The sequence below is a fragment of the Drosophila takahashii genome, chromosome 3R (assembly GCF_030179915.1).
Source record: "Drosophila takahashii strain IR98-3 E-12201 chromosome 3R, DtakHiC1v2, whole genome shotgun sequence".
In the NCBI taxonomy this organism is placed as follows: Eukaryota; Metazoa; Arthropoda; class Insecta; order Diptera; family Drosophilidae; genus Drosophila; species Drosophila takahashii.
This window is the reverse complement of record NC_091681.1, coordinates 29814386-30268462: the sequence shown is the minus strand read 5'-3', so window position 1 is coordinate 30268462 and position 454077 is coordinate 29814386. Positions and strand designations below refer to the sequence as shown.

Below are 454077 nucleotides of genomic sequence, written 5' to 3'. Positions count from 1 at the left end.
AAATCTTGTTTAAACTTTCGAGTTTTTGATCTGAAATGTTTATATTTGTCTGCGTAGGTTATATTTCATATTTAATTTGTTTAATTGTACAGAAAGATATTTAAGCAATACATTTTAAAATTTTTAAGTTTCGAGGAAATTTACCTTTTTTGTATTTATTAAGATTTTTCTTTCTCTGTAGAGATGCAGCTAAACGCTGCTTCCTTGGCTGAATTCGTATGCGAGGCAGCATATGGCAGCCGGAAATGAAACGTAAATCAAATAAGTAAAGAGCGTAAATGCGCGCTCACACAGATACAGACAACACACACACACTTACGCACACTTAGGACGAAGTACAAGTGTATTGTCATTAGCGACAAGGACGAAACAACAACAACAACAGCGAGCGAGCGAGCGATGAATCCGAGACGCTCCTTTCCTCAAATTGAAAAGTTTTGAAGTGCATTTTTCACAAAAGTGGCAGCGATTCGAATGGAAAGGCGAACGGAGGAAATTGTTCATATTATAGAATAAAAGCGGAAAGTGTTGCGAGCAGGGCAATGACGAAAGGAGGCAAGGAGACTGCACGCCCAGCAACGCATGTCCTTGGACTCCGCCCACTTCCGCCCGTCCTCCCATTTCTCCCCCCGCCTGACTTTTCCAGCTGTCAGTCAACGGCAGGTTCGAAAAAATGTCAACGGCACTGGGGGCGTGGCTGTCTGTCGGTCCTTTTCTCCATTTTCATTACGTTGAAATGCGTTTCGTTGAATTAGAAACATTTCATTTTGCTGCTACTTCCTATTTCCTTTCTCCGTGTGAGTTTTCCCCCTTCACATTTTTCCATTTTCGGAGGCGTTCCGGGAAGGTGTTGGAAATGTTTTATGTCTTAATAGCTTTTCGCTGGATGTGCGTCTTTCTTTTCCCCTTCCTCTTCTCCTCCCCCCGAGCGACGAACGGCGAAAAAAAAATCAGAAACCCGGGATCAAACATGAGTCTCGCGTTTGGTTTAATGGGTTAACGAGTTTGCATTTTCCCCTTTTTCCACGTTCCATTTTCCATTCGTTTTTATTGAGGAATCTTCAATTAACGCTGCGGGAGTTGTGAAATTTGATTTCGTTCATCCAGGGGAAAAAGGTTCTAATTGAGTTTTAGCTCAACGTAATTAAGATGAAAAAACCTGTTGACTTTTGTTCATTACTTAAAGGGGTCCCTCTCGTCATTGTACTAATTTTGCGAGTCCAATCCTTCTTGCAAATGCATCCGAGGACTAAATCCTACAATCTCCGGAATCGGTCCTTGAACATTCTAAATTACTACCAGAAATGGTCATTAATACAAATGCAGTTACATGTGCATAACTTAACTTAATATATTGTGAAAATGTTCAAGAAATAATTATACATAAATTGGCATAATACATAGGTAGATAGATAGATTTAAACTTAAAATAAAGTAATTTCTCTGCGTGTAAGCCGTTTATGCAACAGAAATATATAGAGTTACCTAATCGGCTTTAACCCATTGAGACGTCTGCCATATGAAATGGTCTGAATTAGTTTGTCCACCCCTTAAAAATACAACTTAAATGCAGGGCTCAACATTTAAATTGCAGCCAACCGAGCGAAAATGGAAAGCCCAAACCCGAAAACCGAATGAAAATTAGACCAAGCAAAACATAATTTCAATTTCCGCTGCAATTATTTGTGGGTCTCCCGCCTCTCGATTGTTGTCATTTTGTCACCAGCTTAAATAATTAAAATTCTGCATTTATGCACGTATGTATTTTTGGGATAGGCAAATGTTGGGCCGCTTTTAAGGTCACCGCCGCCCATTAACGTTCTAATTTAGTTGCAGCGGGACTATTGGACCCACAGCAGACTGACCAGCACGAGGGCAAAACATTTTCATAATATATGACAACAGCATTAAAAAAGGCCACAAATTTTCAATTTGGCCCGACAAGCATTCGATACGCGACCGAAATTTGCGCATGAAAAATTCAGTTAGATAAATCCGTGATATTGTCGTCCCATGTGAATTATTACAGCCAACATTATCAATATCTAGGCACTCAAAAAATATATAGGTACTAAATTCAATGCACAAATAGAATAAATTAAAGTTTTGTAAATCTGGAAAATTTTATAAAATACTTAACCAAACTTAAACTTGGCTTTAAATCATAAAAAATATACAGCACTTAAATTATATAATTTAATAATAATTATTATGATAAATGGTAATGATTATTAAATATTTGGACAACAACTTCAGCAATTTGAAATTCAGTTTAGGAAAATTTATTTTGTTGGTTGAATAAATGAGGATTGCAAGTAATATGTAAAGTATTATTCTATTTTTCTGGGTGCATAAGCCCTTTCAGTCGCCATCCTGTCAACGGCATTCATTGGGCTTGTCACTCTTGGCGGCCCAGAATATTGAGGGTCAATAAAACGGTTCGAAAACACTCGATGCCTGGCCAACTTTAATGGAGGCAGGGGCTGGAATTCAGATGGAATCGAGGAGGATGGATGGAGGAGCAAATGGAGCTGGAGTGAAGTGCTGGAACGGCGTGATTCCGTCTCTCATATCAGTCATCTCTAACCATCTAGATAGGCCGTGGAGCGGCAGAAGCCAACGATGCGTGGTCGTTAGGCCCTGCTTTCCTGACTCCCCGCAGCTCGAATCGTCTCGAATCGAATCGAATCGAGACTATACTGCCACTGCTACTGCTACTGCCTTTCGGTTGTATCTTAATGAAGTATCGATTTCTGGCATCGACTCGACGATTTCTCGATTTCATGTGCCCTGCGGTGGAATTCCTTCGAGTCATGTAAATCACTTATTACATTTTCGCTTTCCGTTTGCCTTCTTCGACTGGCTTCGACTTCCTTCGACTTCGACAGCCGTTGGGTTTGCTGATGCACAAAAATGCTTGCAGAAAATCCCCCAGTGGTTGAATCTCGGAACTTAATCTCAAATTAGTTTTAAGCCCGTAACGGAATTTGACTAACTGAATTGTCATAATGGCAAATAACAACGGAAATAATGGCTCCATAGACGAAATAAAAATGAAATCAGCCGGCGAAGCAATCTAAATGCATGTGAGTGAGTGAGCAAAGCTGCGAAGGAGCCGCGGAGCTCATCCCTTCTCATCCTTCGACACTGTGAGCGGTGGCGTATACGTGATGACTTGGCAAATGGATTGTACATTCCTGTATGTCTGTATCGTAATCGTATCGCAAAGCTAACATCATAAAAAGTATTGGATGCTTTATTCGCATTAGTGCGGCGGTCAGATTCGATAAGGGATAATTTGTTGGCTGCTAATGCGGAGGCTTTCCTTTTCTCCCCCCATTCAAAGGACCTTCAATGCTGAGCGAAGTGTGTCCATTAATTATGGCCACGACGCAAATGGATCTCAAAATTCATCGTGGGGCGGCCCAAAATAGTGCACTTAAGTCGCAGCCAAATTGAGATATACTTGACGGCGTATTTTGGCCCGTTTATATGAATATGCATGAACCGTGCTGATGGAGCGATTAAAACGCCGTCTGACACTCTCTCCACTTTCGTTACTTTTCCTTCTCGGCTATCGCCTTTTTTTGCTTTTTTGTTTTTCTGGTTTTTAACGCGGCTTTTTTTCGGTTCCACTCTGTCAGGCACTTAAACAAATGAAGCTGTCGCCGTCGCGTTATTTATTAGCCAAGCTGGTAAAAATGTTCAGCCTCAAATGCTTTTTTATTAATTTGCATTGTGGCCAACTCGCAGACTAACACACACAAATGGCTGGGGCGGAAGTAAGTGCACTGAGCGATGGACTTAACCATTAAATGCTTTTGTCCTTGACATAAAAACCTTTAGAAACGAATGAGCAGTGCATTTAATTTAGCAACATAATGAATGTTTTCTGGGAAACTTTTAATCATAATTCAAAAGGTTCTTCAAAAAAAAAGAAAGTGGAAAAAAATTATTTTTTAAAAATTACGAAAACATTAATAACATTTTTAATTTATTTATTTATGAAAAAACACTTTTAAAATTAAATACTTTTGAACATTTGACTACGCCAGTTTGTAGACTTTACTTTACAATTCGAATACATCTGTTGAGCTGATGCGCAGATTACTGATTTACAGATTCAGACATCTTAATATTAAACAAGATTTTTCTGCCAGTGCATTGCGAGAAGAGCCGCCGCCATCTCGTTCAGCGACTGCAATCTGAGCCTGCAACGTGGCTTATTTGTCTGGCTGGAGCTGCCAAAATGGCTGCTCGTCTTTTAGACCATCCCCTTGCCACCCTGAAAACCCCCCCTAACTTCAGCCCACCCCCCTCTGACAGACCCTTTATCGTATGTTAAAGTCAGCGCACACAAAATTTTTAAGTGGTTTTGCCGAAAGTTTTCGAGAGTTGGAGTTCGAGAGCCTTCAGCTTGGCTTTTGTTTAAAATGTTCCGGCTTTTTAAGCGCCACGCTGAGTCGGCCTCCTGCCCACTGAAGGGGCGTGGCCAGTCGGTATATCTACATATATATATAAATCTGTATATATAGTACCCCCAGACGCACACATGGCTGGCACGCTAATTCGCAGCGGGTGACAAAGTAAATTATGATATTCGTTTCCCGACTAACAGACTGCGTGCACTTCCTGCAACGTCTACTTTTCCTTCTTCTCCTTTTTTCCTTTTCATTTTCCTCATTTCCCCGAATTTTCCGCCGGACAGCGCGCGGCAGGTTCAACGGGATTTCCATTATGCCTGGTCTGGTTTTTGGATTGGGATTGCGGAATCGGGGATTGGGAATTCGGGCCGTGATTTGTTGCACGGCCAATGTCGCGCCCCCGCGATGAGCACTCCGGAACTTTGCGTATCTGTTTTTGAGCTTCTTAATGGAAAGTTTTCGGGGCGAAATTTACGATTGGGGGTCGGTCTACGTGAGGATTCACCCTCGTACCCATCCAACCAACCAACCGGCGTCATGTGAAGATAAGCCGTAGTATTTTGAGGGGGAATAAGAAGGGGGAGTAGCAGCATACCTACTATAGAGTTCGACTGCATCTGAAGCCCGCTTAAAGCGAATTAGTTTAAGTTTTCAACTGCTGGCCATCGAAGGGCGAACTGTTTGTCACGTCGTTTGCAGTCCTGATCTTTGTTTGCATTGAGCCCGAGATGCTGCTCCATCAAAGCCATTGTTTGTCCTCCGGCGGTAATGGGGAGCAGGAGTAAATTAACAAGGGCTTAGCTGCATCTGCCACCGAGACTAAGATTGCACTGGGAGCTGCACTGAACGAAATAAAGGTAATCAAATAAGGGGACACTCGAAAATTCTAACAATTATTTTGTACGATTAACAGTCGCATTTCATAGTTTTAAAAATGTTTTCGTAAAATCATAATTACATTTAAAATATTTAAAACAATAATGCAATGCTTAGATACTGATTTTTAAAAACTATTTTCACATAAAATTCGACGTCTACAATAACGGAAGTTAATGTTTAATGGAAATTTAAACTAAAATTAAAAATAAAAAATATTATTTATCGATATTCCTACATTGTTAAAGAAAGATAAGAACTCATACTAGTAAATAACTAAAATTCTACTTTGATTTCTTCTGGAATTTTTCGAAATTTATTTCCATAATTTGGAATATTGAATGTTAAATAAAAATAAAATATAAATAAAATAAGGAAACCCGTTCCTTAATCAACAAACTTTGCTTTTTCTTGGCGTGCAAAACTACAAGTTCGGGGAGCGTGCAACTCGTTTTGTTTACCTCATCGCTGGGAAATCTGCTGGCCAAGAAAGGTCCGCACATTTTCGTGCAAACTTTGTTAACTATTTAAGACATAATTTAGCAAATTATTTTCTTCCATGCTGCTGCCCGGTGGGCGAAGGGGCGGCTGAGCAGGGGGTGTGTCGGCTTCGAGGCGGCTCATAAGTAAATATTATGCAAATGAGAGCCTGGGGACCGCCCCTGTCCCTCAATCCCTCTGCTCCTCTGCCACGCCCCCCGAGCCAACGTACCACCCTTAACAACAAGGGGCAAAGTCAGCCTGCGAAAGCTTAGCTGCAGCGAAAGTTACTTTTTTAACGCAGGAACAGGAGCAGGAGCAGCTGGCTTGGCGCCATGTCCTTGCCATGGCTGTTAGTTTTTTAATCCTTTGCAGTTATTAATTTAATCGCACAGCTGCATTTCAGTAGCGTGTGCGGCATGGTGGATGGTGGGGGAAAAGCCCTCGGAAAAGCGGGGAAAAGGGGAAAAGTTAGTGGCAACTTTTTGGCTGCCAGCCGTGACAGTCAGTCCGCTGGCTGCCTTGCTTGCTGGCTGGCTTGACAAACGCTTGACACATAAATCCGACGTTGGCTTTAATTAGTCACTGGATTTGTTGTCAAAAGTTGTAACTTTCACTTAAATTATTCATGTAGCCGCTGTCACATGCGCCGCCGACTGTCGTCCAAAATCAAGGCCACCAAATTGGTAATTCAGCAGGTTAATTTTATAGCCATAAATTATCTTAGGCAGCCAAAAACCATTAAATCATGGCTAAATCATACTCTGAACTATTTGTTTACGTTTCAGGGAATCATCATCGATAGGCAGCAATTAAAATTCAAGTCTAGAAGCCAATAAGATAATCCTCAATTTTCATTAAGCCAAAGTTGGGGTAAACAAATCTTGCACAGGAAGAAAAAATCTATACATTTATGGCTGCATTCGGAACCTAATAAGATAATATCTTTGAATACTTTTCTATATTCAATTTATAGTCAAAATTAATTTTAATTACATTCCGAATTTTTGTAAAAAGTTTTGTTAAACTTTTACTTAAACTTTACACAGCTAATAATGTAAATTGAATTTTTAGATAATCAAATTATTCTATCGATTATGTTTTTTTTTCACTGCACAGCCTTTTATTTGATTGTTTTCCCAGCGCAAACAGACAGACATTCTTATGGCCGCATTATGCTTTAACTGATTTTCGCATTTGAATGATTTATGCTTCCCGCCAGACTCGTTCGCATTCGCTTTGCCCGCTTTTACCTGTTTCACCTGTTTTAGCTGTCGGGCCAACGCCTTTGGGACCTCTTGTCTGGAGCTCGTTTTTCATAATTTTGCATGTGATTTGCGTTGCTTTTTAATATTTTCTCCCCCAACTTTTTTGGAGGTTTGGCGCATTTTTGTTTTTCAATCGATAATCAAACGCGTGTAAAATTCGCATCGATGGCATGTTGGGACATAAATTTATCAACAGGTTAACAAGTGAGTTACACCAAAAAATTTGCTCATTCATTTATGGCTCGACTTTTGGGGCCAAAACGATGGCTGGGAATTTTACAAGCTAACAGAATCATTTTACGCATCATTAACGTTTTTGTATTTCATATGCAAATTCGCCTAGTCCTCTCATCTTTCCTTGATCCTTGAAGACCGACCGCCCATCAGACGTCCGTCTGACGTCCAAACAAAGTCAAACTTTTTGGCAATGGGTTCGTGTGTGTGACCGCTCCATTAGTGAGGTTCACTGCACATCCCAACGGGGTTTTTGGGGTTGAGAAGGTCCTGGCCAGGACCTCCCCCGCATTGGCCACATTATGTGCACGCAATGAGCCTTGAAATTTAGTTTTCGGTTAGTTTCAAAGGGCCAGGACTTGAGCTCCTGCTTCGGACACTTTTGTGAAGTGAAGTATTTGCATATGCCAAGTGACACAGGCCATCCGCCTCCCTCATTATGGCCAGAGAGAAAAAAAAGAAAGGAATTGCAACGACTTACGCTGCATTGGCTGCATTTAAAGCGCCATTAATTAATCGTAATTAAAGTGATTTTCTTTCGCCTTCTGGGCAACCGCTTTTGTTGTGGTCACTCGCTGATTGAGCCTTAAATTGCCCGGCATCTCCTTTTGTGGCCGCAATCGTCGCGATAATGAACCGTAATGCATAATTATTGCAAATGGCCGCGCTCCTGGCCATTTTTGAGCTCCGGCGGGGAATTACGGAGTCCTTGAGTTGTGTGCGCAGGGCCTTTCGACTTGAGCCATATTTATGTACTTATGTCGGGTAATTAACAGCACAGTGGGCCTTTGTTCCACAGACATATTCGCATCGGTCGGCACAATCGGGGAGTTCTCGTTGAATATATTTGAACAGTCACCAGATCTGGCCGGGATTGTCTGGCAGTGCGGTATTGATATATCTCAGTGATTGAAGCCACAATGTCTAAAAACAAATGCACACTGGAAGAAATAAATAGGTTCAAAATAATACAGCTCATTAAACCGATTGAAAAATCGTATATGAACCAATTTTTTAATTTTTCATATATTTAATTTTAATAGAACCTAATTGCTGATAATGAATTGATGAATCGCTGATGAAATCATGATGAATCGCTGATGAATTTTTGATAAACTTATGAAATGGGGATTTTTCTGGTTGTTTTTTGAACCCTGACTCCAAAAATCTTAATAATTATGATAATGGAGGATTTTCGCTCAGTGCACAATGGCACACATATTGGGATGTATGGTAAACAGATGTTGAACTTCGAGAGCTGGTCGCACATGTATGTGTGTGTGGTGTCGGTGAGGCGATAAGTGACATTTGAGTGAAAGCTTTGGCTCAGCAGTGTGAACGTGTTGGAACCCCCTCCCTTGTGTGTGAGAGAGTGTGTGTGGGGTGTGCGTGTTTGTGTGAGTAGCGCGCTTTGGCAAGCCAACAAATATTTATCTATGCCAGTGGCCATTTAGCCAGAGCCTGCCAATAAAATTGCCATTTCTGTCATTGTCAGCTTAACGGCAAAGTGAGCAACAGACAATTGCATCAGTGTGGGTGTGCACACCAGAGTGTGCGTGCGTGTGTTGGTTAAGTAGTGTGTGTGCGTGTTGCTTTGACAATTGATTAAATATGTGAAGTGTGCGCAATTATGTCAATTAAATGGAAATTACTTTATACCTTGGCCAGTGCTCTTTTGTGCTTGACAAATCACACGGAGACACAAACGTGTTTCATGGCCGGAATTAACTGATGCATAAAGTGAATAATGAGCGGCCGAACGACTGGATTCCTTGGCATTCCTTGCCGATAAAGAAGCCCAAAATAATTGGCTACCCCACCGCGCCAAGTTGCCATTGGCAACCGCAAAACAAAGTTCTGGCCCCAGAAAGTGTGTGTTTTGGCCAAATGCATAATTCATTAGCTGTAAAATTTCTTCAAATAATTGCAATGCTCGAAATAATTGGCAGGCAAACAATGGGCTTCTTTAATAAGGGGTTTTGTATAATAAGGCAATACGAAATCGATTAAAATCGAAACGATTAAAGGGTAGAAATATCATAAATAAATACCCAAGTCCTACAAATGCAATTAAATATCAAAACAATTAAGCTAGCAGTATATATAAAAATAAATCACATTTCTAACTCAATAATATTATTGGTAAGCAAAAACAATTAACGTGGCTAAGCGACTAACTGAGTTTGCATGGTCAGCTAGCTCAGATGGAGATAGAGATACAGATACACAGCATGTCCTTGCTCACTATATCCTATCCTACTTTCCCATTTCCCATGCCAAAGTTCAAGTCCTGGCCCAAAGCGCGTGTGTTAATGGCAAAACGTTTAATGTTTCTGGTCACGTAATAAATCCAAATCTGTGCCCTGTGCTGTGCACGCTGTCACTTCCGTTTTATGATTTAATTTGTAATTTACTCCCAGGCTCCTTTCCTCCTTCCACGGATTGTTGATCTTTTCCCAGTCTTCTTCCTTTTTTTTCTGGCAGTTAGTTGAGTTGATGTTGTTATTTTTGACAACGATACCTGAGGGCATGCTCCCGGGAATCTGCGTTGTGTTGCGTAGGCCTCTCGAAATAGAAAGCGAAATATGTTTTCCTGCCATTTCGATTATGGCGAATAGTTAACTTTTCGGCGGCAAACGCTGTATGGGGAGCAATTTCCGTTTCGGCGGAGATGATGGAGATGATGGATACTGTTTGACTGCCACTTAAATTGCCCTGAGAAATAATCAATCCGGCTCCGACTCCAATCATCTCTGTGTCCAATCAGCCTGGCCCTAACAATCCTTGGGAAAATGTTTTTTTTGGCCCACTAACAAGCTGCCTAAAAACGGTTGCCATATCAGCATAAGTCAAGCATTTCCATGGACAACTTTCGGCTCATCCTTTTTTTGGCTGCACCCATTGAAAATCACCAAATATTTATCACACAGGGAAAATAAGCTCTAAGAAAGCCTTATTAAATATTTTAAACCCTTGAAACCTAATATTTAACAAGTCTTAAAATATGTCCATAATTTCATTGCCCACATAAATTTATTTAACCTACCGAAATCGTTATATTTAAATCCGTCTCATAAAAAAATCATAATAAATCTTTATTTTTTGCTGTGTAATAAACTGTCAAGCAGGCAACCCCCAAACTTTTTCTTTAGTAACCCGACTTGATCCCTTCCCGACATTCCCTTTAAATTAACACCTCTGGGAGGCGGCTGACTTTTATGGTCTACTATTTTGCATATTGGAGCCACACAAATTGTGTATGGAAAATCATTACCCACACATCCACCGACCAAGGCAGCTCCTTGCGAGTCAGCCTCTAGCAATTCATTTTAGCCAAAACCCCCCACGCCCATCCCTTCGTAGAGCTCTTCAAAGAGAAATTACCTTTTTTCGCGTTACCAGGCCACGCCCACTAGGCGGTAAAAGTGTTGGTTTAGAGCCAGGGGGATTGACTTGGGAAATGCGGAAAATCAGTGAACTGGGGGGTGGGGTGTTTTTCCAAAGGGGTTGGTTGGCTTGGGGGAAAGTCAGCGTTCGAGAAGCGGTCTTTAGTGCTGATGGCAAACTATCTTTTCACGCTTTGCAAGCTAGGAAATTTCTGCATTTTTAGGCACGTTTGGGTTTCCCCCACCACCGCTTTTTATTGCCCCCAATTTTTCCCCCAGACTCGTCAACGCTGTCAACGCCTCGATGCGTTTGTGCCCTCTGCATGTGAGTGCACTGCGAAAAAAATGTTTTGAATTGGTACATTTATTTTTTTTTAATTTTTAAATTAAAAATTAATGGGTAAATATGATTTACAGTGTACATTTTACACTTTCTTTTCTATTTTTATATTCCACTTAGCATTATTTTCATTAATGACAATAAAATTATATTTATTAACCTCAATTTTTTACCAGTTCCTTTTTTTATGGGCTATAATTCATTTTTTATATTTATATTTACTTTTTGTATAGAAAACCAAATATTAAATGTAGACAGTTGGATGCTTTTAAAGCCTTTTACTCTCAAATGTTCTTTTAAATTTTGATCAGATATACATCCCAAAAATAAAATTTCCTCAGTGTGCTTTGAGTGTGAGGAGTGCTGAATACATTTTTCTAACGCCAATTGCTTTCAACACCTCTTGGACCTGCATGTAAAGTTGCTTGGCTTCATCTTGCCGGCTCCTTTTGTACTGACCGTTGTTGTTCCTGTCGGCCAGGCCGACAAAAGCCGTCGAAAGTGTTGGCCATCGGATGTCGGATGGTCGATTTTAGATGGTGGATGGTAGATGGACGATGGTCTTCGGTCGACGGACCAAGGCCCATGAAAGTGGTGCTAGGACTCGTTTTCGTTTTGGTATCTTGGCCAGCCAGTCGTCGTCCTGTGGGCTGACATATTGCAAGTGCCTCAATGGGCAGTGAGCTGCGATTATGTGCAGCACACACACACACACACACACTGGTGCAGTGATTGCATGTCCTGGCTATCTGAGCATATGTGCGTGTGTGTCTGTGTGGGCCAACTGGCAGCGTTTCCGTTGCCTTTCACCAAACGGAAGTTGGGCGCACTAAACGATTTGCTTGTTTCGTGTGCTGAAATATTTAAGCAGTCGGAGAAGTCGGAGGTTCTGCTCCCTTTGAGGTACTCGCAACTCCATTGCTCCGCTTCACTTAAGAATTAAGAGATATCTGGCATTGGGTTGGCAGCCGACGCTCGGATCGCTTTTTGAAATACTGCACTGGCGTGGCATACAAATGTGCTTCATTGATAATGCAGAGAAAGAAATAATATATTCTAGAAAATTCGGTATTTTAAATATTTAAATTTTAGACTTTAAGTTTATGAAAACACCTGAGAGAAATCGATAAGTAAACTTTTTTGAGTTTTAATAATCTAATATTTACCTTTTAGTGATTTTTAGAAATCTAATATTTTCATTTTAAATATAACATTTTATAACAAAAACCTCAAAAAAACAGCAGATAAATATCTTATTTTTCCGTGTGCTATAGAGTTAAGGGGCGATGGAAAAGTGGGCGTGTCCAGCTATTTGTAACCATTTAGTTTACTTAATTTGGCGTGTAAAGTACTGCGGTTTGGGTTGGACGGACGGCCCGCTCTCCGCCAGGAGATGAATGTTTGTTTGTGTTATTAATGCCGCTGCCTAAGAGTCCTGAAAGTCCTGGAAGTATGCAACGCATTTCAGTCAGCCGGCGAGCATCTGGCCCAGGGCTATTTTATTGCATTGTCAATTTAATGGTGTGGAAATGCCTGGCGAAGAAAAGCTGCTGCTGCTGCTGCTGCCACTCTCGAAAACCCGAGCAATCTCACAGATACAGGCCGGCAGTTCGATGCTTCCTCACAGGCTTGCAAGTGAAATAAGGCAGCGTTTAATGCCTGCACAATATTTATTGCCATGTTTCATATTCCTGTATATACGAATCCTTGCTTATTTCGGTTTTTTTTTTGTTCCTTCCTTGACTCTGCTGCCACAGACATGGCTACAAAGTAGCCTCCGCCTGTGGATCTGATTTCCAGACTGAGCCTGCATTGTTTAGTTTTGTACTTTGGCCGATCCTTGTTGCTTGTTGCTGTGTCAAGCGATTTATAAAACGGAAAAGTCGGGGGCCAGAGCGGGGGCAGGCCCATAAAAACAACAAGCTGCAGCTACCAGAGATAAACGGAAATTATTAAAGTGCTGCCAGATTTATGAAAATGTATTTGTTTCTGGCCTCTCTCCATTGTGCATGGGTTTGGGTTTTTTTCCGGCTTGTCTTCATATGCCATTTGTTGGGCTTTTAATGAAATAACCCCATCCTAAAAGGTTTGATGTAGTCGGGAAAAATCGGCTTTGAAATGTTATAAACACAAAAGGCCTTTTAAGCCCCGACTCAGTCGAATAGAATGAGCAGTAGCTCTTTTTGTGTTCTCGTATTTATTAACCAGTTCGATTGTTATTCGGCACAAATGTATTCCGCATTTGATCAGAACTTGGCTTTAGCCCTTGGTAAGCCCATAAAAGTCTGTGTAGGATCCTACGGGGAGCGGCAGTAAATCATTTCCATAATATATATGGCACCGATTCTCGTCTGGGGGGCATAATTTAATCGAAGGCAATAAATTGGCATTTAAATGTAATAAAGACGTGGAAAATAATTACAGCTGCGAGGGAAGGTCCCACGCTTTCATTACTTAATGCCGCTGGCATTTTCCTGCCTCCTATTGTCCATACAATTTATTAATGTATGTATGTCAGTGCGACTTTTGGTGCAGAATTATGCACATATTTTTTTGCTTTCCTTTCCGCCAGACTTCATTTACTTGGCCCTCGGCTTTCGTCGAATTGTTATGGCCAACGAATGACAGTTAAGTGACATTTAACGGTTAATAAGCCTGACAGATTTACAACTGTCAGCGGCGTTTAAAAATAATGAACATCAAGCGACGGAACACAGAGAAAAAAGGCCGGCCTCTCGAATAGCCAAAGCGATTTGGCCAAATTGACTGCGCAAAGTGAATTATTAATGTCATGTAGGGGCTCAGACAGACTCGGGAAAAGTGGAGTAGAGTCGGGGAAAGTCCAGAGAGTCCCGGACAGGAGGGGAAACCTATCGGGGCGGCACTAAATGTGCGTCTATTTAGTTCCAAGTGCTGAAAATTTACTGTGCGTATTAAATAAATGCGATTTTCCGGCACGTGAAGCAAACTTAGAGCCAGGACTAGGCCCCAAAAAACAAGAAAACCAAAAAAAGAAAAGGGAGACTAGAAAAACAAGAAAAGCTAGGGGAAAACTTAACCAAAACAAAACACAACCAGGCAACAAAACAGAGAACAGGGAATAAGACAGCGGCAAGGACAACGCTCATAAAACATAAATTTAATTTATGTGCAATTTTAGCAAGTCGTATAAATTTTCCCCAGCCCAAAGGAGGCGAAAAGGAAAAAATAACAAACCGAATTCCAAAGCGGCACTGGCCAGCTGGGCAAGGAAAACGTCCTTGAAAATGTCGCATTGTTGTCCTTATTTATTGCTCTAAGCCGGGGTGCTGAAAGGGTTTTTTCCGGAGGGCTCGACTCCCGTCTGAAATATGTATATATTTATTCCCAGCCATATTTGTAGCTGCACTTCCACACACGATTGTTCGGGGTCCCCTTGAATATTAATGAATTGCTGCAAATTCATGGGAATGCAGCTGAAAATGTACCCTCAAGTCAAAGGACGGAATGCTAACACAAAAACAAATATTAATTAAGCTTTGACTTTGGATTACCGCTATGCAAGTTGTTAATTAAGTAAATTAAATCTGCAGATGCATTTTTAAATGATACCACAGTTACCCTCGGGGCCAACTAATGCATTTCTGTTTTCTAAGCAAACATATTTCGAATTCAATTTGCTGCACATTTAATTTACCATTTTCTGAGACCGAAAAGTTGCCGGAACTCGGCAATGCAAATATGTAATAACATCTAGAAGTTGCTCTTTTTGTGCCAGTAATTTGCCTGGCCGAAGAAATATACCCAGATAAAGTCTCACACAATCCGCACTGCACCTTGGAAAATTTGTTTTGGCCCGAATTTGATTGTCAAACTGGTTCAGCTGTCCAGATTTGTTGGCCAAACTTTCGGCAGCCCAACAACAGTCAGATGAGTAAACAGTTTTCCAGTTGCGAGCAAAACTTTTCATTTGCCCAAGAAAGGAAAACATTTCTTTCTGTGATCACAGGATCACCAGAAAACTTTTTGGTTTCCGAAAACAGGATGCATTAGCCCCGAAATGCAGGGTTTAATTGCCTCGGCCACAAATCAACATAGCTTCGTCTTAGCTGAAAGTGTGGAATTTATGGCATCATCCGCAGATTCCCCTTTCTCCTTTTCGAGGCCATAAAATCGTTTTGCGGTCAATGAACACCGTGCAAAATGGGAAAACTGCGGTGGAGGGGGGTGGAAAAAAAACTGTCGCTCTTTAAAGGAAAATAAGAAATTTATGAAGTTCCTGGCCGACTCCCTCCTGGGCACGTACTACCTACCAACAATTTTCCAGCTGGCTTTGTTTCTGGGCCACATCTAATTCATTTGGGAAAGTTATTTATTGTATTATTTACCACTTGTGCCCGAAACTTTGTCAATTGTTTGTGTTTGCTGACCAGAAAGTTTGTGCCAAAGACACCAGAAATATCCGCCTTTGAATAATCTTTTTCAGCCCTCAGTCAGCACTTTAATATTGATTTACCAATGGCAGTGGTAAAAATAAGAGTAAACAATGAAGTGTTGAACAAAAAGTACACAGTTACTGCAAATTGAAAGCGCTGCTTTTTATACATATTCCATTTTTTCAACCGAAATCTGCGAAACAGTCAAATTATTAGTATTTAAAAATTGATGGGCAGCAGAAAAGCGGAAAAACGCCGACAGCACTTTGAAGAGATTTTCCCGAATTTAATTGCAACGGAGACAGGCGAATAACAGTTGTTGATTGGGGCTTAATTCGAGTGAGATTGACAACTTGTTATTTGCGAGTTTTCGGGGGCCATCAGCCATCACATTATTGTCACAATAATAATCATCAGACTCTTGACACGAGCGCGTTTTCCATTAGCCTATAAAACGGGAAAAATTTGTAAATTATCTGCGCAAATGTAATTAGGTTTTGCTTTGAGTAAATAGGCCGACAAAAAATAATGCGACACAACCGCCAAGAATCCTCGACATGCCGCAATCCACCCCTTCGAGCAAACCGCATCCTTCGTTATCTGGGAAAAGCCACAAGGGGGATGAGGGAAAACCCTCTTTCCAACCCCATTAGCTTTTCCCATATTTTCAGAGTGTTTACCTTGGAGTGTGATCTGCACTTAATTAATATGATATTCGTAAGCCACTCAGCATCTTGTGCGGGAATCTTGTTGTGCTCCCCAGTCACATGAATCCTTGTATCTGTCTGCCGCCGTTGCCCGGCCAACGAGCACTTTTTGTTGTGCTCGGCGGGTTAATTAGCATATGTAAATGAAAAATCAAAACTCGGCTACTTATCAAAGAGGTAGCAGTGGCGGTTTGTTTGCAGCCTGCACATTATCCTACCGTCTTAGCAACTCGAACAGGTCCTTTGTAATCGCTCGGTGCGGCAAATGCTCACGTTGCGGCAGTTAAAAAGCTCGACAGGCTGCTCGTAAATGGCTCTCACAACTCCCAGGAAGATAGTTATGGGGCAATAGTCTTGGATAGTCGGGATTGCAGTGCTGCCGGGTCTTTATTTTATTTAATTTAATTAAAGCCGCCGCAGACAGCGCTGCGGACAGGCGCGTTGACAAACCCACAGCCTAGTGGCAGCCTCATTTAAATACAAATAATTTATGAATGCCTGCTGTCTCTGCCGGTGAATTTTCCAAACCTCCCATAGCCAACCCAACCCACCTCCTCAACCGACAGCTGCGTGAGGATTTTCATATTTTTTATTTATTTTTAATGCTTGCGCTGCATTAAATGCTTTTTAACTTATTTGCCAGTGGCTCTCGGCCATTGTATTCCGTTTTATTCCGACAACATTAAGCAGATTACATATACGCTGAGATTATTAAAAAGTTAAGAACTTAAAGTGCCGCATAATGAGATGCTACAGCATTTGCATTCATACTCGATGCATTTAATTAATTCGCCGCACCGTTTGCTTTGCTCCAGCTCCGCATCGCGCATACGCACCGTTGGCCCGGCCGCCTGCGATCGATCGTCATTAATTGCCAAGGAGGGTTTCCGCAATCCGCAATCGCACTGTCCTGCGGCGCGACACTTAATAACGGTTCATGGCCGAAGGATATTCGGTGGCAAGGAGCTGGCCAGCAAGGACATTCAAGGGCGGCAATCAGCGGCCGATTTATTGATGACCAACATTGTTGACCCATGACGTGGGCCATCGTCTTTGGGTTTCAATCAACAGCAGCGCAACCGCAAAATCAGCCACTCAATTGGGTTCCCATAAATAATGCACACCCAGTGACATATGTTTCGGGGACACTAGATAACAGGACCAAATGAAGATGGGTTGACAGTTTGTTAAATTATTTAGGAGAGTTAGAAATAAATGGTCAATTCCATAAGTTATTCCTAGGATGAAAAATATGATTTAAATCTTAAAAATACTTTTCCAACTTAAATAAAATGATTCCATTTATAATTTAGGAAAATTATAATCCCATCAATCATTTTTAAAGATCCTTTTGGTCCCAAAAAAGTAATTCCCTGTGACCCAGTGTAATCAGAGAACGAAAATCAAATCGAAACTCCACAACCAGATGACTTGAAAACTTTATTGACAAAGCACATTTGGGGTTTATCAATCTACATATGACATCTGAGCATTTTTGGGGTAAACATATTTGCGGTCAACTGCTGATAGCTTCCTGTGGCCAAAGTTTTGCAGGAGACATGTGCGGAACAATCAATTTCGGGGCCTGTCGGAATGTTTTGGGCCATCGTAAAACAAAGCAAAAGTGAGTGGAGGTCAAAGGCAACTAACAGCAAACAGCAAAAGGAAACAGAATAGAACAATGCGAAAAACAAGGCCAAAAAACCGAAAATGTGAGGGGAGAAAACTACTTAGGCAATTTTCAAGTGATGTCCTTGCTCCTCGTTGCGATAAGTGGGTGGAGGTCCTTCACCGCCTCTTCTTTTCTCTTTTTTTCCCTAGTATCTGTGTGTATAAGTACTTTGTGGTCCATCTGCCATACGCGTCATCTGCCCCCCTCAGTTTCCCAGCTTCCCCCCTTTTTTCTGCCCACCAAGTAACTAAAACAAACGAAAACAAAACAAAATGGCCATAAAAATGGACAACGGCCAACGCGCTGATAAGCTGCAAATAATTTGTGAGTCTGTGTGAGTCCCTCTGTGTAACTGTCAGTGTGTGTATGTATGTTTGTGAGAGGCGACGATAGCGCCAATTTCAAAGGCGCTTCAAAAACACGCAAAACAACAGCCACAACAACAACTTGGCCCGGCCAAGTGCCTGTGATTCTGATTCCTCTTTTGTGTGTGTGTGAGTTAGGGCTTTATGCCATCGCATATCTGTGGACCCATAGAACGTCCTGCTGCTCCGCTTCAAGTGGACATTGCTGTTGATAAGAACTGAGGAACAGCAGGCAGGGCGAACATTTAAATACAAGAATTGCTCACGAAAATCTATCAACCCTTTAATATTGTTCCACTTATTTGGGAATATTAAAAAGAGGGATATTTTTATAATAAAGATGTCTTTTAATATTTAGATTACTTTTATACCAGTTTATTTAATGTTTAATTTTAAGACAAAATAGAAGGAATATTGATGTTCAATAACCAAAAAAGTATACAATTAAAATGAAATAAATACCTTAAGAATTAACACCAAAAATATGAAATATTCAAAAGTAAAATCAAACAATATCAAATCCTCTTACAATTACATAAAAATCAAACAAATACACGAAATATGAGTATACACAATATAATTATAAGAGGACTACTTATTGTGGGAATTTCGACCAGTGCTTATCATAATTGTTGTCTCGTTTGCAGACGGCCTGTGATTTCTGGCTCATTATTGCCTCATTTTCGGTTCAATGGCCGCCCTTTTTCCAATGCCTGCTAATTATGGAATTATTTGGGCCTTCCGCTTTGTCAAGCATTAACTTGTAGCTCCTGCCGAGTCGATCAGGTAATCCAATCAAAATGCGAATAATTATTGTCGTGCGAATGGAAGCGCAAACAAAAACATTCAGAGAACATTCTCGTGTTCACTTGTGGCAATTAATTCGCTCGAGTCGAGTTCGCTCAGCATTCAGCTTTCAGCATTCAACGCCCACAAATCGTCAGATATAGCTCTCTCATTAGGGCCTCGGGTTTTCCAAAAACTGAATATGGCAGCGATAAGCCGCCGCAACAGTGAAAACTCTGGGCCACGTTCGCGTTTTCAGGGCGGACAATAAAAATTGAGCTAATGCAAACACACGAACACACAAATGCCAGCATGCGAAAACGCAAACGAAAGCGACGGGGTAATATTTGCATACGTTTTTTGCTCACTCACTGGGTTTATTGACCGAAATTGCTGAAATTCGAAGCAGGAAACTGCCAAATGGCCCCGCACACTTTTCGGCATGGCGAAATGAACGGCTTACGGTTTTTAAGCGCAAGTTATGGGCCATCGTGCGTCGATTGGCGGCGGTTTTAAATTTCAATAAAAGTGAATTCGGAATGGGCGTAAATAGTGCTCTCGGGGCAATAGTACATATAGTCACTACACACCACATGTAATACAAAATGGCTGAACAACGCTGTTGAACAAATCGGCGGATCAAAATAAAGGAGCTGGGGCAAACCCCAAACGAAATGGAAAACAAAAGGCGAGGTAAATGCAAAAAGGGGCGAAGGGAGCGAAGTGCGGTCTTCCAACGCATGACATTTATGCCTGACATAATCCGCTTACACAACAGGATAACAAGATGAGCACTCGTACATTTTTAATACGCTCGAGATACAATAATTTATATGCGTGGCACGTAAGCGCCCGGCAGCAGAATCAGTACCAGTACCGCCTGCAGGAACTCTGCTTCCGTGGCAGGAATAGGATCAGGATCGGGAGTGAAGGTGGCAGCGAAGGCTCAGGGGCAGACGTAAACAAAAAAAAATGCGTCTGGAACACCACAGACCCCATCCAGCCCCATCATCTAAAGCATATGGAGCTTAGCAGGCGGACTAAAATGCACGGTAGCGGCCTGAGTAGATAGGGACAGTAGGAGTGGGCTGAGTAGATAGGGACAGTAGGAATGGGCCGAGTAGATAGGGACAGTAGGAGTGGACGGGTATGTGTATGGGAGCTAGCTCATGTGGTTGCGGATTCGCATACGTAAATTCGGTACAAATTGCCGTCTGCAACACATCCGATTGGCCGCCTAAAACAGATAGGATAATGATATGCCTGTGGTGTTGAGTGCCTGAGATTAGCATGCGCCTAAAACACTTCCGTTCGAATATTTTGGGAAGTAGGACTAAAAATATATCTAAAAGTAATTCTATTTTTCTTTATTTTTTAATTTATGCTCTTTTAATATAATTTTTAACACAAAATTGTCTTACCTTTCTAAAAACTTTAAGGCTTTTCCCAGAATTAGCCAACATTTTTTTTAGTACACCTTAAGTTTTCTCTAAAAGTTTTACCTTGAAGCCATGTTTTTCGGTGGGCCACGAATTAAATTTTAAACGTTGCAAAGCCTAGATACCTATAAAATCCTCTGCGGCACTTGTAGAATCTGGCCGATTCCCGCCAACGAGGTCAATGGAATCCGGATTCCGAATCCGAATCGAAGCCCAAACAAAAACAAAAGAGAAGGCGAACGGAAAAACATCCCGGCCAAGTTAGAGCAATGTCAAGAACCATTTACACACAACGGCAGCAGCAGCCGTTGGTGGGGCAACAATTTATGCGTTTTTGACTTGGTTCCCTGTTTGGGTTTGTTTTGTTTTCCCTCCGCTTTTTTTGTTTTTTGTTTTTCCGTATTTCCTCCGGTACAAAGGCGTTAAATTTAGGAACGCCCACACGTAAGCGTGTCGATACTGAACTCGTGTGTGTGTCTCTGTCTGTTCGTGAGCACTTTATGTCTTAAATAAGTCAACAACAGGAGTCACAGGATGACAACAGCAACAACAACAACAAGCAGTTCTAAGGAGGAACACGTTTTCCGAGCTTTGTTTACACTTCTGTGGGTTTTGTTTATGATGTCAAATAAAAGTGCACAACAATACCGAATAAATATTTTATTACTTTGATGAGTCCGTTTGTCTAAAGCAACAACAACAGAAATAGCAATCGAATTTATGGGGGGAAACTTAAAGTATTATCCCAGTCCAAAAAAAATAAGGGGAGAACTTAAAGATGTCTGTGAGATTTGATCTCTTCTCTTTTTTTTTTGGTTTGGGGCGCCTGCACCACATACTCGTAAACAGCTTTTGACAAATGTGCGCCTAATAGAAATAAATGCAAATATAAACTTGTCCAACTCGAAGCGCTCACGGGCCTGTCGTCTGTCAGACATTGTCCATTTGTCAGCGCCAGTCGACGACCTCCCGCCAGGGAAATGGGAAATGGGAAATGTGGAAAATGGTTGTGGGAATGGTGAAAAACGGCGATGGCGAAATGAGAGCGAGCCTGATGGCTGCCTCCGCTTTTATTGTCTCACTCGTGTGATAAACATCTTGGCCTATTGCCGCCAGTATTTCGCATTTCTATATATCCCATTCCCTCGCCGACTTCCGCTTATCATTAAGCATTATCGCTCGACATATGTGTGCTGCCTGCAAACTGAACTGCAAACTCGACTCGGTTTTTATTGTCTCCTCAACTTAACCGCCGCTGAACAGAACAGCCAGTCGGCTGAACAGTCGCGCCCTTTGTCTCGCTGCTTTGTTGCTTTTATGTTGATTAAATTATAAAATATTTATTTCGCTGCCGCAGTTGAAATGCTGTTGCTGCTGCCGCTGTCGCTGCCTTTGCCGCCACTTTTATATATAAATTTAGCTTTTATTGTGCGTACTACGCGGCGTATACACAATATTTTGCCGGCATGTGTCAACGTCCACATCTCACGTTGTTCTTTTCTTATCGCTCTCTCTTTCTCCGTATGTCAAATCATTTTAGAGTGATTTTCTCATATCATTTTCTCGGAAAGAAAGTAGCTTTAGTTTTCCACCTTGATGTCTGTGGAGTTACTCTGACTTTTACATATTTAAATGGTATAAATGTATACTTTAACCATCATTTCAAGTTCTTAAACAAAAATCCGAGGTAAAAATCGACTTTCTGTATTCAGCGTACGTTATAAGCCTGAGGGGAATTCATCAAAATCGATGCTGGGATTAGTCCCAGCTTGTTTAGACGGCGGAATCTGTTCGGGGCAGACCATAAACAAACCAGCCACCTCACCCCATTGTGACCCATAAGTTCTCACTTTTCTGTGGTATGTGGGTAACCCAAATAAAGCCTGGCAACTTGCAACTGACAGGCGAACCCGTTTCTGGATCTGGATTTGGATCTGGAGTATCCTCAATCGCTGCAAGGAGGATGGTGGAGAGCTGCAGCTGGAGCAGTTTATCAATTCCTAGCACATAGCGAAAATTGATTGCAACGATTTATACTTTCTACTTCCTTTCACTTTATCGTCGTAGTGCATCTACCACCTCAGTGTTCGAGGTGCTCGGAGCTCCGAGCTCAGTGCTCGGTCCTCAGTGCTGCTTTGTCCCTTTCGCTGTATAAATACTTTTACTATAATATCCTTTCATTGCTTGTTTTCTCTGCCAAGTGCCTGGCATTGTTTCTTGTTGTTGCTGAAGTTGCTGCACTGGTGGAAAAATATCTTTGGTCGATGGAATTTCATATGCGGAATGCATTTTTGACACCCACTTTACACGTGTTAATTTTATTTTTTACTAGATAAGCATTCAGCGAGTTATTAAATTCAGTATACACTTTTAAAGGAGTTTTATTTAAATTTTTCTAGAATTTTTTTAAACATAAATAATTGCCTTGTTATTTAGGATCTATGAGTTACACTTTCAAGATGACCTATTTTGTTTTCCTGTGTACTTATTCGTATCGTTTCGCTCCGTTTCGATTCGATTCGACTCGATTCGTTTCTTTCGCTTTCATTGGCCCTGCCAGGAGTCGATGCTTCCTTTCTCGTTTCTGCTTTCTCCTTCATCCTTTCTCCCTGCAGATCCATCGAATCCTTTGGGTGGCTCGGCACTGGCAATCTTTTGTGTAACACAATACAATGTCCTGCGGTTGTAAAACGATTTATTTTGTTATTGATTCGCTGTAAGTGCGCCACAGAGTCGTGAGCACGGTGTGGCAAGCACATCCTGCAGGATATGATGTAAATAAAGTAATGGCCGCTCCAAGGCTGCTCCGCCACCGCCTCCTCCTTCTTTTGCATACCATCTTATACCATCGCCGTCGTCGTCTCGTCCTCGTCTGCGTGCTAAACATGAATAAATATTTCGCTCAGATTATTGAAGTTTTATAACTCATTTCTGTCGATTGGTGGGCGCGGCGTTCCATCGATGCCGTCTCAACTGGGAGCCCAGCTCGAGTCCAAATATAGCGCCAAAGCGCCAAAGGAGGTCGAGGCTACTGAGGGAAGACTTCAGGACTCGGCTCCTTCAGCTGTCCGTCCGCTCGACGCTCCTCAGGTCCTGTCCCCTCCTCTCCTCCGCCAGGCTGCTGCTCCTTCTGCTGCACATTTTAATAAATCGTTTAGACTTCGGGGCCAGAGGGACAAGGCAGGCAGACAAGGCCAACAGCAGCACACAGGAAAAAAATGGGACAAAAATGTATGATTTAAGGTTAGTATATCCTGAAATAAGCAGAAGCATATAAAACAATTTAAACCACTTTAAGGCCCTTTTAGTAATCATATTTGGGTTACAAACACACAATCTATAAAGGTCTAGTGTCTTAAGCGTTGCCTTAAAAATATGTATTTAAGAATACAACATACTTGATTTGCAAATAATTTAAATAAAAATTTGAGAGTTAAGATAAGTACATTTTTTTACTTTACTGGATATGAAATGTTTTGTTATGGTATAACTGCTTTGTTTTTTGGCTGAGTGCAGTGGCAGCAGCTAGGAGCACAATAAGAAAATTCATGATCATAAATATCCTGCAGGCGTTAAACGTTTGCCTCGTTTTCGTCGTCCTTTGCCGCCTTTAATCCTTGTGTTTTCAACTCGATGCTCTTTGCCCCATGTAAACTCTTCCTCCCCACCCCAACCCACATCGCACCCACCCACCCAGTGACCTCTGCTCCTGTTTCTGCTTTATGCACCACTTTTGATTTAATGTGCTCATTCTCTGCCACCGCCAAAGAGAAAAACAATAACAACAACGAAAACATCAACAATGGGTCCTGTTTTGTTTTTGCTCCTTTTTCGCCTGCCGAGTTTTTGTGATTTGTGTCTATATTTAGGTGGCTCGTTCGTCTGATGTCCTCCAACTCTAATGCCTCGTCATCGCAGCCACTCCCCAGTTCGCTCATTTCCCTCTATGTGTTTGTTTGTTTATTTTTTCCATTTCCAAGCCATTAAATAAAGCGCCCTGACACTCCAACAATCACATGGCAAAACAAACGGAATGAGAAGAGAAAAAAGTAGAAATATTTCCCGCGTAATGATTTGCGACACATTTATTCGTGACATAAATTAGACGAGTCCAAACTAGAAAAAAAGAAAGCTAGCCACTGACCAACTGCCGCAGAAAGCTGAAATAAATCGTAAAAGCTGCCATACATTTATACTTGCAAAATCATTAAAAATCTGATAAGTCACCGTAACTAACTGCTGATGTGGGCTAAGAATTATGGCCCATAGAGAAATTCAATTTTGGCTAGCAAATAAAAGATTTTCCAGCCACAAATTTGCTAAATATACATCTATGTTTGTAAATAAAATAAGTAATGAAAGGAATGAATGGCCAATAAAAGATACAAGAGTTCCAAGAGGTTATCCACTTTCTTATTCTATTGAAGAATTTTATTTTGTGCTTCAAATAATAGATATAACAATAACAAAACATTCATAACCACTAAATATTTTAAAATCTTTTAGTATTAACTTGTTTAAAAAACAATTTTAAATAACAAGTTAGCCACAATTTAAAATAAACATACAGAACCCATAAATATGCTTTATAATAATTATAATAATTTTGTTTTGACTTTTTAATTTAAATCGTTTTTACTTAATATTTTATAATATTTGTAATATTAATTTTAACCTTTTTAAAAATCAAAAAACCCAGAAAAACCAAAATCTAAAGTAAACATTCAAAACCCATAAATATTAAAGCCCTGTTATTAATCTTTAATTGTTTTCTATGCAAGATAGCCCAGCGTTATCCTGAATTAAAGATCGCAAATGAAACTAGGACCAATTCACTTTAACGCTCAGCCACGTAGCGGGTAAATACAACAACAACAAGAGCAACAACGACAGCCAACAACAATGGCAAGGACAACAAGGACAATGGCAACAACAATACGTGAGCATAACTAAACCAAATTGGCACATGCAGACAGCTCATCGCTTATTCCATCTTTATGATTACCGAAGCGACCCAAAGCCAACATTCAGATTAAACAGCATGCGACATGTGCGACACTCACAAATACTCACACACGCAGACGGGCATCAGACACACACAGACACAGATACAGATACATTTGTATCTGCATGTCTAAGTTGTCAAATGTATGCAGGAACATAAGCTAATCAAAGCTAGTTTAATGCGTGCACAGCCAAAGTTAATCCTAATTAATTTAATTACGCTTTCGGCATAAATTATTTCGCAAAGTACGAGATACGAACACATACATATAAACGCGGCCGGTGAGTTATGTATTATCCGCAATTAGACGACTCTAATTGTTATTAATTGCCGATTTCTACCGCCAACCTTAAACTCTATCTCTATTTCAGCCTCGAGGCAGACAAAATCGCATTCAGGATTCCTTTAGTCAGCCAATTTAGTTTCAATGGTTGGAAAAATATGAAATCATCGAAAGTTTCTTCTTTTCTTACTTTACGTAAATATATTTTATTGAAATATTGCACCTGCCCGCCGCCCACTTTTCCGCTTTTCCATCTCCGGCAATCGAAAAACTTCGTTTTGCCATGCCCTGCACGTGCGGGAAATTGTCGAGATGGCAAATAGTTTTCCAGCAACAGCAACAACAGCAATAATAACCCAAGATGGCAAATAGAAAACTGCAAATGTCCTAGTGACAGACGGGGGAATCCTTGAAAGGGAGACGCTGGTCCATCCAGTTCAGGTTCAGCTCCATCTTCTCCATCTGCCTTTTTCTTTATTTTTGGTCTGACTATCTGGAAAACTCGAAAATTATTGTTTTTGTTTTCGTTACACTCGAAACCCGGCTCTTGTCGCAAAAGTTTTATTAGGTGTCTGCATCTCTCGGCCGATATGCTTCATCTTTGGCCAAAAATTACTTGAGGGAATACGAGTGCGCCGGCGAGTCCAAAAAATAATGATAAAACCAAAGCCAAAAACCTGTGCAATAACGGCCAACTTCGGGGCAATATGAAAGAGTTTTTAATTAAAATATTGTCGAAAGTCCCCCGACCAAGTCAATAAATCAACGACCCCACTTTCAACAGGTTTTATCAAGTGCCCTAAAGAGCAGCGCATATACTTTACTGTATATATCTACACGTATATACATATATAGGATATTTGAGGGGCTCCTCGAGGCCCGGAAAATTGTGGCCGAACATGCAACCTTATGGCTGCCAAAAAATGGGGCTAAAGTGGGTGAGTGGGTGGCGGTAAGAACTCTTTTAAGGCGCCGTGAGAAACACATATTTTATCTCCGGTCGAAATGTGAACTTGGCATGCGAACCATTACCTAGTGCACTAATTTCTGAACGTGAAAGGTGGAACGCTGGGAAAAGGAAACCAATTCCTGTAAATAACAGTTTTTTTTAACATTTAAGAGCACGAAAAGTGGAATTGCGCAATCGCAAAGCTGTTAAAAGTTCGATTAACAGAGGAAGACTGTTGGGAATCATTTGGTAATGGAACAACATATCATCTGATATGGGTTCCCTCATTACTGAAGTGCATATTTCAAACATTCCGATTCCCAGAATGAACACAATTTCAATCAAAGTTATAGAACTAAACCCCACATGCTTCCAAAGGGCAGATGTCAGTTGCAGGCCAAAGTACTGCCCATAATATCCAACTTAACCTCAGGCGAAGGATCCCTGGTATGCAACCGTATATCCTGCTGACTTAGGTGGATTTGTGTGCTGACATTTGGTTGGGCTGTGTGGTCGTCTTAAGTGCCAGAAAGGTCCTTACCCGCCGGCCCCAAATGACTGCCAGTGGCAGGAGCAAGGAGCTCCTGTCAACCTGTTGGTCCTGTAGCTAGAGGTGGTCGCTTGGAACTACGCATTTCAATACACCATCGAAATTCATTTAATTTTAGGCCTTTGGCTACTGATTAAGTTCCATTTATATTATAGTGCAGGTTCATAAACCCTTCTAAGTCCATCATTAATAATGTTGTATTAATTACATTCCAATACGTTCGATCTACAAGTAAAGTGAGGTTCTAAACTGACTAAATTCAGGCTGTTGCTTTAACGAAATCGAAACATCGAAGCCCATACAATTTTGGGCCTCCAGCTGTTGATTGAGTTTCAAATCGGAAACACACGCACATCCCTAATGCCGCGCATGGAAATGAATGCCACCGGCTGGCAAACAGTTGCAACTCGGCATATCATGCTCCTGTCTGCGGATCCGTGGGTAAGTCTGCGGCAGATGGAATCGCCCATCTGGGTCGGAGTGCAGGTGAGTTGCACTCGACCGCAAGGAGCATACGTCAGTTTAAAGTCGCTTAATTTGAACGAAGGCCGATCTCTGCGAGAAACTGGTTGGTTCATTCAACTAACGCAACCCCCCAATAAAATGAAATTACCTAAAAAAAGGGAATTGAATTTTTGTGACTAAAGAGTTTTAAAAGTATATTTTCCTCAGTTTTTTACTAATTTTATTTATTTATATTTATAATTTTTTCCGTGCCGCAGCAACAGGAGTGGCAATTAAGCAAACTGTTTGCGCACTTCAAGATTATTTAGCCCTCGACAATGAAGGGTAGCTGCATGGTTATAGCCACCCCTTGTGGACCAAGTTCCCTGCTTCAGTTTGGCCATTAAGCCGGCCCTCTCTCTCAGGGCTTATGAATAATGTGCACGATTTGCGGACGCCATAAATAATACGCAAATCGAAAGCGCGCTCGCCCTCTAATTGAAAATGCTCGACTGGGGAGCGGAAATCATCGGGGGGAAGAGGGATTGATGTGCGGGGATTGGGAAAGGGGGCGGAAAGGGGGTGGAGCTGCAGTGGTCAGCTGCGAGAAACGCTCCTGCCAAATAGATTCATTCGTTTGCCAATTAGACAGCCCAGACACGTGTCGTAAGCTTATATCCGCAGTCAGCTTGGCCCAACACTGAACTGCACGATTTTGTGGATAAGTTATGGGGACGATGTTACTTGATATTGATACATTGGTTCTACATAAGAAATTGCTTTTAAAGTAGAACTTGTTTTAAAGAATTTAACTATTTTTGGAACTTTAATTTGTTAAGATCATGTTAGTTTTTAGAAATAATGTTCTATTCTGTCAGAATTTATATAAACCATTTTATAATTTATAAGATATTTTTGTCTTGAGGGTTTGGCAGTTAAGGGTAGTTAGCCCTTTTTATCAGGGATCGCAAGTAAGAATTACTTTTTTAAAAAAATTGACAAATAAGTCTTATTTTTCAATTTTTATTATAAAAGTTGACAAATAACTTTTATGCTTCAATTTTTATTATAAAAATCAACAAATATTTGTCAACTTTTATAATAAAAATTGAATTGAAATAACTCTTGAACTGTGGGGTACATTGGTTTAAAATTTATATATGTATAATCTGCGCTTTAATACCTTTCTGTTGATATGCCATATGTCCCCAAAATATTTTTGATGATGTAAAAAATATTATTATTATAAAAAATATGTTGGGGTCATATGGCATATCAACAGAAAGGTATTAAAGCGTAGATTATACATATATAAATTTTAAACCAATGTACCCCACAGTTCAAGAGTTATTTCAATTCAATCTTTATTTTATTATAAAAGTTGACAAATAACTCTTATGCTTCAATTTTTATTATAAAAATCAACAAAATTGAAGCATAAGAGTTATTTGTCAACTTTTATAATAAAAATTGAAAAATAAGACTTATTTGTCAATTTTTTTAAAAAAGTAATTCTTACGTGCGATCCCTGCTTTTTATAGACTATTTAAAAGTTTACCCTTTTCTGACCTGATTTTTATCGCAGTGTTTTATATTCAATATACCAATTGTCAACAACTTTTCGTATGCTGCAATTACTCCCATCAAGATAAAGTCCTGAAACAAATCCTTCGCCCCTGCTTGGCAGTGTAATTTATCTGCTGGAGTTCAAGGGAGCCTGACGATTGAGGATATCCGTGAGCTTACAACCGTTAGCCGTTAACCGTTAACTCGACAGAAGGGGGCGGGGGCGAAAATCCTTGGGGGTGGGCCAAAGACAAGGACTCGCCGGGAATAGGGCAAAAACACCTCCCTTTAAGTGGGCCAAAAGTGCGCACTTGAACTACACACGTTACCGTTAGCGTTAGCGGCGTGCTTTTATGGCCAAAACAGAAGAAAGCAGCAGAAAAAAGAAGAAAACCTCCGAACTGGAGATGCGGCAAAGTAGGCTATGAAATTTTACTGTCCTACATTGTACCGACAGCCACTTAAACTTTTTAACACCAATTTAATCAACTCAACAACAGCATTCGACACTAGTTGCCCCCCAAGACCTTTTTATATCCCGGAATGGGTAATCGCACAATGGGTTCCGAAAACTCCGAATGAAACCCAATGAACTGTGTGACTGTCTGTGGATGCGAAAAGAAGGCCGATTGAGCCGTCAATGATCTGTGAGGAATGATGAGTGTTTTCGTCGAGACATGAGGGATTGTCAGTCAATTATGAACTATAGTCCCTTGTGGGAGGCCGAATGAAACCAGCAAAAACAGCTCAATTTGCGGCATTTAAATGCCTCGTAAAATATTTTTTCTCCACCCCCCACAATTTTATGGCCCACACACCGAATTATTTATAAGCAATGAACCAGTTCTTAATGATTTAACTGTACAGCGGAAGAACTGCATAAAATCCCCGCACATCCTGTTTAATTTCCTTCTCGTGACTTTGACCAGGGAATGAAAATGGAGGGAGGAAGCCAAATGGCAAAAGAAAGGGATGCTCGACTTTCACTCAACCGAGGAGCCAGAAGGCAAAGGTGCACTCAGCACTTTTATGGTTACTTCTTGTTGAACTTGCGCATAGTTTTTCCACTCCTTCGCCAAACAATGTTGCATGTTGCCATCGCAGCCATCGCCAAAAAACAAAACACTGGCTGGAAAAAACGAGAAACCCAAAATCGCAGCTTTATGGCAGTTGCACGAAAAACGCGCGCAACTCTTACAAATTAACCAGCAACGGAGATGGCTAATTGGGAAGACGCCCTTTGTTTTCCCATATTCCCCGTTCCCAAAGAAGCCGGGAATATGTAAAACTGGCAGTTGACTTTTGGACGTCATGTCGCCACCATATGGCTGATATGGGGCTGCCGAGCTACTTAGATAACGTTTAAAAGCCAACGACAGCAACTTAAGTCATAACACTTTAAATAACGGCAAGAGCCACGCCCCGCCAGCAGTAATACACTGATAAAAATAGTACTTAAGAGCTGAAGAAAAAATAAGTACAGATAAGTATAAGAAAGACCATCTAGGCACTTAAAAATGTATAATATTTTAATTGAGTTATTATTAATGTTATTTAAAATGTTTTATTTTAGGATGATTCTAGAAATTTTTCAATATTTTTTAAATTTTAATATTTAGAAAGTTAAGTTTATAGTTTTGAAAATAATTTTTAAAATTAATCAATATATATTATATGAAATTAACTCGATCTCTAAATTTGCAATAATCATATTAAGCTTAATTTAAAAAATATTTAGTACGTTTTTGTTTGTAGTGCATTACCATAAAGAGCACCACTGGGAAGCCCCGTATCCCAAATCCCGAGTACCGAATCAGTTGAGAGTGAAGTACTGACTGCGGACTACGGAGTGGTGCCCAAAAAGGCAACGGCAACGACAACGTTGACGACGCTTCATTGCAGCAATTTGCATTTTAAGTTGCTAATGACAAAAGTTATAATTGCATAACGCTCAGCTTCGAGGACTCGAGTGTGCCAGTGTGTGTGTACGACGTGTTTGTGTGTGTGTGACAACGACACATGTGCATTGTATAGGTGTAGAGGTGTTGTTGCAACTTGCAAGGCAGCCGGAAAAGTAAATCAAATGAGTTGCCGTTGTCGAGTTGCAGCAAGTGCGTACTTCATCAACGCGAGCCCGTCCGTGCAGTTCCCACCTTCCCATCTGCCCGTCTTCATTCCGATCGTCCTTACTCGTCCTTATTCTGCTCTTCCGCCCAAACCACCCACCACCCTCTTCGCATGCATCACCAGTCGCCGTTTTCGAGTATCTGTATCTGTTGCCATGCAACCACGTCACCTGCAATTGGCGACATTTCCATTTGTGATTGCTCGATTTCGCTGGGACCCTCAAGGTATCCTTGGATATCCCTCTACACTCCCGTACAGTTCCGGTCAAAACTGTAATCGTTTTTCAATTTTGTTCAGGCCTAAAATTTTAAAAGTTCTTTGGTAAAAATTTTAATGTTTCACTCCTATCATTAAGAACTGTTTTCTGAAAAATTATTTTTCATGATAACTTCTGAAAATAACATTTAAATATTTGAAACTTTATTTTTGCGGCCAATAGATAAATGCAAATGATTTATCATTTTATTTAGTCTTTTATTAATTTTCAAATTATAGAATTGTAAACATTTCCCTCCCCTCTGCATATAGAATTTAATAGGCTTTGTGAAATCAATTTAAATCCCCTTTACCAATGCTATCAAAACGTAATTAATTTTTGTCTCACACGAAAAAGATGCGACAAAGGCGACAATGAGATTGGAAAGGAAAAGCGCATTTTCCCCGAATGTCAAACACACAGCTGGCCTTGAGGGCAGGGCTCATTAAAGTAGATGAATAAACAGACAAAAGCAAATGCATTAGCTGGGTTTGGGTGGTTTTCGGGTGGTTCGGGTGGCTCAGGTGGTCCAAAAGCCCCACCTGTTCACGTTCATATATGCAGGCTAAAAACAAGCAAAGCTCTCAAGAGAAAGAGACGGGTCTATCCAGGGGGAAAGAGACAGAGACGGGAACATGGGGCCATGGCGACACACTTACAGATGAGCTCACATGCGATTCCATCTTTCCCTGTTCTTTGAGGTCACTTTGACAACTGCCAACCGCAGCTAACGGGAAGCTCTGCCACTTACCAACTTTGCAGAGCGGCTTATTGCGACAGAGAAAGAGACAGAGACAGGTAGGGGGGAGGGAGACAGAACGGGGCGGACAGACACAGAATGCTACTCGGGTCTGAGTATCATTAGAGAAAATGTTAAATACACTTAAACAGAGGAGTTTAAAAGTCAAAAGCGTATGAGTGCGACATAAAAATAAAATGCAACAACGTGCAACTGAATATGGCGTACACAAAAATTAGAAAACATGCCCCAAAGTGGGTGGGAAAATAGGAGAGCGGGGGGCTTTCGCTGGCATCGGACCCACTAAAAGCGAGTGTAAATACTTTATTTTTCTTTTCCTCTACCAACCTTGTTGCTGCCCTCTAACGATACGAGAATCTAGTTGTTGCTGCACAGGGCAAAAAAAGGTCTTTAAAAAATAACAAAAAAATTAAAATTTAAAATGTGGATATAATAACATTAGTGATGGGAATTTGGTTTTACTTAAATTTAGGTTAACTGGTTTAACAAAAATCTTATAATATAAATAATATTACTAATAAATAAATAATTTGTTGGTTGTTTTTCGACCTCTTTGATTTTTAGTCTTTCTTGCTAAATCAAAATTTCCCTCCATAATCTAAAGCTCACAAAATATTTAAACAATCTTAAACTTAATGTGTTTATTAAAAAAATATTTATTCTCAGTGCACTATTGCGGTTGTTGTTTTTAATATAAAACGTTGATGCTGACGCTGCTTGTTTTTAGTTTTTATACTCGCACCGTCTCTGGCCGCAAAAACGAAAACAAAATGACCCCCAGCAGCAACACACATAGCATAACATGGGGAGGCCACCCCGGCACACCACCCTTAACCCACCAGTGCCACCCCTAACCGAGCAGATCCCGTATCCGAAATGCTTAGCCAGGTCCTCGACATAAATAGGAAATGCTAAGCAGCAGCAAAAGAAAACCGAAAGGGACAGCAGCGCCAAAATGAAATATAAATAAATGTGCATGCCAAAGCAGAAAATCAAAGGGCACACATTATGCATATTGCATGGAACCACCCACTCAGCCATCCGCCGCCTGCTCATTCCACCCTTATAAATTATTAATTGACCCCCGCAGATTGCTCTCCTTGAGAGCAACAAAAGAAAGCCGTAAGCCGAAAGCTGGCTGAGAATCTGCAGCTAAAGCGGTTTTATTTTCCTAAAATAGTCAAGTAAATGGTGTGAGGTGTAACAGTTGCATCAGCAATCACGTTTACCGGCAATGCAATTGTCAATATAAATCAAAGGTAAAAGTTTTCGACGCCAATCACCTGAGAGTGTAAGCAAACTTGGCGTATGCATTTGCCACTTACAAGAAACACATAAAACCACTTTGCTAGCACTCCTTGAAGAATTGTAACCCAAATTGGCGGATTACAGTTGTACTTATTTTGGGATAATACAAATTTAATTATGAAAATAGGTCATTACAAACTCTTGTGGGTATGTGATCCAATAAAATTAATGGCACAGAAATAGCTATGTTTTTGAAATCACTTTTACATTTCAAAATGTTAGCCAAAAACTATGCAGTAAATAAAGTATAGTCGTCTTCACGTATGAAATTCATCTCACTTTTAGATAAAAAAGATTTTGTTGCAAACTTGTAGGCACCTATTTTGACATTTCATTTATTTCCTTTCTACAAATTTTACAAATAAAAAACTTAAAAAAGATTTTTAATTCTTAGATAATAATATTTTTATTTATATTTTTAATTTGTTTCTAGATGACTTTTCTTTTAATTTCCAAGATTTCTTGGTCAGTGTGCAAGGAGCCCTCGACTGTCAGATCGAGTTATGAGCAACCCCGCCTAATGGCCAACTGCAAATCGTTTTAGGGCCATAATTTTGGCATTGCCCTTCGGCTTATTAAGTCCCCCACTGCAGTGCGGAGCATGCATAAGATAATCATATTTCTTGCTCACATGAAGGACCCCCAACCCCCTGCCCCCCTTTTCTTACTTACTATCCCCCCTCGACTGCAACTAAATAATACAAACTAAGTGTGTACAAGCCAAGCTGGCAAATTACGAGTTTCGAAGGGGGGTTAGTTCGGTGGAAAATGGAAAATTCGCTCTCTGGGCGCAGCTTGCTGCATTTGCCAGCTGGCAGGAAACTAAAATGGAAAGCGCAAAAGTGGCTGCCACCGCCAACAACAAGAGCAGCAAGAACAACAACAGCTACAAACACAACAAAAGTCAAATTAAATTTCGCATAATTTTTTTCTTTTTGTTGCTCTTGCCGTTTTTCGGGGCACAAAGTTTTTTGTTTTTGCGGCTTGGCCCGAACTTTCTTTTGGGGTTTTTGTGCGCTTCTTGTTTTCCTGCCAGCCACATGTCGCATTTGCTTTTATTTGTTGTCCTGGCGCAGTTTTCTTGTGCATTTCATTTGATGAAAAATCGGTTCCCAAGTCCTCCGGACGAACTTGAACCAAATATGCAGCCCCTGTTTTTTAAGAGTTCTTAAGTTTGGGCCATCTGCCATCTCAGATAATCTCAGCCGGCTGGGAGAAAGTTGCTACATCCTTCGACGGGGCAGAGTCTCAGTCCCAGCCACAGTCACAAATCAAAAGTGGCCCAATGAGGCGCACGAATCTAATTAGTTTGCCAGCTTAACGCAGCTGGGCAACAACAACGAGAGCAACACAGCAGCAGCGCGAGCGGAAACGGAAGTTTGCCATCGCCATCGCCATCGCCATTGCCACTGCCATTGCCTTCATCACCATCGCCATTTGCCATTTGCCATTGTTGTGTGCTCTTCAAGCAATTAGCCAAACTAAAGCCAGATCCCCCTGCCTTTTCGGGCCCATCCCCTTTCGGCTCTGATTTGCCACTGAAAGAAAACTGCTTATACTTTTCCAGGATACGCAAGACGGAAGCAACAGGTCCCATACAAATTTAGAGATAGAAAAAACTATATTTTCTTTTTGCTCAATATTTGGATTTGCATCTCATTATAACGAAAACTCATGTTTTTAATTTTGATAATTTATGAGTATTTTATAGAAGTTTAAATCTTTCTAGTAGCTTACCTTAGACATTAACTTGAGTATTTCTACCTTATCTTACCAGAGATATCTTTTATATATTTATAGAAATAGAACTCTAACTTTTTGTATCTTTTTTATTATTTATCGTGTTTAGTATCGAGGCATACCTATTCTTCTAAATTACTACTTAATTGTTATCATATCGCTGAAAAGTATTGATGTTTTGTGACCCCTTTATTAAAATAAAAAGCAGAGAGAAAATTCTAAATTCAAGCTTACAATTTTATCAAATATTCTTCTGAAGGAAAATATAATTCCTTCCCTTTCTCCTTGTGCATCCGTAGTCCCAGTCAATGCATGTAAGCAGCCTGAGCTCCATTCAAACCCGAGCCTAATGTCACCTGCCCCCCCTCGCTGGGCGCCTCTGTCCGCTCTTCCACCTGAACTGGGCAAAACGTTGAAACAATGGCGCCACGCCGACACACGTACAACAATATAAACAAAAGGCGTTACCCCTCTGCTGCCCCGCCCCTGGATTCCATCCACCTGTTCTATCAAAAAACCCCCTGCCTTCACTCCACCTGTGTGCTTGGCGCTAATCTGCACTAAATTGTTGTTTATTTTTTGGCTTTAAACGCTGTGTTTAGTCCGGACCAGCGGACTGCGGACAGAGCGTTGTCGTTGTCGTAGTCGTAGTCGCTACCCTTGGCTGATTTTGCGTGGCAATTGGCCATTGAGCGAACTGGCTAATTAGCCGGCGCTCTTTGTCCACTTCGCAACTCGGAAAACAGCAACGGTAGAGGCCCAGGCACAGGCACAGAGGAACTGGCAGTGGGATATTAAAAATTAATATGTCAACTCCTCGGGACAAAAGTGTAAATGCATATTTATGAGCTACTCAGCTTGCAGCTTGTGATTAGCTGCAGTTTAGATTGGTTGTTTTTGGCGGGCGAAGGGTGGGCGGGGGGCCTCTATTGAAGGGCTGTAATTATGTTTGGTGGGCGTGGCGAAAAGGAAATGGCAGGCTAAATTGCGGCGAACAGGGAAATGCCAATGGGCCCCCCAAGGAATTTACTAGCTTAATATTTCACAAAAAAAACATTGTTCAAATCGATACAAAAGCTTTCTATAATATTAGAAAATTTAAATATTAAAAGTGAGCGCACAAAAAAAATTTAAAAACTAAGATTTATAAGCTTTTACTTACAAATTGAATGAAAACAATGATCATCATTTTATCACCAGAAAATCTGTATTTTGGACGAAACAATAGTCCCAAACAAAGTTTTTATTAGAAACAATGATCCAAATATGAAATGTCCAATCGATTTGATATTTAAATTTTAGTACATTCTATTTGGCACAATTTTTAACACAGTTACACCGAACTTCTAACTTAAATCCTAAATAGTGTGCCTTAAATGTGGGGCATGGCTGTAGGATTTTCTAAAATTCAAAAAAGGCAACGCAAAAAAACCGCTGTTGCAACGCCCCAACAAAGTATTTGTAATTAGTATTCTCCACTGAAACATTCATGTGGTCTAAACACCTGGAATTTCGCACTCATAAACCCGAGAATACGCACCTGAGATCCCTTGCACCCTTGTCGTCTAATTTTTGCACTCCCGAGCAGCCAGCCAGCTGCAATTCCCCAAATGAGTCAAAGCCAAAGGCGGCAGTAGCAAAAGCAGAAGCAGATGCACTGGCTTTTGGCCTTAACAGGCTTTTGGCCCTGCTTTTGGCCAGGTGGAGCAATGGTGGCCCGGAAAAATGGCGAGATTCTATTAACGCCCCTGGGCGCCCAGACTCAAAGGATTCTTCGCTCTTCGCTTTTTGCTCGGCTCGTGTGAAATTCCCGTGGAAAGTGGGAAAGCCACAAAGTTGCGCTCAACAGGGCATGAAACGTAATTAGTTTTTAATTGATTTAAGCACAAGTAATGTTGATTAAACGAAGGCCAGGCATCTTGCACGATGGCAGTCACATGACAACAATGTGACAGGCGACAAGCGGAGTGGATACTCCGTGAACTCCATGTTCCACATATTCCCAGCTCCACTCGGTCCCCAAGCTCTTTGGCTGCTCATATTTTCTGTCGAGCTGTCAGGCGACTGCAAATGCAACTGCAAGCTGCAGCCGAGCGAAGTTGTCCGTTGACAGCAGCCAACAAAAGTCCTGACATCGCCACCAGCAGGAGTGCCAGAATCAGTGGCAACAAAGTGAGCCAGCTCCCAGGACCAAAAGGAGACCGCCCCCAGTCATTGGGCAGGCGGAGCGAGGGGGGAGTGCCCGGAATCAGCAGGATTCAGCTGGAGCTGCCGCAGAAGACATCTGAAGACCCCAGGCGGGCCACCGCAAAGGACGATCCCCCAACAATCTTGCCAAATGAGCAGGCAGAGTTACTTACAAGTGGCTATGGCCTGGCAAGTAGAAGGCACTCTTCATTCAAATCCAAAATATTTTGAGATTCTGTTTTTGTAAGAAAATTGATCTTTGGAAAAAAATACTTCAAATAAAAAAGAAATTCGTCTTATAAAATAGGTAAAATATAAGAGGAATAATACTGCAAGCGGAAGTTTAATTAAAATAAAAAACAAGAGAGAACGCTATAGTCGGGTTGTTGTCCCGACTATCTAATACCCGTCACTCAGCTAAAGGAAGTGCGAACGCTGTGTCGGGTTGGTGTCCCGACTAATAATCGTAACTCAGCTAATTTTTGATTGCGTATAACTTTTTAATGAATGGTCCGATTTGAAAAATGTCTTCTACATTTCGATAGGTATAAATATACACAACAAAATTGCATTTATACTTCTCGGAAATCTTTAAAGATGTGGGCGCAGGACCCATTTTAAAATCGTTAGTGGGCGATTGTGGGCGTTAGAGGGGGCGTGGCGCTCGGCTAAAATAAACTTGCGCTGCGTAGGAAGCCAAAGAATATGTGTGGGAAATCTCAACCTTCTAGCTCTTGTAGTTTCTGAGATCTCAGCGTTCATACAGACGGACAGACGGACAGACAGACAGACAGACAGACAGACAGACAGACGGACAGACGGACATGGCTAGATCGACTCGGCTAGTGACCCTGATCAAGAATATATATACTTTATGGGGTCGGAAACGCTTCCTTCTAGCTGTTACATACTTTTGCACGAATCTAGTATACCCTTTTACTCTACGAGTAACGGGTATAAATATTACGTTTGCATTTTTTATATAATTTTTTAGTTTGAATAAAAATGCTTTAAAATGGGTTATGAATGAAGTGATTAAAGATATTATTAAGGCAAAAATTTAGGTTTAAAACTTGAAGTTATCCATTTCGCTCTTAGTTTTTCCGAAAGCACAAATTCTAGATGGAAAATAACTAATTTCTTGTCTTTACTGGTCGCTATTTGGCCACCAATCTACAACACCAACAGACTGCTCGGTACCAGCTGTGCCTATCTCTGCCTATTTGCACTCGATGTGCGCTAATTTGATTGTGTTCATGTGATAAACACAGGCCTCGAACCCTCGCAACCTCTAACCCTCGATCTTGGACTGGAACTGAGACTGAAACTAACAGCCCGAGTAGAACTGAAACCGGGATCTCAGACCCTCAGCCCATCCAAACCAACGGCCTCGACTTCCGACGATGGGCACACATCCGGTGGCAAATAATTTTCGGGCCTCTAATACGATTTTGCGATTTATTTGCCAGCCGGGCCAAAAGACAAAGAAGCAAGTTCAGAATCCCGGCAGGCAGATAAGAAGGAAAGTCAAAGCCAAAGCGAAAGGAGGAACTATGCAAAGTAATCAGGGAAACGTAAACGGAAAGCGTCTAGGCACCAGAGCACGATATCTTAATGAAGTATCGATTGCCAGACGGGCTCAGGAGCTCTGAGGCTCGGAAGCTCACAATGTGTGGGTGTGGGTGGTTCGAAGGATATTTTTAAATGACATTTCAGTGGAAGGACACAATGGCGCAACTGAGTGAAAAGGCGTTTCGGTTAAGTTTCATTCTAATTATGTCCTGCCACAAGCAAGGGTTTCTCTGTACGGACTGCGATTCTCGGAAAAGTGCTCAAAAACTAATCAAATTCCTGGGCATTAAATCGGCCAACCAGCAACCAATGAAAGTTGTAATGTCAGAGATGCCAGTAAGGTGTTTAAAGAGCTGAAATTAATAGGTGTTATTGAGAAAGCTCTGACTAATTTTATTTATTTATTAATTCCAAATTCAGAAAAAAATCCAAAAGGTTACAATTAATAATAATTATTCAGAGACACAAATTATTAAAAAATTCCGAACTACCTATACGATATTTTAACAGAAATCTCAAGTATTATCTATTGGTTATAGGATATCCAAAACATTTTAAATATTAATAATAATTTAGACAACAATATATTAATGAAAGGATTCATTTCTAGGACATTTAATATTTCTTTAGCTGATTAATTCCAATGATGGCCAAACTGCCATCAGTGTCACCTGGCCCTAGGCTAATTTCGAGCTTCATTTGCTTGTTTAGCGCTTATCTGGCCCGTAATCCCGACTCATTTCGCCTGTCAGTCAGTCACTCTTCATTGGCCTGGCAACCGAATGTGATACGCAATCGGGGCCCAAACAAGACCCAAAAAAAAAAAGAAAAAGGGATCACAAACAGCTGCGGGGGGTGTTTAAACTGGCCTTTGTTGTTTAATTATTTAAAATGCAAAAAGTTTCAGTTTTCTTTATAAGCGATTTTTGCAGTCCGAAGCACGCATGCGAAATCCCAAATGAGTTCATTAGGCAGCCAAGACGAAGGAAGTTTGTGTCAGGTAGCTCGCTAAATATTCAATAAGCGGCAATTTTTGCAGCATACAAATGGGCGCATTAGGGCGTAATTTACAATCGACGCCGGCAGAGCCAAAATATGCGCAGAAGTCAGAGAATCCGGAAAAGCCAGAAAACCCGGAGACCCCGGCGTAGTTTCCATCCCGGATATTTATGCATGCATGAGTTGGTGCCGGAGTATGTGTATGTCTATGTGTAACCAAATGAGTCAAAAGGGAGACATTACTCATGCCGGCGAAAGGGAAAAAAGTAAACCGTAAACGGTTGCGAAATCGGTTCCCCAAGAAGCTTTAAGTTTTCGCTGGAGGCCAAGCTGCTAAAAGCCATCAAGAGGATATTAATTGGGGTAAAATCGTAATTACAAGTATGAGATATTTAAAGAAGTGGCAGCGAAAATATTTAAAGAAAGTTCAATTATCTACTATAAAAATTATCAGTTTTGTTTCTAAACTCATTATTTTTATAAAATACATTGAAATAGGATAAACTGAATTTTTGCAGATTTTAGTTTGAATTTTAAGAACTAATCTCGCTTGCACCAGGACCAATGGACTTTAAGCTTCAGCCGGAAGCCAAATTGAAAACGGCTATCAACACGGTTTTAATTAGTGAAAAAAGCGTAAGTAGAGGCTGAAGATGTGGAAAATGGAATGAAATTCATTTGGGGGACTTCGCAGCGTCTCCGCCTCGGAAATCGTAATAGAAACGCCGAAAAGATGCCAAGGTAAAATGTCTGGCGATGCAGTCGGCTTCCTCTGATTTTGGACCCCAAAACCCCCCAAATTCCCTCTCTCTTTTGGGCCAACTTTGGTGCTTGTTAGGAGGAAACAATGTCAAACTCATTAGTGCTCCCAAAAGGCTTTCTTTCACACTGAACACAAACTTACGCCCACACTCGCACACCCACTCACATTACTATAATACACACGGTAGCTGAGAAGTGTCCTTGCCATCTTGAGAATGTGTGTGTGTGTGTAGACGCTTTGAACTTTTTCTTGGCGTATACTTAATGGATTAATGAGATTTTTTGTTTGCCCAGGCCAGCAGCATGCAGAGGCGCCTAGAAAACGAAAAGGGATTCGAGAGGGGGAAGGATAAAGGACTCGGCGACAAGGTGCAAAGGAAGCTAAAACACGAAAGGTGGCCTAAACCATTTTTTAAGGTAAACACTGTTTATGTCTAAAACGGTGCCAATGGGCGTGCCAGTGCAGCGAGGTCGTCCATTTTAAAGGGGCAAGGATATTTTAAATTTACTTCAGAAGCAGCTAAAAAATAGAAAAGACATTAATTTTAGGTTTTAATAAATTTCATAAAAACTAAAGTTCTTATTAAAAAATTCCAAGATTTATGTGGTAGCTCTCTACCAAAAAAACTTGATAGATGCTCCAACTAGACCCTTATTCTTGGCTAAGCTCTCCAATCAGCAGCAGTTAGGTATCGTTTACCAAATAGCCGAATAGGCCAAATAAATCCGTTTATTTTTGAGCACAACCACAAACTGCAGGAACACAAACGCAAATAGAAACAAAACAGTCAAAACACTCGACCTGGGCAATTGCTTAGAGTCTTCCCCTTCGGATCGGAGCCCCTCTTTAGTGTCATAATCACTTGACATGGCAAAAAGCGTTAACACTTTTTTCACACTTGGCCAGCTCAACTCCCTCCCAGGACGTCGCAGCTTAGCCAAGGACCAAGGAGCAGCAAGAGAGGAGCAGCTGGCAACTGGGTCCAAGTCATGGCACAAATGACTTTGAATTATTTGTTTACCCGGGCTGCCTGCTGGCCTTTCAACCCACCTGACTGCCAGTTACCATTTGCCAGCTACCAGTTACCAGTCAGCGAAGGCTCCCCCTCTCTCATTAGAGCCCTATGCCCTTGCCAAGGGTTATTTAGTTTTGTCTAGTCATCGTGAAGAAATTATTGAAAGCACATAAAAACTGCAAAACTTAACCACCGTTAAAAGCCAGAAAAAAATGTCACCTTAAAATAACTTTAAAATGTTATCCTCGATTAGTTTGCAAATCTGGCTAAGTTGACACGACATAAAATAATAAGTGTATGACTTGTGACAATATCCTTTTGAAGGTTTATTATAGCAACTGGTTCTCAGTTGTTTTGGCTAAAAATAAAGTTTCATAAAATTTGTATTATTTAACGGGATTAATTATGTAATTCTTAAGGAAATAAATTTTTTTAATATTTAAAAAATGTTGTAATTTATAGAAATAAAGAAAAAATCTCTCTTGTAATATCACATATTAGCTGAATAAAATAACACAATAATAAGAGGTTGGTTGTGCTGACTTAAGGCAATTAAATTTTACTGCACTTTATTATCTCGCCGTAAATCTTAAGGGTATTAGAATCTGCGACCTATCGAAGTTCCTCCCCAGTGATTGTTGTGGCTTCCCCGTAGCCGATGAAACGCTTGTGGCCAACACGCACCATTGTGCGTAACAAATCGCAGCCATAAACAGGCAAAGGAAATCCCAAAGAACACCGACTGGCGCATGCCTACAAAAATACGAGGGGCTTGGGGGAAACTGCCATAATAATTCACAATTTTTCACAGTTAAGTGTCAGCGGTTGCGTCGCTCACAATTGTTGGGCCCTCTAAGCGGGGGCACTAAATCAACCCAACGACCAGCCAGCAAGAAATAAAGCCTAATCCCGGATCCTTTATTTCCAGCGCGGTTTCATGCGGCGTATGCGCGATATTCGCAGCACCACGGGCAGGTGCACCGCCGACAATTACTTGATTATGGTGCCCGGTGTATGCATTTGTCGGGGGAAAAATATGAAAACAGCTGGCAGCCTCCGGCGGACAGTGACAAGCCCATTAGCCCTGGCAAAGTGCATTGTTTAACCCGAAAAGAGGCGATGCACAGTGGGTGTATTTTGTGGAAATTGTAGTTGAAATGTAATTTATGCAAAAAAAAGTAAATGGAATATATTAAAGTTTATAAATAAAATATAAAACAAATTTGAAAAGTTCAGATTAAAATATGTAAATATTTTTTAAATGCATTTTATTTTTGTAAAGGCTTTTATAAGTTTTAAAACTACTTGTGTGTTTTAATTTGTAATATGTTCATCCGATTTAAAATATTTAAATAAACGCTAATAAAACTATCCACTGTTTAAGAATATCTCCAGGCGTTGCAAGAGTTTGCACGGCATTTATTTGGTTGCCTGATGCTGCCGGAACGCCACTTTAGCTGTCACCACCACAGGCATCACAGCTTAGACATCTCAGCCAAACAAAACCAGCAGTTCAGCTGGCAAACTGACTGCAACTGGCCAGCAAACAGTAAACACGCACTTCACGTCCTGTGTTCCTTGGCTGAGCCTGAAGGATGCGGTGTTCCGAGTGGGTCTGCCCTTTGATGTCTGAATAGGTATTCTAGTAAGCTGTCTTCAAATTTTGATATATGACCCACAACTCTTTGTCCTCGGCCATGACATTAAGGGTGCAATTAAAGTGAGCATTAAAGGTGAAATGGAAATGTGAAACTCTTTTTAATAAAAGTTTTTTGAGGAATTAATTTAACTTATATTGAGTAAGCGAGGTCATATTTTAATTTATTAAATTTAATATTCTAAAGAAGCAATAAAGCTGCTAGCTTCCTAAGCTCTTATTTAAACTGAACTTTTTTTCAAATTTATTTGATTGCTAAGAAAACAAGAAAACTGTTTGCCACCAGCATTAAGGCTTAAACATTGGCAAAAAGCTGTTCTAATAATAATTATTTTTTCCCCAATAAAGATTTTAAAAATCATAGGGATATTTCAATACAAATTCGGTACAATTCGCATTCTCTATTTGGCAAGTTTTCAGCCATTTGAGTTGCCCAATTATTGTTAAGTCTCTAGAAAAGAGGAAAAACTTACTGGTATCAATTTCTGGTCAGAAGAGTTCTCAGTTCTGCACTCATAGGCGAAAATTGCGTATATAAAATATATATATACTCTGCACTCATTGTTTTTATGACCCTTGTGCAATGTCCACTTTCCTTAGCTCTCCACCTCACCTCGCCCCCTTCATAAAATAGAAAACTTTCGCGCAAAGCTTCTTTTGTTTTCCCAGTTTGCACAACAATGCGAACTCAACTTTTGCCAAGAATTATTATAGCATTTTCTAATAAAAGGAAATGCAATGTGGAATGTACTCGGCAAATAATTCGAACAGGCAACGGTCCGGGGAAAACGAAGCGTCCCAGGTGCCATGCAAATAAATGTGCCATAAAATTTATTAAAATTGCTTTGAGTTCGATTGCGCAACAGTTGGGCCGCCGCAGCGATTTCTATTCGTGTAAAAACAAATAAGTTTTCCACAGAGCTTTGTTTGCATTTCCCTTCGCCCCCCGCCCATGAAAACTATCAGTCTGTGGAGGGGCAATAAGCGGTGGAAGTAAGGATGCACGGGGAAAAATGTGTAATTTAAATTTAAATTTAATTAATCAATAAACTTTAACAATATTCAAAATAGTTTTTTTTTTTGTGCAGTAAGTAAATAACAATTAAAAATAGGTATTACCTTTAAGAATAGTGGACTCTATTACTAATTCCTTGATTTTAAATAATGATTTTGGATTGGCCTCTAGAATCATTTTTTAGATCTTAGCTAAAGTTTTCTAAAATTTCAACAATTAATTAATTTAGTTTAAAAATAGCTTCTTTCCTGTTTTAAAAATATATTTTTTACATTTAATATCTCTTAATTTGTTCTTTATTTGTATCCAACATTTATTTTCTTGTGCAGAAGTAACATCGGAAGCGGAAACTTGTTTTCTGTTCCGAGTTTCGCCGAGTTGTCTGAGGCGCAAACAAACAGCCAAGTTAGTTGCAGTCCTTACCCCTGGCCAACTGCCCCGCCCCCCTGCTCAGCACTCCCCGCCGCCCCTCATCCCCTCACACTCGAGTGACTGCAACTTTCAAGTTTTAAACATTTTCATTAGCGTTAATTAATTTGAAATATTCTTTTTATTCTTGTTCCCCCATTTTTCCTTTTTTTTTGAGTTTGCTGTGTGCAAGCAAATTATTCAACGTGGCTGGAACCTTTAGGGGGGTGTTCTGTAAGGACGAGGGGGCGTGGCACCCTCTGCGAGCTAAAACCTCTTACGTTGGTCTAAACTAAAAAGCGCATTTAAGGGCAGCGTCAGCAGAAAAGGACCCACCGCAGGACGATCCGCCATCCCAACATTTTCCTGCCTTTCCTGCGGGAAAGAGGAAAAGCGTTAAGAGGGGGCAGGGGGTTGCACGGTCGGCTGGCCAACGTTAGCCGCAATTTTTAATTACGCGAAAGCCGATCCGCAACAGTTTTGGCTTTAGCCTTGCCAACATGTTGCGGGCAAAGGCGGAAAATCGGGTGGAAATGGTCGGAAAATGCGGGTAGCTGCAGCCAGAGACTTGCTAAGATTTGGCCGCAGGACAAACGTTTAATAAGCAGGGCCGTTATGAGGTCAGCAGAATGCCAAGTGCAGAGCCAAGTCTTCGACTTTGCTTCGATAACTTGAAAAAGACTGTTCCTCAACTTGATTGCCGTGGCAAGAAGACCATTTTCAATTCCATTTTCATCCCATCATAGTTTTGTCACAGCCCCTTTCCCAGCGCCCCTATGAAAATACCCATTAACACTCCGCTGTGATTTTATTAACCAACTTTTGCGCACTCCTCGGCTGCTAAAGAGGCCGCCAATTGAGTTCCATAACTTGGATTATTTAGCGAAATTCCTTTTTGCGCTTTTGCTTTTGGCCAACTGCACTTAGTAAGCGTCTTTATGGCTGTTGGCAGTCCCCTTCTCTCACCTCTCCACCCAGAAACCCCTCTTCCCCACCTGCCAGGTGGACTTATTAACTACTTCAAAAATACAAAGTGCCTCCTCACAAGGCAAACGGCACAGGGAAAAATACTGAAAACTATAAAAAATATATGGCAAGTCGTAATAAATATTTTCATATTTATTTCCCTCAGTGCTTTGGACAAATCGCAGCGGGCGGTCGACAAAATCGACTTTCGGCTGCCAACGGAACTGAATTACAGAATTGTGCATGTTCAGAAAGGGCATAGGGGAACAAGCCTGGGAAAACTGCCCCAGGCGATATTGCAAAATTTTAGATGAGGATTGGTAGATAGGAACCTAATCGATAAGAATTCAAATTTTCGAATATTTTGATCCGCTGGTTTACGAGTAATCTGCCACAACTAAAGAACATATCACTTGATGTATCTTCCCTTCGGTGGTTCTTGAGAAAACTTTTTTGATGCCAATAATTTTTGTGTTAACCTTCAAGAATGTCAGCTAATCCTTGTATTTTTACCATTCTTATAAGCTACCAAAAATCGCGATTCAAATTTTCAAAAAATTGGTTCAAGACTTTCCAAGTCTGACAACACCGCCAGTTTTTTACAGTTTGTGTGTCCTATAACCATCTACTTCATATAAAATATTCATAATTTTTCGAGTGGTGCAACAGTGTTAAACAAACAAAAAACTGAAGAATTTATTTCTGGAAGGGTAGGAATGGAGTCAATAAAATATATTTGGCTTGTAAATAGTTAGTTCTTAGACCAGAATTATTATCAAAGAGTAAAGTTTTTAATATTATGGGTGAAAAGTGGTCCGAATTATAAAATGTTTGGCATGTATTTGCTTGTAATTGATTTAATAGGGACCCAGTCCCAGTCTAGTCCCCACAGCTTCGAATTTAATATCCTCCCTAGACAGAGATTTCATAAGAAATCCTTTGAGCATGGATGACCAACAAATACTTTATTTATGTGATTCTAAAGAATTCGCGGTCCAAAGGGGATTATTTAATATGCGAGATTTCGGCACCGTTGTTATTGCGCGAATTTGTTAACAATTTGTTATCGTGCTCCGCATATTAAAGCTTTCAAATTACTATCTTGCTTTTTAGAATAACGATGGTACCGAAAGGATCGCAAATTAAATAATCCTCTTTGGACCGCGAATTCTTTAGAATCACATAAATAAAGTATTCGTTGGTCATCCATGCTCAAAGGATTTCTTATGAAATCTCTGTCTAGGGAGGATATTAAATTCGAAGCTGTGGGGACTAGACTGGGACTGGGTCCCTATTAAATCAATTACAAGCAAATACATGCCAAACATTTTATAATTCGGACCACTTTTCACCCATAATATTAAAAACTTTACTCTTTGATAATAATTCTGGTCTAAGAACTAACTATTTACAAGCCAAATATATTTTATTGACTCCATTCCTACCCTTCCAGAAATAAATTCTTCAGTTTTTTGTTTGTTTAACACTGTTGCACCACTCGAAAAATTATGAATATTTTATATGAAGTAGATGGTTATAGGACACACAAACTGTAAAAAACTGGCGGTGTTGTCAGACTTGGAAAGTCTTGAACCAATTTTTTGAAAATTTGAATCGCGATTTTTGGTAGCTTATAAGAATGGTAAAAATCCAAAGATTGGCTGACATTCTTGAAGGTTAACACAAAAATTATTGGCATCAAAAAAGTTTTCTCAACAACCACCGAAGGGAAGATACATCAAGTGATATGTTCTTTAGTTGCGGCAGATTACTCGTAAACCAGCGGATCAAAATATTTGAAAATTTGAATTCTTATCGATTAGGTTCCTATCTACCAATCCTCATCTAAAATTTTGCAATATCGCCTGGGGCAGTTTTCCCAGGCTTGTTCCCCTATGCCCTTTGTTAATATTTATTTTTTTCGCGCCTGGCGTGCAGCACTTTAATAATTCACTTGCGACAGCCGAGGCGGCTTAATTAAAGCCCTTCTGGGGCGGATTTAATATCCTCAACCGCCTAACCCAGAGAGTTAGCACAAAGGACTCTCTAACTAATGCAGTGGACCGCAGGCCGCAGCTGAACGGGTCCGAAGTCCAAAGTCCGAGGTCCAAAGTCCGGACACAAACTAAATTATGCTGATAAAACTGGGCGCTGCAAAAGTCACGTTAATGTGGCAGGAGCGACGGGCAAGATATACCCGACTTCCGACTTCCGTCCGTCCGTCCGTTTGTCCGTCCGCGTGTCCGTTTGTCCGGGAGTACGTGAGCCTTCGCCGGAAAGTAGTTGTAGTAGTAGTCAATGGGAGGGCATGTGTGTGGACAAGATGAGATAGTCGGCTGAGCAGCTACCAGAGAGGAGGGGTAGTTTTAGGTGGCCAGAAGGACCTCCTCTGGACAAAATTATTTTTGTTGATTTAACTAAATGGCGACAAGTTCAACGAGTGTCACAGATGAGATTATAAGCGGGCAAAGGGGCGGCACGTTCGCAGATGCCAGCGCAGCCCAAGGGCGAAGACAAGTGGAGGCCACTTGAGCAGGAGGACCAAAACAGTGATTCATAAAATTATTTGGACACTGGGTCCATCTAAAGTGCCTCTCGCTTTAAGGCAGCTTAACAAACAACTTAACAAACCGTTAAAAAATATTTTGAAAATATTATTAACCAGAAAAGTGAACTAAAAACCTTTCGATTCAGATGGAAAAGTTCCCGAATTAAATCTATCCTAATTAATTATTTATTTAAATTGTAAAAAGTTAAAAATATCTTTGTATTCTTTCGTTATGTCTATAAGATATCCCTTTATGATGGAGTTTTCCCGTTTTTAATTTGTTTCTGCTTATTTGTTTGCTTTATCCAATCTAGCTTTGTTTTTCAGCATTCTTCCTCAACTGTGACATCTGTCCAAATACTGTCTTCCAACACTGTAGCTAGTTTGGTTAAGCATATGTGTCCCTGACTAAGCTTTTGCCTAAACAAACACAGACGGATAAACCGCCGGACGGACAGAAGAACAGACGGACGGACGGAGTTTCGGAACGAGCGATGGCCAAAGTTTGAATAGCAGAACGCCTTCCATATTGAATTAAACTAATATTAATATGCGGCCAGCTCGCAAATTTATAGTTTGGCTTTGAATTAGCATACGAGCACGTATGAGTGTGTGTGTGTATATTACCCAGAATAAGGGGATCCCGGGGAATAGAGCCGGAAATGCAGATGGCGGCCATTTCTTTTCGCTGGCTAAACATTCGACAGCAAGGCCGAACCCAATTTGAACAAATTGTGTGCATAAAAGCGCTCATGCAAATGTGTGAAAAAGAGGGGAAATCGGAGAAAGGAGATACATATATGGAGTTGAAGCTGGAAGCAGTCTTTGTGTTTATCTTTGCTGCCGCCTCTCATCTAAATTTTCCACTTCATTCTCGTTTCGCCTGAGACTTTAAGCTGATTCCAAGTTTTCACCCCCATATGGAAATCTTTTATGGCTGGCGTCTTTAATCCTCTAACTGGGTTAACCCGTAGGGTGGATACAATACTTTGAAAGAAAGTCACTCTTTAATTACTGTTGGCATCATTGTTTGCAAGGGAAATCTTCTAGGAAAATGTAAAATCAATTTGGATTAAAACTCAATAAATTATTAGAAAAAAACAGAAAAAAAATGTGAATAGCAACCAACTTACTGCATATTAAAGAAATTTTTTTCAAACATTTCGATGCGGTTGGAAAAAGCAAGAAAGCCACCCTAAAAAAAACCCCACAAATGCGATTCCATTAAGAGGAGAGGAGGGTATGAAAAACCCTTTTGCAAGTCATTCGCATTCATTCCATTTTTCTGTATCAACGATTGTGCCCGCCTGGTGTCATTTGTCATGCACAACGTGACGTATGCGTAATGATTCATTAACAAGCCAATTTGCCTGGCCAATCGCCCCCTCTCTTTCGCTCCCCGCTCATGCTGTCTTTGTCTCGCTCCCACTTTCGCTTCATTTGCCATGACGTCGCTTACTGATTGTTGTTGCTGACAGTTTGAGTTTATTACGGACTTTTAATTTATTTCATTACACAAAATTAGCTCGCCTATCGCCTGCAGAGATCTTAACGCGCCGAACAAGGACGACACTTAGGCAAATTAATGCCAAAAATATGTAGAGACGGATTTAAGGATACGGATCCGAGTCCAAATCGAAATCAAAATCAAAAGACACAAGTTCAAAGCGTCGACGACGCCAAGCAGTCTAAGTATGGGGCCACGCCCCCCCGTTTTTCACCGCCCCCCGACCCCGAGGGTCGCGGGAACATCGCGATAAGCAAAGGATAATGCGGCCGTGTGGATTTTCCCTTGGCCCATTCCATTTTTTCTGTGCGTTCGCTTTAAAAAAAGTTAGATAGATAGAACAGCGAACAAAATACAAGAAATAAATACCGAGAGAGGGCTGACATAACAAAGAAAACACAAAATAAAGGCGACCTATTTTCCCGCCTTCTATTTCCCTCATTCTCACTCTTTCGATAGCTCGCCTAGCTTTTCTTGTCACTCGAGTTTTTTTATTCCTTAAAGTTCTCATCAATAAAGGGTATATAATGGGTTAGAAAATCTAGTAATAATAAAAAAATAAATCTATTATTATGGGAATTTAAAATAAATAAAAAACGATTTTAAACTTTACATATAAATATCATAAACTTTAATCCTTTGACTCAAAAAAACCTTTTAAAAAATCCATCTTACTGGGCATTTTATATTCGTAAAACTCGCGCTTTGCAATTTATTTTTTCCCGAGTCCTGTCTCTTTGGTTTTTTAAGCTAAAGGATTATTTGCTTGGTTTATTCCTTTGACTCTGTGTTTTGTTTTGTCTTTGGTTTGTTTTGTCGGCTCCTTCACATTTCGTTTGCCGTTCGGATCTTGCGGTTTTTTCGGCTCCCCCTTGCCACGCCCCCTTGTTTTATTTGCGCGCCTTAGAACGACCTTGGATGCTCGCTGGTGTGTGTGTGTGTTTATTTAGGTCGCCTTTGGGTTAAGGCAAAGCCGGCTCTGTTAGTTTAGTTTATTGCTTAGCAGCTGATTTTGGTTTATTAATTTCGCATTAAAGCTGGGGTTTCCCTTTTCTTATTTACAGCTCACTGGGGTCGGGCTTAAGCTTTAAGGGGGGAATTCCTTTTGTGGATTCCTTTTTTTTGTGACCTAAACTCAATAGCGTAATCTTTAAATACTGTACAACAACAGGATGAATTCGATAAACAAGCCTTAAAACTAGAAAATTCAGAATTTTCTACATGATTTTTGGAAAGTTTATATTTTATTTAATACTGTTCAACATTTTATGGCGTGTTCGTAACATTTCCTATTTATTCTTAGTATGTAAAAGAAATAAAGGCAACTTGTCTGCACCAAGTTGTCATCAAAAGTTGATCTGCAATCTGGACGAAGAGATCTTTATGCTGCACATTAATTTCTGGCTCATATCCAATCTACGGGCGTCTTTCGAGCTCGTCAAATGTCTCAATTCCATAAAAATGCAAATTGTTAGGAGACGAGCACTAAGGCTTCCTGTCAGTCATTAAACGGGGACAAAAGCTGAAATTGCATGGGAATTATGACCTCTATGAGTCAGTCAGTCCAGTCAGTCAGTCAGTTATCCAGTCAGTCAGTTGGCGGGAAGGGAATGAAAAGCTGGCTGTAAGTGGGTCACAAAGTGGCTGGCAACTTTCGCCGTCCTCAGCGGATTTTTATCCCGAAGATTTATGAGCCGGGACAGGGAATGATGACCCGACCCTTGTTGCCTGACATCCTCCTGGCCATCCTGACCATCCTGGCCTGCTTTTGCAGCCTGGACACTTTTCATGCTCCGCCACCTGCGGTGGACTAACAAAAATAATATAATAAAAAAAAGAGCGCGGAAAAATACTCATCAAGCCAAGGAAAACACCATAAAGGGCTAATAAACCGGGGCTGATTTGCATAAGGAAAAATGTGGCCATTGGCTAAGCATTTCTTATCAGAATGTTATTGGATTTGTGTGGCCAACATTCTTTTGATTAAAAATTTCCAGCCAAAAATGTGGCCAGGCAACTACGGAAACCGCTGTGAGGAAAAGTTAAAAAAGCATGTGCGGTTTTTGGTAATAAATTTTTTAAAAAACCAACGCCGCAAATAACAACAGCAACAAGGCCAAAGGAGGAAAAAAAACAATGCCATAAAAAAGGAAAGACCAAAATTATCACACGGGAAAAAATAGGAATGCCAGTTAAAATAGGTTGTTGATTGTCCACTTCTAAGAAATGTTGAAATTTATTTTGGGTTTACCAAAAACTAAAATAATCTTGGGAATCAATACCAAAATTGAATTCACAGTTTTAATAAAATTATTATAATTCTAAAAAAATATTTATATATTTTAATATAATTTTTTGAAATCTCATTTTAACTTTAAAATAATAAGGATTAAAGCTAAGTTATGCCAGATATATTCAAATATTTTTTATCCGTGCAGCAATTGTTGGCAGAGGCGCACGCAACTCCAAGGGCCATGCCCCCTTAACCTCACCCCCCGCCCTTTTAACCCATTAGCTGTTTAATGCAATGTCTGCTAACCTGTTCGCCCAACCACCCACCGAAAATGGCCGCTGGCTGTTGGTCAATGCGGCCACCAGGTTGGCGTCGCTTTAGCCTTACATTATTTTTCCAGCTCCCCGATTTCCCACCCCTTTATCAGGTGAATGTGTGGGCTGATGATGAGGATTTTTTCGTACTCTTTGTTGGTATATTTTGTTTGCGGCTGCTTTGTTTTCGCTTCGTGTGTCCCTTTTTTGCGCTTACGCCATTCTCGTTTATTTATTAGCAATTTTATTAGCTATGAATTTGTTTGTTTTTATCGTGCAGCCCTCTTGCCGCAGAGAGATGGTAGAACAAACAAGCGGCGACCTCCAACCACCCACTCAGGCAGCCACCCACTTCAACCCACCCACCCATTAGCCTCAAAGGGTGTATAGGCCGACTTTGTTTTCCTTGCCGGCAAGGAAAGTGATTTATATTTCCAATAATGAAAGTGACTGCCGCCCCGGGAGTTTTACTCCTGTTTACGTTTCGGCCCCGAAACATTTAAATTTAAATATTTTCGCCTATGCCCTGATTTATTATTTCAAAAAGCAACGAATCCTTCCCGCAAACTTGGTTTCACGCCCGAATTGCGAACCGCTTTTATTTGTCTTGACCTGTCAACTGAGGTGATTAAAAATTAGACATTCCCAGGGCCCAGCTCAAAAAAAAGAAAGAATTGTCAAGCCGAAAAATTAAAATGAAAATGAGAAGGGAAAGGTAGGAATGCAAATTAGTTGGCTGGTAAAAGTTGCCATAAAGAATGACTATTTAATGCGGCAAAGAGCCGCAGGTTAAATCTCGAAATTAATATGAATGGCACTTAATGACCTGAAATCTGAATACATTCGGAATTAGCTAAAAGGCCACTCCACAGAATTAATCCTTTTCGTCGGTGAATGGATTGCGTAATTGAAGAACCGCTTTTTTATGCATTGCAATTATACACTTGTTATGCACATCTCAGGCCGCTGGTTCATTAAAATGTTGTGTTTTTTCTGCGGGGCAAATAATATGGAATTTTAATTCATTCGAGAAAGTCCGCTCCCACTAAAATTACCAAGCTATTGGCCACTTGTGACCCAAGTCCCCATTTACCACGTACCCTTTTTAATGGTAACTCATTTAGGCAATTTCTGTGAAAAACTTTTATGTAAAGGCATTTGACAATCTTTGGTGGCTGAATGAAAATTTAAAAATATATTGTTTGGAATAAGATTTTCGAGAAATTTATACGTGATATGTATTATAATATACTTATATTTATTTAAAATTTTTATAAACATTTTTATGGGAAAGTCTAAAGTAAGTGTGTATCAACATTAATGTTAGTCAGCAAGGCACTGTGTTGTTGCCTTGCCTTTCCTTTTTGTGTTCTCAAACATGCACTAAATGCTTCCCTTGCGGCAATTTAATAAATATAAAATCCAAGCCAGAGGCTCGACTCCAACCAGGCTATTATGGGTTGTCCAGGGGCGGTTTATGTTAGGGGAGAAAATAGATATAAATATAATAATATAAATATATAATATAATATAAATAAATAATAAACCTAATAAAAGAAGAAACTATAAAATACTCATAAAAGTGGGTTTAAGAATATTAACAAATACAATAAACAAGTAAGAGTAGTTAGAGTCGTTATTATAATATAATTAATAAAACAATTTTATTTGGTGTAAAATATTTACAAAAGTCTATGAATAAATGCGCATACCATTTTATGCGAAACTATTTTTACTGTGGATTTTCCACGGTTTCTCTTGCCAGTGGGTTTTACATAAAAAAGAGTTTCCAAAAAAGTACTGATCCCTGTAAAATCCGTTCCTGAATTCAGTGCCTGCATTAAATTTTCACTATTTCCAGCGGAGAGTGAAGATGGGGAAAAGTCGGCGCCATTGGCCACGTCAATTGAATGGTAGGCGGAAAGCCGAAAGTGTTGGCCATAAGTCAGAAAACATGAATAACAAATCAATTCAGTTTTAACGGCGCTGCAAATTCCTCAGCACACACAGAGTGAAAGGCGAACACAGAGAGCCCATTCGAAAGGTGAGAAAACGAGGTGTTGAAAGCGCAGAAAAGGAAAGGAAAAGCAAAGAAAGGCGGGGAAAGGTGAAGTTGAAGAGGTTTTCCCCCGAACACACAGATACTCGGGGTGTTAATGGCGGGCTGGGCGTCGGGCATTTTGAATTTTTAATGGAAAATGGCCCGCCTGCTTACACATTTTCCGCACCACCCATCACCACACCCCACCCCCTCGCCGCATTTGCGCTTTCCCCTCGACTGTTCCAGATTTTTTTAGGCATGTGTGTGTAGTCTAGGCTCTTCCGCCCCCTGGGCGCCCATTGCCCCGCCCCCATTTTTGGTGGGCTCTCTTTTTTATGCCCCCGGCAAAATTGTCCGGTAATAAATTTTCAGCGTTTCCTGCCGACAAAGCGCCGCACTTTACAACACTTTTGGCATAAACAAACAAACACGATCACTGTGAGAAAATATTTATGGTTATTATTGCCTTTATAATAAATACCCACGATACAAATCCAATTTATTTTAATGGGTTTCCCAAACAATTCCAACAACTGAATTTATTTTTGTAATGAATCAAAATGTATATTTCATTATTGAAATAACAATTATTGTAAGATCCAACTCTAAATGTTAAAAAGTTCTTTTAAGAAACCTTGATCTTCATATTAAATAAGATTTTAAAAATAGTTTTGGTATTCAAATTTAAAATATTACCCAAAGTACTCTATAAAAAAGGAGAGCAATTCCCTAATGACTAAAAATAAGTTGCTTTTGGCAATTGTTAACCCATTTTTCTGCGTGCACGTATATGTGAGGCGCTGGCCATGCGTGTGAAAGGATGTGTGTGCGAGGGTGTGGGTGAGGTGTGCAGGTGTAGTGGTGGCCATGTAACGGAAGTTAAGTACACACTAAGTTGAACTCGTGCGCTTGTATCGGCGCTTCCTTCATATGTTTTGATACTCTCTCGCACACGGATACTTCTCCTCTTGGCCCGGAAAAACCCACGGCCAACAGCCCTCCGCCCTTCAACCCCCCACCCCCCTGGAAAACACCTCTCTTCCGCTATTTGCTTGCAGGTGAAAATGTTTGAGATTCTGCCGGCGCTGTCCAAAAGCTTAGAACAAAACTTTTCTGGTATGCCATCAACATTGATGTCCTGTAGTCGCAGCTCCGCTTTTTCCCGACCCCCAGCCCCCTTTTCTTCCGCCCCTCCCCTCTTCCCATTAATTCCTTTGAGAGGGTGAGTGTGTTAAGTATGTTTTTTGAGTAATTCGTGTAGACAAGAGCTGCTGTTTTAAAAGAGGAGCACAATGGGAGATGGCTGCTCCGCTCTCCCCCAATTTCCTTGCAGGCGAGGATATTTATGTACTAGGTAAATGTTATTATAAATTACCCAGAAGTTTGAAACTTGGAGTGAAAAGCTTTCGGGAATCTAAAAAGCACTTAATATATTCGTAATTAGCACCGATTTAGCCGAGCTCATACTCCAAACTAGTTTGGGCATTTTTGCTTATATTTTCTGAATATTAAGTTTAAAATGTATATTTTAGTTATTTTGTAATATATTTCAGATGGCCAATCTAACTTACTAAATCATTCTGTAGCTCCTATAGTCCAATACTTGTAGAACCATTTTCTTGACCGTATGTTAAATTTAAAGTTGACTTTAAACTCCAAATTCCCATAAACATTTCAGGTTTAAATCCAACTTTAACTTTCAACTTAAAAAAATTAGTTTTTATTTAAATGAATAAATTTGTAAATGCAAAAAAGATATTTGCAAATTTTAAAAATTAATTGCTTTAGTTTCTTACTTTCTCCACAGTGACGCTGCGTTCAGTAAAAATCCAGCTCAAGTGTTGGTAAGCTGGCCTCGTTGTTAATAGAACACTTGACAACACTGGATGTTTTTGCACAGGTGTGGGTTTTGCAAAAGTGTAAGTGTGGGTGGTGTGCTTGTGTCTGTTTATGTAGTACCCTCATTAACTGTCATTACACAATTTCCATAAAAAAAGAAATGTCTGTGTGCACGTTTTAGTTTTATCCAGTCCGGAGGCTCCTCTTCTTCGGGCCACCCCCCACTATATATTTACCACCCACATGTGTGCTTCCGAGTCTTTGTTTGTCTTTAGAAAAAAAACTTTTTAAATTGTGTTAAATATTCCATTAAACAGAAAGCTTTTTGTATGCAGTTGCAAACAAAAAAAGCAAGGAAAACAAAAAAACTGTCAGTGGCAGCGATAGAAGAAGAAGCAGAGATGCGCGTGCCGCAGATAAGTTGCCACAGTTAAAGGATCTACACTGAAAGAAATATTTTTAAGTATTCCCACCTACAATACACACCTGTGAAACCTGGTGAACGTGAATAATTTTGAAAACAAATCTAGTAATTTTTACAAGTTAGATTTATTTTCCTAAAATAGTCACTAGATCTTTTCTCTCTGTAGAAAAAGGGCGCGGTTTTCAATGGCCCCACCCACAAACCCACTCAATAAGCCAAGCATTTTTATTATAATTTTATGCTCAAATGCATGCCACTATATTTTACACAGCCACAGGACAGGAAAAGGGAAACTTTTGCAAACCATCAAGTTTATTGGGGGGCTTAGCAATTGCCGTTGTGGAGCCTTAATTGAGCCAACGGGCTTTTAAAATAATTGCCAACATGCAAGTTTACTTTTATACCGCGAAGTGTTTGATTCAGATATGTCCGCTGGAAAAACAAATGTATTTCAATATTTCAATGGAATCGCACTTCACAGAAATATTAATTTCAATATGGGCACCGAGGGAAAACAATGCACTGCTAGAGTGAGAGCTCTTTTCTGTGATAGAAACCTACTGCCATATTTTATGGGAAATATGAATTAGGACTTTGGTCATTAATAATTTTTTTAAGTGCTTTTTGATCGGCAAAAATACCGATCGACGGCTGAGTATTGATGATTTCAATTCTGTTCCACCAATTTACAAATAAAAGTTGTACGTTTTTGGTTGAAAATTAGAATTAATGCCAATCGATTGCTTAAAACGGTATGACACTTAATATTTAGACAATTTCTTGTTTTTTTGGGACAAAATACTGATTTTGTTTGTTGAAAGCTAGAATTAAGGATATTTGTGTTATTCAAAAAAGTATGCAACATATAATGCATGCAACCAAAAGTATGCAACCAAAGCCAAAATAGTCGCTACATTAAACACTTTTATTTTTGGTTTTTGCTTTTCCGATTATATTAATTGAAGCCCTCAGTTTTAGAACAACTTTAAATCTATTTTTTGCAGTTTTTAATTGACTTTTAAATAAAGAAATAGTTTCTTTTACGCTCAGCAGTAAAAAGTATGCAACGTTTCAGTATAGTCGGGGGCTGAGTCCCGGCTACATTCCTATCGGAGCTCCGAACCTCGGATGGCGTCTGGGGTGGGAAAATCGATATACCTCGAAAATCGAAAGTGTCGCCGAATCGATTGTGGGCCACCACTAATCACACACAGTAGGCAGCGAGAAAATGTATAAATTATAATTTAATTACAAATAGTTCGTCGTGCCAGATCTCGAATCAACAGTCCGCAGTCCGGAAAACCTGGTGAAAAGAAGCGCAAGTGGGGCAATTCGCTGAACAGTAGACCGCCTGGTTTTCCATTTCCAAGCGACGCGGAAAGGGAAGGAAAATCGCAACGAGCGAGGAGCAGAAAAAGTGGGTGAAAATGCCGAGGAAAATGGGAGGAAACCGGGGCGCAACGCTGGCGTTGCTTTTCGCCTGCGGTTTGCTGCTGATAAGTACGGCTAAAGCGGCCGATTTGGGTTCGGAATCGGACGACTTCGAGGATGGATATGTGGAAGATGTTCAGGTGAGTTTGCCGCGGCGATCCGAAAGATAAAAAAACGAGAGAAAAAAAAAGTACACGTCAGTGGAAGAAGCTACTAGAAAAAAAGCAGCATGGGCGGATGGATGGGGGGAGGGAGGGGGGTGGTGCGGCCGGCTTTTTCACTCTATGACCCACAATTAGCATGCTAGTGTGTCTGAATGCTTTTCCACCAAGCAACAAACATACAATTACGAATGCGAGGGAAAATCAACTGTTTACCCACAGATGAGGTCAAGCAGATAGCACTCTTTATGGCAGCCCTAAAAATGCACACACATCTGATGATCCACAGGTTACATCAGAGTTTCGCGAGAGTTGAGAGCTAAAGTTTTAGCAGTTTCTTGAGAAATTTCGTTTATTCATCAGTTTCATTATTTCCAAGAATCTCTGATGATTTATATTAATTGATAAACATTCAAAATCTTAATGCTTTGAGAAACATGCTTAGCCACAGACGAGGTCAAGTAGATAAGAGCTTTGAAAATAAAATTAAATATACAAATAGATCAAAGATTATATAATTTGGATAGGAGTTAAAACTGAAAGATAAAATAATTTATGATCAATTATAAATTTATAAATGCAGTTTTGTATTTATTAAGCCAAAATCCAGTTTGCTTATTACCAAAAAAGAAACAAAATTACCAAAGTTTATATATTTTGTTATATCAAAGGTCATGCCGATCGAAGCAAACCTGTTATCTTATATTTTTTTTTCTAAAAAAAATGTTAATGCATCTGTAGGGGTATGATATATGTCCCTATTAATGAAATACCACACAGTAGAATATATGTTTACACAAAATAGTTTATAGTTTTATTATTATTTTATTTCACAAAGTTTATCTGGTCAGGATCACTGCTGGTATTCAACTGAACTCGCTCTCAGCTCACGACTCAAACCAACCCCCGACTCTCTGAGAGAGTGAGTGTGGTGAGATCGCAAGAGAGAGAGCAAGCTCTACAACAACAACAACGTACTCTAAGAATATTTAAGAATGTTCTAGAAGGAATACAGTAACTTATACATACATACATACTACTACGTAGCCATCCTGCTACAATTCGGCCGTCCTGACATTTCAAGATCCCCTGATCTTGGTTTAATTTACAATTGATTTCGTCTAATATTATCTTACATACTATCAGTCTTTACATTTACAATTCTTTGGATATATTTACAGCTATTTTCGTTTACCAATCCAATGCTTAATATTTTGACTACTCCAGACTCCTTGATAAGGGCAACGCGACAATTGAAAACCTTCCACATCTTTTATTACATACCTATCATTTCTCAAAACTTTATCTATCACATAAGGACCTTTGTGTTTGGGTATTAGCTTCCTTGCGACTCCTACTGCATTATCAAAATTTTTCACCATAATATAATCTCCAACTTTGTATTCTAAACTATCTTTCCTTTTCTCATTATATCTTCTTTCGTTGTCATTTTGTAATTTGATTTGCGATTCCACTCCATTTTTCCTAATTTTGTCTAAATCTCTAACATCTCTAACATCACTAACATTATCTAATTCTTCTAACTTTTGCCTCAATTCATCAATAACTTTTCCTTTCTGTTCGATTCCAAACAACATTTTACTCGGCATTTGTGCAATGCTTCTTTGCTTTGTGTTGTTCAATGAAAATTCAACGTCCTCAACAACTGTATCCCAATGCAGTCCTTTTTCCGGATCTGCTAATTTAGCTATCATTGGCCCTACTATTCGATTAATTCTTTCCACCTGCCCATTGGCCTGAGGTGACCCAGTCGCAATTTTTACGTGCTTAATATTATATTCTTCGACAAATCTTCCAAACTCTTCCGATGTAAAACAGCTTCCTCTGTCCGAAACGATACATGTTGGTCTGCTATACGACCTAAAATAATCTTTCATTGCTATAATGACTTCTTTTGTGTTCGTCGTCTTTGTTGCATATAGCCTAACATACTTAGTAAAACCGTCTATCACCACAAACAGATGTTTCTTTGATCTTCCATTATCAACCGGTCCGTAATGATCGATATGTATAATTTCGAATGGCACATTTCCTTTTGGTATGCTGTGCAACATTCCTTCCCCTTTTCCCGACTTCGGCGAATATGCCACACATCTCAAACAATTATCAATATGCCTAACAACTTTTTCTTTCATATTCGGAAACCAATACGTCCTAACAATAGCATCCATAACCTTGTCTCGTCCTAAATGACCTAATTCATTGTGATATTTGTATAATATCTTGTCCTCCATTTCTCCTGGCACACAGAATAACAATTTCCCATCATTTGATTTTCTATAAATAACTCCATTCCTCATCTCAAACATTTTATCTTCCTCTTTTTCTAACTTTTTCCTAACATCTTTCAACTTCTCATCTTTCGCTTGACAAATAATTAAATTGTCTTCAAAACTATTCGTTTCTACTACCAGTATATTCGTATTCCTACTTAACGCGTCTACGTGTTGCATAAGTTTTCCCGATTTATGAACTAACTCAAAGTCATACTCAAGCAATTCTAATGCCCATCGTGCAATTCGAGGGTTTAACTCAATCCTATTTAATGTTAACGTCAGTGAGTTACAATCAGTAACTATTCTAAATCGTCTACCCTGCACATAAATTCTAAATCTTCGTAGAGCATAAATTATTGCTAACGTTTCAAGTTCAAAACTGTGATATTTTGCCTCGTCTTTTGTTGTGGCCTTTGAAAAATAAAAAATAGGGTGCAACTTTTTATCCTCTTTCCTTTGTAGTAAGACCGCTCCAAAACCTTGTGCGCTTGCATCTGTATGCAATTCTATCTCGTCTTTATAATAATATAATCCTAACACTGGCGCTTCAACTAACATTTTCTTAAGCATCTCAAAACATTGTAGTTCCCTTTCTTCAAATGCAAACTCTTTATCTTTCTTTAACAGATCATATAATGGTTTTGCGATCATCGAAAAATTCTTAATGAATCTCCTAAAATACGAACATAAACCTAAAAAGCTTCTAACACCATGTACTTTATCTGGAACAGGGAAATCTCTAACAGCTTCTATTCCTTTATCATTAGCTTGTATTCCTTTGCTGGTTACTAAAAATCCTAAATATTGTACACTTGCTTGTAAGAACTCACATTTGTCCATTCTCAATTCTAGTTTGTTTCTTGCTAAACGATCAAAAACTTCCCTAAGAACATTTAAATGTTCCTGTATCTCTTTACTGGCGATCATAATGTCGTCCATATATATTACTACCTTACCATCCCTAATCATGTCCGCAAAAATTGTATTAATAAATCGCTGAAACACCGCAGGAGCATTTTTTAGTCCCATTGGCATCCGCATAAATTCAAATTGTCCTAATGGCGTCATAAATGAAGTATATTTTATTGAGTCATTGTCCACGAACACATGAAAGTAGCCATGTTTTAAATCTAATTTCGAAAATATTGTTTTATTTACTAAAGTGTCTAACAAATCGTCTATTAAAGGTAAAGGATAGTTATCTTTAACCATTGTCTTATTAAGTTTTCGATAATCCACACATAATCGTAAGTCGCCTGTTTTCTTTTTTACTAACACTATTGGAGATGCGTACTCCGATTGACTTGGTCTTATAATTCCCTCGTTTAAATATTCATCTAATATAACCTGTAACTTTTCTTTTTCTGTATAAGCTAAACGTCTGGGCGAACAACTAAAAGGTTTAGAATCCTCTAATCTTAATTTTATTTCACATCTAACTTCGGGTTCCTTTGGTCTTTGTTTATTTACATAACAGCTTTCTACCATTTTAATAAAATGACGCCTAACATTATAATTCACTTCATTGCCAATTTTGTAATCTGGACTTTCATCTATAATATTAATATTAAACAATTCCCTTGCCACTAGATCTATTTCATTGCTATTCCTAACTATTTCTTTATCTATAACTTTACTACAAACTTTTCTAATCATCTGCCTATTGTCGCTAATTTTATCACTATCTGGTTTTCATGACTAACAATATCACTAACAATCTGCTTTTCTTTTCTAACATTTCTAACAATATCACTAACAATCTGCTTTTCTTCTCTAACATTTCTAACAATATCACTAACATTTGGAGGGTTTTCAATGCTCTCAACCGTAACCATTTTCAAAGTGTCGAGGTTTAAATTAATATTACATGCTTCCATAAAATCTCTTCCAAGGATTACATCATGACTCATAGATTTGTTTGCCACAATAACTAAATGAAAATGAATTTTATTTAAGTTCTTCATAACATAACATAATATTTTTCCATAAGTTTCTAAGTAACTCTTATTTAATCCATGATATAAATTTAAAACTGGTAATTTGCAAACTTTTTCTGGTACTTTTGATATTTTAATAAATGAAATCGGGCTCCCTGTATCTATGAGACATTCTGTAGTTAACTTGGTATTAATATCATTCATAAAATTGATTTCAACGTATCTTACATAATTATTATTGCCTGTGTTCTTATTTTTGCTCTTCAAACACGTCGCCACAAAATGTCCCATCTCGCCGCACGCATAGCACGATCCTTTCTCCCGTTTTGACTTCCTGCACTCGTTCGCCCAATGCCCTTTGGCATTGCAATTGAAACATCGTGTCTCCTTCTTGTCCTTGAAGTCCAATGATGTCATCGGTTTTCCAACAGATTTCGGCAATCTAACATCCGCAAATGCTCGCTTTATGTGCCCAACATCCACAAAGCTTTGAATGTGTGCCAGATTGCGCAGCCCTTGATTTGTAATACCTTCGATGATGCAGCTCAACATTTCATCTCCATCAATATTAATGCCCTGAGCAAGCATTATCTTGTCGTCAACATAACTCCCGAACGTCTCGCCTGCACTCCATTTGCGATGCTCAAATTTGCGCCTTATCTCCAGCTTTGATGATTTTTCGCCAAACATTGCGATCAGCTCAGCCGTCAATTCCTCCAATGGTAACAAAACACGCCCAGCATTTGCGTGCAACCAAACATTAGCTTTGCCTTTAATTTTGCTAATCATCAACATTTTTATATAATTTCCGGTTATACCGTAGATGCTTGCGATATTATATATCCGAGTGATCCATTTGCGCGCACATGATTCGCCCGCAAACTCACACAACACTTGCGTAGCCATTCTCAAAGAAATGTCTATACTTTGATTAAAATTGTTCTCCGTCTTTTCTTTCTCTCCAGCTTGGTTCTGCATGTTCACTTCTGCACAGTTTCGATTTCTGCCTCCACCTTTGTTCTGTTCGCCGTCTCTTTCGTAGCTTCTTTCACCTCTTGTTTCCTCGCCAGCTTCGCTTTCGTTTTCTCCATCTTCGCGTATATATTCCCGAACTTTTTCACCGTCTTCGCCTTTGTCGTTCTTTTCGCCAACTTTGTTCTTGCCTTCTCCATCTTCGCTATTAATTTCGTCGCCTTCTTCTACTTCGTAATTCTCTTTACCGCCGTCTTCGTTGTTACTTTTGTCGCCGTCTTCTTCCTCGAAATTCTCGATGCCGCCGTCTTTGCAGTTACTTCTATCGCCGTCTCGTTCTTGGAATTTCTCTTTGCCTCCGTCTTCTCCTTTACTTCTTTCGCCGTCTCGGTTCTCCTTCATTTCGTTAAACTTATTGCGTTTTTCGCTTGGTAATTTGTTTAAACGTAAAATCAACTCCTGTTTTGTACCAGTCGTTGAACATTTTAATACACTTAACCATATTTTTAATTGTTTTATCGATACTTTGTTCAAATCCATTTTGTTTTATTAAATTGCTTCACTTTCTTAGTTTTTAAACTTGCAGTTTTTAATTTGTTTGGCACGTAATCGGCCCACTTCTGATTTTGTAGGGGTATGATATATGTCCCTATTAATGAAATACCACACAGTAGAATATATGTTTACACAAAATAGTTTATAGTTTTATTATTATTTTATTTCACAAAGTTTATCTGGTCAGGATCACTGCTGGTATTCAACTGAACTCGCTCTCAGCTCACGACTCAAACCAACCCCCGACTCTCTGAGAGAGTGAGTGTGGTGAGATCGCAAGAGAGAGAGCAAGCTCTACAACAACAACAACGTACTCTAAGAATATTTAAGAATGTTCTAGAAGGAATACAGTAACTTATACATACATACATACTACTACGTAGCCATCCTGCTACACATCGTAACTAGTAATTTACCCGCTGCTGTAGCGCTCTCCAATTGAAACCCACGTTTGCCACCCATTTTTCTCTTTCTTTATCACTTTCCCCCACTGACAGCCGCGTGCTCTGGATTTCATCGCACCTTATCTAATGTTTCGACATATCTCTTGCAGGAGGAGCCCACCGCCACCGAAGGCGATGAGAAGCTGGCCTACGAGAGCCCGGTGATCGATGCCAAGAAGTTCCACTTTGCGGACCATTTCGACGACGTGGAGGCCTCCAGGAAGAGGTGGGTCCTGTCGCAGGCCAAGAAGGACGACATTGCCGAGGAGATCTCCAAGTACGATGGCATCTGGAACTGGGAGTCGCCGCAGCGCATCGTTTGGGCAAACGACCTGGGTCTGGTGCTCAAGTCGAAGGCCAAGCATGCGGCCATATCCGCACCGCTGCGCCAGCCCTTCGAGTTCAAGCAAGACAAACCGCTGGTGGTGCAGTACGAGGTCACGTTGCAGGTTCGTCACCCACCGAAATGCCCGGCGATTGCATCAGCCGCCGGGCAAATCCAATTAATACCCGCTTACTGACCCACTTCGCTTCGTTCTCCCCCGCTTATTCTCTTTTTGCAGGAGGGTCAGGAGTGCGGCGGCTCGTATCTGAAGCTTCTGTCCGCTGGAAAAGATACGGAACAGCTCAAAGCCGTAAGTGCGGAAGGCAATGCCCTCATTGTGTTTAGCTGCTCGAACCCCAAAAGACCATAAAACATAAACAACCCCCGAATCCGAATCTGTTTATTCGTAGTTCAATGACAAGACCCCATATACCATCATGTTTGGACCGGACAAGTGCGGCAACGATGTGAAAATGCACTTCATATTCCGGCACGTCAATCCAATTAATGGCACAATCACCGAGAAGCACTGCAACAAGCCAAAGTGAGTCCATTAAATGAAAACAACTCTTCGCGAGATGCCAAATCAAGCGGCGAAAGCTCAGTCAAGCGTATTAATTTCTTCTAAATGTGACGAAATGGGTATTTGGCTTTCCATCAATAGAACCACCACTTTATCCATAAGTCTTTTAGTCAAAAGTGGTGTAGAAGAATAGTTTGAAAGTCTTAATTGCTATTATCATTTAGAATTAACCAAACAAATAGCCTTTGTTCGCAAAGTTTGATACTAGCTGCAATTGAAACCTTTATCACCGTGACCCCCATCGATGGCCTGACTAAAGAGGGAGATAAACCATTTATTTATAATCCCATCGGTGATTAATTGCCTTTCGCTCGTTTGCTTGTAGGAACCGATTGGAAGAGCCGTTCAAGGACAAGCTGCCCCATCTGTACCAGCTGGTGGTGCGTCCCGACAACAGCTTCGAGATTCGCGTGGACCACAAGATTATCAACGAGGGATCTCTGTTGACCGACTTCAAGCCCGCCGTCAACCCCCCAGCAGAGATCGACGACCCCAATGATCACAAACCAGAGGCGTGGGATGAGCGCGAGAAGATCCCAGATCCCACGGCCCACAAGCCCGAGGATTGGGACGAGGATGCCCCGCCACAGCTGCCCGATACGGATGCCGTCATGCCCAACGGCTGGCTGGAGGATGAGCCCGACATGATTTTCGATCCCACGGCCACCAAACCCGAAGATTGGGATGCCGAAATCGATGGCGAGTGGGAGGCTCCGTTGGTGGACAATCCCGTCTGCGAGAAGGCCGCCGGCTGTGGCAAGTGGAAGGCTCCGCTTATCCCGAATCCCAACTACAAGGGCAAGTGGCGTGCACCGATGATCGAGAACCCCAACTACCAGGGCAAGTGGGCGCCCAGGAAGATTGCCAATCCGGACTTCTTTGAGGATCTCAAGCCCTTCCAAATGACGCCAATTGTAGGGGATACATACATGGCTTTATTTCTCTGTTTTACTATATCTTAATTTTATTTTTTTAGAGCGCTGTGGGTCTGGAGCTGTGGTCCATGTCCAGCGACATTCTCTTCGACAATCTGATCATCACCGACGATGTGGAGGTGGCCCGCGACTTTGCCGCCAACAGCTTCGACATTAAGCGTCGCTACATCGATCGCGAATCGGTAAGTTTTGACCCTTAACTTCTTCCCATTTCCCTCCACAAAAACATACACAGAGAAACATAATCGAGAGAACGTTCTATCCGATCCGAAGAAAACCTTCTGGCACCGCCTGATGCGCCGCATGAACTACAAGCCCGGATGGTGGGCTCTGTACTTCCTGTACCTGCTCATTCCGGCCAGTTGCTATGTCTTCTATCTCTACCGACGCGCCAAAGAGGTTTATCTCTTTTGCTCTTAAATTAGAAAATACTTTGGATACACCATCACATGAACACTCTCATTTTGGCCTTTGCACCCTGCACCCGTAATTGCTACTGCTATCTTTTGGCTTTCTCATTCCATAGGACTCATTCGTGAATAAGGTAGTCGAGCTAGCCAAGGCCTATCCCTCGATCTGGGGAATTGGCCTGGTGGCCATTGTGGCGCTGGTGGCCATCACCATCTACTGTAGATTTGGTACCGCTAAGAGTCAGGTAACGTGTGGCTTGAGCTTTGATTTATCTAGTATTTCAACGGATTTTCTAATACTGGTGTTTAATAACAGGACTCGGCTGCCAAAAAGGCGGCTGCCCAAGCCAAGAAGACCGACGAACCACAGCCCGACGATGAGCCCGAGGCAGAGGAGGAGGAGAGCGATCTGTCCGGCGAGAGGGCCGCTGGAGATTCCAGCAAGGAGAGCACACCGCTGTCCGCTAGTCCCAAAAAGAAGAACCAAAAGGCTGAATTAGATGATAACGAGGAGGAGACCAAGGCGGCGGAGAACCAAGAAGAGCCCGCACAGACTGAGGTGGGTTTGACTGGGTTTCACTGTATAGCTTTTTTTAATAAAATACATTTTTTGATCCCTTCAGGAAACTAACACAAAACAACGCAAGCGTCAGGCGCGCAAGGAGTAGAGCGGGCATCCTCACATGCCGAATCCAAAAACACATACTGCAAATTTAAAACAAACTTAATTCAATTCCAAATGCCAGCGGCTGCAGAAACATCAACAACTAAATGTCCAAGCAAACTTACTTTTCAAACATGTTGAATTTTCGTGAAGGCAGCCCCTCAAACAAAGCACTCACACATGGAGAAACACCCACACAAACGGAGAAATAAACACACACTCTCACACTGAAAAAACATACAGATTCTAGTGAAGTCTCTAATTTAATTTACTAGTTTACGCGGTTCGGTTTAGTCAACTCTATACGTACTTTTCTGTATTATCGTTGCATTTCTGTTGTGTTCGACCCTCTGTCGTCTCTGTCCTCTGCATCTCCTATAATCCCAACCAACCAACCAGAACCCCTGCTTTATAGTGTTTAGTTGATGTGCTTAATCCTCAACCAGAGACCTTTTGATTTGTGTAAAAATAAAATAACAAACACCAACTAGACAATTGAGGGAAACAAAACTAAAAACTAAAGCGAAAAACGAAAACAGCAAGCAAACAAAGAGGGAACTAAGCAGAGAAATTTAATGGCAAACATCTAGTTTAATATTATGTAATTTAAACGAAATTGAATAGTATGATAGTTATACTCAAGTTTCCATTTTCATTTGTATCAATGAAAATTTACAGCGAAAAATAAAACTAAATGTCAAAACCAAAAGAGCAACAGCGTATTATTACAACCAACTGCCAGCAGCAAAGCCAAAGGACTAAAGGAGAATCCTGCGAAACAGGACATGATTTCAACCCCCACATTACCATGTGGGTGTTAATTTAAATGTCAACCCCTGATGATGTTGGGATAGATCAGATACGAATCGGATTTATTATGCTCGGCGGTGCGTGTGGCGTCGACCAGACCAGACACATTGCATTTGTGCGGTTTTGGGGCATTTCCCCAAAAATGTTTTCATTATTTAGCTGATTGCTTGATCTGCCGGCCGATTGGCATAGAATACATTTAACTACAATTCGCAAAATGAAGAAAGGCTGGCAAAAAGGGAAGGAAACCCTTGCCAATCCAATTCATTCCGAGAAACGATACCATCGACATGTGCATTAGAGGGGCCTCCTTTTTGTCGCTCTGAATAATTCAATTCAATTTCCTAAGCTCATAAATATGCCAAACCAGACGGACAGGCCTTGTTAATGGAATTGTTATGACAACAGTAAACCGATGACGATTTGCATACGGAGACGAGGGAGTCACATTGGGCCACAGAAAATTAGATTTATGCCCGCCAAACAGATGCGAATCCCTTCGATTGCCAAAAAACTCGAAGGGCAATTCAATAAAAAGATTAAATGATTCGCCGATGTCTGGCGGCCCCTGGCTGGTCTCACTTAAAAGGATTAAAATTTTGCGGCCAGACTGAGCCGCATATTAATATAAAATGGTTAGGATGCGGCAGCCGGGGATTCCCCATAATTCATGCATAGACAAAGGCTCCAAGGGTTGCCATTGCACCCAAAAAAACGTATGAAACCACAAAACCAACCCGTTGCCTCTCAGTCTGCGTAAGCATTTTAATTTTAATAAAAATATTTCCGTTTTCGTTTGTCAAAGGCTGCGAATTTCTGAACCCTCGAGCACAATAAAACAAACTGAGAGTCCCCCAGACTATATCTTTTCCATTCGCAGGCAGGGCTTTTAAATGCTCCCGGTTTCCGAGTAAACGGAATTGGTTAAAAGTCTTTTTTTGGCATGGGTCAGCAGGGAATTCCCCCAAATGTTGGGGGACCTTATTGAAGTTAGATGCTAATCGATGCGTAAGCAAAATAACACGCCATATGTAAGGTTTTTGAGAAGGGGCCCGAACCCCATTACAACCCCACAGAAAGATGACAATTCTTGGGGTTGCCCCTGAGGGTTGCAATATTCTGCCGCAAAAATGAGATGAGTCCCCCTCATTACCCGCTATTTGGGCAAGTTCCGTGCAATTAAGCCGGACATTATCCGATCAAATCGCGAAAGGCCACGGGCACGAGATTCCCCCTGAATCCACAAATTAATTGCCGAGCATCGCAAGCTCGATTTCATCATAAAGATTACGTGCGCAAGATAGAAACTCATAAAAATAAATTGGATTTTAATATCTCGTCAACTATTCGAGATTTAATATTTATTTCAATTCGATATTGCTTTTATTGATTTCAAGCAGAGATAATCGTCCTTTATTGCACAGATCGATATGGCCGTGGACCATCATAATAGGTCCGCCATGCATTCATACCGTCGCAATGGAAAATAGGCAACGTTGGACCTGAACAGGTCTCGGTAATATTATTATATATATATTATATGATTCGCAAACAGCAAACTTCTCCGTTTCCAAGATGAATAAGGCAGAAAACTGCAAGGAGCCGTATAAAACTAAATAGGACTTACGTTATGAGACGCCAACTACTGACTGATGGTATTTACATGATAAGCTCCGATCTTATTACAAATCTCTTGCTCTCTGAATTGAAATGTAAAGAATTCTCACTTCTCTCTCAAAATCAACTTAAGGAAAAACTTTGAGGACATTGGGGTTCTAAGATTAATATTTTTTAAGTGTTAAAATCATAAAAAAAATTGATTAAGTTTGATAAGAAACGATTTCCATTTCAGTTTGTATTAAAATAGCAATGAGTGAAATTCTGAGAAGGAATTGCTGATAACCCGAAAGTATAGTAACAACACTTCCATTGAGTCCCTGGTTGTCTATGTCAAGGTTAGGAAATGTAATATTTTGCGCTAGCTTCATTTTGTTCAATTGGAATTTTGAAAATCAGGATCTGGTTTTTTGGGTGTAACTTGGTCAAAAATTGTCCAAGGAAAATAAGAGTGTGGGTTTTTGGTAAAAAACGATTTTTTAGGGTTTTTTTCTTGTAACTTGTTTAAAGTTTGTTCCAAATAAAAGACGTAAACCGTTTTTAAACCATTAAATTGATCCCCGCCATTTTATAAAAGGTAAAACATCATAATTTTTCCTGTATATCTTATATATTTTTTTTTATTTTTCACGTCTGTTTTTTTTTTTTTAAATTAAATAAAAATTGTTGTTTAAAAAATATATATACATACATCTTTCATTCAGGGTTTCAGGGTTCTTAACTTTTTATGTTTTACACACTTTACACCAGTTTTACACGAAAAGAAGATATTTTACATTCTACGCAGGATTTAAAAGCGTCATCTACTGCCTCTCGACAGTACTTGCGAATTCTACTGATATTTTACATATGTAAACAGTTGTTTACTGTAAGTAACATTCTTTACTCAAAAATAAAGGTGACCAGTTCGAAATATCCTTTAAGAAATCATTTAGTTCTAAAATCAGACGTAGGACGATCATTAAGCATCTTTAAAACCATCTTTTCACTGGGCTGAGATTATCTTGTTGTCGTTCAAAAACTTTAATTAAATCAAATAATATCAAAAAGACATTTTTTTTAAGATTGTGAGCGAGCTCCATAACTAAAAACTCTATCAATTAACAAAAACATGGCGAATCAAACGGGCGGAAATCAAATCACATTTGTATCCTTGACGTTCCTTTTCTTATCGACTTTATGCTGGGTGCCCTATCTAAACAGGATTTGCGCATTAGACACCTTTTTGAATGCATTATTAGTCGGGTCCCGTCCCGCATGGGACGTCTTCGTCCTTTTTCGGTGGTCAGCCAATCATTAATATCCTTGACCAGCTCCTCGAAACTCGCCAGCCGGTGGTGTAAGGACAATAAAATTTTATTGTAAACCGTTTATCTTCATTACGCGGCCAGCGTCAAAACTCTGCAAATAACCGCAGCTTGAGGAAGAATGCAAAACTGGTTGCTGTCATAAATGCGCCGTTGACCAACGCCAGGGTTCAAGTGTCCACCCCATCGGAGATCCGATTTTTATAACCGATCCCGAGCTTGACCAGACCCACCCATCCTTATTTTCTAACCCATTGCAACCCCTGCAATGCCGCGAATGCATGGATGGATGACCCCTTCGCAATTATGCCTCCTTTGTGCGCCGCTTAGTTTGTCTTTTCATTGCCTTGTTCTTGAGATTAAGCTTTTGTTTTTCCATTTAACGCTTAATTTCAACATTTCGATGCCCTAACGCGATTTGCTGACCCCTGTGGAAAGCGGAAAAGGAGCCGGATCAGTTTCACAATATCCCATCGCTGATCCTTTGAGCAAACGCAACTGACCGCAACTAAACAAACACTTGGCTTGACCAACGGGTTACGCTTCGATTCGCATTTGACTTACGACACAAGAAAATTTTAATTGCATTAGAAAAGCCTGCACTGGGATTTCCATTGTTCGCTGCCCTCGAGTTGTTTGTTTTACCAAACTGGACCGCTTAACCTTTTCCCAAAAAAATTCCTAGCCATTGTCCTGCTGGTCAGCTTTTAATGCACTTTCCGGTCAGCAAAGCTAAGCGGATCAGTTTCACTGCGACCGCAGAAGACCCCTTTATTCGGGTTTAAAATTTCGATTTGCATGCGCTCGATTGGATCGCACGTTTTCGCTCATTTTTCGGCAATTTTCGTTAGCACTCCCAAAAACCCATTCAGCCAGAACTCAATTTGCCGAGATCATAATTTTGTAGGTACGTGCGCTGCACGCTTTTCTCTCTTCTGGACACAACAAAAGAACTTAGTACATTTGCAAGAACAAATTAAGGAGACATCAAAAAAACAGAGAGTCGATCGTGGAAATACCCTAAAAATATGATTAAAATTACCTTTATTAAAATTCCCTTTAAAAAAATTATAAATATTATTAGTCAAGGCATTTAATACGAATTTATTATGAATATTTTATTGTTATTTAAAAATACAAAAAAGTAAATACATTTGCAAGACGTTCAAAACGTTTCAGAACATTTCCTTATATGCAATTCGCCTCTCCCATTTTAAGAACCCAATGCAATGTATAAGCAATTTGTAAAACAATTTGCTTGGTTCCCCAAGACGACGCTCCCCCTGATTCTGATTCGATCCTGGCATCCTGCCTCCACACAATATTGCGTGACTTTACGTGGGCCCCAAAATTGACTTTGATCTGGCACTCATTAGTACTCGCATTGCACTCATCGTCTGAATCTGCACACACAGACTCGCCATGCAAACGAAATATTTATGCAACGACGTCTGCCGCCCAAAAAATAAAATTGCTCAATAAGTTCAGAGCGATGCCGACGAAGGAAGGAGGATTGGGATGGGATCAGGTTGTAGAGGCGTGTTGCCAAGGGAATCGACTAGGAGTGCCCACATCTCGGAGAGTGGGCGATGCAGATTGAGCTGGGGAAATGGGTGTAGTGTGGGCATTGTCTTCAGAACATATATCAGGGAATATATCTTGAGCTACAGGAAGTAGAAGAACACATAAATATTTTATATCTTTAAAAGCTGATATATATTCCTCCATCCAATACAAAATTTCTATCTTAAAATATAAATTCACAGTGTCTCATAATTATTTCAAGTTAAAGGACGACCACAAAATATTATATGAAACATTGTTGAAGAATATTTCATCACTTGGTATATATAAAGTAAAATATTGCAGGACCTTCTGAGGGCTGATAAAGGTTTTTTCATTCAATACAAAATTTCTATCTTAACAAATATTAATTCACAATGTCTAAGAATTTTTTTCAAGTTAAAAGACGACATACGGTATAAAGTAAAATATTACAGGATTTTCTAAGGGCTAACAGTTCATGTCAACTTTAGCAAGTACTTTTTAATTAGCTGTTATAACGAAATGCAAGATCTTGTTTATTTCCGTGTTGCTGGGCTACCGTTAAAAACATTTGCAGCTGACCCGTCCACACCTGTTTCCCTGCGAAATCAGACCTTTGCCATATTCTTGAGTGGACCCCACCACGACACGGTTCAAATGCTAAATAGCCCAGCTCAAGAACCACCCGAAATTGCGCGCTTTTTCCCTGGGCTCGGGGTTTCCTGCCCAGTTTGTTGAGCATTTTGAGCCAAGACAGCCAGCCACTTGCAGTTGCAGTTGCGTTACACGGTCCGTCGACCTCAACGCTCAACGCTCCTAGCTTCCCTTTCCCCTTTGAACCCCGCCCCTTTGCCGGCGGAAAGAAAGCCAAAATGCATAAAAAGAAACACCTGATCAAAATTTCAAATTATTACAACGAAATGCGCTAAACATAAGGACATAGCTCGTGCTACATAGCATACAGATGTCTATGCACCCTCTATGCGGCTGGAAACGCTTTGGTCTAATGAGCACCGCTCGGGAGTCGATCGTCGATGTCGCAGTTGCAGTGGAAGTGGAAGTGGCTGTTTGACCTGGCCCATAAGGAAAAACTTCGACTTGGCCGCTGTAATTACGCGATCGAGAAAGAGACGGGGAGTCTAAGCCGCAGGGAGAGAGCGAGAGAGCCATAGAATAAGAAAATTCATAGCCCATTTAGGGTTGGGGTCGCGGTCGGGGTCATTTCAAGGCTGCACTGGAGGAAAAAAGTTAGTAAAACTGTGTATTAAAATTCAAGAATGAAAGATGAGATTACAAAATTGATTTGCCTTTTGATATTTCTTTGACCACATTTTATAGAACTTTTATAGAAACTTTTACGAATTGTTTACAACTTTACAAACAATATCATAAATTGTTTATTTTTGTAAAGAATTTTTTTATATTAATTAATATTTATTTTAATAATATTCTTTAAATTTCCTAAATTCAGAACCATAAAGTAATATTATTTTAAGAAATATTTTTAATAAATTCCATAAGTATGTATATACGCCTATGTAACCATACCTTATGAAATATTTCAAGATATATGAAAATCCCTTTCCAAGAATTACAATTATATTTAAAGTATTTAATTTCTTTATCATTGGATTTTAATGGCTTTGTAAATAGGCTCAACTAACATACCGCAACAGGGTTTTTTCTCAGTACATCATGCATATGCACCTGACATGGCCGACTCATTACATTTCGGGTGCACTCGAGGAAGTTGAGGAAATGGTTTGTGGAAGCGCGTGCTCTTGGCCCATTCCCACTCCACGATAAAAAAAAAACTGGGCCCAAAAGGTCGCCAGCCAGCGCAAAGAAGAAGTCGAGCTGGAAGTCGAAGTTGAAGGCCCAAACCCAAAAGACAGGGTCAGCGAAGCGCTGCAGCAACTTGGGCATAATTTGGTTGCGCTCCGTTGATCGGTGGTGCCTTTTGCGTGGTGGTGATATAATGTGGATGGATGTGGATGGTGGTGCGGTGGCGGTGGCAGAACTAACAGTTTTCCTTCGGAGCGACAACCCCCGATAGCAGGATAGCGAGTTTTCCTGCCAGGAATTGGGCGCCAAAAAAACAACAGCAGCGCCAGTCAATGACACTCCACACGGATGTGTTTCCAGGACATATGCCACTGCCTTTTGGCTCGACTTGTTGGCTCGTGCCAACATCAGCATAACAATTAAAATAAAAATATTCTAGGATAACAACTTTCGGGCAATGTGGGCGCGTCAGCAGCAGCGGCTGTTCCTATACTTTTATACTTTTCAGAGATATGTAGGTGTAGTTTTTGAGCCTTACTTTAAACTAGAACAGGGTGGTTTGCTGGGCGAGGGAGTTTTTAGTTTTAAGAGTTTTGTTTTGCCGGCTGCATTTAAGGGTTAGGACTTGCAGACCAACTGACGCGCGCCTGCGCACCCGCCTTTTGATCCTTAGACTTTATAGTATGGCATAGTAAACCATAGATAGCACTGAGTCATCGGGTGGCTTGTTTGTAACGGTCACGCACGCAAGGACCTCGCCTCATCTGGCCCACACATGGGTGGGTGTTTGACTGCGTTTGCCTTGTTCGAGCCCCTGCCGATCTGGTAATTCACCCATAAAACTGACTGACCAACTGACTCCTGGAGTCCATGTGTGAATCGAAATTGAGAAAACACTGGAACTCTGTACTTTTGGTTTCACTTAGCGCGAAATGTTGCAATTATTAATTTCGGAAACAGGCCAGGACATGGGTGGTATGGAGTAGAAGGCGTCGCCATATGGCAACCTCTTCAAGTGGAACCAGCTCTCGGTGGGAAGTTCCGCCCGCTGCACAAAAGGGCCGGAAAGTTAGACGCCTTTGGGGTGGTCCTACTCGATCACCAGCTGGGCGAGCTTGGGTTTGCAATGATCTATTTCTTTGAATTCCACATGTGAGAATTACAAGTGGATTCGGACTTCTGGTAAACAGGGAAATTACGTACATTTTTTGAAAAAACTCAAGTTAGCAATATCCCCATTTATAAAGAATCTATAAAATATTTCTAAAAGCAATCTTAATATAATACAGTTTCATGTAGTAGAGATCCTTTAATGATCTTTAAATCCAAAGACACTTCCATCTTACATTTTCACCAAATCAAATAGGGACATCTTCCTAAAACCATTACATTTAATTCGATCTAATGATCTTCACTCGCATTTTTTAAGAGGATCATTAATTTCATTGACATTTTTCAAGAAGATTTGTTTCAGTTAATGCTTGTTTATCGATCAATCCAAAGCAATTATCTTCAATACTTGAGAAGAGTGTTAATAAACCCAGGGTTTCAAGAGCAACCACACCATTTCCCAAATTTGCTGACATTTTCTTGGTGGTATTCATTGGAACCAGAATTTGATACATTTCGAGCTCGTCCGGCCCCAAAAGATAATCATAATTTTCGTGCTCATCACAATGTTCCCACATTAAAAGGGCACTTAATCCTTCCAGTAGCTGTCGAAGCAGCAGGAAGCTCACATCAATGGGCACTTGCGGGGATTCCAGCTTTGGAGGCACGTAGCAACATATTGCCAAAAAGCGATCGAGTTACACCATCGATCGATCGGTCGTTGCTCGTTGTACATATGTGTAACCCTATAAGTAGGTCGCTCCGAGGGGGCATATATACTATATAGAACCTTGGAGGTCCCTGTGTGGCTTCCTGCGAACAAAGACGAGGCGCAAAAATATTAAACTGCCATAAAACGATCGAGGCGGCGAGGCCAGAGGGCTGAGCAAGTGCACATAAAAATCAAATTAATAGTCCATGTCAGAGCAAGAAACTGGCACTTTGTTTTGGTGCGATCAGTGGGAAACCTCTGTGGAAAACAAAGGGACGAACCTCTCGACAAACGCAATAAATTCGAGGCACAAAGACGGGCAAAAATCCGTTGGTCTCCTATCAGCTAACTGCAATCTCTCACCTTTCAATTGTCAATTAGTTCAAGTGCACACGGGATCGGTCCTTTTGGCAGGTAGTTATAGGTAGGTATTCCTGATTTCTTCGGCATGTCAGTCTCTCGGTTTTATGGGCTGGGAAATCAATAAAATATTTAAAGATCGAGGGCGTTTCCACAGGAGCACTTTGTCCAGCACATGTTTTGGCCAACGTTTTTTTGCCAACTAAATGGGGGCGTTTGAAATCGGCTACTTGATCGACTAAATTTCAGCCATATGTTGGATTGCATGTCCTGCGTGTCCTGCGTCGTGACTTTTCCTTAGCCCAGCAATTAAGCAGCGGGTGGATGGAAAAAGAAAAGGAGCAAAACGCGATTAGATTTCCCTGCGAAGGAGTGAAAAATGTGAAAAACGCTGCGAGTGTCGCAGCAGAGTGTCCTTTCGGATAAAGGACACTCGTTGCGCGTGTGCCTGCGATAGAAACAAAAAACAATGCAGTTAATTGCAAAGCCACCAAACTGAGAGGACTCCGCAGGATAGGCGCCAGCCAGGAGAACGCTTAATGAGCCCAGTGTCTGGATCGCCTGGATCGAGGATCGAGGATCTCTAAACGGGACTTGCAAGCAGGAGACCCCGCACCGATCGCCGCGTGGGTTAGGCGCAGGTATTCCCTGCAGACCGTGCGAAATTGCGAGCGGGATCGGTTCGGAGTCAAGAAAAGTGTCCTGCTGTCAATTTGACACGTTAGTCAAAGTCCTGCGCCCAAAGTCCTCCGCGCCTTACCAAGCCTCGACCTCGACTTGTGTGGTGGCAAATCATAATCGGCTTGCCAACTCCTTTACACCACTGAGAAAATCCAACGAAACTCACAGAGCAAACAAATCCTTTAGGCAAGTAAATAAATATTAAAACACAACAGAAATCTATTATAAAGTGTAAATATCACTGGGGACTCCTTTAATTACTCCCTGTGTTTTTTCTCATAATATTTTCGCCCAGTCTCCTTTTGTATTTGCTGGCTTCCAGGAATCGAAGCCTCGACCACCAACCAACCAGCACTTCCCCACAGAATAAAAATCATAAAAGGGCGGCAAAACCTCTGAACGTAAAAGACGTCTCAAGAACCTGTGTGCATTTATGATATATTTTTGTTGCCGAGGTCGCCGATGACGCAGTGCATTTGATTCTAAGACGCCGACAGTCGAGTCGGCCCGTGTTTGTGTCCCTATAAATTTGTGTTGCCTCGGTCATCCTTCTGTCGTCCCTTTGTCTTTTGCACGCCACTCGAGCCCGCAATTGTGTGCAATTGAACATTTTGATTTCCCGGGAGGTCCATCCATCCATCGAAAGATCGGTGCAGGCATAGGTATCGGATCGGTTAATGGCACCGACTCCTCCATGTTGCAATTTCATGGCTGTCCGGTGTTTTTTTTTCAGTGGGCGGCACTTGCTTTATTTTCGCGTGTCACGAATTTTTACGATCTTATTCCTGCTAATGATCTTTTCAAGGCAGCACCAATTGTTGGGTGGCCTAACCGACATTAGATAATATTTGCGGTCGTAAATTGTAGGATTCGGGGAAAGTAAGAGCTAAGGTATGAGGGTTTAATAGTTCTGTAACATTTTAAAAATAAGATTTTTCTTTGTTTTTTTTTTTTAATAAAATATTAATTTTTAAAATTACGATAAAATAATATTTTAATTTATAAAAATAAACCCATATTTATTAAAATTAAATTTATGACAAAAACAAATTAGGGAATTCTTCAAAAAGCTCTTCCCTAAAACGAACTTTATATATTTCCAGCTTAAAGCTGTGGAACAACCAGAAATTTAATACCTTAATCGACCTTTTAAGACCCGTTAGACACAAGAACACAACCCTTTCTGCCCCAACAACCATGATCCATAATTAAAAGGGCGCCAGATGTCCTCAGATTTCATGGCCAAATAGTTTTTAAACGAAATCCGTTTCGATCATTAATTAGAATGCACTTCAGTAAATCGGCCATGAAATTGGAGCAACCACGCTGACAGCTTCCAAATCAATGAGCACACCAGCACCATATATACCATACCATATAGCAGCACACACAAATTGCTCAATCAACACCACATGCAAAGGATCCCGAGATGGAGACGCGGGAAAAAATGGAGTAGAAGGATGAAAACATGCATATATCACCGACGACAAGAACGACTACGACGACATATGGCCGGGTTTTTGAAAACCTTGACCACTTCAAGGATTCCGCACTGGCGACTCGAGTTTCAAGACCCGCTCGTAACTCTCCTCTTTTTTTGGGTGCTGGGTGCCCCTAATAAACACATAGCCGAGTAAACAAATCCTTTGGGCGGCAGCGCCAAAAAGGATCTAATGAAAACCGATCGCCGCTACCGTTATCCTGCCAGATTTCTGAGTCTCTGCGTCTTCTGTTTTGATAAGATCTCAAGTAACCCCCGGCTCATTGCTCATTAGCAGCGGCCAGTGAATTGTCTTCGACTTTGGGTCAAAAGTCGCGACTTCTCAGGATCAGGATCAGCGGCAATTTATTGAGTCCTAAACCTTAGCGATCGGGTTTTGTTTATGCCGCCGTTGTCCTGCAACATTGTCCACATGTGTTTGAAACTTTTATTTACATGGCAATGGAATGAAAACATTCCCGAGATGTCGAGCCATCTGAATTCCAATGTTTATGTCTGCTTGACGAGGTCAGTTAATTAGGATTAGCCCCAGAAAAACCTTAAAGATGTATTTAGAAATTAAATTTGGAATTTTTTATTCTGATATTTATTTTATGTTTACCCTTTTTGTGTATATTGCAATTTATTTCTTAGCTTTAAAAAATATTTTTTTGAAGGTTTTTTATGATGGCAAATAAAGATTACAGAAAGTCATCTATAACATTATTTTTCTTTTACTATGCTTGAATCCTAAAATCACAACTAACCCCAAAATTTTGACGTTATAAATAATGCATATGTATGCCCTAAGTATACACTATCCAGTTTTTTATGAGTGGAGTCCAAGGTCCGAATGTCGGACTCCAGCAGCCTTTTCCCCGATTTTCCCAGGCCAACTGAGGGGCCAAGGAATAACACATTCCCTTGGCTCCTTTGTTTGTCCATTTACATTGGAACGCCTGCGCAGCGCAGAAGAATGGAAAATAATTTGGTAATCTGTGAAAAAGCCAAACCCCCATAAAAACCACAAGATCCTCAACTCGTTTTCTTTCATTTCCCCAACCGCGTCGATGGGTTTTGAATACAAAACTCGTTACTGGGTCTTTGACGTTTGGAAGTGCGCAGTGCGTAGTATGCATAGAAAAGAAAAGGCTTCATCATCACTGGGATGGATCCTCGGCACAGCCACATATCCACATCCACGTGCAGGCCTCACTTCGATCTTGGGCCTCGAGGCTACCAAAAGAGATAAGTCCTCTGATTCCACCCCCTCCCCAGGGGCCCCTGAGATTAACATTGCCCCTCCTGCTACCTGTCCTCAACCTGTTTGCTTGGCATTTATCATTTTTCCTTTGCCCATCCTTCGGCTCTCGGGTTTGTTTTTCCCATTTCCTTGCGGCAGGAAATCTCAGCAGGTCTTCTTATATGAGAGGCCGATTCCAGTTGGACTTTCCCCTCCGACAAACAGGTTCTATTGTTCGGTTCTGGGTTCTCTATTGTAGCGCTTGCTCAGAGAAGATAAATTTGTAGCGCCATCTGTTGGTCAGTAGTAAAGGGGGTACTGCGTTGCCACTAGAGCTGGGATGAGAGTGGGAGATGTAGGTAGGATAGCGCGAGAGAGCAACAGTGGCAAGTGTCAACTATCTTCGCTTTCACCCTGATTCGATCCGAGGTTACCGCCACTTTCCCGGCGTGGGGTTCGGTCTTTCCGTCTGTGGCAGCTGAAGTGTTAAGTCCAAATTTTTACTGGTGACAAAAAGATTCGAAAAGTACTCGCGAGTGCTGAAACACATTGCCAGCGGGAAGAAATTCCAATTAAATCGGCAGCGAGCCGTAATTAAAGGGTGAGGAAAAGAAGAGCGAGGGGATAGGCAGATTGGTAATGATTTTTTGGGGTTTTTATAGGCAACCGCTTGGGTTCGAAGGCCACCGACAAGAGAGAGAGGGCGAATTCGACTAAAGAGAACTGGGCGCAGGCGCAACCTACAAATCCAGCGAGCAAGTTTAACGCCAGCGTTTCGCCAAGGAATAGCCGCAGCGCTCCAGGACGGGCGTAAACGATTACCTCATTTCCCGTCATAGATAAGTCATTTCCATCTATAACCCATGCCCCGGCCCAAAGAAAACCGCATCCAAGTAATCCAGGGCACAGACTAGGCGACGAACTACCATCGAGCTATTAATTGAGGCGAAAAACAACCCAGGTTCGATCGAACTTAGTCGCCAGTTTCGCCGCGCGCTGAAGGCTTGCACAACGTCGCCGCCGCGATCTGCGGTTAAGAGTTATTTTTAAAGTTTAAAAAGTTACTATTTCGGGCCGAAAATACCCTTCGTTCTGGCCAAATCCCGATCTGGGAGTCGACCGGGAGTAGCCGCCGCGGAAAAGCGGAGAAAGTAGTTTTAAATTTCGGTTTAAGGTTAGGTAATAAGTGCTAGTTCGTCTAAAGAAGAAAAAGTTCATTTTATTTTGTTTGGTGTTAGTGTCATTTGGGGATTTAATTCGATTTAAGCCCCAGTTTAAGTGCTATGTTTTAAAGGATGCCCACAAAGCCCTAATATTCCCCTGGCCCATGAAGTCCCATATTTCTGTGTGTGTTATTTTTCTTATCCCTATCTAGCTTCATCGTAACGACTAAAGCGCTTTCGTCGGAGGATGGGAAAAGTGTGGTGAGTGGCCAAAAACATTTATTTAAAACCCCTTTAATTAGGCGATGATCAAAAACAAAAGAAAAAAAATTATAATTTAACCTCAAAAGAAAAAAAACGAATATGGGGAGCTACAGAGACTAAAAGAGACACACTCAGAGAAAAGAAAAGCAGGAAAAAATGAAAGTTTAAAGAGAACTAAAATTGAATATGAGCGGCTTGAGGCTCCTTGCTATTTAAAGGGTTAAATATTTAAAAATAATAAATCCGTAGTAAATAAATTTAAATGGGAAAAAAATTAAATAAAGTAAATATTAAATGAAACCTTTCCAAGACGATTAACAAAAATCCCCAGATTGCACTTAACCATATTAATATATACAAAAGTTTTAAAAATCTTATTTAAATATTTATCATATTTTAACCTATTCTTATATTTATTGTCTATATTTATATATTTATTTCATGCATGTTCTTATATTTAGGTTAAGTGATGGTTTTTATATTTTAGTTGGTAAATAAATTTTATAATGTTTAACTAATTCGGAAGAAAAGTGGCCGCAGCTAGCATTGTCTGCAATGTAGGGTAGCACTTGGTTAAAGGGGTCGCTCAGGCTGTCAAGTGACGAAGGGAATGAGCGACCAAAGGTAGGGTGGGCAGACCGAGACCTCCACGTCATCCAGGGAGGCGAAGGGTGAAGTCAGACGAAAGGGGAATTGTCAGGGAACGTGCAGTAGGTGGTATTGTGTGTGTTATTCTCGACCCGGTTTTAAGTTCGGTGATGCACGCGAGTATCTAAATATTATTAGCAAAAGGCAATACGAGTCATCGGCAAGATCATCACACCCATAGCCGAGAGCCAGAGCCGGAGAATATCTTTCGCGTGCGTCGATGGCTCGGGACAACAACTAGCCTAAATTATGGTTATGAGGGTAGCGGTTCGTTACAATTATAAGTCATAAATTAATAAATAATAATAAAAAGATTGGCGCCCTAACGTGTTGGCCACATATAGGATTATATTGTGACTCACACACACACATATACATAACTGCTGATCAAAATTTTCTATCAGTCAGGGGGTGGGCTAATATTAGTCAGTGTTTACGTATAGTCAGTTACCCAAGATTGCCCCAGCTGCTAGAAAAACATATGTTGGTTTTCACTCGAAGTTGTTCGGAAGCATAGGAAAACGGAATAAAAGTTTACAGAATAGGAATTGCCTAGCCGGCCGCAGACGACAACATCGGAGCTGGAAACATGCAGACGTGTGTATACTCTACACAGTGCAACCCGAGTTTGTGCACATCAAACGCATAGGACTAGCAGTTGCATTTGCTTTCATAAGTGACGCAGCTGACCACGGATGATAGGCACAGAAATAAGGGGCACAACCATTTCCATAGATGGGACATATTCCTCGGTTAATATTCGCATAGGACATACTGAGCTTTGATCTTTCATAAGGGACACTCAGGCCACGGATAATAGCGGAAGACATATGCCCAACATAAACGGAAGAGTAGAAGGTCAGTCGCATGGACCGCAGACAGAGATAATTTTTGTCTGACCACGGCGGACTCTTCGCGCTGTCGATATTGCTGATTAGCGATAAGCAATGCTCGCCAATTTTTTTTCCCAATTCCCTTTTGTGCTGATCGAAACCTTTTGGTTGTATAAAAGTGCATTATTATTGCAAGCAATTGCTATGCTTGCTGGCCAGATTTGATATTGATTTTCTTTATTTGTTTCGTGTTTTTATCGCTTTTATATATTTATCGTTACCTTTATTTATCTTTACCTTTATTTATCATATCTAGTGAAGAATAAATTGTTGAATTTATAAACATTTTATCTAGAAATAAAAGGAATTAAAATTTCTAAGTCCAAGTTTGAAGCTGTCGGTTCGATCAAACTAGTTCGAACTTCGTAGATCTGGTGGATCGGAAATTGGATAAAGTATTATATTTATTTCTTGGAATTTATATCTTTAACTGAGTTTATCAGAAACATTTTGGTTCGATTCGTTTTAAAGAGCTACATTTTGGTGTGGATCGAGCTCGTTGTAAGGCGAGGGATCCCCATATTTTCTCTTTGTGTTGGTTATTAGAATAAAAAGTGCCAAATAATCATGGATTTAGATGCTTCAGGTTCGACAAAATGCGCGCTTTGCGACAAAACGTTGTCGGCGGACCAATTAGGTCGGGCCAAATGCGGCCATGAGTTCCACAAAGATTGTATAGATAATTTAATCAAGGCTAAGGGCAGTTGCCCTGGTTGCCATCCCAAAGGGGAAACCAGTAAGCAAAAAGGAACAGCTGTTACATCGAGTAAACAAGCAACTAGTGGAGCTGACTCTGAGGCTATCGGTATCATTGTGGCGCAGCAGTTAAAGGCAATGCAAAATGAACTGCTAATCCAACTAACCGATCGAATGGCACCAATAATTCAAGCAACAATTTCAGCCCATATTCAAGAGCCGTCAGGACAGGCAGAGGCAGTCCGTAACTTCAGAGCTCCGTCGGATATAGGGGAGATTGAATTGCCGGACAGGCCCAATTCCGCTTTTACAAGCTCTGATTTGAGCAGTCGTCCCGATAAGGTCGGACAAATTATTAGTAGTTGGAAGTTGCGTTTTAATGGAGATAAAGAAGGGCTAAGTGTGGATAAATTTCTATATCGGGTAGAGGCGCTAACTCGCCAAACGCTTAATTCAAGGTTTGATTTGTTATGCGGCAACGCCAGTGTACTGTTCGAGGGAAAGGCTCGTGAATTTTATTGGCGCTTTCATAAAACGGCGGATAGTTCAAATTGGGATTTGCTTACTGAAGCTTTACACAAACAGTATCGAGATACACGTACCGATGTGGATCTGAGAGAATCAATTCGAGATAGAAAGCAGAAAGATAGGGAAAGCTTTGACTCATTTTACGATGCTGTTGTGCAAATCACGGATTGCCTAGAAGTACCCATGCCTGAAAAGGATCTAATCGAAACCCTTCGCAGAAACTTACGACCGGAAATCAGGCACGAGCTTTTAAATGTAAGCATAGAGTCGGTGCAGAAACTAAGGGATATTTGTCGGCGTAGGGAAGGTTTTCTTGAGGACGTGAAGCGCACTTATGGTTATCAAAAGCCAGTTCCTTATCGGACGCAGGTATCTGAGTTGGTGCAAGATTGTGAGGACGCTTCTGGGTTTTCGGAAGTGAATCAGACACCACAAGTAGAGGCTTTCGGGTTGGTGTGCTGGAATTGTAAGCAAGAGGGCCATCGTTATCAGCAGTGTAAGGTGAAAAAAAGAGTATTTTGCTTCGGATGCGGGCTCGCTGATACCTATAAGGATGTTTGTCCAAGGTGTCAAAAAAACCCGAGGTTGAACACACGACCCCGACAACAGCCGTGTGTTCTCAGAGAAAGGCAAGCGGATTCCGTTGTCAATCAGCAGTAACTTTAAGAGCATCCGAGTTAGGCAGAGAGGGGAGGTCTATAACTTTCTGGCCACAGCTATTGAAGAATAACTTGTCACCAAACCTTACAACAAAACCAGTTAGAACCTTCTCTCGAAATGCGAAAAGAATTAGAGCTTTTTGGCAAGCGGCCAAAGCTATTAATGCTATTAGGCATAAGAATAACGATAATCGCCCGTACGCGGAGATCCGAATGTTAGATAGAGTTGTACTTGGTCTTTTAGATACAGGTGCATCCATGAGTGCCGTAGGAGGGAATTTGGCCCAACAAATTCTCAGGCAGAGAATACCGTTTAAGAGAGTGGCAACCACCGCAAATACAGCCGACGGTCAAAAGCAAAAAGTCGTAGGCCGATTTAAGATACCAGTCCAGTATGAGGGAAAAACAAAAGAGTTAGAACTATATATTATTCCTTCTTTGAGCCAGGAGTTGTATTTAGGGATAGACTTCTGGACCGTTTTTGAACTTTTACCACCAGAAATGAATTTAGAAGAGCTTACTAGTGAGGCTCATGTCTTGTCTAGATCGCAACAGGCCGATTTGCAAGCAGTCGTCAGTAAATTTCCTTCTTTTGCGGATTTGGGACTGGGAAAAACGAGCGTTCTATCTCACTCTATCGATGTGGGAGAGGCGAAGCCCGTAAAGCAAAGACATTTTCCAGTTTCCCCAGCGGTAGAGAAGTTGCTCTATGAAGAAGTCAACCGAATGATTAAGCTCGGCGTAATTGAGGAGTCTGATAGTCCTTGGTTTTCGCCGGTTGTTTTGGTGCAGAAACCAGGAAAGGTGCGGCTTTGCCTCGACAGCAGAAAAGTGAACGCCATTACAAAAAGGGATGCCTATCCGTTACCACAAATAGACGCAATTCTTAGTCGTCTCCCAAGAGCCAATTTCATTTCTAGTCTTGATCTTAAAGATGCCTATTGGCAAATACCGCTAGATCCGCAGTCGCGCGACAAAACAGCCTTTACCATTCCTGGAAAGCCATTATATCAATTTAAAGTCATGCCTTTCGGCCTGACAAACGCTTCCCAGACTATGACAAGATTAATGGACAAGGTGATACCGGCAGAACTTAGAAACGAAGTCTTCGTATATCTAGATGACTTGCTCATAGTTTCAGATAGCTTTGAGGGTCATTTAAGCGTTTTGAGTTCCGTTGCCAGCCACATTAAGGCTGCTGGTTTAACGTTGAACGTAGAGAAAAGCAAGTTTTGTGTCAAAAGCGTGAGGTATTTAGGTCACATTGTAGGTGAAGGAGTAGTGCGGACAGATCCAGATAAAATATCTGCAATGACGGAATTTCCATTGCCTAGGACTTTGAAATCCTTGAGAAGATTTCTCGGAATGGTCGGGTGGTACCGAAAATTTATCAGCAATTTTGCAGCAGTATCAGCACCCTTGACGGACCTTTTAAAGCCCAGGCAGAAATTTATGATGACTTCGGAGGGGGAGGAGGCTTTTAGGAAGTTGAAGAAAATGCTTTGTTCTGCCCCAGTTCTGCGTAGTCCAGATTTTAGTCAGCCATTTTATATCCATTGCGATGCCAGTAACTCCGGAGTAGGAGGTGTCCTAGTGCAGAAGTCGGAGAGTGGCGAGGAATGCCCGATAGCATTTGTCTCGAAGAAATTGAACAAAGCGCAAAAGTCTTACACGGTTAGCGAAAAAGAGTGTTTGGCTGCAATTATTTGTATAAAACGATTTAGGGCATACGTTGAGGGGCATGACTTCACAGTCATCACGGACCATGCGTCGCTCAAGTGGCTAATGTCGCAGACAGATCTGCATTCCAGGCTTGCTCGGTGGGCGTTGAAACTTCAGGGTTTTAACTTCAAAATTGAGCATCGAAGCGGTAAGCTCAATGTGGTTCCTGACGCCTTATCCCGGGTCAACGAAGAAGAAATAGCTGCCGTGGATGTTAGTCATGGTTTATTGGTTGATCTCGAATCCACTCACTTTAGCGATCCCGACTACGTCGATCTGGCCGAGAAAGTTAAAGCTAACGCGAGCAGTCTTCCAGATTTAAAAGTAGCGGATGGATTTGTGTATAGAAAAACGGAGCACTTGTCTGGGGATCCGATTCACGATAACTTTTGTTGGAAGCTATGGATTCCTATGGGCTTGGTGCCCGAAGTCCTTAAAAATGCCCACGATGATCCTTTAGCTTCACATGGGGGAATTCATAAGACGTTGGAGAGGCTAAGAAGGTACTATTATTGGCCCCGACTGGTAAAGGACGTGAAAGAGTATATTCAGGCGTGCGAAACATGTAAAATGACTAAGGCTCCAAATTGTACATTAAGACCACCGATGGGAAAAGCTCCCGAGTCTGCGAGGCCCTTTCAGAAATTATATGTAGACTTTTTGGGTCCGTATCCCCGATCAAGGAGTGGAAACATAGGGATATTTATCGTGCTGGACCACTACAGCAAGTTTGTATTTTTGAAGGCGGTTAAGAAGTTAACAGCGGACGTGGTAGTTAAGTACATGCAGCAAGACCTATTCCATACTTTTGGTGTCCCAGAGAACATAATTTCAGATAATGGGTCACAATTTAAGTCTGAGTCCTTTCAGAAACTCTTAAGAGAGTACCAGATATCCCATACGCTTACTGCTGTTTACTCGCCCCAAGCTAATGCGTCAGAGCGGGTGAACAGATCCGTAATAGCTGCTATACGATCGTATGTGCGCAGCGACCAAAAGGATTGGGATGAACAGCTAAGCAGCATTTGCTGTGCTCTCAGGTCAGCAGTCCACTCGAGTTTAGGGACTTCGCCTTACTATATGATTTTTGGACAACATTTCATTTCAACTGGTGCCACGTATAAGTTGCTAAGAGCTCTTAATTTGCTCGAAGATAGATCGTTGGCATTCTCAAAGGAAGATTCACTAGAACTTGTTCGCAGTAAAGCGCTAGAGGTGATGAAAAAACAATTTGAAAAGAATGAGAATAGATATAATTTGCGGACAAGGGAAGTATCTTTTAGGGAAGGTCAAGAAGTATATAGAAGAAATTTCAAGCAGAGCAATTTCGCAGCTGGATATAATGCAAAATTGGGTCCAGCTTTCGTGAAAGCAAGAGTGAAGAAAAAGATTGGGCAGGTGTATTATGATCTCGAGGATCTACAGGGGCGTTATGTTGGCAGGTTCCATGCGAAGGATATCAAGCAGTAGTCTCGCAAGCTGTGGTGTTCTCAGTCTTGGAGAGTTATCCCCAAGTCTGATCTTGATGGGGGGGTATTTTTGTAGCGCTTGCTCAGAGAAGATAAATTTGTAGCGCCATCTGTTGGTCAGTAGTAAAGGGGGTACTGCGTTGCCACTAGAGCTGGGATGAGAGTGGGAGATGTAGGTAGGATAGCGCGAGAGAGCAACAGTGGCAAGTGTCAACTATCTTCGCTTTCACCCTGATTCGATCCGAGGTTACCGCCACTTTCCCGGCGTGGGGTTCGGTCTTTCCGTCTGTGGCAGCTGAAGTGTTAAGTCCAAATTTTTACTGGTGACAAAAAGATTCGAAAAGTACTCGCGAGTGCTGAAACACATTGCCAGCGGGAAGAAATTCCAATTAAATCGGCAGCGAGCCGTAATTAAAGGGTGAGGAAAAGAAGAGCGAGGGGATAGGCAGATTGGTAATGATTTTTTGGGGTTTTTATAGGCAACCGCTTGGGTTCGAAGGCCACCGACAAGAGAGAGAGGGCGAATTCGACTAAAGAGAACTGGGCGCAGGCGCAACCTACAAATCCAGCGAGCAAGTTTAACGCCAGCGTTTCGCCAAGGAATAGCCGCAGCGCTCCAGGACGGGCGTAAACGATTACCTCATTTCCCGTCATAGATAAGTCATTTCCATCTATAACCCATGCCCCGGCCCAAAGAAAACCGCATCCAAGTAATCCAGGGCACAGACTAGGCGACGAACTACCATCGAGCTATTAATTGAGGCGAAAAACAACCCAGGTTCGATCGAACTTAGTCGCCAGTTTCGCCGCGCGCTGAAGGCTTGCACAACGTCGCCGCCGCGATCTGCGGTTAAGAGTTATTTTTAAAGTTTAAAAAGTTACTATTTCGGGCCGAAAATACCCTTCGTTCTGGCCAAATCCCGATCTGGGAGTCGACCGGGAGTAGCCGCCGCGGAAAAGCGGAGAAAGTAGTTTTAAATTTCGGTTTAAGGTTAGGTAATAAGTGCTAGTTCGTCTAAAGAAGAAAAAGTTCATTTTATTTTGTTTGGTGTTAGTGTCATTTGGGGATTTAATTCGATTTAAGCCCCAGTTTAAGTGCTATGTTTTAAAGGATGCCCACAAAGCCCTAATATTCCCCTGGCCCATGAAGTCCCATATTTCTGTGTGTGTTATTTTTCTTATCCCTATCTAGCTTCATCGTAACGACTAAAGCGCTTTCGTCGGAGGATGGGAAAAGTGTGGTGAGTGGCCAAAAACATTTATTTAAAACCCCTTTAATTAGGCGATGATCAAAAACAAAAGAAAAAAAATTATAATTTAACCTCAAAAGAAAAAAAACGAATATGGGGAGCTACAGAGACTAAAAGAGACACACTCAGAGAAAAGAAAAGCAGGAAAAAATGAAAGTTTAAAGAGAACTAAAATTGAATATGAGCGGCTTGAGGCTCCTTGCTATTTAAAGGGTTAAATATTTAAAAATAATAAATCCGTAGTAAATAAATTTAAATGGGAAAAAAATTAAATAAAGTAAATATTAAATGAAACCTTTCCAAGACGATTAACAAAAATCCCCAGATTGCACTTAACCATATTAATATATACCAAAGTTTTAAAAATCTTATTTAAATATTTATCATATTTTAACCTATTCTTATATTTATTGTCTATATTTATATATTTATTTCATGCATGTTCTTATATTTAGGTTAAGTGATGGTTTTTATATTTTAGTTGGTAAATAAATTTTATAATGTTTAACTAATTCGGAAGAAAAGTGGCCGCAGCTAGCATTGTCTGCAATGTAGGGTAGCACTTGGTTAAAGGGGTCGCTCAGGCTGTCAAGTGACGAAGGGAATGAGCGACCAAAGGTAGGGTGGGCAGACCGAGACCTCCACGTCATCCAGGGAGGCGAAGGGTGAAGTCAGACGAAAGGGGAATTGTCAGGGAACGTGCAGTAGGTGGTATTGTGTGTGTTATTCTCGACCCGGTTTTAAGTTCGGTGATGCACGCGAGTATCTAAATATTATTAGCAAAAGGCAATACGAGTCATCGGCAAGATCATCACACCCATAGCCGAGAGCCAGAGCCGGAGAATATCTTTCGCGTGCGTCGATGGCTCGGGACAACAACTAGCCTAAATTATGGTTATGAGGGTAGCGGTTCGTTACACTATGTGCTATGCCCAACCTGTATGTATTGGATTTTCTTCTATGTCTTCTATGTCCCGAGATTCTTGGCTCTACTTCTCCCTCCCTCACTCCATTTACCTGTTGTTTCGCCCTTTCGCAAAGGAGGGGGAAAATTATATGTTTTGATTCCTCAACGGAAAAACTGCTGAGCCAGGGAGTGGATGGAATCGATGGATACGTAGAAACACTCCCAGAGATCGCAGACAAATAGTCCGATTTTAATGACACACTAAAACGCAATCATCTAAAATTTAGAGTGTAACCTCTTCAGAACTCATTTGATCGAAGGGTTGCTCGGATTCTCACGATCATCTCGGGGGTCATTCAACCAATTTCGGAAGGATCCTCCACTCCACTGATTGCCCTCACTTAATTGCCTTTTCATAACCCAACCGATTTATGTATGCATCGCCCATTAGATACATATACCCGAAAAATAAAAAATAATTTCACGGCTTGTTAGTTGTGGTCGTGGGCAGGGGAGTGGGCGTGTGCTTACTGTTTGATTTCCATCTAAAGATGGGATATATACCTATATCTATATGGTGGCGAATCGATTGGTTACCCTTATGGGTTGAGCAAATCCTTTGATGATATTATCATTAGAATGTTAGAAAGTCGGCATGTTTCATGTGCCATCTTTTGGCTCCTGGCAAAAAGGTTTATTAATGATCTGCTGGCGGAATTTGAACCACCTCAAAGCATTGTGACAGCATCACTCCTGCGGTTCGAGGACATTATGACTGTCAAGGATATGTTTGCGAAAATTTAACCTTTGCTCATTTACAACTCATTTCTTTGGGACTCTGGCCAAAGGCAATTAGCATGCCCCAATGAGAAGGCAAAATTACATAGATACTTTGGTTTCGCATAGTTTCGGTTGCATCTTTGAAGTTGTGCTCTGCGGTAAGACTCACAAAACAATCAAATAGCCCGACACTTGATTGTTAGGAAAAATAATTAATCTAACAAGATGAAAGTTAAGATTTGTCTAATAAAACTAAAAAATGTGTAGTGCTTACACGTTAATCCAAGAAAAAACAGGGAAAGGATCCTTCTCTTATCTCTGTCCAAAGCCATATATCAACTCCCCAGCAATGTTGTTGAAATTCCGTTCAAGAACAAATACGGAAAATAAAATCCTTAGAGACAAAGGCAATTCGTAGCTCTTAACACTCTGTTTAAACAATCAAAGTAATTTACATTCGAGTCAAAATGCTGGCAATCCATCGTCCTTTGGATTTTAGCGGCATAGTGTGAAAAACTATTATGCATTTTCCCCATATATCTTTGCCGCCTCGCTCTGGAAAGGATTTGCACGAGCTTAGGTCCTGCGAAACAATAAAACGGGAAATCAAAAAACAATAAAGTCTTCAGAGGACCAAAACATTACGCAAGTCAGTAGCTACTGTTCCAAGTTTCCGGGAAAAAATCATAAAAACTTCCGGCGGAATGGAAACACTTGTGCAAAAAACAAAACAAGAACTGGAACTCCTCATCTAGAGATCTATTGGCTGAGTGCAGGCTTCCAGGAAGTTGAACAATTTGGACATAATTTGCATATGAGCCGAACCTGTCCGGAGGATGAGCACGAGGACTTAGGGCGGCAACTGTTTGACGACAGATTGCTCAATGGATCGATATGTGGCCATGTATGGAAAACTAGTTGGCATCTGCCAGCTCGAATTTTGCACAACAAAAACCAGATGATCTCATATGAGAACAAAGCACTTTCGCACATTTACTTCCGACTGAATAGACAACCGAATATTCGTATATTCGTTGTGCATGTGTGGCCCATTTGGTCTCGGGTTGCAGATCCCTGCTAGATATGCAGAAAAACGATCTAACTCGAGCTCTTATCCGAACTGTAACTGAACAACTACAGGTTGCTTTTGTGGATAGTTAATCAATTTACAATAGAGCCAGCAGGGTATGGATTTGCAATTTGGGTCCGGGATAAGCCTGCTTTAACTTGAAAATATTGCTAGCGAAGCATGCGGAGAATAACTAACTTGGCCTGCGTTTTGTTTGGTTTTGTTTGGCTTTCCCTAATGAATATTCCCCGGTTCTATGTGGGTGGAGTATTGTTTCAGCCTACACATGCAAATTCTGGAAATAGGAAATGGGAAATGGAAATATAAGCCTTAAGCCGGCCCAACTCACGATGTGAGTTCGCAGATACCGACTACGAAATGCGCACACACTGTTAAGAGTTATTGGCTTTGGAACGGCGGTGGTACGACGAAAAATGAACAGCAGTGCGGCAAATCCTTTGCTCAAAAGGTCGCTCAAAAATCCTTTCACAGTAAAATTGCTCCTAACCGAACCGAAGTTTTAACCCAAGAAAAAAGAGCGCCAAAAAATGTCTTTGTCCTCGGCCGTTTTGCTCTACCCCAGATAACAGAATTCAGAAAACTGAAAAATAGAAAATAGAAAAATCCATGCAACGAGGATAGGAGATGGAGTTACTCAGATATTATCTTGGGTTCGGTTCGGCTCGACCTCAAGTGGGCTGGAAAACTCGGGTCAGTCAGCTGACTGGCAGAGAAAATAAATAAAACTAAATGAAATCCTTTTTGCTTTTGTTGACAGTCCCGTTCATTGAAGCGTTTATCATCTGGGAGATCCGAAACTTCAGATACAGCAGCATCGACCTCCTCACTGTGGGTGCCATTGATAACTGGCCAGAGTGATCACTGTGGCCACTCATCCGCAACTAATCTGCGTTTGCAATAATTATTTGAGATCTCCTCGGGAACCTGCTTTCCAAAATTAAGATGATGATGATGCGCAAAATGTCCACCTTATCGTGATATATCTGTATTTTCCTTTTGGCCTCTTTTTTTCTGCTGCCTTCCTGCATTTAAGTGTAATGTATAGGGATTTGTGTGCTGATTCTGTGACCACCAAGGAGGCAGTCGAGATTAAAATCAATTAGCCATTAAATTCAACATCTCTATTTGGCATCGACTGCGTGGGCGAAACACTCGACTTTCCAAATGGGCGTGACTGGGGTCTACTAAACGATTATTGGGTAGTAAAATATTAACGAGGGGTAATAAAAAGTTGAGCAAATCAATAGGGATAATAAAACACAGCTATTTAGGAAAATTAAGATTTGATTTTTTACAAGAAAAAACTTAATATGCAGCAAACGATCCTAATGTTTATTTATGTGACCTTTTTCTTAACCTTTCAGTAAATGAAATCCAATTTGGCTGTCTTTAGAACATTATTTCCCGACAATTTTCATGTCTTTGCCACATTAAAATTCATGATTCCCCAAATAAAGACATCTCCCCATACGATGGAGGTCTTTGCCCTGAGATCCTAACATTTTCCCCTTTTTAATATTTTCCACGCATCATCATTTGGTCAACTTCCTTCCGTCTTTCGCCTGCAACAAATCGGCTTATATTGAAACGATTTCCTCCAGAGTTTCCGCCAGAGTTCCATTCCGTGGCATTGAAAGTCTTGGCAAACAGCGATGCGGTGAGGTAAGTAAACTTGGCTCCTAGCCCAACTGAAAGGGGGCTCGATCGGCATTCAGATAGAGAGGCCCAAAGGAAAACAACAGGGTTCTAAGAACCCAACAGAAGCATTAAAATCGGTGGGGAACGCTGCACGTACTCGTCCGTCGTACTAGACAAACCTGTTGGACGTGCGCGCCCCTTGGAGAAAAATCAGGAAAAACACCAAGGCACAAAGAGGACTGTACCCGTGTACAGTGAACGCCCTGGAACGGATGCCAGTACCAGTTTAAAGCTGGAGCCCACAAAACAAACAAATAAGCGTGCAGCCATAGAGCTGCGAACTGAACCGAACTGGGATATGTTATGTTATGTGTTGTGTGGTGGGATGGCTGGATGGTTGGACTTATAGGGAGGCAGGGAGTGAACTTGCTCGTGATTACACAGTGAAATCGCAGAGGAAGCAGGCGACATGCCTGCCATAATAAAGGGGTAGAGTTGGGCTCCACACACAGAAAGAAAATTTCCTCAAGAAAAGATCTTAAAAACAAAAAGGAACTGTAATTGTCAAAATCATAATTTTATTATTATAAAACAGTCTATAATTCTTTCTAAACACCCAGTTCCTTTTCTTGCTATTATAACTGATTTTTTTCCAGTGATTTGAAAAAGGCTATGAAAGGGGGCAGGAATGTAAATGTTTATGTATCTATGGGATGCCTTACATATGCACACATCCATTTATGTATGTACGGCCTAGGCGATCCGATCCACCGAAAGGTGACTGATCTTTACAATTCGACACTTTGACTTTACAAACGAGAAAGAGGAATCGGAAAAGGGAATGGGAATGGGGTTTTGGTAGGGGGTTTTTGGTATAGGGATAGGGAGATGGGGAATCGGGGATCTCGAACCCAACGGACAGCGCAATCAAAACAAAATCCATTGAACACTGGCCCACGTAGAAAACAGAGTTGTAGAAAACGAAACCAAAGGTGAGGCGAGGGCAACAAGCCGACGAAACGAAGACATAAAACAAGTATCCATCTGGAAACGAAAAAAAAAGGATGCACGACTCGCATCCATGAGATACTTACGCGATGCAAGAAGAAGAAGGGTCAAGGCGAACGGAGATTTAAGTACTTTTTTAGGCTTGGCTTATGATGGATTTGCCCGGCTGAGCATGCTAATGGATTTTTCGATTTTCTCCTCTTCTTTCTTTTTTTGGAAACATCAAAGCTGCTCGGGGTTTTCGAGGTCTCCGGGAAATGCGATAAATGTAAATGGATATGATGGGGTTAGGCGGAGTAAACCAGTTCTAAATGAAAACGAATATATACATATACACACAGCATGCAGAACTTGTTGAGCTGGCAGCTGGCCGAGGATTTTCTTAGCTTTAATTTGGTCCGGTTCGCATTAAAGCTACATAGTAAAACGTAAATCCACCCTGCAGATATGCTGATATGCTGAGTATGCGTAATTTTTATGACGGAATTATTACATCATTCATCTTCATCAGGCGACAATGACACAGACTTCGTGCTTATCGAGCGACTGCATAATGTTTCTTGACCAAAATGCCCGGGATGCGGGTTCCGGGGTGGCTGGGAAACGGGGAAAAGTCTTGAATGCAAATGCTTGTCTCTTCTGAGATTCTCTGTCTCTGATTTGTAATCAAATTAAATTGTGTTTTGTCCAAACAATGAAAGCGACAGGCGACAACATCGCATCCGTGTTGAAATTCCTGGTAAACGCCAAAGTCAGGCCGGAAAATGCACAGTTTTCCCACAGTATCCCCACTCGTTTCCAGCGAAAATCCCTCTCTCCATCACTCTGGCTAAAAACCTCATAAATTCTCACTTTTCCATTTTTTGGCAGGCCGCACACGGCGAGGGAAATTCGAGGCGGCAGGACTCGAAGGACACAGCGCCAGCCAGCCATCGAATGAATAGACATTCCCGAGATAATCAACGGCATTATCTGGCGATTATTATGTGTTCTTGGGGCATTGGCATTCCACAGAATTGCGTTGTGAAAGGAGCGCACCGAACTCGCAAAAAATATCGAACTATATCCGGGATGATCGGCGGATGATGAGGATGCCAGGACACCCGGGTGAGTGGCTGAGTATCCGCTTTCCTTCTTCACATTTTTTTTCTGCTCTTGCAAATTCCCTGCGAGCTCATCATCAAACCCTCGGTCACTTGAGGTTTAAGCCAACATTAAAAAAGAGCCGAAAAAAAACACCCAAAAACGGAGGAAATCAGTGGAATAAACGTGAGAACACCGCAGCACCGAATGTCCTCGTAAAGAAATTTGCTTGGGCTCCTCTCATTGTTCGCTGAAGTACTCGAGAGATTTGCTAGTTGTGTCCTTATTGTTAGCGGGTGAATGAATGAATGGGCAAACGAATGAATGAATGGATTAAGTTCACGTCCGCACAAAGTATCCGAGTATCTGAGGGATATTGCCGCGTTTTTAGCTGGAAATCGACGAGGCCCGGATGCAGTCGAGGCGTGAGAAGGAGGCGATCTCTGCGGCCTTGGCAACAAGTCTATTAGGACCAGTCACTTGTTTATGGCTTACGTAACTTGGGTGGCAAAGGATGTGAAAATGCTGAGGACTGTGAAAAGGATGTGCCCTGATTTCTGCGAGTTGCGAGTTGGGTAAACATCTCATATCCTAACATCCTGTTTACCCTTGACCGATTGCAAATGCAAATCGCACATTAGAAGCCATGTGCAACTTTCCGCCCAGCAGTCAAACATTATGCAACCAAAACCGAAGGCCGCCAGTGTCATTGATGGAAAATGGCAGGGAAACCCATTCGGGACACGTTTTTATGGAGGTGCGAAATGACACATTTTTTTCTGGGTTTTTGACGCAGCGTAACCTGCCGCGTCATTGAGTCCTTTTTGGAGGAGAGAACCCAGAGAAAACCTGTGCAACCTGTGCTGTGCAAGCCTTGCAATTTGTCACCTGAGGCGACATTCAAACTGCCAACGCATTCCAGCTGAGTTTTTGCTTTCGGCCTACTGGGTCCTTTCATTTGGCCACGATTTGGTAGTTGGTAGCAGCAACGGTTTTATGAATTGGAATTGCCATCCCGACCGTTACGAATGTTCATTCATTGCGGCACACACTCTGGGGACCTTGAATGGGGCTTCGAGTTTTGGCCAAAGGTTTCATAAAATATTTATTAAATTTCCAACGAAAATATTTGTGCCGATTTTGGCAAATCATTTCCTTACTTGCTAAATGGGGAGTTTTTTCCCATGCTTTGGTAAACGGAAAATGCAATTTATATTTATGCAATGAGAAAGGTTTGAGAAGGTTTGACTCTCACGGAATTAGGGAAACCTCAAGGGAAAGACTTGGTATTCGGTAGAAAAATCATAGAAGTTAGGGGAATAAATCCTACTGAAATGGAACATTTTCAATGCAAAATGTTTTTGTTTTCAGCGAAAATATTATTTATAAAGACAAATTCCTTTTCATGATTCGATTCAAGAAACCTAATTACTTTAATCCTTCAAATCAGGTAAACAGTCAGATAAAAATAAAAAAATGAAAATAATTTTCATTAAAAGGTATTTTTGAGATCACATTTGCCATTGAATTGGTTGTCAAGTGAAGATGACTTATGAAAGTAATACAACTTGTTATTATTTATCTTGTAAGCATGGAAAACTCATGGAGCTCCTTGGCTTCGATGGTATCCCTTGTGGTGCCCCACACATCAGTGGGTTTACCTAGTTATCCAGGGATCGATCATGAAGATGAGGATGAGGGTCCTGTGCCAAAAAGAGCCAGGATGGCTGAGTTCGTGCAGGACTACTCGTTGCCCGGGGAAATGGCCAGTGTCTTTAAGGAGGAGGCTGGTGAGTTAGAGAGCTGTCGGAGATTTAATCCTGTAAAAGATAACTTTCCATAATATTCCCAGCTCGTTTGCAATCCCTGCAGGCGGAGGCTCTACCGTACCAGCCCGGTACAGTGGTAAAACAGCCACCCAAACGTTTGCCTCCAGAGGCCGAAAAAGATCGACGGATGTATATACCCGACTTAAATCCAGTCATCACCCATCGCGATGTATTCAGTTATTTCTGCAGCTTTGGGGATTTGGAGAGGGTTTGCGTGAGGAACGGCACGGATAACTTAAACTACGCCATGGTCCTTTTCTCACGAACTGCCTCCATGGATGAGGCCATCAAGTCAAATCCGCATCTTATCAAGGGAAACCGACTGAATTGCCGCAAAGCCACCGAAAGATCTAGAAACAAGCAAACCCTCGGCGCTTTAAAGGCTAAAAATCAAAGGATTGAAACATGTAAGAAACCCAGACCGAAAGCTACTGTTGAACAAGGACTCAAAACGCCTGTGTGGTTGCCAAAGGAAAAGGAATCCAGTAAAACTGACCACCAGAAGAAGAAAACCATCCCAAAACGATCGATTCGCAAGTCGGCGCGTCTTCAGAAATTATTAGACCCGAAGTCTAAAAAGACAGTGACTCCTGCGAAAGCAGATAAGAACTACGTGTATGCAGTGAAGGGGTTCTCCCGATGGAGTCTCAAGTTATCCAAAACCTCGTTGAGCTTGGACGAAGAGAGGGCATTCGAAAAAGGTCCTCCACGAACGGCACAGATCCTTCTCAAAGTTCGGGAAAAAGAGATAGCCAAGTCTTCGAAATTTACCCAGCCAAAACCAGAGACTCCTAGTGATACCAAGCCGGAAGATCTGAAGAGTCCAGGAGTTTCTTGTGATTCTGCAAAAGTTCTTTTCGATCCTCTACAGCCTCCTGTCTCCATTTCCAATGATTGTTCCTTGCCTCTCCCACTAACTCGTACTCCTTTGGTTCCCCTGCCCAAAAGAGTTATTCCAGAAATTTCCAAAAGAGATCTGCGGTCCAAAGTCCTGTCCACTTTGGGTCAGAACTACATTCATCACTGCTATACAAATGTGGAGGCTTACCAAAAAAGCAAGTGCTATGTTGATCTGCCGCCCGACGAGTTAATAAGACGACCTAGTGTCAAAGAATATGTGGATGAGATGTACGCAGAAAAACAATCCTGTAAATAAAACAATTTAATAAGGATACTAACATCTTACTTAACAATTAATCGTGGGAAAAGTGTTCTCTTGTAGATACAAATTTTTTAAATTCCCGGCATTAAGATTGTCAAACCATTGATTACAAACGTTACTTTTTTCTATGAAACTAGAATGTTTTTAATATTAAAGGTTTGACTTTCAAAAAACTAGGGGAACCCCGAAGGATATCTTTGATTCCTGGAAAATATGAAAGGAGTGGCTTGAATGAAACGTGAAAATATTATAAAGTTAATTCCCCATTCCGATCACACTTGTACCCTTACAACCTTACAAGGCACTCCAATTGCAGCAACCTGTCAACATAATTAATCCCCTGGATCAGCTGATGGCGGCACTGCCCTGCTTCTTGAATGATCCAAAAAATATGAACAATTCATAAGAGACGATGGGAATGCGGGAATAAAGGAGAAAAAAATAGTGGGCCTTGATTTCTCTTTGGCCTCTGTTTTGCCCGACATTCCCAAGGATGTGCCTCCAAGAACCCGCTTGTTCCTGTTGTTGGCCGTGTTAATTGTCCAACATTGTGATCGTGGAACAGGTCGGGTGCCATTAACAATCTTCCACAACGATCCGCAGCCACAGCGATCCCACGGCTTGTCGCCTTGTTTCTCGAGCGTTTTTTTATGCCATTTACAGAGAAATCTTGCAACAAATCAGGAGCGGGAGCTCCGTTTTCCAAAGTAAATATGAGTGTGCGATGGGCGACCTTTATTCGTTTGATGTTAAAAAATTGTTCTACCTTTTCTGGCCCCTATTTTCTCTCTATTTTTTGGCTGGCCATCTCCGCTGTGAACCTGTGACGACGCAATTCTTTGCCATTATCAGCTGCATCCTTACAGGTCCTGCACTAGTTTTCCGTTCCCATTCCCCCTCTCGTTTCAATTTGGCTTTTATTGGGATCTCGGGCATCCTGATCCTAATTGCGGTGGCAATAGCTCGGCGGTTAATCACTCTGTACCTGCGGCTTAGACAGTCAAACCCTGCAGTCAGTCATCGCGGAGAAGGCGGAGGAATATATATATATATGGTCCTGCAAATGGATCGGCCTCGATTTTCACCAGCCAAATTGCGGCTTTGTGTATAGTATTCTCTTTCCCATTTGCCGGTGGATACATTTGGGCTGGATCGTTATCTGGTTCCTTTGTGCTTTCAAGGTTTATGGTCTAGCGCACAGATTTTTCCTGTGAGAACAAATCCCAGTCTTGATGACCCCCGTAAACCCGAGCAACATCACGACTAGCAACAACATTCCACTAAGTACATATTTCTCCTTCCCCTTTTTTGGGGGCAAACTCGCCGTACTCGCAGCCCGGGAAATCTACATAATGACAGGGCCATGCCGAAAACTAGTTCAGATCGCAAATTACGAACCGGTAAGGGATGAGTATGGGATGGGATACATTTGGTTGCAGTTCCCATTCAGGACATTCAGATCGTTCGGGACAGGACATCAAGCGCAACGGGAGACGCGGTTCGGCAAAGGTCATGTCAGGACTTTGCATAAAATATTTGAAAATGTTTTCATTATGGTAAGTAGACACAAAAGCCCAACACACGAGCGATTCCCACCGAAAGGGGTGTCCTTTCCCAGCCCATCCTGCGCCCAGGATCTTGGCATATATTGGTGATAAATTAGTTTAATGTTGGAAACACCAAAATCCTAAAAAAAAACAAGAGAGAACGCTATAGTCGGGTGCCCCGACTATCAGATACCCGTTACTCAGCCAAAGGGAGTGCGAAAGAGATGGAGAAAAACTTTGATCCGCCGTAACTTTTTAACGAATGGTCCGATTTAAAAAATTTCTTCTACATTTCGATAGGTATTGATAAGCACAATAAAACTGCATTTTTACTTTTCCAAAATATTGAAATTTTTAAAATCGTATATAAGCGATTGTGGGCGTTAGAGGGGGCGTGGCACCCTTTTGAAACAAACTTGCGCTGCGTAGGAACTCCTAGAATCTACATGCAAAATGTCAATCTTCTAGCTTTTATAGTTTCCGAGATCTCAGCGTTCATACAGACAGACAGACAGACAGACAGACAGACAGACAGACAGACAGACAGACGGACAGACAGACGGACAGACGGACATGGCTAGATCGAGTCGGCTAGTGATCCCGATCAAGAATATATATAGTTTATAGGGTCGGAAACGCTTCCTTCTACCTGTTACATACTTTTGCACGAATCTAATATACCCTTTTACTCTACGAGTAACGGGTATAAAGACACTCGACCGCAGCTGAGGCGGCAAAGCTTGGTAGAAAAAATCTATTCGTCTTCTAATTTTTGGCGGCATTTTTCCGACATGTACGTGTCCACCGAAATGAACTCGAGTCCCGGCAACTAATGAACTGCGCAAACAATGAGAGGTACTCTTTTAGGAAAAAACTACACGAAAATCACGTCTTGGAAAATTTTCACATCGCTGATTTTAAATGGAAAAAAAACTACACGCTAGCTGGACATTGCAGGACAAACAGGAGATCTGGACATGACACAATTGCAGGTCGCAGGACAATTGTTGCACTCACGCACGTGCATCTCTGGGTTTCGAAGTCGAGTGCGCAGAGCCACGCCCATTGTCTATATAGCATGGACTATATAGTGCGTTTCTGAATGAAGCCGACAGAGTTACGAGTTACTTTGAATAGCGGCCTCAGTGGCAAGTGGATCAGTGAATCAGATCCTGCGACAATGTCCTTTTGTGTCCTTTGTGCGTCGCCTTGTTGGGGGTGTGCGGTGTTGTTGCAATTTTAGTGTAATTTTATTGTTATTAATTGTATTAAATGGGTTTTAAAATGGCCTTTGTTTGGGCCGAATGAATGGCCAATAGTAAATACGTGTCCTTGTTAAAGGCATGTAATATCATAGGTTTTTTAGGCGGGACAAATAAATCTAGTGATTGTAACAAGATTTTCATTTGTTTCGAATAAAAAGGAACGACTCGCTGCAATAATTATTATTTTAGACAATGTGATATAAGTAGATAACATAAATAAATGTAAGTGGGATAAATATTTTTAGAAGTCTTTTTATAAAATAGTTATACCAATAAACTCAAGGATCTTTGAAACGAAGGGCACTTATTATAAAAGAAAATATAGTATCTTGTAATATGATCACGTTGAGAGTGCTTAAAGAACCCTAAGGTCAATCCACTGAAAAGACAGTAGAAATTAACAAAAAGTACTTAGCATCGAACTGCTTTAAGGACTTCTCTCTAGAAAAACAGCAGTACTCCTTAGAAATATGAACAGAAGTGTTTAGAACTGAAGTACTCTAAGGTCAAGCCTCAAGAAAACCACAAGATACCTTCAAGGAGTACTTTCAAGTCGCCTCTCAAATTAAACAGAAGTTACTTCCCATAAAGGATTCTTTGATGGAATTTCTCCTTTCACCAATACCCCCTTGGATGCCATTCTCTAACCTTTGCTGATATACTTCTTTTTTGCCTCCTAAACCGATTTCCGCACAGCTTCCCATCGGGCTGCTGTTTGTTTAACACCTACTTCAAGGATCGCGCAAACCAGAACGATGATTTTTTACGGCAGGCACTTAAAAAATATGGTTGGAAACAAAAACCGAAGACGACGGACCTGTTACAATGCCTTACATAATAGGGAAAACCCGTGCAGTGCGCGGCAGGTAACTCTTCGGGGAGTTCTGGACTCTTCGCTTCGAGAGGCTTGTAATTCATATTTTCCAAACAATTTCTCTACGCAATTTTAACACTTTTGTCCAGCATAATTTCTAGGTTTCGGATCCAACCGACCGACCGAATACTCATCCTTTGTCCGCGATGCTAAAGTATAATAAAAACCCTCGGGTGCTTGAAAGCCAGGCGGGGGCTCGAATGGTTTTTGAAGAGGCCGCGACTGCGTTTCTCACTGTGTCACCCAAATGCGTTCCAGGAATATCTTAGAGATAGAGCAGCGGCCATTCAATAAATGATTCTGGTCAATGGCAGGGAGTGTCCGAGTAGCCAGAGAATCCCATTCAGAGATGACCCGAGAACGATAAAACCCGACTATTCCGGAATGCGGTTGAGCCTGCCGACTCGACTAATATTTATGGATTCATTTGGTTATTTCTAAGAACATGACTGTGTACTTCTCGGTTTATTTTTATATAACGGATTTGATACGCGAAATAACTGATTATCGCAGCTGTGTGATATGGAAAAATATTTAGCTTCCATGGGTTCGAATATTTAAACACCCTTAGGTTTGAAAAAATGTTCAAAAATCACATTTATTACTGCATTTGTTCAAAATACTTGCCTTTATAAGGGGTGATGTTCTTAAAACTTTAACAATAAAATAATATTTTAAATGTAGTTAAAATTGTATGGCTTAAATAACAAAAAGTGATAGTTATTTTAGTGATATCATATGAAAATCAAACTAATTCAAAAATATTTGGTAACCCAATTGAAAAGCGTATTCATAAGCTTGAAGAATGGATCAATTGAATTGGACACTCAACTATATATAACACATAATTCGCTTCATTCACAAACCAAAGCACGCGCCAGTCTTAGTAAATATTGAAAGAAGCAGAAAATCAAATAAAATAAAGTAAAATATGCACAAACATATGTGTGTGGATATATATGCATGGTATATGCGATAAGTCTGCATAAATTGTCGACTGGAATTGTAGCGAATCGGTTGACTGAAAGCAACGAACAATTCCAGTGGGAGCACGTCGCAGTCATTTCCGTAGTGAGATACAAATATGATTTGCAGATACACACATGTGTGTTTTTATATCCCCACTATTTGCACACTTTCCTCCGTCTCGGGAGTATATCATCTGGTCTTATGGGCAATATATAAATGTATCTTTTGGTAGCCGCCCAAGGTCAGCGTTCAAAAGAAGCGACATATCGCAACAGTATTGCGCTTTGGGGTTCCATTGATAAGAAGCGGCAAGTAACGGAACGGCAGTTATAAAGCAATCAAAAATCCGTTTCTTCCATTCATAAAAACTCGGTTTATCAGTGCCGCACATATGCGGGCCGAGCGGAAAGTGGGGGGTTCTCTTGAAACGGGGGGCGTTTGTTCTGTCGATAACTCGGTGACGTCACTCGAGTGCAGCTGGCGCTAATTCATTTTCTTCGCTGTATTTGCTGCACTCGCTCCGATTTCCGTTTCTGCACAACCCGCAGACTCCAATTTCCTCTGGATTTTACAGAGAAAGAAAATATGATACATTTTAGGAGCATTCTATATAAGATAAATATTTTCTCTTACAAAAATACATAAAATATTAAGCTAATGTTATAGAACTTTATATTATAAACTTTGCAAAAAATATTCTGAGTGCAGCCCCTTTTTAGCAACTACCTCCCACAATCCCCTGACCACTATTGTTTTTATTATTATTTATACAAACAGATAAGAGACATTTATCGACTTTTTACGCGCTTTTAACTAAGTTCAAATATGTTTGCACACTTCTGTCGGCCAGCTCGTATCTTTCGAGCAAATGTATCTGTATCTGTATCTGCACTGCATCTGTGCCATATCTGCGTTTCTGATGTTTGCTTATCGAACAAACAGCGCTTGGCAGTCAGCCGGGGTTTTTATCACCAGCCCGAAAATTGAAGGAAATAACGCGGATTTCTTGGGACACTCTCTCTTGATTTTGTTGCTGCCCTCGAACTGATACCCTTACTTTTTATCTGCGAGATGCCCTATCGACCCGGCTCTCAAAACTCAAAACTCAAGACCCGAGAATTCAGAGCTCCTCCATGCCACGCTTATCGAACAGCCCGGACTCCGGATCACTTATCTTTGAGCAAACTTTCAAATGTTTGCACAGACTTAGCAACATTGTTGCCACATCCGTGTCCAAATCGAAATTCTTTCCTTTGCCGCTCTTCATTCATGCAATCTCCTCAGTATCTGAACCTTTGTGCTAACTCATATATCGCGAGTATTTGATCGGGATTTCATTGATTTACGATACCTTGCGACCTTTTCGACCGGAAGAGTCGGTGTTAATGGCCATAAAACGTCGCTAGCGATCATAAATAATACTTAATTCCAGACCAACAGGTTATTTTTAAAGGTTGTAACATGTGCAGGGCGATCTACAGTAAATATTTTCAAAAATAACAACAGTTTTTCCAATTTTTTACAAAGTTATTTAATTTGTATTTCTCAGGGTCCAGTTTGAAGGGGCCAACTTGGCTTGGGGAAGCTAACTAGAATCCCCAGGGTGGTTATGAGAATCGGCGATAACTTCATTTTGGCGAATGACAGCTTTACTTAAGTTATATTTTTTAAATATCAAAATATCAGAATGGTTATGGTGCCTTCCGAATGGATTAGCAAGTGTGATAAATTGAATAAGAGAATTAAATGAATGAAACTAATTAATATTTTACTTTAATGGCAATTGGATTCCTTTTGTCTTCTCAAGTTTCAAGTAATGCACCTATTGCATATAAAATTGGCATTTAAAAAGGGAAGTCACATCGAGAATCTCCGCTTTCAAATCTTTCCTCCAAAAACTGACACCTTATTCTGGGCCGTGAGAAAGTGCCCTTAGTGAATATATATTGTCCTTGCGTCATCGTGCCCACATTGGCCCTAACAGAATTGACTCCCACGCACGCCAAATGCATCTGCCTTTCGGGGCAGGTTATTTTGGAATAGAGCGGCACTACTCCTTCACTTTTGTCCAGGGAATAGGTGCACGCCCGACCTTTCTCCTTTTCTTTCCCAGACTCAAGTGGCCCGCGCACAAATTAGACTGTCTGTGATTGTCTTTCCCAGCGTTGACCACTTGAGACCGAGGATGCGAGGATCGGAGGATCCTGAAGATCGAGGATGCCGGTCGCATGGTAAACGCGTACTACACTTTCTTTGTGGCCAGTGGGAAAAAAATGGGAAAACGACCGAGTACAACACCAAAAAATTGGACACATTTGTCTAAGAAAACACGAATGGACTCGGGCATTGGCGACACTTGAAGCCAACAGACAATTTTCCTTGTTTTTTGTTTTTGTCACAATGCCCATTCCCACGATACTCTCTTTCGAGCCATCTATCTGGGCACAATGCCTGCAATTTCAACTGCAGTTGCAAGTGCAGAAACCAGAGAAACTGGAGATCTTTCGCAGTCCGAAGAACATAACTCATGCTCTTCACTATCCGATACGATCCGATCCGAAAAGAGTCGAGCTGAGACGTGTACACTTGATATCCTGGCGTGTTTATTCTACAGTACTCTTTCTTCTGTCTGTCGCAGTTTGCTGTCTATTTTATTATTATTATTACTTGGGCTCTTTCTTTCTTCTGGCTGACTTTGGGAACTATCTTCCCAGTGACAGCATCGTTTATGGGCTGGGTCAGCAGGTCATTTATCTTGTTGTCCACTCTTCGACTGCGCAATTTGCTCTCGTATTGCCGGTGGATTTGGGTCTTTCTAAACATTCCCAACGTTTCGGATTCGCACGTGCATTGATCTCGATTTGAAGTCAAGGAGATTTATGGGCCAGCCTTAAATGCGAATGCCATGAAATGATTCGTAGAATTGATAATTGCTCATGCATTTTTAATGAACTTCGAGGAAGAGCAGGAAAAGTCAAGTGGGTAAACAAAAGATATTTGCAAACAATGATCATTATATTTTATTTTTCTAAATATTTAACGGGAGTTAAAGCCCAAAAAGACTTTAAATTAGTGATGTAGTTGTAAACAAATTATGTTCTTGAAATTTCCATACAAGATCAATGTTTTTTAGGTAGTGTCCAAAAACTGTTGCATACTTTGAAGGGCACACTGATTTGCGCGAAAGGTTTGTTAAATAAATCTATAAAAATGATTTTAAACACAATTTTATTAAACAGATTATCCCCCAACACTATTTCCCTTAGCTCCATCACATTTCAGCTCTATTCCCCTGAACCAGAACCCCCCTTTTCAACTCTATCCTCCCCGTACAATTGTCGCTTTCCGAGAATTTTATCTACAACAACTCCAACTTCCTCTTTATGGAAATGGTACGAGAACAAACACTCCCCCGCCTAATCGCACTTCTGATGATCGTGATCTGCCCCGTATGTTGCGCATACCATACCCCAAATACCCCGCCCGCCTAACCAATCCACCCCAACTCTTTTTGGCAGAACATAAACCAAACCAAGACTTCCTCATTTCCGTTCGCCGTTGTTGTTCATGTGGGGTTAAAAATATATTTTCAATTTTGCCAGAACATTAATCATAAGTGTCTTGCTTACGTCGTCGTCTGGCCCCCAAAACAAAATTGAGGCTGCCAGAAGTGGAGCCAAATTTTGAAGCCTGAAAGGGGTTCTTAAATGTCCGCCATCTAATCTTTCAGATATTTTTGGGCATTAATAGTGAGCCAACCTCCCCCCACTCGCAGTTCGTTCCTTCTCTATCTCGCTATTCCCTTCGCTCTGTCTGGTTTTCAATTATTTGAGTTTTATTGCCTTGACTTCGGGTCTGAAACGTTGACACTCTATGCTGAGTGCACACAGAAAAATATGATCGTGAACGATGGAAATTTCATCATCTCAAACTGTTTCTAAAATATCACAATATTTTGGGAAATACTTTCTTTGGATAGATTTATTTTTATGAAGTTCCACTGAGTTGTGATGTACATTCTTTAATGTTTCAGAAAAGAAAAGGTTTTTAAAATAAAGTTATTTCTGATATGCTTTGATATGACGGCTTCATTAATGATGGTTATGACATCTATAATAGTAATATTATTATTTTTCTCTGTAGTTATGTAGGGGGTTTGTGGGGAGGGGATCTCTCAATCTCTATCTATCCTTCCCGCTGTCTAAGTGTGAGTGTGTTTGCCACACCGACAGCAAAAATACGTTATTCCCGTTTATGTTGGCTGAGTCTCATTCTCGTTCCGAGTCGGATTCTCCTTCTCCAGGTCTGGAGGTCTTGAGGTCTGGAGATGGGGCATGAACACATGCGGAGGCAGAGAGAGCTCAATGTTGCGCGTTGAGACTCACGTTCTCCGATTCTCCGTCCCTGTCTCACTCTCTTTCTCTCTCCGAGGGAGACTCTTTCTCGCGAGGGGAGTTTCAGTGGGAAGGGAGGGGGAATGGAAATGCGAATGGGAGTGGGAATGTGCCCATATCGCATTTTATCAAACATAAACACACACTCACAAACACGCGCCCGGTCTCTCTCCCTCTTCTCCGATTCTCTCAATCTCCCTTTCTCTGTCGCCGCGCGGCAGATTTTTGTAACGGACAAATTTCATTTTTTATGCACTTTGGCGAAAAGAGAATGAAGTATAGACAGGGTAGCTTAGAAGCTTTCAAGTCCCCTTCATGAAAACTAGGATTATATTAGATTCGAAAAAAATTTTAATGGACCTTGAAATAGAACATCACCAAAGTAAAAGACAATTGATTTTAGTTTTAGAAAAGATCCTTAAGTTTTTGATTTTTTTAAAGAAACATAAATTTTTGAAACTTAAAATCCATTAATATATTAAACGTAATAAAATTTTTAAATAACCCTTCTTCAGGGTATTACAATTAAGAATTTGTTGAGCCACTCGAACGGTTTCCCCCTTTTATTCAAATGTTTGCATAGCGTTTCGCTCATTGAGCGGGTGTCTTGTTTTTATGGGACCTCTTTTTTGTGTTGACTGTCAGAGTTTATGGTTCAAGGCGTGGGTTAACTGACGGGACGGGGCCCAAATGATCGGGAGATCGGGAGATCGGGAATGGAATCCGCTCGGTGGTCCTACGAAACGGAGGTGGAGCCGCTTCCCAGGGCAATAATTCTGCAATTGTAACACCTCGAGGGGAGAGGACAATGGCAATGGAAACAGCGTTATTAGGGTCTATTTGTGATGGGAATATCCTAGTAGATCCTCCACATCCAGTAACCTGTCCTGACCAGCCCAGTACTTTGTCATTGACTCGACATTGGCATTGTTTGGCGAGCGTGAGATCAGCACACGGCAGGTACGATCCTTGATTCCCAAGTCCTGAATCCCGATTTCTTCGCCCACTCGCCACGCTCGTGCAGCTGGAAAAATGATGGTGCAATCCGACTTCGATTTCCAATTCCCATCATCATCATCAACATCGTCTTAGGATGGCAGGCAGCACTTGATGATTTGCTGGGCCTTTGTTGAGTCCAAAAAAAAAAAAACAGGGACAATAGCAGGAGAAACCAGCAAAGCAGCAACAAGTTAGAGCATTAGGGCTACCCACACAGCCTTAAAAAATAATAATAAACCAAAGCCAGTGGTAACAACAAGAGTCAAACAGGTTTAGCTACACTTCAGGACAAGTCAGCCGAAATCTCGAGATCCAGAGATCCCGAGACCCCTACTACGTTCCAATTTTCCCATAACCTTGTCGCCAACAACAGTTTCCAACGGCCAGGGGTTTATGTGTTACCAACAGCTGATTGAACAGAAATTTTCCCAGCACTCCTTGGCTCAGCTGATGTCCCCACAAGGAGATCCCGTCTCAAGATCCTGCTCAACGCACACTGGCAAACACACTTGTTGTTTGTCTAACAGGACAACAACAATCACAATCACAGGACACCACAGGACGGCGGCGACAGGAACACAGAAATGTCAAACTGTCCGTCCAACAAGGGATATCTCTAACTAGCCGTAAAAAAAATGTATCTTTTTGCCGTTCTTGCACTTTATTTGGAGTGTCAACGGCTAAGCGAAGTGCACAACAGGATACTCGTATTTGTCCAGGATCCCTTTTGCCCGGCGAGTCCTATCTCTTTTCCCGAAGTATGCACATTAATTGACCCAACGCATTGGCAATGATGAGAAAATTGTTTCGCCTCAAGTGTCCAATGGATTCAAGTGCTGCGCCTAGATTTGTCCTGGCGATAGCCGCTGGAACCTGAAATCCTTAAACCGGGATCACTTTCCCTGCATCCCGAGTATCGTATCGTATGTCTCGCTGCCCATTTAACTGTCACCGGAGGTCCGCAAAATCTATGGACTCTTTGCGGTTCGTTTCCACGAAAAAAAGAACAGGATTGCGTAAGAACGGTTAGTCACAGGTGCCTCGCCCACCGAAAATCTCGAGAGTTTCCCGCTAAAGCAAACACTTGAGGGGCAAACACGAAGTTCGCAACCTGCGCCTAACTGTCCCTTGTTCCGCCCCTTTCCTCTTCGGTTGCTCCTGATTTCAAGGATTCGAGATCCTCTTCGAGTTATGTAAGACAAGACCCGACCCGACTGAAAACCATTCGCAGCCTCTTCAAGCGTATTGGATTACAAGCAAATGTCACTTCGGTTCTACTTCTGCTCTCTGGGGTTTTTGCGGTCAATCGAACTTTGCTTAACGGCTATTCGAGATCTTCGATTGGTCACAGTTCTCAACTGAACTGAACCTCAGGATGTGGTCATGTGGTCTGCGGTGTATTTTTATTTACTTAGGACACCTCAAGGTTGGAATACTAAAGACGACAGCTCTCAAGTTTGCCAAAAGTTAGCCCAGGATTTCCTTCCGGTGAAAGTGAGAACAGGAAAGCGGAAGAGGCCATACCTATGGGAATCCCACAAGTCGGGAATTTCCCTTTCCTCTACTTCCTCCTCCGATTCTCGTATCTCGTTTAACCTGCCCCACAGCAGCCCCAAAAATAACCAGAGACGCCAACTTTTCGCGCCAAAAATTGAGTCACACACCACGAAAGCGATTGTGGACTGCACTTTGGCGGTCTTTTACAAACACACGCCATATAAGCAGACCCAATCACTTGGAATACCCATACCCACACCCCTGCCCCTACCCCCATTCCATATACTCTCATGCCAGGGAACCACACATAACGATCTTGGCAAACAGCGATAACAGACATGTACTCCTTGCTGCTTTCAATAAACGAGAAAGATGTCGCGATTGTGGGTGAGACGAGGAGACCAATTCGAAATCTCACTCACACCAAGGAAACCCAGAGCCGCAGAACCCCACAACCTCCGAAATCGAGCCAAAGATGGAGCCAAACCCCGGCGAAATGCACAATTTGGTTCTCTAATCACGCAGAGTCTCGCATTGGCGAATTCTTTCGACAAGCCGACCAGCCAAAAAAGGAAAGAATGAAAATCAAAGATTAAGTTTGGGGACTAAAATATACCTATTACTTATTGTTTGATAAAGAGATTTGAAAGTCCTTATAGAGAGAAAGAATTCTTATGTCGACATTCGAAAATAATTCTAGAAACAAAGCAACTTTATTTCCAGGGTATAGAAAGTTCTGGAAACTAAAAAGTAACCTTTATTATTCATAATTATTTATAATTATTTATCATATTATATTACCTTAGACATTAAGTTTTTTTTTAAATTGGTTAAAATTTCAAAATCAATATTAGGAAAACAGAAGATCTATCAATATGAAAAATGGATATAGGAGTATAAAGTACTTTAGTAAGTATCTTTCTTCTATAACCTTTGTACCATTATTCCCAACCAATACCGATTATAAAAAGTTCTTAGCTTTCGCATGTCCGGATTCGAGCCGATACGATACGATCCAATCCGTTCCGTTCCGTTCTGATCCAAGGCGAGGCGAGGCGATCCTGGGGCCCTGCACTTTCGGCTGTTAAAAACATTTCGCCGAAAATGTGTCTGGCACGTTAAATGGTTTGGTCAGGTAAACTTGCAGTTCTAACCAGACAGTGCAACAACAAATACGACTGAGAATACGAATACCACTGATCAATGGCTGGCTGCTTAGGTCTTTGATACGTCCGCGGTGTTTGCCTGCATTTTGGTAGTTTTTTGCTTGGTGCTCGGTGGATCTTTCTTTCGTGGATGTCCCATGGAATGCTGTGGCACCAGTTCTCGATATGCTTCAATAAGGAGGCACTCCACTCCACGGCACCGGCAGAAGTTCCTGGGAAAAAATGTTGCACAACTTTACTACCTGCGGAGGTTTTGATGACGGCTACGACGATCACGTCCAGTCCCCAAGCCGCTCACTCCGCTTAGATTCATTAAGTGAAAAGTTTAAAGGCTCAAATTTTTCGTTCATTCTTGGCAGTTGATTTTTATGACTCGGCGGGCTTCGGTTTCTTGGGCTTTCGGTTTTTTCTTTAGCGAGGGGGAGGTGGATCTGCGGCTGGAGGAAAGACACATTAGTCCTGGAGGTTTATTACAAATTATGCGTCGCCTTTGCCGGTTCCTTTCGTCTGGGCTCTGATTCTGGGATCCCTTTTCTTGGGCTGGGCCTTTATACCCTTGTCTGGGTGGAAGTACTTTAAAGACTATCAATTATCTTAGTTTGTTAGATTAATCACGGAGGGCCCAACAGAATTTGCATTCTGAAAACCATATAGGTTTCCTGTTGGTTAAATTCTAATTTTTAGAAAAAATATATAACATACTTCCGCATAACCGATAAGACCTAATCTAATTTGTTTTTGATATTTAAATATGAAACTATTTTTTTTTATTTTTAAAACTTTAAGATATAAATCAAACAATAAAATAAAAAGTTTAACTGATTAATCCACAATCCATGGATATCTATAAATCTACGATCATATCTATAAACTTTAATAAGCTTTAAATAGGTTACCCACTCCTTTTGGGGTCACCTGGGTTCACTGCTAGGATGCTGGGGTAGCAAAAGGGTATTGCGAATTCATTCTGGTTTACCCCTTTTTCGAAATTCAAACGCACAAGTATCTGAGGCTGTGCAGTGGGCTGTATTCCCGGCTGTTTGGCTGCTTGTGTGCGAAAGCTCGCTATAAATGTAGACCGCACCGACTGCCTCAATGACGAGCGCCGATAAGCGACTCTCGCACACACGACTATATGGCTATATACACGTTCATATGGCAGACCGTGCAGACGTTGAAAAAGGCGCAAAGTAAAACAAAACGGAAAAAATAAGAAAAAGATTTGAAGAAAAATATGCAACGCAACTGGTTTATCAACTTGCATTTTGGCGCCAAAATTTCTGCAAATCTCTTCGTTTCCACGCCACGCTTTGAACGCCCTTCGTGCTCACACAGATATATAATACGATAAATATATATATATGTTAATATGTGTGTGCTCGGCTATACCCCTTATGCATATAATTTTCGTTTTATTGGACGAAATTAATTGGGCGCCAAGATAGAGGCATTAAAAGCCACTTAAACTTACGGATCACGCACTAAAAACGACTGAAATGGTTATATATGTACGATCCTTGCATCCTGCAGACACTTGCTAATGAAATTGTTCGACATTAAAGCCCACACACACTTGCCGTCTATTCTCCCGAGGGTTTTTTTGGCAGCTTCCTGTCCGATTATTTGCGGTCAGCCCGGGGAAAATTAGCAACAATGTTGAGTCCGGGGATTAGGACCTGGTACGTCATCATCTTCGGGAGCTATTCATTTGCCATTTTCGGCAGCAGCCGTACATCCTTGGCCATTGTGCGAAAATGTGAAAATTCGAGAACTCTGAATAGAATGATTTCCGCTTTGTGCACTGGCTTCCTGTAATGATTGTGAGAGTGATTCATCGGCCAATAAAGAGATCTCCGTGCAATTAGTGGTTGACTGGTGGTCTATAAGATCGGAGATCAGTTTATTAGGTGGTCCTGAGCTCGGACTTTTGTACCTGTTGTCTTGCTGCGAAAAGCAAACAAATTATGCGATTAGGAAATATGAAAGATACGCCTATCGCACATTGTTTTCTTATCGAGAGGTTTGAGAACTCGGTTTTAGCGCGATTCGCGTTTTTTTTTTGTAGGGTCTGACAAATAGGGCCATATATTTCGGAGCCATTGTATGTTTCATTTTCTCCTCGCCTCGCTTTGTTTTTTCGCCTTTGTGCCTGTGTCCATGGGTCCCGTGGGAATAATATCGGTTCGTCTGGTCGATTTTTTCTCTCCATATTTAATATGCGACGGGCATGCCACTTTACTTCCGATCAGAATCTGGACACAACGGAGAAGGAGGCGGCGACATATGCCAAATGAATGTGTGCAGAAATGTGTAATGTGCATAACTGGAAGCATTCACATTTGCAATATTCAATGAATATATAAATGAGATTAAATATGATTGAAACATTCCCTTGGTAAAAGATTATGGCACATAGAATTGAAATACTTCTGACCTCCCCACAAGTTCTTTAAATATCTCCAGGACAGAGTTCATCTTAAACATCCATTTAGGGCAATTACAACTCGGCCAGCTAAACGCTCCCCCAAGTCAGAGTTTCAAAGAGTTGTGTGGTTCTTTCTCGGGATCATCTAAAAATATAAAAGAGCAAATCAAATGCCCCCATGGCCATCGACGCCAACACGAAGACGACGCGAGTGAGAGGCGTGCGATACATAGAAAAGATGCAGGACAAGTTCAAGAACCACTCCCCACACAACGCAACTCAAAGATACAGATACAAAGATACAGGCCGAGTCGTGCAGTTAGGTCGTTACATCCATGGGGATAGATACACGGAAAACTCGTATTTCTGCCACCAAGTGAGCCGAGAGGCTGAGGGCTGAAAAGACTGGAGGAGCCGAAAGGTCAATGCATTTAGTTAATGCATCCATGCCCAGCTTATTGTGTACTGTAAGTATAATACCGGGTATACTGGGTCCCTGTGGGTAACTCGCTTCTATCTGTGTGTGTTTACAATGGAGCTGTACTCAGAGCAGCCCCCTCACAAGTGGAGCTATATTAAACAAGCCCCTGGTCTTCGTACTCCCCCGCCCTTTTTCTCTAAGGTTCAAGAAACTCCTCCTCAAACACAGCCAACTACAATAAAAAGAGACGCTGGAGATTGTGGAGACTTTTGGTATTACATAGGCCTCCAGCATCCCATACAAACACACAAAGATTAGAGTGGACCGACCAGTTGGGCTAGGCATTTTTTTTGGGCAGGGGAAGGTTATCTGTGTTGTAGAAGCTATGAGTTGAACAAATGCCTTACCAAGGTTGTTCTTTTTTTGGGAACTATAAATCTAGAACTCTATTTCCTTATCACACCATATAATATATTTAAAAAAAAATTTTTTAATAATCTTTTGATAATTAAGAAAAGTACACATGGTACGTATGGTACGATCGGGCATATATGAAACTAATCAACAAATTTAATCACTAGAATCCCGAAAAATAAAAAAAAAACGTTCCTACATATGAAGAAAAACACATTTATGAGTAAGGTTCCTAAATATTAAAACTTATAATTCATGAAATTTAACGAGTACTTAGAATAAATATTATTAAAGAATATATCTCCTTGAAATTACCCACCCTAACACATATCATCAAATGGAGCCCCACGAGAGCATCTCTATTTTGTAACGGACAAATAGAATGAGAGGGCAGCTCCAAAAAGGAAGATCAGCCCCCACACAGATACCCGCGCAGCTGCGCGCCAAAGTTTGTTGTCAACACAAACAAACATCATCATTACCATGCTCATCGATATCTGGAGCCAAAAATGAACCATAAAACTAAAGAAAATAAATAAAATATGGCAAAACGAACGCTTAGAGAAATTCCCACGCAAATTGAAGCCTCCGCCCTCGGCTTAAGATTTTTGCTACAGTAAAAATTAGAGAATACACACGAAAAGCGATATAAAAATAAAATAAAAAACCAAAAAGAACAGGCTGGTCTGGACCCAAGATCAGCCAAGATCTATAAACGCCGATTGGCAAATATTTAATACGCTGCGTAAACTTTAAACAACTTGACAATTTCACACTCGCCTGCGAAGCGAAACAACTGGCAGGCCATCTCTTTCTGCTGCTGGCGTTGTTTTATGATCTTCAAATATGCATGTCTCCATACCATGCCCACCATACTACACCACATATACCCACCATCCCATCGGATCCCATCTCCCTCGTCGACTTGTTGGCTTTGTTGAGCCCTTGGACTGTCTGCCAGTCCGTCCGAAGGTCCGGCTGTCTGCCTGAATATCTGGTTTCCCATTCCCTCCTCCTCCTCGTCGCCACTCTCCGGATTTTGTATGTTCTACAACAAAGTAACAGGCAGCGACAGCAGCACCGCCAACAACAATACCAACAAACGCAAATATATAACAAGACGGTTATGCAAAAAAAAAAAATAAAATAAATAATCGCCAACCTCGAACCTTTAAATACCCTCGCTTGATAAAGCAATCGTCATAATTTTAAAGATTCGTATACCACTTTCAAGATTTTTATCGGCCTGACCTCAAATTTATAATAATTTCCAATATTTCAATATTTTCTTAAAATGTTAGTATCTAGTTTTAAGAAAACCTAAACAATATTATATTCCTTAAGTAACATTAAATAAAATATGAAAATAAAAACAGTTTGTATTTATAGTGTGGATTTTTATTAAATGCATAAATACACAACTGTAATCTATGAATATTATAAACATTTTTAGGTTTGTTTGTAGATTAAACACAAGTTTATCGTCAAAATGCAATTGAAATTGATACTATTTATTTTTTAAGGAAAGGATAACTGTTTTAATATTTTAAAGCTTCAATTAAATTTAAAATACCCCTTCGTAGAGTATACTAAGTGCACACAACCCTGTATGCATTGACTGCTCCATAATGGACCAATCTCTTTGCCAAAGTTCATTTTCCCTGGCTCCATTCTTGGCTCCTCTTTTTCAGCCCCTTTTTTTTAGCGAGATATATTTTCATAATTTTTTGCATATTCAAAATAACTTTGGCACAATATGACAGACGGCGCTCGGCGTTTCCGTTTGTCAGCTGGTTTCTGGGGTCTGCGGTTCTGAATTCGGAATTCTGGGCTCTGTTTTCTGGGCTCTGGTGTCTGGAGTTCGTGGAGATTCAAGTACTGGATGCTGTCGCTGCTTGGGGTACTAAATTCCGGGCCAGGCAAGCATTCGCAGAAAATGTGGAAACAAACAATTGTTTTAACTGGAAGAAGGCGTGCAAAATGCGTCAAACGCTCTTCACACTTGGCCTAGGCGCTAGTATCTGGGTCCTCAGCCCCTTCTTCAGTCTTCAGGCCCTTCTTCTCCGCAGATTTCCTCACTCATTCCCACACTCTTCGCACTTCTCGATGCGAGTTCGAGTTCAAGTTTTCTGTTTTCAGTTTCATTCATGTTTCTGTTTATTTTCGCAAGGCGTGAAGTTAGTGCCCAGCGAACTCGGGATGCTTGGGTGGCCACATGGAATGTGTTTCAGATAAATCGGGTGTTAGTCACTCCAAGTAACGGGAAAATGTTTTTTCGTATCAGCAGATATTTTTCTAATATTTTTCAAAATTTTTCTCAAATGCCACCGGAAACAACTTTATCAGCTTTTTACAGCAATTACAATTGTTTTTTTAGGCGACTATTCTTTAAACATAATTGTATTACTAGTACAGAAATAATCATACTGAATAACCCTGATTACTTCTGGGAATATCATGTTAACAGCACTCATAATAAACCAATTAGCACTTCTCGCCGAGATCAAAGGTCCACTCTCACGAGATCTTTTTCTTACGATCTTAACTCTTCTTTTTCGCAATGCAATTGCGAGTGCACTTTGTATCTGCAACTGCATCCTACACGTTCCATGCAGTCCATCCATCTGTGTCGTTAAGTACACTCAAAAGTCACGAAGCATTAAAGACGCAAACAAGCTGAATGAACGACGACCACAGGCACAAAATACATAAATACAAAGTGACTACAGTTTGTTTTCATTTAAATTGAAATTGAAGTCCGGCCCCACAACTCCAACTCCGAACCCTTGCATCCCCCTGGATCCTCGATCCCTGGGGCTATACGTTGTCCGATCTTGTGGGCTCCAGGCTTTGGACTCCAGCTTCAAGGCAACCACCGCAGACTCATTGCAAACACAAATAAAGGCCTCGACTTTAACTCAATATGAAACTCCAACTGCGATGCAGATGATTTTCATTGTTTTGCTTCGCTGTAATTCTCGCGCTTTGAAAATTGCATTACAAACAAAGGCAAAAAATCAAGAACAAGGAGGACAAAAAAAGAACCAGAGCAAGTCGCCTCTGGGGATTCTCCTCTGGATTCTTCTCCGGATTCTCGCCGGATAAGTGACGAAGATGCTGGGGGACACAAGAGCGTGTTGCAAAGTCTCACAACATGCCACGCACTCTGTTTCCCTCCCTGAAAGTCCGACGAGGTCTTAAGTTTAACTGCCCAAGTCGAAGAGTTAATAATCTCATTGCAGTATTCATAAGAAGTGTTTAAGAGTTTGAGATAACCATGGAAATGGCACGATTTGAAGACTTTATTATAAAACGATAAAGATGTTGCGATTTAAGATAACTCATAAAGCCGTAAAAACTTTGATTTTAACTTAATGGAGCAAGCTTAAACTAACATTAATGGGAAAGTTTTATTTCCTAGAAAAAGATAAAATATGTGAAACTTTTTAAAAGAATTTAAAGAAGTTTAATTAGTATAACTCCTTTAAGTTGAGTGAGATTAGTCCATAAAAATACAATAGAAGTAATTTATTGAAGAAATTTGTTGACGTAGATATAGTTTTAATATTTTGAAATTTTTTACAATTCCTAGACATGTTTTATGTAATATATTTTTTTAATTTTTTGTTATAAAATCAAATACGTACGAAAAGTTTAAGATAAAATATAATTTTTCCCTTAATTCCCAATTTTTATATATTATCTTCAGTAGTTTTAAGAAAGGGTATAAAGAGCTTTTTGTCCAAGTCAAAGTGCGTCTCGCACCAAATCGCGCGGCTGTTGATGATGTCGTTTCCCGTCCGATAATCATGCCAATGATGAGCTCAAGTCGCTTCTCGACTGGCGGTAATGATGCTGCCCATCATCCCCACTTCTCTTCCAGCTCCAGGCGCTCTCTTTTTCTCGGCTCTTCAAAACACATGCGAAAAGGCAGTCCTACCCAGACAAGTCCAAGCCAACCCAACCCATCCCATCTCATAATTATAATTACGCCCCGGCACCGACAGACGAAGGGCCTTAAAAAACTCTGTGTGACGAGGGGTACGACCCCCTGGAATCCCCTCTATAAAGCTTCCTTTCGAACTTGATGAAGCGGTGGAATTCGCTTTGCAAATAACAAGCAATTGTCGTTGTCAATGTTCGTTTCCGTTTAGCCTGGATGAGAACTGAAGGAGGAGGCTTCTGAAGAGGCTTCGATTCAAGCCTCTGAAGTTGCGTGTTAGGCTCCGGGGCGATTCTTCATTCGGGAAGACTCTGGCAATACACTAAGAACAATCGGGAATGTTGAAACTAAACTCATAACTAGGAATAAACCAATATTATGATTTGCCGAATAATGATAACACCCTTTGATTTTAAAATCCAACCTATTCTAAAATTCCCGGTGATTTTCTTATTTTCTGATTTTCATATATATTTTTTAGAATTTTTCAATCACATTTATTTTTTCTGAAGACAAGTTCCGAATATTTTCTCGCTGTGCATACACTTGCAGTGCGTTTTGTGAATGATTCGCTCACTTTGTGCCGCCAGTTATTCACTAATGAGCGCTAATTGAGTTTAAAATGCGACTAAAAGGATATACTTCGGTTCTGGTGTTTTGAAGGGCCCAAATTCGTGCAACTGGGTGGCTGAGGAGGTTGGCCTATAACGGTAGCAGCCAAATGCCGCACGCATTTCGGTAAATGAAATTTAACAAAAGTCAAGCCGCAAGAGGAAAATAACAATTACAAACCTTGGAGATTTGTGCAGCTGTCACTCAGTGGGGAGAGTGATATCGCCACTCGATCCTCTCGGGGATCTCGAAATAAGTGACTGTTGATGGGCATTATGCAGCACAGGATCGCCCCAATTTCCCGCAGCGCTGACAAACAGCTCAAAACGGAAAACTGAAAACTCAAAACAGAAGACGCCCCCAATGATCTCCACTATTTTTAGATACTCCAAATGGAGCAGAAGGTGCCAGGGGATTGAGGAAACCACTTCCGGTTTTGGCGCGTGCTCGAAAACGCACTCCAGAAACGCATCTCAAAAACTTCAAGTGAGAATCAAACTAATTTCTGTTAATTACAACAGTCAACGACCGCTCCGAAAACCGGGATACTTTCGGCGACTCGCCGACTTTTCATAAATTATGAAACTTTAATGACGCCACTGACATTTATAGGCCCACAGCAAGTTGGCAAAATAGGTCAAGCCAAGCGATAAATGATGACGCAGCATCCGAAAAAAAAGGAAAACCGAATGAGGATCAGCGGAACCCCTTTAGATAATCCTCCTTACCCTTTCGCCCCGTCTCAATGACCAAGTAAATCACAAAGGAAAATAAAACTGTCCAAAGAAAGTGTCCACAAGAGGGGCAACAATCCCAAATACTGTATAAAAAACAAAGATCCGAACCGGGCTGAGCTGATTTCGAATGCAAATTTTCCTCCAAGGAGCCATTTGATGGCATTGTCTGCCTAATTGTGCAACTGGGCATTATTTTCTCCGTCCACGGTCATTAGCCGCATCCGTGACCTTATGGCGGACACTCGAGGTCCCTGAGATCCTAAGATCCCGAAGATCCCGAAGATCCCGTAGATCGCGAGATGCTGCCCGCCGCACTTTCCCATCGCGCATCGCAGCTTTTCCACCCCATTTTTCGCGACCTCGGGCCATAAAATGTAGCAACTTTCTGTTTGAGTTTGGGATAGATGTTGGTCCAGTTTCTGGTTCTGCTTTTTGGGCGGAAAAAAGGGGTCTGCACTTCTTCATGTAAATTACGAGGTTTTACCCTTGCCTCTCCAGCCCATTCAGCATCCCATTCGCTGATCATTTCGTTTAGCGCTCAAACGGAGTAGAAAATTTTATGCTTAATTTTAAGTGCCCTTTTTTGGGCCGGAAAAGCGATGGAAAAGAATGGAAAGTGTCTTAAGCTGCTTTATGGGAATTACACTCACCTCTGCAGATGGCCCATGTCAGGCCATAACCAGATGGGATCACAAAGGTCGTTACAGCTTTCTTTTTGTATTTTAAGATGAAATGCCACATAAAGCTGTCCGAAGGCGCGATGCTTCCATTGTGATCCGCACTCTTTTCATTCGAAAGTAAATAGTAGGATAAAGGAAAACACTCTTGGTACACGAATTTCAATAAAAGAGCCCAGATAATTAAGAACTCGAAACTCCGTTTTTTCGGTTACAAGTCAATTCTTAGGGGACTACCCCCATCGGGCACAAACATTCATTAGATCACAACGCGAACAGAACTTTTATGGCCGTTTCCCATGTCTCAATTAGCTCGAAAGCCCTTGGAAATTGGGGGAACTCGAGAAACACTACTACGATTGATCAATTAGAGAAACTTATGCGCCATTGATGATCTCACAATCAACCCACTTTCCCGCTCTCAATTCACTTGAAGGAGATCTTAATCTGCTCCCCCATTCAAATTACACTAAATCATTGAGAAAACGAAACAAATTTAAATATGGAGAAATCTATTAAAAATGCTCCAGCATAAATTTCAATTAATAACGCCTAGGCCAGTGGAAAACAGAGGGCTCCGAGATACGAGATCCGAGATCCCGGCACGAAATGAGGCCACAAAAGAGTACATCGAACCCCCGCACACAATGCGATTTCATAGAAATCCAACAACATTCAAGTCCCCAGAGAAGCGGGAACACAAGTGTTCTAAGCTTACCCCTGCACTGGAAAAAATAGGTTTACAGTTTGGTATTACGTATTTATTATTTTTATACAATTTTTAAATTTTTTGTCTTTTTTATTATAGTTGAATTTCAATATGCAAAATAAATTACATTATATTTCCATCTTAAAGCTAAATAATGTAAATATTTAAATTTATCATAGCTTTATCCCAACTTATTTTCTCTTCAATAGAAATATTTATATCCTTAAGAAAGTAAGTAAACTTATTATTTTTCCGAGTGCATAGAATAGAAGGTTTTTCTGGGGGAGCTGAAACTTTTTGTTTAAGAAACAAACACTTAAGAAATCCGATAGCTAAATGCCATCCACTCAAGATTGTCGAGCTTGAATCATGTTTTTCGGTTCGGGATTGGGTTGGGCTGCTGCTCTACTTTCGCCCCCGAACCAAAGACCAACTCATATCGATTATTTACGAGCTGCCGCAAATGGGTTAGACGTCACGTAATATAGCGACAAGCGTTTCCGACGATTAATCAACAGGGCCATTGTCCTATCTGGATCTTGAGCACTTTTTCCCAGGATGTTGATCACGGCCACATGGTTGTAATTGCGTTTTAAGTAGCTCCAGCGACACAGGTGGCTCCACTCAGCAGATCGATGCTGCACGGAAATGTATCCACCAGATACAGAGTAGTGAATGTATCTCTGCTAGGGAAACTCGTTTTCCTTACCTTCCCCACCCCGGAATGCAAATGATTGCTGAATTAGTAATGCATTCGCCAGGGCTCATAAAGTATTCGGAAATATTCATTAATTCGCGCCGCCAGAGACACATTTTCCATATTCAAATTAGGTTTTTCCCGATTCCCGACTCCCGATTTTTCGCACTCTCGACGCCTGATAAGGGTCACGTATGTGATTATTATGCAGCAGCTTTGTGCCAAGGCGTCAAGTAAAAAATGCATTTGCCAGCATCCCGCCGCCAGACCCTCCCAGAAAAATTATCTGAAGGATCGCAGAGGAGGTGGGGGGTTACTGGATGGAAAAAAAAAAACATGAGCCTGACGCCTTTGACGGCGTGGCGTGTGAAATCTTTGGGTTTACTTAGAGCTACTCAGTGCAGGACTGGGTGCGCAGCGATGCTATTTGTGGCACATCCAGTGGGGTGAGGATTTCTTTAGTTTTATTTTTTTTTTCCTGCCCCTGGATCTGCCTGAGACTGCCAGTTGGCGAGGGGTGGTGGTATGGCGGGCCTGGGTGAGTGACTGGCACAAGGTTACTCCGATTCCCCGATCCTCCGATCCGCCGGCTTCTGGTTTCCTGCCCGAACTCTTTGCTAGCTTTTTTCCATGTTTTCCTACAGGATTGCAGCCTTTTGCTTGACTGCATTCGCGGGTAACGGCAATTTGTACTTGTTTCTGGTTTTGCTTTCTGCTTTTGGGTTGGTTTCTGTCGCCGGGTATCATTTCAATCACTATTCTGTTCTCTGCTGCACAATAAGCGGTCACAAGGAATCAGGGTTTAGCTTATACGAATAAAAACGAAGGCAGAATACCCTATAGCAATTTATGTATATCATAAAGAAAACCAAGAAAACTTCGGTGCATTGAAAATATGATTTTAAAAAATTCCTTCTATAAGCACTTTTCAGAGGAAAACATAATGTAAATCTATTTGAAAATAATAAAATTCCTAACCATAAAATCAATAAATAAAATTTATGCTAGTCATGGGAAATTCGTTTTGAGTTACCTTAATATATTCATGTACCCCTTAAGTAAGGGTATGGATCCATAAACAAGAAACATAATCACGCAAACTTTTCTTCCTCATTCTTTCTTTTTTTTTGTTTTTTTTTCTTGACGTCTTTTGTAGTTATGGTTTTTTCATTGAAAAACTCTTAGGGTTGATGCATTTTTTCTGATCTTCGGCTGGGCTGCGCTATTGCGCCTTATTACAAAACACTTGAAATTTTCAACATGAATTTACCCTTTTTCCCTATAATTTATAACATAATTTTGACTGTTTTTTGTTATATTTTTTCCAAGACATATCAATGGCAGGGCCTGGGGCGGTGCTTTCTTTACATGACAAGGGGAAGGGATTGCACACAAAAAAAGACACGAAAAAAGCATTTTCAGTTTGGGAAAATGTTTTGTTCGAAATGGGATAAAAATTAGCTTAACAAAATGCTTTATTTGGCAGGACGAAGCGTGTTCAGGCGCAAGAAGTCTCAATGGAAAAAAAATCTCCACAAAAAAAGTACAATAAAGGACATTTTTTTACACATTTTTTCTGGTAATAAATGTAAATAGAAGTGCCAAAGGCTGAAAGAGCTTATGACACTCAATTTAATACACTTTTTCCTGGATTTCTTTTTCCCCAATAAATTTTAATTAAGGTTTATTGCGTAGCAGAGAAATGGGAGAAATAAATTTGCCATCTGCCATTGGAATTTCTAATTATCCCTTTGCAGACAATCCCAGATCAAACCCTCCCGAACGCCTCAAATTCAAATTGCAAAAATGCCAATTTCAAGAAACGCAATAAATTATTTCGCAAAAGAATAAGACGAAAAAAACTAGAAAATCCCTTTTGGCAATGCCATTGCATATTGAAAACTTCATTGAAGGCTGCACAGGATCACGAATCACGGATCGATTCGAATTGCCATCGATGGGAATCAGCACCCTCGAGACCCACTCGCCGCCACCCTGTTTACCTAATCTTGGGCAAGGGCTGAGAACCCAAAGGGAATGCGAAAGGATCCTTGTTGAGTCCTTGCAAATTGCGAAAATTCGAGACGCACCCAAATGGCAATCCCTTTCCCAAGAGGAGTGCTGTGGAGTGAGGATCTAGCAGCACGATATTAACCGTAATGTATGTTCAATAAATATTTGGTAATTAAATAAATAGCAGCTGTGCAGCTTTGATCAAACCAAGGGTCGATTTTCGGGCAGAGGGTTGAGCAATGGCAACTGCCACAATTTCACTTTCCTTGCTTTTTTCGTGGGATTCCATCGATCGCGATGGGAAAGTTATTTGAGGCGTAACTGGGTCAGTTGCTAGGGTAATATTGGATAGATAATGTTTTTTGGGTGGTTGCTTGAGACTTTTGGTAAATAAAATTAGAATACACGAGCTGATTTTCATGTCTTATCTTTGACAGTTGAGCCTTGAATTGCTCTATTATAGGGATCACCTTGTTATAAACCTTTTTCCTTACTCATAAGATCGTAAATATATCATTTTGATAGGCGCAGTTTAATAAAACATTTATTTATAATAAATCATAATTCAGTCTTACTTAGGGAAAAAATAAATAAAATTCTTAGTTATTTCCTTAAGGTGTATAAATGATTTCTATGCTGCATACCTCTTCTGGTAACCGTTTAAAAAAAAATACTCCAAGCTCTGATTTATCGCGTCTTCGTCGATTCCTCCCCTTTTGACATTTCCCAACTCGCATGTCTCCTGTGACTTTTCCCAATTTTTGCACAATTGCCCTACAATCGATGCTTTCTCCGCAAATCAATTGCGAAAAAACACAAACAAAACCCCATGACACATTGCGCTGTGCCGAGAGGAGGAAACCTTACCCAACCAAGCAACCAACCTCACCCCACTCCTCTCACCTTGCCAATCCTCGACCTACCTTGCCTCACCTTGCCACTCCCTGAGATTCCCGATATTCTCGATCGAGGAACAATGACAGAAGCCGGAGAAGGGTAAGAAACCGGGAAGGGTTGCGATTTGGGGTACACGGATATACTGCAGACCAGAAAACCCAAAAACCAAAGACGTTTGCTACAAATTTACTTTGGAAAGGGACGAGAAAACCAGACAGACCGTGAGGGGATTTAATTGCATTTTTTAAGCGCGCGCGCGCTAAGATTTGTGCAAAAATTTTCAGCTGGCTTTCGGGGTTTTGAGAAGGACTCCCGAGGAGTTGCGAAAGGATCGATGCAGTCGGCGATCAAGGATCGATCGGTTGATCGGTTAGAGACGCTCGAATGCACATCCCAGTGGCTGCCTAAAGTGCTTTGTCATGTTAATGTTGCGAAATGTGATTTTGATTGGGATCAATAAACCCTAATGAGCCTATAGGAAAAACCCATTTGCATTTTGCACCAGCTAAGCCCGTGAATTTTCCGTTTCGTTGGCGCTGAAAAGCGCGTGTGCCAGCTTTAGTTTTTGGATTTTCGGAATTTTCCCCCCGGGGGATCCCCTATTCACATTTAAATTTTCGGAAAATCATGCCGCGCTCGAATTGGCCGCAAGGCGTTTTAAGTTGCTTTCTTTTCGGGTAGCAAGTTAATTGGTTTGAAGTTTTACACATTTCAAAATCAGATTTGCATAGAGGGAAGTTTTCTCTCTCTGAAACTTTGATTAGGCAAATGAGGGTACTTCTTTGTTGTTGCATTTCAAGGTGTTAAAAGGTTGGCGGGTGGGCTTTCTTTGGGCTAAGTAGAGAAAGTGAATGGCCCATGGCAAGCTGGAAAACTTCTTCAAGAACCTGCTAATGAAGCAGGCAGCCAATTTTTCAACTGACTTGACACTTTCTCTTAATTGGGAACCACTTCCTTTAGGGACAACAAAGGAGGGAAACCCCCAGCTTGCCAAAAACGGAAAGAGAACCCCCCGATGGAACAATGCCAAAATAATTAGCTCCTATTGATAATGCCGGAATCGAACTCCCTGGGCGTGACACGTCACAATATGTCCACATACGCCCCTCCAAAGGCTCCGCTGCCGCTGCCTGCTGGCAAATAAATCTCCAAAAAGAAAGCCAAACCAACTTGGAGGAAAACTATAGGGAAAATGAGCGAATGTCTTGGCACGGGACAAACGGTCGGGGATTCCTCTAGATTATCCAAGTGACAGCCAGCCGGCATCTCCAGCATTGTTGCAGCTTCATCATTTTCATTTCATTTTCCACACATTTTGCAGCCACATCCACATTGGCAGCTGCATTCACTGCCAAGGACCTCGAGCAATCGAGGATCTCGATTGTCCGGGGGGGAAAAATGTTTCTTATATTTATATCCGTATGTCCTAGCATTCTGTATGAATATGTGTGTTTTCTTCTGTTTATATCAAGCGCATTATTTTTGCATATATTTTCACACACTCCTTGCCGGGTTGCCTTGCACTTTTGATTGGGTTTTTTATGCGGCTGAGATTTTTGCATTTTGCGCGCATTTCTACACCAAAAAAAAATGGGAAGAACAAAAAGCACCACCGGCTGCGTTTGCCGTTGCTACTGATCCTTCAAGTCCTGCTGCTGCTGCTGCTCCTGGAAAAAGCCGAAAACGGGAGGCGGAGAAGCCCGTCGTCACCCCATGGGCAAAACTTTTTATTATGCCATTTCTCCTTCTCCCTAGGTTTTCTGTGTGCCTTACTGCCGCCCTTCGTTCTCTACACTGCAAGAAAATAGGTCTTAGAACATTAAAAATATAATCTGCGAGCTGAGAATTTTGTAATATAAATGCGCCTCGAAAACATGTGGTATCCTAAAAGAGATTTAAAACAAATTATATCACAACTATGTAAAAAAATGTTGTATCCCAAAAATTAAAAAAAAAATTTGCGGTTCCGAAAGGAAAATATTTAAATAATGTTCAATAGATTCTAATTAAACGAACATAAATATAATGAGTATTTATCTAATATCTTCTAATCTAATCTCTATAGGTATAATTTTAAATTAAAGGACCATATTTCGGCCTTCTATTATTTTTCCCAGTGCACCTTGCTGCCTTCCTGCTTCCTTCCTTACTTGCTCCTTTGCTTCCTTCGCTCGACTCGCTCGAATGGCTGTGCTCGCTTCCTTGCGTGTGCATTTGCCACATAGCTCGCGCCAAGAAAACGCATATGCCACCTTGGTCGCCCATCGGTAATCCTGCTCCTTGCACTCACACAACTTTGCCGGCAAGGACACACGCACACAGACATAGACACAGACAGGGCCATGCAATCGCATTTGAAATTAAGCAAAAATTTAATGAATCGTGGCAAGGGGCCAAAGCAAAAGCAGGGACTCAGCTCAGCAACAGCCTTAGCGCGACCCGAAGTCTCAGGGAAAACTCTTCAAGTCTGAGCCACAAGGAGCAGCTGCTCGAAGGCAGTTCCTTGGCAGGGCGGAGGGTTCAACTTGATCCTAAGGATTCGACTCGATCTCGTCCTCGTAGTGGCAGTCGTATTAGCCAGTGCTGCCATTTTGTCCTTTTTCCGGACAGATCTGTCCTTTTTTTAACGGCTTTATCCGGAAAAAATTTCAAACATCCCCTATCCGGAAATCTGTCCTTTTTTCAAAAATAAGGTTTTGAGTGTTATTTTTGCTAGTCGAAAGTGTATAAACCTGTTTTTCTGCCTTTCTAACCATCATTTTTATAGTTCTGCTCTTAAAAAATAATTTTTTTTACAAATTATTAAAGAGACGTAAAGCAGTCGATGGATTTTCTTTATGGTACGATTTTTTCTGTAGCAAAAAAAAGAGGAAAACACTTTAAAAATTGCTCAATTTTTACTCTCTGCTTTTTTGTCAGAAAAAAATTTCAACGACTCTTATTCGGGTTTGACGCAGATTAAATTTTTTTGTATTACCAATATAGTTACTTGAAATGCTTTTATTATTTTAATAATTTTAGATTATTACGTATACGCACAAAAATTTACCATGGTAAAATAATCAAACAAAGAAGGTTGTGAGTCGGGAGCAGTAGATCATTACATAATTGAATTTTATTTAAAATCCATTTATACTAAGTAAATATATAACCCATTGGTAAAAACAGAAAAATGGAGGCGCATTTACTTTTGTCCTTTTTTTTGTCCTTTTTTTAAATTTTTTGTCCTTTTTTTCCCTGTTTTTTGTGGCTTATCTGTCCTGTTTTTCAAGCTAAGCGATGGCAGCACTGGTATTAGCACCACCAGTACCAGCAAAAGTACCAATACCAGAAACAACCAGACGCAGCACCACCACCGATCGATCGACTACTAGTTTCCTTAAATCCCTAGAATATTGATGAGGCTTACTGTCTTGTGTGTTCAAATTAGGTATTCATGGTAGTTCTTACACAAATATTATAAAATGTGGAACCAGAAAGACTAGTAATCTATCTAGATCACACCTTAATATAACAATAGTTTAGAAAATCTTATAGTAATTTACTAAAAATAAAAATGCCCCATAACAATTCCCTTAGTTCCTTATAAATACCTCTCTATTCATCGGGTGAATTTACATTCCCTTACCGCCGACACCCAAAACTAACAAAATATTTTCAGGAGGGGACTCATGAAATTGGGTGGAGTAGTTCCAGAAAACATAGTGGGTGAGGAGTACGCACCAGAGGGAAGAAGACAGTTGCCGACATTTATGCGCCGACTCTGCTACATAAATAAATGAAACTGCCGGCGTGACAATGACCCCAAATGTAATTAATATGCTGCTGAAAATGCAGCGGTTCCGTTAGCGGAGCGAAGAATTCCGCGGGGAGGGCGGGGAGGTTGGTCGGATCGGATCGGATCGGGAAAGTCGGGGTGGAAATGCAATGAAATTATTCCGAGCACCGCATATGTGGGGCACTTATCTTGCAAATGTCTTAGGTTAGGGACAGCAAAGCAAACAGTTCGTTGAACTTCCTTAGAGCGTGCCATGAACACCCCGTATCTAGGGGCGATATAAAAAACAGACACAAACTTCCTCGAAATCTATTACACGAATAGGCAATAAGGCATTAGACAAACTATGACGAACTATATTTAGATTACGATATCCCAAGGAAGGGGAGCAACAACACAAAGAAGTGGGTTATAAGCCTACACAGAGAGAATTTTTCATGAACGGTGCACTTAAATTGAGAATTTTCTACTCAAAATAAAACCAAGTACTCACTTTAAGTACAAAGTACTTACTTTCAGTACCAATTTTTTAAATAAAATACCTTGGAATTGAGCCTTTTTAGAGATTTTTTTCTCAAAAAACGGGGACAAATAAGAGAGAAACAACATGGTGAAAGAAATAGGCTTCTTTTTTCAAAATTTGTCCACAAAATCAGTATTTCCTCAAATTGAGAATACAAATACTTAATTTGAGAACGTCAGTCTTCTTGCTTAATTTTCTCTGTGTACATTCCAACATTCCAGCATTTACAACATTTTTGTCGGGGAATTTGTAAATATTTGAATAACATTTCATTGCTGAAGGGAAAAATGAATAAAAAGGGTTTAGTCTATAAGGGAATAAATAGAATGTGGTTCTAAGTTGTACCTTCTACGAATATATTTGGACAAACTAAACAAATATTGTAGCCATATATAACTTTCGAGATTATACCAAGTTATTTCAAGTTGTTCAGGCAATTGAAGACTTGAAGAGAAAGGTTTTTTCATAATAAGCCCCAATTCTTTGCTTAAGATTAATAAACTAAGAAGATACAACCTTTAAGACCATTGACAATTTCTATATTTACCACCTTTATTCTTAGTTTCCCCCAAGTAATTAAAGAATATTTTACGGCTTATCTCACTATTGAAACCATATTTATGTTTATGCCCTTTAACGGAAAATCCAAATGCAAGCTGCTGCATTTGCATAGCTCACTATTATTTTCACCTTGTGCCCATTAAGTGTTTATGAAAATGGATCGAAACTCGGGAGCAGGTCGATAATTCCAAATTAAGCTCAATTATGCTAAACAAGAGTTCAATTGGCGGGGATCCAACCCCTGTGGATATATCCACTTTCAGTTTACTCCAGCCCCCGCCAATCGAACTCATTAGCCAGCAATACTCAATCCAATTGATGGTAAGAACCGAAGAGCATTGGTAGGCCATTAAGGCATTTGCTTTGGCTGGGGGATAGTATTTAATACTTGGAGCAGGAGACCCCTTTTAGCTAGGGATCACTTACCGAATTTGTCGCCCTGCGATAAGGTCGCTGGCACCTAGAAAACATCGGTCCGCAGTCCGCTCATTAAAACCGCACAAAATATGGGACAGATGTTTGGTAACGAAAGGTTCTTGGCTTGCGCCGAGGAAAACACAAATTGAAGGTGTCAGGCTGACTCTGACGCGAAGGAGGAAGGAGTGGGATCGAAGGAGTCGAAGGAGTCGTGAGGGTGAGTCGAAGGAGGAGGACGAAGGAGCGGCAAAGCCGGCTGCCAGGACCTCATTATTCGCTGCATTTGCTCCTCGATCCGCTTGGCTCGGCCGTGTTACACTTATTTGGCCTCCTCCTTCAAGACACGAAAACCCCGCGCACTTTGGCACGAGCTACGATCAGCTGTGGACTTCAGGGGGATGAAACGCAGCGTTCTTCCAGGTGGCGGCGTCTAGCTTCGTCCTGCCAAGGACCTACTACACTGAGCCAAAAAATGTGGGCTTATAAATTTGTTATTAAAGATTTTTAAAGAGTCAGTTCATTAAGTTTTAATATAAACTCATTTATTTTAAAATGCTTAATTATATATAACACTTGTATCACCAATATTTAACAGTTTTTAAATAAATATTAAACTAATACAAATATTTTATTAGTAAAACAAAATGTTTTTCTTTTTAATAACAATATCTTATTCCATGAATTATTCAATCATTTGTTAAAAATTTTTTTTTAATTATATATATTATGTTATTTAAAAACACCTTTAAAATATTAATTATTTTATCTGCTTTCTTAATTATCTGTTCTTTCTTCTTTTTTTAGAAAATCGTTTACATTTTACCAAATATTTTCTCAGTGTAGCCCTAGCCACCCCTAAGACGTCTTGACGACTGTCTTGAGCATTGGAAATTGTGCAAAATCGATTACAATGATTGCATTTTGGAGACGGAAGAAGCCGGCGATCGGCTTCGGGGATGGAAGCTGCTGCCCATAGCTATGTAATATCCACACAATGGGCCGATGTGCGCCGGAAGAATAATGGCATAAACATTGGGTCCTTTTGTCCTGGCTGAGGAAGGGGAACTGCAAGATGTGCGCCAGGAGCCCGGTGCTGCACTGATTTTCCTTGGCCGTCCATTGTGCGATGCATTGTTGATTTCTTGATTCCATTTCTTCCTCAAAAAGATTTTTGCACACACAGCCGCTCTTGGTGACATTGCGCAATGATTACCGTTGTGCGCAGCTAATGTCCTGCCAGTAATTTATATGATTTTTGGATTTTCGGAGGGAGCCGAGTGTTTCCTTGCCTCGTGCCGATTATTTTTGGATAGATGGCCCGGTGTGCCCGACAATGTCCTGTGCGTTTCTCTGTGGTCAGTTGCTTGCCGTTCTATTGCACAAATTTGACTATTGTCCTGGCATAGCGACGATATCAAAAAGAGTGGACCATACCCAGCTGCGATTTCGAGATTGTTTGGACGGGGAAACAGAGCTTTTGCAGCTGTCGATATTGAAAGAGGGTGCCGATCAATTGGCAAGGCATTAAGTACGACTCAAGTACAATTTTCTATACATTGAAAATTATATTTATTGGTGTATAAGTGATTCTAACGATTTTAACGTATAATATTATTATTTAGAATAACTCTGAGTCACTGCGGTTTTTTAATTCATTTTATTCATAAGCGATCAAAAATAATAAGGGATTATCTTCATATTCTGTGGTCAGACGAATATCAAAAAGCATAGACTGTACCCAGCTGTTACATTGTGCTTGGCCAACAGGGTGCATAAAGCTTTTGCAGCTGCCTCTAATGCTGCTGATGTACCGCCCTGATTTATGTCACCCATGTAATCAACGCACTGATTAAGCTGCACACGGTCGTTGACTCCGCAAGGACTCAGGACTCTGGATTCGAGTGCAGCTGCCGCCCGTAGGAGCAGCATCACCAGCGGTGGAGTGGAAAAGCAAATCAAAATCAGAGCCAGGACTACAGAGCTATAGAGGAGTACAGAGCTGCAGGACTATGACTATGGGACTATCATCAACCGCCGCCAGCATGATACTGCACCTGCCTGTTTACAACTTACAACGGGAACGTGCCATATCCTGGGGGTTGGCAACCACCCCAAAAAAGCAGCACCACCACCGATTAAACACTGAACAGAAAATCGGTGAAAAAGATTGTATATCCGAAATAGTCAACCTTTTATGAAAATTTCAGGATTTCTAAAACAATTTTAAGTCGAATGCGGAAAACATTGGATAAAACTATATGATATCATTTTCTAGAACCATAATAATGAAGTATTTAATTAATTTTAAAACTTGCAACCATTTTTGGTAATTTTTTAAACAAATTATTTCTTTAATTTTTGAAGCTATGCCAAGATGTTTAACTGATGCCCAATTTCCCGAATGGCATTCCAATTTTCAACATATTTTTGTAAGAGATTTTTCTTTCAGTGCAACGCCTGGCACCAGCGATGCCACCCTCTCGCGCAGGCTCAGCCGTTGGATTCACACGCGCATTATCCTGGCGCTGGTTTTGCGCACTGTACCAGGATAACGACGCCGCCACCACCATCAGTATCAGCACTACCACCCGTACCACCACCCGTAGCACCATTAACATTGCCACCACCACCATGCAGGATCAATTAAAGGACTCGAGCCGTGCGGAAATGGCGTTCACTTGTTTTCATTTTCCAGCCCGGGGGTGAACGCTTCCCATTTCGCGTACAGGACTTCCCAACGCACGTGCGTCCTGATTTCGATTCTCGATTCTGAAGCTGAAGCTGATCCACAATCCAGATCCTGCTACGCCTGCGCCACACTTTCGCGCATTTTGAACTGACAAAGGGATCTGCTGGCGCATACACACCCTCTACACATTCTGAGTTTGATATCCTGATGCCGGCCCTCTAACAATGCCACATTAATGCAAATACAATCGCACATCCTTTCGATCCTCGGCTTTCAAAAGGGACCATGCATATTAACAATAATATATTTTGTCGAGAATAAATACATTTCATGCGGGACAAATAGAAGAGTTCAGCACGGCTTGTATTGAGGAAAATGCCGCGTAGAACGTGCCCGTCGATTTCCATGGCAATTTGCGATGAAAATTGTATCCGGCACACGTGCCAAATTGTAAGGATTCTTCGAAAATGCAGATCACGGTCTACGGGTTTGTTTATTTTTGTGGGCGTGAGGTGAAACGCGGCAAATTACGTACTTAAATTGAGAAATTCTGTGCAGGCAAAACGGAAGGAAGGATTGGTGATTATGATTTAAGGATGGGAAATATTTTACATAAATTAAAGAAATATAAAATGCAAGGAAAGAACATAAAACTAATACAAAGAAAGTGCTTACAATATAATTTCATTGTGGATTTTATACAGCAAATATATAAATATAAAATATTGAAATGCCAAAAATAACTAATATTTTATTTCATTGAAATAAGTCAATCTCACGATTCATTGATCTAATCATATTTTAATCTTATGCAAGGCATTCAAAGACCCCATATATCTCCCTTTTCAAATATGATACCCACAGAATGCCCAAGCCGAAGCACTCGCTGAGCAATCAAGACACAGAACTATGCACACATGACTCTTTGCAGATTATAGATACATGCGAAGATATCTCTTTATATCGGACCCCAAAGACACACCAAAAGGCGAGTCGCAATCCCAGACATGCCATGCAAACGAAGTTATTTTTGTAGAAATTCAAACCTGCAGTGAGTGAATTATGAGCCAGGGCTGTCAAGGCTATATGGACTTGGAATTGGACTTGGACTTGTGCTGATGCTCGGCAAGCGACACACACACGCTGGGAATTCTCAGTTCGGTTCGGATCTGGGAACGGGGTATGGGTATAGGTATAATACCCCATACGATACATAGGTGTGATCGCGGGAGGAAGGGAACACCTTACGCCGAATGCACGGAACAGGTTGCAGCTACGGGCCCTGAGATCCGATCCGATCCGAACAATAGGTAGACAAACTCACGTACCCAAAAATCAGCGGTGTTGTTGTGGCTGTCTTCTCGTTCTTCTAACATTTTTGAAATCTGCGCAATCTGCTTTGGTATGCACGGACCGGGGGACCTGTCAATAAGGTTTCCCATCCAGCGATGCCAATTTGGGTGATTTATATCCAAATAATTATGAAAGAATAAGTTATGTACCAATAATGCTCAAAAACTTTGGAAAGAAAATCCTATTTTTCGAAGAAAATATACAAATTAAAAAAAAAAATTGAACAAAATTCTGTCAAAACCATAAAATGTCAATTTTTGTTGTTTAATCTTAAATAAACTCAGTTTATAACCTACTTTGATATTAGCATATTTAAATACTAATAAAAATCTAAGAAATTACACATTAGCATATTTTAATATTAATAAAAATGTTAGAAATTACATGAAAATCACTTATTCGTTTAAAATATTTTAATGTTAATTTCTAGCTATTTTTCAGATTATTTTAGCTAGTTTTTGAAATCAAAGCAAGCCAACACCATGAGCATCTTCAGGTGGCTCAGGTTGCTGCTGATGATGATGATGTTTGAGTTGATCATCGGCAATGACTAGGAAATATTGCCTTTCCTAAGAAGGATTTGTGTCAGCAAACGTGACTCGAAATACCAAGTTCCGAATGTGTGTATGTGTATTTGATTGCTGATCCCTTTGTGCGTGCCCATTGTTTGAATAGTTAATTATGGGCTGGATCGGCGGACACTCCTTTCAGAAGGCCGTAAACCCTCAAAACAAGAAGAAAATCTTTTCCCGCTCTCAGTGGCAGCTCAGATTGTTTTGCCGCCACAAGCATTTTTAACCATAATTTGGGAATTATTTTTAAAATTTTTTCGAATTTTCATCTACATAGTGAGTGGGCGGGGGGCGGCCGTGGGCGTGGCTGCATTGACAACTGCTGACAATGACTTCATTTGTGTGCCAAACGGCAGGCGCTGACAAGTATCAAAAAAAAAAGAAAAAAACTAAGAAAAGATGACAAGACGAACACCCGAAATTCTGTTTTGCAGATTAATATTGCACACATATGGCGAGGATGGTTAGGATCTGTTGATGGATCGATGGAGTGTACTTGTCGAGGAATTCATAAACGTCATGTGCCCATTGTCTGGGCCACAATGTGCTGAATGTGTGCAATTACAGATATTCCGGCAAAAGATTGCAGTCCAACAATCCATGCGATGAGCATGTGATTGCACTTGTAACGCCTTCATATTCTGGATGAAAAATCTTGAGGTTCCGTTGGCGGTTTTTCCTCTGAGAGATGATTGCTCACTCATCGGATAATCCTGAGGTCCAAGGAAGGTATTTCCACTATCAGTTATTGATCACTCAATTTGTTCATTAGGTTTTCCAGAAATCCTTCAATGGATACATTCGGTATAAACTGTTAGGTATTTATTTTTATAAGAGATTTGTAATCGGAGATCACTTTTAAGCCCCTTTAAGGCAAAAATGTTCTTAAATTTCATTCAATTATATGTATAATGGGTTTAAAATCTACATATATTCCAGTTCCCTAGGATTAGCAAAATAAATATATATTTTCCCTAAAAACTGCCAATGATTTTTGGTCACGATAGGTAATAACTTAAAATATTTTATTTGAATCATTATTTAAGTCTTTGAAAAATGGCACGCACTTTTCCCATGAACTTCTTGAAAGGAAGGGCAAATTCAGAATCCCAGGCCACAGAGGAGATTCCCAATTGATCTCTTTTCCTTCCCAGAAGATCAACTTTCTAATGCAACCCCCTCGCTAACCCCTGCACCACCTCACACCACCCAACCGAAAAACCACTGGAAACTGCATAGGGACAGGAGGCGATTGCAAATTGACATGGACCATTTGCTGATGTCTTCGGGGCGATCGGGATCTTGAAGTTTTCCGAAACGAAACTCATCCCACGGCAGCGGGGGTAAAATGCACCCATGTCACATAAATAAAATTTGTATATGCGATTAAATTTGAAATTCGAATCGTAATGCATCTCAAGGTGAGCAGGGGAAAGGTGCTGTCAGTCAGCGAAGGAAAAAGGAGACAGTCCTTCGATCGCTCGAATCTCGAAACCCTCCCTCCGCCTGGAATTTTGGTTTTTTGGGGTGGAGGGAAACGTGATAGACAAAATCTTGTCATAACTTTGATGTTGTTAGTAAAACAATGCAATTGGCCGTCCTGCTGCTGAGACTTGCTTTCTGGCTTTCCTGCTTTTTCCCTCCTTGCCTTCTTGCCCCTTCCAAGGCGAACGAGGTGTCCTGATCCCAGGACCCATCCTATCCCATCCTATCCTGTCCTGTCTGGGAATGGAAATGGTGCGAAATGGGTGCAGCTGCCTGAGGGAAATACCGCTTTCTGATTATGCAACAACCACGAGCACATCGATGTCGTCTAATGTGCTGTGTAATTCGGCGAGACATTGAAAAATCACTGGACCAGGACATGCTTAAGATCATTTTTTTGACTGATTTCCCCGTCGTGTCATGGGGAATTTGTCAAAAGTCCGACTATTTCCGAGAACCACAAGAACTGCGCATTAGGCAACATGAAAAAAAAAGATGAAGATCAAGATCAGCTTTCTCGAGTGGATCCAGAGATGCCCAAAACTTCTCCTCCAAACCCTCCCTCCCTCCCTCATCATCTTATCCCATATTCATTGTCCCAGATCTGAACTGGCCAAAGAAAAAGGGGAAAAACAAATCGCCGATGCTAAAGGGTTGGGCCAAATGTGTTGAAGGCTGCGCCGCTTTCGAGTTTGTAACGCGATAAGATCGGCTCACATCAATCTCGGGAATATAATGTTATCCCTAAGAACGTTAATCAATTAATTACATGCTGTGCATACATGTAGGGATCGGGGTAAAAAGGATTCGCCACCGGCCAACGCAACCCTCTATATCCTTTTTCTTGATTAATTTCCGACATTTCCCAAGGCTATCTGGAAATTGGCTTGGTCCGGGAAATTAGCTTGACCAGTGGTCAGTTCGTGGGCCAGTCGCGTGGCTGATATTAATATACAAATAAAATATTGACCATCATCAAAGGGGTGAGCAATAGATCACAAGCCGGGGGGTTTATTGTTATAGCCAGGGATTTTAAGATCAAGAAATCAATGCCGACGATAGGGTTTTATATCATTGGGATGAAATATTTGATTGGTCAGGCACTACATTAACTTTTATTATTATTATATCTCCGCTTTAATTAACATAAATCCTACAAATGGGACCTGACTTTATCGGAAATCGCAAATCGCAAGATTGCATCATTGGTCCCCCAAGGCAATCATAACTTATACAAAACTCTTATCTTGCCGCTTGGCGACAAGGTTACTGTGGATGCTATTTTAAGAACCCCTATATCTGGGCCACATAGCCGGAGATTTGCGCGCCAAAAAGTCGAGGCACTTGAGAAGTCATCCGAGGCTCGTAAAAAACCGAGAGAAAGGAATGATCCCAAATGATCCTGCTGTGTGGGAACCAAATCGGTCCGATTGCATGTGACAAGAACAACAGTATTTTTGCACTGACCGTCGGACATTTGTAGGGAAGGACATTTGCCGCACGGCCAGGAGATCAAAACTGTTTCATTGTGTGGCACTTGTTTTAGTTGTGTTGTTGCACACATTGTGACCCAAATTGCTTTTTGGCGAAAACAAAACCGTGCGGAGTGGGAAGAAAGGAACGACCATGTGCCGGGTCCTGAATAAATGACCATCCACTTGACCGGGACAAAGGAACGGCCGCTGCTACTATTCAAATTATATAGAAAATTGCCAGTAAAACACAAACTAATTGTGTGTTTGCCAATATATATCGAGCTAGCCAAAAGCCGGGAGGGGGTGCTGTGGGAAACCTTGCCAATGAAAAATAGATATCATTGGAGTTACCGAAGAACGAGGAGGCCTGGGAAACTCAAGTGGCACTCAGCGTGTGCTCTTTGATGGGGTCTCATCGCTTGGCTTTTCTCTCGCCTGGCAGCAATGTGGCAGGCAGATGAGCCCTATTCGGATTCCAATCTAATCTTTATTTTCGCATCACCCCGAACTGGCCTGGAAACCCCAATATGTGCGACAGGCATATCAAAATCGAATTGAAATGCGCGCAACTCATAAAAATATTCAAATAAACATAAAAGTTGGAATGGTTTTTAATGATCGAAGTTTGGATACCCTTGGGCGGTAAAGCTATAATAGATTCACAAAATTATTTTAAAATATATTTTAACAGATATTCTTGTTTCTTTATTCATATTTTAAAGGTATGTTTATGTTTAGTTCAATATTATTTCTAGATTTTTTTGGCAAAACTCTGTAAAAAATTATGATACCCCCTCCAAAGAGCATGAAATTCATGTGCCATATCTAAGCATGTCAAGAACATTGTTCGCTTATTAGAGGAGCGCGAACAGCGAATGTATGTTGATCTACATACGGAACTCCCCGCATTCCCCACTCACCGATGTTGCCACACAATAATAACTTTTGTTGAACCGCCCAGCCGTTAAAAATATATACGGAGAGCGACGGAACAGAGGAATAACGTTGATTAGTACTTCCTGAGGCTGCTGTATAGTTCAGATACGAGCGCCATAACTTTCATATCATTCAACAATGCTATAAAAAACATTTGCATAGAGCTGTGCCAACAAACAAACAACTGCATCATCGGAACTTGGGGAGAAAACCCAGCTTATCAGGGACCCAAGTGTTCCTAAAGCCCTAGGAAAATTTTTCAGATCCATATCATTTATTTAACAATTGTTAAACATATTTTTGGATAGTGCTTTATCATAGGAATAGCTTTATAAATATTTGAATTTATGAAAAAGCAACAAAGGGACATTGGAAAATATGTTGGTGATGCATTATAATATTTATATGCTTAGGATGCAGTTGAAACCCATTTTATAGGGATCGTTAAAGATTTTTATAGTCTTCCTTTGCAGAGGCTAACGATTCTTAAAGCCCACCAAGCTTAAACCCAGCAATCAAGTCCCCCGCCTTCCTGTTCATTACGGTAACTTCCTTTCCCACAAATCACATGATGACACAACACCCACCCATGGAGATCCCGGCCAGATCCCATTCAGCACTAATGGACAATTGATTTCCTCTTTTTCAGCTTTCTTTCACATTTAAACTCTGAACCCGGCAATTGATTGTCCGGGAGAGAGCTTCATTCCACGGACAATGGAGACCGCCCGAACGAATATATAGTATATGGGTGTGCGTTCTCTAACATCGAAATGAATTGCTTATTTTGACATTTATTAAAGCTTTAAATAAAATTTATGCAGAGAATCAATTAGTGGGGCAAGACCATAAAGGCAAAGTGAGATGAAAAATGAAAAATTAAAGAGGAACGACACGCAACAGCGGAAAGTCAAGTAACGAAATGTATCTCGAAGATACAATATTTCTCACAATCAGTTTGTAGACGAGAAAAACGAACAGAATGCGACTAAAAAAATACATATAACAAAAAGGCAAAAAGACAACAACTGCAAGAAATCACGGTCAGAGAAGAAGGCAGCGAAAGATAAACAGAATACAGATCGATCGAACTCCTCGCTCGCCCCCTCTCTTTCCCACCGAAACGAGTCCTGCACACAAGAATACGCACACTAGTACGAAAAAGGTTTTGGCGCAAAAACAAAAAATCCAAGTATATTCCCTGCTCTTCACCTACTTCTTTGGCAGCGCTGCACTTCTCCGCTTCTCTTTCTCCCGAGAAATCTCAGCACCGCGCCTCCTTCGTCCTTCTGCCTGCCCCCACCCCCTCTATGCTCTCCCTCTCTCTCTCTGTTTCTCAGCTCGTGTTAAGGAATTTGCGCGGGCATGTTGTGAACGCTCCTTCTTATCCTTCCCCCCACTCTCTTTCCCCTTCACACACACTGGCTCACGCAGCAGGACTAATTTGGTTTCCCTGCTGTTTATATCCTTCGCTCCTGATCAGCTGATCGAACATATGAGAGAGGGAACCGCTATCCCTGTCTAACTGTTCTTCGTCCTGTGCCCATGGGTATTTCGGTTCTAATCAGTATCTGTGTGCGGTTCTTTCTTCTGCTCTTCTTTGCCCACCTTATGTACTAGGACGAGATTTCCCCTGTCCACACCTTTACCCCTGAGATTTGTTCATATTTAGTAGGGGGAAGAGTAGGGGAAATGTCTATCTAAAAGGTATTTTTTGGGGCAGTACTTTTATGACATAATCAGTAGGGAAATTCAATTAAATATGTATCTAATTAGCGATATATTTGACAAAAATATGTATCTTAAAGACTCACTAGGTTTTTGGTTGATTTTGTCTGGAAAAGGAATACATATATGTAGTTAGTATGCGTGTATTGATGATCCTTATTATAATTGACCGTAAAATAAAGTTTAAGTATGAAAAAGGTAATTCATATGTATCTCTCACCTTCATAGACATCCAATCTTTGGCTCCTCTTTGCGCCTTCTTCTAATTGCATTGCATTGTCTGCCATACACACACATATTGGGAAAAAAGGGGACCGCCCAGCCTTTAACCCATTCCTGCCCACCGCACCACCCTTAACCCTTTTGCCAGTGATTTGCGAAATGCGCGCGCGCGCGCAAAAGTATCTCAAACGCTTTTTTTCGCACACTTCACAGGCTTTTTAATACACAGACGAACTAAAAAAAAACCGATGCTCAAAGCTCACTTCTTGGAATTTCGATTTACAATTTAGCTCTTCACTTTTTGTTGGTCCTGTGTGGTTTTATTTTTTTTTGGTTTTTCAGGTCCCCCCGCTATTGTTGTGCTCCATTCACATTGTTGCTGCAATTTCTTTCTCCGCAGCCTATTCTCATTCTTTATCAAATTTACCCACACACATGTGTGTGTGCCAAACAGGCGGGTGTGTGAGTGTGCTTTTTGCATACGTTTTTGATTTCTCCGTTTTGCCCTTTTTCTGTTCTCCGATTCTGGGGAGGCTGGCGATATCACGGTGGTATCTGAAATCCATAATTCCAAAAACTATGATTGGGCAGGGTAAAAAATACGGATAAGAACAGTACAAAATATATCTATGATAACACTATAATAATCTGAATTTTTATAAGCGTAAGTAAAACACGTGGCCTTAAGGGTAAATTACTAACTTGATCACTACCAAAACAACATAACACGTGGGGCCTAAAAAATAGAGGTTTGATATACCCATAATATAGAATTTCAGTCCCCAAACTACAGTGGTTTTTGATTTACCAGACAGAAACTGAAATTTTGAACCACTGTTTTGCACGGCTCACTATGAATGAGATCGGGTCGAAGCTTTTTCTTTCTTTTTCCCCCTATGCGCTTTTTTAACTTGTTCAAAACCACTTTATGATTTCTGCGTCCTTTTTTGTTGTTTTTTGTTGCCCTGTTTGTTGGTTGTTTTCCATAAAGATGATCCTCTCGGCTCTTCCTGCAGCAACAACAAAAGCTCGCCAAAGGAATTCAGCGGAATGAAACCGTAGCTCATTTGTTGGTTTGGGCAATGGTCCATCAAAAAATCATTTACGTTTGGCAAAGTTTGAAGTAATGTGAATGATATTGGATGGTCTCACTTGGCTGTCTCTGTTCTGTTTGCCGGAGATTTTACAAAAACACACTTGGACTGCAGCCCATGGGTGTTCGTACCCCCACAAAATCCCCTTGGATCCACTGAAATGACTCCCGCAGGGCCTCGGCGCATATGTAACTCGATTTCTGCTTTAACTTTGCCGCGATTGCACACAAACACAGAGCTACAGGCGAACTTCAGTAAGGCAAACTTATCATAACCCTATCGTTGATATTTAACACACTGTATGAGTTTATCTAGTATTCATGATAATATTACCTAGCACGTGTTTTTTGGTATTCAAGTTCCAAAGGGAAAACTGCATTAAATGAACAGTAATCTGGTACTCACTTTTATAAACTAACTAACTAACTTTTATAATAAGGTTTTTGTTAGAAAAACTTACCCATTTAATTACCGCAGTTCGTTTTTTATGATTTCCCCTGTAAATGGGATCTCCGGCTGGAAGCTTTGCTCATTTAACGACATTGGCGTCTACTTATCATATCGTTGATATTTAACACACTGGATGAGTTTATCTAGTATTCATGATATGATTACCTAGCACGTGTTTTTTGGTATTCAAGTTCCAAAGGGAAAACTGCATTAAATGAACAGTAATCTGGTACTCACTTTTATAAACTAACTAACTAACTTTTATAAAAAGTTTTTGTTAGAAAAACTTACCCATTTAATTACCGCAGTTCGTTTTTTATGATTTCCCCTGTAAATGGGATCTCCGGCTGGAAGCTTTGCTCATTTAACGACATTGGCGTCTACGTCTGCAGAACACAAAGGAGCCACGCCCCCTCCACAGCCGCCCCATCCCGCCGGTGCGGCGATCATATGACTGCGGCCACTACCTGCTGATTTTTTCTTGCTTCCCAGGAGGTGAGGGGGCCTCGGGGGGTTTGCGGGAGACCAGGAATGCGTGGATCTCACATTATTACCTGCAAACGACACAATCGATGCCGCCTTGAAATTCTGCTTAAAGATTCGCGCGATGCGATTCTTCAGCTTCCTCCTCGCCCCTTTTTCTCCTCGCCCGTCGAGGGCTCCACTATTTTCACATGTGTTCGCGTCTTCGGCTCCAATTCTGGGGACTTCGGCTCCACTTCGGCACCACGCGTCTGTGTATAAAAGCTCGCGCGCCAAAATCAGAGGCCTCCATAGAGCTGGCGACCACCAAGGCGCCTGCTTCTGCTCGATTCTCGGGATATTCTCGGGTTGGCAAGGAAAGGGGAAATGCAGGGGAAGGATTTTTGGGTTCTACCTGTTGCAGAGAGATCGCTCCACACAGCAGCGGCAGCAGCAGAGATTTCAAATTCCCTATTATCCCGACTCCGATTTTCCAATTTTCCCTTTTCACCGTACCTATTTCCCTTGCTTTTGCACATGGGTCTTAGTCTCACACTCTAACGCGCCGTTATGTGCTGGCTCTCCCCGTCTCCCTCTGCCGCCTATTTCTTGGGAATGGAATCAAAGAACCGAAGGAAGGAGCAAGAACTAAGAAAAAAAAGGCGCCCTGCAACAACAAAACACTAACTAACTCGCTCGCTCCCGCATCAGCTGTGCGCGCTCTCCCGCTCGCGCTCTCGCGATCCTCGGCCGGGGTGCAGTTATAAAAACCAGCTGCTCGGAGAGGAGCAGCACATTCGTTCACCGTTCGTCGTCGAGTCAACAGCTCTCCTTGTTCTGCCTTTCGGTTCCTCGTTCGGTGGCTTGAGATTGTGCGGTTAAAATTGTTAACAGAAACCCTCGCACAACCACACACCAAAAAAACATGCTCAAACGGACACATTAACAAAACACCAACTAAATCAACTACAATGCAATACTAGCCAAAAACCAAGGACTACCATCCAAAATTCTCATCAAACCAACAACTGTAAATGAGTGAAGAGTGACCAAGAATAAATTGTGTTTTAGCAATTTTTCGGCTACCACAAAAAAAAACAACTCGCTGCGAAATCAAAATCTTCAGTTTTTCGAAACGCCCAACACAACACACACAAAAACCAACAAAATGCTGTGGGAAACAATCGTGGAGGAAACCAACTGCAGCATGGATTGCAATATCAGGTAATTATACCGCCCAAGGATTAGCAAAACTATTTTGCACCAGGAATACCAGTTAAAAATACTCGATGAAAAGTGCAAGTTCAAGAACAACAGCGAAAAAAAAAGATTAAAAAAAGACGGGGCCAACAAAAGTAAGAGTTTTTTATCACGCTCGGCACGTTTACTTTTTGCCCGATTTTTTGGCGCTCAGCTGTTGTTGTTGTTCGCTTGCCGTTTTTCATTCATTAAACCGGCTTCCGCGAGGCTCCAAAAAAAAGAAACAACAAAAAGCCCCACAGAAAAAATTAGTTTTGTCCGTCAGTCAGTCATTTTTTCTTTTCCCCCGTGTTCTTTGCGGTTCTTTGTGCTGTTTTTTATTATCGCTGCGCTTGCGTGACGTGTGACCCAAAAGTCGGGCTGAAAAGCAGATGCAACGAAAAGCAAAAGGGAATTCCGTTTGGAGTACCGCAAATGTGCACGAGAGTCAAGAAGAAGAAGAAGCAGTAGGGTTCCCTGACTTTTAATGAAGAATTCTAAGCGGTGGCAAGCCCTTAAAAATACCTAAAATTTCTTAAAATTTCAATTTTAAATTGCTCAGTTCCTATCCTAAAAATTTTAGGCAGTTTTCCAAATTGAATTTCACAATTTCTGTAAAATTTCCAGTTTAGCTCCCTCTCACCCATTTACAACAACCCCTCTGTCTGTGTATTTTTTTCGGGTATTTTTGTTGTTTTTACACCACCAACGCCACCACCACCACCACCAGTTTGTCAGTATTTTTAGCTGGGTTTAATGACCCGCTCTTTCGAGAGTTTAGGGAAGCAAAACCAGCTCTCTTTCTCGTTTCTCGATTCCGAACAGTTGACTAATCCTCCCCCTCTCTTCATTTGCTCTTTCAGTAACACCAGCAACTCCAGTAATATCAACAAAATGAGTGGATCTCGTCGTGCTCGCCGTTCCCTGGAACTGATGAGCATGGACCAGGAGGAGCTGTCGTTCTACGACGACGACTCTGCGCCCCAGGATCAGCAGCGATCGGCCAGTCCGGAACTGATGGGTCTGCTCTCGCCGGAGGGTTCGCCCCAGCGCTTCCAGATCGTCCGCCAGCCCAAGAACCTGCCCGCAGTGGGCGGTTCCAGCGAAGTCTCAACCCACACACCGGCTCGCAGCTTCCGCATCTTCAACAGCCTGTCCTCCACCTGCTCCATGGAATCGTCGATGGACGATGAGTACCTGGAGCTGTTCGAAATGGAGTCGCAGAGCCAACAGACCGCCCTGGGCTTTCCCAGCGGACTGAACTCGCTGATCAGTGGCCAGATCAAGGAGCAGCCGGCGGCCAAATCGCCAGCTGGCCTATCCATGCGCCGCCCGTCGGTGAGGCGATGCCTCAGCATGACGGAGAGCAACACCAGCAGCAGCAGCGCCACCCCACCACCAAAGACCCCAGAGACTGTCCGGGATTGCTTCAAGCGCCCAGAACCCCCAGCATCGGCCAGCTGCTCGCCCATTCAGAGCAAACGTCACCGTTGCGCCGCCGTTGAGAAGGAGAACTGCCCTGCACCCGTGACGACGACCAGCAGCACCAGCCACCCGCCTCCGCTGAGGAAGTGCATGTCGCTGAACGATGCCGAGATCATGTCCGCCCTGGCCCGCTCCGAGAACCGCAACGAGCCCGAGTTGATCGGGGACTTCAGCAAGGCCTATGCCCTGCCCCTGATGGAGGGACGTCATCGGGATCTGAAGAGCATCTCCAGCGAGACAGTGGCTCGCCTGCTGCAGGGCGAATTCAGCGATGAGGTGGCCAGCTACCGGATCATCGACTGCCGCTACCCGTACGAATTCGAGGGCGGCCACATCGAGGGAGCCAAGAATCTGTACACCACCGAGCAGATCCTCGAGGAGTTCCTCACCGTCCAACAGACTGAGCTGCAGCAGCAGCAGAACGCCGAATCGGGACCCAAGCGCAACATTATCATCTTCCACTGCGAGTTCTCCTCGGAGCGTGGACCCAAAATGTCCCGCTTCCTGAGGAACTTGGATCGCGAGCGGAACACCAATGCCTATCCGGCGCTGCACTATCCCGAGATCTATCTGCTGCACAACGGCTACAAGGAGTTCTTCGAGTCGCATGTGGAGCACTGCGAGCCACATGCCTACCGCACCATGTTGGACCCCGCCTACAACGAGGCCTACCGCCACTTCCGTGCCAAGTCCAAGTCCTGGAATGGCGATGGTCTGGGCGGAGCCACCGGGCGACTCAAGAAGTCGCGCTCCCGACTGATGCTGTAGGATGATCGTTATCTTAATTTGGGTGTTATCGTATTGTATATATATGTAGACGTATAGGGGTATTTATTTCACGCTGCTTTTAAGTTGATTTTTGTTGATTTTCATTTGTTAATCCGTAGACACTAAGTTTCTCGCAGACACACCCACTCGCTCTCTCATTCATACAAAACAGACAATTTCATTTTCATTTGGAATTCAACGCTTTTGTTTAGTTATTATTGTTTTTATGGATTCGGCTTTAGTTCAATTATTTAAGCACTCTAGTTCAAATTTTAAAGATAACCAATCGAACAAGCAAACAAAAAATGTGCATTATAATCTAAAACACGTGAGGAACACTGTCATTTAAATTTAAGAGGCCGATCCCCAAATCAGACCCCTTATTCATTTGTAGATGATAAGCAGAACAAAATGGCTAAAAACAAAACAAAAAAAAACACAAAAATATCATAAAAAACACGCTCATCGATTACATCCACATCCATCTAAATGTTTAAGAACGATTATTTAAGAGTTGAAAGTTGAAAACTTCTGCTAGGTACAATTTACGCTTATTATTTGTTTATTTTTATGTAATCTGTAACCGAACAACCCCCGAAACGCAAATGCATACAAGAAAAACAAATATTTTACCATGTAATGATTATTATTTAAGCAAAGCTTATTTTTGCATCAAAAAAGGCAATATTATTGAACAAAGACCATCAATTTTAAATATACTTAATACACGACTAAAAAAGAACTGAAATTACTGGCATTTTTATCTCTGAATGGCGGCAAAAGCGCAATAAAGGCGGGATTTTGGGACTCTAATGGTTTTCCACGAATTACCACTTTGAATTTGGCGCGCAATGCGAGCAGTTGAAAATACGAAAGCCAGAGGGCGCTAAATTCGTATAAAAGGGAGTATAACAGAGTCGACTTTTTCCCTCACTGTTATACAATAAGTTTGCTGCTGTTTTTGCTTTAAATTAGAGATGGACACGTGATGCATATTCGTAGTGGTCGAAACACGAAACCGAAATTTATATTTATATTCCTAAGAAGCAAATAGTTTGACTACTTAGCTCTGAAGTTACATTTATTATATTATTACCTTTTATTAAGTTTGTTATTTATTTTAACAATTTTTTTGTGTTACTATAAGTAATAATAATAATAACATCATATTAAGTTTTAAGTCGTTAGAAAAGATAGAAGTTTAGCTTTTTGGCATTTTTAATTTATTTAATTGACTTATTTATATAAATTAAAAGCATTGCTACAAATTTCCTAGATCAGCTTAACCTAATTTATTTATGTTGAGCCCCTCCCATTTTTTTCAATTATTAAATCAGTTAAGCATAAGCTGATTACTTTTTTTGGTTTTGCTTATATTTGATTCCCGTCCACACCCATTTAGCTTTCTTTTCCCCTCCTTTAAACTTTCAGAACATACATAAATCCCAAAAAATGTGTGGATAAAAGCCAAACGCGGTTTGTGGCTAAAAAAAGCTATAAAATTAAATTAAAATTAAATCTTAAAAACAAATTTAAATACAAAGTGATATTATGTAAAATCTTGATTAAAGCAAACCAAAGTAACTTTAAATATATAAACTAAGAAAAGATTATAAAGAACAAAGAGGAGAATAAAAAAGCTATGTACATTAATATGCATACGAAATGAAGAGAAAAAGCTATAATATCAAGGACTAGAAATTATAGTTATTTTAAAAATCGTTCTTTGCCAAGGGGTTAACCCCCCAAAGCCCCCTCCTGTGTGCCTTCATGCTGTGTCTGTATATCTGTCTGTCTGCACTTTGGTTTGTTATGGTTTGTTTTTGCCACTTTTCAAGCCTTCCTATCTGCGGAACTTACGCCCCGGGGGGCTTCCAAAAACGAGGGACCTGCGTGGGTGGGTGAACTCTAGGGTCGAGTGCCTGAAGTGCCTTTGGCATACGAAATAGAAAGAAATGGGTTAATCAGCGCAATTAAGGTCAAAAACACGTAGTGACATCTCTTTGCCATGTGTGTGTGCAATGTGAATCAAAATTGCGCATACGCCGGGTAAGCCCTGCCATTATTTCATTGCAATCTCCCGCTGTGTTTTTCGTGTGGGTCACACATGTGCTATTTACTTTTTTTTTGTGCCTCCCTTTTTACTACATATGCTCTATGATAAACAAAAAAAAAAAAATAAAGAATCTCGGCTTCTCTGCGCCGACGCCAAAGCAGCGATTCAATCTCTAAGCCGTCGACGTTTCACTGCTCTCCGGTTTTTTCCACCATTTGTATGGGTGAGCGGTGTAACCACGGACTATAAGATAAAAGCGACGCGCTCAGTAAACTTTAGATTCGCGTCGACCGTCGAACAGGTCGCATTCGCTCCTCGTCCTCCTGAGTGTTTTCCTGCTTTTCTGGCTCTAGAAACGGTTGGTTTTTAGAATCTTTGTGTGTCAAGCACCTCAAGAGTGCAACTTGAAAAGAATCGCGGCCAAAAAATAAACGCCAAATAGCCCCAAAATCACGGGACAGTAACAAGACACACAAAAAAAACACAGAAAAAAGAATAAAGTGATACAAGTGTGTTAAGAACACAGTTACGAAAAAAAGCATACCCAAAATTAAGAGAAAACAAGTTTCAAGTGCTGGACTGTGCACCATAAATTATCACTTGGCAAAACGCATTAAAATTACGCCAAAACTTCTCGCTGTAAATGTTTATATAAACACAATTTATCACTTGGAGAAACAAGTAACCTTCTGTAAAAACATTACACAAATTAAAAATACTTTTTAAATTAGTGATGAAAATATCAAAATAAAATAGTTTACGTTTAATAAGCAAACAAAATTACAGCGGGTGTCAAAATAATGAGGCTACATTTGAGACCTTATGGCTTTTTTAAGATACATTCATTTATTAAATATCTTAATACTTACTTGTAATTTAAATACTCTTAAATACTTAAAAAGAATAACACTTAAAATACTTAAAAAATAATATTTCCTTAAAGGCCAGGATTTGAATGCTACTATTTTGGCCGCTATTGTATATATTCCCAGTTCGATTTAAAGGGATCAATTGAGAAGTCAATGTCACGGCAGCACGTGTTTGACATTTATGGGAAATCATAACAAGTTATTAAGTGCGTTTAACTCAATTTGCAGTGGACACTTTTATTGTCTGTCAATAAGGAAATTTATTTGCATATTTTTAACAATTTCCTGGCTGTTATCATCAGTAAAAATATAAATTCAGTGAACTTTTTTAATTAATAAAATATTTTAAACTGATTCGATTTCAATTTAAATTTTGTGAATATTTAATGGTAATTTCTAAAATTTCACCTATTTCTGTTCTCATCTGTGTGGGACCCAGTTAATATTCTGTTACCATTCCTTCATATGTATATGCTAATCTTTGAGGTTCATTGTCCCCCTTTTACATTTATTCATATGCAACCAAATAACCAAGAAAGTCGAACCTATAAAGAACAACTTTTGCATAATTAAGAATGAAAAGCAGAGAAGCGCAGAAAAAAAAACCAGCAGGCATTGCAATCTGGTTTATCCAGTATAAGAAATGTATGCAAGTTTCCTTTTTATTTTCTTGGGAGGTTCTTGGTAAGACTTGATCTAGGATAAGAAAATTGATGGCTTTTGCAAGTTACTTAATTCTACATTATGAAGCTTTGTGGGTTTTTTTGTGTAGCTCCGGAGATTTATATTCATTTGAAAGGGGAGTAAAATCCACAAGTACTTAAAGTTTGAAAATAAATTAGTTAAACATAAACAGAGAATATAGTCTTACAAACAAACGGAAGGCGTGGGAAAGTAGTTGACTAAAAACTAACTTGGATGACAGCTCCATTATTTAGAGACACACCTAGGCTTAAAAAAAAACAAATAGGTATTGTCCGTTTATTTTAGTACTTGTAGTAAATATTTAAAATATGATGTTTATAGCATTTGAACCAACAGAAAAGTTCCCATAAATTCTTGTATGCAAGCAACGGGATAATATTTTCTCTTCAAGTCAGCTGATCAACTATAAATATTTCGATAATTTGCAGTACCCCTGGTACCCTGTACTATATATATTTAACTACATCAGGTAGCCGGCGCTTAAAGCTGGATTGTGAGAAGAGTCTCAATCGGGTTTCATTGGCCCAGACCTTAATACGTGAGCGGCATAACGAGCCAAAATAAACACTGGCAAAGAAAACATAATAAATAAAACAATTTGCATTAATTTGAAGTAAATCAGCGAAACCGCATAAGTAGCAAAAAGTGCGGTTTGATTTATACAGTAGACATCAGTCAACCATTCCACCCGCTCATTGTTGTTTTTATAATTGTTTTTTTTATTTTATACAAATAAATTGTTAATTATTAATTGGATGAGAGAAAGTTTAGCCAAATAACAAGTGAATTAAAATTGAAATAATAATAATGAAGAATTTTAATAATAGGCTTGGGACTCAAATCGGAAATCGTATTTATATTAAAGCCCATTTTATGTCGAGCGATATCCACTGTTGCGATTTGCCAAAGTGATTTAGTTAATTGCTTCAGTTTGCTCTGCCTGAACGCCCCGCTAACAAATGTTTTTTTTTTCCTCTTTTTCGCACAGAATCGGTCATGAAGTGGTTTCTGTTGTTCGTGGTGGCCCTTGGCCTGGGATTGGCCACGGCCGACTCCGATTCCACCTACAACTACTATCGTCTGCCCACTTCGCTGCGCCCCCAGAAGTACAACCTACGCATCCTGACCCTGCTGGAGAACCCGGAGGACCTTCGCTTTTCGGGTTCCGTCAAGATTCTGATTGAAGCTCTGGAGAACACCAGGAACATAACGTTGCACTCGAAGAACCTGACCATCGATGAGTCCCAGATAACTCTTCGCCAAGTCAGCGGAGAGGGAAAGAAGGATAACTGTGTGTCCTCCACGTCGGTGAATCCCACCCACGACTTCTATATCCTCAATACCTGTCAGGAACTTTTGGCCGGCAATGTCTACGAACTGTATATGCCCTTTACCGCCGATTTGAACCGACAACTGGAGGGTTACTACCGCAGTTCCTACAAGGATCCCGTAGCCAATGTTACCAAGTGGGTTTTTTATCTTCTAAATATGTAAGAAAAGGGTAATAATGGTAATGCCTTGTTTCAGATGGATCTCCGTCACCCAGTTTGAGCCAGCCTCTGCTAGATTGGCCTTCCCTTGCTTCGATGAGCCCGATTTCAAGGCTCCTTTTGTTGTGACTTTGGGATATCATAAGAAATACACGGGTCTTAGCAATATGCCCGTCAAGGAAACCAAGCCACAGTAAGTTAAATATATATGATTTGATATAAGATTTGATATAAATGAACTTATCTCTTTCAGTGAAACCCTTGCCGACTACATTTGGTGCGAGTTCCAGGAGTCCGTACCCATGTCCACCTACCTGATTGCCTATTCCGTCAACGACTTCTCCCACAAACCCTCGACTCTGCCAAATAGCGCTCTCTTCCGCACTTGGGCCAGACCCAATGCCATCGATCAGTGCGATTATGCCGCCGAATTCGGACCTAAAGTTCTGCAATACTACGAGCAGTTCTTCGGCATCAAATTCCCGCTTCCGAAGATTGATCAGATTGCGGTGCCCGATTTCAGTGCCGGTGCCATGGAGAACTGGGGTCTGGTGACCTACAGGGAGATCGCTCTGCTCTACTCGGCAGCCCATTCCTCGCTGGCGGACAAACAGAGGGTGGCCAGTGTGGTGGCCCATGAGTTGGCCCATCAGTGGTTCGGAAATCTGGTAATGAAAGGGATTCCTCGTAAAGTATTAGATTTATTATTACAAGTGTTCTTCCTAAACAGGTCACCATGAAGTGGTGGACTGACCTCTGGCTCAACGAGGGATTCGCCACTTATGTGGCCAGCTTGGGTGTGGAGAACATCAATCCGGAGTGGCGTTCCATGGAACAGGAGTCGCTGTCCAACTTGCTGACCATTTTCCGCCGCGATGCTTTGGAGAGCAGCCATCCCATCTCGAGACCCATTCAAATGGTATCGGAGATCTCCGAGAGCTTCGATCAAATCTCCTACCAAAAGGGTTCGACAGTGCTGCGCATGATGCATTTGTTCCTGGGCGAGGAGTCCTTCCGCTCGGGTCTGCAGTCCTACCTGCAGCAGTACTCCTATAAGAATGCCGAGCAGGATAATCTCTGGGAATCGCTTACCCAGGCGGCCCACAAGTATCGGGCTCTACCGAAGAGCTATGACATTAAGAGCATCATGGACTCGTGGACTTTGCAAACGGGGTAGGATTTTAATAGAATTGGGTACCTCAAACTTGTACTTCATAAAGTTTATTATATTTTCAGTTACCCCGTGATCAATGTGACCCGCGACTACGCTGCCAGGACAGCCAAGCTCAACCAGGAGCGCTACTTGCTGAACACCCAGATATCCCGAGCTCATCGCGGTGGCTGCTGGTGGGTTCCCTTGAGCTACACCACCCAGTCGGTGCAGGACTTCAATAACACCACACCTAAGGCTTGGATGGAGTGCGGCAAGAATGGCGAGAGTCTGCCCAAGACCATTCAGGATCTGCCGGGAGCCGATCAGTGGGTGATCTTCAACACCCAATTGTCGACACTGTACAAGGTCAACTACGATGCTCAGAACTGGAAACTGCTGATCGAGACCTTGACCACTGGCGATTTCGAGCGCATTCATGTGATCAACCGGGCGCAGCTGATCGATGATGCCTTGTATTTGGCCTGGACCGGGGAACAGGACTACGAGATCGCCATGAGATTGATCGAGTATCTGCAGCGGGAGCGAGAGTATCTGCCCTGGAAGTCGGCCTTCGAGAATCTGAAGCGAGTGGGCCGCATTGTCCGTCAGACGCCCGACTTTGAGTTCTTCAAGGTAGGTTCAGCTTCTTCCTTAAACGTATCCGAAGGACTTTCTACAACTTGCCTCTCGGTATAACCACATTCTCATTTGTATTTCGAAACGAACCTTTCAAAATTGCTCACAACTAACACCATCCACTCACTACACTTGCCATGGGTAACCAACGAAAAGTTGTTCTTTGTCGTAAGTCTGAGAGTGTCGTAAAAAATCGAGTAAGAATCATGTGGTCGGGTAGATCGACCTTAAGATACCCGGCACTTGAAAAAAAGGGGATAAAAAGAAGTGGAACTTATAGATTCATTTTAGTAAATTAAGAATATAATAATATTTCTATAGATCCTATAAGAAATTAATTAAAATTAAAATAAGACGAGTGCCGGGTATGTAAACTTGATTGAGAAACCTTTTAAATGTTTTTTGACTATTGTACTTACCGATGATCTTTCTTTTTTCAAAACCCATTATCCAGCGCTACATGAAGAAGCTGATCTTCCCGATCTATGAACACCTGAATGGCATCAACGACACTTTCAGCTCGATTCAGCAGCAGGATCAGGTTCTCTTGAAGACCATGGTGGTCAATTGGGCGTGCCAGTACCAGGTGGCGGATTGTGTGCCCCAGGCATTGGCCTATTATCGCAACTGGAGGTTGGAGGCTAATCCCGATGAGAAGAACCCGGTGCCGATTAATGTGCGTAGCACCGTTTACTGCACTTCGATTAAACATGGATCCGACTCTGATTGGGAGTTCTTGTGGACGCGTTACAAGAAATCGAATGTGGCCGCCGAAAAGCGAACCATTCTGACGGCTTTGGGTTGTTCGAGGGAGGTTTGGTTGCTGCAGAGGTATTTGGAGCTGACCTTTGACCCCAAGGAGGCCATCCGCAAGCAGGACTCGATGTGGGCCTTCCAGGCGGTCGCCTTCAACGAGGTGGGCTTCCTGCTGGCAAAGAAGTATTTCATGGATAACGTTGACTTTATCTACAAGTTGTAAGTTTGGCAGTTTATAAATTCGGGAATGCTTAGCGAGAGATTATTGTTTTCCAGCTACCATCCGCTCACCAAGGACATGTCACGCCTTCTGTCACCGCTTTCCGAGCAGGTCATCACAATGAGCGACTTCAATGAGTTCAAGGACTTCGTCAACAACTCCCGGCAGTCGCTCAAGGGTCTGGAGCAGGCCATCCAGCAGACACTGGAGATAATGCTCACCAATGTGCAGTGGAAGGAGCGCAACTATCACCAGATGTCCCGCTCCATCCAGCAGCTCCTCTAGATTTTACCCAGTCCAGTCTCTCATCAGCTCATTAAGGAAAGAATCTCTTGATTTCAGCAGGAATATTATGAATGTTTAATGTCTCTTAAATAAACTATTTAATACTCTAGTATTATTCGTGTATCTCAAGAACGAAGAGTTTTGCATTTCTCAATGGGTAAGGGAAAATGAATGTTTTCCTCTTTCTACTTTTAAATAAAGTAGCTCAACGAGCCGTTAAAATATTATTTAAGACAAATTCGAAAGGGTTAAATTAATTTTCTGTGTTCTATATGCCGTAAGTTCTTACTTTATTTTGCCTGAACTAGAACTAATTTTACTCCGATTCAATGATATAACCCAGTAAGCATTTAAATGGTTTTCACTAAAACTATACTGTATTGGTATAACAATCAAAAAATAATAATAAATGTTTAAGAATTCCTGCATATATTTGTGTACACATTTTACAATACATTAATATTACTTTTAATTAAAAATACTGAGAGCAATGGGACTTGGAATTACGCATACGCCTGGTAAGCCCACTTTTGTAGTTGTTAATGAATCTCTGCGCCCAAGTCACGCTCTCAATTTTTCATGTTTGTTTCGCTTTACGGTTTCTCTGAAAACAGTGCTCTCCGTACGTTTTAGACTTGATTCGATCGTCGAACTAACCGCATTCGGTCACCGTCCTCTGGTGAGTTTAGAAGTGCCGCTTGTTGCTTTCGATTTGTTGAGTTTTTTGTTTTTTTTTGTCTAAATAAACAAATAAGTTGTGAAATCACAAATTAGTGCCAATGTACATACAACATGTTCTTAACGTAAAATTTAAAACCTGAAGTGATACAAGTGCATTTAAAGAAAACACGTTTTATTAAATTGTCGCAGATTCTGAACTTTGATCTAAAACTTTTACAGTGTTTAAGAAAAATTCTATTATCACAGATTGGTGTGAAGAATTGGTAATATTGGTTAGAATGTGAGAGTGTGTAAGCATCGAAACTTAAAATAAATACGGAACAATAAATAAACTTTGTAGCCCATGAATACTTCATAAAAATCAATTAATAATAAATAATAATAATAAAATTATAAATGTAAATAACTAAATAGAAAATAATCAATTAATTAACTCTTAATATTCTGATTAGCAATAATAACCCGGTTTGAGCTTAAGTTCACGAGATCAGCTGATTATAGTTTATGATTATGATGTTTTGATAAGCCATGTGAATAAAAAGTGTTTTTGCCAAAGCAAAGTAAACAAAATGAAAATGCCGTGTCCATCGGATACATGTTCAATAAATAAAAACACTTTTGGCACATTTACGTTAAAAGTTTTTAGTTCATTGAACTTCTCTGTTAATTTTAATACAAATTATATAGTTTTCAACTTGTTCTCAAACAAAACTTTCTATAAATAGTTCACTTTGTAACGCCTGACCTATAAATGCCACCCATTTTTCTTTTAGGTTTGACTATGAAGTGGTTTCTGTTCTTCGTACTGGCCATTGGCCTGGGTTTATGTTCATCCACGGTGAATTCGGTTTCCGGTTACAACTACTACCGATTGCCGACTGCTTTGAGGCCCCAAAAGTATTACTTGCGTATCCTGACATTTCTGGAAAATCCAGATGATTTGCGCTTTGCCGGGACAGTTAAAATCTTAATTGAAGCCCTGGAAAATACCAGGAACATAACGTTGCACTCAAAGAACCTGACCATAGATGAGTCCCAGATAACTCTTCGCCAAGTCAGCGGAGAGGGAAGAAAGGATAACTGTGTGTCCTCCACGTCGGTGAATCCCAGCCAAGACTATTACATCCTGAACACCTGTGAGGAACTTTTGGCTGGAAATGTTTACAAACTAAGCTTGCCCTTCTCCGCCGATTTAAGTCGACAACTGTTTGGCTATTACCGAAGTTCTTACAAAGATCCCGTTGCCAACGTTACGCGGTGGGTTATTAATCTTTGAGTTTAAATCCTTTAAAATCTACCGAATTTATTTCCCGGATCTCTTTTCAGTTGGTTGTCTTCTACCCAATTTGAACCTGCTTGGGCTCGAAAGGCCTTTCCCTGCTTCGATGAGCCCAGCTATAAGGCGTCCTTTGTGGTCACATTGGGTTATCACAAGAAGCTCACGGCCCTCAGCAATATGCCCATAAAGGAAACCAAGCCTCAGTATGTATTTCTTACTTTAGCGTTTATTTAAAGAGATTTAAAACCCTTCTAATGCACTTCTAATTTATAGTGAATCGCTTCCCAACTACGTATGGAGTCAGTTTGAGGAGTCAGTGCCCATGTCCACTTACCTGGTGGCCTATTCCGTTAACGATTTCGCCAACAAGCCTTCTACTCTGCCAAATGGCGCTCTTTTCCGCACTTGGGCCAGACCCAATGCCATTGATCAATGTGATTTTGCAGCGGAGTTTGGACCCCGAGTACTCCAATACTATGAACAGTTCTTCGGCATCAAGTTTCCACTGCCCAAAATCGATCAGATAGCAGTTCCCGATTTCAGTGCCGGTGCCATGGAAAACTGGGGTCTGGTGACCTACAGGGAGTCCACACTTCTCTTCTCGGAAGGTCACTCTTCTTTGGCGGACAAACAGGACCTCGCCAATGTAGTGGCCCATGAGTTGGCCCATCAGTGGTTCGGAAATCTGGTAATGAAAGGGATTCCTCGTAAAGTATTAGATTTATTATAAAAAGTGTTTTTCCCAAACAGGTCACCATGAAGTGGTGGACTGATCTCTGGCTCAACGAGGGATTCGCCACTTATGTGGCTGGCTTAGGAGTACACAACATCCATCCCGATTGGCACTCAAAGGACAGAGGTTCATTGCAATCCATGATGGCCTCCTTTCGTCTGGATTCTCTAGTCAGCAGTCACCCAGTTTCGAGGCCCATTCAAATGGTAACCGAGATCGAGGAAAGCTTCGATGCAATCTCTTACCAGAAGGGATCTTCAGTACTGCGAATGATGCACTTGTTTATGGGTGAAGAAGCCTTCCGATCCGGTTTGAAGCAGTACCTGCAGTTGTACACCTATAAGAATGCAGAACAGGATGATCTGTGGGTGTCACTCACTCAAGCAGCTCATCGCAATGGATCTTTGCCCAGAAATTACGAAATCAAGACGATAATGGACTCGTGGACTCTGCAAACCGGGTGTGTACTTACTTTACTTCATAACCAATTGTAACCTTAAGCATTTAATATATCTTGATTTCTTTTAGCTATCCCGTGGTCAATGTGACCCGTGACTATACGGCAAAATCAGCGAGGCTCAGCCAGGAACGTTATTTGCGGAATACCCAGATACCTCGAGACCAACGAGTTGGCTGTTGGTGGGTGCCACTGAGTTATACAACGGAGAAGGAAAAGGACTTCAGTAACACGGTGCCCAAGGCTTGGATGGAGTGCAGCAGAAATGGCGAGAGTCTACCCAAGACCATCTATGATCTTCCTGGATCCGATCAGTGGGTAATCTTTAACACCCAACTGTCGACACCATATAAAGTGAACTACGATGCCCAGAACTGGAAGCTTTTAATCGAGACTTTGAACAGCGAGGATTTCGAGAGCATTCACGTGATCAATAGGGCCCAACTTATAGACGATATCCTTTACTTTGCCTGGACAGGGGAGCAGGACTACGAGACAGCACTGCAAGTGACAAACTATCTGCAAAGAGAACGGGATCTTCTACCTTGGAGAGCGGCCTTCAACAATCTAAAGTTGTTGAATAGGATTCTTCGACAGACCCCGAACTTTGGGCTCTTTAAAGTAGGTATCTTGTACCTTAGAGTAAAATCTTTTATAAAGTTCCTAATTTCCAGAGCTATATGAAGAAGCTCTTGAGTCCAATCTACGAGCACCTAAACGGCATGAATGACACATTCAGTTCGATCCAACAGCAGAATGAGATTCTGCTAAAGACGACGGTGGTCGATTGGGCATGTCAATACCAGGTTTCCGATTGTGTACCCCGGGCACAGTCCTATTTCCGCCGCTGGAAATCCGAGGCTAATCCCGACGAAAAGAACCCGATTCCGATCAACTTTCGCAGCACTGTTTACTGCACCGCCATAAGACATGGAACCGATGAGGATTGGGACTTCCTCTGGACGCGGTACAAGAAATCAAATGTGGGTTCCGAGCAGCAGACCATTTTGGCTACCCTGGGTTGCTCGAGAGAAGTTTGGATATTGCAGCGCTATCTGGAGATGGCCTTTAATCCGAAGGGAGGCATTCGCAAGCAGGATTCTACGCTTGTCTTTCAAGCAGTAGCCTCCAGACAAATCGGAATCCTGCTGGCCAAGAAGTACTTCATGGAAAATGTGGAACTTATCCATAAGTAGTAAGTTCACTTGTTATTGAAAGCCAAATGGAGTTATAACGATAATGTTCTTCCAGCTATTATCCCCAAACGAGGACAATGTCTCGTCTTCTGAAGCCATTTTCTGAGCAAGTTATCACTACAGGTGACCTGAATGAATTCAGGACCTTTACTATTAGTTCTCAAAAGTACCTAAAGGGCGTTCGCCAGGCGATTCAGCAGACGTTAGAGACAATGCTCACCAATGTGCAGTGGAAGGAGCGAAACTATCAGCACTTTTCCCGCTCCATACAGCAACACCTGAATAATATACCGACATCTTTAGAACATCTTCAGAAGTCCACTATAAAAAGAAATTTAAATAAACTACTAGTTAATATATAGTATTATACGTGTAGATTAAAAATAAAAGATTTTTATATCTATACTTAAAGATTTTTATTTATTTATTCATTCTTTTAAGTCATCTGAGTTGCAATTGGCGCTCATACAACTTCGTTTATCATTCCCCCTTCGCCACATTTCGGGTTCAGAGCTTACAAAATAACACAATTAATTTAGTTAGGATTTTAAGTAGCCTTTAAGGTAGGGGGCTGATGGCCGAAAGGATAGAATCTCCTCCCGAAATAAATTCGGACCCATGTTCAATTCCGGCATGTGGGAAGATTATTCTTTTTGTGAACAACAATTTTTGTTTGGTTAGTACTAGTATAAGTTGTTAAATATTATTCTCTAGTGAGTCAATATTTAAGAAATAACTTAATTAGGTATGCAGGCTTTCCTTTTAAAAAGCTTTAAAATCTTGAACTATAAAATAAGCTAAAGAGTAAAAGAGAGGAATGGTAATACAATTTTAATTCTCTGAGTTACTCAATTTTTCTCTCTCTTCGAAACTGTTCCGTTACTTATGTTATATTATATTTTTCTTGATCTTCTAATTAGTCGCATTCGGTCTTTGTCTCCGTTGTGTTCACTAGTTTATTTAAATACTCGGACAACCACTGGTAATAGTTGTAAAAAGTCTAACGGGTTAAAGATGTGTAAACAATTTGAGAAATAGTAAATAATTGTTAATTCTTTTGATTTCAAAAGTTCAGGGGGTTTATTGTTTGATAAGAATCATCTTTATTGACATGGCTTTTATGTAATGAGAAGTAAACAACAAACTAAAGTGAATATGAATTGTTTACTAACAGGTTGTAATTTTAGTTAAATGAATATAATCTCATCTTCAGATTCGGCAATGAAATGGTTCTTCATATATGTGATTGCCCTCTGGCTGGGCCTATCCATGGCTATATTAGAGTCCAGCTATAACTACTATCGTCTGCCGACTTCCCTACGACCCCAAAAGTATTATCTGCGCATCCTAACACAGCTGGAAAGTCCAGAAGAACTCCGCTTCAGCGGTACATCCAAAATTTTAATTGAAGCTCTCGAAAACACCAGTAACATCACATTGCACTCGAGGGATCTGGCTATCGATGAATCGCAGATCACTCTTCGCCAAATCAGCGATGAAGGGGATCTGGATAACTGCATAGCCTCAACAGAAGTAAATCCCATACATGACTTCTATATCCTCAAAACCTGCCAAGAGTTATTGGCTGGCCATGTCTATGAACTTATTTTACCCTTCTCAGCTGAGTTGAACCGACAACTTGAGGGCTACTATCGTAGTTCCTACTTGGATCCTGTGACTAAGGAAACGAGGTAAGAATTAAGTAAATCTAGGCTTCTCTTTTTATTTTGACATATTTTTAGATGGATCAGTCTTACCCAATTCGCACCTTCTTCGGCACGATTGGCATTCCCCTGCTTCGATGAGCCTGGCTACAAGGCACCCTTCATAGTGATATTAGGCTACCATAAAAATTACACGGCCCTTAGCAATATGCCCGTGAAAGAAACTAAGCCAGAGTAAATTGTAATTTAATTTAAATATATTTATTTCATAACTATTTAAATTCTTGCAGTAAATCCCTTCCCGACTTTGTGTGGAACGAGTTCGAAGAGTCATTGCCAATGTCTACCTACCTCGTAGCGTATTCCATAAACGACTTTGCCAACAAACCATCAACGCTTCCGAATAGCGTCCAATTCCGAACCTGGGCCCGTTCTAGTGCCATCGATCAATGCGATTTTGCGGCGGAGTTTGGACCCAAAGTTCTTCAGTACTACGATGAGTTTTTCGACATTAAATTCCCGCTACCGAAGATCGATCAGTTCGTCGTGCCCGATTTGAGTTACAGTGCCATGGAGAACTGGGGTCTGGTGACTTATAGAGAATCCAGATTTCTTTTCTCTCCGGAGCATTCTTCGCTGGCGGACCAACAACAGTTGGCCTATTTAGTGGCTCATGAGTTGGCACACCAATGGTTCGGAAATCTGGTAATTAAAGGGATTCCTCGTAAAGTATTAGATTTATTATAAAAAGTGTTTTTCTTGACCAGGTCACTATGAAGTGGTGGACTGACCTCTGGCTCAACGAGGGATTCGCCACTTATGTGAGCAGCTTGGGTGTGGAGCACATTTACCCCAATTGGCACTCAAAAGACAGAGGTGCTCTAAGCTCCCTAATGACCACCTTCCGCCTGGATGCTTTGATGTGCAGCCACCCAATATCGAGACCCATTCAAATGGTAACGGAGATCGAGGAAAGCTTCGATCAGATTTCGTACCAAAAGGGATCTTCAGTTCTGCGAATGATGCACTTGTTCCTGGGCGAAGATTCCTTCCGATCCGGCCTGAAATCGTATCTACAGCTGTATGCTTATAAGAACGCCGAACAGGATAATCTTTGGGAGTGTCTCACCCAAGCTGCTCATCAGAATGAGGAACTGTCCCAGAACTACGACATCAAGACAATTATGGACTCGTGGACTCTGCAAACCGGGTGGGTCTTTGCTCTAGTCCTTATCGTTAGTTATCTAGTTTAACTAGTTTTCTTTCAGTTATCCTGTAGTCAATGTGATCCGTGACTATGCGTCAAAAACCGCGAAGCTTACTCAAGAGCGATACCTTAGGGATACCGATTTATCTAGAGCCGACAATGGAGGATGTTGGTGGGTGCCCCTAAGTTACACGACGAAGGAGGAGAAGGACTTTAGTAACACGGCTCCCAAGGCGTGGGTGGAGTGCACCAAGACTGGTGAAAGTTTGCCCAAGACAGTACAAGATCTTCCTGGATCCGATCAGTGGGTGATCTTTAACAACCAGCTGTCGACACCATACAAAGTAAACTACGATGCTCAGAACTGGAAGCTTTTGATCGAGACTTTGAACAGCGAGTTCGAGAGCATTCACGTTATCAACAGGGCCCAACTAATAGACGATGTCCTGTACTTTGCCTGGACAGGAGAACAGGACTACGAGACCGCCTTGCGAGTTATCGATTATTTGCAGAGGGAGCGAGAGCTTCTTCCTTGGAAGTCGACCCTCGACAATCTAAAGTTGTTGAGCAAGATTCTTCGACAAACACCGAACTTTGGGTTCTTTAAAGTAGGTATTATGTTCTTTAGAGTAACTTCTCTTATAAAATTCCTAACTTCCAGCGCTACATGAAGAAGCTCTTGAGTCCAATCTACGAGCACCTATACGGCATGAATGACACGTTCAGTTCGATCCAACAGCAGAATCAAATCCTGCTAAAGACGATGGTAGTTGATTGGGCATGTGAGTACCAGGTATCCGATTGTGTATCCCGGGCACAGTCCTATTTCCGCCGCTGGAGATCCGAGGCTAATCCCGATGAGAAGAACCCTATTCCGATCAACTTTCGCAGCACTGTTTACTGTACCGCAATAAGACATGGAACCGATGAGGATTGGGACTTCCTTTGGACGCGGTACAAGAAATCAAATGTGGGTTCGGAAAAGCAAACCATTTTAAGTACTTTGGGTTGCTCGAGAGAAGTTTGGATATTGCAGCGTTACTTGAAGGCGGCATTTGATCCTGAAGGTCCCATTCGTATGCATGATTCTTCTTTAAGCTTCCAAGCAGTAGCTTCTAATGAAGTGGGCTTCCACCTGGCAAAGGATTACTTAATTGACAACGTGGACTCTATTATCAAGAAGTAAGTTAAAAGTACGATTTTTCTGGACTGTCTTTAACGATAATTTTTAGCTTTGATCGACCCACTCGACTTTTGCCGCCACTTTCTGAGCAAGTTATTACGGCGAGGAACTTGAATGAGTTTAAGGAATTTGTTAAAAGTTCGGAAGAGTCTCTGGAAGCTGTTCATCTGGTGGTTCAGCAGAGTTTGGAGACAATGGTGACCAATGTGCAGTGGATGAAACGAAATTATCACCAGTTTTCGCACTCCATCCAGCTGCATTTGGAAACAATTTCTTATTCATAACATAACATATTTTAAGTGATTATATTTTTCCACTGGGCTTCCTCAGTAGAACCTAATAAAATAATTTAATTTAATTTGTTTTATTTCAAAAAAAGTCAAATCAAAATCGATAATTATTCAATATTCGATATTCAGTACATATTTCCAGCCCTGGTACTTTTTAGGGGACGGTTTCTGTGACACCCTGTATATGTTCAACCCGATCTTCAAATTAGAATCATTCGCTCTTCTGATTTCGTTGTGCTCAGAGGTATAAATATTTACCGCTCGAAGTGTGTGTTTTGGTACTCGAAGAAATAAATTACGAAAGCAATCGTGATGTTAATTATTATAATCGATTCAAGATAATATTTGTGTTAAAACAAAACATAATCCCAAAATAAATCAATTAATTTTTATTCAAATCAAAAGATTTAATCTATCTCACTTAACCAGCTTGCGAGTTCAAAGGTTCAAAGGGATTATGTGTTGATTAGAACCATGTAAATTTTAATCATTTTTTTCATGCTGTGAAATTTTAAATTATATAAGCTTAGTTACAGTTTAGTAATTTTGGTTTTTTCACAACTTTTACCAACAGAGACGAGCATGAAGTGGTTTCTGTTATTTATTATTGGCCTAGGACTGGGTTTATCCAAGGCCAATTCCAGGTATAATCATTATCGCCTACCGTCAGCTCTTCGACCCCAGAAGTATTACCTGCGCATCCTAACACAGCTGGAAAATCAGGAGGATTTTTACTTTAACGGATCTGTGAAAATTCAGATAGAAGTCCTGGAAAACACCAACAACATAACGTTGCACTCTAAGAATCTAAACATCGATGAGTCAAAGACTATTCTTTGGCAAATTGACGGAGAGCTGAATTGTATATCCTCCACAGAAGTAAACCCCACCCACGACTTTTATATTCTGAACACCTGCCAAGAACTTTTGGCTGGCCAAGTTTATGAGTTGAACTTGTCTTTTTCGGCGAAATTAAATGATCAACTGGAGGGATACTACCGGAGTTCCTATGTTGATCCCGTGGCCAACGAGACAAGGTGATAAATAAGACAAAGCAATATGATTTGCCTTCTTCACAGTACAGTGATTTTCTTGCAGATGGATCTCCATTACACATTTTGAACCAGCTTCGGCACGATTGGCATTTCCCTGCTTCGATGAACCTGGCTATAAGGCGCCCTTTGTCATCACACTGGGTTATCACAAGAAGTTCACTGGCCTCAGCAATATGCCCGTGAAGGAAACTAGGCCACAGTAAATTCGACTTTCTAATTTATTTTATCGGAATTATTAGTCTTTTCTTTCTTGCAGTGAGTCGATCGCCGATTACATATGGACGGAATTTCAGGAGTCTTTGCCGATCTCCACCTACTTAGTGGCCTATTCCGTGAATGATTTCTCCCACAAACCTTCCACCCTACCAAATGGCGCCCTTTTCCGCACTTGGGCCAGACCCAATGCTATCGATCAGTGTGATTATGCCGCAGAGTTTGGACCCAAAGTTCTCCAATATTACGAGCAATTGTTCGGCATAAAGTTCCCGCTGCCGAAGGTCGATCAGTTCGCTGTGCCCGACTTTAATATTGGAGCAATGGAAAACTGGGGTTTGGTGACCTATAGAGAGACTGCACTCCTGTACTCCAGTGAATTTTCCTCACTAAAGGATAAGCAAGAACTTTCCAATATTGTAGCTCATGAGTTGGCACATCAGTGGTTCGGAAATCTGGTAACCATGAAGTGGTGGACAGATCTCTGGCTTAAGGAGGGAGTGGCCACCTATGTGGCTACCTTGGGCGTGGAGTACATCCATCCGGAGTGGCGTTCCATGGAACTGGAATCTTTGTCCAACTTGCTGGCCATTTTCCGAAAGGACGCCTTGGAGAGTAGCCATCCCATTTCGAGACCCATAAAAATGGTTTCGCAGATTTCCGAGAGCTTCGACGAAATCTCATACGAGAAAGGATCTTCAGTTTTGCGAATGATGCACTTGTTTTTGGGGGAGGAGTCATTCCGTACCGGACTGAAATCCTATCTAGAAAGATACGCTTATAAGAATGCCGAACAGGATAATCTTTGGGAGTCACTTACTCAGGCTGCCCACAAAAATGGTGCTCTGCCAACGAACTACAACATCAAGACCATTATGGACTCGTGGACTCTGCAAACCGGGTAAGTTTGAATATTAAAAAAAAGCAATATATATTTAATTTTACAAACCGCTTTATAGATATCCCGTGATCAATGTGACCCGTGACTATACGAAAAGGAATGCGGAACTCAGTCAGGAACGCTATCTTTTGAATACCGATATATCCAGAGCAGGAAAGGGATGTTGGTGGGTACCACTTAGCTATACCACGCAGGAGGAGAAGGACTTTAACAACACGTCCCCCAAAGCCTGGATGGAGTGCAGCCAGAGTGGCCAGAGTCAAACCAAGACAATCCAGGACCTTCCAGGACCCGATCAATGGGTGATCTTCAACAATCTTTTATCGTCGCCCTATAAGGTCAACTACGATGCCCAGAACTGGAAGCTTTTAATCGAAACCTTAAACAGCGGGGAGTTCCACAGCATTCACGTGATCAGTAGGGCCCAGCTTATAGACGATGTCCTGTATTTCGCTTGGACAGGAGAGCAGAACTACGAGATCGCCTTGCAGGTGATCAATTACTTGCAGAGAGAGCGAGAGCTTCTTCCCTGGAAATCGGCCTTCGAGAATCTAAAGTTATTGAATAGAATTCTGCGACAAACAGCAAACTTTGAGTTCTTCAAGGTGAGTTCATGAGTTTTCATAAAGGATTTGTTAGTATATTAAATTCGCCTATTTTCAGAGCTATGTCAAACAGCTAATTACGCCCATCTACGAGCACCTGAGCGGCATCAACGACACATTTAGTTCGATCCAACAGCAGGATCAGATCCTCCTCAAGTCGATGGTGGCCGATTGGGCGTGTCAGTACCAGGTGGCAGATTGTGTGCCCCAGGCATTGGCCTACTATCGCATCTGGAGGTCGGAGGCTAATCCCGATGAGAAGAATCCGGTGCCGATTAATGTCCGTAACACCGTTTACTGCACCTCTATAAAGCATGGATCCGATGATGATTGGGAGTTCCTGTGGACGCGTTACAAGAATTCGAATGTGGCGGCCGAAAAGCGAACCATTCTGACGGCTTTGGGTTGTTCGAGGGAGGTTTGGTTGCTGCAGAGGTATTTGGAGCTGACCTTTGACCCCAAAGAGGATGTTCGCAAGCAGGACTCGAAGTGGGCCTTCCAAGCGGTGGCCAAAACCGAGGTGGGCTTCCGGCTGGCCAAAAATTACTTTATGGAAAATGTGGAGTTTATAAATAACTTGTGAGTAGAGCACCGTTTTTGGTCTGTAACACTTTACCTTATTTTTTCTTATTTTTATATTTTAGCTACCATCAACTTACCAGAAGCTTGACTCGTCTCCTAGAACCCCTTCAAAAGCAGGTCTTCAAGCGGAAGGACTACAACGAGTTCAAGGAATTTGTCGTCAAATCACAGGGGTCCCTTAAGGGTTCGGAGGAGGCGATTCAACACGCATTGGAGATTATGCTGACCAATGTGCAATGGAAGGAGCGAAACTATGACCGATTCACCAGTGCCATTAAAAAACTCCTGTAAACTATTCAGACCAATCACTCCTAAAATAATGAAGTTTATATTGCCAACTAAATGTTATATTTGGTTAGAATTCGTAGAAAAAAGAAATATAACATATCGTTAAACACTATTAATTAGTATGAATAATCATTAGTATCGGTGTTCTCTGAGTCCGCATCTCGAGATATAAAATCTCGTTTAATTATCCAACGGCAATCCATATATAAATAGGTAAGGTTTGGGGTGGCCTCATCAATGTCTTCTACCTGTAAGAAGACTACTTTGATTTTTCGGAAATTTGTGTCATTACTTTACACTTACAAGAAATTGCGAGAATTTTGAAAATTGATATATTGTGAGATGTAAAGGTTCCTGAAGTGCGGAATTTCTCATAGACTTTAGTATGGCGTTAATTTCGCATACAAAGTCTGAAACCACTTCATATTTCATTTTACTTATGTATGTATGTCTGAGTTGTCATGTATCTTTAGCTCAAGTTTCCCATGCTTGATAAACGTAACATCCACCCATTCACGTAAAACTAAGGTCGCAAGAGACTCCTCTATTGAATTGCTGTCATCGGATATTTTACATAAATCGTACTCGATCTGCATTAGTGTATTCCATTTCCAATCTTCATCAATTCCATATGGATAAAGTATATGGTTATGAGTTTCGTATCGTATGAGCAAATATCGTAATGAGTTAAAAGTCGAAAAGGTAAACGGTTAGATGGTCGATGGTCAATCTTAAAGGTCGAAGATCCCATGGTCTGGTCAACTTTCGTATATCGTTGGTAAATATTGATATTGCTTTCAAATCAAAATGTAGTAAGCCAGTGATGATAAATTTCTTTAAATTGGGACACTTAGCCAACGGTGCAAATTGGGAAACATGATCGCCTGGGCTTAGCCTTATTTCCACGTGCTCAAGACTATCGCAATGGGGTACGATATCAAAGAGACTTCCATGTACTTCTGTGCCTTTAAAGGCCAACTTTGTCAAATTTCTATTTGAGCGGAATATGTCTGCCAACGCTTCTCCAGTAATATTACCGTTTAACTCTAATTTTTCTACTTTTTCGAGACCTTGTGGATTGCCTTAAGATAAAGAAAAACATGCAATTGGTTAATTAAATAAGGATATCAATAATATATTAAGTAAATAATTTACCTTTTATATCAATGATTACGCAAGCGTGTTCAAACGAAAGTTCAACATTAAAAGGACGTCTTTTATAGACAGCTTCTAGGTAAGATTTCCAGAAAACAGGATTTCCTTTGTTTAATTGCTTATTGATTCGAAGATCTATTTCCAACATCGTTATCCTGCACACAAGCACCAACTCAAGATCCTCGTTAAGGCTTTTGTAATATTCCTCAAGCAATTCGAGAAAAAATTCATGCGCCAGTACAAAGTTTATCAAATCATTATAACTTGCCTTGCAATTTTCAACTACATAATTCATTATCTCCAAGAGACAATAGCTGTTTAAAATAAATTCACCGTTCTCGTCCATTTCTTATGATGATCTGATTAATCTATTACAAAAGTAAACTAGTTATAATTTAAAAATCAGTGGTGACTATGATTCTGACCTTATTCTGTGACTCCAAATGAGAACTGAGTGGACCACATATAATGGAACAATAAAAAATATGTCAATTACAGTAAAGCAACATTTTAGGAATAAAATAAGTGTTTTTTTTAAGTGTTCCAATTTGACTCGTATATTTTTACACGTGTGTACATAAATTCTTACCGTATATATGTACATATATCCGTATACATATGTATCCGCAAATTCTTCAGAAAAATTGTTAAATGTGTTACATTTTTTTTTTGCAATGCAATTGCAATGACAACATTTGACTAAACGAGGTATTGTTTATAATATCGGTTACCAACTTACCGAAAAGTGTTGTTTCCTCTATTTTTTTGAATTGTTCTCGTAGTCATCGTTCCAATTTAAACAGTCAAGAATACGAACAGTATTTCCGGTTCAGTAATTAGGTCACACTGGCAAATGTCACTTAAACGTCCATTTTGGCAAAAAGTCGGCGAAAAAGCAGGAGCAAGAAACTAATTTCTGAAAGGTAAAAACTTATTTTATCCCACAAAAAAAAAACTCACTACACCCATAAAAGTATTTTAAAAACGAAATCAGCAAAATGCCGGGTGTAACAGTGAAGGATGTAGACCAGCACGTGCTGACAAAAGCTTTGGCTGGTTTTTTGAAGAAATCTGGAAAAGTCGTAGTGCCCGAGCAGGCCGATTACATTAAGACGGCCAAGTTCAAGGAGACTGGGCCTACCGACGCCGATTGGTTCTACAATCGCTGTGCCTCCATCATGAGGCACCTGTACCTGCGCAGCCCCTCCGGCGTGGCGGCCTTGACCAAAGTCTACGGAGGACGCAAGCGCAACGGAGTCCATCCGGCTAAGTACTGTCGCTCCTCGGACGGCTGCATTCGCAAGGTGAGTGGGAAAGGGGAGTAATTTAAGGGTGTAATGATCACAAGATTATATCCCCCTTTAGGCTCTTCAAGCCTTGGAAACTGCTCGCATGGTGGAGAAGCATCCGGATGGGGGTCGCAAGCTGAGCTCACTGGGCCAACGTGACTTGGATCGCATTGCCAACAGGATTGTGGCCAAGCAGCGAGAGGCCACTGCTCCATGTTCGATAATTATCACTACTTAAAAGCTACTAAATATCACTTTACAAGGCATTTATAATTGATAAAAAAAACATTTTAAGACTTCAGACTTTGCATTTAAATCACTTTTCATTCAAAATAATATTTATATCTTAAAAAACATTTTAAGACTTCAGGCTGTGCATTTAAATATCTTTTTATCCAAATATTAATATTGACACTTTTTTTTAATACATTCCACTATACATTCAGAACACATTCTTAAACTATCAACCAGCTTAAAAATACCCTAATAATACTAGAAACCTTTTAACACAATACACAATTATAATAACAGAAAAAAAAGCACACGAAATTACAGAAAATTAATTGATATTTTATTCTTGGCACTTGCACAAACGGGACGAATATCTTATGATAGCCCTTTAAATTTAAAAAATACAAAAAATATTAGCTAGACCACATATCTCCGGTCTTTTGATTTGCAGGCGCTCTGAAGCCGCGAACTATGACCTCGGATTGCCACCATCCACTCAAATCCTTGGTTTCCTTCAAAGAGTTGTTAGTCCTGCTATCTTCTCTTTCAGTCTTGTCCAGATTCAGCAGGCCAAGATCCTGGTAAATGTCCAACTCCTTGCAGCAGCGTAGTTCAGTCGACATGTTCTCGTTTTCGTGCAGGAGATGCAGATGGACGTTCTTACAACTACGTGGCAGTTGGCTCAAAACGTCCTTGGGAATAAGATTAGCTGAGTCATGTGCATTTTCGGCCCCCTTAAAGAGTTCCATTTCCAGGAACACATTGGTGGCATTCAGGTCGGTGGAGAAGAGGGTGTACAGCTCCTCGCAGGTGAGCAGGCGGAGCAGCGCCTGGTTTATGCGACCCTCCGGCAGAGCATGATGCTCGCAAAAGTGATCCCTGGATATGGCATCATGTGGTATGTGCAGGGTATAGGCCTCCGAGGGCATAAAGGTGTTATTGCCGAACAGAAACCGCAGGCTCTTCACTCCCGACGTCCTGAAGGCTTGTCTAATGAGCTGTTGTTATGAGAAGGTATTAAAATAGATAATTTATCATAAGTAAAACGCACCTCTCTCATATCACTAATGGACTCCTTGGTGGCCTTGGCCTTGGAGCGCTGCTGATTCAGTTGGTAGTGGGCAAAGGACTCCTGGTTCGCGGATTCCCCCGATTCCTCCGCCTCAGACCATTTTTCCACATAATACTTGTACGTTTTGTACACGAAGGGAATTTGGCGGCGTTGGAAAAGCAAGAAATCCAGGATGCCATTAACAAACTCCGCCGCCGTGCCGGTGGTGAGAACCTCAATGTTGTCCAGCTTGAGATCGATATTCTTGACATTTTGATCCATGAACAGGCGGTATTGCAATAAATTTAAACAATTTCGACAATGCGCGGTAGAAACCAAACAATAAACAAATTTCGGGTGCTGCCAGACTGCTTAACTGTGTCTGTTCACAGTTATCGATAAATATGTAAAGCGTGACTGTTAAATTAAGCTGTTTCCACTGGAAATGTAATTTATGTAAAATATTTCTGCATAAAATTAATTATTATTAAATAATTTATTTATTTATTTATAAAAATTAAATTACAGTGTAAAACTATGATCTAACTGAAAAGGAAATTTAGAGCGCTAGCAACTAAGTCTTTCGGCTCGACTGGTCGCATTAAATAAAATAATAACCATTAAAAATAAATCATTTTACTAATTATCACATTTTAAAACAAAATCCAAGTGTTCCAGCATTCCTTGCCTTTCGAACTTGTGACTAAATTCTTAAAAATATTTGTTCACCACCCAACAAAGTTGCCAGACTGTCGTGTTCCGTGAGTACGGCAGCCCCGCAGCCGCAGTGACTAGTGGAAATTTTTGTTGCCGACAAATAAAGAGTGAAAAAGTTCATTAAAGGTTGAGAAAAGCAGCAGCACAAAAGCAAAATGGTAAGGTAAAACTCGAAAATAATCAAGCATTAACTAACAATTGAAAAACCCCCTTTACAGGGACAAAACCAATCGGCCCAAGGCGGCGCTGGCGACAAGAAGGATGACAAGGACAAAAAGAAGAAGTACGAGCCTCCAATCCCAACGCGCGTTGGCAAGAAGAAGCGGCGCGCCAAGGGTCCCGATGCGGCGATGAAGCTGCCCCAGGTGACGCCCCACACCCGCTGCCGCCTGAAGCTGCTCAAGCTGGAGCGGATCAAGGACTACCTGATGATGGAGGACGAGTTCATTCGCAACCAGGAGCGCCTGAAGCCGCAGGACGAGAAGAACGAGGAGGAGCGCTCCAAGGTGGACGATCTGCGCGGCACTCCCATGTCCGTGGGCAATCTGGAGGAGATTATCGACGACAATCATGCCATTGTCTCCACCTCGGTGGGTTCCGAGCACTACGTGAGCATCCTGTCCTTCGTGGACAAGGATCAACTGGAGCCGGGCTGCTCCGTGCTGCTCAACCACAAGGTGCACGCAGTGGTGGGCGTCCTGAGCGACGACACCGATCCCATGGTCACGGTGATGAAGCTGGAGAAGGCGCCGCAGGAAACGTATGCGGATATCGGTGGCTTGGACACCCAGATCCAGGAGATCAAGGAGTCCGTCGAGCTGCCCCTCACCCATCCCGAGTACTACGAGGAGATGGGCATCAAGCCGCCCAAGGGCGTCATTCTCTATGGACCTCCCGGCACGGGCAAGACCCTGCTGGCCAAGGCGGTGGCCAATCAGACCTCGGCCACTTTCCTGCGCGTCGTGGGCTCTGAGCTCATCCAGAAGTACCTGGGCGACGGTCCCAAACTGGTGCGAGAGCTCTTCCGCGTGGCCGAGGAGCATGCGCCGTCCATTGTGTTCATCGACGAAATCGATGCGGTGGGCACAAAGCGGTACGACTCGAATTCTGGAGGAGAGCGCGAGATTCAGCGTACGATGTTGGAGCTGCTCAACCAGCTGGATGGCTTCGATTCGCGCGGCGATGTCAAGGTGATCATGGCCACCAATCGCATTGAAACTCTTGACCCAGCGCTGATTCGCCCGGGCCGAATTGACCGAAAGATCGAGTTCCCGCTGCCCGATGAGAAGACCAAGCGACGCATTTTCACCATCCACACGTCGCGCATGACGCTGGCCGAGGATGTGAACCTCAGCGAACTGATCATGGCCAAGGATGATCTTTCGGGCGCCGACATCAAGGCCATCTGCACGGAGGCGGGATTGATGGCGCTGCGCGAGCGACGCATGAAGGTGACCAACGAGGACTTCAAGAAGTCCAAGGAGAGCGTCCTGTACCGAAAGAAGGAGGGCACGCCCGAGGGTCTTTACTTATAAGTCGCAAACAGATATATATATTTTCAGTTAATTTTGATAATTCCCTAAAAAAACACATGCATTAAACCACATTAACACTAGAAACGTTGGTCGAAGTGAATAAATTTGTAGTGGCTGGGAGTTGCTGCGCCAGTTTTTCCAGCAGTTCGTCTATGTAGGTCTTTTGTTTACTGGATATTACGCTAAGAGGAGCTCCCTGATGTTCTAGATATTTAAAGTGTTCTTTATCTGTGGCATCTGCTAGCTTAAGTTCTTCGTAGGCCTCTTGTTCTGCCTTAAGTTCTACATTTCCGGCAACCGCATTTTTTATTGTTTCATAGAAGGCACTCAGTTTGGCCAGTTCAAAGCCAGTTTTGAATCCATTTTCAAAGCCCTCGTCGAAGCTGTCCTGGAAGACCTTCTCCCTTCCATCGGCAATGCCATCTGCATAGCTTATCTTGAAAAAGAAAGAGTATTTATAAGACGTAATATTAAAGAACGTGATTTCATCATGAGAGCTGGCCACGCGAAAGGCGAATTTGAACCTACCTTGGCCACTTTTTCCTGCACGCGTTGGTAATTCGTAGAGCTGATCTCTTTGAAGTCGGTTTCTTCATCGGAATCTTCCAAAGTCGACATTGTTTTGAGAATAAATATAATAACAAACCACAAAATTTATTGTTCACAACAGGTGTGACCGGGTTTTAAATGCCAAAAATTACCAATTTTTATAAAATAAACAAGCACAATAAATTTGAATATATTTTACAGTTTTTTTTTAACTATCAGAGAATTAAAATAAAGGTCTTAAGTTGTAGATACGGTTAAAAATAGCGATTACGGTGAAAAAATATATATTTTCCCCCCTCTAGGTATTTGAAATCTCCTAAAAAAAACTAACATATTTTAAATTTCAAAATTTTCAGTTATAGTAACCGCAGTCAATTAAGTCGAAATTAGGAAATTGCATAATGGTTGTGGGCGCTTTTCCACTGGGAAAACTCGCATTGCTGGCCATCAAGCACATTAGCAAGCCCATCGGAAATCTGATCAAGCGAACAGCCCAAAATAATCCGTCATTTAAGAGCTTGGTTGTTTCTCCGCCAGCAAGATGTAAGTTGTCCCTCAAGAATTCCCATTGATTTTTAGATAATCCTTTTCAGTATATCACGTAATCGATGTGCGTTCGAAAATGTGGATGCTGGGATTGGGACAACCACGTATTATTCCTCCCTTAACAGATGCGATGACAATTCAAATGGGCGGCGATATCCTGGGCGAGTTGGTCATCTTTCTAATTGGTGCTTCGCTCTTGATAGGAGAGTTCTCAAGGTGGGTACTTCTAAAAATTATAAATAACATTTTTTTTAATAATTTTTTTACACTTTAAACATCTTAGGCAATCAAAGAACGACAGAATAAAACACGAAAAGCACAAGATTCATACGGAGAAACTGGAGGAAAGAATTTGTGACCTTACCAACAAGGTTTCCCGACAGGCCAAGGAAATAAGTCAACTCAAGTCGATGGTAGGACTCAGAGAATACAACGATCGGGGGGATTCAGAATGTTACTAAACTGGCTTAGAGAAACCATTCAAATCGCCTTTCAATTCGTACAAAATTCAAAGTTACGATGGTGATTGGCAGTTTTCCAGTGGGGAAACTCTTAATTTTTGGCATGAAACGGGTCAGCAAGCCATTTGGCGATCTCCTCATGTGGATGGGCAAGCATCATCCCTTCATCCGGCACTACGTCATCATTCCGCCAGCGCAGCTTTATAATACCTTTGAGGTTAGGTCAAAACTTAGGATGCTGCGATTGAAACAACCCAGGCAGATCCCACGTCTCTCACCTCCGATCGCCACCAGATTGGGCGCCGATATGCTGAGCGAGGCCTTTGTGTTTGGTATAGGTCTCGGATTTATCTACTACGAGGTTTCAAAGTATGTATAATACAATTTTAAAAACTAACCTCTTTAATACAGATATTTCCTTTAGAACATATAAAAAGAATCAAAAGCAAAACCAGGAAATTGAGGATCAGAGAAAAGCTCTAGATAAACGCGTTGACTGTATTAGTGCAGATGTGGAGCAGCAGGAAAAGGAAATTAAGTGGATAAGGGCAGCCCTGAAATAATGCAAATTTTAATAATTTTATATGGAATTTAAAAGATTGTTTATCCCCTTGGATCAATATTGTTTGTTGACGAGAAATATAGGGGAGAGTGGGGGAATTTCGTCACAGGGGCAATTTCGTCACCTGCAATATCTCGGAATCCATAAGTCGTAAAAATATATAATTTTTTTGTTTTAGTCCTTCAAGACGGCCAGACACAACCAATGCATTTGTTTTGCACAGAAGGCCAAGATAATTAAGCTATAATATTAAATGTGTTTTAACAGTTCAAAAGCTACATTTAGTTCTCGACGAAATTTTTTCTGTATGCCACAATTCAAAAGGAATAAGATACACGATTTGTTATATAATACACAGTGCTATAATGTGCATTTCTGCGTCAGTGATTTTTAACTTCGCGCCTATTTTCGCAAGAAAAATAATTATTTCTAAAAAAGTACGGTCTGGGGAAATTTCGCCACCCTACGCTTAGGGTAAATTCGCACCTATTTTAAATACATATTTTTATATTTGACGAGCTGGCTAACGAACAGACTACCAGCAGCAGCAACAAATATAGGACGTCAACAAAAATGGTACGCTTGATCAGTGTAGCATATTTTCAGGCGTTAAACTCCCTACATTTTTCAGGTGACGAAATTTCCCCAGTTGTGTGGTGATTTTACCCCCCTGTGTGGTGAGATTGCCCCAGTATATTGGTTTTACATTTTATTTTTTTATAAATCACCAAGCTAATTAAAAAAATAGGGGAATGTCACATTTTAAAGCTTGGTGCTAACCGCATTCAACAATAAAAATAGAAATATGATAACGTGTCTCAAGATGGACAAAAAATAGCTTTGAAAAAATGCTGACGAAATTCCCCCACTCTCCCCTACTAAATTAATTTATTTAATATTTTACTAGCATTCATAAAGGCTTCTAAAATATTATTGGAAAATATTAATATTTTTAAAAAATGTAACGGTTACATAACAAAATCAAATGGGCTTCTGAAATATTTTTAGGAAATAAAAATATTTTAAAAAAATGTAACGGTTACATTAAGACTTTCGATTGGCCATCACTAACAGCCTGCCTATCGCCACCTCGTACACATCTCTAATTTTGCACGAATATTTTGTAATAGTTATTATTAAAAAGCGAAATAATGGTTATTGGCGTCTTCCCGGCGGCCAAGCTCGGCGTCTTGGCCATCAAGCAGATCAGCAAGCCGATAGCCAATGTGATAAAGTCCAATGCCAAGTCGAGTCCCTTCTTCAGGAAGTACATTTGCATGCCGCCGGCGCAGTGTAAGTTGGATTATCTTCGATTCGATGAGATTACTATATAATAATGCTAAATTTTCAGTCTACAATTGGGTGGAGGTGAAGACCAAGATGTGGGCTTTGAATATGGGAGGCCGGGTGAATGTTCCGCCGCTGAACGAGGCGATGGCCATTGAGCTGGGCGCCAATCTGCTGGGCGAATTCATCATCTTTACGATCGGAGCCGGTCTGCTGATCTTCGAGTACTCACGGTTGGTTCACTGGATATCTTGGTCTTCCCAGATCAATAATATTTCCCCCCTTTCAGTCAAACCATCAAGGAGAACAAGAAGAACGAATTGGCGCAGGCGGAGAAGATGGATTTGACCAACACGCTGACGGAGATGAGTTTCCGTCTAGAGCGACAGGATGCGCAGATTCGCGAGATGACGCGAGTGCTGGCCGATCTAGGTTACATTTTCTCCTACCCCTAAAATTTATATAAGTTAATCTAAGCCATATTTCCCTTCAGATTCCCGCAACATCTTCCGCTGGCACAAGGAGCCCATTCAGGAGTACGTGCCCTTTGATCCCAGCACTCCCGATCAGAGCGCCAGCTCCAGAAGCCCCAAAACCCTCGCCAGTTTGTATGATCCGCAGGGCGGCATGGCCTTCCGGGCGCTGCACTTCCTGGACACGCAGATCTTTGTGGACGGACGCAATCGCAAGGCCAAGGAGGCCCTCCGGCATCTCGACGAGGTGGCCGAGCAGCTGGAGCAATCCTTGGGTGAGGCAGCCACTGTCACCTTGCCAGCGAAAGCAGAGCTCTGACCCAATCGCCGGCTGGAAGAGGATGTGGCCCTGCTCATGATGGCCGTGGCCATGGAGGAGCAGTGAGGAGCTGGACTGCCACCGCTTGTACACAGACCATTTCATCCCTGCTAGTAGTTATGATCAAATCGCGTGTTACCATTTCGTACTCTAAGTGAAAAAGTCAATAGTTGCGTATAACTATTGTACGTTTAGTAGTTATATTTATTAATTTTTATTGTTACCGCAGACAACAACTAAAGAAAGAGATGCAAAACAGTGTAAATAATGATGGATGGGTTTTACTCCTGGCAGATGAGATCCTGCATTTGCCGCAGTTCCTCGCCGGGTGGCAAAAGATCCGCGAGGTAATCACCGAAGGAGTGGCAAATGGCGTAAAGGCTGCGACGCACAGCGCATCGTAGAACATTGAAACTGGAGCTGTTTGCCTTCAGATTGCCAATCACGCTGCTCAGCTTCTCCAGTTCGTTGCGCAGCTTGTTTATCGCCTTGATGATGGCCGGCAAATCGTTCTGCACCACGCCATAGGGATCTTCTTTTAAAGAGGCCACGCAAATCTGCGCCAGAGCCTGAGTCATGTACACCACAGGCAAACAATTGGCCAGCAGGAAGGTGGTTTTCGAGCCCTCGGGTTCGTTGAACAGGTAGACAATGCCGGGAATTCGCTGCACCAAGCGTTGAACAGCCATTTCCAGCTGCGTGGACACTCGCTCACACCAGTTGGGCACATGGCGAATGCCATCCGCTGGCCGATCCACTGCATCCTCGCTTCTCGGCGACACAATGGGTCGAATGCCGTGCATTTGGTTGTACTGACGCAGCAGCAGCTTCTCGGCCATCAGGCTGGCTGATACAGTTTCGCTGATTTTCGGCATCATCGGCAGACTCTGGGCTCCCTTCAGCACACTGATCTTCTGCATGGATTCGCTGAGTTCCTCGGTGAAGCTGCCCAGGATACTCAAGCACTGATCGCAGAGCGAACGCCAATTTGCTGGCCGATTGCCCGGTTCCGTCAGCTGGAAAATCTCCGCCCGCTGTGCTGAATCCTTTCGCAACGCCAACTTGTAGAAATAGTGAGCAGCCAGGCACTGCACCACGTACACGTTAAAAACTCCCAGTCCCGCCACCATGGTCACTTCCTGCTCGTGGGCAAAGGCCGCCCGCTGCTTGGTGACCACCAGCGGCAAATCTTCCGACAGCAGAATGCCGTAGAAGCAGCGCATGAGGTGCATGTTGCTCAGGATCTGAGCAGTCAGCAAATAGCCATAGAAAAGCAGCCGCCCATTGGTGGCTACGCCGAAGAAACCCTCCAAACGCTCATCAAAGTCCACAGAAAGCACTTGACTGATTTTGTGGCAAATCAGAGGTCCAAAGAGCCAAAAGACGAGCGTGTAGCTGAGCGTGGGCAGCAGGGATTTGACCAGAGAACGGGCCAAACTGGCGTAGATTAGTTCGCGCAATTTCTCACCCCTAGATTGCTCTACAATGGGGAACTCAATGGAGATCTCCTGGCGCATGTGAACGGAGACAAAGTAGTAGCAGCCGGCGGAGAGGCCCATGCCGAGGAGATAAACGTGGTAGGCACTCACGCATTCCTCTAAATAGCACTTGTAACGCAGGTGTCTGGATAAAAAGGAGAATTAGTATAGGAAATCAAAGCCAGAGAGCTACCCTTACTGATAATCCGTGTGCATGTAGCCCGTGTACAGCCAGGCGGTGAGGAATCCGACTAGGAGATGGGCGCCCAGGAAGAGCAGCTTGCGGGGACCGTAGTGAAGCAGCCACCGGTAGCGAGTGGGGCAGTAGGGACGCTCCGAGAGGTGCTGCTGGCACAGGGAGACGCCGTAGAGGACGACGGAGGCCACCAGCGGGATGCTGGCGAACCAGGTGTACCAGCTGGCCACCAGGCGCAGCGTGCCCGTCACCCAGGCGAGCGGATGGAGCAGCTGGAAGTTCACCGACAGTAGGAAGACGGTGAGCAGCAGGAATTGAATGGCCACGCTGAGCAGAACGGCGCGCAGGCAGCGGCCCAGGAGCAGCAGCTTGCAGGCGTTGCTGGAGGAGCTGGCGGACATGGTTACCGGTCAGAGCAGCTACTATTTATACGATTTTGCATGGAAAGTTCGCAAATATTTGCAAAATATTCGACGGTTGCCGGCAACGCGCGCGTTTTGTTGCACTCGATTAGAGATGGTAGTTAATCGATAACTTAATGGTCACGATAAAAGAATAACCCTAATGTGCAGTAACCGTTAGAAATTCAAATTTATTTTTTCATAAATAATTTAGTTCTCCTTAACCTTCGGTTGCACGTAGCACTGAAAGTAGAAATTGGCAAACATGATAAACATGACGGCGGCCGAGCAGCTGACCAGGAAGAGCAGGCCCTGCGAGGCGTCACACTCGCGCTGCATGGCGGTGAAGGCACAGTGGCCAAACATCAGGACGAACTGCATCATTTGCATGAGGGTTAAGTAGCGTTTCCAGCTCACAGTCTTGCCCTCCATCGCCGAATAGTAGTAGCCATACATGAAGATATGAACAATCACATTAAAGGAGCAGAGAAAAAAGAGGTGACCTCCGTAGCCCTGGAAACGAATGATAAGATATCCAACCGAGGGCATGAGCACGTGGTGAAACACGTGCAGGAAGGTTATTTGCGAGTACTTCTTGCGCAGCACACAGAAAAAGGTGTCCAGCAGGTCGACGATCTTGTTTATGTAGTAGGCGTAGCTAATGGTGCGCTCCCAGTTCTTCAGCGGATGATCCTGCGGCAGGATAGTCATGCAGCGTAGGTTGTACGGTCGAACCACAAACATGAAGTAGTATCCCTAAATGAAAAGTTCTTGAAGCGAATTTATGAGTGCATGGATTATATAAAATGAACTCACCGGCAACAACATCATCACATTGTAGAATATCTGGAACATATTGTAGCACTTGAGCACTCCTCGCAGATTGTACGGTTCGCGGTGCTCCATAAACTTCCTGCCCGCCTTAAAAACGACCAGCAAATAACCGAAGATGATAATCAGGATGGGTCCCGGTCCACTGGCCAACGGAAGTTGCTTGGAGTCCGCATAGGGTTTCTTAAAAATGTCGAACATTTCAAAAGCAATTTTAGTTTGCTTTATTTGATTTGACAGGCGAATAACTAAAAAAGGTTGGGCACTACTTTCACTTTCATTTTGATTGATTTTTGTAAAGGTTAAAAGACTGTATTTTTTAGTAAAAAATCAGTACTATATATCTTAATTTTTGAATAAATAATTTAAAAAGCTCTGTAATTCAAAATTAATTTAAATTTCCCAGTGGGTGTTGCCACCTTTTTTATTTTTAATTTTTATAAAGGACCAAGGCATATTCGATTACTTTATAATCGATTGATTCTGGCAACACCACGACTATCGATTAAACATCGATTCAGCTTTGGTATTTTGCAAACTTCCTCCTCCGGTCACATCACAATTTGTTGTTGTCGCGGTCGGAAAAGTGCACGGAGTTGCGGTCGTCGATTGCGTCGATTTTCCGTTAAATACAGCCTAAAAAATTCCAAAACAAATGCGCGCACTCGCCGCCGCCGAAAGAGCAGCGTTATAAGGTGTGTAAAAGGTCCAATTGGCCGCGCAAAAAAGTGAATAAAAGTACAAATTCATAAAGTTGATGAAAATTTTTCGTGTGCGCGTTTGCCAATGAGTGCGAGAGAGAGAGAGCCTGGCCAGAAGGAGAGCGAGAGAGAGCCATAATATTGCGTGAATCGAATCGAGCGACACAAAATTGTTGTAATTAATTCATATTTAATTGGCATTTGGCGTAATCCGAGTCTGTGCATAATAAAGCCCAAAACGAAGTGCAGTCGTCAGTTGTCAGTTGTGTGTGTGTACGTTTGTTGTGTGTTTTGTAGCGTAATGCGTATTGAGGTCACTTTGTACATATTATAGCAGCAGTAAACCGCAGCATAGGCACGCGTGTTGTATGTGTGTGTTTGTGCGATCCCACCGGGAAAGTGAGAAGGTGGTTCTTTGTGTGCTGAAAATCCTGTTCCTTTTAGCAGAAAGTGTTGGAAATCCTGTTTCTTTCAGCAGGCGACGGTGTAGGGAAAATGTAAATTCCCTAGGAAAACCACATAGAAACCTCATTTCCCCCTTACTTTTTGTGTCACCCCCGTGTATTTTGAAACCAGAGACGGAAGAAATGTAAGGGGTGAATGAGGTTTTGTCCCTTTCGCTTGTATGGAGAAACCTCTTGAAAATATGTTATTTTCCAGAGGAATGTTCCCGCTGGGATTGCCCAATACCCATACCAGTGCACCAAGATAGCCACCAATATTCGTTTTCATCCCACTGCCCAAGGCGAACAGCTGCTCTCCCCCCTCCCCCTCCCCTTCTCTTGTGTTGTTTGTGCGCTTAGCTGATCGCCGAAGCAGAACCACAGGGCAGGTGGTGGCGACTCTTGCCCACTGTACTGTCCACCGTTCAGCAGAAAAAAAAACAACTAAGCACGCATTAATTATACTACTTAAAAAACGGTCTGCAAATTGTGCCAAAGTAAAAACACAGAGAGGGGAGGGTAGAGAGGGAGAAAGAGAGAGTGGTGGAGTGCAGTGGTGTGGGTGATGTGACCCCCCCACTCCCACAACCTCCCCCTCGCCCGCTCTCTCCGCGCTCTTTGCTTTGGTGTCTTCATGCTCCATTCACCTACTTTTACGCGCTCTGCGCTCTCTGCTCTCCACTCTTCATTCGTTCGTTTTCTGAATTCCAAATGAAGTCATGAGCAGATTGTACACCAAAAGAAATATTCAAAACAAACACTAAAATCGTTAAAAATTGCTTAAAATGGATATAATTTAATATTTACCCTTATTAGTAGTTAAGGCAATTTACTGCGTTATAGGGTCTTTAGATTGCTGTAACGTACTCTAAACTATATAATACTTCTTATCTACAAATCATCATATCATATTGTTTCGCAAGAAAACCGCAAATCGTAAAGTTCTACATATGAAATTATGATTATTAATATTTTTAAAATTTAAATTCAATAGCTTAATTCTTACCGTGTACAACCAACAACACAACACGCAGCAAAACACAAAAGTCGTTGTCGCATTATTACAGCAAAAAGAAGCAGAGTGGCATACGAAATAATATTAATACAGAAAAAAAGTGAAATTAAGTGTTTTAAAAAAAAGAAACCATAAAATACATGAACATGACATGGCCGCGTCTCGTTTACACAATAACTCAAAATTAATTTAATATGCTGGCAAATGAGCAAAGCGAAAAGCACGCTAAAAGGTGAGCGGATAGCAGAATAAGGGGGAGAAACTTAACAACGCATAAATAACGAAAGGTGCGGCCTACGATTTGTCGTTTATACGATCGTCCAGTTAGCATTTTATCTATTTGACTGCGAGTACGGGTTTACGACCTTGTGTTTCTCTTGCTATAATGGATGTGCGTGAGATGGCGTATAAACCAGATTTAGACCACTTCCATGTTCATTACACGCGCAGCGCATAAACGCTGATTGGGCTTTCAATTCTGCTACTTTTGTAAGTGGTCAACTGGCGGGCCAAAACAAAGGCCGCAACGCAATTCCATTCGATTAAACTCGAGGCCCCTGAGTCAACTGAAAAAACTGAGAAAACCCAAAGACAAAGCCCTCCGATTGGCATGATGGTGTCATGCCAAGAAGATTTGCACTGAAACCAAAGAAGGGTTAATACCCATACCATAGCATAAAGTTACATATTAGATTGACAATAACATTTGAAGATCCAAGAACATGAATTCCTATGTGATTACGACAATTTGCCATTTTTTCCTTCAAGATAAATCGGATTACATTTTTAAAATTTTAAATGAAAATTTTAAAATGAAAAGAATTTTATATATAAACTAGGAATATAATTTTAATAAGAATAATAACCTTTGAAGACCCAATAACATGAATTCCTAAATCTTTTTTTTTTTTAAAGGAACGAACGCTTTTCCCTTAAGTTAAACAAATGTATTCATATTCTTAAACGATAGGAATTTATTTGAATTATTAGTTTATCAAGAAATATTTAAAATATAAAGACTTAATTACTTTTAAACTTTTATTAAAAGTGTCTTTTTAATAAATTTCTTAATAAATAAATAATTCATATAAATTCTAATCGTTAAAGAACATGTATATTATTTTATATTTTAAAAGGAATTCTACTATTATAGAATGAAATTCAATTGAAATAAATATTCCCTGAGCTTGAAGACTCTATCACTGTGACTGTGATTCATGAGACAATTTCCCTGAAATCTTTGCAGGCCCTAAATCGCGAAGGCGCTCCTAAACGGCTGCTGTTATCGCCATGGCCGCCGCATCTGCTGGCCAGCAACAGCAGCAACATCAGCACCAGCACAAGCTGAATATTGTTGGGAACGCTGAGACAGCGATCAGCGAGATGCATCACCAACAGCAGCAGCAGCAAATGTTGCCGTTGCACCAGCATCAGCAGCAGCAACCGCAGCAACATCATCAGTTTTTCCAGCAGCAACAGACAAAATTTGTATCGCGGGTCGTTACAAGTGCATCGGTGCAACAGCAGCAGCAACAACAGCAGCAGCATACGCAACAGATATTACCAGCTGGCTTGGTAAATGGCAACGGCAGCGGCAACATGATGCAAGTAACCAATCTGCATCTGCAACAGCAGCAGCAGCAACAACAGCAGCAGCAGCGCACCAGTCAGCAGCAGCATATATTTGTCTGCCCCACCAGCAACCAGCAACTCCTTCTGCAACACCAACAGCAGCAGCAGCAACAAACCAAACAGCGCCAGGCGCAAATAAAGTTGCCAATAAAGTCAACGGCAACGGCAGGAGTAACGGCAGCAACTGTTGCTGCTGCTGGGGCAACGCATTGCATGCCGACAACAATTGCATCGCGTCAAATGAGTCAGAACAATCAGCTCTATGCCAAGAATGTTGCCAAAGCCAACAATGCCAGTAGCAATGGTAGCAACAGGAAGACGCCGACTGCTGGCTACAATGGAAATTTGGCCCCAGGCTGGCGTCGCTTGACCAACAACAATGAGGTGGCCTACATCAGGTAAATACAGGATATCTCCTAGTTGAGCACTCCTCACGGAGGTTACCCCTTGTTTTACTATCGACATGACATTTACAGCACTTTGGGGGCCCGGGCTAAAAGTCAATCTGGTTATTGTCTGGCGAACGCAAACGCATTCGAGAAGCCATAAAAATGTTCAGCGATCCCCTCGGTCGGTACAGGAAATGCCACTGTCCAAGGGGGTCAGAGGCGGCGAAGGGGGGCGATACATACATACTTGTTGTTTAGTGGGCGTCTGGGGGGTTGCAGTAGTCGTGTCAGAAATGTTTTTGCAACAAGGCACAATGGCAACAACTAGCAACCATCAACGACTCGAGGGTAAATATTTACCTGGCATTATCTGCGAGTTATCATCAAGCACACATAATTACAAACTCAAATAAAATGTTTACTCAGATATGCTGAAAAGCATGCCCTGGGTACTTGTAATTGTTCTCGCTGTCCAATTTGCCTCAGGGCCAAAAACGGGGGGGGGGCTACAGTGTTTTTCCCCCGGTTTTTGGGCTCTGCGCAAACAGTTTGCCAGCTTGTGGCCGTGTTGTTGCCGATGTTGGGTAATTGTTGATTTTATAAGTGGCTGGCACTTCTGAGTGCTTGACTCGTCTCGTTCTGGGATAGTTTCCCTCGCAGCTGTTGCCCAAGGCTCATTTGCCCAGAAAGGGTTGTGGGTTCTGCTGGGATAACTGCTTTTCGAACCACTTGTAAGGATTATGGTTGCGAATAGCCCGCTCGATTGGCAGATTGAAAGCTTACCGGGGGGCAAAACTGTGTTTGTTTTTCGAGTTCCAAGTTCCAAGCCGAGATTCTCATTATGACAGCCATCATTATGATTATTGGGCTTTGGAACTCGACTCACGTACTTGGAGCGTCAAGAAGTTGCAGCTTATCCGACGCAGTCCATTTACCGGCAATGTCACATTTCACTCAGTCAGCTAGTCACTCTTTGGGCCATTACCCCTCCATGGAAGGGCACACTTTGAGGGCACCGCTGGCTGCCACGTCCTTTGCCCACTGGCATTTACTTGTGCCCAGCGACGACATGACATCGTGTGTCAAGCGTTGTCATTGTCCACCAGCAACAGCAACTACAGCAGCTGCTGCTCATTTCCACGTTGCGTGTTGCTGCAGGGTTTCATCGGTTTGCCGGTTGCTATTTGCTGTTTGCCCAAGCGAACGGTCGCCATGGCCCCCTTGCAAATTTGCGAGCTGAGCATTCTTTTTCGTGTTTCGGTAAGTCAGATAACCCGTCTGCTGCGCCAGCGGTGTTGTCCGAATTCGGGTGACAACAATTGTTGGAAATTTGCAAAAAATATATGTGTCTTTTAGAAGTAAATACAATGAAAAAGGGGTACTAAAAGGGTAGCTGTTCCTTAAACCGGTCAATCAAAAAGAATAAAAGGTTATTGTTTAAAAAATATCAAAAATGTCCCTTAAAGTATCATATATTTTAAAAAGTGTCTGGCGCCCACATCTTTTTAGATTCCCAAAAATTTTAAATGCAATTTTTTTGTGTTTATTAATACCTATTATAATGTAAAAGATTTTTTCAAATCGGAACATTTACTAAAAAGTTATGAGCAATCATAAAATTCAAGCACTGCAAGCAGTTGATTTGTTGCACATCCTTTAACTGAGTAACGGGTATCTGATTGTCGAGCTACTCGATTTTAGCGTTCCCTCTTGTTTTATTTTCCTCCAATAACCTAATATTTATGGTAAATATTTTCCATATATTTTTCTAAACTCCTTAAACAGCCAAACCGGCAGCTCTGGGGTACAATGAATACCGCTTTTTGTTTAGCTTCCGTCCTTGCCGCGAGTAGTTCGCTCGTTGGCTACGTTTCGGCTATTTCTTGGAAAGAATGTTGCACAAATTGTGTACTAAATCAATAATTGTTGCGCAAGCATTTAAATCTTGTTTGGCTGTTGCTTTTTCCGTTGTTGTTTGCTCAAGCGTAAATGGCTTGGCGCAACGTGACATCAGCAGAGGGCGAAGCAAAGTAGTAAAGACTGTGACCGGGTCAAAGCCAAACGGAGTCAGGAAAGGACGCCCACTGTGCGGCAACGGGCGCATAAATCATAAATCCAAAACGGCAGCTGGAGATCGCCGATCGAATCGAGTGGAAGCGCCCCGCCAGCCTGTATAAACTGTAAAGAATGCGGAATAGTTTTGCCTGCGATTCGAGCAGTTTTCAATTTTCCCAACTAACGTTTGTGTGTGTGCATGTGCACCCTGCCACGAAGCCTGTTTTTTTTTTGCCTCCCCCCTGCTTCCTCGGGATGAACCGAACCTTTCAGCGGACGCGTAGGTTGCATCAGCAGTTGGTCCCTCCTCTGTTTGTCTAGGCCACCTCCGCTCCATTGTCAGTCAGCCGGAGTGGCAGACAGATAAAACTCAGACGGACGGACCTTTGAAATGTGTTTATTTTACTCACATTTAGGCATTTGTTGCGAATCCGCCAGCTTAGCGCTGGCTCTCTGGCCTGTTGACTTTGGTCAACGCCCACCATGCGAATTTGTCGTTGCTGATATCGTGGGAAAAGCCCGCAAAGTTTTACCCCAAAAGCCTTTGCCTGACTCATGGGAGTTGGCGATAATGAGGGATAGAGCTGGGAATTAAGCGGCAGATTAAATTTGGCTGACTAACAGCTGTCTTTTTTATAATTACCTCAAATGTTTCCAAAAATTTATATATAGTAAGTGAATATATATACTTGGTATCATTTGATATATCATGAATCTGCCATTTTGTAGGTTTATATTAATTAATTTAGTAAGCTTAAATGAAAAACTAATATCATATATCTCAAGAGATTTTTTAAAAAACTATAACATATCAAAATACTTGTATATGGTATAAAAATCGATGGTTCTTAAAAGGGCAACTCCCTTTGGAACATATTTTTTCTGCGTGGGCATGATTCATTTTGCGATTGGCCCCATTCGTCCCTTTTTGTGGGCTGTTCGCTCCTCGCTTTCTTTTCGCGTTGTCAAGGACATGACGGCACAAGGACAGCGGATAAAGTCCCGGCCCAAAGGATGTCTGTCTGTCTGGCTGGAGGTCCCACTGCCCATCTGCCTGACTGTTTGAGACCCCTCCTCGGGCAGTGGCCTCCGTCTGGCTGGCTTTGTGCGATAATTTTTTACAGTTTCATGCGCCACGGCGTAGCTGGCCCACTGCCTTTGGGCCAAGTTAAGTCGCTGTTGCTGTCGGTTTTGTGTTTGCGCTGTTTGGGATTATTAATTTAGTAATAGGCTCAGTCTCTGCTGGAGGCCAACACCCAATCCACTTCCACTTCTACTCCCATTCTCAATCCCAATCCCATTTGCAGTCTCAACCGTCTGCACTCTCAACTCTTTTCTGGGCTCGAGGGTGCACTCAAGGTCACCGGGGCGTAAAACTTTTCCACCTTTTCACACAGTTATAGGGTCTTTTACAAGACGATGCTTGATGGCGGATGGTTGATGGGCGATGTGCGGATGGCCACTCGACAGCAACTCTTTGGCACTTGGCGTTTTGTGTGTGCAATTTATTAAATTATTTTAACTCGTTAGCCCAACGCCTTTCATGTGGCCACAGAGCGGGAAAGTAGGGTGGGCAGGCAGGGATCGGAGGGCCCAGGGAGTTCCATGCAGCCACTCACAATATTACCGCATTTTGTGCAAATACCACAGAAAAAATAAAGTACGATGCAAAGAAAAAATTTAATGAGTTGCCGACTTATTAGTCAGCCACAGAGAAAATAAAAATCATGACTTTATTAGTGCACCCAAAAAAAAATTGATATGGTATCAATTTTGCATTAACAACAGGACAAATGCATATGCAATACCAGAAATTTACCATGTGCATATCGATTTGAGAACGATGTGTTTTTTTTGTGTGTGAATATTAAGGATTTTCATTTAAAGTGTGAAAGAATATAAAAGTAGAGGTAAAACTAAATTTCTTTAAAAGTTAAAAAGTCAGAAGAAATATTAAATAAAAAGGAATTCTTATTAATATATATTTATAACGCGATGTCTTTAGTTTTTAATGGCATAAACTGAGCTTAAAGGATTGCAATTATGTGTTAGCAGCAACGACGTGCCCTTAAATGCCTCTTAAAGCCTATTAATTTTTCGCTGTGCACGGATCCTGCTGCGTGTTTGCCCTGCCGCCTCGACTGCGGTGGTAAGTGGTAAGCAGAAAGCAGTAAGCGGTGGGCTCTTAAGCCTCTCGCCACGCCAGCTGCATACAAATTGAGCCATAAGCTTTTGGCGTTGATGATTCGCCGTCCCGCTCAATCGATTCTCCCTGCCTCTGTCTCACTCGGAGTCAAAGTCGAAGGCGAAGTCGGAGTCCTTCGTGATGTCTGGCAATCGACTTGCCATCGATTTTTCCAATCTCGAACGTGGCTCAGTCGCTCATAAAGCTCTGGCCCTCGTAAGTAGTTAAAAATAATTAATAAAACAAACCAGAACCAGTTTCCTTTTCCTTTACCCCATTGATGATGATTATGCTGCGGACTTGCAACTGCGAAAATGGGAACTGAGATGAGATGCGATGCGAGATGCGGAGGCATCTCCTGTTTGGCCAGCTAAAAGGGCTACTCAATTGACAATTCGCATACTCGTTTAACCCGTAACACGATTCTCGTTGCTGTCGCTGTCGTCCCTGTGTTGCTGTTGTATGTTGCTGTCGCTCAATTATATTGTTGTCTCTGCTGTTCTGTTCCTCCAGCTCCCATCGCCCATCTCTCAACTCAGAGCTCACAGCTCCTGTTGCTGTCGTCGTCGTTTCATTTAATGCCCTTGCCGCTTTCACACTTCATGCATTATTCAGATTTCCCATACGGTCTTGAAACACCAGCACGCTGAGAAAAATGGTTAAAATCGGAAATTGTTAATTTACTTTACGAAATACATTTTTTTTAAACGTATAAAAATGAGTAACACTACAATTTATAATAATGAGTGGATTGTTTTGTCACTCAAGTATCTTCATCTAATTTCTTATAGCTTAAAAACAAAAATATCACTTTCCCGAGATTTCTAATTACTTCGGAAAACATAATATTTATTTAAAATTTTTTTTTGGTAAGTCTCTAGTTTACGGTTCTTACCCACGAATTTTGCAAACAAATTTTTCTCGTCGAACCGCGAATTCTTAAGTCATTACATGAAGAAATAAAGCCGCGGGGGTGTTATTCTTCTCTTGTAATCGAATTTTCAAGTGGCGTACTTTGCTATAAAATAACAGTTCGGCCAAATTTCCAATATAAAGACTCTTATATTATTTAACATTTTCTTAAATTTTATATAACATTTTCTCTCTGTGTGGACCTTCGGTTCTCCAGGGTCAGAGGAAGTGAGGGGCTGCGGCGAACTTGAGCCCTGGCATCAGTCTCTCGAGTGCCTCAGCTCCTTTCCTTGGACGGCGTCATCATCAGCGCCCTTGATTCCTTCAACGTGCTCACACTTTACAATTAATAAGCAGCTCCGATTTTTTCCCTCTGGTTTCGTTTTTTTTGTTCTTTATTTTGCGTACGAGTGTGTTGGTTTCTTTTTTTTTGTATAAAAGTATATCGAAGTAACCCCAGCTCATGCGACAACACATTTATGTCGGCAGATTTGCGGTCATGCGTGGCCTGATTGGAGGGAGCGGGTTTTTTTTTAAAGGGTTAACTTGCGTTGCGAAGGGAAAACCGCCCGTTCCATTCTGCAAGGGGCTTGGCATTATTAAAACTGGATTCGCCGGGTTTCTTTCCTTCCTTTTTAGGCATTAAGTGACCGAAATTTAAATCAATTTTTTGCCTTTTCATAATTTTATGGCGCATAGGCGCGTTTTTTCGGATCGCTAAATATGTGCATATGTATGAGATCGCCTTTGTTCTCGCAGATGTTGAGTTTCCCCCAAGATGTTTCCCTTTGTCGCACTCACATATCGTATTTATCTGTTGCGCATTTTCTCAAGACATATCACCCCGAAACTCCAGTCACAGAATCCGAAAAACCTCACAGAATGCCAACTGTATCATTACGTAGTTTCCCGAAAGGGTCGCAAATAACTAAATATATAACGCAAAAGCCAAACCAGTTTGAATTATGCGCAGATCGACGCGAACTTATTTGCCTTGCGATCGGTTCTGACTGGAGTTAATTTATGCGCGAATCACTTTACATTGTCATGTTAATGCCCATTATGTTAATGAGCTGCTAATCAAGCACTCGACCATTATCCATTGGCCTCTGTACTCACTTAACTGCGGCTAATTGCCCCTGGTCTATTGGGATAGTCGCTCGACTATAGTGAGTGGGTGGGTGGGTGTTGGTGGGTGGCTAAAGTGTCTGCTTAAAACACTGGCCTTGGGTAATTGCATAATTTCCATAAAACAAATTGTGCGTTTAGCGGGTGAATAACGGCCTGGCTGCCTTCAATTAATTAATCTCGCCCATCCACTAATGCATTTATCTTTTTAACCTTTTTTACAGCCCCTCGGGCAAAACGCTGCGCACGCAGTTCCAGATCAAGGACTATCTGCTCACCCAGGGTACCTGCAAGTGCGGCCTGCCGTGTCCGCTGCGCCCCGAATACCTATTCGACTTTAATGCCCAGGTGAGTCAAGTAAAATAACTTAAAGAGGTGTTAATTAGGCAAAACCAGGGAACGAAAATAACTGTTATTGTAAATTTTTCATACAAAAAAATCACGCACTTAGAAGGGTCCTAAAAATTTTTTAATACACCACAATTTTTATTAGCCATTGTAGTTTACAAATCCGTAATGATTTTTATTTTTTGATTTTTATAATAAAACTCAAAAAATAACAGTTATTTTTTGATTTTTATGAATAACAGTTATTCCCTTGACATTTTTGAAAAAATGACATAATTAAAAAAAACATGATACCCGTGCTTTTTATAACTTACTAAAAATTTGTTAAAAAAGGCAACCGCGCCTATATTTTTTTAAAATTTTGTTTACCCACAAAATCGCCATAAATCAAGTTTGAGTTTTATGTTTGATCACGACGAATAACTGTTATTTGTCAACTTTTATTATAAAACTCAAAAAATAACAGTTATTCTTTGAGTTTTACTTTACAAATCAGAAAATAACTGTTAAAGTGTGATTTTTTAAATAAAACTTATAACAGTTACGTTCCCTGGGCAAAACAACAATGTAGAATATCAGAAATTTTAGAACTAACGCTTTTTGGGATATTGAATATGGAATAATGTCTTACAAATTCGATTTTAATATATCTAAAACCATTATCAGTTGCATTTTTGATGAGTTTTAAACGAATTATATTAGATTAACTAAGGTTATTGGTTCAAAAGCCATATTTAATATCAATTTTGCCAGTATTTCATGGTAAAACAATATGCGTATAAATAAAAGAAATTTACCATGTGCATATCGATTTGATCCACGCGTGTTTTTCTTTGGTGTGGTTATCAAAAATAAACCCTTGATTTTTTTTTTTTTCATAAGTCTAATTAGCTTACATTTTCCACATTTCAAAATCAATAATTTCAAGAATCTCGTTCGTGTCACGATGACATCGCTGAACAGCTAGTTGGACTTGTTTGTCTCATAATTGGCTGTAAATACCGAGCCATGAATGAGCTGATCCAACAAACGGGGGAAGCCAGGGCAAAAGCTATGGCTATGGCTATACCTATACCTATACTAAATCTAATTGAATGTGCTGCGAGCTAACTAGCTGGCAAAAAGGGGAAAACTGTTGGATTGACGGGGGGGTTGTTTCGGCAGGGGAACTGCGCCGACTTTCACTGAGCTTTACTCGACTGCAATGTAACTGCTACGGCGGCGCCCCCCTCCCTTCTATAGCCTCCTCATCGCTGGGGCTTCCAGATTAACGCAAAATATTTGTAAAACCAGTTTGACAACAAATCGACTGTGACGACGACGACGACGATGTGGCAGCAGCGACGTCGACTGCATAATCACGGAGCCAACTGAGCCAAAACCAAAGAGCCGATTCTCCATGACCATCTACCATCTGCCGCTTTTGCTCTGGAGCAGCTCCAATTTGTATATATCTACCATCTATATGTTTTCTAGAGGGCTGTATGTGAGTGGAGTGCAGTGAAAATCGCAGTGAAATCGCCTGCAATAAGATTAATTTTCAACAACAAAAAACTGTTAACGGTAAATCACGCCCAGACTTGGACTCTTTTTTTTTTCGTCTTTTCTTAGTCGTTTTCTTGGTCTTGGTATTCTTTTTGTTATTATTATTATATTTTGGTCCGCTCCACGGCTTTGTTGTTCTTGCAGGTCTTATTGGCTTCTGTCTCGCCTTTCAGCATTTGTCCGTTGTCTCTGACTCCGACCGAGTGCCCCTCCCAACTCCCCCTGCCGAGGTCATTAATTTGAGTTTATGGTTTCCCTTTGGTTTTTTGCATGACGTTGATGCCGTCAAGCGCCAACGCCAACGCCCAACCAACCGACCGAACTGGAGCCCCCTTCTCTTTAAACCCCCGATACCATCCTTCCACCCGCGCACATTCAATGTCCTTTTAATATGCTCCAGCAAACTTTGTGCACGGAGGGAAAAGGTGCCCTGAATTTACGGGGTTTTTTCAAAGGAATATTTAGATATTTTTGACTTTTTTAGATAAAAATAATAAATGCAGTTAACTTGAAATTAGCTTGAATAAAGGTTGTAATTTATTGCTTATATTTCAAATCATCAATTTTAAAAGCTTTTTGATGTATGTTTAAGTATATAAGCTTTTTAGTGACCCATAAATTGTAGAGGCGCTTATTGCAGGCCTTTTTAAAGGTGTTCTATTTTTATTTCGTTTTCAACCTGAGCCAAAAAAGCGCCAGGTATTTTAAAACTAAAATTAATTACCCAGAAATCTAATAATTTCAACAATTAATTATAACACATTTTCCCCTTTTTAACTGAAAAACTTAATTTCAGTGCACACACACGCATTTTAAGTTGAATGTCTGAACCCGCCAGCGTTGATTGCCGTCTTTTGTTGCTGCCTGCTGCTCCAGCTGCTCCGTCAATCGATATTTCGGTGCAATGCACTTATAACTTAGCTCATCCCGCCACCGACACCGCCACCCCCACAGCCACGCCCACTTGGCTGTGCATCGTTTAACTCGCACCACAAAAAGAGCTCCCCACAGCTTCCATTTGAGTGCTAAGCTGAGCTGCGTATTATCAAAAGGCAACCGCAATTTGTTTACTAAACACTTCATTGTGCCACCGATAGTCTTTCTCTCTTTCTCTTGGCCATTCCCTTAGCCATTCTGACCACAAGTCGACGACTCTGTGTGTGTTGGCCATAACTTTGGGGCTTGTGGGGATCGTACACAGAAAAAAAATTAACAAAAGATCAGAATGATATGTGCTTGTCAATATTACATTTTTTTAAGATCAAGTTATTCATATTATTTTAATATGAATAGAGATTATGTTTATCTTATTTTTCATTATTAGTTCAAAAAATACTTAATTTGGTATTTTAAATGATATGATACATTTTTCTGAGTTTATTTTCTGTGTAGAGGTATCGGGAGGATTTGGTGGCAACTGTTTTGGATTTCTTTATTCGTGTGTTGTCTTCTTTTTTCCCGTTTTGTCTGCGACGCGTTTGGCGCATTCAACTCGTCGACCATCGACCGTTTCATTTTGGCCATGATTGATGGCCCAGCATGATGAAGTCTACGTTCGCTGATTTGTTTTGATTACGGCCATTTTATGCTGTCGCCTTAACTGCCTTTCTTCTTTTCAGATCTCTGAGCTTTTGAGGTGTGGTAGGTTAGGGATTTCTGGCCATTTCTGTTTGTCTTTCTCGGTTTTACCACTCTTTCCATTCGGCTTTCGGTGAAAGTCTTGGCCAGAGCCAGAGAGCTAGACAAAGCGGCTGTCAGTTATTGGAGTCGGATTGAACATGGCCATCGCATCGCCTGGCAGGCGCAACTTGTCATGCGCTCGAGGTTGGGCCAGCAAATTATGATGTCGTCTTGGTATATTCATGGTAGTGGTGTGCATAACCGAGGGGGGCAAACCGACAAACTTTGAGTGTTTTAGTGGCTCCGATTGGAAAGTTGGAGCTGGAAAATAATGCTAAGTGGAGCAGAGAAGATGACGGACGGCCAGGCCGGCAGACAATTGCAGTTGCAGACATAACTAGTTTTGAGTATTCCGGCAGAGATTGCCAAAGTCTTAGAGACACACACTGAAAAATAATAGGTTCATTTTGGTCATAGATAAATTGTTTGCTTTTTCCGTGCAGTACCACACAGAAAAAAATTTACAAATGATCAGATAATTTAATATTTTTGAAGATCAAAATAATATAAATAAAGATTGTAATTACCTCGTTTTACAATATTTGTTCAAAAAAATTAATTTAGAACAGTATTTTTATAACTTTTATGAAATGATAAAATATCAAGCTGATATTTTTAAATCATAAATTTGACATTATTCATATCGACTGTTTTTGATATGAAATAAGGTAGAAACGAACCTACCTCATATCGATTTTTTTTCTGTGCAGATATCCGATACCATCAGATGGTCATAGAAAGAAATACTTTCGAGGGAAGCAATCGCAATCGGATTAGACTGCCATATACTGATTGATGTATAATTTATGTACATAATGGGCTAGCAGACAACACGGCGTGTACGTAATATGGATTGCGTATACGCCGTGTGGTTAATTAGACATACGCATCGAGTGAAATACATGGTAATTACATCGCATTTGGCATTCGGCTGCGGGTCTTTAATTATCCCATATATAAAGCCATGCACATATTTCTCCATCACCGCAGTCCGTGACTCAGATTTCGGTTTATGGCCTTTTAATGGGTGTCAGTGGGTGGAAAAGGGGGTGGAAGGGGTAACCATGACGCAGGCTGGCTAAACGAACGCTTTGTTGTCTGTCGAATGAACGGTTCTCAGTCATTCAGCTGCAATTGTCGATAATTAAACAATTATTTACAATTGAAATTTTCAATTGCTAAGTGCAAATGAAAAACCGAAACCGATTTTTTCCAATTTTTTTCCATTTTTGATAAGTGCGAGACAATTGAAATTGATTTTCCACAAGGCGTCCCCAATGGATTTCTATTTCGAGAGCATTGCACGCAGCATTTTCAGAGGCGGAGGGGCGAAGGGGGCAAGGGCAGGTCCCAGGCAAGTTGAGCAAACATATAAAACTTTGGCCCCAGTTCGTTTTCCATTCGCTTGCATGCAGCAAAAGCAAAGAGCAAAAAAGCTACACAAAAAGCAAAAGCAAATCAAAAGCTGAGGCTGAGAGCAGCGCCAACAAGGCAAACAAACAAACTTGAGAAGGTCAGCGTCGAACGATGTCAGCAGCGTCGGCAACGTTGTTTCAAAAATTTACAGCTTACAATAAAAATAAAAGCAATATTAATTGTTGTTGTAGTCGTTGTTGCTGCTTCTGTTTACGATACACAAACACACGCATTCAGAATGTCAGAGGCGCATGCTTAAAATATTCAAAAACAGGGGCTCTCTAAAAAATGTTTATTGACCTTTCTCGTGATTGCCTCACTTGCATCAATATTTTATGAAGGCAGGCTTTTAAAATTAAACACAAGGATTTGCTTAAGTTAAACAGAAACTTTATAGAAAAACTTTAAACTTGTAACCCAGATAATTTTTTGAGTAAATAAGGAAAATAACATTTTTTCTTTCGCTAAGTGAATGTAAATTTGTGACTTACTCAATAAATATAAGTCTTTACTTGAAGCTTTAGGATATCAATAATTAAATAAAATGAAATGTTATTATACTCTTTAATTCAAGGCTTCTTAAATGGGTAATTTAACCTCCAGTTAAATGAAGTCAGAGATTAAAAGAAGTGCTAAGCCCCAAAATACCTACCTACATCCATGAGAATGACTTGTGGCTCGATTACGCCCAGCTGACTTGAGCTGAATGTGCGTGAAGGTTGCTTGCCAATCAGCGGCAATCCACGGGAGCTCCGGGCTGTGTATTGTATGTACTTTATATACTATATGTACCATATATATATGGAATATCGCGGTGTCAGGGCCAGAAAACGAAAGTGAACCGCGGACGGCGGCTATCGCGGCACATTGTTTCGGTGTCACTCATTCATTCAGGGCTATCCCCAGACCCAGGGCAAGTCCTCAATCAACAGAGCCCCAGAACCCTCCAAACATCCCAGTTCCCGAGTCTCAGTTCCCAGTTTTCCTGGCCTGTTTCTGACGCACATCGAAATGCAACCAAGCACGTCCGTCATTCGGAGCACTCCACCTCCTCCTCATCGTTCTCCTCTGGATTCTCGACAACTGCCGCTGCACTTTTCGGCCAATTTGCATTTATAAACATTTGCTGAGCGAGGCTACGGATACGGATACCCCGCGATCCCGGGACGCCAACTGTAGCAGACAATTTAGCATATTCATGGAACAACAACTAAAACAATTAGGCGGCAGGTGGCAGGTGGGATGGGGCTGTAGTTGTTTTTGTTGTTCTTTCCACCGATTCGCGCCGCATCTTCATCGTATTTTCTTTGTTTTTTGTGTTGTTTTTTTTTGGGGGTAATTTGCACGTCACTCGAATGTGAGCAGGAAGACTTGACTTGTCTTGACTTCGACGGAGACTTCACCCCACTTCTGGCACTGTCTGGGCACTTTAGCGAGTTTTGGTGGCAAAAATTGAATTCCAGTCGCGATCTCGCTTCTTTCCTGCCCCGCCAGTCAGTCATTTGGCCAGGGCGTTTTTATAGAAACTTCATTAGTCCAAATTAAATGTTGTACGCGCCGTGAGCAGACAGCGTGGCATTGCCAGGATCCCGAGTGCAGCAGGACAGGAGAGGACAGGATCCAGGACAGCAAAGGCACACGGCAGACAGGTCGAGAGCTCTGCTTCACTGAACCGCTGAAGAGTGGTTGGCCAGGCTGGCTGAAGTGCAGATACATCCAGGTGGCCCCGAGTTGACTGGCAAAAGTTTGCGGACCACAGCAATTGAATGAGGCTCCGCGGGAGGGGAAAAGTTGTTCATCTGACGACCAGGTAAAATTGAGCCAAAATCGAGTTTCCAGCTTAATCCTTTAACTGCCCCGAAAAAAGATTTTCTATAAATCGATATCAATGCCGTAAAGCACTTTAAGGGTTTCCCCAGTCGGTTGAGTCCTTTTTTGCAGTTAGGAAACAATTATTGTGAGTTCGCTTTAGGATATTCGTTTTTGAAAGTTTGCATATTCCAACTATTTGGTTTGAAGGTTTCATATTCGAGGCCTTAACCTATTAATCATTTTTCCATAACTAAAAGAGGAGTGGCTGATCTAGGATTTTATTTAATACCCTATTTTGTAATATTTAATATTTGTAATATTATATGTGATATTATATATTATATTGTAATATTGTAAAAAAATGTTTCCTACTTTTTTTATTGTCTTAATTTTCATCACTTTTTTAAGGCATTCAGTAGTCAGTCACATACTTTCTACTGTATTTCGTGCGCACTGAAGTGCAATGTCGTTTCGATTTGATTTAATTTCCGCCTAAAGCGAATCCTGCCAACGCAGCAGTTAAATTTCCACATTTTGTGTAGGTTCTTGCAAGGCTTCTGCTTTTCAATTTAGTTTAAATGTGCATCCTGCAGGCTGCCCTTCCGCACATTCCACTCCCAGCCAGAAACTAACCAGGGAATCGAGCATTAACCAGAGAATTGCACGCGCGCCCGGCGACCGTTGAGCGATTTCCGTTGCGGGTTACGTCATGCACTGCCCCTGGGTTTCAAAGAGGGGGATTGGAGGGAGGGTGTTTCAGGGGCTGACAGGAAAATCTTGCTGCAGTCCTGCAGGACTTTTGCAGCAACGCTGGGCGCTGGCGACGTGACTGAGCGATTACTCATATCCGGCAGCGCCGCAAGTTCCTGTTGTGAGTGCGCGCACAATTGCCCGAAGGAGGTCCGTGTCCATGTCCATGTCCGAGCTGGGATCCGAGAACTGGGAGGACCGAGAACCGAGTACCGAGTACCAAGAGAACCGCAGACAGAGCCACCCCCTCGCAAAGGATTAAAGCTGTCCGCTCGACAGTCATTATGACGTTAATGAAAACCAACACCGACGGTGCACCTGTGCATGCTTCGCACCTGCAATCGCTCTAGCTCCTGTCCTTCGCCTGCTCCTGCTCCTGCCGCCAGCATAAGTCTCGCCCAGCTCGTTTGCATATTGCCCAAGCTGCCTGGACACTCCGACACCCACACAGAAAAAAATAAAAATAGATCACATTGATATGTGCAGGTCGATTTTATATTTTGAAAAGATCAAGTTGTTCATATCATTTTGATATGAATGAATAGTTGCTTATTTTATTTTTATTATTTGTTTAAAAAATATATTTGTGATATGTGCAGGTAAATTTTATATTTCTTAAAGATCACGTTATTCAAATTATTTTGATATGAATAATGATGGTGCTTATCTTATTTTACAATGTTTGTTCAAAAAATAATATATTTGGTATTTTAAAACAGTAGTTTTATAACTTTTATGAAATGATAAAATATCAAACTGATATGATTAATTCATAAATTTGGCATTAATCATATCGGTTTTCTATTAATATGAAATAAGGTAGAATTGACCATATTTTATATCGAATTTTTTTTCTGTGCACCTACATCCACCCAGGACATTTGCAACACCCCCTGCTGGGGCTGAAACCACCCCCAACCCCTTCCGGTGGAATCAACCACCTGCCGCCCGGAACCGCCCCCAAAAACGCTCTCCGGCTGTCTGGCACACAGTTCGTTTTAATTTTCACAATTATGCATGCAAAAGTGCAATGTTTGTTGGTATTTCGCTGGCATTTTCGTTTGGCATTTTGTTGCGTGTTACACACACGCCCCGTTTTCCCAGTTTTCGCTGCTCAGCCCGGAATAAGCTCAGTTAATACGTCAAAAATGCAAAATGCATGTTTCCCTGCATGGATTGGACACTTTTCGGTTTGTGTAAATAATGCAAATATATATATATAGAGCGTATACGTATTTTCAATTATGTATCCGTATGGCTCCGCTCGTGTATGTAAAATGCCCTGTATTCATTAGCCGCACACTTTGATGGAGGAGGTGGAGATGAAGTGGAGTGGAGTGTCAACGCGTCGCCTCAACGCTTGGCTGGATTTGGTGCTGGTCCTGCTAATAACCATTTTGGTGGCCATTATGCTGGGCCAATGGGATATGCTCGGTTTGGGCCACAGTTGCCGAATAGAATAAAAGGGCCCGTAATGATGGCCAGAATGAATGTGTGTTTTTGAGGACCTTCCATTTCAGTGACAGGATAGAAGATGGAGATAAATGATTGGTACTTGAGGGCCTAAAATTGGATAAATTTCCATTAGAAATGATAAATTACTTGCTAAATTTATTACATAAGTTAGGACATAAAAATTGAAACCCGCCAATGTCTTTTCACTTTAATGAGGAATATTAAAATGGAAAATTATTTACCAACTAAGGGCCTTTTTCTCGTAGGCCTGTTAAATTTAAGGGAACCTTTAAACCCTGATTTTTCATACGAGTTTAAAGCATTAACCCTACTTTAAATTAACTAAAGAAAAAATGACTTTTAACCTACTTTAGTATGGAAAATATCATAAATGTTTATAGGAATTAGATAAAAACTAAACGATAAAAATAAATAAAATCTGATAAATTCATTAGTTTTTTTATCTATTGATATGAGTTAAAGTCCATTTTACTATACAAAAATATTGTAGTAAATTGATTAATTGCTTGTAAGGAGTAATCAAATAGTCGTTTATCATATTTGTGTTGCTACTGAAGTTGCAGTCGCTGTTGTTGCTGCTGCTGCTGTCAACAACAACTACAGAAGCAGCAGCAACATCAGCCCAGCTTTTGCTTAATTATTTTTCCATTAAATGCCAATTAAATTTGGATATTATGTTTGAAACTCGCATTGAATTTCCTGCGTGGCCACCGAGGAGGATGGGTTGCTCCTGCCGTTGCCAGGGCAACGTTTGATTGCAGTTGCATTTCGTTATTTTTTTTGTCTTTACCATTTTATTATGTGTACATAATTTGCCAGGCAGACAGGCAGATAGAACCCCCTCTGGTTGACTGGATGACTGGATGGGATGGGATGGTGGCCATCGTGGCAGACGACGACCCAGTTGGCAATTGCAAAATGTTCTACATCCATTTGTTTGTTTGTTTGCTTTCTCTATGCCAAGAGGATGAGATCGGGTTGTCCGGGGGATGAGCTGCGGTTTTATTGCATTTCAAAAGTTGAAATTATGTTTGCTTTCTGCGGCAAGGCGGACGCCGACTGCCTTTTGACTAAGTGGCAAGCAAAGCTGCAACAAAACAGCACTTGAAGCACTGCCTTTGTGGCAGCAACAGAAAAAGCAACCGAAGTTGCAGTCAAAAGCCCAGACATTTGGCTGCAGGAATGGGTTTGGTGTCCTCTAATGGATTTATTACGTCTTGCTGGGCGTGGTCAATTAATAAACTTTGCTTGTACTTACACCATGAATAAATTGGTTTTAGCTTATTGAATTAATAAGCTCTCGAAGTTTGTTGTATTTACACTACGAACTTAAGAGTCTTTAAAGAGGAGTAAATCTTCAGGCAATTACCCCAAAGATGGCCTTCAGTTTCACGTTTCATTATCCCCTGCTTACTTGCCAATGATTCGTTTAATTTGAGCACTTGAACTTACAGAACATACAACCCGGATTCCGGATTCCCTTGGATTCCCCCGAATCCCCCGGGCCTTTTGCCATCGTCAGGTTACTTGGGCCACTTTATTGCCTTCTCCAATTGCTCCTTTTCCTCGGTCTGTCGGTCAGTGCTGTGCTGCTATAAAAAGCCAGGGAGCTGGTGAAACAGAGGGGCAGTGGAGCATTTTAATGTTTAATAACCAACTTTGGTCTGTGGAATGTTCACAGTGGATGTGGATCCTAAAAGGTCCGTTCCGAGTGTTTTGTACAAATTGCTGACCCAAAATGGTTGCGACACGTTTCCAGCGCTTGGCTGGCCAATGAAGCAATTGCCATCCACTGATTGAAATGGCAAAAAGTGCACGGTCCCAAAAGGGTCGTCCATCATCATCAGCAGCGAATCAGCCAGTCTCCCAATCTTCCCCCATTTCATCCTCCATATAGTCGTCATCGTCATGGTTAATAAAGGCGCAGGAGGAGGATGATTCTGTTCAGCGGGGGAAGCCTACAAATCGAAACCTTTGCCGGCGATTCATTTGCATAAATTCCATGCGCACCTGCTGCCAAAAAGGAAGAGAAGAAGGAGGCGGGGGGCAGGACACCCTGCGGTCGCCATGGCAACTTTTGCCAGTCTTTTGATCTGCTCAACTCGATAATGATGAATGCGATGCATTTGATTGGATTACATGTGTACTCGGCCGGGGCTTCGTTGGATATTCATTTACAAAATGCTAATTGGACGGTGCCTAAGCCTCAGGCCAAGGTCGTATTCCTAAGTAATCAACTCAATGTTTTGACTCATCTCATCAATTTGCACAAAGGGAGGGGAGTAAAATTTGTGGAAATAATTTGAATAATGTTAACGAAATTTGATTTTGTTCTGCAAAAGGGTATGCTTGTTAAAGAGAATCTGTTAAATTTTATAAAAATAGGTTACTAAATATTTAATTTTTGTTGATTAGTTAAAAGCTGTTAAGATTTTAAAGCTTTAAGAATTCAATCCTTAATAATAGCTAGCTACAATAAAAATTAAAAAGCTTTATCTCAGGAATACCGCCTAATTAAAGGGTATAGAAAAGCTGACGCCAAATGGCGCTACGCTTATCTAATTTTTAACGAATGCTGCTCACGTTTCCCATGCAAATTAATGGCGCACACCCATCGCGAATGTGTGTGCATCTATGCTGTTGTGTGTGTGTGCTTAGAGTGGACCTTTATGTGCGCTGTTTGGCATTCCAAGTGCGCTGATTAAATTTTCGATTTCATATTTGACAGCGTTTGCGGTGGTTTCATGGATTGTGTGCGGTTCATGGGTGTTCTGCGGTCGTCGTTATCGACGATTCTGTCGAGTGGCGGCTCCTAATTTGATTGTTGCATACCATTTACACTAATTATGCCAATTTGTTGCCTTATGCTAATTGCAGGTGCCCAACATGCCGCTCAAGTTGCCAACGGAGGCGCCAACGTCAATGCCAACACCTTGCCTGCATCAGCGACGATTTCTTGAATCTCAGCAGCTTCAGTTGCCACAACAACCGCAGCAGCAACATCTACAGCAGCAGCAGCAATCCCAGCTGCAACAGCAACATCTACAGCAGCAGCAGCAACAACAGGCTGTCAAAGATGTATCGGTAGCCGTATCCGTATCTGGGCCAGCAGCTGTCGGCGATGTGTTCTCCACGCTGATGACATCGACAGCCAGAACGGCGACAACGGCAACACCAACAGCAGCGGCAGCAGCAACATCACCTTCCCAGGCGGCAACAACAACCACACTTGAATTGGCCAACAAAGGTGAGTGGTAAAACATATACAAAACAATTTGTGTGCAGGGACAATACCAAAAAGAGACCCTTAAAATCACAGATAAGCGGAACACTAATCGGGGTTGTCAAAATGCTAAAAAAAAGTATTTAAATATAACAAAGTGGTAAAACTAAGAATGAGCAATTCTTTAATGAATCAAATGCCTTTTTGTTGCCACACAAAGAAATGCCTTTTTTAATAATTGGCCATTTCATTTGAGAGCCCTGGGAATGACGGACGTTTTCCCTGTTTTATCGGCGCCATGGCAACCCTGGCTGTCAAAGCTCCCCTGCGGGTGAACATTTGCAGCGCTCAAAAGTATGCTATGGAAAAATGTGATGCCTGCATTTTTGCGCAACTGCAAAAATAGAAAGGAAAGTCAGAAAAAAAAGCATATAGAAAAACGACGACAACGACTGACGACGAGCAAGACGAAGACGACGACGGATGCACAAGCGCAGGCAGTGAGAAGTGAGAGGGGGTAGGGGCGGGGGTGGTGGACAGGATATAGCCGGAGGTGAGGTCAGGGCAAAAGGAAAACTAGTGTAGATACGTGCGAAAAGTGCAGGCTGGGCCAAGGAAAATCCTAAGCAAAGCAAAAGCAAAGCCATGCCAAAATGGAGCACAGCAGGAACTGCACACAAACACCCAGGCGCACAACCCTTCGCATTTGTGCACACACAGCTGGGGACAGCAAAATGTCCTTAAAGATTTTTTAAGAAGATGTATAAGTTTCTTGGTATTTGCAAGCTATTTGGATTTAAGGATGTTAAATTCTTTAGCATAATTGGTAGATAATATGGAAAAAATAATACATTCTATATTTTAATTTTACTGTTTTGCATTATTTCCTACTTAAAAACATTCTAATATAATAACAAAATTATATTAAAGTCTAATGTAACTAATTTCAAACTTCAAATATTTATATATTTATATTTATATTTCCACTTTAAATTCTATCAAATGTTAAAGAAATCTTCAATACATTAATTTAATCATCTTAATCCTTATAAAATCAATCTTTCGATTGGAAGTCCTACTATTGTGACCTCACCTGTTGGCACACATGATCGTGTGTGTGTGGCTGTGCAAACAGATGCAATGGAAAAGGTGCTCGATGTTGACTGTGGCTGCTGCCAAGTGAAAAACGATGCCTAGACAATGATAAAGTGAAACTGCACACACACACAGGGGGAGCTGCCGAGTGAGGGATACAGATGGATGTGCACAAGGATAACGGGGTGGGGAGTTCAAGGAAATAAAAGGATAAAATCGCTGGCAAACAAACCCAGCGAAAGCAGCGAGTTCAACAAGCTTAAAACAGCATACTATATAGGTGGTTTCGGGGGAAAATGGGAAATGGGAAACGGGAGATGGGATGTTTGAGCATTGGCAGGAAGTGCATTTCGGATGCTTTCCACCAGTTTGTCGTCTGTTTTTCGTCTCCTTCCAAGTCCTTGTTTTGATTTTGTCTTTTGTGTGACCAGTCAAAGGAAGTTAACGCGTTCGAAACAAAAACCAGAGCGTTAGTCAAAGACATATCCTCCACCCACAGCACCCATTCCACTCGATTTTCCCGACCAACAGCTGCAGGCGCTTTAAGTCGGGCAGAGCAGCATGATAAATAAATGTTATGTTTATTAAAGACCCCCGACTGCTGGGAAACATTTACACGCCCCAAGCTGTTTGGACAGCTCGCATTGGGGAATGGCTTATCGATGGGAATGTGAATGGTTTGGGCTTGGGTTTGAAACTACAGCTTCTTGAAGGTGACACAAAAAGGGAAAACTGCAAAAGTTCAGCGTTGATTTGTGCTACTCAGGAAGCCAATTAGCAAGATATACAAAACTTTTCCCACTGAAAGTGTGGAACTTTGCATCCGAGATTGCTTAATTTTTTTGGTTGGTGGGTTGTATACGTTATAATCAAAAATGTTGTACTTATTTGAATAAAAGTAAATTTATATTAATTTTTGACATTCTGTAAAACTTCTTATGAGAGATTCTAGAATTTGTTTTTTCAAATATTAAAGTTTTTAGATTTCAATGCCAGTTGATTAAGAATTAAATAAAGAATTAATCGCGGTATGACATTCTTTCCTTTCTACAACAAAAATTTCCCTAGTTTTCAATGATACTGTTTAAATCTATTTATTTGACTTAGAGTATAAATAATTCGTGCTCCTGCTAGTAGAATATTTGTATTGGATTCCCTTTTGCAATCATCCGGGAAGCAGTTGCAAAACTTTTATTCTATTGACACCGCACCAATTCAGCATCCGCACTTTCCACTTTTCCGACCTGTCCCCTCGCATCTGCAACTGCCGCAGGCTGGCGGAGTTTTTGAAAGGGTTTTTCTTCCAGCAATTCAAAGCAATTTGATTTCCATTTGAGATATTTGCCCGCCGAGTGCAAGGAAAAAGGAAAACAACTGCAAAACTGTTGCCAATTTGGGGGAAAAAGGGTTTCGCAGCTCGCACATTCATTCCTTCATTCATTCATTCAGTCATTTATTCATTTATGGGGATAGAGTAGGCGTGGCAGGGGGCGAGGTGAAGAAGGGAGACAGCTCAGCAGTTGGGCAAACATTTGGCAAACATTGTTAAAAACTTTAAAATGAAAAGGTTAATTGAAACAAAAGGGACTTGATGGCAAAAGTTTAACCGAGCGCGTCCACTGCGTACCGCCTACCAGCCACGCCCCCGGCAATTTTGCACCACCGCCCCCCTGGGAAACCCCGGGAAAACCCCCATCACGTAGACAGGAGCAACCACTTGCAATTCTCGGGCGGGTGGAAAGTCCAATCAGCGTCGCATTAAAAACCCCGCACACAAAGCAAAACTTTTCCACGATTTAGAAATTTTCGCGAGCCATCGCAGATAATGGTGGGGTTTGTAAGGAGGTGGTGCTTTTGGAGGAGGTGGTGCAAAAGTTGGTCAGGCTCTGCGGTCTGCGAGGGTGTGGCAAGTATTTGCGAAAACAAAAAATCGAAAAATCCTTGGCCTGGCTAAATGAATTTAAATTTTGTGTGGCTGCTTTTGTTCGTTATGTGCGTATTTATTTTTATTTGTTGAGGGGGATGCATCCCTTTTTTAGGTAAAGCTTTTTAATTATAATTCTACCATTATATGCTTACGCTTGAAAATAAAAAAACAGCCACTGACGTTGTAAAACCTTTTTTTTTGCCGCACGTTTGTGTGTTGTGATTTCGGGATTCCGGGTGCTCTTCCTTTTTCCAGCTCCCCCGAAAAAGCTGCCCAGCTTGCAGGACCTTTTGTGGGTGGTGTTTTTTCTTTTTGGGCGGACACGTTGCGGGCACTTTAAGGACGCGACGCGCTTTGCATAAGCCAACTCAAGGATGTCTTGACCTTTCACTGACTTTGCCTTTTCAATTTGTTGCTCCATTTGCAGACGCTGATTGCCACAAATACGGCAATAACAAATTACCTGCCTCGGTCAGGACGACGACCACGCCCACGCCCGCTCCAACGCCCCCGCTACCGCTTACGAATGCGATGCCAACTAGTCAAGCATTAGCATTGGGCGGCAATCTCCCCAAGCGTTCAGCTGGGGGACATGTGATAAAGCAGCCAGCCAACGCGCCGCCCGGAGGAGCAAACAGTATCATCCAACAGCAGCAGCAGCATCCCAACTTCAAGGACGACCCGGCTGGCTATCTGCAACAGCAAACAGCTCTGCTGCACAACAGCCTGGGAGTTGGTTTGGATGCATCGAAAACGGCGGCGGCGGCAGGAACTTCCACTGCAAGAGCTCTGCCCCAGGAACCCATTGTTCATAGCTCCCAGCAGCAACAGCAACTGCAGCGCCAGAAGATTCGTCGCCTGTCGATCTTTGGCAAATGGGAAACCGATCCAGCACCCGCCACAAATTCTCCAGCAACACCAGCAGCAAACAGAAGCCTCCAAGTGGATACAGCAGCCTTTGCGCGACCCCAGAAACCGCAGATCACCAGCGTAACCCTGGTGCCAGCTCCCCAGGAGTCACCGGTATCGAGTAGTGCCATTGAGACTCTAGAGAAGCGACCCGAGCAGGTGGGAGCCATATCCACAAGTCACGAGAGTCCGCGACAGAGTCTCTCCTCGCCAACGGAATCGCTGGATTCGGCCAAGAGCACGCCCTCCGCCTCGCCCAAGCCGCAGATGCATGTCCAACTGCAGCCGCAAATGCTGCAGATGCGCACGCAATCGAATCAGGCGAATCTTTCTGCTCCTCCGGGAACGGTAACTATGCCCGCCCAAGTCCGAGTGATGCGTCAGCAGCAGACGCAAATCATTCCCAACCAGCGAGGACTACCAGTAGCCAGTAGCAGTGCCACCATGACCAGGAGCATAGTGACCTCCTCGGCGGGAACGAGTACGATAACAGGTCGACCGGTGACCACCGCGAATCCCACGGTGGCGCAGCTGCAATCGATGGCCAATGCAATGGGTGGAGCAGGTGGGGGCCAGTTGATAATGACCTCGTCGGGACAACTGCTGGTCATACCGACGACGGCCAGCAAGCAGACGACGCAGCAGCATCATCGGCCAGGTCAACCGGGACAAGGAGTGATCATCCAGCAGCAGCAGCCGGCGGAGTTGCATCCGCAGCCAGGAGGTGGCTACATCGTCAGTCAACCTTCTCCAGTGGCGGCGCAAAGTTCCAGCAGCAGCAGCAGCACTGTGATCTTGAATTCCGGCGGAGCCAAGCTGTTGCATCACCAGATCATCACCTCGCAGGCGGGTCAGATTAATCAGGCGAGTGCGGGTGGAGCGGGAAACCAACCGCAGACAGTGCTACTCAATACGCTGCCCAATGGCGGGTATATCGTCCAGCAGCAGCAGCAGCAGCAGCCAGCGCAGCAGGCCGAGCAGATCCTGGCCATGCCGCAGCCGCCTCCAGCGCAAACCCTCATCATCAGTTCGCCGGATAACAAGAGAAGGGCGCGGAAGCGCAAAAGCTCCATTTGCCATACACCGCCGCCTTTGAGTGGATCGCCTGCCAAAACCATTTCGCCACAGATCTCGCCCAGCATCCCCAGCCAGGCACCACCGGCTTTGCTCCACCAGCAGGCAGCAGCAGCAGCTGCAGCGGCGGCGGCGGCTGCTCCTCCGCAATTCCAACAGCAATTCCAGCTGAGTCCCGGCATCCAGGGCATTGTGGTGAACAAACCCAATCCTCCGCAGCCGCAGCAGACGCAGCAGCTTCTCCTGCAGAACGGGCAAATCCTGCAGCAGGTGAATCTCATTGGACAGCAGCTGCTCATGCCGGCTGGCTTGGTGATGGGACCGGATGCTACGCTGCTGCAGATCCAGAACATGCCCACCACCACCAGCCTGATGACGCCGCAGGGACCCGTGATGCTGCGTACGCCATCGCCACAGAGCCACAAGCCATCCTTCATCTCGCCGAGCGCCGGAGGACAGCAGTACTTAGTAGGGGCCAACGGGCAGTTGAGCCCCATCGGGCAGATTTACTCCACGCCCATGGGTCTGGTGATGCCTACGGGTCAGCAGGGAGGTGCTTCCTTCGTGCAGGCCAGTCCCACAACTACCACGACTATTCAGATCCAACAGCAGCCAGCCCCGCAGATCAGTTTGCAGCCGGCACAGGCCACCTACATGACGGAGACGGTGATGAATCGCCAGGGAACGGCGGCCAGTCCGCCGGACACCACCACCTGCAGTCCACGGAGTCCGGAGCGACCACCCAGTCATCGAAGCAGCGGCAGTGACATGGTAAGTTTGAGCGCTGAGATCTCGGAAACTACAAGAGCTAGAAGGTTGGGATTTCCCACACATATTCTTGGGTTTCCTACGCAGCGCAAGTTTATTTCAGCCGAGCGCCACGCCCCCTCTAACGCCCACAATCGCCCAAAAACGATTTTAAAATGTGTCTTTAAAGATTTCCGAGAAGTATAAATGCAATTTTGTTGTGTATATTCATACCTATCGAAATGTAGAAGGCACTTTTCAAATCGGATCATTCATTTCAAAGTTATGCGCAATCAAAATTGTTATATATCCATCTCCCTCTCACTCCCTTTAGCTTTTCTCTTGTTTTTATTAACACCCTTGTTTTTCTGTAGGTACAATGCGTATCCAGTTCGGAGCCCGATGCAGCTGTTTCTCCCCAAAGCGCCGAGAGTCGACAGTCGCCGTCTTCAACGGACTGTGAGAGGAGTAAGTGCAGCTCCTACTAAATGCGAAGAAATCCTACTCATTATATAATCTCTCCACCAATCAGACATTTGCAACAACAATCTGTTCACCCAGCCAAGTGGGATATACAAGCACTCGGAGCCAAAGATCAGACGCATTCACATCCACACCTCGCAGACGGCGGCGGAAAACGGGATGAGCCTGATGCAGGGACAAGGTATGCGACTGGCCAACCAGTCTAACACCAACTCTACATCCGCATCCATGTCCATAACATCGTCATCATCGTCGGCACCACTAACCACCAATGCGATGGCGGGTCACCGCCAGTTTGTGCACCGCCAGCAAGCCACTCCAAACATCTCCAACAGCCATTCAAACACCTTCCTTCATAGCCACAAAGTAGCTAACGTTGACTACCAGGGTAAGGACCCATCGCTGACCAGCACTAACTGCATCCACACGCTAACCCAACACCACAAGTACACCAACCATTTGGCCACTGCATGATCGCCTGCATCTTCACCTGCACCTTTGTTTAGTTTGTAATCTCTGCCCTCCGTTTTTGTCCTCTGCTCGGTGCTGGGATAACCAAAAAACAAAAAGCCATAGTCCTAGTCTCTATGAGTGTGTGTGTGTGCCTTTCGTAGAGTCGCCCACAACAACGCAGCTGATTTCATCGGTTCCAGCTGCTCCTATCCTGGATGTTCCACCAACAGTTGAGAAGGCGACGAAACGTTCGCGACGCCCGCAGCGAGGAGCGGCACGTCCTAATGCCGCCTTCCTGATGCCGCCGCGTTCCTTTGCCATTGGAGAACTGATCTGGGGTCCGGCCCGCGGGCATCCCGCCTGGCCCGGGAAGATTGTCAAGATGCCCGACGGAGTGTGCACGCCGTCGCAGCAGTTTGACCACGTCTGGGTTCAGTGGTTCGGCGGCGGCGGGCGCTCCACCTCCGAACTGATTCCGGTCAACTCGCTGCAGAGCCTCTCCGAGGGTCTGGAAGCGCATCACAAGGCCCAGAAGGATACGAGAAAGTGAGCATCGATCAGGGGCGGGAAATGTTTAGGGAAAGATCAGTGTGTTAATCCAACAGGCAGTGATTTGAGGCTATAGGTGAAGACCAGACCAGCACTGTAGCTGTAGCTATATCCCTCTTTTAATAGATTTTTTATAAATATTTTGTATTATTTCCCAAATTTAATTTTTCTAGACTTTACCCAATATTTAAGTAATACATTTTTTGCCTCTGTTTGTAGCTTATTTTTGCAGATTTATAAAACACCAAATATTAAAGCAAGTTTTGCCTTTTTGTAGTTTATTTTGCAATACAAAAATATTTTGTTTAATTATTTGTAGCTATTATTTTTTAGATAATTTTGTAGTTTATTTTAGCAGCCTTTATTAAGTCTAAATAATGTAGATAAATCTTGATAATTGGACGTTTGACATTATTAGCTGAGCAATTAAGCGATAAATCGGCATTTAAATGCATTATTAATTAATTTAATCATTGTTTACATTTTGACTTTTAATTTGCTAATTAATATTCTTGTTTCTTTTTTTAAAATGCGCTGAACCAAATCCAAAATTAAACCCTGCCCTGCCAACCCCAACGTGTATAACTCTGTGTGTGTATGCATAATCATCATCATCATCAACAACAACCCCACTTGAAAATGAAAAATACCAAACCCGAATCCGAATCCGAACCCAACCTCTGAAACCAACCAAAACTCAACCACATACACACACCCACCATGCGACCACAAAGGAGCCGCAAACTGAACTCGCAACTCGAGCGGGCCATACAAGAAGCAATGACTGAGTTGGATAACATTTCAGCCTCCTCGACACCCGCAGCCACATCCTCCTCATCATCATCAGTAGCTACGATAGCTGCTGTTCCAGGACCAGCAGTAATTGCCGGACAACAGCAATATCAGCAGCAGCAGCAACAGCAGCAGCAGTCGCCCTCTTCAACGAACAACAAAATAAATGGACTCGCGCGGAGCAAGCGCCAGGCCAACAACACAAGTGGCCAGGCCAGCATGGTGCTGACCACCAGCACGGCGGCCACATTGAGTGGCCTCTTCAATCAGCAGCGAGCCAAGCCCATACGCATTGCTCCGGCTCCACCGGTGGCCACAATGGGCGCGGGAAATATTGGAGCTGGAGGAGCCACGGTGGCCTCGACTGGAACGACAGGGGCAACTCTGGCCCGTTCCGAGATCCTCAAGCTGGCCAAATGACCAGCGCTGTCGGCGTTGTCGTCGACAGTTAGCACAGCCAACTACACGCTCGTCATCGGGCACAAGTAGTGCGGAATGGAAACAAGGAGCTAGGAGGAGATATATAGCTATCCATATACGATACGAGTATTGAGTTTAGTGTTAGATGTCGGGCCTCAGCTTTGGAGTTTGTTGTTTTGTATTCTTTACCAGACTCTCAACCACGACTCCCACACTTTCGAAATAGACAATAAAACAGCAAGATGATGTTAATGGAAAACAAGTTACAAAGAAGAGTTCTAACAATAAGCGATCGTTTTTGCTTCTTACACAGCAGCGCTGCGGCGCAATTTTGTGTTGTTTTGTACATAGCAAACACCCCAATCTACAGATGTTAGCATTAAGTTTTTATTTATTGCATATAGACCCTTGGTTTTTTGATAGGTTTTGTTTTCGTTGCAATTTTTAGGCTTACCAATTATTTTTATAAATAGGTAACCTAAGCTGATATTTAGCCACTAAGTTAATCATGAAGTTAATCAAGAAGGCAGATCTACGCAGCCATGCGTTCTAAAAGTACATTTGCTTTTTCAGGCGAATAACATCAAATCAAAAGCAGCTACTGATTTATCATTTATTGCTTATGCCCAAAATGTTTATTAAACTCTAGAAGAACAAATTATTTATGTCAAACACAAAAACATCTTGAGTAATGATTGAGGAAGAATGAAAGAAATTATATTTATAAATTGTTATTATTTATTTAGTTGACTATTGTAAAATTATAATTGTAAAACAAAATACAAAAACGAAATCACACTTAGCGGAACTACACAAAACAAATAAAAAGCGAAAAACAAGAGAACTTAAAGGTTGTTGAATTTTATATTCGAATTTGTAAAGGAAATTTTACAAATGTATTAATTTTAATTAAGTTGTTGGAAAGTCAACGCGGTTAATTTCCATTTTAATCCAATCTTTAAAGAAATGAACTCTTGTGTACAAACTGGGAATGTTCGGAGTATCACATGCGATTCCTACTGAAGTGATTCCCATGATTTTATGTTGGCATCCATCTCCAAGAAAGGGAATCAACAAGGGTCCTCCCGAGTCTCCATTACAGGTGTCCTTGTGATCAGGAGATCCTACGCACAACTGGGACTCGGATTTGTATCCTTCCGGAATATCGTCGTTTGCATCTGTTGTCCTCTCACATACGGAACCATAGTTTTGAAGGCGGACCTTTCGCAGTTCCCTGGACTCATATATTGAAAATCCCTTCTGACCCCATCCGATGGCAATGAAGGCATCGGACCTGTCTTCGTTATCTAAAGGCAGGCATGCAGGCAACTTGTATCGGTTGTACCTGATTTCCCCACGCAAACGGACAATTCCAATGTCGTTGTAGAGAACGGGGTACCGAAAATCTGGATGGGCCTTAAGTTCGAGAACTTCAAAGTCCTCCGGATCAGCATCGTCCTTGTCGCTCTCAAAAACTAATTCTCCCAAGCGCACAATGTTTACGGATCCTCTAGAGAAATGTAACTATCATATAAAATGATTTTTAAATAGTTCATATAAGACTAGAAACTCACACATCTGAGTAAAAACAGTGGGCAGCTGTCAGAATCATTCGATCACTGATTATAGTGCCGCCGCAGAACCACTTTGTTTCGTTCAGTGTAGCGTTACGATGACCAAGGCGAGCTGCCGGCTTGTACTCCCTCGGATTCGCTCGATCGCCGCCAATTATCGAAGGAGGATCTTCAAAATTTTTAAAATATTATAAAATATATATACTTATATATTGCAGTAACTGAAATAAGAACAGAACACTCACCCTTAAGGGCAGATATTACAACAAAGCTAAAGCCAGTTAGCAAAATTAGTAAAAAAATATTTGTGCTCATTCTATATTCTTTAAAGCTACAACTGAATTGATAGAAGATTTCGCAAAGACTAATTTCTAGGTTCTCATTTCAATCAGTGATTTCATCCCGCTTCTTTATCTATATATTTTGTTGGGGAAAAACTTTTCTGAGGGAACCACTTATCAGATTTGAGAGACTGCTGATAAGATGGATTTTACACTCCGTAAATATAGAAAGCCGGTTTAAGGGCAATCAATTATTGAAATCATGTATTTGATCTAAGTCCTAGTCGGGAAATAAGTATTAAAAAGTCAACTATTTTTGAAAGTGTGTACAATATAATTCATTTTATTTCTTGGCTAATCCAATTTCGGTAAAAATGCACTCTCGTATATAAGCTGGGAATTAATAAATTTTTTAAATTTATTTATGGTAATGCCAATTGTCCTAAAATCCAACCCCGGTAAAAATGAACCCTAGTGTACAAGCTGGGAATGTTCGGAGTATCACAAGCGACTCCTACCGACGTGATACCCATGACTTGATATTGGCACCCATTTCCAGTATGGGCAATCAGCAGAGGACCTCCCGAGTCCCCATTGCAAGTGTCCTCGTGGCCCGGGGAACCAACGCACAACTGCGACTCCGCATTATATCCGTTGGGCAACTCCTCATTCGCCTCCATGGTCCTTCGGCAGGACTGATTATAGTTTCTCAGCTCCACTTCCATCAGTTCCTTGGACGGCTCAAGCTCGATAAATTTCTTTTGACCCCATCCTATGGCAGTGAAGACATCTTGCTGGTTTCCGTCATTCAAAGGCAGGCAGGCGGGCCGCTTGTAACGGCTAAAGGTTACTTGTCTACGCAAACGAACTACCCCAATGTCATTGTAGAGAATTGGATAGCGGAAGTCCGGGTGGGCCTTAATTTCAAGAACTTCAAAGTCCTCCGGCTCGGCATCGTCCGTGTTGCTATCGAAAACTAGCTCTCCGAGACGCACAATATTCACTGTTCCGCTGCAAAAATGTAATTATTAAATCAAAGCTTGTTTTCGTATATATACATATTATGTACTTACACATCAGAATAAAAGCAGTGAGCAGCTGTTAAAACGACTTGGTTACTTAGCAACGTTCCTCCACAGAACCACATGGTTTGGTTCTTAGTAGAGCTGTGATGGCCAAGTCGAGCTGCCATGGGAAACTTTCGGGGAGGAGCTGGAGTACCACTTACTATATGAATCCTGTAAAATCTACCTAAAAGCACGTAAAAATAATCTCCTTACGATCTGAACAATATTTGTAAAACGTACACTCACCTTTATGGGCAGATATTTCAATAATGTGTAAGTCACTTATGAAGAGCAGTATTAAAATCCATGTGCTCATTTTGAATAATCCGGAATGCAGCTGCATTGTGAGAAGGTTTCGCAAAGACTAAAATCTAGTGAATCAATAATTTCATTCCAAGTATTATCGGTTCATCTTGTCTGTATAAAATTTAAAAATAAAAAACAAGGTTACATTTGATTGAGATTATGACTTGCTTGCCCTATAAAACCTTGACACTTCAAATGCTAAACTATGTACCATAGAATCTTACGTCAAATCGTATAGCTTCGAAATCATAACAAACGAGCTTAGTATACGCCGGGACTCCGAGCTAAAAGGATCGGAGAATTATCGGTTATACAAAAAGTAAGAATTTAGCTTGAAGGTCTAAACAAGTTTTTAATATTTCCTTTACTTTGAGCAGATATTCAGATTAATGGACGCTGTGAAGCTGGAGAAGCCGCAACCTCCGCCGCGCAACGAGCCGGATCTCCAGCCGGTGAATGGGATCGTCCAGCCGCCGGTCATCCCGCCGCCAAATCGTCCTGGTCGCCGGACCAACGTTCTGGAGGATCTCAAGTCCGTGCTGAGCTGCGTCTGGCGGAGTCGCTGTTCGTATCACTTCCGCCATCCCGTGGATGCCGTGACCTTGGGCGTGCCCGATTACCACACGCTGATCAAGCACCCGATGGACTTGAGTACGATCAAGAAGCGATTGCACAACAACTACTACTGGCAGGCGGACGAGGCCCTGGATGACTTTGAGCTGATCTTCGAGAACTGTATGCTCTACAATCTGGAGGGCACCCCGGTTCATGAGGCGGGCAAGGAGCTGCGGAACCTCTTCTACAGCCGACTGGCCTCGATTGATCTGAGCAAGGAGGTGGAACTGAAGCCCAAGACGGAGAAGCGCAAGAGAAGGGCTGCCGACACGGGAATGGACTCTTCGCCCGCACCTTCGGTGGAATCTCCCCGAGCTCCTCCCACTCATTATCCCGTTCACTGGCCTTTGGGTCGATCTTCCAGACATTTTACTACGCCCGTTTCGAGCGCAGCTCCGGTTCAAACACCCTTTCGAAACTTCGTGCCGCCCAATCTGATCCCAAACTATATACCCGGTTCCTTGGTTAATCCTTGGTTACCAACTCCACTAAATAATCCCTGGGAGCTGCCTATGGGAAATCATTTAACATTGCCGCCAAAAAAACGGGCTAGTCCTCCCATGATCCACCGGCCAATTGTCCTGCCACCTCCATTGACTACTGCTCCCGTCGAGCCCATCTATATGCCATTGCCAAAGACGCCATCTCCATCTCCACCACCAGCTGAAGCTCCTCCATCACCGCCTAAACCCAAACCACCTGTCGTCATCTGTTATAAATCTCTGGATCGGCTGATCGAAAAAAGCCATTGCGATCATCTGCTGAAGTCAATGGTCAAGCGAAAACGCAAACAGTTCACATGGGCCTTCAATCGGGCGGAGTACTGGCGAAGGTATTCCCAGAATTCGGACTACGACCATGATCGCGAAGAGAAACTGGATTGGAAGGTCCTCCAGGATCGCTTGGACTCCGATAATTTCGAGAGCCTTGACGGCTTCGTGGGCTCGGTGCGAAAGATGTTCCAGAATGCATTGCGCTGTTTTCCGGAAGATGGATTGGTCAAGACGTCTGTGAAGAAGTCCAACGAGATCTTTGAGAAGAGGCTGCCCAAGTACAGGGAGCTGATAGCCCAGGCCAAGGAGAAAGCCCGGGCATTGGTGGCCAGCAAGAAACAAGATATGGAAAAAGCGGAAACCGATAAAGGTACCGAAAATGATTTGGAAAAAATCCCAGAATATATCAAAATGGAGCCTTTAAATGGGGAACCTGATAGTAAAAATGAAACGGTAAAATATCCTAGTTTAGAAAGAAGTCCAGTTCACGGCGATGTGAAAGCCCCTGTGGATATATAAAGTCTTGTTAACTGATAATATATCTGGAGTCATGAAGCAGTGATAAATATAACTTGTAATATTGACTGTATTTCTAAGATGTTATATTTTGAGGTTTTTTTTTACATTTCTTTTATATTTCTTCATTATTTTTATAATATCGGTTTCCTTATACCTGCCGGAGAATTTGTAGCGCCCCGTAGTGGCACATTTTGTGACTGATATTTTGTGTTCACGTAACTATTGATAATTAAATTTAAAAAATTAAATTTGATCGTTAGTGATTTATGTTAACAATAAAATACAGCAATAATGTACTAATAAAATGAACAGCTGTTATAGCCTGTGCACAGGAAAGGAAATCAATTGCACTGCAAAGTCACTTAAGTCACTTCTGAGTGACTTTCAGAAGTATCGCCGAAGTCACTTCCAGGCGTTACTTCGGCGACACTTCCCGGAGTCACTTCTGGGTGACATTTACATTTTGACAACGTTGGGATTGTTCGTTGGATTCCAATTCCAACCATTTTATTTCATCGGCCAGAGTGCGCGTATTTTGTTTTTGGCACGGAACTCTGAAAATTATTTAATTTTTTTAGGGAATGACCAACATCTAGCATATTTCTTTCTTGGCAAGACCCCAAAACATTATACGCATTTCTAGTCGTTTTAAGCAATTCTGTAGGCGCATCAATCTCTGTGGAAACACAGTTTGCTGTTGCAATTTCAAGCGGCTGTGTGCAGAGGGTATTAGGGTGACCAGCTTAAGCCATCTGGCAGCTGTCAATTTATCATCGATATATTTCATTTTCTTAAATATGTGATGAATCACCCTGTGGACCTGTTTTGTTCGAGTTTTTTGGCGCAAAAGTTGAACTGTTTTGAATTTTAATAAGGCAAATGGGGATCATAAGAAATTTGTTGTTTATTTGAATGTAGAACAGATTATAATTATAATTATAATAATAATTATTAGTCATCAAATAGGTTTATTTTACCTGAAAAGAAAAAAAAATGTTGATTTGGTTGTGGGGGAAGGAGTTCAACAAATATTATCCAAAAATTACAAAATATATAATTTTCAGCTCATCTTACTAGAAATAAATTAAAAACCTTTAAAATTATTGATTACTTATAGTGCAAGCTATATTCTAATGGCTACTTCTAGCCAGACAATAAGGCAGCAGAAAATAAATATCACAAATTACTGATAGAATTGGTTATTCTAAATATTATAATTTATTAGAATAACTTATTTATTCATCCTTTTTCCCCTTTTAATTTCCAAACCCCCGTTGGGGGGCGTAATAGGGATGTCAAATATTTTAAAAATATCGTATCGCTGATATATATTCTTTAAAAAAAATATCAATATTATATATAATATATCGCCAAAAAACATCGATATTGTGATATTTGGCTAAATAAATATCACGATATAAATATATTTTTTTTGCAAAAAATATCGATACATTGATATATTTTTGACATCCCTAGTTGCTTCGCATTAAATTTTTTTACCTACTGGACAAGACTTGAACGGAAAATTCCCGGAAAAAGCAGAGATAATACGGAATAAACGGTGTCGCCATGTCCTACCAACTGTACCGCAACACCACGCTGGGCAACACCTTGCAGGAGAGCCTCGACGAGCTGATTCAGGTGAGTAAGGGGCCCCAAAATGGCCGCAGCTTGTGGGCTGAACAGCAGGCAATGTAATCCTCCCGATTCCAACTTGCAGTACGGACAGATCACGCCCGGATTGGCCTTCAAGGTGCTGCTGCAGTTCGACAAGAGCATCAACAACGCCCTAAATCAACGGGTCAAGGCCCGCGTCACCTTCAAGGCTGGAAAACTGAACACCTACCGCTTCTGCGACAACGTCTGGACCCTCATGCTCAACGATGTGGAGTTCCGCGAGGTCCACGAGTTCGTCAAGGTGGACAAGGTCAAAATCGTGGCCTGCGACGGCAAGAGCGGCGAGTTCTGAACACCACCGATCCGATCTGAACATGTATCGTGTACACCATTATAATAATTACAAATAGCTGTAAGATCTATAGTCGATAAGCTGGGTTGGCCACCGAAAACCGACCGTGTGATGCAGTAGGCATTGCAAGAAATACACTGTTAATTCGTAGTTCAACAAGTCGGGGTTTTTAATATTTATTTTGTGGAAATATTTCATTATATTGGAACATCCTTGGTGAATTCGTACGTCACAGAAGATCCTTCAAAACTCGAGTTAGTATTGGGTGGTTTTTGTCGAGTCCTTTAATTAAGATTAAGATTTTTTCCATTCAAAACCCGAAAATTACATACATTCTCAAATGTATACTTATGTGAAAAAACGAGGTTCTACCTGGGGTAAAAGAAAAAACTAAACTATTTTCCATCTTAAATATTTTTAGCTCGTTTTAATTTAAGCGCTTAAGTTAACAGAGCTCTGTTAGTCAGCCCAATGGTTTGAGTCGGCGCTACATTTAGTAGAGTTGGGAACCTAGGTTGGGCGTTACGTTACTCACACCTACGTTGCTGACACTTTGGTCACACGGCCAGCCGTAAAATCGCGCATACGTAACGGTTATACTTTCGGCTACAGTCAATTTAACATAATATTAAGATACAACATTGTTAAGATACAACATTAACATTGCTGTTAGAAGAACCAGAAATCTAACATTTAGGAGCGCCAAATTGGGGGAAAGGGGAAACTGGTGTAGGAAACGGGCGCCCTCTATGGAAACATTTGTGAGCTGACAATTGCCAATCGGAACGAAACACAATCGTTGTGGAATATCGAATGAGGGATTTTTTAGGGCGAGATATCGACTGTTTGAGATTTTTTAGGGGGAAGGCTGAATTTTCATCTGGCAACTGCCGCCCACCACGAATCTTTCGGCTACAGTCACACTTGCCTCCAACGAACCGAACAAAAACCACCGCCGCACCAGCACGCACCGTATTTGTTGTTGTCCACGCTGTTTTATCGCTGACAATTAACAACAAAACACAGGGAACGGCAGGCACTGCCTTCGATTTGAAAGAGTCGCGATCCAGAGGCGCCAGGCGATCGAAACAGAAGCGATTTAAACCGAAAGCGCGCGCGAGATGCGGAAAAGCCAAACGCCGCGAGCTTTGTTTATGTGTATCGGAAAATAACACAGGAAAATCCCTAAGATTCTGTGTGCGGATGAGCCAGTGCGAAAGCAAAATAAATAAAATCCGAAGCAGATTGCTGAGTAAATCGCCTTCGAGAGGTAAAAATGCAAATCGGAGTGTGATTTTCGAGAGTGTGTGAGTGTGCGAAGTGACTAAGCGCCGCAAAGAAAGTGGAAAAGCGGAAAGGCGGCGGGGGAGGGGCGAGAAGTGGGAAAGGGAAAAATCTAAAGTGCATTCATATTGCGTGCTAATCTCCGCCGTTTTCCACTGCAGAAACGTGAATATAATTACGGCGAAAGCGGATCAATAAAGTGATTTTTCGTGCAGCCAGCAAAAAGAAAAAAAGGTAATAGTCTAGAAGAGCGGCCTGAGCACCAAAAACCGCGAAAAAATTACCCTCGATGGACCGCGATTTCTTAGGAATTTACGTGCAGAAGATTATTTGCGGAAATGCATTGTTCTCTTGTAATTGCATTTCAAAGTTGCGTGTTTTGCTATAAAAACAAAGTAGGATTTTCTAGGATTTTGAGGTGTTTTGTGTCATTTTGCTATAAAAAACATATGGGCTTTCCGTTTGTTGTCAAAATAATAAGCGTTCGAAAAAATTCGACAAAAATGTGAAATTGTTTTTATAGCATGCCAGACCCCACAACCGCGAATTAATATCCTCGATGGACCGTGATTCCTTAAGAGCTTGGGCGACCATGGATGACCAACATATACATTTTTAAGATGTGTCTTAAGAAATCGCAATCCGAGGAGGATCAACCTTAGTCTTTATCAGTACCTCCTTATACTTGTAACTTATTTGTAATAGTAAATAAAATGCTATATAAAACTATGGTTAATGATTGGACAGTAAATATTTATTTATAAAAAATGCTGGTTAGTGGTACAGATTAAGCCTATTCTTTTTCATTGTCCGTATCGGTGGATTCCTGAAATTTAAGATAGTTAATTGTTAGTATTTAAAAAGAGATGGGAAATGCTAAAAAAGCGCCGGAGGCAAAAAAATTAAAAAAAAAAAATCGCGCCAATTTTTTTTTTTAATTTTTTTGCCTCCGGCGCTTTTTTAGCATTTCCCATCTCTTTTTAAATACTAACATCGCGTTCAGGATTAAACAATTCGCCCATTGCTGAGAAAATTGCAATTATACTTGCGCCGGCCAATTTTGGTTTCGTCAATTTCGACGGTTAAACCGTCTCCACCTATTATTTGTTTTGCGTTCTTCTTCGTCCAGCTAAGATAAATTTCCCGAAGAAAATTACTCCAATCAACCACCGTCTGTTGGGACCAGCCTAGTTCTTCCCGAAGGAATGAGATTGTTGAACCCTTCATCTCCCAAACCACAAAATTACAGGCCTGTTCAATGCCAACGTGGGACTTGCTGAAGAATGTCCGTTTGATGGCGGATTCCTTACAAATATAATTTAAAGCAATATTTTTTTTAAATTAAACAATTGTTACCTTAAAGGAGCATTGAACTTTTCTTAATTTTCGTTTCTGTTGATGATTACTTATCATCCTGCGGCACCTCCAAAATGGCGTACTAATCGGTCTCTTCGCATTGAAAGACAATGTTGCGGGCTTACTGCAGTTGGGACAGTCCTTGCTCTTTAGAACAACTCCATGTCTCTGCAGAAATGCAAACACTTCTTCTTCGTCCATGGCAAGAAAGTCTTTATAAGAAATAGTGCACCCGTTGCAGGAATCCATAGTAAACAAAAATCAAAAGTGCCATTTCTGATTAAGCAACAAAAGCCTACTTGTTTTTTATAGCAAACCCATAAATTCCTAGAAAATGCTACATTGTTTTTATAGCAAAATGACACAAAACACCTCAAAATCCTACTTTGTTTTTATAGCAAAACACGCAACTTTGAAATGCAATTACAAGAGAACCATGCATTTCCGCAAATAATCTTCTGCACGTAAATTCCTAAGAAATCGCGGTCCATCGAGGGTAATTTTTTCGCGGTTTTTGGTGCTCAGGCCGCTCTTCTAGACTATTACCGAAAAAAATAATAAAATAAAACCTTGCGTTGGCGTCGCAGTAGCAGAAAACAAAAAAAAAGCAGAACTCGACTGCAATGTGAATTATAAATATAATTATCTACCCCCCGAAATTCCTCTTGTCTTGTTCTTGTTTTCCAATTGGACTCCTGCTGCGCCGCCATCGCTTTTAAAATACCTCTGGCCTTCTAGGAAGTAAAAGTCGCGTTGAAAAGCCATTCAAATTAATCCATAATATCCATATCGATTTTTTAAAGGTTTTACAAAAAGATCGGCAAAATTAATTTCCGTCGCATTAAAATCTTTACATCAAAACTGGATTATAACAGATCCGTTGATATTGGCACTCAGCAGGAAAACAATTCGGGGGTAACCAACAAAATGGTGAAACGGTAAGTAATCATCTAGTAATCGTAAATGCATTTCAGATCGGCCCTATCAGTCACACCTATACATGTACTCCCCGATATCTGGCCATGTCGTTAACCCATTTTTTTCGACAGCTCAATTAGCGTCTATGTCCATCACAGACTGTGTTTATTGTTCTACAGTCCACGCTCCATAAGGGAGATCCATTTAAAACAAAGCTATTCACTTTTAAGATAGGATTTATTATATTTGGAATCCTTTAATATTTCAGAATATTAAATTAAATTACTTCACTCTTGCGAAATTTCTCTGTATTTCGTATTTAGAATTGGGATTTGCGTTGCATTGCCGCGCCTGTCGGGGTCTATTGAACCCCAAATGGCTGATAAACATTCTCACCGCTTCCATATCACAAATTATAACGCAATTTATAATTGTTTTCCTTGTGTGTTTTCTTTTTTTGGTTTCGTTAATCGCTACTACGTCGCAATGCAAGATTGCCGTTCATATTTGTGTGCGCATTTTGTCACTGCCTTCCTTCTCAGCCCCCACCTCTCAGATTTCCCTCCGCATGGCGTCTCCAACAACAACCAACCCCCAGCTGGGAAAAACACCCCCTTCTGGGTGCACCACCACCACCACCGCACCACCGAAATCCTCTTGTTTCCGAACTGAGAGCTCAGAACTCCAGAACGCAACGCCGCATAAATTTTGTGTGCGTTTTTCCCCAAAACAAAAACAAATTGTAAAAATACAAAAGCAACCAGAGGGGCGTTAGGGTTCTATTTCAGAACCGGACCTTAGGTACCCTTGTATAAAATCATTCATGCACCTATTAAGAAATCCAGAATCGGTAAAGTGATTTCATCGTCAGCTGGTTCACTTAAATTAAACAATGTTGTAATCTTAGGTGCTTTTTAATATTTTGCGGTTTTAAGTTGTTTATCAGCATTTATTGTTTTAGGTTGGTTTTTGTTTGTTGATAAAACTATTTTTTTGTTTTTATAAGCAGGGTTTAGCTAAACATGGTATGAGTTTCCAACCTAGTGTCGATATCATAATACCCTCCCTATGAAGGGTATACAGTTTTTAAGCCCACTTAATTGAATTTCTGGGATACCCTTTTTCCAGTTGGATTAACAGATGACTAGTTACCGATACGTCCTTTCTATTCCCAACCATCAAGTTCAAAGTGTTTAGGGAAATGAAAACTTGAGGGGAAAGCTCTTCACAAAAAAGTAGTGTTACCAACACTGCGACGGAATGGGAATACCCCTTGACTTGAGGTTGAAAGGATACAGCGCCATAACATCATTGAGATGACAGCAAAATAGAAAAGCGGCATTCGGTTTAACGCATGCGCCCTGACGTCACGACTGCAGCGGCAGCGACAACAAAAAACGACGATAATAACAACAACATAATGTCCAAGTGGAGTTTGCCTTTGCAATTTGATTTTCTACACGATTTTCCGACTTTTTCATCTGCGGGCCTCCAAAATAGCAGCAACAAAAACCAGGCTGCGCCTACATAAATAACTGCATACGTTGCATTCTCTTGCCCGCTCTCTCGCTCCCACTCCTTCTGTGCATCTCGCTCTCGCCTGTTTAATTTTAGACTTTGCCTCTAACAATTTTAATACCCTTTCAAAGGTTATTACGAATTAAGATAGAAGTTATTAAATGAGGATTTCGTATTTAATTCCATGTTTCTTAAGTTTTCGAAATCCCTAAAATTTTCAGGTTTACCAACGAATGCAAAATGGTTTGTTATCACTTAAAGGGTATATAAATTTTGACTTGCCGTACTTACTTAACTTCCCTTCTCGTTTTCCATTACTTTGTCGCGTTGTTTTTCGTGTTCTTGTTGCCTTCTCCCTCTTTCGTTGTGGCTGTTGTTGTCGCTTGCTGCTTTCCAAGCAGGTTCTTCTTGTTGCATTTTTTACAGTTGTTAGGGTTTTGTTGTTGCTTTTCGGTTTTTCTGGATTTTTGGTTTGTTGTTTTCGTTGTCGCGCCCCCTCAGCATCATTTCCCCTCGCCGTTTTTCCAGAATTTTCAGGCCTTTTTCCAACTACACTACCTGCCTGCCCCTTTTATCGATAAATTTATCAGCGTCAGTGTGCCTTATCGATGCCATCTCGCTCGCACTCCCATACTTCCTGCCGTTTACCTGAGTCCGCGACCTGTTCCCCATGTTGTTGTTCCTGTTGTTGTTCTGCGGTTGTTTTTGTCCCGTAGATGTTGTTGTTGTCGATCAGTTGTTGTTGCTGCGGTTCTGGCGATCGTCTCGCAGGGATTTATGTACAAATCCGCAGCCTTCATGCATATGGCCGTGTCTGTTCTGTTTTGTTCTGTTCGGTGTTTATTAAATTCCACGATGCGTGTACAGGCGCGGCCAGGAATTTAGTGTTCAAGGTTGAGCCCGTTGATTACTCACATTATCACTGTTTTTAGGTTCAGTTTTCAGTTTCTTTCAGACGTAGGTATTCAAATTATTGCACCTGTTGTTTTGAATTTAAATTTTGGTAATAGTCTAGAAGAGCGGCCTGAGCACCAAAAACCGCGAAAAAATTACCCTCGATGGACCGCGATTTCTTTAGAATTTACGTGCAGAAGATTATTTGCGGAAATGCATGGTTCTCTTGTAATTGCATTTCAAAGTTGCGTGTTTTGCTATAAAAACAAAGTAGGATTTTGAGGTGTTTTGTGTCATTTTGCTATAAAAACAATGTAGCATTTTCTAGGAATTTATGGGTTTGCTATAAAAAACAAGTAGGCTTTTGTTGCTTAATCAGAAATTGCACTTTTGATTTTTGTTTACTATGGATTCCTGCAACGGGTGCACTATTTCTTATAAAGACTTTCTTGCCATGGACGAAGAAGAAGTGTTTTCATTTCTGCAGAGACATGGAGTTGTTCTAAAGAGCAAGGACTGTCCCAACTGCAGTAAGCCCGCAACATTGTCTTTCAATGCGAAGAGACCGATTAGTACGCCATTTTGGAGGTGCCGCAGGATGATAAGTAATCATCAACAGAAACGGAAATTAAGAAAAGTTCAATGCTCCTTTAAGGTAAACGGAAAACGGAGCACTACCAAGGGTACCTAGCGCGATTCACTTTTTTGAAAAGGCACCCAAACCACACCTCAAGATTCCATGCAATTTTCTCAGCAATGGGCGAATTGTTTAATCCTGAACGCGATGTTAGTATTTAAAAAGAGATGGGAAATGCTAAAAAAGCGCCGGAGGCAAAAAAATTTAAAAAAAAAAATCGCGCGAGGCAAAAAAATTAAAAAAAAAAAATCGCGTAGTTAATTGTTAGTATTTAAAAAGAGATGGGAAATGCTAAAAAAGCGCCGGAGGCAAAAAAATTAAAAAAAAAAAATCGCGCGATTTTTTTTTTTTAATTTTTTTGCCTCCGGCGCTTTTTTAGCATTTCCCATCTCTTTTTAAATACTAACAATTAACTATCTTAAATTTCAGGAATCCACCGATACGGACAATGAAAAGGAATAGGCTTAATCTGTACCACTAACCAGCATTTTTTATAAATAAATATTTACTGTCCAATCATTAACCATAGTTTAATATAGCATTTTATTTACTATTACAAATGAGTTACAAGTATAAGGAGGTACTAAACTAAAAACTCTCGTAATTGGCTTTGATAAAGACTAAGGTTGATCCTCCTCGGATTGCGATTTCTTAAGATTCATCTTAAAAATGTATATGTTGGTCATCCATGGTCGCCCAAGCTCTTAAGGAATCACGGTCCGTCGAGGATATTAATGCGCGGTTGTGGGGTCTGGCCTGCTATAAAAACAATTTCACATTTTTGTCGAATTTTTTCGAAAGCTTATTATTTTGACAACAAACGGAAAGCCCATATGTTTTTTATAGCAAAATGACACAAAACACCTCAAAATCCTACTTTGTTTTTATAGCAAAACACGCAACTTTGAAATGCAATTACAAGAGAACAATGCATTTCCGCAAATAATCTTCTGCACGTAAATTCCTAAGAAATCGCGGTCCATCGAGGGTAATTTTTTCGCGGTTTTTGGTGCTCAGGCCGCTCTTCTAGACTATTACCTAAATTTTTAAAATATAAATTTATTCACATTAATTTATTTAATTTTTATTTAAATCATTTAAAATATATTTAGAATTCTTTTAAAAATTGGATTAATATTTTTCATAATATAAATTTTCATATCTAGCGTGAGTTCCTCCTAATTGTTAACCTTTAATCTTGCATTAATGCAAAATCAGCTTTTGCTTTTTACATTTTTTTATTGATCTGTTAAAGTGGTTTTTACGTCAAGCAGCAGCAATCCATGTTTTTCGTTAAGAATTAATAAAAAATATTTTCAGCCTAATGGGGGGCCTATTATTTTGGACACAGCTGTGCGATTGCATTTTCAGTGGCTGCACAGCGGCCGTTTGCCTTCTGCTTGGAAATTTATTTGTCTGCACGCCGATCCCCATTATGTTCATGGGTGTATATGGTGTGTGGTGTGTGGAGTATGGAGTATGGTTTGTGTGAATAAGTCGCTTCCTTGTGTTTCTTCGTCTGCCCGTCTCTTTCTTTCATTCTTCCATCTGTTTATTCTTTTTTGGCGATTAAAATTAAAATTTAATTCCGCCGTTCTGCTGGCTGTTATATTGTGTGTATGAATGTATATTTGTTGTTGTTGTTTGCTCTTGTCTGGCGGCTGCCATTGCCCTGTTTTTTCATTGAGCTTGGCTTTGTTTTACGAACTTCCTTGTTGTATCCCCCGATTTTCCCCTCATTTCCCTCCACTCAATCCAAACTGCAATTTTGCCACCGCCTGTTGCTGCGCTTAGCAACATTTTGCTTATGTTGCTCATTTGTTAAGTGCAAATTTATTTATGAAAATCCCACTACATACACACACAATTTCTGGCTGATTCATATGCACAAAAGTACCCTTGTATAAGCATAATTAAATGATATTATTCATGCCCATGACTCAAGTGAATAACGCCGGAATTACTTTTTGTCCAAAGGTTGGAAAATTCTCACTTTGAGGTACAAATTTCAAGAGACGACACCTTTTCTGAAGAAATTGTATCACATTCCTGACTTTTACATTTTTTTCCAGAACTCGAATCATAGTTGAACCCATTTTGGACTTTCGTCTATCTAATATTTACTTAAAAACCTTATAAATAAATAGTCTTATCAGGGGCGACAGCTCAGCTTATGATTCCGATAATTTACAACTTCTTTATCATGCCCGTTTTAGAAATTGGAATTTCCCTATTTGATTTTAATTTAACTTCATGAATGAAATGTATAGACTTATACAGCGACACATTTGAATATGTGGGGAAATCCAAGTGCAGAGAGGCTTAGGTTGTCAGCGCTATTTGAATGGGAAATTGGTAGCATCCGCCTCAGAATTTCATGCTCACCTTGACAGTTCTTTAGCTGAAAGTTTAATTAACCGAGATTAACATTTCAGGCTGTCTAATGGATGTTCCCCCTTCTCACTGTCTTTTTCTCTGGCGAAACTGCCAGTTTGAGCTACATGTTAAGTTGGCTTTAAGCTTGTGTCAGCTTTTTCCACTTTCTGCTGCCTGCATTTTGCATTTAGCACTTGCCCTTGCTTATCATTTCACTTTTGTTTCAACGCAAAGTGCACCTGATAAGGTGCAGGAAAATCTCTGATTAGCTGGCTGCAGCTGCTGCCACAAAAACGGAAAAAAAGGAAATTAATCAGACAAGTAAATACACGTGACCTGGATCTGGCTCTGGAAATCTAAAGAGAGCGAACCTTAATTAGGACCGTATTTGTTCGTGTGTTTGGGCTCTGATAAGCTCTCTGGCGGAAAATGTCAAGCGGAAAATGCAAACAGAACAAGCAGCCACATGAGCTGGCTGGCTGGATAAATAAACTAAATAAAATAACTTTTCATACTAATCACGAGTGCTGCTGCCGCTGTACTCCACCCACTGAATGCTGCCCATCGGAGCAACATTCGCAGCACAAAGAGGCGGCGGAATCATCGGTATCAACAACCTCATCGAGGTCCCTTCTTCCAGCCCCATCCTCACTTCGCATTACCCCCGTAGTTCCCACGACTCAGTTTGTTGGCTGACCGAAAATCGCTTCAGCTGTAATATTTACTGCTGACCGATTTGAATCGTAGTACAGTGGTTACTCCTGCATAATTTTGAACTTTCTTCGATTTTAGAAATATTTATTTTTAATTTATAAATTAATTTCTGGAATATTTGGAAAATTGAATAAATTTCCTTTACTCATTTAAGGATATGTATGCCAAATCTTAAAGCTTGCATAATTTCAAATTTTCTGTGATTTCAGAATTATTAATTTTTAGTTTATAAATTAATTTCTAGAATATTTGGAAAATTTAATTAATTTCCTTTACATAGTTAAGGATATGTGTGCTAATTTTCTGTGATTTCATAAATATTTATTTAGTTTCTAAAATATTTCAAAAGCTGAATTAGTTTCCTTTATTCATTTAAATATATGTATGCCAAATCTTAAAGCTTGAACTTCGGGAAAACCCACTGTAATACGAAGGGAAAGAGAGAAGATCGAAATTGATAGCTGGAGGCTCTGGGTTCAAAGTTCACGGCGCTTATCAGTGCGCACATCTCTCGGACAGCGAACGAGATTGGAGCCAAATTGCCGTGGCGTGCATTGCCATTTGAACTCAAAGTGTCAAAAGCACGAACCGTTTGAGATTACCCAAAATGGGAGGCAAGTTTGATGCTCTCGGGCGGTTGACCCACATAAGGAAACGGGCGGCCGCCCCCGATTTGCCCCTCTTTTCTTCCTGCTGGCCAAGTGAAAGTTTTTCTCTTGTTGCTGCCCCGTTGGTTTTGGCTTGGCCTAAGTAATTTACAACAATTTACGACAAATTTGCATTGGGCCTGATGAAATTTTCGGGCTGTGGTGTGAAAAATATGAAAGTGAAAATGAAAATTGCTTAATGAACGCGTTTAACTTTGATTTGCAAGTGTGCAGCTGCTTGATGTGAAAAGTTTGTGGTGTTATTACTGTTTTTTTTTTGTTGTATCCAACGGATGACGGACTTGCGGGGACTTTGACATGGATACGGCACCACTGTCCGCAGGTCCAGACAGGATATGCGCCTCGCCGGGCTGCAGCTGCAATGAAAACTTGCCAACATCCTGCGGGGAAACTGAAACAATGTTTAATAAAAAACAACAGCACAAAAAGTGCCAGCATTGTCGCATGAAACGTTGGGGAGGAAGTCAAGGGTGAACGACCACAGGGACATCCAGTAGACTGACACACGATTCGATTAAACTTTTATGCAAGGTGGAATATTCACATAAAGTACTCTTTGCTTACCCGCCCCTTAAAATGTTAAAAGTCTCGGGGAGCTCACCAAAAAAAGTTGCACTTCAACTCAAGTTTTTGAAGAACCCCTAAATAAGATTTCGGCCTTAAACATTTCACTATAATTTACACAAGTTCCTAAAAAATTGTACAATTGTGCAATTAAATTATGTTAGTTTATTACAATTTTTTATTTCTTTTACAATTTAATTAACATTTTAAAGGCAATTTTTGTGACTAAATAATTTGTACCTTAATTTCAGGGAGTTTTAGCCAAAATACAATAACTTACCCAAGTTCCTAAAATTTTTTACAAGTATGCCATTAAATTATTCGGTTACTTAGTTCTTTTAAAGTTTATTTAACTACTTACGATATAATAATAATAATAAAATAAATTTTACCTTATTTAAAGTTACTATTTGTCAGACAATTTGATCCCAAAAATGGTGGGCTTTGAATGACTTTCTTTGACTTTTTAATCTAGAAACAATTTAAATAATTATTATAATTGTAGCTAAAATTTATTTCTCTGAAATCGTTCACTGTTTCAATGCTAGCTCATAGTCTCCATGAATAAATGGTGTCATTAATATGCCCAGCTTTCAGATACCAGATCCCTGATTCCCAGACCACAGACGCTGTTGAAAGCGAGACAAGCTGGCTAAAAGCTAAGAGCTGAATGCGGGCTTAGACCTTTGCAGTTGCAGTTGCAGTGGCTGCTCCTCTTTCTGCTTCTTCTTGTGTTGCCTCAGCCGTTTGCCAGACGTGAACGAGCTTTTGTATATGATTTGACCTTAATTCCCTGGCACATTGCACTTTAAATGCAGGCTGACTGTAGGAAACTGCTCCTTTAAGCGCGTTTTGAACTTTGTTCTTCCCTCTGCATTCTTCTTGCCAGCTTGTTTTTCGGTTTTTGTCGGGCATTTCCGGTTTGTGTGCGAAGACGATGAATAAGGCGAAGATGAGAAGCCCGGCTAAGCCTGGCCCGGTGAAAGACGTTGGTGGGCCAACGTGGTTCTCAAGTGTACAAGGATGAGGAGAGGAAACTGAAGACTGGAGGAGCATCCTTTGTCTGCAAGTTGGCTTAGTTCGAGTTTCCCCGGCACAATGTGCCCGCAGGAAAGTGAGTGTGTGCCAGACTGTTTTGCCACAAAGGATAGAGGATATTGCTCTCATGGTGTGTGTTAGGTCATTGGCTGCTGCTTCTGCTGTCCTGCCATCTCATCCTTTTCCCCCTTCCTTTTCCTGGGGAGAAAAACTTTTGCCCAATATAAATTTTTACTAAAAAATTTGTTTTCTTTCTCTGCTCTTCTTTTTTGCAGGTAAGTTTCGGTTGAAAACTTTCGGAGTTTAAGGCAATTGGAAACTGTTACTGCTGCCCCCGCACTTTGCCACTTCACCACTTGACTTTGGCCAAGACCTGGAGGTGGATTCAATTGGCTTCGGTTTGGTTTTTCGACTACTTATTCGTCCGGTTTATTTATTTATTTTTCTATGCGGTTTTGTGAACTCATTTGAAATAATTACATGGCTCTAACTCAATGTCTCGAGAGTTTCTGCCTGGGACGCGCGTTTATTTTCGTGAACAATTGATTTCCCACACACGGAGACACAGAAATTGCAAAAATCACAAAGACCAGAAATGGGAAATTCCTTAGTTATTGTTGGATCCCCATCGCCGCATAAATATGTTTCTTAGTTAACAGTTGAAAATCGCGTGGGCCGCCTCCGCGAAGTCTGTTTGGAGCTGGAGTTTTGCAGACTTGGAACCTCGGAGTTCCAAGTGGCTCGTTAGCCTTGTTAACTCCGGCTTAGGCGTTGTCTTGCACAGTTATAGGCCTTGTAGGTTGGCCAATCCGTTCTGAGAATTCGTTTCGGATGTGCCAACTATAATTGGCAAGAAATTAAGTTGGCCCATAGAATTTAGCTGCATTAGAACCAGAAAAGCTTCCCACTTGGCTAAAATGAGTGGTGTTTATCATAGTTATCTTATGTATTCCTGGAAATTATTTATGTGTGAAGAGAAATATCTCTAATGAGGTTGAAAAATACATTTTTAGAAGTCTAATCTCTTGAATACAAAATCTAGTAAATTTAACGTAACATATTTTATGAAAATGCATTAAAGCCATCGTAGTTTGTTCTAATAACTTTGAACACTTCCAGCGAAAGCAAACTTTTAATGAAGGCAAACGAGCCACAAGGGGAAAGTCTGGGGGACCTTGCATTATCTACGAGTATATGCATTCCGGCTAAATCCAAAGCCGCGTTCGTTCCCGTTTTCGTGGCTAAGAGCAACGCAACCGGCGATTAACTTGGCCATTCCTCCACCACTTCCTGGGGCTTCCCTGCCTTCTCCCGGCTGATCCCATTTCGCGACCCAATTAAACTGTTTACTTGCATAATTTCCACGTTAGTTAGTGCGTAATTGCATTAGTTAAAGTGTTAATAGACCATGCATAACTTTTCGTGCAATTTTCAAATGGCAAACAGACCAAAATTGATGAACAAACTGCCATGATTATCGTGATGATGATGATTAAGGCGCGCCTTCGTTTCGGTTTTCTATAGATGGGTTGGGTCTGGATCTAGGTCTGGCTGGCTCTCTGATTTGTAACTGCAATTGCAGCACACACACTCGCATTCTTGGCACACAATTGCTGTGGCATTTATTGGGTGTTATTGTTGCGGTTTCGCAGTTGACCCACATTTATGCCAATATGTTGCGCAGTTTATGCTGCTAACAAGTCGCCGTCTGGTGGGATAGGTTCATAGATATTAGAGATACGCGAGAGGAAGTTACACCAAGGTGTCATTACGATTATTATTTATGCATGTATCCAATGTGTGAGCCGTATCGATTCGTGGGAAAACTAGAGCAAAATAAATAACTCAGATGAAAAGAGAGAGGAGCTAATTTCCGCACAAACAAGATATTTTACTCTCCTGCACTTAAAAGTATTACATATCGCATAAGTAATTTGTTTATGGCCCCAAATTGCGTTCATCCTTTCTGGCCAAACGTAAACATTTAAATATTCATGGCCAGCTGACAAAACTATGCAGAAAGTTTGGAAGGAGTGAGCATGGACATTTTATATAATTTATAATGACAGACTTTTGTGCCCCTTTTCTCTGCCAATGTCTTGAAAATTGTTAACTTGTCTGTGTAAAATCTCTGGGAAATGCAATGGTAATTGCTACTATCTTTATGCCTTCATCCAACCGCAAAAATGAGAGACAGGCCAAGAATAACAATACCATTTCTGCTGATAAGCACACTTTGAGTTTTCCACGGAGGCTACAGGCGAATGAATCCCAGATGCGGTCGTGACTTTGCTCGCGTTTGCGGAAAAAAGAGATTGAGAATCACTTCACGAATTGGAATATTAAATTTAAATAAGGGTTATGAATTTAAGTACCATAAAAATAATCAAGATTATGAAACAATTTCACATTTTATCTTTTCTTATCTACCGGAGCTTGATCCCCTTAATCATGGGTCAGTGGCTTACCTGCAGAAACTTTCTTTTATCATCTGCAAAACAAGTTACTTTTGGTTCATTTACCTGGATGGATTATTGGGCTTAAGGGGGGTTTTCTCAAGAGCATGTTGATAAGATAAGCGAAGATTTATTTTCGCTTACTTTTAGGGTTTATGCAGATTAACTGGGTTCAGAGATCGGGGATTAGTTTATCTTTGAGATGCTCATTACGTTTTACTTGTTCCTTATCTTCTAGTGTCGTTTACCTGACCCACATTCGATCTATTCGATAACACCTGTTTGATGACCTCAACGTAATTAACTCTCTGATTCATTTTCTTACAACGCTTTTTATTTCAATTGTTAGTCATTTGCACGTAATATACCGCTCACTGCCACGCCCCCATTTGGGATAAACCACTGCCCATCGACATCTGCTGCCAATTAATGGGAAGCGAAAAAAAGTAAAACATCCATGAAATTGCTGCAATTAACTAACAAATTGTTGGGGCAGATCAGTGATTAAAACACGAAAATGCTTTTTATTAAACGAAGAAAAAACAAAGAAACTAACAAAAAGCTAAGCAAAAATTGTTTTTCAGGCAGCAGCCAATTAAGTTAAATATAATTTTCGTGCTTTTTATTTGCATAAAAGTGTTTGATGTTAAAAGCTGTTAATAATAATAAAGCATTAAATGGTGCGGAATAATTTATTAAGTTATAGAATTGAAGAGGGATTTAAGATTAAGATTGATCATCGACTAAACTCAATTGTTCTGTAGATACTATATAATGCTAGATTGGATCAGTTATTGAATCAGACAGAGAGATCAATTAAGACTGTCGTCTGAGGTCAGTTATCGAGTGAGATAAATTGCTACATCTATTAAGTGATGATTTACTGTTCGACTATTCTAAAGATGAAAATAATACGGATCCGATATCATCTAATAATCTTAAAAAAACTAAGCTGTTGCCCCTGAAGATCTCAAGAGCTGACACTCCAGTGAATCTATAAATATTTTCTTATAGATAATGCTTTTTCTATATTAAAGCAAACTTTATAAGTAAATGCAAGATAAGAACTTCAAGGGTATGCAAACATGGTGGCCACAAAGGCGATCATCTCTTGATTTTTTCTTCTCTTTTAATGAAGCTGAAGATCGTCAATTGTTTGCTGTGAAAACTGAAGTTCAAACAGATTAAATCATCGATAAAAGCCGTGCAAAAAGCGAAAGAAAAATGAAAACCTGATGGCTTCGCTGCTGCCTGCGTCACAGATGGAAGTAAAACTGGTTCGGCTTGGGCCCCCATCGATGAGGCAATGTGGCAATGTCGCTGACCAGCTTTTCATTGCACCTTTACTTTATTTTACTTTACTTTTACCCCCCGATACCCCTGCTACCCGCGGCCTTTCTCCGCGTGAAAGTGAGTAAGCTTGGCCTTTGTCTTTGGCCGTCGGTCGGCGTCTGAGTTTGCACTGATTATGGCAATTGCAATTGCAATTGTCGCTGCAAACAATGCGACATAAAAAGTAGAAAAGTCAAAGAAAATAAAAGCTCGACGCAATAGCCAACCAAAGCCAAACAAAAGTAATGAAAAGAAGTGCAGCTCGTTGAGCTCTGATATACATACTCTTGCCTGAGGTTTCATAATTTAAAGAAAATCTGCGTAATATGCGGAAGAAATGAGTTCTGGAAATGGCATTACAATTTAAGGTAGACAAAGATTGAACATTTCTCCCTTGGTTTTTATAAGGATGACACTTATATAGGGTATTTTCAGATAATAAAAATTCAGATAAATTAATTTCTGTGACTCCTTTTAACTTTAGGATTCCTCTGTTTATAAATAAGGTCTACTCTTCCTATATCCTGAATAAAAACCGAGCAAGGGTATACCTAGATTCGATAGGCCCAAGATAGACTTCCTTTTAATGTTGATTTTTCTGCTGCTGTCTGTCATTGTCGCCTTGAGACGACATCGTCTGCTGCGTCTTTTGGGTTCAGCGTCTGATTATTGACGAAGTCGACGTCGTCGTTGTCACAGTGTTGTTGACATGTCCGCCGTCCCCCGTCGGCGATCTCCCAGCCCCATTCCCATACCCCATCTCCATCTCCTCCGATCCGTATCCATAAATCCCAGGCTGCGGCAAGGTGCTCGTGGTGCTCCGTGTGTGCACTGCACTTGTCAACGCAATTTGTGGTTTTGTTTCTATCTCTTGCCACTCCGCCTTTGGGCCCCCGTCTTTCTGGAGATGTCTGCTGGCTACTTGTCATGAACATGCATATATATATATATGGAATATATATATATATCCTACCCGTGTGCGTGTCCATTGCGACCGTGTGTGGCCTGAACCGGGCTTGTCCATATGGGGAGCCATAGCATTTGCATTAAAAATCCATGAGAAATTGATTTTTTCGTTCGGCTTTTCCTCGTTATACCCGTTACTCGTAGAGTAAAAGGGTATACTAGATTCGTGCAAAAGTATGTAACAGCTAGAAGGAAGCGTTTCCGACCCCATAAAGTATATATATTCTTGATCAGGTTCACTAGCCGAGTCGATCTAGCCATGTCCGTCTGTCCGTCTGTCCGTCTGTCCGTCTGTCCGTCTGTCCGTCTGTCCGTCTGTCTGTCCGTCTGTCTGTCTGTATGAACGCTGAGATCTTGGAAACTACAAAAGCTAGAAGGTTGAGATTTCCCACACATATTCTTTGGCTTCCTACGCAGCGCAAGTTTATTTTAGCCGAGCGCCACGCCCCCTCTAACGCCCACAATCGCCCATTAACGATTTTAAAATGGGTCCTGCGCCCACATCCTTAAAGATTTCCGATAAGTGTAAATGCAATTTTGTTGTGTATATTTATACCTATCGAAATGTAGAAGACATTTTTCAAATCGGACCATTCATTAAAAAGTTATACGCAATCAAAAAAAATATATCTATCTCCCTCGCACTCCCTTTAGCTGAGTTACGATTATTAGTCGGGACACAAACCCGACACAGCGTTCGCACTCCCTTTAGCTGAGTTACGATTATTAGTCGGGACACAAACCCGACACAGCGTTCGCACTCCCTTTAGCTGAGTGACGGGTATTAGATAGTCGGGACACCAACCCGACTATAGCGTTCTCTCTTGTTTTGTATTGTTTTTGTTTTTTTGTTTTCGATTTCGTGTTGGGACTGTTGTGGCTGCTGCAATTAAATAAAAATTATCTGCACGCTTTGGCGATTTGAGAATTCATTGAACAAACATCAAGATATCTCAGTGGGGAGTGGGAATATGTACGGATGGCATTGCATCGGTTTATTTGCGGTTGTCTGCGATTTGTCCGAGCGCGTTAAATTGATTTGTGCTTATAATGATGACCAATTGACTTTGATTCAGAGGCGATAACTAGGTGCAGCATTTATGACAATTTCTCAAGCGCTTTTTTGTGATAATTTCCATGTTTTGTTTTCGATACCAAAGTGCCATTAGTAGCTATTTATAGATTTTATTATAAAGTAAACAAAAGATAAATAAAGCTATAAATGATTATTGGTCGGGGAATATTCAATTCTAAAAATTTCTTTGTTCTTCATGCTTAGAAAAGAATATAAGGCTTTGTTTTATTTTTAGAAAGTTTAATATTTATTGTTGCTTTTAATGTTTGCTTAGTAATATTTTGTGAAATCATAAGACAATCCACAACAAAATACACCTAAGCTTCTTAAACTGAATATTACCATTTTCATGGAGGTGGAAATTACCATTGCCATTTGTGCGATTATTTGGGTTAACCGGTTAGCCTTGACAATAATGTGCGAAGGTCGAAATCTTATGGCTTTGCAGCGGTATTTTCGTTTAGTAATATCTCACTTCCGTTGATAAGATCCTATCCTATGTACGTGTTGTGCTGCAACGGAAACGGAGTAGAAACCCACCCAAAATTTTACAACTTTGCGAACGGAACTTAACGCAGTGTGTGTGTGCATAGCGTTCATAAATATATACTTACTTTTTACACATGGGCCAGTAAGCACGACTGGAGGCTATAAAAGTTTTGCGCCAATATCCGTTCCAAATTGTTTCCACCAAGAGCAAACGAAAAAAGAAAGGGGTAAAACGGGGAAAAACTAAAATTGAAAGTGCGCCATGGTAAATTTGACTAATGTGGTTTTTTCCTGTAATACACACTCTCTGATGGATAACCTTTGGGCACTCACTCAACGTAATCGAATCGACAAATTCTTGACATTTCGTAAATCAGATGGAGTTTTGTGTGGGCGAAACTTGGCTTGGGTCCTCAGCCACCCCCTCGGAAACTTGGAAACTAGAACGGAACCGAGCAGCGTTTGTAGCATTAGCAAAATTGAAATAACAACAGCAGCAACCTAACATATAGTATTTGGTTTGGAATGGTAGGATATGGTATGCACATACATATACGCCAAACAAGGGCATCCCCCGAATTTGGGTCGTGGTCGTCCCATCAAAAAGGGAGGCAACGAACATTTCTCAACAATTAAATTTCTGCTCTGCCGCTCAGCGAGAGTTGCCCTTTGACATTTGCATTTGGCTTGGGGATCTGGGATATGGAGAGATGTCAAAGTGGGGCAGCTATTTTGGCATTAACCCAGCATTTAACGATTAACGGTTCCGACAGCTCGAAAAGCCATTTCTCACATGTCGCTCAAAAATAAGCCACACTTGTGATGATATAAGCCCGGCATAATTTACAATGGAAAAAATAAAGTTTAAAAAAATTATCTTCTTAAAATTACTAGGTAATAACCTAATTTGAAAGTAAATTTAAAACTCACGATGTCAAAATAATTCAAATCCCGATCGGTTAGCCTGACAGTTGACTGCACAGTTGCGTTGCTGAGCTCGGGATCTCTCGACATGGTAACAGAAATAAGCCAGCTTAGGAGGCACACAGAGTGTCTAAGAGGCAAGAAACCAGACGACAAATGCCACAGAACACGTAATGATGATAAACGCGGGATGCAAGAAGTGGCCAAGTGGGGGTGGAGGTGGAGGAACCACTGCAGGCAGAAGTGGGTAGAGTGGGTGGGATGGGGGGTACTGGGCGGTTGGGGGCCTGTTCTTTAACCCATACAGCTCGGTGACATAATCGGCACAGTTGGCTTGGCAACAACTGTTTTGCCAGCGCTGGTTGTTACAAAACACAGCTAGCTGTATGTAGGGGCTTCTCGAGGGGCAATGTGGGCGTTATGGGTTCTAGAGGGGGAAATGGGAGGGAAAAAGGTGAAAGGTTCTGGGCTCCCAGCACTTGATATTAAAATAAACATATACTTTAGCTATACCGAAAGTCTCGCTGTTGCTTGTGCGTTGCGGACTTCCGATGACGAATGGTAGATTTTCTCAATTTACCTTGACTGGGCGTATTTTTGAGAAAATTGTACCTTTCTTACAAGGAGTCGCCTGGCAACGATTCCCAATTAATTATTTGCATAGCGCATTACCATTACCGAGAAATGCGAGCGACAGCCATAATTGGAATAGGAACGCATTAAATATGATTCAGCCAACTTGACGGTTAATTTGTGTATAAAGAACCTACCATGTCGATAGGGGCAATCAGCGTAATGATGCTTTTCCCGGGCAATCGATAGCCCTTGATTGGATCTTGTATAATTCGTCGGAGGTAACGGAAGTTACAGTGGTAACCATAGGTATACCCATTGGCCATAGCCAGCAATTCAGCAATCAATATTCACGCATACTTGCTTATTTTTCCCCAACCTTTTTTGGGGGGAATCGGAGTAGATTGGAGGTCATGCCGTGTCTGACCCAAAACTGCACGTTTTCTGTTTGCTTTTTGGTCTGTGACCTTTGACATCTGACTGCCCTGGCAAATCTAGTTGAGCCGGGTTGATTGACATAATTCCCTTCGACCGCCTTGATTTGGTTTTGAATTTTGGATATGGATTCCCTTGTCGCATATCGATTTCGTCTAAATGTCAATCGAACTCTGCTAAATGTCATTGAACCGCTGGCGCTGATCGGGGGGCGTAAGCTTCGCCCGTGGGCGTGGTCGGTCGGGCTCTCTTGCCTTGGCCATTTTATGGCTTCATTTCAATTTGGCATTAATTGGTGAATGTTCATTGTTGCTGTTGTTGCGCCTGCATTTTCATAGTTTCGCCTGCGGCCGGCAATCAACAAGCAGCTGGCATCTCTCCCGCTCTCTTCCTTTTTCTTTACACATGGAGAAAAACTCATTTTAAAGTTACATAATGTTACATGGTCAGAAAAGGGGGAAGCCAAAACAAGATTCTTTAAGTCCCCAAATATTCGAAAAAACAATACCATTTCTCACTTTAAATGAAAAAAAAAACTTTAAAATCCTAAATAAAACTACATAATTTAATTATATAAATACAAACAATAAATTTCCTGAAGGGAGTTTTTTATTTTTATAAATTTTTTTTATGAATGAGTGATAAATAAATATTTTTGTTTATTTTTTTTTTTATTTTACTGAAAAGTGGTTTATAATCTCCTTTAAAAAAAACTTTAAAAATCCAAATTTTAATGTAATATTATTAGTTTTCTTTGGTTGACCCTTGAACCTACTTTATAGTATTTAGAATCCTAACGAAATACATCTGTTTCTTAAGGTGTACTTTTCGATTGGTTATTTTTCCCCAGGTGTACTACCTTATTTTCCTTTTGCTCCTCCTGCCCTCCAACTCGCCATCTCCCATGCTCCACTGAGTCGCCTGTGTCTGCGTTTCGGCCATGCAGATTGTTGCTGGCTGGAACATTTTCAATGCATAATCAACAATAACAACAACAGCAACAACAACAACATATCGCTACGTGACGAATTACGTGCAAAATTGCTACCCAACAGCAACATCGTCGATCCAAAAGTGTTGCCCTTTGTGCAGCTGCTGTTGCCGCTGCCATGACGTTTCACAGCTTTTTATTATTTTTATTTTTATTTTATTTTGCGATTCTGGTTGGTTACTAACTCAAAGACTCTTTTCTAATGCGCAAAAACATTCGTATTCTCTTTGAGCTCGTCAAAGTCTGGATCACCATCACCACTTGGAGTGTCACGTACATCATGTCGAAAATTTTATTGATCCCCCAGCTTTTGGATTTTAATTCTCAGCTGGTAGTTTTTTGTATGGGAGTAGGTATAAAGAATCTTTTTTTCTTTTTGCGGTACGCACAGGGCATAATTTTTGAATCAAATTGCAATTTTCGTGGCTGCCAGAAGAAGATCGGCGAGGTAACTCCCCATATTTTCGGACCGACTGACTGGTTGTTGCGCTTGCAGGTGAAATTGTGTGCAGCGTAACATATTATTAAATTGCCTTGATTATGGCCACAGAGCCATCGCTCGCGGAGCTTCGGACCTGGCCGGGCTGTGGCCAGAAAGAAATAGCCAATTTGAGGCCGCCCGAGTATTTCCTGTCGTGTTCCTCTCCGCTGACCGGCAATTAAAGTGTGTAAACATGGCCGACTGAGCCAACTTAGCTGGCCAAAAGCGAACTAAATCGACTGTCAGAGTGGCAGCAAACGTCTGCTGATCATAAATCTTAGAGTGCTGCCAAAAATAGAGTCATTCTTTGAGGGGATCCGAATTGAATGGACTCGATTCGTTTCGATTCGATCCGATCCGATTCGATCGGATGGATGGATGAATGCATGAGTGCCCGGGCTAGTTCGGCAGCAGAACAGGAACGAAAAGAACGATAAAGACCAAAAATAAACCCGCCACACACATGCAGCAGACAACAAAGAAATCGGCGGCTAAGAAGGGGCCTCAAAAAAGGGGAGGCACTGCATTCGAAAGAATAGGATTGCTATTTTTGTAGCACCGATTGAGAAATACTCTGGAACAGGCCAGAAGTTCATAGGATTTCGGTAATTAAAGGTGTTTGATGTCTTACGGAAAAGGGAAATAGAGTTTCGAGAGTACGTTTATAAACTCATTATAAAGTGGTGATACGAAAGTATATATTATTTTTACAGCTGGAGTATTTTCCTGCTATCACAGAAATATAATTCCACAGTGGTAATCCCCTTATAGCTAACCTCGTATGTGAACATTTTAGTTCTATTAGAGGGGCTCTTTCATTTCCACCATTCGCAGGATTACCTTATCGGTGCTATCGCCTATTTGTAATGCCACAAAGTAAGGGTATCGAGAGGGTTTTGCCGCTCTAATGATTGATCTACGATTAGTTGAGCAAATGGAGGTTCTTCAAATGCCCTCTGGAGTGGGGCATTTCGGGTTGAAACCGAACCGAACTGAGCCATTTATATGGGTCAATAGACTGACGATCGATTGATAATGGCTTGTCAGATAATTGCTGTGCCAGTTCTACCCTTTTTCAATATACTTCACTTGGCTTGACTTTCCGTCATAAATCGAATTTATAATTGGGTTCTCCTATTGGGTTTCTTCACCAACTTAACGAAATTGAGGCAAGCTTTCATGTAGCTCTATTTATTGTTATAAAATACGCGTTAGTTTGACTTAGTTTTTATTATTTCCTTGCTTTTAGTCGATGTGTTTATTATGTCATAACGATTTTAGTCACGCATCTGTGTCGACAATTTTCATAACTTTTCCTTCATTGTTTTCTTTTTGTTTTGTTTTCTTTAGCTTTGTTTCTGCTGCGTTTGTTTTCGCACCTGCAATTTAACGCTTAGGGTTTTCTTCACTTGTTTCTTGCTTTTCATTTGGCCAAATTATGTCACTTTTTGTTTAAATGTTTATTTAAACAGCGCCAAAAAGTTTCAATTTCCGTTTGCTCATTAGGCCCGGGCGTGCTGTTGGTTTTGGGCCGTTTCGAAGCATTTGAGAGGGGAATGCGGAGGAGGAGGGCCCACATAATTAAGCGCTTTCCGACCAACTACGGGCCGCCAGAGGAGCCGCCTACACGCAGCGGTAGAAATAGCTTAATGCCCCATCAAACTAGCTGCGATTTCGATTCGCATTTGAGCCTGCACATGCAAATACCCTGGAATGTTAGCAAAAACAAAAGGTGTGATGGTTTGATCATTAGGATCAGACATAAAGAAGATTAAAAGTATTGACTAATTTATTTAGTTATCTTTTCTGTATTTTACTTCCTAACTCCATTATCTTTCTTATTTGCATACTTAGGGTATTTACTAGTCTTGTACTTGTTCTATTATTATTACTCGTTTTCTCTTTGCGCTTGATTTATTCATCCCTTCTATTATTTTTTGGGTGCTAATGAGTTTAACAACCTGCGGCCATTTATGACGAGAAATTTGAAAATGGATGTTGGAAATGTGCCGGGAATACCGAGCAATGGTTTAGTCATCGAAAAGAAGATGAATCAGCTTTCCGTCCTAAAGAAACTCATTGGTTTTAATTCGAAAAGCTTGAGAAATATTATTTTATTATCGTTTAAGTTCACTTGCCTTTCTTTCCCAGACGGAGTGTTATCAAAATATCAATGTGTTATCTCAAAAAACAAGTAAGAAAAAATGCATAGAAACATTTGAACCCATGACATCATATAAACAGAGCTAAAAGAGTAGATGATGGAATTATTATAGCATATGCAGTACTTCAGGGTTTTTTTTTTTGCTGACCGTTCCCAGATCCATTTAGGGGGCAGAATAATTAAAAGCCATCTATTGAGGAAACTGCGGAGATGATGAAGTTTGCGATGATGATGGGTGAATGGTTTCCGAAGCCGAGCCGGCAAATATCATTTCTATTGGACCTCTCATTCTCCACTGTTTATTTCTTCTATCTGTAAGCTTGTCATTAGTGCCATAATCACGCATACAGGCAGAAAAAAGTCGTGCCCAGCTCAACCCAGCACTTGTTTATTAAAATTGCTGAAAGCAACGCGAGCGATAATGACGTTTTGGTCGTAAAAAGCTAGAAATTAGCATATTCATGCTTTCATTAAGATGACAAACTGCAGGCGGCGATGGGAGCAGCTCGGCTTTTTATGTTACTGGTGCATCTAGCCAACCCAGCCATCTTCGAACCCCGAAGGGAGACAAAACAATGCTCCAAATCGGCACAGACAAAGCGACTACAGAAATAGAAACACTCCACCAATGAAAAGCGAAACTATTAGCACGGAAATGGAAAATGTTTCTCCATCTTGGCTCCGCGTGGTTTTATTTTTAGCCAAAAAAGCGAGGAGAAAAGAAGCAGGAACGGAGGGTGAAAACTAAACCGTCAGTCGGCGAAGGAAAATCCATAAACTTAGGAACATAATGTGGCCAAAGCTTAAGGAAATCCAGCCACGCAATGATCAAAGAGGTCCGAAAATACTCTTCCCGGCTAATGGAAGCTTTAACCTATGGCAACTATGGGCTACCAGTAAATAAATAAAAAATAACATTTTTTTATCACTTTTTATCAACTTAAAATAAAGATAAGATATTTACCTAGACATTCTGACTGGCAAAAAATATACAAGTAATACATAATGGCATATTTATATAAATTTCACTTGGCGACACCAATTTCGGAAATATTCAGCATACCTCTTCTGCGGTCTGAGTAGAGTCTTTAAAAAAACGTGCTCAAGAGCAGCTCCGACGTTTGCTTTTGGCAAGTAAACTAAATACGCTTTTTTCCTCTCCCTGGCCCTCTGTTTGTTTGTTTAATTTTAGCCAGCTTGGTTTTGGTCGCCTCGGCGCTGGAGTAGTGCAAATTTGTTTGCCAAAAAAGCAGCTGGGAAAGGCAAACCAAAAGCAGAAAAATATTGTTCGAGACGTGCCGCTGCATAGGCAAACAAAAAAGCTGGCAAGATCAGGGAGCAGCGTTGTAAAAAAAGTATAACTTCCATTGTTCAATTTAGACAAATGTTTTGTAAAAAAAATACAAAACTATACCGGCGACACCAAACAAGCTTTAAATGAAATTTCTGCTGATTATGTAACCAACTAAAAGAGAGTGAGAGACAAAGAAAGAGCTATCTTTGTTGGTGTTCAGCTGGTTGTTTAAAGAAAAGTTGTTAAGAAATTGACAGGCGGCGATTTGCATAAATGGAATTAGTGAGCCGCCGCTAACAAAGCTTAAAAAACACAGCCCAGACCCAGAAACTTTTTGACCCTGTCAGCCGATGGCAATAATTTGTATCTCAAAGATACGAAATTGAGGGAGTTATTAGTTGGAAATGTATTCGAAATTATAGTTTATAATGTCTTCCTGTGCTGGCACTAGTTTGTATACCATGGATTATTTGTTGATAAAGAACATGATTATATTATGCCCAAGTATATACATTTTCCTCGCCTTGCTCTTTTTTATGCTCTGCAATTTTGAGGTTCTCTTCTGGCCATTCTTTGTGCTTGAATTTCGCTGGCAAAACGAGTTTTTTTCGTGAATGTTTTTTGAAGTTGTCTCAATGAGAGTTTCATTCTTGAAATGCAAACAGCTGTGTGGCAGAGACATGTGCACAGATACAGATACGGATATGGATGGAGATACAGATACAGAGATACAGTGATACAGAGGCAAGCACTCAGATACAGATACATCCACGGCATGTGAATGGGCATGGGAAGCATGAGAAGAGCCCGGCATTTCGCCCATCAGCAACCCAGGCAAAGACCGCAAATTTAACCATAAAATATGGTAACAAAACACCTGCTCTTGCCTGCAAAAAAGTGTCGTCTGTCCGCCCTTCTCACCTGAGTCTCTGTGTGTTTCTGCTGCCATTGTATTCTCTTCCTCCCCCCTTGTTTATTGTTTAATCTGCCATTGCACTTTGCTGGTCTTTGCATTTATTTGGCATGACAGCCGAGGGGCGACACTGCAGTTTGAATATTCTACTGCTACTTCTACTTCTACTTCACCCTGCTCAAATTTCAAATGCTACGAATAAACAAGAAGTGGAACTATCTATTCTTGTGCGCTTCAACTATATTTCTCCACTGTCGCCGCATGTAAATAGAGCCCCATCCTCTGCTGCTGTTGACAGGCAAACTCAAAGATTTATGAAAGTTATAAATATAGTGAACCAAGTCTCCCGTTGCCACCGAATCTGGAGCAAACGAAGAAGCAGATGCAGCTGCCATTTGTGCCTGAGAACAGCCAACCGAATTTGATCGAAAACTTTGCCCACAGAATGTTACTTTAAAGTTTTGCTATCGTTGTCGCATTGACTTATGGCTTTACTTTCCTGCTTAACCAGAATACTACAAATTGAGGGGGATGTATTATGGTAATGTCGTCTTTACGCAATATAATCCAAGTTGCATCATGGAAACTGACTGGTTTTGTAAATATATCTTATTATTATACCCTTGCAGAGGGTATCACTATGGACGGCAGTCCATGTAGTGACGAAGCGCACCAGGAGAGTGTGCGAAGGCGACTACTATTATATAGCCGCAAAATTGAAAATCTGCTGTGATAGTCCGATCGTAATGAGTAATACACCAATCGAAAGGTATTGCAATAACTTAAAGGATTGCATACCAAGACTTTAAGAAAATCAATTGGCTTGGGAGAGAGAGCGGTGAAAGTGAAAAAATGAAAATTTCGAAATTTGGAGCTGTTGGGGCCGGTGGGGATAAATGCCCCCTCGCAATGTTTTAGTTGTATTCCTTTTGAAAATACCCGTCGAATGAGGGGTCATTTGTCAAAATCCGACGCTCCGTTCAAAAGTTATAGCCAAAATAAGATTTCCTTCTTCTTCCCAAAATGAAAATTTAATTCTGTTTGTCAGTTTGTCAGTTTGTCAGTTTGTCAGTTTGTCAGTTTGTCCAAAACATGTTTCTTAAGTTTTGAAAATTTAATATGACGTTCATCCCATCGATATAAAAAACTTTTGTTCTACCACTTTTGGAAAAACTCGCTAGTTTAGCGGGAAAACAGCTATAAATAGCTAAAATTCGGAAAACCGTAACTTCTATACTACTAAAGCTACAGACTTGTGCTGCATCTTGTTTGAAAGGTATTTTTAAAAGCTATAAACGCTTTCTATATGCAATTTGTGTAAATGTAATAATTAAAAAGATATGAACAAAAGACAATTTTTTAAAACTTTTTTTTTAGCTTTTTTTTTTTTTTCTCAAAAACGGCTCTAACGATTTTCTTGAAAACTTTAAACTGTATAGCCCTTGAGATTCCTTAAATTTTGGTATATAACACATTACTGTAAAAAGTCACGTTTAAAAGTTATTTTTATACGAAAACAGCCACTTTTGCCAGCTCGAACAACTAAAGCTTCCTGAGTATTGAATTTTGTGTGAGGGTATCCGAACTGTATTTTAGGGTCATGGAATCAGTAAATTTGCACTTAAGAGTTCCATATAGGAATCTTTTGTTCTACGACTTTTGGAAAAAGCCGCTACTTTAGCGGGAAAAAAGCTAAAAATGGCTAAATTTCGTTAGTTTGTAAGTTCTACACTACTAAAGGTACAGACATGTGCCATACCTCGTTTAAAAGGTATTTTGAAATACTTTTTAACTTAATTTGTTTAAATACAATGGCTTACAAATTATGATTGACCAATTTAAATTTAAATGTATATATTAGCTCCTATGAGAGCAAATGTAAACAAACAAAAACTTCTGATATCAAATAAAAACACCTCTTAACGAGGTAAAAAACTAGTGACGACCGCACCTTCAACATACAAAAGTTCTGATATCAACATTTGTGACGAAAAATTATTACACTCGTCATTAAATAGACTTTCTAATATTTTTTTATTCGGCACGCTGCAATAGAAAATGCCTGTGAAGGGAAAAAGGCTGGAATAGTCTGCTAGGGCGGGCCGAATGAGAAAAGATTAGAAAGTCTATTTAATGACGAGTGTAATAATTTTTCGTCACAAATGTTGATATCAGAACTTTTGTATGTTGAAGGTGCGGTCGTCACTAGTTTTTTACCTCGTTAAGAGGTGTTTTTATTTGATTATGATTTCAGTCAAAAGTTTGCAACGCAGTGAAGGAGACATTTCCGACCCCATAAAGTATATATATTCTTGATCAGCATCACAAGACGAGTCGATCTAGCCATGTCCGTCTGTCCGTCTGTCCGTCCGTCTGTCCGTCCGTCTGTCCGTCCGTCTGTCCGTCCGTTTCTACGCAAACTAGTCTCTCAGTTTTAAAGCTACCGGGATGAAACTTTCGTAAAAGTCGTATTTCTATTGCAGGTAGTATATATGTCGGAACCAACCGGATCGGACAACTATATCTTATAGCTCCCATAGAAAGGATCAAAAAAAAAAAAACGTAAAAAAATTCTAGCTCCGGTGTTTTTTAAAATTTTACCTTCTACTCTTGGGAATATTTTTTTTTATATATTTCTGAATTTCGGTTTTTTTGTTTTTTAAATCGGATCACTATATCATATAGCTGCCATAGGAACGGTCGAAAAATTAAATGAAAATTAATGGGAAAAAAATTATATCTTTGTTGGTTTTTATTACATTCCCTTCTACTCTGGGATATGACTATTTTGAAATATTTCCGAATTTCGATTTTAATTTTTAAAAGATCGAACTACTATATCATATAGCTGTGATAGAAACGATCGAAAAATTAATGTGAAATAATAAGAAATTTAACATTTTTGCGATTTGTAAATTAATAGAATGATCTGCAAGGGTATATAAGCTTCGGCTTGCCGAAGCTAGCTTCCTTTCTTGTTTCAATATATATTTTTTGGCTTGTTAAAATTTCATTTATTTTTAAATTTAATCATTTTAAACAACGATAAAAAATCTTAATAGGAAACAACTTCATATTAAAAATGTATTGGGAATTCCTTAAGAGCTTATATATTCCCTAACTAAGTCAAGAACTTTTATTCTCCCTCTCCACAATTGATTTCTGTGTTTCCATGCCAGCTGACCTTTCGCTTGTTGCTCTTCACACATTAGACCCTGTCATCCGCAGACACACCACCCCCTATAAACTCAATTAGAGGTGCAGCGAGACGCTAAAAGCCTTGCGAGACCTCATTTTGCGGCAGGGGGCTCAGGTGGGCGAGCTAATCAAATGAATGCAGCGAATACGTGGGTTACTTTGGTGTAATAATCAAATTAATTTGCATAAGCGGCGACCCCGTGACATTAAACCGTTGTGGTTGCCCTGGTGGCCGTTTCTATGGTCTGTGTGCCTATGGTCGCCCTGATTTCACAGCCCTATTGGGTATACCCTTGATGGTAAATGGTTGATGGTCGTTGGTGGGTCCTGCTGCAGGTTTCAGCATTTTGCATTTAGCATTTTTAACATGCAATCGAGCGGGGGGAAGTGTTTGCCCTTTGCGTTAGTTTGAAAATTTATTGTAATGCGATTGTGTCGGCCAACTATGGAGCGGTCTGTTGTGGGTCTCGTTCTGGGCCGGTTGCACGCAAGGCAAACGAGCGAAAATCGATGCTAGAGAGCACTGTCATGCAACGGGGAGGTACCTATGTACCCATAATGAAATACACTTTTACGCCCATTTCCCCACAAATACCAGAGGCAGTTCTACACTCGCAATAATGACAGATCACCCCAAATATTTCACAGAAAAATATATAACATCTATTATACCTAAGAACTTTTAAATATTCAATATTTATTCATCATAAATTGACAATGCCAACTCGCCTAATATTTCGGAGAAAAATCTATTAAATCCATTTTTTCTAAGAATTTTTAAATATTTACGTTTTTACTTAGAACCTTTTGTCATAAAATGAATATAATAGCTCCCCTTATGTATCAGAAAAAAATCAATTGATTTAGAACTATATTTTCTATTTAATTTGGGATTAATTTAGGATTAGAACTATTCCTGCTAAGACTCAGATTATTTTTTTTTTCACATATTAAAAGACACTATTTTTTCCGAGTGCAGCGTAAACCTAAACACACAGACACGAAAATTGATTTCCCTAAACAACAGCAAAAGTACAAAACCGAAGCCGGCACCACAGATACAAGTGCAAACACGAATACCAGCACAAACACTGGGGTCGCGCCATCAAAGATATCGTATCTCATGGATGCCCCTTTTTAGTATCTGTGAGTAACTCCATGTGTAAGTGAATTTTTTTATAGCGCACCATGTTTTCAATGTATTTCTTTTTTTGCCAGCTTTTTTGGTTGGCCTGTCGTAATGTGCTTGGTTTAGTTTTGAAATTGAAATGTATGCAAATAGTGGCATGTTGGCTTTGAAAATCGATAAATTCTTTGATGGCAGAGAGCACAGCTGATTGCATGTGAAATAGTCACGCAGAGAATGGGACATGGGGGTTGTGAAACCCTCAAAACTCCTATATCAAATAATCAAGATTTATGCGATTTGTTAATGAATTCTCTCAGCCAGACCCTTTGGGGAATGGTACTTCGGAATGGAAAATGTTTCAATTGAATGTTGTGCAATATGATGGCCTTAGATGGCGGGGATTCCGGAACCAGCCTTATGGCTACACGCATATTGTGTAAATATTTACCCCGATTCCAATTTTGATCACATCTCGAATTTTTGTTTGCCTTTGTTTTCCCTCAACTTGGTTTGTTAATTGAATTCAATTTAGACAGCAGTCAAATGACAAACTTTCATTATTATTGATCATGCTAGGCTTAATCAATTTAACCCAGTTTATTCTGTGATGCTGCTGCCGGGTGGGTGGTCCCATTGTCGGGGGGTGAATGGGGGAATAATTAATGCCGGCTGCGGCAAGTAATGAATATTATCATTACTGTGAGAAATGCTGTGATGTTAGCTGAAAGTTCCTTGACATCAAACCTGTTGATTGCCTATTAATTTAGGGTTTAATGAGTTTGGATATTTAGTAGGTAATAATAAGAATATAAAGTGTTCTTTAAACTCTGAGTTCCCATACATTTTCAAGGTTTAAAGACTACTTTAAATTTAGCATGCGGACGAGAATAAAGGTCTCAAAAGGTTAATCTGTTTTAATTTCTTTTAATATTTACTTCGATTTTTCCTAAGGTTTTTGGGCTAGGAACAGTCTAGGATGCTAAAAATGTATTCAATATTATTATATGCAAAAGTAATTCCTTTAACTTCATATTATTCTCATTCAAGTTAACTAACTTTAAGGCTCCGAATGTTGACGGCTTGCTGTCCAGGGCTTATAGACAGGACTGTACGTCAAGTCAGATATGTCTGTACATATCTAAACAAAGTTGCAGCGCTAATTTGAAGCCAGCAAACAGAGAGTCAGACAGGGCGAGAGTGATGAGCATTTGCCATTTCACCTTGGTGTGCACCACCCACCCTTTGGTGGGTGACCACCCCCCCGCCCCACCGCCCCCTGAAATTCTGTCTGCACTGCACAATTTCAAGAGTCACACCCACCGCCCGCCCTGTCCAACCCCCTATCCGCCCCATTCAGCCCACACAAAAGGGGAGCAAGTTTAAATGCAACGAGCAAAAATCAATGCAACCCCAGAGCAGCCCCATGCAACCCCTTCGCACCCCTTTGCACCCCCTTCGGCACCTCTTTCCGCAGAGTACATTAAAAAAATCCATTTGCCATGCTTGTGAGTGGGCGTGGACCGGCGCCATGCTGGTTTATTAGATTGCCGTAAATAAGTTTATGATGTGCCCGAAAAAAACCACGACGAAACTTGTATTTAGATGTAATAAAAATAAAACAGGGCCAACATCCATGCTAATGAGAAAGTCGTTATTGGACGCAATTTTCCACTAATTTGGGATATAATTAACCCTCTAATTATGCGATTACCTACAAGTTGTAACATGAGGCAGGATAGAAGGTGGCACATTCCTAAGACTTCCAAGGGAAAACTAATCACACTGGGAGAAAAATATACATAAAATAAAATTCTTATGATATAAAAGAAAATAAATATTTATTATTTCACTGTGAAATAAATAATGAATAAATTTAAATTTCATTTGAATTTATCAGAATGTATATCTTGGTGCTACAGAGTTTTTCCTAGTGCACTGCAGCGGAGACAGAGCGGAGCCATTTCCTCATTTGAAATTCTAGAAAGCCAAGAAGTTGCAGAGAAATATATATAAGTAACATATATATAGAATGAAAAAGGGTGCCAGTGAGATGTTGGAAATGAGCAATTTCTTTGGCATTTACTTTGAAATTGTTTTGCTTTAGTTTTGTGCAGCCGTTTTCCTTTTTGTTTTGTCCCCCTTTTGCTTCTAAGAAAACTTTTCCCTTATTGTTTTCCTTTTCTTGCATAACATAATGGCCTAGCAGTTGTAGCAGTTTCCAGGCTTTGTGTAAATTACCAAACAAAAAATGAAAACCATAACCATGTGCAATTCCATTAAATATTTAATATTCAATCCCATTTTCCATTTTCACTTGCAGCACCGACGGCACTGAATCTCCCATTCTGGCTGAAGACGGTGGCGATGGTCATGACAAACCGCGATTGCGCTACGGGGAACTAGTGATACTCGGGTAAGTCCATAGGAAATAATAGTATAAATAATACTAAGGAAATACTTAGGGTAAAGCACTTTGTTTGGACGCTTTTATAAGCCAGAGCTTACCACTTGTCAAGTGCTGAGATGAGCACTTCAAGTCTTAGAGTTCTTTGTTCGTTGATTTCAAGCATTTCACTTGAGGAGGTTTACAATAAAACAAAAGCTAGGTCAATAAAATACTGTTTTCAATTAAGATAATTCAGTTTTAGCACAATTGCCATATGGTTACAGAATTTACTTTCGCTTTAATTATGTACTTGAAAGAGTTTACATGAGAAAAGATAAGATAAATAACTGAAATGCTTTAATTTTATTATAGAGGTTAAATAGATGTCTCAGATCGTTTATTAATCGTATAATCTACCCATTCTTAACGCTTCGAATCAGTTGTAACATTTTCGAATTATGTCACTTTGCGGATTAAAATCTAAGCGGCTTAAACGGATTACCTACTTAGCGATTCAAAGATCAAAGATTGCCTAACCAGTTACATTCGACACCACACCATCCGAACAGATTTTTCTGAAATCTATTATCGCTCCTCATGGATTCATAAATTAAGATTCACTGCACTTTTATGGGATCTTCAACCGAACCGCGCGCAGACCCACCGATACCGATTCCGATTCCAGCCATAAACCCAATCAGTCAAACGCAGCTCCACTCGGCCGCTTACAGAGGTTTAAGTGCTGTAAACATTCAGCTAGGCTAGCCGCATAAATTTGATCCACGCAGCGGTCCGCCGGCGGAGATTGATGATTCTGGCCAGCAGCTGGGACGGATGATTGTAAATCTTGATGGTCGACTGGACAGACGGGACAGTCTGGGCCGGGCCGAAAGCAAAGCGCTTGACATTGTGCTGATTGGCAGCGCTTTGCCGCTGACTCACAGCCAAAGTGCGACTCACAGACTCCTCCAGACTTCAGACTTGAGTCATTAGCCGAAAGCGTTGCGAGTTAAAGCTGCAGTCTCTCTGTTCTTTATGTCCCAGTTGTTGCTGGCATTTGTTATCTTAACACTTTTTAATTGCCCATAGGACAAAGGCATGGGTAGGGAGTAAAATTAAGGGAGCCCAAACCAGACCCTATGTGGTTCTCCATCAATTCTCCATTTATCATGACGACCATGCTGGTCCCCCGAGCAAAATGTGGTCACTCATTGAGGATTCCCCCCTCCATGATATATGATAGACAACCGGACGATGATGGCTGAACAACAACCCACAGGGAAAGAAGCTACAACTCGTACGAACACTTGAATCGTTGTCAGCAAATCTGAAACTCTTAATTGTTGTCATCAAAATAAGACATAACCAATTAACAAACTGAAAAAAGCTACGCTAGCCAAATGTGGGCATAAATAAAAATGAAAAAAAAACAATCTGAATTTCTTAGTTACAAAGTTAAAGGTCAACATGTCCCGAGGGTTCAAACGTGGCTGTAAACATGAATTGAATTTATGTTTTTCATTAGTTTGACGGGTACCAGCCTTCGGTTCTCCGAATTTTACATCACGCACGGAAAGATTATTGTTCTCAGACTGGATCGTTTCATCGGAAAAGATTTTCAAGAATTTCCGAAATTATTTTTTACGACCGACACGGGGGATTGGTATTTTCCGGGATCATTTTTGAACAGTTTGTCAATGAAATCACATAAAATATTATTGACATTTCATGTAAGATCATTAAGTGGAATAAATAGAAGTGTCAGGAAAGATGAGAGAGATTGTGGGACTCAGTTGCTTTTCAAAATTATGTACAAGTTGGTATTTTTGATTTTATAGCTTCATAAATGTATTTTCGTAAATCTTATAATTTAAAGCCATAAATTAAAATTTGAACACTCAATTCAGGAAGACTTATAAAGTTGCTTGTACCCACCCGAAATGCTTGATTTTCAAAGAACTTGTCGCGACATTTGTGGATTTGATTGATGTTAAAATATAATTATATAGCCCCTATGGGAATATGAATGAATCATTCTTTTCCCCAATTCCAGAATATCAGACATCTGCTGTGTATTTTTGTGCCCTTAACAAAGTAAAGAACACTTTCTAGTCATAAACACAATCGACCCAAAGTCAATAGTATATCCATTTGCTAGAACTGACATGCATCGGTAATTACATGGTTTATGGTCTTGCTAATGTAGCAAAAAGACCGAAATAACCCGGGGAAAACAAAAGCTAGCCCGCAATTCTTCTGAGTTATCTGTGGGAGGCAGGAAAGTGTGCTGCCCACTAATTGTGTAAACATATTGCCGACTCAGAACTTGACCCACAAAAGCGAACGAATTGTATTTGTTGAGCAATAATCCCGCATGCCAGCTCGGCAGCTCTCTTATCATCTTGCCCCACATCTGTCATCCACCGAATATGTATCTCACACCGAATCGCTCTATCTGTCTCGTTGCAGCTACAATGGTTACTTGCCACAGGGCGATCGCGGTCGGCGACGCTCCAAGTTTGTGCTCCACAAGCGGACGGAGGCGAGCGGCGTCAAGCGGTCCAAGCACTACATCGTCCAGTCGCCACAGACCTCGAAGGCCATTCTGGATGCCAATCAGCATTCAATCTCGTACACACTCTCACGCAACCAGGCGGTAATCGTGGAGTACAAGGAGGACACGGAAACGGACATGTTTCAGGTGAGGCACCCAAAAGAATCCCCAATCCCCAAGAGCTTCGGTTTCACGGCCTGACTTTGATGAATGTTATTTGGCTAATTAGAGCTGTCGGAGGGCCCCGAGAAGGTCAGAAGTCCTTCCTGTTGACTTTTGACTTTAGCTTAGCCACGAGTCGACATTCAATATTTATACCGGCCTGGCAACTAAAGTATCTCCTGAAGTGTAGTGCCAATATTGCCATGATTCGTCATTTATTTGCTCTCTGATAAATTGCCTAATCAGTTTCCCCCCCTAACTAATCACGATGATTGCTCTGATCCGCCAGGTGGGACGCTCCTCGGAGTCACCGATTGACTTTGTGGTGATGGACACGCTGCCGGGCGATAAGAAGGATGCCAAGGTGATGCAGAGCACAATTTCTCGGTTCGCCTGCCGCATTCTGGTCAACCGCTGTGAGCCAGCCAAGGCGAGAATATTCGCTGCCGGCTTCGATTCGAGCAGAAACATATTCCTCGGGGTAAGTTTTTGACCCTTGGGACAATCTCCTGCTGATTCTAATGAGCCACGAACTTGACTTTGAACAGGAGAAGGCCACCAAGTGGCAGGACAATGTGGAAATCGATGGCCTGACCACCAACGGCGTGCTGATTATGCACCCCAAAGGCTCATTCTGTGGCGGCAATGCCAAGTGCGGCCTCTGGCGCGAGTGCTCCGTGGGCGGCGATGTCTTCAGCCTGCGCGAATCGCGTTCGGCCCAGCAGAAGGGTCAACCGGTAGGTTATTTGTCTAGCCCATCTAACAGTTTATTAAAATATTCTATCTATCCAGATCTACGATGAATGCAACATCCTGCAGGATGGCACACTTATTGATCTCTGCGGCGCAACCTTGCTCTGGCGTTCCGCCGAGGGCTTGCAGCATTCGCCGGTGAGTATTTATGGGTTATAGATAGCTAAAATTCCAATTACCCTTTTATTAATTACAGACCAAACACGATTTGGAAAAACTTATCGATGCCATCAACGCCGGTCGTCCACAGTGCCCGGTGGGCCTGAACACGTTGGTCATACCTCGCAAAGTTAACATTGGGGATCAGGTGAACCAGCCTTACGTGTACTTAAACTGCGGCCATGTTCAGGGTAAATGTCTAGAGTCTTAAAGTGGAAAAAGTAATATATAATTCTGCTCGCTTTCCCTCCTGACAGGCCATCACGATTGGGGTCAGGACGAGAACACTGGCGCCCGACGCTGCCCCATGTGCCTGGAACTCGGTCCGGTGGTCACCCTGTGCATGGGCTTGGAACCAGCCTTCTATGTGGACGTGGGCGCCCCGACGTACGCGTTCAATCCATGCGGACACATGGCGACTGAGAAAACTGTCAAGTGAGCGAGTGCAGCCTGGTGTGGCTTATGAAATGACTCTACTAATTGATTGGTTTACCTTCGAACCTTGCAGATACTGGGCCAATGTGGAGATACCGCACGGCACCAACGGATTTCAGGCCGTCTGTCCCTTCTGTGCGACGCCCTTGGACGGAGCGACTGGCTACATAAAGTTAATATTCCAGGATAATCTAGATTAAATATAAATATAATGGATAAACAACTGTATTTACGTCTATATAGATACTGTAGTAATTGAAAGATGTCCAAGTTTCAAGCAGGCATTAAAACTAGGCTTTATTTATTATCATTAATTAACATTTAAATGCAACAGAAGGCGGAAACAATTTCTGAATACTGAATTAAACAAACACAAGAGGAGAACAAATTGAAGCGAAGAAGCCTTTTGTGTTTGTTGTGTCTCTGGCTGCTAGAGTTTTGCACTATTCGATTGCTACTATTTAATTGCTGCATTATGTTTAGCAAATCAATGCGATTAATTACGAAATTAACGAAGGCGCTCCCATCTCCCCATTACACACCCCATTCCCTGATCGAAATTGCATGTTAATGTTTCATGTTTGGTTTCCTCCACTCCACTGTATAATGTAAAAATTATTTGAAATAATGAAAGCAAGGCATAACGAACGAAATCGTAATGATCAGCAGCCATCAACCGTACGAATTAATGGAAATTGCATAATTGTAAAAGTTGAAACCGAATGTAAATCGCAGATATATTTATAGCCCACCACGGGCCAGCCGCATAAATTGTGTATAATTGTAAAAACAAACAAGATTGAAATGTAATCGTTGAACCTAATTATTCGCAATCAATTGCAACTACCCAACATTGCTATGGGTCGGGCAACCAACCCATATGCAGCAACAACATTTACGTATTTCTCACCAAATCTAGAGCTTACATTTAGAAAGAAGAATTATCGAGGAGAACATAACACAATAATAAACAACAAATAAACTTCAGCCAATAAAAACATGGTAAAGCATTATTCTAAATAACAAATAATAATGAAACGAAAAACAAAAAAACACAAACCGTATGAACAACATGTACAGTTTCAAAACTCTGTCAACAAATACGTATAAAAGCGAACTCACGAAATCGAACGCGTATGATAGCATCATACTTACATATGTCTAGATCTATATAGGTTTAAATATATCTGCAGCGATCTATGTATGTTGATATTCATTTTCTGCCCAAATCGCATTATACATTACTAAGTTAGTTAATCTTACACCTTATTATTATACATTACGATTATTTGTATTATTATTTTGTATGCATTAAACACGTTTGTGTGTTCATTAAATGTTGCGCCGCGGTGGGTTAACAAATCACAGCATTGCAAAACAAAAACAAAACAACAAAATAGTTCATAATAAATACAAAATGTAAAATAAAAACTTTCTAGCAATACACATAAACAATTTGTTGAGTATTTATTTCATGAGCGGATCCACGGGTGGGATTTGGCTAATAAAGTTACCTACTTAGGTAAAAAGTAATTGGAAATGTGGTGTAAAAAAGCATGCATAGGAAAAATTAATTATCACTGGAGTGGCGAAGCGCACAAGGATAGTGTGCTAAGGCGACAGCTTTTAATACCTTATCATAAATGCTGAAGATTGATGATAATTCCAATTATTGCTTTCGAGTTTCCAGAAATAGGATCAGGTTAGTTTAAGAATAACAATCATAAGGTTATTATGATCCACAAATGCTAGTTCGTATGAAAAGTCAAAGAAAATGTGGTATAGAAAAGGAATGCAACAACTAATTTGTTCTAAAACATTCTACGATTCGCCACTGATTTGTTTATTGATGAAGTTCTGTTTTTAAATTTTACAACTTTTAGACCTTTAATTGCCAGATCTGACATCACGGTATTCCCCTTTTTTTCTGCTGTTAAATAAATAAATTTCCAGTTGTATATGCTCTTAAATAACTTTACATAAAACTTTAAATCTAAAAAGGTAAAGTCCACAACCAATCATATCTACATTTATTTATTGCTAAAAATAAAGGCAACAACATTCGTTTACCATCAGCTGGCACTGAAACTCGGCCTTCTACTGCGCATGCTAGCACATTTTATAAGGTATACTTAGAGGGGTGAATTATCTCGCCGCACGCTCGTTACAATTCCCAACTGGTTCTAGCTGCTCCGGCATGGAAACCCTGCTGCCGAGCTGCGAAAAGCATACTTACCTGGCGTAGAGGTTAACCGTGATCACGAAGGCGGTTCCTCCGGAGTGAGGCTTGGCCATTGCACCTCGGCTGAGTTGACCTCTGCGATTATTCCTAATGTGAATAACTCGTGCGTGTAATTTTTGGTAGCCGGGAATGGCGTTCGCGCCGTCCCGACATTAATAATAAATTTGAAACAATCTTTGATACTAAATTAAAGTGGTTTTAACTATTTGCAAAGGACACGAGCGGATTATTTTTAGTTGATACTTTGGCATTTCTCCCAGTCATTCCGAATATCATTTTCCTCCCCGCATTGAAATAAAACGAGCGCAGTTGTTTTCGGAAATTTATTTGTAGAATATTTGTTTTGGATTTTTTGTTACACTCCTTGTTTTTCTTCTTGAGAAGCTTATTATTGACATCAATCTTTCAATTCTCTACCATTTATTTGAACTGACCAATTTCATAGCAAGCTATTGTCAATCGGGTTTATTTTTGCGGGATCTGATGCGATCTATTAACATTTAAAAATGGATTAGTTTTCTCCTCACCCTCTTAGCCTGCGACTCATGCATATCTATTTATTAAATTGGAGATTTGAATGCAAGTTGCTTTTGATTTCGATTTTATTATATTTAATGAAAGTACTTCGTTTAGGTAATGCAGAAAAATGTTGCTATCTAAGTACGAGATGTTAAGTTATAATCGACATGGAAATTTTTATATTCTGGGATATTCTTTGAAAGTCATATTCTTGCCTTTTGTTTAATGTAAATATGTATATGTATGTATTTCAATTGAATATAAAGGTGTGAGTTTATTTATAAATCGTTTTATTTGTGGTTACCATTACACTTGTTTCGATTTCGTTTTCATTTTTCTGGACTCTTGTGCGCTTAGCTGCATTAACTATACAAAAATCAATTTGACTTATAAGCCTGCTCCAGACCCGGTCAAATTTCAATATCAAAACTCTCCACAGTTATATTTCATGGATCTTTACACTTTTCTGTATCTTTTCCCGAAAATGTACATTACTACAGCAAAGTGGCCCTTAATGTGTAAACTAATGCGGGAAAAGGAAACAAAGGATTCAAAACAACAGAAACTTAACAAACTTTAGTGTCCAATAGTTTTTATACATTTATACTCTTAGGAAAAGTTAGTTCTTTTATTTAAATTAGCTCCTCAAATGTGGATCCTTTAGCTGTGGCTGTAAAGTAATTCGTTCGGAATTATTTTGCCTTTTATTAAGCCATTATCCAAAATTAATGCAAACAACTATCAAAAGATACATGCATATTTATCAGTTAATAATATTACATATTCAATATCTTGTCAAATATTTCTTAAGTACGCATGGTAATTATTTGTCCACTTTTTATTGTCGTACATCTTAGTTGTGTGTCTTTCCTTTTCACTTACCATCATAAACATATCGCTTATTGTAAACATACACGAATATATATATATACCATGCTTATATAAAAACACCAATTATGCAAATATAGTTAAAAAAGTTACAAGAAAACCATCTGATAACAAAAACTTCATCCCGTCCAGAGGGGGATTCTTGTGTTCCATTCTAATTGTGTGCGGCGTGTGATTTACATTTCATCTAATATCGTTACAAGAAGCACCACAGTAGTCAGTAGCATTAAATAACATAGTTCTCTTATTTGTCTTTAGTTCCTTAGTACATTCAAAGTGTGTAAAAGTATTTTATTGTCTGCGAAACTTTCTCAAAATTCACAAATCTGTAGATTTTATTGTCATACAAATTGCATCCGTTCTCTGGCCTTCCTAAATCCATGTAATTCTTATTGTACACTGTCTTTGAGCTTCGGTTGCAGCCCAATAATTTATTATGCATTATATCTTATTATGTATCATTTATTTATTGTCGCATTGTCGCGTAATTATTGTCGACTTACGTTTTCATTGAACCGTATATTAAACATGATTCTGTATCTACATGCCTGTGTGTAGGTTTTGTAGTAGTTTCTAGAAAAATTACAATTTACTGTTCTAGAGATGTAGATGTATAAGTAAATTTAATAAGTATACATGTAAAAAAGTAGAATTCCATACTCGTAAATGTACAAAAAGTTCTCGCTGCCTAGCCACAAAAATCTACTGCCAACAACCGATCAAGTTCCGGCTATATGGCTCAAACACCCATTCTACGCCCACTGCAGCAGTACAGTGGGCCCTCACGCATGCACACACAATTTCAACAGTTTTACATCTTACGAATTATTGTCAAGATATGTTTTTCAGATGATATTAGCCTGGTTGTGAAAGTCGCCAAGTGGCCCAAAACCTCCGACAGACAAGTCCCGAGTGTACGAGTGTGAAATTATAAATTCGTATCGAGAAGTTGGAAGATGGAAATGCTTTAAATTTGGGCGGGATATGGTAATGCTTGTGGATATGTACGGATCTGGATATGTGCTCAGATCTCAGGCCCTCGTCTGTCGAACATTTTGTCTAGAAATCTAGAATTCAGGTCCATTTACTGGCACTATCAGGCAAGTACGCGACCACAAAAAAGCAGGCGTGTCGCGACCAGGCTAAAAACTGTGGAAATTCCGTATAAAATAAGTTGCTGACTGCTGGCTATCGATCCCCTGGAGGCGCCCATGTCCACGACATTGATTTTCCATCCGAGATTATTATGTGTAAAGCACTGCGAAAGGATTTGTTATTAGCTACGTTTATAAGTCACTGGCAAAGTGACTCTCACCTGATAGTAAAGCTGATCGGGAGCATCCATGGGCACTGTCCAGTTGAGATAACCTGGCTCGCCATCCTCGCACTTAAAGACCAGTGTTTTCATGTATTCCTCGAAACTCTCGATTTCCGCCGATCGATCAATGGTCTGGTGCTCCCATTCGCAATAACGACCAGCTGGTGATAAAGAAATCATTAGCTATGGAAATATATATCAGGAATAGATATTTACCTGCTGTAGGAATAGCATCGCCATCCTCATTGTACTCAACTCCAGCATAAGCTTTTTGTTTTCGGGCTTCCAGACCCATCTTCTGACCCAGTCCACCTTCAGGAGAGTCCGTGATGTAGAACGGATGATATCTGTATAATATGAGAGGTTATTGGGTTATACTTCACATTTAGTATTGGGACCTTATTTTGCACCATGAGTTATAAAAAAAAGAGTTTTTTTGGACGAAAATATAGATTAGGATTTTAGACAAGAAATACGATTTTTTGTACGTTTTTTGATCGTTATATGGACAAATTAAGGCTAACAACCAAATCCCCTTCACTTTCCAAGAAAATTTTTTTTTGACCATTTTTCCTTTTTTTTAGGGGTAATATCATTATTTTGTGTAAGAAATGGACAAAAATAAAAAGTCCTAGATTTGAGGGCTAAATGATTAGTAATTAAATTACGAGCTTAACGAGATATGATACTCCGTACTTATACCTTATTATGTCGGTTAAAAACTGATTTTTTCAGTCCTAACCCTATTATTTGTTTGTGGGAAATTTGGGCTTATAGATCAGTATTAGAGCTAATACTAAAGTTACTAATATTATCTTCAAACTCTTTAAGACCACAGTAAAATGAACCATATGTACCTAGCTGGCTGAGCGGAATCATTGCCGCCCTCGATGATGAACTCGTAGGTCAGGCCACGTTCCACAGTGATCTCAGGGATCAGCAGATCGTTCACATACCAGGCAATGCCCCACGAGGGCACCCCAGTAATGGAGGTATAGCCCCGCTTGCCGCCCGTGGGTCCAATGCTGGCACGGAACTTCCTGACACCTTCGATTTTCCGCGTGGGCCATGGCCTGGGTCCACTCTCGTCCTTCACATCGTACAGTGAACTCTTGCAGGCATGATCGTTCTGGATAATGGATAGATTAATTAGGTATCTTTATTTCGTGATCACCCTATGGGACCTACCCTTGCCGAGAAGTTGATGCGAATGTCGTCCTGGTTGTGATCACTGGCGGTGTGCGAGTGGGCATTGGCCTCCTTCCTCGAATTAAGTGGTCCAATGGCGGCGATCACCGAAACCTCGCGATCAATGGGAATAGGAGCATCGTAGATGGCTTCATTGGGCTGCAGAAGACGCTTATAGCGAATGCTGGTAACACCATTCTTTCTATCGCCGCTCACTAAAGGAATGCAGGATTATCAAAGGATATATATAACTCAATAAATAATGTAATTACTTACACACGATCACATCATTGCGACCGCCGATCCGTTCGTCGGGACAAGCTCCCCGCTGACCATCGCACTGGGACAAGTCCGAGATGAAGTAGTCCTCGGCACGGAACACACGGGTCGTTGTGTCGTAGAAGGCCACCACCACATCGGACTGGGACATCTGGGGTCGTCCGTTCGCCCCGGACAGTCCGAAGGCCATGTACTGATCCTCGGTGATGCGTCCGAAGAGTTCCACCTGCAGATAGTCGCCCTGGAGCTCCCACTTTACCTGAAGCTTGTTCGGCAGGATCTCGCGACAATTGCTGTACACCGGACGGGGAGTCGTGGTGGTCTGAAAGGGGGATCAATTTTGCATAGTAAGTGACACTGATCTCTTCGGAAGGCGGGACATGCATGAGGCTAAGTCTAGTACTCACGGGTGAATACCACCATGAAGGCTAATGCGGCGCGCATAAGTCAAAGAGATATACATTATGAGTTGTGTGCAAATGAGCAAATGCTAGCATATGTAAAACGGGGCAAATGTTCCGGAACTAACTATTTCCGAGATCAGGGGCCTCACACTTACCGTTATCTTGGTCTGACCCAAGGCGGGCGGGACGTCCAGGTCCCTGGGAATGTAGACATGTCCGAAGTTGTGCCTGTACTCCACACACCAAACGGCCAGCCAGTCGATGTCGTAGACGGTCAGGCTGCCAGGCAGTTGGATCTCAATGTCTTCACCCTGGTAGCCACGCAACGGTTCTAGAGAACCACTTTCATTGGGCACCTGAAAGGGGGATATATTAAAACATGAATTAATCCAATATTTTATGAATTTATACTATTTAGTTTGTTTACTCTTGGGATTTTCTAATTACTTCTACACCCAAAAAAAACCGATATGAAATGTAGGTTAATTTTACCTTACTTAAGATCAATTTTAATTTGATATGAGGCCAGGTAAATTTGACCTGGTCGAAAGGGGTATTTCATATAAAAACGATCTGGGTTTTGCATGGCCTGAAATTTACATGGCCATATCGATTCTACCGTCCTTTTGTTTTGTGTATAATATTTTCAAAACAATAATAGTTCAAATAACTTATATCTGAAGTCACTGACCTTGATTCCCATGATGTTCGGCTCGCTGCCATTGCCCACCCAGAAATAGGCATCGGGTCCAGCGCCATCGTAGTGCAGGTTGGGTCTGAAAAACGTCAAGTAATCCTTGGTAAAATGTTTAAAACACAAAGACGTAGGCTAATCTCACATGTAGAACGTCTTGGCATCCAGCACACTGATGTTGCTGGAACGCAGGCCGTGGGCCAATCGCTTGAATTCGGGCAGCACACGCGGCCTGGGCACATCCAGATTGGGTGGTATGAACACCTCTCCAAAATCAACCTGAAATGGGGGTTAAGGTCATTCAACGCGGTTTCTTGGGCATATGATTAAAGGTTTCCTATCTTGCGGTTCTTCCGCTGATATTTAAGGCGTGGCTGCGGTGCGCTTTTTTTTCCTATTTCTACATAATATATATGAAGTTTCTACGCCACATATCAGCTGGGGTGAATACATTTTACATTATTACAAGTTAAGGACAGTCTTTACTCAATAAAGAAAACGAATTATAAGTACTCTATTCAGGAATAAAAATTTGAAGAGAGATTTTTGGGTATACTTTTTCTAAACCTCATGATATTTAATCAGTTTTAGTATTGTTACCAAACCAATGAATTTCTATATGTGAAACTCTCAAGCTTTAAAAGTCTTAAATATTTATCTCTGGTTGTTTTACTATGGATACCTTAAAGGTCTATCCACTCTCATTTTTAGTGAATTTGCTTCTAAACGCTAGACTAATCCTTTAAGAGTATATCTTAAATTCTACATTTTACGCGACGCCGTGTCTACATTCGACGCGGTTCTAAGTAAGCAAACAAGCGCTTTGTTGTTGTATACCCAAAACATTTGTACATAATGTGTGTTTATGTATGCCTCCATGTGGGGCCACCCCACCGCATCGCAGCCCATCCCACCCCCCTAAAACCCCCCAAAACCCACACCCTTGGTAAAAAATCGGGCATGCGCGCTCAAAACTCCACAAACAACACTCGCACACAGATACACAGCGACGCACACAGGGGCAAACTAACCCCAATCTGGGTGCATCTGTGTGGGTGTGCGGCAGTCAGCCCCCAAGAAGTTTTTTGGCTGTCAGTCAATGGAAGGCAGCGTACACCCGCACACACACACAGAGGTTCGTGGAAGGAGCACCCTGTATGCCACACAGATACACACGACCCCCATTCGTGTCAGTATCTGTGTGAGAGGAGTGAGGTGGGGGATGGGGGGTGGTCTGTGTGTGTGTGTGTTTATATGCAACCACTTGAGTTAATCAAAAATGTCTGCTGTAATTTATTTTACTACGGCCGCCATCTTTTATTCGACCCTGCAACAAAAACCCCACAAGCCCCGATTCCAATTTGGGGAATTTATCTGGAAATGCACTTGTACTCCGCTGCCTCCGAGGAAACTTAAACAAAAGTAATTTTCGCCAGACCAAGGCAAACATAATTGCCGGTGGACGGTGGCATTTGCATATTCAGCACTGTAATTAAAATCTAAAACTCTAATGAAAACAAAGTTCCAGGCGGCTGGCTGACCCACATTATAGACTGCAAAAGGATTATTTGCCTTGCCTTGGATCCTTAGATCCTTCATTTACTCTTAAGCAAACGCGAGACGAGAAACCAAATAACTTCCTTCTTTTTTTGAAAAGCCATTAAGAACATAATCGATAGCCGGGCAGAGAACAAGCTCTTTGTGCAGCTGCAGTTAAATTACAAAAATGTAATTACAAAAAAGGCTAAATACACACACATAAATCTGGGGGAATGGCGCGTGCCATCCGCAAAAGAGGGAAAAAATGGATAATATACTATGGATATGGATGGGAAGAAAGCAGGCAAGGACTCACCGTGAAGCGTCTGCACCACACTGACAGCCATCGAATGTCCTTAATCCTTTTGCCCATGGGTAAGCGCAGTATGATGTCCGTTCGGTTGTGCGCCTGCAAAATGGGGGGATCCCTGCGGGTGGTTCCAAAAAGAGACGGATGCCGAGAACGAGAGCGAGACGGAGAAATAGAGTTAAACGGGGTCCAGAGCATACAAAACTATGGGTACAAGTAAAGCAAAGTGTGTAAGTGAATTTTCCCAACCCATAGTCGCTCCGTCTTATTAAAAACACACTGCTTTATTAAGTTTAATATTGTATTATTAAACATTATTATGAAATCTCAATTAATATTTTTCAAAACCATCTAAGAGCTTAAATATTTGTTTGAAAATATTTCATTCGTCTGAAAATATTTAATTTAACATTTATTGCGACTGCATACCAGTATTGCAATACTTTGTTATATACTTTAAAACAGTTGAAAGGCCAGTTTCATGCGTTCCCCGATGAGTGACTCAATTAAGCGACAAAGCACAGGTGGAAATCAAACAGATTTTCTGGCCCGGCCCACAGAATGTCAGCAAATTTTGTCCCCGAAGGGCTCGCCTCCAATTTGCACGTTTACGGCCAGTATTTGCATAGGGCTTAAAGCGAAACCAGCCAGAAAATGCAACAGATCAGACCCTGTCCTCGATTCTCGAATAAATATACATACAGTATTATTTGTGTGCATGCTGAGCGACTTGATGTCATTAAAATTAAAGCAAAAACCGAACGAGCGACGACAAAACCAAAAACATTTCTCATTTTCGCATATTGGCATTATTTATGAAGCGAGCGCTGATGAAGATTTATGGCTAATGCAGCGAACCGAGGCATTACACACGTCTCATGACCCTCATGCTCCTCCCCTCCGATGGGAGCCTCACAATGCCTGAATAGTTGGGTGGCAATCTCTACTGCGCACCTATATATGTAGTTACTATATTCAGGCGCCTTTTTGTTTAAGCCAATTAACGACTTTTTTGGGTTTAACTCTCAGCGCATCAGTGCTTTTTTGTGAATTTGTAAACTTACCTGAACTAAATTACATGCGAAACATAACATCTATATTCATCGTTCTATAATGCAAATTAATATTTTATCTGAAGCCATCAACATGGCTTCGGAATATTTGGACTATTTTATATCACAAACCCACAAGATACCTTGGCATTGGAATCAAGAGAGTGCTTTCGCTTGCATTTGCCTTAGCTTTCGTAATCATGTGGATTTTGCGATGATTACATATCCATTACTGCAGTTACTGCATCTCATTTCACTCGGGGGACTCAGCTGAAGCCGTAGTCGAAGCCCTGGGGTATATTAATAATCAACTTGAAGTCTAAGTATGCCAATCCCAAGGGGGCTGAACAGTCAGCGAGTGTTTGCCCAGATGAATCTGTATCTGTCGTCGCGGGCTGCAGAGCGATATCCTTGATATCCTTGGCGGGGATGTATGTAGAGCTCCTTGCAGGATCGATTCATCGCAACTGGGACAAGTGTCAGGCGGCGGTGGCGAGTCAATCAGTCAGTTGGGCGGTTAGTCGTCCACTCAAGTGGAAAGGTCGACGTCTAATGAATGTCGACGGAGGCCACGCAATCCGCATTAGACACGGCTAAGCACTTAGCAGCCCGGCACCCTTGAAATCGAAATGACACATTGACAGAGGTCCAAGATGTGGAACAAGAACAAGAACCAGAACCCCAAGCAACAGTTGCACCACTCTAATGAGCCAAAACAAATTGAATGGCTCTGTGTCAACAGTGCATCAAATGTATCTGCTGGATACACAACGAGGTCCCGATGGCACCAACCTCTTGGGGTTGCTTGGTTGGTCCTTTGTCTTCGGTAGTCCACCAGTTCTCCAGAATTCTGTTTGCTTTCGATTCCTAGTTCCATTACAGTTTCCGCCTGGCAAATATGTTTGTTGCTTTATTTGATTTGCTTGTCCTCCCACTCGGCAAGGACCTCTCCGCTCGACATTTATTGATGCACTCAGGATGGGTTTTAGTTTCGCTTTGGTTCGGTTTTGGGCTTTGCCTTCTGTTTGGGTTCATTCATCGATTTTATTTTATTTGCCCTCGTTCACATACACATATTCCATATGTACATAAGCCCCTGTGCACTTTCACCCAATTAGTTTGAATTCAGGATTCTGATTCAAATTCGCAAAGAGCTCAGGCGTCTTTTCATGTGTGCTCGCCCATTGACTAAGACTAAACTGGCCAACTTGTTGAGCCTGCTTGCTGACTGGCACTTTGCATTCCCGCTCGATAAACAAAACGCACAACAATCGAGGGCATTTCGCAGACAATAAAACGCGCCAACTCAGCAGAGCAGACACCCCAACCATCCAGCATACAACCCCATCTCTGGGAATTTCAGACCCCCTGGAACCCCTGCAAAACGGGGCAAACCACCACCGAAAATATTCTAAAATTATTATGAATATTTCATGTTTCCGTGACGAAGCGCCGCATCCAAGCCAACGCCCCCGCTTTTTGTGGGTGACAGGCCGCTTTTCAGACAAATGGATGAGGATGACTCCCCTGCCGGCAACGACTACTCAATTAAATTTGTATTAAAGTGCAGTGGTCGGGGGCATTAATCACGCCAACAACAATAATAATTAGTACGCGCGGTACGGAGAGATAAGTACGGAAAGATGTCCCTTAACGAGCTGCTGGAAATCTAGTTGGCATTAATTGCTGCAAGTTTTATAATATAATATTATAAAATTATTTTAATAAAATAGTAAAAAACGAGGACAGAAGCTAACTTCGGCAAGCCGAAGTTTTAATACCCTTGCAGATTTTACGAATGAAAACTTGACTAGACTAGCAACATGAATTAATAAACAACAAAATATTTTATAATTGAAAAAATAAAATTTTAAAATTTTTCACCCTATTGTTCCTATGAGAGCTATAGGATATAGACGCCCGATCGGCACGCGCGTTTACCCTGATCAAGGTACGCACAAAAAAATACGATTTGGAAAGATTCATGCCAATAGCTCTTACACTGAGCGAAATATCTTCATTTTTGTGAAAGCTATATCCGATTGTTCCTATGGGAGCTATAGGATATAGACGTCCGATCGGGTCGGCTTTCAAACTTGATCTGCGTACACATGTTTTAGGACGACTGTGAAAGTTTCAAGGCGCTAGCTTTTAAACTGAGCTCGCAAACGGTATTGAAACAGACGGACAGACGGACAGACGGACAGACGGACAGACGGACATGGCTATATCGACTCCCCTATTGATCCTGATCAAGAATATATATACTTTATGGGGTCGGAAACGTCTCCTTCACTGCGTTACAAACTTCTGACCAAAATTATAATACCCTCTGCAAGGGTATAAAAAGGAGAAGCGTTAATATTAAATCTGAATATGAATCAGTAAGTTGCTTTTATAAAGCAATAATTTGTATTTGGCATTTATAAATTTTTTTTCTTTTTTATATAATTTGAAATAAACATTTTTCTACATTTTTTTGTATTTCTTACTATTTTATGTAGATTTCAGTGACATCTTAGTAAGTTACAATGCTTTATTAAATCATCTACTATGAACATTCAAAGCCTTTTTAATGATTCCAGTTCAATTCAATTTATAATGGACTTTAAAGAAAACATTTCGAAAATATCCCAAACAATCCCCATTTCGAACCCTGAAAGGTGTGAAAAGCGTTGCCTACTTGTGAGCGCAGCGAGGGTGAAGTGACAGCAACAGGCGAAACTACTTGAGGGCTGAAGCTGAAAATACTTTATATAAGAAGGAAACGGAGGGCTACGGCAGCCGAGGGTTAAGTTGTATGCCGAATGAATCCGCCAACTTTCTGCTGCTTAATCGAGTTAAAGGCAGTTGGCACATCAGCCAGGGGCGAAATCAGTCGGCAGCCAAAACAGTTGTTCGTGTTGCGGCTGCGCTGTCAAAGTTGATTAACACAATGAAGGATGATCCGGGTAGTGGGTGGGGTGGTCCTTGGGTGGGCGTGGACTGTGCCGACAATGAAGGACAAAACTATAACTTCGTTTTGCTACTTTGCATGCAGCAAATTTTAATGAAATCTGCATAAATCAGCGTTAAGCGAAAAGGCAAGCGCCAAGGTGGAGCGAGCCGGATGTTTTGTACTGCAGATGCAAATGAGCAACAGGGGAGGAGGGGGAGGGGAAGGGGGAGGTGCAGGGGTGGGGGCAGTGGGGTGGTTGGTGCAGGACAAGGCAACGGCGTCATCCTCATTGTCATGGCAACGGGCGTTAATCAGCACGGCGTCGCTTTTGTGCTTCTCAAAAAATTCTAATTTAATTACTTATGCTCGATGCATCCATTGTGACACATTCCCCACCCAGTCTACCCCATCCACCCACTCCTCCCCATCCACCCACTCCAGGGGGAGGTAAAGCGAGCGTGAACATAAAAAGAAGTGAGCAACACAAAAAGCGGGAAGGTACTCGAAAAAAGAAAAACAAGCAATGAATATCAGATTCTTACAACTCAATAGAAAACAGTTATAAAACTTTTCATTATTTAATAAAAAATATTCAAAATTAAAATATAGATTTTTTAACTTTTAAGTAAGGTAGTTTTATTCCTTCGAAAGAAGTAATCATACAAAAACCAAATTTTAGATGTCTGTAAATATTAATGAAATATAAAATTAGTGTAGCACCTTTTAATGTAGATAATTTTAATTATTTTTTAATTTTAAATATTTTTCCTGAGTGCTCAACCAACTCCTGATGCAGCAGGATTGGCAGCCCTTCAACGGCGCCTGCCAAAAGCAGTTGGGATAATTAACGCTGATTGGCCTGCCCGAGGAGCTTAGCAAGAAGCCAGTTTTGAGGCTGTCACTTGCCATACTTCCTCCCTTTTCCCCTGCTTTTCGAAAGGATGGGGACGACAGAGGAGGAAGAACTACCACAGAGCCTGTCCCAATGCCAATCAGTTGCATTTATCAATTATCTCTCGGCGACGTCACGGCATACATACAGCTATAAAAATCATTAGACATAATAAACGCGCGCAATTTGTTGGCTCAAATGCATGCGATTGCGATAGCAGCGGTGTGCCACATAATACAGCAATCATCATCGTGCTAACACCAGCTCGATCCACCCCACCACCCCATCGTCGACCTTCAGCCACCCCCTCCCCTTTTTCCCTTTCAGAAGGTGCATGGGCAAACCGGTGGCATGGGTAATGTGTCTGAAAGCGTAAAAGCGTGCAATCGCTACGGCGTTCCGGGCTTCCACCTCCTCCACATCGCAGGACCCCACACTCTTGGGCACAATGTTGCTCTTTGTCAGAAGAGGACAGGAAGGACGAAGGACGAAGGACCAAGGCGGGGAAATGGAAATGGAGGCGATGGCATCGTTGTACATTGAACTAATAAAGCCCGGCACGTGGCATCAACAATGAAACGCATTAAAGTCGATTACAATATGAATGCCCGGGCTTTGGGCCAAGGATTCGGCTTGGATGGTTCCATTCTGCATCGGTTTTAGTCTGCCAACCAACGAAGCAACATACACATCATCAAACGATTTCTCAAGCGCGAAACCGCGCCGAGCGTTTGAGATTTTCGAATGGGGAAATCCAGTGCGTAAACATTCTCAGGTTTTCTTTTTGGCCGCGTGATTTGGGAATGGGGTTTTGGGGTTCTGGGATTGTGGAGCTGCGGAGCCCGGAGACTGCGCAGTGAGGAATGGGAATCCCAATCGCTTATGCCTCGCACGATGCGCTCTGTTATTCTTGGCCTGGCTAAAATATTTTGCCAAAGATTGGATATGCAAAAATCCAAGCTAACATTGGGGTATGTAAGCCGCTTTAAAGGCACTCAAAGAAATGGTATATTGAAAATAATAAATACATTTTAAAAACATTTATTAAAGGTATGATAGAAATGTTATTAAAAACAGTTTAAATTTGACTTATTTTATACTTAACCTTGGCATTCGAAAAGTCAAAGAAAGGGCCTACCCCTTTGCCTTACTAAACCATGAAAATCAAATACGACATTCACCTGAGGCGTATTTTCCAGGCCTGAGATAATGTCAATGCCAAGTGGAAAGCCACTTCACCTTTGCCTTGTTTTGGGTTTAGGTTTAGGTTTAAGTTTAGGGATCAGGGGATTAGTTTGTGATAATGAAATATGCAATGCCCGATTTCTAAGCAGGCAAATGACGTCAAATTGTGTGCGTGTCTTGGCTGCAACGTGGGATTACTACTAGGGGGTGATGCGGATTTTAGGGGCGGTTAAAGGGGAGGGGAGCTGGCTAATACCAGCTTAGTGCGTTCAAGTGGCAGCGCAAGGAGACTGACAAGGTAAATAGTTGAGCGGCTTAACCTTGTGGCGACTCAAAGTAAATAGTAGCTGGGCCAGAAACTTTGCTATCTCTTTCAACGACCCCCCACTAAACGCCCACTTTCTCCACCGCCCTGCGGCTTTCTTTGTTTGCTGTTGTTTTTTCGGTGGGCGGTGGGTTGTCCCCCAACCACACATATGACCGCAAATCTAACGTGAAGAAATAAATGAGTTTTTCACATTAGGAGGCAACGAAGCGACACCACCAACGGCAACTTGCCGAGCCACAATGGCGCCGGGAAGCAAAGGCAAAAGGAAAGCGACAACGAGCACAAATGGCAGGCGAGATGAAAAATGTTTTTTAATTTTTGAAAGTGGTTTCATTGTCAGCCGTGCGTAACGTAAAGTCTGCAAGGATGCGGGGCTACACATACACGTCGTCCACCCAAAACATTCGCTCACGTTCTAAGGAAATGGCCTGCTGCGCTCGAGTAGCCAGGACATCTCCATCAGCATCTCCACCGCCCTTTCCATTTCCATTTCCATCTCGAACAAGGTCCAGTCCAACCATCAATGGCTAGCCCCAAAAATGTGTGTGGAGTGTTCGGATTGCATTCCTAGAACTGCGATACTCACATGCCCGTGTACTCCTCCGGATAGGGAATGATGTAGCCCTCGGGACTGGGACGAGGCGTCTTGCCCACCCAGAAGAAGGCGTCCGGTCCTGTGCCGTCGTAGGCAAAGGATTTCACGAACAACGTCGACTCGTCCACCGCGTAGATTTGACCCTGAAAAGGGGGGTTTGAACATGTTAATAAGGGGGCAATTTTTAAATCAAAAAAGTCCTTAATTAAAGCCGTACCATGCTAACTAACTAACTTAACTTATTTATCCGTAGAAATAATATTTGTTTGCATAATTTGTAGCCTTTCTTATGTTTGTAAAATCCCTAAAAACGGCCTAGGAGTAATAATCAAGATATAGCAAGTTCTTACATTTCAATTAGGTTTGTAAACATTTGTCTTCTATTAAAGCAAATATATATATGTATATTTTGAACAGCTAACCAACTTATTGACTAAATCCCGAACTTTCCATGTAAAACATTTTTTTGTTCAACTTTTTCTTTTTTATCAAACAGTTACATCACATTTTTTTGCAATAAATTGACAAAAATTAAAATTTGTAGTATTAAATGCCAATCCATTCCATATCTGAACTAATATACACTTTTTACGGAAAAGAACAAAACAAATATTTTGGTATTACTTTATCAAAAGGGTTACATCACGTTTTTTTTTGCTAACTTAATTTTTAAATTAATATTTATTGTTAAAAACCTTTTTATAACAATTAAATGGTTTTTAAATTCACTGAGCTCAGTAAGAAATGTAAAACTCACCTTGATGCCGTGGGCAAAGTTGGTAAAGTCCCCGATATAGCGACCGTAGTAGGGTTCCGGTGGTGCTCGTCCGGCGGCTGTGGATGAAAGGAACGGGTTGGGAGATCGTTAGTCGGAGCAGATTTAATTGAAACGGTCGGCCAAAAACTAAGTTTCCACTTCTTTCACAAACACAGAGAGAAAGAGAAGAGCCTTCAATGCGGTGCATTTTGCAGGTGCTTTTACTTTTGCCTTTGCTGCAGTTTCTGCTACGGATTCATAATCCGGAGGCTCAAGAAAATCGCTGGACACGGACAAAGAGCGAAGCCAGCTTTGCAAATTAATCCTCAGACGAAAGAACTTTGCCATACAAAAAGTTGCTGCCGTGCAGCCTCCCCGAACCGATGATGATGTTGCTCTGCCAGTGGATGATGATTACGATTACGATGAGACTATGACGAACTGGCTGACTGTTTGCCAAACTCTTGACAAGTCCCCGGGGGAGTTGTTGGCATGCCTTTCCCTTTGGGACTGCGCCATGAAATTGATTGAAAACCATGAAATATATTGAAATTCAATGCTAAGCTCGACTTGGCTGCCTTGCCGCAGAACTTCCAGCTAAACAATGCAAATGTATGCCAAAATGTTTAAAAAGAACAGAAACAGAAACCGAAACAGACAGCCTCCAATTGAAAGGTGTCAGAGGTGGATTTCAGTTTGTTTCTGGCTTGTCGATTCGATATTAAATCCCAATGCCCAAAGCTGCGTTGCCAGGAGGCCAGGGGATTCCCCGAGAATGTCTCAATCGATGGCAGAAAGAAACTGGGTGTCCAGGACGACGGTGGCAACAAAAGCGTAATATGAATTAAATCAACTAATGCGTGCATTAATCTCTGAAGTCCTGGACGAGTCCCGAGCACGTGGCCCCATGGAATATACGTGCTCGAGGATATTTATACAAAGTGATGACGAGCACGTTGACATCCCCCAACCCAAAACCCCTCGGAAAAACCCAGATATATCCACCGCCTGAGGCTGCCCGGCACACGACCGCCGATGGTTGTTGTTAATAATGCTCTGGGTCTCGGGTTCTCCAGCGGGGAAAAGGGGAGAAGCAGAACAAATAATACTCAATGGCCATGTCTATCTTTCTGGCTGGCTGAGTGGTTGTGTCTGGGGCGTCCGTCTCCTGATTTTTCGTCACTAGAAACCGATAAGATTTCTCGCAGCCGATAAAAAGGAAGCGAAGACGTTGCCAAGCAGATGGCTTTATTTCGCTGACTTGTTGCCAGGTTGTCGCCGGCAAAATTGATTGGCAACGCACGGCATCATCGACCCACATTCACATAGTAGTAGTCACTTTGTCAATTGAACTCATGACGCACCGTGCAGCAGTCTAAAAAGGATACCGAAGACAATAAACGCTTTTAATCCACTAATGCCCGGCCGGCAGAGGAAAGGATCGCAGACACATAAGCCCTATAAATTAACCGGTTGCCAGGGATACTTAGCAGGACATCCCCTTGGCGAAACCCTTTGCCTTGAGCCCCCTGCCCGAAAATCTGAATCTGCATATAACCATCAAATCAGAAAGGGTTGCGCCCGTCCCACCCCCGCTTGTACCCCTAATCCCATCTCCAATCCGCTCGACAAGTGCCCTTGGGGGTGAGTTGTGCACCCTGAAAGCGCGTAACCACAGGCAACCAGTGCATTCTGTATCTGATTTCGGAGGTAGCGAACGACTGAGATAAATGCAAATATTTGCACTAAGCAGAGTTACTGATGTATCAACAAAATCACAAGGGTGAATTCAAGTGGGAAGTACTTCGTTGCGAATCTCACATAATTAAGAAAGAAATCTTGTTTGGACTTAGGTAAATATTGTAGTTATTTCTTTGTTTATTTATTTTTTATGTCGGGACGGCGCGAACGCCATTCCCGGCTACCAAAAATAGCGCGCACGAGTTATTCACATTAGGAATAATCGCAGAGGTCAACTCAGCCGAGGTGCAATGACCGAGTCTCACTCCGGAGGAACCGCCTTCGTGATCACGGTTAACCTCTACGCCAGGTAAGTATGATTTCCTCAGCTCTGGTTTAAGGTTTCCCTGAGAAAACTGTTAGAACCAGTTGGGAATTACAAGCATATAATCACTTCTAATAGAAAAGTAGGCTCTTTTAGGGGTTGGAAAATTCAGGTAACCATCTTCAAGCACAGCTTGGCACATTTTCCGCAATTAAGTGGGTACGGAAATAATGTTATTAGAACTGCCGTTTGAATAATCATCATATTTATTCCCTTTATTTGCTTAGCGCGACATCAAAGGAACAAACGATAATTAAATTCGCACTAATCTGCCCGTAATTTATTTTATCACATGCCCATCTTCGACTTTGACGTCGTCATCAGCATCAGCAGGAGCAGAAGTAGCAGCGACATCATCATCCTCGTCGGGGGTTCAGCTTGGGTTCTTTTGGCCTGGGTTGAGATCCTGTAACGCACGCACGACCAGGACACACGAAATTCCAAATCAAATTTTCATTTACTTCCGAAATAGACTCTTCCTGGGGGAAAGTTGGAAGAGGGAGGGGAAAGCAGGTCGTCCTTCCCCCTTCGAAGGACTCATTGGTTGGTGGCCCAACCTCATTAAAGCTCGGAAATATTCCTCCCCAGGAATGTTGTGCCCTGCTCTTCTGAGGGGGATGCTGCTGGTACATCTGTATTTGTCTTTCCCACTGCGAGGGTGTGTGTGCTCCAGTGCTCCCCTGTTTGTGTGTGTGTGTGTGTGTGTGGATGGTAAATCGAATAAAATTTAGCTGACTCAATAAAAATCAAAAAGCGTTAATGCTAACGATATGACTTTAACCTGAAACCGAGTAAATTGTTGCTTGTGTCAAAGCCAAAAGAATGGGAAAAGGGCAGTGGGGGTGGAAGTGGGAGTTCGCAGTCCCCGACCCTCGGATTCCCGTTTCTCTCGTCCTTCGCAGCGTGAATTTGGGCGGAAAGTCGGCAGGATATGGCAACTGGAAGCAATATTGCAACGTAATCTGACAGCGACAATTTTTTGCCGAACTCGGACCGACTCCTTTCTTGGCATCGGAAACTTGGCAGGGAAGCGAGAGCGTTTAATAAATGATGATAAATAAAAAAGAAAGCGCGAAAAAGGAGGCTGGACGACGACCAAGGAGCGCAATCAAAACGAAGGCAGTTAGTGGATGGAAAAGAAGGGATGAGGGGTTTTTGGGAACCCCAAAAAGAAGACACACGCACACCTCCTTTCCTAATGATCGATGATAGCAGAGAACCCGAAATGCCTCTTAAAGGTCGGACATTTGTTCAAATTACATTTGCCAGGCCACTTGTCCATCAATTCAGTTACCAACTAACTCTTTGCTTTAAGCCTAAAATTGTTTAATATTTATTGTTAATGTCGGGACGGCGCGAACGCCATTCCCGGCTACCAAAAATTACACGCACGAGTTATTCACATTAGGAATAATCGCAGAGGTCAACTCAGCCGAGGTGCAATGGCCAAGCCTCACTCCGGAGGAACCGCCTTCGTGATCACGGTTAACCTCTACGCCAGGTAAGTATGCTTTTCGCTGCTCGATTCTGGGGTTTCCATGCCAGACAAGCTAAAACCAGTTGGGAATTTTAACTGGTGTCGAGAATTGTGTCCTTAGTAGCCTACTACTTATAACAAGGGGAAACCATTCCGGAAAAAATACGCAGGTAGCCAAATTGTTGCATTTATGATGCTTTCTCCTGAACTCCTGCATCCCTCCATTTACTCTTCAACCCAAAGGAGGAACAAGAATTGTTTTTTGTTTAGACTTAACTGCCCATACTTCTGAAATCTCTATCTTTTGTTTATACTCGTTTTATGAATTATCCTATTAGTCTGTAATAATTGGGTAATTATAATTTCCTCGCTTGAGTAGCTAACTTAAACAAAGTCACCTTAAAGGGATTGACAGGATCAAACTGTCCCCCATTGTTTATATATCTGGTAGGCAGACCGTACTGCCACTTAAATAAGCCGACTGGACTGTAGTCCCCCTTACAGCGGAACAAAGGAATTGATTCTAATGTCCAGCCTGCACAGTACATGATATCGTCGACAACTGTGTGACGAACAATCAATAGGGATTATAAGGAAAACTAAGCAAGGATACAGTATTCTTTGAACCAGTTCTTATTAAATACAGCTTCTATAACTCTTATCTCAGGTGGTGGTATTTAGGGATGAGAACACAAAGACGTTGCATCGTATCACTTTTTGGATAAAATCCAAAAATGGTCACAAACCAACTTTTCAAAGTAGTAGGTTCTTTAAATCAAAAATAAAATAAAACAAGAGAGAACGCTATAGTCGGGTGCCCCGACTATCAGATACCCGTTACTCAGCTAATCCGCCGTAACTTTTTAACGAATGGTCCGATTAAAAAATTTTTTTCTACATTTCGATAGGTATTGATAAACACAATAAAACTGCATTTTTACTTTTCCAAAATATTGAAATTTTTAAAATGGTATATAAGCGATTGTGGGCGTTAGAGCGGGCGTGGCACCCGTTTGAAACAAACTTGCGCTGCGTAGGAGCTCCTAGAATCTGCATGCAAAATTACAATCTTCTAGCTTTTATAGTTTCCGAGATCTCAGCGTTCATACAGACAGACAGACGGACAGACGGACATGGCTAGATCAACTCGGCTAGTGATCCTGATCAAGAATATATATACATTATAGGGTCGGAAATGCTTCCTTCTAGCTGTTACATACTTTTGCACGAATACAATATACCCTTTTACTCTATGAGTAACGGGTATAATTATTGGCCTTTACAAGAGACGAATCTAGAATGACATTTATTGCTGAACAACTCATACTATGAATCGGTGCACATTAAATTTGCAGAAAAGAACTTTGCACCTTCTTTTCAAAAAAGAGAAAAGAAAGTTGGCCCCTATCTTGCCAACAACATTGAAAACCCATTTTCCTTTCACCACAGAGTAGGTTATATTTTACCCATTTAGGTAATACTTGAGATGTTAAAACCAACTGGATTTGTTCATCCAATTGTTTTTTTAATGAATTGTTTAGATCGGGACGGCGCGAACGCCATTCCCGGCTACCAAAAATAGCGCGCACGAGTTATTCACATTAGGAATAATCGCAGAGGTCAACTCAGCCGAGGTGCAATGGCCAAGTCTCACTCCGGAGGAACCGCCTTCGTGATCACGGTTAACCTCTACGCCAGGTAAGTATGCTTTCCTTACCTCTTGGTTAAGGATTCCTTGAGGAAAGTGCCAGAAGCTGTTGGGAATTATAGGGAGAGTTTGAGAAAGAATTCAACCAAAAAGTATGCAATATTGGCATGACCGGACTTCCTTCCCTGTAATTTGCTTTAAAGTCTTTAATCCCGAGTACAGGACTCACGCGCTATCTGCTCCCGGGCGAAGCCAACACTCCTGGGAGATTTGTGGGCTTCCCGCTGCGACAGCCACCGCCCCCGTCTTAGAAGGAGGCGTGACCGCTCAGCTGGAAATCAGCGCAACTCGCATTTATATTTATTTCAATTTTATGACTTCATGTTAGCCGAAACCTAGCCACAAACGAAATGAAACTCAAATATGTACACAAAGTTTCAATGTGGTCGGGTGTGGGAGATTGTGATTGTGGTGCCCGGGAAGCAATGTGTAAATCCAGCGCAGAGATTAGAACATTTTGCGCGGCAACATCAGAGAGAATTATGCCGCTCACAGTGGGTGGCTTAGGCGGGGGGCGTGGCGGCTTTACACCCGCAAGGACATCGTCCTGTCTCGTTCTATCTGCCCATTTCGGTGGTGGTTTCATACGGGAACCACAGATCCCGATCCCCCAAACTGGAAACTCCGTTCTGAGCATTTGTATTCACTTAATACCTTAGTCCTTCTCGGCAATAACAACAGCAACAATAACAACAACAACTGCAGCAACAGGAGGCACGAAGGGAATCGCTTCTTCAGCGGCACGCTTGAGCTAATTTAATCGCTGCAAATTGCTCGACAATCTGCCCGGCATTAGAAATGCTCCACACACGTGAAAATCAAGCACCCCCACGGCTATGGGATAGATGGTATACCAAACATATATATATGGTATATGTTTGAGTGGTGTATTATGAGGGGGGTTGAGTGAAAGTGGCTGCTGGTGTGAATTAGATTACATTGCCATGGCAGCGGACCCAAAAAAAGGAAGTTATTGCCCGACTGTGGACTGCAAACAAGCGATAAGCTTGTCCGAAAATGCACTTTTCCATTGTAGAGAGCAAATTTGATAAACATAAATTTGTTGGTAATTTGATATATTTTCAAAGCAAATGGTGTATTTTTCTGTGGCGTTTTGAATAGAAGTATTTAACAAGTTTCGTTCTTTGAAAAATATCATGTTTTTTTTTAATTTAATAAAATTCTTTAAAATATCTTTTTAAAATTCCTGTTGATGAGGGGATTATTATTGATTATTATTATTAATTAAAACCCACTTCACAGATTAATTAGAAGTATTAAAATACATCTTGCTTTTACTGTGCATTTATCTTACTGTCTGCTGAATTTTAATCCTAATTCCCCCATCCCATGTCATGTTCAATGCGCAATGACTTTTGAAAGTGGAAAAGGGAAGGGAAGTGGAATGATGTAAGCTCCACATTGCACAACCAAATCAGTTTGATATTTTCGCTGCTATGGCTTTGGTCTGTCGATGTTCGTGGCTGCCCCACTGCACCGCCACCGCCACCGCCCACAGCGGACAATTGGAATTCAATGAGCCGCACCACCGCCGCCGCTCCGACTGCCAACTTCAATGGGCCAGCGGAAAGTTACCAAAATGGCTGGGCAAAAGTGCAGGCCAACGAGGTTTAATTGGCCGCCCCATGTCCCATATGTGGGATTATAAAGATCCCCATCGAAACGGGCCAAACGGCGAATCGCATATGAATTTGGCTGCGTGGGCAGATGACTCTTCACTTCATAGGCAAAATGGAATAGATACCGAGTTTGTGGTTTCAGGTATGACAGGCATAATTGGATGCGTTTTAAGATTTCTACATTCTCTATTTTCCTGCCAATTTTAGTAACTTCTGGAACTAATAAGGTATAATCATTCGGAGCCGGATCTTGTCTATAAGCTAGTGTGAGCCCAAAGCTGACGTTAAGTGGAATTTAACGATGTGCTCAAGTCCCACGACACTTTGAATAAATGCTCGTTTTGTTGAAAGTATTAACCACAATGGCTTTAAAATTGATTGTACATATTTTGCTTCCCATAGCCTGACATCATTATCAACCGGATGTTTATAGGTACATTTTGAACAGACCGTTTATAAAATAAAGACTGATATATTAATTAATGTCTCGATTTACAATATTCCCAGAGAAGACCAAAATTAGTATGTCACATTTTAATCAAAATAATGGTATATTTTAAACCTTTTGAGTGATTAAATTACAAACATGATTAAATTTAAAGACCTCTTTATCTGACATAATGTATAATTTGCTGATCCAATTTAATATATTTGCTTTGGTGATTATTTTGTTAAATACGTGCTTTAGGCTTCAAAAAACCCACTGCATTGTTCGATTCTCCTCCGTCAACCCACTAACCCAGCTTCCTGTACTTTAACAATCGACTGCATTTTGCACGCATCCAACGTCTGTTCAAAAACTTGTTTTTGTTATTTTTATGATTATTTTTTACACATATACATATGTGCGTATGTAGTTAGTGGTAACTGGAATAGCATGCGTAAGTCAAGACACGCACTTTTAAAGACCGCTCGATTGCAACGATGGCGACACACTTTCGTTTTTCAACAGGCCGACTTAATTTACATTGACGGCAAGTCAAGCGTTCCATTGGTTTTCCAGTTGAGTTCAACCGCCTGCATTTCGCATCATTTTTATTTTCATTTTTATTTTTTTTGGTTCATTTTTGTGAGCTGGAACTCGGTTACGTAAGACGTAAGTGTGAGACTGGGGCGACAAGATTGCTGCCGACTCACTTCTGTTTGTGTGTTACTTTTGGGCCAAGTCGGTTTGTATCTGGGAACCGTGCAGGCCAAGTACAAAGCTCCTCGGTCTGTCAACCGGTTTCCATATTACACCATTCTCTGCCCGATTTTTTGGCAGTACCTCTCTGGGCCGAGATATGAATGATTTAGTTCGCTTGCGGTTCATTGGCCCCTCTAATGCCTTATCGCCATGTTTTGCATAATGCGAAGAGTAATTTTTGGCAATAAATTAGAATTTCCTTGGCCGGCGACAGTTGGCTGAATTTATAAGCAAATGTCAAGCGAGCCAAATGAATCGTAAGGAAAGCTGTCCATTAGTCAGTAAGATAAAACCGAAGAGCAGAAATTTAAATTGATTCGAGGTTGGGTGGAAGAAATCTCGCGGTAATTGGTAGTTTCAACTCACAATGGGTTATTTCAAAGGCACTTTTCTGGTAGCACCTTTTATGCTTATTCTCCTCTATCTAAACTGCGTTCCCACATTCAAATTGGTAGTAAGTAGTACCTGGGTTTCTATCTTTACCTCTTTTGCGTGACCAACGCCGGTTCATTGAACCCCACTGACATTGCGTCACTGCCCAGTGAAGCTCGCTCCACCTAATTATGGCAATTAAGTAGTCAAAGCCAAAGTTTATAAAAACTAATATGCAAAACAATGAGAATGCTTTGATTTAAAGTCCATCATTTACATAATTTATTCACACGATTATAAACTGAGAAGAAGACAACACAATTCGAGTGAAGAGCTTGAAAAGTATGCCTACACACAAAAAAATTTGCTTGGTAAAATTGACCAACAAAGATAGTTACGTAACTATTAAAATAGTCACGTGTATTTTGTTCTTGCTTTGGGTTTGTGTCTTTGCTAATTGTGTGTATTTTGTTGTTGTGAAATGACTATTTACTTAGTAGAATTGACAATTTTGCTGGTTGGGGCCTGTTTGACAATTATTACAGTTGATTTTACCAAGTTTTTTTTTTGTGTGTATGAATTTTGGTTAAGATTTTTATACATTTGGAATGTAAGAAATGGCATCTATGATCTTGAGTGTGACGATTTTTGGCCTAAATTGAGAAAGCGTGCAATGTGTCGTGTATATGCTAGAAATTAATTATCTTGAACGGCGATAATTACTGCAGTTTCAGTCTATATGCACTGAAAATCGACTGACACAAATTTATCTCTTGGATATTTAGGAAGAAAATCTTTTATTTACAAGTAATTAACCAATTCCTTTCAATCTTCTAGGAAACAAAAATAAAAGGAATAAGAGAAGTTTAACTATTGCTAAGTACCTTACAAAACCTTTTGTTTGAATTTAATTACAGGTCTCGTGATAGGTGCTAATAGTTTGTACAGGCATTTGTTTTTCAGCTATGTATAAGTTAGGGTTTTAATGGCAGCTTAAAAAACTCATGAGGTATGAAAATGACGCATCAATTTATTCAATCATTATGTTTTTGGTTGAAAAGTCGTTAAATATACATCATAGCCCAAAGCTCTAATGATTAACATTCAGCCGTTTTATTGAGTTCGCACTCGCCGAGCCTCAATTGCGATTGAGCAACGTTCGAGTTTTTTGAAGTCCCGTGAAAAAAGGGTACTCGAATTAATTGAGGTTTCGGCAAAGTATTCACTCTTAACCAAGTTGCCTAAGGCCAAATCCGTCATACTTGTGGCATGGCGTTGGCATTTATTGAGCCATCTGATTGACTTGCAGACAAACCACAAGATGGCAATGTTGTCAGCATTCTTAACCGAAGGCAGCAGCAAAAAAAAAAGTGAAAGTATCTGGCACGCAGCCTTATCAATAAATTGCACAATACTCGCACACAATTTTACACAATTTTGAGCAGCAAAATAGGTCTTTATTTAAAATCAACCAGTATTGAAAACTCTTTAAATTTAATTAATTTGTTCTACTTTTTTCCAGAGTTAATAATTTTAAAAATTTAATTTTGATATATATCCGTTTTTAATAATGTCCCCTATTACTTTGACCGCTGCTGTCTGGTGGCACCCACACAGATGCACGAAGGACGCCCACAGGACACACCGATGGAGCATTCACTCACCTTGACAGACGCGGCATTGCAGGAGTGCTGCAACAGCGGCAACAACTGCGAACTGCGACCATGTGATGATGGCTAATCCTCGTGCAGTCGATGTCCTCGATGTCCTGGATGATGCCTTTGTTGCTGCTGTTGGGGCTTCAGCTTGTCCCTGACGACGCGTTTTCCACGAGGTGGTTTCCCTGACCAACCTGCTCGCTTTCCTCCACATTTTCGGCTGGGCGTTTGAAACAAAAGGCGGAATCAAAGCAGCTCCTGATTTCTCCTCTCTCTTTGGATTTTCCGGGTGGTAGTGGTATGTTGGTATGTTGGTTCCCGGGAGCCTGCGCTTGCGTGCGTGGGTGAAAATGAAAATGCCCGGATTCCGGGGACAGGTGCTTCCGGCGGGGGGCGGGGCTCAGGTGGGCGTTCAGAATTCCGCGCTTTGATTCTGTTTCAGATTATGTTCTCTTAATTTTTGGTGGGCTTCCTTAAAGTCGGCAACAACTTGACCAAAAAGTTTTGTATTCCGCAGTCCTTGTAGAAATCCTTATTTCGAGGTCTCAAACTCCTCCATATACACACATGCCTTCAGTACATTTTCATCTATCTGTATGCACTGCGTTTTGGTTGGTTATTTATTTCGTGGTTAATTTGTATGATTTAACTTGTAACTTTAAGTTGCATAACATTTATCTCTTTGTATTTCCAATAATAAAATTTATGCTTAACTCACTTATGAATTTCTTATAGAAATTTCTCTAATTTATTGCACAATTTTCACATTAACAATTATTGTAGTTGGTTTAAACGCGATTTACTTGGAGTAAATCTATTCGTTTGGTTTTAATTGATTGCGTTAAATAAACGATGTAAAAATAAACGAAAATGTTTTATTTCGGGCTAGGCCCATTCTGGTTTTTACGGTTTTTTATTTCGCGCACTATTTGATTTATTTTTACATGGAGGGAAAACGTGAATTAGTAAATTAATAGTTATTTCTGATAACAGGTTTTGGTGCAGTTTGCGGATTTTGTTAATTATTCGGTTTGGTGCATCCTTTTTTTGTTGTGCAGTTTTTTTCAGCGCCAAAGTGGAGGAAAGTGATGCGGGAAAAAAGCGTTACGCGCGTCAGGGCGAATCTGATTGGAGCTTCAGACTTAGTGTGACCGCAGCTGGAGCGAGGCAATTGGACATCGGTGTGGCTGCACTGGGCCCACGCAAGATACCGTTAAGCGCTGCAAAATATACCGAAAAAACATTTTAGTTGGGGAAATATACCGCTAAACAGAGGCGTTTTGCAGAAGGGGTTTGGAGGTGTTTACATATTTCATTTACTAAATATATCCGAAAAACAAAACTATAGAAAGAAAAACAAGTTCTAAAACAAAGAACATTTTTTAAGAATATAAATTGTTTTTAATATCTGAAGAAACTAATAAAATGTGAAAAAATAATTGCCCGTTTTTCTCTTCTATTAATTACAAACTTATTGGCGATTTTTAAAATAACAAAATCATAAAAATTTAATTAATAACCCAACTTCGGTATACATTTTAATTTCTAAATTCGATTTGGCTTCCAAAGCCAGCCGCCCAGGTGGCGCCCTCAGTGACCGTTACATTTAAAATTTTCACGCTTAAGCCGGAATCATGAACCTTTTGTTTCTTTTTATTTATTTGTTGCTCCCAAACTGTCTTTGTCGCAACCGCAGAGGCCACAAAAACATGACAGAACGCAAGGGAAAACAAGCAATGCAAATGACTTCACAACTGCATGGAAAAACTGACGTCTGTGTGCGGTTTCGTTGTGCCAACTTAAAACATTTGCATTTGCGGTCTAGGCTTTTTGCTTCTCCAGCCACAAAATAATCCTTTCAGTTTCCGTTTGTGAGGGCTCGTGTATATTTTATTCAACTGCCGCAACGGGGCAAAGATTTCATTGTTGTCCTAATTTAATTTTTCAGTTTTATCAGAGAATGCAGTAAGATAGGAATTAAAAAGTATGTGAGCCGATAGCCTTGGGAAAAAAGGATATAGAGTAGTTGGAGGTGCTGATGGAAGGATTAAGTGGAGAGGGGGCCGGTGGCCGTGACTGCACATCCGGCAAAATAGAAAAAAACTTTTACTATAAGTGCGTAAACAGTGTATTTCTTCCACGAAGGGGAAGCTGGAGAGTTAAGGGGACATAAATCGGAAGCTGAAATGGAATGCCGAGTTCTGCGCATGCCCTTGTTAAATTTCGTATTGACTTGAGGAATCCAAGTAATTATTTGAAAAGCCGTTATAGTTCCCAAGCCTAGCACCAATTGTTGAGCGAAGCATCCAACCAAGGTTTGGTATTTTTTAACATCTCATCACTGACAGTGTCACCATGTAGGGTTGTGAAAATATATAAAAATAACGTATCGATGATATATCCTTTTTTTCGAAAATATTAAATGGATAGGCCTAAAAACAATTTAAGCTCCTGATTATCCTTGTGGACTCCATTAGTTTATCGCATTGCTATCGACCGGTTATGCGCCTCAAAAAATCCTTAATTTGTGTAGTCTTCTTCAAATGGGCTCATCTTGTACTTTTTGCAACTTCGTTTCAGTTCAGTTTAATTTTCGAAATATCAAAAATATATTTTTAAAAATAGCGATATTCAGGGTAAAAATATCACGATATGAATATTTATTTTTATTCGCAAATATCGATACATAAATATTCTCATGCGTTTTGCACATCCCTATCACACTGTCAGAACTGTCACGAACGAAAGAAAAGAACTGTTTCTGCAGACTATTTACATTTACAAAATTATTTGTATCAGATAGTGAGCCGTATACATAACGAGGTGTAGCAGACGATGCACTGATGTAAAGGCGCAGTGCCAGAGAAACTTTTTGGCGTGTTCCCCGCGTGGAACTGCATTTTTTTTTGTTTCCTTTCCTCAGTTTTGTGTGTTAGGTGTGTGAGCGAGAGGGCGAGCGAGTGAGGAGTGGAGCGGAGCGGTAAGTACCGACGGCCAGACAGAGACAGAGAGAGAGCGCAAAAACGGCAAACGGCGTACGGCAAAAAAACAACAACCAACGCCTCGCCTTTTGCAGGAAAAGCCCCGGAAAAACCGAAAGGCTGAAAAAGTTGAAAAACTAAATATCGAAAACCCTTTGCCAGCAACCTCAAAATACGAAATACCCGACCATTTTCCATTCTCAATCTGGGGCTGAGGCTGCTCAGCTGGATGACAGGAGAGGGAAGAGGAAAACAGGAAAAGGAAAATCGTAGCAGGCGCTGCTCGGGAATTCGTAGAAATCGAATCAAATTGTAATTTCTTGTAAATGCAAAATTCAAGCATACGTTTTATCTTTCTCCGACGCCCAATTACAGAACAAATTACCGTGAAATTTTAGCACTAGCCGTACGTTATTTTGTATATTTTTGTACGTATGTACGTGTACGTGCTCCTCGTCCGTCTGCACAAATGTGGATGTGCATGTGCATCGTAGAGCTCGCGAATTTTTATACATGGAATATCTGAGCCATCGGCGTATTCCGGATTCAGCTAACCACCACGACGACGAGGACGAGTGTCTGCGGGGAGAAGGAAATCGTATAGAAAGCAAGGAGTAGGAGGAGGAGGCGTAGGATCACTCAGATCCCCCAAGGATCTCAACGTAACCACCACCACCACTGCCTTTTGGGGCAGCGGACTTAGCATCAGGATACACCGCATACCACTAGGATCCACACATCTGCCAGTCGAGTGGAGTCCCCAGGGACAACAGCAGCACAGGAAGCGGTAAGTCATCCACTGGATCCTCTCATTCGCATCCAAAATCTACTGTTTATTGTAAATAATTCGCCTTAGTTATTGGTTTCTTAGTTTAGTGCACACACACCACTTTACCCAACATCCAATACGAATGCACTCCCAATTAGATCGGCACCCACACATTGGTCCAACTGGTTTTGTTTACAAACAAACGAGAAGCAAGTGAGCCAGGTTTTCGTTTTCCTCGCCATCGAGCAAAAACTCTGCTTGCAGCGGCAGCTTCTTCACTGGCCGGAAAACAGGTTTTCTCCTGTCTTCGAGGTGCTTGGCCTTAAACTGCAGCGGAGTTGGCTTTTCTAGGCCAGCACAGAGCTGCAATGGGCACGCAGTACAGTGAAAACTGGCAGAGAAGGTCTTGAACCTTATTAAAGTCGAAAGAGCTTAAAGGGCCTTCAAAAAATCCTTCAATGTTGTTCCCAACATTTATTTATTTTATATTTAGTAAAGAAAATCTTCGTTTTTTGAAGACTTTAAATACCTAATATTACCCAAGTCATATCAATTACAATGATCTAAAAAAAATACCTAATAAAAAAGAACATATTGAAATGAGCAACGATTTATTCAGTTAAACCCATTGATTTTCAATAAAGTTTTTTTTTTTTGGTAATAAGAACTAGTGTCCTGCATGAGTGTACTTGGAAGTCAATTTTTAAAATCAGTTAACTTGGATCACTTTTTTCATTTTATTTTTTCATAAGGAAAAACAAGTGATTTAATATAAAATAAATAGATATAAAATAGTTTCGAATCACCTAAATAATTTGCTTAGTAATTTTATCACTCCCACTCACTTTTATTCTGTGCTTGTATCACTTGTTTTTTTTTACGAGTGATCAAGTGAAACAAGTGATCCAAGTTAACTCACTTGAACTCACTCACTCTATTTTCAAAAAATTGACTTGTTTGTCAATTCAAGTGTACTCATGCAGGACTCTAATAAGAACTTCAAAGGTACTTATGAATCTTGACTCAATTTCCGAGTAAACACTTTTTTCAAACGATCGTTGCTACTTCTTAAAGACAGGAATGCTTATAGGGCTCCCAAATAATAGTTTAATCTTGTCCCCAACATTTATTTTATTGCAAAGAAAATCTTAGTTTTTTGAAAGTATTAAATATTTAATATTACCCAAGTATTATCAATTATTTAAATATATTCGATCTGAAAAATTTCAAATAAAATAAAATACATTTGTAAGACGATTTATTTACTCAAACCAATTGATTCCCAATAAAGTTTTTCTTTTTGAAATAAGAACCTCAAAGGTACTTATGACTCTTGGCTCAATTTTTCGAGTAAACACTTTTCGCAACCGATCGTTGCTACTTCAGCTACACACAAATGATGATGCAATTGTCATATTCTTATCAATCAGCATTGTGCCTAGTTTAATGAAATCTGCTTAACAAAACAACAAAGAAATACTATCGTAAACACTATCAAGTGATCCAGTTCTGGCTGTCTCCACTGTGGCGAGGAAAGTGCTGACGGAATGCCAAACTGGTTGTGGCCAAAACAGACGACAGCATGCCATCGCTCTCCTCCCACGCCCGCTGGCTGCTGCCTCTTTGTGTTGTTGCTCCGCTTTGAGGCCAGGCACTGACTAATAGCGCCACTTGTTACCGTGTGTCACCCATCCGCTAGTAGTCGGTCTCAAAAAGTGACTAGTCCATTGATAAAACCGCCGATAAGGTGGCGAACCATCTTCGAAAGCATTTTGGATGTATACACGCCCCGCGAGTGACATCATACTCCAAGTTCCAATTAAAGAGCTCAATTAAGTGAGCAACTTGTAGAAAAAAAGGGGCTGAAATAGGGAGTGCATTCGTGTAGTCTAAAGTATATAGTCATAAGATCCTAAACATGCTGCTTTTTTGGTTGCTTCCTCACCCATTCGATTCAATAACTCATCTGCATGCATTCCACCGCTTTTGTCTAATACGCCAAGCATTTCCCACATCGCCATCACCATTTTCACTTCCATTTCCATCTTACTAACATTACAATTTGTACATCTGTTCTGTTCCGGCCGCGGTTTTCTTAACTCTCCGTGTGTGCGTGTGATCGTGCGATTGAGTGCGTGTGCAGATCCTCCGAAGGTCCTCCTATGTACCCACAACAGGGAGGGGGTGGGAAGGGAACCAGGCCACAGTCGACACATCAGCAGAATCACAACCACCAAGCCCAGCACCACCAGGCGGCGCACTCGCATCACCATCACCTCCAGCCGCATCAGCAACAGCAGCAGCAACAACAGACAGCTCAGCAGCAGCAACAGCAGCAGCAACCCCACGCGCTGTTCGTTCCGAACCACGGCGGTCTGCACCACCACCAGCAGCAGCAGTTACTGCAACAGCAGCAGCAGCAAATCCAACAACACATCCAACAGCAGCAGCAGCAGCAGGCGCAGCAGCAGCAACAACAGCAGCAGGTGCAAGCCCATCCGCCGGTCATCTTTTACAACACCCAGCCAACCTATCCCGCCCACTCGGCGGCGGTCAGCAACAATGCCAACGGCGGCGGCGGCGCTGCTCTCCAACTGAGCGCCGCCGCCAACAACAACAATCCCCTGGGACAACATCCCCACAATGTGGGCCATGTTGCAGCCAATGGAGTGGCGCCCAGCGCCAATTTAACCCGTGCCCTGAGCAATCCTACTTTACCGCCCCATTATCAGCAGTCAGCTGGCCTGATCGCTCCCGCCGGCGGAAATGCAGCCGCTCCGGCCACCTACATCTCCACGGCCTATATACCTTTTAATCAGACGGGACAACTGATGGGCATGCAGTCGGCTGTGCCCTTTCCCACGAACGGAACGGCTGGAACTCCGGCTGCGGCTTACTATGCAGCGGCGCCACCTCCGCAGCAGCAGCAGCAGAAGCAGCTGGCGCCAAATGGCCAGCAGCAGGGACCTGGCGGAGCAGCGGGAGCTGGTCAAACGCAGGCGATTACCTTTTACCAACTGGGCCACGCGGCACAGAACGCGGCTGGGAGCAACGTGGTTAGCGGTGGCAACTCGCATCGCGGCAACATCCGCGGTGGCCAGAGACCTGCGGCCGCCGCCCAGCCGCATCCCAATTACTTCACCACTTACGCTGTTGCGCCGGGAAATGCACCACGTCCTGCTCCCGCATCGGTGGCTCCCATGATGAACTCGAGGAATGGCGCTTTGAACGGGGCGGCTGCCTATCATCTGCCCAACTTTATGGCTTTGGGACCGCCGGCAGGAATGACTGCGGCTCCCATGCTGGCTCCAGCTGGAATGCCCGCTCCGCCTCCTCAAGCGCCAGGTGGATTGCACACCTACCAGCCGCACTTGCAAAGCAGCAGCGCCACCACTTTGCCCAGTGTGCCGAGTGTGGCTGGAGTGCCGGCTGTGGCCAGTGGTTTCTCAACCACTTCTTTGCCCACTCCGCCTGTGGCGGCCGCCCAACCACTGGGCGGCAATAACGACAAGATCAGCAAGCGCAAATACGCCATTCCCATCATCCATCCGGACACCAAGGAGAATGTGATGGATCCGAAGAGCTCGGTGTTTATTAAGAAGGACTCGAACTCCACGCTAACTCCGAATTCGGATAGTACCATGTGCCTCTTTCAGGCGCCCATCCTTATGGACTCGGCCTCGGCGTCGTCGCTTCTGTCGGGCGCCATAGTGGATCAGCATATGCAGACTGTGAAGTCGGCGACTTCGCTTAGTCAGTCTGGTTCCTTGGAAAAGGAGCCGCCGGGTATGGTGTTTGGTGAGGAACCTGTGGGAGGTCAGGAAGTGCTCCCATCCCCTCCACCGGGAGCCACGGATAAGGATCAGATTAGCGTCATTGTCAAGGACATACTGGCCCACTCGGGCAACACCGATGAGCATCTAAGCTTCTGGCAGTACAGTGACGGTGAGTTTTTAATTTTGCGTATATTATATAATATATTTGCATCAGAATACATATAAGTTTCAAAAGAACCATCCCAGCAACCTGTTTTTATCACAATCTTATAAACAATCTGTTGAAAATTTACTTCAAAATTTAAACGTATACGAAAATAGTGTTGTAACAAAGACAAAAACAGTTTGAAAGTGTAAACAAGACAATTCAATTATAAATTCATACCTGGGTATGTAAGGCATTCGGCCAGCCGAATTTGTCCCTGCTTTTAGTGCACAAGTCTAACAATTCCCCTTGCAGTGGACAATGCAACGGAAACCCACGATAGCCTACAGCTGGTTCACTCGGATTTGAATTTTCCCGAAGTCATTGACGCCGGTCAGCAGCCCGTTTTGTTCCAGGAGCAGGCCAAAAAGCAGCGTCCCAAATCGGCCAATAAGCAAAGTGAGTGGGGGAAATAGTAAAATGATTTACATAGACTAATCTCTCTCTTCTCAGGCACAGCAACGCCCACGTCCATTGCGAATGACGTAGCCGAGGCAGCGGCCAGCTGTTGCCCAGGGATCTCCATCCTGTCCAGAAGCCAGCCGATGCTGACACCAGCCAGACCCTCGACACCACCGCCAGCTTCCCGTGTCGCCCAGCAGAAGCCAACCAAGTCGATAGCGACCACAGCTGTTCCAGGTTCGGGTTCACCCAATAGGATATCGAACGTTCCGCCCGCCACCTCGACCACGACCAGCTCGGGGGCCTCCTCGTCGGCTGCCTCCACACCGACCCACGCATCTAGGCAGCAGCTGCAGCAACAGGCAGTGAATAGCAAGCTGCCTCCAGGAAGACACTCAACTGCAGCACAACCACCGGCTGCCTCACGCATCTCAGCCGCCGTTTCCCTGCTCGCCGGCACATCCACTCTCACCACTATCAATCCAACCAGAAAGCAACGAAAGGCCCAAAAGCGGGCCAAGGAGCTGGAGAAGAAGAAACAAAAGTCCTCGATAACAAGCACCACCACAAGCAGCCAGGGGCAGAACAACAATGGCAATGGCAAGGGCAATGGCAACGGCGGGCCAGAGATCAACACAAACAACAACAATGCTGCCAAAGTGACCGCAACATCAACAACAACCACACTGACAACAACCACGGCAACAGCAGCAGCAACAACCAAACAAGGAGCGACGGCTGTCGATGAGACAAAGGCGACTGCGCAACCGACGACTGATAAGCTTAGTGCAACTAGTAATAATCCTAACGTAAGTTCTACTCTAAGAGACCCCATGCTCAATCCCCTGGAGCAGTTTTCGAGCAACAACAACAATGATGAGGACGACAATGACATCGACGCGGAGGCAGACAGCGATCCTGAATGTGAGTAGTAATATAAGATTTTATATCCTTTGAATGGGATTACTTATAATTACTTTAATAAATATTATCTTCCCCAGCTGACAGCAAAGAGGACAGCACGACGAATATTCCCGCAGGAAAGTCAGAGAAGCATTTAGCCAACGAGGAGATTGTGGCCAAATTCTTGCAAAAGGCCAGCCCCAACACATCCGCCGCCGCTTCGGAGACACAACAGCTACAGTTCCTTAACAGCAGCAGCTCGGTTTGCGAGGAAGATGAGCCAGTTCCTCCGGCAGGAGCTGGAGGCGTGGTCAAGGCCGAGGAGAATACTGAAGTGGAAATCAAGTTTGGGGATTTCCATGAGGAGCCGCGTCACGACACAGGTTTCATATGCAGCTCCACATGGTCAAGTTCGACGATCAGCAAGGCAGCGGAGGATGACTCCTCGCAAAGCAGCAAGAGTACTGATAATGTGGATTGTGCTCCCAAGATAAATGCACCGCTTGCTGGGGAAAAGAACGCAGGAAGCAAGAAGACTTCGCCACAACATCAGGCCAAAGGACCCGGATCACCCAAAGCCAAGTCGAAGAGTCCAACTCCGAGCCCCAGTCCCGCTCCCCAGGTGCCCAAAAACTATCGCTACAGCATCGAAACGCTGCGTGAGCTTTCCAAGCGCAGCGACTCGCTGAAGCCACCGATGGTTCCCTGCCAGAAGGGCGACTGCATCTCCCAGCTGTTCGTCTCCCGCCAGCAGCAACCGCAGCAGCATCTCGGTCACGTTCACGGCCAGCACATCCAGCAGTACCAGCATATGAGCTTCAACGAATCGATGGACTATGTGCCCGGCAAGCGTGGACGTGGCCACGGACCCAATAAGAAGCACCACGATGGACATATGCAGATGGGAGGTTCCGGCGGCATGGGCAACATGGGAGGTGGCGGAGGAGTAAACAACTCGAATCAACGCCATATGGACATCATCCGGGTGCAGCTCTCGCTTAAGGAGGAGATCAAGCTGTCTGAGTGCGAGAACGCCTGGCAGCCAGGCACACTGCGTCGCGTATCCATGGCCGGTGGTCAGGATGATGAGGACGATGTGGAGGGAGTCCTGAAGAAGGTGCGCGGTATTCTCAACAAACTCACGCCCGACAACTTTGAGGTGCTGCTCAAGGAAATGTCTAGTATTAAAATGGACAATGAAGCCAAAATGACCAACGTAAGTTGACTGCTTTATTTATTATTATTACAACTAAAATAATATTCTTTTCAGGTCATGTTGCTGATCTTTGAGAAGACCATTAGTGAGCCGAACTTTGCGCCCACCTATGCCCGTTTCTGCAAGGTGCTGTTTCACGAGATCAAGGCAGAAAACAAGTCGCTTTTCACCAGCTCTCTGATAACGCGGATTCAGCACGAGTTCGAGTCGAATGTGAACGATGCAAACGCGAAGGCCAAGAAACTGCAGCCCACCATGGATCGCATTAGCCAGTGCTCGGATGCGGCAAGAAAAGCTGAGCTGCGCGCCGAAATGGAGGACCTGGAGTACCAGTTCCGACGTCGTGCCTGGGGCACTGTTCGCTTCATCGGCGAGCTCTTCAAGCTGCAGTCGCTGACCAGCGACCGAGTGCTCAACTGCGTGGAGTCGCTGCTCGAGCACGGCTGCGAGGAGAAGCTGGAGTACATGTGCAAGCTGCTGACCACCGTGGGCCATCTACTGGAGGCCAGCCAACCGGAGCAGTACCAGCTAAGGGATCGCATTGAGAAGATATTCCGCCGCATCCAGGACATTATAAACCGATCACGAGGAACGTCGCACCGCGGGCAGGTGCACATCAAGATCAGCAGTCGGGTGCGCTTCATGATGCAGGATGTGCTCGATTTGAGGTTGCGCCACTGGGATCAGCCAGTCACCGCCCAACAGTCGGGACAGCAGGGCGGTCGCGGACAGCAGCGGCACAAGCAGCACGACGATGCCAAGGATCAGTCGCACCACCAGAGTAGTGGACGAGGTAGTGGCGGTGGAATGAACCAGCATCAGCACCAGCAATCGATGCATCAACACCAGCAAAAGCATCACCATCAGCATGGTCACGACGGCGGCAACTACTTTATGCAGAAGATGCCCAACAAGCAGCATCACGAGAACCAGACTGTGAGCATTGATCCCAGCAAGCTGCGTTTCAGCAGCAGCAGCGTCAACGACGATTCCATTGCCAAATTGGGCAACTCTTCGCATTACCAGTGGCGCAATGCGGGCAACCGTCCGGTCAGCTCGACGCCAGTGAACACGTCCAATGCTCCGCCGCCCACATCGCTGCTGAAACGGCCTGGCCAAAACTACAGATTTTCACCGTATCAGCAGCCGCCGCCGCCATTGGCCACACCCATCACGACTGCCGGTGGTAACAGCAGGAGCCATGTGGACCAATCGCCAGATGCTGCTTTTGATAGCAAGAAGTGCCAGGAACTTATTACCAAGCTGGTCGAGGAGGCACTCAACACGCGCGACTGGCAACCGGAGGTGCTGTCGATTTGGCGTTCACACAGCGGCTCGCAGCAATCGAAAACTCTGCACTATCTGCTGATGGAATACCTGCACAAGTCGACGGTGAAGCGCCAACAGCGTCAGGCCTGCGCCAGTGTCTTTGCCTACCTAATGGACAAGGAGGCCGTGGACAAGGAGATCTTTGGACAGGCGTACTCTCGTTTCGGCGACGACTTCCCCGATCTGCTGGTGGACGTGCCGAACGGATGGGGTTATGTGTTCGAGTTCCTGGGTCCCATTATTCACTCGGGCCAACTAGACCTCAAGGATGTTTGGCAGCGGCGCTGGCTGGACGACTTGCTCTGCACGGAGCGCTTTGTGTACGCCTTCGTTAGCTATTTTGTGCAGGAGTTCGGAGCCGCCTATGCCCGCAAGCTGTGGCACAACGATTACAAGCTGGATCGCGGGCAGATGTTCTGGAACGATGCTCGCAAGTACAGAGAGTTTGTGCAGTCGCACAGCTTTTACTTTCTGGACAACAATCCTGGCCAGAATCAGGGACATACCAAGGCGAGGGCACCCACCACGCCAAGGTCGCCGGTGGAGCACGTGGAGCGGATTAGATACCTGCTCGCCCTGTCCTGCGACATGGCCATCGACTACATCAACACGAACGTGGCCATCAATGACAACTTTGTGAGGCAGCTCACTAGATTCCTGTGCTGTGATTTCGCGCTGACTGTGATGACAAAAGGCGGTGGCAACGCCAGGCCGCTGCAGCTGAACACGGAGAGCTTTCGCAGCCGGTGTACGCCGCTGCTGCGACTCTGCATCGACGCCCAGGAGGCGCTGGAGATCGCTTGCATAGACGAAGCGGTGGACTCGCTGCAGCAGCACTTTATGGCCGAGTTCGAGGACGATATGGCCGCCGGTGAGACCATCTGCAGTACGTTCAGCGTGCTGTACGAGAGCGAAGTGATCCCCAAAGAGTCGTTTGACAAGTGGTATAAGCTAGAGATCGCGCACTCGTCGGCCTACCGACGACCCTTAATCGACAAGCTGCGCGGCTTCATCGAGGAGATGTAATACCAACCAGCAGTAACCCAACCAAACACCACAACGAAGTAAACTAACAACCATCAACTGAAGCATACAGCAACATCGTTTGAAACCCATCCTCAGACTAGGCGCGGTCGTAGGTGTCCAGTCAAGAACATAACTCAAACGATCAGTCTTAAATTTTGCTTGTGAATCTTGCAACCCACAGTGGGTGACATATGCCAGGTGTCGCCCTAACATAACACATATTTGTTGTACGATTGTAGATCTGTCATAACGAGTATTCCACACACACTTATATGTTGTACGATGAATAGATCTGTCAAAACGAAAATTCTTTGTTTTTCAACACAGATTCCTTTGAAAAAAAAAACCTTCAAGACACATTATCCATTTCATTTGTATCACAACACGTTCCTTAAAAGAAAGCTAAGATGATTCCCTTTCGATGACTTGGTCATAATTCAACACAAAGATAAAAATATTTACACATTACTCGTATCCAAAAAATAAAAAAAAAAACCAACAAAAAAATTGAAAAACTATGTATAACAGAATCTCGGATGTCGAAAAATATTTTCAAGATTTCAAATTCGGACAATGCGTTACCCAATTAAAGCTGGGTATATAAATATATTTATGTATATTAACACATGGACTATTCACTTTCGTAAACCCACAGTATTTCGTTAATCGTTAAAATTAAAGCGGACATCATTTATAGAACTAGCTGCGTAGCCTAGCATACTTTTCTAGACTTATAACGAATTTTTGTTTATTTTACCTTTCAGTACAAAGCTTTATGAATTCGTTTTGTTTGTTAATTTGATTAATTTAAACGATTACCAACATTAATTTATGTATTTTCAATGCAAACGGCTCAAAACATATACGAAAATTAACCCCTCTTCCTAACAGGTCTGTATTTCCAATCTCAATTCTGAGGCTTCTTGTTCGACTCAGAAATTTCACGTATATTAAACAAATATATATAAATAATTTATAAAAACTATACGTACGTATACTAAAAAAATGTAAATTATAAAAATCGTAAAGACATGTAAAGTATTTAGCACACAAAGCATGATTATCCAAAGATAAATCTTAAAATTAGCTGTAAAAAGGAAAGAAAAAATACACTAATATTAATTTCGAAAATATATTAAACACATTATATAGCTATTTAAACCAAATTAAAAAAAAAAAATTAAAAATCTAATCAAGCCTAGAAGCATACACAACCGATAACGAGAGAAAAAAGCAAAAACAAAGAGCTCTAAGCCGCCTTTACTTAGTTATTTTTATAAAATTGAACGAAACAAAAAACGAACTAAATTGAAAAACAAAAAGAACTCAATCTCAAAAATTTATATATAATATTTAAAGCGAGGCAACTAACACAAGTAGCGAAAAAAAGAGTTGTACTAAACTCGAGAATTTTGTGTATAAACTTTAGGTTTTTTTATTTTTACACTACAAGTGACAAAATATGAAATTGATTTACGGCAAAAGCAAAGGAAATTGTACGCATAAGTAATTAGCAAAAGAAACACAAGAAAACCCATAAAAACCGATGGAAAAATACAGTTAAATTAAAATAGTTAAGAATTGACAAAAGAAAAAAAAACCAAGCAAAGAAGGCAAATGAAACGCTTCTGCACTAACAAGCAAATATTTCTAAAGCCAAGCTAAACCATTTATAAGCTTAAATCGAGCAGTGGGCGTGGCACTTTAACTAGTTTCGTAGCAATTTTCGGCAGGCATTCCAAATGCTTTCGGCCAACTTCTGGTATAAATTTAACCAAGGCAAACTGGTGTCCTGCATTTTTAGCAGTCGAAGCAGAAGATTGAGGAGAGCAAACAGCAGAATCCGAGCGAATGTGTAACACCACACCCAGCAGAAGCACACACATGTGGCACCCAGGGCAAAATAGGGAGACAAGAAAAGGGCGGGGGCAAGGCAAGATTAAACAGAAATCAAGAAGAAATTGTAAACAGCAAATAATAAAATCGAAAAGTAAAACTCCAAGGCGTTTCAATGTGGGCCCCATTCCTAAGGAAAAATTCGTCACCCTCAAGGCATGCAGCACACACACTTCCATCCAAACGCATTACAATGTACCCCCATCACTCCCGAATCGCATTCACCATACCCAAAACAAAACATACAAAACACTCATCATTTGGTGATGGCAGCATTAAGTCACATTTGCATTGCTTAGCATAAGTGGTTAAGGATTTGGCTTAAGGCTTGTGCGCAGGCGAAACGTAAGTTAAGTTATTTCTATAATCATTGACTAAATATACAAATATTTTCATCCTTTTATCAGGCAATAAAACTTTTTGAAAATGGAGCGACGCGGACGCATTCCGGTGGCCAAGTTTCGTACCCAGGAGGCTAAGACACGCAGCCGAAGTCGCGTGAGGGAGCCGGACTACAATGAGCAGGATCCGGAGCACGATATGTTCACCTTGCTGGAAGATAACATTGCCCTCAGGGAGGAAAACAAAGCTCTAAAACTAGAGATCGAAACACGTATGTTAAAACTTCTAATTTATCTAAGTTTCCTGCTATCCTAATTATCCAAAAAATACCTGCAGATAAAACCACTCAGGAGGAGCAGCAGTCGCAGCACGACAAGGTGTGCGTGGCCCTGGAATCCCTGCAACAGCAGCAGACCACTTTCGAGTCGCAAATCAAGGAGCTGAACTCAAAGTTTAACAAGGCTCTCAACGAACGAAATGCTTTGGACAAGCTGCACAAAATGAAGGTCGATCAGATACACAAGTAAGTTCAAAGATAGCATAAAAGAAGAGATCAAGCTCTTATACTTTTCCATTTGTAGTCTCACCAGCGAACTGGAGCATATTCGCGAGAAACAGCAGGATCAGGTGCCTCAAATAAATCCCCGCTTGGTTCTCGGATCCGTAGAACTTAAGCGAAAGCTCTTCAAGATTCTGCAAACGGGCAGCACGGACAGCGCTGACAGTATCGGCACTCAAGAGCTCGACAGTCTGGTCGATGTCAACTCCGAAGGGGTGCCCATCACCAGCAGCCTTGTGGAGCGTCTGGCCGATGAGTTCCTGACTCTTAAAAATCTGACTAGTGCCGTGGAGCTTCAGTTGTACGAGGCCAACGAAAAGATGGCCGAGCTGTTGGAGCAGGTAAGATGAGTTGATGGAAAATTGACAATAGCACTGAGTATTATAATATTCAGATTGTAATAAAATCTTTCTAGATTAATAGATTAAATACTTTTTTTGAAACCCGTTATAAAAATAATTTTTTCCAAATAAGATTACTTTACAAGTCTTAAAAATACGAACATTCTAATGGCCGTTTTCTCGTCCTTTTGTAAAATTTAAAGTAGGGTTAAAACAACGATTTCCCATACGATATTAAACAAACGGGCGAGAAAACGGCCCTAAACGTTCTGATTCGGTCAGTTATTTGTATAAATTTAAATAGTAATTTTTGTAAATTCGTGATAAAAATGTTTTAATAGAAAATGGCAGTACACATCATTGAGCCCGCTTTTGTGGTAAATAGATATCTCAATTAAGTGACCGATGACTATGAGTTTAACCTTAACTTAAATCTATTCAAATAATCACTCTTATTTATTATCAATTCTTTCATTCCTAATATAGCAACACGCAATGGAGGAGGAGAACGAAGCGCTGCGTACGGAAAACACCAACTTAACCAAAGTGGCCAAGTTGCTGACCGAAAACATGAAGGAGAGTGTGGAAACTAGCCAAAAGTAAGCCTAATATTTATTGTAAAAATGTACGAGTTTAACTAACTGAATTTTACAACAGAATGGAGGCCGCTCTTATCAAGTTGAAGCAACGTAACGATGAGCTCACAGCGAAGACACGCGATCTGACCGATGGGCAGCCGGGATCCAGGAGCAGCACCTCGTCCAGCGTGCTGAACGAGCAGGTGGAGTTCGAGCAGATCCAGGACCAGGTGCAGCAGCAGGCCAGGGAGCACAACGAGCGCATTGTGGAAATGGTTAGTCCCGAGTTCTTGTCACTCTTCGATTTTGCACTTGGTCTATGGTCTATCTATCAAACTTTCTGTTCTGTCCATCTGTCAATCCATTAGCAAACACGCAGCGTGTTTGACCTTTTCAAGCCGTTCTCGAATATCTTCAAGAGCAGCTGAACGACAACAAGATCAGCTGGCGAAGGCGATTCCCTATAATACGATCTGAGAAATGCATGGAATGTGCCCAGCTGGGCATGTTGTTGTTCGCGATAACTTGGTGATGGGTCTCCTTCTCCTCCACCACCAAACTACCAACTGAGACACGTAAGCAACTCGCTTGCCGTGCGCCGTGCTATCTCCCCCCGCTCACTATTCCCCTGGCTTTCGATGCACTAACACCTGACCCCCGAAATGCTTTGATAGATCCACTAATTTTCTCAACCCAACCCGCTCTCTTCCTGCTCGCCCGCCCCGTTCTACCCTTGTTCTTGTTTCTTGCATTTGTAGCAAAATCTAATGGATGCGGCTATAGCCAAAACTACTAACGATGAACTAAAAAAATTACAACTTAAGTTGGAGATACTCGAGGAGCAGCTGCGCGAGGCAGTGACGCGGGCTGATCATGCCGAGGAGCAATTGGCGCGCTACCAGCAGTCCGAGCAAAAGGCACTAGCTGCTGCTCCTCCACCTCCGCCGCCGCCTCCGCCTCCAAAACTGTTTCCTTCCGGAGGATTGGTGGCAGCTGGTGGCAGCTTGAGTGACCGCATTGCCGGACTTAGCTTGCGCAAGGGCAGCGGCGACAAGATCATCGAGAATGTGAAGCATCAGGTACAGGCCGAGGCAGCAACAGGTATGTAATCCAAACTCCTTTCCAGCTGGGAATATATGTGTGTGTCAGTGGGTTGGGTTCAAGTGTCAGTGCCACATTGATGACCCCAAAACACGTTGCCTTTCCTCTGCCCTTGGTCATCTTTTTATTGGATTTTTATTCCGACTTTAGGGACCTTTCATAAGGGCTTGAAATTTAATAAAGTTTCAGAGCTGCTCGCCAGCAACTTTTGACCATTGTTGGAAATATCTGCTCTCAAGGAGCTCGAGTGGCAGATGAACTGCTTGGACTGGACCCTTGGGTATGAGAAACTATGCGCAAGTTGAATAGACTTTGAAATACTTGGCCCCCGAATCGATTGGAGGAGATTAGTTTGCCAGTGCATTCATTGTCTGTGCGAAATCGGGAAATTGGCCTGAAAGAAGCTGTCAGCAGGAGGTTTTCCCACTCATGTTAGCAGCCATGTGTCTGCGGCTAATCCCCAACAGACGTGCGTTGACAAGTGCCTGCCATTGTCGCCGTGTCCTGGTTGATCTGGTTGAAGGGCCCAACTTGTTGCTGTCAATTGTCAGTTACGCCCACGCCACTCATCCTTCTGCCGGGTGGCTCCTCCTCCTCCTCCTCTCCTTACACACGCAACACAGCTACCCAACCCGTCTGCGATTGTAATTGATTTTACCTACACGTCGGCTTCTTTTACGGCTCAATGCAGGCTTTCACTGGCTGGCTTTCCGCCTGCTCCACCTCCTCCACCCCTTTTCCATCCCCTGTTTTCTGCTCTGCTGCAGCAGCAACTTCTTAATTAAGTTTGCGAGCAGCTTTTTGAAAGGGTCAGGGGATAGAGGGAGTGGTTAGTGATGCCCTGGACAGATATGGAATCAATAGGTTGCTATATATTTCTGAGTAAAAATAATATTTATAAATAAAATATTTTTAAAATTTGAAAATCCCTTGTGAAGGTTTTACAAAAGCTCTAATTAGATGTCACACTTTCTATAACAACATCATTGTTGTTAATCAATTCAATTGACTTTCGAATACTAGATTTTGTCATGCCTTCAGTCCGAGTTAAAAGCCAGTGGAAACTTAATTAGGTTTGAAATTTTACACCGCTCAAACGATGGATTTACTGATTGCTTGACATAATTTCATAATACATATGTTTGTAAGTATACATATATAGCACGACGCCGAGGTGTTTACTTTGCCGTTGCACTTGTGGGCCATCTTTGCCGTTTAATTTTCGCTCTTAGAACGATGAAACAATTGTGGAGAATTCCCGGGGTGAACGAATCTATTTCGATAGGAGGAATATTAAATTCGAGATGTACACACACAGCAATACTTTAAAGCCAGTTGTGAATAGAGAAATCCTCCGCCTGCACATGATAAGCTCAATGAAAATGAAATCAACTCATACGCCCGCATCATATTGTAAATAAATTCCTTTGTGCTTGTGTGTGCAGCAAGGCAGGAAATGCATGATTACATTATATAAACCCTTGGCAAATATGTATCTACGTATTTATGGAATATTGATCCAAGTTCGCTGGTCCACAGCTACAGGTTATGACAATTAGGTGATTTATCTTGCGACTCTATTCCTAGTGAATGAATGTAATCCTCACTTACTTGGGGTAAAAACTTCGCATCAAGCCAGCAATGTCAGGGCCATGCTTTCCTCACAATCCCAGTCCACATCCCACACTTTCACTGACACTGCACACTGTCACTAAGCACTTCCGTTTTGTTTTGGCTCTGGTTTCTGGTTTCACTGCTTCTGTTGCCCACTTTTTGGCGCGCACCACGAGTCGTATGCGTAACGAGCGCACATTCAAATCAAAATCAATCAACGCGCTTATTGTTGGAAGCCAGAAAAACGCAGCCACGAATGTGACGATATGGCATACGGATATATATAAATATATATAGAAATATTCAGATATATATGCGGATATATGGACCTCCCGAGCGGAGTGGAGCGGAGAACGCGCGCGCGTCTCTTGAGGCACGTGAAGCGTTTGAGCTGCCAGCCAGCCGTACATCAGCTTTACGGCTAGGCATCAGCCAATGCTCGTGCCCCGGTCGCACTCGTCAAGTCAGGCTCGTCGTCCTGCTCGGCGGGGAGGCAAAAACAAATGAAGCGCTCCACACCGGAACGAAGTGAGGCGAGGCGAATGGAAATGCTGATATTGTCCAAGCCAGGCTGTGTCGTGTGTATACATAACAACAAGTTGCTGCCATTGTTGGTGTGCCATGGCTGCCATGGCCACCAGATACCTGCTACCATCTACCAGCTTCACTTTCTACGGGAGACCGACCTCCATGACCTGCCCTGTTGCCGAATCTACGGGCTTAAACGAATTGTCTTTGGGTATGGGAGTGCGGGGTGCGGAAATTCCAGCACACATTTGTCAATATCCTGGCCAACACTAAAGCTCTCTGCGTCTCTGAGTGCCATTTCCGGTTTCATGCGATACATTGAAAACTTAAATTTGATTTAAGTTTCGCCCGTGCCGTGCCGAGGTACCGGAGAACTGGAGCAAAGGGCCTTTGCCTGGCTTCCGTGCCCCGGCTACTCGGCAGGGAAACCCTGAATCGCCTGAATTTTGGCTTTAAGCGAAGCTCTCGCATTTTTCCTATATATTTTACGCTTGCCTTGCACAGCTTTATGTCGGCTCCTGGTTTCCCCTTCCCTTTCCAAACTGTCAAGCCCGGGGCCGTATCAAATTCGACGACGATGATGACGATGGCGGAGAGGACGCAATTTATTATTTTTACGAGAAGGGGCCAAGCCATAGAGAGCCGTCCCAGAACCGCAGGCCGCATTGTTGTTGCTGGTCGGCCGTCCATGGCTTATTATTATTATTTGTGCGTTTTATATTTCCGTGTTTTATTGCGCCACTTTTCCTGGTCCTGCCAGTCCTGGTAGTCCTGCCACCCCCACTGAAAACACACACACACATCTTGAACAGTAGATTTCCATTGACTTGTCCCATGGTCCAGCTTCATTTGTCGACGGTGACAGTTGCTGAGTGCTCGACATGGTGCTCGCATCAACCCGTTTTGGCCTTGTCCGTGATTTATGTCCAATTGCCACCTACCAAACACCCTTTAAAGTCGCAGGCTTACTTGATTACTTACGGTGAGTATTGCCTGCTTTTGGGGACACGGTTTCGTCACCTCTTTCCTCTAACAGCTCTAACCGCATGTTCGTTAAGCTTTAGTAGCGACTTATTGTAAAGCCTAGGTCTCATGGCACTTCACCCTTTTTGTTCCAGGTCTTGACGCTCTGATGCGCGAGTTCAAGTCGGGAGGCGTGACCCTGCGGAGGCGCAATCGCCGCAAGACGGGCACCAGCGAGGCCCTCAAGGAGATGTTCCAAGTACTAGAGATAAGTCAGAAGCAGAACCGCAACTCCAAGATATGCGTGGACCTGCACTCGGCCCGCGGAGTTGACCTTTAATCCCGTTCCTGCCATCCTTCTCACCCACTCTCTTACACTTTGGTCTCAAATCTCAGGACCCAGCTGTCCCTGAACAACAAACATTCCGTGCATTTTCAAACCGTATTATTGTGTGCCTTTCAAGGAGGAAACCGAAGCCATTTTACAATTTACTAATCTTAAGCCCCACTTTTGGGATGAATTTGCTTCATACAAAGCTGATTTACCTAACCTAATATTCACTTGACAATATTAATTTATAACTAACATTTATCCGACCTGGTTAATGTGTTCATTTTAACAGGTTTCGCGTTCTACTAATCAACGACACCCCCAAAAATATCTTGAATAAACTTTTTTAACCAAATATAATTTATTGGAGTTTTCTTTGTTTTCTAAGAAAATAATTCCCATAATTTCCCAATGAGTGACGAAATCATAATTTTTACATGCTTAATTGTATTTTATTATTGCTTAATCTTTGGCCGATACACAGATCGAAAATTACACAGAATCCATTTAAAAACAAAATTAAACAATGATGTTGTCTAAAATTAAATATTTAAACTCAGGTTCGTTAAAATAATTGTGTCGTATGGTTTCAGTGCTAGTATTTCATATATAATATTTATATAAGCTTAACGAATAAATCTCAACATTTATTTTCTCTACATTATGGCTATACTGAATCGTTAAAAAACAGTGTAAATAGTTATGCGTTCTTCAAAAAATGTTTAAAATTGCAGCATACAAGTTTTCGTTTCACATTAGTATTTCGTAATTGACTTGTTAGTAAATTTGTGCTAAAACCATTTTGCTTGTTCGTAAAATCGAATAAATGGTCGTTGGTTCGTGTATGTTAATTGCTATTGCATATAGACTGTGGCACTTGTTTGCATAAGAGACGTACAAAGTTCTTCGAATTGCTGATTTAAGCTTACATCTATTCGTAGATATCTAAAGTACAACAGACATGTGTACATACAACATTAATTGGTACTTGTGGAAGACAAGCAGTTGGGTTTGTTTGTTGGAAACAAATTACACGATAAAACCTTAACTAAACGAAAATGACATGTTCAACATAATATCATTTAGACGTAATCAAACACTTAAACATAGTAATCGGAAATCTGAATGTTACAGGCTAATGCGATCGTTTGTTAAGACACTTGATTTGGTAGGCGGTCGATAGGTTGAGGCAAAGGTCGTTGCTGTTTTTGTGGCTGCGGCTACGGGCTCGTTGGCCAGCTACGCAAGTAGTAACAGGAATATTTGGCACTCGACAACGTTTGAACATTTATGGCGCTGCACTGGAAGCTTTTGGGCTGCCCTATGGAATGTGTTTGCTGTGGCGCGATGGCTTCGGTGGCGGCGTCGGCGGACGCGGCTTGTTTCCATCGACGGCACCCACCAAACTGAAGTTCGTGGTCTCCAAATACTCGTACGTGGTGTTGGTAATACTGGTCTTCGTCAGGGTCGAGGTGGTGCTCATGCTGCTGCTGCTGGTGTTGCTAATTGTGCTGAGCATCGCATAGCCATTCGGCGTCCAATCCAAGTTCTGCGACAGGCTCGTGAAATCCGTGGAGTCGCGTGCTTTGGCTGGCAGCGGTGGTGGCCGAATGTCCTCCTCCGATGTAGAATCTGTAGTTTCTAAGGGGGAAATTAAATATATTTTAATAATAAGTTGAAATTTATTTATTTAGAGTCCAAACTTACCAACAGAGTTGCGATTGCTGCTCTCGGACAGCGAGCGCGTGTCGGGGAAATTCTTAATGGTGGCCGTTGGCGTGGCAATGCTGGCAGGACGAGAGAGTCGACGTTCCTTTTCCATTTCCGAACGCAGAGGTCGCTTGGGTGTAAGCTATTGTTTAGGGATTAGGGATTAGACAACGGAATCACTATTAGTTTTATCCAAACTCACCTCCTCTGTGAGAACATGTGGATCCGGCGTCTTGGGACCACTCAGAGAACTATTAGATGTACTGGCTAGCGAAGCTATGGATGTGTTGATCTCCTTCTCCGGCGTCGATGTTATGGTGGACAGCGGAGGTGTATACCACTGGCTGCTGGACAGGCTATGCGCTTCCCGCTCCTGTGGGTTAAAGTACTTTTTAGTAAGGTTTCGATGTAAAATTATGTGCTACTGCTTACCTTAACCTTTCCATCCTTATTTCGCCGCTTGCTGGGAGTCTTGTCCTTGCTCTTGTTGCTCTTGATGCTCGGTGAGTGTCCCAAACTGGGTCTGCAGATGTTGGCATAGGCAAAGTAAGCGATGATGATAAGCAACAGAACGCAATTAATTAAACAAAACGAAAGAAAAATGCAATTTAGAAATCAACCAAAATCAAAATAATGTTAGAGTCTCAAACTAAATGCCAGCAGTTAGTGTGGAGGAAGAGTTAGAAAAGTTTTGGTTAGCAAGAGCATTCCAAACGACTCGGGATTATTAACTCAGCTCACCTAGTGTTGAAACCTAAGCCGGAGAATGGGTTCTTAATGGAATTGGTCTGTGGACGCGGCAGAAATGTTGACTTCGACAGGCCGCTACTGCAAGGGGAAATAAAATTAGCATAAGATGGCATTATAAACAGAAAGCTATTGTGACTTACTCTGAGGATCCCATGCTGGTTTCCGAGTGCCGATTGTTGCTGCCATCGAAGAGAGGAGGCAGGAAAAAGTTCGGCCTCCGCATGACTACCGAATCTCGCTCAATTTTCAGGTCACAGGACTTGCGACCGTATCGCAACTCCACGTGCTGCTGCATGTCGGCGAAGCAGCCTTCCAGGTGCTCCTGCAGCGCTTTCAGGCTGTCCGGAGCACGCATACGGTGGAGCTGAATAGCTGGAAAGGATACAAAATTTAATGGTTATTAATTCTTCCAACCTTTAACCTGCTACTCTACAACTTACCTATCTCCAGCAGCGGAATCTGATGGGCAATCAGTTCCTTGAGCTCCTCCACCAACTCCTTGTCGTCCGGATTCTGCTCTAGATAATCCTCGGTTAGGAAGGCCTCCTCGTACTTGGCAAAGCCACCCATCACAGCCGGATCCACAATGCCATTGAGTTTCATGCTCAGCGGGTTGATGTGCAGACTCTCGTCACTCTTGTGCAGAATCACCAGCTGCCTAATGTCCCGATTCGTGTCCTTCATGATTTCCACCGCTCGCTCCAGCGGAGAGATCTTGAATGTGTTTGTTTCGATGACGGGGAACCAGCGCAGGATGCCCGGCAGGGGGAAACGGATGAGCAGCTCGGTGCGCTCCAGCCACAGATTCCGAACATCGTCCCTGTCGCCGCCATTAATACTGTCCCGGAACGGACGCGAAAACTGGAACTTCTGCACATTGTTGGCGGCGAAATACTTGACGATTTCGTTGTTGATGATCTTATCGTTGAACTTGCTGAACGCCTGACCCATGATCGGCTCCACCTTGTTCACCTGGATGAACTGCCCGTCGCTGTTGGTGATCTCCTCGCCCGGCGCCTCCAGCGTTTGCATGAGTTCAGCCTGTGGATGCTGCACTAGCATGCGGGCGCAGAAATCACTGTGCCGCTCGTACTCCTTGCCACGAAAGATGTAAACGCGATTCTGGAGAAAACGCGGGAATCCCCGGCCATAGAAGCACACGCGGAAATACTCCGAGTTGTGCCGCAGCTCCTTGATGATCTTCTCGTAGAACAAAGCCATGCGATTGAGAAGCTCGGCCAGCTTCAGGTAGTCGAAGATCTCCTCCTCGTACTGGCGGGCCAGCACCCGGCACATATCAATGGCGCACTCCCACTGTTTTCCCTTGTCGAAGTACTCCATGATCTCAAAGTACAGAGCCTCCTTTAGTTGGCGGTGGGTGCGGCAGTGGCTGTGCTTGTAGCTGCGCAGCTGGTGCGACAGCTCCGTGTCCGTCCAGCGCAACAGCTCCGTGTGCAGCTTCAAAGTAAAAGCAGCCTCCGTGTAGTTCTCGAACTCCATGTGCAGGGCGCAGAGTTTGTACACATACCGTATGTACATCTCCTTGAGGTCCACCTCCGAGTAGAACTGCAGCAGCGAGAAGGTGCAGGCCATGCGATTCTCCTTGCTCTCGTCTTGGATAATAAAGCGGTATTCCAACAGCTTGTCCATCAGCCGCGTGACCATCTGCACAAAGGCGGTGCCATCCACATTTAGGGTGTTGTGCGCAGCACATCGCTCCAGCATGATGGTCTCGAACAGAACCTTGTACTCGGCATCGCCTTTGCCCGCTCCAATCAGGATGTCCAGCTTCTCGATCATCGCCGTCTTGAAGTCCGAAAAGTTACCCTTGTAGTGGGCGTTATTGAACTTGGTGTCGCCATAGCTTTCCTGCTCCAGCCGCGAGCTGTAGTACTCGCACTGCATCATGTCGAAGAAGATGGGGATCGTCTCCTGGCGCAGCTCCTTCTCCGGAATCATGCTCATCTCCAGTATGGGCTCCACCAGCTGCGGCACGAACTTGGGCTTGTGCTGCCCCAGCTGGAACCACATCTTCCGGATCTCCATGGCCGTGTCCTTGCGAATGTCGCGATACCGGGCGAACACTATTTGCCGCTTATTGTCGTTGAAGTCGTTCAACTGCAGGGGGGATTGCACCAGAAAGGCGATGGAGCACTGAAAGAAATTCGACCAGATCTGCTTCTCAAAGGGACACAAAAAGTAGTCCGTGATCACCACGGACAGGTGCTTCAGGGCGCCCAAGATCACGGTGTTCTGGTGCATTATCATGTCCATCCAATCGCGCGGGAAAACGGCCTTCTGGTGCGGCGACACCAGCTCCTCGAAAACCAGCAGGATCTCGACGACAAAGTGCTTCAGCTCCCCGCGCTGATGCAGGTCCTTCACAAAGTACTCGTAGTGATGGGCGTCCATGCGCTGCAGGATTCCCAGCATGATGGCAAAGAACTTGCCCACCAATCCCGTGTCCCTGTCCAAAGCGTGGGCCGCCTTCATCACGGTGCGGAACAGGATGATCATAATGTCCCGAATGTCGTTGTGCGTGGCGCCCACGTCCGACCGAAACAGAAGTTTCAGTATGTTGTTCATAATGTTGATGCACTCGGCAATCTAACAATGAAATGGTATATGTTAAAAATGGTCTTAATGGGGATGAAGGGAGGATTATTTGGGGGATTGATAAGCCGTGTTATTATTTTCAATCCAAGTTTTAAATACTTTTAGTGACTTTTCATAATTAATTTGATGCTTAGGATTGAAAACGCAAACAGGACTTGGGGTTTAAATCTACAAGTTTCGAGCGCTCTCTTTTTGGCTCTTCTTATTTTCTGACTGAACTTCAAGGGAAAACGTTAACGTTAGTGTTTAATTTAATTAAAATTAACATAAAAACGTTGCAGGTTTAAAAAAAACACGAAACCATTTAACATTGCATTGCAAAAAGCTGAAACAACTTAAGCCTAACTTAGCGGGCGTCGATGGCGGGAAAACTTGGGAGCAGAGGAAAACTTTTTCACAATTTCCCCGCCATCGATAGCTTGAAGCTTGGAAAGCCTTTTTAGCTGCAAGCTTAACGGCAGAACAAAAAGATCTTAGGCGGTAAATGATAAAAATACATAACATTTGAAAGGGGTAACAAATCAAGGATTGGTTGATGCTGATCACAGGGTCTGGAGGACCTGGAGCTGACCTGACTGAGACTTCGGGATGAGAGACTTAGTTCCTTTACCTTTTTGTTGGCAGTCGTATCACATGTGTGCAGTTGGGATTTTTTCTGTCCGAGCACTTTAGCGGCTTTCGAAAGATTCTTTTCTTGCTGCCAGATATCGGTTTTCGAGTCTCCCTAGTGTTTTGTACAAGGCAATTGCGGTGGCAACGACAGAGAAACGATAACAACACATAGGTTGGGTTGTGCGTGAATAAAGATTCGATTTTTGATTTTTGATTTTTGGAATATTATACGAAAAACATTTAATGATAATGATAATGGAATTAGAATGGAGAAGACAAGTACAGACAGATAGATAGAGCTGAATAATTAGGTGCCGGTGAGGAGAGATCACACATTCATATTTGGGTGGGTGTGTTTCGGTGTTTCAGTGTGCGTTTGAGGTGTGTTTACTGTTCCCAGGTGGTTGATGTGGTTGGTATTGTGCTTGGATGAGCTGCCAAATGCAAATTGCTTTCTAACTATGACGATGACGGTGAGCGGGTGCAGTACTAATGGCCAAACTAAACACGTCGGTGGAATGTTTACATAACATTTACATGAGTTCGCTACGCCCCATGGTAGATATAAAAGTAGTCTCGCTATGGACACACACAGGAAGATCGCTAACTAACACGGAGCTAACGTGGACAAATCATGGCTAGATCACTACAGTCGATTACATGGTGCTTAACACTAGGACGTGGACAAAACATTTATCTAAATCTAGGACACAAGACACAAAACAGTTGGCAACAATTCAACTGAATTCGCCAATTCACATGCTAAACATTTGTATAAAAGAAAGCGAATGCAACATGCTTAACACTAACTAAACATAGCTTGCAAAGATTAGACTCTTAACTAGTTACTAAATAAATCGAACTGGAACTGAGCAAAATTAAGACAAGTCACATGTCAAGAAAAAAAAACTCTTTCACGAGGATCGCCGAAGTGTTTAATAACCCAAGGTATTAGGTATGTCATTAATGGAATTGTATTTAATAAATTATTTGTTTATAAGTTCATGTTTTATAAAGCAAGAATGTGAGGAATAATAGTTCGCTTTTAGTTAGTTACTTTTGGGGCTGACTTCACTTGAGCATGTGTTGGGTTATGTTTTAATTTTGCGTCTCGTCGGTGCATTCACAAGACAACTTTCAAGGACGATGCATTGGATTAAGAACAAAATGCAGTTCCCAAATGATAAATTAGTGGCACACGCAATGCTGCTACTGCTCAAGCACTTACCTCTTCCTTGCTGTCGAGGTGATCCTTGATGTGCTTGCAGAACACGGGCAGTAGGATGGCTCGACACTTGGGTAGGGTGAAGAGCTTGGTCTCCACAAAGTCTTTGATGCAGCCCATCTTCGACTGAGTCAGGCGGCGCGGTGGGAATTTCTCAAGGATCTCCACAATGGAAACGCTGTTAGCAGATACAAATTAGGCTATGGAATTGGATGATCTATGTTTTAAACACACCTCAATCGCACTTGATCGAACACCTGCATCAGATCGGTGGCTATGATGTGCAGATTCTTGAGCAGCGCTCCCTCCGACTTGAGCAGATTGCTCGGACAGCCAATCATGTCGATAAACATGCGAAGTAATTCCTGCAGCCGCGTGGCAAAGTCCACATAGTCCGTGTTGCAGTTCATCTCGGCGTAGAGAACCCGCGATCGAATCACAAACTTCATTACGTAGTGAAGGTAACGAGTGGTCTTGTACAAACGCCGCACCTCGACGCTCTCCTCCAGGTCATTGCCATCGGCAGACTTTTCTTTCGGCGTGATTGCATCGCTGATATTCTTTTGCAGCACATCCATCAGTTTGCTAAATATCAAGAAAACCAAATTAATAAAGATTTACCCGCAAAATATATACAACTTACGTATAGGCAAGGGTAAATGAGAAGCTCTCATTGATATACACATCGAGAACAGTGAGAAAGTGTTGGTACTTGAGATCGGACACGGTTTCAATCAAATGTATAATGCTCATGAAGACGAGCTGGTCGTATTTCTCGGGCTGATCATTCTCCACCAGTATGTTGAACAGGGCATCGAGTATGTCCTGCAGGAATTTCACCACCTCCTCGCCGGGCACCGTGGACAGGGCGTTAAGGGACTGTTCCAGCGTCTCCTTGTGGGCGGACCAATTAAGAAGGCCCAGCAAGCTCACTGTAAGTTAACACATTCATTAGATTAATGATTTAACACTTAATATAAAGCTCCTGCTTACCGCTCTGCGTGAGCTTGGTGCTGCACAGGTTGACGCCAATGGAGAGCTGATCCTTCGGCAGGAGAGTGAGTCCGCCGATGGAGGGCTTGGCGCCCTGCAGCTCAGCCACCGTGGCTGGAAGCTCCAGGTAACAATTGGCCACCGTTTTGTCGTACTTCTTGTGGTCCATCTTGTACACAGCGAGTATGTGCTGACCCTGGGTGATGGTCGTGCCGTTAGCCTGCATCAGGCGCACATAAGACAGGGCGAAGGGCTTCTCAGTGCGATCCTTTTGCTCGTTGCTGCTGCGGTGCTTGAGGACGAAACGAAGGTGACACTGCTTAAAGTCCTCGATGGGCACGTGAATCTTGAAGGTCTCCTGCCACTTTGGCTTGTCGTCGTGGTAATAAACCACCGACTTGTACTCGTCAATGGGCTGATGCCCTGCCCCGATGCTCAGCACGCCGGGCATGAGGTATCCCTGCTCGTTGGCCACACACACCGACACCTCCACGTTCTTCTCCGATGTCTTGGCAATGCGCGAAAACTCTCCGCTGCAGATCGTTAGGTACAGATCGTTTCGCACATCGCCGGGGAGAATAACTTCTGGGAATCCCATCTTGCGGGCCACCGGCACATTTGTGTGCATCAGTCGGGGAAATTCCTCCTTAATCTGCTTGATGTCGCCTCGTAGAACCTCGATGGTAACAGCCATCTTGGAGTCTATCTTGCCGATATCCTTGTTGGCTATCAGCTTGCGCAGGGTGCCATCCAGCGTATCCTTCTCGCACATGATGAAGGGCAAGTCGATGTTGCCGCGAAAGTCGTCCGACTTGTTGATGAACGGCGTCAGATCCTTGCAGGCAACTCCGAAGGGTCGCCGGATAATGTATTCCCCATTGCTGCTGGCCGAGCCACTGGAACTCACCGACAACTGGGAAGCCTTGCGAGTCAGCATGCTGTTGGCAATGCTCATGCTGGTCCGCTTGGACTCGGCCGAATCCTTGAACTCCATGGAACCGATGCGGATGGCATAGCAGACGAGGTACATTTTGGCGATGGCCAGATCGCTTTTACTGAGATCCGTGAACAGCACGCGGTTGTTGTCGATCTGGTCAATATCCCGGGCGATTCCCGTTCGCGACCACTTGACCACATAGTTCTCGCTAATCGGCTTGTGCGTCTCTCCATCGAAAAGGGTGAAGAGCAGGTCCGAATCCTCCTGGAACTTGCAAACGAAGGCGTTCACGTGCAGCAGGATGTTGTGCGAGTACTTGTTGGGGGTTCGAGTGGTTCCCCGGTCGCCGGAAAGACGCTGAAGGTTGGATAAACGGAAATAGGATTAATAATTGTGAATACTAGCGAGCTATTTAATTTACTAAATACACTCCACGTGAATCATTGCTGTTTCAAACCTTCTTATCGAGTGAATAGTGTACAATTTAATGTGACACATTTGCTGCATTAAATTCTTGATAGGAGGGAAACCCTCTGTTTCGAGAAATTCTCTAGTTTCGGCTTATCTAAACTAATATAAAATTGGACCTCTAAAAAACGGTGAGTAGCAAATTTCACCCAGAACGGATTGACATAAAAATCTAAAAAAAAAAATCATATTAATTACTAAAATAATTAAAACTTTATATTATTAAGAAACTTGACTTGACTTGAACTTGAATTTATAGCTGACAGATACACTTTTCAACACTCACATTGGCCTTTTCGATGCGCTGAACAGCTTGCGTATGCTGTTCGTACAGCTCGGTGGTGCAAATGGCATTGGTGTCCAAAATATCGCCACTCTCATCCCGCACCACCATGTCCAGGCCGAGGAGCTTGTTGCCCGTGTCGATCTGGTTGGTGGCCTGCAGCTTCACCTTCCGCACTTCGTCCAGCGGCAGATTGCCGGAGATCAGGGCCGCCCTGTTATTGTTCAATTCGTTCATTTTTCCGCGAATTTTCGAAAAGCTTGGATTCGTGGTCTAAAATTAGCAAATATATAAAGATTAAAACTGAATCACAATTATGAATAATGTTTGAGCTCACCAGAAAGTAATTCTTGGCTATGGAACCCCACTCAAGGAGCACTTTGGTGATCTCCTCGACAATATCCGTACGCTGGATGCAGTACTCCCCATTCACGATATTATATTCGCATAAATGTATATAGCTCTTGGGAAATATGCCGCGTGTTTCCTTTGCTCTGCAATAATATGGGAAAAAGAGAAAGAGGGTAAGTTAATAAAAATGTGCCATGCACATGGGATGCAGCAGAAAAGAACAAATTGCCACTTCGTGCTTTACAAACGTCACAGTGAAAGCGAAGTTTGTGGGCCTCCCTATCTGTGCAATCAAGAATCGGGCCTCAAAGCGACGCTCCACTGTGGACACTTCATATTTACATATATGACACAATTCAACAGCCATTGCGGCTGATGAATTACCCAACCCAAGCCAAGCGATAGGGGAGCTTGAAGCACTGAAAATCGTGCACTTAGGAAATATAAGTCATTGTGGGTTTTTGAAAAAAGAATCAAGAATCAAAGATTAAATTTGAATTATGTTATAATAAACGAGCTCCCTTATGATTAAGTTTTCTGAAGAAATAGGTATATTGTATTCGTTCAATAGGAGGTGTTACATTATTTAAAACAAAACTTCCCTAACGCCTATAAAAAAGCAGTTCTAAATGCAATTAGTTGTGTTTAATACTAATCTATCATAATGTAGAAGAAATTTTTCAGATGGTATCATTCATTAAAAAGTTATGTGTAAAATATGATGGAATTCAAGCAGTGCAAGCAGTCGCTTTGCTGCATGCATATCTCCATCTTCCTTGCATTTACTTTAAGTAACGGCTATCTTATAATCGACGTTCTTTCTTGTTTTATAATTCTACTTTTTGAAACTATATTTTCCAGTGTCTGCCAGTCTGCAGAGGAAGTGCGCTCAAAGTGTGACACTGTCGGATGAAATGGAATGCTTTAATTTGGCTCAATTCGCCGCTTGACATGCGGGGTGGCCGCTTTAATTGCTCGAGGCATTCATCACTTATAGAATCAGCAGCCCACTTCCCCAGCTACCACATCTACCCCATCTCTGGGGTCCCTGAACCCCGGTCATAGTTCTACATGTATGAAAGGTATCTATCAAATTGATTAACCGTTTTCAATTGATTTCGGTGCTCGTAATTTTCGATATTTACGCTTTAAAATCGTGAGAAAATGCACAATTAAAATTGATATTTTTCTATAAACAGAAGCAGGCATTTTTGATGACTACCCACAGAGACGAAAGTAAACAGAAATTCGGGCCAAATAGGTTATCAGCATATCGAGTGTCGTTGCTCGCCTTGAATTTCTTTTTATTGCCGCGAGATAAACGAAACGCACAGTGATGTGTGGGAAATATTCTACGCAATTAAGGCAAATTAACGTCGCATTCTGGTCTTGAACTGGTTCTCTTAGGCGCGCATCACTGTGATCGGAGAATTCGTGCTTTTATTTATTTACTTTCTTTGCTACCCGTTGTATTTGTTCCACCATCCGAGATGTCTGGCTCTCGGAATCTCTGGTTCCACTTGAGATGGGGTTGTTGTTTGGGTCAGCAGAAATATGGAAAAAGGTCAGCTCCGTCAATTCGGATGGCGTTCTTCTTGTTTTCCTCGTTCTTTCGTTCTTGATAAGACGTGGTCAGCCGTCGCCAGATAAAACCGACAGAGATACAAGGAAAATAAAAAGAATCCCAAACAAACCGAATGGCAGCGAAAGGGTCAAACCATGTATAAATATTGAATGGTGGGAAGGGAAAAGAAAACTTTATCTCTTCTTTTCTTCGACGGATGTGGCATGCAACTTTGGCCGCCACATGGTGGCATCTGTTCGAGAGGCGGAGTAAAGGATGAAGGAGCGTTGGGCAAGAACGAGTGCTGTGCTGGCACAGATTTCCCCAGAAAACCCAGGCATCTTGAGGAGTAAACAAAGGCCGAACCAAATGGGCGGCGCTTGTGTACCTGATTTACGATTGCTTCACTCTCTGCCTGTGAAATATCTGTTTCAAGCATTTCCGCTTCTAAACTTTGCTGCTGTTTCTTCTGTTTTTCCGTCTGTCGATTGTCTGCTACTTTTTTGTCCGCTAATGTATGGGATGTTTCCCCAACCACCTCATGCATATGCATCAGACAAACGAGATTGCAGTGAAAGTCAGGGGAAAAGATCTAGCTGATTACTTGATTAGACAAGCTACACCGATCGAAATAATAGCAGTGCTGCATACTTTACATGGCAATTAATGGAATCTTGTGACTTATAGGATAGGTGTTACAAAGTGAATATATTTTAAACTTGTAGTAAGTTTATGTTACTTCAAATGCTACTCGAAAGTTAAACTCATCTTTTCCTATCTATACAAAAATATTTGTTTTACATAACTACTCACTTTTGCCTGTAGCCGTAGTACCAGTGGGTGGTCTCCTTCAGAATTATGACAGCATCGCCCACATCCAGATTGAGGCGATGTGGCTTCGTCTCCTGGTCGAAATTGCACTTGGCTGAAAGGAAGAAACATTTGGAAAATTAGTATAAATTTGGATTTTCACAGAGCTTAGCCTAGAGCACCTATTCCAGTTGTCAGCCACTGCGAACTGAGCGAAATCACAGCGAAATCAACGCGAATAAACGGGAGCGGAAGGTTATCAATTAGCCCATTGCCCATTCCGCCATTGAGGGGGACGCGCTGATCATCGGAAGCTGGGCTGCCGCTATCTGTGCACCCGAGCGGATGGGATATTTGATAAACCCAAGCCCACCGCCTCCTCTCACCCCTGAACCCCCACCAGAATCTGGGCTACCATTCCATTTCATACGTGAGATCTAATATAAAAATGAAACCCCGCTTTGGGCAATTTCCTCGAAACCCGACTGCCGCCGATAAGAATTGGATGTCTGACGGGGAACTGCAAATGACGCACTTGCATTGGAAATGAAAACCGATATCGCAGCAAGAAGTCGGAAATGTAACTAGGCATCCCGGAATCCGTTTCAGTCGTTCAGATAAGTGGTCTAATTTTAAATAAGTCGCAAAAGTAATGCAGTGGATTGGTCAAGAAATATTTCTTGGAAATATAATACTTTCCTATCCGAAATCTAAGAAATAGTAAGATAGATAGTACAAACCATATCTTCGCAAACGAATTTTCTAAGAATTTCGAAATTTGTTTTTCTTTTTCACTACTTTCTTTAAAATATTTTTAGTTAGTGTCTTGAAGAAAATCTTAGGCCTAAATTTATTTTATAGTAATTGCTACACCTTTGTGAGGTAAGTGAGTAAGTGAGCTCATGGCTACAAGTAATAAATATTTAGCAAATAGTAATTACGGCATGAAGTGAGATTTCACCGCAACACTACAGTAAACAATGTTGCTTAAAAATTAATCAAATCATCTTGTAAAAACCCCTTTCCATCACTCCCTTAGGAGTAGTGCCTTCGGTTTTCCCCGCATGAGACATAATGGGACATAACATCGTCGCCAAACAAACTTCCTTCTTCCCTTGATAGTGCAAGTTTCTGATATAAGCATATAGCGCATATATGTAGTTATGAACACACAAATGTGCACCCCCCATAAAATAAAATCCAGCGCCGCCAGCCAAGCACAAAAGATACCAAATCCAAGTTGAGCCGCCTTCGCGTGGCACGCTCCGGGTGGTGGTGGTGCTGCCGCTGATGATGGTGGTAATAGTGGTGCTGGGACTGCTGGATGTGGATGTGGTAGTGGTGGTGGTGGAAGTGCCGATGGCGACTGCGTAACAGAAGGGGAGCACCGGAGCGGCAGAGGCGCGAGTTACGGTCCAATGACCGATGCTCGCGATGTTCGCGCTGCCCGATCTCGATGGAAAGCATAACAAGCGAGAACGACCTCCACAGCACATTAAGAGCGACAGCGGCAGCAATTCGCAAAAGGTATTCATTGCCGCTGCTGTTGTGCCCCAAACAACAGAGGTCAAAACATTGGCTTTAAAACCCCTGCCCACCAACTCAAAAATTTCTTTTTCAGCTGGGTTTTAAAATATAAATCATACAAAACCATCATGAGTAAACGGAAATATTTTCTGGAATAGTTCCCATGAGGCCTAAAAATTTTAAAAAATTATTTCGACGCTTTATTACTTTTCAAGTAGTGATGGTGTAAACCCAAATGTGAAAATGCTATAATATATTTAATAATTATTTTCAATCCTATTTTTTTAACCGCAATTGTATGTGTCAAATGGTTTTATCTGCTATTTTTTTGCGCTTTGCATTTTATTTCGTCTGTCCAATTGCGTGGAAAGTTAACTTGGAGTGGGACTGGGTCGATTGCGAAAACCAGTTGAGCTGGCCGCTCCAGAAGAGCTTTCCCAGCTGGGAAAGTTTCTTGGGAAGTGCGTAAATACAGCTCCAATAGACTGTTATCAAACTGATTGGATTCACTTATAATATCCACTTATTTCCACTTCTCAAAGCTATTTATGCGCAAGTTAAATAAATACTCGGAAATGACAATGAATCATCCGACGGCGACGCCTACGCCAGCGTCGCTGCTGCGGTCAAGCAATCAGTCACTGGGAACGGCACACCTATAAAGCACCAGAAACAGAACCCCTGAGGGGGTTGAGTTCAAGAACGATCGAAAACGTCATTAAATCGAGCCCATTTCCTTTCCTCCGGTTTGCCGATAAGCGAAACAAAGCCTATCCCAAGACCCTTTTTTCTCCTCTCTGCTGCAGCGACACAAACTTGTTGACTAACGGAAACAATCATAAATAATGAAATGCACAAGTTGTTCGGCTATAAATACCAGAGATCGGAGAAGGGGGAGTCACGGATCAATGGCAGTGGGAAGGAAAAAGGGTTCGTACCAATGGAGAGAAAACACAGAACAGTCAGCACTCAACAGGCAGCCAGGTAAACCAAACAAAATAGGTACAATGCAGGGAATTATTTTTAGAAATGCACAGGGAAAAACTATTGAATATTGAATTTTGTGTGCCAGCGTTCCTAGCTTAAATGTAATCATATTTTTCTTCAGTGCATAGCTCCAACGGATGCAGCTGCACCTGGAAAAGGGAGATGTTAAAGTGGCCCCCAGCACGTGAACAAAGTGTGCCCTTTTCTTTTCCTCCGACCAACCGAAACCCCCTTCGGTTTATAGTTTGCTAAAAGCTAGATAAAAGCAAAAGCCAAAACAATAATAAATCGCAGTCCATAAAGCAACGTGAATATATAAAATAAACCGCAGTTGAGGCGCTTCGTCATCAATTGGTGTCGAAGTTGGCGTCGTGACTGGTGACTGGACAGTAAAAAAAAAAAAGTGAAACAAAAACTACAACAACGTGACAACGACAGCCACAACTTGGCTCATTTCAAAATCTCTGGCTTAAATAGCACGCGGCTCAGAGAAGATTCTTTATGGCTATATATGATCATACACATATGCAAATTTGCTCCACACATTAAGGCATTTTTTACTCTTTTTTTTTCTATATAGAAGCGGGTTTGTTTGACGCTCTCTATTGCTCGGGGTAGGAGCTTTTATGAGCTAAGCCCCTAAAGCGGTTTCTATATATAAACATTTTCCTATATATACGTTTTTAATTGCCCAAAGCCTGGGGAACAATTTTGAGGGTTAATTATAATGATTCTCGTTGGTTAAGATGCTCTGGCATTGACTAATTACGATTGGTAGAGAAGATCTCTAAAACGGGGTGAGGTGAGATTAATATGGATACGAAAAATTCAACACTTGTGTGTACGGAATGGGGGAGTGCACGATGGGAGTTCTATTGTTCAATTTGAATTTTTCAAGTGCTGAACAGATACATATGCGGCTAATTGAAGACGTTGAGAGGAATTTATAATTACGTATTGTGAATTAATTATATCGGATCCATTGCAGTAGATTCAAAACAAAAATCCAATTACTGGTTTGTTTATAGTGCACTGACTGAACATATTTAAATACGATATCTTAACCCCACCCAAACTAGACAATTAATAGTTTAACATTTTTTCGGTCTAACATTCTATGTTCTTAAAATGTTTAATATAATGTTTATACTCAGTAACTCTTTATAATATCATACAATATTTCGTTAGCATACTTATAAATTTACTTATAAGTAATTTGGAATTTGAAACGCGATTGCTTTGGCGTATGTATAACATTATCTTTTTAGGTAAATATTCCCTTTCTATCTATTTCTGTCAAATTTTTGGGCTTGCCAAAAAGGAAATATTCAACAAGCGTGCAATACATACAACTGGGTAAACCTGAAACCAAAATTATACGTCGCATACTTATAGGGCACAAGACACAGCCCCTTCCATCTTGGACTCCTAGATAATATTTGATGGGACATAAATTCATAAAAATACTTGCGCAACCTCTTCGAGCGTCTTGCCCGTTGACAGTAACGGTTAATGTCGTTGCGGTCGTAAAAAGTATCCAGAAACAAATTAGAATTAGAATCCAAACAAAAAGAATGTTGAAAAAAAAAAGAACGTTGTTATTACGGGGCAGAGCCATAAAAAATTGCGGAGCAACAAAAGAAAAAAGAGGAAATGTAAACACAAACTTGACCCATTTGAGACATCTGAGAAAATCACTTAAAAACAATCTAAAATTGGTTTTATGACTTTTTGAACAAGTAAGGTTAACTGGTCGGATAAAGAAAAATTGTTTCCTGAAAATAATTATATCAATATTGTAGTAATAAGAACTATGTAAGCAACTACTATTAGTATTAACATGGCCAACGTAGTTTTAAGTTAATTATGTTATGTTATTTGTGTAGCCCTGGATATGTTATGTTGTGCTATCCCTGGTTTGTAAAAGTCACGAGAGTATCTTCCATCCCTGGAAGGCACGAAGAAAAAAGAGGAAGAGGATTCGAGAAAAAGCGTGGCTGGTGATCGGATGTGAATAACCGAAAATAAAACTATACTATACACTACTTGTTTAAATAAAACTACAAAGACACCATACTATAATTCAGAAGTGGTAACTGAACCTAACCAAGTTATATTGGAATAGGAAAATATTAAAATGGCTACACGCATTAATCTCGGCGAACTGAAATTAGTGGAAATCAAAAGTTACTGTGACAAATTTGGTTTATCCACAAAAGGAAACAAAGCCGCACTAATTGCGCAACTAAATGCTGTACTACCGTCTGAAATTGCTCCGGAGTTGTACTACGAAAAGGTGGAGTCTACAGGCGAAATTGGTGCTGAGATGACTGGCGCCAATCCGGCCAACAACAACAACGAAGAACAGGATGGCGAGATGGCTGTCGCCAATGCAGCCAGCAACAACAACGAAGAACAACGCAAAGAAGAAGATGAAGACGTGTTCGGCAACGAACTTAAACTTGTCGAGACAGTTGATCGTGATGGCGTTCAACTAGAAGGAAATGGCGTTCAACCAAGTGCTTCAACCTATGGCGTTCAATCAAGTGCTTCAACCTTTGGAGTTCAACGTAATCCAGGTGGCAACGCTGTGGGAATGGAACAGGCGATGCAAAATTTACGTTTTGAGAATGTTGACCGCCTTTCCAAACCAGAGATGAACTTAAACACCGTCAAAGAGCTACTCCCAGAATACAACGGCGATGGCAACATAAACGAATGGTTGATGGTGGTTAAAAACGTTCGTGATGTGTTTAAAGTTAGTGATGACGTCATGCGTCCACTAATTTGCTCACGCTTGAAGGGCAAGGCTAATTTTTGGCTGTTATCTCGCCCATCACTGTTGTCTGGAAGTATTGACCTGATTCTGGCACAACTAAAAATTTTTTTCGGAACCAAGGATAATGTCTTGGAAATGCGACGCAAGTTTGAAAACCGCAAGTGGCAGTTCGGCGAGAAGTTTGCTATTTACTATTTTGACAAGCTTACTCTGGCACAAAACATCGCTATGAGTGCTCACGAACTAGTGCAGTACTTGATAGATGGCATACAAAATGTACAACTTAAAAATCAAGCGAAACTACTACGTTTTGCAGTGCCTGCTGATGTATTGGTAGCCTTTCAAGATGTAGAGATTCCCAGAGCTCCGGTACAACCAAATAGGATGCAAGGAACGTCTTCATCAAACGCTGCGACCCCGGAACAGAGGGTCATCAAATGCTTTAACTGCCACAGTCTTGGTCATCTGGCTAAGGACTGCCGCAAGCCAGTACGGGCTGATGGAGCTTGCTATGCCTGTGGAGAAGTTGGACACTTGGCTAGAGCGTGTTCATTGTACAAGAAGAAAGAACATGGCAACGAATATGTAAGACATTTTAAAGTCCAGTTTAAAAATACGATACACATTTCTAACAAATTTTATTCCATAGAGTGCCTCATAGATTCGGGAAGTCCCGTTTCATTTCTAAAGAAGTCAGTAGTTCCCAGTAACGTAATCATTGACGAGAACAAGTTGAATAATACCTTTTTCGGAATAAACGAAAGTAAACTAAATGTAATTGGAAAAACAGTTTGTTTAATTAAAAGTTCAAATAAAAACGTGTTGATTGAATTACTGGTTGTAACTGATGAATCTGTAAGGTACTCAATGGTAGTAGGACGCGATTTTTTAAATTTAAGTAATTTTAAGCTTGTAGAAGTGATTGACGATGGTAACCATTTATCTGTTAAGCCAGTGGGTATACATTTAGTGGAAAAGTGCGAAAGTGATTTGTCAAACAAAGTAGAAGTCAATGTAGAGAAACAGGTAGATGTAGAGGCAAAAGTAGAGAGCGATCTTGGAAACAATAACAAAGTAGAAGTCAATGTAGAGAAACAGGTAGATGTAGAGGCAAAAGTAGAGAGCGATCTTGGAAACAATAACAAAGTAGAAGTCAATGTAGAGAAGCAGATAGATGTGGAGAAAAGTGTAGAGAAGTCGAGCAGGCCCGAGGTAGTGAAATGTTTAAAAACTGTAGCGAATACTGATGTTGAGGACTATGAGGCTACAAATGACAATGTCGACACGAAATTAGACAAAGTTGTTGCGAATGAAGAAAGTTACAATGTGGATTCGTTTGATAGAGATATGTTAAATATAAATGTTATTTGCGATGGTAAAGCAACTTATACGATAGGAAGAGAGATGAGTCAAGAAATTAGAAATAAGCTTGAATGTTTGTTTAAGACATTTTATGAAGACGCTGATCGTCCGATGGAACCTAAGATAAAATGTACTATGAAGATCACAATTGAAAGCGATAAACCATTTCGGTGCCCCCCTCGAAGATTGTCCTACGCAGAAAAGTCCGAAGTTCAAAAAATATTAGACGAGAATTTAGCCAATGGGTATATACGCCCAAGTGAATCTGAATATGTGTCGCCAATTGTTCTTGTAAAGAAAAAGACTGGAGAACTTAGAATGTGTGTCGATTATCGTCGTCTTAATAAAGTTACTCTTAAAGATAATTATCCGATTCCGTTAATTGACGACTTGTTGGAAAAGTTAGCGAATAAAAAATTCTTTTCGAAACTTGATTTGAAAAACGGATTTCATCATGTGTTCATGGATGATAATTCTATTAAATATACGTCTTTTACTACGCCACTAGGGCAGTTTGAATTTCTAAGAATGCCGTTTGGCTTGACGAATGCACCACCCACATTCCAAAGATTTATTAACAAGATATTTGCTGATATGGTACGACTAGGAAAAGTTGTGATTTATCTTGACGACATTATGATAGCGACGGAGAGTTTGTATGAGCATTTCGAAATCTTAAAGGAAGTTCTTAAACGTATAGTTGAAAACAAGTTAAAGCTTAGACTTGATAAATGTGAATTCTTACAATTGTCCATTGATTACTTGGGATATACAGTCAATGGAGAGGGGATAAAAGCAAACGAAACAGGTTTAGAAGCAATTAGGTCTTTTCCAGTACCCTCAAAAGTCAGCGAGGTCTCAAGCTTTATAGGATTATGCTCTTATTTTAGAAGATTTATTAAAGATTTCTCTATTATTGCAAAGCCACTGTACGATTTAACCAGAAAAGACAAGAGGTTTGTTTTTGATAAAGAAGAAGTAGATGCGTTCACTATACTTAAAGAAAAGTTAATAGAAGCTCCAATTTTGGCAATATATGATCCGAGAGATGAGACAGAGTTGCACTGTGATGCAAGCTCGTTAGGGTATGGCGCAATATTATTACAAAGAAAAAGGGATAACAAGTTTCATCCCGTCTTTTATTTTTCGAAACGAACAACCGACGTGGAGTCAAGATACCACAGCTTCGAGTTGGAAACTTTAGCAATAATAAACGCATTAAAAAGGTTTCGAGTTTATTTGCAAGGAATTAGGTTCAAAATTGTGACTGATTGCAATTCATTAACTTTAACCTTAAATAAAAAAGAAATAAATCCCCGTATAGCAAGGTGGGCTTTAGAGCTTCAAAACTATGACTATGAGCTTGAGCACAGATCGGGAAAAAGAATGCAGCATGTGGACGCACTTAGTCGAAGTAATAGCATTCTTGTAATTGAAACAAATACTTTCGAAGAAAATCTAATTATATGTCAGGGAAGAGATGAAAATATAAATAGAGTTAAAGAAATGTTGTTAAGTCAAGAGGATGAGCACTATGAACTACGAAATGGTGTTGTATATAAGAAAAGTAACGATAGGCTACGGTTTTGTGTTCCACAATCGATGGAAGAAAATGTTCTGTACAAATACCATGATGAGATGGGGCATGTAGGAATTGACAAAGTAACGGACCTCATAAGTAAGAGTTATTGGTTTCCAAGTATAAGAAAGAAAGTTGAGAGTCACATAAAGAACTGCCTAAAGTGTATAGCGTTTTCTAATAAAACAGGTAAAACTGAGGGGTTTTTACACCCCATTCCGAAAGGAACAAGTCCGTTTGAAGTCATTCATATTGATCACTATGGTCCGATAAATAGCAAGGAGACAACTAAAAAGCATATACTAGTAATAATTGACGCATGTACAAAGTTCACCAGATTATATCCAACCAAAACAACTAGTACTAAGGAAGCAATCGAAGCGTTAGAAAACTATTTCAGATCGTACAGTAGACCTAAGAACATAATATCTGATCGAGGCAGTTGTTTTACGTCAAAGGAATTTGAAGAGTTTGTTGTACAGAACAATGTAAGGCATGTAAAAGTAGCAACAGCTTCGCCACAAGCAAACGGACAGGTAGAAAGAGTTAATAGAGACTTAGGTCCAATGATAGCAAAGTTAACAGACGTAGAGAATAATCAACCATGGCACAAAGTTTTAGACAAAGTAGAGTTCACAATGAATAACACAAAGAATCGAAGTTTGAATCAATATCCAAGTGTAATGCTATTTGGTGTAAGGCAGAAGGGTTGTTATATTGATAGTTTAAAAGAAAATTGTATTGATGAGTGTCAAGAAGATATGCACAAAGACCTAAACGAAATAAGACTACAAGCTGATATATGTCAGAGAAAAGCGCAAGGATATAACAAAGACTATGTTGATTCAAAACGACAAAAGCCGCATCTATTTTCTGAAGGAGATTATGTTGTTGTACGAAATTTCAATTCGCAGCAAGGTGTGTCCAGTAAGTTAGTTCCCAAATTCAAAGGGCCATACGTTGTGTCCAAGGTGTTAGATAATGATAGGTACTTTATTGAAGATGTAGAAAACTTTCAGCAATCCCAAGTGCCATATTCGGGTATATGGGCGGTGCATAATATGAAACCCTGGCTTAGTGGAATAGAACAAATTAATGTTAATAAGAATCCAGATATAAAAGATAAGGAAACAGATCCTGTGGAGAAAATTGACTATACAAATGAAATTATTGTAAATAAAAACAAAACTAGCATTACCGAAAATAGTAGTAAAAACAAAGACGTAAACGACACTTGTAAAATAAATAAATATGGCCAAAGTAGCATTGTTACTAGAAGTAAGTCAACGAGTATCGGGAGATCCTCATAGTCAGGACGGCCGAATTGTAGTAATAAGAACTATGTAAGCAACTACTATTAGTATTAACATGGCCAACGTAGTTTTAAGTTAATTATGTTATGTTATTTGTGTAGCCCTGGATATGTTATGTTGTGCTATCCCTGGTTTGTAAAAGTCACGAGAGTATCTTCCATCCCTGGAAGGCACGAAGAAAAAAGAGGAAGAGGATTCGAGAAAAAGCGTGGCTGGTGATCGGATGTGAATAACCGAAAATAAAACTATACTATACACTACTTGTTTAAATAAAACTACAAAGACACCATACTATAATATGGGCCTGTTTTCTTGAACTTAGATATTTTTAGAGTAAATAGAGCAGCGATAGCATAAAATTCGTTTGAAAACCGAATTATATCTTTTATGTTTTAAGTATTTTTCAAAGAAAATGGCATATTAAGGGGAAACCCCGTATGTTTAATTTTAATAACCAAATGTTTGATAACACGCGATCAAAAGTGTAAGCCCTCCTGTGAAAAATATTTCAATGGAACCTGGTAACCTTTGTAACGTTAGCTCACATTTCTTGAGCAGCTGAAACCAGTTTCCACTGACACCGGATGACGCACTGTGCCCCAATGACGCGACCACCCCCCACCCCCCAACCCGCTGCTCGTTCCCCCGGTCACTTTCCCCGATCGAATTCGATCCCCATAACTGCTCTTTGCGGCAGGCAATTTATGTTTAATTAAGCAATTCCCGAGAGCAATCGAAGATTGCAGTTGGTCAATTAGCATAGAAGGGAAACCAAAGATGCGACAATCTCCGACATTGGCAATCTTCGAATGGGGGTGGGATAGTTACATACATTCAGTGTGCGGGGTGGGGGCAGCGATTGAGTTTCCATTTTGATTGCGAAATGGAAAGCGGAGATTCGCTGGCAGTGGGGGAGAGTGCTCTGATAGTGGAGGGTTCCTGGGGTGGCGATCCAAGTGGAATCAGAATCAGAATCCCAAGTGGATGTGCAACTCACTTGGGCGGTTGCTCAACTATCCGCAGTCGGAGGATGGTATGTGAGGGTAAAGTCCGGGGGATGAGTGTTCCCTGATCTGAGTCAGCAGCGCAAACAATTATGCAGCCGCCCCGGAGGAAGGGCATCTGCCTGATGATAACACGAATCGGGGGACCCTTATTCGGTTGCGTAACAATATCTTGTTTATCTTTGAAATTATAGAGCCCGAGACTTTGGATGTAAGCTGATTACAGGGTAAGTTATAAGGCTAATTTTCTAAAAGCAATTCAAATAATATTGGTTCAACTTTCAAATTCAATAATAAAGTTTTAGAATCTAGTAAATAAACTTTGGATTGTGTATGAAAATATGAGAATACCTTTTCGGCTCACTACCAATTTTGATTTAAAATTTTCACTTGTGTAGAAAAGGCAGTGGAAAAAAGCCTTTCCTTTGAAATTATGCAAATCAAAAGGCATTTCATGCATCTCAAACTCCAACGAGCCGGAAAATTTTAATTAAATCGAGAAAACCCAGACTCTGAAATCAGAAACCAAATCAACTAGTCCCCCGCTTCCCTCTTTGTTCTTCCTGTTTGAGGCATGAGTTTTGACTTCACTTTTCACTGCTCTCAGGCCTCATTAAGTTTTACGTTTACTTTTGGAGCCCTCCCCTTAATTTGAAGTTGCTGTATTTATTATTAACGCGCTTGTTGTTTTTGCTATTCAAATTTAGCCGTAGAATGCATCTGCATGGAGTGAGTAAATAGAGGCGAGGGTCTGAGGGGAGCGGGGGGCCCTGCAGGTGCACACCAACTAGAGGCAATGAACAGTGGAGTAGTGCAGCAAAGAAGTGAAGATGTCACCGCAGGCAAACTTTTAACTTGCTCGACAAACAGACAAATCATCAAAGCCAGAAGGGGCACGGTGGAACAGCTGGCTTCTATCGTTTGCAAAAAGTGCAAATTTAAATGTTTGATACCAAAACTTTTTTTGTTGTTTAATTTGTGTTTACAAATTTTCTATAAAATGCTTTATTCTTTTTCACTAAATAATAATAATATTTTTAATATTATTATGTATTGTTATTGGATATTTTTTGCTCTTTTGCCTGAACAGTAAGATTACAACTTTAGTCCCACTGTGCGTGGAGGTGAGTGAGCAGGGAGCTGCAGTATCCCACTCCACAGGAGTGAGGGGGACCTGCATACATATGCAGCAGATCTTTTATGTGCGAGTGAGTGTGCCCCAACTACCGCTATGCAGGAGGCAGAGGACTTGACTCTAGCTCTCGCTCACTCACTCGCACTTCAACAGAAATAAATTCAGCCAAGTGCCACCCACCGACACACGCACACATCGATAGACGATAACAGCACTGAGCCCCATAAAGTGATAAAGCGATTACTCAATGGCCATTGCCTTTGAGTATAAGTTTTTTGAAAATATAATACGCAAAATGGATGAGCTGCCAAGCAAATCCCTTTGCTTTAACACATTTTACAATATCTGGGACAGCCCGCTATTTGCTTAGAATTTGAAAATTTGTAAGAACCCAAGGTAGACAAACAAAAAGTGGAAAACCACGATAAGACAAGAACGCATCCAAGCTGTCTTTGATAAGGAGTTTCTTTTGAATTCCGTATATGCTGTAAGGCATTTTCGCATTACAAAGGCCAAATTCGCCACCCAATGCCAACGACTAACTTATCTACCGCCCCATATTCCGAAAATTATCGCAGTTGATTACATTTTACCACCACCCACCGCACACCGCCCACCCGACCACGCCCCACCGGTATTATCGGGTACTCGCAACGATTTCGACAGTTAGTATACGCGCAAACACAAAAAAGGGCAGAGACAGAGGCAAACATGTGTAAATAACAAGTGCAAACACTGGGGAGCTCCATTCGAGTGTTAACGAGTGAGATTCCCAGTTCCACTCGGTCTACCTGAAGTAGTAGTACCTGTGCCCTGTACCTGTCGTATCTATTGATCAGCGGTGAAAAGGTCAACAAAGCGGGAGCCATAAAAAATTCACACGTATTCGAAGCGGGTCGCGATTAGATATTTCATGGTCACTGCCAATGAATTGGGATTTGTCTCAGTGTACACAGAGAAGAAAACAGGTTTACAAATATACTCGAAGCAATATCATATGCAATTTCTTTCTCAGCATGATCACCTTTTTCTCCCAGTGTGTTGCAGTTGCACGTGAGAGAGGGACAGGCGGAGGAGAGAGAGACAGATGATGGAAAACAGGTTTTCGTTTCAAGAGCAAATCTCAGAATTTTATGCTAGTGTTGAATGAGCAGGATGAAATGGAAAGAAAAACGAAATTACAGAGAGAGAGAGGGAGGATCAGCGACGGCCGCGTGTGCAAGCGAGAAGGTGCAACAAGTTTTACCGTAGCAACGCAGCAGGGGGCACACATGCGGCGAAATGAGAGGGAAAGAGGGGGCGGGGTTCTGGAAAGGAGCGCCCAACAGTTCATAAAGTTTTCCTCTATGCTTGTTTACAAAGCACTTTGTTTAAACATTCTTGGCCAGCCATATTCCAGCTAATTTATCGCTTTAATAGCTTCCACAACTTACCAATGCCGAATTCTGCCTGCTTGGCATTGCAATCGCTCCACACACTCATCTTGAAGGCTTTTCTTCTCCGCGCTGCTGTTGTTGTTGTTGATTCAGCGCCGACTTTTACCAGCGATCACCACTCACACATGCAAAGCGGTAGACTTTCGTTTGCGAAAATAAAAACAACAAGACACAAAATTAGGCAACCGAAAAGAGCAACACGTAGTTGGAATTTCGATTTCGTTTTCACAATGCCGCCAACACCAGCATTTCGACTCGGATTTCGCTGTGGACTTTGACGAACACCGGGGAATCGAAGTAACTATTGCACAAAGCCTGCATTCCGCGCAATTGTCGCTGCTAATGCATTTTGCGTTGTTTTCGCTCGTTTTGTTCTCGATTTGGGAGTTGGCCGCGCTCAGCTAATTATCTCCGCTCATGGACTCGCACACGCACTCGAACACACACTCGTGCGCTCGGCTCACAGTTAATTAATTTAGCGCTCTCGGAGGAAAGCCGCGCGCTCCGTTCCGACCGTTTGTTGTTGAATGGGCGGTTTGGGGAGGTTTCTGGTTGCGTCGGTTTGATGGTGGTGGCCGATGAAAACATCGATTGTGGTTCGAACTCGAGTTTGGGGAAATATCGATGTTCCACTGCGACAATCGGTGCTTTCCCATCACTAAAAATGTTAAGTTTTCGTGATCACTGATGCAAAATTCTTGCATCATGATTATTAGTCATGTGCGTTCAGCAGAACTATCGTAAGAAATCAATCAGTGATCAGTGATCATGTTGTTCTGCTGAACGCGCACATTATCACATCAATATAATATACAGGGGTTGTCAAAAGTATTTGCACTAAATAGTAATTACACGTACTTACTCGTAAGAAATGTGCAAATACTTTTGACCACCGCTGTAATTCCGATAACACATGTAATAAGTGATCACTGATGGATTTTTTTACGAAATATGTGCAGAGCGCACAACGATTTTTGCATCGTGATTAGTAGAAAACAAAGAATTTGCAGTAAAAACATCATTCCACTGCAGATGCAGAATTTAGATTATTTTTTTAACAAATTTAAATATTTTGCCGACAGTTTAGATTTATCGAGTGCCTCCAAGCCCGTGCTAGTGTGCAAGGGCTGTTAAATGTTGTGCTGTGGTCACACCAAATTTATAAAACTGTGACTTGGTGGGAAAGTCACACAATTTGACATCAGAAATTAAATTCAAGTATATATAAACAGTCATTATTCAGTAATAAATTTCATTTGTAATTACGCTCTTTTATAAGCTTTATAAACTCTTTTAAGGTCTTAGATTGCCAGAGAGTTATCCTCACTCTTCACTTCTTGTAGCAGTGTATTGTACTTTGGCGCTTCGCCCTCCGCCACTTTGGTCACACTCCCCGGGCTGCATTTTTCCAATCCAACATCGTGAAAAAAAATCGGCGCGCCATTTCTGTCCACCGTTTTGCGTTGCTCCGTTTCTGCAGACTTGACAATTCGCGAGTGTTTATTTGTTCAAGCGGAGCCCGCCCCCGCGCTCGAGCACCCACAAAGGCCCCACCGCCCCTTAGATTGAGCAACGTGGTGAAATCGAAGCATTGCTCACTGCGATCGAAGGACAAAGGGGACTCACCAATTATATGTGCATTCGGATCTAAACAGTGAGCAACATGTTTGGTGGCGCGAAACCCAGCTTCGGCACCACTCCGGCGGCCACGAGCTTCGGCGGCTTCAGCGGCACCACGACAGCCACTCCGTTTGGCCAGGCGGCGTTCGGGAAGCCGGCGGCTCCGGCCTTCGGGAACACCTCCACCTTTGCCGCCCAGCCGGCGCAGCAGTCGCTCTTCGGAGCAGCGGCCACGCCGGCGCAGCCCGCGGGAGGATTATTCGGAGCCAACACTTCCACGGGCTTCGGGAGCACCGCCGCCGCCCAGCCCACGGCATTTGGAGGTTAGAGACGATCATTGGATTGCATTTCTGGTCACTAAAGCTATAACTTTCTTTGCAGCCTTCTCGCAACCGCAGCAGACCTCGAATATATTTGGATCCACCCAGACGCCCTCGAGCACCTCCCTCTTTGGCCAATCCACGCTGCCCGCCTTTGGAGCCGCTAAGCCCACGATGACCGCCTTTGGACAGACGGCGGCTGCCCAGCCGACGGGCTCCTTGTTTGGCCAGCCGGCTGCGGCGACCAGCACGACGGGATTTGGATCATTTGGCACCACGGCGCCGGCAACTACAAGCGTCTTCGGCAGCGGCACCGCCTCGGCCTTTGCCCAGCCACAATCCACCGCCGTCGGGGCCTCGGGAGTCAATCAGGGCACAGCGGTGGTCAAGTACCAGCCCACCCTGGGCACCGATACGCTGATGAAGAGCGGGCAGCCCAATAATGTCAACACCAAGCAGCACTGCATCACGGCCATGAAGGAGTACGAGGGCAAATCGCTGGAGGAGCTGCGTCTGGAGGACTACATGTGCGGGCGGAAGGGTCCGCAGGCGGGCAGTGCTCCTGGGGCCTTTGGATTCGGCGGTCAGGTGGCGCAGCCTGCCCAGCCAGCGGCAGGTGGACTTTTTGGCAGCACTGCTCAGCCGAGCACGGGACTTTTTGGTCAAACGGTGACGGAGAATAAGAGCATGTTTGGCAGCACCGCCTTTGGGCAGCAACCGGCGACCAATAGCGCTTTTGGGGCACCTGCCCAGCAAAACAACTTCCTGCAGAAGCCCTTTGGAGCCGCGACCACCACACCATTTGCCGCCCCAGCATCAGACGCTTCGAATCCCTTCGGGGCCAAGCCCACCTTTGGCCAGGGAGGAAGTCTCTTTGGACAGGCACCGGCGACCAGTGCAGCTCCTGCCTTCGGACAAACGAATACTGGGTTTGGGGGCTTCGGCTCTACGGCAGGCGCAACGCAGCAGACCTCGCTATTCGGAGCCACACCCGCCGCGGATCCAAATAAGTCTGCCTTTGGATTGGGCGCCGCTCAGCCCGCAGCCACGCCAGGATTCGGATTCGGAGCTCCGGCCACGAGCACCGCAGGCGGCGGACTCTTCGGCAGCAAGCCCGCCACAAGCTTCGCAGCGCCCGCTTTTGGAGCCACCTCCACGGCAAGTACGCCGTTCTCAAACTTTGGCATGAACACGAGTACGGCAGGAACAGGAGGAGGACTCTTCAACTCGAGCATGAACAAGCCGGCAACGTCGGGATTCGGAGGATTTGGAGCCACCAGTGCAGCACCACTTAATTTCAATGCAGGCAACACGGGCGGATCGCTTTTCGGGAATGCGGCCAAGCCGGCAGGAGGTTTGTTCGGAGGAGGAACCGCCACCTTGGGAGGCACGGGAGCTGCACCGACAGGAGGATTATTTGGAGGCGGTACTAGCAGTTTCGGAGGCGTCGGCGGTTCGCTGGGCGGCGGTGGCTTTGGCATGGGAACAAATAACTCCTTGACTGGCGGTCTTATGGGCGCTCAACCTACCATTGGCATTATGACGCCCTCGCACCAGCCCATCCATCAACAGATCCTGGCCAGGGTGACCTCGCCCTACGGCGACTCGCCCATTTTCAAGGATCTGAAGCACAGCGACGAGGCGGACGCCACCAGGGCCACAAATCCGGCTGCCCAGCAGGCAGTGCTGGACATGAGCAGCAACCAGTACAAGATTGCCACCAAGAACAGTCCGGCGCCCGTGAAGGTGAAGGCGCTGGGCAGCACGCTGAACAGAAAATCCTTGTTCGATGGCCTCGAGGAGTTCGATGCCACGGTGGAGGGCTTTAATTTGAAGCCCAATGCCAAGCGGTTGGTTATCAAGCCCAAAGTAAAGAATGTGGAGAGCGGAAATCCCTCCAACTCGATTGGCAGTGCGCCCAACACGCCGCAGTCTCGCCCCAAAGTGGCTACTCCTGGCAAGGAACGCGAATCCTTCAGCGGAGTTATACCTACTGAACCACCACCACCGGCAGGAAACTCACCTGGCGCGGTTAATGGTCGAGATAGCCAGGATATCAGAGGCCGCGAGTCGTGGCTGCATCCCAACAACCTGGAGAAGGTGCGCCAGCATAATATTCAGACCGGAATGGACCAGGGATCGCCGCATAACAGCACCCTCAACGAACTGGTGCCGCGCAAGCCACTGGATACCTACCGACCTTCGTCCACCGTTCGCCTCTCGGTGTCCACTATCCCAGAGAATCCGTTTGAAGATCAGTCTAGCACTATTGCTCGAAGGGAAACATTTACATCGGAGCAGGCCAATGAGAGCGTGCTCTCCAGCAGGTCCCACGAGGCCGAGGATTCTACCGCCAACCGATCGCGTCTTGCCATTGAGGCAGCTGCTGCCGAGGCGGCCGACTACGAGGCCCATCCCACCGGCATTGTGCTGCGACGTGTGGGCTACTATACGATTCCATCGCTGGACGACCTGCGCTCCTACCTGGCCGAAGACGGATCCTGCGTGGTCCCGAACTTCACTGTGGGTCGCGAAGGATACGGCAATGTTTTCTTCGGCAAGGAGATGGATGTGGCCGGGCTGAACATCGATGAGATTGGTAATATAACCGTTTTTTTATATTTATATCCGTTACTTGTAGAGTAAAAGGGTATATTGTACATTAGTCATGTCCGTCTGTCTGTTTGAACACTGAGATCTTGGAAACTACAAAAGCTAGGAGGTTGAAATTTCTCACACAAATTCTTGGGCTTCCTACGCAGCGCAAGTTTATTTCAGCCGGGCGCCACGCCCACAATCGCCCACTAACGATTTTAAAATGTGTTTGGCGGCCACACCTTTAAGAAATTCCGAGAAGTATAAATGCAATTTTGTTGTGTATATTTATACCTAACGAAATGTAAAAAGTTATGCGCAATCAAAAACATTTTATATAGCTAAGTGACGGGTATTAGATAGTCGGGACACAATCCCGACTCTCTTGTTTTTTTAACATAAATATCTAACTAATTATGATTTGTATCGCCACTCTTTCCAGTCCACTTCCGCAACAAGGAGATCATCATTTATCCCGACGACGACAACAAGCCGCCCATTGGACACGGCCTGAACCGAGATGCACAGGTCACCTTGGACCAAGTGTGGCCCCTGGACAAGACCAAGCACGAGGCGATCAAGGAGCCGCAACGCCTGCTCGAGATGGATTGGGAGGGCAAGTTGCGCCGGGTGTGCGACAAGAACGATACGCGCTTTATTGAATACCGTCCCGAGACTGGCAGTTGGGTCTTCCGCGTCAAGCACTTCTCTAAATACGGCCTGGGCGACAGTGACGAGGAGGACGAGGTGCCCACCGACCCGAAAAAGGCCAAAATGGCGGCACTCGAAGCCCAGCAGCGGGCTAACGTAGAGAAGATGACTCTCAACTCGCTGCGTCAGGCTCAGAAGATTTCGGAGGACGCAGCTCGTAACTTGGATCCAAAGGCCTTGGTCGCTGGAGTAGCCAGCGGATTCCGGCCAATGGACGATACCGCCGAGTTCCTTTTAATGGACAAAACACGTAAGTAGATACTTTACATTAACATCTGTAGTTTGATTCGATGTAATTTGGTTTATCTCGATTTGCAGAATTTTTCCAAGCCGGCGGCAACTCGGATTTCTCCATGTTTGATGCACCGCGTCATCGTCCAAATATCACCAGCCCCACAGCCGTTCTGGCTCAGGATATGGTTGGCAATGAGCCGCACAAAATGCAGCTGATGAAGTCGTCCTTTTTTGTGGATGACAATGCCTGCGAGGATGAGCCCATGGGTAGGTGGACAATCTCTTGATGTCAATAAATCAAGGAATGCAAATAAGGCAAAAACTGTATTACTCAGAATTTGTATATTTATCGTAGTGTTTAATTTTCGAGCTAAATATGTATTGTTAGCTTTCAACGAGATTTAATGGTTTTTGATCGTTGTCAATATCAATATTTATTCAAATGTTAACGTTCTAAAAGTATTACATATTTATTACAAATAAATAATAAAGTTTACAAAGGCTTTTCTCTTAACAAACTCTCAAAAAATCTATAACCTTTGCCTAGTTCAACGACAAATCATTATCATTAAAACTATACCACTACATATCATTTAAAAATCACTACACAATCACTATACATTTGAATATACTCATGAATCTCTACAGAGCCACCTGGACGTCTTCTTCGTAATCGCAAGTTTTTTAATGTGGAACCCAACGCCTGGAAAGATGGCGCTTCCGAGAGCTCGAGTCAATATGATTTTAAACAACCATCTCCTGCTCTGCCGGTCTCTTCCTCTGTTTCCGAGGACAGCCTGATTTTACAATACGAGGAGGTACATTTCAAAACCCATTACCCCGAACCCCATTAATCATCCCCACGAATTTCAGACCTCGTCGATGGCAACTGGTAGCATTGTCACAGCTGTTAAGGATAAAAAGGCAGAGCTGCCTGTCGCCAAAGCCTTCAAGTTTGTGTGCAAGCCTAAAGTGGCTCCGGTTAAGGTGCATGCCACAACGGTTCCCTTGCCCAGATCCATTGCCCATGAAATGCGCCACAAGTGGATCGCCGATCTGGGATTCTACAAAGGACGCAGCTTCAAGCTCAGTTTTGGGCCGCAGAACTCTTTGGTGCTGCCGAATACATTCAACAATATGCGTAACCTAAAAGAATGTGAGTACTTATATAAAATTGGACCTCTAAAAAACGGTCAGTAGGAAATTTCACCCAGAACGGATTGACATAAAAATCTATAAAAAATCACATTAATTACTAAAATAATATCTAATAATTTCCCTTCCTTTAGTTACTGGACCAGCCCTTCCAGCCTCCATGGTTTTCGCGCCTCGCCTACCCACCGACATGTCACCCAATGTAATGCAACTGGTGCAGTTTAACATGGTCAAGGGCAGCGAGGGAATTTGCGAGAGCATCGTTCCCCATCTGGAGGTCCAGCTAAGCGACTGCCTCTCCGTTCAGGTGGAGGGCAGTGAGTGCCCGTGGATTCATCCCGACAGCGGCACAAAACTGGTTTCAAAGCACTTCTCCGAGTCGCTAAAGCAGAGAAATGCTGGCCTCAAGGAAGACTACGCCGTGTCCGTGTGGTCGCTTCTTTTCGCCCTCTGGGGCGATCATGATGAGCTGGTGGACCTGGAAAAGAACTCCCACTACATGGTCATGTGTCGGCGCAATTTGCTTTCCGAGTGGCTTGAGAATACGCTGATGAGCAAGGATCTGCTGTCCAGGAAGGTGAGCAGCCACAGCTACCTGGATCACATGTTGGAGTTGCTCAGCTGCCACCGTGTAAATGAGGCTTGTGAGTTGGCCTTCAACTACGATGATGCTAATCTCGCACTCGTGCTGGCGCAACTCAGTTCTGGAGCCGTTTTCCGACTGCTGATGGAGGAGCAGCTTTTTGCCTGGCAGCAGAGCAAGTCGGATAAATACATCGACCTGGAGCGTCTCAAGATGTACATGCTTGCCGCCGGAGTGCCCATGATGCAGTCTTCCAAGGGGGCTATCAATTTGCTGGAGGACAACAACTGGCTGACAGTGCTGGCCATGCAACTGTGGTACTTCACAGCCCCGACCTCCACCATCACGGATGCCCTCAATGCTTATAACAACGCCTTCCAGGCGGAGGAGTGTTACGCCGAGCCACCAAAGCCCAGCTACGAGGGCGCACCCACTGAAACTAAGAAACCCGTCTACGACCTGCGCTACCACTTGCTTCAGCTGTACTCCAAGCGAACGCATTCCCTGGAGGAAAGCCTCAATCCGATTACACACACCGCCGATCCCATGGACTTTCGTTTGAGGTGAGGTTAAGGATTTTTTCACGGTTCGGAATTTGACACACATGTTAAAAACATGAAAAATTGTATTTTACAGTGTGAGCAAAGTTGTTATTTGCACTTAAATGTCAAAAACTCATTGTGTTAAAAACACGCTGTGTAAAAAACACGTCGTGTAAATAACACAAATGACATGTGTGTGTTATTTATGTTGTTTCTAACATATGTAGACTACAATTTTTAACACACATATCAATAACTTTTTGAACTTATCACTTTGACATTTAACATGTTAATAACACAAGTTATTTACAGTGTGTGTTATTTTACGACCCCTGGATTTTTTGAAATAACTTATGTATGCAATACTAATTTATTTTTTCTAACTTTCAGCTGGCTGCTACTACAAACTCTGCGAGCTCTTGGCTACCGCCACTGTTCGCCTTTGACGGAGGCGCGCCTCTCGGTGGATTTTGCTAGCCAGCTGGAGAACGAAGGCCTCTGGCAGTGGAGCATCTTTGTTCTGCTGCACATTAAGAGACGACCCCAGAGGGAACGAGCTGTCCAGCAGATGCTTCAACGGAATGTCAGCGTGTCCGCGAAGGTACCTCTAAATGCGGAAGAGCGCTTTGTGGTCGAAGAGTTGGGCATTCCGATGTCGTGGGTGGACTATGCGAAGGCGGTAAAGGCGGGAGCATCAGGAAAACATCATCTTCAAGCGAAGTACCTCCTAAAGGCTAAACATTTTGCCCCAGCGCACGACGTCATCTTCCAACACATTGCTCCCGATGCGATTATAAACGGTTAGTTGAATACTTAAATCTCTGATTTAAATCTCGATCTTTAATAATTTCCCCTACTTCAATTTGCAGGAAAAATGGAGTACCTGCACAGCCTGCTCATTCAGTTCGAGGACACCAAGGGCAGTAGCATCCGAGTGCCCAACTGGGCCAACCAGGGGCAGATCTTCCTGGACTACATCGACATCAGTGCCAAGTTCAAACAGATCCGCAATGTGACCAACATTGCGGACATAAATGCGCGATGGGAAAACCTGAAGCCGCAGCTCAGCGAACTCTGCTCGCGCATCAGTCTGCTGCCCTGTCCCACCTCCAAACACCGTCTGTGCCAGAGTGAGATCTCGCAGAGCCTCAGTTGTTTGGTGCACGGCATGTGCATTGTCTGCCCCGAGATGGAGCCATCCTCAGTGCTCAAAGTGGCCCTGGAACGACTGCCGCTGCCGCAGGAGTTCTCCTCGAAGGAGCTGCGCATCTTGCTGGAGGAGCTGCTGGAGAAGATCGAGAACGAGCCACCATTCAGCGAGAAGCAACGGCCCACCATGATGGAGACATAGAAGAGAAAAGATACAATGTTTAGTTTAGGTTTGAATTAATTTAGAAGTAATCAATTGATTAGCATTTCCCTCGCAAAAGCAAGAAGGCCAGCTGTAGGATAGGTTCGAGTACGGCATCATTCATTCATGACTGCTTCATAGTTAAAAACGTTTTGTCAGAAAAGACCAGAAGAATTCGATTTTTTGTTGATTTGTTTAATTGATTTTATTTTGATCGCTCTCTCGGTCGAAATTCTTAAATTTAGTGTTATAAGAAAGTAAATAAAGTGTGTTTTTAACAACGATAATTTGAAATCCGATAGGGAAAGCTGTTTCTATCGAAAGCTCTGCGAGAAACCAACCTGATCCCACAAGCTACAAAGCTAGATCAGTTCGCATACGGTCGCTAATAAGACCACAAGTATTTACTCTCTGCAAAAAGGGTACCTGTTGTATCTAGTAACCAACTATTCCCGGTAGTCATGGCCGAAACCCCTGCTGCTCCCGCTCCCTGGTGTGGACGTGGTTCCAAGCCCCGCACCTTTAAGAAGCACTCCCCAGTGGTCTGCTATGATAAACCAGAGGCATCGATTGTTTCGAAGGCGGAATACGATGTAAGTTTAGTGGGGTTTATCTATAAATCATTCGGGAGATAAGTTATCTTTTGGGGATTACAAACACTTTTTCTTCGGGTCTCTCGGTTAAATAATTTCGACTATCTTGAAGTTTAAGACTCATTATTCTTTAGATGATAAGCATAAATTAATTGATCAGTTAAGTTATACCCTCTATTAAGTTATACCCTTTTTCTATCCCTAAAAATCGAAAAACTAATCTCTCGGTAAAATGATTTCGACTATCTTGAAGTTTAAGACTCATTCTTCTTTAGATAATAAGCATAAATTAATTGATCAGTTAAGTTATACCCTCTATAGTCTACTTTCTATCCCTATAAATCGGAAAAACTTTAATATATTTCAGGATAAACGCTATCAGGCTCTGACTGGGGATTTTAGACTCATTCTTCTTTATATGATAAGCATAAATTAATTGATCATTTAAGTTATACCTTCTATAGACTACTTCCTATCCCTATAAATCGGACAACGAATTGTACTGGTATAATATATATATATATATATATCTATATAATATTATGGTATAATATTATAATTTCAGGATAAACGCTATCAGGCTCTGACTGGGGATCTGGTGGAGACGCTGGTGGTGCCCAAGCGGGAGGCTCGCACCTGGACGATGCAGGCGGGCGATCTGTGCCGCGTCACCGTCCACGAAGGTGCCCAGGTGGGCGACATGAACTTCTGGAACCTGGACAACACCGCCGAGCGCTTCTACTCGGGCAAGACGCGGCAGCTGCACTCGTCGCACCTGCGCGTCTACGATCGCCTGTGGAGCTGCCTGCCCCACCTGCGTCCCATGGCCACCTTTGTGTTCGACTCCCTGGCCGCCTACGGCATCGACGACGATGGTGGCGCCCTGCACGACGTGATTGGAACTCGGTGCGACGACTACACCTACAAGCTGATCACGGGCAAGGATCGGGTGGGCAGTTGCCACAGTTCCCTGGTCAAGGCGGTGGTGGAGGAGCGCGGACTGACGGAGCAGGACGTGCACGATGTGTGGAACATCTTCATGTGCACCGGATTCACCCGGGAGACGCAGCAGTACTTCTGCAAGGCGAGTCCCGCCCGCAAGGGGGATTTCATTGAGTTTGTGGCCGACATGAATCTGCTGGTGGCCTTAAGTGCCTGTCCCCAGGGCGATGTCTCCATCCAGGTGGGCGCCGAGGTGCCGGACGACAAGTGCCACCCCCTCAAGGTGGAGGTGTTCCGCCGAAAGTAACCGAAGCCAAACCCAAACCCATTTGGGTCCCGTGTGGAGAAACCTGATTCGAACACAGTGCCATTTATGTAAACAGTGGATTAGAGATGAGCAAGATGTCAAATAGTGACGAATTTTCATACACTTGTTTACAAATATATTATTAAACATTGAATTATTGCAAAATCTATGGAGTTTTTATTTAAGAAGGTATGGTTATGTAAATATATTTGGACAAAAATATCAAGTTGAGGGATGGGTTATAGAGGTTTTAATTAAGGTCTAAAATTAATCCACATATTTATTTACTTTACACTTTAAATAATAATAATTAGAGCTAAAGCTGATAACCTATAATATTTAATCTTAATCACAAAATTTAAACGGTTTAATTTCACCACAAAAATTAAATATGGAATTATTGGAAAATCTTTTTGTTTTTTACTTAAGAAGGTATGGTTATGTAATTATATTTTGAAAAATAAGGTCAAGTTGAGTGATGGGTTATTGAGGATTTAATTAAGGTCTTGAATAAATCCACATATTTATTTACTTATCAATTATAATAATTAAAGCAAAAGCTGATAACCTATTATATTTAACCTTAATCCCAAAAATTTAAACGCTTTGATTTCACCACAAAATAGGTGAAATTCGGAACGCGGGTGAGTCTCGATTCCTAGGGTGACCAGTCTATCGAATTGTTCTGCCGACTTTGTTATTGTCTTTTCGCTTGACTTCTTGGCAAATTCTAAACAAACTTAATTTCGCCAGGACAAACGATTAAAATGAGTGAGATTAGGGGCGAGGAGAACCTGGAGCGGCTGCGCAACTACATCCTGCGTCCGGAGTTGTCGCTCCACAATCCGCTGCCCGATGTTTTGCCCCGCCAATTCGATGCGATGCGCCTGTTGCATGTGCCCCGCTGCCCGGGGAGCACCAAGTTGGCTCCTCGCCGGGATCAGAGTGGCCAGATACTGGAGTTCGTGGAGGTGGATGTGGAGGATGTGGGCGCCAATGCCAACAACTCGATGTCCATGCAGCGGGAGCCCGGTTTGCTGGAGGAGGCGACGCGTGGCTCCCACTCGAATTTTCCCTTTTGGCCGGGCGGCTTTGATGAGCAGCGCCAGCAGATCGCCGCCCTGGATGTGGATAACTTCCAGTTGGGGGACAAACTATTGTCTGTGCCTCCGGGCTTCAGTTCTGGTCACGATTTTTCCCAGTCGCAGCCTGCTGTATCCTCACTGCCACCTGTTGTCCCCGATCCCAGCAATGTGGACCTGTTGCAGAACCTAGAGCAGGATCTGGACGTCCAGGAGTGGATGAAGCTTACCCGCACAGAGGAGACAAGCTCTGCTGGTCTACCCCAAACTCCCAGGCAATTTCCCACCGAGGAGTTCCAGGATTTAGACGATCAGATCATGAAAACCGACCTAAAGCCAGTGCTCAACATCTCTACGACTACCAAAACCTTCAAGAGCGACTGGGCCGAGATGGTGGACATCAGCCATCCGATCAACGACTTCAAGCAGCAGATTCCCTGTCCGGCCATGGATTTCCCCTTCGAGCTGGACGTCTTCCAGAAGCAGGCCATTCTCAAGCTGGAGCAGCGGCAGTATGTCTTCGTGGCGGCCCACACATCGGCCGGAAAAACGGTGGTAGCCGAGTACGCCATCGCCCTGTCCAAGCGGGATCTCACCCGCACCATCTACACGTCGCCAATTAAGGCGCTGTCCAATCAGAAGTACCGCGATTTCCGCAAGACCTTCAAGGATGTGGGTCTCATAACGGGCGACCTGCAGATTGAGCCCACCGCCTCCTGCCTCATCATGACCACCGAGATCCTGCGCTCCATGCTGTACTGCGGTAGCGAGGTGACCAGGGATCTGGAGTGGGTAATCTTTGATGAGGTGCACTACATCAATAATCCGGAGAGGGGTCATGTTTGGGAGGAGGTCATCATCCTGCTGCCGGATCATGTCAACATCATAATGCTGAGTGCCACGGTGCCGAATACCATGGAGCTGGCCGACTGGGTTGGCAGCACCAAGAAGAGAAAGGTGTATGTGATTAGTACCCTAAAAAGACCGGTTCCCCTGACGCACTTCCTCTACACTGGAGCCGGTGGCAAGAGTCGCGACGACATCTTCCTGCTGGTCGACGCCCAGGGGAAATATCTGCAGGGCAACTACGAGAAGGCCGTGGAGCGCAAGAAGGAGATGCAGGGCAAGGCGAAAGGAGGAGGTGGAGGTCCCAAGAACTACGTGAATGCCAAGCAGGAGCAGTACACCTGGATCGGACTGATTGACTTCCTGCGGCGCAACAACAAGATGCCCGTGGTGGCCTTCACCTTGTCCCGAAATCGCTGCGACTCCAATGTGGCTGCCCTGCAGTCGGTGGATCTGAACACGGAGAAGGAGAAGGGCGCTGTGCAGAAGTTCTTCCTGCAGTGCCTGGCCAAACTGAAGCCGCCAGACCGCACTATTCCCCAGGTTTTGGTACTCAAAGACGCCTTGGAGCGCGGCATTGGGGTGCATCACAGCGGCATCCTGCCCATTCTCAAGGAGATCGTGGAGATGCTCTTTCAGAATGGACTGGTGAAGCTGCTCTTTGCCACCGAAACCTTTGCCATGGGTGTTAATATGCCCGCGCGGACGGTTGTCTTTGATTCCTGCAAGAAGTTTGATGGTCTGGAGATGCGGAATTTAAAGCCAGGAGAGTACATCCAAATGGCCGGCAGAGCAGGAAGACGTGGTCACGATGAGACGGGCACAGTGATCATCCTTTGCAAGGGTAACGTCCCACCGTCGATGGAGCTGCGGCCCATGATCCTCGGCCTGCCTGAGAAACTGCAATCGCAGTTCATCCTGCGCTATGCCGTGATCCTCACCTGCCTGCGCATCGAGAGCATCAAGGTGGAGGATATCATGCAGTTCAGCTTCAAGGAGTTCAACCAGAAGCTGCAGCTGCCCACGCAGCAGAAGCAACTGCGCCTGGCCGAGGACAAGTTCGCCATGCTGCCAACTCTCGGCGAGCACCTGCAGCCGCTGGTCAACTTCTACGACAAGGCCGTGGAGTACTGGAAGGAGAAGCACCGCATCATGGTGGGTCATTGATCGAAGATTAGTGTTGGGTAAAAACTGCTCATTTGGGTGAACATGTTCACTTGTTCTTTTTTCCCTAATGAGTAAACACTTGTTCATTGTTCATTGTTCACTTGTTCACTTGCTCACTTGTTCTGTCCTTAACTTTTTCATTGGCTCTGAGAAAACAGCTCATTGTCTGTAAAACCGTATGCAAAATGCATCCTAAAAGTAAAAAAAATACTTTTTGTGCCAAAAACAGCAAGAGAGCAACTGAGCAAGTGAACTAATAAGAGAGCCAAACTGAACAAGTGAACTAAAAAGATCAAATAAGAGAGCCAAACTAAAAAAGTGAACAAAAAAGAGCAAATAAGTGAGCCAAACTGAACAAGTGAACCAAAAAGAGCAAGTAAGAGAGCAAAAATGAACAAGTGAACACATAAAGAACAAGTTGGAAGGAACATGTTCACTCACTCAGTTTAGTGAGCAGCTCTTTTTTGTTCACTCACTCATGAGCAACTCAACACTATCGAAGACAGCAACATATTGTGTACTTAACCTAATCCTTTTTTTTCAGAAATTCATTGTAACCCAGCCGAAGATCCAGAAGGAGCTGAAAGTTGGCCGCGTCATCGTGATCACCCAGGGAAAGCACTACAATAAGCTGGCCATTCTACTCAACACAAAATCCGTGCCAGGCAAGGATACCGTCTATAAAGTGCTAGTCCTAGACCATCAGTTCAAGGCCAAGGACAGCGACAGCCTCCAGCGGGGCGAACTCTACTACAAAATACTCTCCCTGACGCTCAAGAACAAATTCTTCCAGCCCGAGGGCATCGGCGGACACACTGTTCTAGACATCAAGGCCATGGACATTATAAGCATCACCAAGAACTCGTTTAAAGTGGATGCGGATGTTATAATCCGAAACTGGGAGCAGCGGCAGCTGGAGCGCTTCAAGGACACGCCGCCCGGTGGAACGGTGGTCAAGGCTGTGACCGAGCTGCATCAGCTGAATGAGAGTTATATCGCCAGTCCGGAGAGCATCAAGTACGTTAATTTGTCCAAGGAGATTAACGTGAACGCAGACAGCGAGGTGGCGATGCTGAACTACGTGGATCACCTGTGCCGCCAGGTGGGAGATTTGCTTCCCCACACGAATATCGCTGGCTTCGAACAGGAGTTCGCCAAGGTCTACGAGCGGCGGATGCTGGAGATCCACATCGAGGAGTTGCGCTTCAAGAACTCGGCCAAGAATCTGACCCTCTATCCGGACTACTGCAACAAGCTGCAGGTTCTCCGGGCTCTCAAATACATAGACGAACTGGACGAGGTCACGCTCAAGGGAAAGGTGGCCTGTGAGATGGGCCAGAACGAGCTGCTGATCACTGAGCTCATTCTGTGCAATATGTTTAATGATTTAGAGCCGGCTGAGATAGCCGCCCTGCTCTCCGGCCTCGTCTTCCAGGCGAAGATCCAGGGCGAACCGGTCATTCCGGAGCCCCTAAAGAAGTGCGTGGCGGACTTTGAGAAGATCAATGATACCATTCTTGCTGAGGAGCAGCGCTTCCAGGCTGCAATCGAGGCGGAGAATCGTCTCAACTTCGGCCTGCTCGAGGTGGTCTATGAGTGGGCCAGAAATAAGGTAACTAACTATCTTTTAGAGCCCTGCATGAATGGATTCAATGAATTATTTGAAATTTTTTGTTTTATATGAATGAGTTAATTAGAATTTTGGAGTTTAATAGAATTGAATGAATTCAAACGAAAATTTCTTTAGAAGAAGAATGGGCCATAATTTTGTGATTAGATCTGCACGAATTTTATTTACTAAGCAGTTAATATTGATTAGTTAAAAAATTTACATTTTTTGTTCTCAAAAGAAAGCAAAAAAAAAATTTGGCAAATTCAAAAAATTTATAAAAATTATTCATTTATTCATTCAACTCAAAATAGATCAGAAATACATTCAATTTATTTCGCGTTGGCTCTTTGGCCCATTTTCATTGAATTTGGCTCTTTTTTGCTATAATAGCGATAAAAAATATTTTAAACTTGAAAAAGACGAAGTAATTTTTTTATTGATGCATTTTTTTTTGCAATTTTAAAAGAGATTAATGTCTGAAACCCAGATCGAAACTAAATTGTTCCGCTGGTATGGTAATTTGGTATATGGTAATTTGGTATATGGTAAAAATTTGGCTCTTTTTTATTCAAATTGGCTCATAAACATTTTTTGAAGTGGCAACCGTGCATAGAATTGAATTAAACAAATCAGAAATTTCATGGCATACTATGATAAAACAAAAATTGAATGATTCACGCAGGGCTCTACTATCTATTTACTAAGATGTATTCCATATAATTTACTAATTAAACTGATTTACAGCCCTTTGCTGAGATTATGAAGCTGACTGAGGTGCAGGAGGGCATCATTGTGCGGTGCATCCAGCAGCTGGACGAAACCCTCCGTGATGTTAAGACGGCCGCCATTCGGATTGGCAATCCTGGACTGCAGTCCAAGATGGAAGAGGCGTCGGCGGCCATCAAGCGCGACATTGTATTCACCGCCTCCCTGTACACGGAACTTTAGGCGGTGGAAAGGAAAGACGAGACAGAAATGTGATTTCTTACATCTATAAATTATGCACGTGTGTCAATTACAATTCCAAAGGATACTTATAAAAAAATGTAAAAATATTTATGTGCAACGCGACGCAGGAAGGCGGAGGTGGTCGGTCTGGCGATAGTGATAGTGAGGGATCGGCGCCGCGCTGGGAAGCAATATTATCGCGACTCTGGCTTGAACTTGGGCGGCACCATCATGCCGGTCATGTGCTTTTGTTTCTTGGCCTTCTTCTTTTTCCCGGCGCCCGACTGGAAGTCATGCCAGCTGTTCACGCGGCTCTGGCGCGACTCCTCGAAGTTCTGCTGCCACTCGCGGTCCGCCTTGATCCGCTCCTCCTCCTCGATCTCCCCCTCGCGCTTCCTCTTGCGCTCCTCCTGGTCGCGCTGGTCGAGCTTCTGCCGCCGGCGCTCCATGTCGGCGAACAGCTTCATGACCATCACGTAGATGGCGTGCTTGTACTTGGTGGGATCATCCTCGGGTATTGGCTCTGTGGGCCGACCCTCCTTTTTCAGCTTTTTTCGCTTCTCTGCAATCTGAAAGGCAAACGAAATGTTTAATAAAACGTTGTTGATTATGAGAAAGCAGCTCTTAGAAGGGCGGATTTTATTTGTAGAATGTAGATAATAACTACTAGTTATCTACATAATATGTAGAAAGAAATCAGCTCTTAAAAGTGGGGGTTTCATTTGTAGGATGTAAATAATATCTACTAGATATCTACATATTAATTTAAATTAAATACAAAACTATTTAAATTTTCAACAATTTTTTGAACCGTCAGTTCTAATTGTTAATTGTATTAAATGTTAGATACAATTGTAAAACTGTAATATAAGTAGGGACCTTATTTTCATTATTCCTAATATTGTTTTTGTGACTCCTTGTAGCACCAGGAAATAAGAAATAAATAAATATATAAGTGTATGAATGTACTATAGATCTGGGGACCTCCCACAGGGATTTTGCTAGCCCTGGTAGAGAACTGTACATATAGATAGTTCCCCGATAAGGCTGCTTTGACTCGGAGTTCCTAAGAACAGAGAACTCACCATTTGATCCGTTCGCCCCTTGGCCTCCTCGTACACCTCCAGACACCTCTTGCGCGTGAGTTCGTTCTCCAGGATCTTCCAGGAACGCGACACAATGTCGAATGCCAATTGAGCGCGCTCCTGGTTGTCGGGATTCTTGTCTGGATGGACGAGGATCGACAAGGTGCGGTAGCGCTTTTTTATGTCCGCCACCTCGACCTCGGGCTCGATTTGGAGCACCTCAAACGGATTGAGATTGAAGTACGTTGAACCTGGACGAAGTAAACGATCAATTTGTTGAGAAGGAGTTAAAACTGAATCACGTTTTTCAATTTCTTTCACCTGCAATATAGGCACAAAATCATTTACTCAAGTGTACATAATAATAATGGTTTAGTTTAGTTTTGAGCGGCAGCCCATGGGGGAGGAGCCAGAGACCCGCAGCAAAAGCTGGGCCTGCTGTCCCGCCCGCCACACTTACTTCTGAGTAAAAGTCCTCGAAGGTCTCCTGGGAAGTTCCCGGCTGGTCTCTGGTCGACGAGGAGGACATGGCTGCGACAATAGCAACGCTTTTTGCGTTTTCCCTAACAATTTGTGATAATTTGTGATAAAAATGCACGTCTCTAGAGCTGGCCCAACCACACGCGATAGTATCGATATATCGAGTACTTGGTTTCTAGTGTTGTAAAATGGCAGCTCACCTGGCATTTCTCACTCTTATCGAATATTGCTATCGAATAGTTATCGAACACATGGTGCCCGCCCGCTCTTTTCACCTGAAAATAAATAACGTAACTCCAGAGTTAAACCAATAAATGCAACGTTTGGGATTGTTTGTGGGCCGTCGGATCCTGGGAACTCGCAGAATGAGCAGCAGCCAGAGTGCTTGTGGCCTGGACACGGACATCGTGTGGATGGACCTGGAAATGACCGGTCTGGACATCGAAAAGGACAAAATCCTGGAGGTGTCCTGCATCATAACGGACAAGGATCTGAACGTAAAGTCCGAGGGACCCTGCTTCGCCATCAACCATCCGCAGGAGGTGTACGACACGATGAACGAGTGGTGCATGAAGCACCACTACGAATCTGGTTTAGTGGATCGCTGCCAGAGATCGGATATAAAGCCAGATCAAGCCTCCGATCTGCTGCTAACCTATCTCAAGGAGAACATCCCAAGGCGCGTCTGCCCACTCGCCGGAAACTCCGTCTACATGGACCGACTGTTCATCAGGAGATTCATGCCGTCGGTGGACGAGTATTTGCATTACCGCATCGTGGATGTGTCCACCATCAAGGAACTGGCCAGGCGGTGGCGCCCCGAGTTGGCAAAGGCCGCCCCCAAGAAGTCCTTCGCCCATCGCAGCCTGGACGACATCCTCGAGAGCATCAGCGAACTCAAGTACTACAAAGCGAACTTCTTCAAGTAAATTGTGGGAAAAGTTTTAGATTGTAATCCTAAGACAGTTTAGGTAAGACTTCCAAAGACTGCTCTGAATAGTCAGTTAATCAAATTAGTACATTCAGATTATGAGACCAGGAACCCAGAATAAGCGATATACACTAGTCGGCATAATTATTTTGACAGACTTGGATGTTAACTGTAGTCACATTTTGAACTTTTAATATAAAAATGTTCTTAACCCATTAAGACCCCTTTGAAAAGTGAGCAAATTTTGTAAAAGTCAAATTTTCAACTTTTTTCCTGGGGCTTAAAACAAAAATGTTTTGATGCAAAGTTTTTATCAGAATTAATAATAACTGCAAAAAAAAATTCAAAATATTTTACCTTGTATTTTTTATGATTTTTGAATGGAACGATCTCAGTAAAATTTTGTATGAAAAGGTGGAAAAAGCGGCTAAAATTGTAATTTTTAGCTATTTTCAAAAAATAATAAAAAATACAAGATTAAAAGAGTCGTATCTATCTTCCAAATTGTATGATTTGTATGCAGTTTGCGCATAAGATTAAAGAGAATAATATTTGTTAAGTTTCAAAACGGTAATATCAATAGTGCTTTGAAAATAAAAATCTCAAAGAGAGGCTAACAAATATTTGAAGTAGGTACGTGCAAATCGTAAAGTCATTAATGTATTAATACTATCACAACTTATAAAATACATCTTTATGACCACTGGCTATCTAATCGTTATAAACCCCAATGAGGAAAACAATGAGCACTCATTGTTACCGCGTCGCTTCGCTTGATCGGATTCAGGAAAAATCAATTTAGTTGACCAAAATGAGCACTGACATAGTTTGGATGGACATGGAAGTCTCAGGATACGACGAGGAAACTGATAAAATACTATGTTTCGCCTGTTTTATTACGGACAAGGATGCGAACATCAAATCCGAGGGTCCCTATTTTGCCATTAATTATCCGCCTGAGGTTTATTATACGATTAAATCGGAATGGTATTTTATCCTCAAAGGAATGGGACTGCTGGACTGCTGGGACTGCCCTAAAGTACAGCCGGAGCAGGCGGAGGATCTGGTGCTAAACTACCTCAAGAAGAATGTGCCAAGAAAGGCTTGCCCCATAGCCGGCGAATCTATCCACATGCAGCGACCTTTCATCAAAAAGTACATGCCATCTGTGGATGACTATATGAACTTGAATTTTGTCCAACTGGTCAGGCGATATTCTCCAGATGAAGGACCTAAGATAATAACTAACAACCGCTGCCGGGACGACCTTTTGTTTAATATCAATGAGTTAAACTTTTACAAGGGGGAAATAAAGAAACTTTGTGGGCCTAAGGTTTAATTTCTACCATTAGTAGCTCACCCCTATCAATTTAAAAATAAATAAAGTGCCAAATATGATTATGGGCTTATATTTATTGGCAAATGCATTTTGTGTAAAAAAAATATAAACAATAGGGCTTACTGAATTTTCCGTATATGCACGGAGAAACAGAACTCTATCATAAGAAATAAGAATACGATGGCAATAAAGAACTCAATGCTAGTAGACGCCGTTGATGTTATTGTGGGCGGCTGAATAATGGTTCGGCTCCTGCCTCCTCCGCGAGGACCTGTGGTTGGAATTGGAATTGCCGCTATCGCTGCCCGTCACCTTCTCGGCTTCCATGCGTCCGGATAGAAAGCTGGCCACGCGTTCCTGTTGGGCGCATTTTATGTGATTTTCAAGTTTAAATTAGAAGTTTTATCCCTTCTTACCAGGTAGGTGTTGGTCAGACCCTGCAGGCTTCCGTAGAACGCCAGCATTCGCTTGAAGAGAGATTCAGCTTCCTCCTTGGACAGGGTCTTCACCTTGTCGAGCCGGGAGATTGTGATTATCCGGTGGTTGATATATATGATTTGGTGGGCCACCTCTGTCGTTGTGTGTGCCAGGTTTCTGTCAGGATTGAAAAGAGCTTAGTTGGAGCAGTAAGGAGATTTCTTTCTCCACTAACCTGGGTATGTTGGCTGCCACATGGGCGCTGAAATTCACCAGGTGCACCACTCGCCTGGCCGATTCGCGGGTCAGGAGCACTATCAACTGCTCCAGGGTGGCTGGCCTGGCCTGATTCTCGGGCTCATCTGCACTGAGATAGACCCACAGTTCTTTGGCCTTTTGAACGGCCTGCTTGGGATCGGTGGCAATCTGAGGGAAAAAAATTCAATCTGGTTAGAGGTATCTAAATATAGGTTAACCAAACTATTGGGGTTTTTTCAAATATTAATATCATTGGGGGTAAGCCAAAAAAAAATATATCCCAGAACAAAATACATATTTATTAGGACTAAAATCCAACAGGATTTTTCAGGGACCGTATTCATTCTAAGTTACTTAATCAAAATTTCAAGGTAAAAGGTAAATTTAACTTGTTGTCTTAAATCATAAGTAATAATTTTTGTGTTACAATCCAGATAAATAAAAAATATATATTTTTTTAACTGTTAAGTTAATAAAATAAATATGTAAAAAAAGTAAAAGTGTAAATATGTATTTCTTTAATTATTCTGGATGTGCTTACTACATATAACTACTTAGGAATTCATTTTTAAAAACAAGTAATACTTTAGAAAAATAAGATATTTTTGTTTTTCAGCATGAACTAGATAAAAACCAAATTTTTATATCATTTTAGAAAAAAAATTGTTTTAAGGAATTGGGTGTTTTTAAAAGTAATTGAAAAAGGCTATATACTGACCAGCTCTGCGGCATAGAAGAGCACGTGGATAGCCTCCTTGCTCTGCTTCTTGAGGGCGCGGGCCTCGGCGATGGTCCGTTGGGTGAGTCGTCGCTTCAGTTTGCGGGAGAAGCGTTGACCGTGATGGATCGCCTTGATGGCGCCCCGCTCGTCCGGTACCGCTTCGTTATCATCCTCCTGCGGGGCTGCAAAGCGGATATTCGGAATAAGCAAGTGATTTTTGTGTTTTTTGTGTAACCGCGAGAGCGGATCTCGCCGGATCCCGACCAGAGCTTATCGCCACTTTCTCTAGCTTTCAGATTCCAATGAGTTCGCAATTCCCCGAGATAACCTCCCCGACAACGTCGGCATTTAAAAATAAACTATGAGATGAGTGCACCTTGAGGTGATTTGCCTGAAGGCTCAATTTCTTTCTTTCATTCTTAACTTGACTTTGTTTTTTAGTTTTCTACGCACGATGAAGTTTAATTAACTTAAGGGAAAAATGTTGTATACTAACTTTTTTGGCCAAACATTCGTGTTATTTGTAGTCGAATCGGTGAAATGTGACCATCCAGGGTCGAAAGCAATTTTCGAACTACAATAATTTTGAATATTAAAACATTTAACAAAAGCGTGATTTTCCAAAATATAATGTATTAGTAATTAATGTGATTTTTTTAGATTTTTATGTCAATCCGTTCTGGGTGGAATGGGCTACTGACCGTTTTTTAGGGGTCGTATTTTATATTAGTTTAGATGACTATTACGAAGTTTCAATTGAATAATGTTTGATTTACATGCATTCTATAATTCAATATTATTAAGCTGTTTTTTTCAGAAATGTGGACCCACCCTGACCCACTTTTTAATTAGGTAACCCAATAACTCACCATCAGTCTGATCCTGATCTGTTTGAATAGGCACCAGGTACTTGTCCACGAACTTGTCCCCGGCTGTGAAGGCGCCATCGATGCGATCGGCGGCGTAGGTGGTCAGCGGGCTCTCGAGGACCGCGTTCCCGATCAGCTTGACGGAGTCGGCGCGCTTGAGGACCGGCCGCACCAGATGATCCGACATGTACTCCTTGGTGTTCCAGTACATCTTCAAGCAGAGAAGGATGCCCTTTTGTCAGCGAATGGGGGAGAGTAACCTATCCGTTTACTTACCATTTCGGGCGGCAGGTAGACCAGTGGAATGCGCTGCTCCAGGATGTCCAGGCTCTTGCACATCACGTTGTCCAGGCGCTGAATGGAGGGCTCAAAGAGCTTTACAGCCGGCTGGATGGTTTCATAGGCCGCTGAGATAGTAGCCTCGGCTGTTTCAAAGTACCAGGAGAAGAGCCTATTGTTGTTCTTGACCTTGTCGTAGATGGTCTCCACTCGCTTCACGCTGGATTCCACCAGGGGAATGGAGCCAATGCGATCGATGGCCTCCAGATGGAGTCCACTGCCGCTGGTTGCAGTTGCTAAGTGGATTTCAAGGATCGTGTTATTAGAGGGGTATAACCTTCCCAGGCAACGCGTGTCACTAACCCATTTGAATTTGGATTTCTTGGGGATTTGCGCGGATAGATGAGAGAACTGTTGCTGTCGCCGGCTCAATTGATACTGGCAGGCCTCCGATCGAGCTGCCACCATATAGACTTGGTTCCCAAATCGCCCAGCGCTGACTGATCATGCCCAGGCTGACCTTTGTTATCTGACAACGATTCCACGATTCCATCCGATGGAGGCACAAACACCGTGCACCTAGACGCTTCGCCGGACTTATCAGCAAACACGCCATTCACATTGGTATGGGGTTCCAAAGTTCGAACCGCTATATAAGTGGCTGCAGCTTAGGAACTCCGTGCATGTGAATCACATTCCCAAGATATCTCAACGGTGATCATAATCGCACCACAAATCACCCGATTAGCAGCGGTACTTGCGAAATTTAGTGTGCTAATTGCGGGACAAGTGACGAAAAGGTCCAAACTGCAGCCGACTCAGTAATTGCGGGGGTGTTCGGGTTCGGGTTCGATGTTCTCGTTTCTGCTGCTCCAGACAGCGTTTATGTTAACCCGCCAATGCAAAAGGGTGTTTAAGTCGATCTCGAATAAAAAATACTATACCCTCTTTTTTAAGGGTTTAAAAAAACCTTTTGACAAGGCAGGTTTTTAATTTTTTAAGGGGTAACATCGCAAATATTTGAAATATCAGGGAACAATTTTAATTTTCCGGTTTTGAATTACCATTTATTGGAAATTTAATTAAGAGCTCTGGACAAAATACGGATTCTTAATATTCTGAATCTGTTATTATATTACATTGGTGGGTTAATCATTTACAGCTCTTTGTTGTCTGAGGTTGAGTCGTAAAGATGATAGATGAAGACTAATAAGATGTTAAAATAATATAGGATTTTCATCCGGCAGAACTGTACGACAAATGGTTTAAATATAAAAACACTCCAATGCGCACAGTTTAGATAAAGCAAAGTTCTTTAGATTCAAAGATTTTTGGGAATTGTTGTAGCTTGTTAGATGTTTTTAGTGATTATTTTTCAAATCTCGTAACAAGTATTTTCTAAAGTTTAGTATTTCTCATAATTAGGATCATGATTACTCAGTAAAATAGTTTTAAAAAACATACTTTCTAAATATATATTCAAAACATTGTTGATAGTTTTCAGTTTAAAAAGTAACGGTCAATTAATCGATTTATCAGTGTTGAACCGATTGCGCTTAAGTCAGTGTTGTGAAAGTCGGCTTGGTTTATTGGTAACTTGTGTTTGTTGCGCGTTTTGCAATTGTTAAAGATTAAAACCGCTTTTATTGCTTCCATTTAAAAGTAGAGCAACACAAAATATGTTTAGTTGCTAGTTCTGGAGACACCACACTCGAAATGCAATACTACTTGGGTGTTCTCTGCCTGGCGGGCTTCCTGGGCTCAGGTCAGTGGTTCGATTCCCAAGCCACACCCAAGGCTCGGCGCTCCAAGTGAATCATGTGGATGGGCCACCCAAAACTAACGCTTCACTCCTATTTTACAGCTCTCGGCCAGTACAACCAAATCCAGAGGGACAACTGCATCATACCGAAGATCCTGCAGGGATCATGGTTCTCCTGGGAAACGGGCCTGCCCACGCTGACCGTGATCGACGCCACCTCGATGTCCAGCCGGGGCTACTGCATCAACTACATGCGCCACAAGGGCGACGAGTACTCCTTTGTGTTCAAGGAGCGCTCCAAGGACTGCTACCATTGCGTGAGGACCATCATCCGCACCCTAAATGTGTTCGAGAAGTTCGAGGGCCCCTGCGTGGGCATTCCCGATGGCCAGGAGCCCACCGTGGACTATGTGTGCCGTGGGGTCAAGGACGACCAGCAGCTGATCACGCTCTTCAACGAGAACTTTGTGCCTATTAACTGCCGCTCCTCCTTGGAGGGCGTCTGGCATTTCACCTATCAGGTGAGTTATTTCTAAGCACCATTTATACTCTAGATTTAAAATTTCTCTTCCTGCAGAACCGTTTCCGCTTCACTGGCGTCTGCGACAAGCCGGATGCTCGCATTCAGTCCTGCCAAACGGCGGGCACCCAGTTCTTGATCCAGAACCAGAAGTTCAACGTCACCTACCAGCAGTGCGAGGGCATGGAGGGCACCTTCACCGGCACCGTGGAGTTCAGCTGCCTGGGCGATTGGTTTGTGGGCAAGAACCACTACTTTGCCGTCGCGAACACAAAGGAATCGCGTAAGGATGAGAAGTACCGCTGCTTCCTCAAGAATCGTGACGACGATCTTTACGTGGGTGTTTCCATTACGGCTGAATGTAATACGCTTAAGACGCCAGAAACTTCACCCGAGCGTTTGAAACTGACGCCCGTGAAGGCGGAATTTGTGGAGCCGGGCTGCACGTTGCCCCAGAACTTCAGCGGCGAATGGGTAAACACTGCTAATATTGATGCTGATGTCTCGATCAGTGAGACGCACATCAACGAGACCTACTATCCGGACAAGGCGCGCTACCGCAAGACGATTTACGTTTGCCGCGAGCGTCGTGGCAATCGGGTGATGATGGCCCGCCTGACCGTCGACGGTTGCCAGAAGGATTACGTCTGCTTCGACTTTATGCCCCGTCACCACAACATTATTCGCTACCGCAAGGGTTTGGCCGTCATCAAGGACGACTTCAGCACGGTCTGCTCGTGGGTTCAGTTCCCCAATTCAGAGGCTTGGAAATATGACCTCTTTTTGGCCCGCAATCCTGTGCCCGTCCGTTGTCCTGTGGCGGGAAAATTCAACTTTACGCAGCGAGGAGAGCATCCTTTCAGAACGAGGTTTGTAATTAGCACAGAAGTATACCACAGAACTATTTAATAATGTTTATCCCTTTCAGAATCCTTGGTGGTGTAACGCTGAGTCCCCGTCCCGACATCCATTGCAAGCAAAATATCTCCGACTTGTCGGTCTGCGATACTGACCAAAAGGAGCTGGCTGTGGATGAAAACTACTGCCTGTCCGTGGATCACTTGGGTCGTCCCGTTGATATCTACAGTGACCCGGATTACCGCATGAAATGCATTGGCTTCTGGAAGGAGAATCTCAAGTCCTACCTGATCACCTACGACGATCTGGATCCGCTGTCCAAGTACCGCTGCTGGGTCTATCAGCGCGCCGACCTCAACCGCGTCCTCATGTCGCAGGCTGTGGGTGCCTTCTGCAAACTGGAGCAGGACGTGACCTCGTGGAATCACTCCGAAGGAGCAGCGGTGGCCATCGATGCCGTGGAGTACGAAAGAGAGCGCGACGACTGTCCCATGTACTTTGACGACGGATTGAACCCGTGGAAGCCATCGGATGCCTCCAATATCGTCTTCGACTGGGACTTTTACCGAGCAGGAGCAGCGACACTCGACTTACAACTCACTGGCCTCGTTATCGTGGCCTGTGCGCTGGTCAGGAGCTTAGTAGCTCACTAAGATCAAAAGTATTTCTTAACTATTCCATCCAACGAAATTTACAAATTTACAACCAATATCGAATGACTTTTAGGAATAATTGCGTGCCTTAGAATTTTCGAATGTCTTAAGCAAATTTTAAACTTAGTTCGTAAGTTAATCAAGACACTTTAGACTTGAATTTAGCAACAGCCATTCCGTCCCAAACGAATCTCAAATGTTTTGTTCAAATAATTAAAGCAGTTAAATAAATGCCTCGAACTAAATATGTTATTTTTTTAATATATCTAAACTAATATAAAATTGGACCTCTAAAAAACGGTCAGTAGCAAATTTCACCCAGAACGGATTGACATAAAAATCTAAAAAAATCACATTAATTACTAAAATACTTAGGAGCCCAAAAGCCTCAAAATTCGGTATTTTTCTTTTAAATTATTAATATGTTTTAAATTTATTTTTTACCGCTATTAATGCTGTGCCAATATTTTGTCCCTTACTGTAATCGATTACCCTGAAAAACCGAAGACACCTGGCAACACTATTCCTAGTGTTGTATAATTCCTCAATCAAGTCGGCCCGAACGTCTCACGGAGCAATAGGATTTTTATTTTGAGCTGAAAATTCTCAATTTCTACACATCCCAACAATGTCCCTCTCGCTGCTCCTGCGTGGCGCTGTCCGTTGCAATGGTAAGCAGCCATCGGCTGGTCAATTGGCCCACTATTTGTCGGAAAACAGCTTTTATTATATAACCAAACCGTTTGTTGGTATCCGCTATTAGCCGCAAATCTCGTTAAGTCCGCCCGCCTGACGCCCCTGAAGAGCTACTCCACTTTGGTGGCCAATGTCGCCCAGCGGAAGGCGGTGGTTCAGCCCCTGGCTCTGGCCAAGATTGCAGCGGTAAATATTTGGAATTGGGAATCCAGGAATCTCATAGCTAATGCCAATCCCCACCTGCCTTTTCAGCCCGTTGCTCGCGAGATCTCCGTGAGTGCACCGCGCATGGCCGCCGCCGGAGGAAGTCACACTCTGCTGTGGACCGTGGAGCGCATCGTGTCCCTGGGACTCCTGGCCGTCATCCCAGCTGCCTTCATCGCCCCATCCCAGGTATTGGACGCCCTCCTGGCCGTCTCCGTCGTTATCCACACCCACTGGTAAGATATCATGAAGAGCTCTGCATGAATGGATTCAATGAATTATTTTGAATTATTTGTTTTATATAAATGAGTTTATTAGAATTTTGAGTTTAATAGAATTGCATGAATTTGAATTTTGAGTTTAATAGAATTGAATGAATGAATGGCATGAATTCCGAAATAATTCAAACGACAATTTCTTTTGAAGAAGAAAGGGCCATAATTTTGTGATTAAATCTGCATGACTTCTATTTTCTAAGCAGTTAGCATTGATTTGTTAAAAATTTGTCACTTTTTGTTCTCAAAAGAAATCACAAAAAATATCTGGCAAATTTAAAAAATTCATAAAAATTATTCATTCATTTATTCAATTCGAAATGAATTAGAAAAAGATTCAATTTATTTCACATAGAATTGAATTAAACAAATCAGAAATTTCATGGCATACTATGATAAAACTAAAATTGAATGATTCACGCAGGGCTACAATATCATGCTAAAATTTGAGCCTGTTCATTAGATCTTTATTCATTTTTCTCCTTTACTCCAAAAACAGGGGTGTTGAGGCCATGGTAGTGGACTACATGCGTCCCTCCGTCGTGGGCAACGTCCTGCCCAAGGTGGCCCACATTGCGCTGATCATCATTTCGGTGGCCACCCTCGGCGGTCTCTTCTACTTCATCCAGAACGACGTGGGTCTGGCCAATGGCATCAAACGCTTCTGGGCCATCAAGGGCAAGGATGCCGAGAAGAAGGCCTAAGGCCTTTGAGCAACCAGTTGACGAACCACGAAACACCAGTTATTTATTCATAGTTTCGCGATAAGCAGTAAATAAACAATTGTATAAAGGTAACAGCTGTAGAAAATTGTATATTCAACAAGAAAATCAGCACTAAAATAGTTGGGTAACTGGCAGAGCACCTTTGTTACGTATGGTAATCTACTGTAAGCAATAAATTTGGGCTATTGTCCGGTTTTTGGTCATGACTTGGCCTGCACATTGTTTGTGTAGAATAACCGAAGGGCATCCCATTGTTTTGTGTGCAGCAGAATGTGTGGCCGACACTGACGCATGTGCTCCACCGCCTGGTCGGGATTCCAGCCGTTTTTCTGTAAGTTACGAGGCTTAAGCTTTTTGAGAACATTGTAGAGATTAATGATCTACCCACCATCATTAAGTAGCAGCCCACCAGCGTGGCGCTGCGCGTCCTGCCCGCCTTGCAGTGCACATAGACGGAGCCCACGTTTTCGGGCAGCTGGGAGGAGCTCAGGCCGCCAATCCTCTGCTTGAGGGGCAGGAACTTGTTCATGAACTCCACGCCGCGGAAGAGCTTCTCCTGGTTGGGCGACTCAAAGATGTCGGTGGTGGCCAGCTGCAGGAACTCGATGCCCAGCTTGTTCCACTTCTCCGTGTTGTTGGAGAAGGCGGTCAGCTCGTAGTCCTCGTTCATCGACACCACCGCCTTCATGTTCTCCTGGGCAATGAGCTGGGAAAGCAAATTAAAAGCAAGGATTAGAAAGGATCCCTGACCAGTGATCCCCTGACTACTTACGTCATTCGCCTGGCTGCGAAAGGGCAGGGCTCCCAGTATCACATGCTCGTCGATGCGATCGTACCAGTTCCTGGCGGAGGCCTTCTCCATCAGGACATTGTACAGCAGGGTGGGGTAGAAGGAGACGCGTGCGAACATGGCAGCCTGGAATCACAGATGATGGGGTCACAGGTGGGGTATTTAGACAGGTGAGTATTCGGTCAGGGGAGCAATCGCAACAGCTGTAACTTTCACCAGCGCTGGCGGTCGAGCTTAAAAACTGATTCGCTGTTCGACTGACTCGCTTGAAGCGCGGATTGGAACTGGTTTCGTTTTTGGTTTGGGTTGGGGCTTTGGTATTTGGGCTTTGGGCCTGGGTGTCTGCCACTCAGGTCGCTGCTTCTACTTACACTCATCTCCATGCCGGCTGCTCTGCGGCTGACTGGCGGGATCGATCGAGACAAAAGTGAGTGATTCACGGGCGGTAAACCTTCCTCGTATTCTAATTAGTCCCGCTCGCAATTATCACCTCCAAACGCACGTCAACAGCTTCAATTCCGAATCCCTTCTGTTAAATCTGAGCGTTCCTTTGCATAACGAAACAACAGGCGGAAATTGCAGGGGCGCAGTCAGGCAAACTGTTGCCCAGAACCCCCCAAAAAGGGGGGTCTTTCCGGAGCAAACCAATCGCAGCTGGCTGGGCCATAAGTGCTATCTATATTTTTAAATTTTTGTGCTAAAAAATAACTTATTCAAAGGGACAAAAAAAATTAAGCCCGAAAACTAATTTTTAAATTGAATGTATGATTGGGATTTTTTACTTAAAAATTTAAAAATCCGTTCTTATAATTATTAGAAATTAATAAAATTACCTAAAGTAGAAATAATAATATTAATTTTGTTTACCTCAAAAGTCCAATTAAATCGCAAACATTTTTTGCAGTGCCTAACCTTCTCACCCCCTGTGAATATTTACATGCGCCGCCCTTGGACTCTACTGTTTTCAATGCGGCACCTTCCAACACTGGCCCGTTCGCAGCACTATAAATATTGCAACAAAAAAAATCCGATTAAAAAAGAATCTTACGTGTGAAAAATTAAGGAAAGACAGCCCAGGCATTCCAACCACCCAGCCAAGGTGGCTAAAATGAGCTAATAATTAGAGCAACGACCGCACCGAGATAAGGCAATCAAATCTCCGCTGGCGCTGCGTCCCAGGGAATAAGAAGTAAATAACACAACACGTCAGAAGTGGAAGGGCAGGCAGAAAGCAGGCGAAGATCAAAATTATCGGTGTAAATCTAGTTAGCCCACATCGCCAATCCCCGCCAGAGACCACGTAGCTAGGCGACAATGAAGGCCAACAGTTGGATGTGCCTGCTGGCGCTGCTCCTGGCCTGGCAGCTGCGGGCGGAGGAGCTCCAGGGGCCAAACACAGAGGCTACGGGAACAACAGGAACAGGAACGGGTTTGGGCACCGGAACAGGTACCGCCACGCCCACGCAGCTGCCCAATGAGCCCTCCAGCCAGGCGGAGGCGGAGGAGGTGACCACAGCCGAGTCGGAATCAAGGCTGCCGGCGGAGAGCAACGAACGCAAGGCGGCCAAGCCCAAGGACTCCACGGAGTTTGCTCCCAGGACGAAGGTCATGCCGGCTGCCCTGCTCGAACGCCTCTGGAACGACAGTCTGATGAGGCAGCAAAAGCTCAAGGCCGAGATTGAGCGACTGGAGGCCAAGCGGCAGCCCACCGAGGTGGCGGCACTCACGCCCGAGCAGATTGAAGGTGAGTGGTCATGATAAACCCTTCTTGGGCACCTTCTGATCCCTGTACTTTCAGCTCAAACCATGTACGACAACGCCATGGACATGCTGGCCAAGCCGCGCACGGATAAAAGGGTGGCCTTTACTTTGCTCAAGAAGGCGGCCGCCTTGAATCACCTGAAGGCCAGGGCGGAACTGGCCTGGGCCGCCCTTTTGGGTCACTGGATGGACTTTGATTTCAACCATGCCGCCGATGAGTTCGAGAGCCTGGCCAACGAGGGTGTCCCCGAGGCTCACATGGGCCTGGGATTCCTCTATTCAGCGGGTGTGGGCGGCAAGAATGTGAGCCAACCCTTGGCCCTGATCCACTACAACCTGGCCTCGCTGGGCGACAACACGCTGGCCCAAATGGCCATGGGCTATCGCTATCTGTACGGCATCAATGTGCCCATTAGCTGTGAGAAGGCGTTGATTCAGTACAAGCGGGTGGCCAAGAAGGTGGCCTCCAAGATCACCTTCGCCAATGGACCGGTTGTGCATCGCGTGCGACTGCTGGACGAACTGGAGAATCCCGGCAGCCATGAGACCGAGATTGTGGACTACTACCAATTGCTGGCCGACAAGGGCGACGTCCAGTCGCAGGTGGGACTGGGTCAGCTGTATTACCAGGGCGGCAAGGCCATCCAACAGGATCACCAAAAGGCTCTGGAGTACTTCACACAGGCTGCCAATGCCGGCAATGCAATTGGCTTTGCATTTTTGGGCAAGCTTTATCTGGAGGGAAGCGAGCAAATTAAGGCTGATAATGATACGGCATTTAAGGTGGGCATAACATTGATAACAGTGATTTACGTCGTTGCTAATTTTGTGTATTATTTTATTTAGTACTTCTCCAAGGCCTCGGAAATGGGCGATCCAGTGGGTCAAAGCGGTTTGGGTCTCATGTACCTTAAGGGTTTGGGAGTGCCCAAGGATTCGATCAAGGCCTTGTCCTACTTCACCCAGGCTGCCGATCAAGGATGGGTGGATGGACAACTGCAGCTGGGCAACATGTATTTCAGTAAGTTAAGGAATTTTTAAGATAATTTGCTTTATAGCCTAACAAAACCTTTTTTTCAGCTGGCAATGGTGTGAAAACGGACTACAAGCTGGCACTCAAGTATTTCAATCTGGCCACCCAATCAGGTCATGTTTTAGCCTACTATAATCTCGGGGTGATGAATGCCTACGGCATGGGAATGCTGCGCTCATGTCCAGCAGCGGTAGAGGTTAGTTTATTGCACACTTTAAATGTTAATCAGCTACTAACTGGTTTGCCCATTTCAGTTCTTCAAGACCGTCTCAGAGCGTGGACGCTGGAGCAGCCGACTGATGCATGCCTACGGTGACTACAAGAAAAACCGCATTGACGAGGCTTACATGCAGTACTCTCTAATGGCCGAAGTGGGCTATGAGGTGGCCCAAAGTAATGCCGCCTTCTTACTTGACCGCGAGGAGGTGCATGTGTTCAACGATCGGCACGAAGATCTGATTCGCGCTTTTTACTACTGGAAACGGGCAGCCGGCCAAGGATATTCGGCGGCCCAAGTCAAGCTGGGCGACTATTATTACTACGGATGGGGTACTTCTACGGACTTCGAGACTGCAGCCGCTCTTTACAGGTTGGTTATCTATTAAATTACTCATAGAAAACCTATCTAACTACACAGAAAACAAACCGATATGAAATAGGGTTATTTCTACCTTATTTCATATCAAAAAATATCAACATGATATTTTATCATATCAAATAATATCAAAATGATATGAATAACTTCATCTTTAAAAAATATCAAATTGACCATTAACATTTTTTTTCTTTATTAATATTTATCCCACAGGAAAGCGTCGGAGCAGCAATACAATGCCCAGGCCATGTTTAATCTGGGCTACATGCACGAGCAAGGGCTGGGCATGAAGAAAGACTGGCATTTGGCCAAGAGATTATACGATCTGGCTGCCGAGACAAACTCGGACGCCAAAGTGCCGGTGGCCATTGCCCTTTTCAAGCTGCAAATGCTGGCCAAGATTGAGTCAATCAAAGAGGTGGGCTATAAATCTCTAGTTGCCTTGTGAACTATCTTTTAATTGTTGTTATCTCCTACAGTCACCTTACAGATTTATCTTCTACATGGATGAAAACATCGCTGCCAATTGGGATTTGTACATGATAACCGTCTTGACTTTGCTGTTGGGCATCATAATGTATATGAGGCGACCTTTCCAGCAGCCGGATCAGCCGGCCCAGCAGCCAGCTGCAGATGAGATTGCTGCCGCGCCAGTCAATTTGGCGCCGGTGGGAGCAGAAGCAGCAGCTGCAGTGGGTGAGGCTGCACTGGGGGCCCCAACTGCCGCCCCAGTTGCCTCTCAAACTGCAGTGGCCACCCCGTCCTCCTCTTCCTCTGCAGAAACCCCTGCGACATCCACATCAAACGCCGATGCAGCGTCGCAGGGCGGCAGTAGCTCAACATCTGCGGCGCCCGATGGCGCCAACACACTCGATCCCACTGGTTAGTCTTAGTGAATTGGTTAATCATCCCTCTAGGTTAATTAGTGTGCGTGTAAATATTTATCATCTAATTTCGCCCGATTTAATATTTTTTATTAACTCTAAAACCGACCTTTTTAGATATTTAAAAAATATCGTACTCAGAATGTGAATGTTGTACTGATAAACCAATGAATCGATCGACATTTGATATATGTTTTTGTTTATTTTGGAAAAAAGGGGTTTAAATATAATTTCCTTTTAAATCCGTACAAGTCTTCATCACAAAACGCAGATTGATAAACTGAAGAATGTTAAATTTCCATGGTTTATTTTTAAATGGGAGCGGACAATGTGGAGTTAAACTGCAAATTTCTAGCCTAAGCGTAGTAGTTAAGATTAGCCTTCTTCTTCGCCTGCACTTCCATGATGGCGTCCATGAAGTCCTCGTGCGTGACCGAGTTGGCGGAGCGGCGCAGGGCGATCATGCCGGCTTCCACACAAACGGCCTTGCACTGGGCGCCATTAAAGTCATCTGTCGATCGGGAGAGCTCCTCAAAGTTCACATCGTTGCTCACGTTCATTTTACGCGAGTGAATCTGCATAATGCGGGCACGCGCCTCCTCGTTGGGATGCGGGAACTCGATCTTACGGTCCAGACGACCCGAACGCAGCAGAGCAGGATCCAGAATGTCCACACGATTGGTGGCCGCAATCACCTTGATGTCTGCCGTCGAACTGAAGCCATCCAGCTGGTTGAGGAGCTCCAACATGGTGCGCTGAACCTCGCGGTCGCCGGCCTTCTCGGAATCGAAACGCTTGGTGCCAATGGCGTCCAGCTCGTCGATGAAGATAATGGCGGGCGCCTTCTCCTTGGCCAAGGCAAAGGCATCGCGCACCAGCTTGGCGCCATCTCCAATGAACATCTGCACCAGCTGGGGACCGGCTAGCTTGAGGAAGGTGGACTTGGTCTGGGCGGCGCAGGCACGGGCCAGCAGAGTCTTGCCAGTGCCAGGTGGGCCATACAGGAGAACACCTAAAGAGATTAAGGATAAGCTGGATTTACACCCACTTAATGGATAGATTTCAGATCTTACCTTTGGGTGGATGAATGCCGAGGTTCTTGAACTTCTCCTTGTGCGTCATGGGCAGCACCACCGCCTCGATTAGCTCCTGGATCTGCTTGTCCAGGCCACCGATGTCGGAGTACTGCTCTGTGGGTCGTTCGTCTACCTCCATGGCCTTGACCCGCGCATCGTACTCCGCGGGCAGGGTCTCCAGGATCAAATACGAGTCCTTGTTGACGCCGACCAGATCGCCAGGCTTCAGTTTCTCCGCATCCACCAGACCGATGACGGGCAGGAAGTAGGCCTGTCGCGTGGATGTTTTGATGACGGCACACTTGCCCTTGCGCTGATTGTCCAGCACGGTGACGGAGCCATCGTCCTCCTCCTCCTGCGGATCGACATCCAGCAGCTCTATGACATTGGACACCAGATAGGGCAGCGTCTTGTTAACCTGCGGGGGATGAGTTGCGGATGAAGAGGCGCTTGCCGGCGGAGGTGTCTCACTGGGTTGCCTACCTTGATCTTCTCCGTGTTGTCCTTGATCTTCTCGTTCTGCGCCTGGATCTCGTGCGTGATGCGCATCACCTCGCTCTTCATGATCTTGATCTCGTTGTCCATCAGGCGAGTCCTGCTCACAATCTCATCGGTGGACATACGCATCACCTCCTCGCCCAGCGACTCCTCGCCGTCCTCCCAGATCGATTTGTCCTCCAGAGTCTGAGCCATGTCTAGTAACCTGCTTGCCTGCTGCTCTCGCTAAACTATATAACTCTTTGTTTAAATGCAATTACTGACGATCGTTTTTTGGCAAACACTCTGTCGATGACTTGTAAATTTCTTGTTTTTTCAGCGGCAAGTTGGCAACACTGCTCGCGCCAGTGTTGGGAAGCGGGAGTGCCGGAGTGCCTAGTGCCGCCTATCGATAGTTGCGATAGCCCAGCGATAACAGTTCGGCAGGCTTCTTTTCTGGAAAAAATTTGGCAATTTACATTTACAACTTGCAAATAGCCAGAGCCAGGTTTGCAATGTCCGAAAATAATGGTAAGTGTGGCGGCCGCAGCTGCGGATTTAGTTGTAACTCAATCTGACCAAAAAGCGACGAAATCGCGGCTCTGGAAACTGCTTTACAAGCTGACAACCGAATCTTGTTTTTTCTCCTGCTCCCAGAAGCGTCAGTCGAAACTAACTGTTTCCGAGGTGGCTTCACCCTGAAGGCTTCGCGCCTGGGCGGTGCCGTCCTGCGTCCGGCGGTGCTGGCCAACAGCAGCGCCACCGCCAACAATAGCTCCACATCGGACGAAGGAGCCCTGCTGAACAATCCCTTTCTGCGCGAGGCCAAGGACGAGGAGGACGACGAGGATGTGGTGGCCACCGCCGAGTCATCCGGCGACAAGGACAAGAACGATGACGAGGAGGTGGATGAGCGGCCGGATCCGCTGACCAAGCTGCGCAGCAACGGCATCGAGCGCTCCAGCATGTTTGCCTCCGCCAAGAACACCATGCCCCATGTCCAGAGCAGCGGCTTCGTCTTCGGCCAGAATGTCCATGAGCGCGTGGTGGCCCCCAATCCAGAGCAGGCCACCGCTGCCGGCGAGCCCGATGCCGAGGCGGCTGGCAGCTCGGGATCGGGCTCTGCCCAGGAGGCCGCTTCCTCCTCCACCGCCGCCTCCTCATCGTCGTCGCTGCTCTTCTCCAGCGTCATCCAGAACGCTGCCCAGACCACAGAGACCAGCGAGGCCGCTGCCTCCTCGTCCACCTGCAGCAGCAGCGGCAGCTTCAGCAACAACAACAAGGAGTCCGCCGAGGCCAAGAGCCTGACGGACGTGGCCCGCGAGTACGAGGAGAGCCGCGCCCAGAAGCGCAAGTACGAGGAGGTGGAGACCTTCACCGGCGAGGAGGACGAGATCAATATCATCGACGTCAGCTGCAAGCTGTTCGCCTTCCTCAACAGCAACTGGGAGGAGCGCGGACGGGGCAGTTTGCGCCTGAACGACGCCAAGGACGGCAAGGGCAGCTCGCGCGTCGTGTTCCGCACGTCCGGCAATCTGCGCCTGCTGCTCAACACCAAAGTCTATGCCGCCATGGTGGCGGAGCGGGCTAGCCAGAAGTCGCTGCGCCTCACGGCCATCGACAACTCGGGCGTGGTCAAGATCTTCCTGGCCATGGGCCGGCCGGCGGACATTGCCCAGCTGCACAAGGCGCTCGGCGAGCGGATTGCCAAGCGCAAGGTCTCGCATCCCGAGGAGTGCGCCGTGGAGGAGACGAAAAACGGCGTGGCCTCGGAGGCTGCGGCCAGCCTGCAGCCGGAGTCGACGACCCACGATGATGAGGACGAGGATGCCGGGCCGTCGGGTGCCATTGCCGCCGAGGCGGATAGCTACGGACAGCCGAGTCCCAAGAAGGTGCTCGTCCAGCCAGACAGCAGCGCCGATGTCAGTGTGCCGCCCGTGGACGAAGGCGGCGAGGATGCCGAGGCCGAGGCCAAGGAGTCCACCGATCAGAATTAACCGCCGCCGCCGCTCGCTCTTGTTCTTTTTTATACGATTCATACATGGAGAAAGAAATACAAAACACACACACACAACAACCCAACCACTAATTAATAAAACGCGCCGTGAATTATTATAAATTAATTATAATAATTTATTAATAATTATTATTATTAAAAGTAAAATAAATGAAGTGCTGATTTGTAAACCCGTGAGCAGCGTCTACAAAAGACATTTATCCATTACGCTTCTTGTGTTTATATATTTTTTTGTTAAAAACGAAATCAGAAATTAAGATATCGATACCGATCGTACTCGCTCTAATTAAACGTTTTAATTTAGTCACTATACAAAACCCTATGTACTACTTTTCGCTTAGGAAATACTTTTTACAAGTTCAGCGCTTGCACTTCCAGCGGATCTTCGTTCAGTATTCAGTTATAATGGTAGAAAAAAATAGCGTTATGACGAAACGTACAATCTAAGTGGAAGTAGCAGCATCAGTGGATGTGGATCATCATCATCCCATCCCGCGCTCACAGCATTGGCTTGGAAGGAGTCGCCGATGCGGAGGACGCTGCTGCTGTTCGGTTCCTTGGCCAGGCCAATCAGGTTATTTATCATCAAGCAATTTGTGAAACATTCAACTACAAGGTAACACCTAAAGAAATGAGTTGCAACGCCTGGCCTGCCCGGTAAGAGACTCTATGTACAAAAGGGTAGAAGTCGGCGCCCCTGCAGCGCCAAATCTTAGCTGATGGTGCTGCAGCTGGACACGGTCACGTTGAGGGGATTGTTGGCGCTGCTCACGGCAATGGAGGAGCTGCAATGAAACGGAGAGCATATTATTATTATTATTTCCATTATGTGTATTTGAGTAGTAAAGCTAGTCTTTAGCAGAAATGTCTTTATTCCATATCTATTAAGCAAATTGTAATTTTCTAAAAATCTTTTTACTAAAAACTAGACAACTATCTGAAATTTATGAATGTAATTTATAATTTTAAACCTTTATCATTTTTATTTTACAAAAACTGTAAACTATCTGAATTTTATGAATTTATAATTTTAAAAAACTTTTCAAGAAAGTTATACAAAATTAAATATATACCTATTTTTTTTTAAACGTATGCAATAAACAAATAAAACTTTTTCCATTTATATTTTCTAAAAACTGTAAACTATGTAAAATTTATGAATTTATAGTTTTAAAAAACTTTTCAAGAGAGTTATAAAAAAACACATTCAATGTTTTACAAAATATGCCGAAATATGTATAAACGAATTAAACCTTTTCCATTTATATTTTTTAAAATTTATGAACTTATAATTTTAAAAAACATTTCAAGAAAGTTCAAAAAAATCAAATATGCCTATTATTTTTAAACTTTTGAAATGTTTTACAAAATTTACAGTAATATGTAAAAACGAATAAGACCATTTCCATTTATATTTTACAAAAACTGTAATTTATCTGAAATTTATGAATTTATAATTTTAAAAAACTGCACGAAGGTTATCAAAAATATAATATACCTAATTTTTTTGTAACATATGCAATGTTTTACAAAGTTTACCGGAATATTTATTCACGAATAAAACCTTTTCCATTTATATTTTTCAAAAACTGTAAACTATCTGAAATTTATGAATTTTAAATTTTAAAAAACTTTTCAAGAAAGTTATACAAAATTAAATATATACCTATGCACATATGCATATGCAATGTTTTACAAAATTTACCGTAATATGTAAAAACAAAAAAAGCATTTAATAAGTTCCCACCTTTTATGTAAATCCCCAACCCAGCATCCCACACTTACCGATTGTGACGCATGTGACTCTTGACTAGATCGCTGTTGACCAGCGCCGCCATCAGGCTCAGTTCGCCGGCCATGACCGTGGCGCAGACGATCTGGGCCAGCTTCTTGGCATTGTCTCCTGGCCGGGTGGCGTGTGCCCCGCGAACGCCGAGCATTTCCAGGCAGGCGCTCTGGCCTGGCAGCCCGGTGCCGCCGCCCACGGTTCCCACCTCCAGCGAGGGCATTGTGCAGGTCATGTACAGATCCTCGCTGTTCTCCACCCAGCACTCCATGGCCGTGGAGCAGTTGCTCGAGGTCACGTTCTGGGCGGGATCCTGCCCGGTGGCCAGGAAGACGGCGGTGACCATATTGGCGGCATGGGCGTTATTACCACCAATGCTGCCTGCCATGGCGCTGCCGCCCATATTCTTCAGTTTGTTGCACTCGACCAGCGTCTTGGCGTCCGTCTTCAGCACGGAGCGCAGGGTGGCCGCCGAGATGGTGCACTCGGTGACCACCCGCTTGCCGCGTCCCTTGATCCAGTTGATGGCCGCCGGCTTCTTGTCGCAGCAGAAGTTGCCGCTCAGCGAGATGATCTGCATGTCGGGAAATTGGCGCTTGATGCGGCGCAGCGCCATCTCGGCGCCCTTGGACACCATGTTCATGCCCATGGCGTCGCCGGTGATGGCCACAAAGCGAATGTACAGCTGCGGGCCATCCATGGCGATGTGGCAGTCCTTCAGGCGACCAAAGCGCGATGTGGAATCGAATTCCGTCTTTACCAGCTGGTAGTTAACATCGTTTTCAATCCAGGACTTTGCCTCCGCGGCACGAGCAACGCTGGGAAATCTCACGCAGGGCGCCCGGGTCATGCCCACATCCTCCACGACGGAACGAACTCCGCGAACGGAGAGCGCCTTGCAGCCACGATTCGTGGACGCCACCAAAGCTCCCTCAGTGGTGGCCATGGGCACATAGTAGGTCTCTCCATCCAACAAAAGGGGACCGGCGTAGCCCACTGGAATGGGAACGTAGCCCAGGACATTTTCGCAGCAGGCGTTGAGCACCCGTCGATAATCAAAGTGTTCATAAGGCAAGACATCCAGACGACCCGCCGGCATCTTGGCCCGGCTGGCGATGATCTGTCGGCGGATTCGCACTCCCCTCTCCGGATCGTCCAGCACGGATTCGATTTTGTACAGCGGGCAGTGAGTGCCGCCTGCGTGGACAATGGCCACGATCTCCTCGTCGCTCAGGGAAGCGGGTCCACTGCCATCCTCGGTGGAGTTCAGGATATCCAGGCATTCCTGCAGGGGACGTGGTGGCCTAATGGGACCCACCAGTCGGTGGCGCAGAGGAAGCAGCTCCGTTTGAGTAGAAGCATTCGCTGAACTCTGCTCTTCAATGGTGAAGAGTGGAGCACGGACTGGAATAGGGGCTGCACTGATCTCCAGCTGCTTCTTCTGCTCATCCTGCTCCTCCTCAATGGGCGTGGTTTGTGAAGCCTTGGCGGCAATGGCCACTGGACCCGATTGACGCAGCTGATCCGGCAGGGGATCGCGATTGTCGAAGCAAATGAATTTGACCACCAGGGCGATGAGAACAATTGAGATTACTATGTGATCGGCACTCATGGTGAGCCATCTGGAAAAGGAAAGGGAAAATGTTAGTTATTTGTTATGCTTAATATAGATTAGAGCCATGAAATCAATGATTTGTTTAATTCAATTCTATGTGAACTAAATTGAATGTTTTTCTAATCCATTTCGAATTGAATGAATAATTGAATAATTTTAATGAATTTTTTTGAATTTGTCAGATTTCTTTTGTGCTTTCTTTTGTGAACAAAAAGTCGAAAATTTTTAACAAATCAATGTTAACTGCATAGTTAATCAAATTCAGGCAGATTTAATCACAAAATGATGGCCCTTTCTTTTTCAAAAGAAATTGTAGTTTTAATTATATCGGAATTCATGCCATTCATTCATTCAATTTAATTAATTCATAAAAATTCAAAATAATTCATTGAATCCATTCATGCAGGGCTCTTGTATAGATCCACATCCCTGAAACCTACTTGATAATTATATCCGTGATCTCCCCCGATTCCGTGCGATTGTTGCTCACATTCAGGCTGAGCGTGGGCGACAGCGTCTTGTCCACGGAATCGTAGTCGCTGCCCGAGAAGGCCACCCGACTGTAGATGTGCACGGCCATCAGGCCGGTGGTCATGATCAGCTTGACGCGCTGCAGCACCGGATTGGCCTTCTGCTCCTCCTCGGTGAGGGACTTGAGCAGCAGCGAACCCTTGGCCTTCTCGCGCACCACCGACATATCGACGCCGGAGCGGGACAGATCGAAGATCAGCGACAGGCAGGCGGGATAGAAGGTCATGAAGACCACGTAGTTGACCAGCACCGAGAGTACGGCGAACATGCAGAGCACCTCGAGGCGTTGGACACCCGACAGCGTGCCCACGCCCACAAGCAGCACCTCCACAATCGTGTCCAGCGAGATGGCCGGTCCCAATAGCTCCAGCCCCCGGGCAATGTTCTGGGTCACCTCCGCCTGGTTGCTGCCCGAAAGGGCCAGCTGCGCCAGTCGGCCAGAGTTGGACAGGTCGATGACCAGCAGCAGGAAGAAAAGGGCGTCCCTGAAAGTTGGTTAAGAGCGGGTTAAATTGCGTATCTAATTAGCGTATTTAGTACTACTACTTTATTGGCAGAGTATGGGCTTTAAAAATAATTTAGGTTTTTAACAAAAGAAATATAAATGTTTCATTCTAAAAATTTAAAGAACTCTTTAAAAAATTTGTATAGATAGATTGGAATATTAATCGTTTTAAAGCACGCTAATTTTGTATTACTTAATAAGATATAATTACTTGATATTATATAATATTTCATATCAAGTCTACATCCAAAAAAAAATTGATATGAAAAGTAGATCGATTTTACATTATTTAAGATCAATTTTAATTTGATATGCGGTCAGTCAATTTGACCTGGTCGAAAAGAGTATTTACATGGCCATATCGATTTTACGGGTACATGCTTCTTTTTGTGTGTAACATTTATAGGTTACTTGTTTATAAAAATAACTTTCCAGGCATTTTTGAAAACGATAAATCATACGGCCCTGTTCTAGTTTTCACTTCCGAAAGATTCACACGGAATCGAATTTCCCAGACCTGTTCCAGGACTCACTTCCGAAAGAACTGCAAGGATTCAAATATCCCTCGTTGTTACTCGGTTAACTTCCGGAAAATTCACATGGAAACTTTCCGCCAAGCATTTGATAGGCGGTTTTAAATCAGCCAGCATGAAATCAAATTCACTTCCGAGTGAAAACTAGAACAGATCGAATAAAAATATTACTTTTAACTATACTCACTTCAGTTCAGAGATGTCGCTGCCCAGGAACTTAATGATGGCCGTCGTGAAGATGAAGCTGGAGAAGACCGTGAAGAGGCCGGCGATGCCTGAAAGAGAGGAGGCGACATAAGACGGCGGCATTAGTGGACGGAGGTCGAATCGTTTAGAGCGCACGTGAGAAATGCCAGGGAGCTCTGGTTGCTACCTAAGCATTGCTATGCTGCTGCCTGCCCCACCTCTAAAATCTTGGCCAAACATTCCAGTCTTGTGTGGTTTGCGTTTTTCCCAGCTTTTTTTCGGGGAGGCCATCAAAGTAGTACGGAGTAAGGGGGGCAAACAAAGCCAGCGTTCTAACCACTTTGGTCAACACACGTGCCCCGGAGTGATGTAATTCCCAAACCAGTAGCTCTACTCACCCAGCACATATTTGGATCCCAGGCGATGGAGGCTGCAGAACTGGTAGTAGCAGTACAGAACGGCCGTGCATCGCACTATGGTCATCAGGATGACGTCGGCGGCATTGTATTCGGCCTCCAGGCCATCGCAGGATTGGCTCCATCCATGGCATGGCCTGTGCCGGCTGGACGTGGCCGATCCTCCCACTACGGAAGGTGGTGGTATAGTCGCTCCAGCTGCTCCAGTTGCTCCTGCTCCCGTTCCTGCGGCGGCGGCTGAGGCTGTGGCCGTGCCCAGACCGCTACTCGCATCCAAAGTGTTATTCTTGTCCACCGTCAGCATGCAGGCCGTGATGGTCAGCAGGGCGACGATGACCTCCCATGGATGCGAGGCGCAGAACTCGCCGTGGGCGCGAAACAAACGTCCTATCATGGCTGCGGCGCGTCCGAATCCCGTCCAGATCTGGCCAATCTTGGCTGGCTGTGGAGTAAAATAAATATGTATTTGCCTGTCAGATAACACACTTCTCAGTTCACACTGGGTTTTCTCAATTAACGAGGGAGCGAGACCCTTTTATGTTCTTTTTTTTTCTTTGCCTTTGGCGCCGCCCCAAGGACATTTAAGGCCAGGATGCGGGCCAGGCCAGTCAACTTTTGTGCGCTACATAATCGCAGGGCGATTTAACTATATCAACAGGGGGAAAAACATATCGATTTAACTGTTGACACATTCACAGGCCCGCAGGCTCAGGCGATAAAAGAAAAAAGAAAAAAAAAGGAAACGGAGAAACACGTTATTACACTAAGCGGATTTGAACGGGCTGCGTCGTGTCCTTGAGCTCTGGCACGCCTCAATCCTACCTACTATCTTTAGCCCCTTCCAAGCGATGCAAATCCATGATTGATAGTTTAAGCCGGGCCAAGTTCCGCATGCCGCCAGAGTTCGCGGCCGGCTTAATTAAGCCATTGGGCAATCTGGCCGGACGATCGCTCGCCCACCACGTGCCCGGCATGAAAAGTGGCCAGCTCCGAACTAACCATCTATCCTGATGCCACTACTACCAGTACTGTCCTCCAGTTAGACAACGCGCCATAAATATTCAAAGAGTCCCGCCTTAACGCTGCGCCGGCGCACAGTCTCTTTTTTTTCTGCTACTTTTATCTGGCGTCCATAAACAATGTTTTCCATTTTGTTGTAAAAAGAGAAAGATGCTGATAAAATAAACAAATAAATATGCTAAATAAATCAAATGCCACTTTGGCACGCCAAGAGGCGATGTCGGAATCCGGGGATTTACGAGTGCACCAGCATCAAAGTGGCTGAGCATTGTGTAATCCGAAGCCTTGGGGGCCATAAACCATCAACAGCACTCAGGGAATGGGCATCCTTTTAAATGTTTATGGGATGCACTGTACACTGGCAGGAATTTGTGTCCCAAAGGGAACTGGATTTCAAGAGGCAGACATTGGGGATACCAAAATAAAGGGAATTTAAGAGGTTTTTTTTTTTATAATAAAACACTTTTAAAAAGTCATAATCCCTTATTATCTTATTAAATCTTAGGAATAAAAAATTCTATTTTGTACTAAAGACCTGCAAACATTACCTACAAAATTCCCATTAGAAAATGCATCAGTTTTAACCTTTACTCTAAAAATTCCCCTCTGAACTTTTTAATGCATCCTGCAGCCAGACGAAAGATCATAATAATGAATTTTATTGACTCAAAAGTTATACGTCAAGGGGCCAAAGCTCGATCGTTAAAAGTGCAAAGCATAAACAATTCCCTCAATATTCAAAACAAAAAAGAATTAATGTTTCTTTTACTCATTGGCCTGTGGCTAAAATGGAAGGCCTGCGAATGCCCGGCAATTGTTGGGGTTATTTTTGGTAGGTGTTTTATGGCGAAAACCGGAGGAGGGGTATCCGTAGCCCAGTGGCCAAAGGCCAGGGCTGAGAGATGGAGTGGGAGTAGATCAAGATCATGTTCGAGTACATGTGTTCGGTACAGATGGGGAGTATAAAGAGTGTTTGTCTAAGCAAAAATCGCAAGGGGATTTCAAGTAAGCGCCAATTCTGTGGAAGGGTCCAAAATTACTGCGAAAAAATTGTAGACATAAATACAAATCAAATATTGTCCTAAGTGTGACGTTTTTGGATTTCGCTTAGTAAAGTTTTTTTTTTTTTGGTATACTGACAGTTTAAGATAAACAAAATTAAAGTGTTTGAACCCCAAATGTAGAAACATCAAATATTAAGTGTCAAATTCTTTCATAATAATAATCCCAAGAAAATACCATATTTTTTAGAACTTTCTGTTTATAGTGAAGGACTGAAAACCATTGTAAAATATTTTGACCTCTCTGGCATAGTTTTTTCAAGAAGTTTTCCTGTTTTTCTGTTCTAATTTTCTTCAATTTCCTGCTTTGAAACTCATTGAATACAATTGAACTGGTGATTAGTGCAGACTCGAAGTCAAAACGGAATTCGCACTAGAACAAAGCCCTCAAGAGATATAGTGTTATTCCCCTATCCCACTGGGGTTGTTTGCTATCAAAGGTCCATCAAATGGGTGTGAAAAACACGACAGGAACCGCCGGGGAGTGAGTAGTCCCCATTCAGACTCCACCTCTGATCTTTCCGAGAAACCATCTTATATAGAGAGCGAGTGTGACGTAGATGCAGAGTTGGAATTGCCAAAGCCCAGCCAGAAATTAGACTAATTTTTCATTTTCATTCAAATGTTTATTTTCGGTCGCTGTTTTACAACAGAAGTAGCGGGCAACAACAATTAACGAGGGCGCCGCTAATATCTGTTGAATGGCGAAATGTTTAAATTTAGCCCCAGAACAGCAGGAAAAAGCAACCGAAATCTGGAGAAATAGAAGGAAACCGTTTTGTTTTTAATTTTTTTTCTGGGGCGGGTAGGTGGCAAGGACGGTGGGGCGGGACCAAGAGGCGGGAGACCTTTTCATTTGGCAACAAACGCTTCGGCGAGAGTGTGTGCGCAAAAGTATCTGTGCGGCTGCATTGTTTTGCATACTTTTTCGTTTACATTTGAAAGCACTCGCCGAACGGATGTTGCGGCCGACCTCAACCTTATGGCCATTCAACACACAATCTTCGTGGGGAAAGAGATTTCGCCAGAGGAATAACTACAAAAATAAATACATACATGTATTTGAATGCGGGAAGAAAACGTACTCAAGCAGTAGGTCTAAGTAAAACACAGACGGTTCAACAATGGAGCAAAAGTAAGTATAGTAAAACCAAAAACAGCGAAAATAAAGCCACAATGGTTCCCAGAAAGTCATACCAAGATAATACAAATCTTCCCAAAATGCTGGATGACATAATTTCACTTCTGATCTGGTATAATCAGAGAAAATCATATGATGTCATATAGTCAAGAAAAAAATAATTTTGCTTTACAAAATATTATTTTTTAGATTAGTCATTTTAAGTGGAGTATAAGCATAATACTTATAATTATTTCTAATTTTAATATGGGAATATTATATTTCTGAAATGGATTCTACTAACTTATAATTTATGAGTTCTACAAGAACATAATTCTCCCCAATTGTCTCCCAAAACTGTCAAACTGTTAAAAGAGGTAATAACTTATAATAAGCATTTCAAAAGGCATTACCCTCGACAGTAATTCTTCAGGGAGACCCAAGAAGAATTCGGGGTAAAACCCGAGAGCCATTTATTGCTCGGGGACCTAATAAAACCGAAAATTCTGCGAAAATATCGAGCGACGCGTGCAGCATTTGCATTTCCCCAATTGAACTGGCAGCCACTCCGCCAATCCCAATTAATATGCCCAATGGGTGTGCGTCCAATTGTCGGGCTACCCAGAAATCAGAAAAGTCGGGAGATCGCGGATGCGTCATTATCTGGCTTGGTCTCTCTTTTTGGGGAGCGGGTGTTGAATGGGTTTTCCCGGAATCTTTGGCAAACAGCTTGTTTATTTATGGCCACGGAAATTTTCCATATAATTTGGCATTGTTTTTGCACAAATTTTCTGGTAATTAACACACCAGAATTTAGCGCAACGATGCTAAAAGCTAAAGCACAAGAAAGCCCTGATCGAATTAAGTTAATCAACTGATTTCTCTTGTGCCTAAGACTTTCCCTAAAAGTGAGAAAAACACTTTGAAGAAAGTACAGTAATTCAGAATTGTTCTAAGGTGAACTCACATTTTTCAGTCTGGAATTTGAATTATATTTCCGCTGCCCAATTCGATTTTCTTTAAATTATTTTCGACCATCGCGCCTTGAAAGGGGGGCCCCATGCAAATTATTGCAATTAACGCCTCTGATTTATGATTGTTTGTTGTTATTTGTTGTTATTTGGGGGTTTTGATTTGTTCGACATGAGCAGAAGTTTGGACTTTGATTTATACCAATTCAATTTCGACAATGCCGTGTGTATATCGGTGAGCTGCCCCAAAAATCTAGTACCTCACCATGGCATTTTAATCGGGCGTCAGTCGCATTTGTTTATGTGCTTTTCCTCCAGAGTGTTCTATTGTATAATAAATTGCCACAGTTTGTTTATTATTTGTGTTAAAGCAATCGGGCAATTAAAATCTGCCCAAAAACAAAGAAAATTCTGCAAATTTGCCACCTGACGTATGTATACCGAATATAATTTCAAGTGAAGTCCGAAACCAACAGGGACAATATGATGTATGATAATAAATATGATAACAAATGAGGAAGCAAGGCGGAAAATTACACATTGGCAGGCAGGTTCCACATCCCCTACCTTTTTGGGGACGGGGGCGGAAAAGTGGAGGAACTCTCCGCGTGGTCATGCATTAATTTATCCAATTAATATTTAGGAGCTTCGACGGCATTTTATGGATTAAGTTATTTGCTTTCACTTATATAACAGCAGAAATGTGCCTTGAAAATAATTATTTTTTATAACCAAACGAGGAACAGAATACATATCAGTCATTTTTATAGCTTTTTTGGAATAAAACGTTATGACATTTTGGATTTAAAAGACACTTGAGATGTAAATCCTGAAACCTGTCTACTAAATTAAATTAAACATTCCGTTTTTAAAACCAGATATAAATTCGAAGAATATTTTTTATCAGTTTAACTGACAAATTTATCACATTTCTATATCATTCCCTGAAATCTATGATTTGTCGCATTTAAATAATTTTTTATATTATTTTCCCGGAATCTATGCCAAAGTCAAATTAATTTAAAATGATTTCTGATATAGAGAAGTCATACAATTAAGACCAAGACTGTGAAGCAAGTTTACCCAGCCAGTTCTCACTGTAAAGAGTCTAGAATTGATTGCCTCAGGAACCGGATGGATGTATCTTTTCTGCGTAGCCGTCGTGTCTGGAAATCTTCAATCTTGCAACTTGTTTTCCGCCTCCTTTCTCCACAAATCGTTGGCCGGAGTGCCATTAAGAGCGTGAGTCATGTGGCCACTTGATCTACTTCTTTTGCGATCCAAAACTTGATGGCAGTGCTAATGGCAGTTGGCGAAGATAGTGAGTCATCCAGCTAGGGCCAAAACTATTTGCGTTTGCTAAGGCAATTGCAAGTGGCGTGGGATTGGGGGCAACTTATTACCACCAGTTGCCGGCAGCCGGCTGATGTTGTAAGATTGATAAGGCGCAAATAAAGTAGATCTGCACTGGCGACGCACACGAAAAGGGGTTAAACGGGATTGATGGGCCAGTGGCTGCCGAAAGTGTCCCCATTCGGGTCGTCGATTAGATAGGAAACAAGGTCAAAGCCAATATTAAAATAGATACATTATTACATAGATCGCACTTTGATATTGACGTTGTTATTTTGGCCATTTTATTTGCTGTTGATGGCTCTTTCATGCCAAATTCTTATCAGCTATGGCCAATCGATGGAACAACCGCCCCCAGACATTTACTAAAAGCCAAATCAAGTCCAAAGCAATCACAAACACTTGCCATGTAGATTAATGCAGACATTAGACGATAAGAGGGCGAAAGCATTTTACATTCAATTCAATTTCGGGGGGAAAAAAAGAGAAAAGAAATAAATCTGAAACAATTTTCGAAGCTTTTTCTCGCTTTGCAGCAGTTTTGTGTAATTTACAAGTTGCCAAACAAAAAGTAAAAGTTGTCGCGTGAGGCACAAATAAATAAATTAATAAAACGACACACTCAAACGGCGATGAGAAGAAAAAACAGTTTTACTTTCTACCAAAAATGCGAATGCTGCTAATTTGTATGCATGCGAGGCGGGCCAAAAAAAATTCCAAAAGAAGTCCAAAAAACAGTTGTGTTTTTCGAGCGAAACAACGGTAAAGTTAAACAAAGTAAAACCCACAGACTTTGCACATCAAAAGATTTTGTTCAGCCTGTTCTCTGGTTTTTGTTTTTTTGAGGCAAGCAAAAAACTTTTACAAACTGTTGGATTTTAAATTAAAAGTAGGTACCCCCGAATCAAAGTTAAAGACGCCAAGACCAAACATTAAAAAACATCTCTCCCCATCGGTATTTCGGCTTTTACGACGCTGAGACTGACATGTGTCAATAGCTTATGTTAATCAGGTGCTCCAGCATCGCGATATCATCACCTCATCCACTTGGCCAGCGCTTGACATTGACCCACTTATAGGTTGGTCCATCGATTCGCGTTGACCACAACGCCGTTAACCGACCGAAGAGCTACCAAAAAACCAAAAACGCTTTGAGGGAAAAACCGGAACCATTCGCAATGAAATAGAAAGTTTTTTTTTCGGGGTTTTATAGCCGTCATTGGTTTGAAAGAGGAAGAAAACGGGGGCTTGGGGTTGGCTTCACAGAGTTTAGAAATCTCAATAAAAAGCTTGATAGAATTTTGCGGAGAAACTCTCGTAGTAAATTCATTAATTTCCCTATAAGTTATAAGCTATGTAAATAGAGTAGAAAATTCTATTTTAGAGATTCTTTATTATAGAGAATATTTTCTTAATGGTATCATATTATTTTTATTAGATAATCACAATCTGCAGAGATAATCTCTCTTATCAGCTTAAAGGTACAATTATGATAGCATATCTCTATATATAAAGCTATCACTAAGAAAACTAGGAAACAACGCACAGCCAAATCCATTGATTTACAATATTAAAATGCACTTTTATTACATTCTTATAACTTTAAACTGATTTGCTAAGATTTATTGGGGCTCCCCAAGTGGCCCCAATCGCTTCCAATTGGAAAAAACGTAAATGCTCCTTTCAAAAATTCTGGACGCTAAACCGTTTAACCAATCGAATCCGTGTTTTCGCAAAAAAATACTTTAAAACATTATACATGTTTAAAAAATTTGACCGCTTAGATTTAAGGCTTTTTACTATTTTTTAACAGCCCTTCTAAAATTACAATTTTGCCAAAAATCTCTTCAAACGTCGAAAAATGGTACTTCTAAACTGAATATCGAAAATTCCTTCGGTAAAGTTTTTCCTTAAACCTTAACGATTTATTTGATGGTTTTACCAAAGCTCTAGCTATCTTTTAAACAGAGAAACTAAGCAAAAAGTCGACCTATTATCGAATTCAAGTGTCTCCGTAATGCTGCCTGCATATTGCTATCTCTCTCTGCATTTTCATACAAATTGTCAACAAATGATTCCGTCTCCCTCCCTCTCCCTCTGCCTTGCATTTCAATAAATTTTAACCAAGTCCCCAATATTTTCGAATTTGGATAACCTGATGTGACGTCACGCGTCCCCATATGTTTGTATGTATGTTCTGCTGGCGCATGTATGTATGTACATATGTATGTCCTGCTGTCGCAATTTAAGTGTGACCGCGCAAGGGGAAAATGAAAATACCACAGCCAAAAATCGATTATATCGCAAATCTTAAGTAAACGTTAAATTTTAAAATATCGGTATACCTTACAGAAATTCCATTAAGCTGAATTTTACAGTCGAAATTTTCCTTATAATTGCTTTTGTTTTTATACCCGTTACTCGTAGAGTAAAAGGGTATACTAGATTCGTGCAAAAGTATGTAACAGCTAGAAGGAAGCGTTTCCGACCCCATAAAGTATATATATTCTTGATCAGGGTAACTAGCCGAGTCGATCTAGCCATGTCCGTCTGTCCGTCTGTCCGTCTGTATGAACGCTGAGATCTCAGAAACTACAAAAGCTAGAAGGTTGAGATTTCCCACACATATTCTTTGGCTTCCTACGCAGCGCAAGTTTATTTTAGCCGAGCGCCACGCCCCCTCTAACGCCCACAATCGCCCACTAACGATTTTAAAATGTGTCTGGCGCCCACACCTTTAAAGATTTCCGAGAAGTATAAATGCAATTTTGTTGTGTATATTTATACCTATCGAAATGTAGAAGACATTTTTCAAATCGGACCATTCATTAAAAAGTTATACGCTTTATAAATTGTCAACATATATCTATCTCCCTCGCACTCCCTTTAGCTGAGTTACGATTATTAGTCGGGACACCAACACGACACAGCGTTCGCACTCCCTTTAGCTGAGTGACGGGTATTAGATAGTCGGGACACCAACCCGACTATAGCGTTCTCTCTTGTTTAAAATGCAAAAGCCCGATAAGCAAACTATTTATTAGTTTTCAAATGTTGATTTATCGACAAACTTTGGATTTGTATAAAACAAAAACAAACAATGATTTGCTCTGCTATGTACACACACACGCACAAAAAAAATTTAAAATAAGTACCAAAGATAAAGCAATGCTTAATTTTCAATTTTAATTTCCGCAGGCGAAGCTGCGGGCTACACACTCTGCTAGTCTTAAATAAATGTTGTTATTGAATATTTATAAAATTTCAAAGGTCTTAGAAACGACCTTATCAAAGTTCTCCACAAGAAATAGATCTGCTCATAATTACTAAAGTTATTGAATTTTAATTAATGCAATTCCCCAGCTTAATTGAATTCGTCCTTAGGCTGAAATTGTTTTTTACACCCTTCGCTTCCCAACCCTGAATACTGATGTTCTGTTCTGGGAACTCTGTTCGCTGTTCGCATTCAACCGAACGGGAATCAATTTCATATGCAATTTATGTTAATTCTTTATTCCTGGAAATCTTAGATAGCCTTGTTTCGAGTATCTGTATCTCATCTGCGTGCCAGCATCTTGCGCTTGGCTAATCGACATTTTCGGTGTCGGCACGTGCTGGCATTAGCATTACTACTTGGCATTACATTGCGTTAAATCGGTTGCATATATTATAAATATTGTTAAGTATTTCAGCGCTGGCAGCCAGCTAATTGGCGAAGCCCGCCGCCGTAGTCGTAGTCGCGATCCGGTTAATTGCCCATTAACATGACTGCGCCTGCGAGTCGAAAATATAAACCTTTGTTAACAAATTAAGCAATCCAAGCTATTATTAAATAAACCATAATTGAAATGCGCCGCCATAGGCGATGTTTTGGCCAAGGTTTAGTTTGTTTGTTTGTTTTTTATTTGCCAATGCGTCGCATCCCCAGTTTCAGTTGTTGTCCGTCTGAGACTGCGATTCGCAATCACGCTAAGTAAAGCTGCCTTCATGCTCGGTTTGCCATTTGGCCAAAGCCAACAGGCAGCTGAAAAACATGGCAATTCTAATCACGGCACAGCGGCACCCACATCATTATGTCGCGGATGGGCTGCACACACATCATCATTAGCATTAGGCCCTATCCGAATGGCAATCTGAATCGGAATCGGTATTATCATCATGGTTATCTTGCTTGTTGCCGCCTGTCATCTGCAACATAAGCGCTCGTAAAGTGGCCAACTTTGGTTGGCTGCCTCTGCTTTCTGGCACTCTGGCAGCTTGTTGCAAATTTGAATTTTAATTCGGCCCTCGGAAAGGGGAAAAGGCATTTTTATCGCCGCTCCGCCGGTTCTCTGATGTTTGCCGGATGCAATTTCAATTTCCAATCACAGTCATATTACACGGCTTCATGGATTACATGCTGAGATAGGGGCAAAAAAAAAGGAAAGGGAGGGAGTCTACATCCTCCCACTCATTTCCCCTTCATTTCCCGCCTTCTGGTGCCCTTTTCTGGCTTAAACAGAAATTGATTTGAGTTGGTTCGGTGCTCTGAGTGTGTGTGTGTGTTCCTTCCATGCGGGCAGCTCGAGGAGTTCTCGATCTTATCACGAATTTGCTTAGTTTATTATCAATTCATGATTACCTTACTTAATTTTGCAGAATTTTCCCTGACGAAATCAATTAGATTAATGCGAAAACATTTGCAATCAAAAGTTTCCCAAAGTGATTCATTTCTATAAATTGAGATCATTTCCACTGAACTGACATTGATGTTGAGATATACAGCAAATAGATCACTAAAGTGCGAATCATCTTGTCAGGGAAAGTGTGAGAATATTGGTTTTGAGGAATAAATAAGTAAGGTTAATGGAAATCGAAATGTGTAATACTTTATTGATTCGTGATTTGTGTTATGTATTACCTCTTAGAAAAACAATCTCTTGTTATTTGAATTTTATTTACGATTCATCTAATTGCCTGAAAAATATCCATTCATTAATATTTTCGGTGGCACGTATCAAGCGAAAAATGCTGTAAAACAAAAATATTTTAAGATTCCGTAAATATACTATATTATATTTAGAAAAAAATAAACGTTTTAAATTAGGAACCTATCCTATTTCTAATATATCAAATAATGAACCTATTAAGCAAATAAATGCCCTATATTAACATGTTAAGAAAATCGGATTACAGGAAAGCTATTCGATTGAGGTCGAGATAAGAAGACAACCAAAGGGAACTAATACAAAATGTCGGATTTGTAAAGGGAAGATAAAACAGAAGCAGAAATAAGAGACCCAATCTTGTTTAATTTTCGCTAAGCACACATCATTAATATATAAGTCCTGTCTTTTCCCCGATAAACCATTTATAATCTGATTAATAGCCAGCACACTCACAACTCACAGGCAGCCGCATGTGTACTTGCAAACATGTTTGTTTTTACAACCTTATCTGCGGAATATCCGACGTTCCCCCACCTTTCAATATCCACGGCAAATGTGGCGCATTATGAGGAGGAATTAATTAAATCAAGGCACACGAAAAGAATGTTATAAATTGCACAAATATTTTCCTGCTCGCGCTGCTGGCTGGAAAGACCTCGCCAATAATGGCCTGACTTTGAAGTTTGATTATATACCCAGTGCGAGGGTCATCAAATGTCTTCCCACCAACAGAACGAAGCGGGGGAACAACCAACCGACAACTAACAACTAACAATCAACAAACAAACGGCGAGTGTAGATTAAACACTTCGAAGACTGCGGCTGCGTTTGTGCAATATTTGCCAGACCTTTTGGTAAAAGGCCATTCATTCGTAGTCTTTCGTTGTAGTTGCCTCAGAGCCGAGGGTTTGACAAACAAGAGGCGAGCATAGAATAAGTCGCTTCGGTTAATGTAATTATGGGCGTTTTATTAGACGGGCCAGGGGGTTCCCTGTGTGCCCCACAGCATAGCTTCTGCATTGCTCAAATATTTGGTCCGCTTGCAACGTCGTTGCTTAAAGTTTGTTTGACCGGCGTAAGTAAACAACGTGCCTAGCCATGGGTGGCGACAATAAAAATCACGACACAAACAACAGCGGCAGAAACATCTTGCAGCCTAAGCTATAAGCTAAACACAGCAAGAAATTAATATTTAAAAAGATTATTAATTTAAAAAGGTAATAAATATCATAATACCATTATAGTTTCAACACCACAGATGGTTAATAATAAATGGTTGCTAAAAAGAATGAAATGTGTTTTTTTTAAGGCGGGTTCTGTTTTCTATTCTTATCGAATGGTTTCGGTTAAAGAACTGTTTATTTATCGGTATTAATCATAGTTCTTAGTTATAAAAACCGTTTTAATACAAATGTATTTAACAAATTTGAATTACATTTATGGTTAATAATAAATGGTCTCTAAAAGTTTGAAATATGTTTCTTTAAAGGGGGGTTCTGTTCTCTATTTTAATCGAATGGGTTTGTTTAAAAAAACTTTTTCTTTATCGGAAATAAACATATTTTTTAGTTAAAAAAATCCTTTCAATACAAATGAATTTAACATATTTGAATTCTCTTTAATAATAAATGGTTTCTAAAAAGAAAGAAATATGTTTTTTTTAAGGCGGATTCCGTTTTCTATTTTTATCGAATGGTTTTAGATAAAGAACTGTTTCTTTATCGGAAATAACCATATTTCTTAGTTATAAAACCTGTTTCAATTCAAAAAAATAAATAAAAAATTGTATTACCTCTAATTTTATATCATAAAAGGCACATTTTAACTCTTTTTAGAGTCACCTCTAGCCAAATTATTTGTGGCAGTGCAGTAGCCGCATAAGCATAAGGCAAACAGCATGTGACATAGACAACTTGGCAGCGGGAGCTGCAATTGCATCCGCCCCGAACTTGGCCGGTTGGTAACTTGATTATGCCATAAACCAAAATACGCAAAGGCAACGCATTTTTCTTTAGTTTCGCTTTGTTTCGAACGGATTGGATCGGATCCGATTGGACGATTCCGGGGGGTATTGGTAATATTGCGTCGTCTGGTACTCGTTGCCATTAAGAGTCATCAGCATTCAAGGCGGTCAACTACGATTTCGGAGTGCCAATTGCTTGCTTCGTCCAGTTTTACGTGCCCGTTCAAACGAGTTGAGGGGCCAAAATAAAAAAGGCGAAAAACCAAAAAACCGAAGCCTCAACTTCAATTGCAGCTGGAAGACTGACTCGAAACACAGTGGCAGTTGCAACGGTTTACTTGCTGGCACTCCTGAACCCTGAACATGAAAATGTTGACAGGTTTTTCTTCTTTGGCGACCTCAATTTACAACAACAACAGTGGCACTACAGAAATCCAGAAATAAAAAGAAAAGTTGTGGCCCCTGTCAGTTTGATCGAAGAGTTATGCAAAACTCAGCTGGGTTTCGTCTTCGTCTTCCTCTTTTTAGCCAATAACCATAAACTTGGGTTGAGTTTCGTTATGATGAAATCTCTATAATTAATGGACAATTATTAAATGCCGTAAGCAAGATCTATTTAAGATAGCCTAAAGCCAATTTGGTGCAATCGATGCATGTGGTAATGGATCAATACTTTGTTCTTTAAAAGTTCCAGTCCTATCAAAACTTTGAGCCTTTGTCGATTTAATTGGTTTGTTAACCGAAAGCCAAAAGCTGCTGGTGCCTCAGTTTTCATTAGCCCGGGTTGCTGCAACATCTTCGCCCAGTTTGTTTGCTTTTTTGGGCTCTAATGCGGGCCCAATAAACATAAACTTTGATATGTTTATGCCAGAAGTGCGTGCTGCTCGGTGAGATGCTGGCTTGTTTGTATTTGCATGCGGTCGTCGGCTTTGTTTGCATTTGCGTTTGTGCTTGAGCCGGAGATATTTGCATTTCAAAGTGAGTCCACAGCAAAGCCCGGGGCCCCCGGACTAATTCGAGCCGATTGAACATCGATTTTATAGCCCCATTTTTTCGTTACGACCAGCCGCAACAAAGGGTTCGCATCTGGCCTTCGCTGGAAGTTGGCCTAAAGCGGCGGAAATGTGTAGCCATCGCCATCAATGCAATGTGGATGGCGATGGCTTTGCAATAGCGCTTGAAGGTGATCGAAAAAAAAACAACGACGATTTCCAAAGTCATGCTCTCAATTCCAGAAATCAAAGGGGGTGGAGATGTGAAATACCTCAAAGGCCCAAAGATTACACTTGGGGAAAATGTGATAACTTCAATGGAAATTAGATTGCTACATGTGTTGGTCATTAAATGATATGTTAAACTGCTGTAATTTGTTAGTAATTAATGGTTACTTTTTAACAACCTCTATAAACAAGAAAGATTCTGTTTGTTCATATTGATGATGATTAATATTTGATGTGCTTTGTAATTTGATAAATCGTTTTTTTTAATATGCTGCAAATTTTACTTTGTTGCAATAGATTTAGAAAGCAGAATTGTTTAATGTTTTTTTTTTTGTATGTTTTTAAAAAGTTTACCCTGATAAAAACCCTTTTATTAAAAAACATTAGAAAATTATTTCTCCGAGTTTACTCATCGCTTAGTTATTTGGCATCGCAATTTGCCAGAAATAACAACAATTATGCTTGCCACGATGATGATGATGATGATGAAATTGCAGGCTGAAAATCGCGCACGCGTTTTGCATGCGACTTGGCGCGCGTTTAGCTAATCGCGCAATCTTTGGACGGGCGGACAGACTCACGTACGAAGGCGGCGGCACATGACCAATTTCTGTTGCCAACGCGAAGAGCCAGGTGGGGGGATAGAGACGTAGGAGAAGGAGGGAACAGGAGGGAGATATACCACAATACCCAACCCGAGCGAACTGCGCATGCGTGCGGTTTAAAACGCGTGCAAGTCGCGCGCTTTTGCAGGTGGCGGAGAAAGTTACCAACATTGAAACCACTTTTTTTCGGTCCGTCGCTGCCCGCCTATTGTTGCTGCTGCTGCTGCCCAAACTACATTGGTTTACATACATTCATACCACAAAATAAAAAAGAAAAGAAACCCGAGAGAGTAAAACGCCTGGCCATAAAGCCAAAGAAGAAGCGCGCCCAGCGTTAAATGAAAATAAATTTGTTTAAAAACCAAATCGAAGTTGGGCAAAGCCAAAGGCGCGCAGCGGTGAGAGCAAAAGTTATGAAATCGCCGCCAATGGAATCCCAAGTCGAATTTGTATCAATGAAGCTACAGTGGCGGTCAAAATAATAGTAGTGCTTAGGAGGGTAAATTTTAATTTTCCCATTAAATATTTTTTATAATTGTTTAAAAAATTAATAAATAACTGAAAACGATAAGATACATATAATATTCTTAGAAAATATTATATTTGTTACTCAGTTTAATTTTTTTGTAAATTCTTTTGACATTTGTGAATTTATGAATGAGACTAAATACTACTAAATATCAGAAAACCGGATGTAAGAGATTTCGGTATCAGCCCGGGGATTAAGTGAAAAGATCAATAAAGCATATCAATAAAAACCCACATATCTGTTCCAAAATCAATGAATGAGCCCCATTGAAAGACAAGACGAGACTGCAGCGTGCATTCGATTGCTATAATTTCGATCTCGGCTGTCTGCTGGGGCGACTTTGGCTTGGCACAAAAATCGAATATGAATATACAAGAAACCAACTCGACTTGGGCTCTTTCGCAACTCTTGGCGCCCCGGGCAACTGGATTGGCTTGTAATTGAATAATATTTCTACTCGGCTGGCCACATAACAAGCGGCGGGCGCGGGATACAAAAAAAACTAAAAAAAAAATACAACAAAAATAAGGAAGCGGCAATGCACTTGACAAAGCTGCTTCACTTGTTGTTGCAGCGGTTTTATGGTTTATGTTTTTGTTATTTCTCCTTTTTTTTTTTTGGTTTTTTGTGGCCACTGCATCGGCGGGGACTGTGTGGCATTTTTCACTTTTGCTTTTAATAGCCAGATGCTGTCTGTCGACTGAGACGACGGAGATGAACGACGGAGATGAAGTCGTCATCCGACAGCGTTTTTTCGGAATTTGTTTTGAATTTTTGAAATTGCCGCTCTTCACATAACCGTAATACACGCCTTCAGCCGGTTTTTATACATATATATCTGTATCTTATAGCTGTGTATCTGCGTTTCTGTCGCTGCCAGATGTCGCCCATTTCGATTTTGGTAAATTGGTAAACTGGGAAACAGGCCAAGGAAATCAACTGCCATCGAGAAAGTAGTGGTACTTTCTTTCTACCAAAACGCAGACGCGTCAGGAAATGAGAAAATCGTTGACAGCGCAACAGGATGTTCCAGAAAACTCCTGCGGATTGGTCTCAAGTGGTTTTTTTTTTAGGAGGAAGGTCCTTCAGCACAATATGTCAGCGGTATGTAATTCATTATCAAAAGGAATATTATTGAATTAGTAGTTCAAATTATATTTATTTTTAGTATGATGTAAAAATAACAACTTCGGTTTAAATCAAATAAATTCTTTAAAATTTCCTATTATATCACAACCATTTCCGCATTCCAACTATTTACCCACTTTTTATCAACTCGAAAGTGATCTTATTTTCTTTTCTTCACCCCCAAAACTCCTGGGCTCAAGTGGCTTTTGCTTTTCAAAGAGAAAGTTGTCCAACATGTGTGTTCCCACTGCAGGCCAAGAACTTTTAATAGACGGCGGCGACGTGGTGCCAGTGAATTGATAAGATTGGGGAGACGGAGACCCAATTGCATAACTGGCGACTAACCAAATATACGAGTAGTGGGTGCGTTGATTGCGATCCCTATGCAATAGATTGTATATTCAAGATGGTATACGATCGAATCCAATGGGAGGGCCAATCAGAGGGGGATGCTCCGTGAAAGTCAGGGGCGATAAGGTGGGGTTGTCGAAAATAGAACCCAGAAACTAACCTTGCTTTTCGACGAGGGATCGGCTGTCGCTTGGTGACTGGGTGACAAATGGTCGACACGCGCGTCTTAATCCACAAAAGAAATGCTAATGAGGATCTCTATAATGCTGGATTTCGAGTTCCAGTTGGAGAGGTCGTGGGCATTAACTAGTTCTTCTCGAGTTGTCCACTTTCTGCGAACAAATCCACATAGTTTCTTGCACGGCGCGTTGTTTGGTTTACATTTATATAACCACTAATTGCGGCACTTTCGTTAGCGAGTTCCGATTTCTACTTTATTTGGCTAACAAATTGTTAAATGCGAAAAAACACACGGAAACTCTCTGCTTTTTGCTGTTTGTTGTTGTTGTTTTTGCTGCAGGGCGCACACTCGAGTTGTTGTATTTGGTTTATTGGCAGTGGTGTTGTGGCCCGGTTTCGTATCGATGTTCTCGCGGATCGGGGCAACTGGCTAGTTGGCTGCGCGACGAGTCTCTGCCAAGTGGAATCCTGGCGTCCGGAATTATAAACTATTTCGCTGCGGGCTCCAAAACCAATTGAAAGCCTCTTTCTTCCGCGTACACAACTTCGCTGGGCTGAACAGCTGTTTCGATGAGTGTGCCCAGACGGCGAAGTGACCAGCTATGGGTTCCTGAAAAATCTATGGGGGGAAAATGGGTGTGGAAACACTGGTGCATATGGCTGTGATTTTTAATTTATTTAACGTTAACTTGTTTATTTTAGGGGGATTCCCTAAACTGTTGAATTGCTGAATTGTTGAAAATTCAACAAAAAATTTCAGCAATTAAGGGAACGACCCAAAATGGTTCCTGTTGAATTTTCAAACAGCTGTTATTTGTTGAAAAGTTTCACGGAACTTAAAACATGTCAGATTTGATTTATTATTGCTAATTACTGCCTAAAATTGTTACCAGGTTAAAAATAACCACAAACATTCTTCCTAAGTTGATTTTAAAATAAATAATGCGTACTGGTGATACTAAAATGTTACAGAGTTGCCACGACTTTTTAAAAAAGGTGACAACTCTGGCTTTTCAGCAATTCAACAAAATTTTCAGCAGCCCCGAGGCTGATGAATTGCTGAAATTTCTGAAAGTTGACTTTGTATGGAACAGCTGATTAACAGCTGACCAAAATTCAACAATTCAGCAATTCAACAGTTTAGGGAATCCCCCTTTTATTTGTTTATTTACGTTTTGTACAAATTGTAAAGTTTTTCATGTTAATTTAAAGTTTTCCCAATTTATTAATATATTTTATAATGGTTATAACTTTGAAATAGGGTTAAAAAATTAGGTTTATATCACATTGGGTAAATATCACAGGCAATGTGTATGAAAAGTTTTTTCTCCAAATATTTTAACAAATATCGCCATTTTTCACTTTTGTATCGTATAATTTACAGAATACTTTATAAAGTGAGTTGTCCTTAATTTCATTTTTCTAAATCGTAAAACTGGCCGCATAATTATTATTTCAAAACTTTTTAAATCAACCCAACTAATTTTGAACTGAAATACTTTGTAACGGATAGCTGGCAAAAATACCGAAAATACCAGAAAAAATACAACCCAACGGTCACACAACCGGGCTGTCAACTTGACAGCTGCGTCGGCGATTGTGATTTGCAATTTTTGTAGTTTGGGAATACATTAAACATTAAATTTGGAATTACTCGGCACTGAGCGCAGATTCGAACGCAGTTGCGATGTCCAACCCACAGGCGAATGTCACCGCTTACCTGGCGGCCCAGAAGAAGACCACAAACAAAGATCTCGCGGCCGAGTGGACGCTGATCGAGGAGCTCTACAATGAGAAGTGAGATTTGCGGGCAAAAAATCCATTTCCCTTGATTAATTCACCTATTTTACAGACTCTGGAACGAGCTGACCATCAAACTGGTGGCCTTCGTGCGCCACGAGTCGCTGCAGGACGAAACGGCGCTGCTGCAGCTCTACCAGAACTTCCTGTCCACCTTCGAGACCAAGTGAGTCGACTTTCCCGGATGACTCGGCAAAATCTAAAGTCTTTTCCTTGCAGAATCAATCCCTACGGGCTCATCCAGATCCTCGAGGTGGTGGTGGACAACATAGGCGACAAGAAGGAGGCCATCGACTTCCTGGAGAAGATGAAGGACAAGGTGAAGATCTGCGACGAGGCCGTTTGGTATCTGCAGGTTATGCAGGGCAATCTGTATCTCAGCAACCTCAACGATCTGAATGCCACCAAGAAGATCATCGAGGAGCTGCGCGATGTCCTGGAGGAGGCGGGCAACGTGACCCCCGTCCACGGCAAGTACTACATGCTGGCCTCCCAGTATTATCGCCGGGTGGGCAAACACAGCGACTACTACCGATGCGGCCTGCAGTTCCTCGGTTGCTCCCTGGACGACTATCCCCGCGACCAGTGGGCCCAGCAGGCCTTCTTTCTGGGTCTGGCCGCCCTTCTGGGCGACGGTGTCTACAATATAGGCGAACTGCTGGCGCATCCCATCCTGGAGTCCCTGAAGGGCACGGAAAATGAGTGGTTAATGGAGCTGCTCAAAGCCTTCAACACGGGCGACATTAACAAGTGGGTGGAGCCAATCTATCTTCCATCTATCGCATATAACAAATCCCCTTTCTTTTAAAGATTCAACGACATGAAGAAAATCTGGTCCAAGATCCCCGACCTGGCCGCCCAGGAGGTCAAGCTGCGCCAGAAGATCTCCCTGCTCTGCCTCATGGAGATGACCTTCAAGCGCACCGCCATCGAGCGCGCCATCTCCTTCACCGACATCGCCCAAGAGACCAAACTGCCCGCCAAGGAAGTGGAGCTGCTCATCATGAAGGCTCTGGCCTTGGATCTCGTGCGCGGTGAGATTGACCAGGTGGCCGGAGTGGTGAACATGTCGTGGGTGCAGCCACGCGTCCTCAACCGCAACCAGATCGTAGGCATGGCCAGCACTCTGGACACCTGGATGGGCGCCATCACGAATATGGAGAAGCTGATGGAGAATCGTGCCGCCGAAATTCTCACCAATTAGTTTAAGTTTCGCTTGATCTTGATGGTCCCCCGCTAATTTCCATTTGCGCAAATGCTTTTGTATTTAATTAAAACCCAAAAAATTGTATCGATTTGTTTTCAGTTTAATTTAACTCCCTGACAGTTTTGCGTGTAAAAAGTTGTTTGTGCTTACAGACTGGCCTTAATCCTAGCTTATTGGCTAAATCAGATCACTTATCGAGGAGTTGCTGCTTACGTTTAGGCCTAGGATTATTTACAATTTAAAGAATACGTCGAATTTGGCGATAGACTCTGCGTTACCTAACAAGCTAAAATGTCGATCAATAATTTGGAATTTGCTGTAGCAATAAACGTGGCCCGCAATCAAATGTTCAGGCAGCGCAGCTTGGTATCAGGCACACGGGAGGTGAACTCGAAGGATGGCGGGCGGCGGATGTCCTCGTGCGAATCGCGCCGTATCCTATCCGGATTGCGGCCCATCACAGACGACAGAGATATTTGGCGGCGGTACAGCTCCTCGAGGACCAGGCGCTCCAGCTCGAACAGGTGGTCGTCGCGAACGCCGGGAATCTCCTCGTGCATGAATAGCGCCAGGCGGAGAAGGTACTCGGCATTGTGGCCGCTGGGACCGCGGCAGGAAACGATCTGCTGGGCAATCTCCTCCACCGGATCATCGCCTAGCCAATGGATATTCTCCGGCGTGGCCACATAGACTAGCACCTCGACTGCCTCGCCGCTAAAGGGCGTGTCCTGGGAGGCGACGCGCGGGAAGAACTTGGTATCAATCGTTGCATAGCCACCTGTTTTGGGATTATTACGGGTTAGCTCTAATCATGGGATCACTTTTTCATTGATTCACTTACCCAATGTGCACTCGCGCTGCTTGAGATAATCCAGTGCCGTGCTCCCTGTTATTCTATAGGCGCAGCCCCAAGTGATTCCCTGCAATCAGAAGTGGGGAATATATTAAAAAATAAATATAAAACAGGTGGCTAGCATAAATCTAAAAATATTTTTTAGTAGTCGTCCCGCGCGGGGTTTGAACCCGTGTATTTCGGATCAGGGATTGTGCTATTCTTATCGCGCACGGTCGCTCGCTTATGATTCCCAACTCGTTTTTCGGCCGGCAGCACGTATAAATAGCGCTGCTAGCGACGACAGTATTGCCGCTTTGAGTTTTTCATGCTTGTCTCTCGGGGTCACAAAACGAGTTCCTGGTAACTCTACTGATTATGCCCTGGGCGAAAGTCCCCGGGCCTAGGATAGAAAGTATCAAGGTGTAAAAAGTGCAACATGTGGTGTTGCATTCGCCTATATTCCGCGGAATTTCGCCCGGCGTACGATGAAGAGTGTTCCGAAAGGATCCCGAATCTTTGCGCCGGGTTGTCTGCGGAAATCTGCCAGAGATAACCTTAGATATGGACGAGTTGGTAGGACTCGCCGGGCGTTAATTCACTCGGCGAGAAACCGCCTACACAGAATGGGGCTTACATTGAGAAATTCGGACGGCGCAATCACTTTTTTACACTGGGTGGGGGGACTTATAAATCATATTCTATATACTTTACTCACCTCTTTGTCCTCAACGAGCGTTGCAACACGTCCAGGCTGTAACAAAGAATGAAAGTACACATTAGCACTGGGGAGTATTTTATACAATCGTGGGGCTTATGTATTTATATCGCTCCCACAAAGACTGAGGGCTAGCTCACAGCTCGCTGTTTGTTTACCTTCTGTATATTTGCTTTATTTACGACATTTACACATATAACTGGGGGTTATATATGGACCTTGACTTATTTCGAAATTGCTGACTTTTGTCGTGATCGCAACAGAAGCACAGATTGCAGGGAATATAAGAAAGTGGGGAATTTAAAATTGTTTCAACGAACTATTATATATTTAATTATATTTTTTACCAACTGGTACTATTTTATTTTTAAAATGCCGCCATACCTATGACCTCAATTGGGTTCCAAAAATGGGACAAAAACTGGTGATATGTCCCTCTAAATATTCAAAAATCAACAAATTCCGATCCCAAACTGGTTCCCCGACACCTTTAAACGCCTAATCGAATTGATATCTATTCCAAGGGGCTTGTCCTGACTTGTTTAGCAAGCAAATCACTTATGTTAATTGAAACGCAATCTGTATCTTAATTGGCAGCCGCTCTAGACGTTGGCAAATGCTAATTTCACTTGTTGTTTGCCATTAGCCCAACACAACTGATAACGCCCGACGAATAGATAACGCGTGCCTGATCACTTTTGCGCTCACATTAAAAACTGGCAACTTGCGACGTTTACTTTTCACTGTGCACAGACGAAAACAAACAGCAGGGGTAATAAAATAATTACCAGATCGCTAATGTTAGTTAGCCACTAGGTAAACACACGTGAAAGCTGGCTAACAGACCTGTCTAAGACTCGGATTTGGGTAATCCCACTCACCTTTTCTTCACAGCCGCGGTGGGTGACGTTGCCCTGCCAAAATCGGCGGACATATCCCCGGATATAGCCCGTAATGCACTTGGTGTAGGTGAAGCCGGGATGCCAGCACAGGGATCCGTATCCAAAGACCCAGCAGGCGGGATCCGAAGGACCCTCGTTGTTATTGTTATTGGGACGATTCTCCTGCTCGTTCTGGTCGTTGTTGTTGTTGTTCTCCTCCGCTGCTCCCAACTGGCCGTTGGTGAAGAGATTTTTGAAATGGGCCGGCACCTCCGCCGACTGGCGATGACCACTGAAGTGAGCCATGTTCTTTGCCCAGAAGATTCCTTAAATATCCTTGAATTTCCCGGGATTTCGATGTGATCTGACTGCTGCTCCTGGTTGAGATCGGGACTGGGGATCCTGCTGGGGCTGCTATCTGGACATTCTGGTGGCTGTAGGCTCCGGCTCCTAGTGTTACATTGCTCGCCGGCCTCCGATGGCTCCGAATGCACTTGAGATTCTGTGGATGGCCAGAGCAGAGTGATGTTACATAAAACTCGAAATTTTGGTTAACTATCTACTACTAAAGGTGGTAAGCCCTAGAAATAATTTTTTTTTCCAACCGAAACCTAATCCCCGGCTTACTTGTAGGTGGTTAAAGTCGGGTGCTGAGTGATGTGGAGGGTAAAATTTTTCTATATTTTTTGTGTTGATTGTATTTTTTTTTTTTTGCTGGTGAGACTTTTCGCGCCGACTGCGACCAAATAGTTCCGCGAGCGGTCGGGAACTAAACCACCCAGCGCGAAAACCGAAAACATTTCCAACGCCCCGACGTTCGCGAAGAGGAAGACTAACACAGAGCGGCGAAAAGTAAAAAATAAAAATGTAAAATAAATATTTATGACGCTCTGTCTGACGACTCTCAAGACTTATCTATAGGTTTGAATGTGGCGAACAAGTATTTAAATTGCCGCTCGCCAAAGCTCTCTCTCTCTCCCTCTCACTCTCTTGCTTTCTCAGTCTAGTTTCACTATCAACCGAGAATTATGGCAAAATCTTGGGGCCTCGTATTAAGGTAAAGGTGACTTGCTGCCCAAACACGTCCATAAATAATCCAACAATTAAATAAAGCCATATATTTATATACCTTATAAACGCTAAATAATAACCGATCATATAATGACCAAGCTGGAAAAAAGCTGCGTGATGAAAAAACCCCTTGAACTGAAGGATCAGCCATAAATTCGGGCATTTAATAATTATAAATATATAAATGCCTCAAATTAAGAAATGATTTTGGAAATTGCCAATCATGGACCATAAAGATCCTTGTCGGCTTAATATTTATTAATATAACAAGCCAGACACAGAAAAAAGATTGCAAAACAAATCACTTCAGCTGATATTTATTGTTATGATGCTTATTATTATTGTTTTCCCTGGATTTTCCTGATTCCAAAGAATAAATCATTTTTGCTTAGTAACAGACCACTGATATAGAAACTAATTGTAACTATTACAGTGATTAGATCAAAGTCAATAGCAACCTACGACTCTTTTTGATAAGATTGTGACTTGATTTATAGTCATATTAGGTTTGTTTCCATGGAAAATGAAGATCACTTCTTATTTAGAAATATTGTTAATAATATTGCAGCTTTTCCCTTTTGTTCAAAGTCTAAGTTGAACTGCTCTTTATGATATTATCGCCAAGAATATTTATCTGTATTTATTTATACATTTTTATGTCTTTGCACTAGGCTGGTTACTCTTTGAAAAATATTTGAGAAATGCTTATGTTTTAGATAAGTTTATCAGATGTCTTATTTAATTTTCTGAGCTATCTGCTTAAAAATTAATTTGGTTTATTAATATTTCGAGTGCACTTCCACCACTGACTAACTTGGAGAGTATTAATAATTCACCATGCGAAAAGCAAATCTCATTTAAGTTTTACTTTCGCAAGTTCAAAGAGGGGAAAGGAAAGCAGGGTAGCGCTATATTAAATATGTGTGACCGATCTTTTCGCCGTGCTAACTACGCTGCTGCCCATGACCAAATACATAATTTGAAATGGCTGACTGTACGTATACTTGTTGTTTATGCTTGTACCAGTATACACAACAAAAAATCGAAATGTATGTCAAATTGTAGACAGCTTAAAAATATATAAATGGATATGTAGGGAAATCACATTATTAATTTTCTTTGATAAAATAAAAATAGCTATAAATAGCCAAAGATGTTGATGAAAAAGAAATTTTTAATTTATTTCTTTTAAGTTGTTGCTGATATTTTAAGACCATTTTTTCATGTGTAGATGCCCGGCTGCCACACCATCGTATCGTGATGGGTCCCATTAACGAGGCATGCTCGATATATAAGCTTAAAAATGTATGTACCCTCGTGTGCATATTTGTTTGTATTTTTAGCTATTTTATTTCGCGTGTAGCACTTATACTCACACATGCTTATATGAATAAACTTAAACATTTCGCACACTTTGTTTTGATTGCCGCCTTCCCGAAATGCCGAGGGAATTTCTGAGTATTTGTGAGCTTTCTGTTTTCATACGCTGTTTCTAAATACCAGTCTTTTTTTGTTTTTGCTGGATTTTTATTTTCGCTTGTGTATTTTTAATCTTTTGCTCTTCTTCTTTGGGTTTCGATATTTTAGCATAAATAAATTGACCCAAAAACAGGCTGGATGGTGGAAAATTACCGAAAACAAGTTCAAAAACCTTAAACGCACATCCGCACGCACATTTGGATAATCCGGTGTGTGTGTGTGTTTACGACACCCCACATCCTCAAAAGCAAAAACACACACACATTCACATACGAGTTTTCTTTTGCCATACAACTTGGTTACGTATACGCAGCGTTGGCCACTGCTCGTTTGCCAAATGAAAAACGCTCCGAAGTCGACTCGCTACACATTTCTGGGTCCTTGATACTGAACTTTTTTCATTGTGAAAGTTTTTTGCCAACAGTTCAAGGTTAGCCAATTTTTCTCAAAATTGTTTATATAGCAATCTATAGTTTTTATCGGTTGCTTGTTTTTTTTTTTTGGGGGCAGAGTGTGTGTGTGTTTGACTCTAGACTAGAGGGCTCTATGGGCAAATCAACTTGTTTTTGTGCTTGGGTAACAGGCGCAGAACACACAAAAATTCTGTGCTCCGTTTTCTATGTACACACAACAAAAAGCCTTAAGCCCATTGATATCACATGTACATGGCACACGAGTGGACGTTTTTTAGGAGGGCATAAAAGTGTATCTTGGTGGCTGGTGACTGAAATTCGTCGAAATCAACAAAGCACACGAACCCACAGACACGAATACTCCACCCAGATGGGCAAAACAGGCATTTGGATCAGGGCTTCGCTTTTTCGGGTGGGGGATTTACGTGCAGCTGTCTAAATTTCTGTCTGGCTTATCTCGTTTGCGATTCTCTCATTTAACTTTCATCGCTCGGCGAACGATCACAATTGAGATTGACAGAGTGTTAAATGGCTTGAATTAGGTGATCTAAATGTCTTAATAGTCCGGCCCTATTCAAAAAGTACCACATATAAAGCGTATGTTATACAATAACACGCCCCTAAAAAGTATAATCGTAACAATATTAATTGCTTTTCTTAAGTGCTGCTGATTTGACACAATAAAATCAAATGTGTTTTTATCTTTCCACCAAATAAGTGAAATTCATTGACAGATGAACAATGTGGTCATCTTAAATACTTTGGCTTCCTATTTGCCTACCTCTATATAGTAAATAATTTAAAACATGCTCCTTTGTAATCAAATTAATCACACAAGACTCTGAAGTGTTTTTTATTTTTAAACTTAATACAATTAATTTTTTAAGATTTACACTGGCACTTCAGAATAAAATAATAAAGCGTTCTAATTGCCTTACCACTTCTAATTAAACAATTAAAAATATATTTTATTTTATTGTGCAGAATACGTGGCTAATAACTCTACTTCTGTTGCCTTTCTCCTCTTCAACATTATCAAGATTATTCGACGAGGGCATGTTCGATCGGCCTAGACCAAATATTATTGTTAAATAACCACCGCCGAGCAGACCGACAAAAGTCGAGTATGTAATTTACAGTCGCGCGTTGCCCGTCGCTATCGCTATATAATTTTGCTCAACTGATAAGAGTTCATTTCGACTGGGTCTTGGAGACGAAAGGCGTCTGATTAGGGTTTGCATTTGTTGTACCCCCTCGAAAGGAAAGAAAAGATAAGATGTGTGAACTACAGCCAACCGGCAGATAAAAGAATTCGCCAGACAGTCCGGTTAAAAGGTAAACAACTTTTAGGTTTCGCCAGATGCACACAGTTCTACACACATATATCAATTAACACATCTGGCCTAATTTTTCGCTATATAAAGCACTAAATATATATGTAGATACCGAGTCCAAGCAACCCCCGAATATTGTCTTTTGCGCATTTTTAGTATTCGTTTCTTTTGGCTTAGTTGGCACACACGTGTGGCTCTCTTATTCGCCGACTTTTCTGACGCTCGACCCGCTTGTTTATTCGAAACCACAGACTATTATTAACCCCAAAACTTATATTTAACTTTAATGATGTTTGCTGCTTGCACTTAAAGATTTATTTAGCCGAAAGAAGCACACTCTTACAGGAAGTTTACTCTTAAATGGAAAGGTAAATGTTTGGTTGGGACTATTCTCTGTTTGTACAAAATATTTGGGTTATACGGCAAACTGGTATTGTATTTACTTTTTATGGCAATATTTTAAATTTTAAAATTACCATAAATTAACTTGTAGATTAAGTTAATTTGGTCTAAAAGCCCTGAAGGGTATATTAATTTAAATGGGTTAAATGCCGTAGCAAAAACAATAACAGTCAGCGAATGTGGCCGTAAAATTTAAATAATTCTGCAATAAATAACACTATCTACATTTGGGCTCACATTTCAAATTGTGGAATGGCACGTGCCAAAAAATGAGACTCGAACTGACTTGCTGATAGGGTTAATTACTATTCTCAAATTATTACAACAGTAGTTGAAGCCTATACTGTCACTCATAAGGTATGTAAGTCGGTTGACCTTGGGAATGTCACATTGTAACAAAGAAGCTGGAAACGTAATGGAAAAGTCAGTAATAAAGATGCTCTTTGAAGCTTAAAACATGAATTTTTATCATTTAAGAGAAAAGGGAGTTGGTAGCCTTTAACTTATTTAATAGTAATAGAAATCGCAAAGAGGTCTTCAATTGAAACACTACAAATGGAAAAACAACCAATGCAGTCATTAAACTAGAAAAATGATTGAGGTCCGAGTGAAAAATTCTTTTGTTTACAAAAAGATTCTATTTTTCAAAAACCTCATGAATTGTCGTTTTGTTTAACCATTAAATTCATTTTGCTTGTTTTCATTACTCATGCAAATAAAAATTGCGTTTTAGTATTATAATAAAAAATTTAAAAACAAAGAACTCTATCTTAAAGCCAACAAAAAACAAAGAAATGTACAATTCAGTGACATCAGAAAAAATTACTATATTAATCTGTTGGTTATTTAATAATTTAAGTTTTCACTATAAGGCATGTGTTATTTTAGAATTCACATATGTTTAATCTGCCACATACTATTTACTTATATAGGAATTCGACATTTTCAGTGATTTCTTAATGCACTTGCACTATTTTCAGGGTCTGGCAAATTGCATCGACGGTTTGCATGTACAGTGACTGGGCAATAAATTAAACTATTGAAAATACCTACGAGAACGCAGTATACAAAGTAAACAAAAGCGAAAATAAATTCAAATCTGTTTTGAATTAAAAGTTCTGTGTATTAAAAAAGCGAGAGCGGAGAGAGAATGTGGGGGCGAAAGATAACGGAGAGGGAGAGCTTGCGCGGAAGAAACAAAGACACACGCACACAGGGACGGGGACACAATGATAAGCCAGAGTAATTGCAACAACAAAGTGTTGTAAGTCGACAGCAAGGTAAATAAGACTGTGTGTACATACATGTATGTGAATGCACGTGTTGACACTGAAAGCTCTCAACTTGGCACACTGACACACATATGAGCATATATGTACCTGTGTATATTATATGAACGATCTCTCCACATGCAACAATTTGATGCACAATTACCCACCTGTCCATTTGATGCCGCTTTCACAGGTAAAACGGTAGCAATTACGATCGTTTATCGTTTATTTCTCGCTTATCAATTTCCGTTCAACTTTTGCACTACACTCGACATTTGTTTACTCGATTCGTATTCCGTTTTGTATCAGCCTTTTCTATTCCGTTGCGACACTCTGCGCGGCAATAGCAACAATAACATTTCGCACTCTTCGCACGCCTTGTAATGGAAACAATAACAATAACTCCGACGCACACAATCGCCCTTACACTCTATATCTTTGTGTCTCTTTCTCGCTGACTGATGGAGCAGGGCGACCGTCTCCACCGACTGCTTCAATGTAAATGCGGGAATTGTGCCGTTTTTCCGCTCTCAAATAACGCTCCCAGCTCCCATCTCCCATGTCCCCGCTCTCCGCCCATCCCCACCTCCCTCGGCAGTCTCTTCTTCAGCGAATTTCGCTGAGCGAACATAAACGGTAAAAATATGATGGATTTCATTACAAAACCTGTACCGGCTTATAATGTACCGTCGTTCATAGGTATGTATGTATATATTCTCATTTAGGTATTTGTGTTACAAGAGAGTGAGTATTTAAAACAGGTTTTGCATGGACACAAAGGACATTGAAACTACACTGAACAATTTTTTAATTATTATTATATTTAATTAAATTTGTCAATCTTGTTTTTATTCATCTTCGCTTGTTAAATCTGCATTTGTAAGTAATTAAAAGTTGCTTGGAAATATTTGTAAATGAATCTTAGTTTTTGGAACTAAAGGAATTAAATAAATCCTTTTATATATTACAGAGAGTTCGAATTCGTACTTTTTTCCAGTGTACTTTTGATATCAAAGCTCCAAGGACTTTGATGCTGCTTCTCTCTCTCTCTCTCCATCTCTCCCATTGCAAACGCTCTCTGCGCACGGAGAGTGACGCATCTCTCCATCTTTCCTTCTCCCACTCCCCATCTCTCCAACTCTCTCTTTCTCACCATACATTCATTGGCTGACGTAATTCATACGCACTGTTGCCGCATGCAACGCGATTTTATGAATGGAAAGCAGAAAATGCAAAAGCAACAACCTCAGTTGCCACCTGGCAACAGGTGCAATTTGTGAGCTTAGAACGAAAAAAGCAGATAATTGACAGACACTTTACCGCATCTTAATTGTCTTAATTGGAAAGTGATGTGCCGCATGTTCGATTCGCCGGTTGCTGATGGATGACAAAATACTGCCTCAACCTTCAGTTTAGATATTACCTTGGTAAAAATAAACACCTACACAACTGATAAGCGTCTGCATCAAACTTTAATGAAATTGCGTCAGATAAATATTGTTGAGCTAGGCGAAATTTTTAGACTGATGAGGAGTTTCTGAAATACGAAAATAGAATGCCAGCTAATACAAATAACTTTCCTAAAAATAAAAATAATAAAAATGTCTGGTATTTTCTACCAATTCACAATATTGGGCTTCAACAGCCAAATTAGTATTGTCAAAACTATTTCACTCATCCTAAATAATTGTTTATTTTTATATTTTACCATATTTGTTATTTTGAGTTTTTAAATGCACCTTGCCAGATACTTTGGAAAAGATGCCGGAGTTGCCAGATAACTGTAAAAAGTCCGCACTACACGCCATCTTTTGAGCCCAAATACGCCATCTAGCCGCCATTGTTTGGTAAGAGCGCCCATCTTAAAATCAAATAATATCTAAATATCACTCATACGCATCTTGTTACCTGGAAATATATTCAAATTAAAACACAAAAAGGGCAATTGAGGCTAAACTGGTCAAGGTAAGGAAAGAATAATAGTAAAATAAAAACATTACAAGTTGCAGTTACCTATGCAGATGAAGTAAATGAGATACATTATTAAAAGATTTTATTATCTTACGAATGAAAAAAGAAATACAGATGATCTTCTCTAAAAAACAATTGCAGTGGCAGCACGGCTCTAAAAAAAATATCGATACTTTCGATGAAGGCCACTGTCGTCCCAAAACTTGTTTCTTTTTTCCAGCACTTTGAGGAAGATCACATCAAATGTTCTTTACCGCGTAAGAAGTTTATAACCCTACCGTTGTGCATAATAATTTCTTAAAAAAGTGAAGAAATATTGAACAAATTACAAATGAGTCACTTTGGTGATAGCAAGCCTAAATGTGAACAAATTAGTATTCGTTGGGAGACATTTACAATTTCATAAACACAAAAGAATTGTTTGGAAAAACTCGATAAGACCCCTATATTCATTCATATGTATATATTTGCGTTTACATGCAATCGCTTCAGAGAAGTCATCTCAGCACTTTTACTGGACCATTCATCAGAAGGTTGAAATCTATCGGGTGAGTAAAAAATGGGTGTCAGTACCAAAATCAATTTTATTATAATCGTAGTGCGCGTTCGATAAATAATTGATAAAACTCTTTTGTAGTTCATTTAACATAAACTCAAGTGTTATAGTTCCTCCAAGATAGTTTGTCGTTAATCTTATTGTGATCACGCACTATATCACATGTTATCTTTCTTGCGTTGCTTTATCTGTTGTGTAAAAGAACAAAGAATGTTTAATGAAAAATGAAAATGGTAGAACCATACCCAAATAAAACATATATTTTTATTAAATAATATAAATATTGTAAACAAATTTTCCCCCAATGACGCAATTATTTTATTAGTAAGAGGCATTTAAAAATACATTTCAATTTCTTGTTAAAGAAGTATTAGATCACTTCGTGTTTTCCGCTCTTCTCTTAAAAAAAAAAAAAAAATATAAAATAAAATATATCGTTGCCTGCGTAAGAAAGTATTAATGTCGAGATGGACAAATCACGAATGATTAAAATATTTGAAATATAATATCTACATGGTGCACATTGTTTTTTGCATACCAGTCAGTTTGTTTGACTCCAGCTTAAGTTATTTTACATTTTATTATATTATTTAGTGAGTCAAAAAAATAACTAATTTTCTAATATTTTCACAAATTGCCATTAAATTTCTAGGACTTTATTTCCAACGCCTACGGATTAACATGCTCTTAGGGCTCAAAGTGTTTATATGCCTGCTGCTTCAGGTTTGTATTCTGTCATATTCATATGGACATAAAAATGGCTATGGCAATTATATACCAGGTAAGAATTAAGTCCTTTATAATTAAGATTTTTTATTGCATTTTTATGTACTGTATATTTTTACTGGTATATTTTTTTATACATAAAAAATTTAAAATTTAAAAAGAATTTAAAACTTTAACATACAAGCAACACCAAAATTTCATTTAAATATACAATAAATACACTTGACTCAAAGTTACATTTTTAACAGGGTCTTCAGTTTGCCAAGCCACTGAGAAATGTTCCAGTCAAAAATACTGCCACGCCTTAAAGTTTATTCTCGATTCCGAGGACGTTAGTAACATCCGGCTTAAACGTTTACAAGAAAGACTATGTGGAATACATTCCTACTGCTGTCCAGAGCAAAGTAAATATACAAAAAAAATCTGAAACCCGTACAAACTAATCCTAAAATCTATTAGCTTCTCAACACCCCAATATGGAATGTACCAGGCTGGACAATTCATGCCTTTCGAATGTTACGCCTGATAGTCTTAATAGGGCAAATATTGAAATGTTAATTAAAAGACTTTGTAATATCGATTACTCGGAGAGATTCTTAGGTCAAAGGATCTACGTCCAGTGTCCCAAGCCAGGTAACGATCGCAAAACAATTGAAAGTAATATAGTGTTTAATAGTTCTAACTCTATCAGCATTTCCGAATTGTCAACAAAATGAGAAATGTTCCAGCCTAAAAAACTGTCATTCCTTAAAGTTTATTATCGAATCCGTGGATATTAGAAACGCCGTGCCACAAATATTACGAGAAAGGCAATGTGGCCGTCAGTCCTACTGCTGTCCAGAGCAAAGTAGGTAAATATAAAAAAATCTAACACCTGTACAAACTAACTTAAAAATCTATTAGCTTATCAACAATCCAATGAGCAATGCACCAGGCTGGATAATTCATGCTATTTGCATGTTAAGGCAAATACACTGAATAAGGCCAATGTAGAAATGTTACTAAACAGACTATGTGATGTCGATCACTCAAAGAGATCGCTAGCCCAAAGGATCTACGTCAAGTGTCCCAAGCCAGGTAACGATAGCCAAATTTAAGCTAGCCTTCTAATTAAAATCTTTATAAATAGTATCGGTTTGTCAGTCCAATGAGAGTTGCGTAGGCCTTAATAACTGCCCTCAAATTCATGATATTGCTAACAACCCGAGTTATAAGCTCAGATTGTGCCAAACCAATGCCAGGCGGTCTTATTACGACCATCAGACTTACATCTGCTGCCCGGAGGCAGGTAACATCCTACCGGATGGTTTTAAAATGCAATGCGGACAGACGCAAGGATCCTACCGAATCGCAAATGGTCGAAAAGCGAATCTCAATCAGTTCCCCTGGATGGCCATGCTGCTATATAGGAATATTTTAAGATATTCGAGTCAGACTCTCTTTACCGTTTGTGGAGGATCGTTAATCAACAAACGGTACGTCCTGACTGCAGCCCATTGTGTGAACAAATCGGTATTGAAATCGAAAGAGCTCAAAAGGGTTCGCCTGGGAGAACATGACATCGACTCTTTTGGCGACTGCTCAGATGGGAAGTGCGCTCCGCCGCATCTGGAAATGGGCATACAGAAGGTTATTAGCCATGAAAACTTCGATAGCAGGACATACGCCAACGATATCGCTTTGCTGCGACTTGAGTTACCAGTTCGGTGTGTAATGATACTTTAATTTTTTTGCCCACCGTGATCCCATATTTCTTCTCATTGCAGCTATACCAAAGAAATCCAACCGATATGCCTTTTGAGAGACCATATTGCCTTAAGGAACCAAAGATTAGAAATAGCCGGATGGGGAAAAATGGAAAACGAATCATTCAGTCACGTATTATTGCGCAGTACTATTTGGGAAAATACTCAGTTCTGTCTAAATCATATGAAAACATTCAAAATCCATTCACAAATTTGTGCCGGTGGACAGAATGTATGGGACACCTGCGAAGGCGACTCTGGAGGTCCCCTGATGGCCACCTACAAAATTAAGTCTACCTTCAAGGAGTTCGTTTTTTTGGCAGGCATCACTTCCTTTGGACTTGCGAAATCTTGCGGACAGAAGAATAATCCAGCTGCTTATACAAAAACTGGAGTATATTTCCAATGGATTCAGTCGAACTTAAATCCCTAATTTTTTCTTTTCAAGAAATTTTATTCTCCGATACCCAAAACAATCTTAACTTTGTAAAAACAATCCTTAATTTTGTATGAATTTTTTATGTCTAATTCTCAAAACTTAATTTCACACTTTAACCCAATTAAACATTTTTTAAAAAGACTCTAAATTAGAATTGTTTTAGTTATCTGTGGCTATGATTTTCCAAACATGTCAAACTTATCCAAATTTCAAGTGCAGCTCAGTGATTCCTGATCCTGATTTTTGATCCAAAAAGATGGCGAGACAGGCGATAATGATTAGATTTACAATTGGGATTATCGTGTGGCACAACAAATAGGCTTTGCCACCAAAATACCATCAGACCGAATCAAAACAAAACATCCATCAAGCACGGCGAGAAAACAAAAGCGAGAAAATAAAATAAAATGGAGAGGTGGGTAGGAAAAAGTGGAAAAATTAAAATGGGAAATGCTCGAGCTAACCGCGGGCCTAAGACAAAAGATTTACAATATCGCTGGGGAAGATTTAAAGGTGATTTCCAAAGATATATATTGTGCCTGAGCAGCGATAAATAAACACAACTTTTCGACTATTTTTATTTCGGCCTCTCTTATTTTATTTTTTTGCTCAATTCGGTTTTCCTCGGGCGGCATAACGATAACTCAATGGAAAAGTGGGTGCCATCGAGGCAATCTGGGTGTGGAGGGACTTTCCACTAAAAGTGTCACATTAACGAATTGTTTAGCTCCGCCACGGCTAATTTATGCCCCGCACTAATCGCTGGCCAGGTAGAATTGAATTTATTTGATTTGCCTATAAGCGAAATAAGCCTTTCACAAACACGCTTTTCATTGAGCGGAAAATCATCATCATCATCGGTGGAAACTCACCGAAAGGGGGGCGTGGCCAGCGGCGGCGTCCTTCTGCCTTAGACAACCGCCAATGTCGTCTAATGGCGGGGCGCGTCTAAAAATAGGAACCACTCGAGAGCACCGCCCGCCAGCCACTCAAAACGCAGCAGCCTCCGCGCTCCGAGAGGATCGCGAGCACATCTGGGGGCCCCGAGATCCGTGCTTCTTGGATATTGTCACCAAATGTCTTGCGTTTGCGGCGGACGGCGGTACGTACTCCCTGCAGCTCGCTAAATCGTCGTGAATCGGGAGTCTCAAGTAAAGTGGAAGATCATATTTTTAAACGTGATTAAAAAAATTGTGTAGTTTCGAATCCATCAAAACTTTGGTGTTTTTGAAAAATATAGTGAACGTGAGAAATATTCAGCTCCGGTACTGCAATTAGTTCTACTTAAAAACTTTTGGTTTCGGGACTATAAAATGAAACTAAGAAAACTGTAGTGCGACAGTGCATCTCTGCGATTATTTATCATAAACTCATTTGAGTGAATTTATAAAAATTTATAAGATCATCAATAAATTAAAAACAACCACTTGCTACTTGGATGACTAAAAATGGATTAAAAACAGCAGCCTTTTATAGAAAATTGTTTAATTTCTTAAATTTATCCTATCAACTTGAAACAAATACACCTGGAAACTTAAAAATTGTAACTAAACATACACCTAATTGTGGTATCAAAAACATAATTATATTTAAATTTATTAAAAGAGAAGTGTACCAAAATGACCAAATACAATAGCAGCAGTGAAATGCCCGCGGGTCACAACATCAAGCAGGAGTACAACAACAGCTATGGCCAGCAGTCCCATCCTGGCTATGGATTCAGCAATTATAACCAACAGAATCAGCTATCGCATCCCAGCCAGAATTCCCATCAGACCCTGCAGAATTTCTTCAGCCGCTTCAATGCCGTCGGGGATGCGAGTGCGGGAAATAACGGCACTGCTTCGATCTCCACCTCCGGATTGGGATCTTCCTGCAATTACAGTAACGGAAATCATCCGGCGGAGTTGGACAAACAGTTGGGCATGAATATGACGCCCTCGCCCATCTACACCACCGACTACGATGACGAGAACAGCAGTCTAAGCTCCGAGGAGCACGTCCTGGCGCCTCTGGTCTGCTCCTCCGCCCAATCCTCGCGACCCTGCCTCACCTGGGCCTGCAAGGCGTGCAAGAAGAAGAGCGTCACCGTGGACCGACGGAAGGCGGCCACAATGAGGGAACGTCGGAGACTGAGAAAGGTGAGGATTCATTTCAAGTAATAGCGATTTATTCCATCTTCTTTGTCCCAGTTTTATATCGGATTAATTCTTTTAAAAAAAATGCTAACTAAACTTTTAAAACGAACGTTGAAGTACAAAAATTTGTATTTATATTTAAAAAATACTACAAATATTAATTAAAAATTTATACGCCTATAGAAAAAAGTTATCTAAATTCATAACCTAGGAGAAATATTTATTTTTGTAAAGGATTCAGAGTTGGATCAGTTGACTAAAAGTGTTCATTGATAAATTTGCAAAGAATTCAGATAAAAAGGTTTTAAATTTAAAAAGCAAACCGAGTAATTTCTTAACCCATTACCAGATGATATTCAAAAACATTTAAAAGTTTTTTAAGAATTATTTTTCTGATTATAAATTAGGATTATTATAATGAAGATCTAGGATGCTAAAGAACTATATTATTTGTCATAACAGCTAGCCTTCAATACTTTTTTACTTAATCCTCGGCTGAATCTTAAAATAGTTTATTGTAATGTTGAAAATTCCGTCACGTTTAAGGACTGCAACTTTGTTGCAATGTCATTAGGGCCGCTAGCACCCCACAAATTAACACATCGCCACTTGCGTTGGATGGCCCGTACCACCAGGGAGGATCCGTGGACATAAAACGCAGAAAGGGAAACCACCCAACTAGTGTAAAACATAAAGATTTGCCAAGACCAAGAGTTAAACAGCGGCATTTATGAGTTCGACAATCGTAAAAGTTTTGGATGAACCACACGTATTTATAGCTCCACATAGAGACATTAGCAGAAGGGGAAATCAGAGGGGGGAAGCGAAGGCGGAAAGGGGCGGCTGTCATAAAGAGACAGACGACGGGCGAACGGTTTAATTGTTGAAAATTTTATGCTCTATTTAATTTAAAATATGTTTTATTAAAGAGCCACTTAAAGGGGAACACGCCTGGGGCTGTGTTTTTATGGCGCGCCTAATGGGTTTCCATGATTTCAACGATGGCCATTAATTGATTATTCCTCCCGCATTCTAGGTTAACGAGGCCTTTGAGATCCTCAAGCGACGCACATCGTCCAATCCCAACCAGCGGCTGCCCAAGGTCGAGATCTTGCGCAATGCCATCGAGTATATCGAGAGCCTGGAGGACCTGCTGCAGGTATGTCTTGTCTTGTTTTAACCTATCCCTATTTAAATAATAATCTATTTTTCTCTGGGACTTTAGGAATCCAATCCCACACGCGATGGCGACAACCTGGCGCCCAGTCTAAGCGGCAAAAGCTGCCAGTCCGATTATCTGGTAAGTTTTCCGCTGAACGCCAATTAATATTAAGCCCAGCATCGAGAGGAGGGGCATATCGTTCCGCAATTATTTTCTCGTAAAATTCTCATGCATGAGCAGCGCTTTCGTACATTTTTCTTTGGCGACGCGCACATTCATCAAAATCTCAGGGTCTGGCCGCCGCAGTGCCCGAAAACATGAAAATAGAATATATACAAATGGATCCCCGATCCCCAAAAGAGTCCCATCCGATATCTGTTGTATCTGCTGACCGGAATTTATGCGCTCGCTGACGTGCGACTTAATAAGCTCCTCTGCCAGGCCGTCCTCCTCCTTGGAGATTCACCCGATTACCGGGAACATTATGAGTTATGATTCTGGGATTCTGGAGGGAAGTTTGCCCAGATGGTGGGGTGAAAGTTTTCTACCAAAAACGTGAAAAAATAGAGGACAAATAGCCGGAGAATTTACGGCAGCCGGGAAAGGGTCGTTGTCTGTGCATTTAGTGAAAGGCAATAAATAAATTTTCTTTTTATAAGCCCGCCTGAAAATGGAATCGTGAAATCGTGTTGTAAATTAATTACAACAAATTCATTGGAGCAGGAGTCGTCATCCCCACCATGTTTGGTGGATTGCGACGATCGCCTTTTTCTGTTTCATAATAGTTTCCGTGCGCCGGGGAACAAAACCGTTGTGGCAGTTGACAAATTGCACAGGAAAAACATGACAAGATCTCGGGGTGTTCTTCTTCGAAAGGTGTTGCAAGACATGGCTTAAGTGTGGGGGAAATCCGGAAAGTGGGGCAACGGGAGCGCTATACCCCAACGTATACTCCCAACTGACAGGCCAACAAATTGTCAACAATTATGCAAACATTTTTGCCATCGCCATCGCAATGGCAATCGCCCCCTTTTCATTTCGGGCCGGCCTGCGTTGAGTAATTTCCATGCAGTTTGTTTAAGTTTTTCACATTTTTAATGTACAAATTTGTTAATTTACCATAAAACTTAGCATATTTGTATGTTGACTGCGCCCCCCATTGGCAGATATTAATGTGCGGCCATAGTTTGATTAAAAACTGGCACCGCGCCAAACGTGCAGACATTCAAATGCATTTCAGACCCTGGCAATCCATCCATCTCATCCATATCCATTCATTTGGAGCCAGTGTATTTATAAACGCGCTCGATTTAAGTACAAGATTTCCTTTTGAACTGTTTCCAAGTCACAGCGAAGTGTGCATCGCGAGTTCCCCATAAATTCGCTTATCGCGGCCAATAAATTGAAGTACTTCAGATATATGTACATGGCGTTAAGTGTAGCCGAATTCAAAAATGCCAGGCCGTCTATCAGTCAAAATTCTACGTAATTGAAGCCATAATCATTTAAGTGTTCAGATAGAAACTCTGGGTGCAAATGACTCATCGAAAGATGCGGGTAACGCGGGTGCAAACAGTCCATTGATAAACGTACCTGTAAGTGAGTCAGTACTCGATAGGGTTCCCTTCAATTGAGCTTTTTACGATCACAACAAAGGGGAAAATAAAAACAATTCAGAAATAGATAATAGATATGCTCGTGCACACTTTTGTTATCTTGTACTGACCTCACGGCTCGATCATTAGATAGTCAAATATTTCCCAGGAATTTAAAGCATTTTGGTAAGGCAAAAAGTAGGTACTTTTTTCGTTAGGGTCTTGTGATATAGTTGGTCTTAAGGTCTACGTTTCTTGGAAATTATAATTTGGGTAGATATTGGTCATAAAATAATATTTCCATCTGTTTAAAAATATGTATTTCAGGCTGCATTTAATTTGTACGTCACTAGAGACTTTTCACAAATGGATTATAAGATTTTACGAGTGACCGCAGAAGTCATAAAAATGTAGCAACCTCCCCGAAGTGGGTTTAGTTTATTAAAAGCATATTTCATGGTAAAGTTTCATGCTGCTTGTGGTTAACAAATCGCATAATGCCGCATATCCGTTATGTGCTCGAAGATCGGTGGAGAACTTCTAAGAGGAGCGCGCCAAAAAGCGGCTTAAGATCTTTACGCAACCCAAGAAACGGAATGCCCAAGTGATAAGTGGCATTTCATTCAGATACAACGCATGATATATGCTCGGAGAAATGAAATACACCGAAATACCATATAGTCATACGAACAAGTGCACCGGAAAAAGTTGTATATGTTTAAATACGAATTATACATTTTCAAAAACATATTTCGATCTTACAGCATCCCATTTATTATCTAATAATATTTTAATCTAGCCGTACATATACAATGTTAACCTAGAATTGAAATATATATAATTTAGCCTCATTTCGGGTAATTTTTCGCTGTGTATCAGTGTGTGAGTTGTCGCATATCGAGCGCAGGCTGTCACTAAACGCTTGGAAAATGATAAATCGCTTTATAAAAGTGCAGTGTGAGTTCGTCTGTTCTCGTTCAGTTTAGTTCAGTTCACTCGGCTCGGGTTGAATTCTGTTGTTCTGCTCCTCCGTACTTTGTTGTTTGCTAAATATAAACACTCAAACACCACGGGATGCTCTGTTTTTCCGATCCTTGTAGACGAAGTGACGGCATTCTGCAGTCGCACGGTGCAGATAGATGGGGGGATAAAGGAAACCCACCCAGAAGTGGCAATTATAATTTGCTTAGCATCGGCGTTAATGCGAATTTTTCTAATGAAATCCCGAGCGAATCTCCGGATGCCGTGTCGTCTGCGTATGCGCAGCAAAAATATAGCATCAAATTAATTTAATTGCTAATAAGTGTGCGGCAAAACAGCACACAATGGCCCACAAAAGTGCAGACAATGCGGTGGTTCAATGCATTTTAATTGGCCTGTGGAATCTTTACTTGCATAAATTTTGGCTTAATCTCATCATTAGACTGCATTTCGAATGGCACTCGTTGGCCAACTTGACAGGCCCCCGGAGCATTTTTGACGTTGTCATTTCGCCCCGGCGACACTTTTGTGTAATTTATTGTTTCCCCAATTTCGCTTGAGGCCAACTAAAAGTTTATTTCTTTTATTCGCTTTTTTACAGAGCTCCTATGCCGGCGCTTATCTAGAAGACAAACTGAGTTTCTACAATAAGCACATGGAGAAATATGGCCAGTTTACAGGTGAGATTTTTTAGATTTTCAGATTTTTCAATATACCTATAATATTTAAAAATTCCCTTAAATAGAATTTGATGGCAATGCCAATGGCTCGAGTTTGGACTGCTTGAACCTCATTGTCCAGAGCATCAACAAGAGCACCACGAGTCCCATTCAGAACAAGGCCACGCCCTCAACCGCTGATTCCAAGACGCCGCCCACATCTGGAGCCACTGCACCCACATCGCTACACGCGAACTTCAAGCGGAAATGCAGCACTTAGCATTAGGTTTCGAAACCCCCTAGGCAATTGTAAAGATATTTTTTAAGAGGATACACGAGATACCCAGTGAACCCGAATAGGCCTTAAATTATTTGTATAGCTTTAGTACTTATGTAATTAAATGGTAATTGAAAGCAGCACAGTAGAGTCTTTAACTTAGTCCAGCTCCAGTTTGCGGAAGGAGCCGCTCATCCCGTCCAGTTCTCCGTTGGCCCAGGCACTGGCCAATCCGACGCGGAGTTTCTCATTGGTTCCGTACTGGGCATCCTTGGCCAGGTAATCCTTGTTGTCCAGCAGCTTCTGGCGCCAATGATCGACGGACTCCGCCTGGTAGCCGTTGGTGCCGCCGTACTCGATGGTCATCGCATCTCTTGGAAGGTGCTGGTAAAGATCCTCCGACTTTTTGTGCACCACGAACTGTGAAGATTAAGGAAGGGGATTAAAATAAATTATATAGATATTTTTAAGAGCCCTACCGAACAAAAATTAATTAATACATTTTTGCGTATTTAATAGATATAAATATTATTTAAATCTATTAAATTTCCCACATGAATAAAAAAATTAAAACTGACAATGGAAAAGAGTATAATAATAAAGATAAATGAAATGAGCCGCTTTGTTTAAATTGTTTAAATTGTTTAAATAGTCTTTGATTTTTTAGAGGATATGTTCTTTTTTAATGACCATTATGAACCTTTTTACGAATTATATTGTTTGATAGAAATTCCTGCAATGACTCACCTTAAAAGGCAATTTGGAGGGTAAAAACTTAGTCACGAAATTGAAGATGGTCTGTCCCTCCTTTCGCATATTTATCATATGAATCTCCACAAATCGCAGTGGAATACACTGGTCCACCAAGGCGAACGCTTTCTTCAGCAGGAAGGGATCGTATTGCAGCATCTGCTCCATGGTCACATCCCGGGCATCCACAACCCAGACCAGGCCAGAAATCGAGGCATTATCGCACTCCAGAGCCAGTAGTTCCAGCATTATGAAGACCAACTTAAAGGCCTCGCGGGGATTTGACTTCTTGGGATCGATGTTCCGAAATTGCGAGATGATAACCCTTGGTCCTTCGGCACTCACTGGTCTGCTGGGTATCACATGGATCCTGGAGATTGGTATAGTAAATTAGATACTTTTAATTACACTGAGTTTTTAAACCTTCGACACAATATTTTTCAGTAGTCACGTTTGTTAGTAATGTCCATAGATAGTGAGTGCATAAATTATTTTTACCATTACTATGATAAAGACTTCAACAATTCGTTAGTTTGACACCACTGATTAGAAGCTCGAAATTTAAATGATTGGTGAAATAAAGAATTCTAAAAAATTATATTATTTAAGGACAAGAACCCACCCTCTCTGCAGCTGGGTGAGCAGGGCCTCGTCCACCTGCCGCGATCCCAGGACCTCGGGGAACACACTGCGCAGGGAGTAGTAGTTGTCGAACCGCCGCTTGGTCTCCTCCTGGCTGAAACGGCAGCGCCGCAGGAAGGCCAGGATCAGCTGCTCATCGGTGGGCGCCTTGAGGTGCGGCGACTTGGTGATCCACGTCTGGATGGTGGCCACAATCTCCGAGCGCTGGGCCTGCTCCTCGTTGCACTCGCTCTTGGCCAGAGCCGCCAGTTGGGGGTCGAGAGGTCTCAGTTTGCTCGCCATTCCGGCGCTCGTTCCAATGCTAACTGAATGCTAAAGCCACTGACGCACCGCCCTGGTCGAATTGGTCGAGTCGAGTCGCGGCGGTGGCGCTATCTAATCGGGCCAACACCTTGTAAACTAGCTGGAACGGCAACCCGAAACCCGTCGGCCGGGGGCAGATAGATATAGATACACGAGTGCATTGATAGATAATAAGTGGGGTGTTATCTTTAATTGATCGACTACAGCTACAGAGCCTGGAATGTGTGTTTATATGGGGTTATGCTATCGGTTGGGAAGACGGATACTAGATACAGATTTCCTGCTTCCGGATCTTAGTGTCAATCCCAGTTCAGGCGACGAAAGGAGCCACTGGCTCCGAATTCCGCCTCGTAGGTGGCTATCTCGCCGTGGCGCAGCTCCTCGATGGTCCCGTAGTTGACGTCCTGTTCGAAATACCCACGGTAGCTGTTCAGCAGGTCCTCCATGTAGGCCACGCACTCGCCCATGTGGCCGTTGGTGCCGCCGTACTCCTCCGGCAGCGAGTCCTTGCCAATGTGCTCGATCAGCTCCTCGCTGTTCTTCAGGACGCGTATCTAAAAAGGTAAAGGGATATTTAAAGGTAAATTTAAAAAAATATTTGCCCTGAATATTAAACCTTTTCTTTAAATAATAAGAATTTAGAAAATGTTTTTACTTATTGTAAATTTACTAACGGACCCTTCTTTCTTATGTTAAACTAAAATTTTCCGTTAGCCCCGAATTTCTAAAATTCATTCCGAATATTTTCATAATTTTTTCTCAAATATTGGGAATTTTGATACACACAAAAAAAACATATTCCCGTAAAATCGATATGGCCATGTAAATTTCAGGTCATGCAAAACCCATATCGTTTTTACATGAAGTACTCTTTTCGACCAGGTCAAATTTACCTGGCCGCATATCAAACTAAAATTGATCTAAAATAATCTAAAATCGATCATCGTTTCATATCAATTTTTTTTGGGTGTAGAAAAATGAGAAAATATAAATCGTTAATAAAAATAAATACTAACCGGATAATTAACCTGCATGCTGAGCACATTGTAGAGAAACATGACGGTACCCTGAATATCCTTGGGCATGTTGATAATGTACATTTCCTTGACCTTCAAAGGACTGCAATTATAGAGCCAGTTCCACCATTTGCGAAATAAAACCCTGTCGAATCGCCGCATCTTGTCCGAATTGACGCCCTCGAGGTCAATGATTTCACAGATTCCCGCCAGCGAGGCGTAGTCATTCTCCAGCGCTATCACCTCCATGGCCATCGAGGAAAAGTGATAGATCTCGCGCAGCATGTACAGATTGGGATCGAAGTGGCCAAATCGGGCTATGAACATGGCCGTGCGACTATCGCCCTTGGGCATATCGGGATAGAGGCATATTCTGAAAGGTAATTCGGGAAATTATCAGTATATTTTAGATTTCCTTATTGATTTCCCCAGCTTACCCCATTCGATTGATATCCAAAAGTCGTTGCGTAACACAGCGATTGTTCATAATTTCAGGAAAAAGATTGTAGTGGGTAAAGTAGCGGTCGATCCTACGCTTGGTCTCCTCCAAACTGTATCTGCAGCGTCGCAGGAAGGCAATCAAGAAGTCCACATCCGTACGGGCTCGCAAGTGCGGCTGCTGGCGAATCCAGACGCGCAGGATAATGATGTCCTGCTGAATCCGGTCGGGCGTCTCGTTCACCTCCTTTTCGGCCAACTTGGCCAATGTCGGCGAGAGTGGACGTCGCATTTTGGTAACGGCTATGCTCTGTTTGATGGCATTTGGCCCCAGCCATGATATATCTAATTTGCCTATTTCCCTCTCCATCCGATGGTGGGTGGCCCATAATCTAATCTTATCGATCGGCCGAATCGGATAGGGAAAATACACCCGCTTCATTCTCGTTATCTGCACGCATTTGTAACTTGCACTTTTCTCTCGAATCTCGGGAACTGGAATATTGGGATATTCCAGGGAGTCAGGGATGTGTACTATATATGGGATATTTGGGAATGATAGCGCACATCCGGCGCCTGTCTAAAGACATCTCTTAAGTGCCCTTCACGCGCACATTTGGGAAATGGTTGCAAATGCACTGAGATTAAATTATTTAAAAATAGGATATAGATATTGAAGGAAAACTTTTTTATTTAGAGCTCTGCAGAATATCTACACATGTTTTTAAATCAAGACTAATTATACATTTTCTTAAAAATATTTTTTAAGAGAAGATCCTTAAATTGGAAGCTTTATACTTGTAAAATGTTTAAAAAGTTTGAATTATAAATGGCTTTGTATAAATATTATAAAAAACAGAGGATTTTTATCAAGACTTCAACAATAACTTTTCCCAGTGCACGAGTACTCTCTTTTGAAATGCGATCTGCGTTTAATGCACGAAATAAATCTAACGCTAAATAGTATCCAGTTCGTCGGAGTCCGTATTGTGAGCATTCAATTTGAGTGCCTGTCAGAGGGCATTATACACCGACATCTTCTGTAGGTGGCGATGCGCTGTTGAAGTTGACATGGAACACCTACATACTGCTGGGCAAATTGCTGTGACATGGCGCTGTCAGCTGCTGACAAGCCGGAGATCGGAAGATCTGGAGATCTGTAGTAGATCTGGCTATTCGGGATCCCAGGAAGCGGATCATCTTCCCACTCCGCCAATAACTCATAACACATTATGGTCATGGGACTTGGGAGTTGGTACTTGGTATCCAGAGGCTGCGCTTTGATCTTCCTGCTGACAGGGCAGCGCGTGTAAATTCCCTTCGCAGCCAACTCATTGCTCATGACACAAACATATCGTTGCCATATTAATAATGAGCCTCATTAACAGCTCGCTGCACTGCACCATCGCACTCGACACATTGCCACTTTCTTGTGGGGAGAAAAGGGTGAGATATAAGTATATATATGTAGGGGGTATGGGTATGTAACTGACACACTCATTGCTGATAAGTGTATTTTGTTGTAAGCACTTCAGATATGCTCGCAAACCCTCGGATTGCATATGCTGCACTCGGCGAAAGTGATGGATGCCATAGGGAATCTTGACACAAAAGGGTAGGGAATTAATGCCACCGAGAGTGCCTTACTGACATCTCAATCTGTAATATTCTGTACTTAAGAGTTACTCTGGGCAATGGAAAATTTAAATGCAGAGGCTATAAAATAATTATCCAATCCAATGGATAGAAAAAATATATGTAAATTCTAAATAAGCGATTTACGGTTTATTCAAAGTATTATTAGAAAATGATATGCACATTTAAATTTAAATATTTATTTTGGTTTTCCAAATAAATAATTGGCACAGCAATTAAGTCTTTACCATAAGTGGTTTAAATAAAAGCAAAACGAGTAAGCAAAAATATACAAATAATTTTAATATTCATATTTAATTCAAAACAAAATGGAAGCGCATCGCTGCAGTTGCCACGACCAGCAGTCATATGGGTTTATAAACGTTTTATGTTTTAATTTATAGACTTACATAAAACGCCCCATTTTGTGCGCCAAGTGCGAGGAAGAGAGCAGGAAAGGCGGGGAAAATGGGAAAATGCATTTGCTAGGCGCTCAATTGACAATCATATTTATAGAGCATATTGAACAAATATACGAGAGGCTAGCAGCGCTATCCTAAAGATAATATTCAAGCGAGATGCATTTTTTCGGTTGGCCGTAGTTGTCGCTCGACTGGCAGTTGTCACTCAACTTGATCCGAGATATGTTCCCATATACTATATAGAACATGCATGACGTTTGTACTTTGCCGTTTCCCGTACCCTCAAAAGAAATACAAAATAGAAGAGGAAAATTAAACGGCAAATGAAATTTCATTGTAAACAGACGCGTTCCGGCAAATTGAGCAGCTTAAACAAATTTCCGCTGTCTCCGCATTGCATCCTTGCATTGCAGGCCCCATCTCTTCATACCCATTATCCTGCTCATCCTGTTGAGGACAATTTATTGGCTTCCGTTGCGTTGTTGTCACTTGAGCCTCAATTGGTCCTCTGGGCAGCGGCAGCTGGACTCCTCGCCCTGCCCCCTCCTCCTCCTTGTAGCCTAGTTTAAATTACTATATAGTTGGTTTGTAGTTCCGGGAAGGGAACTCTCATTTGTAGAGCACCGTGTGCCAGGAGCGCGGCGGCAGGCGGAGGTTGATCGGTCCTCGCTGGCTATCATTGAGGGCCACATCTACCGGCAGGTTCTGGCTACAATTACAAGATTACAAGAGCAGGGATTTGGAAATTCAGAATAAAAGTAGCCGAGTGCAGGGTCTCCATTAGAGACATTCATAAAACTAAATCGCAACGTTGTCGGCAATTAAGTTGACGCACTTAAGCGGCACCGTCGCAGATGCAACCCGAAATAGATGCGCCCAAAGCACTTGGAAAAATCACTCGGAAATTTAAGAATGTAGTCTTTAAGGGTTCATACAAAATAAATTGTCAATTTCCTTAAAAATTTTAGAATTACAAGAATTGAAATTTTCCCTATATAATAAATGCTTATTTATATAAATCTAACAAAAATGCAAGGAAGCTACATACGAAGTTGTAAACAAAGTTTTTAGAAAACAAAGTCGTTGACGCTTATAGAATTATTTTAAATATTTAGCATGGAATTGTGTTTTTCTAAATTCTATAATAAATCCCTCCTTTCTCGGATGAAATATGGTTTCAATGCTACAGTGGCTACGCCACTGGTCATGATAATGTAATGTTTCCTAACCGTTTTTCAAAGTGTTCTTGGTTTCTACTTTAGTTATACCATTCCCCGACTGCCCTAGCACTTACCCATTGTATATGATCAACGCCACACTGCCGTCTGGTCGCTGGAAGCCCACGACACTGAGTTGGGTGAAGGGACTGCCCTGGTTCTCGATTCGCGTCTCGATGCGCACCGAATGCGGCGGCAGGAACTTGGAGAAGTGCCCGATGGCATAGAAGATCGGCTGTTTATATATCTCACTGCGACTCGTGGCATTCACAATGATCGGAGCATCCACGAAGTTCTTCGCGTAGTTGGGACCGCCCTGTTCGTCCAGCACAAGATTCCAGTCCAGCCAGCCATTGACGTAGTGCCTCAGATCCTGGGTATAGGCCCTCATGTAGGCATCTCCGCGATGCCAGGCTCCCAGCATGGGACCACGTGTCTGCCAGAATTTTTCCCCGATGCAGGACTCCGTGTTCAATATCATCTTATTCGGCATATCCGTGTGCGCCATGTCAATGAGTTCTGGCGCAAAAAAATCATCAAAGTACCAGTGAACTGCCAGACCATCCAAATATGACATCGAATCGTTGCGGGCTGAGCGCATCTGAAGCATAAGAAAATAATAGACGATTTAAATACCTTTCCTTACTTTAATGAAAGATAAAAACTCCGTGAACCTCTCTGAACCATGAGGGAAACGTGTACCGCTGGTCGTCGTCGCCAAAGATGAGCACCTTGCTCTCCGCTGAGTTCCTGATGGTCGGTCCTAGATTGTCGCTCAGCCAAATAGCCTGGACCGAAAGAAATGTGCTTAACAGTGGCCACTGTCGAATAGCTAATGGGCCATACCTGCTGCGAGGGCCTCCAGCCCATGCATATGAAGTGCACAATGAAGAAGGCGATGACACCGTTAAGCGGCTCATTCCCAGTGGATATGGCCCAAATGGGCAAATTTTCAGACCGCATGAGTTCGAGAAATCTTAAAGAATATAAGTTCTTTTATAGATGGGGACATTGCGGAGAACATTCACTCACTTGAGGTGGTAGTTAGCCCAGGTCTGGTAATATTCCGATTTCAGATGACCAAATCCTGTCCATCGATTGTTGGTCTTCATCCAGCGTGGAGCACTCCAGGCGGCACCCATGATCTTCAGTTCATCCAGCTGACCAACAGTCTTTAAGCGCCTTAGCTGTTCGACTTTCTGCAGATCCCTCGGATCAAGGGAAGTAAAGTTAGTTAATTTAGGATCATCACGGGGCCACTCGTTGTAGGCCCAAGGTTCTAAGTCAAAGTCAGAACCTCCTATCGACATTCGCACACTGTTGTAGGCAATTCCATCGGGATGGTAATAGGATCTGTAATGGAAATGGTTTTTAAATGCGTTTTTCCTATTTATGATCCTGAAGCTCTTCTGGCAAGTCCTTGAGTAAATAAGAGACTGCTCCTGTTAGGGCTCCACCAAAAATGGAGATATTCTGAAATTGCTGCTCTCGTCTCACGGATATACGAAGTGTTTTTGTGTTGGTATTGAAAACTGAAAATGTAGTAATCACTTTAGATGGTTTTTTTAGTACTTTTTAGATTTCTTTATATACACAGGCGTTGTGAAATATTGGTCAACTGGAACCAGGCACGGGGCTCAGGATCCACGTCCTCATCAGTGAACTGTATATCATCCACTGTTAGGGGGTTTTCTTCTGAGATATACCCTGTTGTCTTCTTGAAGCGTAAGCCATTCTGTAAAAATTTCAAAATTAATTTAAAACTGAAGCTCTTATTTTCTTGAAAAAATAAAAACTTTTTATTTTAAAAGTTTAATTAGCGTGATCATAAAACTGAACCTATTCACTTTTAATGGGACCTACTTAATCGTGACCTAAAACGTGCCTAATAATGTAGAGCAATTATATTTGTCGAAGTGCTAGGTTGTGCCCGCGATTGCCGGCAATCCTGTGGATTCACCTTGCTGGAACTAATCACCACAATCTGGGAGTTATCAGTCAGTTGGGGCTGTTCCAGATAATCGCAGTAGGTGCTATTGCAAACACACACGCTTCCATGTTCCGTTTCCCGCAAATCGCACGGCAGTTGTTTCTCTAGAGCACCTAAAAATTTCGGGTCTGCAGGTAGGCATGCATTCATAAATTATAATATAATTATTTCCCACTCACCTGTGCAGATTACGATTAGCATAAAAAGAAAGCAAAGCAAAAATGACTTCATTTTTGCACTGCAGTCCACAGACAATGAGAATCGATCGAAGGTCTGGCAACAACTGAGCTCAAAACGAGATCTACCTCAATAAACAAGCAACTGAATTTCGCTCAATGTTTTCGCGCTCACCTGATTTGTTGATTGAATAAAACGGATGGACCGGCAAATAGCTATAATCACCAGTTTATTAAAATATTTAGCTAATTTCCGAATTTAATTTTTTAATTTAATTAAACCTTACCTTGTTAGTTAATCTACGATAATGTAATTTATTTCCACATTTTCCATTTCAATTTTTCCATTTTGTATACCTCTTCTAAAAAAAATGGACAACACAATTTCCGAAGCCGTTTAAATCTTATGTCAAAAACCTTTTAGTTTTTAATTTTATTTCTAAACTTATCAGCATTCAGATAAAATTTACAATTCAGAAATTTATCAATTTTAATTTGATAGGAATGGCAATCTAATTTAAATTACTTTATAGTTGGTTTGTAGTTCCGGGAAGGGAATTGAAGAGAACCGCTCTCATTTGTAGAGCACCGTGTGCCAGGAGCGCGGCGGCAGGCGGAGATTGATCGCTCCACGTTGGCTATCATTGAGGGCCACATCCACAGGCAGGTTCTGGCTGAAATTGCAAGATTTCAAGACCAAGGATTTGGAAATTTGGAATAAGTTGCGACTGCTCTCACACTTACCCGTTGTATATGATCAATGCCACACTGCCGTCTGGTCGCTGGAAGCCCACGACACTGAGTTGGGTGAAGGGACTGCCCTGGTTTTCGATTCGCGTCTCAATGCGAACCGATTGCGGTGGCAGGAACTTGGAGAAGTGCCCGATGGCATAGAAGATCGGCTGTTTATATATCTCACTACGACTCGTGGCATTCACAATAACCGGCGCATCCACGAAGTTCTTCACATAGTTTGGCCCGCCCTGTTCGTCCAGCACCAAATTCCAATCCAGCCAGCCATTGAAGTTGTGATTCAGATCCTGGGTGTAGGCCCTCATATAGCTCTCTCCGCGCTGCCAGCTTCCCAGTTCGGGGCCATGGGTCTGCCAGGGTTTGTCCCCGATGCAGGACTCCGTATTCAATAGCATCTTTTTCGGCATCTCCGTGTGCGCCTGGTCGATGAGTTGTGGCCCAATCAGCTCATCCCAGTACCAGTGAACCGCGAGACCATCCAAATATGATAGCGAATTGTTGCGGGATGAGCGCATCTGAGGAGGAGAAAATAATCTGCTATATAAATCAGTGGTGGCTAGCAGAAACAGGGCATGAAATGACATGCTGAATCTGTTATCTCGATTGTTTTGCTCATATAACAACATATCCACCTACCTTTCTGAACCACGAGGGATATGTGTACCGCTGGTCGTCGTTGCCAAAGATCAGCACTTTGCTCTCCGCCGAGTTCCTGATCGTCGGTCCCAGATTGTCGCTCAGCCAAATAGCCTGGCCCGAAAGAAATGTCGACATGCTTAATAGCCAGAATCGTGATCGATGGCCAGTGGCCAATTTCGAATGGCTAATGGCTAATGGCTCATACCTGCTGCCAGGGCGTCCAGCCCATGCTCATGAAGTGCACAAAGAAGAAGCCGATGACGCCGTTTAGCGGCTCATTACCAGTGGATATGGCCCAAATCGGCATATTTTTAGACCGCATGAGTTCGAGAAACCTGCAAGAATATCAGTTCGTTCATAGATGGGAATATTTCACAGAATATTCACTCACTTGAGGTGGTAGAGAGCCCAGGTCTGGTAATATTCCGACTTCAGCTGACCAAATCCCGTCCAGCGATCGTTGGTCTTCATCCAAGGCGGAGCACTCCAGGCGGCACCCATGATCTTTAGTTCATCTAGTTGACCAACAGTCTTTAAGCGATTCAGTTGGTCTATTTTCTGCAGATCCCTCGGATCGAGAGATGTAAAGTTTGTTAATTTTAGATCATCACGAGGCCACTCGTTGTAGGCCCAAGGCTCCAAATCAAAGTCAGAACCACCTATCGACATTCGAACAGTACTGTAGGCAATTCCATCAGGATGGTAATAGGATCTGTAAAGGGAATGGTTTAGAAATTAATGTCTCTTAAGGTATTTCCCATTTATAACCCACCTGTAGACATGATCCTGTAGCTCTTCTGGCAATTCCTTGATTAAATGAGAGACTGTACCTGTGAAGGCTCCACCAAAAATGGAGACATTCTGAAATTGCTGCTCTCGTCTCACGGATATCCGAAACGTTCTAGTGCTGGCATTGATAACTGAAATTGTATGATACATTTTAGATTTGTTTGTAGTTTTTTTCGGATTTCTTTAGCTACACAGGCGCTGGGGAATATTGGCCAACTGTAACCAGGCTCTGCTCTCCTGATCCACTACTATCGCCTCTGCCTTGAAGTTCTCATCAGTAAACTGTTTATCTTCCACTGTCAGGGGTTTTTCGTCTGATATATTCCCTGTTGTCTTCTTAAAGCGCAAGCCATCCTGGGAAAATTGGAAATTTAATTAAATAATTAAATTCTTTGAGCTCTGGTCCTTAAAGTAGATCATTTTAATTGTATTGAACTTTTCTTCATATAATAAAAATTTTTTTATTATGAAAATTTAATTCAACATTCATAAAAGCATGATAGGCTAAGCATGATAATAAAACTATACCATAATCACGAGTTCAATTGAATCAACTTAATCGTGACCTAAAACGTGCCTGATAATATTGAGCAAATGTATTTTTCGAATTGCTATTGTTGTGACCGCGATTGCCGACAATCCTGCTGACTCACCTTGCTGGAGCTAATCACCACAATCTGGGAGTTATCAGTGAGTTGGGGCTGTTCCAGGTAATCGCAGTAGGTGCTGTTGCAAACACACACGCTTCCATGGATCGTCTCGCGCAAATCGCAGGGCAGCTGCTTCTCTGGAGCACCTGAATATTTCGTTTCTTCAGGTAGGCATGCATTCATGAATTTTTTCCCACTCACCTGCGCAGATTACGATGAGCACAAAAAGAAAGCAAAGCAAATGTGTCTTCATTTTTGCACTGCACCCTACAGACAATGCTACTCGATCGAGGGCCTGGCCACAACTGAGCTCAAAACGAGAGCGACTCTGCTTTCGAATAAGCAAGCAACCGAATTTCGCTCAACTTGATGTTTATGTTTTCGAACGCCACTTGACCCGGGCTCAGCTGATTTGTTGATTTGATAAAGCGGCCGGACCGGCAAGTAGCTATAGTCACCAGTCGAGGCGATCCCACTTGGAAATCCGCGCACGCAATCAAAAGTAAAAGTTATGCAAACCCAGAGGCGGAGTGGGAACCCAAAGGGGGGTTTAAAAACAAAAACAGTTAGGAAATGCTTACCTTATTTCCAAAGTAGTATTTTATTTAAATTTTTGAACTTTTTAGAATAATAAGTGGACCAGTTCCGTCTAGATCTTATTTCAAAGACCTTAAAATTTGGATTTTATTCTAAATTTATTTGCATACAGTTGAGAATTACAACTCAGAAAAACAATCCAAATTTGGGTGATAAGAATAAAAATATAAATATAAAAAGCAAATGCAAAGTAGTAATTTTTCCAAATAAGAGTACCTAAGTGTAAGCTTTAGCAGATGCCATTCCGAACCAACTAAGGTTTTTTAAGGAATAGATGTTCTTCAGATATTTTAGCACTTCTTCAGTGCGCCACTCAGATTGGTTGTCTCGACAGTTGGGACAATCCTTTTCGCTAGGGAACTGAATCTTCGGGAATTGCGGATCCTCAGTAGAATCACCGGCCAACTGCTTGTTTATAAAATTGTGTAGTTTCCAAAGCCATAAAACCTCCTGGTCATGGGACCTTACGTTACGAAGTGGCCGGAGCTTCTTAAACTCCTTTAATTTGTCAACGCAGTCCTTGCAGTCCATGAAGAATTTGACATAGGCATTGAAGACTTGAACGACAGCACCCGATTTGAAGTTCGACTCCACGGTGAGATAGTGAAATAGTGTCCAAAGGGAGCAGCTGAAACCGCGCAAAAAAGGTTGAGAAGCAATGCAGCCAATATAGTGATTTCCATCAAATGGGTAGTTCCTCAATGCTTTGAAGACCAATTCCTCTAAACTAACCCCGGTAAGTCTAGTTTTAATTTTGGTCTTACTATATAGACTGTATAGTTTTTCTTTTGCCTCTGGTTTTAGAGGACTTAGGTAGTATATCAGCCTTAGAAAATTGTTCAGGACACTTAGCTTAATGCCAATAAAGTTTGATGTTCTGCGCAGTTCAACTTTAAGGATTTGATTAATGGCCCGTTCCAGATCTGCTCGATATACCCGATGAGATCGTCGATGCTTATGATGCTCCAAAATCTCGTATCGCAAGGCCTCATTGATGTTGGTGGGCAGGGTTTTTGGTAAGGGTTTATGCGGTTTATGGTCGGCAAACACAAGAAATTGCCTTATGGCACCCGCATAAGCCTTACTGTTATCAATCTCGGGCGTTAGGAACAGCGGTTTTATAGAGCGATTCAAGAGCACTATTAAATTAGGTACCGGTGATATGCCGAATTTAGAGTAAACCTCATGATCATCGAAGACGCGGATGACAACTTCATTGTAGGGCAGCAATTCGAGGAGAGTGTTCCTTCCAATGGACGAAACCACAGGATTGGCTTCATTACAATCGTCTATGGATGCAAATCTTTCCTCCATCGAATTCCCCGTTTCGAAGTGCGGCAGAAAATTGGAGAGGCACATTTGAAAGACCATGGCAACGTACTTCACGTGTGCGTTGTCCCGAAATATATCCGTTATATTGTCCTCCTTGGTAAACATTTTAAAGTACTTCATTTTTCCAAGGAGTAAGCCCAACTCCGACTCGATTTCCTTCACATTCCGACTGGTGATCTCGGTACCCAGATCGTCGGGATTTCGCTGGTAAGCCATGGGAAAGTATCGCAGTGTTGGTGTTCTACGGATTCTAAAACTTCGACAGATCTCATTGTTCTCGTCCTTCGAACAATCAAACACATGGACTTTCAGTATACGTCGCCACTTGTAGAGGTTACGCGATAGTTTCCTAAATGCGGGCATAAAGTCTTGGCTCTCTTTACAGAATCCATTGAAAAACTTTACCAACTTTCCCGCTGTCGGCTCACCAAGTCGAGTTTCAAATGTGGCAAAATCAAGCTGATACACATTGTCATCCGGATTGTAGAGTAGCTCTGTGAGTCCGGAGGAGAAGAGCAGGATGCACGATAAGAGTGATATAATATAACGATTCATTTCCAGACGGTGCTTACTAGTTTACTGGGCTACTGCAACTGATGGATAGCATCAATGGATCTACTTAGCTTTGGTTTAAGAACCGAAACGAATGCGTGAAAATTTCCATTCTGCATAGGCACGAATACTATAACACAATTAAAATGTTTCTCTGATTACAATACATTCCAAAAAGTATCTATTACCTATAAAAAAAAAATAAAGCTATGCTATTTTGGTTTAATTATCTAGAATTTTAGTTTTAATTTTTTTGTTTAATAAATTTTAATAAATTTTGATAAAAGCCCAAAAGTAAGCTGCAACAATTTTTAAGAGTTCATAAAATATTTTCACCACACCTTTTTTTGAAGACCGTTATAGACTTCTTAAATATAACTTACCTCTCGTTTTCATAATATATTATTTTATTTACTTTTACATAACCTTCAAGAAAAATTATCTCTTTTATATGTTTTTTGTTTCTTTTATTTAATGTTTTTAGTTTTCAATCATTAAGTTAAGAACAGAACGGTTTTAGCTGTACAACAAGGTGTGAATGGATTTGGCGGGAACATTAACGACGAACTGACCCCTAACACTATCCACCAAAGTAATGTCCAGATCGGCGCGACCGCTGTTAAAAAGAACGGCGGCGATTTTGTTATCCGGTCGCAGGAAAGCAACTGAATCCAGATTGACATTACTGGGAACGGCATCTATGCGAACGGAACCCTCGGGAACCAACTTGGAGAAGTGACCGATGGCGTAGAACATGGGCTGCTTGTAGAACTCCTCAAAGGCTGGAAGAAATATACGTTATTTAATAACGAATCAGTATATAATATTAATGGATTTCCTACTTGTAGTGTTGACTATAACTGGAGCATCCACCGTGTTGTCCACATAGTTGGGACCACCCACTTCGTCCAAGCAAATGTTCCAATCGATCCACGCGTGGAATCCCAACTTAATGTTCAGCAGGTAGTCACGGGCATACTTCTCGGCCCTCTCCCAACTTCCCAGAAGAGGAGCAGCCGCCTGCCAGGGTTTATCACCGATACAGGACTCGGAAACTATCAGAATCTTGTCGGGGGCATATTCCGTGGTGTGCTCGATGAAGCTATTGCCGAAAATCTCATCCCAATACCAGTGCACCGATAATCCGTCCAGATAATCAATCGAATTGGGCCGGGTATAGTTCATCTGAAAAAAGTACAAGCGATAAGAAATATAAACTTTGAAGTGGTGCTAATTAAATCATTCTTGTTTTTAGATTTATTACTGGGAAATTCTCTACTCACCATTTTAAACCAATGGGGGAAGGAGTAGCGTTGATCGTCGTTGCCAAACAGGATAATGTCCTTGAACTCAGAGTTCCGGATGGTGGGACCCAGATGATCGTTAAGCCAAATGGCCTGGGTCTGTGGCGTCCAACCCATGCTCATGAACTTGACGAAGTACATGAAGAAAATGCCATTGAGGGGTTCATTACCCGTGGAAATAGCCCAGATAGGGATGCCATTGGCCTCCATCAGCTTGATCCAGCGCAGATGATAGTCGGCCCAGGTCTGATAGTAGGCCCGCTTGAGTCGTCCAAATCCTGTCCACTTGCTGTTCGTCTTCATCCATGGCGGGGCGCTCCAGGCGGCTCCTTTGACGAGCAGATTCTTCACGCCGGACACTTCGATGAGGCGCTTGATTTGCTCCACTCGCTTCACATCATGGGCGTTCAGTTCATCCATATCCGAGAGCAGAGTGTTGCCCTCCTCCTCGGCATAGGACCAGGCCTCCAGGTCAAAGTCACACCCGCCGATGGAAACGCGCATAAGATTGAACCCCAGGCCATCTTCGGCATAGAAGGACTTGTACAGATGATCCGCGAGTTCCGTTTGCTTGAAGTTATCCACCAAATACTCTACTGCTCCGGTGTAGCTGCCTCCGAAACCAACCATCTTCTGGTGGGTCTTGCTGCGATCCAATCGCAGAGTAACCGAGCGAGTGATGGAGCTCTCTCGGGAATCCAGGGTAAAGGCACTGGCCACCACCTCATCGAAGAGGCGGGAAAAGATAGTTTTATTTGCAGTTTTCTCAGTGACCTCAGGCTCCACATAATCCTGCACCGTGACCTTCTCCTCTTTGCCGAATTTATCGCTGGTGGTGGAGAACCTTAGTCCCTGTTTGGAGCTGGAGATCAGGAACCACTCTGTTTCGTCCGTCAGCACGGGATTTTCCAGATAGTCACAGTAGTCCGCTGTGCAGACGCACACCTTGCCGTGCTTCTCATCCTTCAGTTTGCAGGGGACCGACTCTGAGTGGCCACCTGCAGGTTAATTTCATTTCTAATTTCGGTTTATTGACCAGCCTAAGTTTATTGCCACTTACCAATTGCCGATAGCAGCAGCACTGCCAGCAGCACCAGGATTCCTCTGCTGGCGAACATATTCCTAGTTGACCGTTCGCTCAAATCGCCACCAGTCGACTGAAAGTATTGGCCGCCTCTGAGGTTCCAAGTGGAGAAGGTCTTAGCCGTTTATCTGGCCACTTGGGGTTCTCCGACAAAAAAAGGGGCTAATACAGGAAGCAAAGGCGATAAGACCACTTGGCGATATGAGACTGAGATTGGCATCAATAGTATCATCATCAGCTGGGCCTTGATTTTAGATTTTACATTTATTTTGGGAACATGCCAATAGGTTTTCTCATTCTCTAGTTTAATCTCGTTCGGCAAACAACTCTTTTTGGAGTTTCAAAATTATACAACTTTTTCTAAAAAAAATTTTATAAAAAACCATATAACATGTCGTGTAATAGATCTATTGGTAAATAATTTTGGAGTGGTTTTTGGTGAAGAAAAGATTGAAATTGTAATTTTAGGGCCCGGACCTGGCGCCTATAACCTGCCCAGCTGTTTTGGCTACCACAACTGTGATAAGCGGATGCAGCGAAGCCCGCAGTTCTCCTTCGGGACGTCATCGAGGTCCTGTAATAGTGCAAGGAAAGTCGATGGACCCGGACCAGCTGCCTATCATCTGGGCAAGGTCACGCGATTTGGACGGCCTTCAGCCGAAGAGTACTCTATTTACCGTCGTCGTTAAATGGTAGAATAAATTGTCTAGTATATACATTCTTAGAAATTAGTTTTAATTATTTACCAATGAATTATTTTAACGGCTATCTAATCGAATAGCTGGAAATATTTGCCAGATTAGCCTAATCGATGTGCTAAGCTTAAGTGGGCGTAGATTACCGACTGTTAATGGCAAGTTTACAGAACAGGTGTGCTTTCGCCTTATCAAGTCTGCTGATTAGTCATTACCATTGGTTATCATCTTTTTGGTCACAGATTTTAACTGGTTAATGCTGGTTTATTTATGCCACATCTCGACTGAAAAATGGGTCAATATCATTGGATGCCCGCCGCACTCCCCTTTTTAAAATCAATTTTCAGTATAGAGGAAATTCATCACAATTTGGCCGGGACTAAATTTAAACGGCAAAAAGTGCAATGAAACGGAAAATGTGACTAAAGGCTAAAAGTCCATAGCCTGCTTATCGGGGCGGTGGCAAACACTCGCGCTGCCGGGTCTTTAAGCCAGAGCTTTAATCTCCATCTCACCATCCTATCCATCCATATCGAGGGGGTGCTAATAATACTGAATCCCATGTCGAAGCTTTAAAGCCATGTGTGTGCGGCTGAGTTTGGTGTTAACAAAAACTATTACCAGTTCAATAGCAAAATTGAAAAAGCCTTTTTAGTCTGCAGGATATTGTAATGCTCTAACTTTCCTGGGAAATGTAAAATATATATTTAATGGAATGGAATTATAATTATAATTATTTAAAAATATTTAAAACAAAGCCATGTTTGACTTTGTCAATTTTTTAAAATGTTTTAAAGTTCGAAATTTAAACGTACATGAAAAACACCATTAATCTTTTTTTTTTAAATATTAAGCTATAAATAAAAAACTTTGGCATTAATTATCAATTATTTTAAATATAAGTAAGTTTTTATTATAAATTCTTTTAATAATATCTAAGATAGCATTAGGCTTTTATTATTTTTTCTAGCTTAGTAGACCCAAAATCGGTTTAAAAATATTTATAAAATCACATACCCTCCTGGAGGTCACCATCAGAGAGCCATGTTCGACACAAACAGAATAGAATGGCCTGGAGTGGGATCCATCTGGGTTGACTGGCTGGTTGCCTGGCTGCCTTCGGCCTTTTGGCCATCTGCTCGGGCTGCTCACTCGGCTCGTTTCGCCTGCCGTCAATAAAATAGAACGGCAACTTGTCGCCGCCTTTCAATATTCGCGCATACGTCGTTGGGGCAGCACCACCACCTGTTGGCTCCGTGTAGATACATTTGTGGCGCGAATCCGGAGCCATATGGCAGCCTAAATTGGCGCTATCTGAGTTGTTCAATTAGCCAAACGAGCGCTCGCCATGTCGGAGAAGTCGAATCGCGGCCAGAACCACTCCCGATCGGAATCGCAGGCGGCTGCCCAGCTAAATGCCTCCGGCAGACGCAGCTCCACTCCGTCCGGGGCGAACGGCTCCTCCAATCGCTGCCTGATTGCCGTGATTGTCTACCTGGCCCTGCTGCTAGATAACATGCTGCTAACCGTAATTGGTAATGGGCCGAATCAATTACAGATAAGCGCGGTAATAAACGATAATTATCGCCCTTTGCAGTGCCCATCCTGCCGGATTACTTGGCCAGCCTGGAGCTGGATTCCTCGTCTTTGCCGGTGGTGCTCAGTGTGGAGAATACATCGCTATCATCCTCGAAACTGGCCTATCGAGCGGGGGATTCAGCCGGCGGCGGACATCCGCAGCTCTACATCTCCAAGCATCCCATTCCGGGCAAATCGATGGTAAACTTCACCCTGCTCCAGCTGTCCACCGAAGCCACCACCACCACAGCGACCAGCACTTTGCCTCTGAAGCTGACTGATGGCCAGTCGGGCGGCACTAATGTCACTGGAATTGGAATTGGCAGTGGGAGTGGCAGTGGGAACAGGAGCAGGAACAGGAAGCTGGCCCCCGGCAGTCCACCCACCAACAAGGAGCTGACCTTGACGCAGGAGAACAGCTCCATCGGCCTGCTGCTGGCCATGAAGGCCCTTGTCCAATTAATTTTCAATCCGATTGTCGGCAACGCGTCCAGCAAGTTTGGCTACCGCCTTCCCATTGTGGTGGGCACCTTCTTCCTGCTCCTCTCCTCGCTGGGTGAGTGATCTATTTTCAGGGCATCGATTGGGGTTCACTAATGGGAAGACAACTCATTAGGTGGCTGAAGAGAAATTGAAGTTTAAGCAATGCAATCTTACTTAAGTTTTATTTTAATTGACCGCAATTCAAATCACGATTCTAGAATATGTATATTTAAAGTATCTGAAAATTCTAACTTCAAGAGAATATTTTTTTACGGACAGCTACAGAAAAATGGACAAAAGTTCAGATTGATATGTGCTGGTCAATTTTATATTTTTTAAAGATCAAGTTAATCATATCATTTTGATATCAATTAAGATTATGTTTATCTTATTATACATTATTTGTTAAAAAATACTACATTTGGTTTTTTATGTGATATGATAAAATATCATGTTGATATTTTTAAATCATAAATTTAACATAAATCATATCGGCTTTATATTGATACGAAATAAGGTCGAATTGACCATATTTCATATCGAATTATTTTTTTGTGTAAAGGTTTTTTAGTTTCTTTTTTTATTATTTAAGCTATAACCTGTATACACATTATAATATTTTATAACTATTTATTTACTCCTTCAGTGTTCAGCATTGGCGAATCCTATTGGTCCCTGCTGGTGGCCCGGGCGGTGCAGGGCGTGGGATCCGCTTGCATCAACATCTGCGGCATGAGCCTGGTGGCCCAGCACTATCCGGAGGAGGCTCGTCGCTCCAAGGTGATGGGCATCATCCTGGGCAGCATCGCACTGGGCGTGCTGCTCGGCTATCCCTTCGGTGGAATTCTGTACGACCTGATGGGCAAGTCGGCACCGTTCATCATTCTGTCCACGCTGATGTTCCTCAGTCTGGGCCTCCAGCTGCTGACCATGGATCTGTCAGTGCAGCCGGAGGTGGTGGTGGAGGAGTCACCCAAGTGGCGGCCCCTACTCCAGTGCAAGATGATCCTGGCCATTGTGGCGGCCATTTGGTTCTCCACATCCACAATGGCCATGCTGGAGCCGTGCCTGCCCCTCTGGCTAATCCAGTATCTGAAGCCGAATAAGTGGCAGCTGGGCACCGTCTTCATTCCAGACTCCGTGGGCTATTTTGTGGGCACAAACTTCTTCGGCAGCATTGCCTATAAGTATGGTCAGGTTAAGGTGTCCTGCATCAGTTTGCTGCTAGTGGGCGTGGCCTCCATTCTGGTGAGTTACTATAAAGGATTTTTATTTAATTACTCATTATTTCTTATTCATATTCAGATACCCAGTGCCACCACGGTTGCCCAACTATTGATGCCCCATTTTGCCCTGGGTCTGGGCATTGGAGTAATCGATGCGGCACTGGTTCCGCTTTTGGCCACTTTTGTGGATGCCACACTTTCCCAAGAGGATCACAGCGAGAGCAGTAGTTCCATGTCCAGTTACGGAACAGTCTATGCCATCCAGCAGACTTCGGTTAGCCTGGCCTATTGCTTAGGTGAGTTAAGGAATTTATTATAATTTTTTTAGGATTTATTAAAGATTAAAATTTTACCAGCTCCCCTCATTGGTGGTGAGTTGGCACAGACCTTTGGTTTCGCCTGGCTAATGCGCATCGTCGGCCTCTTCAACATGATCTATGGTCCAATACTGGTCTACTTGTACCAGAAATACGATCCAAAGGTAACATATTTCATTCATATTAAAACAAAGAATTTATAATCTTTTTATCCCATTATTTTCCAGGCCCTGAGAGAGCAGCACAATGATATGCTGCTCCAAAGCAGCGGACGTGGATCTCGATATAAACAGCTCTACAACTCCATGGATGTGGAATAGGCTGCACTGCCCAGTTGTCCGAATTAGGCGTTCCTTTGGCTCATTAAAGCAATATATTTGGAGCTGATTTTTTGTAAACCATTTGAGCCCTTCAATACCCCATAAAATCCGAATCTCCTATAGTTAAAATCACTTTACTATGTTTCAAAATAACTTAGGTTTATATGATAAAATTTTCCGATTAAAATCTACTATGCAAATATTATTTTCAAGATTGAAATTCAAATATTTAAATTTCTCCAACCAAGTGGGCTTTGGATTCGCCTTCGCCCCCAGTTGATATGTTGGGGTCTAGGGAAGTCTCATTCTGTTTGTAGAATCCTTTCGGCAAACACCTTTCAGTAGGTTCAAAATTTAGTTCTAATATTTTTTCTAATATTGCACAAAACTAGCTAAAAATGGCGGTGCGACCTTTTGGTGAGTGAAAATTTTATTGTAATATAGAATATGATGTGAGGGAATAACCCTGCATTAATTTTCAAGGCCCCGGACCCGGCGTCTACATGCTGCCACCCACTGTGGGCTATGATAAGCATGATAATCGCAAACAGCGGATGCCACAGTACTCCTTCGGCATGCGGACGCGTGCTCCTGGCGAGGATCTGGGTCCTGGTCCCGGGGCCTACAAGGTGGACAAGCTTACGCGCTATGGCGCGAGCAAGGGACTGGAGTTCTCCATAGCACCCAGGACCAACACAATCGGTGAGTCTGTTAGGGAAGGTCAAGTATTCCAAAGGAAGAGCTGATATATTTCCTATATTATTGTAGACAAGCGAAGCAGTCCCGGTCCCGGAGCTCACGATGTCCACAAGAAGCCCTTCTTCACGGGGGTCAACGCTCCATCCTATTCGATGGGTCTGCGAACGGACTTTAATTTCAAAAAGGAGGGTCCTGGTCCCAATGCCTACAAGTACGAGGTGAACGCTGTTCGCCCTGGAGTCCCGAGCTATAGCATGTGAGTATCCAAGTCAAATCATTGGGAATTATCTCCTAGCTTTTTTACAACTTTCTTTTCAGGGGCCTGCAAACAAAGATTCTTAACAAGACCAACTCGCCGGGACCGGCTGCTTATGGTGGCGGTGATATCAATGTGAAACTAAACCGAGCCCCGATTTACTCGATGCAGCCGCGTACCGCGATTCCCGGCGAGAACGTAGGACCCGGACCCAACTACTACGACCTTATGTACTATCGTCCTGGCAAGAGCGGGCCGGGCTACTCGTTCGGTGTGCGCCACCACCAGTTCGCCCCGCCCATGATAGTTAAATGTGACAACATGTAGAAAAAAACGTGCAATATTAGAAGAAATGTTCAAAATTTTAGTGAATAAAAAATTCTTTTGATATTATTTCTGTTTGTGTATAAATTGTAGTAAATCGTTTCAATCGTAGTAAATCGTAGTAAATCGTAGTAAATCGTAGTAAACCGTAGTAAATCGTAGTAAATCGTAGTAAATCGTAGTAAATTGTAGTAAATTGTAGTAAATCGTAGTAAGTCGTAGTAAACCGTAGTAAATCGTAGTAAACCGTAGTAAATAATAGTAAATCGTAGTAAATTGTAGTAATTCGTAGTAAAACATAATAAAACATGGTAAAACGTAATAGAGCGTTAGAGATCTAAAAATGAGCGAACATTTTTAGTATTTTACCGTTAAACGTCCATATTTCGCGGATTAAAGCCATCTAAACACAAATATTAAATTTTTATACCCGTTACTCGTAGAGTAAAAGGGTATATTAGATTCGTGCAAAAGTATGTAACAGTTAGAAGGAAGCGTTTCCGATCCTATAAACTATATATATATTCTTGATCAGGATCACTAGCCGAGTCGATCGAGCCATGTCCGTCTGTCCGTCCGACTGTCTGTCCGTCTGTAAACCGTAGTAAATCGTAGTAAACCGTAGAGAATCGTAGTGAACCGTAGTAAACCGTAGTCAATCGTAGTAAACCGTAGTAAATCGTAGTAAATCGTAGTAAACCGTAGTTAATCGTAGTAAACCGTAGTAAAACGTAGTAAATCGTAGTAAACCGTAGTAAATTGTAGTAATTCGTAGTAAAACATAATAAAACATGGTAAAACGTAATAGATCGTTAGAGATCTAAAAATGAGCGAACATTTTTAGTATTTTACCGTTAAACGAGCGTTAGAGATCTAAAAATAAGCAAACATTTTTAGTATTTTACCGTTAAACGTCCATATTTCGCGGATTACAGCCATCTAAACACAAATATTAAATTTTTTAACATGAAAGCAGCAGGCTTACTGTTGGTAAGTTTGAATTTAATTGCACGCAAATTCAATCGTAGTAAATCGTAGAAAACCGTAGTAAATCGTAGTAAACCGTAGTAATTCGTAGTAAATCGTAGTAAAACGTAGTAAATCGTAGTACACCGTAGTAAACCGTAGTAAATCGTAGTAAACCGTAGTAAATCGTAGTAAATTGTAGTATACCGTAGTAATTCGTAGTAAAACACAGTAAAACATAATAAAACGTAATTAAACATAGTAAACAGTTGTTTTCCTTTGTATCGGTTTCCCAATAGCATTTTAGTTTGATGGAATCGCTCTGCTTGCTCATCCGATTCCGTAGGCGATTGCAAAATTGATCCAAGTGATAATGCAGAAAGTCCATTCGTAGCGAAAACCATTTTGTTTTAAAGATGATTACTGCTTTTTGCGAATTTAGTTCAGTCTGATGCATTTGCTAGGAAAATTTTCAAAAATTATATAACCTTAGGAAAAATAATGCACCAGTCTATAAACTATAATTGCGTGCAATTTAATTCATAAATTAAAGTTAAGTTCGCCTGCGACTATTTATTAACTACCTTAAATCTGAGAAGTCTTTGAATTTGTTGTCATGGCTGGAAGTTAATTTAGTACACAACATAAATTTTGGTGGAGAATAATATAACCCAAAACTATTCACTTATATTTTTATAATACTGACCTGGTATTCGAGAGAAAAGCGTTGAGCCTGGCTCCGGACAAGAGGTAATACAAATGGAGGTAATAAGGAAGTATTTCAGAATGAAAATCATTAAAATGATTACCCGCACTGTTTTCGACGCTCTTTTCGTACTGCAATAGGAGGTTTATTAGAAAAATCGGAAAACTCCATCAAAAACAGGATAATGTATTTAGGAAGTAGTACTTTTGATTGCGCGGGCATTTTGCGCGTTTGTTACAATGGTTCGTGTCACCGCTAAATGGTAAATGGAAGTCAGAACCATCGATTTTATCGAACCCTAACCCCGGGATTTTTCAGTCACAAAATTCATTTTCTCCGAGTTTCTCGTTTTGTTTGTAGATTTTGTCTGTTTTATTTATAGTTTTTTCCGAAGAAGTTGGCAAGAGTGGCCAAGCAAATTGGTAGATTTGCACAGCCCGTAAATTAGATGTGTGTGTTAGAGGGTCGGCGTGTGTAAATTAGTAAACAGTTCACCACCGAACAAATAGCAGAGAATTCGCCACGCAAAACTCCGGGCACTGATTTTCGACCTTCCATGTACCCAGTTCACCATTGGTAACATGATGAGCGATGTGGCGGGTGCTGCCGCTCCAGGTGGCGCCCCAGACCAGCAGCAGCAGCAGGACACGCAGGAGCTTGCTCCGCGAACACCGACGGCGAAGGATCCTCGTAGCTCGCAGGACCGCGCCAAGTCACCGCCTCAGGAGTCCCGGCTGCCGACAAATTCCCACACCCACTCCCGTCGCACGGGCGGTGGCCAGGTGCCCTCCAAGAACCAGGCGGCTGGGAACAACGAGTGCCAGTTCTTCTTCGAGGACGAGGTGTTCCGCATCGACCGACGGGGTCGCGTCCACTTTGGCGTGGTAACGGAAACGGCCGAGTCGTACTCCTCCGACGAGGATGAGGAAATCGACGATGTGCTGGGCAAGGGCGAGGTGCGCGTGGCCTTCTATCCGGATGGCAAGGAAATGGTGCAGACGGAACAGTCGGTGAGTAGACTCCATTGAGGTTATGTAACCGCCAAGGTCCCCCCCAAAAAAAAAGTAACTGTTTTCACAACTGTTTTGCGTTTGCTCTTCACATTCTTCGACACGTGTTTGTTTGCTTCTTTTCTCATCTGTTCTTTTTTGATCTACTCCCAACCATGTGGCAAATACACAGATTGGACTGGCGGATCGGACATTAATGCCGGGGGATGTGGTGCGAAGGCGTCTGCCTGGGCAGAAGGATCTGGTGGGACAGGCCGGTTATGTGCGGGATGTCAATGTGTGCGCCGATGTCACTGTGCTGGGCTCCAGTTTGGTCATCAGGAATGTGCCCGCCGAGCGACTGCGTCCGATTTCCGAGTGGTCCCGGGATGTGCCCGTCTGCCTGGGCACCTGGATAGGCACCACCGTCAACGTGGATGAGTGTGCCGTCCTGAGGTACTTTTATTTACCCCATTATCCCCTTGGTAAACCTCATTTTAACCCTTAACCCTTTTTTAGATCCAGTAATGGCGCCCGCTTGGAGATCACCTCCAATGATTTTCACAAATTCAAGGATGCCGTGTCCCAGTGCGCCCGCGAGGTCTTCAATCCCAATGTTTACTTTCCGGGCAACGTTGTGGTCGGAAAAATGCCGCCTCCAGATCGCGTGAAGAATCTAACTCCGGATATTACGCAGTCCGTAAATCGCAAGGGTCGTGCCATGGTAAGATGATGTCATATCCTAGTTATAGCTATTGATCTATCAATAGAAAGTTATTGGTTATTTCCATTTAACCTTATTTTTATAAGGAATACTACATTAAGAACATAGTATTATAAATAGACATCGAATTTAAGGTGAAATAGTTTTTTTAAATGCGATTTAAAGCCACATTTGATTGGTTACAAATTTTATTTATTAAGTTATAATTGAGGTTTTTGTAAAAAAAAATGTTAACCAATCAAATGGGGCTTTTAATCATATTAAAAAAAAAAGATTTCACCTAAAATACGATGTCTAATTGTATATAACTTCATTTAATTAACCCTATTTCTTCAGTACACCGTTGAATCCATTCGCACCACATCCGTTAATGTGGCCTGGACCTGCCGGGGCATCTCGCAAACCGACAATGCCTCGGATGTCGATCCCCTGAAGCAGCCAAAGACCACCATCAAGGGTGAAGACCTGAGCAACGTCAAGCGCCTCAACATCTATGAGTCCTACGTGCTGCAGATTCACGATCGGTTCTACCTCAAATATTCAAAATGTGATCTATTAGTAAAATACGCCGACTGGGAAGATGAGCAAGGTAGCGTATTAATAATAAACTTGAAAATATAATAAAATAATATATTTAATCCATTCCAGCGGATAAGTACATCCCCATTTACCATACCCAGAAGAAGATGGAGCGCAAGGTTAGCAAACTGAACTCATCGGCCTCCAGTAGTGGAAATTCGCGCGGTGTGCCCAAGCTCCGTCGCCTGGCCAACAAGATTACCGGCTTGCGGCTGCCTCGACCGGCAATAGACCATTCCGCCAAGGCCTCCAACCGCAGCAAAGAGGACATGTTGACATCTGGGGATGAAGATGAGGAGGAGGAGGTTGAGCCTATCCAGCCAACTGAGCCAACGGCTGCTCCCGAAAAGGAGGGTGAGGAAGCAGAATCTCCTTCGGCTGCCTCCACAGCAGCTGCTGATGCCGGCGCCCAGGCTCCCAGGATAACCATGCGGTCTGCCAAGCGGCGACATGTTAAGAAGAAAATGCGCACTGTGCGGAAGCTAATGTCGCTGCCGTTCACCAAGAAGGAGACGGCTCCCAAGGATGGCGACGAAATCGTGGTGGAGACGCTGGTCGTGTACAGCTCGGTTACGGTCGTCTGGCAGGATAGCTCCGTTGAGACGGGCATTCACTCCACGCAGCTCTATCCCATCCATCACTTGGACAACCACGAATTCTTTCCTGGCGACTTTGTGAGCAAGGCCAACGAGAATATCACGGGGACCACGGAGTACGGGGTCATCCAGTGCGTGGACCACGATGAACGCATTGCCAAGGTCACGTGGTTCAACAGCTACTCGAATGTAGATAATCCAATGTGAGTAATTCAGACTTGATTTAAGATTTAAGATAAGACGACTCCCAATGTTCCTTTTTCTTACAGTCCCTTGTGCAAGAACACAGAGGAGCTCAGCGTTTACGACTTGAAGGACCACGCCCACTACCAATACCGACCCGGCACCATGGTCATCCGAGTGTCCAACTTTACGAACGAGGATGTCGACTCAACTGCTGGCCAGGTGATTGACAACTTCCCCGACGGACGGGTGCGGGTTTGGTGGGCCAAGGGGCATATCACCATGTGCTACCCGCAGGATCTGTTCGAGATCAACCACAACGATCAGGAGCACGACGGCTTCGAATCGGATGGCTCCGAGGACTCGTGGGAGACGCAGTCCGAGAACAGTCGCGTAGGACTCAATCTCAGCCTGTCGTCGCTCGACAACGAAGATAACATCATAATGGGAATCGATAGAGCCACGGAAGCCATGAAAATACTGGATAAACTCTACCGCGTCCTGCCTGCCGATCGTAAAACGGAGGTGCTTTCCCACCTGCTGGATGTGTACAAAAACTGCAGGGGTCTGGACCAAATGCTCACGACGAACTTTTTCGATGATGCCAACTTCCAGGGCATCGTGCGTCTGAAGAGTGGCTCCGCTGACATTTGTCCCGACTGCGCCACCGATGAACACCGTGAGGAACAAATTACAGAGATGTTGGTGGCCATGACTAATGTGGTTTCTGTAACGATCAACCTCGATGTGGACGCTTCTTCGTCTCTGGTTCCGGCTGGACAGTCTACATCGACACCAACCAAGCGAAAATCCTCAACGGAAGTCGACGAAGTTCAGTGCAAAAAGAGCACTGATGAGATCACGGAAGCTCCGGAGAATCTGACTGAAGTAGCACTGGCCGATGAAAGTGAGGAAAGCATGCCCAACAACCAGTTAATAATTAAGTATCGTAGTGAGTTCCACATAATGTTCGGCCGCGCAAGGGAAAGCATTGCCAAAGCGTTTGAGAATCGCACCAAGGTGAGTAATACTAACTGAATACCATTAAAGTTTAATAGTTTCATACTTGCTTTTCAGAATGATTCTGGCGTCCATTCGCGGGGTGAAAATACCTCGGATGAGTCCAATAATCCAGACAGCGAAAACAAATTGGCTGAGGAGTCGGGAAAAATTAAGCTCAACATTTTCTACAGGGAAGATCCTGCCATTGAATTAGTTGCCAAACGAGCAGCTGACGTCTGTGAGGTTTTCAGTTTTCTGATCAAGGAACAAATGTCCAAGTGTCGTGAGCTGGTAGTGCAGACGGGCAGCAAGGCGAAGAGCGATCCCAGGGACGACGAGGTGAGCGATACGGAGGAAGCGATCGAAGCCATCGAAGAAGCGGCGGATGAGGATGGGGAACAAGAGCAAGCAGATGACGAGGCCATGGAGCAGCCGTTGAATCTGAACGCCCTGTCCGAATCGCTGCCGCCCATTGACAGTCCCATGGCTTGTTCCTCGCCCTCTCGTTCTGCCATCCCGGACACGCCTCCCGTTTGCGAGGATTGCTTTCAGGTGCTGCCCAATGCACCGGCTGCCCATCACTTCATCAGCAATCTGGTGACCCCGGCCAACAAATCGCAGTACCAGCGAGCTGTGCAGCGGGAATACCGCTTGCTGAAGGCTTCTCTGCCCGCCGGCGTTGTGGTCCGCGCCTACGAGGATCGCATGGACCTGATGTCCGTGATGATGGTGGGTCCGCAGAACACGCCCTATCAGAACGCCCTGTTCTTCTTCGACTTTCAAATGGGCCGCGATTATCCGAAGAGCCCGCCGGTGTGCCACTACATCAGCTACTGCACGGAGCGCCTCAATCCGAACCTGTACGAGGAGGGCAAGGTGTGCGTATCGCTGCTGGGCACCTGGTCGGGTCGCGACAGCGAGGTGTGGCTGCCCAGCAGCACCATGCTGCAGGTGCTCGTTTCCATACAGGGACTCATACTGGTCGATGAGCCCTACTATAACGAAGCGGGCTACGAGAAACAAAGAGGTAATTTAGAATTCAAATTTTAAGGCGTATAATGGCACTAAAAACAATTTACTTGCAGGCACCCAGCTGGGAAATGAGAACTCTCGTGTGTACAACGAGATGGCCATCATAAAAATAGCCCACTCCACGGTGAAGCAGCTGACGAATCCGCCGCTCGTTTTCCGCACTGAACTGATTGATCACTTCAAGCAGTTTGGCAGCGAGCTACACGGCCGCATGCTGGCCTGGGCGGAATATTCCCTCGAAATGCAGCGCCATAAAATAACCAGCATCAAGGGTGAGTCTCGAATAAAACAGTTTTGCCGGATGATTCATAATCTCGCCTCCTTAGATATGCCCGCGGATTACCAAGCGCCCTGCGAGCTGCCCGAGTTCCCTCTACTGCCCTGCAGTCGTGGCTTTTGCATAGCGGTCAAGCGCGTTTTGGGCCAACTTGAGAGCGAGCTAACTGCCCTGGGAGCCAATATAGTTACGGATGATCGAAATGGTGTCGCCGCGGGAATGGGAACTGCGCCGCGCGCCGCTCCCGAGGAGATCTGAGTGCCGCTCGTCCTGTCCTGTGAAATTGGTGCCTATGAGAAGAGCCACAAGACTTTTGCCGCCTGCGCTTGGGAGTCTCAACTGGCAGCGTTTTATAGCCACTATCTAGAATCTCGAAACTCGAATTTTTCTCTACTCGTATTGCTGGCAGGCAGCCTTTTAGTTAAACGAAATTTCCTAAAGTTATTCGTTGTTAGTTTTCCACAAAAAAAAAAAAATATCATAATGCTGAATTATATATATATATGCATTGCGCGCAACTAAGCAAAATGGTAAATGTCAGTCAGTCAAGTTTTATTTATTTTTGTTGTAAGGCCAGCAAACAAGTTGTATTTAATGTGTTGTTCCGATAAATGTGGTCGCTGGCCTACGCGAATCTTTGTAGGCATTCCACTAGAGCTTAGCTTAGTTAGTCTAACCCCCGCCCCCCCAGATCAGCACCCCATGTACGTAATATTGTAAGCTAGCCAATGCGAGAAATGTGAATAAATTAGCAATTTTATTTATTATGCCTCCAACTTCTGCTGTATCCAATTGACGAAAGCCCCGGTGCGGGTATAGACGCCGGGCCAGCCCTTGAGGCCGCAGGGCTTCGTTCCGTAGGAGGTTACCCCAGCGATGTAGAAGACATCCCGGCCGCCGGTATTGATGTACACCATCAGGGGACCGCCGGAATCGCCGCCGCACGTGTCCTTTCCCGCCTGACCACCGGCACACAACTGCGTGTCGTCCATTTTCACCTTGAAGAAGGTGTTGTACTGCTCCTGGCAACGCGTCAGGTTCCAAACGGTGACCTCGATCTTCAGCTTTTTCTCACTTGGCTCCATCTTCTCGGTGAGTCCCCAGCCGGCCACATCCATGCCGTAGTCGACGAACTTGTTCTGCAGCATGTCGTTCGAGGGCAGGCAAATGGGACGCACGTAGTCGGTGTAGCTGTTGGAAAATATGGAAGTGGAGTCACAGGATAATCTTAAATTCAAGGATCTACATACGTCACACTCCTCTTGAGTCGCACCAGAGCAATATCGTTTTTCTGGTCCACGGAAGCCGGCGCAAACTGCTCATGGACGATGCCCTTCTCCACCTCGATGTCGATGTGTTTGGGCGCGCAGATGCGATTTCCGTTCATCTGGGTGGAGCAGTCGGGATCGGTACTGGTGTCCCACTCCCCGAGGCGGACGCTGTGCAGGACGACGCCGGCCTGGTCCAGATCTCGGCTGGCCAGGCAGTGCCCGGCGGTCAGGACGTAGCGCGAGTTGATCAAGGCGCCACCGCAATTAAAAGAATAGGTATCCGCCAAAACTGCAAGGGATAAATGGAGATACCCAAATCGAATTTACATTTTTTTTTAAATAATCGTTGTTTTACGAATAGAAATGATCTTTAAAATGCGTTGTTAAGCTGATAATAGTTTTTAAATGTTGTGTATTGAACATCACATTTATATACATAGACTTAATAAATGCATTTAAGATCGAATAAACAAATCGAATTTAAATATATTTATATTTAAATCCTTAAAATCCGTTCTTAAGTTGAAAATATTTTTTAAATGTTTTTTTTGAGTCGTACATTACATTTATATATATTTATTAAATGCATTTTAAGAACAATGCTGTAAATAATTATTTAGCAAAATCAGAAGCAAAGTTCAATAAATTGTTAATTATTTCCAATGAAAAAAATAATAGAAATAAAGTACATCATATGCCTTTAAATGATAAGAATTGACCCCGCTAATCTATATGTATTTATAATATGTATTTTCCTAAATTATTTACTCACTTTTTTTGTACTGCAGCAGCACCATCCATGGGAATTCCCAGAGGCTAGTGTTGGTTCCACCAAAAATTCGATCGTGCAACAAGAAGCCGCAGACATCATTTCCGGGCAGCACGTTGCCTGGCTGCACTTCATCCCCCTTCGCAACCGAAGGCTGTGGTTCCGGGACACCGCCACGTCTGCTCTGTGGGCAGCAAACCAGGATGCGGTTTACCAGGCCCTCCATTCGGTTGTCCAACCCACATTGGCTCTTGGACAGCAGGGTGCGCTGGGCAGGAGTCTTCGGCTCCACCTTCAGCAGGTCATTCAGGTAGGGGCAATCGGTGATGTGGATGCACTGGCCGCGCTCGTCGCTCTGCTGGGGCGTACAGGCGCCGAAGCTGATCTGGGTCGCGTCTGGAAGAGAAGAGTGCGGTTTACGATGCAGTCTAACCGGTTCTCAGGCAGTGCAAAAATTGAGATATTCCCATTCATATCTAACACCCATAAATTTATCATAAAAAGTTGCTTCATTTTAATTGGAAAAACACTTGTATCTATTGTTTTCAAGGTCTGAATAACAGAATTTTGGTCATATGATTAAAAGGTCTGACAAACTGCATTTCATAGATACAAAGGTATTACCTTATGCAGATCTATAGCACAATTATATTTTTAAACTAGATTAAATTCTAAAGTTAGGTACAATGTTCATTTCTATAATATAATTTCAATTGATAGAATCACAAACTCATAACAGTCAGTAAGATCTTCCATTATAGAAACTTTAGAGAATTTAAAACAAAAAACTTCTTGATTTTTAAATTTTAAAAATTATCCAATAAAGTAAGTCAGAAATTATCTGTTTCTGTGTGCCTCCCAAGGATATCTCACCCACCTGTTTGCAGGAATAATCCGGATAATGCGCTGACCACCAGCGACAGCAGTAGAAAATTTCGTTCCGTTGTAGGCATCTCGTCGCTACGGATTCCGATCTGATACTAACCAAGCTCTCCGGCTGTTGGGCAGCTCAAATCTAAGTCGCTCCCGCTGCACTGGATGCGATTAGCTGGGGTTATCTCTGGATTTCAATGGCAGCGGGCTAAATGCGATCTAGATTACAACAAAGGCAACTGCTCGTTGATTGGGGTGGACTTTCCCAGATACTTGGATTAGCATAGCGGAGATTACATGGGCAAACCCACCATTTGAAGTCTTCGGTCTCTGTGCAATACTCTCTCAACCGGTTTTACTCCCAAGACTTGATAATGACGTTTCTATATCGATTGATATACTCACATTGATTAATACTTTGTCTATTAACTCGATAGTACGCAGGGAAGGTAATCTCATCTAAGAGGAAGTTCCGGGCAGCGGATGAAGAACATGTTGACAGTATTAGAAGACTACGTTATCAAAGTCAAAAATTTGACTTTTGGGAAATGATTCACTCAATTAGAGAATATTTGATCAAAATATTTTTTATTTTGCATTTCAGAGAGTTAAGCATTTATTTTTATTATCCTTTTTAGTATATTTAGTTAGTTTTGTTCATATCTCCACATATTCCAACGAATCCAATCAATATATTTCGCCGTTTTTGTGTAAACTGCCGGCCCATATCCACACTGGTTGTTACCATATGAGGTGATTCCGGCTAAATAAACGAATTCATCTACGCCCCTTCCCATTGTGGCCATCAACGGACTTCCAGAGTCGCCTCTGCAGGTGTCCGCTCCATTCTGGCCACCGGCACATATTTGGGTCTCTTTGTGAAATCCTAAAGATGGGTACCTAATTGAGCACTCATCCGGGTTCCTTCCCCTAATGTTGGCATACAATAATAGAGTGCTGAAAGTGTTCCAGTGCGAAATACCCCAGCCAGCTATTTGCAAGTTGTAGTCGTCGAAGAAGGGATTCGAGAATTCATACTCAGGTAAAATACAAATGGGTTGGATTTGATGGGTATATCTAAAAAAATTTTTTGGTAAAGTATACCATGGAATAACATTAAGACATTTCTCGAACCTGTGGTTAACTTAACAAAGTTTTTAAATTTAGAAAATAATTGGAAAATTACATCTTAAAACCTTTTTAACATTAGGGTGAACAAAAGGTAGTAATTTTTCTTACCGAACTGGAAATTGAAGTCGAAGCAGGGCAATATCGTTATAATGTTTCCCTCCGAAGGTCCGGTAATGCTCATGCTTGATGATCACCTCCACTTTGATTTCCAGATGCGGGGGAGCGCACACTCTTCTTCCATCCAATTGCATTGGGCAGTCGGGATTAGAGGAGGTATCATGCTCACCCAGTCGCACGCTGTGAATATTAAACCCATTTATGTCCACACAGTGGGCTGCGGTCAGCACGTAGCGGTTGGAGATCAGGGAACCCGCGCACTTGGAGACAGGACTCTGCGCCGAACTGTGGGGATTTATGTATAGAAGCATAGCCATCCAGGGAAACCCGTTCAGTTGCGCCTCCTGGCCAGATATTATATGAAAAGCTGGCGGAGCTTGGCCACAGATCGTCTTATTTGGCAGGACTTCACCGCTCTCCGGGCAGCAGATTAATACTTTATTTATTAACTCGATCCCATTGTTGTCGAGACCGCACTGTCTGTTGGCAAATATATCTTTTTCAGCCTTGGACATACCTATCGGCTTGAGTATGTTCATAAGGGGCGGACAAGCAGTAAGTCTAATGCATTTCTCATCCGGTTGACAAGCCGCAGCTAGAGATTAGAGTTGGATACATATGAAAAAAGAAGCCCACTTAAATATTTGCACGTAAACTTAATTTCTGCAATTATGATAATTTTTTAAAACCATATTCTGGTAAAATAAAAATTAAATATTTTAGATTTAGTAAAATTTTAAACTACTTCTGAAAATATTTGTATTATTCTTGTCGCTAGTTACCAGATTCAGTCAAGTTCGCCACAAGAAAGGCCTGGAGCAGAAGCGAAAAAAAAACTTTAAGTAAGAACATCTTGAGCCGTCGAAGTTCAAAATAAAACTAAACTGGAATGCATTAAAAGAAGTCCATACAATCTCGAATTCGGGGAATGATTCATTCAATTCCAGAAGTCAATGTGTCAAAGCTGAAAGCGATAAGTTTACCCATCAGACCGGCACCAATTAAAGCTCTTGTACTTTGATTCGCCCTCTGTGATTTACTAGGAAATAGCTGAATTTAAGTCGAATACAAATGCTTAAGCTAAGGCCCAGATGGCGGCCTTTTCCTTCAGAGGACATCAGTTGTGGTTATGTTTAGCGGGTTGCGGGTTGCGGCTCAAGCCCAAGACGGGAAGGGATGCTGGAGTGTGGGGGCGTGACGTTCAAATCTTGTTGTGCGCGTAGTTGTAGACCTGCTGGAACCCTTCGTCGTCGCCCTCGCCATCGTCCGAGTCATCGGAGTCGAATGTGTTGTCTGGGATGTCGTACAGACGGATGATCGGCTTGTTGGGGTCCTTCATGATCAGGTATTTGCCGTCCTTCTGCTTCATCACCAGATCGATGATGCACCGCAGCACTCCCCAGGCATTGTCCATGCTCAGGTTGATCTGGGTGGCGAACTCGTGCGGCTTGAACTGCTGCGTGCCGAGGATGACATGGCGCGAGTGGTCTCGCGGATTAATACGCGACACATAGCCTAGCTTCAGCTGATCGGACCCGGCCAGCACAGCCTGCACGGTCCACTTGGCCAGCTTGCATGCGTTGTTCCTCAGCTCGTTGGCCAGCACGGCGCCGCGCTGCGTGTCCAACTTCTGACGCCACTCCACGCCGTTGGCCAGCTTCGAGTCCCACTCGTTGAGCGCCTTGATGGACATGAACTGCGGCTCGCCGCTGGGCGTCTGCAGGACACCATCGTGCTCGCAACGCGCCACCAGAACCTAAAGGTTAAAGGACAAGGTTGAATAATGGCAAGCATCATTTCTAAGCAGATACTTACAATGTCGCTTCCCAGCTCCCACTTCTTGTAGCGATAGCCCACGCTGGCCACTTGGATATCCTCGTCCTCGCTGATGAACGGATTGCCCTCCTCGAACTTGAACTTGGCCTCCTGGTCGCCGGTCTTCAGCACTTGCTGGCTGAAGTTGTGGTTGATAAAAGTGGCCTCGATGGCCAGGTTGCGGGGCGAGTTGCAAGAGCTGTCGTCGTCGGTCGGGGGCTCCACGCTGCTCTCGTTCACGGTCAGCAGGTCAAACTCGGTGTGGTCACGCTTGTCCATGAAGATCTTGTCGCCTGGAAAAAAGGTAAGTTATTGTTTGGGTCCAGTATACTTTATAAAAATGGTAAAATATTCTGCTCCTATAATTAACTTATCTGTATGTATTTTTCTATCACTATTTCACTCCATTAAATAGGTTTTTAATTACAGATATAAAATATAAACGTTGCGTGAAACATTTAACACTTTCCAAGATTATATAAATCAAATCTAGGTGAGTATGTTTTTGTATATTTTAATGACAATGTCTTAAAAGACCATTATTGTTTTTTAGATGTCTTTTTTTGATATTTACTTGTATACGGAAGAGAATGTCATACCTTTTGCACTACATAATCTTCTTTTTTCTTGACATTATCACAGGAGTATTAGGACATTCAAAACCATCTTCAAAATCCATTATATAGAAATACTTTAAGTTCCCAATTATCTTCCTAGCCTTCGCCTTTCTTGCTTTTCATTAGACCTACCGACTTTCTCGATGACAATGTCCCAGGAGTAGTTCGATCGCGTGGAGCACATGATGGTGGCCAGGATGGCGTCCGTGGCGAAGACGTTGCCGACGGTCTTGGACAAACGCCGGATGACGGGATCGTCTGTGGTGGTCACCGTGTGCACGATGCGGTCGATCTTCTGCAGCGGCTTCTCGTTCTTCACGTTGATGCGGTCGTAGGTCTTGTCGTAGTACTCCAGAGTGCCGCAGGTGACGATATCGACGCCCTCCTTGATGTTCGGCAGCGACAGCTTGATGAGTCGCGGGAAGTCCATCTCCTCGATGGACGCCCAGTCGGCGCGCACGGCCACCGAGGATTCGCGCATCTTGGGCGGTGGTCCGCGATGGCCGAACTTCTTGCCCATGCCGCGACCGCCATGACGCGGATCCCGGGCCTTCACGTTCTTGCCACTGAGCGTGGTCATGCCGTGGGTATTGAGGCCACCACGGGCATTCCTGCCGCGACCGGAGCGCGAGTTCCTCATGTTTCGGAACCTGCCGCGCTGATGGGGCGGCTTCTGGACGCGCGCGGTGTCCACCAGGTGGAAGGTGGTCTCGTCCTCCTCATGGTAGTACGAGTACTGGTTGCCAGTGCCGAAGCTGGAGGCGTACTTGTCTGAAAGTTATAGAGAAATGGAAACGCCAATAAATTAGTCGTACTGCCACGACACACGCACCTAACCTCACTTTCGGCCGGAAAGTGGCTAGGTGGTCTGTGGGATTCGGTAACTGTGACCCCGGGACGCTACTCACTCTGGTACTTCTTGTCGTTGTTCGAGGTGCTCGTCCAGTCGCAGATCTTGCCCAGGCGATCGTTCTTGCTGAACGGCTGGTACGGCACATCCTTGAACGTATCGGGCAGCTCGCAGGGGCCCCAGCCCTTCTCGTTGAACTGCACGGTCGGCTTCTCGAAGGTCGGGAAGGTCGCCGCGGTGTTAATGGTCTCGCTCATCTCGCGCGTTTTCCTTTTGGCTCGCTCTGCACCCTGGTATTCGGTCTGTATTCAGCGATTTTCCAGAAATCAAACAGAATCGTGCAAAAAATTATCGTCGCGTGTTGTCGAAGAAATAGAGGAGTTGCCAGACGAAAATTTTGCTTTCGCCCTAAAAAATCCCAAACAGTCGGTAGTTCCACCTAAAAAATGCACACACACAAATGGTCACTCTCTGTTTATTTTTAAGCGCCCTCTGGCGGTGCGTTTGCGCATTTCTTGTGCAACGTAAAATAACGTAAATTTGACGATTACGAAAAATTCCGTTTAATGTTTTTGGATACGAAAAAATGGCTGAATATTGTTTCAAAATTTTCGGACCGTATTCAACCACGACATGTTTAAATATTTACTTAAAAGACTTCGATATCGATATATTCCCAACTCAGAGGTTTTTGAGATTTGAATTGGTAAAATCAGACATAGATGGCGCTGCAAATGGGCGCCAAATTTTAAATTTTAGTCAGTTTAATCTAAACGTGGAATACATCTTTGTTTTGATTTCTTAAGGACTTTTAGTCGTTATCTAGAGATTAAAGGCTTAAAAATTAAATTAAAAAGTTCTAAAAGAAGAATATTTTTATTTCCTACATATAAAAACCTTTTATTTTTGATCGAGGATGAACACAAACTGAAAAAGTAAGGGCCTGAAAAACGGACAATAAATTTACTGACAATTGTCCAGCTTCTTGTTGAACTTCTCCTTGTACTTGGCGCAAAAAATGGAATCAAAATTGTCAGTTAAATTGGCCGATATATCTGCATCATAAATCTAGAAATCAAAGATGTTAAATATATTTATTTTCAAGTTATGCTATACAAACTTACATTGTCCATCGCTATGGCTGGCACTCCCTGAAATGGGATCTTTGCTGTCTCCTCGCCGTATTTCTTCAGAATGTCATTCACCCGCCGCGTCTTCTTGCAGTTTTTGACATCGCTCACGTCGATTTTAAGGCGGTCAGCGCACTTGTCCAGCCTGTTCTTCTTGAACCGCATCATGCAGGCGATCAGCTTCAGGGATTCGACAATGTCATGGTGCTCCAGTACGCAGGCGTGCCAGGCATTCAATTCGCACTCCAGCTCTCCGTGCTGGCAGTTCACATTTCCGGCGGCGTCGGTCTGGAGGGGATCAAGTGCTATTTAGATGCGGATTAAGGCTGATGGATGCTATTAAAACCAAAATTGAGCAGGTTTTTACAGCCGATCGATAGGAGATTTTGTCGAATTATCAACTAGTTTGACCTCTTAAATATTAATAGCTATAATTTTGGTTATAGGAGTCGTAAATATTAATGTCTAATACCCATGACTATATTTAACGATTATGGGGCGAGAAAACTTTCGTTTTTAACAGCTCTAAGATTTTGATTTAATAAAAAAAATTTTAATAGGATGAATTCTTGTAACTTAGTGTAATCCAAACCTACCCTGGCATTTCCAAAGGGAATTAGCGTAAGATCAGTAAAGGGCAGTCGAGCCAGTCGGATCATCGAAGGACTCAGTTGGGTGGTGACAAATTGCATGCAGTAGGGACACAGTGCTTCGTAGTACAGGGTAATTGGCAGTCGATCAGCTTGTGGTGCTCGCAGTCGCTGCAAATTCATGATCATTGATCGTTGGAATCATCATTGTTCAACTGGTTAACTTACCCTGGGCGTGGCCACGCCCACCCATCCCACCAGCAGGCAGACAAAGACAAACGCCCTCATGGCAGATTCAGTTTAATTCTCAGCTGATCTTGAAAAATTCAGCCGCTCAACGCCAGCGACCGCTCGACACTGAAATAAGGCCTGGATTATGCACAGCGTGGTCACTGCGCTTCAACAAATTTAAAGCGGGCAGTGGCGTAGCCAGAAATTGTTTTAAAAAGGATGTTTTTAAGTTATCTTTATAAAAATTGTGTTTGCAGAGACTGCTATATATATAGTGGCGGGAAAAATAATAGAAACGTACGACTTTTTTTTTATTTTTAACGACTTTATTTTTATTTAACCAACAAAATTTTTTTTTAATATTTTATAGATTTCCGTCAATTAAAAAGAAAATCCATAAATCAATCCAACATTATTTGTTATAACTTTTATGACTTCCTTTGGTTGTTACTTTTTCGGTAGCTAATACAATGCATTTTATTAAGCACATCCAAGCTTCAAATGTAAATTTTTGCCGATTAAGTTTATGGACAAAGGCGTCACTAGCCGTCACCATTTAATTACTACTTTCAGTTAATATCTTCGCGGTTAGCTGAAGCAAAGGTGGGATGAGGAAACTGGAATACATTTACGACTTGCTTCCTCTGACAAAAGGTTTCCCCCTTTTCTGGCCCCCCGTGGTCGGCGCCCCTGCTGGCAGAGAGCATTTCCCCCGGGACTCACGTCGAGTGAATGTCCAAAACAAAGCCCACGGAAACCTCAACTGATTACGGAACACAGTGGGCAATTACGGAGCAGTAGTGTTTTAATCTCATTTTTAGCCGACCAGACAGCTGTTCTTGATTAGTCTCTGTGTATACGAAAAACGTGGCTGATAAGCTGATATATTTAAATTTCTATTTGCCTAATCTGAGTCAGCGAAAAAGCAAACTGGCCAGTGAAGTGTAATTATTATTTATTAGTCTTGGCACATTTAAAAACATTACTCATTATATAGACAACATATTACAAAATTGCGGAACAAGAGGGCAGAATAATGTTAAATTTCTTTTTATATTCCTGGCAAAAGTGCCTCTCAAAGTTGTTGCGAATGCTTCTCTGTCCATAGGGATCAAAATTCTGAGAATTTAAAAATAAATCAGAGTGGAATTTGTTAATGAATTACCAAGTTATTTACTCACATTCTCAAACACAATGCTGGGCACAAAGGAGATTTCCAGTTTGAGGGTTTCCCTGCCGTAGGGCTCCAAGATTTCGGGGGTTGAACGCGAACTCTTGCATTCCCTAGCTTTGCTCACATCCAAACCTAATCTCCTGGAACATTGATCCAGTTCATTGGAGTAGGATCGCAGCATGCAGTAGATCAGTTCAAAGGCCTTTCGAAGTTCCAGGGTCTCAATAATACAGGCGTGCAGGGCATTGAGTTCACACTCATCTGTGCCATGTTGGCAATAAACTTGCATTTTACCAGAGTCGTTGTAGAACTGAAAGATAGAGATTAAAATGCTAACTATATTTCTCAGAAATATTTAATAGCTTGAGTAATTTTCCGAATGGAATTTTTTAACGATGTTATTGAAATGAACTTTCTATTCAAAACACCATATAAATATGTACATAATCGTTTCCGTTTAATGCTTTGTTTATAAGTCTACAGACTATGTCAAAAAAAATGTTTGTGGAGTGAGCCAAGAATTATTCTCTTAATGGGGAAAAAGTAGGGCGCATGACAGACTCACCCCCGCCTTGCCGAATGGATATAGCTTCAGATCGGTGACAGACCACCAGTTATTATCCTCAAGAGCATCGTGCAGTCGGCGACGGATGAAGTTCATGCTGTCTGGACACAGTGCTTCGTAGTGGATGGCCACCAGGAGTTTCTGGCTTTCCGGGGATTGTCCATTTCCGGACGTGGGCCAAACGAGCAGCAGGCACAGGGCACACAATATTCCAAATATTTTATTCATCGTCCGCGCTCGTTCTCCGCTCTTGGCAGCCTCACAAACCAAACACAACTGCTCTTTTCGATTTGCCCATTTCACATGCGCCGCTCTATACAAACCATCACGCACATCTGTCACATCCACACGGAATATATAGTATGTGCAGAGTGGACTATATATAAATCGTTTGTTCTTTCTCTCCCATTTCTCCCACCATCGGTAGAGCAATTACTCTCCGCAAATATCGGAGCATCGCATGGGCATATATCTCTAATCTCTAATCAGACTGACTGCTTAACCCACTGAACTTTGCGACTTCCGACTACGGGGGATTTTTGGAATGATTATAAATAGTGGTACAGTGTTGCATATAGAAAATCGTATTTCTAAAATATTTCTTTAATAAGTTATTTCCATTATCAACACAAATTATAATTAATATTAGTTTTTAAATCCATATAATTCTGCGGAACTGAAATTATTTATTAGTATAATGTTAATTTCGGGCTGCATGAAAAGTCAAGTGCAGTGAATTATCAAATAGAGGTTCTAATTTAATAATCCCAACCATTGAGCTAATTTAATCAAACCAGTTAGCAAATGGATTAAGCTATAAATTAGTAATTGATTAATTCTGTTAAGAGCATGACTTGGCAACTATAAAATAAATGTAGAAAGAATTTAATTATTTCGAATATCTTTAGAAACTGGCCCGAAAATGGGTTAATGGCCAAAACCGTGCGATTGCCACATTTCAGTGTGTCGCATGCGACCAGTGGACATTAACGAATCATAAACAGTGGGCTTATCAACAATTTAAGCGTAACAAGTTCAGTGCACTGTCATGTCGCCCGGGCTGCTAATTGACAGACCGGCAATGGTTCCATTCGGGTAGCATGCCTTGGAGGCCGGTCCAAAACGGTGTTTTTGCTTTGTTTATTATTATTTTATTTTTTTTTTTGGCCGGCAAACCAGTTGTTTGTGGCGCATATATAGATGTAACTGTCGCACAAAATGGCTTGCACAACCTGCAGGCAAGCGAATGCCATTGACCATCGTCCACCAACGTAAACGTGATCGCAAACGTGGCCGGCTAGGCAGTTGAGCAATTTCAATTTCTTACTAATTTTCAGTGGCTCTTAATTGCCAGGAAAATGTTTGGAATTGTTGCCTACCGCTTTTATGGGCACGTCATCTCTTCGCGGAGCGTGTTTCATGGTCAAGGTTTGCACGCAAGAATGCCTCCGGCCACCTGCACAGTGAAAAAAAGAAAGAGATCAGGTCTAAATTGATTTGGAGCCATCAAAGTTACATCAATTTTCATTCGGTATTTATGAATATTCAATTTGCCTACCAATTGCCTGTCAATTTTGATTTGAATATTCAACGACTGCCCCCTTTCTAAAATCAACAAAGTAACCGCAGGTTTGCTTAAAGATAATCCCAGTGTCTGGTGACTCTTATTAATACCTATTTATTAAAGTACTGACCACAGCTTATTCAGCTTTCTCAAAATAAAGTATTTTTCATATTTGGAGATGACATAATAAAGAGGTTAAAAATCTCACAGACTTTTCAAATTCTGAATTAATATTTTATTTTAATAATTTATGAAAAGTATAGTTTCTTATTAAAATATAGACAATATCGAAACAATTATCACTATAAAGTTAGCTATAAATTATTCGATTTTTTCTAGTCAACTAAAAAATATTTCTAAAAAAAAAACCACGACTCTTCCCTAATTTAATAGATTTTCTTCTATTTGATCAAGTTTTTATTATATCTATTTATTT

The 454077-nt window shown here is 42.2% G+C and overlaps 62 protein-coding genes, 5 long non-coding RNA genes and 4 other non-coding genes across 108 annotated transcripts; 37 read left to right on the top strand and 34 right to left on the bottom strand.

Annotated features, from left to right (window-relative positions):
• The first annotated feature begins 58061 nt into the window (after nt 1-58061).
• Cnx99A (Calnexin 99A) lies at nt 58062-68290 on the top strand. The gene is made up of 9 exons (XM_017153245.2): nt 58062-58439; nt 64775-65113; nt 65228-65299; nt 65400-65533; nt 65898-66486; nt 66549-66689; nt 67034-67162; nt 67234-67476; nt 67541-68290. The coding sequence occupies exons 1-9, from the start codon at nt 58296-58298 to the stop codon at nt 67583-67585; spliced, it is 1836 nt and encodes a 611-aa protein (XP_017008734.2). The 5' UTR covers nt 58062-58295; the 3' UTR covers nt 67586-68290.
• On the bottom strand, nt 61575-64562 carry LOC123003368 (uncharacterized). The gene is made up of 2 exons (XM_044395742.2): nt 62923-64562; nt 61575-62867 (listed from the first exon to the last, which is right to left on the bottom strand). The coding sequence occupies exons 1-2, from the start codon at nt 64204-64206 to the stop codon at nt 62856-62858; spliced, it is 1296 nt and encodes a 431-aa protein (XP_044251677.2). The 5' UTR covers nt 64207-64562; the 3' UTR covers nt 61575-62855.
• A 29246-nt stretch (nt 68291-97536) lies between the features above and the next one.
• LOC138913514 (uncharacterized) lies at nt 97537-99232 on the top strand. Its single transcript, XM_070217431.1, has 2 exons — nt 97537-97819; nt 97882-99232. The coding sequence occupies exons 1-2, from the start codon at nt 97582-97584 to the stop codon at nt 99012-99014; spliced, it is 1371 nt and encodes a 456-aa protein (XP_070073532.1). The 5' UTR covers nt 97537-97581; the 3' UTR covers nt 99015-99232.
• Nucleotides 99233-141866: 42634 nt separating this feature from the next.
• Nucleotides 141867-142082, bottom strand: LOC108065304 (uncharacterized). The gene is given in 3 exon segments (XM_017153228.3): nt 141867-141905; nt 141908-141988; nt 141990-142082. Coding segments are annotated over 3 exon segments (213 nt in total).
• A 1284-nt stretch (nt 142083-143366) lies between these two features.
• stg (string) lies at nt 143367-147261 on the top strand. Its single transcript, XM_017153391.3, has 2 exons — nt 143367-144245; nt 145124-147261. Exons 1-2 carry the CDS (start codon nt 144190-144192, stop codon nt 146511-146513), a joined length of 1446 nt encoding a protein of 481 aa, XP_017008880.2. The 5' UTR covers nt 143367-144189; the 3' UTR covers nt 146514-147261.
• A 1557-nt stretch (nt 147262-148818) lies between these two features.
• On the top strand, nt 148819-154815 carry LOC108065368 (aminopeptidase Ey). 2 transcript variants are annotated; one of them, XM_017153333.3, is made up of 8 exons: nt 148819-148927; nt 151132-151609; nt 151671-151826; nt 151887-152301; nt 152364-152806; nt 152870-153419; nt 153877-154397; nt 154455-154815. In XM_017153333.3, exons 2-8 carry the CDS (start codon nt 151140-151142, stop codon nt 154681-154683), a joined length of 2784 nt encoding a protein of 927 aa, XP_017008822.2. In that variant the 5' UTR covers nt 148819-148927; nt 151132-151139; the 3' UTR covers nt 154684-154815. The 2 variants fall into 2 exon arrangements, with proteins under 2 accessions (XP_017008822.2, XP_070073102.1); XM_070217001.1 differs by lacking the exon at nt 148819-148927 and adding an exon at nt 150577-150681.
• Nucleotides 154816-155060: 245 nt separating this feature from the next.
• LOC108065367 (aminopeptidase Ey-like) lies at nt 155061-159422 on the top strand. 2 transcript variants are annotated; one of them, XM_070216695.1, is made up of 8 exons: nt 155061-155201; nt 156138-156621; nt 156691-156846; nt 156917-157331; nt 157394-157836; nt 157905-158454; nt 158508-159028; nt 159085-159422. In XM_070216695.1, the coding sequence occupies exons 1-8, from the start codon at nt 155174-155176 to the stop codon at nt 159389-159391; spliced, it is 2904 nt and encodes a 967-aa protein (XP_070072796.1). In that variant the 5' UTR covers nt 155061-155173; the 3' UTR covers nt 159392-159422. The 2 variants fall into 2 exon arrangements, with proteins under 2 accessions (XP_070072796.1, XP_017008819.3); XM_017153330.3 differs by lacking the exon at nt 155061-155201 and adding an exon at nt 155297-155362.
• Nucleotides 159423-159948: 526 nt separating this feature from the next.
• On the top strand, nt 159949-163436 carry LOC108065429 (aminopeptidase N-like). Of its 2 annotated transcripts, none has more exons than XM_070217620.1 (8): nt 159949-160011; nt 160243-160720; nt 160772-160927; nt 160984-161398; nt 161461-161903; nt 161962-162508; nt 162562-163082; nt 163133-163435. In XM_070217620.1, exons 2-8 carry the CDS (start codon nt 160251-160253, stop codon nt 163365-163367), a joined length of 2787 nt encoding a protein of 928 aa, XP_070073721.1. In that variant the 5' UTR covers nt 159949-160011; nt 160243-160250; the 3' UTR covers nt 163368-163435. The 2 variants fall into 2 exon arrangements, with proteins under 2 accessions (XP_070073721.1, XP_070073722.1); XM_070217621.1 differs by lacking the exon at nt 159949-160011 and adding an exon at nt 160118-160178 and having other exon boundaries at nt 163133-163436.
• Nucleotides 163437-163561: 125 nt separating this feature from the next.
• On the top strand, nt 163562-167265 carry LOC108065422 (aminopeptidase N-like). Its single transcript, XM_017153414.3, has 7 exons — nt 163562-163617; nt 163948-164410; nt 164472-164627; nt 164685-165542; nt 165601-166147; nt 166206-166726; nt 166792-167265. The coding sequence occupies exons 2-7, from the start codon at nt 163956-163958 to the stop codon at nt 167018-167020; spliced, it is 2766 nt and encodes a 921-aa protein (XP_017008903.2). The 5' UTR covers nt 163562-163617; nt 163948-163955; the 3' UTR covers nt 167021-167265.
• On the bottom strand, nt 167088-168926 carry LOC138913331 (uncharacterized). Of its 6 annotated transcripts, XR_011419006.1 has the most exons (6): nt 168912-168926; nt 168598-168622; nt 168441-168540; nt 168173-168363; nt 167321-168099; nt 167105-167265 (listed from the first exon to the last, which is right to left on the bottom strand). It is a non-coding gene; the product is annotated as an uncharacterized lncRNA (long non-coding RNA). The 6 variants fall into 6 exon arrangements; XR_011419003.1 differs by having other exon boundaries at nt 167108-167265; nt 168173-168540; XR_011419004.1 differs by lacking the exon at nt 168912-168926 and adding an exon at nt 168762-168776 and having other exon boundaries at nt 167108-167265; nt 168173-168540.
• Nucleotides 168927-168982: 56 nt separating this feature from the next.
• On the top strand, nt 168983-169830 carry RpS19b (Ribosomal protein S19b). Of its 2 annotated transcripts, none has more exons than XM_070216633.1 (3): nt 168983-169095; nt 169167-169476; nt 169538-169830. In XM_070216633.1, exons 2-3 carry the CDS (start codon nt 169171-169173, stop codon nt 169697-169699), a joined length of 468 nt encoding a protein of 155 aa, XP_070072734.1. In that variant the 5' UTR covers nt 168983-169095; nt 169167-169170; the 3' UTR covers nt 169700-169830. The 2 variants fall into 2 exon arrangements, with proteins under 2 accessions (XP_070072734.1, XP_070072733.1); XM_070216632.1 differs by having other exon boundaries at nt 169000-169095; nt 169147-169476.
• A 180-nt stretch (nt 169831-170010) lies between these two features.
• Nucleotides 170011-171134, bottom strand: LOC108065436 (uncharacterized). Its single transcript, XM_017153432.3, has 2 exons — nt 170744-171134; nt 170011-170690 (listed from the first exon to the last, which is right to left on the bottom strand). The coding sequence occupies exons 1-2, from the start codon at nt 171023-171025 to the stop codon at nt 170106-170108; spliced, it is 867 nt and encodes a 288-aa protein (XP_017008921.2). The 5' UTR covers nt 171026-171134; the 3' UTR covers nt 170011-170105.
• A 303-nt stretch (nt 171135-171437) lies between these two features.
• Rpt2 (26S proteasome regulatory subunit Rpt2) lies at nt 171438-173139 on the top strand. Its single transcript, XM_017153398.3, has 2 exons — nt 171438-171618; nt 171679-173139. The coding sequence occupies exons 1-2, from the start codon at nt 171616-171618 to the stop codon at nt 172993-172995; spliced, it is 1320 nt and encodes a 439-aa protein (XP_017008887.1). The 5' UTR covers nt 171438-171615; the 3' UTR covers nt 172996-173139.
• LOC108065412 (uncharacterized) lies at nt 172985-173684 on the bottom strand. Its single transcript, XM_017153400.3, has 2 exons — nt 173524-173684; nt 172985-173431 (listed from the first exon to the last, which is right to left on the bottom strand). Exons 1-2 carry the CDS (start codon nt 173611-173613, stop codon nt 173057-173059), a joined length of 465 nt encoding a protein of 154 aa, XP_017008889.2. The 5' UTR covers nt 173614-173684; the 3' UTR covers nt 172985-173056.
• Nucleotides 173685-173706: 22 nt separating this feature from the next.
• Nucleotides 173707-174551, top strand: LOC108065410 (putative OPA3-like protein CG13603). Its single transcript, XM_017153399.3, has 4 exons — nt 173707-173846; nt 173901-174087; nt 174138-174306; nt 174374-174551. The coding sequence occupies exons 2-4, from the start codon at nt 173946-173948 to the stop codon at nt 174549-174551; spliced, it is 489 nt and encodes a 162-aa protein (XP_017008888.2). The 5' UTR covers nt 173707-173846; nt 173901-173945.
• A 58-nt stretch (nt 174552-174609) lies between these two features.
• LOC108065413 (putative OPA3-like protein CG43998) lies at nt 174610-175167 on the top strand. Its single transcript, XM_017153401.3, has 2 exons — nt 174610-174920; nt 174976-175167. Exons 1-2 carry the CDS (start codon nt 174610-174612, stop codon nt 175112-175114), a joined length of 450 nt encoding a protein of 149 aa, XP_017008890.2. The 3' UTR covers nt 175115-175167.
• Nucleotides 175168-176189: 1022 nt separating this feature from the next.
• Nucleotides 176190-177448, top strand: LOC108065420 (putative OPA3-like protein CG13603). The gene is made up of 4 exons (XM_017153412.3): nt 176190-176406; nt 176465-176633; nt 176690-176832; nt 176894-177448. The coding sequence occupies exons 1-4, from the start codon at nt 176265-176267 to the stop codon at nt 177190-177192; spliced, it is 753 nt and encodes a 250-aa protein (XP_017008901.2). The 5' UTR covers nt 176190-176264; the 3' UTR covers nt 177193-177448.
• Nucleotides 177367-179373, bottom strand: Ndc1 (Nuclear division cycle 1). The gene is made up of 2 exons (XM_017153411.3): nt 178870-179373; nt 177367-178815 (listed from the first exon to the last, which is right to left on the bottom strand). The coding sequence occupies exons 1-2, from the start codon at nt 179265-179267 to the stop codon at nt 177474-177476; spliced, it is 1740 nt and encodes a 579-aa protein (XP_017008900.2). The 5' UTR covers nt 179268-179373; the 3' UTR covers nt 177367-177473.
• Nucleotides 179374-179439: 66 nt separating this feature from the next.
• Nucleotides 179440-180357, bottom strand: LOC108065292 (very long chain fatty acid elongase F). Of its 2 annotated transcripts, none has more exons than XM_017153218.3 (2): nt 180084-180357; nt 179440-180023 (listed from the first exon to the last, which is right to left on the bottom strand). In XM_017153218.3, exons 1-2 carry the CDS (start codon nt 180297-180299, stop codon nt 179478-179480), a joined length of 762 nt encoding a protein of 253 aa, XP_017008707.2. In that variant the 5' UTR covers nt 180300-180357; the 3' UTR covers nt 179440-179477. The 2 variants fall into 2 exon arrangements, with proteins under 2 accessions (XP_017008707.2, XP_070074013.1); XM_070217912.1 differs by having other exon boundaries at nt 179440-180037; nt 180084-180219.
• A 287-nt stretch (nt 180358-180644) lies between these two features.
• On the top strand, nt 180645-212101 carry sba (six-banded). 9 transcript variants are annotated; one of them, XM_070217908.1, is made up of 10 exons: nt 180650-180793; nt 182310-182489; nt 183504-184287; nt 190783-190906; nt 202463-202832; nt 206258-208584; nt 208935-209028; nt 209093-209431; nt 209658-210042; nt 210780-212101. In XM_070217908.1, the coding sequence occupies exons 3-10, from the start codon at nt 183548-183550 to the stop codon at nt 211255-211257; spliced, it is 4857 nt and encodes a 1618-aa protein (XP_070074009.1). In that variant the 5' UTR covers nt 180650-180793; nt 182310-182489; nt 183504-183547; the 3' UTR covers nt 211258-212101. The 9 variants fall into 9 exon arrangements, with proteins under 9 accessions (XP_070074010.1, XP_070074009.1, XP_070074008.1 ...); XM_070217907.1 differs by having other exon boundaries at nt 180654-180793; nt 182277-182489; XM_017153275.3 differs by having other exon boundaries at nt 180655-180793; nt 182237-182489; nt 209093-209224.
• A 41-nt stretch (nt 212102-212142) lies between these two features.
• Nucleotides 212143-213222, bottom strand: LOC108065337 (serine protease snake-like). Its single transcript, XM_017153280.3, has 3 exons — nt 213077-213222; nt 212832-213000; nt 212143-212767 (listed from the first exon to the last, which is right to left on the bottom strand). The coding sequence occupies exons 1-3, from the start codon at nt 213144-213146 to the stop codon at nt 212167-212169; spliced, it is 840 nt and encodes a 279-aa protein (XP_017008769.2). The 5' UTR covers nt 213147-213222; the 3' UTR covers nt 212143-212166.
• Nucleotides 213223-213446: 224 nt separating this feature from the next.
• LOC108065345 (serine protease snake-like) lies at nt 213447-214609 on the bottom strand. 2 transcript variants are annotated; one of them, XM_017153290.3, is made up of 3 exons: nt 214426-214609; nt 214186-214363; nt 213447-214123 (listed from the first exon to the last, which is right to left on the bottom strand). In XM_017153290.3, the coding sequence occupies exons 1-3, from the start codon at nt 214520-214522 to the stop codon at nt 213535-213537; spliced, it is 864 nt and encodes a 287-aa protein (XP_017008779.3). In that variant the 5' UTR covers nt 214523-214609; the 3' UTR covers nt 213447-213534. The 2 variants fall into 2 exon arrangements, with proteins under 2 accessions (XP_017008779.3, XP_070072333.1); XM_070216232.1 differs by having other exon boundaries at nt 213449-214123; nt 214186-214359; nt 214426-214447.
• A 77-nt stretch (nt 214610-214686) lies between these two features.
• On the top strand, nt 214687-216575 carry tbrd-1 (testis-specifically expressed bromodomain containing protein-1). The gene is made up of 2 exons (XM_017153288.3): nt 214687-214804; nt 214863-216575. Exon 2 carries the CDS (start codon nt 214875-214877, stop codon nt 216390-216392), a length of 1518 nt encoding a protein of 505 aa, XP_017008777.2. The 5' UTR covers nt 214687-214804; nt 214863-214874; the 3' UTR covers nt 216393-216575.
• Nucleotides 216576-217857: 1282 nt separating this feature from the next.
• On the top strand, nt 217858-218520 carry TfIIA-S (general transcription factor IIA subunit 2). Its single transcript, XM_017153291.3, has 2 exons — nt 217858-218033; nt 218113-218520. The coding sequence occupies exons 1-2, from the start codon at nt 217962-217964 to the stop codon at nt 218359-218361; spliced, it is 321 nt and encodes a 106-aa protein (XP_017008780.1). The 5' UTR covers nt 217858-217961; the 3' UTR covers nt 218362-218520.
• A 752-nt stretch (nt 218521-219272) lies between these two features.
• Pli (E3 ubiquitin-protein ligase pellino) lies at nt 219273-256652 on the top strand. Of its 3 annotated transcripts, none has more exons than XM_017153289.3 (10): nt 219273-219631; nt 221805-221939; nt 251069-251161; nt 253604-253835; nt 254140-254331; nt 254399-254587; nt 254643-254741; nt 254800-254953; nt 255020-255197; nt 255271-256652. In XM_017153289.3, exons 2-10 carry the CDS (start codon nt 221929-221931, stop codon nt 255395-255397), a joined length of 1275 nt encoding a protein of 424 aa, XP_017008778.2. In that variant the 5' UTR covers nt 219273-219631; nt 221805-221928; the 3' UTR covers nt 255398-256652. The 3 variants fall into 3 exon arrangements, with proteins under 3 accessions (XP_017008778.2, XP_070072332.1, XP_070072331.1); XM_070216231.1 differs by lacking the exon at nt 219273-219631 and adding an exon at nt 219809-219844; XM_070216230.1 differs by lacking the exon at nt 219273-219631 and adding an exon at nt 219855-219879.
• On the bottom strand, nt 219872-221669 carry LOC138913262 (uncharacterized). The gene is made up of 3 exons (XR_011418915.1): nt 221002-221669; nt 220638-220950; nt 219872-220471 (listed from the first exon to the last, which is right to left on the bottom strand). It is a non-coding gene; the product is annotated as an uncharacterized lncRNA (long non-coding RNA).
• On the top strand, nt 224718-225496 carry LOC138913698 (uncharacterized). Its single transcript, XR_011419502.1, has 2 exons — nt 224718-225117; nt 225398-225496. It is a non-coding gene; the product is annotated as an uncharacterized lncRNA (long non-coding RNA).
• Nucleotides 256653-257425: 773 nt separating the features above from the next.
• On the top strand, nt 257426-257590 carry LOC123003369 (U1 spliceosomal RNA). Its single transcript, XR_006412572.1, has one exon. It is a non-coding gene; the product is annotated as a U1 spliceosomal RNA (small nuclear RNA).
• A 1170-nt stretch (nt 257591-258760) lies between these two features.
• LOC108065363 (protein Skeletor, isoforms B/C) lies at nt 258761-283586 on the bottom strand. Of its 2 annotated transcripts, XM_017153323.3 has the most exons (14): nt 282438-283586; nt 272326-272402; nt 271560-271711; nt 264585-264696; nt 262875-263008; nt 262727-262811; nt 262191-262391; nt 262039-262059; nt 261629-261953; nt 261353-261567; nt 261022-261293; nt 260381-260511; nt 260162-260325; nt 258761-260104 (listed from the first exon to the last, which is right to left on the bottom strand). In XM_017153323.3, the coding sequence occupies exons 1-14, from the start codon at nt 282643-282645 to the stop codon at nt 259943-259945; spliced, it is 2259 nt and encodes a 752-aa protein (XP_017008812.2). In that variant the 5' UTR covers nt 282646-283586; the 3' UTR covers nt 258761-259942. The 2 variants fall into 2 exon arrangements, with proteins under 2 accessions (XP_017008812.2, XP_017008813.2); XM_017153324.3 differs by lacking the exon at nt 262039-262059.
• On the bottom strand, nt 274219-274383 carry LOC123003385 (U1 spliceosomal RNA). Its single transcript, XR_006412588.1, has one exon. It is a non-coding gene; the product is annotated as a U1 spliceosomal RNA (small nuclear RNA).
• LOC123003380 (U1 spliceosomal RNA) lies at nt 275735-275899 on the bottom strand. The gene has a single exon (XR_006412583.1). It is a non-coding gene; the product is annotated as a U1 spliceosomal RNA (small nuclear RNA).
• LOC123003384 (U1 spliceosomal RNA) lies at nt 277409-277573 on the bottom strand. Its single transcript, XR_006412587.1, has one exon. It is a non-coding gene; the product is annotated as a U1 spliceosomal RNA (small nuclear RNA).
• A 2474-nt stretch (nt 283587-286060) lies between the features above and the next one.
• Nucleotides 286061-295594, top strand: eIF4G2 (eukaryotic translation initiation factor 4G2). Of its 2 annotated transcripts, XM_044395719.2 has the most exons (6): nt 286061-286199; nt 288325-290126; nt 290418-290561; nt 290616-291488; nt 291566-292683; nt 292738-295594. In XM_044395719.2, exons 2-6 carry the CDS (start codon nt 288344-288346, stop codon nt 295036-295038), a joined length of 6219 nt encoding a protein of 2072 aa, XP_044251654.1. In that variant the 5' UTR covers nt 286061-286199; nt 288325-288343; the 3' UTR covers nt 295039-295594. The 2 variants fall into 2 exon arrangements, with proteins under 2 accessions (XP_044251654.1, XP_070072797.1); XM_070216696.1 differs by lacking the exons at nt 286061-286199; nt 288325-290126 and adding an exon at nt 290221-290346.
• Nucleotides 286062-303626, top strand: LOC108065307 (shootin-1). Of its 4 annotated transcripts, none has more exons than XR_011419013.1 (8): nt 286062-286199; nt 297342-297547; nt 297613-297799; nt 297858-298176; nt 298663-298775; nt 298834-299029; nt 299123-299329; nt 303116-303253. XR_011419013.1 is itself a non-coding variant. In XM_070216697.1 (8 exons), exons 2-8 carry the CDS (start codon nt 297361-297363, stop codon nt 303298-303300), a joined length of 1530 nt encoding a protein of 509 aa, XP_070072798.1. In that variant the 5' UTR covers nt 286062-286199; nt 297342-297360; the 3' UTR covers nt 303301-303626. The 4 variants fall into 4 exon arrangements, 3 of the variants coding, with proteins under 3 accessions (XP_070072798.1, XP_070072800.1, XP_070072799.1); XM_070216697.1 differs by lacking the exon at nt 299123-299329 and adding an exon at nt 299513-299855 and having other exon boundaries at nt 303116-303626; XM_070216698.1 differs by lacking the exons at nt 286062-286199; nt 299123-299329 and adding exons at nt 295733-297279; nt 299513-299855 and having other exon boundaries at nt 303116-303626.
• Nucleotides 287598-288246, bottom strand: LOC138913338 (uncharacterized). The gene is made up of 2 exons (XR_011419014.1): nt 288127-288246; nt 287598-288043 (listed from the first exon to the last, which is right to left on the bottom strand). It is a non-coding gene; the product is annotated as an uncharacterized lncRNA (long non-coding RNA).
• A 94-nt stretch (nt 303627-303720) lies between the features above and the next one.
• mbc (myoblast city) lies at nt 303721-329267 on the bottom strand. Of its 3 annotated transcripts, XM_017153231.3 has the most exons (16): nt 328730-329267; nt 315614-315725; nt 313223-313379; nt 312889-313158; nt 311198-312491; nt 310848-311136; nt 310439-310789; nt 310208-310382; nt 308978-309091; nt 306192-308358; nt 305892-306123; nt 305743-305829; nt 305434-305524; nt 305204-305374; nt 304999-305143; nt 303721-304932 (listed from the first exon to the last, which is right to left on the bottom strand). In XM_017153231.3, exons 1-16 carry the CDS (start codon nt 328776-328778, stop codon nt 304613-304615), a joined length of 6024 nt encoding a protein of 2007 aa, XP_017008720.2. In that variant the 5' UTR covers nt 328779-329267; the 3' UTR covers nt 303721-304612. The 3 variants fall into 3 exon arrangements, with proteins under 3 accessions (XP_017008720.2, XP_070072339.1, XP_070072340.1); XM_070216238.1 differs by lacking the exon at nt 308978-309091; XM_070216239.1 differs by lacking the exons at nt 303721-304932; nt 304999-305143; nt 305204-305374; nt 305434-305524 and adding an exon at nt 305542-305650.
• LOC138913332 (uncharacterized) lies at nt 318107-325448 on the top strand. Of its 2 annotated transcripts, XR_011419008.1 has the most exons (3): nt 318107-318121; nt 320011-321488; nt 321553-325448. XR_011419008.1 is itself a non-coding variant. In XM_070216643.1 (2 exons), the coding sequence occupies exons 1-2, from the start codon at nt 320262-320264 to the stop codon at nt 321562-321564; spliced, it is 1239 nt and encodes a 412-aa protein (XP_070072744.1). In that variant the 5' UTR covers nt 319943-320261; the 3' UTR covers nt 321565-325448. The 2 variants fall into 2 exon arrangements, 1 of the variants encoding a protein (XP_070072744.1); XM_070216643.1 differs by lacking the exon at nt 318107-318121 and having other exon boundaries at nt 319943-321488.
• A 662-nt stretch (nt 329268-329929) lies between the features above and the next one.
• On the top strand, nt 329930-338138 carry Nup98-96 (nuclear pore complex protein Nup98-96). The gene is made up of 9 exons (XM_017153309.3): nt 329930-330675; nt 330734-333271; nt 333710-334228; nt 334297-334479; nt 334861-335030; nt 335086-335368; nt 335502-336513; nt 336883-337292; nt 337362-338138. The coding sequence occupies exons 1-9, from the start codon at nt 330396-330398 to the stop codon at nt 337841-337843; spliced, it is 5877 nt and encodes a 1958-aa protein (XP_017008798.2). The 5' UTR covers nt 329930-330395; the 3' UTR covers nt 337844-338138.
• A 77-nt stretch (nt 338139-338215) lies between these two features.
• On the top strand, nt 338216-339811 carry LOC108065355 (uncharacterized). The gene is made up of 2 exons (XM_017153310.3): nt 338216-338436; nt 339002-339811. The coding sequence occupies exons 1-2, from the start codon at nt 338305-338307 to the stop codon at nt 339683-339685; spliced, it is 816 nt and encodes a 271-aa protein (XP_017008799.2). The 5' UTR covers nt 338216-338304; the 3' UTR covers nt 339686-339811.
• A 556-nt stretch (nt 339812-340367) lies between these two features.
• On the top strand, nt 340368-345447 carry tst (superkiller complex helicase subunit twister). Its single transcript, XM_017153283.3, has 3 exons — nt 340368-342768; nt 343325-344392; nt 345137-345447. Exons 1-3 carry the CDS (start codon nt 340453-340455, stop codon nt 345338-345340), a joined length of 3588 nt encoding a protein of 1195 aa, XP_017008772.2. The 5' UTR covers nt 340368-340452; the 3' UTR covers nt 345341-345447.
• Nucleotides 345371-347068, bottom strand: LOC108065340 (dnaJ homolog subfamily C member 8). Its single transcript, XM_017153286.3, has 3 exons — nt 346886-347068; nt 346426-346746; nt 345371-345909 (listed from the first exon to the last, which is right to left on the bottom strand). The coding sequence occupies exons 1-3, from the start codon at nt 346952-346954 to the stop codon at nt 345535-345537; spliced, it is 765 nt and encodes a 254-aa protein (XP_017008775.1). The 5' UTR covers nt 346955-347068; the 3' UTR covers nt 345371-345534.
• Nucleotides 347069-347098: 30 nt separating this feature from the next.
• Nucleotides 347099-349382, top strand: LOC108065341 (probable oligoribonuclease). The gene is made up of 2 exons (XM_044395674.2): nt 347099-347876; nt 347932-349382. The coding sequence occupies exon 1, from the start codon at nt 347220-347222 to the stop codon at nt 347832-347834; it is 615 nt and encodes a 204-aa protein (XP_044251609.2). The 5' UTR covers nt 347099-347219; the 3' UTR covers nt 347835-347876; nt 347932-349382.
• Nucleotides 348648-349175, top strand: LOC108065225 (probable oligoribonuclease). The gene has a single exon (XM_017153151.2). The coding sequence runs from the start codon at nt 348648-348650 to the stop codon at nt 349173-349175; it is 528 nt and encodes a 175-aa protein (XP_017008640.2).
• Nucleotides 349230-352236, bottom strand: Lsd-1 (lipid storage droplet-1). Of its 2 annotated transcripts, XM_017153284.3 has the most exons (8): nt 352083-352236; nt 351717-352015; nt 351441-351651; nt 351068-351145; nt 350569-350753; nt 349828-350018; nt 349592-349769; nt 349230-349532 (listed from the first exon to the last, which is right to left on the bottom strand). In XM_017153284.3, exons 1-8 carry the CDS (start codon nt 352225-352227, stop codon nt 349377-349379), a joined length of 1443 nt encoding a protein of 480 aa, XP_017008773.2. In that variant the 5' UTR covers nt 352228-352236; the 3' UTR covers nt 349230-349376. The 2 variants fall into 2 exon arrangements, with proteins under 2 accessions (XP_017008773.2, XP_070072247.1); XM_070216146.1 differs by lacking the exon at nt 351068-351145.
• Nucleotides 352237-353277: 1041 nt separating this feature from the next.
• On the top strand, nt 353278-355757 carry udt (protein undicht). Its single transcript, XM_017153416.3, has 4 exons — nt 353278-353484; nt 353584-354002; nt 354059-354870; nt 354930-355757. The coding sequence occupies exons 1-4, from the start codon at nt 353436-353438 to the stop codon at nt 355510-355512; spliced, it is 1863 nt and encodes a 620-aa protein (XP_017008905.1). The 5' UTR covers nt 353278-353435; the 3' UTR covers nt 355513-355757.
• A 266-nt stretch (nt 355758-356023) lies between these two features.
• On the top strand, nt 356024-357480 carry SdhD (succinate dehydrogenase, subunit D). The gene is made up of 4 exons (XM_017153253.3): nt 356024-356183; nt 356276-356394; nt 356461-356648; nt 357187-357480. Exons 1-4 carry the CDS (start codon nt 356141-356143, stop codon nt 357389-357391), a joined length of 555 nt encoding a protein of 184 aa, XP_017008742.2. The 5' UTR covers nt 356024-356140; the 3' UTR covers nt 357392-357480.
• PTPMT1 (protein tyrosine phosphatase, mitochondrial 1) lies at nt 357476-358820 on the bottom strand. The gene is made up of 4 exons (XM_017153252.3): nt 358574-358820; nt 358185-358328; nt 357801-358118; nt 357476-357741 (listed from the first exon to the last, which is right to left on the bottom strand). Exons 1-4 carry the CDS (start codon nt 358583-358585, stop codon nt 357613-357615), a joined length of 603 nt encoding a protein of 200 aa, XP_017008741.2. The 5' UTR covers nt 358586-358820; the 3' UTR covers nt 357476-357612.
• A 276-nt stretch (nt 358821-359096) lies between these two features.
• Hrd3 (HMG-coA reductase degradation 3) lies at nt 359097-362664 on the top strand. Its single transcript, XM_017153248.3, has 7 exons — nt 359097-359946; nt 360001-360746; nt 360810-360984; nt 361044-361192; nt 361251-361585; nt 361805-362009; nt 362071-362664. The coding sequence occupies exons 1-7, from the start codon at nt 359517-359519 to the stop codon at nt 362476-362478; spliced, it is 2448 nt and encodes an 815-aa protein (XP_017008737.2). The 5' UTR covers nt 359097-359516; the 3' UTR covers nt 362479-362664.
• Nucleotides 362665-362751: 87 nt separating this feature from the next.
• On the bottom strand, nt 362752-364384 carry Rpt5 (26S proteasome regulatory subunit Rpt5). Its single transcript, XM_017153250.3, has 3 exons — nt 364035-364384; nt 363549-363969; nt 362752-363487 (listed from the first exon to the last, which is right to left on the bottom strand). The coding sequence occupies exons 1-3, from the start codon at nt 364242-364244 to the stop codon at nt 362832-362834; spliced, it is 1287 nt and encodes a 428-aa protein (XP_017008739.1). The 5' UTR covers nt 364245-364384; the 3' UTR covers nt 362752-362831.
• A 21-nt stretch (nt 364385-364405) lies between these two features.
• RanBP3 (ran-binding protein 3) lies at nt 364406-366099 on the top strand. The gene is made up of 2 exons (XM_017153249.3): nt 364406-364559; nt 364686-366099. Exons 1-2 carry the CDS (start codon nt 364544-364546, stop codon nt 366023-366025), a joined length of 1356 nt encoding a protein of 451 aa, XP_017008738.2. The 5' UTR covers nt 364406-364543; the 3' UTR covers nt 366026-366099.
• A 308-nt stretch (nt 366100-366407) lies between these two features.
• Nucleotides 366408-388622, bottom strand: Hmgcr (HMG coenzyme A reductase). Of its 4 annotated transcripts, none has more exons than XM_017153247.3 (6): nt 388027-388622; nt 371600-372059; nt 371203-371290; nt 369887-370462; nt 367831-369453; nt 366408-366830 (listed from the first exon to the last, which is right to left on the bottom strand). In XM_017153247.3, exons 2-6 carry the CDS (start codon nt 372009-372011, stop codon nt 366758-366760), a joined length of 2772 nt encoding a protein of 923 aa, XP_017008736.2. In that variant the 5' UTR covers nt 372012-372059; nt 388027-388622; the 3' UTR covers nt 366408-366757. The 4 variants fall into 4 exon arrangements, with proteins under 4 accessions (XP_017008736.2, XP_070072302.1, XP_070072303.1 ...); XM_070216201.1 differs by lacking the exon at nt 388027-388622 and adding an exon at nt 372440-372785; XM_070216202.1 differs by lacking the exon at nt 388027-388622 and adding an exon at nt 372444-372785.
• A 996-nt stretch (nt 388623-389618) lies between these two features.
• Nucleotides 389619-391137, top strand: Rpn9 (regulatory particle non-ATPase 9). The gene is made up of 4 exons (XM_017153378.3): nt 389619-389843; nt 389899-390012; nt 390066-390596; nt 390657-391137. Exons 1-4 carry the CDS (start codon nt 389734-389736, stop codon nt 391048-391050), a joined length of 1149 nt encoding a protein of 382 aa, XP_017008867.1. The 5' UTR covers nt 389619-389733; the 3' UTR covers nt 391051-391137.
• Nucleotides 391138-391140: 3 nt separating this feature from the next.
• On the bottom strand, nt 391141-399936 carry LOC108065394 (glutathione-specific gamma-glutamylcyclotransferase 1). 3 transcript variants are annotated; one of them, XR_011418965.1, is made up of 5 exons: nt 393485-394101; nt 392604-392639; nt 391895-391973; nt 391332-391831; nt 391141-391274 (listed from the first exon to the last, which is right to left on the bottom strand). XR_011418965.1 is itself a non-coding variant. In XM_070216458.1 (5 exons), the coding sequence occupies exons 2-5, from the start codon at nt 393788-393790 to the stop codon at nt 391395-391397; spliced, it is 858 nt and encodes a 285-aa protein (XP_070072559.1). In that variant the 5' UTR covers nt 393791-393986; nt 399622-399936; the 3' UTR covers nt 391141-391394. The 3 variants fall into 3 exon arrangements, 2 of the variants coding, with proteins under 2 accessions (XP_070072559.1, XP_070072561.1); XM_070216458.1 differs by adding an exon at nt 399622-399936 and having other exon boundaries at nt 391141-391831; nt 393485-393986; XM_070216460.1 differs by adding an exon at nt 394112-394232 and having other exon boundaries at nt 391141-391831; nt 393485-393986.
• Nucleotides 399937-401186: 1250 nt separating this feature from the next.
• Nucleotides 401187-402675, bottom strand: LOC138913382 (uncharacterized). Its single transcript, XR_011419086.1, has 3 exons — nt 402520-402675; nt 401897-401966; nt 401187-401362 (listed from the first exon to the last, which is right to left on the bottom strand). It is a non-coding gene; the product is annotated as an uncharacterized lncRNA (long non-coding RNA).
• Nucleotides 401665-405048, top strand: LOC108065226 (spaetzle-processing enzyme). Its single transcript, XM_070216950.1, has 8 exons — nt 401665-401973; nt 402634-402762; nt 402956-403111; nt 403167-403340; nt 403399-403554; nt 403611-403784; nt 403837-404413; nt 404474-405048. The coding sequence occupies exons 2-8, from the start codon at nt 402663-402665 to the stop codon at nt 404883-404885; spliced, it is 1749 nt and encodes a 582-aa protein (XP_070073051.1). The 5' UTR covers nt 401665-401973; nt 402634-402662; the 3' UTR covers nt 404886-405048.
• Nucleotides 405049-406411: 1363 nt separating this feature from the next.
• nau (myogenic-determination protein nautilus) lies at nt 406412-411830 on the top strand. Its single transcript, XM_017153420.3, has 5 exons — nt 406412-407032; nt 408066-408188; nt 408255-408329; nt 411369-411447; nt 411513-411830. The coding sequence occupies exons 1-5, from the start codon at nt 406511-406513 to the stop codon at nt 411704-411706; spliced, it is 993 nt and encodes a 330-aa protein (XP_017008909.2). The 5' UTR covers nt 406412-406510; the 3' UTR covers nt 411707-411830.
• Nucleotides 411750-413593, bottom strand: LOC108065427 (alpha-tocopherol transfer protein-like). The gene is made up of 3 exons (XM_017153421.3): nt 413076-413593; nt 412451-412823; nt 411750-412123 (listed from the first exon to the last, which is right to left on the bottom strand). Exons 1-3 carry the CDS (start codon nt 413375-413377, stop codon nt 411863-411865), a joined length of 936 nt encoding a protein of 311 aa, XP_017008910.2. The 5' UTR covers nt 413378-413593; the 3' UTR covers nt 411750-411862.
• A 36-nt stretch (nt 413594-413629) lies between these two features.
• On the bottom strand, nt 413630-415144 carry LOC108065286 (alpha-tocopherol transfer protein-like). Its single transcript, XM_017153213.3, has 3 exons — nt 414852-415144; nt 414415-414787; nt 413630-413952 (listed from the first exon to the last, which is right to left on the bottom strand). Exons 1-3 carry the CDS (start codon nt 415142-415144, stop codon nt 413698-413700), a joined length of 921 nt encoding a protein of 306 aa, XP_017008702.1. The 3' UTR covers nt 413630-413697.
• Nucleotides 415145-417206: 2062 nt separating this feature from the next.
• Nucleotides 417207-420383, bottom strand: LOC108065227 (lysosomal acid glucosylceramidase). The gene is made up of 9 exons (XM_070217072.1): nt 420296-420383; nt 420087-420229; nt 419720-419861; nt 419516-419658; nt 419159-419484; nt 418973-419102; nt 418801-418914; nt 418204-418727; nt 417207-417618 (listed from the first exon to the last, which is right to left on the bottom strand). The coding sequence occupies exons 1-9, from the start codon at nt 420345-420347 to the stop codon at nt 417519-417521; spliced, it is 1674 nt and encodes a 557-aa protein (XP_070073173.1). The 5' UTR covers nt 420348-420383; the 3' UTR covers nt 417207-417518.
• A 408-nt stretch (nt 420384-420791) lies between these two features.
• Gba1b (Glucocerebrosidase 1b) lies at nt 420792-423462 on the bottom strand. The gene is made up of 9 exons (XM_070217071.1): nt 423325-423462; nt 423127-423269; nt 422665-422827; nt 422457-422604; nt 422076-422396; nt 421890-422019; nt 421682-421795; nt 421037-421560; nt 420792-420966 (listed from the first exon to the last, which is right to left on the bottom strand). The coding sequence occupies exons 1-9, from the start codon at nt 423374-423376 to the stop codon at nt 420867-420869; spliced, it is 1695 nt and encodes a 564-aa protein (XP_070073172.1). The 5' UTR covers nt 423377-423462; the 3' UTR covers nt 420792-420866.
• Nucleotides 423463-423933: 471 nt separating this feature from the next.
• Nucleotides 423934-425634, bottom strand: Qsox4 (Quiescin sulfhydryl oxidase 4). The gene has a single exon (XM_017153200.3). It carries the CDS (start codon nt 425605-425607, stop codon nt 423937-423939), a length of 1671 nt encoding a protein of 556 aa, XP_017008689.2. The 5' UTR covers nt 425608-425634; the 3' UTR covers nt 423934-423936.
• Nucleotides 425635-426120: 486 nt separating this feature from the next.
• Nucleotides 426121-428116, bottom strand: Gba1a (Glucocerebrosidase 1a). The gene is made up of 4 exons (XM_017153162.3): nt 427969-428116; nt 426888-427906; nt 426447-426789; nt 426121-426386 (listed from the first exon to the last, which is right to left on the bottom strand). Exons 1-4 carry the CDS (start codon nt 428024-428026, stop codon nt 426121-426123), a joined length of 1686 nt encoding a protein of 561 aa, XP_017008651.2. The 5' UTR covers nt 428027-428116.
• A 131-nt stretch (nt 428117-428247) lies between these two features.
• On the top strand, nt 428248-428720 carry LOC108065294 (ciliary microtubule associated protein 1B). The gene is made up of 2 exons (XM_017153221.3): nt 428248-428405; nt 428461-428720. Exons 1-2 carry the CDS (start codon nt 428384-428386, stop codon nt 428679-428681), a joined length of 243 nt encoding a protein of 80 aa, XP_017008710.1. The 5' UTR covers nt 428248-428383; the 3' UTR covers nt 428682-428720.
• A 1199-nt stretch (nt 428721-429919) lies between these two features.
• prt (putative mushroom body vesicular transporter portabella) lies at nt 429920-432693 on the top strand. The gene is made up of 6 exons (XM_017153199.3): nt 429920-430222; nt 430285-430821; nt 431395-431996; nt 432054-432270; nt 432331-432455; nt 432519-432693. Exons 1-6 carry the CDS (start codon nt 430036-430038, stop codon nt 432609-432611), a joined length of 1761 nt encoding a protein of 586 aa, XP_017008688.2. The 5' UTR covers nt 429920-430035; the 3' UTR covers nt 432612-432693.
• Nucleotides 432694-432872: 179 nt separating this feature from the next.
• On the top strand, nt 432873-433959 carry LOC108065277 (ciliary microtubule associated protein 1A). Its single transcript, XM_017153204.3, has 4 exons — nt 432873-433028; nt 433095-433313; nt 433380-433566; nt 433629-433959. Exons 1-4 carry the CDS (start codon nt 433010-433012, stop codon nt 433891-433893), a joined length of 690 nt encoding a protein of 229 aa, XP_017008693.1. The 5' UTR covers nt 432873-433009; the 3' UTR covers nt 433894-433959.
• Nucleotides 433960-435454: 1495 nt separating this feature from the next.
• On the top strand, nt 435455-441479 carry LOC108065361 ((E3-independent) E2 ubiquitin-conjugating enzyme UBE2O). Of its 3 annotated transcripts, none has more exons than XM_070217954.1 (10): nt 435455-435606; nt 436129-436572; nt 436745-437007; nt 437071-437275; nt 437612-437864; nt 437924-438653; nt 438720-439653; nt 439711-440662; nt 440721-440939; nt 440994-441479. In XM_070217954.1, the coding sequence occupies exons 2-10, from the start codon at nt 436144-436146 to the stop codon at nt 441200-441202; spliced, it is 4194 nt and encodes a 1397-aa protein (XP_070074055.1). In that variant the 5' UTR covers nt 435455-435606; nt 436129-436143; the 3' UTR covers nt 441203-441479. The 3 variants fall into 3 exon arrangements, with proteins under 3 accessions (XP_070074055.1, XP_070074054.1, XP_017008809.2); XM_070217953.1 differs by having other exon boundaries at nt 435471-435606; nt 435945-436572; XM_017153320.3 differs by lacking the exon at nt 435455-435606 and having other exon boundaries at nt 435896-436572.
• Nucleotides 441480-441682: 203 nt separating this feature from the next.
• Nucleotides 441683-444018, bottom strand: SPE (Spatzle-Processing Enzyme). The gene is made up of 4 exons (XM_017153322.3): nt 443862-444018; nt 442988-443380; nt 442195-442504; nt 441683-442135 (listed from the first exon to the last, which is right to left on the bottom strand). The coding sequence occupies exons 1-4, from the start codon at nt 443935-443937 to the stop codon at nt 441709-441711; spliced, it is 1206 nt and encodes a 401-aa protein (XP_017008811.2). The 5' UTR covers nt 443938-444018; the 3' UTR covers nt 441683-441708.
• Nucleotides 444019-444504: 486 nt separating this feature from the next.
• Nucleotides 444505-445471, bottom strand: LOC108065229 (spaetzle-processing enzyme-like). Its single transcript, XM_017153155.3, has 2 exons — nt 445097-445471; nt 444505-444934 (listed from the first exon to the last, which is right to left on the bottom strand). The coding sequence occupies exons 1-2, from the start codon at nt 445420-445422 to the stop codon at nt 444505-444507; spliced, it is 756 nt and encodes a 251-aa protein (XP_017008644.3). The 5' UTR covers nt 445423-445471.
• A 650-nt stretch (nt 445472-446121) lies between these two features.
• On the bottom strand, nt 446122-448780 carry eIF3d1 (eukaryotic translation initiation factor 3 subunit d1). The gene is made up of 4 exons (XM_017153393.3): nt 448446-448780; nt 447670-448308; nt 446921-447213; nt 446122-446861 (listed from the first exon to the last, which is right to left on the bottom strand). Exons 1-4 carry the CDS (start codon nt 448642-448644, stop codon nt 446307-446309), a joined length of 1686 nt encoding a protein of 561 aa, XP_017008882.1. The 5' UTR covers nt 448645-448780; the 3' UTR covers nt 446122-446306.
• A 502-nt stretch (nt 448781-449282) lies between these two features.
• GILT2 (Gamma-interferon-inducible lysosomal thiol reductase 2) lies at nt 449283-450464 on the bottom strand. Its single transcript, XM_017153194.3, has 4 exons — nt 450336-450464; nt 450114-450278; nt 449512-449805; nt 449283-449455 (listed from the first exon to the last, which is right to left on the bottom strand). The coding sequence occupies exons 1-4, from the start codon at nt 450393-450395 to the stop codon at nt 449351-449353; spliced, it is 624 nt and encodes a 207-aa protein (XP_017008683.2). The 5' UTR covers nt 450396-450464; the 3' UTR covers nt 449283-449350.
• An 812-nt stretch (nt 450465-451276) lies between these two features.
• Nucleotides 451277-452378, bottom strand: GILT3 (Gamma-interferon-inducible lysosomal thiol reductase 3). The gene is made up of 3 exons (XM_017153195.3): nt 452078-452378; nt 451520-451822; nt 451277-451457 (listed from the first exon to the last, which is right to left on the bottom strand). The coding sequence occupies exons 1-3, from the start codon at nt 452303-452305 to the stop codon at nt 451344-451346; spliced, it is 645 nt and encodes a 214-aa protein (XP_017008684.2). The 5' UTR covers nt 452306-452378; the 3' UTR covers nt 451277-451343.
• Nucleotides 452379-454077: the final 1699 nt, after the last annotated feature.

What these genes read in the sequence shown, in the direction of transcription:
- Cnx99A (XM_017153245.2), top strand. Translation starts at nt 58,296, where the DNA reads ATGCCGAGGAAAATGGGAGGAAACCGGGGCGCAACGCTGGCGTTGCTT. An exon ending in CCTTCCAAATGACGCCAATT is followed by an intron (nt 66,487 to 66,548) that starts GTAGGGGATACA and finishes TTATTTTTTTAG; the next exon opens with AGCGCTGTGGGTCTGGAGCT. An exon ending in GCTACATCGATCGCGAATCG is followed by an intron (nt 66,690 to 67,033) that starts GTAAGTTTTGAC and finishes CTCATTCCATAG; the next exon opens with GACTCATTCGTGAATAAGGT.
- LOC123003368 (XM_044395742.2), bottom strand. Translation starts at nt 64,206, where the DNA reads ATGGATTTGAACAAAGTATCGATAAAACAATTAAAAATATGGTTAAGT.
- LOC138913514 (XM_070217431.1), top strand. Translation starts at nt 97,582, where the DNA reads ATGAAAGTAATACAACTTGTTATTATTTATCTTGTAAGCATGGAAAAC. An exon ending in TGTCTTTAAGGAGGAGGCTG is followed by an intron (nt 97,820 to 97,881) that starts GTGAGTTAGAGA and finishes TAATATTCCCAG; the next exon opens with CTCGTTTGCAATCCCTGCAG.
- stg (XM_017153391.3), top strand. Translation starts at nt 144,190, where the DNA reads ATGCTGTGGGAAACAATCGTGGAGGAAACCAACTGCAGCATGGATTGC. An exon ending in AGCATGGATTGCAATATCAG is followed by an intron (nt 144,246 to 145,123) that starts GTAATTATACCG and finishes TTGCTCTTTCAG; the next exon opens with TAACACCAGCAACTCCAGTA.
- LOC108065368 (XM_017153333.3), top strand. Translation starts at nt 151,140, where the DNA reads ATGAAGTGGTTTCTGTTGTTCGTGGTGGCCCTTGGCCTGGGATTGGCC. An exon ending in GTCAAGGAAACCAAGCCACA is followed by an intron (nt 151,827 to 151,886) that starts GTAAGTTAAATA and finishes TATCTCTTTCAG; the next exon opens with TGAAACCCTTGCCGACTACA. An exon ending in ATCAGTGGTTCGGAAATCTG is followed by an intron (nt 152,302 to 152,363) that starts GTAATGAAAGGG and finishes CTTCCTAAACAG; the next exon opens with GTCACCATGAAGTGGTGGAC.
- LOC108065367 (XM_070216695.1), top strand. Translation starts at nt 155,174, where the DNA reads ATGGGACTTGGAATTACGCATACGCCTG. An exon ending in ATCAGTGGTTCGGAAATCTG is followed by an intron (nt 157,332 to 157,393) that starts GTAATGAAAGGG and finishes TTTCCCAAACAG; the next exon opens with GTCACCATGAAGTGGTGGAC. An exon ending in TCGTGGACTCTGCAAACCGG is followed by an intron (nt 157,837 to 157,904) that starts GTGTGTACTTAC and finishes GATTTCTTTTAG; the next exon opens with CTATCCCGTGGTCAATGTGA.
- LOC108065429 (XM_070217621.1), top strand. Translation starts at nt 160,251, where the DNA reads ATGAAATGGTTCTTCATATATGTGATTGCCCTCTGGCTGGGCCTATCC. An exon ending in CCTGTGACTAAGGAAACGAG is followed by an intron (nt 160,721 to 160,771) that starts GTAAGAATTAAG and finishes ACATATTTTTAG; the next exon opens with ATGGATCAGTCTTACCCAAT. An exon ending in GTGAAAGAAACTAAGCCAGA is followed by an intron (nt 160,928 to 160,983) that starts GTAAATTGTAAT and finishes AAATTCTTGCAG; the next exon opens with TAAATCCCTTCCCGACTTTG.
- LOC108065422 (XM_017153414.3), top strand. Translation starts at nt 163,956, where the DNA reads ATGAAGTGGTTTCTGTTATTTATTATTGGCCTAGGACTGGGTTTATCC. An exon ending in CCCGTGGCCAACGAGACAAG is followed by an intron (nt 164,411 to 164,471) that starts GTGATAAATAAG and finishes ATTTTCTTGCAG; the next exon opens with ATGGATCTCCATTACACATT. An exon ending in GTGAAGGAAACTAGGCCACA is followed by an intron (nt 164,628 to 164,684) that starts GTAAATTCGACT and finishes TCTTTCTTGCAG; the next exon opens with TGAGTCGATCGCCGATTACA.
- RpS19b (XM_070216633.1), top strand. Translation starts at nt 169,171, where the DNA reads ATGCCGGGTGTAACAGTGAAGGATGTAGACCAGCACGTGCTGACAAAA. An exon ending in CGGACGGCTGCATTCGCAAG is followed by an intron (nt 169,477 to 169,537) that starts GTGAGTGGGAAA and finishes ATCCCCCTTTAG; the next exon opens with GCTCTTCAAGCCTTGGAAAC.
- LOC108065436 (XM_017153432.3), bottom strand. Translation starts at nt 171,025, where the DNA reads ATGGATCAAAATGTCAAGAATATCGATCTCAAGCTGGACAACATTGAG. An exon ending in CCATTAGTGATATGAGAGAG is followed by an intron (nt 170,691 to 170,743) that starts GTGCGTTTTACT and finishes TCATAACAACAG; the next exon opens with CTCATTAGACAAGCCTTCAG.
- LOC108065412 (XM_017153400.3), bottom strand. Translation starts at nt 173,613, where the DNA reads ATGTCGACTTTGGAAGATTCCGATGAAGAAACCGACTTCAAAGAGATC. An exon ending in TGCAGGAAAAAGTGGCCAAG is followed by an intron (nt 173,432 to 173,523) that starts GTAGGTTCAAAT and finishes TTCTTTTTCAAG; the next exon opens with ATAAGCTATGCAGATGGCAT.
- LOC108065410 (XM_017153399.3), top strand. Translation starts at nt 173,946, where the DNA reads ATGGTTGTGGGCGCTTTTCCACTGGGAAAACTCGCATTGCTGGCCATC. An exon ending in TGTTTCTCCGCCAGCAAGAT is followed by an intron (nt 174,088 to 174,137) that starts GTAAGTTGTCCC and finishes AATCCTTTTCAG; the next exon opens with TATATCACGTAATCGATGTG. An exon ending in TTGATAGGAGAGTTCTCAAG is followed by an intron (nt 174,307 to 174,373) that starts GTGGGTACTTCT and finishes TAAACATCTTAG; the next exon opens with GCAATCAAAGAACGACAGAA.
- LOC108065413 (XM_017153401.3), top strand. Translation starts at nt 174,610, where the DNA reads ATGGTGATTGGCAGTTTTCCAGTGGGGAAACTCTTAATTTTTGGCATG. An exon ending in ATCTACTACGAGGTTTCAAA is followed by an intron (nt 174,921 to 174,975) that starts GTATGTATAATA and finishes TATTTCCTTTAG; the next exon opens with AACATATAAAAAGAATCAAA.
- LOC108065420 (XM_017153412.3), top strand. Translation starts at nt 176,265, where the DNA reads ATGGTTATTGGCGTCTTCCCGGCGGCCAAGCTCGGCGTCTTGGCCATC. An exon ending in TTGCATGCCGCCGGCGCAGT is followed by an intron (nt 176,407 to 176,464) that starts GTAAGTTGGATT and finishes CTAAATTTTCAG; the next exon opens with TCTACAATTGGGTGGAGGTG. An exon ending in CTGATCTTCGAGTACTCACG is followed by an intron (nt 176,634 to 176,689) that starts GTTGGTTCACTG and finishes CCCCCCTTTCAG; the next exon opens with TCAAACCATCAAGGAGAACA.
- Ndc1 (XM_017153411.3), bottom strand. Translation starts at nt 179,267, where the DNA reads ATGTCCGCCAGCTCCTCCAGCAACGCCTGCAAGCTGCTGCTCCTGGGC. An exon ending in TACATGCACACGGATTATCA is followed by an intron (nt 178,816 to 178,869) that starts GTAAGGGTAGCT and finishes CTTTTTATCCAG; the next exon opens with ACACCTGCGTTACAAGTGCT.
- LOC108065292 (XM_017153218.3), bottom strand. Translation starts at nt 180,299, where the DNA reads ATGTTCGACATTTTTAAGAAACCCTATGCGGACTCCAAGCAACTTCCG. An exon ending in ATGTGATGATGTTGTTGCCG is followed by an intron (nt 180,024 to 180,083) that starts GTGAGTTCATTT and finishes CTTTTCATTTAG; the next exon opens with GGATACTACTTCATGTTTGT.
- sba (XM_070217909.1), top strand. Translation starts at nt 183,548, where the DNA reads ATGGCCGCCGCATCTGCTGGCCAGCAACAGCAGCAACATCAGCACCAG. An exon ending in ACTTGAATTGGCCAACAAAG is followed by an intron (nt 202,833 to 206,257) that starts GTGAGTGGTAAA and finishes CTCCATTTGCAG; the next exon opens with ACGCTGATTGCCACAAATAC. An exon ending in TTCAACGGACTGTGAGAGGA is followed by an intron (nt 209,029 to 209,092) that starts GTAAGTGCAGCT and finishes TCCACCAATCAG; the next exon opens with ACATTTGCAACAACAATCTG.
- LOC108065337 (XM_017153280.3), bottom strand. Translation starts at nt 213,146, where the DNA reads ATGAGCACAAATATTTTTTTACTAATTTTGCTAACTGGCTTTAGCTTT. An exon ending in TGTAATATCTGCCCTTAAGG is followed by an intron (nt 213,001 to 213,076) that starts GTGAGTGTTCTG and finishes AAAATTTTGAAG; the next exon opens with ATCCTCCTTCGATAATTGGC. An exon ending in CACTGTTTTTACTCAGATGT is followed by an intron (nt 212,768 to 212,831) that starts GTGAGTTTCTAG and finishes ACATTTCTCTAG; the next exon opens with AGGATCCGTAAACATTGTGC.
- LOC108065345 (XM_017153290.3), bottom strand. Translation starts at nt 214,522, where the DNA reads ATGCAGCTGCATTCCGGATTATTCAAAATGAGCACATGGATTTTAATA. An exon ending in TGAAATATCTGCCCATAAAG is followed by an intron (nt 214,364 to 214,425) that starts GTGAGTGTACGT and finishes ACGTGCTTTTAG; the next exon opens with GTAGATTTTACAGGATTCAT. An exon ending in CACTGCTTTTATTCTGATGT is followed by an intron (nt 214,124 to 214,185) that starts GTAAGTACATAA and finishes ACATTTTTGCAG; the next exon opens with CGGAACAGTGAATATTGTGC.
- tbrd-1 (XM_017153288.3), top strand. Translation starts at nt 214,875, where the DNA reads ATGGACGCTGTGAAGCTGGAGAAGCCGCAACCTCCGCCGCGCAACGAG.
- TfIIA-S (XM_017153291.3), top strand. Translation starts at nt 217,962, where the DNA reads ATGTCCTACCAACTGTACCGCAACACCACGCTGGGCAACACCTTGCAG. An exon ending in GCCTCGACGAGCTGATTCAG is followed by an intron (nt 218,034 to 218,112) that starts GTGAGTAAGGGG and finishes TCCAACTTGCAG; the next exon opens with TACGGACAGATCACGCCCGG.
- Pli (XM_017153289.3), top strand. An exon ending in GGGGAACTAGTGATACTCGG is followed by an intron (nt 251,162 to 253,603) that starts GTAAGTCCATAG and finishes GTCTCGTTGCAG; the next exon opens with CTACAATGGTTACTTGCCAC. An exon ending in CCCAGCAGAAGGGTCAACCG is followed by an intron (nt 254,588 to 254,642) that starts GTAGGTTATTTG and finishes CTATCTATCCAG; the next exon opens with ATCTACGATGAATGCAACAT.
- LOC108065363 (XM_017153323.3), bottom strand. Translation starts at nt 282,645, where the DNA reads ATGTGGAGGAAAGCGAGCAGGTTGGTCAGGGAAACCACCTCGTGGAAA. An exon ending in ACTTTGCCCACGGCATCAAG is followed by an intron (nt 271,712 to 272,325) that starts GTGAGTTTTACA and finishes CCCCCTTTTCAG; the next exon opens with GGTCAAATCTACGCGGTGGA. An exon ending in CGATGCTATTCCTACAGCAG is followed by an intron (nt 260,326 to 260,380) that starts GTAAATATCTAT and finishes CTTTATCACCAG; the next exon opens with CTGGTCGTTATTGCGAATGG.
- eIF4G2 (XM_044395719.2), top strand. Translation starts at nt 288,344, where the DNA reads ATGTACCCACAACAGGGAGGGGGTGGGAAGGGAACCAGGCCACAGTCG. An exon ending in CTTCTGGCAGTACAGTGACG is followed by an intron (nt 290,127 to 290,417) that starts GTGAGTTTTTAA and finishes TTCCCCTTGCAG; the next exon opens with TGGACAATGCAACGGAAACC. An exon ending in ATGAAGCCAAAATGACCAAC is followed by an intron (nt 292,684 to 292,737) that starts GTAAGTTGACTG and finishes TATTCTTTTCAG; the next exon opens with GTCATGTTGCTGATCTTTGA.
- LOC108065307 (XM_070216697.1), top strand. Translation starts at nt 297,361, where the DNA reads ATGGAGCGACGCGGACGCATTCCGGTGGCCAAGTTTCGTACCCAGGAG. An exon ending in AAGGTCGATCAGATACACAA is followed by an intron (nt 297,800 to 297,857) that starts GTAAGTTCAAAG and finishes TTCCATTTGTAG; the next exon opens with TCTCACCAGCGAACTGGAGC. An exon ending in ACGAGCGCATTGTGGAAATG is followed by an intron (nt 299,030 to 299,512) that starts GTTAGTCCCGAG and finishes TTGCATTTGTAG; the next exon opens with CAAAATCTAATGGATGCGGC.
- LOC138913332 (XM_070216643.1), top strand. Translation starts at nt 320,262, where the DNA reads ATGGCTACACGCATTAATCTCGGCGAACTGAAATTAGTGGAAATCAAA.
- mbc (XM_017153231.3), bottom strand. Translation starts at nt 328,778, where the DNA reads ATGAGTGTGTGGAGCGATTGCAATGCCAAGCAGGCAGAATTCGGCATT. An exon ending in TACTACGGCTACAGGCAAAA is followed by an intron (nt 313,380 to 315,613) that starts GTGAGTAGTTAT and finishes ATATTATTGCAG; the next exon opens with AGCAAAGGAAACACGCGGCA. An exon ending in ACCTCGACAGCAAGGAAGAG is followed by an intron (nt 309,092 to 310,207) that starts GTAAGTGCTTGA and finishes ACAAAACACTAG; the next exon opens with GGAGACTCGAAAACCGATAT.
- Nup98-96 (XM_017153309.3), top strand. Translation starts at nt 330,396, where the DNA reads ATGTTTGGTGGCGCGAAACCCAGCTTCGGCACCACTCCGGCGGCCACG. An exon ending in CCAGCCCACGGCATTTGGAG is followed by an intron (nt 330,676 to 330,733) that starts GTTAGAGACGAT and finishes CTTTCTTTGCAG; the next exon opens with CCTTCTCGCAACCGCAGCAG. An exon ending in TGATTTTACAATACGAGGAG is followed by an intron (nt 335,031 to 335,085) that starts GTACATTTCAAA and finishes CACGAATTTCAG; the next exon opens with ACCTCGTCGATGGCAACTGG.
- LOC108065355 (XM_017153310.3), top strand. Translation starts at nt 338,305, where the DNA reads ATGGCCGAAACCCCTGCTGCTCCCGCTCCCTGGTGTGGACGTGGTTCC. An exon ending in TTTCGAAGGCGGAATACGAT is followed by an intron (nt 338,437 to 339,001) that starts GTAAGTTTAGTG and finishes TTATAATTTCAG; the next exon opens with GATAAACGCTATCAGGCTCT.
- tst (XM_017153283.3), top strand. Translation starts at nt 340,453, where the DNA reads ATGAGTGAGATTAGGGGCGAGGAGAACCTGGAGCGGCTGCGCAACTAC. An exon ending in AGGAGAAGCACCGCATCATG is followed by an intron (nt 342,769 to 343,324) that starts GTGGGTCATTGA and finishes CTTTTTTTTCAG; the next exon opens with AAATTCATTGTAACCCAGCC. An exon ending in ATGAGTGGGCCAGAAATAAG is followed by an intron (nt 344,393 to 345,136) that starts GTAACTAACTAT and finishes ACTGATTTACAG; the next exon opens with CCCTTTGCTGAGATTATGAA.
- LOC108065340 (XM_017153286.3), bottom strand. Translation starts at nt 346,954, where the DNA reads ATGTCCTCCTCGTCGACCAGAGACCAGCCGGGAACTTCCCAGGAGACC. An exon ending in TCGAGGACTTTTACTCAGAA is followed by an intron (nt 346,747 to 346,885) that starts GTAAGTGTGGCG and finishes CCTATATTGCAG; the next exon opens with GTGAAAGAAATTGAAAAACG. An exon ending in AGGGGCGAACGGATCAAATG is followed by an intron (nt 345,910 to 346,425) that starts GTGAGTTCTCTG and finishes TTTGCCTTTCAG; the next exon opens with ATTGCAGAGAAGCGAAAAAA.
- LOC108065341 (XM_044395674.2), top strand. Translation starts at nt 347,220, where the DNA reads ATGCAACGTTTGGGATTGTTTGTGGGCCGTCGGATCCTGGGAACTCGC.
- LOC108065225 (XM_017153151.2), top strand. Translation starts at nt 348,648, where the DNA reads ATGAGCACTGACATAGTTTGGATGGACATGGAAGTCTCAGGATACGAC.
- Lsd-1 (XM_017153284.3), bottom strand. Translation starts at nt 352,227, where the DNA reads ATGATCAGTCAGCGCTGGGCGATTTGGGAACCAAGTCTATATGGTGGC. An exon ending in TCTTCTATGCCGCAGAGCTG is followed by an intron (nt 350,019 to 350,568) that starts GTCAGTATATAG and finishes TTTTTCCCTCAG; the next exon opens with ATTGCCACCGATCCCAAGCA. An exon ending in GTGGCAGCCAACATACCCAG is followed by an intron (nt 349,770 to 349,827) that starts GTTAGTGGAGAA and finishes CAATCCTGACAG; the next exon opens with AAACCTGGCACACACAACGA.
- udt (XM_017153416.3), top strand. Translation starts at nt 353,436, where the DNA reads ATGCAATACTACTTGGGTGTTCTCTGCCTGGCGGGCTTCCTGGGCTCA. An exon ending in GGCGGGCTTCCTGGGCTCAG is followed by an intron (nt 353,485 to 353,583) that starts GTCAGTGGTTCG and finishes CCTATTTTACAG; the next exon opens with CTCTCGGCCAGTACAACCAA. An exon ending in GAGCATCCTTTCAGAACGAG is followed by an intron (nt 354,871 to 354,929) that starts GTTTGTAATTAG and finishes TATCCCTTTCAG; the next exon opens with AATCCTTGGTGGTGTAACGC.
- SdhD (XM_017153253.3), top strand. Translation starts at nt 356,141, where the DNA reads ATGTCCCTCTCGCTGCTCCTGCGTGGCGCTGTCCGTTGCAATG. An exon ending in TGGCGCTGTCCGTTGCAATG is followed by an intron (nt 356,184 to 356,275) that starts GTAAGCAGCCAT and finishes ATCCGCTATTAG; the next exon opens with CCGCAAATCTCGTTAAGTCC. An exon ending in GTCGTTATCCACACCCACTG is followed by an intron (nt 356,649 to 357,186) that starts GTAAGATATCAT and finishes CTCCAAAAACAG; the next exon opens with GGGTGTTGAGGCCATGGTAG.
- PTPMT1 (XM_017153252.3), bottom strand. An exon ending in TTCGCAGCCAGGCGAATGAC is followed by an intron (nt 358,119 to 358,184) that starts GTAAGTAGTCAG and finishes TTGCTTTCCCAG; the next exon opens with CTCATTGCCCAGGAGAACAT. An exon ending in TGGGCTGCTACTTAATGATG is followed by an intron (nt 357,742 to 357,800) that starts GTGGGTAGATCA and finishes CGTAACTTACAG; the next exon opens with AAAAACGGCTGGAATCCCGA.
- Hrd3 (XM_017153248.3), top strand. Translation starts at nt 359,517, where the DNA reads ATGAAGGCCAACAGTTGGATGTGCCTGCTGGCGCTGCTCCTGGCCTGG. An exon ending in CACGCCCGAGCAGATTGAAG is followed by an intron (nt 359,947 to 360,000) that starts GTGAGTGGTCAT and finishes CTGTACTTTCAG; the next exon opens with CTCAAACCATGTACGACAAC. An exon ending in ACTGCAGCCGCTCTTTACAG is followed by an intron (nt 361,586 to 361,804) that starts GTTGGTTATCTA and finishes TTTATCCCACAG; the next exon opens with GAAAGCGTCGGAGCAGCAAT.
- Rpt5 (XM_017153250.3), bottom strand. Translation starts at nt 364,244, where the DNA reads ATGGCTCAGACTCTGGAGGACAAATCGATCTGGGAGGACGGCGAGGAG. An exon ending in ACAACACGGAGAAGATCAAG is followed by an intron (nt 363,970 to 364,034) that starts GTAGGCAACCCA and finishes CATCCCCCGCAG; the next exon opens with GTTAACAAGACGCTGCCCTA. An exon ending in CGGCATTCATCCACCCAAAG is followed by an intron (nt 363,488 to 363,548) that starts GTAAGATCTGAA and finishes TAATCTCTTTAG; the next exon opens with GTGTTCTCCTGTATGGCCCA.
- Hmgcr (XM_017153247.3), bottom strand. Translation starts at nt 372,011, where the DNA reads ATGATAGGACGTTTGTTTCGCGCCCACGGCGAGTTCTGCGCCTCGCAT. An exon ending in GGGATCCAAATATGTGCTGG is followed by an intron (nt 371,291 to 371,599) that starts GTGAGTAGAGCT and finishes CCTCTCTTTCAG; the next exon opens with GCATCGCCGGCCTCTTCACG. An exon ending in ATCACGGATATAATTATCAA is followed by an intron (nt 369,454 to 369,886) that starts GTAGGTTTCAGG and finishes TTCCTTTTCCAG; the next exon opens with ATGGCTCACCATGAGTGCCG.
- Rpn9 (XM_017153378.3), top strand. Translation starts at nt 389,734, where the DNA reads ATGTCCAACCCACAGGCGAATGTCACCGCTTACCTGGCGGCCCAGAAG. An exon ending in GAGGAGCTCTACAATGAGAA is followed by an intron (nt 389,844 to 389,898) that starts GTGAGATTTGCG and finishes CCTATTTTACAG; the next exon opens with ACTCTGGAACGAGCTGACCA. An exon ending in CTGTCCACCTTCGAGACCAA is followed by an intron (nt 390,013 to 390,065) that starts GTGAGTCGACTT and finishes TTTTCCTTGCAG; the next exon opens with AATCAATCCCTACGGGCTCA.
- LOC108065394 (XM_070216458.1), bottom strand. Translation starts at nt 393,790, where the DNA reads ATGGCTCACTTCAGTGGTCATCGCCAGTCGGCGGAGGTGCCGGCCCAT. An exon ending in ACCGCGGCTGTGAAGAAAAG is followed by an intron (nt 392,640 to 393,484) that starts GTGAGTGGGATT and finishes TCTTTGTTACAG; the next exon opens with CCTGGACGTGTTGCAACGCT. An exon ending in CGCTCGTTGAGGACAAAGAG is followed by an intron (nt 391,974 to 392,603) that starts GTGAGTAAAGTA and finishes TTCTGATTGCAG; the next exon opens with GGAATCACTTGGGGCTGCGC.
- LOC108065226 (XM_070216950.1), top strand. Translation starts at nt 402,663, where the DNA reads ATGCTCTTAGGGCTCAAAGTGTTTATATGCCTGCTGCTTCAGGTTTGT. An exon ending in CTATGGCAATTATATACCAG is followed by an intron (nt 402,763 to 402,955) that starts GTAAGAATTAAG and finishes CATTTTTAACAG; the next exon opens with GGTCTTCAGTTTGCCAAGCC. An exon ending in CTACTGCTGTCCAGAGCAAA is followed by an intron (nt 403,112 to 403,166) that starts GTAAATATACAA and finishes AAAATCTATTAG; the next exon opens with CTTCTCAACACCCCAATATG.
- nau (XM_017153420.3), top strand. Translation starts at nt 406,511, where the DNA reads ATGACCAAATACAATAGCAGCAGTGAAATGCCCGCGGGTCACAACATC. An exon ending in AACGTCGGAGACTGAGAAAG is followed by an intron (nt 407,033 to 408,065) that starts GTGAGGATTCAT and finishes CCCGCATTCTAG; the next exon opens with GTTAACGAGGCCTTTGAGAT. An exon ending in GAAATATGGCCAGTTTACAG is followed by an intron (nt 411,448 to 411,512) that starts GTGAGATTTTTT and finishes TCCCTTAAATAG; the next exon opens with AATTTGATGGCAATGCCAAT.
- LOC108065427 (XM_017153421.3), bottom strand. Translation starts at nt 413,377, where the DNA reads ATGGCGAGCAAACTGAGACCTCTCGACCCCCAACTGGCGGCTCTGGCC. An exon ending in CTCACCCAGCTGCAGAGAGG is followed by an intron (nt 412,824 to 413,075) that starts GTGGGTTCTTGT and finishes ACCAATCTCCAG; the next exon opens with GATCCATGTGATACCCAGCA. An exon ending in CCTCCAAATTGCCTTTTAAG is followed by an intron (nt 412,124 to 412,450) that starts GTGAGTCATTGC and finishes TAATCTTCACAG; the next exon opens with TTCGTGGTGCACAAAAAGTC.
- LOC108065286 (XM_017153213.3), bottom strand. Translation starts at nt 415,144, where the DNA reads ATGCGACGTCCACTCTCGCCGACATTGGCCAAGTTGGCCGAAAAGGAG. An exon ending in TTGGATATCAATCGAATGGG is followed by an intron (nt 414,788 to 414,851) that starts GTAAGCTGGGGA and finishes ATTACCTTTCAG; the next exon opens with AATATGCCTCTATCCCGATA. An exon ending in GCATGCAGGTTAATTATCCG is followed by an intron (nt 413,953 to 414,414) that starts GTTAGTATTTAT and finishes TTACCTTTTTAG; the next exon opens with ATACGCGTCCTGAAGAACAG.
- LOC108065227 (XM_070217072.1), bottom strand. Translation starts at nt 420,347, where the DNA reads ATGAAGTCATTTTTGCTTTGCTTTCTTTTTATGCTAATCGTAATCTGC. An exon ending in TGGTGATTAGTTCCAGCAAG is followed by an intron (nt 419,862 to 420,086) that starts GTGAATCCACAG and finishes AAATTTTTACAG; the next exon opens with AATGGCTTACGCTTCAAGAA. An exon ending in TGGGCTAACTACCACCTCAA is followed by an intron (nt 419,103 to 419,158) that starts GTGAGTGAATGT and finishes ATATTCTTTAAG; the next exon opens with ATTTCTCGAACTCATGCGGT.
- Gba1b (XM_070217071.1), bottom strand. Translation starts at nt 423,376, where the DNA reads ATGAAGACACATTTGCTTTGCTTTCTTTTTGTGCTCATCGTAATCTGC. An exon ending in CTACAGGATCATGTCTACAG is followed by an intron (nt 422,397 to 422,456) that starts GTGGGTTATAAA and finishes TTCCCTTTACAG; the next exon opens with ATCCTATTACCATCCTGATG. An exon ending in TGGGCTCTCTACCACCTCAA is followed by an intron (nt 422,020 to 422,075) that starts GTGAGTGAATAT and finishes ATATTCTTGCAG; the next exon opens with GTTTCTCGAACTCATGCGGT.
- Qsox4 (XM_017153200.3), bottom strand. Translation starts at nt 425,607, where the DNA reads ATGAATCGTTATATTATATCACTCTTATCGTGCATCCTGCTCTTCTCC.
- Gba1a (XM_017153162.3), bottom strand. Translation starts at nt 428,026, where the DNA reads ATGTTCGCCAGCAGAGGAATCCTGGTGCTGCTGGCAGTGCTGCTGCTA. An exon ending in GCTGCTGCTATCGGCAATTG is followed by an intron (nt 427,907 to 427,968) that starts GTAAGTGGCAAT and finishes ATTAACCTGCAG; the next exon opens with GTGGCCACTCAGAGTCGGTC. An exon ending in TCCCCCATTGGTTTAAAATG is followed by an intron (nt 426,790 to 426,887) that starts GTGAGTAGAGAA and finishes TACTTTTTTCAG; the next exon opens with ATGAACTATACCCGGCCCAA.
- LOC108065294 (XM_017153221.3), top strand. Translation starts at nt 428,384, where the DNA reads ATGTCGTGTAATAGATCTATTG. An exon ending in GTCGTGTAATAGATCTATTG is followed by an intron (nt 428,406 to 428,460) that starts GTAAATAATTTT and finishes TTGTAATTTTAG; the next exon opens with GGCCCGGACCTGGCGCCTAT.
- prt (XM_017153199.3), top strand. Translation starts at nt 430,036, where the DNA reads ATGTCGGAGAAGTCGAATCGCGGCCAGAACCACTCCCGATCGGAATCG. An exon ending in TGGGCGTGGCCTCCATTCTG is followed by an intron (nt 431,997 to 432,053) that starts GTGAGTTACTAT and finishes ATTCATATTCAG; the next exon opens with ATACCCAGTGCCACCACGGT. An exon ending in TAGCCTGGCCTATTGCTTAG is followed by an intron (nt 432,271 to 432,330) that starts GTGAGTTAAGGA and finishes AAATTTTACCAG; the next exon opens with CTCCCCTCATTGGTGGTGAG.
- LOC108065277 (XM_017153204.3), top strand. An exon ending in ACCCAGGACCAACACAATCG is followed by an intron (nt 433,314 to 433,379) that starts GTGAGTCTGTTA and finishes ATATTATTGTAG; the next exon opens with ACAAGCGAAGCAGTCCCGGT. An exon ending in GGAGTCCCGAGCTATAGCAT is followed by an intron (nt 433,567 to 433,628) that starts GTGAGTATCCAA and finishes CTTTCTTTTCAG; the next exon opens with GGGCCTGCAAACAAAGATTC.
- LOC108065361 (XM_070217954.1), top strand. Translation starts at nt 436,144, where the DNA reads ATGATGAGCGATGTGGCGGGTGCTGCCGCTCCAGGTGGCGCCCCAGAC. An exon ending in GATGAGTGTGCCGTCCTGAG is followed by an intron (nt 437,008 to 437,070) that starts GTACTTTTATTT and finishes ACCCTTTTTTAG; the next exon opens with ATCCAGTAATGGCGCCCGCT. An exon ending in CGACTGGGAAGATGAGCAAG is followed by an intron (nt 437,865 to 437,923) that starts GTAGCGTATTAA and finishes AATCCATTCCAG; the next exon opens with CGGATAAGTACATCCCCATT.
- SPE (XM_017153322.3), bottom strand. Translation starts at nt 443,937, where the DNA reads ATGCCTACAACGGAACGAAATTTTCTACTGCTGTCGCTGGTGGTCAGC. An exon ending in CGGATTATTCCTGCAAACAG is followed by an intron (nt 443,381 to 443,861) that starts GTGGGTGAGATA and finishes CTTCTCTTCCAG; the next exon opens with ACGCGACCCAGATCAGCTTC. An exon ending in CGACTCAAGAGGAGTGTGAC is followed by an intron (nt 442,136 to 442,194) that starts GTATGTAGATCC and finishes ATTTTCCAACAG; the next exon opens with CTACACCGACTACGTGCGTC.
- LOC108065229 (XM_017153155.3), bottom strand. Translation starts at nt 445,422, where the DNA reads ATGGCTATGCTTCTATACATAAATCCCCACAGTTCGGCGCAGAGTCCT. An exon ending in CGACTTCAATTTCCAGTTCG is followed by an intron (nt 444,935 to 445,096) that starts GTAAGAAAAATT and finishes AAATTTTTTTAG; the next exon opens with ATATACCCATCAAATCCAAC.
- eIF3d1 (XM_017153393.3), bottom strand. Translation starts at nt 448,644, where the DNA reads ATGAGCGAGACCATTAACACCGCGGCGACCTTCCCGACCTTCGAGAAG. An exon ending in CAACGACAAGAAGTACCAGA is followed by an intron (nt 448,309 to 448,445) that starts GTGAGTAGCGTC and finishes TATAACTTTCAG; the next exon opens with ACAAGTACGCCTCCAGCTTC. An exon ending in CATTGTCATCGAGAAAGTCG is followed by an intron (nt 447,214 to 447,669) that starts GTAGGTCTAATG and finishes CCTTTTTTCCAG; the next exon opens with GCGACAAGATCTTCATGGAC.
- GILT2 (XM_017153194.3), bottom strand. Translation starts at nt 450,395, where the DNA reads ATGAGGGCGTTTGTCTTTGTCTGCCTGCTGGTGGGATGGGTGGGCGTG. An exon ending in TGGGCGTGGCCACGCCCAGG is followed by an intron (nt 450,279 to 450,335) that starts GTAAGTTAACCA and finishes ATGAATTTGCAG; the next exon opens with CGACTGCGAGCACCACAAGC. An exon ending in TTCCCTTTGGAAATGCCAGG is followed by an intron (nt 449,806 to 450,113) that starts GTAGGTTTGGAT and finishes GATCCCCTCCAG; the next exon opens with ACCGACGCCGCCGGAAATGT.
- GILT3 (XM_017153195.3), bottom strand. Translation starts at nt 452,305, where the DNA reads ATGAATAAAATATTTGGAATATTGTGTGCCCTGTGCCTGCTGCTCGTT. An exon ending in ATCCATTCGGCAAGGCGGGG is followed by an intron (nt 451,823 to 452,077) that starts GTGAGTCTGTCA and finishes TCTATCTTTCAG; the next exon opens with TTCTACAACGACTCTGGTAA. An exon ending in CCAGCATTGTGTTTGAGAAT is followed by an intron (nt 451,458 to 451,519) that starts GTGAGTAAATAA and finishes TTAAATTCTCAG; the next exon opens with AATTTTGATCCCTATGGACA.